The 447,565-nt window shown below is 44.5% G+C and overlaps 4 protein-coding genes and 2 non-coding genes across 24 annotated transcripts; 3 read left to right on the top strand and 3 right to left on the bottom strand.

Moving 5' to 3' along the window:
* Positions 1 to 17,587: 17,587 nt before the first annotated feature.
* Positions 17,588 to 36,994, bottom strand: KIF2C (kinesin family member 2C). 2 transcript variants are annotated; one of them, XM_049879100.1, is made up of 21 exons: positions 36,417 to 36,993; positions 35,234 to 35,328; positions 31,545 to 31,646; positions 31,312 to 31,360; positions 29,338 to 29,460; positions 27,976 to 28,098; positions 27,307 to 27,407; positions 26,606 to 26,701; positions 26,105 to 26,159; positions 25,856 to 26,018; positions 24,694 to 24,784; positions 24,406 to 24,469; positions 24,238 to 24,329; positions 23,320 to 23,462; positions 22,279 to 22,483; positions 22,061 to 22,171; positions 20,810 to 20,877; positions 20,191 to 20,296; positions 19,976 to 20,089; positions 18,442 to 18,565; positions 17,588 to 18,287 (listed from the first exon to the last, which is right to left on the bottom strand). In XM_049879100.1, the coding sequence occupies exons 1-21, from the start codon at positions 36,478 to 36,480 to the stop codon at positions 18,205 to 18,207; spliced, it is 2,172 nt and encodes a 723-aa protein (XP_049735057.1). In that variant the 5' UTR covers positions 36,481 to 36,993; the 3' UTR covers positions 17,588 to 18,204. The 2 variants fall into 2 exon arrangements, with proteins under 2 accessions (XP_049735057.1, XP_049735058.1); XM_049879101.1 differs by lacking the exon at positions 27,976 to 28,098 and having other exon boundaries at positions 36,417 to 36,994.
* Positions 36,995 to 38,831: 1,837 nt separating this feature from the next.
* On the bottom strand, positions 38,832 to 127,972 carry ARMH1 (armadillo like helical domain containing 1). Of its 10 annotated transcripts, XM_049879092.1 has the most exons (13): positions 127,768 to 127,972; positions 113,332 to 113,444; positions 112,044 to 112,270; positions 94,949 to 95,017; positions 93,379 to 93,545; positions 92,004 to 92,200; positions 89,430 to 89,514; positions 51,974 to 52,096; positions 51,817 to 51,889; positions 51,545 to 51,674; positions 51,388 to 51,465; positions 51,029 to 51,110; positions 48,308 to 50,954 (listed from the first exon to the last, which is right to left on the bottom strand). In XM_049879092.1, exons 3-13 carry the CDS (start codon positions 112,247 to 112,249, stop codon positions 50,824 to 50,826), a joined length of 1,341 nt encoding a protein of 446 aa, XP_049735049.1. In that variant the 5' UTR covers positions 112,250 to 112,270; positions 113,332 to 113,444; positions 127,768 to 127,972; the 3' UTR covers positions 48,308 to 50,823. The 10 variants fall into 10 exon arrangements, with proteins under 10 accessions (XP_049735050.1, XP_049735043.1, XP_049735049.1 ...); XM_049879093.1 differs by lacking the exon at positions 48,308 to 50,954 and adding an exon at positions 38,832 to 40,580 and having other exon boundaries at positions 51,817 to 52,096; XM_049879090.1 differs by having other exon boundaries at positions 51,817 to 52,096.
* LOC126074215 (U5 spliceosomal RNA) lies at positions 47,004 to 47,119 on the top strand. The gene has a single exon (XR_007517013.1). It is a non-coding gene; the product is annotated as a U5 spliceosomal RNA (small nuclear RNA).
* LOC126074216 (U5 spliceosomal RNA) lies at positions 53,625 to 53,739 on the top strand. The gene has a single exon (XR_007517014.1). It is a non-coding gene; the product is annotated as a U5 spliceosomal RNA (small nuclear RNA).
* Positions 127,973 to 127,997: 25 nt separating the features above from the next.
* TMEM53 (transmembrane protein 53) lies at positions 127,998 to 148,712 on the top strand. Of its 5 annotated transcripts, none has more exons than XM_049879094.1 (3): positions 127,998 to 128,172; positions 141,325 to 141,446; positions 146,306 to 148,712. In XM_049879094.1, the coding sequence occupies exons 1-3, from the start codon at positions 127,998 to 128,000 to the stop codon at positions 146,957 to 146,959; spliced, it is 951 nt and encodes a 316-aa protein (XP_049735051.1). In that variant the 3' UTR covers positions 146,960 to 148,712. The 5 variants fall into 5 exon arrangements, with proteins under 5 accessions (XP_049735051.1, XP_049735055.1, XP_049735053.1 ...); XM_049879098.1 differs by lacking the exon at positions 127,998 to 128,172 and adding an exon at positions 145,660 to 145,762 and having other exon boundaries at positions 141,359 to 141,446; XM_049879096.1 differs by lacking the exon at positions 127,998 to 128,172 and adding an exon at positions 142,049 to 142,225 and having other exon boundaries at positions 141,359 to 141,446.
* Positions 148,713 to 149,403: 691 nt separating this feature from the next.
* Positions 149,404 to 429,632, bottom strand: RNF220 (ring finger protein 220). Of its 5 annotated transcripts, none has more exons than XM_049879077.1 (15): positions 429,616 to 429,632; positions 424,793 to 425,534; positions 186,021 to 186,153; positions 177,350 to 177,395; positions 173,455 to 173,556; positions 169,043 to 169,085; positions 165,739 to 165,860; positions 165,249 to 165,381; positions 156,800 to 156,896; positions 156,508 to 156,594; positions 156,313 to 156,368; positions 156,103 to 156,184; positions 151,384 to 151,492; positions 151,146 to 151,220; positions 149,404 to 150,416 (listed from the first exon to the last, which is right to left on the bottom strand). In XM_049879077.1, exons 2-15 carry the CDS (start codon positions 425,415 to 425,417, stop codon positions 150,345 to 150,347), a joined length of 1,782 nt encoding a protein of 593 aa, XP_049735034.1. In that variant the 5' UTR covers positions 425,418 to 425,534; positions 429,616 to 429,632; the 3' UTR covers positions 149,404 to 150,344. The 5 variants fall into 5 exon arrangements, with proteins under 5 accessions (XP_049735034.1, XP_049735037.1, XP_049735036.1 ...); XM_049879080.1 differs by having other exon boundaries at positions 165,817 to 165,860; XM_049879079.1 differs by having other exon boundaries at positions 156,103 to 156,181; positions 429,616 to 429,631.
* Positions 429,633 to 447,565: the final 17,933 nt, after the last annotated feature.

The raw sequence follows: 447,565 nt of genomic DNA, 5'->3' as shown, positions 1-447,565 counted from the left end.
TGGTGCTATTTACTGAGATGGGAAGGAGCCCTGGTGGCGCAATGGTTAAGACTTCCTCTGCTAACAAAAAGTTCAGAGGTTCGAACCGATCAGTGCCTCTGCAGGAGAAAAGACCTAGTTATAAGCCTAGAAAATCCTATTGGGCAGTTCTGCTCTGTCCTATAGGGTTGCTATGAGTCATGAGTCAAAATCAACTCAATGGCACACAATGACAACACTGAGATGGGATAGACCAAGGCAGGAGGTGTTCTGGCCATGTTCATTTTGAGATCTTGATGAGTCATCAAAGTGGATAGGCAGCTGGATATTCATGTCTGGTCTTATAGAAGAGATCCGAACTCAAGATACTACTTTGTGAATATATATATGTGTGTATGTATACATATACTACATCTCCATAATCCAACCTATCTCAAAATTTCACCACCTAACTAGTGCTCATTGAATCCATCTTCTCCTTTTTATTCCCAATTCAATTGCGTTCTTCTTCCCCTGTGTCAAGTGGCTGGAGACAGAGAAATATATGACATACATATGTAAGATCTCATGGTTTACTGAGAAAACCAAATGAATACAATTTGGTAAGTAGAACAGTAATTTGTTCAACTCTTTGAGTACGATTCCAATATTTATTGATTGCCTACTAAATGCCAGTCATTTTTCTAGGTGTTAGAGATAGAGTGGTGAACGTGTGTATGTATATGTGCACATATGTGTGTATATATACACGCATATACACACATATATATATATATATACATGTATATAAAAGACATGCGAATGAATAGTACTTAGGGAGATAGCATAAAGCAGGGGTCAGCAAACTTCTGTAAAGGGCCACTAGGTAAATACTTTAGGCTTTGTGGACTATGGATCTCTGTTGCAACTAATCAATTCTGGCATTGTAGTTTGAAAGCAACCACCAAAACCAAAAAACCAAACCGCTGCTGTTAAGTTGATTATAGGACAGAGTAGAATTGCCACCTAGGGTTTCCAAGAAGTGGCTGGTAGATTCGAAATGCCAACCTTTTGGTTAGCAGATGAACTCTTACCTACTATGCCACCAGGGCTCCAATAGACAATAGTAAACAAATGGAACTGACCCAAGGCTCCGATAGACAATAGTAAACAAATGGAACTGACAGTGTTCCAAAAAAACTTTATTTATGGATATGGGATTTGAATTTCATATAATTTTCACATGTCATGAGGTATGCTTTTGATTTTTAACCATTTAAAAATGTAAAAACATACACGGACAAAATATAAAAATGTAAAAACCTTATGGGCTCAGTCCGTGGGCAGTAGTTTGCCAAGCCCTGGCTTAAAGAAATACAGGAGGGCCTGGGTCCAAGACTTGAGGAAGGTCAATATTTCAAGGCCAGGTAGAGAAAAAATAAGCTGGTAAAGGAGACAAAAGGAGCAGTTAGAGTAGCATGAGGAAAATCAGCACTGGGCGGTGTCATGACAGCCAAGAAAGAGAGTAGTTCTGTTGTGTGTCTAGTTAAAATGGGACTAAAGTGTAACTATTGTATTTTATTACTATTTAGTAATACCGAAGTCTTTGGTGACATTGGAAAAAAGCAGTTTCTATGCAGAAGGATGGGCAAAAACTTGATTAGAAGGAGTTAAAAAGAGTGAGAAGTGGAAAAAAAAAAAAGAGAGAGCAAGGGATACATATACGTAGACAATTCTTTTGAGAAGTGTGATTTTAAGGGGAGGAGAGAATTAGGCTGGTGGTGGCTGGAGAGGAATACAGAGCATAAGGGTAGTTTGTAAACTGAACTCCAGGGATGGTAAACCCTCCTACATTTGGCTCCAGATCCTACCCCATCCCTTGGAAGTGATTTTCTCAACACTTTATCCCTTCTTTCTCCAGTATGGAAACCCTGGTGGTGTAGTGGTTAAGAGCCAGGGCTGTTAATGAAAGGTTAGTAGTTCGTATCTACCAGGTGCTCCTTGGAAACTCTGTGGGGCAGTTCTACTCTGTCCTATAGGGTCACTACGAGTGGGAATTGACTTGACAGCAAAAGTTTTGTTTTTTTCTTCTGTGTCTTCAACTTTCCCCCAGATTCCCAGCACACTCATGATAAAGCCCAAATTCCTTACTATGCCTAGAAGACCCAGGATTACCTGGCCTCTGCTAATTTCTTTGGCCTTATCTCCTACCCGTCCCAGTCACTCAACTCCAGGCACACTGACCTTGCTGTTCCTGCCTCAGGCCTTCATAGTCTGACAGGAATGCTCTTCTAGATCTTTGCATAGCTCTCTCCCTCACTTCATTCAGGTCTCTGCTTAAATGTCGTCCCAATACACACTAGTAGACCTTCTCTGAGCCTGCTTTTTTGTTTGTTTGTTTTATTGTGCTTTAAGTGAAAGTTTACAGTTCAAGTCAGTTTCTCATTCAAAAATTTATACGCACATTGTTATGTAACCCTAGTTGCTCTCCCCACAATGCGACAGCATACTCTTTTTCTCCACCCTATATTCCCCATGTCCATTCAACCAGCTCCTGTCCCCATCTGCCTTCAAATCTCTCTCCAGACAGGACCTGCCCGCATAGTCTCATGTATCTACTTGAACTAAGAAGCACACACCTCACCAGTACCATCTAATATCTTATAGTTCAGTCAAACCTTTGTCTGAAGAGTTGGCTTTGGGAATGGTTTTAGTTTTGAGCTAACAGAGAGCCCGGGGATCGTGATCTCTGGGGTCCTTCCAGTCTCAGTCAGACCATTACGTCTGGTATTTTTACTAGAATTTGAGATCTGCATCCCACTTTTCTCCTGCTCCATCAGGAATTCTCTGCTATGTTCCCTGTCAGTTCAATCATTGGTGGTAGCTGGGCAGCATCTAGTTCTTTCAGTCTCAGGCTGATGGAGTCTCTCGCTTATGTGGCCCTTTCTGTCTCTTGGTCTGAGCCTGCTTTTTAAAGTAGCAACACTCCCTCCTCTTTCTCTACTCACTTAATACTACCTTAGTGTTTTTTGCCTGCTCATTTATTATCTGTCCTCCGCACTAAAATATAATAAGTGTAAAGATACAGACTTTGTCTTGTTCACCACTCTATCTCCAACACCTAGAAAAGTGACTGGCATTTAGTAGGCAATCAATAAATATTGGAATCGTACTCAAAGAGTTGAACAAATTACTGTTCTACTTACCAAATTGTATTCATTTGCTTTTCTCAGTAGACCATGAGATCTTACATATGTATGTCATTTATTTCTCTATGTCCAGCCGCTTGACACAGGAGAAGAAGAACGCAATTGAATTGAGAATAAAAAGGAGAAGATGGATTCAATGAGCACTAGTTAGGTGGTGAAATTTTGAGATAGGTTGGATTATGGAGATGAGAGAAGAGTGACCATGAGGTCTTTACCCTGGGAAACTGCTTGAATGTTGAGGTGACACCAATTAATAATTATCACAAGACAGGCAGGTTTCTTGGAAGTTCAGTCTTAGGATGAGTTAGAGACACCTGCGTGACATATAAGTGGCTATTCTTTGTACTGCAAATAGTTGGAAAGATGAGCCTGAAGCTTGGAAGAGGATAGGAGTGATATTTCTTTCACTCTCTGCAGTCTAGAAGTGTCAGAAGTGCTCTAACTTCAGGAGGAGTGTTACAGCTCTCTCTGTCTCCTGGCTCTAGGAGGTTCTCAGTGCAGGAACCCCAGGTCCAAAGGATGCACTCCACTCCAGGTTTCTCTTGATGGTAGTAAGGTCCCCCTCAACCTCTGTGGGATTTGTCCTTTTATAAGCCTGCTTCTCCCGCCAAGACCACAAATTGGCCAATAACTTCAGTAGGCTACTGTAACCTAATTTGAATAGTAATCAACCTATCCGCACAAGGATTTTACACATCATATTTGCATAGTAAACTGTCCAATCCCTTTGCAAGATTGTGGTTTAGCAAATCATCCTGGCAGAGCTACAAACCCAGGGCCAGAAAGGCCATATATAAAGAGAAACCCATTGCACTGCTTTCCCTCTCTCTCACACATATACACACCACAGTCTCAATCTTCTATCCACCTAGACCCAGTGGTTCATGGTTCACCCCTTCAGCCTGTCTGCATGACACAAGTAGCTTCAGCTCCCTCAACCTTAACCTTTCAGCAGCCCCTCACCTGTAAATCCTTAAGCCTGGAATCAATCCAACCTCATACCTGACACCTAGGTTGCAGAGTGCTGCTGGATAAAGTCATATTGCTGTGCAGACTGGTGCCGCTAGAAATGAAGAACAACAATTGGTACTAGGCACGGTGCTAGCCCCTGGAGAATCTTTACAATAAAAGACTTAACTTGGAGCATAAACTCTATTGAGGGAGACAAAATATTTAGAACGTAATAAATGTGAAGGAAATAAATAACGTGCTGTCATGGGAAAGAGGAGTGAACTTTAGATAGGATGTTCTGAGATGGCTTCTCTGGGTTGACATTTAAACTGAGACCTGAAAGAGAAATGAGCCATTTGAAGAGCTGATGTTTTCATAAATTGGAAGACTGAATATTGTTAACAGGCAATATTCCACAACTGATTTACGGATTCTACATTAGCCCTATCAAAATTCTAGCTTTTTTTTGCAGAAATTGACAAGCTGATCCTAAAATTCCTATGGATATGTGAGGGTTCCAGTATAGCCAAAATGATCTTGAAAAATTATATTAATAGAGCTGGAGAATGCACACTTCCTGATTTCAAAACTTACTACAAAGCTATAGTAATTAAGACGATATAGTACTGACATAAGTGTAGACATATAGATCAAAGGAATATAATTGAGAGTTCAAGAATCAACCCACACGTCTATAGTCAGTTGATTCAGCAAGAATGCCAAGACAATTCAATGGAGAAAGAATAGCCTCTTCAGCATATAGTGCTGGGACAAGGGGATATCCACATGCGAAAGAATGATTTTGGACCCCTATGTCACACCATACACAAACATTAACTCAAAACAGATCAGAGACCCAAATGTAAGAGCTAAAGCTGTAAAACCCTTAGAAGAAAACATAGGCATAAATCTTTGTGACCTTGCATTAGGCAATGGTTTCTTATATATGCCACCTTAAGCATAAGCAACCAAATTAAAAAATAGATAAATTGGACTCTATCAAAATTAATTTTTTTTGTGGTTGAAAGGACACAATCAAGGCAATGAAAAAGACAACCCACAGGAGAAAATATGTGCAAGTCATATATCTAGTAAGGGTCTAGTATCCAAAATATAAAAAGAAGTCTTGCAAGTCAACAGTAAAAAGACAACACAATTAAACATTGGGCAAAGGATTTGAATAGACATTTCTCCAGAGAAGATAAAGAAATGGCCAGAAGCACATGAAAAGAGGTTTAACATAACTTGTCATTGTTGTCATTGTTAGGTGTCATCGAGTCTGTTCCAACTAATACTGACTGTATGTACGACAGAATGAAACACTGCCAGGTCCTGGACCATCCTCACAGTCGTTGCTATGTTTGAGCCCATTGTTACAGCCACTGTGTCAGTCTGTCTTGTTGAGGGTCTTCCTCTTTTTCGATGACACTCTACTTTACCAAGCATGATGTCCTTCTCCAGGAACTGGTCCCACCTGATAACATGTCCGAAGTACGTGAGACAGTCTCGCCATCCTTACTTCTAAGAAGCATTCTGGCTGTACTTCTTCCTAGATAGATTTGTTCGTTCTCTCAGTCCATGGTACATTCAATATTCTTTGCCAACACCATAATTCAGAGGCATCAATTCTTCTTTGGTCTTCACTATTCATTGTCCAGCTTTTTGCATGCATATGAAGCAACTGAAAATACTGTGGCTTAGGTCAGGGGCACCTTGGTCCTCAAAGTGATATCTTTGCCTTTTAACACTTTAATGCTTGTCATTAAGGAAATGCAAATCAAAGCCACAATGATATACCACTTCATACCCGCTAGGATGGCTATAATAAAAGTCAGATAATAACAAGTATTGGTGAGGATGTGGAGAAATCAGAACCCTCATACACTGCCAAATGGTGCAGCCACTTTGGAAAACAGCCTGGCAGTTCCTCAAAAAGTTAAACATACTACCATATAACCCAGTAATTCCACTGCTAGGTATATACCCAAAAGACTTGAAAGCAGAGACACAAACAGACTTGTACACCAATGTTCATTGCAGCACTATTCACAATAGCCAAAACATGGAAACAACCTAAGTGCCCATCAACAGATGAATGGATAGACAAAATGTGGTGCATACATACAATGGAATACTGCTCAGCCAGTAGAAGAAACAAAGTCTTGATACATGCTACAATATGGCTGGAGCTTGAAAATATTATACTGAGTGAAATAAGTCAATCACAAAAGGGCAAATATTGTATGACTTCACTGATATAAAAAGACAAGAAAAGCATATAGAGACCAAAGTTTATTAGCCGTTACCAGGAGTGGGAGAGAGGTGGGAAGAGGGGCTAATGGTGATGGGAAAATTGCATTGATTAAGGGTAGAGGTACGACAGCTGATTATTGTAATTGCTGTCAATAAGTTGTACACCTGTAAAAAGTTGAATTGCCAAAAGTTGTGTGATATATTTACAACAACAACAAAAGAGTAGCAGCTGAGGCTGCTTATGTACGACCGAATACCTCATGGGATTTGGTTCCTTGGTTTGGAAGTTTAGGATCATGGTTTCATGGGACATCCCAGTTAATTGGCCTAATAATGTGTTTAGTGCTTCTGTTCTACCTCCTAGTTTATTACATAGTACCTGGGGTCTTAAAAGCTTGCAATCAGCCATCCAAGGCACAACAATTGGCCTCTATTCACCTGAAGCAACAAAGGAAGATGGGCAGTCAGGAATAGGAGAATATGGAATGTGTGGCAAATTGTCTTCATGAACGACTGCCTCCTTGCCATGAAACCAGGAGAAATGGATGGTTCCCAGCTGCCATTACCTGAACATTTTGATCGAAGATTCCATAGAAGAATCCTGATCAAAAGGGGGAAAATGTAGAGCAGAATTAAAATTCTCATGGATTCCAGACTTGCTGAAGCCATGGCATCTGGATGAACCCCTGAAACTGTGGCCCTGAGATAATCTTTATAACTTAACCCAAAAATATCCCCTGGAGTCTTCTTAAAACCAAACAATAATTTAGCTTAATCAGTAAAAAATGTCTGCCTTGAATATTAAGCTTTTTTAAGAACTATCTATATAGGATCAAATGGCAACAGCAACTTGAAGATTAGATAGGAACCTTAAGGGGCAGTGAACTTGTGTTAAGGTGGGAGGAACAACTCAGAAAAGGAGAGTGAGAATGGCTGCAGAACTTGAAAAATGTAATCAATGTCACTCTATTGTACATGTAGAAAAGGTTGAATTGGTGTATGTTTTGCTGAGTATATTCTCAATAACAACAAAAAAAAGTTAAGCATAAAGATACTATATTCTAAGAGAATTGAAAACACATGTCTACCCAAAACTTGTACACTACAGTTCATAGCAGCATTATTAATAATAGCCAAAAAGTGGAAGCAACCCAAAAGTCCATCAACTGATGAATTGATAAAGAAAATGTGGTAGAGCTGATTTTGTTATTCGTGGTAGTTATGTTTTATAAAGTTGCCCCAAACACTGAGTTGGTGAACATGGAGCCAGTGCTCCTAGGGGAAATACGATGTCAGGTTCCTTTGAGTTTCTGGTCATATTTTTTGTCAGTTGATAAATACATACCTTGTTTTATGTGTGTTTCTGTTTACAGACACCTTATTTAATATATATTGTTGATTCATTAACACTGAACACATGACCAATGGCACTATACTCGCGCTTTGATAAAGTTACTCTAACACATGTATTTTCTCAGTAAGGCACATCACAGCCTTCTTGAGCTTAAGAACATCAGACAACAGTTTAACACTATGCTTGGCGGCCATTTTAAACATCAAAATCACAAAAAAAAAAGCACAAAAATGTGGAAAACATGGCACTAAAAAGACGGTGTAAAGGACGTTGTTTACGACATTAGAACTGAAACAAGAAGGCAGAGTGTTTTCATTTGATGTCAGCTGGGAATGTGTGTGTGGGCGACTCAAATTTTTTGCCACATTGTGCATGCCCACAAATGACTGCAAAGTGCCACAAGATTAATTTTAGCAAGTAGGTGAATTTGCAAATACAGAATCCACAAATAATGAGGATTAACTATGAATCAATAAAACCAAAAACCAAACCTACTGCCATCAAGTCAATTACGACCCATAGCAACCCTATAGGACAGAGTAGAACTGCCCCTTAGGGTTCCCAAGGCTGTAAATTTTTTTAAATTGTGCATTAGGTAAAAGTTTACAGAGCAAATTAGATCCCCATTCAATACTTTATAAAGTGTTTCATCCTCTTGGTTTCATCTCCCACAATGTGTCAGCACTCTCCTCATTTCCACCCTGGGTTCCCTGTTATATTTGTTCCGGATTTTCTACCCCTTCCTGCCTTCTCATCTTTGCTTTTGGGCAAATGTTGCCCTTTTGGCAAAACGACTCAAAATGAGAAGAAACAGCTGCAAACATCCATTAATAATCGGAACCTGGAATGTACCAAGTATGAATCTAGGAAAATTAGAAATTGTCAAAAATGAAATGGAACGCATAAACATCGATATCCTAAGCATTAGTGAACTGAAATGGACTGGTATTGGCCATTTTGAATCGGACAATCATATAGGCTACCATGCTGGGAATGACAACTTGAAGAGGAACGGTGTTGCATTCATCGTCAAAAAGAACATTTCAAGATCTAGCCTGAAGTACAGTGCTGTCAGTGATAGGATAATATCCATACGGCTACAAGGAAGACCAGTTAATACGACTATTATTCAAATATATGCACCAACCACTGGGGCCAAAGATGAAGAAATAGATTTTTATTAGCTGCTGCAGTCTGAAATTGATCAAACATGCAATCAAGATGAGTTGATAATTACTGGTGATTTTAATGCGAAAGTTGGAAACAAAGAAGGATCAGTAGTTGGAAAATATGTCTTTGGTGATAGAAACAATCCTGGAGATCGAATGATAGAATTTTGCAAAACCAACAACTTCTTCATTGCAAATACCTTCTTTCACGAACATAAATGGTGACTATACACATGGACCTCGCTAGATGGAACACACAGAAATCAAATTGACTACATCTGTGGAAAGAGACGATGGAAAAGCTCAATATCATCAGTCAGAACAAGGCCAGGGGCCGACTGTGGAACAGACCATCAATTGCTCATATGCAAGTTCAAGCTGAAACTGAAGAAAATCAGAGCAAGTCCACGAGAGCCAAAATATGACCTTGAGTATATCCCGCCTGAATTTAGAGACCATCCGAAGAATAGATTTGACGCATTGAACACTGGTGACCAAAGATTGGATGAGTTGTGGAATGACATCAAGGACATCATCCATGAAGAAAGCAAGAGGTCATTGAAAAGACAGAAAAGAAAGAAAAGACCAAGATGGATGTCAGAGGAGACTCTGAAACTTGCTCTTGAGCATCGAGCAGCTAAAGCAAGAGGAAGAATTGATGAAGTAAAAGAACTGAACAGAAGATTTCAAAGGGCCTCTCGAGAAGACAAAGTAAAGTATTATAATGACATGTGCAAAGAGCTGGAGATGGAAAACCAAAAGGGGAGAACACGCTCGGCGTTTCTCAAGCTGAAAGAGCTGAAGAAACAATTCAAGCCTTGAGTTGCAATAGTGAAGGATTCTATGGGGAAAATATTAAATGACACAGGAAGCATCAGAAGAAGATGGAAGGAATACACAGAGTCATTATACCAAAAAGAATTAGTCGATGTTCAACCATTTCAAGAGGTGGCATATGATCATGAACCAATGGTACTGAAGGAAGAAGTCCAAGCTGCTCTGAAGGCATTGGCAAAAAACAAGGCTCCAGGAATTGATGGAATATCAACTGAGATGTTTCAACAAACCGATGCCGCACTGAAGGTGCTCACTCATCTATGCCAAGAAATATGGAAGACAGCTTCCTGGCCAACTGACTGGAAGAGATTCATACTTATGCCTGTTCCCAAGAAAGGTGATCCAACCGAGTGTGGAAATTATAGAACAATATCATTAATATCACATGCAAGTAAAATTTTGCTGAAGATCATTCAAAAACGGCTGCAGCAGTATATCAGAAATTCAGGCTGGTTTCAGAAGAGGACATGGAACCAGGGATATCACTGCTGACGTCAGATGGATCCTGGCTGAAAGCAGAGAATACCAGAAGGATGTTTACCTGTGTTTTATTGACTATGCAAAGGCATTCCTCTGTGTGGATCATAATAAACTATGGATAGCACTGCGAAGAATGGGAATTCCAGAACACTTAATTGTGCTCATGAAGAACCTGTACATAGATCAAGAGGCAATTGTTCCGACAGAACAAGGGAATACTGATTGGTTTAAAGTCAGAAAAGGTGTGCGCCAGGGTTGTATTCTTTCACCATACCTATTCAGTAAGCTGGACTATATGAAGAAGAACAGGGCATCAGGATTGGAGGAAGACTTATTAACAACGTGCGTTATGCCGATGACACAACCTTGCTTGCTGAAAGTGAAAAGGACTTGAAGCACTTACTAATGAAGATCAAAGACCACAGCCTTCAGTATGGATTGCACCTCAACATAAAGAAAACAAAAATCCTCACAACTGGATCGATGAGCAACATCATGATAAACGGAGAAAAGATTGAAGTTGTCAAGGATTTCATTTTACTTGGATCCACAATCAACAGCCATGGAAGCAGCAGTCAAGAAACCAAAAGACGCATTGCATTGGGTAAATCTGGCACAAAGGACCTCTTCAAAGTGTTGAAGAGCAAAGATGTCACCTTGAAGACTAAGGTGCGCCTGATCCAGCCATGGTATTTCATTTGCATCATGCGCATGTGAAAGCTGGACAATGAATAAGGAAGACTGAAGAAGAACTGATGCGTTTGAATTGTGGTGTTGGTGAAGAATATTGAATATACCACGGACTGCCAGAAGAACGAATAAATCTGTCTTGGAAGAAGTACAACCAGAATGCTCCTTAGAAGCAAGGATGGTGACACTGCATCTTACATACTTTGGACATGTTGTCAGGAGGGATCAGTCTCTGGGGAAGGACATCATGCTTGGCAAAGTACAGGGTCAGCGGAAAAGAGGAAGGCCCTCAACGAGGTGGATTGACACAGTGGCTGCAGCAATGGGGCCAAGCATAACAAGGATTGTAAGGATGGTGCAGGACCAGGCAGTGTTTTGTTCTGTTGTGCATAGGGTTGCTATGAGTCGGAACTGACTCCATGACACCTAACAACAACAACAGGTTACAATTCAGGATCAGGAACAACTCAGGATATAGTTCTTTGGTCAGGAGAGCTTTTTGGCCATGCCGGTAGGCAGGCCTTTCCCCAGCCCTTGGCCTCTCAGCCTCTGGCCCCTCCCAGCCTTCCCCAAAGGGATCCATGGCCTTGTATGGGAGTGACTATTCATTGGGGAAAAGGAAATAATCAGACTTTTTGGGGATTACTGGATGTTGGCCCTGAACTAATTCCAGGAAACCCAAAACGTCACTGTGTCCCACCAGTCAGTGTAGGGGCATATGGAAGTCAGGTTATTAATGGAGTGTTACATCCTGTCCATCTCTCAGTGGTTCCCTGAACCCATCCTGTAGTGATTTCCCGGGTTCCAGAATGCATAACTGGAATAGACACTCTGGATACAGATTGCCTTCCCTGCATGCATTGCTTCTGCCAAAACTGCTGTCCTCAGAGTTCAAGAATGCCTTATCCACCATCAGGTTATATCCTGCACAGCATCACCTTGGATCAAGGGACTCACTTCACAGCAAATGAAGTGTGGCAATGGGCCCATGCTCATGGAATTCACTGGTCTTACCATGTTCCCCCTCATCCTGACGCAGCTGGCTTGATGGAATGACAGAATAGCTAGGTGGCATTACCTTGCAGGGTTGGGGCAATGTTCTCCAGAAAGCTGTATATGCTCTAAACCAGCATCCAATTACAGTCCTCATTTCTGTAACTGGTCATGGGATCGTAGCTGGTGTTTAGAACTACCTTCTTCCACCACCCATTCAGTTTTCCCTTTACCCTCAGCAAGCACCTCAGCTGGTCGTGGTTGTTTGCCTGGTGGGGTGACCCAAACCTTCATTCCTGAAGGATCTAGGCCATTAGTAGCTGTGTCAGAATTGGGTTGCTGTAGTTTTCCATTGACTTTAATCACAGGGCACGGTAGTACTAAGTGACACCCTAAGGGATCTGCTGCCTTCGGCATACTCTTCTTTACCTTCATTATTAATATCAACGCAATTGCCTCTTGGTAATCAGGATCAGTCACACCAGCCATACTGAGATACTTTCAGTTTCCCAAGGCACCATGTTCTAACACCTCATTAGCACACGCTGTTCCCTTCTCCTTCTCCCTATCTCTCTCTACCCCTCTTCCTCCCTACCATTCCTGTCAACTGCAAGATTTCCTTCAGCTCTTAGCTTAGACTTACTGCCTTTGGGAAGCCTTCTCTGCCCTCCCCACAAGATTAGGATAGGTGCTACTTTTGTGAATTTCCACATCACCCATACTCACTCCTCTCATAAAATTATCTTATGTTATTTCACTGTTTACTCATCTGTCTCTGCAACAAAATAGTGTGCTCAGTGAGACCAGGATAATATTTTGTTACTGTTTGTTGTATCCAGTGTATCTGGAACATGGTGGGTGCTCCATAAATACTTGAATATAAGAATGAATGAATGCTGCAAGTCACCCAGCAGCCCAGTCCTGACATTCTCTGAGTCTGAATTTCTCTCAGTAAAATTGAGATATTTCTTTTTAGCTATTGTATTCTCACAGAGCTGTAGTAATGAACAGCTAAGTAGAGCTATGAGAAGCTGCCTAGGTCAAGCACATGGGATTAAATTTTTTATGAAGTTTGGTTTTCTTACAATCTCTCCATCAACCGACAGAGAGGAGGCACTTATTATTACAGCTTTATTAATACGTTACTGAAGAACCCATGATAGACAAAGTAGGATGAGACTGAAGAGAGCTTGCTAGAACAAATACAGGTCCAGATGGGGTCACATCTCTGAGGAAGCCTGCTGTACGAGTCAGGGTTCTAATAGGAAAGAGGAGACCACAAATGGGGTAACCGGGGAAAGTTTAAGGACCCTGGTGGTTAAGTTGCTTCGCTGCTAACCAAAAGGTTAAAGGTCAGTGGTTCAAACCCACCAGTCAATCTGTAGGATATAGATGCGTCAGTCAGCTTCAGTAAAGATTACAACCTTGGAAACACTATGGGACAGCTCTGTTCTGTCCTACAGGGTTGCTGAGTTAGAATCGCCTTGATGGCAACGGGTGTTTTTTTTGGTAGGGGGTTAAGTTTCATAAAAGGACTATTTGCTAAGAGAAAATGAAGCAACCCTGGGCAGCTAACAGCAGGGGAGCTGTTACCACCCCAAGGCCTGAAGGAACAAGGGGAGGGAGCATGTACCCGATCCCAGAAAGAGCTGTAGCTATGACTAGGACTGTGTTAGCAGGTTTCTTTTTTACCTTCAGTAAAGGAATGCATGGGTGGCAGAGAAAGAGCCGGGTTAATCCTTACCCTTACTGCTTCTTTCCAGTATTCAGTGTGGAACCCAAAAGGAATCCCAAAGGCAAGGGAGCTTGGGTGATGCAGCCCAGAGAAGCCAGCTTCTGGGGCACAGAGCAGGATGGAGAAGGGGGCTGTGTATATCTGGAAGGGCAAACAGAAACATCCATCCAGCTCCTCCTGGCCCTGAGAATGAAGGATGGAGATGAGGAGGGCTGGCTATCTCTGTCCAGTCAGGCTTCACCCAAGGCAAACAGCAGGAGTCTCTGAAGAAGCAGAGCCCAGGATTTGAGGAACTGGCAGCCTGGTGGGCATTGAGAAGGGCCTTCGGCTAAAATTTAAAGAACCCTTACCACTGCTGAGGAGTCCCTGGGTTGTGTAAAGGATTGGTGGTACAAGTCCATCCAGAAGTGCCTCAAAAGAAAGGCCTGGCAATCTACTTCTGAAAAATCAGCCATTGAAAGCCCTGTGGAACACAGTTCTACTCTGAGACATGGGATCTCCATGAGTTGGAGTTGACTCCACAACAACTGATGGACCACTGCTTAGGGAGAGTCTATCTCACCTGCCCTTATTCCTTTGCTGTCTTACTCTCCAGCAGAGTACCTGGTCCTGAACTAAGCCAGAGTGGGAATCCTGGCAGGTATTTCAAGATTACACTTCCTGATGTGCTCATACCCAACAAAGCTCTCTGTCGTGAAGAACTGAGAACTCGCCAGTAGCTCTTTCAATGTACATGGAGGGAAGAGCTGCAGTGTAAGTCCCAAGGACAGCAAACAGTTGGGAGCGGGGAGGGGGGTGGTGGGCCCATTGACCTGGTGATCAGAATCAGCTGAGAAGTGATTTTAACAACAGGGAATATACTTTTCCCCCAGAAATCATCTGAGGCAAATCTGTGGGACACAAGACCCAATGACTTGTAACAGAGCAGTTCCTTGCATGCAACCAGATGGGAGCCAGGCCAGGTGCCATCTAGAATTCCACAGCAAGCAGGTAGAAGGCAATGGCCTCCCAGCCCACCTTCCCCACCCACCTCTTCACTGTCTGGTGTCTTCCTCTAATCCTCACTGCTTCTGCTGCTGTAGCTCAGTCCTGTCTTCATTCCTTATCCTAGCTTTCTGCGAAAGGTTCTTAACTAGTATCCATGTAGACAGTTCTGATTCCTTCATTTACACTGTTCCAAGAGTAATAGTTCTAAACTACAAATCCAACCATGTATCTCTCTTCTTTAACTCGGTTCAATGGCTCCTTTTTGTGTATAGGCTCAGTTCCAGACACCTTAGTATACAGCATTCAAAGCCCTTTATGATTAGACCCCAGCCTACCTTCCCAGTCTCAGTCTCTATGGCTCCTCTATTGTTGCTGTTGTTAGGTGCCATTGAGTCAGTTCAAACTCCTAGTGACCCTACGTACAACAGAACAAAACACTGCCCGGTCCTGCACCATTCTCATAATTGTTGCTGTTTGAGCCTATCATTGCAGCCACTGTGTCAACCTATGTTGTCGACGGTCTTCCTCTTTTTTGCTGACCCTCTACTTTATTAAGCATGATGTCCTTTTCCAGGGACTGGTCCGTCCTGATAACATGTCCGAAGTACATAAGACAAAGTCTCACCACCCTTGCTTCTAAGGAGCATTCTGGCTGTACTTTTTTCAAGACAGATTTGTTTTTTATTTTTCTGGCAGTCCATGGTATATTCAATATTCTTTGCCAACACCACAATTCAAAGGCATCAGTTCTTCTTCTGTCTTCCTTATTCACTGTCCATCTTTCGCATGTATATGAGGAGATTGAAAACACCATGGTTTGGGTCAGGCGCACTTTAGTCCTTGGGATGACTGCTTTTTAGTACTTCAAATAGGCCTTTTGGAGCAGATTTGCCCAATGCAATACACCATTTCATTTCTTGACTGCTGCCTCCATGGATGTTGACTGTGGATCAAAGTAAAATGAAATCCTTGACAACTTCAATATTTTATCATGACGTTGCTTACGGGTCCAGTCGTGAGGATTTTTGTTTTATGTTGAGGTGTAATCCATACCGAAGGCTGTAGTCTTTGATCATTAAGTGCCTCAAGTCCTCTTCACTTTCGGCAAGCAAGATTGTGTCATCTGCATATGGCAGGTTGTTAATGAGTCTTCCTCTAATTCTGATGCCACTTTTTTTTCATATAGTCCAGCTTCTCAGATTATTTGTTCCGCATACAGATTGAATAAGTATGGTGAAAGGATACAACCCCGATGCACACCTTTCTTGACTTTAAACCACACAGTATCCACTTGTTCTGTTCAAAAGACTGCCTCTTGGTCTAAGTACAGGTTCCTCAGGAGCACAATTAAGTGTTCTGGAATTCCCATTCTTCACAATGTTATCCATAATTTGTTGTGAGCCACACACTCAAATGCCTTTGCATAGTCAATAAAACACAGGTAAACATCTTTCTGGTGTTCTTTGCTTTCAGCCAGACATCGGGAATTTCTTGTTCCACGTCCTCTTCTGAATCCGGCCTGAATTTCTGGCAGTTCCCTGTCAGTGCACTGATGCAACTGTTTTTGAATGACCTTCAGCAAAATTTTACCTACATGTGATATTGATATTGTTTGATAATTTCTGCGTTCTTTTGGATCACCTTTCTTTGGAATGGGCACAAATATAAATCTCTGGTTGGCTAGGTAGCTGTCTTCCAAATTTCTTGGCATAGACAAGTGAGGACTTCCAGTGTTGCATACATTTGTTGAAACATCAATTGGTATTTGGTCAATTCCTGGAGACTTGTTTTTTTGCCAGTGTCTTCAGTGCAGCTTGGACTTCTTCCTTCAATACCATCGGTTCTTAATCATATGCTACCTCCTGAAATAGCTGGACATCAACCAGTTTTTTTCAGTATGTACCAAGCAGTTAACAAACAAAAACAAACCCAGTGCCGTCGAGTCGGTTATGTAGCATTTATTACATGTGAGACATTGTACTTACAACTGTGTGTATGTTGTTGCCTTTGAATCAACTCTGACTCATGGCGAGCTTACGTGTGACATAATGAAATGTTGCCCAGTCCTGTGCCATCTTCTTATCTTCTAGCACTATATTGGACAATATTCTGTTGTTATCCATGTTTTTACCAGCTAATTTTCAGAAGCAGATTGCCAGGCCTTTCTTCCTAGTGTCTTAGTATGGAAGCTCTGCTGAAACCTGTCCACTATGTTTGACCCTGCTAGTATTTGAAATACTGGTGGCATAGCTTCCAGCACCATAGCAAGACACAAGCCACCACAGTATGACAAACTGACAGATGGGCAGTGGGTATGTATACAACTTGCTTAATTTTCCTAACAACTCTATACTAATATTATCCCCATTTTATAGATGGAAGAGGTTCATCAAGTTGCCTAAGATTCTGCAAGAAGAGCTAGAACCCAATTCTGCAGCATGCCTTCAGATGCTGGGCTCTATACCTCTACACTTCTATCTTAATTCCAGCTGTAGTAATAGAAAGGAGCTGAGCAGACAGGACTTAGCAGGCCATTTATCCTTTGTGCAAGGGAAGTTGTTAAAAAGATTCCAAGCAGGGGATGACTTATAAAGATTCCTCTGGCTGTTTGGGGAGAATGGGTCAGTCGGAGTTACTTCAATCAGGGAGACTAGTTAGGCATTCATTTGGTATTCCAGGTGGGGTGGCCAGGTCCTGGGTAGTAGCATTCTTTCATTTAATTCTCTCAACTTTGTGAGGTGGGTATTGGTGGCCTTATTTTACAGATGAGGGGTAACGTTCAGATAATCTGGAAGCTTTTTTTCAAGGCCACAGAGCTAGTTCCAGTTCTGTCAAACATCTGATTCAGCTAAACTTCTGAATCCAGACTCACAGATATGGTTATTTAATGGCCAAATTGCAATAGTGTCCTTGGCCCCAGGAGGCGCAGAAACATCCCAGGCCCTTCCCACACATCACACAAAAGGCTGATCTTTTTCTTTATTGTTAGACACACATATAATGAACACATAAAACAGAAAACAGCAAGGAAGAAAGAGGTCCCGGAAAGTTTTTTTAAAGTACAAGACTTATCAGTGCCCGGACCAAGGGTGTGGAAGGCAGGTCAGAGGCAGCAGAGAGCTGGACTAAAGGCTCCTTCTCTCTCCCCAGATCCATGGCAACCCCGGGAAGCTCTCCACGAGCAGCCAGTCCACAAAAACAGAATGCTGCCCAAGCGAAAGCTCTACATCAGAGAGCTTCCCCCACTTTGATGGAGAGGAAGGGCAACACACGGGATGAAAAGGTTCCCTCCTTCCACATAGGTTCCAGCTGGAGCAATAGGAAGGAGCTGACCAGGCAGGGCCACAGCAGGACATTAGAACTCCCACGAGGGCTACAGTGGAGGAAAAGGAAAATACTGTTCCATGTCATAGCTCTGACTCCCTCCCCAGCTGCCCTGGGCCCAGATGCCCACATATTTGGCATTTACGAAAGCCTGTCCCAGCTCAGACCCTGACTAGACCCACCAGGTGCCCAGAGTCTGCTGGGGGAGGGGCGGGAACGGGAATAGGCTGGGAGTGAAACCAAACAGATCTTTATTTGCAGTCATCACTGGGGCCGTTTCTTGCTGCTTATTTGTTTGCTGGCCTGCTCTTCCAGCTGCATGGCCAGGCGCAAGGCCTTGATGACATCTGGAAGGAATGGGTCGTGGGGCACACAGGGTTAATGGAGTGTCAGAGCACCACACCTCCATTCACTCAGGGCAGAGCTGCCAACACCTGCAGTTGCCCAGGAGCCAGCAGAGGACACCACCCTCCAACTGTACCCCCATCCGGCCAAACCCACCTTGCAGGACTGAGAAGTGCTTGGCTTGCTTGGCCAGGGCAGATTCTGCTTTGTTCACAAAGGTCTCCAGGTCATAGTCTGGCTGCTCGGTCATCTCGGAGAGCTCAAGCCAGTCTGGCCCTTGCTGCGACACAGAGGGAGAAGGACCAAGTCAGTTCACTGATTACCAAACCAACTGAGCAAATCCTTCCTGGGGCTCTACCTTATATAAGCAATGCAGATGCCTACATAAAATACCCATATCCTGCCTCCTGAACCGCTCCCCAGGACGTCCTCAAGCTTGAATCCATCCTCTTCCTTACCCCAAACTTGTTCCCTAGGGCAAATGAATGGCATTATCTGTTCTGATGCCCAAGCCAGAAATCTGAGTAACAGCTTTATTCTTTCACCTTACATGCCAGTTCCACCCCAGAAATGGTTCCCAAATCTCATGTCCTCACTCCAGTTCCATGGCCAAGGCCACACCTCAATCTAGACACTTAGGTCTCTCTTGAACTATTCCAACAACCTCTTAACTGCTCTCTCTGCTTCCACTGTTGCTCTCCCCAAGCCTCTAAACCAGGCTCCACACTGTGGCCACAGTGATGTATCTAATACTCTGATATGACCATGTTACCACTGTGCTTAACTCCCTTCAAAGGCTTCCCCCTGCCATCATAATGAAGTCCAGACCTTTGGTAAGATCTGGTCCCTGCTGACCTGTGCAGAGCCTTAATTCTACTCACACCTTGTGCTCTGACCATAGTGAACCTCTCAGTCATCCTGAAAGTGCCATGTCCTTTCCAACGTCTGTGCCCCTAAGCACTCCAGGAAGAGGAGAACATGCTTACACACTTATTCTTCACGTGTCTTCCTCAGCTATAAGAGCCACAAGCTTTTCATTTTCACATCTTTCCCCACCACTTGCTCTTTGAAGCAGGCATCACAGCCGCAGCAGGATCTACTGCTTCCTAAACACTGACCATATGCTGGGCCCGGTGCTGAGTGATTTAGAAGCATATCACTTAATCCTCAGCCATCTCGTCTTGCCCATTTTAGAGATGAAGAATTTGAGGCCCAGTGAGGCTGAATGACTTTTCCAGGGAAATCAACTTGTAAACAGAAGCATCAGAATTTTATCTCAAGTCTTACTTTAGGGGTCTACTGCCCATACTTGATGTTTTTGGTCCTTCATCTCTAGACAGGAGCTGACATATAAGAAGTACTCAGTGAACAGTCACTGAATAAACAAGGTCCCTGTATATCCATCACCCTCCAAACTCATTCAGGAACATGGAGAGACTAGTTCTGGCTAGGTGGATGTAGGAAGTCTTGTGTGCCAGACTGGAGAAGAGGGTGTGGTGATTAGCCGCCCCATAAGAACAACTAGGTGGAACTAAGGAAAACTGGGTAGAGACCTGCCTCTTGCCATTCCAACCTGAAGACTGTGGAAGCAAAGCCCAGGACATGTTCAAAGAATGGTGCTGAGCACTGCAGAGCGCCTGTGGTAAGAATGGCTGTCCAGTCCCTCCCTGGCCGTGGGCCATGTCCCTACCTGGGTAATCTCCTTGAGCTCTTCCACAGCCCTCTCCTCCAGCTCCCTGATCTGAGTCATGGCTTCGTTAAAGCTGGACATCTGAGAAGACAGTTCCTCCTCTTCCTTGGAGAACTAAGGGGGCCAAAAGGAAAAACACAACAGTTGTGGCTTTTTGAATTCCCACCTCAGCAGGCCACGTTGCTGCCTTGCCTGGTCCCACTCTGCCCCCTTACATTGCCTTCGATCAGGGCCCCATTAGAGCTGACTTCCGTCTCTTCTGTTTCCATCTGAATTGGCTGTTCCCCACTGGGCCCACTGTGGGGGCTCAGCTCCTTGACCCTGTGAAAACAAGGTTTCAAGTCCCACAACAGCCTCCCTGGCATGCACAAGAGTGCAGCACCACTCAGGCTGTACCTCTCTAGGCTGAAGGCTTGGGGCTCTGAGGGGACATAGCAGCAGCTTTGCCTTCAGCCTGGAGAGGTGGAATAAACTGAACCTGGCCTAGAAAAGAACTTCATGCCCTGCTGACTCCCCCACCAAGTCCTGAGGGGATCTGTGACAGACCTTCTAGCATTATGTCTGAAGCCCCAAGCCTCAGATTTGCTGAGTCGCAGAAGAGAGCCTCCCAGGGGCAGATTAACCAGTAAGCAAGGTTTACACAGGTTTACTTGTGCTTACTTACTAATCTGTAGTGCACAATTTCTTATGGGTTTCACCATTTCTTTGATGTAAGCCTGTGCGTACCTTGATTATCTGGTAATCTGTCCCTGCCTCCCTCCATCTCTTTGTCATCGCCATACCTTCCTCCTGTACAGCCCCCTTGCAATCCTACATGGCTGTAGGTACTAGTACCTGTCTGCGTATCTTAGGGTGTTTAAAGTATATTCACAGGAGCTTATGCCTGGTGAGATCATGGCAATCTGTAAAAGAAGCAATGGGTGGTTAAGGGTTGAGGATCACAGGGTAAGGGCACTGGACAGCCTGCTGCTGGAACGGCCACCAGGAGTAGTCTCTTCAAGCTGCTGATACCCTCATTAAGCTCCCACTCTGTGCTTGGGCAACTCGCCCCACCGGCACTGCGAATTAAGGCACCTTAAAAAATAGTTCCCTCATTCCCAAAGCCAACTCTTCAGGCAGGGATTGGACTGGACTATAAGACAGAAAATGATACTGGTGAGGAGTGAGTTTCTTGGCTCAAGTGGACACATGAGACTATGTGGGCAGCTCCTGTCTGGAGGCAAGATGAGAAGACAGAGGGGGACCGGAACTGGTTGAATGGACATGGGTAATACAGGGTGGAGAGGAGTGTGCTGTCTCATGGGGGACAGCAACTATGAGTACATAGCAAGGTATATACAAATTTTTGTATGAGAGACTGACTTGATTTGTAAACTTTGACTTGAAGCACAATAAGAAAAAAAAGGTTCCCTGCTTTTAAAGGCTTGTCTGATTACCTCCTGCTTTACTATTTTTTTACTGAGACATTCATGTGACCAAGGTCACACCTGAAGGCTCTATGGCTCTTGCTGGAATCCACAGTTCACCCAAGCCACAAGAGAATGGTTTAAAGCTTTGTTCAGAAAACTACCTTCTTCATGCAAAGGCCCTTACTCAGGAGGCGGGGGAGAGGATATTCCCTGGAGCAGAGGGATGGCTCGGTGTTAAGAGCAGACCTTAACTAGAAGGGCTGAGGGATAAAATAGGGAAGGGGATGAAAGTCATGCAAAGCTATAGCAGCCCTATGCCCCAGCCAGTGAGCCCCAGGGAAGCCAGGAGGAGACAGGACTTCCCTTCCTGCTTACTCAAAGGTCCTTCTGAATTCAGAAGCCCCCCACTTTTCACCAGGTAGGGGAGGAATGACCTCCCACAAATGAAGAGCAGCACCTACATGTAGTAAAGGGAGCAGATCCTTTTCTTGAAGCTTGGGTAGGCAATGAGGAGGCTAGTGCTGAAGAGCAGGGTATGAAAGTCTAGTTACATTAGAGCCTTGAAACCCAGGGAGCTCAGGGGCACTGAGCTTCCGGCCCAGGATTAAGAAGAAATGTCTCCTTGGAAAGCAACTGCCTCCTCCTACATCACCACCTCCAAAGTGAGTCCACTCACCATGCAGGTCCTTGAGTTCTCCCCGATAAAAGAGTCCCTCAGCACCTGTGTCAGCTTGCTTTCCCGGAATGGGGTGTGAGCCTTGTTCTGTCCCAGGGCCCTGATGCACTCCTGTGGAGCGGCAAAAGCAACAAGGTCCATTCCTTCCTCTCGCACTGCCAACTTCCTCCATCCACCAGCAGCCCTCCAGGCCAGCCACCTTGAGTTAGCCCCGCTACCTTCAGGGCCAGGAGACTCTTGTTGATTTCTGCACCCTCCATGCGGGTCTGCCGGTCAGCACTGGAAGTGTCCGCACCTCGCTCATTCCCTGCTAAATCCACCAAAGAGAACTTGCCATGCACTCTCCCTTTGGCTCGAAGAAGAATCTGGAAGCAGGCGTGGGAGCGGGAAGAGTTGGAATTGGCAAATGTCTGCCCAGAGGTCCTATGGCAAAGGAGGGCAGAGGAAGGTGATAAGCTTATGCGGTCACCAGGAACCATTTCACCCCAGAGTTTAAACCACTCCAGTCCATAGCAGTGAGTTCTCTGATAAGGGAGGGACACAGGTCAGGACTCCAAGATACCAAGTGTCTTATTGACCCAGACTTCTGTTCTGCCCTCCCTAGGCAGCAGCTATTCCCCAGCTCTGAACCTAATAAATTTTCCTAGTGGCTAAAGAAGTATTGGATCCTGTGCTACAGCCTAGGCCAGACCTCGGGCCCATAAGGATCTGGGAAGGATGAGTTGCCCCTGCTGCAGAGAAGGAGGGGCTTTCATGAACCACTTACCAGAACGTGAGGGCCCTGCAGAGGGCAGCCTCCTCTCTGTGCCTCCAAGAGCTGCCCAGCCTAAGCTGGCTCCTTCCCCAGTGGGCCACCATGCCTAGGTCCCTAGTAGAAGAACACTTCCCTACCACTGTACAGAGGAGTTATAGCCCTATTTCTTCCAGCCTAGAATAGACTCAGAGCTCCAGTTTCCCACCAATAAGAGGGAAGAGAACAGCAAGAAGAAACCCAGAGAAGCCAGGAAGAATGCATTTGGGGTAATAGCCTGGGAATAAACCCTGCCTTGGTTAGACTTAAGATGCTTAGACTTGCTCCTCATGAACCTTTGGCCCTGGGTCATCAGCCCCATACAGATCCCTCAAAGCAGAGGCCTTCACAGGCTGCAACAAACAGGGGGAAGAGGCTCTCTGTGGAAATGGCAGTGGGCTTAGAGCCAGTCTCCACCACCTGAACCGGGCATTAGAAAGTGGCTCCTTCCCCTTGCCACAGCTCTGACCTGCAGGCACTGCCTGTGTGGATCATCTTGATGACATCATCAGCACAGTTAACCAGGTGCTCCTGCAGCCCCACCACCTGCACCTGCTGCTTGCCGTCCTCTAGCACACGTAGCTTGGCCTTCTTGTTGAGCAGGTCGAACAGCTGTACCAGCAAGGGGAGTGAGCTGAGGGTCAGGCACCTGGGCACCCCACCTGACACCTCCCTCCTTCAAGCCTGTCCCACTTAGACAAGGGCTGGCAGTGGGAAAGGCAGAGTATACTACCAGGTAGATGCCAGACTAGTGGAGGGTCATACGCTTGGGATGTGAACCAGGCTGCCTCCCTTTGATGCAACTCTGCTGCTCTACCAGCTGTGGAGTGCCTGGGCAAGTTACCTGACCACTCTAGGTCTGTTTCTCATTTATGAAATAGTGGTGATAATCTCTACCTCATAGGGATGTTGTGATGATTAAATGAGTTGAGACAAGTACCGAAAATAGTGCATAGCCTAAAATATCATACTACTAATAATAAATATTAGCTATTATCACTTTTTTTTTTTTTTTTCACTTAGATTCCTCTCCAGGGAAGACAACTCTGTAAAGCATAGAGAGAGAGAGAGAATATGAATGTGTGCAGCAGAGGAGGAAGAGAAAAAGTGACAAAGTTAGGAGGGAAGTGGGTTGGGAGGACAGGACATACACAAGGCAAACCTTCCACCTGAGAGGGAGCCCTGCCATCCTTGCTGAGCTTGGGTGCCATCCCACCATCAGAGGAACCTCCCACACATGCCAGGGCAAAGTGACCTATCAAAGACTTGAGCCTGTTATAACTCTCGGCCAACAGGTTGTTTGGCTTCTGTAACTTCTAGCCAACCTCAAGGTTTTAGAAAGTTCAGGGGCCCCAACAGCATAAACAGAGGGCTCCCTGCCAGTTACCTTCCCATTGTAGATCTCGAAGAATGTCACATAGACTTCCAGGCCCAGTTTCCGGTAGCGGGGCTGATTCTTCAGGAGGAAGACATCCCGGGCTGTGGGAAAGAGCCTGGATAAGTAAGCCACCTGCCTTCCAAGCCCAACTCAACTGCGGCAGCACATACTACTTACAGGCCATCGCATAGATCCCTTTGGATGCATTCTGGGCTTTCCCTGAGAGGTCTCCGCCCATAGTCTACAAAGGAAGGGGCAGAAGACTGTGTAAATGGTTCTTGGTCGAGGCCAGAGCACTACTGGCTCCATCATCACAGAACGCTTCACCACAGTCTGGAGGCTGGACCTGCGAAGGGCCTTCCCTGCATCTGGCATGGTCAGAGTATTTGGTGATGGTCATTTGTACTGAAGGGACTCGGTGTTGTACCCTGGGCAGGCTTTCTCCCTGGCACCCTGGATACTCACATGTGTCTTGCCACTTCCTGTTTGGCCATATGCAAAACAGGTTGCTTTTCCTCCTTCAAAGATTGTCTGTACCAGTGGCCTTGCTGTGAACCTACAAGAAAGGGTAGGGAAGGGTGTTTCTATCTCTCCCCAAAATGGGCTTCTTGGAACATGTTCTTGCTGCCCTTCCACGGCAGAACTCCCAGGGTCCTCAAGTCCTCCTTCCAAGCACTGGCACTCCTCTCCTGCCTCAGTGGTTTTTGAACAATGTGCAAAGTGGTCCCACCTGACTCCAGCCCCACTTACAAATCTCAAATACTGCTGGCCAACTTGGAGGCCTGGACTGACCTGCCAGAAGCTGCAAGGAAGCTCCTCCTCTGATACTAGAGACACCAGATGAAAGCTTGAGCTTAACAGCCAACTTCCAGCAAAAGGTCCACCACAAAGATCAGGGGAAACCCTCCAAAGTAGAGGCTTAAAATATTTTAGGCTTTGTAGGCCACATAGATCTGTTATACTTTCTTTTTTTCGTTTTACAACCCTTTAAAAATGTAAAAACCATTCTTGGTTTGAGAGCCATACAAAAAGGGGCTGTGAACCAGATTTGTTCCACAGGCCATAGTTTGCTGACCTCTGCTCAACAGAACCTTCTGTGATGACAGAAACGCTCAAATCTGTGCTGTCCAACAATAGCCACTGCCACATGCGGCCACTGAGCACTTGAACTGTGCTAGTGTAACTGAGGAACTGATTTTTAAATTTTATTTAACTTCAGATTGAAATAGCCACATGTGGCTAGTGGGTACCATATTGAACAGACCGGTTCTAGAATTTCCTGAGCCTACTAAGTCACACTGAGGTGGCTGCATAAGACACTAGAAGAACCCCGGGAGTCTGCCCAGCCCAGCCTCGGAAAGTATGTGCCACTAAAGCATACCTCACTGGTGATCCACTCAAGGATGGGCCACCAAAGCTGCAAAATGGGATGTGGCAGGCCCAAACAGGGCCGCTCCTGGTGCCAGAAGCCAAAGCTGGCTCTATGTGATGGATGACCAAAGAAAACATCAGAGGGGACCAGAAAGGCCCTCAGAGTTCAGCATGTCTGTGAGAAGTGTTATCACAATGCCCAATACATCAAAAAAAAAAAAGGGTAGAAGGTGGGGGAGGAAGATAAGGGACTAACCTGTAGACAACTTCATTCGAAGCAGTTTCATCAAATGCAAAGTCAAAGCAGAATGCCTGGTTCTCCAGGTACTTTGTTAAGTCCACTTTCAATCTGGGCTCATGGACCAAGAGGAGACATTTGCTAGGAACGGAAATCACATCAATTTCTTTCTTGGCCACTTCTGCAGAAAGAAAGTATTTCAGGGGGTGCTCCTAGACACAGAGGAACTCTTAGTCAGTCCTAAGCCCCTGACCTAACAGAGCTTACCTTGTTTATTCAGAGGGCGTTTCCTAACACAGACGCATATCCTGTGCTCTTCGATCTTAGAGAGGATGAGAGAAGACAGCCAACCAGCAAAGGGTCAGAGCAGTGTCAAAAGAAAGCTTGCCCAGAGCCCCTGCCCCTCCAATCCCATATCTGGCCCAGTCAAGGGCCAAGATCTAAGACTAGGACCCCTACTTCCCTCATTAGCTACTCCACGGCAAAAGGAGATGGCACTGAGTGTTCTTCCTAGTTTTCTCACTCTGCTGCTTACAGGAGGTTTCAGCACCATTTTCATAATTAATTAGGAAGAATCTAGCCAACCTACGATAGCTGAGGGAGGGGAGAGGTGGGCACATAGCTGGTAAAGATAGGACCCTGCCAGCTGTGGCTCTCTAGCTCCAGCCCACCAAAGGGTACTAAAAAACTTCAAGGGTGAGTGAGTAGAGATTCCTGGAACTCTCTCACTTCCTTAGAGAGAGGTAGAAGTCCTTCGGATTTACTTACAGGATCAGTCATAGTAAGTGGATGACATTCCAAATTAGCCCGAAATTCTTTAATCATCCGGGCAAATTCCCAGTTTGGAAAGCTGCTGTCATACTCCTGTTTGGGACAAGAGCAAAAAAAGGACTGACTGTTAAGATGTAGGTGCCCTCAGGCCTCAGTGCTAAAGAGAGCAACTACAGCTTTGTGTGCTCACGGCCCTTCAGAGCTGACAAAGCTCCCACACAATCTCACTTCCTCCCATCCTGACTCTAGACCAAGAACCCAGGAACAGAGCCCTGGGGAACAGAGAGAGGTAGGCGCGCCTATGCATGCATCAAACTACCCTAGGAACTGGGGCCAGGGCCACTGTCCCACCTCTTAGGAGGCCAGCAGCAGGCTGGGCTTCCTCAGAACAATTACTGCAATCTGGGGGAAATGCTCCAAACTGGAACTCCATTGCAGAAACCCCTCCCCACAGACACACAATGTATTATGTGATGGGCTTGCCTAATGGACAACCAGCATTAAATTTTTCTCATTTGAGGGCCTTCAGAAAAACATCTAAATAATTTGTTCTCTGAATCCTGATGAGAAACCAGTTAAACTTCCTGGATATCAGAACTAGAGCCTCAGAAGTGCTCAGGCGCAACCATATCTGTTGTTTGGTAGAATTCAGTTAAGGATGCCTGTCAAAACTCTTCCCCGATGCCTAAGAAAGCTACCTGAGCTCGCTTTATTCTCATTTCAGAGTTCTGGGCCCTCTTCTCTTCTCGTTTGCTCTTCATTTTTTCCATTTCCTTCACAAGACACGATTTCCTCCGAACTACAAAAAAAAAAAAAAAAGGAGCCCATTCTTTTCACCTGTCAAGGTCAGCCTGCTCTTCTGTTATTACTGAGTCCTGGGCCTTTCCCGGGAATAGGCATTTTCTAGATCATTGCTCTTAAATCACCATATGCAAGGCAACGAAGCAAGAGCCATGACCTTTGGGATGGACAAGTCCACAAGGTAATGACTTGGCTAGTGTAAGTTCAGAGTAGCAATAACCCAAGCCCTATGCCTTGGTGGCTGTTTTCTCAACAACCACAGAGAGGTGAGACAGACCCTGCTTGGTCTCAACGGCCATTCTGGGCTGTTTTTCAAGTTTTGGTGAAAAGCATAGCTATGGTAACACCTCAACAACGGCAGAAGGCTTCTACCATGTTGTGAGGATGTAATCACTCTTGTGAAACCCTCTTGGGGTCATTGATCCCATGACCACAGGGAAACATGCATGCCCCCCTATGACCAAGACGGTTTGAACTCAGCTGCCGAGGCAGGCCAGGTTTGGGGCAGGATGTTAACTACCTATCCTATACTAGGAGTAGGACAGCAGACAGCTCAGCGTGTCTACCTGAGTTCACAGGGTTTGCAGAAGAGCTGCCTCGGATGGAATGGACTTGCTCTTCCACCTCTTCGCTGACCATCGCCAATGGTATTTCAGCCACTGCAGGGCAGGAGGGCCTAGGGGGGCCGGCTGTGGGGGAACGAGAGTCACTGGAGAAGCAGGCAGGCATTCTGCAGCTGTGCTCACCATGACCTAGCAGTTCATGAGCCAGGAGGAGGGCTGCTGGCTGCCACCTCAGCAAGGACTCAGGTTCTTACAGTATGAGCAGAGCTGGGCCTTTCCCTTCAACTCGCACACATGCTGAACTCAACCAGTCTCTCTTGAAGGGTTGGCTCCTGGAGTCATTAAATAGTTTGACTAGCTCAGTATGGGCTTCACAATGAAAGGAAAAGCCTTTGGAGGCCTGAAATTCTTTAGGCTTGACCCAAGCATGGGTTCTCAGGCCAGGTCTTTCTACCTACTTAGGGGAAAAGCCAGACCTTTCTGACGTCTCCAAAGCCTTAGGAACCCAGGTGGTTAACAGGAGCAAAGGCTGAAAAGCCAGTAATGATAGGGAACTTGGGCAAAGACTGACTATACTGACTCAACACAAAGGTACAATCTACAATGACTCATTACTTTCCATCCCTGGCCATGACCCTTTTGTTTATTTTCTTTTTTTAGAGCTGAATTTGATAAATGTAAGAGGTAATGATTGTGTGTCTTACAAAATCTGCATCTGTTTTATACGTCTGTTAAATTACAAGTAATTTACTTAATATATTTTAAAATTCCTTTTATGTAAAGTACAAAAAGAGGAAAAAAAACCAAATTTATGCTGTTAGAAGTCAGGATTGTAGTCACCCTTGGGGTCTAGGATCCAGAAGGGGGCTGAGGGGGACTTTTGGAGTGCTGGTGTTTTGTTTGAGCTGGGTGTTAGTTACATGAATGTATTCAACTTAAGAAAACTCATTGATCTATATACTCAGTGGGAGCCCTGGCGGTGCAATGGTTAAGAGCTTGGCTGCTAACCAAAATGTTAGCATTCACATCCACCAGCTGCTCCTTGGAAACCCTATGGGCAGTTCTACTCTGTCCTATAGGGTTGCTATGAGTCGGAATTGACTCGACAGCAACGGGTTTGGTTTTATACAGTTTTATACACTTAGTGATATGTGTACTTTTCTCTACATAAACATTGTATCAATAACAAGTTAAAAAAAAAAAAAAAAGAAATGATTTCCAGATAAGGGAGCAGTGTTGGTGGGACAGGGTCAGAAAAGAACTGAAGCTGATGTGGTGTGGGAATCCTAGGATATTTCACAACGGGGCAATATGTGAGGAGCCTGCTCCAGGTCCTCAAACAGGGAGAGCAGAGTCATCACTCACTGGGAACAGAAAGCTGCTTGCGGGAGTTGGCAGACGCGGGCAGCTCCACCTCCATATCATTCTCCTGAGCGGCGATGTGAACCTCTGAGACTGTGGACATGCGAGTGGAGCGGCCACGAAGAGCTGAAGAACCAAGGGCAGCAGCCAGTCAGTGTAGCATGATCAGAAGGGCCAATGGAGGGGTCAGGGACAACCCTCCAAGATTCTGCACAGGGTAAGATGAGTTCCGCTACCAGGAAAGGAGCCCACCAACTTCCCATTCTCTCCACTCAAACGAAAAATTAGAAAAGGTCAAGTATCAGCAACCTCAAAACTTACTTGTCCATGTTCTGCAACTCTGGGAGCTCCTAAGGCAAGAATATTCCCCACAAGAGCATCTCTCTTGAGTAAATGGAGAGACCTACAACCCAGCTGAATAATTTCTGTAGCGACAGGCCTAATCCAAGTCCCTGAGAGAAAGCATTATTATTCTTGACAGTAGCAGCAGCAACTACCATTGTACATACAGCCTTCCTATACTCAAAACAAGCTAAGTTGGGTACGAGCATTCCTATCTGATCAAAGGGGACATTAAGGCTCAGAGACATCAAGTAACTTGTCCAATGTCACTCAACTAGTAAGTGGCAGAGCCAGGATGTGAACCCAAGGCCGTCAGATGACGAAGTCTGAGCTTTTCCCACTGCTCTAGCATGCTTTACAGAGCCAGGCATGGCCGTGTCATCAGAAGCCCATGGGGATCAGCTACATTCATTTTCTGGAATCTTAAAGAATGCTTAACCAACAGAAACTGTTGAGTTATTCTTGAATTTTTATCAATTTCTACCTATCTATATTTAGTTCATCTCCATAATAGAGAAACCATCAACTCATCACCTATAAAGTACAGGTCAGAAATGTGGAAACAGAATACATGATGTAAGCAAAGAGTAAGCTGTAGCGAATTTCCAAGTGTCATAGATTTAGGCTGGAGGTCTGGCATATGTATGTCTTTCATAAAAAGCCTGAGTTAGCACATTTTTTTCTATTCCCCTAATTATTTGGAATCTTTTATTTCTACTGTTAGATAGCATGCACATTTATGAAGATTGTGTCCATTAAAAGGAGCTGGAGTAATCTCCTGTGAGGGCATATATGTGGAGTGGTACCGCTACCATCTCCATCTTTCCTGCAGGCCCTAACAGTACAGCCAGCAAAACAGGGCTAGCACCACACCACTCAGGCCCAGCCCAAGCTAGGAATAGTACCACCACCTACCCTGGGCCCCCAGGAATCTGAAGCTCCAAAAAGTATTCACAGGTCCTCTGAGGTAGCTAGATCATGTCAGGGCAGTAGTAACCCCTGGACTGGGATAGACTGTGCAGGCTCACCAGCCTGTGAGGTAAGATTGGCTCTGAGTGATAAGCTGATTTCTTAGGCAGCTTCTGCCTAGAGCCACCCCCTAAGTCACAGTCTATTGTATCCAAAGTAGGTTTACTATAATTAATTATGCAGAGAAAGCCCAACCCTCACACAGATGTGGAGGCATTGCTGTTATTTTTTCCATCCCAACCAGCTCTCCAAAGCACCATCAACTGCACCTCTAAACAGCCCAGGCCTAGATATCTGCTTTTTTCATAGCCTGCTCACAAACCTTAGTCCAAAGCATACTTTTCCCTTGAGAATGCTGAGCCCTGAAGGAAGCCGAGCCCAGCTAGGCTGCTAATGACTGATCCCCCCGCAGCAGCAGGCTCTGGATTCTACAGGAAAGGCTCCTAGGCCACTCAGCAAATTTCCCTAATGCACCAGGGCCCCTTAAAAGTTGGTGTAACAGCTGAAATTGGATTCTTCCTCACTGAGAAAGATGCCTGAAACAGAGGACAGAAGACCTCAGCCCATATAGAAGCCACCTGCTTCACAGCTCCCATAGCTTTGAGCCCCAGGAACATCATTCCTGGCACAAGCCCTGTGACAACAAGCCAGGGAAAATCCATTTACCTTCTTTTGGAGCAGGAATTTTGGAGGTGATTGATCTGCGTTTTTGTTTCTGAAAAACAAAACAAACCACCACAATATATGGCTCTTCTCAATTCTTAAGGGACCATTAGGGACCCAAGTACTTTGCTGATGTAGCAGTCCCAGAAAAGTCTTAGGAAACAAAACAGCAAGGAGTCAACTAGCCAAGCGGGTCTTCTGGGGGCACTGGCTGTAGCCAGATGACAGGCACCTACCTGGACTGTCACATTCTCCTGCAGGGGCAGATTGTCCTCTGGGCGTAAGGGAAGAAGCTGTAAGAGCTCTGGGTTTATTGCTGCCACATCATCAAAATCAATCTACAAGGAGCAAATACAAATTTCAGTGGAACACCATAGCTTGCTCAATCCAAATTCATCTCTGCAAACAAGGTATTATGGTTTGAATTGTGTCCCTCAAAAAGATGTGTTGTAAATCCTAACCCCTATACCTAAGGATGTAATCATATTTGCAAACAGGGTTTTCTTTGTTATGTTGGTGAGGCTATATCAGTGTAGGGTGCATGTATTTAAGACAATCACTTGGAGACATAAAGGAGCTGATTAGGCATGGAGAGAAACAAGGACAAAGGAGGGAAAGATAGGTGCCACATGGAGATATCCAAGGAGCAGACAGAACCTTCCCCTAAAGCCTGAATTAGAACTTCTAACCTCCTAAACTGTGAGAAAATACATTTCTGTTTGTTAAAGCCACACACTTATGGTATTTCTATTCTAGCAGTACTAGGAAACTAAGACAACAAGGCTACCTCTAGATTCAGATTTTGCCAGCTCTAACTTCCTCTAAGTACTAATAGTTATAAAACAAATGGTTCTTTCTTAGTCGTGGTTTACCATCTAGATGGATATAAGTTTCTGATTTCCAAGCCAATGGTAGACGTCAGTGCTGAGAATGAGGTGAAGAGGAAGGCAGACAGACAGGCAAACAGGCAGGCAGTCCACAGTAGATCTAGGCCATCTAGCTCCCTACTGTTCTGCTGAGTCCTCCTGGGGTCCTGCTGGACACAGTCCCTGGAGCACCTCTCGCTGGCTGACGCAGAGGAAGAAACAAGTTCTAACTGTCCTGGTGAGAGTCAAAATGAAGCCCCTACAGGATCTTATGGGTAGGGACAAGTTCCTGACAGCTGATACCTAACCCTAAGTCTACCTACATTTTCTACGCGGCCCAAAAACTTCTTCCCAGCACAGCTTCCTGCTCATGCCTGCAGTGAGGTCACAATTCTAGATTTACATCATCAGAGTCCTGCAGCCCTCTAGGAACAACTCAAACCTCATCAGTGTAACTTCACAGCAGGTTCAAACACATAGAATTAGTACCACCTTGGTCACTTGTATTTCAAAATGTGACAGAGCTAAAATGTACTCCAGGGTTAGCTAGGGCTTTCCCTCCTAGATATGCAATCTGTATTTATTAACTGGTCTATTAGAACATTTACCAGGCGTGAGTAAGACACTAAGCAGTGCAGAGGAAAGGAGTCAAAGATGAATTAAAACATACATCGCCCTTGCCCTGGGGAGTCCACATCTAATAAGGGAGAGAATTCTTAAGCAAAAAGGGCCAGAAACCAAAGCAGCATGGGATAAGATGAAGAGGAAAGAATCACCAAATGCAAAACCTGGCAAATGGCTCAGCAATCATACTCTGTCCACATAACATTGACAGCTAAGGACATCTTCTATACATCATGGCTTCCCAGTTTCCAACCCCCAAACTACAGAGAGCATAAATGGCATTGGAGACCAGAGTCCTAAATCTAGCTCTGACATTAACTGATTCTCACATCGATGATGTGCGATGATGGACGTGCTGAGGGGAAGGAACAAGAGTAAAAGTATGAAAGGAGCAAGGTACTAGGCATGTTCACAGACTTGTGGGTTAACCTGTTTGCCCAGGACACAGGACACTTTGGAAGAAATGTGTGAGATACAAAGAAAAAGGTTGACTGGGGTCAGACCATGAAAAAGCTGTGGATGATTCACTAAGAAATTTGGACCTCATCCTAACAGCAATATTTGAGCTGGAGTGAGACCCAAAAAGAGCTATTCTAGCAAACAACAACAAAACTCACAAGGAGCTGTTAGTAGCTGGTTGAAAAGAATTTTAGGATCCTCTTGATTCTTCGGGGGCAGTTAATGTAAATTACTCAATCCTTTCATTTGTTCCTCACATATACCATCTAAATATAGTCTTTGCATACCTATCACAAGGTACTGTGCTAAACAAGCCCATTACACATGTTATCTCATTAAGTTCCATGAAAGAGGGACCAAGTTTATCTTATTCATCTCTGTATCCCCAAGACCTGAACACATTGTCTGGCATTTTGGCATTGGGCCAGAAGGATTTGTTGAGTATTATCATCCTCACTTTACAGATAAGAAAACTAAATTTCTAAGAGGTGAGAAAGCTTGCATGAGTAGTAGCAGAGCCAGGTAAAATCAAAGTTGTCATACTCCTAGTCTGGTGACCCTCCTACTATACCACAATGCCTCTAACACAGAAATACCTTAGTCACACCTCTCTTCTTCTTAAAACCCTTCCAGTGTTTTCTACTGCCTACAGAATAAAACCTAAACATCTTAGACAAAGAGAAGAAGGCTATGTGACAAAGGAGTGACGCTGCAACTGCAAGCCAAGGAATGTCTAGGGCTAACGGAATCTGGTAGAGACCAGAAAGCCTCTTCCCACAGAGTCTTCGAGAGAACGTGATCCTGCCAACACCCTAATTCAGATTACTAGCTTCCAGAATTGTGAGACAATAAATTTCTCTTCTTATAAACAAACAAACACAAAACAAACCACTAAAAATCTAAACATCTTAGTGCCAGAGATGAAGATGCTCCAATTTCTTTTCAGTCTTTTTGTTGGTGCCAAGCATCCTAACCCCTTACTACTGGGGGCCATCTTACTGCTTTCTTATACCCCAGCCCCCAAGTCTCCACCTCTGAGCCGCTCTAGCACTCCTCATCACAAGTCATTCATCACAAGTCGCTTTCTGTTATTTGGTATTTCAGAAACAGAATTTTGTCTCAACTAGATTATCTATTTTGCTCCTCAAACCAATATGACAGGTAGTGTGCACTCAGAAGCTAATTTGGGTAAGCAAGGTTTTAGAATTCTGTGCAGTTTGCTCTTTACAAACATACCAGAAGTTGTTGGTTGCTTCAATTTAAAACAGAGCCCTAGAAGAACTAGATGATGCCTGGCTACCACTACCAAGTGTTCTAGTCAGGGCCAGAATAGATAGGCCCTGATGGAATGGAAGAAAAATGTGGGACAGAAACTCAAATTCCTTAAGAAAAAAGAAAAATACACCAGACTTACTAGACTAGTTGAGACTGGAGGACTCCCCAAGACTGCTGCCCTGAGATACTCTGTAAACCTTGAACACAAACTAAGTCCTGAGGTCACCTTGTAGCTAAATAACAGATTGGCTCACAAAATAATGAATATCATCCAGAAGTACTGTGCTTCTTCCAAAAATCACCTATAAGACCCAATAGTCAACAATTACTTTCAAACGAAGATTAGAATACGGGGGCAGGAAAACTAGATTAATGGAAACAGAACAGCCAGAACAGAAATAATGAAAATATTCATGCGCTGTGAAGAATAGCCAATGTCACTGAACACTTCATGTAAAAACTGTTGAATGGGAACTTAAACTGCTGTGTGTAAACCTTCACCAAAAACACAATAAAATATTATTAAAAAACAAACAAAAACAAGTCCAACTAAATGAAATCCCAGTGCATCCAAAAAGGACCAAGTTTAAGATTAGGGAGGACAGGAAAACATCAGAAACAAGGCTCCCACAGGTTTCACTTCCAAACAGAATCTTTATGTAGGAAGATGTTAAATGCAGAGGCCATCTCACAGAACCTACCTCTTTGCCCTTTGTGGCACCTCCTTCTGTCCATTCCACTGAAACACAGGATTTCTCCATGTTCACAGTCCTTACATTGGCACTGTGAATTAAACCTACAGTATGAAAAGGCCAGAGTTACCCGTCTGTTCCCTGAGGGCTGGCAGTTCATTTTTAGGATCCCAGAGACTCTCAATATGTGTTTACCTGAATGAATAGGCAGCTGCCTTTCTTTCTTTTTAAACACTGAACCAAAACCAAACTCAGTGCTGTCGAGTCCATTCCGACTTACAGCAACCCTGTAGGACAGAGTAGAACTGCCCCGTAGGATTTCCAAGGTTTTTTTCACCTTTACTGTAGATAACTGCCACATCTTTCTCCTGCGGAGCAGCTAGTGGGTTCGAACCGCCGACCTTTTTTGGTTGGCAGCAGCAGCTCTTTAACCTTTGCACCACTAAGGCTCCTTTTAAACACTAAACGGGCAAATAAACCTCCTGGAGTCTTCACTCATAGAACATCCACAGTGAGATGCGCAGGAAACAGATCTCAAAACCGACCTGCATGGGATGATTCATCTCCCACTCAAGAGAGAGCCTACAGTGGGGTGAAGGTATGTTTGGGTAAGGGAGTCGCTATAATTCTTAGGTAAACTGTTCTTCCACACAGCACTAAGGCTAGCTTCCTTGGGTTTCCCTAACTCACTCCTGGCGGCCATGTCTGATAATTCTCCTAATGACACGAGTATTAGACAAGAAAAAAAAGCTGTGCAGCTCCTTAATCAAAAAAGAGTGGACAGGACTACACGCTCCTTAAGGGCAGAAATCTTGTCCGTCTGCAGAATTCCCAGAGCCTGACATACTGCAAGTGCACAATATTTATTGGAGAGTAGAAGGCTCAGGAAGCATACTTCCCTACACAAGCAGGGCTGTTTCAGGGAGAATTTGGAAGCGAGGTGAATCTAGCACCCCTAACCTCTTTGGGAGGTGCAAAGACCGCGGAGAAGCCGCGCCCACTCCCGGAGGGCGGGGAGGAGACACAAGTCTGCGTAGAGGCTCCTAGCACTAGGTAGGGAAGACCAATAGCCAGCGCAGAGACCCAGATCCTGAAGAGCATGCCTCAGGATCCTGCCTTTTGGGGGCGGGACAGTAATTTCAGCCGTCTCACCGCCCACCGCTCCCCTTGGCCTCAGGACCCCGCCCCTCACCATTACTGCGTTGGATCTTGATGGTGAGACCGGGGAACAGTCGGTTCTGAAGTGACGAGTCCATGGGCAGTCGGCAGGTCAGCCGTGAAGAGAAACGCCAAGTACCAAAAATCACAACTCTTTCTACCCCGCGAAGTCTTAACGCCGCCCAAACCGCCGCAGTTTAAATCCCGCGCGCCAGCGTCTCCAGCAACGTCATCACGCCGTCGCCCGTTTCGTTTTCGCCGGCCAGCGACGCCCTGCGGAGCCTTGTGGGATACGTAGTCTCCGGTCCTTCTTCCGGCGCCCGGGACCGCCCATTCGCCTAACCATACGCCTGCGCGCTGTGCGTGCTGGGGACTTCCTCAGGCCTTGAGGTCCCAGGCTTGCAGTTGGTGGGTTTGTACTCGTTCCTCACTGTACACCTGGGTTCCCCGAAAAGTTACGCATAGTGTTTGAGAGTGAGGGCGCTGGAGTCCTATGGACATGGATTCGAATTCCGGCTTTTTCAGCTACTAGCTCTTTGACCTCGGACAAGTTTGACCTCGGACAAGTTTGACCTCGGACAAGTTAGAAGCTTTACTCGGTTTTCTGCTTTGCGGAAGGGGAGCACGCTTCCTTCTTCCTTGAGTTACTGCGAGATTTAAATGAGGCACTGTGTATAAAAAAAAAACAGAAATTCACCAACTATTGTCTGCGACGCACTAGCCATGGTGTAGGTGCTGGAGATAGAAAAACAAGACACAGTCCATGCTCTCTAACCTAACGTTTGTAATATGAGCAGGGGACAAAAAGAAGTAACAAGTAAATTGCTAATTCTGGTAGCGCTTTGAGGGAGACTGTGTGCTGGAGATAGAATATAAGTAGGAAGACACTTTAGATAAAGGGACCAGATTAATATTTGAAGTGATATTTAACCTGAGTCTGGAGAACAAGAAGGAGCCAGCAGTGGCAAGAGGGAGGGCAGGGAGGTGGAAAGCCTTACAGACTATGTTCTGAGAACAGTATGTGCAAAGGCCCTGAGGCAAGAACTCAGAAAAAAAACTCTTATTTAAAAAACTGAAAGCCAGTGTGGCTGGAAGCCTTGGTGAGGAGGAGAGTAGCATGAAATGACTTGCTTGCTTGAAATTTTCTATTAAGAAACAACAACTAAGAAAAAGAAGTGTAGGGAGGTTGAGAATTTGAGAAACTAAGGTAAAAACAAATCCATGGAGAGACAAGGTGGTTGGGGACCAGCTGTGGGGAGAATGTGACTCCAGAGTGGAAGAGTCCGGCACCTTGAGATGGGAGTGAGGCTAAGGCCGAATGAGACCTTTTGGTTTTGCTCACCTCTGGCCAAGACCCTGGGTGGATTGTTGCCTGTGCCATTGCCACTGTGAGGCAGAAAACCAGTAGCACCATCCCAGTACTCAAGCCTAGCTAGGTTGCACCAAATCAGTGGACACTAAATATTGTCCCCCCACCCTTCATATCTTAGTAGGTCTAGGCTTTAGCCCTTTCCCATCCCCATTACTGGCCAAGTTCACTGACATCTCCAAGGTAATACAAAGCCAAAGGGGAATACATCTGCAATAAGAGAAAAACAACAGAGAAATTTATATTTGATGAAGCAGAATTAATAGACCTGACAAATCTAAAATAAAACATAAATATCCTCAGAAGGTAAGGGAGGATATTGTTAACATAAGGCAGGAACAAGCAGGTAATCATTGGGAAATACTGGGTTTGACAGATTTAATAGTTGAAATTCATACATGGATTGATTAGCAGAATGGTTACAGCCAAAATGAAATGGTGAGCAGTAAGATCAGGGTGAGGATTCATCCAAAAGGCATCAGGAAGGGAATAAAGAAAACAAGGAAGATTGGAAACAAATAAGCCAATTGTTCGTGACACAGTGTTGGTGGCTAATTCAAAAGCCATTCCCAACCCCCTTTTTTCTTAACACATCTCCACATCAGAACTGAAAAAGCTAAATACTTGCTTTCCCGGACTCCCATGCAATTAGAGCCGGCCATGTGATATAGTTCCAGCCAATGACATGTAAGAAGGGTTGTTCTGGGGGTTTCTGGGCAGGATGTGTTGTTTTTTAATAGACTTTGAGGAAGCTTAGTTTGTACCATCTCTTCCCCTTTTTGTTTGCCATAAACATGGATGCATATCTGGAGTTGTGACAGCCACCTTGGGATCATGAACTAGGTGATAGTCGTTGGGTCAGAAGACCAACTCAATTAGGACACTCAAGTAGAAAGGCAGAAGAAACCAAGAGGGCTCTTGATGGTTGAATAGTTGAACCTATGTCATGTGACATGTGAATTCAAAACAAAATGATGCAAAACAAGTTTCTTTAAGCAAACTTTATTCAAATTTTCTCTTACTTGCAGCTGTAAACATTCCTGATACTTCGTTAATTCAGTATATTGGGAAGAGCTACAAAGTTGAGATTCATAGAAATAAAATAAAAAAAAAGGGGCAGAAATAGTGAAAAAGGGATCTAAAAAGAATTCTAAAGAGCTAGCTGTTTGAAAGGAGCCTTGCTAGTGCAATGGTTAAGCACTTGGCTGCTAACAGAAAGGTCTGTGGTTTGCACTCGACTGTTAACCTAAAGGTTGGGGGTTCAAACCCACCAGCGGCTTTGTGGGAGACAAAACCTGGTGATCTGCTCCCATAAAGATTACACTATTGTTAAGTGCCGTGGAGTCGGTTCCCACTCGTAGTGATCCTATGTACAACAGAGAGAAACACTGCCAGGTCCTGCACCATCTGCAGAGTTGTTGTCATGCATGAGCCCATTGTTGCAGCCACTGTGTCAATCCATCTTGTTGGGGGTCTGCCTCTTTTTTGCTGACCCTCTACTTTATCAAGCATGATGTTCTCCAGGGACTGATCCCTTCTTATAACATGAATTTTTGCCATCCTTGTTTCTAAGGAGCATTCTGGCTGTACTTCTTCCAAGACAGATTTGTTTGTTTTTCTGGCAGTCCGTGGTCTGTTCAATATTCTTCACCAATGCTGTAATTCAAAGGCATCAATTCTTCTGCCTTCTTTATTCATTGTCCAGATTGCACGTGCATATGGAGCGACTAAAAACACCATGCCTTGGTTCAGGTGCACCTTAGTCCCCAAGGTGACATCTTTGCTTTATCACACTTCAAAGAGGTCTTTTGCAGCAGATTTGCCCAATGCAGTGCATCATTTGATTTCTTAACTTCTGCTTCCATGGGTGTTGATTGTGGATCCAAGTAAAATGAAATCCTTGACAAATTCAATATTTTCTCCGTTTATCATGATATTGCTTATTGGCCCAGTTGTGAGGATTTTTGTTTTCTTTATGTTGAGGTGTAATCCATACTGAAGGCTGTGGTCTTTGATCAAGTCCTCTACAGTTTCAAGGTTGCATTATTTGCATATGACAGGTTGTTAATGAGCCTTCCATCAAACCTGGTGCCTCGTTGTTCTTCATATAGTCCAGTTTCTCAGATTTGCTCAGCACACAGATTGAATAGGTATGGTGAAAGGATACAACCCTGATGCACATCTTTCCTTATATTAAACCACACAGTATCCCCTTGTTCTGTTTGAAAGACTGCCTCTTGATCTATGTACAGGTTCCTCATGAGCACAATTAAGTATTCTGGAATTGCCATTCTTCCTAATGTTATCCATACTTTGTTATGATCCACACTGTCGAATGCCTTAGCATAGCCGATAAAACAAAGGTAAACATCTTTCTGGTATTCTCTGCTTTCAGCCAAGATCCATCTGACATCAGCAATGATACCCCTCGTTCCACATCCTTTTCTGAATCTGGCTTGAATTTTTGGCAGTTCCCTGTTGATGTACTGCTGCAACCACTTTTGAATCATCTTCAACAAAATTTTACTTTAGTGTGATATTAATGATATTGTTCAATAATTTCCATATTCAGTTGGATCACCTTTCTTTGAGCACAAAGGTGGATCTTTTCCAGTTGGTTGGCCGGCTAGCTTTCTCCCAAATTTCTTGGCATAGATGAGTGAGTGTTTCCAGCGCTGCGTAAATCTGTTGAAGTATCTCAAGTGGTATTCCATCAATTCCTGGAGCCTTGTTTTCCGCCAGTGCCTTCAGTGCAGCTTAGACTTCTTCCTTCAGTGCAGCTTAGACTTCTTCCTTCAGTACCATTGGTTCTTGATCATATGCTGCCTCCTGAAATGGTTGAACATCAATCAGTTCTTTTTGGTACAGCTTCTCTGTGTATTCCTTCCATTACATACAGCTTGGGAAACCCTACGGGGGCAGTTCTACTCTATCGTAGAGGGTCAGTATGAGTCAGAATTGACTGGACGGCACACAACTGTTTGAATTTTAACAGTTGTTAAAATTTTAAATCTAATAAGCTAGATAAATGTGGCAAGAGTGATAAAAAATATGCAAATGAACAAAGTACAGAATGAAAAGAGATAAGTACAAATAGACTATAAATATAAAAAAAGAATGCACAGTTTTACACCAATAAATTTGAAAGCCTAGACAAAATGAATAAACAGAGACTGGATAAATAGTCCTTCACCACCTTTTTCCACTGCTTGAATTATGGCTACTTATTTATGTCCTTCTTGGTACAGGAATGATTACCCCTCAATTGTACACTCTGATGACCATGACTCAGTCTTATTTGCCTTCCTTTTTTTCATTCTTTTCTATTTTTTTAGTAGCAGATCTGCTTATCTGTCTACCTACCTAAGGTATTTCTGGAATATCCCAGGTGTAATCACGATTCTCATTTCATGACATATTATTAGTGGTCTGTGTAAGGCTCCTCTCTTGCATTACTTCTTTGTCCACTTGTCTATCGTTCATTGTTTCAGTCTCTTTTATTCTCATATCCCTCTCTCATTTCCCTTCCTCTCTCCATGAGGCACCCATTCTACTGTTTAATATATATCTTTTTGTTGTTATGTTGCTGCAGAATGGGTATTGACCACATGCCTTGTGTGAGTGTGGATGCATTTTAAAATTTATGCTAATATATATCTCACGTTTTCACTAAACATGTTTCAAAAATTGAATTATGTCCCCCTAAAATTTTTTTTTTTTTTTTAAATTTGTGTCAACTTGGTTAGGCCATGATTCCCAGTGTTGTGTGGTTGTCCTCCATTTTGTGATTGTAATTTTATGCTAAAGAGGATTAGGGTGGGATTGTAACACCACCCTTACTTAGGGCACCTCCCTGATCCAATGTAAAGGGAGCTTCCCTGAGTGTGGCCTGCACCATATTTTATCTCTCAAGAAATGAAAGGGAAGCAAGCAGAGAGTTGGGGACCTCATACCACCAAGAAAGCAGCACCAAGAGCAGAGCACTGTCCTTTGGACATGGTCCCTGTGCCTGAGAAGTTCCTCGACCAGGGGAAGATTGAGGACAAGGGCCTTTCTCCAGAGCCAACAGAGAGAGAGAGCCTTCCCCTGGAGCCGACGCCCTGAATTAGGGCTTGTAACCTACTAGACTGTGAGAAAATAAATTTCTCTTTGTTAAAGCCATCCACTTGTGTTATTTCTGTTACGGTGGCACTAGATGACTAAGACAACATGTTTTCAATGCAATGTGACATCTAACACATTATTTCTAACTGCTGCATAATACTACATCTTACCCACCACTGCTTCCAGTGATGGACATCTAGGTTGCATCCAACTTCCTGCAATCACAAAGGATGCTGCAAATAATGTTCAAAAAAATAAAATTAGGTCCCTACTTCACATCATTTTAAAAAAATTAGGTGATTAGGAACTCGATTGTAAGAACCAGAACTTTAAAACTTTTAGAAGAAAATATGAGTCTGTTGTTAGTTGCCGTCTGACACATGGTGACCCCACGTTACCCAGTAGAACTGCTCTATAGGGTTTTCTTGGCTGTAATCTTAACAGAAGCAGATCCCCAGGCCTCTTCTTCACCAGTACCTCCGGGTGGGTTTGAACCCCCAACCTTTAGGTTAACAGTCAAGTGCAAACCATTCATGCCACCTAGTGACCTTGTTATAACACTAAAAACTAACCAAACAAAAAACCCTTTGCCACTGAGTCGATTCCAACTCATAGAGACCCTACAGGATAGAGTAGAACTGCCTTACAGTGTTTTCAAGGCTGTAGTCTTTTTTCTGAACATTTTATTGTGGTTTAGGTGAAACAGCAAATTAGTTTCTCTGTCAACAGTTTATACACAGCTTGCTTCGTGACATTGGTTACAAATTCTTAAATGTGTCAGCACTCTCCCCACTTCCTCTCTGGGTTCCCCATGTCCATTCGCCCAGCTTTCCTACCCTACCTTCCTTTTGAACTTTGCTTTTGGGCAGATGCTGCCCTTTAGGTCTCTTATAGTTGATTGTTCTGAGATGTACAGACCTCACTGGTGCTATTGTTCGTTTTATAGGCCTGTCTATTGTATGGCTCTAATGTGATCTCTGGGAGTGATTTCAGTTTGAAGGGTGTCTGTGGGCCATAGTCCCAGGGATTCCACCAGTCTCTGTCAGACCAGTAAGTCTGGTCTGGTCTTATTTATGAGTTTGAATTTTGTTCTACACTTCTCTCCCACTCTGCTCATGACCTACTACAGTGGTCCCTGTCTGAGAGGTCAGTAGTGGTAGCCAGGCACCATCTAGTTCTTCTGGCCTCAGGCTAGTGGTGGCCATGGTTAATGTGGTCCAAGTGCTGTAATCTTTATGGAAGCACACTGCCACATCTTTCTCCTGAAGGGCAGCTGGTGGGTTGGAACTGCCAACCTTTCGGTTAGCAGCTGAGCACTTAACCATAGCACCACCAGGATTCCTGTTATAACCTTAGCCAAAAAACCAAACCTGTTGCCATCGAGTCAATTCTGACTTATAGCGACCCTATAGGACAGAGTAAAACTGCCCCATAGGGTTTCTGAGGAGTGGCTGGTGGATTGGAATTGCCGACCTGTTGTTTAGCAGCCGTAGCTCTTAACCACTATGACACCAAGGCTCCTGTTATAACGTTAGGATAGGGAAATTTTTTACATCTAGAAAACAAACTATAAAGTGAAAACTGATGGATTAAGTACATTAAAATTTAAAACTTCCGTATGATAAACGAAAACAACTGACAGTATGAGAAACATATAACTGTCAAAGGTTTAATTTCAAGAGTTAAAGTGTAAGAACTATAAACAAAAGAACAACAATTTTTAAACAGGCAAAAGATCTGAATAGGATGTTTTTAGAACAGCAAACTGGAATTGCTAATAAACATGAAAAGATGCTCATGTGTATAAATCTATCTTTAAAAAGATTTCTTGTGACCATAAGTCTCTGAGTGTTAAGACATACTTTCTGGATTTAATTATTACTGCAATTATTTTTGTACATGGTTGATCAAAATAACAAAAGAATTTTCAACCTAAAACATAAAAACTTATTGGAAATGCATCTATCAATGAGCTAGACAAACTGTTTTATTTTTCAATTGGCTCATGTAGAATGAGACAGAGTTATTCCTATTTTTTGTTTTTATGAATGAAAGATCTGAGAAAACTGTTCATGTAAATATATGGGAACTGTGAAGAGTTTTTTTTTTTTTTATAGCAATGTCACTATATCATCGCTTTGTTTAGCATGTCAGAGGTTTTTACGTCCCAGGCACTGTGGTGTACTCAACCAATGGAATATAATACAGCAGATAAAATGGATGAACTGGAACTAGATCTACAGACATCAGTAGAAATAAATCTTGAAAACATAAATGTTGAATGAAAAAAACAAGTTGTGGAAGTATGGATAAGGTATGATATTTCACCAGTAACCAGTTGCAATCAAGTAGATATCAACTCATAGCAATCCCATGTGCTTCACAGGGTTTCCAATGGCTGTGATCTTTCTGAAGTAGATTGCCAGGCCTTTCTTCCAAGGTGCCTCTGGGTTGATTTGAACCACCAACCTTTTGGTTAGTAGCCAAGTGCTTAACCGTTTATGCCACCTAGGGACTTCATAATATTATTTAACAGAAATTTTAAAAACACAGGACCAATGTTTGTGGATGGAGGACACACTTCAGAACAGTGGTCATCCAGTCATCCCGTCATCCAGAAAACACAAGCACACAAATGAGATGCGGGAGGAGGAGACAAAGGCAGTCTTACAAAGATGGTTTTATTTATTTTTAAAACAGGTAAGGGAAAATAGCTTTTGTTTTCTTAATGAAATATTCTGAAGCCATTAGCTGAGAGTGTGAGAGGTACAGGAGGGTTTCAGTCAGAGAAGGTATAAAACACAGGGAGTGGAGTCAACCAGAGACGTATCAAGTGCACACTACTGAGGCCCTCATCAGAGGTTTGGCTCAGTTGTCTGATTTTCCCGAGTTTAGCTGCCACAGAGCAGACGCTCAAAAGGCAGAGGGTTGGGGGTTTGCCAGGTAAAGAAGAGGGAGTGAAAGAAAGGCAAGAGAGGGAGGGACTGCAGGAAGGGGAATGATACAATGGAGGAAAGACTCCAAAATGATCATCACTGTGGTGGAGTTATTACCTGCGCACACATTCTCCTTCTGTCACCATGGGATCAGGTCCTCCCTCTTACCTAAAATAGGCCACTATCTGTCCCCCTCCCTGCCTCCCACCTCCCCAACCCTGATCTATTATTTATTTCCTTTCTCCCTCCCTTAAGGCTCCTTCTGATCAGTTTAAACACGATTCAACATTCTCTTAATATTAATGAAAGAAAAAAAGAAAAGGTCACCTTTAATCCCAGGTCTTTCTAGCTAGAGTTTTTTTTTTAATCTTTCAGCCAAACTTCTCTTTGTAGGAGTTGCCTACACTGTCTTGCCTCCATTCTCCGTTTCCCCCTCACTCACTCATTGGCTCCCTGCTGTTGGGCTTCCATCACTTCTCACTCCTTGGAAACAGCTCTGGCCAAGGTCACCAGTGACTTCCCTGTTAAAACCAGTGGACTTTGCAGTACCCAATTTACTTGACCTTTCATTGATACGTGACACAACTGAACACTCGCTTCTTGAAACTTCTGTCCTTGGCTTCTGTGCTGTCTGGCTTTCATCCTGCGTCCCTGGCATCTCCTTCCTAATTTTCTTCACATGCTATCCTGCTCCCCTCGTTTATAAACTAGGGACCTATCCTAGACTTTTTTCTCTCTCACTTTACAGGCTTTCCCTGTGCAACCCAGGCCATCCTCTCGTCCAGGCCAACATTTATTTCCATCTGGCTTTACTGCTCCCCTTCCTAAGTTTTTTTTTTTTTTTTTTTCCCTAAGTTATCTCCCAATCATCTCGCTCTCCACAATTTCTATACTTTAGCCAGAGTGGTAGTCCAACAGTGGTTCTCAACATAGCCTGCATCAGAGTCACTTGGAGGACTTGCTAAAACTCAGACTGCTGGATCCCACCACTCATTCAGTAGACCCTGGAGCAGGGCCCAAGAATTCTCATTTCTAACAAGTACGCAGGCAATGAGGGTATTAGTGGTTCAGTGGTAGAATCCTCTCCCTCCATGCAGAAGACCCGGATTCAATTTCCGGCAAGTGTACCCCATGTACAGCCACTACCTGTTTTTCACTGGAGGCTTGCGTGTTGCTATGGTACTGACCAGGTTTCAGCGTAGCTTCCAGGACTAAGGCAGACTAGGAAGAAAGGCCTGGTGATCTACTTCCAAAAATCAGCCAATGAAAACCCTACGGATCACAATGGTCCTATCTGCAGCTGATCATGGGAATAGCACAGGACCAGGCAGTGTTTTGTTCTGTTGTGCATGGTCACTATGAGTCTGGGGCCTACTTGATGGCAGCTAACAACAAACAAGGGGACATTGATGCTGCTTTGAAACACTAATCTGATCATATTATTCTGGCTTATCCCCATGCCCTCAAGGTAAGTCCAAGCTCTTAACTAAGCACTGAAGTCACATCAAGATTTAGTCCCTGCCGCCTTTTAGCCACTTGCCCTCTCTCCACTCCGGCTCACACTGCTATGGCGCCTCTCTGACTAGAATGCCCTCACCATCCTAAGTTCAACGTTCCCACTGAGTTCTATGGATCCTTTAATACTTGGCCCATGTGTCAGCAAACATTGCTATCAGTGCTCATCACACATACCTGTCTCCTAGGGTGCAGCACAAGCTTTGACACAGGGTCATAGGGTTAGATACATTTTTGTTAAATGAACAAATGAAGATAATTATTTTGTATTATTATTATTATTTTTAATTCAAACGAAAATTTTACTTGAAGCACCAATTACAAAACAGACTTTTCCTGGTTGGATCCAGCAAATCCATTATCCCTGTTAAGTCTAGCCTCCGCTCTGCCCCCTGGTGGTAGCCCCAGACCTAGCATGAAAACTAGTGAACTATTTGAGGTATTTCCGGAGGCCGCAGGGTAGTGACTCAGTGACTCATTTGCATACCCACAATACATTGCACACAGAACAATTTCCAACTTTAAAATTACTTGTGTCTCCTTTTTCCTTCGGCCTTTTTTTCTACCCGAAATGAAACTGCTCTTACAGAGTTGTCTGAGATAAAGGCAGAAGTCACAAACTGTTTTGAGTATGTTGTTACCATTGCTGTTCTAGGAGTTACAGTTACTCGGCCACTGTGTGCTGCCAATGTCAGGTATACTCTGGTTTCTCTTCAGATCGTATAAATCTTTCGCCTTTTACTAAAGATTTCCGTGGAGAGGAACAACTCTGAGTCGATAACCAATTTTTTGAGGCCTTGCCTTTGCAAGGCTTTATGATGTGTTCAAAAATAAGTCGCAGTTCTTATGTTTGTCATTTGGGATAGTAGATTCGTTAATTCTTTTTCTTTTAAAACTTAAACTTTTTTTTTTTTGATGTTTGTGGTTTTTACTTTGGGAAGTTGGCTTTTTTTAGTTTTGTGTATTTTCAGTTATGTGATTTTTTGCGCTATACTAACCATAACCAGTGCACTGTAACTGGTTTTAGTATATTTACACTTTTTCTTCATGAGGTAAGCTTTAGTAGTAGGTCGGTAGTTCAAAACAGAATTTGAGAAAGGCCTTTGATGGTGGGAGTAACAAGTTTGCTAAAACTCAAGATGGAATGAATTTTCTGACCTGTTACCTACGGTAAGCTACCTTTACAAAAGCATGACAGAATTAGTGCCAAAAAAAGAAACCCATTGCTGCGGAGTCCATTCTGATTCATAGCAACCCTGTAAGACAGAGAACTGCCCCATAGACTTTCCAAAGAGCACCTGGTGGATTCGAACTGGCGATCTTTTGGTTAGCAACTGTAACACTTAACCACTACACCACCAGGGTTTCCTACTTAGTTCCATAACTTGTTAAAATCACTGGAAGACATAGGTTGATGGAGTATCCTGAGATAGCAAGGCAAGGTACAAGTTTTACCTATTTTCTCTATTTAACCAAAGTAAAATAGTAAGTTCTGGGCTGATTACATAAAGACTGCAAATGCCCGGTGTATCTGCGATTTCAAATTTTTGTGTGGATCAAGACAAGTAATTGTTATAAATTTGAACCTTAAAAATAAACGTATACTAAACCACAACCAAGTGCAATACACACAAACCTTAGCTGGATTTTAAATTTAGAAAAAAGAAACAAAAACAAAAAACGCATAAAGTATGTTTTTGGGATGATTAGGGAAATGTGAACATGTACTCTATTTTAGATATTATTGAATTAATGTGTTTTCTTGTTGCTACTGTAACAAATTACACAAATTTAGTGTCTTAAAACAACACATTTATTTTTACAGTTCTGGAGGTCAGAGGTCTAAAATTAGGGTGTCAGGAGGACTGCATTCCTTATAGAGGCTTTAGGGGAGGATCCACTTCCTTGCCTTTTTCAGCTTTCAGAAGCAGCCTACATTCCTTGGCTTGTGGTCCCTTCTCAAGTCATTCTAACCTCTTGCTTCCATTGTCAAAAGTAATGTGAAGTATTTATCAGTGAAATGTCACAGTATCTGAAACGTTCAAATAGCTCAACAAACACACACACAGAGATTAAAGCAAATGTGTCAAAGGGTATACAGATAAATAGAAATTCACTGTATCATTCTTTCAACTTTTCTACATCTTTGAACTTTTTAAAATAAAAAGTTGGGGAAAAATATATATTAATAAATTCCATGTATATCTGTTTTAGATATTTGTATTCTACTTAAGATTTCATTGCAAAAGTTTCCATTGTTTTTACGAAACTATGATCATCTTAGACCAGTGGTTCCCAAGTTTTTGGATTTTCCAACTAATCAAAATTCAAAAATTGAAAAAAAGTCCTAGTGTATTGCCCATTTTTTACCACCATTATACAAAAGAAAGGACATTTCAGGACTGAAAAAGCAACAATGACTGATCTCAAACTAAAAGACGCTTCTTTAAAATATGAAATCCATTTAACTTTATGAAAAATATAATTATATTTTGTTAACTTTTCTTTTTTCCCCAGGCCCAAACAGAGGAAGGCTGAGGCTTAAAATCTCAGTTTGGTAAAGACCAGTTGCTTTAGCCCAGCAGCAGATCTGGTGACGCCCCCTCGTGGCAGCTTGTGGAACACTACTGACATCTGACATTTCCTTTGAGGTGGAGGGGACAATTCCCTCAGATAAACTCATTCATTCATTCATGCATGCATGCCACTGTTCTAAGTGTTTAGGGTACATCAGTAACAAAACAAATATCCTTGCTCTAGTGGAACTTTAAGGAGCCCTAGTGGCGCAACAGTTAAGCACTTGGTTACCAACCAAAAGGTTGGCGGTTTGAACCCACCCAGCAGTTCTTCGGGGAAAAAGACCCAGCAATTTGCTCCAGTAAAGATAACAGCCTAGAAAACCTTATGGGGCAGTTCTATTCTGTCACGTGGCACTGATATGAGTCAAAACTGACTTGAGGGCACCTAACAACAGTGGAGCTTACATTCAGGTGGAGAAACAGACAATAAATAAACATAATAAATAAGGTAGTAAATGCTATGGAAAAAACTGAGCAAAGCAAAAGAGATTCGGGGTACAGGGAGTGGCAGGATGGGTTGCTATTTTAAAAATGAGCAACCTTCATTGTGAAGGAGGTTCCTGAGTGGTGCAAATGGTTTGTGATTGGCTGCTAACCAAAGGGCTGCGGATTCAAACCCATCCAGAGGTGCCATGGAAGAAAGGCCTGGTGATCTGCTTCTGTAAAGAGCATAGCCAAGAAAATCCTATGGAGATCAGTTCTACTCTGTGACATGGGGATCGCCAGGAGTCAGAGTCAACTCAACAGCAATGGGTTTGGTTTTTTCATTTCATTGAGGTGACTTGTGTGTGGAGAGTTAAAGGGAGGTGAAGGTGTTAGCTATGCAGATAGATATCTGGGGTGAGAGCTCTAGGCAGAGTGAACCTGAGGCAAGAGCTTGTTTGTCTACTTCAAGAAACAGCCCCAGAGGCCAGTGTGGCTGGAGCAGGGTGAAGGAGAGGGAAAGAAGTAGGAGATGAGCTCAGAGGTCCTGGGAGACCAGCTCACCTAAGGCCTTGGAGGACAATAGTAAGGACTTTAGCTTTTACCCTCAGTGAAATGGAGAGCCACTGCAGGGTTTTAGCAGAGGGATATTATCTAAAGTTTAAAAGGACCTCTCTGGTTGCTGAATTGAAAAGAGAATGGGGGTGGAAAACACAGAGACAATGGTGCCTATCAGCAATGAATGTCGTGCAATAATGGTTGGATTCCGGATGTATGTGGAAGGTAGAGCCAATGGAAAGGATGTGAGCATTAGAGACATCAAGGAGATCTGCACTATTTTATTCTGACAGGAAGGACAGTTGCCATCAGTTCAGACAGGGGAGGTTGTGGGTGCACTGGATCAGGAGGTCAGATATGGACACATGAGGCAGGAATGTTAAGCAGGAAACAGAAATGTGGGAGACAGCATATACATGGTATTTGAAGCTCTGAGACTAGATGAGGTCATCAAGGTGTAAAAGGCTCAAGGACAGGAGGCTCGAGGTCAGAATCTTGCAGAAATCCAACTTGAAGGAGGCTGGGTTGAGATGGAATCGGCAAAAGAGAATGAGAGGAAGCAACCAGAGAGGTAGGGAAAAAAACAAAAACAAAAACAGGCATGTGTGGTGTCTTAGACTTTCTTCTGGGACCAGCAGGGAGCTCAGGTGAGGCCCTCTCCTCAGGCTATGCCCTGGAACCTTCCAGGATGTTGGTGACCCTTCCCTCCTGACCTGCTTTTTTCCTTCGTGAGCAGAGGTACCCCTAGTTCTCATTTGATCTCCCATCTCCCTCCACACACAGAGAACTAGACAGATAACAAGACTGTTTATTGAACTCTTCCCAGCCAGCTCTCCCTCTCCCCAACTGTGGTGCCTAACCCCCAGCCTCCCAGCTAGGGCCAAGTGGAGCACCTTGAGCTTGGCGCAGGCGCCTTCCTACTGCCTGGCTTCCCTGCCTTGGTTTTCTCCGGTTGCCTCATGGGCTCTGTTCCCCCTTTGCTTCCATATTCCTTTTCTGGAAATGTGTGATGTAGGCCAGATGATTCTCATTTGCAGAAGGGCCAAAGTAAAAGCTCATGTTGCTGGAGATGCCAGAGTCGTGTAAGGCTGGAGGCGACAAGGAGAGCGTGAGTCTGGGTGCTACCTGCACCTCCACTCCAGGCCCCCTTGCTCCTACTCACCTTTGGTAACATTGACTTTGTTGGCTGCCAAGATGTCCGCCTGAATGCTGTCCATTTTCGTGTACAAGTCCCCGGCATTGCTCTGAAGACAGGAGAAAGAGCTGGGATGCCAGAACAGTCTGGACTTGGAGCTGGGCTTGGGCAGAAGGATGCTGCAGGCGCCCAACTGACATAAGGGCAGGAAAATGAACAGAAAGAGGCCGAGAAGAGGGGCCCAAGCCAAGACAGGCCCTCCAGCAGCCGGTAACCAGGCCCATTCCGTGTGTGGGTGTATACTGGGGTAGGGGCGGTATAGTGGGGGCGCCATTCTGTCTGAGGTAACTGCTGCTTTGTGGCAGCGGAGGGGAGGAGGCACTTACGATGAAGAGATTGTAAAGCTCCTCCCCCATGCTCCTGCGTACGTGCGTCTCCACCACTGGAAACATCTGCACGAAGTACTGCGGCCGGCGGGAGGGGGCATGACTGCCAGTCCCAGCGCCCGGCACCCGCCCCAAGCACCCACCGCCGCCCGCTCACCTCCAGGGTGAGACTAGCCAGCCGCTGGCTGTTGCTGTGGTCGGTGTTGCCCATAGCGGCCATCAGACTGTGCACCACGCGCAAATGCAGCAGCTCTTCGGCGATGCTTAGGTTGCTGCGTGCCAGGACCCTGGGCCAAGGACTCGGGTTGCGGCAGCGCCTTGGGACTCTCCCGCGCCTGCCCTGCGCACTGCGCCCGGAGCTCTCCCGGGCTCCGCAGGCAGCGCTGAGGCCGGCTTGCTGCATCCACCCACTATTGCCTGTCCGCTTACCCGATGGCCTTGGCGGCCGCGGCCTGCTGCAAAAACACCGGCAGGTGGGCGGTGAGCTGGAGCACCGTGGAGTCTGGGGAGGGAGCGGCCGTGAAGCAGGAAGAACCTCCACTCTCCCGGAAGCCCTGATGCCCAGCCGCCCCCTCGCTTCCCCTACCGTTGAGGATCTTGGGCTGCAGTTTGGAGGTCTCCTTGACGGACGGTATCAGCAGCGCCACAAGGCCCTGGAGCAGAGTCTTGCGCACGTCATAGTTGACCAAGTCCTTGATGAGCTCGATGGCTAGGGAAGGATGAAGTGTTGGAGAACCCACGAGGCCCATCCAGCAGAGGCCCAAACAGAACTCCCCGCCCACACACAGGCTCCCCCTTGCCCTCCCCACCTAGGAAGCAAAGAGCCCTTAAACCAAGTGGCTTCCCTTTAAGCCCAGCCTCTTCATCCACCTTTCCTAGCACCTGTTATTCGCCAGTGCTGGGCAAGGTGTTGTGAGAGTCGGGAAGCAATGCCCTCAATGGAGCTTACGGTTAAAGACGAAAAGGAGGAGGCCTAGGCTCCAGGGCTCACAGAAAAAGCCAAAGGGAAGTAGGGGGGGTTGGACCTGTGAGCCCACTGGTCCAGGAGGCCTGGAGGCTGAAAGGCCCCACGGGGGGCGGGGGGGGGGCGTGGTGCCATTTTCCCCTTGAAAGAGTTCAGAAGGTTTCTTGGAGGGAGGGAGGGGCTGAGTCTTCAAAGGGAGACAAGGATGAGGGAAGACAAAGAGTAAGAGCAAGTGCGTAGGGGTGCATGGCAGGAAATGAGAAAGGGGAGGAAGTAAGGCACGCAGCAGTTGAGAAACTTTTCTTTGTAACAGTTACTGGGCCCCTCTTTGCCTAAGCACCACGCTGAGGAGGGCTTTCCAGGCAGTATCCTATTGAAGCCTCACCATAACCAAATGAGGTTAGCTTTGCAGTAATCCCATGACTGTTATCCCATGTTACATTTGAGGAACTGAGGCACAGAGAAATTAAGCACTTTGCCTAAGGTCTCACAGCTAGGAAGTGGTAGAAGTGAAAGGAGGGAAAGGTTTGGTTAGGAACCAGGAAGGAACTATAATTTATTGAGAGGCATTTCTTGCAGGGCTTTTCTGTGGCTACTTTACAATCATTCATTCATTCTGGCTTTCACTCAGCCTTTCAGCAAACCTGCATTGAATGTCTCTTGTGCCAGGCACTGCACTGGGTGTTGGGAATACAAGGATAAATTCATTCATTCAACCAACTTTCCTTGGGCATGTACAAACAGGCAGTGACAATATGGCGACAAGTGCTATAAGAGCAGTAGAGGGGCTGTGGCAGTGCCTGGGAAGATGGGAGGGGGGTCCGATTATTTATGTAAAGAGGAAAAAGGAGCCATAGAGAAGCAGAACTAGAAGGGACCAGATTGGTAATGATGACATTGCCCAATGGGGTAAATACTCTGAACATATGTGCTTGCTACATGGAAGACAAGACTTAGAGCCATGCTGTCTACCCCCAGGAATAAATGTGGTATTTCTCTATCTCCATTTACTTCTAGGGGAAAATCTGGCTCGCCTGACTAGCTCATTTGCATACCAGAATGCAATGTAGACACATGAGCACTATTACCAGTATTATCTGTTTGAATAATCATAATTATCTCTTTACTTCCTTGTCAGGAGATTTTACCCAGTGAGAACATGTTTGGGATAATTCTCTACAATGAAAGACAAGCTCTTGTTGGTACCTGCAAAGGCACCCAATTGATGGGGGACTAGACAATACCTGGGAAGATGGGCACGACAGTGACAAATACACTCTGGTTTTTCTTCAGATTGAGTAAATCTTTTGCCTTTTACTAAAGATTTTCATGGAGAGGAATCTTTATGAGTTGGTTATCAAATTTTTTTCAGGTCTTAAGTAAGGCTAAATACTTGTCTGTCAAAGGTATATATTTAGCTTATGAAGGTATAAGTAGGACCAGAGGAGCCCTGGTTGCACAGTGGTTAAAGCGTTCCGCTGCTAACTGGAAGGTCAGCAGTTCAAGCCCAAAGTAGGACCAAAATTCAATGTGCTTCTCATTTCCCCCCACCCCCCCCAAGACGAGGAGGATCAGCTGGGGCAGGGTCAGCAAACCAGGACACGCACTAGCTTATTTTAACAATGGTTTAGAACTGGGTTCCCTTATTTCCTGCCACCAGCTACTAGTAGGACCATAAATGTATCGAGCTTTTTTAGCACCATTTGCTCCTTGCCCTTGCCCCAAAGCCCTGAGGCACTCAGGTCCACCCTTCTGGGCCTTAATAAATGTTGATGTGGGTCCTGCCCCAATTCAGGCTTACTGGTGGAGTAGGGTACCTTGGGGTACTTATCGATGGAGCTGAAAAGGCTTTGTAACACTTGTCTGAGCAGGGCAGAGGCTGAGGGACCAGAGAGGCATGCCCATGGCTGGGAAGAGGCTGTCCTGATGAAAGAATTGTATCCTGAGTGTTCCGGAACCTGAATTGTAACCTGTTACTTCCCTAGTAAACCCCATAATCCTGAGTATTGTCTGAGTTGTGTGTGACCATTGCAATGAATTATCAAACCCAGCACAGAAGTAGAGAGTGCCATGGGAGGGATAGTTGGTGTCAGAATTGGTAAAGATGGCAGAGAGAGAAGGCATGTAGGACCTCCCCCTCATAGGAATCAGCCTTTGGCTGTAGATCTTGATCCTCCTTCCCCCTTGTAAAGTTAGAGGAGGCCAGACACCTCCTCGTGCCTTTTTTACAGCTCTTTTAAGATCTATCTATATGAGATCAAATTGACAACAGCAACTAGAAAGACTAGATAGAAAACTTAAAGGGCAATGAGTTTACATTAATGGGGGAGGAAGAACTTAGAAAAGGAGGGTGAGAATGGCTGCACACATAGAAAAATCTAATTAATGTCACTGAATTGTACATGTAGAAATTACTGAATTGGTGTATGTCCTGCTGTGTGTATTCCCAACAACAACAAAAATAAAATAAATTATTAGGAAAAAAAGTTCAGTAATGGTAGCTAGGCACATCTAGTTCTTCTGGTCTCATGGCAAAGGAGGTAGTTGTTCATGGAGGCAATCAGATAGTGCGTTCCATTTTCTCCTCCTATTCCTGACTCTCCTTCTTCCTTTGCTGCTCCAGGTGAACAGAGACCAATTGTTGTACCTTGGATGGCCACTTGCAAGCTTTTAAGACCTTAGGCACTATGCAACAAACTAGGAGGTATAATGCAGGCACTAAAAATGATACTAGGCCAATTAACTGGGATGTCCCATGAAACCATGACCCTAAACCTCCAAACCAAGAAAACAAATCCCATGAGGTGTTTGGTTGTACCTAAGCAGCAGCAGCAGTTGCTCTTTTTGTTGTTGTTGTTCTAAAAATATATAGCACACAACAGTTGCCAAATCAGATTTTTTTAGGTGTACAGCTTAGTGACATCAATTGCATTAATTGGTTTTGCAACCATTACCTGTAATCAATGCCAAATTTCTCATCACCATAAACAGAAACTCATTGCTTACTAAACAGTGGCTTCCCTTGTTCCCCTCCCTACCTCCCCTGGTAACCACTAATAAACTTTGGTCTCTATACATTTGCCTATTCTTGTCATTTTATATAAGTGATGCATTACAATATTTGTCCTTTTGTGATTGACTTATTTCACTCAACATAATGTTTTCAAGGTTCATCCATGTTGTAGCATGTATCAGGACTTCATTAATTTTTCTGGCTGAGTAGTACTCCATTGTATGTATGTATGTACCACATTTTGTTCATCCATTCATCAGCTGATGGACATTTAGGTTATTTCCACCTAAATGGCTACTGTGAATAGTGCTGCAATGAACACTGGTGGTTATACACTTTTATTGATATATGATATCCCTCTTTGTCTCTGGTAATTTTCTTTGCTCTGAAGTCTACTTTTTATTAATATAGCCAATCCTGTTTTCTTTTGATTAATGTTTTCACAAGATATCTTTTTATATCTTTATACTCTCAACTTGCCTATATTATTTTATTTGAAGTGAATTTCTTGTAGATAGCATATAGCTGAGTAATGTGTAGATTTATTTTAATTTGAATTTATTGTGGATTTGTATATTTCATCAGTTCTGGAAAATTCTCTTTTCATTGTCTCTTTAATAGTCTCTATTCCATTCTCTGTCTTCTCTTTGACTCTGATTAAACATATATTAGACTTTCTCACTCAATCTCTTACTCTCTTTACTCTGTTTCATTATTTTGACTGTGTTGAATTTTGAATAACTTCTTTTGCCCTTTCTTCCATGTTACTAATTTTCTCTTCATTTATGTCTACTCTACTCTTAAGCCTGTCCATCGAGTATTTACTTTTAGCTATTGTATTTTCAGTTTGAGAAAGTCTATTTGGTTGTTTTTTAAGTTGTATTATGTCACTTTTTATAGCTTTCTGAGTCCTAAAGATATTTACAAGATTATCTTTTTTTAATTTAAATTTAGTTGGCATAGTTTCTTAATAGTATGTATCTAATAATTCCTGTGGCTGAAGTCTTTGTGAGTCTGTTTCCAATCTACTAGTTCCAATTTATAGTTATTTCTTTGTGTGTGTGGTTGTCTTTGATTTTGGGTTGGTCTTGTATTTGAAAATTACTTGTAGGAATAACTTGAGAGCTAGGATGAAGATATTAGCTTCCTTCAGAGAGCTTTTTCATTTGTTTCTACCAGGTACCTGGGGGCACTAACAATTCTGGACCACTTCTGCCCACGTTCAAAGCTTGAGTTCCCTGTACCACCCAGGTCCATGCTGCCAGACTACTTGAGGGTTGCCTTATTTCTGGCTCACCTTTACTTTGAGGGCACTGTCCTCTGATGTCCCAGCTTAATGTGTATCTATTCTGGGTGGATGGGGGGCAGGTATCAGACCTTCTACCTAGGGCAAGCCCAATGTGCCTTCTGTCCTGCTTGCCCTGTGATGCTAAGTTTCTTTAGGATCAGCAAATGGCCTCAGTGCAAAAGGAACTTTCAGTGCTGGCTTCATCTCTCTGGGCTTTCACCATCCCCTAGATTTTGGTCTGATGCAGAGGTTGAGAGCTTGGCTGCAAACAAAAGTTCAGCAATTTAAATCCACCAGCTGCTCCTTGGAAACCCTGTGGGGCAGTTCTACTCTCTTCTGTTGGGTCACTGTGAGTTGGAATCAACTTGATGGCAACGGGTTTTTTTTTTTGGGGGGGGGGCTGATTCCTCACTGTGGTGCTCTCCAATGCTATTAAAAAGATTTAAGAAAAATTTTTTTCCTTCTAAATTTTTCCATAGTTAGTAGGAGGGGATCAGTGGAAATTGTTCTGCCCGCATTATCAGAAACAGAAGGTTTCTTTACCTAGCTGTTACTCTTCCCGCCCCACTCACCCCTCAGGATTAGATGTGTGTCATCTCTGGTTCCAGAGCACTTATTTCTTGCCATGGAGTACTGGTATCACATGTCTTTCCACTAGCGTGTGAATTCCAATGAACACATCGGAGGCATCTGTTTACACAGAGCCTCACACAGTTCCAGGCATACAGTGCATGTTCCATAAATGTTGTTGTTGAAAAGAACTGACAGAATCCTGTATTCCTGTAGGGTAAGGACCACTCAGGTCATGGTGGCCTAGGACTGAGATTGCAGACTGCTATCCCAGGCAAAAGATGACCCCAGAGGAGGCCCTGCACTGGCTCTATCCACACTGAGCTACTGAACCACTCCCGGCTCTGAATCTTCCACGGGCTGGAAAGCCAGGGCCACAGCTTCTTGCCCCCTCTCAAACCACCCCCCACCTTATCCATCTTGGCCATCCCAGAACTGAGCAACACTCCGTGAGAGCCCACTTCATATGAGCCAGGCGCCATGGAAAGGGGAAAGGATTGTGGCCTTTCCTCTACAGTGAAGGGCATGGGCATGCCCACAGGGGCATCTGGTCAAGTGGCCAGTGAAAGGGACAGCATGCATCCACAGAGCAGAGAGAACGGGTCTCTGTAGGGGACGGCTTTCAGTGCATGGAAACGTTACTTGTTTAATTCCAAACATATGCTGCCTAACAATGAACATGTATTAGTGATTTAGAACCCTGTCAGAAAATTTTCATTGGCAGTTACCAATAAACAGTGGTCTCAGGAAAGGCAGGGGCTGGGGTGGCAGTCAGCAGCCCCATTCTGTGTCTCACATGCTTCACACTCAACTGTCCTGCCTGGAAGCTGAACATCCGCTGCGAACACTGCCAGGGGGAGGGGAAGCTGATGTCTCCATTCCAGGCCTTAGGTGCCCTCCCTGCAGGAAGGAGAGAGCTACTTTTGGCTGGTGTGGTGATCTAAGGAAAGGCACTGAAAGGCTACCGACAAGGAGAGAGCCAGCCCACCTCACTGAACTTGCTCTTGTGCCAGATCCTGGGGGGGGCCTCCAATCCAGCCCCAGGACGCAGAGCCACGGAGCATGCCAGAGAGCTCATTCCTGAAGCCCCACATAAAACCAGCCCTGTCTCATCTTATTTTTCCCAATCACAGGATCAGAGATTCACTCCCCTGCAGGAAAGCCCTCAAGGACAGCCTGTGCTACCCTTCCCAGTGCTGGTGGCACTCAGGGATAGGCCTCCCAGGGCAACCACTTTCCTCTGTGGACACTGCTGGCTCAGAAATGATGCTGCATTCAGAAACGCTCCCTCTGCCGGTCCAGCTGCTGCTCATGGGCATCCCCTTCTGTCCAGGCCTTTCAGGGTAGCCCTTGTAATCCCAGCTACTCTCCAGCCCAGCCTCTGGTTCTAACTAGAAATCACAGAACCAACAATGCTGTGGAGGGAAAGGGACCAGCCCTGGAAAGGCACAGAGCACACTGACCTCCCTGGCTTCCCCCAAATGCTCTCCCATCTGGACAGGACTGCAGCCTGGGGTGCCTCAGACGGTGCCATGGCCTGCGCTGGCTGGGGCCTGAAAATCTTTCTTGTTGTTCTGCCATTGTTGACTACAAAATCCTTTCTCCCCTCTTCTTGCAGCTCATTTTCTGGATCCAAGTTGCTGGCTCTTCTTCGTATCTCTCAGTAGTAGTTGGGCTCTTCCCAGGTACAAGCTGGCAGCCCTTAGTGCCAGGACACCCTGGGAAAATGTCTGCTTGTGCCTGGGACAGCTTTTCCTGACAGCAGAAAATGACTCGGTGGACATTCAGAATAGAAATGAATGGATGGAGATGTTTTTATGAAATTTCCCTGATTACCAACAGCATTCTCATAAACCCGTTGCTGTTGAGTTGATTTCAATCTGATAGCAACCCTATAGGACAGAGTAGAACTGCCCCAAAGTATTTCCAAAGAGCAGCTATTGGATCTGCACTGCCTACCTTTTGGTTAGCAGCTAAGCTCTTAACCACTGTGCCACCATACTCCAGGAGACAGATATCTGGTTCTACCTATTCACTTTACACTAAATGCTTGTTGTTGTTAGGTGCCATTGAGTTGGTTCCAACTCATAGAGACCGTATGTACTACAGAATGAAACACTGCCTGGTCCTGTGCCATCTTCACATTCATTATGCTTGAGCCCATTGTTGCAGCCACTGTATCAATCTATCTCATTGAGGGTCTTCCTCTTTTTTGCTGACCCTCTACTTTACCAAGCATGATGTCCTTCTCCAGGGACTGGTCCCTCCTGATAACATGTCCAGAGTGTGTGAGATGAAGTCTTGCCATCCTTGCTTCTAAGGAGCATTCTGGCTGTACTTCTTAAAAGACAGATTTGTTTGTTCTTCTGGCAGTCCATGGTATATTCAATATTTATCACCAACACCATAATTCTCTCCCACGGGTCTGTCAGTTTGTTGTACTGTGGGGGCTTGTGTGTTGCTGTGATGCTGGAAGCTATGCCTACCAGTATTCAGATACCAGCAGGGTCACCCATGGAGGACAGGTTTCAGCTGAGCTTCCAGACTAAGACAGACAAGGAAGAAGGACCCGGCAGTCTACTTCTGAAAAGCATTAGCCAGTGAAAACCTTATGAATAGCAGCGGAACACTGTCTGATATAGTGCTGAAAGATGAGCTTCCCAGGTTGGAAGGCACTCAAAAGATGACTGGGGAAGAGCTGCCTCCTCAAAGTAGAGTCAACCTTAATGACGTGGATGGAGTAAAGCTTTCGGGACCTTCATTTACTGATGTGGCATGACTCAAAATGAGAAGAAACAGTTGCAAATATCCATTAATAATCGGAACCTGGAATGTACGAAGTATGAATCTAGGAAAATTGGAAATCATCAAAAATGAAATGGAACGCATAAATGGTATCCTAGGCATTAGTGAGCTGAAATGGACTAATATTGGCCATTTTGAATTGGACAATCATATAGTCTACTATGCTGGGAATGACAACTCGAAGAGGAATGGTGTCGCATTCATCGTCAAAAAGAACATTTCAAGATCTATCCTGAAGTACAACGCTGTCAGTGATAGGATAATATCCATACGGCTACAAGGAAGACCAGTTAATACAACTATTATTCAAATTTACACACGAACCACTAGGGCCAAAGATGAAGATTTTTATCAGCTGCTGCAGTCTGAAATTGATCCAACATGCAATCAAGATGCATTGATAATTACTGGTGATTGGAATCCGAAAGTTGGAAACAAGGAAGAAGGATCAGTAGTCGGAAAATATGGCCTTGGTGATAGAAACAATGCCGGAGGTCGAATGATAGAATTTTGCAAGACCAACGACTTCTTCTTTGCAAATACCTTCTTTCACCAACATAAATGGTGACTATACACATGAACCTCGCCAGATGGAACACGCAGAAATCAAATTGACTACATCTGTGGAAAGAGACGATGGAAAAGCTCAATATCATCTGTCAGAACAGGGCCAGGGGCTGACTGTGGAACAGACCATCAATTGCTCATATGCAAGTTCAAGCTGAAACTGAAGAAAATCTGAGCAAGTCCATGAGAGCCAAAATATGACCCTGAGTATATCCCACCTGAATTTAGAGACCATCTGAAGAACAGATTTGATGCACTGAACACTAGTGACCGAAGACCAGACGAGTTGTGGAATGACATCAAGGACATCATCCATGAAGAAAGCAAGAGGTCACTGAAAAAACAGGAAAGAAAGAAAAGACCAAGATGGATGTCAGAGGAGACTCTGAAACTTGCTTTTGAGTGCTGAGCAGCTAAAGCAAAAGGAAGAATTGATGAAATAAAAGAGCTGAACAGAAGATTTCAAAGGGCCTCTTGAGAAGACAAAGTAAAATATTATAATGACATGTGCAAAGAGCTGGAGATGGAAAACCAAAAGGGAAGAACATGATCAGTGTTTCTCAAGCTGAAAGAACTGAAGAAAAAATTCAAGCCTTGAGTTGCAATAGTGAAGGATTGAATGGTGAAAATACTAAATGACGCAGGAAGTATCAAAAGAAGATGGAACCAAGGACATTCTTTAATGAGATGGAGAAACAAATCACCAATTTCATATGGAAGGGAAAGAGGCCCCGGATAAATAAGGCATTACTGAAAAAGAAGAACAAAGTGGGAGGCCTTACTTTACCTGATTTTAGAACCTATTATACCGCCACAGTAGTCAAAACAGCCTGGTACTGGTACAACAACAGATACATGGACCAGTGGAACAGAATTGAGAATCCAGACATAAATCCATCCACATATGAGCAGTTGATATTTGACAAAGGCCCCAAAACAGTTAAATGGGGAAAAGACAGTCTTTTAACAAATGGTGCTGGCAAAAAAAGGAAACAAGACCCATACCTCACTCCATGCACAAAAACTAACTCAAAATGGATCAAAGACCTAAATATAAAATCTAAAATGATAAAGATCATGGAAGAAAAAATAGGGACAACGTTAGGAGCCCTAGTACATGGCATAAACAGTATACAAAACATTATAAAGAATGTAGAAGAAAAACTAGATACTGGGAGTTCCTAAAAATCAAACACTTATGCTCATCCAAAGACGTCACCAAAATCGTAAAAAGAGTACCTATAGACTGGGAAAAAATTTTTAGCTATGACATTTCTGATCAATACCTGATCTCTAAAATCTACATGATACTGCAAAAACTCAACAGCAAAAAGACAAATAACCCAATTAAAAAATGGGCAAAAGATATGAATAGACACTTCACTAAAGAAGACATTCAGGTAGCTAACAGATACATGAGGAAATGTTCACAGTCATTAACCATTAGAGAAATGCAGATCAAAACTACAATGAGATTTCATCTCACTCCAACAAGGCTGGCATTAATCCAAAAAACACAAAAGAATAAATGTTGGAGAGGCTGTGGAGAGACTGGAACACTTCTACACTGCTGGTGGGAATGCCAAATGGTACAACCACTTTGGAAATTGATTTGGCGCTTCCTTAAAAAGTTAGAAATAGAACTATGATACGATCCAGCAATCCCACTCCTTGGAATATATCCTAGAGAAATAAGAGCCTTTACACGAACAGATATATGCACACCCAGGTTTATTGCAGCACTGTTTACAATAGCAAAAACATGGAAGCAACCAAGGTGCCCATCAACAGATGAATGGATAAATAAATTATGGTATATTCACACAATGGAATACTATACACTGATAAAGAACAGTGAGGAATCTGTGAAACATTTCATAACATGGAGGAACCTGGAAGGCATTATGCTGAGTGAAATTAATCAGTTCCAAAACGACAAATATTGTGTAAGACCACTATTATAAGCACTTGAGAAATAGTTTCAACTGAGAAGAAAACATTCTTTTGTGGTTACAAGAGCGGGGAGGAAGGGAGGGTGGGGGAGGGGTATTCACTAATTAGATAGTAGATAAGAACTATTTAGGTGAAGGGAAAGACAAGCACACAATACAGGGGAGGTCAGCACCATTGGACTAAACCAAAAGCAAAGAAGTTTCCTAAATAATCTGAATGCTTCGAAGGCCAGCGTAGCAGGGGCAGCGGTCTGGGGACCATGGTTTCAGGGGACATCTAAGTCAATTGGCATAATAAAATCTATTAACAAAACATTCTGCATCCCACTTTGAAGAGTGGTGTTTGGGGTCTTAAATGCTAGCAAGCAGCCATCTAAGATGCATGAATTGGTCTCAACCCACCTGGATCAAAGGAGAATGAAGAACACCAAGGACACAAGGTAATTACAAGCCCAAGAGACAGAAAGGGCCACATGAACCAGCAACTACATCATCCTGAGACCAGAAGAACTAGATGGTGCCTGGCTACAACCAATGACTGCCCTGACAGGGAACACAACAGAGAACCCCTGAGGGAGCAGGAGAGCAGTGGGACGCACATCCCAAATTCTCATAAGACCAGACTTGATGGTCTGACTAAGACTGGAAGGGCCCCGGTGGTCATGGCCCCCAGACCTTCTGTTGGCCCAAGACAGGAACCATTCCTGAAGCCAACTCTTCAGACATGGAATGGACTGGACAATGGGTTGGAGAGGAATGCTGGTGAGGAGTGAGCTTCTCGGATCAGGTGGACACTTGAGACTATGTTGGCATCTCCTGCCTGGAGGGGACATGAAAGGGGGGAGGGGGTTAGAAGCTGGCAAAAAGGACACAAAAAGAGAGAGTGGAGGGAGAGAGCAGGCTGTCTTATTAGGGGGGAGAGTAATTGGGAGTGTGTAGCAAGGTGTATATGGGTTTTTGTGTGAGAGACTGACTTGATTTGTAAACTTTCACTTAAAGCACAATTAAAATTATTAAAAAAAAAAAAAAAAAGATGGAAGGAATCCACAGAGTCATACCAAAAGGAATTATTCAATATTCAACCATTTCAAGAGGTGGCATATGATCAGGAACCGATGGTACTGAAGGAAGAAGTCCCAGCTGCTCTGAAGGCATTGGTGAAAAACAAGGCTCCAGGAATTGATGGAATATCAATTGAGATGTTTCAACAAACAGATGCAGCACTGGAGGTGCTCACTCGTCTATGCCAAGAAATATGGAAGACAGCTTCCTGGCCAACTGACTGGAAAAGATCCATATTTATGCCTATTCCCAAGACAGATGATCCAACTGAATGTGGAAATTATAGAACAATATCATTAATATCACATGCAAGCAAAATTTTGCTGAAGATCATTCAAAAACGGCTGCAGCAGTATTATCAACAGGGAACTGCCGGAAATTCAGACCAGTTTCAGAAGAGGACGTGGAACCAGGGATATCATTGCTGATGTCAGATGGATCCTGGCTGAAAGCAGAGAATACCAGAAGGATGTTTACCTGTGTTTTATTGACTATGCAAAGGCATTCAACTGTGTGGATCATAACAAACTATGGATAACACTACAAAGAATGAGAATTCCAGAACAGTTAATTGTGCTCATGAGGAGCCTTTACATAGATCAAGAGGCAGTTGTTCGGACAGAAGAAGGGGATACTGATGGGTTTAAAGTCAGGAAATGTGTGTGTCAGGGTTGTATTCTTTTACTATACCTATTTAATCTGTATGCTGATCAAATAATCTGAGAAGCTGAACTATATGAAGAAGAATAGGGCATCAGGATTGGAGGAAGACTCGTTAACAACCTGCGTTATGAAGATGACACAACCTTGCTTGCTGAAAGTGAAGAGGACTTGAAGCACTTACTAATGAAGATCAGAGACCACAGCCTTCAGTATGGATTACACCTCAACATAAAGAACACAAAAATCCTCACGACTGGACCAACAAGCAATATCATGATAAATGGAGAAAGACTGAAGTTGTCAAGGATTTCATTTTACTTGGATCCACAACCAACAGCCGTGGAAGCAGCAGTCAAGAAATCAAAAGACGCATTGCATTGGGCAAATCTGCTGCAAAGGACCTCTTTAAAGTGTTGAAGAGCAAAGGTGTCACCCTGAAGACTAAGGTGCGCCTGACTCAAGCCATGGTATTTTCAATCACATCATATGCATGTGAAAGCTGTGAATAAGGAAGACTGAAGAAGAGTTGACACCTTTGAATTGTGGTGTTGGTGAAGAATATTGAATATACCATGGACTACCAAAAGAATGAACAAATCTGTCTTGGAAGAAGTGCGGCCAGAATGCTCCTTAGAGGCAAGGATGGCGAGACTGCGTCTTACATACTTTGGACATGTTGTCAGGAGGGATCAGTCCCTGGAGAAGGACATCATGCTTGGCAGAGTACAGGGTCAATGGAAAAGAGGAAGACCCTCAACGAGGTGGATTGACACAGTGGCTGCAACAAGTTCAAGCATAACAATGATTGTAAGGATGGTTCAGGACCGGGCAGTGTTTCCTTCTGTTGTGCATAGGGTTGCTATGAGTCGGAACCGACTCGACGGCACCTAACAAGAACAACAACAACAACCATAATTTAAAGGCATCAATTCTTCTTCCGTCTTCCTTATTCACTGTCTAGCTCATGCATCCATATGAGGTGACTGAAAACACCATGGCTTGGGTCAGGCGCACCTTAGTCCTCAAGGTGACATCTTTGCTTTGTGTCATCTGTATAACACAGGTTGTTAATGAGTCTTCCTCCAATCCTGATGCCCCATTCTTTTCATATAGTCCAGCCTCTCAGATTATTTGCTCAGCATACAGATTGAGTAAGTATGGTGAAAAGATACAACCCTGACGCACACCTTTCTTGACTTTAAACCATGCAGTATCCCCTTGTTCTATCTGAACGAACTACATGCTTGAGCCATTGTTAATTATGTACCTGCAACACTTGGAGCTCCTTGGAAAAAGGAAGATTCATTCACTGAATCATTTATGTAAGTATTATTATTATATGTATATTTTTATTATTGTGCTTTAGGTGAAAGTTTACAGAGCAAATTAGTTTCTCATTAAACAATACACAAATTGTTTTGTGATGTTGGTTGCCAACCTTGCGCTGTGTCAACACTCTCCCTTTACCCCAGGTTGCTGTTTCCATTCATCCAGTTTTCCTGTCACTTCCTGCCTTCTTGTCTTTTCTTTTGAGCTGGTGTGGCCATTTAGTCTCTTTTAAGTGACTGAACTACAAAGCATGTTCCTCAGGTGTGTTATTGTTTGCCCTATAGACCTGTGTAATCTTTGGCTGAAGGGTGAACTTCAGGAGTAACTTCACTACTGAGTTAAAAGGGTACCTGGGCCATACTCTTGGGGTTTCTTCAGTCTCTAACAGACCAGCAAGTCTCGTCTTTTTTGTGTGTGTGAATTTGAAGTTTGTTCTACATTTTTTTCTCTCACTTTGTCTGAACCCTCTATTCTGATCCTTGTCAGAGCAGTTGCTATTGGTAGCTGGGTAACATCTGTTGTTCTAGGTTCAGTCTGGCAGAGGTTGTGGTAGCTGTGGTCCATTAGTTCACTGAATCATTTTTGATTGTGCTTTAAAATTCATAGCTGTCACTGTTTACACCCAAAGTGGAAGTACTAGTTCCTGCCCAAATGTCTCTGCAAAAACACAGCCCAGTCACAACTCTTTATAAATTGTGCTAGTTACTAAGCATAGCAGATTCATTCAAAAGGCAAAGCACAACAAGAGAAGACAGTCTTTGGCAGCTTTGCTGAAGCCTGTAGTGTTGATAACACCCAACCGTAAGTAGTCACTGATTTACACATTGATTCATTTCATTTATCCAACAAATACATATTGAGCATCTTTTCTGTGCCAGACCCCTGCACTTGGGCTATAAAGAGGACTAAGATACAGTCCCCGCCCTTAAGGACATCACAGTCCAATGGGAGAGACCACTAAGGAAACAGTATTTATGATGTAGCTCTTGCCATGGGAACACAGAGGAAGCCAGGCTAGTGTGAGAGTATGTGAGGGGGTGGAGGGTAGAGAATCAAGGGAGGCTAGAATGAAGAATGTGGCAAGTGCCATGCCTGATAATGCCAGGTCACACTTGTGACCAGACAAGCAGAGAGGTCTGGCTGGGACAGTGGGTACTGAGTCATAAAGTGAGAGCCAAGGCTGCAGAGATAGCCAAGCCCCAGCTTCTGAAGAGCTTTGCATGTGCCGACAACCCTATACAGCAGGTGTTTCTCATCTTTCAGTTCAGAGAAAACTAAGACTCAGCTAGGTTGAGTAGCTTGCCAAAGGTCAAACAGTTAATAAGGAATGGAATGATTCTGATCCCAAAACCCATATTCTTTACTGCTAAGCTCTACTGCCTCCACTCTAGTGATGGACTTAGAAAATAGAATGTGTGTAGACACCGTACTAGAGAGACTACGACTAGTTTAGAGGCCAGTGGAGAATCAAAGTGAGAAACACGAAGACCCAAATTATAGCAATGGTGACCGAATGGAGAAGAGGGAACAGATTTGAATGATACTAAGGAATCAGAATTCACTAGTTTTGTTAGAAGTTGGATGAAGGTAAGGAAGTGGGAAGAGATGATGACTGCCCACATTTCTAACCTGGGTGACTGGGTGCTTTTCACTGAGCTTGGGACCTGGGAGAAGGAAAGTTTTGGGGCTGGAAATCAGGAGTCCAGTTCTGAACATGGTAAGTATGAGGTGTCAGAAGACATCCAAGAGGAAATGTTCAGATGGCAAATGGAAACATGGGTCTGGAGCTCAGGGACAGGTCTGAGCTGTAGACCGGTCACTTAACCACTCTGTCCTTTATCCATAAAACGGGAATAATAGTGCCTACCTCTCTATTATCCACTGTGTGTATCATAACAAATTATGGATAACATTGAGGAGAATGGGAATTCCGGAACACTTAATTGTGCTCATGAGGAATCTGTACATGTGTCAAGAGGCAATTGTTTGAACAGAACAAGGGAATACTGCGTGGTTTAAAGTCAAGGAAGGTGTGCATCAGGGTTGTATCCTTTCAGCATACCTACTCAATCTGTATGCTGAGCAAATAATCTGAGAAGCCGGACTACATGAAGAAGAATGGGGCATCAGGATTGGAGGAAGACTCATTAACAACCTGTGTTATGCAGATGACACAACCTTGCTTGCTGAAAGCGAAGAGGACTTGAAACATTTACTGGTGAAGATTAAAGACCACAGCCTTCAGTACGGATTACATCTCAACATAAAGAAAACAAAAATTCTCACAAGTGGACCAATAAGCAACATCATGATAAATGGAGAAAAGATTTGAGGTTTTCAAGGATTTTATTTTACATGGATCCATAATCAACACCCATCGAAGCAGCAGTCAAGAAATCAAAAGATGCGTTGCATTGGGCAAATTGGCTGCAAGAGATCTCTTTAAAGTGTTAAAAAGCAAAGATTCACCTTGAGGACTAGGTGCGCCTGACCCAAGCCATGGTGTTTTCAACCACCTCATATGCATGCAAAAGCTGGACAATGAATAAGGAAGACTGAAGAAAAATTGATGTCTTTGAATTCTGGTGTTGGCGAAGAATATTGAATACACCATGGACTGCCAAAGAACAAATGAATCTGTGTTGGAAGAAGTACAGCCAGAATGCTCCTTGGAAGCAAGTACGGCGGGACTGCGTCTCATATACATTGGACGTGTTGCCAGGGGGGATCAGTCCCTGGAGAAGGACATCATGCTGGGTCAGCAAAAAAGAGGAAGACCCTCAACAAGATGGACTGACACAGTGGCTGCAACAATGGGCTTAAGCATAGCAACAACAGTGAGGATGGCACAGGACCAGGCAGTGTTTCATCCTGTTGCGCACAGGGTTGCTATGAGTCGAAACTGACTCGACCGCACCTGACAAAAACAACGTCATTGGCTTGTTGTGAGGATTAAACGAGTGAAGAGCTAGAGCAGTACCTAAACCAAAACTCAAACTTGTTGCCGTCGAGTCAATTCTGACTCATGGCAACTGTCTTAGTCATCTGGTGCTGCTATAACAGAAATACCACAAGTGGATGGCTTTAACAAAGAGAAGTTTATTCTTTCACAGTCCAGTAGGCTAGAAGTCCAAATTCAGGGCGCTGGCTCCAGGGGAAGGCTTTCTCTCTCTGTTGGCTCTGGAAGAAGGTCCCTGTCATCAGTCTTCTCTTGGTCTGGGAGCATCTCAGCACAGGAACCTCAGGTCCGGGACGTGCTCTGCTCCCAGCACTGCTTTCTTGGTGGTATGAGGTCCCCATGTCTCTCTGCTCGCTTCTTTTATATCTCAAAAGAGATTGGCTTAAGACACTATCTAATCTTGTAGATCTCATCAGTGTAACTGCCATTAATCCATCTCATTACATCATAGCGATAGGATTTACAACACATAGGGAAATCACATCAGATGACAGAATGGTAGACAATCATACTATACTGGGAATCGTGACCTAACCAAGTTGACAGATATTTTGGGGGGATGCAATTCAATCCATGACAGCGACCCTATAGTACCTACCATATTGTTGGTGGTGTTGGGTGCTGTCGAGTCGGTTCCAACTCATAGCAACCCCATGCACAACAGAATGAAACACTACCCAGTCCTGCACCATCCTTACAATTGTTGTTATGGTTGAGCTCATTGTTGCAGCTACTGTGTCAGTCCACCTTGTTGAGGGTCATCTTCTTTTCCACTGACCCTGTACTTTGCCAAGCATGATGTCCTTCTCCAGGGACTGATCCCTCCTGACAACATGTCCAAAGTATGTAAGACGCAGTCTTGCCATCCTTGCCTCTAAGGAGCGTTCTGGTTGTACTTCTTCTAAGACAGATTTGTTTGTTCTTTTGGTAGTCCATGGTATATTCAATATTCTTCGCCAACACCACAGTTCAAAGGCATCAACTCTTCTTCAGTCTTCCTTATTCATTGTCCAGCTTTCACATGCATATGACGCGATTGAAAACACCCTGGCTTAGGTCAGGTGCACCTTAGTCTTCAGAATGACACCTTTGGTGTTCAACACTTTAAAGAGGTCCTTTGCAGCAGATTTGCCCAATGCAATGCGTCTTTTGATTTCTTGACTGCTGCTTCCACGGCTGTTGGTTGTGGATCCAAGTAAAATGAAATTCTTGACAACTTCAATCTTTCTCCATTTATCATGATATTGCTCATTGGTCCAGTCGTGAGGATTTTTGTTTTCTTTATTAGTAAGTGCTTCAAGTCCTCTTCACTTTCAGCAGGCAAGGTTGTGTCATCTTCATAAAGCAGGTTGTTAACAAGTCTTCCTCTAATCCTGATGCCCCGTTCTTCTTCATATAGTCAGCTTCTAGTATTTGCTCAGCATACAGATTGAATACCAAAAAAACCAAACCAAACCCAGTGCCGTCGAGTCGATTTTGACTCATAGCGACCCTATACGACAGAGTAGAACTGCCCTATAGAGTTTCTGAGGAGCATCTGGTGGATTCGAACTGCTGACCCTTTGGTTAGCAGCCGTAGCACTTAACCACTACACCACCAGGGTTTCCACAGGTAGAATAGGTAGGGTGAAAGAATACAACCCTGATGCACACATTTCCTGACTTTAAACCAATCAGTATCCCCTTGTTCTGTCCAAACAACTGCCTCTTGATCTATGTAAACGTTCCTCATGAACACAATTAAGTGTTCTGGAATTCCCATTCTTTGCAGTGCTATCCATAGTTTGTTATGATCCACACAGTTGAATGCCTTTGCATAGTCAATAAAACACAGGTAAACTTCCTTCTGGTATTCTCTGCTTTCAGCCAGGATCCATCTGACATCAGCAATGATATCCCTGGTTCCACGTCCTCTTCTGAAACTGGTCTGAATTTCTGGAAGTTCCCTGTCGATATACTGCTGCAGCCGTTTTTGAATGATCTTCAGCAAAATTTTGCTTGCGTGTGACATTAACGATACTGTTCTATAATTTCCACATTTGGTTGTATCACCTTTCTTGGGAACAGGCACAAATATGGATCTTTTCCAGTCAGTTGGCCAGGAAACTATCTTTCACATTTCTTGGCATAGATGAGTGAGCACCTCCGGCGCTATATCGGTTTGTTGAAACATCTCAATTGATATTCCATCAATTCCTGGAGCCTTGTTTTTTGCCAATGCCTTCAGAGCAGCTGGGACTTCTTCCTTCAGTACCATTGGTTCCTGATTATATGCTACCTCTTGAAATGGTTGAACATCAACTAATTCTTTTTGGTATAATGACTCTGTGTATTCCTTCCATCTTCTTTTGATGCTTCCTGCATCGTTTAATATATTCACCATGGAATCCTTCACTATTGCAACTCGAGGCTTGAATTTTTTCTTCAGTTCTTTCAGCTTGAGAAATGCCAAGCATGTTCTTCCCTTTTGGTTTTCCACCTCCAGCTCTTTGCGCATGTCATTATAATACTTTGTCTTATCAAGCAGCCCTTTGAAATCTTCTGTTCACCTCTTTTACTTCATCAATTCTTCTTTTTGCTTTAGCTGCTCTACGTTCGAGAGCAAGTTTCAGAGTCTCCTCTGACATCCATCTTGGTCTTTTCTTTCTTTCCTATCTTTTCAATGACCTCTTGCTTTCTTCATGTATGATGTCCTTGATGTCATTCCACAACTTGTCTGGTGTTCGGTCACTAGTGTTCAATGCGTCAAATCTATTCTTCGGATGGTCTCTAAATTCAGGTGGTATGTACTCAAGGTAGGAAACCCTGGTGGCGTAGTGGTTAAGTGCTACAGCTGTTAACCAAGAGGTTGGCAGTTCAGATCTGCGAGGTGCTCCTTGGAAACTGTATGGTGCAGTTCTACTCCGTCCTAAAGGGTCGCTATGAGTTAGAATCGACTCAACAGCAGTGGGTTTGGTTTTGTTTTGGTATACTCAAGGTCATATTTTGGCTCTTGTGGACTTGCTCTGATTTTCTTCAGTTTCAGCTTGAACTTGCATTTGAGCAATTGATGGTCTATTCCACAGTTGGCCCCTGGCCTTGTTCTGACTGATGGTATTGAGCTTTTCCATCATCTCTCTCCACAGATGTAGTCAATTTGATTTCTGTGTTCTATCTGGCAAGGTACATGTGTATAGTCGCCGTTCATGTTGGTAAAAAAGGTATTTGCAATGAAGACGTCGTTGGTCTTGCAAAATTCTATCATTTGATCTCTGGCATTGTTTCTATCACCAAGGCCACATTTTCCAACTACTGATCCTTCTTTATTTCCAATTTTCGCATTCCAATCAGCAGTAATTATCAATGCATCCTGATTGCATGTTGGATCAATTTCAGACTGCAGCAGCTGATAAAAATCTTTAATTTCTTCATCTTTGGCCCTAATGGTTGGTGCGTAAATTTGAATAACAGTCGAGTTAACTGGTCTTCCTTGTAGGCGTATGGATATTATCCTATCACTGACTGCGTTGTACTTCAGGATAGATCTTGAAATGTTCTTTTTGACGATGAATGCAACACCATTCCTCTTCAAGTTATCATTCCCAGCATAGTAGACTATATGATTGTCTGATTCAGAATGGCTAACACCAGTCCATTTCAGCTCACTAATGCCCAGGATATCGATGTTTATGAGTTCCATTTCATTTTTGATGATTTCCTATTTTCCTAGATTCATACTTCATACATTCCAGTTTCCGATTATTAATAGATATTTGCAGCTGTTTCTTCTCATTTTGAGTCGTGCCACATCGGTAAATGAAGGTCCCGAAAGCTGTACTCCATCCATGTCATTAAGGTTGACTCTACTTTGAGGAGGCAGCTCTTCCCCAGTCATCTTTTGAGTTCCTTCCAACCTGGGGGGCTCATCTTCCAACACTATATCAGACAACATTCCACTGCTATTCATAAGGTTTTCACTGGCTAATGCTTTTCAGAGGTAGACTGCCAGGGGCTTGTGTATTGCTGTGATGCTGGAAGCTATGCCACTGGTATTCAGATACCGGTAGGGTCACCCATGGAGGACAGGTTTCAGCGGAGCTTCCAGACTAAGACAGACTAGGAATAAGGACCCGGAAGCCTACTACTACCTACCATATAGTAATTGCTTTATAAATATTGGAGTCTCTGGGTGGTGCAAATTGTTAACATGCTCAGCTGCTAACTGCAAGGTTGGAGGTTTGAGTCCATCCAGAGACTCCTTGGAAGGAAGGTTTGGCAATCTACTTCTGAGAAAATCAGCCATTGAAAACCCTACAGAGCATAGTTCTAATCTGACACATATGGGGTCATCGTGAGTTGGAAATGACTCAATGACAACTGGTTTATAAATGTTAGCTATTACTATTTCTATCATTAAAGGTGGAATTAAAATGTTGGGAGTGGATGAATTAGGACAGAGTGTGAAGAAAGAGAAGAGGCCTTAGGACTGAATCCTGAAAGAGAGAGAGAAAAAAAAAAAAATCGACACAGGGATAGAAATGTGCAAAAGACTGGGAAACAGTTTCCAGAGAAATAGGAGGAAACCAGGAGCATGTGGGGTCTGGGAAGGCTGAGATGATAGCATTTCGAAGAGGAAGGTGTGATCAGGAAGGTTTGAGCCATTGAGAGTTTATGCCCCATGAGGCTGAGAAGCAGCTCTGCGGGGCCCATGCTCATTCATTTGACAAATGAACACTTGCTGTGTGCTAGTGCTGGGGAAACGGTGGTAAACAGATACAAGGAACTTGCCACTTACACTCCACGGAGCCTTTAGCGAAAAGGGAATGGTTTCTCCAATCCACAGAAGAACCCTGGAATCCACAGCCAGTTAGCACTGGAAGAAACCTCAGAGATCACCTGTGTGATCACCCCATTTAAAGATGAAGAAACTGAGAGGACAAATGACTTGCCCAGGGAATCACAATGCATGGGAGACAGAGCTGGCAGAGGAGCCTTAGAAATGGCATTGCACCTGGGGACTGGCTATTCCACACAACGTTTTCCAAGGTGCTCATTGCATTGATAGAGTTTTTTTTTTATATAATTCGTTGCTCCTATAGCTTTGGAAATGCTATCTGGGTGGTGCAAATGGTTAAGAGTTCAACCACTAGCTGAAAGGCTAATGGTTCAAACCCATCCAGTGGTGCTTTGAAGGATGGGCCTGGTGATCTGCTTCTGAAGGGTCACAGACTTGAAAATTCCATGGAGTAGTTCTACTCTGCACACATGGGGTCGCCATGAGTCGGAATTGACTTGACCTCAACTAATAACAGTTTTGAAAACTAGTTGTCCCACTTCTTTCTCTGCACTACCGGACAAGACTGCCACCTACTGGTCATATGTGAGAAGTGCATTTCCATCAGAGGTTTGCTTCCTTTTTCAGCACGGCAACCCAGTGCCCTCCAGTTGATTCTGACTCATAGCAACAAGGTACAATACCAATATACCCTGGCGATTTGCACTTTTGTAAGGAAAAGACCAGTGCTAGGCATGTTCCCAGCCAATTACATTCTATCTTTGATTCCTGTACCTTTCACCACCTCCCTCACCACATCCTGTTTAAAGCCCAGTGTTGAAATATACCCACTCCTCACCTATCAATATTAAGACCAGGTTGTTTTAAGAAAATCAGCATTATATGAAAATGGAGGATGACCACATCAGATCATCAAATGCAGGATGATTACATCATTACACAGCTGCCAAATTATATCATTACATAACTTCCAAACCACTGAGAATCATGGCCCAGTGAAGTTGACGTATAACCTTAACCATCACAGGCATTACTCTAGCCTCGCACCTTGGTGTTTGTTACTGCCAGATGTATGTCTTTAATGCGCAAAACAGTCAGATAGTAGATTTTTTACTATTGTTGTAAATGTGAAATGTCAGATAACGAGATAGTCTATAAGTGAGGCGTAAACCCAACTGCCGTTAAGTAAGTTCTGACTCAGTGGCCCTATAAGACAGGGTAGAACTGCCCCATAGAGCTTCCAAGGAGTGGCTGGTGTATTCAAACTGCCAACCTTTCGGTTAGCAGCCTGAGCTCTTAACCACTACATCACCAGGGCTCCAAATGAGGAGTAGGTATATTAAAAATACACTCTATTTCTTTTTTAAAAAAGTCAGGCAACAAAATAATGTTATGTGCTCCTATGGGCAAGTTTCACTCAGTCCATCCAGTCAACCTGCTGATACTTTTAACTGTTCCCGAGGCCTGAGCCAACATCACTCTACCCAAAGGGGAGACTGTACCAAGAAAGGGCCAGATGCAGATGTTTTGAGGGCCAGGAAAACTGTGAAATTACGAACAAGTTTTTCTTGAGGACTTTCTTTAAAAAACAAAATTCTGTATTACGAAACTTTATTCACTGAATAAAAGTGACTTACTTAAAGTGCTCGTATAATTTTGGGGGAATAAAGTATCTTTTAAAAATATTCAGCAGAAAAATTTTTAGGTGAAACTCTCCTTTAGTGTCAGAGCCTTGTAATTGCTGTTCAATGAAGTTACAGGCCAGGTGGCCTCTTACACAACAGGAAAAGCTGAAACTACTGCCCATGTCAGCTCAGCAGAGGTCAGCGAAGATACAAGGCTCTGTGGGACAAAAGCTCTAGTTTTACAAAGGAGATCTTATAATATTTGCCTGATCCTGTGAAGGGGATGAAGGTGAGAAAATATAATTAAAAAAAAAATATGGTTTGAACAGGTTGTTGAATTGCTCTGTGCCTCAGTTTCCTCATCTGTAAACTAAAAAAAAAAGTGAACTAAGGATAACAGTATTTACTTCATAGAGTTGTTCTGAGGATTACCACGTGAGATTAAATGAGATGATTAAAGAGTTTAGAACAGTGCCTGGCACTAGTAGTGATTACTAGTTATCATTGCTTGTTATTTTTGCCGTTAAAACAAAGCTCCACGAGGGCAGGGACTTTGTTTCATTCACCACTGTTCATTCAGTGCTCAGCTCAGTGCCTGCTCTTATAGGGTAAGTGAATGAGTGAAAATCTTACATCACTTAAAAGAAAATCAATTCTGTGATTAATGTCTAAATAAATCATACTTCTTAGAACTAGGAACCTAAGTAGCTTCACAAAACCAAGAACCTAAGGAAAGTTAACAATTAGGGTCTCGTCTACCACCAGAGCTTCTTCAGGCATTGGGTGGGTTTTAGGAGAGGAGTCACATATTCAAAGACTTGACTCTGTCCTGTTTGGTCACTAATGGCCACTGTTTCCCTGCACTAGCATCTCTAGAGGGTCCTACTATGTTAGTGCAGTACATGAGCTATTAACTCTGCTGTTGTACTTTGGGGCTAATAAGCCACACTTTCACCTTTACTATACAAAACATGATCAAAATAAGCAAGTCAAGTTAATTCTAGGTTCTAGGTCAATTAGACAAAGATTTGATTCTCTAAGTGACCATTTTTCCAAGGTCACCAACATTTCCATTTTGTCATAAACTTGTTTCTTACACATGTGATTTTCAGCAATTTTTATTAGATGGTATGATGGTTTTGAAATATGTCCACAATTTTTTCAGTATGCCTCCCTTCAAGAGGTAGAGCCTAATTCCCCTCCCTTCATTGTGGACTGGATTTAGTGACTGGCTTCAGATTAGTAGAATACAGCAGTGTGAAACTTTTGAGATTAGTTATAAAAGGTATTGGGGATTCTCTTTGTTCTTTTTCTTTTGGATAATTTGCTTTGGGAAGAGTCAGCTACCATGTTGTAAGGGTACTCAAGCAGCCCTGTGGGGCAATCCATGTGGCAAAGAACTGAGGCTTCCTGCCAACAACCAGCACTAAGTTGCCAGGCATGTGAGTGAGCCACATTAGAAGGTGATCCTACAGCCCAGTGGATACTTTGACTGCAACCTCATGAAAGACCCCAAGACCGAACCACTCAGTTAAGCTGCTCCCAGATTCTTGGCCCATAAAAACTGTGTGGGATAATAAATGTTTATTATTTTAAGCCACTAAGCCTTGTGGTAATTTATTATGCAGCAATCAGTAACTAATACAGATGGACTGATTTTTAACAGCTTTTGTATGCAAAGTATGAATATAATGGCTTTCATTTTGTCTTCATAGCAGCATTTTAAATAAGATTCATTTGTCTCTGCCCAAGTGCTCTGTACTGGCCATGGCAGAGAGCTGGGGCAGGGAGAGGGGACCCGGAGAGGGGACCTGCTAGAGGCCACCACACTGCATAGCCTAGGCTACCCATCCCTGAAAAGAGAGGATGAGGAAGGGCCAGAGTAGAGAAAGGGGGGACTAAGGGCCAGAGAAGAGGGCCAACAAAGAGAAGAAAGGGGGTACTGAGGGGCAGAGGATGGTATGAAGTTTCTAGAATTCTGAAGTTCCAGCTTCTCCCAGCTCTCTTAGGTCCTGCCAATGTAACCAATATGAACTTTACAAGTATTTAAAGGAAACATGTTTTCAGTAAATTGGTAATTTGGTAAATTTGCTATTCAGCAAATTGGTCATTTGGCCAATTGATTTTGGCAAGCGTGCATTTGGCAAATTAATTTGCATTGAATTGGTCTGCTTCCACTTAAGTCACACATAGTAATTTTTATGTTTCTAAGGAAATATTTGCAAAAAATACTAGTATATATATATGATGTATATCACATATATAAGGAGCCCTGGGTGGCACAGTGGTTAAAGCACTCGTCTGCTAACCAAAAGGCTGTAAATATTCACAGCCTTGGGAACCCTATGGAGCAGTTCTACTTTGTCCTGTAGGATCGTTATGAGGCAGAATTGACTCAATGGCTGTGGGTTTGGTTTAGGTTTTATTACATATATATCATATATATTTAAAACATTCCCACCAAAATTAATTAATTGCTCCATCCAAAAAACTTTCTATAGCTTTGAAATTTCTCTAAGGAGGGAGACCAGTTAGAGACGGCTTCTGCAGCTTTAAACTGCTAGTCATGATTAAGTCCCTGCCTGCCACTAATTCCTGGAATAGCGATCCTCCTTGGGAGGAAATTGCCATTTTTCACTTCAAAGCAATTATAAATGGAGATAAATTCCAGGCAGGACGGCTTTGGAGAAGTCCTCCTTTAATTCTGATTTTGGGTCTTTTAGGTTAAATGGATGATCATTAAAAGAAATTCTAGCCATCCGTTATGGATTGAATTCTGTCCCCCCCAAAAATGTGTGTCAACTTGGCTAGTCTATGATTCCCAGTATTGTGTGACTGTCCACCATTTTGTCAGCTGATGTGATTTTCCTATGTATTGTAAATCCTACCTCTAAGATGTTAATAAGGTGGAATTATTGGCAGTTATATTAATGAGGCAGGACTCAATCTATAAGATTAGGTTGTGTTTTAAGTCAATCTCTTTTGAAACGTAAAAGGGAGAGGTGAGCAGAGAGACTTGGGGTCATGGATTGGATTATGTCTTCCTCCGGAGCCAGTGCCCTGAATTTGGACTTCTAGCCTACTGAACTGTGAAAGAATAAACTTCTCTTTTTTAAAGCCATCCACTTGTGGTATTTCTGTTACAGCAGCACTAGATGACTAAAACAGAATTTGGTACCACGAGTGGGGTGCTGATCTAACAGATAACTAAAATCTGGACGTGGTCTTGAAACTGTGAATGGATAGAGAATCAGCAGCAACAGAGAATCAGCAGCAGCAGAACCAGGAGACCAGCACCAGACAGCGCTGGAGCTGACTCACAAAGTGAAAGAGCTGGGTGCTTGTGTGCAGGAGGCGTCCTGGTGGAGGGGGGTGCCTCTGGGCACTTACTGGTGGAGCTAGGCTTGCCAACCCACACACAGAGCAAGAAGGCTGAGTGCCTGTGCACGGGAGGCTTTCTCATGGGGTGGGGTGCCTCCAAGGCACTTATCGGTGGAGCTACAGAGCTTTGGAACACTTGCCCCAGCAGGGCAGATGTGGGTGGGCATGAGGCGAAGAGGCTAAGAAACCAGGAAGCAGAAACAAAAGGGACAAAGAACACATGAAGCTGAGCTGCCTCAATCTCAAAAGGTATGGCCATGACCTCAGGGGTTTCAAAGGGTGGTACCATGGCCTCTGGTGTTTCTGAAGGTGGGGTTGCCACTCAGATGGACTAGGAGAATGGTGCGCCTAAATACAACCAGAATGCTCCTTAGAAGCAAGGATGGCGAGACTGCGTCTTACATACTCTGGACATGTTGTCAGGAGGGATCAGTCCCTGGAGAAGGACATCATGCTTGGTAAAGTACAGGGTCAGCAGAAAAGAGGAAGGCCCTCAACGAGATGGATTGACACAGTGGCTGCAACAATGGGCTCAAGCATAATAATGATTGGAAGGATGGCACAGGACCAGGCAGTACACAGGGTCACTATGAGTCGGAACCCACTCGACGGCACCTAAAAAAACAACAAAGGTGAGGGAGCAGAGTTGTTATCCCAGAGGGCCTAGAAGGCAGAGCTGAAGCCCAGAGGCAAGGGGCCTCAGAATCTGGAGAGTGTGGCCAATAACTAGAGTCTGGAGGGCAGGGCTGTTGTGTAAACTGTCTCAGAGAACAGAGAATTATTTTCAAAGCCTTGACAGCTAATGTAATGTGTTCTGCTGACTTGCTTGCCTGTTATGCCTTCTTTCCCTCCAGTTTCTCCCATTTGTAAAGGAAATGTCTAGCTTGTGCCTGTTCTGCCACAGGAAGCAGATAACTTGTATTCTAGATTTCACAGATGAAGAGGAATTTTTGGATTTTGGACTTTTAAGACTTTTGCTGATATGATGGGATGAATATGTTTTGGATGTTGCAAGAATGTGGTTTTTTGGGGGCCAAAGGGTGGAATGTCATGGATTGAATTATGTCCCTCCCCCAAAAATGTGTCTATCAATTTGGGTGGGCCATGATTCCCAGTATTGTGTGATTGTCCTCCATTTTGTGATTGTAATTTTATGTTAAGAAGGATTAGGGTGGGATTGTAACACCCTTACTATGATCCAATATAAAGGGAGGTTCCCTAGGGTGTGGTCTGCACCACCTTTTATCTCTCAAGAGATCAAAGGAAGGGGAAGCAAGCAGAGAGTTGGGGACCTCATACCACCAAGAAAGCAGAGCCAGGAGCAGCACGCTCCTTTGGCCTGAGGTTCCTGCACTGAGATGCTCCCAGTCCAAGTGAAGACTGATGACAAGGATCTTCCTTCAGATCCAACAGAGAGAAAGCCTTCGCCTGGAGCCGGCGCCCTGAATTCAGACTTCTAACCTACTGGACTGTGAGAGAAAAAACTTCTCTTTGTTAAAGCTATCCACTTGTGGTATTTCTGTTATACCAGCAGTAGATGACCAAGACACTTGAGAACCACCTACCACCAAGAAAGCAACACCAGGAGCAGAGTGCATCCTTTGGACCTGAGGTTTCTGCAGAGAAGTTCCTAGACCAAGGGAAGAATTGATGACAAGGACCTTCCTCCAATGCCCACAGAAACAGAAAGGCTTCCCCTGGAGCTGGTACCCTGAATTTGGACTTCTAGCCTCCTAAACCGTGAGAGAATAAATTTTCTCTGTCTTAAACCATCCGTACCTGTGATATTTGTTATAGCAGCACTAGATAACTAAGACACTATCTAAGACACAAATATTGGTCTCTTCTCGTCCGGAACAAAGGAGAATGAAGAAAACCAAATACTCAAGTTACCAGTTAGTCCAAAGGATTAATGGACCTCAGGAACCACAGCCTACATGACCCTGAGGCCAGATGAGCTAGATGGTGCCCGGCTACCACTACCGACCACTCTGACTGGTATCACAACAGAGGTTACCTGGACAGAGGGGGAGAAAAATGTAGAACAAAAAGCAAATTCACAAAAAAGACCAGACTTACTGGTCTGACAGAGACTGGAGGAACCCCTGAGACTATGGCCCTAAGATACCCTTCAAACCTGGAACTGAAGCCATTCCTAGAGACTACCTTCTAGCCAAATGATAGACAGACTCCTAAAATAAACAATAACACCCTAGAGGAATGTGTTCCTTATAATGATTAATTACGTGATATCAAAAGGACAACATTTGCCCAAAAGCAAAGATGAAAAGGTAAGAAGGGGTAGAAAACCAGCACAAAAGGGAATAGGGAACCCAGGGAAGAAATGGGGAGAGTGCTGACACATTGTGGGGAATGCGACCAATGTCATGGAACGCTTTATGTACAAATTATCGAATGGGAAACTAATTAGCTCTGTAAACTTTCACCTAAAGCACAATAAAAAATTGATTAAAAAAAAAATTTTAAAATCTTAATTCCATGAGAGAAACCTAAGAAATTAGTGGGCACAGGAGTCACTATCCTTTCCCTGGTTATTTCTGATTGAAAAGGAAGAATACAATAAGGATGGACAATAATGGGGTCTCCTGCAGAAGTGACTAGAAAGCCATACTTGGTACATAGGTTTCTTTTCCCACTGTTCTTTTAAGAAACCAGGAAGGGCAGGATGCTTCCCCACAGCATTTAACACAACGCACTTTGACCTGCCCCTCCTCTGATGGCACCTGCACAGATGTGAGGGAGAGATATAATTTTATTAAACCATGTTACGGCAGACAAACATATTTCAGGAAACCATATTAAAGTATTGAGGAGAAAGGGAAGAAAACCGAAGAGAGGGAAGCCTGTCCCAACTGAACGACATAGAGATACTACCCCATTCATCCCCCAGGTCCCACACACCCCACTCAGTGATTTGAAAACTTGGCCACAAAATTATTTGACCCTCCTCCTACTGAGATAAGGGGTCTATGGGCTTCCCCTGAATTTGAGCAGGAGGTGATGCTATGTGACTTAGGCTAGGTCAAAAAAGGCTGAGGTGCCTCTGTCTGGAATGTCTTGGAAAGCTCACTGTTGGCTGCTCCCTCTTGGAACCCAGCCATCAAGCTGAGAGAAGCCTGAGCTACATGGAGAGACTGCGTGTAGGTGCTCCAGTCAACAGTTCTAGATGAGCCCTACCTTCAAGCCCCTAAATGATTCCTGCCCCTTTGCATTACTCAAAGCTGGGACTAGGGTGAGGCGAGTGAGGTACTTGCCTCAGGTATAAAATTCAAGGGGGAGGTCAAGGTAATATTTTAATGCTAAATTAAAAGAAAAATAAAAATATAAAAAATTAATGATGAATAATGTATCAAAATTTTTAAATAAAGGCAGGATCAGTAAGAGTGCCATGTGTTGCTATATCAGAGCCTCAGGCAAAAGGAAAGATCAGAAATACTTACCCTCTTTAGCCTTGCTACAGTCCCAGCTGTGGCCCCCAGCTATCTTCCCAGATGAGGCCTCAGACATTGGGAAGCAAAGATAACCCAACTTTACTGTGCCCTGTTCAAATTCCTGACCAACATAATTTGTGAGCATAATAAAATAGTGGTAGTTTTATGGATGTCTGTCAGTGTGTCATACTGTGTTGGCTGTGTGTTACTATGATGCTGAAAGCTATGCCACTGGTATTTCAAATACCAGCAGGGTCACCCATGGTGGACAGGTTTCAATGAATCTCCCAGACAGGCTAGGAAGGAAGACCTGGTAATCTACTTCCAAAAATTAGCCACTGAAAACCCTATGGATCACAATGGAACATTGTATGATACAGTGCTGGAAAATGAGTCCTCTAGGTTGGAAGGCACTCAAAATATATGATGGCTACAACAATAGACTTGAGCATACCAACGATCATGAAGATGGTACAGGGCCAGGCAACATTTAGTTCCACTGTACATGGGGTCATCATGACTTGATGGCAACTAACAACAACAACACTAAACTTGGGGTGGTTTGTTATAAGCAGTACATAACCAGGCACACTCACTCTCTGCTCTAGAGGCCTTACTCCTCCTACCTTCTTCCAAGAACCTTCTCTTTTTCTTCCTTTTCCATACCCTCTTGTCTCTCAGAACTCTCAGGAAATAAAAGGTCACTTAAGACACACAGAGAAACTCTGCTGGTGTAGTAGTTAAGTGCTACGGCTGCTAACCTAAAGGTTGGCAGTTCGAATCTACCAGGCCCTCCTTGGAAACTCTATGGGGCAGTTCTACTCTGTCCTATAGGGTCGCTACGAGCCAGAATCGACTCGACGGCAATAGGTTTGGTTTTTTTGGTTTAAGACACACAGCCTCCACTTAACCATTAAGACTAACGTTGGATATCTGGGCTGAAAAAATTACTCATTTCAAATTCTATTCCCAGTATGATGATTGTCAGGACAACCTAGGGCATTTACAATTTATACATTCTAATTCATTATCCATCCATTCAATAAATATTTAAGGGTCTGTATTTGCCAGTACTGTTTACAATGGTAAACAAAAAAAGATAAGATCTCAGCTCTTTTGGAGCTAACTTTCTAGTAGGGGACAGACAATAAACAAGTAAGCAAATAAATAAGGTCATTTCCAAAGGATGAGTTCTATGATGTTATATGATGGCGAGAGACTAGGGTGGGTAGCAGGAGGGATGGTCAGGGAATTCCTCTCACAGAGGGGACATCTGAGCTGACTTGAAGCCTAGAAGGTGTCCATCTGGGGAAGGAGTCTTCCAGATTTTGCAGGCCCTGGTGGGTGTTTGGATTTCAGTCTAGGTGCAATAGGAAGCTGAGAAGTGACATCTAATTTAGATTTTTATAATGATCATTCTGGCTGCAGTGGAAGAACGGATTAGAGGTGGACCAGAAAGATAAAGTAGAAGATAGAATGGTGGTTCAGACCAGAGAAATCACAGTGGAGACAGAGAAGACAAGTGGAGATATAGCCTAGATACCTGGTAAGGATAGGATGGGGTAGGAAGTGAGAGAAAGAAGGTAATCTGGTACTAGCCTTATATTTTTTATTTGAGTGACTGGGTTGGTGGTGGTACTTTTTACCGAGATAGGGAACACGGAAGGAAGAACAGGTTTTGGGAAGAAAATCAGGAGTTCTGGTTTGGCCATGATAAGTTGAAATGTCCACTAGATATCCACATAGAGATTTCAGGGGAGAGGTCAGGGCAGAGACACAGATTTGGTATCTGTATATATAATACACACACATAATGGCACTTAAACCCCTGGAACTGGACAAAATCACTTAGGAAGAAAGTATAAAGAGATAAGGAGTAGGCTTGGACTGAACCCAACAGTTTGGTAGAGCAATAGGAAAAACCAGCAAAGGAGACTGTGGGAAACTCAGCAGGCAGGAGGAAAACTGGGAGAAAGTGGGAGAAGTCAGGAGAGGAGATGGAGGGAGTGGTCAGCTGGGTCAAAAGCAGCTGAGAGGTCAAGTATGATGAAAATGGAAAAATGAATAGCTGGAAGGGATCTTGGGGTCAAGATGGGGATTTACCTTTTTTTTTTTTTTTTAATATGCCTTTTAAATGTCCTTTAATTTATAGATTTCCAAGGCTCTTTTTTAAGATGGGAGACACAGAGTATACTTTTATGTCAGTGGAGATGATCCACCAGAGAAAGAGGGAGCGGATAACTACAGGAGAGAGCCTCTGAGGGGAGGTGAGTCAGAGCATAAGTAGAAGAGGTGGCCTGTGATAGGAGCAGTTGTAATGGGAAGGAAAACAGAGAACGTGGGTAATGGGTCAGGCAGGTTGGCAGATTTTGGGAAGATGCAATTCTCAGTGAAGGAGGAGGTGAGGCATCAGCGAGCTCCGCCACCACTGACACCCACAGCAAGGTAAACAATGAGCAGGCACTCTAAGCCTCTCCGCCCCCTGTTTTCACCAGACTTCCCTGAGAACTCCACTTTCCCTGTAGCCTTGCGGGGGAGGGGGGAGTCAATATCATCTCCACCCCCACCTGCAGCATAGGAGGCAGAGTGACCATCCTCCTTACACCATCCTTCCAAACCATTTTTGTCCTTCCTAATGCAAACAAACACAAACAAAACCCTAGTACCTGGCATAGGTTCTTGGCACACCACAGATGTCCAATAAATTTTTTTTTTTTTTTAAAGAAACCCTGCCCTTTGGCCTTCTGAAGGTCAGTCCATTTAACTATGTTGCCACTAACTCTGCTCATTACTGTCATCCACTGACTCTTCTTGGTCACAGGCTTCCTCCGTACCCCAACTGTTGCTGTCATCCCGGGGTACTTCACCTTGGTTTTGCAATTTGGTATCCTCAAAAGCAGAGACCTTCATCTCTGGTCCTCTCTAGTCACTCATGCTAGGGCCGCATCTAAGTCCTGTCAGACCTTCCCTCCCCTGCATCTGGATACTTTCAGTGGAAACTGAATACTGTATTCTTGCTCTCTTAACTTCAACTTCATTGAGCATGTGAAATAGTTCCCCCTTGTGGACAATCATAGCATATGCATTCTCTATATATTTGAATTATATGAAGACTATTTTGAAGGAAGGCGCTCTGGTGGTACAGTGGTTAAGTGGCTGCTAATCAAAAGGAGGGAAGTTCAAATCTACCAGCTGCTCCTTGGAAACCTTAGGGGACAGTTCTACTCTGTCCTATAGGGTTGTTATGAGTCAGAATCGACTCGATGGTAACGGGTTTTGATAAAAGAGGAGCCCTGGTGGTGCACTGGTTAAGTGCTCAGCTGCTAACCTAAAGGTTGGCGGCTCATACCCACCAGCTGCTCCACAGGAGAAAGATGTGGCAGTCTGCTTCCATAAAGATTACAGCCTTGGAAACCCTATGGGGCAGTTCTACTCTGTCCTATAGGGTCACTATCAGTTGGAATCGACTCGACAGCAATGGGGTTTTTTGGTTGGTAAAAGAAGAATAAGACATTCATTTAACACACTTCTTGAGCACCTGTTAGGAGCCTGGCATATCTGAAATTATTTTGAGGTGCAGAGTTTCACTGTTATCACAGGTACAGACATCAAACCAAAAAGATGGTGACAAGCTTTGTGCTCCCTCTGCCTGTGCCAATGTTAGTTGTTATTTAATAAATGCAGAGTGACTCTAAATTGGGTCTGATAATGGAAGACGCTGAGGGCCATGGCATTCCAGCTCTGGAGGGGTTCATTACTGTAACTGAAGCTAAACCATTTTTTCATTAATTTATTCAACAAATTTCTACTGACCACCTATTATGGTCCAGGCACTGAGCTGGAAAAAGAGAAATTAGATTCAGTCGCTGCCCTGGCATTGGTCTGAGGTCTGCAGGAGAAAGCCATATAGGCAAGTAATCACTAGTACAGCGTGTATCTGCAGTAGTCATTCACTCACTAATTTGTTCAACAAACATGTAACGAGGACCCAATATATGTTAGGGACTGTGCTTAGGATATAAGGATAAAAACCATGGCAGCTGCACTGAAACCGCACACCGCCCGCATAAAGGGCAGGTACCATTTTACAGATGACTGCTTCACTGGAAGGAGATATTGGGGTGGGGTGGGTGGGGTGACGGGCAGAGTGGCAAAGGAGAGAGGGCAGACTTTGGGGGAGTTGGAGGCAGAGTCAGGAAGGCTTTAGAGAAGATACGCTTAAGCTGAGAATCGATGGGTGAGTAGGAATGCCACATTTGCCAAGCAGGGGTGGGGTGGGGGACAGAGGTCTCTGTGTTCCCAATTTACTCTCCTCTGGGTGGTTAGGTTAAGCTCCCTAACATGCTTCCTCTGCCAGGCTGCCCCCTTGCTCCAATGCCAGCAACAAACTCCCTGCCGCTGGGTCTGACCTTTACCCAGGCCCCTCCACACTCCATCCCTTCACTGGCAACTCCTCCCCAGCTGGGCTACTCTGCTCCAGCTGGTAATCAATAGTAATTTCAACATAGCCTTACGTTCAACAAACAAGGCCTAAGTTCCTGCAAGGGTCAAACAAATACAGAACTGATACTGTTGCTGAAGGAATAATAAGGCACACATTCCATTTTCAACACTGCCTCTTAAATTGGAACCAAGCTCCAGACCTTTGTTGACCTTCCCCAGGATCTCACTTGCATACCTCAACTTTAGACCTGCCTGCTCCTTCTCCCCCTCCCAGGCTTCCTGGAGCTGGGGCTCAGCCTGTCACCCTGGACACAGGAGTCCCTATGCTCACTGATGCCGAGACCGTCCTTGCTTAATGGGCCTCCCTGTCCTGGCCTCTTTGGCCCTGCCCATTCCCTCTTCCATAAGCTGTCTCCTTCTCCTCACCCAGGCAGTTCCCATCCTGTCCATCCTCCTCAGGTCCTCCTGTGGCCAGCTGGCCCAGCACATTCTTATTTTGTTTTCTAACAAATGGAACGGCCTTCCAACTGGCCTCCAGCCTCAAGTCTCCCTGTGGCTCTTGCCCACCTGGGCATACCACCACCCAGGCAATCTTCCTGAGGCATTACTTTCCCTCTGCCACTCACCTTCACAGTTCATGATCCAATGGCTCCATGCTGCCTACTGAGACAGTGCCACCTACTTTATTGGCATTCAAGGCGCTCCTCAATTTGGTCCTAGCTGACTTTTCTAGGGTTTCTTACTCAAACTCCCATCAAATGGTCTACCTGTCATTCCCCAGACACATCCTGTACTTCTCTATGTCTATACCTTTGTTTATACCATTTCCCTTTCCAGAATGGCCTCCTCTGCTCCTTTTTCTGCCTTCCAAAATTCTTTCTGTTCTCCAAGGCTACCTTCTTGGTGAACCCCTCCTTGTTCCCTCCTGTTAAAATAGTATTTCCCTTCTCTCAACTCACATAGGGAAAGGGAAGGAAATAACATCCTTTAATACCTGCCAGGTGCTACATGTTAAAACATCTGCTTAGTCAGATAGATCCAGTTTGAATCCAGTTAGCTGTATAACCTTGGGAAGGGTACTACAGTGGGTTGAATGATGGCCTCCCACAAAGGTATGTACATGTTTTAAAACCTATGAATGTAATCTTATTTGGAAAAAAGTATCTTTGCAGATGTAGCTAAATTAAAGATCTCAAGATAAGATCATCCTGGATTATCCAAGCAGGCCCTAAATCCAATGACAAGTGTCCTTATAAAAGACATACAGAGTAGAGACACAGCGAGCAGAGGACAGGCCATGTGAAGACTGAGGCAGGGACTGCAGTTATGCAGCCACAAGCCAAGTGCAGTGCAATGAATTACTTAACATGACCCTCCTAGCCAAAGTCTTTGTGACTCACATACAATGACTGAGTGGGACTATGCAAATAAGGTGGATGGAAACCTAATGAAGGGATTGGTCAGTTTTGCCATCCTGCTAGACTTAGAATGAGCCATTCTAGAGGTGGGAAGAGAGAATCTCACCACCACTAGCAAAGAGGAGCCAGGAGTAGAGTGCATCCTTTGCACCTGGGATCTCTGAGCTGAGAAACTCCTGGAACTAGGAGACTGAGAGAGAGAGCTGTAACACCAAAGATGGCAGAGAATGGGCAGCAGCAGAGGCAGGAGACGGGCAAAAGACCAGCAGGAGATGGCGTGGTGGGCTTCCTGGCCCATGGAGTGAGAAGGCTAAGTGCCTTCAGGCAGGAGCCTTGCTGGCAGAGTAGGGTGCCTCTGGGCACTTGGTGGAGATAGGTTTGCCAGCTGGAGGTTTACTGGCAGAGTAGGGTGCCTCTGGGCACTAATCAGCAGAGCTCAAAGTGCTCTGTAAGACTCATGGGGCAGAGGCCGGGCTTAGGGGCTGAGGGCCAGAGAGAGACCCGCTTGCAGGCATGGCTGAGAAGAGGATGTCCTGATCAAAGAACTGTATCCAGAGTGTTCCTGAACCTGAACTGTAACCTGTTACTTGTTTAATAAACCCCATAACTTCTGAGTATGGTCTGTGAGTTCTGTGTGGCAACTGCAACGAATTATTGAACTGAGAAGAGAGGTAGTGTGGAGGGTGGGACAGTTGGTGTCACAATTGGTATAGATAGTACAGAGAGGAGGCATGTCTGACCTCAGCCTCACAGGAATCAGTCTTGGGCTGTTGATCCTGATTCTCCTTCCTTCTTGTGAAGTTAGAGGAGGTCGGATGCCCTGCCATACCATTTTTGCACCAAGGAAGGCCTGGAACTACCAGAGGCCAGATGAAACAAGGATAATTCTCCCCTAGAGCCTTTGGAGGAAGTGTGGCCCTACTGACACCTTGATTTCAGACTTCTGGCCTCCCAAACTGTGAGAGAATAGATTTCTGTTGTTTCAAGCCACCAAGTTTATGATAATTTCTTACAACAACCCTAGAAACTAACATAGTACTTACTCTCTTCGTGCGTCAATGTTTTGCCTCAAAAAACATAAAAACACCTACCTCCACCATTCATTCATTGGAACATTGAAATGCCTAATAAGTGCCGGGCTCTGTACTCTTGTGGTTATTCTGAGAATTAAATGAAATGATGCACAGAAAGGGGCTGGCACAAGGAGGCACTCAACAAATGAAAACTTATTAATACTACTGTTATTCAATTCAGTTTCTTAGAAGAATAAATTCCTTGGGGTGTTTCTGTTTAAAGGGGAAACACCACCTAAGACAGAGAACTGTCGCCAGCTCTGGACCCAGGCAGACTAACAACTGTTAAAGCACTATATGGCTGATTTGAAGCACATAACATGACTATAATTTCTCAATAATTCACCAGTCAATACTGAACCGGTATCTTTGATATGACGAGGCTATCAAGGGCACTCAACAACAAGGCTCTTTGTGACCAAGAGAAAACTTCTAAGAGCTAATCTTCTTAGGAATCCCTGGGTGATACAAATCGTTAAAATGCTCAGCTGCTAATCAAAAGGCTGGATGTTCGAGTCTACCCAGAGGCACCTTGGAAGAAAGGCCTGGTGATCTACTTCTGAAAAATCAGCCATTGAAAACCCTATGGAGCACAGTTCTACTCTGATACAAGTAGGGTTGCCATGAGTCAGAACTGACTCAATGGCAACTAGTTCTCACTGCCACCTTCCATGATCTGGAGCAGACCCTTCTGCCTCCCTTACCTTCATACTGGACTTCCAGGTGCATCGTGCGCAGCACCTTCAGCACGCAGTCCACAATGCTGGGGTGTGTGGTTCCAATGATCGACTGACAAGACAGACAACAGGACAAGGTGGTTACTCTTCTGATCTTGTCTACCTGGAAGAACTGAAAAGCAGACTTCCAAACAGCTGGGTGCCTTGGGTGAGTGGAGGAAAGGAAGGGCAGTGATGGGTCACTGGGTCTAGGTCCCCCACAGTAAAGGTACCTTTCTTCGAGAGTGCAGCAGAGATGGGCATCTGAGAATCTGCTGAGGTTGCTACTGAACCCTCTATCTTGGGAAGCATTAAGCTGAGGCTTGCTGGCTGAACTAGGAAACTATTTGCTGCTACAAGTGCAGCAACAAGGACTGCTACCTTGGCTGGGGGAGGGTGGGCACAGGGCAGGGAGAGTAGAACTCATCATGTGACCTTTCTGAACTCTTCTAACTCTGTTGTTGCTGCTGTGTGCCATCAAGTTGATTATGACTCATCAATGACCCTACAGGACAGGGTCAAACTGCTCCACAGGGTTTCCTAGGCTGTAATCTTTATGGGAGCACATCACCAGGTCTTTTCTTCCATGTAGCCGCTGGACTACTGCTTTTGGTTAGCAGCTAACCACTTAACCATTGTGCCATCAGGCTCCTTCCTCTAACACTAAGATCCTAAAAACTTCTGTTCCTCAGGAACCTCACCCAATCAGTCAACCCCTCTTTCCTGTCTCTTCAATCTTTATCCGTGCACTGCTTCCCTTCCTTTAGCATTTAAACATCCTCAAGCTTGCCCATATTTAGTGAAATTGTCCTCCTCCTCCTCTGTCTTCCCTGCTTGCTACTGCTCTTTTTCCTCCCTTTACACCTAAACTTCCCAAGAGAAGTCACTTCTTCATCCCCCATTCATTCTTTGACAGGCTGCTGCAATTTAATTCCTCTTGCCACAGGACATCGTCCTCTAATTCACCAAAACTTTTCCTGCTGGGGCCATCTTTCCATTCTACCTTTACTTAATCTCTTTGTTGTATTTGACCCAGCTGATCACGTCCCTCTTACGGAAACTCTTTTCCCTTTTCACATCCCACTCTCTCCTGTTTCCTTCTATCGCTTTTACTGCTCTTTTTTCAAAGAGGCACAGGGTTATGCTGAAAGAATAAAGGTTTTGGAGTTAGACTTGGATTTTAATGCCCACTTAGTAAATACCCTTTACTCAGTATGTGGGCTTTAGATAAGTCACTAAACATCTCCCTGAAGCTTAGTTCCATTATCTTTAAAATGAAGATAGTACTATTGCCTCCCTCAGCTGTTGTGAAGACTAAAAGGCATAATATAAGTAAGCCCCTAGCTCGGTGCCTGGCATGTAAAAAAAGGAGGCACTTAATAAATGGACACTGTGGAAATGATGATAATAGTATCTGTTTTGCGGGATCTTCTTCCTCAGCCTGTCTCCTAAACATTGGGGTGCTCCTTGGTTCTACCTGTGCCTGCCTTCACTTCTTACTTGGCACATTCTACCTGGGAGATCTTCTGTGGCTTCAGTTATCACCTCTCTGCTCGTGAAATTCAAACTGACATCTTCCTCTTGGGCATCTCTCTGGAACTTCTGGCCTTTATTTTCTACTACCCAATGGGCAGCTCTGGTATATGTCCTGAGTAGTAATTCCTACATCCAGCTAGGAGCAAGAATCATTTGGGGGAGTTTAAAATAGATAAAGAAAAGCATTACTAAGGCTCACCTCAGAGCGGTCAGTTCTCTGGGACAAAGGCTCAAGATTTAGTATTTTTTGAATCAATGACCCAACTTTCTCCTCTATAGGCAGCTTGGTCTGCTCCTCAGAAGGGCATCTGGGAACCACTGAGGCCCCTCAAATTTATTGAGTCAAAACCTAACTCTTCCCAAATAAAATCAGTTCCTTCTCTTTATTCCTGCTCTCTCCTGATGGTGGCACAACCCACCCAGGTTTCTAAGTCACTTTTGACTCCTTTCCTTTTACTACTCTGACTTAGTTATCCAGTGCTGCTATAACAGAAATTGGAGAATTTTGGATGGGTAATCTAAAAACCATCTTTTGAGCCTCTATCTCCTCCTTACTAGGCAGTGTTTTCATGTGGTCACTATGCTCTACATCTGACTTCCCTCATGTTCTAGGGCTTTGCCTGAGACAAGTGTGAGAGGCAACAGGAAATGAGGAGTGTTCCCAAGTACTGGAGACCTGAACTCTTCATGCTGGGCTGTCTACAAATGCACCATGATTCTTTCCCTAACAGATTGACTCCTTTAATCTTTTCTACAGTCCTTTCATCATCCTTGTTGCTTGTCTCAACCAGTTTTAAGTATGCCAACATCTTTCTGATCCTTAAGTAAACAGGACAAATCACTCTGCTTGGAGACATGAACTCTGTGCCCTGCCTTGGCCTCTTGGAAGTAACGCTGATTGAACAGCAGACATGCAGTGGGAGGCTGAGCTCTGCTTCTCATGCTGTGTGGAGCACAACTGCAGAAGATAATTGTAAGATTATTGCATTTGAATCAGAACCACAGGGCTGTGCAGCCTTGGCTCACCTGGGCGGTCCTGAGAGTCTGCAGGGACAGCTGCTGAGCTTTGGGGGACGCGCAGGGCAGCAAAGCTATTAGACCTTTGTACACCTGATTCTGGTACTTAGGATTACCATGGACCAAAGCATCCAACAGAACCTGCACTTCCTCCTGGGTCTCTTCTGACTTAGACTTGGCCAAAAATTCTGCTATGGACCGGACACCTGAGCAAAGAACAGAGGAAATGCTAAATTGGAAGGGATTCACGAAAACAATCCCTACTCAAGATTACATAATATGAAGTAACAGGATTAAGATCTATTCAACAAGGATGTTCAATCAAAGCAAAACTGAAGCTTAGTTCTTACCACTCTCTCGTTCTCCTTACAGCCTTGTTGCTGGAGGACTTTGTTTTAGCCTAGGTGTGCCAAAATCTGTGTTTTAAAAGTTGAAAATGGCTCTGCAACATGTACAAATAAAACAGGCTATTCTGATTGCTATCGGTTAACTATCACTGGTATAACCATCAGCAATTTACAAAGTGTTTTACCTTATTTAATCCTGGAAACTATACCGAGAGGGAGGCATTAGTCTCATTTTACAGATAAAAACACTAAGGTTCAGAGAAGCCAAGGGGAGGCAGAGACGAGAGCCATGGTGAAAGTACCAAAAAAACTAAACCCGCTGCCGTCGAGTCGATTCCAACTCATAGCAACTCTATAGGACAGAGTAGAACTGCCCCGTAGGGTTTCCAAGGAGTGCCTGGTAGATAGAAACTGCAGACCTTTTGGTTAGCAGCCATTTAACCACTATGCCACCAGGGTTTCCATGGTGAAAGTACAGTGTGTGAAATGCCTCGATAAAAGGATGCACGGGAGATGGCGCCTCCTCTACATGCCTCCATCATAGCACTGGATAGATTCTACTGGATTATATACCTTTTTCACCAGACTGTAAGCTCTCTGAGGGAAGGGACTGTATTTTACTTATTTTTGTATCCCCAGCACCTTAGCATATACCTAGAACACAGTCGGTATTCAATAATTTTATTTCAATTTTATTTCTAGAGTTATTCATACTGTACTTAATTCAACAAAGGACTTTAGGCAACTGTGCAACAAATCTTTGTTGAATGGATGCATGAAAGAGAATGTATTAAAAAGGGAGAAGTGTTTCCAAAACCACCATTGATAGATTTCAGCAAACAATCAGGAAAATCATAAATCCGGGTCTTCTGGTGGTAACACAGACAGCAGCTAATTGAGTGCGCTGTATAAAATTTTTCCTGTACAACCAGTTCCAAGATGTGTTTTCCTGTAGCAGTGGTGGGTGCTGCTACCATTTCATCCAGGCCCCTAGGGAGACACAGGGACTCAACACCCTTGTCATGCACAGTACCCACCATAGCTTTCACAAATGAGCTCCTTGTACTTTCTGCCAGAATTTGCAATAAGCTGAAGTAGCTTGATGGATTCCTTCTTGTGCTCCTCCTTGATCTTCTCCAGCCCAAGTATTTCCAAGAGCGTTAGGACACCTCCAACCTCAAGGAATTCTATAAGGTACCGATTACTATTCAGAAAGGATAGAAGAGTAGAAATAAAACACTTGTCAAGTCCTTTGGCACTAGCCTTTCTAAGGGATCTCAATCTCCTTTCTTCACATACTTCGCCATTCTACCCAAGAAAACCCCCCAATATGTGTCAAGTGATACAATAGTTTGGAAATTCTTCCTTTCAGCAGGAAATTAAAAGGCGAATACAGTGACATTTCTTGCCTTGAGATTCCTAGCATCTGTTTCCCCTTTTTCTTGTAATAGCACCTCAATTTTCCCTTGGGGAATCACCCATTCAGCACTCACAGGCCATGTGGTTTTAATGACAGGACCTATCATCTTCCTGACTGAAATAATTGGTTTAGGGTCAGACATGTGACCTAAGTTGTTTCAACGAGGCTCAAAACCCAGGACTTTTTCGTAACCCTTGAGAAAGATCTGTTTTCTTTTTGGTGTGGCTGAGATACAAGGGTGTAAGCCTGGAGCTTCTGAGGATCATAGCACACAGAGGCCTATGAATACTGACAGCAGAGCAGAGCAGAGCTGAGCTGAGGAATGAAGAAAAAGAGAGACAGACCAAGTTCTAATGACACTGAGCCCCGGATCCAGTTGAAGACACCACCGAGGCTTCCCCTGCTCCACTGCAATTTCTCCCTTGTCTCAGCCTGCCAAGGCGCATGTGGAAACCAAGATCTTGGCACATGCACAGGGCCTGAAGAGCCATGGCCCCAGACTTGACCCTGAACCTGAACTTCACTGGAGAGGAAATATTCTTCAGCACACAGCTACAGCCGAGCCCATTTGTAAAGCAAAAGTTCCCTTCCTTTACAAAGGATGCAGCACCTGGATCTCCAAATATGGACATGGGAAGGATTGGGGTGTCAGATTTTGGGTGCCAATCCCACCCCTTTGGGACTGGAGGGGACAAAAGCTCCAAGCTCCCCTGGGGCGGGGAGTGCACATGGTCTTTCGGCTGCTAGGCTCCTTGTTGCTCCTTGTTTGCACAAACAATAAATTTCTACTTTCTGTTTCCCTTGTAACTGGTGGTGTGGCGTGTGCCTTATTTTGATCAACTAACAGGACAGGATAAGAACCCTCATTTGGTTACATACTCAGGCCAGAAATAAAGATTCCCAACTTCTGGGTTTTTCGGTTAAGTGAAATTTCCCTTTTTCCTGAATCTACTATGAGTTGTTTTCCAGTAATTTGGAACCAAGACAGTCCTGACTAGTAATGTGTCAGTGGAGAACATCGGACAGAGGAGCAACTAGAGCAGAACCACGGCTGACTCTACTTCTGGGCCCATCCTGAGGGCTCCTGGGAACCCACTGATAGCTAGAAGTCATGAATACCAAGGACGGCATGAGCCCAATATGCCACTGAAACCCTGGAGTCTCTCTAGAACAAATCTTGCACTCACCTGCTTACAGCTGACAAGAAGATGCCAATGGACTTTAGCAGCTTATCTAAACAACAGCCAGTCATGTAGCTGGATGACAGGTTAAAGAATGAATTTCAGGGTGGTTTTTTCACACAGAAACTAGATGCTGTGCCTGATCCCTGGTAGCACCTACTGCCCAGAATGATCAAGCAGCTGAATTGTGCCCTTTACTTTCAGAGGGGCCACGAGGCTGAAGGGGAAGTGGCCACACACAGGTGTTGGAGAGAAGGGAGTGCTGGAAGGCATGCTTACTGCTCTCCTGGAAGCTGTCTCTGGGGTAGTTCAGCTTCTGTGGCTCTGACAGGCTTCCTAGGGAGCAGAGAGGCTCTGATAAATAAAAGGTGCATTGAGAAAGCTTGGGGTCAATTTCCCAAGTGTCTCTAAGCCATGACCATCACATCCTTGGGTCACAGCACAGTATATCGCTTCATGCTTCATTCTTAAGCCCTCTCCGAAAATAATCAGCTTCATCATTAATTCTCAATTTTGTACTTGCTCAAAAGTTCTACACTGGAGGTCACTATCTTTATGAAGAACTGCATGGCCTCCTAATAAGAATAACAAGGAGATGGTGGAAAAATTAAACTCTGATGTAAAACAACCTCAGTATTTAATGTTATTTTTTAATGTGAGCCTTTGCAAAAAGCTTCATTATAATAAAGCACCCAGAGCATGCATCAGCTCAGATACAAGGTATGAAATCAAGCCACAACAGAAAAGGAACCAGTCAACAATTACTAGGCTCATAACACATCACAGGCTCTTAGAACACTTAAGAAATTAGCTGAAATTACTGCAGCTCATGGAGGATGACTGAGAGCTTCCAAGACTGATAAAGGCTAATGTAATGGGTTGGAGGTAATGGTGCTTTGTTGGGGGGCGGGGGAGAGCAGGCATGAGGCAAATTATCTCTGCTGCACCCTGGTTCCCAGGATGCCAATAGAAGTAGAGACAGATTGGCTCATTAGGAAGGGCTCTTTACTGCAAAAACAGTGTTTGCTCTGGAGCCAGGCACCCCTGCCTGTTGCTGCTACCCACCCACATCGCATTCTTTCTTCCTACATTGCCCCCACTCCAGCCCCCAGCCCCTATTCTGTCTCCATACATTCCCTTCTTTTCTTCAGTTATCAGCTAGGCTGACCAAATTTTGTCACATTCTTTTTCCTCTGTCTCAGGCTAGCCTTATTTTCCATGTTGTTGTCGGATGCCACCTTTCGGCTGGCAGCCAAGCTCTTAACCACTGCACCACCAGGGCTCCTAAACTAAAGCTAGACTGGAAAGTAAGCCACACCGATCAACTGGATAAACAAATTGTGATATATCCGTATGATGGAATATTACTCTTCAATACAAAGGGACGGACTACTGAACTAATACATGTAACAACATGGATGTAACAACATGCTAACCTTTTGGTTAGCAGCCAAGCTTTTAACCATTGCACCACCGAGGATCCTTCTCGTTTTCATAGCCACTCATTATATGTATTTCTAGCCTATTATTTCCAGCAATTAGAAGGTTGCAACAATACCAGCAGTAGCTAATAAGTATTGAGCATTAATTATGTGCCAGGCACTATGCTCACTGCTTCACTTGCATTGACTCATTTAATTCTCAAGACAGCCCCGCAGTGGGTGCTATTAGTATTTCCATTTACCACTTGAAACAATCTCAGCCAAGTTAACTGATAGAACCATCCTGCCTGTAGACAAATGGAGGGAGTAGGGCCATTTATGTAGATTACCTCCTGCTATCATGTAGAAAGGAGCCCTGGTGCAGCAGTGGTTAAGTGCTCAGCTGCTAACTAAAAGGTTGGTGGTTCAAACCCACCAGCTGCTCTGTGGCAGTCTGCTTCCATAAGGATTTACCATCTTGGAAACCCTATGGGACAGTTCTATTCTGTCCTATGGGGTCACTATGAGTCGGAATCGACTCGAGGATAATGGGTTATCACATAGAAGGTGCAGCTGCAGGTCTGTACTATCCACTGCGGAGGGTTGGGGGTAAGATACTGCAGTACAGTGGATGGCAAATAGACTTTGGGTCAGGCAAAACCAGCTGCCACTGAGTCAACTCCAGCTCACGGAGACCCCATTTGTTTCAGAGTAGAAACTACACACCAAAGGGTTTTCAATGGCTATGACCTTGTGGGAGTAGATTGCCAGGCCTTTCTTCTGAGGCATCTCTGGGTGAATCTGAACTGCTAACCTTCGTTAGTAGCTGAGCGCTTACCATTTCTGCCACCCAGGGACTCCTGGGTCAGAAGACCCAGGTTCAAATATTATTTCTGCTGTTTTCTAGTAAATTACTCAACCGTCTCAAGGTTCACCCTTTCTTATCTATAAAATGGGATAAAATCATTCACCTATTAGTGTTAGACTCAAATGAGAATATATGTATAGTACATAGTTCAGTGACTAAAACATAAAAAAGACTCAATAAAGGATAACTAATAATTTTGTCATTATAATATATAAATCCTCAGTTTTACTGATCTATTCTAAAAGCTCAAGGCTAAAGGAGTTTGAGGCTTATATGGTTGCCAATTTTGCAAAAGATAATGATATTAAATTGATTTGTTTTCCTTCAAAACCCACTAGAACTAGATGGCCAGGGAGAAGTGGGATCACAAATTCAAAATACTACATCACTTCAGCCAGTTGATTTTATCTGCTGTATGACAAGGTCACAAAAATTAAGAAATTATGAATAATTTTAGGTGTAAAAACTGAATATACAACTGTATATTAAAAGTGTGGCTCAATAAGCATTTACTAAGAATTCATTAAATGTTAGGCACTGTGATTGTCCTGGTGGTGCAAATGGCTAAGTGCTCGGCTGCTAACTGACAGGCTGGCGATGTGAACCCACCCAGTGGCTCTGTGGGAGAAAGACCTGATGATCTGCTTCCGTAAAGATTACAGGCAAGAAAACCCTCTGGCGAAGTTCTATTCTGTCACATGGGGTCTCTATAAGCTAGAATTGACTCAATGACACCTAACAACATGATTGACACCTAGGATATGGAGAAAGATAAAATGCCTAGTGTATTAAGTGCAATGATTGAGTAAAAAATGAAATAGGCTGAAGATAGGATCCTTGGAAACACAAACATTTAAGGGATGGGTAGAAAAGGCCCTGCAATAGTGACTGAGAAGCAGCAATCAAAGAGGGTACAAGAGGGGAGAGGTTAGGAAGGGGATGGTGGCCAAGCAGGGCCAGCTCTAGGGTAAGGTGAGTGAGGCACCTGCTTTGGATACGAAATTTAAGGGGGTGTCAAAACAAAACAAAACTCAGTAATCAAGATAAATAATATTTCAATGCAACATTTAAAAAAGTAAAAATTAATGCAAAAGAATTCCATGATGAAAAAATATTGAAATTTTAAATAAAGACAGGATCTGGCCCTGTACCTATGGAAGGACCCTGCCTCACTTATCTCACCCTATGGTCAGAGAATGCTGTCAGGTAAGTTAGAGAGTGAAGAAGGTACCCTAGATTTGGCCTATGAGAGGTTGTTGATAACTTTGTGAGGTTAGTGCCATGAGTCGTGGGAGAGAAGTCAGACTACAGGTATTGATATTTCTCAAAGCATGATCTGTGGACCACCAGGTTGCTTGTTAAAAATGAAGAGTCCAGGGGCCGACTCTCAATCTACTAAATCAGAACCTTGAGGTGGGTGGGGAGGTAGGCTGGTAATCTGTAATTTAAATTATGCACATTAATCTCTGAGAACATTATGTACACTAATGTCTAGAACTGTATTCAATGGTATTCCCTTTGGCCTTTGTTCTGGCCCTCTGTCTGATTAATAATTTTTTTTTTTTTTTTTTTTTTGGCCTTAACAAAGAGGAGTTTATTCTCTCACACTCTTGTAGGTGACAAGTCCAAATTCAGGGTGTCAGCTCCAGGGGAAGTCTTTCTCTCTCTGTTGCCTCTGGAGGAAGATTCCTTGTCACCAATCTTCCCCAGGTCGAAGAGCTTCTCAGGCTCAGGGACTCCAGGTCCAAAAGATGCACTCTGCTCCTGGTGCTGCTTTCTTGGTGGTATGAGTCCTCAACTCTCTGCTTGCTTCTCTTTCCTTTTTATCACTCCTAAAGATGTTGGTTATGAGGCTTAGGTGTTACAAAAGACCTTCAGGTTTGCCCTGATGGTTTCCTTCAAGGCAGAAGGTCACTTCAAAAGAAGACAAGCTTCCTGGCCTCCCAGCATCCAGGCCAGCATCACAGGTCCATGGGAATCTTTCTCCTAAAATCTGTGCTCAAATCTCTGCCCCATCTCCTCCTCAGCTAGTACTGTGTGTCTTTTTTCTTGTCTCTCTGAACAGACAAGAATGAGAACAATTTCTCTCTTTTCAGGGAAACTCTCTTGGAAAAAAGAGCTCGACGCATCCTATCTTTAGACTTACGAGGGTTTAGATTTGTGTTGGTTTTATTTTTCTGTTTGTTTTTATATATCTATAAGAAGGATGGTGCAAACAGTTAACACATTCTGCTGCTAACTACAAGTTTGGAGGTTCTAGTCTACCAGAGGCACCTTGGAATGGCCTGGAAATCTACTTCCAAAAAATCAGCCACCGAAAACCCTACGGATCACAGTTCTGACACAGATGTGATTCCTGTGAATTGGAATCAACTGGAGCAACTAGTATAAGAACACTATCTCTCTCGCCTCTCTTATTTTAACTCTTCATTTATACTCTAATCCTTTGCTTTTCCTTTCTCTTCCATTTCCCCATGCCCTTCCCACCTTGCTTTACACATTCTTTTACCCCACATTTCACCCTTTCTTCCTATTCCTATATCTGTAAAATAAGAATAGAACTGTTTCATCATGGCTGCATTCAGGTTTAGAAAAACATATTCAAAGTTCCTAATATTGCCTGGCTATGAGAGGTTTTCAATAAACGGAAGATGTTCTTCTTCCTTTTCCCATTCTGTTGTATAAGTCCTCTTCTTTTCCTGTTCTTGTTTCCTTACTTAGACAGCTCCTTGGTATCCGTCCTCTCCCTTTGCGCCCCCAGCTCTGTACTGACAGGTTTGTACCAGCACCTTCTTCACCCCTGCAGCTCAGTGAGGCAGCTGCCTTCATTCAAACCAGTAACAGCCTTTCCTTGGCACTTTATTGCTCTTTCTCCATTTGAGATATACAATGGCAACTTGTTCTATTGTTGAGATGATTGACTAAATATCACAAGAGTAAAGAGTCACATTTCATGAACTTCAGAAATTTTCTCAATAAGGTATACTTGCTCTATGCACATTTTAATTATCTTTGTCAAAAGATTATTTAGTTGCTAGAGGCAGAATTGCCTGGAAGTCACCAGGTAGACCTTGGCTCGCACCTCAAGTTCTCTTCTGGGAGCTGAAACTTGAACCCCCAGGGTGTCTTCACTTAATTCTCTTCGAGAGGGTGGACAGGAGACATTCACTTACATGTGTGCTTGACAGACACTGCTACAATACCCTCTTACCTCGAATTTTTGAATTATGCTACCTGGAATTCATACCTTACTCCTGGAATGTCAATTCTTGGCTCAGGAATCTTTAATAACTACTTCCTACTGTATTCAGCCCATACAGCTGCCTTTGTGATGCCATGGAGCTCTAGAAAAGAACATGCCTTCAGAAGCCATCCTGAGTCTACCACTAACCAGGTGTGTGGGCTTGGAAATATTACTTAACCTCCGTGCCCCTCTGTAAAATGGGATTAAAAAAGAAAAAAAAAAAAACTAGTTGCTGTCAAGTAAACTCTGACTCATGGTAACCCCATGTGTGTCAGAGTAGAACTGTGCTCCATAAGGTTTTTTTTTCAATAATTTTTATTTAGCTTTAAGTGAACGTTTACAAATCAAGTCAGTCTGTCACATATAAGCTTATATACATCTTACTCCATACTTCCACTTACTCTCCCCCAATGAGTCAGCCCGCTCCCTCCTTCCAGTCTCTCCTTTCGTGACAATTTTGCCAGTTTCTAACCCTCTCTACCCTCCCATCTCCCCTCCAGACAGGAGATGCCAACACAGTCTCAAGCGTCCACCTGATACAAGCAGCTCACTCTTCATCAGCATCTCTCTCCAACCCATTGCCCAGTCCCTTCCATGTCTGATGAGTTGTCTTGGGGATGGTTCCTGTTCTGGGCCAACAGAAGGTTTGGGGACCATGACCACCGGGATTCCTCTAGTCTCAGTCAGACCATTAAGCCTGGTCTTTTTATGAGAATTTGGGGTCTGCATCCCACTGATCTCCTGCTCCCTCAGGGGTTCTCTGTTGTGCTCCCTGTCAGGGCAGTCATCGGTTGTGGCCGGGCACCATCTAGTTCTTCTGGTCTCAGGATGATGTAAGTCTTTGGTTCATGTGGCCCTTTCTGTCTCTTGGGCTCATAGTTATCGTGTGACCTTGGTGTTCTTCATTCTCCTTTGCTCCAGGTGGGTTGAGACCAATTGATGCATCTTAGATGGCCGCTTGTTAGCATTTAAGACCCCAGACGCCACATTTCAAAGTGGGATGCAGAAAAGTCAGTTTATCCCGGAAACTTCTTTGCTTTTGGTCCAGTCCAGTTGAGCTGACCTTCCGTGTATTGAGTATTGTCCTTCCCTTCACCTAAAGTAGTTCTTATCTACTAACTAATCAGTTCTTATCTACTAACTAACCCTCTCCCGCCCTCCCTCCCTCCCCTCCTCGTAACCACGAAAGTATGTGCTCTTCTCAGTTTATACTATTTCTCAAGATCTTATAATAGTGGTCTTATTTGTCCTTTTGCCTCTGACTAATTTCACTCAGCATAATGCCTTCCAGGTTCCTCCATGTTGTGAAATGTTTCACAGATTCATCACTGTTCTTTATCGATGCGTAGTATTCCATTGTGTGAATATACCACAATTTATTTAACCATTCATCCGTTGATGGACACCTTGGTTGCTTCCAGCTTTTTGCTATTGTAAACAGAGCTGCAATCAACATGGGTGTGCATATATCTGTTCGTGCAAAGGCTCTTATTTCTCTAGGGTATATTCCGAGGAGTGGGATTTCTGGGTTGTATGGTAGTTCTATTTCTAACTTTTTAATAAAACGCCAGATAGGTTTCCAAAGTGGTTGTACCATTTTACATTCCCACCAGCAGATAAGAGTTCCAATCTCTCCACAGCCTCTCCAACATTTATTATTTTGTGTTTTTTGTATTAATGTCAGCCTTGTTGGAGATGGAATCTCATCGTAGTTTTGATTTGCGTTTCTCTAATGGCTAATGATCGAGAGCATTTTCTCATGTATCTGTTAGCTGCCTGAATATCTTCTTTAGTGAAGTGCGTGTTCATATCCTTTGCCCACTTCTTGATTGGGTTGTCTGTCTTTTTGTGGTTGAGTTTTAACAAAATCATATAGATTTTAGAGATCAGGAGCTGGTCGGAGATGTCATAGCTGAAAATTCTTTCCCAATCTGTAGGTGGTCTTTTTACTCTTTTGGTGAAGTCTTTAGATGAGCATAGGTGTTTCATTTTTAGGAGCTCCCAGTTATCTCGTTTCTCTTCGTCATTTTTGGTAATGTTTTGTATTCTGTTTATCCCTTGTATTAGGGCTCCTAAGGTTGTCCCTATTTTTTCTTCCATGATCTTTATCGTTTTAGTCTTTATGTTTAGGTCTTTGATCCACTTGGAGTTAGTTTTTGTGCATGGTGTGAGGTATGGGTCCTGTTTCATTTTTTTGCAAAAGGATATCCAGTTATGCCAGCACCATTTGTTAAAAAGACTATCTTTTCCCCAATTAACTGACACTGGGCCTTTGTCAAATATCAGCTGCTCATATGTGGATGGATTTATATCTGGGTTCTCAATTCTGTTCCATTGGTCTATGTGCCTGTTGTACCAGTACCAGGCTGTTTTGACTACTGTGGCTGTATAAAAGGTTCTAAAATCAGGTAGAGTGAGGCCTCCCACTTTCTTCTTCTTTTTCAGTAATGCTTTACTTATCCGGGGCTTCTTTCCCTTCCATATGAAGTTGGTGATTTGTTTCTCCAACACATTAAAAAATGTCATTGGAATTTGGATCGGAAGTGCATTGTATGTATAGATGGCTTTTGGTAGAATAGACATTTTTACTATGTTAAGTCTTCCTATCCATGAGCAAGGTATGTTTTTCCACTTAAGTAGGTCCTTTTTAGTTTCTTGCAGTAGTACTTTGTAGTTTTATTTGTATAGGTCTTTTACATCTTTGGTAAGATTTATCCCTAAGTATTTTATCTTCTTGGGGGCTACTGTGAATGGCATTGATTTGGTGATTTCCTCTTCGATGTTCTTTTTGTTGATGTAGAGGAATCCAACTGATTTTTGTATGTTTATCTGATAACCTGAGACTCTGCCAAACTCTTCTATTAGTTTCAGTAGTTTTCTGGAGGATTCCTTAGGGTTTTCTGTGTATAAGATCATGTCATCTGCGAATAGAGATAATTTTACTTCCTCCTTGCCAATTCGGATGCCCTTTATTTCTTTGTCTAGCCTAATTGCTCTGGCTAGGACCTCTAGCACAATGTTGAATAAGAGAGGTGATAAAGAGCATCCTTATCTGGTTCCCGTTCTCAAGGGAAATGCTTTCAGGCTCTCTCCATTTAGAGTGATGTTGGCTGTTGGCTTTGTATAGATGCCCTTTATTATGTTGAGGAATTTTCCTTCAATTCCTATTTTGCTGAGACTTTATCATGAATGGGTGTTGGACTTTGTCAAATGCCTTTTCTGCATCTATTGATAAGATCATGTGGTTTTTGTCTTTTGTTTTATTTATATGGTGGATTACATTAATGGTTTTTCTAATATTAAACCAGCCTTGCATACCTGGTATAAATCCCACTTGGTCATGGTGGATTATTTTTTTGATATGTTGTTGAATTCTATTGGCTAGAATTTTGTTGAGGATTTTTGCATCTATGTTCATGAGGGATATAGGTCTGTAATTTTCTTTTTTGTGTGATGTCTTTACCTGGTTTTGGTATCAGGGATATGGTGGGCTTCATGGAATGAGTTAGGTAGTAGTCCGTCATTTTCTATGTTTTGAAATAACTTTAGTAGTAGTGGTGTTAACTCTTCTCTGAAAGTTTGGTAGAACTCTGAAGTAAAGCTGTCCAGGCCAGGGCTTTTTTTTTTTTGTTGGGAGTTTTTTGATTACCGTTTCAATCTCTTTTTTTGTTATGGGTCTATTTAGTTGTTCTACTTCTGATTGTTTTAGTTTAGAAGGTAGTGTTTTTCTAGGAATTCATCCATTTCTTCTACATTTGCAAATTTGTTAGAGTACAATTTTTCGTAATAATCTGAAATGATTCTTTTAATTTCAGTTGGGTCTGTTGTGATGTGGCCCATCTCGTTTCTTATTCGGGTTATTTGTTTCTTTCCTGTATTTCTTTAGTTAGTCTGGCCAATGGTTTATCAATTTTGTTAATTTTTTCAAAGAACCAGCTTTTGGCTTTGTTAATTCTTTCAACTGTTTTTCTGTTCTCTAATTCATTTAGTTCAGCTCTAATTTTTATTATTTGTTTTCTTCTGGTGCCTGATGGATTCTTTTGTTGCTCACTTTCTATTTGTTCAAGTTGTAGGGACAGTTCTCTGATTTTGGCTCTTTCTTCTTTTTGTATGTGTGCATTTATTGATATAAATTGACCTCTGAGCACTGCTTTTGCTGTGTCCCAGAGGTTTTGACAGGAAGTGTTTTCATTCTCGTTGCATTCTATGAATTTCTTTATTCCCTCCTTAATGTCTTCTATAACCCAGTCTTTTTTCAGCAGGGTATTGTTCAGTTTCCAAGTATTCGATTTCTTTTCCGTAATTTTTCTGTTATTGATTTCCACTTTTATGGCCTTGTGGTCTGAGAAGATGCTTTGTAATATTTCGATGTTTTGGATTCTGCAAAGATTTGTTTTAGGACCTAATATGTGGTCTATTCTAGAGAATGTTCCATGTGCACTAGAAAAAAAAGTATACTTTGCAGCAGTTGGGTGGAGTGTTCTGTATAAGTCTATGAGGTCAAGTTGGTTGATTGTAGGAATTAGGTCTTCCGTGTCTCTATTGAGCTTCTTACTGGAAGTCCTGTCCTTCTCCGAAAGTGATGTGTTGAAGTCTCCTATAATTGTGGAGGTGTCTATCTCACTCTTCAGTTCTGTTAAAGTTTGTTTTATGTATCTTGCAGCCCTGTCATTGGGTGCATAAATATTTAATATGGTTATATCTTCCTGGTAAATTGTCCCTTTAATCATTATGTAGTGTCCTTCTTTATCCTTTGTGGTGGATTTAAGTCTAAAGTCTATTTTGTCAGAAATTAATATTGCTACTCTTGCTCTTTTTTGCTTGTTGTTTGCTTGATATATTTTTTTCCATCCTTTGAGTTTTAGTTTGTTTGTGTCTCTAAGTCTAAGGTGTGTCTCTTGTAGGCAGCATATAGATGGATCGTGTTTCTTTATCCAGTCTGAGACTCTCTGTCTCTTTATTGGTGCATTTAGTCCATTTACATTCAGCGTGATTATAGATAAGTGTTTAGTACTGTCATTTTGATGCCTTTTTTTGTGTGTGTTGTTGACAATTTCATTTTTCCACTTACTTTTTTGTGCTCTTTTTCTTTGTAAATTGTGTGTTCCTCATTTTCATAGTATTTGACTTTGTTTGCTGAGTTGTTATGTTTTTCTTGGTTTTTATTTTGAGTTATGGAGTTGTTGTACCTCTTTGTGGTTACCTTAATACTTACCCCTATTTTTCTAAGTAAAAACCTAACTTGTATTGTCCTATATCGCCTGGTTTCCCTCTCCATATGGCAGTTCTATGCCACCTGTATTTAGTCCCTCTTTTTGATTATTGTGATCTTTTACATATTGACTTCAATGATTCCCTGTTTTGAGAGTTTTTTTCTTTTTAAAATTAATCTTAATTTGTTTTTGTGATTTCCCTATTTGAGTTGATATCAGGATGTTCTGTTCTGTGACCTTGTGTTGTGCTGGTATCTGATATTATTGGTTTTCTGACCAAACAATTTCCTTTAGTATTTCTTGTAGCTTTGGTTTGGTTTTTGCAAATTCTCTAAGCTTGTGTTTATCTGTAAATGTTTTAATTTCACCTTCATATTTTAGAGAGAGTTTTGCTGGATATATGATTCTTGGCTGGCAGTTTTTCTCCTTCAGTGCTCTATATATGTCATCCATTGCCTTCTTGACTGCATGGTTTCTGCTGAGTAGTCTGAACTTATTCTTATTGATTCTCCTTTGTAGGAGACCTTTCTTTTATCCCTGGCTGCTTTTAAAATTTTCTCTTTATCTTTGGTTTTGGCAAGTTTAATGATAATATGTCTTGGTGATTTTCTTTTTGGATGAATCTTAAATGGGGTTCGATGAGCATCTTGGATAGATATCCTTTCGTCTTTCATGATGTCAGGGAAGTTTTCTACCAACAGATCTTCAATTATTATCTCTGTATTTTCTGTTATTCCTCCCTGTTCTGGGACTCCAATCACACGCAAGTTATCCTTCTTGATAGAGTCCCACATGATTCTTAGGCTTTCTTCATTTTTTTTAATTAGTCTAATTCTGTTATTTTACTGTTAATCTTTTGGATTTCTGAATGCTGTCTCTCTATGGATTCTTGCAGCTTATTAATTTTTCCACTATGTTCTTGAATAATCTTTTTGAGTTCTTCAACTGCTTTATCAGTGTGTTCCCTGGCTTTTTCTGTAGATTGCCTTATTTCATTTCTGAGGTCATCCCTGATGTCTTGAAGCATTCTGTAAATTAGTTTTTTATATTCTGCATCTGGCAATTCCAGGATTGTATCTTCATTTGGGAAAGATTTTGATTCTTTAGTTTGGGGAGTTGTAGAAGCAATCATGGTCTGCTTCTTTATGTGGTTTGATATCGACTGCTGTCTCCAAGCCATCTCTAAGATATTGCAGTGATTTAGTCTATATTTGCTCATTGAGTCTTATCTTGTTTTGTTTTCTTTCAATATACATAGATGGGCTACTAGATTGTGCCATCTTGATTGTTGTAGCCCTTGAATCACTTATGTCCTATTACCAGCTGGTTTGGGCTGTTACCAGATATATAAGCCTAAGAGTTCATTCACTATTTTTGAGTAGAATCTGATTTTGGGTCATCAAGTATGTGGTGCAGACTGTCACCTATCCACCTAGAGAAGTACTGGTGATAGTTGTGTGCACCAGATTCTAGTAGCAGCAGGGTTTCACATTCTGGGGGGGGGGCAGGCAGGATGCTGACAGGCTTCCCCCAAGTGCCAGTGAGGTAGGTATGTCTCTATTCCCAAAGCACTTTGGTGGGTGGGCTCTGCAGCTGTACCTTAGGCCCCCAATGCAAGTACCTCTACAGATTGGTAGGTGTCACCCTCCTTAGACCCCTAAGGCAGGAGGCTAGGTGATCTGGGGGGAGCTTCAGCCCTCAGTTCCCTGTTGTGGGTCAGTGAGGGCTCTGTTGAATATGCAGAGATATCAGATCCGGGAAACTTGTCTTTCCAGTAATCCGCTAAAACAATTACAGTCAGATCCCTATCAGAAATGCCTTTGCATTATAATAGCCACCTTGTTCCCTGTAGGGATGAAAGCCCAAGACTGCGGGTCACATATGTTTGGCTGGAGCTGGTTCTGTGTTTTTAGTCCAATTTGGGAAAGAGTTTTGGTCCCTGGGTTTTTTGTAGCTGCTTCTCTCAGGCCAGGAGAATGGGTTAGGAAAAGACCAAAAAAAAAAAAAGAAAGAAAGAAAAACTGCAGCGCACTTCACTCTCTGGCTCAGGAAATTCCAATGTTAACGAAGCCGCCTGGGAAGGGAAGGGGAGGGTTCAGATAAATAGGAGAGAGTGGCACCCCGGAATATACTCATCTTGCTTGGGATGACTGTTTTGTTTGAGATTCCCGAGGGGGCGTGTTGACTGTGTGCACTGGCTGGGTAGAGATTGCTCCCGAGGGTCAGGCCCACATCGCGTGCTTGTGCTGTCTCAGAAGCCGTGGTCAGTTCCTCCGCTCCCAGTCCAAAGCCCAGCGCCAAGGTTCCCCGGCTGGGACGCCGCACTCCAGGCTCCAAAACCAGTTGCTGCCTCCCGGTGACTTCTCCTCCTGTCAGCCACGTCGCTGCGCTGCCTGCGTGCACTGGCTGGGCTTCCCCCGAGGTCACTTCTGGGGGCTAGGGCTGCATCCCGTGTTTGCGCCATCTCAGGATGCTGTGCTCAGCTCCCCTGCACCCAGTCCAAAGCCCGGCACCAAGGTTTCCTGACTGGGACGCTGGCTCCGGGCTCGGAAAACAGTCGCTGCTTCCCCGTGGTTGTTCGTTCTCAGTCTCTGTCACTCAGGTCAACTCTTTAGATCTGTGTTTGATGGTCAGGGTTCGTAGATTGTCATGTATGTGATCAATTCACTTGTTTTTCCGAGTCTTTGTTGCAAGAGGGATCCGAGGTAGCTTCTACCTAGTCAGCCATTTTGGCCCTGCCCCCTGATTAATAATTTTATCAAAGACCTGAATGCACAAAAAAGAGAGCTGTGCTTACTTAAACCTTCCATTCTGCCTAGCTGCAGACTCATTGGTTCATTCATTCCTTTATCCAACAAACATGTATAAAGCACCCACTATGTGCCAGGCATTGTGCTAGGTGTTAGAAATGCATAAATGAATAGAACAGATGTAATACCTGCCCTCATGGAGCTTAAAGTCCAGTGGGGAGATATGAAACAGGTAATAACAATAAAATATTATGACTATTATGGTAGTGAACGTGCTATGAGTATATATAATACGGGGCCTAAGCTAGTCTGGAAACCCTGGTGGCGTAGTGGTTAAGTGCTATGGCTGCTAACCAAAGGATCGGCAGTTCGAATCCACCAGGCGCTCCTCGGAAACTCTATGGGGCAGTTCTACCCTGTCCTATGGGGTCACTATGAGTCGGAATCGACTCGATGGCACTGAGTTTAAGCTAGCCTAGGGTTGAGAAAAGGCCTTCCTGAGAAAATGGTATTTAAATTGAGACCTGAATAATGGAGAGGGAAAGAGTTAAATAAGGAGGGGGTTTAGAAAAGGGGAAAGGGCTCAGGCAAGATGAAAAACTATAATGAAAGGGTCTGAGATGAATCCATAGAGTGTTATGGGCACACAGAGCAGGAGTATTCTTAAATCTATGTATAACTTGAACCAACACCTTGATGGTTAGCATATCTCTCTTCTGTCCAGATCTGCCTCTGGGGCTCCTGAGCACAGGTACCTCAAAACCTAACATGTCTCTGTCATGGATTGAATTGAGTCCCCCCCAAAATATGTGTCAACTTGGTGGTTAAGCCATGATTCCCAGTATTGTGTGGTTATCCTCCATTTTGTGATTGTAATTTTATGTTAAAAAGGATTAGGGTGGGATTGTAACACCCTTACTAAGGTTACATCCCTGATCTAATGTAAAGGGAGTTTCCTTGGAGTGTGGCCTGCACCACCTTTTATCTTACAAGAGATAAAACAAAAGGGAAGCAAGCAGAGAGGGGGGCCTCATACCACCAAGGAAGCAGTGCCGGGGGCAGAGTGTGTCCTTTGGACCCGGGATTCGTGGACAGAGAAGCTCCTAGTTCAGGGGACGATTGATGACAAGGACCTTCCTCCAGAGCCAACAGAAAAAGAAAGACTTCCCCTGGAGCTGATGCCCTGAGTTTGGACTTCTAGCTTACTGGACTGTGAGAAAATAAAATTTCTTTGTTAAAGCCATCCATTTGTGGTATTTCTTTTATAGCAGCACCAGATGACTAAGACAGTCTCAAACCAAACTGACTTACCCCACAGTTGTTCCTCCTTTTGTATTCTCTTGCCCTATAACAGCACTCTGTTCATCTGGTTTCTCAGTCTAGAAATACGAGCGTCATCCTGTGGGATACCAATGCAGGAGGTAGTTGGATGTATGGTGTTATGGATTGAATTGTGTTCCCAAAAAATGTGTGTCAACTTGGTTAGGCCATGATTCCCAGTATTGTGTGGTTGTCCACCATTCTACAATCTGATGTGATTTGACTATGTGTTATAAATCTTAACCTCTATGATGCTAACGAGGCAGGATTAGAGGCAGCTGTGTTAATAAGGAAGGACTCAATCTACAGGATTAGGTTGTATCTTGAATCAAACTGTTTTGAGATATAAAAAAGAGAATCAAGCAGAGAGGAGAGGGACCTCATGCCACCAAGAATGAAGAGCCAGGAGGGAAACGTGTCCTTTGGACCTGGAGTCCTTGCGCTGAGAAGCTCTTAGACCAGGAGAAGATTGATAACAAGGGCCTTCCCCCACGGCCGACAAAGAGAGAAAGCCTTCCCCTGGAGCTGGTACCCTGAATGTGGACCTCTAGCCTCCTAAACTGTGAGAGAATAAATTTGTTTGTTAAAGCCATCCACTTGTGGTATTTCTGTTATAGCAGCACTAGATAACTAAGACGTATGGGTATAGAGCTCAGGTTCCACAGAGTAATTTGGGTGGGGGTAAAATTTAAGAGTCCTCAACCTGAGTGGTATTGACATCCTGGCAATGGACTAGATCACTCAGGGAGAATCAGTGTGAGCAGAGAAGAGGGATGTGGATGGAGTCCCATGGAATGCCAACATTTAAGGAATGGTTGAAGAAGAAATGGAAAGGACAAAAAAAGAGAAGAAAACCAGGAGAAATGCTATCACAGAAACCAAGGGGAGGATGTCTTGAGAAGTGGGAAAGGTTGACAAAAGCCACTGAGAGGTTACATATAAGGACTGAGGATGTAGTCATTGGTTTTGCAGTTAGAAAATCACTGGTAACCTTGGCAAGACCTGTATCAGTGGAGTGGTGAGGACAGAAGTTATAAGACAAGGAGCAAAGGCCCTGAGATCAGAGGGTGCCTGTTTGAAAAATAGCAAAGAGACTGCTGTGGTTAGAGGAGAAACAAGTAAAGGAGAAATAGACTACACTATCAGGGAAGTAATGGGGGTTGAGTGTGGAACCTAGAGACTTAGTAAGACAAGGAACAGAGGGGCCCCCAAATCTGCAAACAAAATAAGAAATGGGCCAGGGTGCAGAAACAAAGCCATTCCCCAGAACAATGGGGCAGGGTACCTAAAAATAGCCCACAAACTTCTTTAAAGTTGCCTTTCAGAAGCAGCTGGAGAAAACCTGGCCCAGGGACATGTGCAGAACATCCACCTGTGACCGCTGTGTGACCTTCCACCAGGGGCAGTGAGGGGCTACAGCCCCAGCCGGGGAATCAAACCTGGGGAGCGGGAGACTGCACAGGCGTGACACCCCAAAATAAGTCCTGCTACGAATCCCAGAGGCCTCCAGGACAGGAGCCATCTTGGAAAGCTGCTGTGCACACCATAGTCAACATATCCCTGCCTGTGTCTATGAATAAACATGAATCCTTTCCCACCCAAGAACTTTTAAAAACTCGGGCTGTCTTTTGTTCTGTGAGATGAGGGTATGCGTCGCTCTAGGCCCTTCTTGTCTCCGCTTGCAAGCCTCTTCAATAAAGCTTTGTTCCTGTGGAAAAATACATGCCTTACCTGCTCATTCTTGACCAGTGAGAGGCAAGAACCTTATTCCGGTAACAGTTAGACTGCAGTGAGTGGAGGATAAAAGGGGGAAGACATGGAGAGAGGATCGACTTTTTCAGGAAGCATCACCACGAAGGGTAGGAGCTGGGTGAGGATACAGGTTTGAGACAGGGGTTTCATTTTATTTTTTAAGGTAGAAGAGATTTAAGCATCAGGTACATGCTGATGAAAAAGAGCTGGTAATAAGCAAAGAGAAAAGACATAGGAAACAAAGAATAAAGACCTTAAGGAGATGGGAGGGGATTCAAGTGCAAAACAAATAGAGGAATACCTACTTCTTCAACTCTGATGTGAGCGAAAGAGGTAAGGGGTGAGAGCTAAGATAGACTTATAGGTGGGGAAGACAGGAAGTTGAGGAAGTTGTTGACTTTTAGGATGATATTTTTATCACCAGATGTTCTACTCTAAAATACTAGAGAGAATCAAAAGAAAAGCTCCTCTAACAACCCTCTTTTTCTCTTTTGAAGATTGCATCATTTTTTTCCCCCTTGAGCAAAGGATACGTGAGTCTAAGCCAGGTGGTCAGCCGTACCAGGAACAAGCTGGCTCCCTGGGAAAACTCTTTCTCCAATTCAGGGGCAGTCTTGCCTTGGTTGGTTTCAATGAAACTGCTGAGGATGTGACTCCTTGCCACTTTGCCAGATTTGTCCCAATCCTGTAAAAAACTTAAGAGCCTGCTAATTGCTGCCTGCTCCTTTATAGAAGTCATATCAATCAGTCCTGAAGTTGTCTACAGAGGGAGAGAGAACAGACAGGTTACCACAGTATTAAGAGCCATGCAAGCCCTATATGTGACTCTGTGGGTTTTGCTTTTCCAGAAGTTAACTGGAGGAAGGTTGAGCCTCTGTAATCCCCATGGGTGTAGCTACATTTAGAATACATCTCTAGGACTAGGGATCTGATACTTGAATATGGACTCTCTGGCTGTTTTGTAATGGAATTACGAACACCCGGGTAGTAAAAGTCTGCTCTTTAACAGTTAAAATTTTTACCTCTTTGGCATCTCTGCTGATGCCAGCAACTCAAAGGACCACAGCTCCAGGTGAGATGAAGGTGCTTGCTAAAAACCTGGGTCTCTCTAACACCTCACTTCACACAGGGTCACTTCAGAGATTTGGGGCCTTTAGAAACCTGGCCCACTCTTATGCCAATCAGCTAAGGTAAAATGCTCCTTCACCTTGTACCTTGGGCTTTTATACTAACTCTCTTAAAAATAACTTTTAAAAAAAGTTAGTGGGAAGAAAAAGTTCCCATTCCCTAGTTGGATTAATGGACTGTGGTTTGTAGGAGTCTGTGTCCTTGGGAGAGTATTTTCAGTGGGGGAGGGAAGATTTAAAATAAACCCGTTTTCCAAAAATAGTTGTGATTGAAAGTGTTATTATCCATAACAAATGTTAGTGCTGATGGGAGAAAGGCATGTGCGATTCTTTTGTCTAACAGACAAGTGAAAGTCATATTTCACATTATCATGGGGTTTTCTGTGATTTACAGAATATTTGTGAAACATTACTTGCAGGGGCCATGATTGATATGGAGAGAACAGCTTGTGTGTAGGGGAGATGTGTATTTCACGAAGACTGTTCAACATGAAATTTACAGTCCCATAAAGTGCTTCTACATCTTCACCAGAGATCTAGTTAAAAGGACTTTACAGTCTGAAACATCCTAAAATTGATTCTAAATTAACGTTTCCTCACATGTATTTGAGATATTGATGGGGCCGAGCTATCAGAATTTTATTAGGAAGCAATAATCTGAGGCATGCCGAGACAGACATACATACACACCAACCTCCACTCCTCCCCAGAGGACACTGGATATGTGCTCCCAGGAAGGGCGTCCACGTAGCCTCAGGGATGGAGAGAAACACGAAATTCTGCCAGCCTTAAGAACCAGGTGAATTACTGTGGGTCAACATAAACACAGGAATGACCAAAATCCCTCACAGGATCATACATTAATAATGGTGAATTATAGCCATAAGTCTGAGAATAATTTCCAGAGGCCATGGCCCCCTTCAACAGCTAAAGTGCCCTCGAGAAAATGGGGATGAAGTAGCTGTTCTAGATCCCAAGGATGAGTGCTTGAAACACCACCATTAGCTCTATAAGGCAAGATAACACCCCGTGCCCCTTCCCTGCCTCAGATGGACCATTTCTAGGCCCAAGCTCAAAGTGCCAATGAGAGATGCACCCAGCAAACTCCAGGACACCAAGGAAACTTGCAGTAGGACTCTCCACATAATGGCCCCTGAAGGTGTCTTAGGCCACAGTCTTTTCCTGTTTTCTCTTGAAAATAGGAAAAGAAAACCAACAAATGCAGTAATACTGCCCATCCGGTGGCACTGCACAGGTGCTGTGGGAGATGTCAAGATGAACATGGTGCTGTTGGGAGCCCTGAGGAGCTCTGAATCTTGTGGTAGAGTGGAAGGAACACAAGCAGTCACACTGCGTTCAAGGCCCAGCTCAGCCACTTGTTTAGTTAAAACTCAAAAAGCAACAGTATCTGCCTCACCCCCCTCCATCCTCTAGCCTCAACCCAGAGAAGACCCACTTTCAACTTTTTGCTATTTCTTCTGGTTTTTACCTCCGTATTTCCAAATATTGAGCTTATACTAATATTACTTGATTTATAAATTTCAGACAATATTTATTGATTTCTTATTATGGCAGTTGAGGAATTAGCTCTTATACCTCTCTAGCCCCCATTCCTGTCCCCTTACCGCCACCCTCACAAATGAATCCCTGGGTGGTGCAAATGGTGTATGCCCCAGGCCTGGCTGCTAACAGAAAAGTTGAAGGTTTGAATCCACCAGAGGTGCCTCTGAAGAGAGTCCTGGTGATTACTTCCAAAAAACCAGCCACTGAAAGCTCCGTGGAGCACAGTTCTACTCTGACACACACGGGGTCATCATGAGTTGGAATTGACTCGACTGCAACTGGTTTTAGCCTCACAAGATATAGTTAAATCAACAGTGTTTACATTATTGACTAATAAACATTGTTTATTGTTCATAATAGCAGTAACTATTGTTACATTTTCTTTCTCTTACGAGTTGGTTTAACCTGGAGTTAACAAGTGTCTTTTCTTTCTTCAGTTGCTAAGTTTTCTAACTAGATAGACAGGTGCCATTGAGTCCACTCTGACTCACGGCGACCTTTTGGTACGACAGAAGGACACATTGCCCAGTCCTGCGTCATCCTCATGGTCACCAGCAAGTTTGAGTGCATCATTGGCTGTTGTGCCATTTCATCTCACCGAAGGTCTCTCTCGCCCTTCCTTGGCCCTCTACTTCACCAAACACTATGTCCTCCTCAAGTGATTCATCCGTCCTGATGATGTGTCTAAAGCAAATGAGTCAGTGTTCTGCTGTGATCCATAAGGTTTTCATCGGCTACTTTTTGGAAGCTGACTGCCAGGCCTTTCTTCCTAGTTTGTCTTAGTCTGGAAGTTCCACTGAAACCTGTCCATCATGGATATCCTGCTGGTAATTGAAATACCAGTGTCATAGCTTCCAGCATCACAGCAACACGCAAGCTACATGGTAGGACAAGCTGACAGATAAGTGGTAGAATTTTCTAACTAATCTCTTCCAAATGTTTCAAATATGTAGCAATAATGTTTCTAAATGCTCAACCTATAACTGATTAGGCCCATCTTTTCCCTGGAGACCCCTCTCCACAGACCTGTTTTTCTGCTCCCATTTGGACTGGTTCCTCCCTAAGCCTGGTCCATAAATGTTGTCCTGGAATTTCCTTTTACCATTCTCTGTTGGATGCCCTATTTCTTGAATCATGTATCTTCGTCCTTCTTGGCTTACTCCCTCATTTTGTTGAAGCACATTCTCTAGTAGCTTCTTAAGAATTATTTTTGTGTGTTTTTCAAAGGCTGAACAAAACTTTTTTCTACCCTCATGATGAATGGGCTGGGTATATAACTCCGGAATTAAGCCTCTCTCAGGTTGCGTCACTGTCGGGAAGTGCAATGCCATTCTGATTCCTATGCCTTTGTTTGTTTTTTCACTCATGAAGCTTTTAAAGGCTTTTGTGAAATTGTATGATGTACCTTGGTACAGGTCTTTTTTCCATTTATTATATGAGGCCCTTGATGGGCTCTTGTAATCAGGTACTCTGTCCTTCAGTTTTTGGAAATGCCTTTTTATTGGGGAACCCATAAATGTCAGTCAGTAGAGGTGTCTTTTTTTTTTTTTTCTAGGAAAGGTGGGTAGGAGTGACAGATGCCTGGCTGTGGGCATCCTGGGAGTAGGTTTGGGCAAGGGGTTGAGGCTACCACAGCCCAGTGCGTAGACCTGCCCTTAACCACTCAGTTTTCTGCCTGATATCTCATCTCTGCCCTTCAAACTATACCTGGTGTCCCTGAGATGGTGGCCTTCAGAGTTCCTTTCTCCTTATGCGGCAAAAATAGTTGTTTTGCTGCTGAGAGAGGAGGTCTGAGGTGGGGGCAAAGTGCTCTGTACATAGACTTCAGCCAATCCCGGTGTTCAGCCTCGTACCTCATTTATGACCTTCTGTGGGAACTTGTGCTTCCAAGCACTAAGCTTCTGGGAGGTTAAACTGGGTGAACTGACTTGCTTCTTGCTGGTAATCTCCCTCTGTTGGCACTTACCATAGTCTGTAACTTCCTCTGCTTCAAGACAATTACCATTCCCCCACCTGCCTGCTACCTTCCAAATATTTGCTGAACTCTTTCATCAGCTGTTGTCTCCATTCTCATTCTCTGAACTTTTGTGAGTTAATATCTTCCTATATTTCTTTGGTGTTATGCCACTAAGGTTTTCAGAGTTCACGGGGACGTAAAGGGCGGTAACCAAGCTGCCATGTTTAATCAAGAGTCTCCAGCCACTTATTCTTTACTTATTTTTATCTCAACATTTCTTCTAAATAAGATTTGATAAGGATTGCAAAAAAAAGAAACATTTTAAGAAGTAATTAAAAAGAACATCAAGAAAAGGAAAGAAATGTGCCAATTTCAAGAATCAGTTGCTAGGATAAATCCTGTAAACTTCTCAGACACCAAGGTAAAAGGGGAAAGATTGTGTCTTTCAGGGTGATAGAGGAAGGAAGGAATGATGATGGGAGAAGGAAGTAAAGTTTTTTGAGTATTTATTCTGAGGGTAATGGGGATAACCCTAAGAGCTAACTAAAGACAATATACACACACACAAACACACATACATAGACGTGTTGTGTATATATATAATACCATATATATTATATATAATGTGGAGCCCTGGCAGCGCAATAGTTAAGAGCTCAGCTGCTAACTAAAAGGTCAGCAGTTTGAATCCACAAGCTGCTCCTTGGAAACCCTATGGAGCAGTCAGTCTACTTTGCCCTATAGGGTTGCTATGAATCAGAATCAACACGATGGCAATGGATTTTGTTATATATATTAGCTTTACTCCTCTTAAGATCCCACAATTTTCTTTTTTTAATTTATTGTGCTTTAAGTGAAAATTTACAAATCAAGTCAGTCTCTCATACAAAAATTTATATACTCCTGGTTGCTCTCCCCCTAATGAGATAGCACACTCCTCCTCTCTACCCTGTATTGCCATGTCTATTTAGCCAGCTCCTGTCCCCCTCTGCCTTCTCATCTACCCTGCAGACAGGAGCTGCCCACATAGTCTCATGTGTCCACTTGAGCCAAGAAGCTCACTCCTCACCAGTATCATTTTCTGTCTTACAGTCCAGTCCAATTCTTGTCTGAAGAGTTGGCTTTGGGGATGGTTCCCATCTTGGGCTAACAGAAGGTCTGGGGACCGTGACCTCCGGGGTCCTTCTAGTCTCAGTCAGACCATTAAGTCTGGTCTTTTTACAAGAATTTGAGGTCTGCATCCTACTGTTCTCCTGCTCCATCAGGGATTCGCTGTTATGTTCCCTGTCAGGGCAGTCATCGGTTATAGCCGGGCACCATCTAGTTCTTCTGGTCTCAGGCTGCTGTAGTCTCTGATTTATATGACCCTTTCTGTCTCTTGGGCTCATAATTACCTTGTGTCTTTGGTGTTCTTCATTCTCCTTTGCTCCAGGTGGGTTGAGACCAATTGATGCATCTTAGATGGCTGCTTGCTAGTGTTTTATGGACACGACAATTTTCAGATGAGGAAACTAAGGTTTAAAAAAGTTTGCTCATTTATTGAAGGTCTCACATCCAAAAATTGGTGGAACTGGATTTTTAACCCAGATTTGTGTATTACTCCAAAGCCTAGGTTCTTGCCAAAGTGCTAATTCTGCTCTCTCCAAACTGTCACCAACAACCTCTTGTCAAATTCAGTTGCTAGCTTGTAGTCCCATCTTGTTGATGTCTCTGATGCGTTGACATTGCACTGCTGATGACTCTCTTCTCAAAACTCTCCTTTCCTGACCCCACTCTCCTGGTTCTACTCCTGACTCTGTGGATCCTCCTCAGGTTCCTGTGCAGGTCCTTTTCCTGTCTTCAGTTCACGTCCCACGTTTTGCAGTCTCCACTGCCAACACTTCAAATTACATCACAGGCTTATGACTCCCAAATCCACATCCCCAGTCTGGGCCTATGAGCTCCTGATCCCTATGTTTAAATGGACTGTCCTTATTGGTCTAAGTGGACTTCTTTATTGGTATGCCTCACAGGCACTTCAAATCAACAAGTCCCAAAATGAGCTCCTCAACTCTCCCACACCTGCTCCTTCCCCTGTGTCCATCCTATTTCAGTGACTTGGCTACCTCCCTCCTAGTCACCCAAGATCTATCTTTGACTTATTCTTCTCCTTTGACCTCCTTATCTGAACTGTTGCCAGGTTCTGCCAGCTTTACCTCTAGAGGGAGTTCAAATCAGCCTATCTTCATCTCCACTGCCACTATCTTCATTGACACTCTTATTTCTCACATGAATTACTGCAACAGCCTCCTAACTGGCCTTCAGATTTATCCCACCCTGATCTCCAGAGTGATGCGAGACATTTTTCTAGAACGCAAAACTGACAGATTTCCCTTCTTAGAACCCTTCAGTAGTTCCCCGTTACCCTCAGGATAAAGTTTCAAACATCTCAGCCCAAAGAACTTCCAGCTACCTTCTGGCACAACTGAAATTCCGCCCCCGCCCCCCCACCTGCCACATCACCATTTCCAGCAACATCACTGACCATCGCCTCCGACTCAGAATGCTGTCTCCCCTGATGCCTATCCACCATGATATTTCTCATGGTTTGCTGTCCTTGAGTCCCCAGCGCCTGTCACATTGTATGTAAGGCCTCAGTAAGTTGCCTCGGAAGACAGTCAAACATAACTAGGAATCCATCTGCCCCACCTCCATCTTCATTATCAGCAATTCCACTAAGCATGAAATTCAACAAATTGTGAGTGACAAGTATGTTGCATGCCTTGTGCTAGGCCCCTGGGGATAAATGTGAAAAAGACACAGTCCCTGCCCTCGAGGGTAGAGTTTGCATAGAGCCCTGTAAATGAGTAATTTCAACTCCAATAGTGTGGTAGGTGCTGCACCGGGGTAAGCACAGGGTACTTTTGAATATGAGGAAGGGCCACCTAACCCGGCTTTGGTCGGGTGGTGGCTGATGTGAAAGACTTTCCAGAGGAGATGCCGTCCAGGCTGAAAGGCAACATGCAGCTAGTCAGGCGAAGAGGTGAACTGTTCAGAGGGAATAAAGTATGCAAAGGCTCAGAGGTGAGACAGTGTACAGTATAAGGGAAGTGGCAAGATATGGGACTGAAAAAATAGAAGTCAGAGAATGAAGGGCCTCATATTTCCTACTACAGGGTTTGCATTCTATCCTGAGGGCAATGTGAGGGCACTGAAGGGTTTTAAGTCAAGAGTGACAAGAAGAGATTTTGTTTTAGATGTATCATCTCCACCACAGTGTAGAAAAAGGATTGGAAGGGGGCAAGACAGGTGTGGGGCACCAGTTAAGCGGTCATTCCAGTAACTCCACTGAAGATGCTGATGATATTAGGATTGGAGAGAAGTAGACTCTAGAAATGTCACACAGGGAGAAGTAACAGGACCTGGTGAGGATGGAAGAAGGGGAGCAATCAAGCAGGATGCCCAGATTACCTTGCTTCCTATTTCACAGAGAAAACTGGATTCATCAAGTGCAACTCCCCTGCCCTTCCATTCTTACGCATATCATACCAGCACCTAGCCTTCCCTTGTCTCAAACAATGACAAGGGCTCCTTTTCCATGTGTACTAGACTCCATGCCCTCTATGTTCAATCTTTCCATCTCCTCTGACTTGTCTCACACACTTGCTCAACCTCTGTCAACCAAGTAAATACGTAAACAAAGCCTTTCCTTGACTACCTATTCCTCAAGCTTCCATGATTCCTTCCTTTTTCAGCCCCAAATCCCTCCAATTGCTCCCTCTGGCCTAAAGGATAAAGTCTCAACTCAATGTAGCATACAAAGCCCTTTAAAACTTTGGCCCCAACCTAACCTCGTCTCTAGTCACTTTTGTATTACAACAAACCTCAACTTCCCAATTCCCCAGGTCCTATCAGAGCCTTCTGCATCTGAAAGCTGTTCTGCCATCAGGACAGACCAGCTTCCTCTTTGCCCTTTGGAAAATTCCCAGAAACAATTAGGGGCTCTCTGCTCTGTGGTCCCATCTAGAACACCTCTTCCCTTACTATGTTGTAAAACTTACCCCGTCTTTCCCACTAGAGTGTGAGTTCCTCAAAGGCAGGGGCTGGTCTTCCCTATCTGTGTCCCCAGGGTCTGGCATAATGCCTGGCACAAAATAGATGGTTAATAAGTGCTTCTGGGCGAATGAGTGAAGAAATCAGCCAGCCCCTGTTTAGATGGTTCTATTTGAATGTATATGATATGTAGGTCTATAAAACTACCAACTTCCCAAAGCTGCCATGTGCAAGGTGGCAGAATCTCCATCCAGGAAGGCCAGTGCAAAGTCTATGAGGCATTTTACAGCTATGACAGGAAATAGCAATGTCAGCAGTGGTGTCATCTTTGGACACTAAGGACAGGGATTCAGTGCCATGAACGGTCAGTTAAATTGTAATTGGAGTGAACTGTTTTTCTGCAAACCATAATGTTCTTTAGCTGCAGCCAAATGGCATTCAAGAAGGGGAAAAATTTTTTTGAAATGTCAAAGAAATTATTTCCAATTTGGTGCTCACAACCAGAGACTCTAATGATCAGCGGAAATGAGAAGCAAACAAATTAGCACTAATGGAAAATGGCTTTGGAAAAGAGGATTTAATTTATAGTCAACTGATCATGGCATGCGGCAATACGCAGTAAAAGTCAGCTTCACCAGCTTGATCATAAGAACAGGAGCACACATGGAGTGCCAGAGGAAAATATACGGATGCCATCATGCTTATTGGAGTCTCTCTGTAAGTGGCAGACAATTAAAACAGTCATTACGTTACCTTGGAGAGAAAATGGTCTGCAAAAAAATCAAAGCACATGAAATGAAAATCTGGATTAGGAATCTTGGTCCAAATTGGTTTGTTTGTGGCCTTCTCACCTTGGCAAGGTCTTCTGCAAGGGCCGCAAACCTACTTTGTCTTCAGCCAAGAGTGGACTCTTTGATTTTCATTTCCTCTCTATCTTCAGAGGTGATTAATAAATCTGGACTCATCCATAAATCATTTCTATGGCAGCCAAATGGTTCTTCTTCACACAGAGAAACTAAAATCACACATCTCAGAAACCTCAGCTTCCATATAAAGCCAAAGGTCCTTAGCAACAAGTGAGAGGAGGTATTAAAAATCAAGAGGTCAATAGGTCTTGTTTCTAAATAAAATTTCCTGAGGGTTTTTTTTTTTTTTTTTAATGAATCAGAAGATACATTTCTAATAGCAAGAAGCCTCCAAGGCATGGGTTGCCAGCCTGGCTCACTGTCCCCAGATGGCCCTGCAGAGAACAAGCCAGTCACTGTTACACACACACACACAGACACACACAGACACACACAGACACACACACACACACACACACACACAGCCAAAGTGGGTGTCCTCACCTTCACTTCCACCTCAGGCACACATGCACTTCTTTCTCATAGAGCCCTTTCTGTTTCCCACTCATTCCCACTCATGACTTCCCTACAGACTCCATCTGCCCCCATCTTTTCCCACATCCATCCTTTGTCTCCGTCCTCTCCTTATAGACTTCTTTTCCCCCATCTCCTCCCTGCAGAACTCTTTATCCTCTCCCCTGACCTACTTCGGTGTTATATGCTTCATCTTCATTGACCTAATTATCTGTCCTTCCTTCTCTTCCTAACCTTCTCAGTGTGATCTCAAAAACTATTGTTTCTGATTGGCAAAGTCTTTCCCACCCTCAGCTTCTCCACAGTCCCTCTGTTCACCTCCAACTGGCTCTACCTGAGGGATCCACTTCTACATAGCCCTCTCTTATGGAGACTGCTCATACTCTTACACCCAAAGGATCTCAGGGTTGGGGTGGCAGCTAGTGTCTCCTCACTGAAGTCCAATCCAGTTCCTTATTCCACTTCCTTCTTATGAAAATGCTTGCTACTTTGAGGGTCATGCTACTTGACTACACTGACCTCTGCCCTTCCTTATGCTTTTATAGTCCAGCTTCTAGAATAACTAGCTTTATTCATCAAGGACTTTGGTGCCTAGCTCACAAGCATCTCCCTTCCCTTCCCACCTTATTCCAGGAGGATTTTCATGGCTATATCGGTGTTCCCACCATCTCTGTACTCCACTTTGCAACCCATTCTCATGGCCACATTCTAGACCTTGTCATCACTGGAACCACTCAAATATCATTACTCCACTTTCTGATCACAACTCTCTCATTCAATTAGTACCAAGATATGGGTTCTCTGACCTCACTGGGCCCTCTAGTCCATGCATCTTTACTCTATCTAGCTTAGGTTCTAAGGTCCATCATTTCAACCATTTTCTTGCTAGGATCTTCAAGTTCCTTTTCCATTGCATCATCCACCTGGTAAAACCCAAACCAGGATCAACTCAACTAACCTCTCTGCACCCACCACTAGGTGGACGAATGTTCATGGGGGAAAGATACATATACAACCATGCAGACTGGTGCTGCTACAAATTAATGGTCACCAGCCTCAACAGGACCATCAGAACTGCCCAGAAGTCTGTATGCTACCTTACTCATTCATCTCACTCCCATTCTCTACTGCAGCATTTTCAATCTTTCTCTGCTCTTGGAAACCCCGGTGGCATAGTGGTTAAGAGCTACAGCTGCTAACCAAAAGGCCTGCAGTTTGAGTCCACCAGGTACTTCTTGGAAACTCTATGGGGCAGCTCTACTCTGTCCTATAGGGTCACCATGAGTCGGAATCGACTCAATGGCAGTGGTTTTTTTTTTTTCTCAAACCTCCTACACCATCCTTTCATCCCACTCTCACTGCCTGATATCATGTCCCTATTTCACAGAGAAAATAGGAACTATCAAATAAGAATTCCCTGAACTTCCTGTCACCAAACCTACTAACATACTAATCTCAACGCACTCTCACTTTCTGTTCAATTCAAATGTCCCTCCACTTTTCTAAGAGAATTTCTCTACCAGTGCTTTAGATCTCATACTTTATTCCTTCTTCAGGGGCACCACTCTCAGTTATCTTCTTTCCTCTATAATTTCGTCATTTTCTTCTTTGGTGGATCAATCCCAATGGCATTTCTCTCATCTGAATAAAACGCTGTGTCTCCTTCCAGTATTGCCTTCTCTCTTTCTTCTCCTAAATAACTGGGACATTTCTTAGAAATGCACTGTACATTCAGTCTTCACTCCTTCACCTTCCCACCCACTTCTTAAGCCACTGTTAATCTGACCTTTTCTACTGGAACTGTACTTCTAAAGATCACCAACAACTTCCTTGTTTCTAAATCCAGTGGATTCTTTTCAGACCTTATTTTACTTGATTAATCATCAGCCTTCAACACTTTCTTCCCTTGGCTTCTAAAACACCACATTCTACTACTGGTTTTCTTCTCACCATTTGGGACACTTCATCTGAACTACTTTCACGGTTCATTCTTCTTGGCCAGACCCTCAAATTTGGGTGCTTCTCCGGGCTTTATCCCAGGCCCTCTTCCTTTCTTATTCTATACATATTCCCCAGGTAAGCTTACCAAATCCACTAGTTGCTATCTATAAGGCACTACAGTCCCCCACATTTCTATCTCCAGTTTCGATTTCTCCTGTGAGAAGACTATAGGCATATTCAACTGCCTCCTGGACACCTCCACTTGGATGTCCCACTGGCATCTTAAACTCATCATTCTAAGACCAGAACTGACTCCTTCCTAAAAATGCTGTTCCTCTCTGGTCCGTTTGAGTAAGTCAAGAATCTAGAAGGCACCCTTCCTTTCTCCTACGTCCTTACACCCATCAGTCACTTTGTCCAGTTCTTTCCAGCTCATAAGTCTATAAGAAATCCATCCCCTCCTCTTCATTCCTGCTGCCACTCCATCCCTTACCCATTGCTGTCGGTCCATTCTGACTCACAGCAACCCCATAGGACACTGTAGAACTGCCCCATAGGGTTTCCAAGGCTGTAATCTTTATGGAAGAAGACTGCCACATCTTTCTCCCATGGAATGGCTGGTGGGTTTGAACCGCTGACCTTTCAGTTAGCATCAGAGCACTTAACCGCTGTGCCACTAGGGCTCCTTCTCCATGCCTTAGGCCACCATAATCCTTCCCCAATACTGCAACAATTTTTTAACTGGTCTTTCTCCTTCTCTCAATCCATTCTTTGCACTGATCTTCCTAAAACACAAGTCTGATCATTACTCCCCTGATTAAAGCCCTGCAATGGCTTCCCATTGTCCTCAGCACAGTCTAAGATCTTAGGGGTAAAACGTATTGGAAAATTTTTACTATCAGTAAGATCTACTATCTACAAGCGCAAAGCTGAGCTTAGGATCAAAGACCCTCCTGGATCTGGGCCTAACTCTTCTTCCAAGGTCACTCTCACACTAGTCTCTCCTCTGGCTAGAAGATACCTTATGCAGTTTCTGGCACCCATTCTCGGATTTCCCCTCTTTGAGTTCCTGTAAGGAGTTCTTTTCCCTTCAAATCTCTACAAGTCTTTCACGGCCCAGCCTAAAAGCCATTCCTGCTGCCATCCCTCTGAGTGAGTTCCTGAAATCCTTAGGGCCTGTTCTTTCACAGTATTTATCTTTGGCACAGAATTAGAGTTGGTTCATGCATGGTATCTCTCCCTCTCATGTTAAGGCTTATGGAAATCAGGCCAAAAGCTTAATCTTCACCTACAGCCCAAGGAATCTTACTTAGCTCAGTGTCTGGTACATAATAACCCATTGCTCTCATGTCGATTCCGAGTCACAGTGACCCTATAGGACAGAGAAGGACTGCCCCACCAGGTTTCCAAGGAGTGGCTGGTAGATTTGAACTGCCGGCCTTTCAACAGGTGCTCAGTAAATATTTGTTAAATGTATGGATAGAAAAGAATTGAGAATCCGGACATAAATCCATCCACATATGAGCAGCTGATATTTGACAAAGGCCCAAATGGTAGGAAACCCTGGTGGCATAGTGGTTAAGTGCTACGGCTGCTAACCAAAGGGTTGGCAGTTCGAATCTGTCAGGCACTCCTTGGAAACTCTGTGGGGCAGATCTACTTTGTCCTATAGGGTCGCTATGAGTTGGAATCGACTTGATGGCACTGGGTTTGTTTTTTTGTTTTGTTTTGTTTTAACAAATGGCGCTGGCATAATGGTATTCATCTGCAAAAAAAATGAAACAAGACCCATACACCACACCATGCACAAAAACTAACTCAAAATGGATCAAAGGCCTAAATATAAAATCTAAAACGATAAAGATCATGGAAGAAAAAATAGGGACAACGCTAGGAGCCCTAATACATGGCACAAACACTATACAAAACATCACTAACAATGTATAAACACCAGAAGAGAAATTAGATAACTGGGAGCTCCTAAAAGTCAAACACCTATGCTCATCCAAAAAAAAAAAAAAAAATTTTTTTTTTTTTTTAAGACTTCACCAAAATCTTAAAAAGAGTACCTATAGACTGGGAAAAAGTTTTTAGCTATGACATTTCTGATCAGCGTCTGGTCTCTAAAATCTGCATGATACTGCAAAAACTCAACAGCAAAAAGACAAATAACCCAATTAAAAGATGGTCAAAGGATATGAACAGGCACTTTACCAAGAAGACATTCAGGCTGCTAACAGATACATGAGGAAATGCTCACAATCATTAGCCATTAGAGAAATGCAAATCAAAACTACAATGAGATTCCATCTCACTCCAACAAGGCTGGCATTAATCCAAAAGACACAAAATAATAAATGTTGGAGAGGCTGTAGAGAGACTGGAACACTTATACACTGCTGATGGGAATGTAAAATGGTACAACCCCTTTGGAAATGGATCTGGTGCTTCCTTAAAAAGCTAGAAATAGAACTACCATCAAACCAAAAAACAAACCAAACCCAGTGCCGTCGAGTCGATTCCGACTCATAGCGACCTTGAACTACCATACGACCCAGCAATTCCACTTCTTGGAATATATCCTAAAGAAATAAGAGCCTTCACATGAACAGATAATATGCACACCCATGTTCACCGGAGCACTGTTTACAATAGCAAAAAGATGGAAGCAACCAAGGTGCCCACCAGTGGATGAATGAATAAATACATTATGGTGTATTCACACAATGCAATACTACGCAATGGTTAAGAACGATGAATCCGTGAAACATCTCAGAACACGGAAGTACCTGGAAGGCATTATGCTAAGTGAAATTAGTCAACTGCAAAAGGACAAATATTGTGTGAGACGACTATTACAAAAAATTTAGATAAAGTTTAAACCCAGAAGAAAATATTCTTTGATGGTTACGAGGGTGGGGAGGGAGGGAAATGGATATTTACTGACTAGATAGTAGACAAAAATTTTTTTAGATGAAGGGAATGGCAACACACAACACAGGGATAGTCAGTACAACTGGACTAAACCAAAAGCAAAGAAGTTTCCTGAATACAACCAAACACTTCGAAGACCAGACTAGCAGGGGCAGGGGTTTGGGGACCATGGTTTCAGGAGATATCTAGGTCAAATGGCATAACAAAATGTATTAAGAAAAAGTTCTGCATCTCACTTTGGTGAGAGGCATCTGGGGTCTTAAACGCTAGCAAGTGGGGATCTAAGATGCATCAATCGGTCTCGACCTACCTGAAGCAAAGGGGAATGAAGAACGCCAACGACATATGGTAAAGATGAGCCCAAGAGACAGAAAAGGCCATATAAGCCAGAGACTCCATCAGTCTGAGACAGGAAGAACTAGATGGTGCCCAGCTACCACAGATCACTGCCCTGACAGGCAACACGACAGAGAATCCCTAATGGTGCAGGAGAACAGTGGGATGCAGATTTCAAATTCTCATTAAAAAAAAAACCAGGGTTAATGGTCTGACTGAGATGGGAAGGACCTGACGGTCATGGTCCCCGGACCCTTTGTTAGCCCAAGATCGGAACCATTCCCGAAGCCAACTCTACAGAGAAGGATTGGACTGGACTGTAAGACAGAAAATGATACTGGTGAGGAGTGAGCTTCTTGGCTCAAGTAGACACTTGAGACTATGCTGGCAACTTCTGTCTGGTGGCAAGATGAGAAGGAAGACGGGGACAGCAACTGGTTGAATGGACACGGGGAATAAAGGGTGGAGAGGAGGAATGTGCTGTCTCTTTACGAGGAGAGCAGCTAGGAGTACACAGCAAGGCGTGTATAACTTTTTGTATGAGAGACTGACTTGATTTGTAAACTTTCACCTACAGTACAATTAAAAAAAAAAGAGTAAATACGAAAAAAATGTGTGTATAAATGCAAGAAAGCTGTACTCAATAGCTTTTTGATGTGCCCAATCAAGACCATATTTTCTCCCCCACTCCCACGAACTGGTTATTGCCTAAAGTCTCGACACTCCTCCCGACGTCCTGTCTCCCCGCCCCAGCCAAAATATGCCTCGACACCCCTGGGTGGAGGACGGGATGGCACGCGCCTCCAGGCCGTTTTGTACGTTTTTCTACCTCCAGCCCTCGGACCTGCGGCTTTGAGCAGGATGGTGGATGTAGCTAGACCACGTACGCCACAGGGCACTGCTGCCTTCCCGGCAGGATAAGACACGGTTCCGACCAGAGACCTTCCTCATTCCCAGAATACAACTACTCTCTCTCAGACCCTCTTACCTACACAGGAGGGTGGGTACTCTTCCTTGACCGGCGTCCTGGATGACCAATACCTGATCCAGGTCAAGAGAGTCAGCCAATGGTTGCGGTCCAGGGAGTTAGAACGGGGCGGGGCATGGCTGCCAGGGCCGACTTAGCAGCGTGCGGCGAGAGGCTCTTAGAGAGACTCTTAGAGAGACTCGGTGGTTGCTAGGAAGGGAGGTCACAGAACGCGGCTCACGGATTGGGTAATGCCGGAGGAGGTGGGCAGCGATTGGGAGGAGCCCGGTGGCGCCCGGGTGAGGCGCGCTCGCGCGAGCCGGAGTTCCGGCAGGAGGCCCGAGCTGAGGGCCGGCGCGTTCACCATGGCCTCGGCTGAGCTGGACTACACCATCGAGATCCCGGATCAGCCCTGCCGGAGCCAGGGTATGGAACTACGGTTGGGTCCAGTCCTGGGGAGGTGACCTAACCAGCCTGTGGGTCGCAAACGCAGTTGTAGCTCCTCCCCCTTGCGGCACCGCCCTCTCACGGCCCGCCCCCTCCTAGGGGTCCCCTGGTTCTAGGCGTCACTGGACTCGATGAGCCACGCCCCTTTGCAAGCCACGCCCCCAGAATGTCTCCCCTTTTCCGAGTTCCGCAGTTATCCTTGAGTCAGCTGCTCGGTTGCGGCCCTTTTTCTGTCCATTCGGTCCAGTGTTCTCAGGGTCCCTCATGATTCCTTTGTCTAGGGCTGGGCTTCGCACTTAGCTTCTCCTCAGCGGTGTGGTTGGGCGGTCCTACCCGTTGTTTTCCCGAAGGGACGGGGGTCTTCACGGGACCTTGGGTCATCGCAGAACCCTTAGCCCTCCTTCCTCTCCATTCTCCTTGGCAGTGACTAACGGAACAGTCTTAACAGTCAAGATAGAGCTCGGTTCAAATCCTGACTCCTCCCTTTAATAGTTAGATGACCTTTGCTTTTGGCAAGGTACCGCTCTGAATTTCAGTATCATCTGCACGAACCGCCCTCGTAGGGTTTTTGGGTGCACAATTGAGATTATTTTGTGTAAAGTACCTAGCATACTGCCTGTCATGGAGTGAGCTCAGTAATTGGAATTTAGCTTTAGTTTTACCTCACAGTCCTATCATTAAAAAAAGATGTGTGGGAGGCCCCACAAAATTGTTGTTAGTTGCCATAGAGTTGGCCCCTACTCATGGCCACCTTGTGTATAAACAGAGCTAAACATTGCCCTTCACAGTGTTGGTATGTTTGAGCCCATTTTTGCAGCTGTTGCGTCAGTCCATCTCACGTGCGTCTCACCTCATGTTTTCGCTGACTTTCTGCTTTACCAGATGTCCTTTTCTAGTGATTGGTTTTTCCTAATGACATGTCCCAAGTAAGTGAGTCAAAGCCACCATCCTCACTTCTAAGGAGTGTTCTGGCTGTACTTCCTCTAAGATCGATTAGTTTGTTCTTCTGACAGTTCACGGTGTATATTCAATGTTCTTTAGCAACACCCCAATTCAAATGCATCAGTTTTTCTTCAGTCTTCCCCTTTAATTGTCCAGCTTTTGCATGCATATGAGGCAATTGAAAATACCATGGCTTGAGTTGGGCACACCTTAGTCCTCAAAGTGGCGCTTTAAAGAAGTCTTTTGCAGCAGATTTCAGCAGTGCAATATGTCCCTCAAAATTAGTAGCCTTTAAGGCAGGCCTAGGTTCCTGGCAGTGTGAGCTGGTTTTGGGGCCCAGGGAATGGAAAGTTTGGTCCCGACTGGGAATTATGGCGAGGAGTTTTGAAGCACTCATGTGCTTGGGGCACTTGCCTCTTCACCCTAAGCCCAGCATTGCTGCAGCTTCGCCTTCGTACTTCCAGCCTCACTGCCAGCAGCCCAGCCTTTTAGGTGGCTACTGCAAGTATCTTCCTGATGTGAAGATGTGATCTTATCACTGCACCTCCTAAAACTCTTCAGTGGCTCCTTATTTCCCTCAGGATAGTGTCCAGATTCCTTAGCATGGCATTCAGAAACCCTGGTGGTGTAGTGGTTAAGAGCTATGTCTGTTAACCAAAAGGTTGGTGGTTTGAATCTACCAGGTGCTTCTTGGAAATTTTATGGGACAGTTCTACTCTGTCCTATAGGGTCACTAAGAGTCAGAATTGACTCGACAGCAATGGGTAAGGTAATGGGTAAGCATGGCATTCAAAGTCCTTCATAATTTAGCAGCCCCTGCTTGCTTCTTTGATCACTGTGTCCTTCTGTGGCTCAGTTTAAATTTTATGTTCTGGCAACCCCAAATGGCTTGCGATTCTCCACACACTTCTTGCTTCTCTGGTTTTGCTCCTGCTGTTTTGTCTGGAATGCCCTTTCCCCTCTACTGCCACCTTGTTTGTCCAGCTCATTATTTAAGGCAGAACTCAGATGTTGCCTCCTTCAGGACCTCCCAGACCCCTTCCACAGCATCTTGTGTCCCTTGGTTCGGGGCTAGGAGGGGAGGATAGCTCCTGGGCTTCCGCAGAACAGCTGACTCCAGCCCAGCTGTTTTTCCCTAGAGCTGGATCTGTTGACTTAGGGCTCTCGGGTTTATAAAAGTAAAAATGCTTTTGCAAAGTTTTGACAAGTGAGATCAGTTAATATTATTGCCCTTGGAGAACCTTCAGCTGCAGTAAGCTGGAGCTGCCTTCTGCAAGGCCAGGCGGCCAGAAGTTTTCAGCCCAGGTGGGCAGCCTGGTGGTCCTTGGTTCACGTTCTGGCTCTACCTCTTAGTAGCTCTGTGGCTTTGGCAAGTTATTGAACCTCCCTGCGCCTCAGATGCCTCTGCTGTAAATGGGAATAATAATAGTGCCTACCTCACGGAATTGTGAAAGCTAACGAGGTAGTGACTGGATATGTGTGCCTTGCACAGAGCCGGTGCTCTGTCCCTTCATTCCCTGCCCCTTGTGGCTCTCCTCACTCCTCCAGGAGGCTGGGCCTTAGAATCAGAAGAAATCTCAGGGGGCCATTTTGTCCAGCATCCCGCTACCAGCCTGAGGGCGCCTGTTGCTGCCAGACCCTTTCCTGACAGGAAGTTCGGCACCAATCATCTTGGTCTATTGAAGGCACCTGGGATTGTTACAAAGTGCTTCCCTTTCTTGAGCCACAATAGACTTTTCTGTCATTTCCATTCTCAGTTCAGCATTTGCTGTGTCTTGGTCCTGGGTTAGTTGCTGATGCCTAAGAAGTGACTCACATGGGCTTCTCAGGGAGCTGTGGTCTTGGAGAGGGTGAGGGTTTATAAACAGGTGGTTTCAAAATGATGTGGTAACTGCAGGGCTAGGGGGTTGTGGAAGTGCAACACAGAGCAAGGTAATCTCTCTTCCTCTCTCTTTAAGAGGACAGCTTTGTGCCTTCCTCAAATCTCTTCTCCAAGGGAAATACCTCCAGGGCCATCAGCCATTCATCTTCTGATGTGATTCAAATAGTGCTCCTCCTCCTGATTGACCCATAGGACCTGCTTTTTAGTTGGTCATGCCCTTCCTCGCACACCGTAGACTCCAAAGCTGAGTCAGAGTTTGTAGGGCCCCTTTTCAGAAGGAGGTAACAGCACTGTGATCCCCTGAATCCATTTGCTTCCCGTCTGCAGAGAGCTCCCATCCAGGCTAACATGGCTTCACAGAGCTTTAGTCTTTAGGGGCTCTAGAGATTGTCTCCCTTTTGCAATTACTGTTTAATAGTAAGAAGTGTGTAGGACATTCATATTGGGTTTCTGGAATTGCATTTCCCCCATATTTGAAAATCTAGGCCACAGAGTGAAGCACTGGGCCGTAAGTTGACAGAGAAGTGAGCAGCTGCTGCTGGCATATCAGCTGGTTGGAAGACAACTGCATCTCTGTGGTCATGGGGCTTTGTGGCCAGACCAGGCAGCTGAGGATCCTCCTGTTGGGGATTCCACCAGCCAGTATCTGTGGCTGCGTATGCTGAGGGTAGTCCGCCCGGGCCTTTGCCGAAGCCTGTCCCTTGACCCCGAATCCCACCCCCACCGTACACACTCTTCTTCTTTAACCTGAATCCCCTCAAACCTCTATTCCCTAGCTCCCATCTCATTTCCTTGGGGAAGGTTCTCGCCTGGGAGGCGGGGGGCTCCCACAGCACTATATTGCCATGTTGGTCTAGTGCTTTCGATGGTTTTGCTCACTGTTGCTGGGGCTTGGCAGGGATGAAGGGCCTAGTTCATCTGCTGAGCTAAATGGAATTACTTGGCAGCACTGTGGGCCCAAGCTGGCCTGACATCCTGGCTGAGGCTGCCCTGCCCCTCCTCCCAGCCAGAGAATGGTCAGCCAAATCCCGCCCCAGGTCCCTCTGCAGCTTCCTGGCAGGGAAGCAGGCCTTCTTAAAGGTACCATGTTGCTTTCATGTTCAGTAAACATTTCCAAAAATAATTCACAGAATTAATGGGAATGGGGCCCTGGGCCTTGGACACAGCTTGCTCTTAGAGTAAAAGGAAGGCCTTAAGGGGGTAACAGAGCAAAGTGACTGGTTTTAGTTCCCCAGGTTTCAGGGTGAGCCTGCTCTCTTGCTAAGCACAGACTGAGGTCAAAGAAATGTAGACATCCTCTTAACCCTCAGAAAGCTTCCACTACACCTGGAAAACAGTCCTGTGGGCCCCAGTGGTCTGGGAGGCCTGAGCTGGACCTGAAACTTTGGGAGGCTGACAGATAGATGGTGAGCAGCAGAAAGTGCAGAAGTCAGGGCTCTGAGGGAAGAGGCAGAGTGGCCTCAGGGAACACAGCCTGGCAGGAGGCTGTGGTGTGGTTTTGGGAGCCAGGAATGAGATGAAAACCTTAAGAATTGTTATGCCAAAGAGTTCTCAAAAGCCTAGGTGAAGAGCGAAGTGCTTTTTGTTTTTATTTTTTTTATTTAAACAGAAGACTTTTATTTATTTTTAAACCATGGTCTCTTTTCTTTCACCCATGAATAAACGTTTTTGAAGTGTCTAGTCAGTGCCAGGCACTGTGTTGGGTCCTGGATTTGAGATCCAGACCCAGTAGGCACTTTGCAGACCTCCTTTTCTCTGAGGTCTTAGTGGTATTTGCACTGTTGATCATGCCCTATCCACATACCAGGCCCACCAGACTGTCCTTTCATTATGTTGTTGATCCTCAGAACCACCTTTCAAAATAGAGACTACTCTTATTCCAATTTACAGGTGAGGGACAGAAGCTTTTGGGGAAGGTGTTGAATTTGGCCCAAAGTTATCCCAGATTTCAGCTCAGGAGCCTCACCCCAAATCTTGTGCATGCAAAAGTTCCATTTGCTGTTAAGTAGTGCTCCCTGAATACAATTCTGTTTCTAGGAAATAATTAAGGACACACACAAAGAAAGGAGTGTCCATTCAAGTATTTTTATAGCAGCAAAAAATTGAAAACAACATCATGTTCAATAATGGGAGATTGGTCACCATAAATTATGAAACATCCTACAGCTGGTCTGCAGCCACTAAAAATGATGGTGTAGAAATATATAAACGACAGGGAAAGATGTTCACAATATATTGCTAAACGGAAGAAAGCAGATTACAAAACAGTATGATTCCAATTTTATTATGTAGATATTCATTTGCTACTTTTTCTACAGTGAACGTGTATTACTTGTAAGGTGATAATAATAACTTTGATTTATTGAACTCTTATTTTGTGCCAGGTACCATGCTAAGTCCTCTTTTAGTCTCTCTAAATAGTCATTATCTTACTTCATCCTTTGTATTATTATCCCCATTTCACAGATAAGGAAATTGAAGCTTAGAAAACTTGCTCAAGGTCTGTTTCATAGTTATTAAGTGGCTGAGCCAGAGAGTTTTTTTTTCCTTCCAGACTCCCTTGAGCTAGCGATTTCAACCTGAATATGATTTTATACAATATGTACTCTTAGATACGATGCTGTTCTACTATAATTTCAAAAAGTAAAAAAAAAAAACCCATAAATTTAGAAATAATTTGGTTTAAATATAGGAACTGTGACACTTCTGGGGAGAGTGGGAGATTAAGGATCCTTTTATTCTTTGCATTTTTGAAAAGAAAACACAGGTTCTTGGTCTTTTGATTCTGGCTTGCAAATAAAAAAGCACACGTTGTACCACAGACCTTTCCTTTCCTGTCAGCCGTTCCTTTGTCTTCCCCGCGGACCCCTGGGATAGACACAATCTAATTTACGCTTTAGTTTTATGACTTGAACTGTTGTACAATATATATACGTATCTGTAGGTCTTGTTGTATTATCGGCGTCAGTGGTTTTTTTTTTGAGACATTCTAGAGGGCAGGGAAACTGTGAGATTAAATTGTTTTGTGGTGTGTCCAGTAGTGCCCAAGAAGGTCTAGGGTAGAAAAGAATCTTTCCGTGCTGCAGAGGGGTTTCTGGGCATCTGTAGCCTCTGACTTCTTAGCTGCTTTTGACTCTGCCGACTGGCCCCTATTTTTTAAATTGTTGTAAAAATAATATAATACATTTTCCAATTCAGCATTTTTCACATGTACGATTCAGTGACACCAATTTCATCACCCTGTTTTTTTAAAAAAGAACTTTTTAAATCTACGAAAGTGATACATATCCATTATAGAAAATGGTAAAATTAAAAAAAGAAAAATCGGGAAAAAGAAATTGCCCTTCTTCCCAGATATAATTGCTACTAATATTTTGATGTCTTTTTTCTATGCATAAACATATATGTATATATTTTTAAATAAAAAGAGTATTCTGTTGTATGTACTGTTTTGCAACTTGTTTTTTCACAGTGTATTGTTTTAAAGTTTTATTTTAATAATAGTGTCATTGAGATATAATTCATGTATCATAAAATTCACTTTAAAGTGTACAGCTTAGCAGTTTTTCGTATATTCACAGAGTCATGCAACCATTACTGCTATCTAATACCAGAACATTTTCATCACCCCAAAAAGAAACTCTGTACCCCTTAGCAGATGCCCGCCTCCCCTCCGCCTGCCCCCAGTCCTTGGCAATCATTGATCTACTTCCTGTATCTGTGGAGTTGCCTGTTCTGAACATCTCATATAAATGGAATCATACAATATGTGGCCTTTTGTGTCTGGCATTTTTCATTTAGCAGAATGTTTTCCGGGTACATTTATGTTGTAACACGTGTCAGTAGTTCATTCTTTTTTATGGCCAGATAATACTCTGTGGCGTGGGTATACCACATTTTGTTTATCCGTTCACTGGTTGTTGGGCAAATGGATTGTTTCTGGTTTTTGGCCATTACAAATACTGTTGCTGTGAACATTCAGGTGCAAGTTTTTGTATACATGTATATTCTCAGTTCTCTTAGGCTTGGAATTGCTGGGTCATATGGTAATTACGTTAATTTTTTTTGAGGAACTCCTGAATTGTTTTGAAAGTGGCTGCAGCATTTTACATTTTGACCAGCAATGCGTGAGAGTTCCAGTTTCTCCACATTCTCACTAACTCTTGTTATTGCTCTCCTAGCAGTATAAAGTGGTATCTCATTGTGGTTTTGATTTGCATTTTTCTAATGATGAATGATGTCAAGGATCCTTTCATGTGCTTTTTGGCCATTTGTATATCTTCTTTGGAGAAATGTGTTTTCAAATTCTTTGCCCATTTAAAAAAAAATAATTTTGTTGTTGTGGTTGTTGAAAATATACACAGGAAAACATACAGCAATGCGACAGTTTCTGCATGTGTAATTTGGTGACATTGATTCAGTTCTTCAAGCTGTGCAGCCATTCTCACCCTCCTTTCTGAGCTGTTCCTCCTCCATTAACATAAACTCACTGCCCCCTAAGGCTCCTATCTAATCTTGCATGTTGCTGTTGTCAGTTTGATCCCATATAGATAGCTCTTAAAAGAGCATAATGCTCAAGGCAGACATTTTTTACTGGTTAAGCTAAACTATAGTTTTAAAAAGACATCAGGGGATATTTTTGGTTTAAAGTTTAAAGATTATCCCGGTGCAGTAGGTTTGGAGGTTCATCCAGCCTCCATGGCTCCAGAAAGTCTGGAGTCTATGAGAATTTGAAATTCTGCTGTAGATTTTCCCCCTTTTGATCCAGATTCCTTTGCCCATTTTTTAATTGGATTATCTATCTTTTTATTTTTGAGTTGTTTGGTTTTTTAGTATATTCTGAAGACTAGTCCCTTATCAGATATATAATATGCAATTATAGTAGGTAGTCTTTTTGCTTTGATGGTTTCCTTTGAAGCACAAAAATTTTTAATTTTGAGTAAGTCCAATTTATCTAGTTTTTCTTTTGTTGCTTGTGCTTTTGGGGTCATATCTATAAAACCATTGCCTAATCCAGGTCATGAAGATTTACTCCCATGTTGTCTTCTAAGAATTTTACACTTTTAGCTTTTACATTTATGCCTCTGATCCACGTAATGTATTATTGAGTGTTTCCATGTGATTAAGTATTTTTCTTTCTTAGAAGTGGAATTACTAGATCAAAGGGTGTATGCTTTTGAGATTTTTTTTTTTTAATTGTGCTTCAGGAGAAAGTTTACAGAGCAAATTAATTTCTCATTAAACAATTAATACACAAATTGTTTTGTGGCATTTGTTGCCAACCCTGTGATCATGCTTTTGAGATTTAGATGTGTGTTCCAAAATCCCCTTACAACTTGTCCCCCCACTGCTCTGATTCAGGACTTTGCCAGCTCTTGCCTTGAGTGTGCAGTAGCCTCCGAACTATTCCTAATGGATACTTCAATGTAGTGTCATAAGTAGTGGCATAGTGATGGTGGGTGCTGTGACACTACAGAGGAGAGGCATCTAGCCCAGTCTGGTGACTTGGTATGGGGTGTGAGAAAGCGCTGGGGAATGCATCAAGGGCAGCTTCCTGGAAGGGAATAGTGAGCTGACTCTGCAGGTGGAGTGGGCATTCCCAACCAACCGACCCACTGCCGTTGAGTTGATTCCAACTCATAGCGACCCTATAGGACAGAGTACAACTGCCCGATAGGGTTTCCGAGGAGCGCCTGGTGGATTCAAACTGCCAACCCTTTCGTTAGCAGCTGTAGCACTTAACCGCTGCGCCACCAGGAGGTGGGCATTAGCAAACCATAAACACGAGCATCGGCATCCTGGGCCAGGGGGTAAAAAGCATGTGGAGGGAGGCAAGAGGCAATATTGCATCATGGGTCAGAGAGTAGACGCTGGCTCTGTTGCTTCCTGACTGTGTGTTCTTAGGGAAAAGGACTTAACCTCTCTGTGCTTTAGTTTTCTCATCTGTAAAATGGGGATAGTAATAGTTAACTCTTAGGGTGGTTGCAGGACCAAGGCAGCATATGTTGCAGTTCTGACTGGGGTGGACAGTCACCGCGGAGAAGCAGGTGGATGAGGTCAGGGTTGGATCTACTGATGTACAGGAGGAAGCTGCATGTACAGGTTTGAAGCTGAGACGATGTGATTTGGTTAAAACCGTGGGCTTGGGTTTTGTTACCCAGGGAGCCAGTATAGGATGAAAAGAAAAGAGGGCCAAGGGTGGAGCCCAGGAGGCTGGGGAGGGAAAGATGAAGGGAGGGGAATCAGAGGATAATGAGTGGAAGTGGCCTGAGCAACCCAGGGTGTGATGGGAGTGTGAGGTCACTATATCGTATCCAGCCCCAGGGTTTGGAGAAGAGAGTGGCTATAGTGTGAAAGGAGGCTGAGAGGTCAAGTGTGACAAGTACTGCAAAGAATTAATTCTGGTAGGTGATATATATTTGGCATTGGTGACCTTGGTTAGAGCAGTCTGAGGAGGGTGGCTGGGGAGAGGGGCCAGGAGTGAGATTGCAGAGGTTTGGGCTGAAGTTGGAGGGGAGGGAATGCAAGCCGGCTAGAGTGGTGGTTACAGGCTGGCCTCTAGGGTCAGACCTCCTGGGTTTGGATTCACTACTTAATGTGAATAGTTGTGGAATTAGTTGTGTATCCTTGAGTGAGTTGCATACTCTGTGCCTCAGCTTTTCATCTGTAAAATGAGAATAATGACAGTACCTTGCTTGTGGAGTTATTGTGAAGGTTAAATGAGCTGATAAGTGAAGTGCTTAGAATAATTCCATACACATAATGCTGTATGTGTTAGCTCTCTCTACTGTTATCGTTATACTTGGCTGTGGGAAAGAGGGGAGGAGCAGTCGCTGGAAGGAGACGTGGGAGTCAGAGGGGTCTGTAATGCTTTAGTAACAAGGTGGATTTGATTGCCTGCATAGCCAATGCAGCTGGCCAGGGTGATGGTACATCTTGGAGTACGGTGGGCAACTGAGCCAGGTGTCAGTGTCTTCTGTGCTTGAGCAGCAGCAGCCAGAAGGCTGGGGAATGTCAGCAGCAGGTGGGGAGAGCATGGTATGGTCAGTGGAATGAGTGTGAAAAGAACAGGGTTTTTTTTTTACAAGAGGGTAGAGGAATACTGATCCGGATGTAGCAATAAATAACAATAGCCATAACAATTATTTTTATTACCCTGGAAAGGGCAACGGGGAACAAGAAGAATGCCAACTCTTTCTCCTTGGATCCATCCTTCACTTTGCAGCCATGTGTTCATTCATTAAGCACCTGTCTACAGAGCCCCTGAATGTGCCAGGGATGGTGCTGAGCACTTAGGAATGTGGTGATCAACACCTCGGCCCCATTCCTGCCCTCATGGAGCCGACTGGCTAAGAGGGGAGACAGGCATTAAACAAATAACTGGTGCAGGTCATGAATCAATAGGGATTGGATCATGTCACTCCCCCATTTCAAAGTTTTTATTCGCTCTCCACTGCTATGGAATAACATGCCAACTCCTAAGTGTGGCTCTGCAGGATCAGGCCCCAGTCCCACTTCCGGCAGCTTTCTTGACCACTGCTCCTCCTAGGACTGCTTGCCGTTTCCCAGACTGACTGTAACATCGCCGTAGCCCCCTGCCTCTGCTCATGCTGTATGTCCACCTGGCAGGCTCCTGCAGAGCCTTCAAGGTCCAGCATAAAGGTGTCATTCTTTGGGAGCTCTTTCCCGGTCACCGTTACTCTCTCTGCTGTGTTCGCAGAGCACCTTGGATTCTCCTGGATTACAGCACTTCAGTATAGAATCATAAGGGGAGAACGTCATGATATAGTCTCCAAGTTAGGAATGGGCATGATGTATAGGGCACTGGGAGGGGACTGTGTCAGAAGTGGGAGATGCTCTTGGTAGGCAGAGCATCTTGTGGCTTGAGGGGATGCCTTGTGGGCCTGGCCGAGCTTTATGGAAAGAACGTTATTGAAAACTTGGGTTCTGGGAGTAGGCAGTAGGTCCAGGATGCCAGTACTGTGAGAGTTTCTTTTTGGAGACTTATATCTGGTAGGTGGAGAATCATTCCTACCTGAATTGGTGAAGCCAAGGGTGCCAGCAAAACATGTGGGGGAGCAAGTAAGCCATTGCCGCAGCTTCAGTCTCTAGCAAAGTGGAGCTATAAATCCCAGCTATGGGAGGAAGGCAGTCCTGAGGCCCAGCAGAAGCTGTTTGAACCTTCCCTTGCGAGTGTACCGTCACTGCTTGGGAGGGGGACTGGCCTCTATGTCTGCCTTCTCTGTATCTGAGATAAATCCCAAAGCCCTTTGCTGGGGCCTCAGTGGTGGCACATGGAGGGAATCCCTTCAGGTGGTGGTGGTGGGGTGGGCTGTGCTCAGAACGCTGTCCAGTGGTAAGGGTGGCCTCCCCAGGGCAGGGTCTCAGAAATCCAGCTGTTCCACCTCAGAGCCTAAAAGACAGTCAGATGGTAACTGTTGGTTGCCACCCATGAGGCTGCCTCTACCTGAGCTTGACAGGTAGAGTCGCAAGATCCAGCCGGGGCCAGAGCGAGGCCCAGATGTGGCCTGTCCACCAGAAAGGCAAATGCAAGGGAAGAGCTGCCCAGGCAGAGGACAGAGGGAAACCAGACAGAGAAAGATAGGCGAGAATATTTATAGCAGCCACAGTTAGAGCTATGAGAGTGCCGAAGCCATTGTCAGCAGAGGCTGGGAGGGCCAGCAGGCCTTAGCCAGGGATCCAGCCTGCGATCCCAGTGGGTGCGGGCAGTTAATCTCCGAAGGCCAGAGTCACCATGACTAGAGAGCAGGAACATTGAACTTTTCAATCACATTAATTTCCACAGGAAATTGTTGTCTTCCTTTTGTCCAAAGGTTAGTGATTTATATTTACCATCCTCTTAACTAGCCTTGAAATTTACTGTTGCCAGGTCACCTCTGGCACCCATAAATCTCAGGGTGGCAGCTGAGCATAGCCAAGTGGCTTGGTCCTTGGAAGGGTACACGCCAGCCCTTTCATGAGGGCAGATAACTAGCTGTGAACAGTCCCTGCACAGAAGTCCCCCTGAGGGGATGGGCACTCACTTCACGAGGGAAATGAGGTGAGGTCTGTTCAGCAAGGTCGCAGGGAGGCCTTTTCAAAAGTAGTCATGGAGGAGGCAGCTGGGCTTGTGTCTTTTGGCATATCACTGAAGGAGACATGCTTCCAGCGTGGACTGGGTCTCTGGCATGGGAGGTGATCAAGTACCTTAGGGTGGGGAGAAGGGGCCAGATTCCTGGGTTTACATTACCTGTGACTTCAGGCAACTGACATAAGTTCCCTGTGCCTCTGTTGCCTCATCTGTAATAATAGTCCTAAACCTCAGTAAATATAAAAACAAAAAACTCAGTTGCCATCGAGGCGGATCAGAGTCATGGAAACCCTATGCGTGTCAGAGTAGAACTGTGCTCCACAGGGTTTTCAATGGCTGATTTTTCAGTAGTAGATCACCAGGCCTTTCTTCCTGTGCACCTCTGTGTGGACTCAAATCTCTAACTTTTCAGTTAGCATCTGAGTGCGTTAACTGCTCTACCCAGGTACTTCTCAGTAAATGTAGGCTATTATTCTCTGGCAGGATAGGTTTGGTGTGAGCCAGAGTCTGTTTGCCCCCCTGTTCTGTTTCTCCTTTTAAAATCTTTTTCTTCCATATGCTCTTGGAATTAGAACAGGGTTGGCAACTTTTGCTGTAAAGGGCCAGTAAATATTTTAGGCTTTGTGAGCCATACCGTCTCTGTTGACACTACCCAACTCTGCCATTTTGATGTGAAAGCAGCCATAGATAATATGTAAATGGTAAACAAGGCTGTGTTCCAATAAAACTTTATTTATGGACACTCAAATTTGAATTTCATACAGTTTTCATGTGTCACGAAATACTATTCTTCTTTTGACTTTTTCTTTTAAAACCATTTAAAATGTAAAACCATTTTTAGCTTGCAGACCATGCAGAAACAGGCGGTAGGCTAGATTTGGCCCATGGGTGGTAGTTTGCTGATCCCTGAGTTAGGTGGAATCATGTGGACAGTGTTCACTTCACCTGGGCTGTATCTTTGAGCCACTAAAGGTGCCCTCACGTGGGTTTTCCCAGTGACCTCCAAGTGCTTCCTGAGAGGCCTGCAGAGAGCCAGTTGGGGCAAAAGACAGAGGAAGGAGCCCTGTGGGAGCTTAGGGCACAGGGACTGGTGGGATGCCTGGGCCTGGCACCCCTTGGTTCCCTGCCTGCAGCCACAGTGGTGCTGACTCTGGATTGGCCAGCCCACCCCACCTCACCCCAACTCCACTGCTGATACTCCATGTCTGTGTTTCAGAGAGCAGCCCAGAGCAAGGGAGGAAGGAGGCAGGGACTCGACAGCCTGTGGTGATTCTCTTGGGCTGGGGTGGCTGCACGGACAAGAATCTTGCAAAGTACAGCGCCATCTACCATAAAAGGGTGAGTACTACAGGCATGTGGGTACCCAGTGAGCTGGGGCCTTGCCACCTGTGGCCGCTCACAGGGAACGCTGAGCTTCTGGCTCTTGTCACCTCTGGTGTGCAGCAACGGCTGGCCACCCATGGGACAGGCTGGGAAATGGCACCAAGATCAGCCTGTGGGGAGAATAATGGAGCCATGTGGACTTTGGCAAGATTGTCCACCCTTTGCTGCCAGTTCTTTGGCCTGGCCTGGCCCTTTCAGCCCTCTGACCTGCTTCCCTTCCTTCCTCCTGCACCCCATGGTGGGCAGTCCAGCCTGGATTAGCTCCCCAGTTGTGAAGTATGCTCCCTGTGGCAGCAGGAGGCTGGGCTGGGTGTGCTGGGTGGAGCCTGTACTCCCAGGACTTTCTCCTGTGACCAGGTGAGTTTCTGTCTTAGGGTTGACCATGGCACCTGTTACATCCCCAAAGTAGAAGAATCTCTTGGAAAAGTGAGGTATTCATGGTTCTTCTCAGGCCCCACCAAGACTAGGATGGAAAAGTGGTAATTGGAGAGGGGCCTGAGGAGGGCCTGGTTATCTTTTCAAGTCTTTGGCCTCTGGCCTGGCTCTTCCCTCCTTAGCCTAGACCTCTCCAAAGCAGCTTCCTGCAGGGTCACCAGCAAAAGAAAGCCTTGGACTGAGGAGGAGTGGGAGTCACCTGGGAAGAAGGCCAGCAGATGTCTGGCAGCTCCAGCACCCCCCACCCCCAACCTGCCAGCCTTCCTCATGCACTGACCCAAGTCTGCACCCTACCCAAGGTATATAGTGGACCTGGAATGGGAGTGGGGTTGTCTAACCAGCAAATCCTCTGGTGTCACCTTTTGCAGGTTGCCTACTCCGCAGATAGTTTCAGCTGTTCTGAATTCCATCCATTGAACTAGGCTTGTTTGTCTGGGCTCTTCACTAGCTTAAGATCCTTGAGGGCAGGCAGCAGTTGTTGGGTGTGATTAGAACAGAGGATGAAAGAACGGGCAGGGGTCCTCAGGGGATTAAGCAGAGGTGTGGTGTTAGAAAGCCCCTCCATGCAGAGTGGGGAAAGGATTGGAAGGAGGGAATTGACTTAGGAGGGGTTGCTGTGACCCAGGACTGTGTGGCCAGGACCTTGGGGCTGGTGATGCAAGCAGAGGGAAGTTGATGGACTGAGGAGCTCATTAGGAGGTAGGTTGGTAGTTTAATGAGAGATTGGGTATGGGGCTGAGGGATAGGGAGGAGGTCCAGGATAATGCCAGGCTTTTGGCTGGGCAGTTACTGGTAGAGGGGAGTAAGTTGTTTGCAATAGGGAGCACTAGAAGAGAAGCCCTAAGACTGGGGTGGATGAGATTCCCCAGAAAGAGCATAGAGGGAAAGGAGAAGAGTGGACAATGAAGAGGGTCCCACAGATGAAAGGAGGTATGCAGACATGGACAAGAAACCCAGGAGAGCGTGACAGAATCCACAGAAAGACAGTCTTTGGGAAATGGGCCATTGCGGAGAGAGAGTAGAGATATTATTGGGGCAGAAGACACAAGGGAGAAGAAGGTGATGGAATCAGATTCCTGGAAAAGGCAAAGGGGTCGAGGGTTGCAGGGCTGGTGGAGGGTAGACTTGGCAAGGAAGGGGGTACCCTCTGGTAGGGAGGACAGGATGGCTATGGAGAAATTTTTTTTTCCAAGTCAAAACTCCTAATATTTGATTATTTAGAAGAAAGTGAAAACACCATAGTCTACCGTTTAGAGATTGTCCTCTATTTATACATTAGTAGTGGTTAAGAGTTTGGCTGCTAACCAAAAGGTCAGCAGTTCAGATCCACCAACTGCTCCTTGGAAACCCTATGGGGCAGTTCTACTCTGTCCTATAGGGTCTCTGTGAGTCAGTATCGACTCAACTGCGATGGGTTTAGTTTTTTGGGGTTTATGTATCCTTCCAGCTCTCTTTCTCTGTGTATATGAGTGTATTGTTTCTTTGCCTAAATGAGATCTACTGAATATTTTTTTGTATCCTGCTTTCTTCAGATCATGATCTCTACTTTCTCATGTTAATGAACTTTCATCTCATCTAGTTTACCGTCTATATTCAGATTCCCCAACTGTCCCCAAAACATCCTTTACAGCTGATTTGCCCAAACCAAGATCCAGTCCCGGACCACAGTTGAATCAAATTATTTTGTTCCTTAAGTCTCTTTTAAATCTCGGGCAGTCCCTTTCTTCGTGACACTGACTTATTGAAGAGTCTGGGCTGCAAGAGGCTGTTTTAAGGAATATGTGATCCCAAACGCTGCTGGAAGGAAAGTAAGATGGGGGCTGAAAGGCGTTGGTTAGATTTGACCGGTCAGGAGAACGTGGGTGATCTTGGTGAGAACAGTGCTGGAAGGAGTGGATGGAAGTCAGTTTGGAGTGAGTGGAAGGGAACGAAGTGGAAAGTGTGAGTGTTAAAATTGTTTCTGGAAGTTTGTCCAGGAAGGTGAAGAGAGGGACGTGTGTAGTCAGAACACAGTATAAAGGCCGAGCTTTTGGGTGAGATTTGTTTGAGCAGCAATCTGGAGAGAGAAAGAGACTGAAGATACAGGAGAGTGAGGGGAGAACTGGAGGAGCAGGGCCTTGTCCTGGGACCAAATGCAGAGATGGGTGGATGGTTGGCTTGGGAGTGGGGTGGGGAAGAGACTGGGATCTGACGTGCAGCGAGAGCCAGGCCCTTGGCACAGGGACTTCTAGAAGTAGCTGACTGGGGGGGGGGGGTGGCAGCAGAGATGCCCAGATCTAGGATGGAGAGAAGCCTGGTGTGTGTGCCCATTCGCGTGGAGTGCCAGGTGTTCACAGGGTGAGGTGTGTGCCCTCTGGGTGCTGTGTGCTTAGAGGAGGACTGTGTATGGCCTCATAGATGGCGCATGTACAGGAATTGCTGGGTTTCTATGTGTGCCAGCAAATAGGTCTGCACGTGAGTGCTCCTGGTGTGTGTGTGTGTGTGTGTGTGTGTGTGTGTGCATGTATGTGTGCAGGCACAGGGGCTGTGTCTACCCTAGTAGGTAGTGCTGCCGGTGAGGTAGGCAGGGCAGGTAGTGCTCACGGCGTCCACACTCGTAGAGAGGGCGTTATGTGTGCTCCTGTGGTAGGAGGTGCGTGTGTACACTTGTGGAAGGTGCAGCGGATCAGTGCGCATCATCCAGGAAGTACTACTGTGTGTCCATGTACCGACAGGCATTGCTGCAGACACATGATCCTGGTAGAAACGTGTAATACCACGTGGGCGGCCATAATCCCAGAAAGTGCTGTGTGTATGTGTGTGCGAGTATGTGAGCATGTGCACACTCCTGAAGTTTGTGCAACATGTAGGTGTGTACCTGCCAGTGCTGTATGTACTTGTGGGTGTGTGTTCGCAGCTGTCTGGTTTTTGTGCACTTGAAGGTGGTGAAGTGTACATGGTGGGTGGTGGGTACCGTGTGTGTCTGCGTCCACGGGATGTGAGGTGGGTGGGTTCTGTTTAGTCTCAGGAGTGCTGTGAGTGGTGGTAGTGGTGATATGGCAGTGTGTTGCATTTATGGGCAATACTGTGTATACGTTGGAGCGGGGGTATGGGAAGACATTCCACATCCCTCTGGGAAGTTAGAGCAGAGCACTTTGTGAAATTTCCCAGAGCCGAGGGGCAGGAGGCATCAGGGGCATCAGCAACCCTTTTCTCAGAGTCCCCAGAGGGATGCTTAGGTACTCCAGGGGTATTACTGCTATCTTCACTAATTTCTGCTGCTATGGGTTTGGGTTTACTGGGATTGGTTGAGAGTTTATTTTGTGTCATGTGCTGTTTTGGGCACTTGAAATTCAGTTTTTTATTTAATGTTCACCAAAACCGTGAGATGAATGTTACCCCAACTTTCAGATGGGAAAATTGAGATTCAGAAAGGTGAAGTAAGTTACTCTTTGTCCTTACTGTTAATAAATGGTGGCATCAGGAATTGAACCACACCTGCTTAATTCCAGGGCCTGCCCAACTCAGACTTCCCTGACAGAGGGGTTCTTTGTCTCTGGAACAGGAAAATGAGAGAGGATTAGGACCCAGGCAGGGCTGCTTTGGCTCCATTTTTAATAGGTCAAAAGGGGGCCTGAATGGAGATTTGGGGCACACTTGACCCAGGCATTGAGGGGTACAGAAGCCTAGAAGGGTTTGGGCCCAAACTTTAAAATTTGAGAAGCAACACTGTTTACTGTATTTGGAATTTCAGGGCACATGGGAGGAGTGATCCCAGGCTTTGGAGCCAGACAGATTTGCCTGTCAGACCCGAGGCCAGAGCATGGACTTAGTGACCAGAGACGAACGTGATACAGGTCTGGCTCAGAAGTGGCTGCTGGTGGTCAGGACCGGGACTTGCAGTCTGTATCTCAGGAGTTGAGTCTCATGGAGGCATCTACTTGTAGGGAAAGTATAGACAGAGTCGCTGCAGCAGGGGGTAGCCAAGCAGCTAGGGCTTCAATGGGCAAGAGTTGGGCAGATGAGATTGCAAGGTGTAGAGAGGCTCCACAGGCCCTCTGGTAGGGGAGACAGGGAGCGAACCAGGAGATTCTGGTCAGCCCAGGTGTCTTCATAGCATGCTGTGGGTTCCAGACCTCAAATACTTTCCCAGCTGAGGGGGTTTGGCCAGGATGAAATGATCATTCCAAAAACAGGCCTTGGGTCAAGGTAACTTCCGTTCCTGGAAGGCACCTGTGTCTGTGCGTGGTGAGCAAGCAGCCAGGCTGAAGTGGGGCTGGAATACTGCTGGGCTCACTGGGCCCTGCGGGAGTTGGGGTTGCCGTACCTCTCTGACCTTAGCTTGTAACCCACTCAGTCCCTGTCCCTGAGGACCGACTGGGCCTCTTTCTTCTCCCCAGGGCTGCATTGTCATCCGATACACAGCCCCATGGCACATGGTCTTCTTCTCCGAATCCCTGGGCATCCCTTCACTTCGTGTTTTGGCCCAGAAGCTGCTTGAGTTACTCTTTGATTATGAGATTGAGAAGGAGCCCCTGCTCTTCCATGTCTTCAGCAACGCTGGTGTCATGCTGTACCGCTACATGCTGGAGCTCCTACTCACCCATCAGCGCTTCTGCCACCTGCATGTCGTGGGCACCATCTTTGACAGCGGTCCCGGTGATAGCAACTTGGTGGGGGCTCTGCGGGCCCTGTCGGCCATTCTGGCACACAGGCCTGTCGTGCTGCGCCTGCTGCTCCTGGTGGCCTTTGCCCTGGTGGCAGTCCTGTTCCACATCCTGCTTGCTCCACTCACCGCCCTCTTCCACACCCACTTCTATGACAGGCTACAGGACTCAGCCTCTCGCTGGCCCGAGCTCTACCTCTACTCACGGGCCGACGAGGTGGTCCTGGCCAGGGATGTGGAACGCATGGTGGAGGCACGCCAGGCACACCAGGTCCTGGTGCGCTCTGTGGACTTTGTGTCATCCGCACATGTCAGCCACCTCCGCGACTACCCTACTTACTACACGAGTCTCTGTGTCAACTTCATGCGCAGCTGCGTCCACTGCTGAGGCCTGTGCCTCCCCTTACCTCTGTTCCAGAAATAAATGCCTAACACCTCTGCACAACCTACACCTTGGGGCCCTCTTCTAGTCCAACTCTCTGTGGTCATTTGGGACTTTGTAGTCCCCCAAGTAGGAAATTCCCATGAGCCTCTGTCCTGGGGACTACTCATAGTTTGCCTACCCCAGCATCCTAGGGGGTGGGAATACCTGGGCATGTCTCTGTCGGAGCCTTGTAATTGGTTGTTTCGACAAGTACAAGTCAGGTCAGGCCGCTGATCCCTGTGGCATTTAGACTATAAAGGGCTATCAAAGGGGAGAGGGTTGAGGATGAGCCTGAGTTGATTTTTGATTCCTTGAGTGGAAGGTGAGCTTTGTGGGAGGTGCCAGAGGGTAGTCAGTTTGGAAGCAGGGGCTGTGATCTGTGCTCCAAGGGCCCAGAAAGGCAAAGCTGTATAGTTTAAAGCCCCATCCTCACGGGTCCTACTTGGCATTTCACTGAGGCTTCTTTGACCTCATTGCCAGGGAGTCTGAGGTAGAAAAGCCTGGTGACAAGCTGAGGATACACCATGAGGGGCCTGACCTGGTCCATCAACCTTTGCTAGGAAGTCACTGGATCCAGGAAGTTGCAAGCTGTGTGTATACTGGGCAGATGGAGTGGGGCGCAGGAAGGCAGCGTGCTGTAAAGGGAGCTGGGGCAAGCTAGCTCGAGACTTGGAGACCAGCACAGGGTAAGCGGCCACTGGGCTGAAACAACAAACTCCTTCATCTCCTTGAAGGATACCTTCAAGGCAGGAGGGGTAGCATCAGCCTTAGATCTGTCATGTGTCATTCTACAAGTTACTGCTGGACACTGCTGGAACATAGTAGGTACCCAATAAATATTTGTTGATTGAATGAGCTTACTGTGGTGATCCAGGGGCTTGGTGACAGGGCTGGGCTTTGAAAGTTTGGCAGGCAGTGAAGGACATGGCTGGACAAGTTCTGGGTTAGGGGTGGGAGCTGACCCCTGATATGCTCATGGATGAGGGACTGTCAGTCCCCAGAGCCAAGCTCTATCTGCATCAGCTGTCTGGAGTCTCCACTACTGCTACAGCAATTCCTATGCTGGGCAGCTGCATTCCTAGCCACGGCCAACAGGTGGCAGTGCTGCCTGTGCCGCAAGTGCTCAAGGATCCCACAGCAGGGTGGGCCTCAGTGGAATGCCCTCACTTTGGGTTAACGTCCCCTATTAGAAAGCATATGGCCCCCAGGGTGAAGGTAGCAGCCATCAAGGGCCTACTGAACCCATGGTAGGGAAGGGGAGAGTAGAGACATAAAAGGAGCCAGCCTCATGGGAAGCATGCATTCAAGATCCTCCTCTTCATCTCTCTACTGCCCTCATCTACGCACTTTTCTAAGCCTGCATCTTCCCCAAGCCCTCAGCCATCCGTCACTGGGGCTGCACACCTCCACAGAGGCCACACGCATTCCCTAGCATCTCAGGCCCTAGGATCCTTGTGTTCAGGATCCTTGATGCCATCAAGCTGGGCATGGGACCGAAGGGCCTTCTGTGGGCTCCAAATAGGGTGATTGTTTCCTGTACATCTGGGTACAATGGGAGGCAGGAGCTGCCAACTACACCCAATTCTGTAGTCCTTACTGGTGGGCATCCCAGAAGAGATGAATCTACCGCTGGGGATTTGGGATGACGGAGGTTGGGCCTATAAGAATGTGCACAGGAGTCTGTAGTCATGAGATACTCCAGGGCCTCGAATTATAGCCCAATCTTTTTTCTCAAACAGCTTTGAGAAAGCTGAAGAGGAATCATCTGCAGCTCTGAGCACCTGCCCGGGAGGCGTCAGGATGCTGACCTACCTCACTGGCAGTAGGAGCACGGAAGGTTCTGAGTGGTGATGGGTGACACTGCTACCTGGTGCTAGCTACCGAGCTTCAGTTCCCTGACTTCAGGGTCCATCTCTAATAGGAACTGCTGCCATTTCCATTTGAAGATCCAGGCAGTAGCTACATGTTGGCCACTAGGATGGAGAAAAAACACTATGGGGAGCTGGGATGGTGATCCTATTTTAGTCTCTGGCACATTTCAGGGGACTAGAAAGGGAGAGGCCTGGGGCTTGTGTTTTCTCCCAAGCTTGTAGCTGGCTCCTGACCTAGGTTGGGGGATTGAGCCTGCAACCCCTCTGTACCCCCAAGCTCTGACCTCTTCTGTGATTAATGAGCTGACGATTCTGCATCAATATGGAATTAACCTGGAGCCCCAACCCATCAATAGTCAGGACCCTGGACCTCCCACCTCCACCCCACCCTGAATGTTCCAGGGCCCCTGATCAGACAGTCCTGCCAGGCTTTACACATCACAGCAAATGTCTCCTCACCCTGCTGCCAGGATTAAGCCCTTTACTGCCCTGTCCACCCCCATCACCTGCCCCTCCCTACACACACACACAGGCATCAGCTGTTTATACTGGTTTAATCCATGTCAAACGTAGTTTACAAAGGGAAAGAACAAGTACCTTTGTATAGAATATACAGACACAGCATCACACCATGGGGCACGTGGGGGGGAGAGACACTCTTCCCTGGGAACAGCAGCTGTAAGTCCAGGAATAGTTCTTGGCAGAAGGCTGGCAGCCAGGAGCACCCTCATCCAGCCCCAATATCAGCCCCTGCATCAGCTCAGTTCCCATTTCCTGCACCACTCCAACGCCTTATAAAGAGCGCCATGAGCTAAGACTAAGGAGAGGATCATGTCCCTCGGGGCATGTGTCCCATGTCTGGGAGAAAAAATATACACCACCGAACACTGAGCACATGGGAGAGGAAAGGGACACCGCTGGGGGGGGGAAGGGGAGCAGGCACCCCAAGAGGTGGATGGGCCGAGCCCCCAGCCAACCCTAAAGGAGGCACTGCTTCAGGTGTTCTTAAAAAAAGAAGAAAATCATACAACCCAAGGGGTAAGGGAGGGCGGAGGGGGAGGAATTGTCCCATTTATACACAACATTGTAAACATACACGGTCTATATTACATGTGCTTCAGTCTGGTGTTTGCATGTCTGTCCGTCTGTCAGTCTAGGGGCTGGATCTCAGGAAACTTGCCCCTTTACTCTCCCCACCCTCCGTCCCACCCTGGGAAGAGCCTGGAACAGGTATGGTCCTCAATTCTGGTGGGGGCCAGCAGGCAGGGCCTGGGCCTCAGGTTCACCTCTGGCTCCAGAGTCGTGTGTGTGTGTGTGTGTGTGTGTGTGTGTGTGTGTATGTATGTGTGTGTGTGTGAGAGTGCATGTATATACATGGGGAACCTGTGTGCAAGTATGTACAAGGGGAGAGGGTCACTGTCACAGAGGCTGGGGGCAAGTGGGGCTGCCCGAGGCAAGGCCTGCTGGGGTTAGCAAGCTCACAAGTAGATCCTCCGTAGGTCTCCAGGCGCTGTGATCGTGTTGCACTGAGGGCAGAGCTTCTTGGCACCCTGTAGGGAGAGCAGGGAAGGCCTGGGTTACACACAGCATGCCACAGGTTTGCATATGTGAGCACCTGGGCCTGTAGCCATGTCTCCAGCATCAGTGTGGTGTGCTGGGCCCTGGGTCCTCTCAGCCCAGGCTGAGGATGCATGGGGGACCTCTCGAGCAGGCGGGCAGGCAATGCTCGCTCCTGTGTTGGGGAGGGGGTCACCAGGATCAAACCGCCTGGCCAGCCCCGCAGCAGGAGCCCCGGTAATGAGAACAAGGCTGCGTCCAGCTGTGGCTGCCGCGGCCCTAACGAGATTACACGCAGCCTTTGATCAGGACACAGAGCCCACGTCCGGGCCTTTTATTGCTGTCTCCGGGCGACATTTTAATGGCTGCTCCCGAGTGAAGAACAGGGGCAGGAGCAGAAGGAGCTTAGGAATGGGAGGGGCTGAGGCCCAGGTCCTGCTTACCCACAGCCAGCCTCCTCCTGACCTGGGGTCTCACCAATATGTGTGATACAGTGAGCCCTCTGGGGGTGGGGGCCAGGAGAAGGAGAAAGTGAATCCATGGAGGGGGAGAATTTAATAAACCTGGAGCAGGGGAGGAACACTGTAAACCTGAAGGGGGGTAAATATCCTGGCTTCTGGCTGTTTTATGCTCCTCCTTCCCACCCTCCTGAGCAGGCTCAAGCATGAGCATCTGCGCAGACCCCAAAACAGCCACCCCTCCCCAGCCCCATGCCACCTCACCAGGGTCCGCAGCCAGCACTCCTCGCAGTGCACATGCCAACACTGGATGGACGTTAGGGGCATCGAGTACGAGTCCTAGGGAGGATGTGGGCAGAGAAGGGGTCACTCTGAGGTTGGCCCACCATCAAAAAAGCCCAGATCACAGCACAGACACCCTCTCCAACCCAAGGGGGCAGTGAAGCACGGAAGGCTCCCTATTCTTGTCTGACCAAGGGCACCCTAGGTCCCCTCCACTCACCATGCAGATGAGGCATTTGTAGCGGTCCCCACGAGATAGCTGCCGTTCAAGCTCCCGGACCCGAGCCTTCAGGGCTTCAAATGTCGTCACAGCTGAATCTTCGGTGATTCTGTAAAGAGGACAGCACAGTTGGGCAGCAGGCTGGAATCCCCAATCTGAGCTTCCAGCCCATACCTCCCTTGGATTCCAGAACCACATATATAAATGTCTCCTAGACATCCTTCCTGCCCTCCAACCCCTGAATATCCCCTTATCTGCAAACATCCCATCCCAGAACTGAACACCTTACTCTTCCTGTTCCTCCTACAATTTCTAGTGAATTTCTAAACCAGATACCCGGTAATCATTCTTTCTCTGGCACTTCGAACATCCCAAATGTTCCATCTATCTCCTAAATATCTCCTTCCACCCCTACTACCGCTAGTCCAAAAACAAGAAACCAAATCTGTTGCCGTCGAGTTGATTCTGACTCCTCAGAGTTTCCAAGGAGTACCTGGTGGATTTGAACTGCCGACCTATTTGGTTAGCAGCCATAGCTCTTAACCACTACAGCAGCAGAGTTTCCACCACTAGTCTAAGCCCTCATGAGTTCTTCTATGATGACTCCACTAACCTTTCAAATGTCCTCTTTGCCTGCAGACCTATCATCTCCATTCCATTCTCCTAGCAGAGGAATTTGCATTCTAAAATGCAAACTGATCACTTCTACTTCCAACATTTCAAAGGCTCCCCCAGAGTAAAGCTCTACCAAACTCTGTAATAAGGCTTACAAGGCCCTCCTCGGTCCAGCCCCAGCCAGCAGCATCCCTCATATTTTATGCTTCACATACTTTATGCTCCATCTACACTGAACTACTACGAGTCTCCACACAAGACCATTCTACACCCCCTTGGCCTCTATACTTTGTGCTTCTTCTACTTGGACTGCTCTACCTCCTAACTAGCTCTGCCTCATCATTCAGGCATAGATTAGTTACCACCTCCTCCCAGAAGCCTTTTCCAACCCTGCCAGCCAGCACCACCACTGGTGGCTAACCTCTTCTGTGCTCTAACAGCGCCCTCTGCTAACACCACCACAGCAGCGACAGTACTACATTATAACCACAAATGTCTTTGTCTCCCTGCTAGACTGAGTTCCCTGAGAATAGGCCACTCACTGAACCAATATTTACTATGGACATTACCCCATGCTAGGCTTGGAGTATGAGGACACATTTGCTGAATAAAGAGCCAATCCCACCAGCAGGGAAAGGGTGAGAGATGTGGGGACTGGATGAGTCCCACATAACCTAGGTCCCCGGGCCACAGGGTTGGCCTACCTCAAGGGCTCCTTGTGATTTCCTCCCGGGCACATCAATGCCCTGTCATCCTTAGCTGTTGTCCAAGCCCTGCACAAGCAAGGTCTCTACAACTTCCCAAGGACTCTTTGGGCTGCAATGCTGAAAATGAACTAGCTAGGACTATCTGAAGGAGTGACACTCCCCTCCTAAAACAAGAAAACAGGACACAGGAGGTACCAGTGCTTGGAAAACTCAAAAGAGAAAAACACTTTCTGGAGCAGAAAAGATGGCACTAGAGATGGGCCTTAGGGAATAATAGTGATGATAATACAAATAAAATAGCTAAAATTTATCGAGCACATACTAAATGCCAAGGATTGTACTGAGAGACTGATAATTAACTCATTTACTCTTCACAAAAGCTCCACGAGAAGATTCTAACATATATGAAGAAACTAACACAGAAAAATAAAGCAGCTTGCCCAAGGTTCACAGAGAGTAGGAAGAGAGGATTCAAACCCTGGCACACGGGTCAATCGTTAATTGTGTGATTAACTATGATACTGGATGTACCCAGAAGGAGACACATCTCCAGGTAGAGAAAACAGTAGGAGACTGACAGGAAGAGTCCCATCTGGCTGGAAGGCTCACTTATAGCTAAGCACGAGGTGCTAAAACGAGAAAGGAGGTAGTGTCTGGGAGGACCTCAGATGCCACATTTGGGAACTGAAGTTTATCTTACAGGCAATGGGACATCACTGAGGATGCTGGAAGAGAGGGGTGTGGTAGGATAAGAGTTGGGGTTTAAAAAACGTATTCAATAGGGAAGCAAAGACTGGACTGAGTTAGGGGTGGTGGCCACTCCCCCCCGCCTTGTCACAGTGAGGTGTGGCTAAGGCATGGATGATAGTCTCCTGGGGTGGTCTGTTCTGCCAGCTTGACAAAGAAAATTGGCTTAGAAAGTGGGAAGGCTTATAGGTTGTCATTGCTAGATGCACGTGGTAATGGGGGGAGGGAGATGGGGGAAGGCAGATGGGGTGAAATTCCATGGACACCAACAAACTTTGATCTCTGACCTTTCTCTCTTGGGGTGTTAGCAACACAGAACATGGCTCCTAATGGCTGTGTCCTGGTATCAGGGATGCTCTAGAATCCATCACCCCAGGGGTCCATGATTCTCTCTGCCCTACTTCTCTCCAGGGAAGCTGAGAAAGGCCCTAAGGCCAGCTCCTTCCATTCAACCTTTCAGCTCCCTGGAACCTTCACCCTTACCCTCTTCACAATTATCTGCACAGCTGGTTCTCTCCCTGGCATTCTGCCCAAAGCTATACGTGCCATCCCCATCTGAATCACTGGTGACAGAAGACAAGATTGGGGAGTTATGCTCCCACCCTCTCCAAGGACCAGGCTGGGACTCTGCTGGGTTTAGGTGGTTATTTCAAAGATGGGGAAAATAAGGCCTGGAGCTGGCAGCCTATGCCAGAGTGGAGAACTAACTGCCAAACCCCAAACCAAAGAATGAGTTACAGCAGCAAGTCCAAAAGCGGGGCCACGAGAGACCGAAGGCACTTCTCACTCCATCTCCAAGAGTCCTAAGGCCACCAAACCCACTGCCGTTGAGTAGATTCTAACTCACAGTGACCTTGCAGGACAGAGTGGAAGTGCCCCATAGGGATTCCAAGCTGTGAATCTATGGAAGCAGACTGCCGCATCTTTCTCCTGTGGAGTAGCTGGTGGGTTCAAACCGCCAACCTTTCAGTTAGCAGCCAAGCACTTAACCACTGCGCCACCAGGGCTCCTTCTAAGGCCACACTGAGGCCAGTATCCAAACCCTGAGTCCACTCTATCCTGGATTTGCTCAGCACACACCTGGCCTCTAATCTTTGTTCTGGTGAAATGCCCAGGTTGGTCAAGAGCTATTCCTGGGCCCCTCCAGGACACAGGTGGAGGGATTCCTGGAGGAAGCCTGGCATCTTGCCTTTCCCCTCCCCTGGTTGTGAAACAGATCTCCCTCTGTGTATGAGGGAGAAGCCATGGAGAGAGAAGGGCCCCCAACTTTGGCAGATCCAGACCCAATGGAGATCTTTGCATGTGACTGAGCCAGTCCCCACCTTGTCTTAGAGCCCCGCCCACTAGTGCCTGTGCTCACACAGGTGGGACAGAATCCTGACTTCCCCCAGCCTTGGTGGGTAGTAGCTTCATGGATGGCCACTGGCTCTGGCCCCCACCTCCCCCTCGGGCGCCATCCCTGATTAATGATCTTGTCTTCCTGATTTATGAGCAGCCCCTCTAGACGAGGGTGGGCGCCCCTTACGGCCCCGCCTGCCCCGCTCAGCTGGAGTAGGAGAGAATTATTAAATAAACATCCATACGTCATTCCTTCCCCCCCTCAAGCTGGTTGCACCAAACCCGTGCGGCCCGCTCCGGCGCTGACACGGAGCAGCTGCGGTGATTCATGGGCAGCCGGGCCCCGCGCCGCGGCCCATACATCATGCCAGCAGCACTCACGGCCCCGGCCGGGATAAACTGATCAACCACAACGGGCTGGAATGAATTTATGACAACACAAAATGGAGGGAAACAAATGGGAGGTGACCCTGGGCCACCGACCCAGCCCTGCACTGGCCTGCAATCCACTCTGCTGGCAGGAGGCAAGATGGAACACTGGCCCTGGAATGAAGAGGCTGCCTTTTAACCCCAGGCAACCTAGCTTCCACTGGAGGGGGTGAGTGTGCAAGGAGTTAAGCAACGGCCAACGGCAGTAGCTCTAGGCAGCCTAGATTGGGCGATACTACCTCCTGGAGCCAGAACTGGCCTTGCTTGGGCTTCTGGAAAGGGAGTGAGGTACCCACCTGATTTCAAGTCCTTGTGGCTCCTGGGGATCTAGGCCAGAGGCTGCCTAGCCCTAGGTGAAGTGCTAACGGATCCCTTTCCCCTGCCAGAGAACCCAGGCCAAAAATTCCTCCCAGAAGTGATGAGATCCAATGCTCCTGCCTAAAACCCACTGCGAGTGCCACCCGGGACAAGAAAAATGAAACCAATTTAGCTCCCGATTAAGAAACAGAAACTGGAGATGAATCAAGTGTGCCGGCTGGGCTGGGCGGCCATACATCACATTCTCCGGGCGGCGGCCGCCACAGCGGGCGGATGGGCAGGCAGGCAGGCAGGCGGGCGGGCGGGCGGGCAGGCAGGCAGGCCAGCAGACCTACTCTTCCCTCCGCCAAGGCTCCTGGGGCCATGGACCAGTGATCAATTCGCAGAATCATGCTTAGCACCAGCTGGGCCCCATCGCCGGCTGTGTGTCCAGGACCACAGGGCTAAACTGCACTCTGGAGGGGCCAGGAGCCCTTGGCAGCAGGCCTTCCTGCTAGCAAAGGGCCCCTTCTCCTTCCCCCTAAACTGCTGCCCCACGGGCCCCTCCCCGGCTACCCACACTCACTTCTCGATGTCGCTGTTCTTGCAGGTCTTCTGCATGGCCTCCTGCTTGCTGCTCTCACCATTGCTGGTGGATGGCATCTCTGCTGGAATAAAGGGACAACACATGCTGGCCAGACTGGGCAGCACAGGTGAGGGGCTGGGCTTGAGTCGGTAACCACCACCCATGGATGTCCTCTCTCCCCCATTACTCCTAACTGAGGGCAGGACTTACCGTCACTGGCCCATTTAGAGAACTCAGGTGTGATGCGTGTGCTGGGAGGGCCACCACTAGAGGAAAGGAAGGAGAAAGAACAAAGTGAGCCCTGAAAGCAGGTGGGACAGCCCTGAGAGTAGGCACTGAGTAAACCCTGGTCTCAGGGGTTCCCATCCCTCTATCCCACCCACTCAAGCCTATGCCCACACTTGCTTTAGGACTGCGCCCCGGAGTGCCTCTCTCTCCTTGGCTTCACCAGGCTCCTCGCCTGTGCAGGGGATGACGTCAGCCTCCGTGTATCTGGCATGGTGGTCAAGGACAATGGATCCTAGTTTGCAGTAGGCCATGACGGCTGAATCCTGAGAAGGGCTTGGGCTCCCCATGTCAAAGCTATGAGACTCTGGCCCTGGGGTGGGTGGCAAGTACCAGAGGTGCTAGCTACTTTTCTTACTCCCTTTGGCCTGTGCCTCCAGCCCCACCTTGCCCCATAGAGCCCCAAGGATACTGTGGCTTCCCATACTCCAGAGTGTCATCCCCATCCACATCCAAGTCAGCATCACTGTCCGGGTTCTCTTTGCCGCTGCACATGATGAAGCCAGAGCCTGTGGGAAGGAGGATGTAAGGAGGGCTAGGGACCAACACAAGTAGGCCAAGGGTGTCTCTTCTGCTGCCCTTGAAGTAGGGGTCAGGTTTTGGGTCAGATAAGGCCCAGATAGAAATTTGGGCCTGGGATGTGTAGAGCCAGATACTAGACCCGGACATTTCAGTCCCTCTCACGTTGCACACCTCATTCTCATCCTCTGCCACTGCCTGCTGCTCCAAGTGCTCATAAACCAGCCCCTTCATACACTGTCATGTCCTCCGGAGACACCCAGGCCCAGGCCTGCTGTCCACCTGCCTTCCAGGTCTAGGAAGAGGACAGAGAAATTCAGGTCTAAAAGGTCACCCCATTCAGTACCTAGGCCTCCTCTATTTCCCACAGTCCAGGGTGAGAAGTCCACTAGAGGGGAGAACAGGCTGGCTAAGGCCAGTCAGAGCCATAGAGCGAGACCACCACCTCCCCCCTACCAGCCAACGTCCTGATTTTGGCCGCCAGGTCCTTGCCAGCAAAAACACCAGGCAGCTGTTCAAATATTTGGTGTCTGAAACGCCTGACATTAATTATTCATCTCCACCTCACTCAGCCCAGATTCCTGGACAACTGCAGTTATAAAGGGATTAGGAAGGGACAGATGAGGGAGGCTAGGCATGCACACCTGCTTCTCAAAGAAGTCCATGAAGGCAGCCAGGTTTGGCTGAGGCAGGGCCAAGGGCCGTGCAGACGGGTGACCTTACCAAAATGCATTTGGCACAGGCACGGGCAGACTCTTAGCTAACAGAGAAGACTGAGTTATTAAAGGTACACCAGGCCCACTCACCTGCCATGTGGCCTCTCTGACTCCCAGGGTCACCCTTACTGATACCCAGAGTCAGGGGCCACAGAACTTTTTGCCTCCTTCCCTCCGTCCCTCCCAGCGGGTCTTGGACCACCTCTCACAGACAGCACAGCAGCCTTGCCAGGGATAAAAAGAGATGAAGCTGATAGAATCTGTGGTGAGTGGGATCAGCAAGGAAATCCTCAGAGAGGTGAGGAAGCACCTCAGGGTTCTTTCTGCCTGATGATCTTAGAAATTTCTTCTCGTCCATTCTTCCCACTCTCAGGTCCTTGTAATGGATCTTTAAGTCTCTTGTCTGTTCCCTCATCCTGCTTACCATCTAGTTCTAGCCCTTGTTTTCCCTGTCCAAAAACCACATGTGGCTCCCCTGCATGGATAATCGTACCCAGGCTCCTCACCCTGATCTGTTCAGACCTGGATGCCACCTACTTCTCCACCCTGGCTCTTTTCCTCGCTTCACCATGTAACTGAGCATGTAGACTACTCACTGCACCTCAGACATACCCTGCATGCCCTGCTCTTAGACCTCTGTCCAGCTCTTCACTCCATCTGAAACACTCTCCCTCCATCTTTAAAGCCCATTTCCAAGGCTCTTTATTGAAGCGCTTTCTTCCTGATCCTTCCTCCCCCTTCTACCTTTCTGGTCTTCAGTCTCAGAAAGGTTCCACCCAACCCAGGGGTAGGAAGCACCAGGGAAAGAAAGAAGCTAGGTACTGCCTGGCTCCACCTCCTCCTGACAGTCCTCATTTTCCCACTAAGCAGAGGCACCAACAAACTTAAGGCAGCAGGCAGGTCAGCAGCAGGGCCATTAAGCTGAGAAAACACCAAGTTACAGCTCTCTCTCCTGCTCACGGCCAGGTGTCCTGACAAGCAATTCCCGCCTTGTGGGTGAGTGGCACCTCTATAAACCCTCTGACAGTTTGGGAGACAAACTCCACCATCAATCAGAATGTAGCTATCACGTTCACTTACAGCTTGTGCCCCCGAGCCCTGCCAACACCCCTTAAGTACATGCAGCTCGGCAGCCAGCCTCACATCCTCTGCTCAGCCTGGCCCTGCCCAGCCCTGCTTTGTGGGTGGGAAAAAGGAACGCAGAGAACCCTGACACCACTCCTGGGCCCAGCATGGCTTGCATGTCAAAGCAGAGAGAACACGGCACCCAAAAGCTGCCAGGAAACACCTGGCTTCTCTGGTCTGAAGTCCTGCCCACTGCTGTCTTATTGCCTGCTACCCCTCGACTAGGACTCTTGCTCCCGTGGAATATAGCCATCATGGCTTCCCAAATCCTACTTGTGTTCTCATACTCTCATATCCTTCACACCTCTTGTTCTCTTTGCCTAGAACCTTCACCCTCCTGGTCTGCAAAATGAATGTGATACCTGCTCATTTTTCAAGTCTGACTCAGCTCAAACAAGCCTTCTACCATTAACTCAGAAAGCCTACACACAGTAATTGCTCTATAAGTACTAACTACTTGCTGAATGAATGAAACCTCATCTCAACAACGTTCTTCCAAACTTTATTCAGTTCATCCCCTGGTTTGGTGTTGTGAACAGAGTTTCGGTAGCTGGTCCCTGTTGTTAAGGTACGCTAGATGGTGGATAAGAATTCCCTGTGTATTTATACACAGGTGTCCCTTCCTTAAGGGAGTCCTGGTGGTGCAGTGCTTAAAATGCTTGGCTACTAACCAAAAGGTCAGTGGTTCGAACCTACCAGTCTGCTCTGCAGGAGAAGGATGTGACAGTCTGCTTCCGTAAGATTTACAGCCTTGGAAACCCTATGAGGCTGTTCTATTCTGTCCTATAGAGTCGCTGAGTTGGACGTGACAGCAGCGGGTTCTGGGTTTGGTCCCTGCCTCGGCATTCGCCCAGACTCCTGTGTCGTTTCAGGATTGCATTTATTACCATTTATTGTCATTGGCCCTCACCAGACTGAAAGCTTCAAAGTTAGGTCCCAAGCCTGATTCACAGCTGCAATTCCAGAATCAGCTGGCACCGAGCTGGTCAGGTCCACAGCAGGTGCCACACAACAGCCCTCTAGTAGTACTGGCTGAATGCTGGCAACACTCTTCTACAAGGACCTGGGGAGTCCTGTGCCAAAAGGAAAGCTGGGGCCTGGTTAGCTGGTGGCCTGGAGAAACCTCTCAGGACATAACCTTCCCTATCAGACCCCAGCTGGGCAGGCTGGAGTGACATACCTTGTTTACCCAGGAAAGGGCCTCTCCGCTTCTGGTCTGAGCAGTGGACTCTGACCCTGACCCCTTGCCTCAGCTGAGACAGATGTTGGGACCCTCTCCCTACCCCTACAGGTGTTCAGAACAAGCTGCTGCTGCCAATTTCACTCTTGTGCTGCCCTAGCCTGTTCCAACCTCCTTCCCAGCACATTAAACTTTATTTTCTTAATGAAATGTCACTTGCTGACTTCTGGCAGAATCATAATAAAAAGAAACGGCCATAAAGCCGTTTTATGCAGACAGCGCCCTTGCCAGCTTGCCCCCCTCCCACTAGGAGAGGAAGGCTCCACAGTCGTTTTATGTTCTCAGCTGCTGGAATATCCCAAGCCAGTAGTCAGAGGCAAGATGGCACAGACAGCTCCCTTCCAAGGCTCTGGCTCCTGCTCCATGTGGCTTCGGGGATAACAGGCAAGTTGGCACTCCCGCTGCTATCCCGGGAGGGGGCTCAGCACCCAGGGCCTCCGCAACACATTTTAGTCACTGGGGAAGCCCCCTAGCTAGGGCTCTGTCCCACCTTAAAACAGCATCGAGGGTGCTGTCCACAGGCAAACTAAACCTGATGGCCAATGATGCCCGAACTGCCCTGTTCTGGGGAGAGCAAAGCAAAAAACCCCTTCTCTTCAAATGAGTACTGAACCACAGAGAGGGAGAGAGTTAAGTACAGAAATGACCAGCAAGTCTAAATTTTATAAAAACGACCCCTCATCCATAAACTCATTTCTTCCTGGGCCACTGAGAAAAGGGGGGCAGGGGGATCAGTGTTAATTTAATCAATTGATCAGATGATCGATTGAGAAACTAGAGATGCCCGTTTACCGGGGGCAGTAACGTTCTGGAACCTGATACCACAAAAAAGGAACCATCGATGTCCTCACCTGCTGCTCCCAACAAAACTAGAGCCCAGGGAGAGAGGAAAGTCTTGGGCCCTTCGGAGGCCTGTGCTCTCCAACAGCAAGGGCAGGGGCAGCAGCTCCCGGAGAGTTTTACACTGGAATTAGTTACAGATGCAGTTACGGTGTCTTGTGTAAACGCCATCGATTGGGGAGCTGACAGTCTGGGGAGCTGCGATGCGGGACAATCAATCGGCCTGCAGTGTCACCTGCCACCTCGCTGAACAGTTGACAATGCAATTATCCAGTGTGGAGGCAGGGAGTTGGCGTGTGTCAAACGCACTTAGCCACTTTCCGGGCCTCCTCGATAACGCGTTTCACTGCCTCACATCAGGAGAGACGCGTAGAGATAGACGCTGTTTAAAACCATTGATACTTGCTCCTTCTGCCTGCACTCCCTCTGTCCCAGCTTAACAATTGTGTTCCAAAAGGCGATTAAATCCCCGTCAGTCGCCACAGGGGACAGAAGGTGCCCTGCTCCTTGCCACCTCTCCTCACCCCTCCCAACAGGCAACAGTTGTTACTACACAGTGGCGGGGAGGCAGGAGCCATAAGCCTCTCCATTCTAAGACTGCCTCAAGCAGGCTGCTGTTCCAACATTTGCCGCTGACTGGACCAGGCAGCAGAGCTGTGCTGGGGGACATTTTTAGCATCTAGAGCTCCCATCTTTTGGGAGCCAACACACCAAAGAAGGCAGGGCAAGGGCAATGTCCCTATGTCCTTGGATGCACAATACCCTCCATCTCGTTGCCCCGCAATCTGGCACTGAAGTTTTACCACGAAACAGTTAACAGATCTGTGTCACACCTGCCCTGCCTGTCTTTTCCAGGCTACTTGGAACCATTCTAAATCTAAGACAGGAACCTGAGAAAGATGTAGTCCCTGGGCCAGATCTGGGCAGGGCACAGGCCCTACACAGCTGGTTCTCTGTAGTACCCCTCCCTCTCCCTCACCTCTACCTGTTTGATTCAAAGGGGCTTAATACTGGATTCTAGTAATGCATTCACCCCCAGGGCCCAGAGATACAGCTGCAGACACTTTCTGTTTCCTGTGTAGCCTCCTGGGAAATTTCTCCACCTCATCACTCTTGTGCCCACCACATCACTGCCAGCTTATCTGAAACCAACCATTCCCATGTCCTCCCTCCTTTCCAAATATGATGGTGCCATCAGAGCCCTGAGCTTCACAAATCCAGTTGGTGAGCTCTCACTGGCAGCCCATACAGGGGAGGAACCAAGGCTCCCCACAAGCCTCTTCTCCAGGATCTAGGCCCTGGGTGTAGGAATTGACAGGAAAGGTGTGGCTCACTTGTCACATACCTCATTTGACTACATTAGGAGTAGGCTTGTCTCTGGGGCTGTATTATAATTAGGCTTTCCCTTGTGGCTGCTTCACTAGCTTAGAGGCCCCTTGCTCTGCCAGATTTGGCACGGTGCCCTAGGAGAGCATCTTTTTCTCTTAACTGCTGATCCCTTTCGGGGAATGCCGGTGAAGCACTAGGCTCTGAGTCTTCCCTTTATACAGTCACAACTGTGGATGGGGAGAAACAGCAGTAACATACTAAAAAACTTATGGTTCTGAGAGAAAAATCAACAACCTGGACACATGGCTGAGGATTTCTCCTAGAACTGCAAAGGCCTGAGCAAGTATCTTCTAAGTCCCCCAAATTTCTGCCAACCTGCTTTCTTGAAATCTTTACCTGTTTCTCTTAGTCCCTTAAAATCTATTCCAGCTGGACCTCTCCTGGCAGTCACCTATTGTGTGGTCCTTTATCCTGTCCTAAAACATCATTTTCAAGTACTGCCAGGCCTAAGATATCTGGGCCTCCCCCTCAGTGACCATGGGTTCCCATCTCTAAGGCCCGCCCCCCTCAGCCCAGTGCCTCCACCAAGCCTCCCACAATAGATTACATTCAAGGTAACTAATGTGATCCAAGAGACTAGCTCCCAGTAGGCCTGGTGGGAAGCTTTGCTGAGGATGACAAAGGGACCCTGGTCTGGGAGGAGGGAGAGGGGATGATCGGATACAGGAACTTATCTGCAATTCTTCAATTCTTTCATATCTAACAAGGACAGCAATCTCTGTTCTGTCAGCACGCACGGCGCAGCTTAAATGGGCCTCGCTGCTCGCCTGCTCATCCTGCCTCTGCCTCCCTCTCTCTGAAGTCGGCTGGGCAGCTTCTTCAGCCGGCGTTATCACTCCCTCTAACCGGTCTTGGCAGGCAATCTAATTCCTCCTGAAAAGGTCACCGCCATTTTAACTGCCTTTCAATCACATTAAGCACGCGCTGCCCGGCTTGCGGCCCAGCCCGCCCAGCGGGCGATCAATGCGCTGCACTGACACCAGCCCGCCTGGTGGGGCCACACCCAGCCCCCCAAGAGTTGGGGCCTCTTGGTGCTGGTCAGGGAGGGTAGACCGACAGATGGCCAGCTTCTGCAGGATTCTGGGGCAAAGGCGATCGGGATCAGCCAGGGCCTCCCTTTGATAGCCCCCCCAACTGAGGAGCCTCAGCCTCCTCCGCTCCACTGGGCCCTGTTCTCCGTCTCATGGCCCCCGCTGATCTTGCTGTAAAACAGCCTTTCAAGTCTGCCTGTCTTTTGACTGCACTAAGCTGTTTAAGAGGCAGCAGCAGCTTCTATCAGGAAAGCTGGAGCAATTCTCTGCAGATAAAGGCACCTCCGGCCCCTGTTCCCTCTTCAAGTCTCACTCTCATTCTCGCTCTCCAAATCGCTCAAAGAAAAGCCCCCTTTGAACTCCCCTCAGGAATTCTTGAAAGGAACAACCTCACAGTGTAAACACTCAGGGAAAACTGACACCCGCCCAGGGCCTAAGAGCCCCCTCATACCCGCTCTGCAAGTGCAATCCAGAATAGGAGAAATACTTTGTCAAATCACAGGCCCAACGCAGCTTTATCCCTCTTAAGCCCTGTCTGGTGCCCAGAAGCCATCGGGCCCAGTGCTGGGCCAAGAGTCCTGACTAAGAAGTTGCCACAGCAATGGAAGATGAGAATAGCTGCAGCTGCCAACAGAGCTGACCCAAAGCTGTGTCCTGGAATTGACCCTGCATGGGGTGCCACCCGCCACCTCTGTGTATACACCTTGTGGGATCCTGGGCTTTGCTCTTCATCCTTCCAGGGTCTCACACACTAAAGCTCCAAGATAAGCCTGGAGTGAATGGCAATGAACACTCTCCACCTCAGCGCTGAGGCCCAGGGAAATGGTCTGGTCTCGCTAGCCTTCCTGTTTACGTCTGGGCTTGTCCCCAACAGCTTGGGTAATTGAGAAAAGCCCAGTGGTATAACAACCTGTGTGAGCTCTTCATCCCTTCATGTAGCCAGCCTGCACTGGATGTCAATGCAGAGACCACTCCTTAGCACGAGCCCAAGCAGCATGGGCCCAAGGAGGCAGAAACCCTCTTCCCAGCTGTGGTGTGTCCCCAGGGACCAGACACAGCAGCACTCCCCAGGGTGTAGCCCAGAGAACTGGAGGCAGACGGGAAGCAGGTTGGCTCACTTAATGACCACAAGCTGCAGTGCCAGGTGTGCTTGTGCACAGAGAGAAAGAAAAGCTGGAGGCCTGGAGGCAGGCCGCTCCCCTCTCCCCTGCCTGAATGGAATTTGACAAGAGGTTACTACTGACCCTGGGTGCCTGCCCAGTTCTGCTGTCTGACTTGGTCAGAGTGAGGGATTTCCACTGGGCCAAGCCATGGCTCTCTGAGGAGCTGGAGGGCACTGGAGGTAGAGCAGGGCCCTGCAGACCCCTCTGCAGCAACTGGGGAGAGCCCAAGGGAAGCAGGGAGCAGCTGGGCCCAGGCCCCTCTTGCTTCAGGGCAGAGGGCGCCCAGGGAGAAGGGATGGGATCACAGCTAAAATTAGATTCACCAGTAAAGCTCATGGGAGGTCAAATTTTGCCATAACTCACTCTCTCCTCTGTAACTGATTTCCCTGACATGGGGCTGAGGAGGAAGAGGAAAATCCAATGTGTTTGCTGGAAGCCCTCAGGGCCCCCAGTGCTGGAGGTGTACAGCAGGTTGCTGGATTCTCATTTATCAGCCTTAAGAGGGATGGAGTGATAAATGCGTAACCGTCCCTTTAATATTTTATGCAGGTGCCAACGCGGCTTGGCTGTCACCTTCAATGCATCACCCGAGGCTGAAAGCCCCCCTCGTCACTCCTAGCTTGCAGCCTCACAATTCCATTTCTCCACCCAAATACATCCATTTTAATATGCACATCACAGGCAGGCAGCTCGGTCACAAAGGAGCCCCGCCAGCAGCAGTACCCACATGGTGGAATGGATGACCAGCCACCAGCCTTGGCCTCTTGGCCCCCAAGAGATGGATAACCAGCAGAGGCCTGGCCACCAGAGTGCCACTGCCTGTGTCAGCTGCTTGTACCTCGGAAGCCACCTTCCAGGAGAGTGGTGGCCCTTATCCGCTTCTGCCCGCACCACTCATACTCCTCAAAGCGGTTGCTGTTCTCATGCTCGATGTCCACAGCATCCTCCTCCGCCAGGCAGGAGCCTTCCCTCTGTGAAGAGCAGAGCAGGATCACGCAGGGCCCAGGCTGGCCCTACCTGCCCGCCCCCAGGGCCTGCAAGGGAGACACTGCCCTGGCCTCAGAGTTATACTGTGCAAGATGGGCCCCTGGCTCTAGGACTCTTTTGAAGGAAACCAATCTAGAGGCCAAAGACCTGGCCCTCTTCCCAATAATTTTCCACTGGACCCACGGGAAATGGGAGAGTGAAAGCAAAAGAAGAGGGCAAAGGACAGAGGAAAAAGCTGCTGAGACCACACAGAGACCCCAACAGCCCATAGATCTGTGAGCAGTCTGCAGTTAGCGTTAGGGGAAGGGAAGGGAGGAATGGGAGGGTGGTGGCCCCTCTACCTTAGAAAGGCAATGCTCCACATGCCTACTCATCTCCTGCTCCGATCCTGCCAGGGGGCGGTTGCACAGGGGACATACCTGCCCTTCATCTTGCTTCCTCCGTTTCATTTTCCCAATCCGAGCTGCATGGAGAAACCGAAAACAAAGCACAGGACAGGCAGTCGGTCACTCTAGCTCCCGGGTCCCAGTGGGGCTGACACAGCCTGACCTCCTGTCAGCCATCAGCCCCTTTGTTCAGTGCCTGAGATGGCCCTCATTTTTAGCACTTTCTCCTGTCTTGGGGACTGGGTCTTGCCAAGAGTACCTGGGGAAGAGACTGGTGCTAGGCCAGGGAAGTGTCCAAGTGTCTGCTCTTTGGTCAAGCTGGCTCAGACTTAACCTGCATTGCCCTATCTGCATTGTTCAGTGAGTCCAATGGACAAAGATACTCCATGTCACTAGGTATCTCCCTAGAAGTCCAAGACCACAAGCTCTTTGGTGTCAGGAAGTGCAGCTCCGGAGGATGGCTCTGGGCTAGAGCCCAAGGTCTAAGGCTCTGATATGGCCTGTTGCTCACTCATCAGAGATGCTCAAATCTCTGCTGTTCCTGGGCCAAAAGCCCTGAGGTACAGCCTTTAGGTCCTGCCTAGAATCACCCCAGGAAGAATTCCTCTGATGTCCACTAGTCCCATTTTACAGGAGAGGAGACTGAGGCCCAGTCATAAAGATATGGAGGATCTGGATCAGACCTTGGGCAGCCAGGTCACAGGGCCCAGGGCACCTTGAGAAGGCAGCCTTTACTGCACTACCCAGACCTGTTCCATCATTTCTAATCAGTGCAGAGGGGCTGGTAAGCCCCAGAGGCAGAGGGCTGCCTACCATGCTGTTCTGCAGGGGGCTCAGTTCCAAAGTGCACACTGCAAGCCCACAGCACTGCTAATTAATGCTGAGAGATGCAATCATTTCTAATTAGCTCACTAATCCCTCTCTGCAGCCCTCCTGTCACTGAAGCAGGAAGGGGTCAAAACAAGGGACTCTGTTCCCTCTAGCCCCTCCCTGGATGCAACAACAGGATCAGAGATGGCCCCTGACACCAGACTGATGGGGTGGCAGCAGGGGAGAGCCAGCCAAGGAGGGAAAGGTTCCCCACTGCAGGGCCAGGAAGAATTTTCTCATGGACACTGACCCTGATGCAAAGTGACGAGATGATCATGAATGCAGTACAGGCAGTGGGGACACAGGTTAGAGTGGGTATGTTACAATTTATAGAGCTTCTACTGTGTGTCAGGCTTGGAGACAAGTACCTTATGCAAGGTAGCTCATTCAATTCTATATGCTGAAGCTAGGTTGCTTTACCCCATTTTTTTTTAACGGATAAAGAAACCTGGGGCTTATAGAATCACTCGTCCAAGTTCCTTAAAGTGGCAAAGGCAAGATAGGAAATTAATCTGACTGGCCTAACTATAGCCTAGAATGCTCTCCTGTCACAAGAGTCCCTCTGACTGATCAGCATCAACAAAGACTGACCCTACTGATGTGCTAGAAAGCAAGAATATGCACTTGAAGCTTCCCTCTGGGCCTCAGGCACTTGGGGATCCAGCTGCTGCCTGTTCAGGGTCTGAGGCAGGGGGCTACTTCAACTCCAAAACAGATCAGACCTAGAAAAACCCAAACCAACAGGAAAGCCACCATCCCACCAGGATGAACATGGAGTTTGAGAAACTTTGGTCTATAGTCTGGCCCATCTCTTCAATTTCCTGTCCTCTAACTATAGGACATGTGACGATGTCTAGTACCCCAACCAAATTTTGTAGACAAAGATCCCAGTCCCTCAGCCTTGGCTTCATTACCCCTTGGAATCTCAGGCTCAAGCAGCCTTTACATTTCAGAGCCAGGGCTGGGATGGAGAAGGCATGCTGTATATCAGAAGGGCATTCAGCAAGGGATCCTGAGAGTTCTGGAAGCCGAGTATGGAGCAGTGTGCCAATATGAAAGTCCCTCACCTACCCTGCCCTGTCTGAGGGAGTGCCACCCTGATATGAAGGAACCAATGATAAGACACTGCTCAATGACTGAATAAAGAAATGAATTTCACAGAAAAGCTGCGTGACACTGGACACGCTCCTTTCCCGGGATACCTACGTAGCAGAAGATCCCCGGCAGTCCCAGGAAAACACCCTGATAGAATGTGCTTCACCTGGAAACTGTCAGCTAAGCAAGGCAGGATTGGTTTTTTGCTCACCATTCACCTTCTAAAACCTAAGCTAAGCTTACTAAAGCTTGGTAGGGAAAGTTTTGCTCCCTAAGTTACCCAGAGAATAGTTACCTCTACCTACAGTCAAAGTATTTACCAAGGTTTTATGGCATGGTCAGAGAAGCACAGGCTCTGGAAATAAAGAGACTTCGGTTCAGTCATAGCTAAGTTACTTCCCAGCTGTGTGATTTTAAACAAATCACCTTAATCTCTCTGAGCCTCGGTTTCCTTATCTATAAAATGTGTGTTGTGAGAATGGTGCTTAACGTGGTGCCAGCCCATGAGTACTCTTGCTTTCCCAGACTGGAGTACAGCCTGGTAGTAGAAACCAAGTGGCAAGAGCTGGGGATCTTGAATGTCCCGATGGCCCAGAAACTCTTAAGCCCCTTCTAGCCACCCCCAGATACACTACACCCCAGTCAGCACAAAAAGCTAGGATCATTCAATTGTGTTTGGCAAACAGTAATGCTCCAGAGGTCTGAATCCAAAAGGGAGGGCTGCCAGGTAGTGCATACACGGCCTGCTTTCAGAGGAGGCCTCTAAGAGCTGTCGAGCCCACGCTGATCACCTTTGTGAAATGTGGGCCGACTGATAACTCAAAGAGCCCTGGGATGAGTAAGTTCCTGTTGCCGTGGGAACTCCAGATCTCACTGCATTGTCAAGTCTCAGCAGAGAGGCTGCATTCACACTACTAGGCACTGATTAAAAACTGGAAGAAAAACATTCCCAGCGCCCTGCCGGCTTGTACAGTGAGGCCCCAGCAGTTTGCAAATTCAAAGCTGAGTTTTTGAGTGGAATTGTGTGGCTTGTTCCTCATTCTCTGGCACTTATTGCCCCCCAGAGTTCTTCACGGCCTTCAGAGAGGCTTGGGCAGGACATGGAAACCATAATCTCCACTAGACAGACGGGGAAACTGAGGGCAGTCGTTGATTTGCACATACCCAGGCGCCTTGACTGCGAAAAAGCCAATGGGCTCCCATGTCGAAGAGACCCAAGCAACCAGGAACTGCAGGCAGTGAGGGAGGGAAGAGGCCGGGGGAGGGGCGGAGAAAAGGGCCGGGTAGGACTCACCATTCAGTCGGGTCTGCCGGTTGGCTCGCACTCGCAGGAAGGTCTAGGTGAAGATCCCGAACAGATGCAAAAAAAAAAAGAAACAAGAGCGTCAGGCTCAGCCTGGAGTCCTGGCCCCCGCCCCAGCACCGGACCCCCATCCAGGCCTGCCCCGCCCCAAACAGCCCGTAAACAAACCTACTTCCTCCCTCCCGCCGGCCCCCCTGCTCCGCCGGCCGCTCCGAGCCCTCGGCATAGCCGCCGAGGGCTGCTCTAACGGGAGACCGTGGCCGCCGCGCGGTACCGCCCCAGCCCCGGCCTTCGGCGCTCCGGGCCCCGCGGCCGCCCGGCCGGCGAGGGCGGCGATGCGGGCGGATTCCCCCCGGCTGCCAGGCGGTGGCGGCGCTTCAGCTCCCAGCGGCGGCCATGTTGGCCCTGATCACGTGACCCGCCGCCGTCGCGCGCGGGGGTGAAAGTTCACGGGGGGGCCGTTAGACGGGGGCTAGGAAACGGCCGCTGGTACTCCGATAGCAACCGGCTGGGGCCGCCCCGGGGTCCCTCCCACCGCTTGCAAAGCCAACCCATCCCAGGTTTAGCGGCTGCTAGACCCTCCCAAGGAGCTCTGGTGGCGCAGTGGTTAAAGCGCTCGGCCGCCAACCTAAAGGTGAGCGTTGGAATCCACCAGCCGCTGTGCGGGAGAAAAAGGTGGCAGTCTGCTTCTGTAAAGATTACAGCCTTGGCAACTCTGTGGGGCTGTTGTCTGTCCTACATGGTCGCTGAGTCCAGTCGACTGGACGTCAACCGGTTTGGTTTTGGATTCAGACCCCCCTCCACCCCCCCTCCTCCCCTCTGCGCCCCTTCCCCTGCGGGCTCCTGCCCCAGAGCCCAGGCCCGGTTCCGGTTTCCGTGCGGCGCCGAGGCTAGCTAGCGCTTTACTAGGAAGAGACTTCGGAATTCCCGGTCGCCCGCAGGTAATCCCACCGCAAGCTCCCATCAGTTGCCCCCCAGGTTAGCCCATCTACAGTTCCGTTATTAGAGGACCCCCAACATTTCAGCTGGCTGCTGAACATCCCCTGGAGCGCCCACCGGCACTACACACCCACGCTGCCAATATTGAACTCAACAACCCTCAAACGGAAGCCTTCCTCCTGGGTGTCCACTTTATAAGAGGATATCACCATCCGCTCAGGAAACTTGAGAGCCATCCTGACCACATCCTCTCTTCCATCCCTCACACCTAATCCTTCATCAGATCCTGCAGGTTCTACCTTTAAACCTCTCTTAAATCTCGTCTCAACCCCCGTGTATCTCCTACTTATCCTTCCAGGTCTAATAAAAAATAGGTTTCCTTCTCCCAAGAGTACTTTTTTCCTCTAGACCTGTTTCTTTGGCAATAAATTGGGGGCAATGAATCCTAGCTTTCAGGGTTGCTATGAGGGTAAAGTGAGATAATGGTTAAGAGGGTCAGGTACCCAGCAGGAGCTGAGTAAATGAGAATCTAAACCGGAAACCAATAGCCCCTGCTTTCAAGGCCTAGTTCTGACATAACTGAGCAACTACTATATGCTACACATTGCGTAAAGAGCAGGCCATGGGATACCCATCTAGTCCTTGGGTTATTTTCTAGCTTCATCTACCAGTCTCCCTTGTGGTTTGCATTCTAACACAACTGAACTGCTAGCTGATCCCCAAATATATCATTGTGTTTTATATCTCTCTGCCTTTTGCACATAGAGTTGCTCTTGTCTGGAATACCCTTTCTTCTTTGCCACCAAGTAAACTCCTACTCCTCTTCTATGTTCATGTTCAGTCATTACCTCTTCTGTGAAGCTTTATCTGATTTCCCACTTCCTCCAGTATGTTATTCTAGAAACTTATTTATACCTCTGTCATAGCAATTAAAATATTGAGCCACAACTATCTCTTTATTTGCATATTTGTGTCTTCTGAGTATGCAAGGCAAGGACACTGGGGTGAACATGCATGAGTACTAGGTGAATGTTTGAGGAAGGAAGGGTTAGTAAAAGAAGGATAATACAAGGACTCTGAGGCTAGTGAAGAAGTCAGACTCATTGCTATAGATTAAATATGGCCACCATTGCTTTGTAGCTTCTCCTATCAGGAGTTAGAATCTATTTCCTCCTCCTTTGATTCCAGGCTGGCTTTGTGACTTGTTTTGCCCAAGAGAAAGTGGTAGAAGTGATATTGTTTGGCCTTGCAGCTTTGATCTTCACCCTCCTGGTGTGATACTGCCCTAAGACTGCCAAGTAAGGCAGCCGATCTAACCTTCTGGAGGATCAGAGGCAACATGGAAGAAAACCAAGGCATCCCAGCTCCCAAACATGTGGTGAGGCCACCTTGGACTTTCTAGCCCAGCTGATCCTCCAGCTGAATGAGCTGTATGCATGAGGAACTGCCCAGTCAACCCACGGAATCATAAGAAATAATAAACTGTTAAGCCTCTTAAATTTTAGGATAGTTTTTTATAAATCAGGAGATAACTGAATATAGGCCACCTAAACAGGCAATCACAATATAGGGTGATAAGGGCAATGATAGGGACTCATGGGGTTGAGATGAGATGTCTAACCCAGAAAGCTTCCTGGAGGGCATGGCATTTGAGTAGGGTATTGAAAGAGAAATAAAAATTTGGGGGTGGGGTGGGGTAAAATAGTCCCGTTAGAAGAAACAGCATGTGTGAAGACACAGAGGCAAGAAAGGAATGGCATATCCAGGGAGTGATTAGCATTTAGTGAGCAGAGCACATAGGATTCATGGAGGGAGAAATTAGAAGTGGAAGCTGGAAATACGGGTTGAATCTAAATTCCAGAAGGCCTTCATGCCATGCTAAGGAGCTTGAACTTTATCTTGTAAAAAGTAACCTAATCTGATTTGTCCTTTAAAAGGTAAACTTTAGAGTCTAGACGAGGGTCTTGTGTCTTAACCTGGGCTCCAAAGACCTATAAAGGGTGCTTGGATGGAAATTAGAGGTTTCTTAACTTCCTGAAGTTGTATGTAAAGTGCTGTATTCAAGTGTGTGTGCGCGCGTGTGTGTGTGTGGGTTTATGTGTATTTTTCTTTTTAAGCAAGAGGGTCAATAACTTTTCTCATAGTCTCTAGAGAATAAAAGTAAAATCAACGTTCTGGGGATAGGAATGGAAATCAAGGAGTTGAGGCAATTTTTGCCTGTTACCCTTTTCCGAGTTCAGTAGGTGATGAGGCTGATGCTATGAGTGAAGTAGACCAGATGGGCCTCTGCAGGCAGGGCTCTGTCTACCCTTTTGGAGTGGAACTCTTTGGAACTGAGCCTTAACTCCCTCTCAGAGCAGAATTCCCTAGAGTAGGGTCATTTCTCTACCTCAAACCAGGAGGGTCTGGGTCAGGGCAATGTCTCTCAGGGGCTGCACTGGGCTCCCTATCTCAAACCAGCGTTCATACAAGCAGGAACACCTCCACAGGGCCAGCACTTTGGGTTCCACAAGCTGAGTCCCGGACCAAGGCATCCAGCAGAGGGGGATCACTGAGGCTGGTATCCAGCCCACACTCAGCACGCCACTCTTCATGCTCTGTACCCTGACACTAGGTTGTGTCAGCTTGGGAGGAAAGGGGGCCCTTTTCCAAATGGTCTGCCCAGAGGGGATGCCTTTCTCTAATTCCAGTAGAGGCTTTATATGTGTTAGCAGTGACCCTAGTTCTCTAGCTCAGATGATGGGTCCCTGGTACCCTGTCTTTCTACATCAGATCAGGGCTTCTGAGCCAGGGCTGTTTTTCCCTCTTCACACTGGGGCTCCTTGAGAAGCCGTCTCCATTTAAACAAACATTCCTTGGAGCTGGGCCCTGTTTTCCTCCATCTGACCAGGGCTCCTAAGGGCTGGGCTCTGTCTCTTCTTAGACAGAAGCTTCTGGGGGAAATTTTGTCTCCTTCCTACCACAGAGAGGGCCCATCTATAGCTAGGATGTTACCTTTAGACGTCATCCTGCTCTGATCTTTTAGGATTATGTTATTACCTAATGTCTGCCCATCTCTCTGGGTCTGTTACCAACACTGGCAAGTCTGAAGGGTTATTTGCACAAGGGATCCTCGTTTTGAAGTCTGAGCCTGGAGGTGGGGGCCACAGGTGATTCTGGGCTGTCTCTGGGTCCCCCAGGAAACCAAACCCCGTAGGCTACCACCTTATGGATGGGGTGCTTCAGGGGTGCCCAGAGCCCACCAGAGCCCAGGGGACCTGCCACTGCTCCCCCAAATGCATCTATTTAAGGCTCATCCCCTGACACCTGGGCCTTCTGGGTTCAGTTAGGGGCTCTGGGCACAGAGGGAAGCAAACCCAGCTCAGGCCTCTCCTCTTGCTCCTGAGGGTGGGGAGGAGTTAGCACTGCTGAGCACTCACCCAGGTGAGCTTGCTTTTCATGCCCATCCACTACACCCTCCTCACCTGGTATCTGTCTGAGTGGTGCACATCATCAGTGGCGGATGAGTGTGGCGATGCTGTTGGAGACTCTCCTTCCCTCTTGATAGAAGCAGACAACAGGAGGGACTGAAAGAAGAAAAAGGACATGTGGCCCCAGGCCTGAATGAGACCTACAGTCAGTCCCCTTGAGTCCTCAGTCCTATGGAGCTTTTGGGAGCAAGGCAGAGAGAAGTAGGGATCGAGGAACCTTGCTTGAGATTCTAGAGGCACGTGCTCCAGCCCTGGAAGTGTGGTTGTGGGAGAGGGTGGACTGATTCTAGGGATGGGTGGAGATCCCCAGGGTGGGGCCAGGTTGTGGAGGTGATACTTGTCACTCTAGTTCCCTTTCCTGAAGCTGTCCTCTCAGCCTTCACTAGTGACTTTAAGACGTCTAAATACAATGGCCTCTTCTCCATCCTTCCTTCCCCTTTCTGACCCTACACATTTTGAAACCTCCTAGACCTCTGCTTAGGAGTCCCTGAGTGGCACAAATGGTGAAGCGCTCAACCACTAACTGAAAAGTTGGCTGTTTGAACCCACCCAGATACGCCTTGGAAGAAAGGCCCAGTGATCTGCAAAAGATCACAGCCTTGAAGTCCCTATGGAGCAGTTCTGTCTGCATACATGGGATTGTCATGAGTTGGAATAGACGATGTCAACGGGTTTGGTTTGTTTTTCTAGACCCCTGCTTGCTAATCTCTGCCTTAGTGGAGCGGGACTCCCAGCGGGCTGCCACTCTACACGCTTTGCTCTCCTGTAGAGAGCAGAGACTCAGGGAACCCCATGAAGGGTTGGGGGCAAAGCCACATACCTGCCACCCTGCCTGGCCCTAATATAGGCTGCTGGCAGCCCTGCTGTGGAGACAGTAAATTAAATAGTATGTATGAGTTTCTCGTGTGCGGCCAGGGATGTACGCTTGGTCCATTTATCCCCTGTGCTGCAGCGATGACCCCAGCAAAAACCCCAGCAAAATGAATCCCCCCGTGTCAATCCTACACGGCCTCTTCTACATACTCCTGCAGCTTAGATTAATAAACTGTCTGCCTTAAATTGTGTGCGAGCACCACAGTGCTAAATACCACATGGCACGTTCGGCCTGAGAGCCAATTCTTGCCAAGGCATGTGCAGCTAAAAACGGGCCAGGAGGCCTGGGAGCAACACATACTTCCTCCCCCACTTCCCCAGCCTGCACAGCTCCGTGCTAGAAGCACACAGTTCACTGCAAGGCCTCCCCAGCCTGGAAAACCATGCCAAATCGCCAGTGGCAGCCCAAAGAAAGCAATTTGGGAAAGATGGAGCAGCCATTTATCCTCCATCTCCGACTGAGCCTTAGGATGTGACCTGCATGCTGTGGTCCCGTGGCACATCCTCAGGCAAGGACCCTGGGAAGGGAGGGGCAGCTGCTAGTCTGGCAGGGCTCCCTGACTTGCCCTCACCCGGGAGCCATCTAGGGGAGAGCTGGAGGAGGAAAGAGGCTGGAAAGGGCCTGGGGTGGGACTCCCTGCAACTTGGAGCCCCTTCTTCACACACAGGCCCAGTGGGAGACCTAGAGGGTGACTCAGTCCCCAGCTCAGAAAAAAGGTGCTTTCAGGCACTGTCCTCTTCTGATCCCAAGGAAGATGCTGAGCAGGGGAGACAACGTGGGGTTGCCCCTCACCCCTCGCTTTCCCATCACAGGAGGAAGCTTGTGCTTGTGTGTTCTCTCTCTCATTCTCTCTAGGTTAGAAGCCCTGAGAGGCCTCAGCATTATACCTGGGGCAAGCGGAATAAAAAAAGGTCACTGGCGCTTTTTAAACATGGACCAAAAAGCAGTAAAATGTGTTTTGAAAAAAAAAAAATCCCGGCATTAAATCATGACTTTTTGCCTGGCTCTTCGCCTCATTAAAAGTGGCCTTTTGGAAGGTAAAATTATCATTGTAAGCGATAAGATCTTTAAGAAAATAATTCACGGCTTCTTCACCCTTTAATATGATAGCCGCCACCGGCTAATTTTTTTCTTAATGGCAACGAGGCCATCAATCTTGTCTAAGGCCCCCCTCGCCCTCTCCTCCTTCTCCTCCCTCCCTCCTTCTGTCTGTTCTCTCAGTCTCTTGCTGGAACCTTCTACCTCCAACCTCTTCCACCCATGGCCTGCTTCCCTAAAGTCTAGGTCAAGGCAGAGGGTAGACCCTGAAGTGTTCTGTTTTGGGGATGTATGCATCTGAAAGTGAGCAGGCAAGTGTCCCTTGTCTCCAAGTGTGATTATCAATACGCCTGTGTCTGTGGCTGTGGACTCTGCGCACATTGCAGACTTCTGTGTGTATATTCTGACCTGGGTATGTGTATGGATCTATGCATGTGTGGACATGGATGGTGGACGCCAGGATTTGTCTTTAGAGCACAGGCCTCACTGGGGTGCCCCTACCCTGCCAGCCATGTTCAGGTGTCAGGTATCAGGTGTCAGTGGTTGTGGCAGCAGTCCTGGCAGCTAGTCCATGACATTCCTTAAACACAGCTGTTAAATGTGCAGGCGGGGCTGGACTCAGTGAGTATGGCTCCTTATCTCTGTGAGTCTACAGCTGCCTGGCACCCCTACTTTCTTCCTTTAGGCTGGGAGGGGCTTTGCCTTCTTGGAGGGGCCTATGGAGAAGCCTATAGCAATCCAAGGCAAGGCTAGGTTATGTGTTCATCCTCTTCCCAGCTCACTGCACTTGAGTGATTTCCTGAATGAAGGTGCAAAGGCCACTCCTACCCTTTTTCAAGGTCTGCAGGGTAGCTGGGCCAACCCCATTAAGGTGATACTTGTCACCCTGGCTCCTTTCCCAAAACTGCTGAGACCTCACCAGTGGCTTTAAGACTTCTAGATACAATAGCCCCTTCTCCAGCGTTCCCTTATTTGACTGCTGACCACTCCATATGTTTTGAAACTTTGTTTTCCTTAGGATTCTGGACGCCATGCTCTTATGTGCCTCGCCTAGCTCTCTGACCATTCCTTCTCTGTCTCCTGTACCTTAACTTGCCCCTAAATGCAGGGATCTTCAGAGTCTCTTCTTGGCTTTATGCTAATCGCTCTATATACTCTCCCTCACTGATCTCTATTCGTAAAGCTTCACTCCTCGTGCTCCCACAGAATGGGCTAGGGACTCTTGCTTTTACCAGTTATTATGAGAAATACAAGAAAGGAGGCCACCTCAGATGGGAGGTAGGAAGGGGATACCCAGTGAGGGAGGGTTTAGTTGTCCTCCCCAGCTCCCCATTCTCAAAATCATCCCCTTTGGGGAAGCAGTGCCATATATGGAAGTTCTTGTCATTTTGCTAAGGCCTCTCTGGTCCCTTCCCTTGGGCAAACTTCATGCCTTTACTTCTCCTCTCTCCATTTATGCCTCTCAATCCTTTCTCCCATAGTGTTGGATCAGAGGGACAAACCATCTGTCCAAATGAGCCCAGCATCCTCCCTGGCTCCCTGATGCCTCAGGAAAAAGCACACATATACACACATACACACATACACACACACATACACATACCCCACGGTCTGGCCTCTAAGGCTCTGCATTGTCTGTCTTGACCTGCATTTCTATATTTTTCTTCACCTGCTACAATTCATCTTCCTCCTTGAAGTCTTCCCAGCCTCAGTGTCTGGGTTGCCCACAATCCCCGGGTCCTTCTGAGGTCTGACCCCCTTTCTGGATAGGAGAGGAGGAAGTCACACAAGCATACCCTCACTCACACACACAGACCACACACACACTCTTAAATACACAGAGCAGCCCAAGGCCTCTGGTTGAAGTCAACCCTGGAGACGGTTGGGGATGCAGGAAGAGCTCCTGTTTTCCAGGAGAAACAGTTCTGGGTGGGCTACATTAGGATGGGCAGAGGGAAAACACAATTGACCACCTACCTTGGGGGTTCCTGGAACCATGGCATCCTTCAGAAGGGAATTCTTGCTGCCAAGAAAGAAGAGAACAGGGTGACCATTCCACCTGCTGCTCAGGGCATGCAAGGGTAGAGTAGCGAGAGGACCCCAAGAGAAGGCACAGCCAGCCAGCTCAGCCCAGCTCCATGCAGCCTATTTAAACCCAGCTGGCCCTGCCTGGTTCACCCTTCATCACGGTCAAAGGCCAGTGCTGACCCCTGAAAGGGGGCTACCTGCAGTACACATGGAAGTCTCACGAACAGATCTTGGGAAAGGGGCTTTACCTGACTCCTGGTGTCAAGTTTCTGCCTGTCCTAAATGCCCCTTCTCTCCACCCCCTGCCCCCAGCCTGCTTTTAGCTCCGATGGGATTGGGGTGATGGAGCTGACATGGCGCTTGTCAATTGTCCCTCCAACACGCTACAAACTGCGTTAGGCCAGGAATGATCTCCCCCTGATTCAATTTGTCAGCCCCAGGCCCTCTGGCATCGGGCACAGCAGGCGGGCGGGCGGGAGCTGGGCCCTGAAATATGGTGGGTGGCTTGGAGTAGGCAGGGGCGGGGGCGGGAGGTGATGGATGGGCTGTGGGGGAGGCGAGGACTGTGTTTAATAACAAAATTGGTATGCAAGGCCACATCCCGCGCTAAGCATGAGTGATCCAGAGCCACAAAGTATTACAAATCCCCGCTAAACAGATGCTGACAATGGAACAAGACGTATCAAATCAGATCCACTTCAGAAACATTAATATCCCTGTTCCTGTCCCTCCTCCCTACTGCCCCCACTGCACTCACCACATCTGTGCTCACACACACACAAATACATGCACACAGAGGTACTGGCTGATACATGCACACAGGGAGACAGCGCAGCACATTCACATAGGGACCCCACACAGACAGAGTATAGCTATACAGCACACCACAGGTAGATCCAGAGAGCACAAAACATACACACACACATCCAAGGCAGAATATCTGGGGCAGAACAGACACACAGAGTGTATCCACGGGGGACACTCACAGATGTGCACAGGCACCGACAGGACCAGACACAGACATACCCAATATGTGAGCAAAGGCATAAGCAGATTCGGATAAAGTAGTGATTCTTAACAGGGAATGAGCCTGCCCCCCAGAGGACATTTGGCAATGCCTGGAGGCAGTTCCGATTGTCACGACTGGGGGACAAGGGGTTGTTACTGGCATCTAGTGGGCAGGGGCCAGGGATACTGCAGAACATCCTGCAATGCACAGGACAGCCCCTCACAACAAAGAATTATCCAGCCCAAAATGTCAATAGTTCTGAGGTTGAGAAACCCTGGTATAAAGGCAGATACACATATATCCATAGACCCGCTATAATTCTGCCAAGTCACAAAGATACATGCGGTCCTGGCCGGAGGCTCAGACATGCATACAGACGCGTGGGCACAGGGAGTCATATTCCCAGAGACATGTCCATAAAGACACGCTGACAACAGTCACACAGACCTGGATATGCTCAAGCACATATCCACATAAACACATGCATGGAAATATACACCCATGTGTACCGACACACACCCAGACAGACATGCACCCCCAAATACAGACACATATGGGCACACACACAGACACATACATCACAGTCAGAGGCCACCAGGCTCAGCAGCAGGGTGAGGCCAAGTGTGAGTGTAATGACAGAGCTGTCTGCCTGTCTGACTCACAGAGTGGGATCATCACAGACTAAAAAGGACAGCCAGACCAGGTTCTATTTAGTTACATTTTGTTCATAAATGATCCTTGTATTCCTGCTCCATGCCTGGTTCTGATTTAGACACTGGGGATACAGAGAGGAAATCGAGCTGCTATTGAGGAGCTGCTAGTTTGTGAGTTTGTCACTTTTATCATTCCTTCACTCCTTCATTCACTCAGTAAACAAGTACTGATGTCCCCTTTGAGCTGGGCACTGTGCCTGAACCTGCAGGTACAGAAATGGGGCATCTACTGTATAAGACTGTTCTCGCCCCTCCCCTGGAATGGAGGTTGGAAGAGAAAAGGAAGGAAAAATGTGTACCCACTGTATATGACAAACAGGGGCTAGGCACTTTGTATATGCTATATCATTTAATCTGCACGAAACCATTATAAAGTTGACCAAGAGAGGCGAGGTGACACCTCTATGTTCACACAGTCTGTGGAAGGGCTGGGGTTTGAGTTCCTGTCTGAGTTCCAAGTGATACTTCTTCATTGCCCACATTGCCTCCCTAAAGATACTCAGGGATTAGGAGAGAGGGTGGAGCTCTGAGCTGCTTTTTCTCTATCCACTTGTTGTATGACTTTGGGGAGGCCACCTGCTACCTCTGGGCTTCAGTTGACTCTGCGGGTGAATAAAAATGGGGGCATTCAGGGTTGGAATGTCCAGCCACTAGCTCTGCCAATCTTCAAGATCATTCCCTAGCAACCCTCTTCCCTTTTTCTCACGCTGGACTGGTACTCCACCAGACTCCTTCCCTCCCACTGAGCAAGGGCCCCCACCCTACCTTTCTCAACAACCTGATCACCTCCAAGCGTGCTTGCCTCCTACCCTACCCCGAGACTGAGGCATCTGGTGAAGGGTCTGCCTTGGAGAGGAGAGGCTGGAGTCCAGAGCTGCAGGCAGCCTGGCTCCCGCCCAGCCCATCAGCTCTGCCTTCCATCCCTCCCTGTTTCCCCAGCCCACCCCCAGCGATTTCCTCCCTTGCTCAGTCACTCGCTGCCTAGTGATCCATGGGTTTTAAATTATAACTGGGACCCAGGAAACGCGTTCCTAAGTACAATATTCATGGGCTGGGCTGACACTTTTAATTAAGGTGATTTACACTGAATTATCCTTGGAAATAAAGAAATGGTGCGCTGCCCGGGAATAAACCATCATCACCAGCCGCCTTTGTAAGTTACACTTCGTTTTAATCTATTTGGGGAATTGTTTATCTAGTTCATTACCCAACCAAACACCGAGGCTGGCCTTAAATAAGGCTTAAGTGGGGGTGGGGGCACTGCCATCTACACACCCCGCCTCTCCTCTAGTGTCACCCAGCCTCCCTCTGGCTGCTTCCAGCTCTTTTAAAGCACTGACCAGAGGTGGCTTCCCAGCCCAGAGGCCAGATCTTGCAGTGGCTCTGGAAGTCTCCCAGAAAAGGTCTCTGAGCTAAGGTCCCGCCAGGCCAAGCCCCACCCTCAGCTTGGTGGAATCCTTCCTCTCTGAGTGAAAACTCCCGTCTGAGGGCTACAGAGAAGTCTGGAGACATCTCCCCCACTCTCTATCCTTTAGTCTTCAGCTCCTGGCTGTGTCCCTGCCTGTCCACATCCACAAGCGCAATCTCCACCCCATCACCACTCTGGAGACATGTTAGATTTAGCCTACCCAGAGTGCTGTCTGTTGTCTCCTCTTTCCCTCAGATACTTGCTTCTCTGATACCACCACCCTCCTAGTTTCCCAAGTCTTCTTGATTCTTCCTCTACCAAGTCTCTCACCATTCCTTCTTCTCTGTTCACACTGCTACTGCCATTGTCCCAGGCCAGCCTCATCATCTTTCCCCTGGACCCTGCCCAACCTACTCACTTGCCTTTCTGCTTCCACTTTCTATCCCCAATCCATTTCGGACACTGGTTTCCAGGGTGATTCTGCTACAACCCAGCTCTCCCTGAAACAGCTCAAGAACATTCTCATTCCCCCACTACATCTAGGACAACACTCCAAAGAAGGGCCTCCACAATCTGTCCTTGATCTAGTTGGGTCCTCTTGGCTCTAACTAGCCAAATCCTGGGGATGTGTTGGAAATAGTGAGGTGAGGGAGGGTGTGGGGTAAGTATATATTGGTGTGTGTCTATTGGTGTGTGTGGGCATAACCTCTGATCTCGAATGTAAACGTGCTTTGAAAAGTCTAAGTGCTTTGCAGTGGGGAGTTCTGACCATTCTTATTTCTGTGTCCCTGTGCCTGGGGCAATGTCCATCTATGGGAAGGTGGTTGTTTCCGTGTGTGTGTGAGCACATCTATCTGTGTTAGAATCGGTGTGTGTGTGCGCACCTATGTGTCTGTGAAAAGCTAGCCAACCCTAGCTTGAGAGCTGGAAGTTCCCTGCGAGCCCCAGTGTGTGTCAGAAATAGCAGCCTCTTCCAATTCTGTGGTCTGGACAGAGGAAGACAGAAGGCAGATAATCACCAGGTCCACCCTGTGGGAGGGAGGGAGGGAGGGATGGTCCTGAGCGATGGAGGGGCACCCTGGCAGCAGCATCCACACAATCAGGAGATGGCTGGGCTGAGGGAGGTACAAGGTGGGGAAGGAAGCAATGGGGGGGGGGGGGGACGCGCTAGAGAGAGGAGGCAAGCAGAGGGGAGATCGGGAGAGCTGGAGTGGAAGCCTCAGGCCACCTACCATGGATGGATGATGCCTTCATTTGGGCTTTCCTCAGAACTCTGAGTGATGCATACACAGCTCTGCCCTCCCGCAGGACTCAGTTTCCTCATCTGTGAAATGGTTGGTCTAAGGCCCCTCTAAGCTCAGAGGGCTCACGGTGGGGAGGAGGAACCGAGGGGCATAGGGAGCTCCGGTGCCTCATTTTTCCCAACCTCCTTTTCTCTCCTCCTGCCTCCCAGAGAGCGGGCAGGGGAGGGGCAAGGGCAACCAAGGCGGAGGCCCTCCCCACGCTGCCCACCGCCCGCGCCCGGCCCATCAGCCCGGAGGGAGCTGACACGTTCCTTGGGAATTTATCACGCACCCAATTACAATGTTAATTGGCAAGTTCCTGAAATCAATTAATTCGCAAATTTTTTCCAATTAAAAATCCAGATAAATCACAAGGGTGGCGGTGGGCGGTCCAGCCCGCAGTCCGGTGGGCGAGCGGCCCCAGGGAGGGGAGGGCGACGAGGCGAGGGGAGGGGGCGGCGGGCGGGGCTGCCCTTGAACGCCTTTGCCGGCCGGTCGGACTGTCAGCGCGCCGGGCGCGGCGGGCCCGAGACAGATAAAACCATCGACCCGTCGCCGCCAGCGCTTCGGCTTTATCGATCCGACGGGAATTTCACTTGCTGTGCAGATCCCGCTGTCCAGCTGTCAGACACCCGACTGGGGGTGGGGGGAAGGCCGGGGCGCAGGGCGTGCCTGTACGGGGAGGAGGTGCATGGGTGTAGGGGTGCTGTGCTGGGCGTAGACGTGAGGGGCACGAAATGGGGGACGCTAAGGCATTTTTTTAAGGCATAGCCTGAGGGGTGTGGAGCAGATGTAGAGGCTCTGGGTGGGGAAGTGGGCATTGGGGCGGGGAGCAAATATGTGAGAGTAGGGGATGTTCTGAGAGGATGTGGAGGATAAGGGATGGCTTCAGGATGGTGGGTGGGGGTGGAGCAAGGCTACAGGCAGAGTGGGTGCCCTCGGTAGTGTAGGTGTGGGGCCATGGAGACTAGGCTGAGGGGGCAGAAGAAGAGCTCTGGGGTCTCCCTTCTCTAGGTCCTTAGGGGCACACTGCTTTTTCAAGGCGCCACAGGTCCCCCCATCTCTTCCTCTCTTCATTCCTTTTGAGGGGAAGTCTTCCTTTGGGAGAAATTGCACAAAAACGCCCCAGTGCTGGGAGAGCTGAGGTATGGGAACTCAGCTGTAGAAGGGCATTTGTTTCACTCTCTGTCCCTGCCAGGCCAATTGTAGCATGAGCAGTGGAGTCACACTGTTTGGATTTGAATCTTGTCTTTCCCACTTACTAGCTCTGCAACATTAGGGAAGTCACTTACCCCTCTGTACCTTAGTTTCCTCATCTGTAAAATGGGAGTGATGATTCTTACCTACCTCAGAGAGTTATGAAATTTAATAAGTGAATGCAATGTAAAGTACTGAGCACATAGTGAGGGCTCAGCAAGGGTTGTTATTAGTATAGTCTACTGTGGTTAGTTTTAAAGTATGCCCACAAATTCTTTGAGACTCTTAATTCAGGAGATAGAGCATAATTCCCTCTTGAATGTGGGCTAGATTTGATGACTCACTTCTAGTAAATAGAATATAGAAGAGACAGTGTGTGACTTCCAAGAATAGGTCATAAAAGGCATCATGTCTTCCTTCTTATTCTCTCTCTCGGATCACTCATTCTGGGGAAAGTCAGCTGCCATGTTGTGGGGACACTCACGTAGCGTTATGGAGAGGACCACATGCTGAGGAACTGAGGCCTCCTGCCAACAGCCATGCATGTGAACCATCATGGACATGGATCACAGTCAAGTCTTCAGATGACTGCAGGCTAGGCTGACATCTTGACTGCAACCTGATAAGGGATCCTGAGGCAGAACCACCCAGCTAAGCTGCTCTTGAATTGATAGCCCACAGAAACTGTGAGATAATAAATGCTTGTTTGTTTGGGGTAATTTGTAACAGCAATAGATAACTAATACATTTGCCTTCAAAATTCAGTTCAGGCCTCACCTCCCTCAGGAAGTTTTCTGTGCCCGATGCTGGGTTTTGGGCCTCCTTGGCACTCCCACACTTCAGTTCTTCCCTTATAGCAGTCTCTGTCCCTCAGGGTTTGTATTGCCTGACTCTCTTCACCCGCATACTATGATTTTCTGACGGCAGGAATCTCTCGCTCTCTCTCTTTTTTTTTAATTGTGCTTTAGCTGAAAGTTTACAGAGCAAATTAACTTCTCATTAAACAGTTAATATACAAATTGTTTTGTGACACTGGTTGCCAACCTCTGCATGTGTCAATACCCTTCTCCACCCTGGGTTCCCTGTTTCCATTCATCCAGTTTTCCTGCCCCTTCCTGCCTTGTCGTCTTTGTTTTTGGGCTGTCATGCCTATTAGTCTCATATACATGATTGAACTATGAAGCGTGTCCATCATGTGTATTATTGTTGGCCCTATAGACCTGTCTAATCTTTGGCTGAAGGGTGAACCTCAGGAGTGACTTCAGTACTGAGTTAAAAGGGTGTCTGGGGGCCATATTCTTGGGATTTCTCCAGTCTCTGTCAGAGAAGCAAGCCTGGTCTTTTTTTTTTTTTTTTTCGTGAATTTGAATTTTGTTCTACATTTTTCTCCCACTCTGTCTGGAACCCTCTATTGTGTTCCTTGCCAGGTGGTGGCACCATCTAGTTGTTCTGGGCTCAGTCTGGTGGAGATTGTGGTAGTTGTGGTCCATTAGTCCCTTGTGTCTTTGGTTTTCTTCATTCTTCTTTGCTCCATCTGGGATGGGACCAGTAGATACATCTTAGAAGGCCACTCACAGGCTTTTAAGATCCCAGATGCCACTTACCACAGTTGGATGTAGAACATTTTCTTTATAGACCATGTTATGCCAATTAGGCTAGATGTCCCCCGAGACCACAGTCCCCAGCCCTCAGCCCAATAGCTTGGTCCCTCAGGGTGTTTGGATGTATCTGTGAAGCTTCTATGACTTTGCTTTAGTCAAGCTGTAGAGATTTCCCCAGTGTTGTGTACCATCTTACCCTTCACCAAAGTTACCACTTATCTACTATCTGAGGGTAGGAATATTATCTGATTCACCTTTGGGTCCCCTGCACCCTGCATGGGGGATTAGGTGAGAGGGAGAAGGAGAGAGAATCAGTCAACTGAATAAGGGGTGTGGTTAGGAGGTAGTGGACAGACTATTCACCCCTGTAGGAGACGGTGTTTTCCAAAGGTGGCTGTAATAATATCTCCCATCTCACATGCTCTAATATAATGTGACCTTGCCACGTCTTCCATCGAAAAGTGGGGTACATGTCCCCTCCCCCTGAATAAAAAGGGGGCTAAAACTACCTAAGTCAATAAAGTGGGAGTGACAAGTGAGTTCTGAGGCTAGGTTATAAAAGGTGACCCTGCTTCTATCTCTTTGGCAGGAATGTTTGCTTCTAGAGCCCTAAGCTGTCATGTAAGAAGTTCAACTACCCTGAAGCTGCCATGCTATAAGGAGGTGCAGGGTACATGGAGATGTGCTTTGGTTGCAGCCCTAGCTGAGGTCCTAGGCGATAGCCAGCATCAACCACCAGACATGTGAGTGAAGGAGCCTACAGATGATTCTACTCCCAGCCATTCAGTCTTCCCAGCTGAGGCCTCAGACATCATGGAACAGATACAAGCCACCCATTGTGGCCCCGTCTGAATTCCGGATCCTTCAGATTCCGTGAGCATAATAAAATGGTCACTTTAAACCATTAAGATTTGGGGTAATTTGTTACACCCCTCCTCTGTTCCCTTCAATAACCTGACTCCTCCACAAGGCCCTTGAGGAGCTGAGCCAAGACCTTCAGGCAGAAGCAAGGGAGAGACCTTGACATTCATAGAGAAGGTGGTGCTCGCTCCCTTGGATGACAGCACTAGGCTGCACTTCTAATGGGGCTGTCATGCTCAGTACCTGCTTCTTTTAGCCTACCCTGGGCTCGGCATGGTGGTGTAAGGCCTGTAGCCACGGCTCACCCCTTTTCCAGCCTCTCTGGTGCTCTTTGGAGACTGCAACCTAAGGGGTCACCCTCCTCCCACTGCCAGAAATACAGCAAGGAGAGAAAAGCAGCACTATTCAACTAGAGGACCTGAGGTGGGTCCACAGAAGAAATTGTGGGAGAAAGCAGAGTGGAGGAGAGTGGCATCACTGTTGGGTCCTCTAACTAAAGGCTGGGTGTGGGCCAGTCGGCTGTCTCTGGGACATGGTAGGTGGCTTACCTGGAGGGCAGTTGGGCCAATTGTTCCAGTTCCTGCTCCATATGCTCCTGCAACTCGCTGGGCCTCAGCAGGATCTGGCAGATGGGGCAAATGGGGGCCTGGCTGTCAAACAACGCTGCTGCCTTCTTCTTACCTGGAGGGGGAAGAACAATCACATAAGCTGGGTTTCTCCATGGAGGGAAACCCAGTGTCTCAGTCTTCTGACCTAATCCTGCTGTCTCCTAGGGCTTCTTGGCCTAGAGGAGAGATGAGCATAAGGATCTGAGTCCATGAGCATCACTCCTCTTTGTAGCTCCAGAGGCTGTGTCCAGGAAAGGCGCCTCCTTAGCTAGTGGCCTCTTGGACACGATCAGTGCTCTGTGCAATCAAACCCTGATCATGTAATTTTATATGTGTTAGTAAAGAATCACTTGGTTTAATCATACCATCACCCACAATATCCAGTGCCCCCTCTATATCTCTTTTCCCCACTGCTGGAGAAGGAAGAAAAGAGGGAGAAGGGGACTCATTCCTGCGATTATTCAACAAACATCCCCTGATGTCTACTCTGAACCAGGCCCAGTACAGGGAAGTAGGGACACAGAATAGAATCAGATCTAGTCCCTGCCCTTGAGATCCTCACAGTTGAGTGGGAAAGAATGAAAAGGACCCAGATGGCTTCCAGGGTAAAATTCTCTTCCAGTTCATCACTTTCCCCCAGGGTTCTATCCTCAGCCTCTTCTTCCTCACTCTGCATGCAGGATGATCTTGTTCATTCTTAGACCCATAACTCCCACCGGTGCCCTGTTGACTCCAGTGACTCCATCTCAACCCCAGATTCCTCCTCTGTTCTCCAGACCTTTATATCCAAACACCTAATGGACATCATTGCCTATATGTCCCGCAAGAATCTGAAACGCAACAATTCAAAATTGAGTTCTTCAACTGCTTCACCCTCTCCAAACCTGCTCCTCCTTCAGCAGTGCCCAACTCAGTTAATGATACCTTCATTTACCTAGTCCCCCAAGTGAGAAACCTTAGCTTCACCCCAGGCTCCTACCCTTGCCTTACCACCCCTCCCACATTCACCAGCCCCTCCATGTTCATTGAGCCACCAAGTCATGTTCATTCTGCTCTTTAATGTTCCTTGATTCTCAATTCTCCCTGTTCAGGTCTCATTGCCTCTCACTAACCTCATTGGCCTCTCGTAAGTCTCAGTGATCCTGGGTTTTTCTCCTCCAAAGTTGTGTAGCCCTAATACATGCACCCTGGAGCCCTGGTAGTGCAGTGATTAAGAGCTCGGCTGCTAACCAAAAGGTCGGCAGTTCAAGTCCACCAGCCACTCCTTGGAAACCCTATGGGGCAGTTCCACTGTGTCTGATAGGGTTGCTATGAGTTGGAATCGACTTGATGGCAACGGGTTTTTTTTTTTTTTTTTTGGTTCAATAAATGAGCAGACTGAAGAAGAACTGATGCTTTTGATTTATGGTGTTGGCGAAGAATACTGACTATACCACGGACTGCCAGAAGAACAAACAAATCTGTCTTGGAAGAAGTATAGCCAGAGTGCTCCTTGGAAGCAAGGATGGTGAGACTTCATCTCATGTACTTTGGACATGTTATCAGGAGAGACCAGTCTCTGGAGAAGGACATCAGGCTTGGTAAGGCAGAGGGTCAGCTAAAAAGAAGAAGACCCTTGACGAGATGGATTGACACAGGGCTTGCAACACTGAATTCAAACAGCAACAATTGTAAGGATGGTGCAGACTTGGGCAGTGTTTCATTCTGTTGTACATAAGATCGCTATGAATTGGAACTGACTCGACAGCACCTAACAACAACAGTAGTACATGAACACATGTGGGTGTAGTGCTTTCTATGCTGGATTGGGGGCTACCTGAGAGTCTGAGCTCTATTCCCAACTCTGTCATTGATGGCAACCAGAGCATTCCATGCTGGAACGAAGCCTGAAGGTCACCTAGTGCAATACCCTTGGGAGGGCTAAGTCCTCTTCCTTGCCACTCTTCCCATCCAATGCTCCTCTAGCCTCTGCATACAGGTGTGGGGTTGAGGAGCCCTGTTCATCTAAAAAACATCCATGCCTATCCATGGACATTCTGACTGTAGAAAGGAGTTCTTTAGAGGGAGCTCAGATCTTCCCCCCACTTCTTCTTCTCACTGGTGCCTGCAGACGGTCTTAGCTTTTAGAGAGATAAAGGCTATGCAGTGATGACCAAAATGTTTGCTTGAGTAAGGTTGCCACATTAAATACAGAATGGTCAGTTAAATTTGAATTTCAGGTAAACAATGAATTCTTTTTTAGCATAAGTATATTCTAAATATTGCGTGGGACATATTTATACTAAAATTATTCACTGTTTATCTGAAATTCAAATTTAACTGGGTGTCCTACATTTTTATTTGCTAAATCTAACAACCTAGGCCTGAGGGAACTCCCAGTTCAGGCTGAGCACAAGAACCCACCCTCTCTTTGACACAAGACTGAGGATGATCAGAACTCTCCTGGATGCTCAAATAAAGTCATCAGAGAGCCCAAAGGAGGGAGCAGTTCATGCTGAGTGTTTTTTTAAATTAATTTTTATTGTGCTTTAAGTGAAAGTTTACAAATCAGGTCAGTCTCTCATACAAAAATTTACATACACCTTGCCATACACTCCTAACTGTTCTCCCTCTAATGAGATAGCATAGTACTTTCCTCCACTCTCTCTCCTCGTGTCCATTTGGGTAGCTTCTGGCCCTCTCTGTCCTCTCATCTCCCCTCCAGACAGGACATGCCAACATAGTCTCATGTGTCCACTTGATCCAAGAAGCTCATTCTTCACCAGTATCATCTTCCATCCCCTATTCTAGTCCAATCCCTGTCTGAAGAGTTAGCTTTGGGAGTGGTTCCTGTCTTGGGCTAACAGAAGATCTGGGGACCATGGCCTCCGGGGTCCCACCAGTCCCAGTCTGACCATTAAGTCTGGTCTTTTTATAAGAATTTGGGGTCTGCATCCCACTGCTCTCCTGCTCCCTCAGGGTTTCTCTGTTGAGTTCCCTGTCAGGGCAGTCATTGGTTGTGGCCTGGCACCATCTAGTTCTTCTGGTCTCAGGCTGATGTAGTCTATGGTTTATGTCCTTTCTGTCTCTTAAGCTCATAATTACCTTGTATCCTTGGTGTTCTTCATTCTTCCTTGCTCCAGGTGGGCTGAGACCAAATGATGCATCTTAGATGGCTGCTTGCTAGCATTTAAGATCCCAGACGCCTGAGTGTGTGTTTTGAGGAGTGGCAAAAAGAAGGCTTAACCAAAGAAGGGAAATTTAAGTTGCACCTTAGAAGTGCGCCAGGCAGAGAATGGGCAGAAACGAATGAATGAATGTACGAATGTATGAATGTGCTGTGAGTTCCATGTGGGCAGGAACCATTTCATATCCATCTTCGTATCTATAGATAATTGATAACAGAACTGACATAGATTGGATGCTCAATGATGACATAAGAGAGAGGAAAAGAGGAAAGGAGGAGGGGAGGGGAGGGGAGGGGAGGGGAGGGGAGGGAATGAAGAGCAACTTGTTTTAGAATCTTAACAGAGCTGGTTATTAGGTATGGAGCTTTGTGAGTGCCAGAGTGGGGTAGGTATGGCTCCGGTCTGTGTAGCTAGGTCTCTAAGAAGGGGAAGGGGCCCTATCAATCATGTGCTTGGCTCTACCTTGTTGGCTGGGCCTTAGATGCTGAGAGGACAGCGGGAAGGTACCTCTGAGTAAAGAAGCAGACGTGGCCCTGATCTGACCCTAAATTCACTTAGTCAGAGAATCTCAGAGATGAATGAGACCTGAAACATTCTTCAGGCCACTGCCTGTATTTTATAGATGGGGAAGCTGAGGTTCAAAACTGGTCAGGGGTCCCTGGACTTGGTCTTATTTGTTTATTCATTCAACAAACATTTATTAAACATTGATTCTATGACAGGTATTATTCTAGGAGAAACTGGAGCTCAGAGGTAAAACACATTCTTGACTCCTAGGATATAACAAACTAGCAGGAAAGCCAAAAAGGAAGTCAGTGATTCCAGTCACTGTAACCCTGATCAGGGGTATGAGGGAGACATGGACAGGTACTATGGGAGGTCAGGAAGGGGCCAGAGCGTTCGTAGGATCCATGGGGGAGGTGATGCTTGAACAAAGGCATGAGGATGAGTATGGGAGAGTTGACAAGGCTATTAAAACAGGGCACAATAAAATAAAACACACACACACAAACAAAATCAGGTCATTGAGGCAGAGTCTGGGGTATAAGGGTGAACTGGTAAGAGAAGAGAATGAGGAAAGAGGACTCAGGGCATGGGGCCTGAGCTAAGATGGAAATATCAAGTTTTCAGCTCCCTTTAGCGTGGGACACCAAGTCTGGTCCTTGGGTCCTCCTGGAGCTCAGATTCCCCACTTTGAGCCTGGGGACCAGGAATCATTATTTCCATATACTTATTCTCAGTTCATCTGCTTTGCTGCCACAGGAATCTTCTACTTGTCTAAGCTTGACCTCAGTTTCCCTATCAGGACAATGAGCCCTCTTCCTGGCTCCCAGCATTAACAGTGATCAGCAGAGGGACCCCACAGCTTATGCCCTCCACCCTGCCCCATTTTCTCAGGGGTTACAGTGGCAGGTGTCAGCATGGCCATGGTCCCCCTGCCTCCCCTCCCCCGCTGTGTTCCCTATAATTTTATATTGAGACCTGTGGTCATGACGTGGGTTTTACTGCACTAACGACATGGCCTGCCCAGGTTTAATGACAAAATCCATACTCTGGCCCTGGGCCTGCTCCTCGTTTGCATAATTCCCAGAATACAGCTCCCTGAAGCTTTTGACCTAGGCCATTACAGTGGCCATAAAATGGGCCATAAAACTGCTGGGGATGGCCAAGAGGAGGGGGCTGTGGTCTTGCTGGGATGGAAATGAAGCCCTCAACCCCCTACTCTCCCTAGGCCTGGGAGGAGGCATCTCCTGGCTCTTCCTTTCCACAATTCCCAGAATATGGAACTTCATCTCAGGCTGGAGAGGCCTCCAGAAATCCTTAGTCCAACTGCCCATCTGATGCAGGAATCCCTGCTCCAACAAGGCTGCCCCACAACAAGTAGGCAGACAGAGCCCACCAGAGGCAGGCCGTCAGAAAGCATCTTCTTGAACATTCCGCATTCCTGTCTACCCCCACAGCCGGCCCAGCCCTTTTGCCACAGGTGGGTCTGGGTCATGGAAGCCTAGGTTGAATACCCGCCCAGCTCCCCAGGGAGGTTGGGAACCAGGCTGAGCAGCATAGTGGGGAGACGTGGAAGCACAAGGGGATGGGGACAGGGACTGGGACGGGCTGTCAGTGCTAAAGATGATGAATGGGGAGGTGAGGCGGGAGGCCCAGTGTTATCGGCGGTGGATGGCGGGTGCGGGCGCACGCCGCTCCTGCTAATCCCCGGGCGCTGCCTCAGCCCCTGCACTGATAACGAGGAAATGGGACTGACAACAATTTTTAGCTGAGAGATTCTTCACCAAAATGCCAGGCGGCCGGAGGTCTGACAGCGCCTGATTGAGTGTGTGAGTGTGTTGGGGGAATGCCCGCAGCCCCCTCCTCTCCCATGCAAAGATGGATCGCTCATTCCGCCTCCCGTCCACATTCATTACCGCACCTCCCTTGCTGCCGCCATCTGCCACCTCCGCTTCTCTGCCTGCGCAGGTATCCCCAGACCCTATCCTTGGCCTTACATAAGGCGACTCAAGCTCAAGGAGCTGAAAGGTGACTGTAAGGGTCAGGGACTGAGAGTCAAGAGACCTGAAAACAAATTCTAGCCTGGTGCTCCCCAAATGTGTGACATTCAGGGCATACTTTTTCTCTTCTGAGCTGCTAGAATACCTTTTCCATCAGAAAACAGTGAGGGTCCAACAGGAAGTGGCTAACTGTAAGCTGTGAAGAGGGCTAAGCATGCTAAGTAGAGAGGTGAGGTCCAGTCAAGGCCCTCACCCTGACCTGGGTCAGGCTCTAGTCAGTCCAGCCCTCCAGCCTTGGAAAAAGTCCTCAGGTACCTGGGATCCCAGATCAGCCCTCTGCTGCCCCTCTCTGTTGGGAATTGTTGACCACTGGGAATAGGCGGTTAAGAGTTTGGCTTCTAATCAAAAGGTTGGCAGTTCGAATCCACCAGCAGCTCCTTGGAAACCCTATGAGGCAATTCTACTTTCTCTGTCCTATAGGGTTGGTAGGAGTCAGAACTGACTCCTACCAAAATGGGTTTGGTTGTTTTTTCTTTTTTGGGGGTGGGGGGTCGGAACAAGCTGGTCCTGGCAACTCAAGGGCTGGCCAGGCTGCTCATTCTCTGCATCTTACATAGCAAAGCATAGTGGACACATGGAGGATGAGAATCTCATTCAAAGGGAAAGCGCTTCCCTCACTAACTCACCTCCGGCCCTGCAATTCCCACCAAGTAATTGCCTCTCTGGTTTGGCCTGTTTAGTTCTGTCCCAGTTCTGTTGTCTGTGGGTTCCATTCTTGCGTCTCTGCTTGTCCCAGCAGCAAATTCCATCTCCATTATCTTTTCGCTACAGACCACAAAAGGCAGGGCTTGACTGCCTGGTGTCTGACTAAGGTTGGGGAGGGTTAAAATAAGAGTGACTCTAAGGACAGATGGCAATGGAGACGGGGACTTTTAAGAGTATATATGTGTGTATCTGTGTGTACACATGTGTGTTTCCTAACTCTTCACTCCCCCTACAAATAGAAGGGCGTTCATCCCCTAGTGACCAAAACAGAATAGTCTTCAAGCAGAATTCAACAGACATGCGTCTTACTGGCTATGTGACCTTGGGCAAACACTTAACATTTCTGAACTTCAGTTTCCCTTTGTATGAAATTCCAATTAAATCAGGCTGTGAAAGTTCTATGATGATCCAATTAAATCAGGGCTGTGTGTAAGTGAGGGTTCCTTATTATTGTCCCTAGTAAGACACTAGCACAAATACCTACCCTGTATCTACCTCATCCTGATACCGGCTTGGCCTTGCACCGTATCCCGATCTTCTTCCCTGTGATGATCAAGATTGTTTGCCACTCAATAACCATTCTGTCCCCAACAGCTCCCGTGGAGTTCCTTCTTCCTATCCATCCACACCCATATATCTTTTTAGTAGTTTGTAAGTCAATTTATCTATCTGTCCATCCACCCATCTACCTATTATCTGTCCAATAATAATAATAATAACAATAACTATTTATTAGAGTGTCATTATATGTAAGGCTGTAGGTTTAGTGCTGTACATATTTGGTCTCATTTAATCCTTACAGTCATCCTGTGAGCTAGGTATTATTATCTCTATTACCAAACCAACCAAAACCAAACCTGTTGCCGTTGAGTTGATTCTGACTCATAGTGACCCTAGAGCGACCCTATAGGACAGAGTAGAACTACTTCATAGAGTTTCCAAGGGGCACCTGGTGGATTCGAACTGCCAAGACAGACATGATGTCTGCCCTCAAGGAGCTTAGGACCTGTCTTAGTTATCTAGTGCTGCTATAATAGAAATACCACAAGTGGATGTCTTTAACAAATGGAAATTTATTATCTCATAGTTTAGGAGGGTAGAAGTCTGAATTCAGGGCACCAGCTGTAGGGGAAGGCTTTCTCTCTCTGTTGGCTCTGGGGGAAGATCTTTGTCATCAATCTTCCCCCTGGTCTAGGAGTTTCTCAGCACAGGGACCCTGGGTCCAAAGGATGTGCTTTGCTCCTGGCTCTTCTTTTTTGGTGATAATGAGGTCCTACTCCTCTCTGCTTGCTTCTCTCTTTTATATCTCAAAAGAGATTGACTCAAGATACAACCTAATTCTGTAAATCGTGTCCTACCTCATTAACATAATAGACAGCTCACTCACAAATAGGATCATAACCACAAACATAAAGGCTAGGATTTACAACACATAGGATAATTGGATCAGATCACAAAATGGAGGACAACCACACAATACTGGGAATCATAGCCTAGCCAAGTTGACACACATTTTTTAAGGGATACAATTCAATCCATAACAAGACCTATCTGAGGACAGACATACTAAACAAATGTCACTAGAGTAGTCTTAGGAAAAGAAAAGTACATGAAACTATGGGAGTATATCACTTGGTCTGAGGGGCGAAAGAAGTGACATTTAAGCAAAGGTCTGAAGGATAAGTGGGAACCAGTCAAGCAACGATTAGGGGAAGTATTGTTCTAGACAGAAAACAGCATGTTTGAAGGTACAGTGGGAAGAAAGCCTATATGAGGAATTGAAAAAGTCCAGCGTGGCAGGAGTAGAGAGATTGAGCAGCCAGGGGTTGAGAAATGGTGATAGAGAGACCACATCTTGGAGGACTTTTTATCTACGTTAATGATTTTGGATTTTCTTTTTTACACATACAAGAAGCCATTGAAGAGTTTTAAGTGGAGCAATGATGTATTAGATTTAAATTTAAAAAGATCATTCTAACTACAAAGTGGAGAATGGTCTGAAGTAGTAAGAGCGAGTCTAAGAAGGCTGATAGGTGGTATCTCACTAACTCAGGGGAAAGATGATGGTGACTTGCTCTAGGATGATGATGATGATGGAGATGAAGGGAAGCAGATGAACTTGAGGTGGGGTTGAAGGCCAGAAAGGAGTCAGCGATGATTAATGTTTCTGGCTTGAGCAACTGCTAGGTCATGGAACCATTTACTGGCTTATGGAACACAAGAGGAGCAGCAGCAGGTTTGATAAGGAAGAAAATGAGTTCGGTTTTGGATGTACTTAATTTGAGGAATTGTGAAGACATCCACGTAAAAATGCTGAGTAGGCACTATATGTGAGGCAGGAGCTAGAGTTATAGAAGTGGGAGATATTGACATATAGATAAAAATTGAAGATCAACACTGTATCCTTTGTACCTAAAACAATGTCTGGAATATGGTAAATATATTCAATAAGTACTTATTGAATGAATGAATGAAGTTAAGAGTAGATGAGATCAGCTAGGGAGAGAGAACAGAGTGGGGAGAAGGCTGGAACAGAGGCCTGAGTAACTCCAACAGGTAAAAGAAGTTAAATAATCCAGGGCTGAGAAGGAACAGCCAAGAGGTGGGATGAAAACAAGGAAGGTGTGACAACATCAAAGCCAAGAAGGAGAAAGTTTCAAGGAAAGAATGTCATCCACAGGGTCAAATGCTGCTGAGAGGTCAAGAATATAAGGCATAAAAAGTGTCCCACCCACTCTATCCATAATACAACCATCTTCACCCCTCCTGCTCCATCCATTCATCCATCATCCCTCCATCCAAACTACCTAATTACTCATCCACTGTTCCCTCTATCCCCTCATCCCCTTCTCTCTTTTTTCTAGAAAACCATGATTGGCGCCTCTGCTGAGTGTGGGATGGGGAGAGTTAACATGCTGACAGACGGCATTTTTTACCTTCAGTCAATATGAACAAGGCCCCAAGACTATGATTCCAAACATCTGGATTTCATCAATATGTGATCTGTCATCGTATATTGGCATTCCCCAGTCCCCGCGCCAGAGCAATGCGGCTGGTTTTATTAATACGTCAAATACATTATCCGTGTAATACACTTGTCTGGCTGGGGCCTCCCGCTGGGGCGGGGTGGCGGATTTGAATGTATGATGAATCAGTTTGCATTACATGTTCGTAAGTCATCATTTGTCAGGATTAATAGGCATCCCTGGTCGAGGAGGTGGGGGTGGAGCGAGCAGGGGGGAGATGTGTATTTAGCTGTGGCCCATACTTATCTGCTGGTGCCAAGGGATGCCCTGCAAACAGCTGTGCAATCCCCTGCCCAGGCTGCAGGGCAGTGGCTGGTACTCAAGGGGCAGAGGTGACATTTTCAGTGCTTCCAGAATCACTTGGAACCAAATGGGCCTATTTATCTTTGCTTTGGGCTTGCTGAACAACTAAAAGGCAAGAGCCATTTGCACAAGCTGGCTAACTCTTACCCACTCTTTAGGGCTCAACTTAGATTGCCTTCTTCCAGGAAGCCTTCCTTGACTCCTCAGACTACATCAGGTGACCCCTCTGTGTTCCCATAGCCTCTTGTACTACCTCTATTGCCATGCAGTGTTATAGTTGCCTATTTATGTGTCTATCACCCTCTCTAAGGGGCCCCGGTGGTGCAGTGGTTAAAACGCTCAGCTGCTAACCAAAAAGTTGGCAGTTTGAACCTACCAGCCACTCTGTGGGAGAAAGATATGGCAGTCTGCTTATGTCAAGACTACAGTCTTGGAAACCCTGTGGGGCAGTTCTGCTCTGTCGTATAGGGTGACCATGAGTTGGAATTGACTGGATGGTAATGGGTTTTGGTCTCACTCTCTCTAGGCTGTACATTTCTTGAGGGCAAGAATGAATTTGTTCATTGCTATAGCCCTGGCACCTAGCAGAGGGCATACCCCAAAGTAAGAGAATAGTAATTGTAGAAACCAATACATAGTCCTTGAATAAATGAATAATTATTGACTTTGCTAAACCTCCATAAGACTCAGACCTTAGCTGGAGATGCAGTGGGGTTTTTCTCTGATTTCTTGCCCCCACCCTGACCCTGGTAGTCTGGCCACCCAATCTGTTATTTATGCTTTTCTTCACCTGCTCCTCTTCTTTCCAGAGCCCCTCACACAGCACCAGGCTCCTTATATGTGTGTGACATATGCCCAGATATAATACACAGAGGTCATGCATTCATACCCACCTGCCTTTGCTATCTTCCCTTCTCCCTCCATTCTGCCCACAGGAGCTCAGATTGGCACTGCCCACTCTACATGGCCTCCTGCAGCACCAGGTCCTTGTGAAGCAACAGCCTGGCTGGTGCTCCAGACCCTACTGTGATGGGTACTATTTACTGTCTTTAGCAGTAGAAGGGGCAGATTGAGCCAAATGTGGTTCTTAGGTGGCCAGTGGCAAACATTTGCAAGACAGTCTGGGTGGAGGTCAACCTGTGGCCAGGTTTCAGCTCAGACTTGAGCTCTGGGTGGGGCCAAGAGCCCTGAGCTAAGGCACAAACCCCCTGAGTCTTAGGCATAGAACCTAAACCCTCGGCCCCATGTGCCCTTGTTCCAGCCAAGTGGCTGTTGGAGCTGCTGTTCAGAGGCTTGTGGGGCTTCAGGGGTGGCAGTTATTTTACATCTCTGACCTTGGCTGTCCCAAACACAATGCAGTTCCCTTCCCTTCTGGAGCTGCAAGTCAGTCCTCCCTCTCCCTTAGCTAATAACTTGCAGACTGTGCTGGGCTGGGCCAGTGAGGGGTGGGACAGGTGGGGCCTCCCAGAGTGCCCTAGGAGTAGGCTTTACAAACTGCAGAAAAGGGTCCACTGCAGGAAAGTATCCACATACGGACATGCACACATATCTTCTCCGAGGTCTGGCCACACACATGCACATGTTGGCACTGGCATGCGCAGGTGCTCCCACAAATGTGGATACTTTGTCACACCTATATGAACACACCTGAGCACCTATGCGTATCTTCAAGTGTAGACTGAGCATACCTGTATACTCTTCCCAGCGTGCCTGCATACTTCACTCACCCCCAGTGCCTTCCTTGCCATGAGCCAAAATGCTAAGACTATACTGTTTAAAGTAAAACCAAGTGTGCTCTACCCCCTGCTGGCTCTGACTATGGGCTTATAAAAATGAAGTGGGGAACCTCCGCAGCTGTGGGCAATAAATCCTGAACTGCTAAAGAGAGCTGTGTTACCTGCTCTCTAGGCTGATGGGTAGGACTTGGGGCACTGACTACAAGTGCCTGTGGGGCTTGATGGGCAGTCGGCCAGGTGTGGGGCCTCAGGCACTGCCTGCTTGCCAACCCAAGCCAGCTGTCTGCCACAGACCTGCGGGGTCAAGAGCCCCAGAGCCCCAGGGAGTGAGCAAGGACTAAGAAGTAGAGGAAGAGAAGGGCTGGGGTGGAGAAGTGAGCAAGACTGCCACGTGCTGCTAAGGCTGAGGGGAGCCCTCGCATCTGGAGATCAATTAGCATCAATTACTGACTTCATTTAATTGTCGTCCAAGATGAATTTGTCATTTTTAGCTGGGAATTAATGGGAGACCTTCACCTCTCCCTGGCAGCAGCAGCGGAGCCAACAGCGGTCACCTCAGCCTCCTCTGAGCCTTGAATCCTGCTTGGGGCTGGGGCCAGGCTGGGGCAGGCAGCTAGTGGGGCTTCTGCTCCCTGGGCGAGCTCTGGCCTGCCCCAGGACTAGCCAGCGTGGCCCACAGCAGCCCAGGGCCAAGGTGGGGGCCCAGGGTCCTACACAGGAGTTGTTTTGCAGCCTCTGGCTCCAGCCAGAAATTAATTTGCTGGGCTGAGCATGTTTACCTTTTCCCAGCGAAGGCGAGACAGTAAACAGCGGACCAGCGGCTGAAATTGAATTGATAACTGCATCAACGTGCCAGATAACGCCTAAAATAATACGCCGATAAGGAAATTCGATTTGATTTGCTGCTGCGCATCAGATTGGCCCCATCTGTAGCTGCCTGTAATCATTTTCAATTGCGTTGGGAAACCTTATTTGTCCTTAAATATTTCTGTCATTTTTCATTGCTGGCGACAGATCCTTGGGCAGGTGGCAGGGGTGCGCTGCCTCTGTGGGCGCGGGGCGGTGGCCCAAGAAGGAGGGGTTGTGCGGACTCCAAGGAAAGGAGGCAGAGAGCAGGCAGCCGGGCGGTGACAGCTGTTCCTCCAATCAATCACGCTGTCGACAGGGAGGGACGACTGGCTGGCAGAAATTGAGTTTGCCTCACAGGGGACGATTGAGCAAATTAATAGCCCATTAGCCAAGCAGTGACCTGAGAAATGAAGGTGCAGGGGTTCCCGCTCACTCAGGCCGGCTAGGGTGGGGCAGGGCAGGGGGAAGGGGTTGGGGAAAGGAGAACTGGGGCGGTGGGGGTGAGGGGGGAGGAGGGATGGAGGCGTGGATGAGATGGGGAATATGTATGTGTGGGTGGAATGGAGTGGAGAGTACATCAAGCCAGAGGAGGGATGTCAAGTTGGGGGAAATAGGCTGGAGAGTGGATAGTCCTAGGAGAGATGCTGGGGATGGAGGGAGGGGTGCAGAAGTGGCCCGACTGGTGTCCCTCTACCATCTTCCCATCATGCCCTCTGGGACTGAGTACCACACCAATGTAACTCTCTCCATCCTCATTGCTGTTGTTAGCTCTGGTAAAGTTGGCCCCTTACTCACTGAAATTCCATGAACACTGGGTTGAAATGCTGCTGGGTCCTATGCCATCCCCCTGATGGGCTGCAGATGGGAGTTTTGTGATCCATAATGTTTTCATTGGTTGACTTTTGGAAGTAGATTGCCTAGGCCTTTCTTCCTAATCCATCTTAGTCTGGAAGCTCTGCTGAAAGTTGTTCAACATCATGGCAACATGCAATCCACCACTGACAGACTGTGCACGAGGTGCACTGGACAGGAAATTTAACCTGCGTCTCCTTCATGGAAGGCGAGAGTTCTACCACTGAACCACCACTGCCCTCTTTCTCCATCCTTAGTCTCTGGATTTTCCCTTTCCTTCCTCTCTTCACTTTCACCAGCATATTCCCAGGAGGCAGCACTTCCCTGCAGTCTTCTCCAGTGGAGGCTGTTTATTTTCCCCAAGGCCATGTTCCTCAGGCCAGGAGGTGGGGCCAGTGTCCTACTTAATCCCCACTGATGCTTCCAAACTGCGGGCTCACTGAGTCTCAAGTACCACCCTCTATCCCACCTCATCACTGTTATCTCACATTCTCCACATTCACCAGAACTTTGACACTCACCTCCCTACCCCAAGCCCCATCACTGCCCTGACCTCCTCATATCTGAGAATTTTTTTCTGTCCTCCACTTCCTCCTGGAAGACCTTGTCAACATCTGAAATTGCTCTGTGATAGAACTCCCTCTCCCCCCAGCCCTCCCATGGACTTGCACCCATTATACTTGCTCCTCCCTCTATCCTTCTCCCATCTCCCAAGTCACCACTTACTTGTCATGGATTGAATTGTGTCCCCCCAAAATATCTGTCAACTTGGCTAAGTCATGATTCCCAGTATTGTATGATTGTCTACCATTTTGTCATCTGATGTGATTTCCCTATGTGTTGTAAATCCTATCACTATGATGTAATGAGACAGATTAGTGGCAGTTATATTGATGAGATCTACAATATTAGACAGTATCTTAAGCCAATCTCTTTTGAGATATAAAAGAAAGAAGCAAGCAGAAACATGGGGACCTCATACCACCAATAAAGCAGCCCTGGGCACAGAACACATTCTTTCAACCTGGGGTTCCTACACGGAGAAGCTCCTAATCCAGGGCAAGATTGATGACAAGGTCCTTCCTCCAGAGCCAACATAGAGAGAAAGCCTTCTCCTGTAGCTGACACTGTGAATTTGGACTTCCAGCATACTAGACTGCAAGAGAATAAATTTCTGTTTGTTAAAACCATCCACTTGTGGTACTTTTGTTATAGTGCACTAGAAGACTAAGGCACTTGTGGATTCTAGCCTGGACCCTATGCCATATCACTTCAACACCTCTTGCCAGAATATTCAACATCTTTACTTCCTTTGCCTTCTCCACAATCCAACTCTTCTCCTTTTCATCGCAGACACACAGGTGGCTAAGGATAAAAAAAAAAAAAAAATTTTTTTTTAAGGATAGCTGGGGTAAATCACAAAAGCATGCAGATATGTGCCAATACAAATTCACAGTTTCCAATCTCAGCACTACTAAGCAATCCTTTTACATGCTTTTGGGTTGGTCAGGTCTGTCCCTCCTTTCCCACAGAGACAACCCTGTAATATTAACTATCTTGAGGCCCCTTTTCTACCTCCTGACCCCCACCCCCCACTCTTACTAGGTGGCCCTGCTTCCTGTTTCACTCACTTTAAGTTCTTTGGCATGAATTCCTTTAGCTTCCAGACCCACTGTCACCTCCTTTCTCCCTCCAGTTTCAGTGGAAGAGGTATTCATCCTTCTGATAGAGTTTACTTCCTTCTCCTGAGCTTGGAATCTCATTCCCACCTGCTCTTCCTTGGAAAGCTATCATGGCCATTCCCCCCTCTCTTCTGCATTCCCCCCTTGCCCTCCATCAGTATATACATGCTCCAGTCTCCCCCATATTACAACAACATCATTAGCAACCAATCCATCTCTCTCTTGCTCATGGCACCATTTAGCTAATGCCCTTTTCCTCTCCTTCCTGTCCCATCAAAGATACTCCAAAGAGTCTTGCTTGATATCCATATTCCTTTATCTCCTATTTCTTAACTCATTGCAGTCTAATTTTCACTCTCACCACTCTACTGAAACTGCTCTCAATCAGGTCCTTGATGATCTTCATTTCCAAATATAGTGGATGCTCTTCATTCATATTCATTTATTTTGTTAATTCAATAAATATTTATTGAGTATCTTCCATGTACTAGGTACTATACTAGGGTGTAGAAATACAATGAAATCTACATCCTATTGAGCTTACAGTCTAGTGAGGGAACACATAGGATAAAATCATTATGCAAACAATTGTAAAATTGCAATTGTGTCAGAGAGAGGTGAACAGTGCTATGGGAGCCTGTAATATGAGGATTTGCCCTGCTCAGAGAAATCCAGAAAAGCTTCTCTGAGGAAGAGACGACAAGCTGAGATGTGATGAATGAGTAGGAGTTGAACAGACAAGGAGGAAAGGAAGTGATAACATCAGTCAAATGCTTACCTTATGCTAAGCACTATACTACTTTATCCTCATTTTACTAACGAGGAAACCAAGGCATAGAGAAGTTCAGTAGCTTACCCATGGTTACCTGATAAGTGGTGGTATTAGACTTTCAACCTAGGGAATGCAATTCCAGAGCCCATGTTAACCACTCTATATTCTATATGTTAGCTATTATCCTTGCCATCATTCGCTTCGCTCTCTGCACACTCTGCATGATCTCCATTCCTTGGATTTCATTTACCATTTCTATGTTGGGAATTCCTCAACTCGTACCTCCGACCCTAATCCAAATGTAGCACTGGTATGAGACTCTCTACTTGGATATCCCAGAGGCTCTTCAAGTTCAACATACCTGAAACATGGCTTATCTTTCCCTAGACCTGCCTTTCTCGTGCTTTCTTTATTTCAGTCAATGGTACCACCATCCACAGACTTCTCTAAACCAGCTATCTTGACTCTTACTCTTTACCCAGGCCCCTACATCCAGTAAATCAACATCATAATGGTTTTTACCTCCAAGGGGCCTCTCAGAACCATCTTCTCCCCTCCATTGCCCTAGTTTAAGTGTCATTATCTTTAGCCTTTACTATTAAATCTCCTAACACACCGTTCTCCCCTCTAATCCATTTCCATCTCTACAGCTAGAAGGATCTTTCTAAAACACAGATTGGATCCTATCATTCAGCCACTTACGACCCTCCTCTGGCTCCCAAAGCCCACGGCATAAATTCTGAACTTCTATCATACAAGCCCCTCTCCAGCTTCCTGTCTCCTCCAGCAACAACCCTACTTGCTATGGCTTGACAAGACTTAGCTCTTAAAGTGTTATTCCCATGCCAATAATGCCCATGACATCCATTTGCCCTTGGGCAACTTCCGACTCCTATTTATCCTTTAAGACCACATCCAGACAACACTTCTTCTTTGAAGCCTTCCCTGATAGTTAATTATTCTTTTTCATGCTAACTTGCTGCTATCAAGTCAATTTTGACTCATAGCCTCAAAGTGACCCTATAAGACAGAGTAGAATTCCCCATAGGGTTTACGAGGCTGTAAACTTTATGGAAGCAGATTGCTACATCTTTCTCCCATGGAACAGCTGGTGGGTTTGAACGCTGACATTTTGGTTGGCAGCCGAGTGCTTTAACCACTGTGCCACTTGTAAAAACCTGTTGCCGTTGAGTTGATTCCAACTCATAGCGACCCTATAGGGTAGAGTAGGACTGCCCCATAGGGTTTCCAAAGAGCGGCTGGTGGATTCAAACTGCTGACTTTTTGGTGAGTAACCAAATGCTTAACCACTATACCACCAGGGCTCCTTTTTTTCATGCTATGTCCTTTATATGTCTATACCACTATTATTGCACATATCATATAACTTGCAATTATTTATTTATTCATCTCTCTCCCCTGGTAGACTCTGAGCTCTTTGAGGGCAGAGAGAGTATCTGATCCATCCTGGTACACTCCTGACCCAGCACAGGGTCTGGTACAGAGTGGGTGTTAGGAAATGTTGAATGATTCAGTGACCAAGTCAATGGGAGGAGGACTTAGAGGGACGATGGGAAAGAGAGTGGGGGGAGGGGGGTGGGAGGTCTGGAGGTGGGAGAGGTGGGAATAGGGGAATAAGGCAATTAAGGTAATGTTGAAAATTCCTCTTGCTTAAATGAGGCCTTGCTTCATGGTCAGTGAAGAGGCAGAGGCCCCAAGAGTTTCAAAAGATAGAAGCTCTCAAAAGGTAGAAGCTCTATAGCTCCTAAAAACCAAACCCATTGCTGTCGAGTCAATTCTGACTCCTAGCGACCCTATAGGACAGAGCAGAACTGCCCCTACTATTCCAGAAAAGTATCAAGTGTTCATAGACCTGGTGGGAGGAGGGTAAGGCAGTGACCACATGAACATAACCAGGCAGTAAAATCCTGCCAAGAAACCCCAACAAAGAGACATCCACACCAGGACAGATAGATACCCACATGCTCACAGAGAGTCCCCAGCAGCCTCCCCAGGCACTGAGCCCTCTGCATGCCTTGGCCCACCACCCCACCCAGAACCTCTGGGTTGCTCTCTCTCCAGTGTGTGCTCTCTCTCTCAGCAATTTCCCTTCCCAAGAAAGCTCTAAGGGTTTCAATTACCGGCGCGTGGGATTTAGTGCCCTGGGCTTCTCTGACTGGGGGAGATTTATTTGAAGGTTTAGTGTCGTGGAGAATTCACGTCTTCACTCCCAGGAGCCCAGCTTCCGTCCTGAGCCCCTAAATCAGGAGCCAAGATGGGCTATTGTCACTTACCGCATTAGCCTCGTTAGCGGACCAGGAGGGGTGATTAATAGCAATGCACACACAGCCACCCTGCTCGCGTGTGGCTCCTGCTGCTGCTCCTGACCTGGGGAGGGAGCAAGGAGGGGCTGAGCCTGCTCTAGGATAACTAAGAAATCTGGGCGACAGCCCCCTACCCACTGCAAGGTCCTGCGGCCCTTCCAGATCTGGGCACATTTCAAAGATTAGCAAGCCTAGCCAGAGAAAGCCCAGCTGGGAGCCTCTGGGGCCGGATTCCTGGAAGGGTCAAGCAAGCAGGGGTGCACAAAGGGGGCTGGGTCTGGGAAAAGGCCCAAAGTGTACACCAGTGTGGATGAGAGAGATGTGTGTGGGGGCTGGTGGGGTAGAGGGTGGAAGAGAGAGAGTGGTGAGTGTGTGTGTGTGTGTGTGTGAAAGAGGTGTATGTACGTTTATTTCATTTCCCAGACACCCCCTGAGTGCTTACCATGGGCCAAGTGATATTCTAAGAACTGGAGACACAGCACTGAAGCAGACAGCCAAGGGCCCTGAAAGAGCGAAGATGTGTATGTGAGAGAAAGCTGTAAGAGTAGGCATATGAAGAAGAGAAAGAAGTGTGTGAGAGAGAAATAAAAAAGTGTGGTTGAGAGAGAGATGTGCGAATATGTGAGAGGAAGAAAGGGAAGTTTGTACGAGAGAGAGAAGTTTACATGTGTGAGAAAGGAGCCCTGGTAGTGCAACAGTTAAGTGCTTGGCTGCTAACTGAAAGGTGGGTGGTTCGAACCCACCAAGCAGCTCCAAGGGAGAAAGAGCTGGCGACCTGTTTCTGTAAAGATTACAGCCAAGAAACCCTATGGGGCAGTTCTACGTTGTCACATGGGAGCGCTATGAGTTGAAAATGACTTGAAGGCACCTGACAACAACAACATGTGTATGAGAGTGGGAGAAAGGTAGGTTTTTGGGAGCCATTTGAGAGATGTTTTCGTGAAACAGGAATCCCTGGGTGGGGAAAATAGTTAACACATTTGGATGTTAACCAAAATGTTTAAGGTTTGAGTCTACCCATAGGTGCCTTGGAAGAAAGGCCTGGAGATCTACTTCCGAAAAAATCAGTCATTGAAAACCATATGGGGCACAGTTCTACTCTGAACACACATGGAGTCGCTGTGACTCAGAATTGACTCCATAGCAACTGTTCGTACTTTTTGCATGAAACAAGGGTGTGTGTGAGAGAGTATGTGAGATGGGGGTTGAGAGAAAGGGCATATGACAGGAGAGGTATTACACACAAGAGAAGGTGTAAGCGGGTGTGACAGTGTCAGAGGTATATGACGAGGTTCCTTGTATGAGAGGGACAGACAGAAAGGGGTGTGCAGGATGGATTACCCAATAAGCAAGGTACACACAGGATTATTTGTGCTTACTGACTAATTTGTGGTGCGCCATTTCACCTGTTTTTCACCACATCTTGGTGAAAAACAGGTGAAATTGCACACTACAGAGTAGAAGGTAAGCACAAGTAAGCCTGTGCATGCCTTGCTTATTGGGCGTGTGTGTGTGTGTGAGAGAGAGAGAAGGATGTGTTTGTGTGTGTGTGAGAGAAGGGTGTGTTTCTGTGTGTGTGTTTTCTATCTCTTTTTTTGCTTTGTCCCTGAAAATTTTCCCCTCCCTACTCCTTTTTCCCCCATAAATCTTTGGAGTCAGGCTCACCTGGGTTTGAATTTCACTTCTGGCTATTTCATTCGTTTATCCATTCATTCACCACATTGTCATTGAGCATCTTGTAGATTTTACCTTTCTATGCCTACAAAATGGAAATAATTATACTTGCCTAAGAGGGTTTTTTAAGAGGGTGGTTATGATAACCCAGTGATATAATTTATGTAAAATGCCTTGCAAGAGCACAGAATTCGGAGCTAGATGCACCCTAGCCCATCTAGCACCCTAAATGCCCATGGTTCAAGAAATGGTAGCTCTAGAGCTAGGGCGCTTTTGTTTTCCCTTTCTCTTTCTCCCTCCCTTACCCTCCTAGCTCTCTCTCAATCACAGCTGAGCCTTAGTATTAATTATTAGAGCCAATTGACTGTTTAGACTCTGATGTTTTAACTAATCACCGCTAATGGCAGACACTGGTGGGCAATCACATCCATTTAATTCTCAGGCAGGTCCCTTCTTGTAGCTGAAAGCAGAAGAGAGAGGGGATCCAGGAATAACTGGATTTGGGAATGATGGGAAGGGGGATTACTTCCCACAACAGAGGCTCCTCTTTCTTCTCTTGTGGCCCAGGGCCTGCAGCCAAGAGTCCAGGTGGCCCTCAGGAGGAGCCAGGTCCCTTGGGGCTTCCCCACCCACCCTACTTCTCTGTCCGTTGGCCTCATTTCCCCTCTTAGAATTCTGTCACAGAAGTCTCCAGCAACCATCACCCTGGACCAGAAATATCCTACCTGGTCCTGAGTTGCTTTTTAATTTTTGTGGTTCCTAAAAGTCCATTTCCAGGGAGAGTCATTTAGACATAGGTGTAAATCCCACCTCCTCAGGGGGGTCAGCCTGATGCTGTTTGGAACAGGAGGCGGCATCTCCCCATTCTGGCTGAGGGCTTAAGTGAAGATAGCAGCAGAACACGTGCTCAGTGCTGCTGAGTCTGGAGAGACCACCAGGGCGAGGGACTTGACTGAGCTCTGTAAGACGGAGCAAACACCTGCATACTTGCCCTGCCTTCTTCACATTGAGGCCCCAAAGCCCCAGCCTGCATGCAGCCCCGACTTCACACTGAGGCCCTGGCCTCATCCTATACCTGCTGTAGCCTCGCAGGGGAAGCTAGATCCTCAGAACTCAGGAATACCAGCTTTAGGGTGGAGACCAGGCAGGGCTGGACCATAGGGCCCAGGTGTCCTGGAGGGGTTAGCCTAGGTGTGCATGGCCAGTAGGTGTCGCTGTGGCTCCAGCACTGAGAGGGGGTGCCAGGCAGGGGGCCCTGGAGCAGCTGGAGGTGCTGGACACTCCCTGACCCCTGCCTCAGGTCTTCCTGCCAGGAAAGTCACTAGAAGTGCTTCTTCAACTTTAAGTGCGTATGGAACACTTCGGGGATGGTGTCGAAATGCAGATTCTGATTCAGTAGCTGTGGAGTGGGCCCAAGATTCTGCATTTCTACCATGCTCCCAGGTGATCCTGAGGTTGGTGGTCTGTGGACCACCCTTTGAGTAGAAGACCCTACAAATAGACAGCGCCATAGTCGGGGGACACTGACTCTGCTCCTTTCTAAAGCCAAGTCTCACCCTCACTGCTGTTTTCACAAATAAAGCCCCCAAACTGAAGACCGTGGGTGCTATTGGGGATCTCTTCTTTTTGGGGATAATTTCAGGTAGATCAGCAAGAAGCAGGCCATTTCTGGAGAAGCTCTAAACCAAAACCTTACCTAACCCCAGTCCTCTGAGCTAACACAGCCCTACTTCCTAGCCCAAATCCTAAACTTAAATCTAAACCCAAATCCAATCCTAACTTCCCATATGAACCCCAGCTCCCACCCTCAGATCCATGCCCTCTAAGTCCAACACTTGGTCTATCCATTGCTTCAGTCCTATCCCAAGACTGAATGCCCCTGTGCCTTCCTGCTAACCTTTCTGACCCTCTGTCATACTTTCTTCCAGATACCAGCCTGAGTTAGACAGTGGAGGCAGTAGGGTCTGGGAACATCAGTCTGGGTCAAGCTCTTCCAGGCCTCAGCAATTAGCACAGGTGTTTTTTTTTTTTTTAATTTTTATTGTGTGAGCTCAGGTATTTGCCCCAGGCAGAGGAAGGGACAATTAGACAGTCTAGTAGAGAGAGAATAGGCATTTCCTAGACTCTTTCTGGAGGGCCTTTTTCTGTTGGGAAAAGAGGGGAATCTTATTCTTGCCAGGTGTTGCTCTGCTCTGTTCTAAGGGCTCCGCTTCCAGGGTTGTGAGAAAGGCAGGGAGGAATATGTCCATGAGCCCAGCCCTGGTTACAGCTGAAAAGGGAGGATGTGTGGAGGGGTACAGGCAGAGTACCCTCCAGGGCTTTCACTCCAAATCAAGCATTCTCAGAGGGGTTTTCCTTCTTCCTATCCCTGTCCGTTGTCTGGCCCTTCTGGGCACTACAGAAGCAGATTCCTATAGGGCTGACAGGTTATATAAACTGGATTATAAGGGTTTACTCCTTCCAATTCTGACGTTTTGTGTTTTGAAAGTAGGAACGAAATTTTAAATTGGAGCAATTTGGCCTTGTCCCGGAGGGCTACCCACTGTGACCCACCCCCAAGCTTCCTGAGTCTGGAGCACAGGGGCCCGGGTCCAGTCAGGGAGTACCATCTCTCACACTGTGAGCACCTGTGTAATAAAAGCTACTCCTGCATGTATCAAACACTTCTACGTTTAAAAAGCACACCCCCACCCCCCAACTAACAACCATCTCTATATTTAGGAAAACTACCTCTGCATTTGTAAAGCATCTCCACATTTATAGAATATCTCTACAGTTTTACAAATCCCTTTTTTCATCAACCATTTAAACAAATAAATCTGTTTGAATACTTTGGAAAAGTTAATTCCTGGTACCTCAATTTCCTCATCTGTAAAACGGAAATAAAAGTACCTACTACTTCATAGCGTTGGGCGTAAAGTTATTTGAACGGTGTCTGGCACATAACAGGCCCTCTGTTAAGTGTTTGCTATTATTTATTATTATCCTGGAATGCAAGTACTTTAGAAAAGGAAATGAAAATTCCAGAAAGGTAAAAGTACTTGTCCAAAGTCATGTTGCTAGTAAGCTTAAGAATAAATTTTTGGTTCCTAATCTGGTGCTAAGGAGCCTTCATGGTGCAGTGGTCAAAATGCTCGGCAGCTAACCAGAAGGTTAGCGGTTAGAAGCCACCCGCTGCTCAGCAGTGGGAGAAAGATGTGGCAGTCTGCTTCTGTAAAGATTTACAGCCTTGGAAACCCTATGGGGTCGCCATGTGTTGGAATTGACTCACAGCAGTGAGTTTGGTTTGGTAGTCTGGTGCTATGTTTTCCACCAAAAAAAAAAAAAAAAAACACCTGGCCAAAGTAGTCCTTATCAGGAGCAAAGACCTACCTGGGTAGGACAATAGGTCCAATCTCCCTTGCCCTCTGCTTGGTCTAGGGCATGAGAGGGAACAGGGAAGGGGGCTTCTCCTCCCCTTGTTGAGTCCTGCAGGAACTGGTGGGGATTGTGGGGTGGCCTGGGCCTGGGTCTACACAGGGGATGAGGGATCGAGTAGGTTCTGCTCCTGGATCTGTTACTGTAGCTTTCATAACTGAGAGAGATGCTAGAGGAAGTACCTATCATGGCAGCTCTGGACCCAATCCTCTCACCAAAAGCCTTCCTCTCCCCCCTCAAGCTTGTGTCCTTCTTGCTTCTCCCCTACACTGGCATTCCCCTCCACCCCCACTCCCTGCAGTCAGCCCTTTGGCTCAGTCACAGGAAGAATTCTAGGGCTGGGGGCTCGGCTGGAGAGGAGTTAAGATAAGGAGGTGGGGAGGGTGGAAGATGACTTTTGGAGTCAGACTTGGTCTTGAAATCCAATTTAGCATTACTAGTCCTGAGACTTTGGGCAAGTGCCTTAAAGTTTCCTCAAACCTAGAGGCCAAGGATATTACTACTTGCCTATCCGGTTGCTTTAACAAATGAATGAGATGAGGTGTATAGCCAGAAGCACAGGGTCTTGCACCAAGTAGGTACTCAGCATGCTTTCCTGCCCTGCAGGGGGTAAGGGGGAAATGGGGAGCAACTGTGGGCTGCAAGGGGACTAGACTGACAGTCTGAAAGCTATAGGAAGGCTACACCCACAGGCCCTCAAGGTTCTTCTTCCATGGTAGGTAGGCCTGGCCCTCCCCCAGGCAGAGTGGCTAGTGGTCAAGAAGACAACACAGGCCTGTGTAATGAGAAAGACAGCTGCATGGGGGGTTGGGCTGGAGGTTGTGTGCAAAGAGGGCCTGAGACAGAGGGCCAGCTGGGAGGCCTGGCCAGGCAGTGCCTGTTACCAGCTGCAGCAGTGGGCCTCCTAGCCCTGCCCACCCCCTCCAGCTTCCCCTAGCTGAAGGACACTGGCCTCAGGCTCCCTTGCTATCCTGGTTCTCAGCTCTAATGGTGGAGGAGGCTAAAGGAAGAAACAGGGGTGAACTCTACCATGGCTCTGGCTGGGTTTGCTCAAGGGAGAACTTTTCCTTTTTCCTTCTGTCCCTTGGTCTGTTTGTCCCTTCCTTCCTCTCCATTTTTATCATAAACAGTTCCAAACTTTGGTCCTGTGATACTCTCAAAGTTTGGGGGGCAGTGCTCACCCAGTCCTCTAGGGGTGTAGAAAGGAGTGGGGCCTAGGCTCTGCCTTCAGAAGCTCACAGGCTGGGGAGAAGGCTGGGCATACAAGATACCATTATAAGGCTGAAGTGAGAAGTACTAAGGAAGAGGAGGAGCTCAGGGCTCAGAAGAGGAGAAGGACTCTTGGAGAAGGAAGCAACAGAGGTCTGGAGTGTAGGGTGGGAAGAGAGAAGGTGGGTGGAGTGATAACTAAGACAAAGGCTGAGAGAGGACCCAGCAGGGTCAGTGAGCGTGGCTGGAGTATAAGGAGGACAGAGGAAGAAATGGAACCCAGGCTATAAAGGTCAGTGGGCCCCCTAAGCCTTCATTCTGACGGCATTAAGGGACCAAGGATATGTTGTGAGCAAGGGGATAGTGTGGCCTTGGTATTTCCAAGCTGGGGGAAACTTACAGACCCGTTGTCGACCCCCCTCAATATTTAGGCTGAGGATTGAGGCTTGGCTTATGACTAGAATAGTCCTTTGCAGAAGGAAATGTCTTGGCCATGTCTATAAACCAAAAAACCGAGACCAGTTGCCATCAAGTCAATTCCTACATATGGCAACCCACGTGTTATAAAGTAGAATTGCTCCGTAGGGTTTTCTTGGGGTAATCTTAATGGAAGCAGACCACTTGGTCTTTCTTCCATGGTGCCAGTGGATGGGTTCAAACCGCCAACCTTTAGGTTAGCAGTTGAACACTAATCGCTTGAGCCACCCAAGAACCCTGGCGACGTCTATAACCACACCCTAATAAGTCAGGCATTGGCCCAGCACAAAGCAGTTTGATCCTTACACATGAAGGAGGTAGCTGGGATTATTATCCTCATTTTACTGATGAGAGGAAACCCTGGTGGTGTAGTGGTTAAGAGCTACAGCTGCTAACCAAAAGGTCAGCAGTTCAAATTCACCAGGTGTTCCTTGAAAACTCTATGGGGCAGTTCTACTCTGTCCTCTAGGATTGCTGTAAGTCGGAATTGACTAAACGGCAGCAGGTTTTGGTTTTTACTGATGATGGAACCCAGGATCACAGAAGTGAGGTATGCAAAGTCACCTGGGACTTAAAAGGGTCTGAATTCCTTAGCAAGGGCTGCATGGGCGTTTATGTCTAGACCATTGCTGACCTTGCCAGCCTTGTTTCTAACCACTTCTCACCGTGCATGCCATTGTTCCAAACACACCGAATTCTTCCAGTTTCTCAAATCAGTCATTTTCTCTCACCTCACCTCACCTCTGGGCCTTTAAACATGCTGTTGTCTCTGCTTGGAAAATCATCTTTCAGCTTCAATCGTCAGCTCAGCTTCAAGGTTAACTCTTCCAGGAAGCAGCATTATCTGAACCTTTAGGTTAGACTGTGTGCCCATTGTCCCTGGGCCTTGCCTATCACATTGCACTGTGAGATACTTGTATATTTCCTCAACACGGCCTGGTACAGCAAGTAAAGTCAAGTGAATGAATGAGTGAATCCCTGCCAGCCTTAGGATTCTATTTACTGGCTCTGGTATCAGTAGCATCCACTCCCCATGGGCTTCCTGAGTTAGGAGCACTGGGAGAGGGGCTGGGCTCAAGGAACAGGGACAGTGGTGAGTGTAGTCCTGGGTCTGCCAGGAGCAAACACTTTGTGGTGGGTGGGTGGGTAGGTGGAAAACAGGCTCTCACCCAAGTTTAAGTTCGGTACAAGACCTGGCCTGAAGCAGGAAGCATTCAGGACCCAGAGTGGACAACTGGGCTATGAGACTTCTAAGGAAGAGTGGGGTTCCTAAAGGCTGGAAGTTGCCATTGAGAGGAAGGGCCTTGAAGGATGGGGGAATACTGAGCTTCATGGGAGCAGAGGACTATAAGCTTGAGAGCAGGAGGACACAGGAGAAGCAAAGACAGAGTAAGAAATTCAGCCCCCTACCTAGACTCTCCTGCCCAACAGGGCCTGGGCTGCCCACCTCACCAAAGGGCATCATGTGGGTAGTTGGTCAAGAGGCTGGCCTTCTAGCAGAATGTGTGGATGAGCTGGGATGTTATAAACCACCCCTGTGGGTCCTGGGCCCAAGCACCTGCTCTCTAGCTCAGCGCTTATCTCAGAAAACGCATTTGCCGAGGGCCACCTGGGCCAGCACTGCTTCCTAGTGTGGTGCTGTGAAACCAGACACTTCAGCCCCAGCTTGCCCTTTCCAGCCCCGGCAGCATCTCTTGTCTTCTTACCTGGCTTTGCCTTGTGCCCATGACCTTCCCCCACTTCTCCTACAGCACTCTGTATCTTAATTTGCACCAGGGCCCATAGCCTGCACACCTCTCTCGTGCAGCCTTAGCTTAAACCAGCCCATTCTGTGTGCCCTTTTTTCCTGCTCTGTACCCTTTCCACACCAGGAGCTCCCTGATGGTCTCAGAATCATCTTAATCCTGTATAGTCCCCAGCCTGGTTGTTATTTACAAATATATGTTAAATTTAACTATATTGGGAGATACAGAGATGTAGAAGACATAGGGATGAGATATTTGTCTTCTTTTAGCCCCAATTTTGTTGCATGTAAAGTGGAGACAGTAATTCCTATCACCTGGGGACTCTTGAGAGAGTAAGTGAAATAAAGACAGACGCTATTCCACTTTTATGAGGTGGCTATTTTGTTATCCCTATTTCACAGGTAAGGACATTGGGGTTCAGAGAAGCTTGGTGATCTGCCCAAGGTCACACAGCAAGGAAGTAGAGGGACTGGGATTCATATTAACGCTCCCCTCTACTGTACCACCCTATAGCTTCTTAGGGGAAGTAAAGTTTGGTTGGAGGTAGGTAGGTGTAAGTCATATCTAAGAGACAGATAAGGCTTCTTAGCTGACCAACTGGGCTGAGAGTTCAATCTGAAGCCCACAGCTGAGCCGAAGAGTCAGAAAGGAGAAATAGTGGGAAGAAGGATGTCCTGAAGCCAGGACACACCTTGCCCTCAGGAAGCGTGATGAATTCTGGGAGAGGAGACAGGACTCAGGCACATGCAAGTTAGAATGAGGGCTGGTATAGAAGTTCTTGGTGGTAAGGAAGGCCTGAGCATGGAGGGTCTGAAGACAGAAGGGCCACTGGAGACTGAAAGCAGAGGCAAGTGTGTCCCAGCCCCCATAAGTCTCCATACCCTCGTGGGGGTGGAGGATTGGCTGCCTGCCACCCTCCTCACACCTGGGCTGGGGCCCTGCCCATAGGCAGCCCTAGGCTCCAGCCACCTCTGCCCCCTGGCCCAGCAGCAGGCCCAGCTGGCTCACCTTCTCAATCAATACAGCGCTCTTAATGGGCCCAGTCACCAGCACCAACCAGGGGCATTAAATGTTAATTATATCTATTTGGATTTGAAAAATTTTATTACTTGAGTTAATTATGGCTGGAGTCATAAAAAGGTTTCAGAGTGAAAGGGCTGCCTTATTGGGGCCACTTTTCCTAAGACAGATTGGAAAGGAAAAGAAGAAATTAAAGCATCTGGCTCCGAGGGCTGGGGAGCTGCACATCCTCCAGGCTGAGAGCCCTGTGCTCAGGACTGGGATTGTCTGAGTGAAAGGCCTAAAGAACCACTCATTTACCAGCCACCCAGGGCCCAGAATACAGGAGAAGCCTGTCCTGCATCGACTGGGCCACTGCCCAGCAGCCTGAGCATGTGGGGGGCTATCAGGTATAGGAGGCCCTCCCTGCCCATGGGAGGCTCTAGGGACACTGTGATCCTGCTGAGAACACTGGGGCCCCAAAAATCTGGGATGGCAGGATATGCTTAGTGCTCTTCTCCACAGAGGTCCTCATAGTGGGACCTCCGCCCGCCCAGCCCCTACCTTGGCCGGCCCCACCCAGCCCTGCCTGATTGCTTCCTGCCAGGCCCACCTATGATTCATGGGCCTGACCTTGGGCTATAAAGTGCTCACTCTAGCGGGCATTGAAGCAGGATTTACAGCCAGGGGTCAGCTGTAGGCAGTGACACACACAATACCTGACCCAAGGGACATACAAGGGTGCCCCATTCCCAGCCCACACATAACTCTCTCTCACTCTTGCACACACAGGTACACACACACCCTGACAGAGACACAAATGTGCATTCATGCCCAGGAACTTCCAGGCTCAGGCATCCTTAACAGTAGTTCCATTTTGTGGGGCAAGTGCTGGGTGCAAGGTGCTTTATAAGCATTTGTCTAATCCTTAACACTGATCCTATAAGGTTAAAGTCAGTGTTACTTATTTTGTAGATGAGAAGCAAACTAAGGCTCGGCCAGGTTAAGGGATGTGGACACATGTGCCCTACAAGAGAACTAGCTGGAGAGAGAACCCGGAAGCCCCCCTGTCTATTCGCCAGAGAAACAGTAATACCACTAGAAAGTGGACTCTACAGGAACCTGGGGGCTTAGAGGGACCATCCCCTCCCTTCTCCTGCACCAGAGCAACTGGAGGCCAGCACAGAGGGCAATGTTGCCCCCTCCCCCACTGCTAGAAGGTGGTAAAGATGAAGGGGGAATAAAAGACAGGAGGCGAATGCCTTAAACCAGATATGAGACTGGAGTTTCCAACTGCACAACGTTTTAGAAATTAGAAATAACTGGGACTTAGGGGGAATTTGCCCAACATGTTCTTAAACAGATCAGCTACCCATCAAAGGAGGGATATTTAACAAGGTATTGTTGGTAGAGACTGGAGGGAGAAAATATTTGGTATTTGTACCCCTACTCCATAAATTGTTTTCATTATTTTGTTACTGAGAAGACCATGTAAAAGGAGTTAGCCACTCCTCTCTTCAGCTCAAATGCTATTTGTTTCTACTTGGTTCCTTTCATTTTATCTCATTCTCAGAATTTGTCTTTTCTCCAAAACCAGCACCTACCCATGCTTTGGAGTTCCTGGGTGGCACCAGTGGTTAAGCACGTGACTACTAGCCAAAAGGTTGGTAGTTTGAACCCACCTAGAGGCACCTCTGCACATATGGGGTCACCATGAGTCGGAACTGACTCAACAGCAACTAACAACAACCCATGCTTTAGAGCCTGTTCCCTTAATCCTCAGCAGGGGCTCTGCCCTCGTGGTTATCACTCTTGTTCTTGTGTTTTTGCCTCTAGCTTGCTCCTTTCTTTGTCTTCAAATCTGTGTGTAACTTCTCTCTTCAATGGCCCTTCCCTTGACCTTGCTACTTTTATGCCTTCCTTCCTATTTTTTTTCTGGCTTCTAAATAAAAAAATCAGAACCTAGTGTGACCACATAGTGTGACACTGTTGTCTCATCTTCTCCATCTGGGATGGAACTTCAGTCACTGATGATGTCACCACCATGACATCATCCTCCAACAGCTCACTGGGGTCCCATGGAAGCTGTGGTCCTCTTGATCCTCAGCAGGCTCCTTCTCATTTTATCTGTGGCTTTTCCTTAGTGCCTCTGCTGTGCCATTTGACACCACTAACTATCCCCTCCTTGTCCCTTGCATCTCTTTAGCTCACCTGCTGCAGGTACATTGTCTTCCCTTCCCAGTTTCTCTGACTCAAGGCTCATTCCTGTGCTCTTTGCTCTCGGAGAATTTATCTTCCTACCCTCACAGACTTCAACCTTCTCTTCTCCGTATGACTCCCAAGCCTACTTCTAGTTTGATGTTTCCTCTGAACTCGCACCCTGAACTGTCAACTGCCCAAAGGACATATCCATTTGAATACTCTATTTCTCAAATGAAACGCGCTAAAATCGGAAATAATTACTTCTCTTCAAATAGCTCCCTAACTCCCATCTCATTTCTATCCATTAAATAACCATTGTTCTGGTCACCTACGCTCCCCAGACACAGAGTCACTGATTAAATTAATAAATTGAGCAAATATTTTCTGGGTAACTACCATGTGCAACAGAAACCCTGTTGGCATAGTGGTTAAGTGCTATGGCTGCTAACCAAAAGGTTGGTGGTTTGAATCTACCAGGGGCTCCTTGGAAACTCTATGGGGCAGCTCTGCTCTGTCCTATAGGGTTGCTATGAGTCGGAATAGACTCGATGGCAACGGGTTCGGTTTTTTTTGGACCACGTGCAAAACACAAGTGGTCCAGGGCAGTGGGGTCAGAGATGGGAGGCAGGGAGAACATGGAGGTAACATGATGTCACCGTACAAAGTGAAGGCTCTGGAGTCAAGTAGATTTGGGTTCAAAGCCTGGGCCTACCACTTGTCAGCTGTGTGATATTAAGCAAGTTATTTAAAGTGAATATATACAGAGCGCTTGCTATACATCAGGCACTGACCTAAAGGCTGTGCATTTATCAATTCATTTAATCCTCACAGTGATCCCATGTGGTGGTGGTATCGATTGAGTTGTATTCTCCCAAAACGCACGTTGGAATGCTAACTCTTAATCCTGTGGGTATAATCCCAACTGGGAATAGAGTTTTTTTTTTTTTTTTTGGTTACGTTAAGGAGGTCATATTTGTGTAGGATGTGTCTAAAGCCAATCACCTTTGAGATATAAAAAGAGCAGATTAGGGTCAGAAGCAAGGAAGCACAGATGGGGGAAGACAGATGCCAGGCCACATGAAGATTGCCAAGGAACTGAGGAATAGAAGCTGAAAAAAGACAAGGACCCTCCCCTAGAGCCAACAGAGAGAAGAAAGCCTTCTCCTAGTGCCGCTGCCCTAAATTTGTCCTCTAGCCTACCAACTGTGAGAAAATAAATTTCTGTTCTTTCAAACTTGTGACATTTCTGTTACAGCAGCACTAGATAACTAAGACAGGTTGCAACTATGATTATCCTATTTTAGAGATTAGAAAACCAGACACAGAAAGGTTAAGAACTCGTCCAAGATCACATAGCTTAGTAAGTGGTGGAGCCAAGATATGAACCCAGGCCGCCTGCCAGAGTCTGTGCTTCTGACCTTTTTGTTATATTTAACCTTGCAGGGTCTCAGTTTTGTTCTGTTTTGCTTACTATTGTGTCACCAGCATCTAGGAACTCATTAAATATTTGCTGAGTAAAAGAGTACACATAAATGACTAAAATGTGTCTATTGGATTTGAAAAAGTTCGAAGTAGCTGTTTACCTTGGCAAAAGCAGGGTCAGGGTAGAGGTAGGGATGTCCACAAAGCTGCAGTGGTTTGAGGAGCGAATGGGAGGGGAGGAGGCTAGGTGTCAAGTGTGGACAACCCATCCAAGGACTTGAAGGGAGGCAAGAGAGGGATTGTGATTACCTTTGGGAGCACAGGGTCTGAAAAAGATTATTGTATATCTTTCTTTTTAGCATTTGGAGGAGAATGAACAGAAGTTGGAGCTCCGGGAAAGAAGATCATTGCTGGAGCCAGGCCTCAGAGATGCCATGAGGAAGTGGGTACCCAAGCATCAGGAAAGGGAACAATTCCTGCCCATGAGGAATGTTAATCTGTTGGAGAGATACACAGGCTAAACAGACAATGGCAGCCTTACCAGGGAAGAGCTGAGCAAGAGGAAACCCCCAGGGGCTGTGGGAGCCAGGAGCAGGGAGATGCCATCTTAATATTATCTTTACTAGGAGAGTCAGGTAACCTGGAGGGTAGGCATTTGAGCTTCTTTCCTTGACTTTTCCTCAGGAAGGCTGCCTAGTACTTATCTCCAGAGAAAGGGGCCTGGGTGACTGGGTGAGATATGGCTACTCCTGGCTGTGCCAAGAAAGCCAGAGGGAGTGACTCCTGGGCCATATATACCTGAGCCCCCAGCCCCAATCCTGCCTGAACCAGCAACTACAAGGGACAGACAGCCAGCTACAATTTCCTCAGCATCCTGACAACCTTGCTGGGGAGCCAACCCCCATTTCCAGAGCTGGAGTCAGCTAGGCTTGCCTCTAGTGAAGCAATAAAAGCAGAAAATCAACATCCCGATGATCTTGTTTATGGTGCTAAGTAAGCTGTACGGCTTAATCCGTTCGAGGTTAATGAATTTACAACTTGCTTTGGAATTTGACAAGGGCTGTAAAAGAGGAATGAACCACTCTCTCTGCAGCTCCTTCCTTAGCGGCTCCTAAGGTTGAACTAGCCTGGCCTGTCTCGCCCTGGTGAAGGAGGGGAGAAGATTTAAGTGGTCAGTTCATGGCCAAATGAATGGACCAAAGGAGGGGCAGGCCAAGGGCAAAGGACTCTTTCTGTAATCCTCTGGTGAGGTCGATGAGTAGCCCCAAGCTGCCCAAAGTGGAGGCCCCAGGCCTTCAGGTCTTTTGTATTTTGGGCAAGTCACTTAAGCTCTGTGAGCCTCCCTTTTCTCATCTGCAAAATAGGGATGATGATATCTACCTGGGGCAGCGGAGGTTCATGGTAGAATTCTCTTCTGCTATGTGGGAGGCCTAAGTTTGATTCCTGGCCAATGCACTTTGTGCAGCCAACACCTGTCTGCCAGCGGAGGCTTGTGTGTTGCTGTGATGCTGAAGAGCTTTTAGTAGAGCTTCCAGACTAAGGCAGACTAGGAAGAAAGGCCTGGTGATCTACTTATGAAAATCTGCCAATGAAAACCCAACAGATCACGATTCCATCTGCAACCAATTGTAGGGATGGAGCAGGACCAGGCAGTGCTTTGTTTTGTTGCCCTTGACCAACAGCTAGCAACATCTACCTCATAGTGTAGTTGTGAGAATGATGTGAGATAATGTACATAAAGAAGTTAGCATAGCGTTTTTTTCTTTAAATTTTCTTTATTTTGTCATTGTTGAAAATATACATAGCAAAATATACACCAACTCAACAGGTTCTACATGTACAACTTAGTGACATTGATTACATTCTTTGAGTTGTGGAACCATTCTCACCCTCATTTTCTGAGTTATTCCTCCCTCATCAACATAAACTGATTGCCTCTTGAGGCTCCTATCTAATCTTTCGAGTTGCTGTTTTCAGTTTGATCCCATATAGATAGTTCTTAAAAGAGCTTAACGCTCAAGGCAGGCCTTTTTTTTTTTTTTTTTAACCAGTTAACTAAAGTATTGTTTGGTTTTGAGGAGACTTCAGGGAATATTTTTGGTTTAAGGTTTAAAGATTGTATCAAGGCAATAGTTTCAGGGTTCATCCAGCCTCCATGGCTCCAGAAAGTCTAGAGTCAATTAGAATTTGAAATTATGTTCTGCATTTTCCCCCTTTCGATCAGTATCCTTCTATGGAATCTTTGATCAAAATGTTCAGCAGTGGTAGCTGGGCACCACCTAGTTCTTCTGTTCTTATGCCAAAAGAGGCAGTTTTTCATGGGGGCAATTAGCCACACATCCTATATCCTCCTCCTATTCCTGACTCTCCTTTTTCCTTTGTTGCTCCAGGTGAATAGAGACCAATTGTTGCGCCTTGGATGGCTGCTTGCAAGCTTTTTAAGACCCCAGGCACTAAGCAAGGAACTAGGAGGTAGAACAGAAGCACTAAACACATTATGAGGCCAATTAACTGGGATGTCCCATGAAACCAAGACCCTAAACCTCCACAACAAGGAACCAAACTCCATGAGGTATTTGCTCATACATAAGCAGCCTCAGCAGCTACTCTTTTTTTTTTTTTGTCATCGTTGTACATATATCTATAACACAACTTTTGCCAATTCAACTTTTTACAGGTGTACAACTTACTGACAGCAATTACAATAATTGGCTGTGCAACCCTACCCTTAATCAATGTGATTTTCCTACCACTGTTAACCCCGCTTTTCCCCTTCCCTTCCACCCCTGGTAACCACTACTAAACTTTGGTCTCTATACATTTGCCTCTTCTTGTCTTTTTATATAAGTGAGGTCATACAATATTTGTCCTTTTGTGATTGACTTACTTCACTCAGCATAACGTCTTCAAGCTCCATCCATATTGTGTTATGTATCAAGACTTCATCTCTCCTACGGCTGAGTAGTATTCCATTGTATACATGTATCGCATTTTGTTTATCCATTCATCTGTTGATGGGCATTTAGGTTGTTTCCATCTTTTGGCTATTGTGAATAGTGCTGCAATGAACATTGGTGTACAAGTCTCTTTTTGAGTCTGTTTTCAAGTGTTTTGGATATACATAGCTAGGAGTGAAATTGCTGGGTCATATGTAGTTCTATTTTCAGTTTTGTTAGGAACTGCCACGCTATTTTCCACAATGGCTGTGCCATTTTGCATTCCCACCACAATGGATAAGGGTTCCAATTTCCCCACATCTTTGCTAACATTTGTTTTTTTTTTTAATCTTAGCCATCTTAGTGGTGTGAAATGGTATCTCATTGGGATTTGATTTGTATCTTTCTGATGGCTAATGATGCTGAGCATCTTTTTATGTGTTTGGTGGCCATTCCAATGTCTTTTTTGTCGAAATGTCTGTTCAAGTCCTTTGCCCATTTTATGACTGGATTGTCTTTTTGCTGTTAAACTGTCAAAGGTTTATATATATTTTGCTTATTAGATCTTGTCAAATATATGGTTTCCAAAGATATGCTCCCAGTTGGTAGCGTGCCTTTTCACTTTTTTGGTAAAGTCTTTTGATGAACAAAAGTTTTTAATTTTTATGAGACTTCATGGATTTATTTTGTCTTCTGCTGCTTGTGCTTTTGTTATTGTTCTTTAGGAATTTTATAGTATTAGTTTGCACATTTAGGTCTTTAATCCATTTTGAATTTGTTTTTGTGTATGGTTTGAAGCATGGATCCTGTTTCATTTTTCTGCATGTGAAAATTCAATGTTCCCAGCACCATTTATTGAAGAGACTCTTCTTTCCCCATGGAATAGACTTAGCACCCTTGTCAAAAATCAGTTGACCATAGATGTGTGCATTTATTTCTGGACTCTCGATTTTATTCCATTGGTCTGTGTCTATTGTTATACCAGTACTAGCCTGTTTTGATTACTGTAGCTGTATAACCCATTGCTGTCAATTCTGACCCATACCGACACTATAGGACAGAGAAGAACTGCCCCATAGGGTTTCCAAGGAGAGGCTGATGGATTCGAACTGCCAACCCTTTGATTAGCAGCCAAACTCTTAACCACCTGTTCGCAGTGGTCAGCAATTCCCAACAGAGGGGGGCAGCAGAGGGCTGATCTGGGGCCCCAGGTACTAACAGACCTTTTGTTTAGCAGCTGAGCTCTTAACCACTGTGCCACCAGGGTTCATAGCTGTATAAACCTGTTGCCATTGAGTTGATTTTGACTCATAGCGACCCTATCAGACAGAGTAGAACTGTCCCACAGGGTTTCAAAGGAGCAACTGGTGGATTCGAACTGCCGACCTTTTGGTTAGCAGCCATAGCTGTTAACCACTACGCAACCAGGGTTTCCCATAGCTGTATAAAACCAAAACCAAACCTGTTGCCGTTGAGTCAATTCCAACTCATAGCGACCCTATAGGACAGAGTAGAACTGCCCCATAGAGTTTCCAAGGAGCACCTGGTGGATTCAAACTGCTGACCTTTTGGTTAGCAGCTGTAGCACTTAACCACTATATCACCAGGGTTTCCCATAGCATATAAAAAATATAGTATGTTTAAAATCAGGAAGTTGAGTCCTCCTACTTTGTTCTACTCTTTTAAAACTTTTTAGCTATTCAGGGCTTCTTGCTATTCCATATAAAGTTGAGGATTGCTTTTCTATTTCTGTAAAGAAGGCTGTTGGAAATTTTGATTGGTATTGCATTGAATCTATAGATCACTTTGGGTAGTACTGACATCTTAACAATATTGAGTCTTCCAAATCATGAACATGGAACATCTTTCCATTTATTTAAGTCTTCTTTAATCTCTTTCAGCAGTGTTTTATAGTTTTCATTGTATAAGTCCTACACATCCCTGGTTAGATTTATTCCTAGATATTTCTCCTCTTAGATGCTATTGTAAATGGAATTGTTTCCCTAATTTCCCTTGCAGATTTCTCATTGCTCGTGTATAGAAACCCAACTGATTTTTGTTTGTTGACCTTGTACCATGCAACTTTGCTAAATTCCTCTATTAGCTCTAGAAGTTTTCTTGTGGACTCTTTGGGATTTTCTATACACACCTACTCCTCACTTATTGACTATCTCGTTATCTGACATTTCACATTTACGATGATAGTAAAAAATCCACTAACCATTTTGTGCATTAATGAGATGGTGGGCATGGAGGCAATGGCTGTGGAGTGTCCCCTCCCTAGAGGAGAGTCGTCTGGTGGCCTCTAGGAAGCTAGGCTGTGCTACCCCATGCTATCCCATGCCCTCCACTCCCTCCTGCCAGTGGGGTGCCATGTCCAACTGTCACGTGGGGCCAGCCTCCTCTGTGGCCACAGCTACTGAGCAGATCACAGGCTGCACCAAGCCAGCAGGAGCCTGTTCTGGGTTCTGAGCTCCTGTGCTGCCTGAGGCCCTGCAGCTCAAAATTGCTGTGGGGTAGGGAGGAAAGAAAGGAGCATTGGAGAGGATGTTTGGAAGAAATGTGTGTGAGTTTAATGACAACCCAAAGAGAGCTACATTTGGCCTAAAGCCTCTGCCTCAGTGGGGCTAGGTGTGCTCACAGCTACTAGTGCCCTCACAAGAAGCCTCCATGACTTGTCAGGCCCAGGGGGCAGAGCAGGATCCAGGATCATGAATGTAGGACTCGGTGGTGGGTGGGGTGGGAGTAGAGCCCTCAGGCAGCTCCAGGAGAGAAGCTTTGACCCAGCACAGGAGGAAGGTGAAGTGGTTATGTCGTGGGCCCTCCAGTCACACAGCCCAGCTTTATCCAGTGTTGCCTCCTTCAAGCCTCCTTATCCACAGAGGAATAATCCATACCTGGACTCATCACAGTGATGAGCACATCAGTAAATCTTAGCTGTTATTATTTCTACTATCATATTTTCTAAATTAAAAAAAAACAGACAAATGGATGGTCTGAAAATAGAAAGAAAAAAAAAAAAGTCCATTTTCACATAACACTGATTTTCACATAACTACTTTGGAACCTAACTGTCAATAAGTGAGGAGTGGGTGTATAGGATCATATCCACAGATACAATTTTACTTCTTCTTTTCTAATCTGGATAATTTTTACTTATTTTTCTTGTCTTATTCCTCTGGCTAAGGCTTCTAATACAATACTGAATAGAAGTGGTGAGAGCAGGCACCCTTGTCTTGTTTAGCATAAAAAACCAAACCCGCTGCTGTCAAGTCAATTTTGACTCGTAATAACCCTACAGGACAGATTAGAGCTGCCCTACAGGATTTCCAAGGAATGGCTGGTGGATTCAAACTGCCTACCTTTTGGTTAGCCGCCAAGCTCTCAACCACTGTGCAGTTCTCAATAAATGTTAGCTATGATAATTTCATCGTTTCATTCTGTCTCATGTCATAATTTGCTGTTTACTTGTCTATGTCCCCCACAATTTATCCATCCATTCAGAAATTCAGTAAATCTTTACTGAGAAATTATGCTGTGTGTCAGGCCCTTATGTCAGACACAATTTGGTGTGAGAGGCACAGATGTAAAAACACATTCAAAACAAAGGAACAAGCCATGGCACAAATAGACATGCATACCCATGTTGATTGCAGCATTATTCAAATAGCAAAAAGATGGAAACAACCTAAGTACCCATCAACAGATGAATAGATAAAGTGTGGTACATACACACGCATGTGCAATGATAAATAATGACGAATCCACAAACCATCTCACAACCTGGATGAATTTGGAGGACACTGTCGTGTGAAGTAATTCAATCACAAAAGTACAAATATTGTATGAGAACACTATTATAAAAAAGAAAAGGTTTACACACAGAAAAAAAATTCTTTGATGCTTACCAGGGATGGGAGGGGGAGGGAGGGAAAATTACAAACTGGATAGAAGACGTGTTAATATTGGTGAAGAGAGAGGCAATACACAATATGGGGAAAGTTGCACATTACCAGGGCAAAGGAAGACACAGAGAGGAATGCGAGAAGAAAGGATAATTATGGCAATTACTATAACATAGACAATCTTGCAACAATAGTATTAAGAAACAATAATTTACAGTAGACACATAGGTAGGTAGGTACGCTAAAGAGGTGTGGGAGGGTGTAAGGGAGTATACGTACCTGCAGATATAGGTTTGGTTGTGAATATTTCTACATACATAATTGTAGGCACTGCATGTATATTAATATAGACAATAGAGCACACAAGGGGCACAGTCATGAAAGCTTTTCGTACATAACCAAAGACCTTGTGGGACAAAGTTCTTAGGCTCAAAGGCAAAGGACCAGACTCAGGAAACATCTATGTCAGTTGGCACAACATAGTTCATGAAGACAGTGTGCCACATCTTACTTTGGTGAGTAGCGTCTGGGGTCTTAAAAGCTTGTGAGCAGCCACCTAAGATAAAACTATTGGTTTCTTCCCATCTGGAGTAAAGGAGAGTGAAGAAAACCAACGGACTAACAGACCACATGAACCACAGCCTACACGACCCTGAGACCAGAAGAACTAGATGGTGCCTGGCTACCCCTACCAACTGCTCTGACTGGGACCACAACAGAGGGTCCTGGACACTGCGGGAGAAAAATGTAGAGCAAGAATCAAGTTCACAAAAAAACACCAGGCCTACCGGTGTGACAGAGACTGGAGGAACCCCCAAGACTATGAACCTAAGACATGCTTCTGACCTAGAACTGAAGCCATTCCCAGAGACCACCTTTCAGCCAAACAATAGACAGGCCCATAAAACAAACAACACCCAAGAGGAATGTGTTCCTCAGAACAGTTATACAAGATCAAGAGGACAACATTTGCCCAAAAGCAAAGCTGAGAAGGTAAGAAGGGGTAGAAAACCCGCACGAAAGGGAACAGGGAACCTAGGGCAAAAATGGGGAGAGTGCTGACACATTGTGGGAAATGCAACCAATGTCATGGAACACTTTATGTACAAACTATCGAATGGGAACTAATTTGTTCTGTAAACTTTGACCTAAAGCACAATAAAAAAAACAAAAAACAAAACCCCAAAACAAAATAAAGACCAGTGCTGGGAAAGAGGAGAACGTACAAGTGACTCTGAAAGCACAAGGAGGGTGTGGCTAAGCCTGCCTCTGTAGCCTAAGCCAGTATTTAAATAATATACTTGGCCGCTCAGACTACTTTCATGTGCATTAATTCTTTTGATTCTCACAACAGTCTGGTAATGACTAAAAAAAAAAAAAAAAAAATGACTAGGTTTTCTAAATCGAAACTTAGAACCCAGTGTGATCACACAGTATGACATCTGGAACAGAGCAGTATAGAAAATCGGGGAATGTGGGTTCCAGAAACAAAGAAGGCAGGGGTTTCTTGTCTCTCTATCTTATCAGTTAGAAAAACAAAGCTAAAATTGTCAGTGGGAGAACTGCAGCTTCATCTCATTCATTCACCAGTTAGTTTTCGAGATGCCTGAAGGCCAGGGCTGTGCCCACTACTTCTGCTGAAACAGAGTTTAGCACAGAAATCTAGTCCAGTTAAGTGTTTCTCAAATGAATACACGAATGCTGGGAGCAAAACTCCTCAAAACAGATGTCACAACTCATCACTTTCTCTTCTTTCCCTCCCACCCTCTCTTGAAAGTACTCTTGCCAGGATGGCCAACGACTTCCATTTTGCCAGTTCTGACGGTTAATTCTCAGTAGCCCTCATCTTATTCTGCTGGCAGCAACTTTAGCACAGTTGATCACTCCCTTCTTCTTGAACACTTATTATACTTGGACTTCCAGGATGTCATACTCTCCTGTTTCTTTCTTGTCTAACTAGATACTCCTTCTTAGTCTCCTTGCTGGCTCCTCCTCCTCTTCCATCTTCCAAATACTGAAGTGTAAGTATAGATATATAAGAAGATATATAAGAAGTTCACTCCAGTGTGAGTGAACTGGTCTGCTTATATGTTGGGTACTTGTTTCTCAGGCTTTGCTTTCAGGGGCATTGCTTTCCCGTTTCCCTCTTCCTAGGTCAGCGGGCCTCCTGGTCTCCAGCTCTAGTTTTTTCAAGGCCTTCTCCCTTTTACTTTGGCTGTCTTCAGTCTTCCACTCTGAAACTAGAATTCTTGTGTGATCTCCTGGTAACTCCCATCAAACAAACCAAGAGCCCAAGTATCTGGAGGAGCAGCTCTCATTTAGTCGGTACGGAGATAACTTTCCAAGACGCGTGCTGTGTGTCTCACACAGATGCCAACACCAGCATAGGACAAACACAGGAAGTGCAGGAGACATAGATGCTGGTTCTGACTGGCTCATCTCTTGCTCATACCAACACTAGCATTGACAGATAATACCTGTCCGGGGCAGGTTATCTTGCTAATCAGATCACCTGGAGTATACAATTTCACATTTTTCACCACATCAAAGATTCTGCTTCTAGTTGTGGCTGGCAACCATCTAGCTCCCAACCCCACAGCACCTTCCTACAGAATCAAAGCCTCTTCAGGGGCTGAGGACCCAGTAAGCAAGGTAAGCATGGGCTTACTTGTGTTTACTTACTAATCTGTAGTGAAACTGTTCATTACAGATGATCTGGTAAGCAAGGTAAGTGTATGGAGTCAGAAGACTAGGCTTGGGTTTCAGTTTTACTGATGTGGAATAAATAAAATACTGGGAGATCTCAGGTTCTATTCAGGTCCCCAAAAGAAGGCCCAGGACCTGCCCACCATGGCCTCCCAGGCCTCATTCTTTCCCCAGGTCCTGTAACTCACAATATCCACCCTGTCCACTCAGTTCTCCCTCCAGAGCCCCTCAAATCTCCTCTCTACCCAACAGATGATACTCTCAGGAAAAATACCGAAGCTTTGGTTCCGTCTTTCCCCTTCTCTCGCACTCCAGATCTAAAAGCGGTGGTTATTGACTAGAGGCTTCATTTTCTCTGGATACCACCCTCCCCTACTCCTCAAGCATGTGTGGGAAATGGCTTGGCCGAAGCAGTGATTTCCTGGCTAAAACCCTGGGGAGGTACTTTGCTCTCCAAGGAGGGTCCCTGTGGGCTCCACCTGTCCAGCTGGCCCCACTTCAGGGGATAGGCAGCTGGGACCCGTCCTGCAGGCGTAGAGGCTGAAGCAGGCTAATGAATCCTGATGGGAGAAGTGACCTTTTCCAAATGCCACATGTCATTGGATTTTATATCACACAAGGACAATGTGCCATGGGTATTAAAATCGTTTTTCCAATAGTTATATACGTGTGTGAGTGTGGTGCAGAGTCCATATGACGAGAGGAAAATCCTAATGAAGATGTCATCAAATGAGCCTTCCCTCCTCAGCACCAGGCAGGTAGTCCTTCAGGACTCTCCCTGCCTCAGCCAGGGTTTGGCCCCAGATCTTACTTCCTAAGCACAGACAAGCTTTTCTTTTTTTCTCCTGGACCAGATCATGGCTCTGGGCCTGGCCCTGGCTCTGCTTTCTGCTCTAGAAAGTTCTACCCAACACCGAGGGAAAAGCAAAACTTGGAGAAGGCAGCCACCCAGCAAATTAAGGCCCTGATGAACACAGCTCTAGGTTGGTCTCTCTTGGTCTCTTCTCAGTCTCCTGGAGAAGCTGGAGGACACTTCGTGAAGGAAGGACATACAACCAGAGGAAGTATGCCAAGTGTGTTCCAGAATTCTAAAGGCCAGGAGAGGCTGGCCTTCGAGCCAGGAACCCCAGGCTATTCTGTTTAAAGCCTCAAATTTTCATGGTCCAGCCCACCTCCACAATATCCCTGACAGGTGGCCTGCCTAGACACCTCCAGGAAACTTCCGACATCCTTAGATAGCATTTCTGCTCTAGAGAGCTTTGTCTGCTTAGGAAGTTCACACACAGCTTGATGTTAAATCTATTTCCCTGGAAGTTCCACCTACTGGTCTGTGTTTAACCCCTTGGGTTCAGAAAGAAAAGGCTCCATCTCCGTGCCACACAAAGCCATTCAGGAACCTGAAAACAATGGTAATGTCCACTGGAGTCTTCTTTTCTCTAGGTTGAACATTTCTAGTCCGTTCAATGATTCCCAATATGACCCAGTTTCAAATATCCTGACCCGTAGGCACTTTAGTTCTGTTCCAGTGAGACTGTTATGCCTGTTTTCTCTTGTCATGGTGGGAAACAGAATCAGCATCATGAGGGGAAAGAAGCACAGCATCTGGAGTCAGAAGCCCAAGGTTCAAAAGCCCAGCCTGATTATTTAATAGCTAGGTGAACCAAGTTACTTAACCTCTTTGAGACTCAATTTCTTTACCATAACAGTTGATGAAGGGACAACTTCCTCATTGGAACAAACTTCTTCAGGATGTGGTCCAAGGACAGGCCAGGACCTCAGTGAAGACCTACCTAAGCAGAAAAGGTCAGCAGAGGTCATAGCATGAGAAGAGAGGCAGAAAAAGAAATAACAACCACAAATAGCTGCTTGTCTCAGGCGAGTGCCCAGAACTAACTGCTCCAAAGTCCTAGTAAATAGCTTCAAGTGTGCAGTTTGTCCCCATTCTAGCACAGAACCTAGTTCAATAAGTATTTCTCAAATGAACACATGAATCTTTGTATAAATGTGTATATCTCCTCCTGGGAGCAAAACTCCTTAAAAGAAACATCACAACTCATCATTTCTCTTCTTTCCCTCCTGCCTTCTTTTGAAAGTGCTCCATGCTTGGACAAACAAGCCTACATGTAAGAGGCTGCTTGTCTCAATGCAGGAGCCACTTCCTTCTTAGGCCCCAGGCCTCCCAGAGCCCAAGTGTCTAAGCTCAGACTTGGGCTGTCCAAGTCTAGGGGAAAGATTAAGATCCAGCCTAGAACTTTCTGCTGAAGCACCAGGGCTGATTCCCATAAAGCTTCCATATCTTTTGTTTGCTCAGACTCCTCAGTAGCCTGGGTTTGAATCCTTGTCCCTGTTGTTGTTGTCGTTAGTTGCTGTTGAGTCATTTCCGACTTGTGGCAACTCCATGTGTGTAGAGTAGAACTGCTCCACCCAGTCTTCAAGACTGTAACCTTTTGGAAGCTGATCACCAGGCCTGTCTTTTGAGGCTCCTCTGGGTGGATTTGAACTGCCAATACCAGCACAGGCCACACACAGGAAGTAGAGGAGACATGGGTGCTGGTTCTGTCTGGCTCATCTCTTTCAGCTAGTAGTTTAGCACTTAACCATTTTTGCCACCCAGGGACTTCCATCCGACCGTTTGCTAACTGTGTGACCTTGGCCAAATGTGTTAGTCATCTAGTGCTGCCATAACAGAAATACCACAAGTGGATGGCTTTCACAAAGAGAAATTTATTTTCTGACAGTTTAGTAGGTTACAAATCCAAATTCAGGATGTCAGCTCCAGGGAAAGGCTTTCTCTCTCTGTCGGCTGTGGAAGAAGAAGGTCCTTGTCCTCAATCTTCCCCTGGTCAAGGAGCTTCTCAGGTGCAGGGACCCCAAGTCCGAAGGATACGCTCTAATCCTGGTGCTGCTTTCTTGGTGGTATGAGGTCCCCAAGTCTCTGCTTGCTTCCCTTTCCTTTTAGCTCTTGAGGGATAAAAGGTGGTGCAGGCCACACCCCAGGGAAACTCCCTTTACCTTGGATCAGGGAGGGGACCTGAGTAAAGGTGGTGTTACAATCCCACCCTAATCCTCTTAACATAAATTACCATTACAAAATGGAGGACAACTACACATGGCCTGACCAAGTTGATACACAGACTTTTGGGGGAACATAATTCAACCCATGACACCAATTTACTTGTGCCTATTTCTTTTTTTTTTTTTTTTATTTCTTAATTTGAAATATGCAGATAATTTACCTACCTTAGGGTTATTACAAGGATTATGTGATTTTACATATGTACAACATTTAGAACAAAGGATGCTGGGCACATGATAAAAAAAAAAAAACATGATAAGCGCTCGAAAAGTATTGGCTATTATTATTATGGAGCCCTGGTGGCACAACGGTTAAGCGTTTGGCTGCTAACCAAAAGGTCAGCAGTTCACATCCACCAGCTGCTCCTTGGAAACCCTAGGGGGCAGTTCTACTCTGTCCTATAGGAATCGATTCGATGGCAATGGGTTTGGTTTTTTTGGTTTATTACCGTTACCTTACACTTCGGATAGTTGTAAAGGTCATGAGTGCTAAATAATAGGAAAGTGTCATTCTTGGCAAACTACCAAGCTCTGTGACCTGTGGGCATAGTTATAGTTGTTAATTGGCACCTATTCTCTCAAATTGGACATAGTCCTCCAGGTGTGGTACAGTCAGTGCACAGTGGAGTAGAACTATCTGTCCTCTCAACTGTTCTGGGATCTAAAGGGTAACAGATATACATGGGGGTGGCCAGAGCACTTGCTGGCTTCTTCTGAATTTACTATCAAATAATCCTCAGATCTTCTCTTCCGCTTTGTCCACCTTCCCCCTGCATGTACTCAAATTCAAGTATTTATCCCGGTTGTATTTAATCTGGCTGGAAGATTCTACCAATTGTTTGAACCAATCAAGATCATTTGAGATTATGACTCAGCATTCTTCCTCCTAGAATTGTGCCTTCTGCAGGTCTCACCAACATAGTTCTAGGTCTTCCGTGAAAATTTCCTAGTTCAGAGATAGCAGAGAGAAAACATACCCTCTGCCTACCAGCTACCTGTCTCAGATTCTCCTCATTCACCTGGTAAATTTATTCTCATCCTTCAAGACATAAATCCAAACTCAACCTTCCTTGAGAACTCCTGGATTAATATTTGGCTTAAAAACCACTGATCAGAACATGTCACACCCACTAGGATGGCTACAATAAAAAAGACAGACAATAATAAGTGGTGCTGAGGATACGGAGAAATTTGAACCTTCATATATTGCTGGTAGGAATGTAAAATGGTATAGTTGCTATGGAACACAGCTTGGCAGTTTCTCAAAATATTAAATAGTTATCATATGATCCACCAATTCTACTCCTAGGTATATACCCAAGAGAAATGGAAACATATGTCTACACAAAAACTTATACACAAATGTTCATAGCAGCATTATTAACAATAATTAAAAAGTAGAAACTACCCAAATGTCCATCAACTGATGAATGGATGAGTAAAATGTAGTATATCCACATAAGGGAATATTATTCAGTCATAAAAAGGGATGAAGTACTAATACATGCTACAATGCAGATGAACCTTGAAAACACGCTAAATGAAAGAAGCCAGTCACAAAAGACCACATATTGTAGGGTTCCATTTGTATGAAATGTCAAGAACAGGCAAATTTATTGAGACAAAGTAGAGTACTGGTTGCTTAGGGCTGGAATGGGAAAGGGGGAATGGAGATTGACTGCTAATACAGCTTCTTTTAGGAGGGACAAAAATGTTCTAAAATCAGTTTGAGTTGATGGTTGTACAGCCCTGTGAATATACTGAAAATATTGAATTGTACATTTTAGATTGTATGGTGAATTGTACGGCATGTGAATTACACCTCAATAATGGTGGCTTTTTTAAACTTATTTTTAAAAATAATTTATTTGTTGTTGAGTGTTTGTTTTTAAAACCCATTTATCAGGTACCTACTACATGCCAGACATTCGTAGCAGTGGGGCTAGGGGCTGGGGAGAGAAATGGTGAGAAGGTGGTAAGGGAGTGTTCCCTGGAGTGAATGGTTCTTGAGCTCAATCTTCATAGGTAAGTAGAAATTAGGCAAAGAAGTAGAGGTAAAGGATAAGGAAATTCCCCGCAGAGAAACAGCATAGCAAAAGCATGAGTTCTGGAGTCAGACTGCCAAGGTTTGAATCCTAACTCTATCATTTACTAGCTGTGTGACCTTGGCAAGTTAGTTAGCCCCTCTGTGCCTGTCACGGATTGAATCGTGTCCCCCCAAAATATCTGTCAACTTGGCTAGGTCATGATTCCCAGGACTGTATCATTGGCTACCATTTTGTCATCTGATGTGATTTCCCTATGTGTTGTAAATCCTATCACTATGATGTAATGAGATGGATTAGTGGCAGTCATATTGATGAGATCTACATGATTAGATAGTGTCTTAAGCCAATCTCTTTTGAGATATAAAAGAGAGAAGTGAGCAGAGAAGCATGGTGGGGGGGACCTCATACCACCAAGAATGAAGAGTAGGAGCACACGTCCTATGGACACAGGGTCCCTGCTCTGAGAGGCTCCTTGACCAGGGGAAGATTGATGACAAGGACCTTCCTCCAGAGCCGAGAAGAGAAAGCCTTCCACTGGAGCCAATGCCCTGAATTTGGACTTGTAGCCTACTAGACTGTGAGAGAATAAATTTCTCTTTGCTGAAGCCATCCACTTGTGGTATTTCCGTTACAGCAGCACTAGATAACTAAGACAGTGCCTCAGTTTCGTATCTGTACAGTGGGAATAATTAGAGCATAGCATAGTATATGTTGTAGTGATGATAAAATTAGTTAACATATGTAAAGTGCTAAAAAGAGTACTTGGTACCTAATAAGGTCTTAATAAATGTTAGCTATATTGGATATTGGGTTCAGCATGTTTTGGTGTTCATGAAGAATAAGCTATAGAATGAATGGAGAAGAAGATGAAAAGTAGATAGAGGTCAGATCATATGGGGACGTATATGCAGGCAGAGAAACTTGGTCCTGAACAAGAGGAGGCAGACTTCTGGGACAGACAGAAGAGTGGGGAGAAAGAGTTTAGACAGAGTTGAAGGGAAAAGGCTCAAAGTTGAGGGATGATATGTATCTTGGTTTTCCAGATGAGGTAGGAAGTAAGGCAGTCTGTTATGAACAAGAGGGCAGGGATAGAAAAAAGTCAACACCGAGACAGAGGACAGGAAGGATGTGGAGGACAGGCATTTGCAACGGGACTGGCCTGCAGTTGTATAATTTTGTTCGACAGCTCTCAGCTCTGGGTGCCGAGGTAGATGATAGCAATCATATAGACGTAGGGTTTTGCAAGTAGTATTATAGAAGGACAGGTGCAGAGGTGTTGACGATTATTGGCAAAAAAATAGTTTAGGGAGCCAACCATGGGGTTCAGCCTGGGAAAAGAAATAAGTGAGCAGGGTGTACTGATACATGGGGAGAAAATGTTAGAATTGGGGTACTGGAGGTCTTGATGAGGTCAAAGAAGATACGTTGTTCAACTGTTTATTTATTAATTCGTTCTCTTATTCAATGTTTATTGGAAACCAACCATGTGCCACTCTGCTAAGTGCCAAGGATAGAGTGGTAAAACATGACAGATACTGTCCAACCCCTGTTGCAGGGACAGGTGGTGGGTAGGAAATGAAGTGGGAACTTGGGTGTGAGAGGAAAACATAAGATGCTGGAGTGAACATTTGAGAGGTAGGGCTGTTTCATCTAGTGACTTAAAAACTTTTAAGTAGTCTCCCATTGTACTTAAGAGTCCATCTAAACTTCTTGCCATAGACTATGAGCCCCTACATATTCTGGCTCTTTCCTGCCTTTCTAACTTCAGCTTGTACCACTTGCCCTCTTACTACACTTTAGCTACACTGGCCTCCTTATCAGGTCCTTAATCAAGCCAAATTCTTTCTTTCTGAGGATCTTTTGCATGTTTGACCCCATCTCATCTGTCAGTTATCAGCTCAAATGCAACATCAGAGAGTCCTTCCCTGATCATCCTATGTAAAGTAGTTCCCTCCCACCGTCATGACTGTCTTATCATACTATTTATTTCCTTTATAATATTTATCACTGTCTTAAATTACCTTGTATTTTTTAACTGTTTCTCAATTCTAAAACCAAAGCTCCTCTCTTAAATTACCCTTTTTTTTTTTATTGTCTGTTTCTCATTTCTAAAACCAAAGCTCCTCTATGACAGGGTTTTGTTTGCCACTCTATCCCCAGTGCTGAGAACACAGAATAGGTGCTTAATAAATAAATATGTATGAAATGAATGAATGACATGGGACCAGGGATGGACAGATGAAGTGGTGATAAAGGTCACTGAGGTTGAGGTGGTCAGGAACCAGGAACTGAGGGCGCTGGATGAATCATTATCTCATGGATCCTGAGGTTCCCTAAGGTAATGGATAGAGAAGACTGACACAGGGAGCAATACAGAAGCCAGTAGACGACAAAGATAGAAGGTGGTAAGTGGTGGTCTAGCCAAACGGCAAGAGCCTGAAGGGAAGAGGAAATTCTCTTTTTACATGAGGACAAAGTCATAAAGGCTTGGGAGTGGCATAGGAGAGGAGAAGGACGCCAGGGATCTTGGAAGAATGAGTGGCCTTCGCTGAAGAGAGGTGCAGAAGCAACAGACGCCTTTGTGGAAAGCAGATTTTAGTCAAGTTGGGAAGTAGAGGGAGTGGTAAATAAAGAAGATGAGTTTGTAGGGGAATTTATTTGTGGCTTCAAGTAGCAGAAGGGAAAAGTGGGGAGAGGAGGCAGCAGTGGGTAAAAGAAAGGAGTGCCTAGTAGTTTGGTGGTGAAAACATTGGAGAAAGCTGCAGGGGCTTGTACTTGGGCAATGACCAAGGATGACTGGATATGAAACCTTATAGGAATGATGGTCTTAGGGCTCCAAATGGACCTTTGGGGTCGAGATCATTGCAATGTTAGAGTGGCCTAGCTTTGCAAAGCCAGAGTGAGGGTACCTAAGATAAGTTGTTCAAGCTGCCTTGACTGTTTGGATCTGCCATATCATCCCTGCCTTATATTCTCACAGCACCTTGGACATGACTTTTATGTGTGCACAGAAACTTGGCAAATGCCCAATTTCTTACCCTCTCATCAGTTCCTGGAGCTCCTCTCCACTTGTCTGCTATCCTCATACTTGGCTTCTTTCCCAGAAGTGAGCCCAAGTAGAGAAAGCAAACTGAGTTGAGGTGAGATGAGAAGAGAGGAGCTGAGGTAAGGATATTACTGAAGCTTTAGCTCGGCCCAGCTTAACTAAACTAGTCTGGCCCAGCCCAACGCAGCCCCTCAGTCAGCACAGCAATTGTCCGGCTGAAATAACAAGTCTGAGACTAAAAAACTGGCCAGCCCTCTTTGTTTACTCAGCTTTTTTCCCCCCTTTTTCTTTGGACAATGCCCTGCTGGGCTGAGGCTGTCCTGCTGGGTTGTTGCTGAGGCTCTCCCGCCAAGATGGAGCCCAGCTGCTCAGCTGTTTACAAGGCGAATCCGGTTTACACTGGGGCCCATCCTGTCCTGGCCCAGCCAGTGGCCTCTTCTAACCCAGGGTTCCTCAGTCTCAGACTGAAGAGCAATAGGGCTGGGAGGAATCCTCCATGCCCAAAGCCCAGGAAGGCACTGACCTCAGATGAAGGAGTGAAATGGTGCAAGACCTGGCCCCATAGTGAAACTTCTGCCCTTAGAAGCTCCAGAAAAAGGACTGCTGGGATCCCGTGGCCTCCATCTCTGTTCTTTCGAGTGGTGAACTTATGACAACAACGATGGCAACCCTCTCTTCCTCTCACCCTGTTCTTCCTGGTAGCCAAGGTCTAGAAGTAATCTCTGCCTCATCTGCCACCCCCCTGGAAGCTACTGTAAGCATCAAAGGAAATTATGTATATGCAAAGACTTGAAAAGCATTTGTGACTATGAAGAAGCAATCTATAGTAATTCATTAAAATAAAACAGCTAATTTCCACGGATAAGGCTCAAGCCCCTAGATTGGCAGCTGCTCAAGGGCAGGGCCCATGTCCTTGTCAGCTTTGTGGTCCCAGAGGCCATCATGGAGCATGACACACAGTGGGGGCTCAATCACTTCATTTATTAAACAAATAGTTCTCCAGTCGCTTACAGACTAGTGGGACAGATAGTAACAAAAAACCTGTGAAAGCAATGATCAGCAAAGGAGGCTGGGAAAGCCCAGAGGTGATACCTCACCTGGCCTGGAGGTCAGAGAAGCCTCTTCTGAGGCAACATCTAAGACACAATAAGCAAATACACTTGTTAAATGAAGGAAGAATGCACTTACAGAATCCCTAATGGTGATGCAGCGACAGGCAGACCTGAGTGCTTTTATTCCCTTGTCCCCTCCAAATTGCACTGAAGGGCCATGCCTTAGGCTCTTGAGCACTGGGGCCAGTGAGCTCTCTGGATCTGGCTTCTTTAAGTCAATTTATTAAGGAATTATGGTGAAGCTCTGGAAGGCTTTTTCTGTGCCATCCAATCTTAAACAGGAGCAAGAAGCGGTGTGAGAGGGTGTATTATTTTCTTCGGGGTGCTGAGATAAAATATCACAAACTGAGTGGCTTATAAGGACAGAAATGTATTATCTCAAAGTTCTGGGCAGTGGGAGCCTGAGATCAGGGTGCTGGCTGTGATGATCCCTTCTGAGGCTTCGAGGGAGAATCTGTTCCATACCTCTCTCCTGGCTTCTGTCAGCTCCAGATGTTGCTTGGTTTGTAGCTGCAGTATCACATGGTGTCCTTCCTCTGTCTCCTTCTCTCTGTGTATCTTCTTTTCTTTTATAAGGATACCAGTCACATAGCATTAGGACTCCCCTACTCCAGTATAACCTCATGTTAACCTAATAACCTTTTCAAAAGCCCTGCTTCCAAACAGGGTTGCACTCACAGGTACAAGTTTTAGGAAACATCTTTTTGAGAGACACAATTCAATCCATAACAAATGGTGTGTGTATGAGTTGTAGGAAGCACATGCTAAACACATTTTCCTAGACTTCAAGCATCAATTTCTCAATGGTAAGCATTTTAAAGTTTGATTTTTGAATATGATCTGAAGGACAAGTAGAAGTCAGCCAACGAAAGGGGATTGGGAAGGGGTAGTTCCAAACAGAGGGGAGAGCACAGGAAAAGGCCTGTGGGTGGAAAAGCATGGCCCAGCTGGGGAAATCCAAGTATTGCAGCATGACCAGAGCAGGCGGTGCAACTCTGAGGGAGCACTGAGGGAAGACTCTAAAGTAAGCAAGAGTTAGATCATGAAGGACCTAGCAAGTCCAGTCCTTTGTCCTAAAGATTCAACTACCATCTATATTCTGTTGATTCCAAATTTTCTCTCTACCTTCAAGGTTTCTTAGGATTGTTACACTTTAATATTCAACTGCCAGCAGATGTAAACTCCTCCGACTCAAACTATCCAGTATGAACTCTTCCTGATCTGCTTCCAAACCTGCTCCTAATCCTACGCCCTTGTCCAGGTCTGCCTTCCATGAGACTCACCTTTAGCTTCCTTCCATGGACTCTTGTCTCTTCTTTCTAACCTGGTGTCCACATGGGCCGAAAGCTAGGTAATAACCCCATGGTTGGCATGATTCTGACATCTCCCCTTTTCGTATGCAGCATTCTGTGTGCAAGCCCTACACAAATCTGACTATACAACTCTCTTCCTTCAAAGCCTTCAATGGATACCCACTGCCCTCAAGATAAACAAGATGAAGCTCAAACTCCTTAGCACCTAACTCATACGGTTCTAGAAAAGCTTAAATGAGATAACGCATGTCAAGCACTTGGCGTGTCACCTGGGACATTTTAGGTATTCAATTAATAACAGCTATTTCTATTATATAATTATATAATTTGTATCATATCATATTAGTAAACCTCCCCTCCTCCATCTTGAAGGAGCCCTGGTGGCACAGTGGTTAATCACTTGGCTGTTAACCAAAAGGTCAGTCGTTCGAACTCACAAGCCGATCCATGGGAGAAAGATGTGTCAGTCTGCTCTGTAAAGATTACAGCCTTGGAAACCCTATGGGGCAGTTCTACTCTGTCCTATAGGGTCACTATGAGTCAGAATTGACTCAAGGGCAATGGATCCTCCACGCTCTGGTGCCTATCTCTTCAGTTTTCTTTTATGCTGTTTTCCTCCATCAGGCCCCAAGAGAACTCCCCTTTCAAGCCTCCATGTCTTTGTCCATTTTGTCCAGCTTGATTTCTACCAGCAGGACGCTTCCCTTCACTGTCTACTTGGCGAACTCCCCATCATCACGAGCATCTCTCTCCAAGCACAGTAACAGAGCAAAATTCTACGGACAAACTTTTTATTTCTCATAGACAGCAATGGTTACTTGGTATTGTAGAGAAGAGGAATGAAAATGTTTCAAATCCTTAGTGGCAGCTACAGAAATAGCTGAGATCAAAAGCTACCCTTGAGGCAATGAATCACAGATACCAAGGATGCTGAGAAGCAGCTGGGCCAGAAAAGATCAGCTGGGTCAGAAAAGATCAGCAGAGGAGAATGCCTGGTCTTGCTGCTGTGGAGGCCAGCTAATCAGGAAGAGGCAGAAGGACCAGGATGTGGCAATGGTATCGGGGACAGATTCAGCCTGGCATTTAGTTAAAAACATTACTGAGCATCCACTTTGTGCTGCAGATTAAGCCGTGAAAGAGGGGCCCATTGTTTAGTGAGGAGTCAGACAGAGTAAACAGGAATTATGTTGTTGTTGTTGTTAGGTACCATCGAGTTGGTTCCGACTCATAGCAACCCTATGTACAACAGAATGAAACACTGCCTGGTCCTGCATCATGCCCACAATCACTGTTATGCTTGAGCCCATTGTTGTAGCCACTGTGTCAGTCCATCTTGTTGAGAGTCTTCCTCTTTTCCGCTGACCCTCTACTTTACCAAGCATGATGTCCTCCAGGGACTGAGCCCTCCTGACAACATGTCCAAAGTATGTAAGGTGCAGTCTCGCCATCCTAGCTTCTAAGGACCACTCTGGTTGCACTTTTTCCAAGACACATTTGTTCATTCTTTTGGTAGTCCATGGTATATTCAATATTCTTTGCCAACACCACAATTCAAAGTTGTCAATTCTTCATCGGTCTTTCTTATTTATTGTCCAGCTTTCGCACGCATATGATGTGATTGAAAATACCATGGCTTAGGTCAGTCAGGTATACCTTAGTCTTCAAGATGACACCTTTGCTCTTCAACACTTTAAAGGGGTTCTTTGTAGCAGATTTGCCCCATGCAAATGATTTCTTGGCTGCTGCTTCCATGGGTATTCATTGTGGATCCAAGTAAAATGAAACCCTTGACAACTTCAATATTTTCTCCACTTATCACGCACAATGTTGCTTATTGGTCCAGTTGTGAGGATTTCTATTTCCTTTATGTTGAGGTGTAATTCATACTGAAGGCTGTGGTTTTTGATCTTCATCAGTAAATTCTTCAAGTCCCCTTCACTTTCAGCAAGCAAGGGTGTGTCATCTGCATAACACGGTTGTTAATGAGTCTTCCTCCAATCCTGATGCCCCGTTCTTCATATATTCCAGTTTCTCAGATTATTCACTCAGCATACAGATTGAATAGGTATCGTGAAACGGTTACAACCCTGACCCACACCTTTCTTGACTTTAAACAGGAATTATAGTGCAGCATAATAAATATTGGCAGCCCTGGTGGTGCAGTGGTTAAGAGCTTGGCTGCTAATCGAAAAGGTTGGCAGTTCAAATTCATGAGCTGCTTCTTGGAAACCCTATAGGGCAGTCCTACTCTGTCCTATAGGGTCGCTATGAGTCAGAATCAACTCGACGGCAATGGGTTTGGTTTTATTGTTTTATAATAAATATTATCATAGCAGTGGTGGAGTGCCACGGAGACATGGATTTCAAAAAGAGTCCCTTGCCTAATGAATTTCAAGGTGACCCGTTGCCGTTGAGTAGATTCTAACTCATAGTGACCCTACAGGGCAGAACAGAACTGCCCCATAGGATTTCCAAGGAGTGGCTGGTGGATTCAAACTGCTGACCTTTTTGGTTAGCAGTTAAACTCTTAACTATTATGCCACCAGGGTTGCAATAAATATTCATGAGTATCTGCTAGGTACCAGGCACTGTGCTTGGTGCTGAGGCTACAGGATACAAAGACGAATGAGACAATCTCTGCCATCTAGTGGGAGGAGACAGCCAGGTTAAAAAATGTCACAAAGGCAGTCAAATGTCACATGTCCCCAGACTGCTTCCTCTTCCATTTAATGTGATAGGAGTCATTATCGTCTAATTCCTCAAGCAAGAATCCTGGACATTATTTCTGACTCCAAGATTTATGTTTGAGATAAAACATAAAATGTCTTGTGGAGGATGGATTAGAGGGAAAGGAGACTGGAGGCAGGGAGACCAGCTCGAGGCTGATGCAGTAATTCAGTGAGAGATGACAATGGCAGCCTGGATTAGGTTAGGAGCCTTGGTGATGGAGAGAAGATCTGAGAGCTTTTTAAGGGTGGAAGTAATGGAATTTGGAGATTGGCTGTGGGGCGAGAAAGAAGGAGGAATCAAAAATGATCCCACATTTGCGGATTGGGTATCTAAGATTGTGGCACCATTTAATGAAAAGGGAAATAAAGAAGGGGAAAAAAATTATATGTTTAATTTTGTATGTATTGAAGTTTAGGTATCTTTATGGGGATATGTCCAGTAGGTGTGGTTTGAAAATGAGTTTGAAGCTCAGAAGGTTGACTTGGACTGAAGTCAAAATTTGGGAGCCACAGCATGCTTAGAAACCCTGGTGGTGTAGTGGTTAAGAGCTATAGCTGCTAATCAAAAGTTTGGTAGTTCTAATCCACCAGATGCTTCCTGGAAAGCCTACGGGGCAGTTCTACTCTGTTGGAATTGACTCAGTGGCAACGGGTTTGGTTTTTTTTTAGTATTGTTTACATGAGAGTGGATCAGATCCCCCGGGCAGCGTGTGTGTAGAGAAAAGTGGAGCAGAAATTCATTCAATAAATTTCTTGGGCACCTACTACTTCCAGGTGCTGGAAATACAGCAGTGAACATGGAGTTGACATTCTAATGGCAAAGGTAGACAACCAACAAATAAAAACAGAATAAGATGTCAGAAGGGACAAGTGCAATGAAGAAAAATAAGTCAAGGTAAGAAGATGCTGAGAGCAATAGCAGGTGGTCAGGGAAGTCCTCTTTGAAGAGATGATACTTGAGCAAATATCTGGATGAAGTGACGAAGAGAATCATGGGAATCTCTGAGGGAAGAGTGTTTCAGGTAGAGAAAACAAGTTAAAAGGCCCTGAAGGGGAATGTACTTGGTAAATTCAAGAAGCAGCAAGGCCAATATGGCTAGCGTGTCGAAAGCATGTGGAAAATGACAGGAAATGGGGGTGGAGAGGTAGCCAGGGGCCAGATCGGGGGTCCCGTAGGCCAGGATAGGGACAATGGATTTTATTCCATGTGTGATATGACAGGCTGGAAAAATCTGGAGCTGGGGGGGTAACATAATTTGATTTATGTTTTACAAGATTACTATGGTTACCATGCAGAGCACAGACAGACTGCAGGAGGGTAAGAAAGGAAGCCAGGAGGCTACTGCAGTTGTGCAGATGAGGAGTGATGGCGGCCCGAACTGCAATATAAGCAAGGAAGGTGATGAGAAGTAGTCTGAATACCTTCCCATTTGCTGATACATCCAGTAAGTAAGATAAGAAGGAGGTGCCAACAAAAGGGGAGACTTCAGTTCTAAACTAGAGTCTGATATAACTGCATGGTCTTGGGTAAATTATTTTACCATTATACTTCATGTTTATTAATCCAACAAATATGTATGGAGTGTCTACTGTGTGTGGGCCCTGTGTTAGGTGCTAGGCATTCAGCATTGAATAGGACTGACAGAGAGTGTAAATTCCAGTAGTGGAGAAAACTAGCAATTTTAAAAAGTGATAAATACCACAAAAAAATCAATCAGGATACTGTCATAGAAAGTGGCCAGGGAAGGGGTGACACTAGTTGGGATGTGTAAAAAAAGCCCCTGGGGAGGTGACACTTGAGCTGTGTCAGTAACAGGAACCGCAACCCTGGCCAGGCCTGCCTCCCAGCTTTGCGGGGTGTTCACCAGAACAATGGATGGAAAAGCACATTGGCTAAAGCAGTTACAAAAGATTATCTCAACTTTACTCAGCTGTCCTCTCCATTACTCAAAATCTACACCCAGCATTCCCATCAAGACCTGAAACAAACAGACAAACAAACAAACAAACAAACCTTCCTTTGTGCTAGGATGACCCTTGGAGGCAATACCTTCTCCAGCATCTGTCTCTAGGGGTCTTCACTGGATTATCCCAAAGATGACAGATCCTCCAAGAGCTCTTGGTCTCTATAACCACTGCCAAGAGCCATCCCACAACCCATCATGATCGCTACCCCTTTTAGACTATGAGTTCCCTCTGGGACCTGGGCCTGGGGCAACGCAGGCAGAAGGCATACACGTCAATGATTATTGAAAGAATGGTCTAAAGAGGAATGCCCTTTTTGTCTCCCTTTCTCCTCTCCTCTCTCCATGGCCTCCCTTCTCTCTTCCTCTCTGTTTCCCTTCAGCAGCCCCACGCACCTTCCCACCAGTCCTGGGAAGCTGTCGCCAAGATTCTGGGCTCTCCCAGGGTGGAGTCCAGTAGGCTTCACCCTCAGCCCCACCCTGACAGGTGGTGCCTCTGGCAGCAAAGTCATGGCCCTGATTCCTCTGTCTCCACGTTTAAGAACATCTCTAACTGCTCCTTGGATAGCTCAATTAGTAAAGTGAATATATTATATAAAGTCTAAAAGATTAAACTATCATCGTCAGCCCATAATTTCATGAAGAAGTCAGGGGACCGTATCCCTCTTATTAACTCTATAACAAATGTGATGAAAATGTTCAAATAGAATGTTAATGCAATGTTACGTGTAATTTTCCCAGGCGATTTTCTGCTGAAATATTTCTTTATTAATAGTAATTGAGGGTATAAATTATGAATGAGGCGATTTTCTCCTTTCAGTAGCAAAGACGTACTAATGGCAATAATTCTTTATAATAATTTTTGGGGAGAGTGAGGCGAGGAGAGAGGATAGGCTAAAAACAGACAAAAGCCCCTGTCCAAAGTCTCCCCTAGGGAGAGTGCCTTTGCTAGGGCCAACCTCTCTTTAACTCTACCACCCCAGATTACCCTGCCAGTGAAGCCTTTGTTTTTCATGCATTTTCCAAAAAATCTCAAGGTCTGTTTGGAGGGCTGGAAGGAAGTTTTTGCCTCTAGTCTTGATACAGACCAAGTCCTGAAGCCAAACTTTTCAGCCTAGAAACTGCACTGCCAACGAGACTAAAGCCAGGCTCCTCTGCTGAGCTTCCAGGCCCAATCTATCTGGGCACAGATGGCCTTTTGTAGCAGTCTAGAATATCCAACAGGAATGGCCCTCGGAAATCTTCCTGTCTAATTCTCCCACCCCATTACATAAATGAAAGAAAAAAAGGGCAGACAGGGGGAATGAGTTGTCCTAAGCCACATAGTGTCTGTGGGAGAGCCAGGACTCTGCCCAGGTGACCATTCACACGCCTCTGCAATTGGACAGCCTCCAAGCCCCTTGTCTACAGGCCACTGCTCTCCTGCCTCTACAACTCGCCTCCCCTGGTCCCAGCCTGGGCATCTTCCTCATCCGTCAAGACCCAACTCAAAGGCTGGGGTCATTTATGAGTTGTGGGGACATTGCTCATCAGTCAGCCACATGGCCTGGGCTCCTCTCGGTCTAGGATTGTTATAGGTCTGGACAGAGCTTCAGAAGGGCAAGGGCTGGAGAGAAATGCCCCCTAAATTCTGCACTGTGGTTAGACGAGTGCATTTCTCCAGGGTCTTCCTCCATTTAGGGATGCCCTATTTGGTCTTTGTCCATGCATTTTTTTCAGTGTACCTTAAACAAACATGTACCCTTGCCAGGCACTATGCTTACAAAGATAAATTTATTCAACAAGAATTAAGTAAATTCAGAGTTCTCAAGATCACAGGCCAGAGGGTCAAGAACAGATGAACAAATGCCTATGTGAAATAATATGTGTAAATAACACCTGCCTTTTTTTAATTTAATACAGGGAACCCTGGTGGCACAGTGGTTAAGAGCTCGGCTGCTAATCAAAAGGTTGGCAATTCAAATCTACCAGCCATTCCTTGGAAACCCTATGGGGCAGTTCTGCTTTGTTCTATACGGTCGCTACGATTTGGCATCGACTTGACAACAACAGGTTGTTTGGTTGGTATTTAACAGGGAGCACTGGTGGCAACAGGTTTGATTTTTTTGTTTGTTTTTAATTTAACAGTAAGGTGTAAATGGTTAAGCACTTGGCTACTAATCAAAAGCTTAGCAGTTCAAACCCACCCAGAAGCACCTTGGAAGAAAGGCCTGGTGATCTGCTTCTGAAAGATCACAGCCATTGAAAACCTTATGGGGCACAGTTCTACTCTGAAACACATAGGGTCACCATGAGTTGGAATCAATTCTATGGCATGGTTTGGTTTTTGATTTTGGTATTTCATTGTAAGTGTTAGTTGTTGCTTTTGTTATTATTATTGGAATGTTTGAGGAACTGCAAGCTACAAGGTGATCAGTGTGGCTGGAGCAGAATGAGGGAGGGGTACAGTGGTGGGGAGCAGAGCAGAGAGATGGCAGGGAGGCAGAGCCTATAGGACCTTGTGGCCACAGTAAGGGTTTGGGATTTTACCCTGAGAGAGAGGAAAAGTCCCTGGAGGATTCTGAGCAGACAGTGGCATGGTATTACCTACATTGTTAAAAGGGAAGCTCTGATGGTCATTAGTTAGGTTTGGAGGTTGAGGGAGGAGAGGGAATCTGGGATGAGCCAGAATTCCCACTGTGGTGACTCAGAGCCTCACTGAGTCAGGGACATTGAAGGGGGAGCACCCTGGGGGGTGGGGGGATAAGATAATAAGTTCAATTTTGGACAGTTTGAATTTGAGGAGTCTGAGGGTCAAAATGGGAATGTCCAGGAGTCCAGGTGGAGTCTCAAGCTGCAGGGTGAGGCTGGGTTTCCAGGCTGGTTTTAGCCAGGACTTTTGGGCTTGCACAGCACTCCCCACACTGGATCGCATCGCTGTGAGCTCTGTGAGGGCAAGGACTGGGCCTGGTTAATTCCTCCACCTTCAGTAATCAACAAAAAGCAGGTTACACAGTTGTTGAAGTGAGAGTTGAATGAGCATGTGATGAGCAAATGAATGAATGAATGAAGGGAGTGAGGGCTGGTAGGACAGCAACTGCTGCTGCCCTGTGAGGCTACCCCTGGGGTCTTGGTGGCCACCTCAGAATCTCTCTGGATTGCTTTTAGACAAAGGCAATTTCTCCCCTCAGCTCCAGGAAAGGTAGGCTCTCTACAAGTCTCTTAGAAGATGATGGGAGAAGGGCTACTGATGGCCTCAACAACCTCCCTGATATTCAGCATTCTTGATATCATTCACAGGGCTTCTCAGTCGGTCACTGCTGAGTGCTTGGCCCCTTCCCTGGAGAAGAAAAAAATGGTCCCCTTCAGTTATAAGACTCTGGCTGGGTGTTATATGGCTTACTGTCCTCCCTGCCCCAGGATCCCACACAATTGGGACTCTTATCCCATAACCTTTCCTTTGCCTCTAATAACATCCTAATTCCCAACAGCAGGTCAGAGATGGGGGTCACTGTTATATGCAAATCCTGTTTTGTTCAAAGTAACACTCTTCCAAATCTTCTGATTGGACTGTTCCTGTTCCTTATTGCAGGAACATCCCTCCTCTTGCACCCTGTTAAGGAACTCTGACTATTATGGATTGAACTGTGTACCCCCAAAATACGTGTTGTAAATCCTAACCTCTATGCCTGTGGTTATAATTCCATTTGGGGATGGGTTGTCTTTGTTATGTTAATGAGACAGGATTAGTGTAAGGTATATCTTGAGTCAATCTATTTTGAGATATAAAAGAGATTAGAAGCAAGATAGCAAGCAGAGACGGGGGAAGAGTGATACCAAGCCATATGAAGATCATACAGGAGCAGGAGCTCAGAAGAGACAAGGACCTTCTTCTGAGCCCCTGGAGAGAGAAAGCCATTTGCTAGAGCTGGTACCCTTAATTCAGACTCCTAGTCTCCTAAACTGTGAGAAAATAAATTTCTATTTGTTAAAGCCATTCACTTGTGGTATTTCTGTCATAACAAAATAACAAAACAACCCACTGCCATGAAGTTGATTCTGACTCATCAACCCTATAGGACAGAGTAGAACTGCCCCACAGGGTTTCCAAGGCTGTAAATCTTTATGGAAGCAGACTGCCACATCTTTCTCCTGCAGAGTGGCTTTGGTTTGAACTGCCAGCCTTTTGGTTAGCATCTGAGCACAATGAACATCGTGCCACCAGAGCTCCTTTTCTGTTATAGCAGCACTAAGATAGCTGAGACAGAGTTTGGTGCCAAGAGTGGGGTACTGCTCTAACAGACACCTAAAATGTGGAAGTGGTTTTGGAATTGGGTAATGGGTAAAGGATGGAAGAGTTTTAAGGTACCTAATAGTAAAAGCCACGTGATGATTAAGTGCTACGGCTGCTAACCAAAGGGTCGGCAGTTTGAATCCACCAGGCACTCCTTGGAAACTCTATGGGGCAGTTCTACTCTGTCCTATAGGGTTGCTATGAGTTGGAATCGACTCAACGGCACTGGGTTTGGTTTTTGGTTTTAATAGTAAAAAGCCTTGAGCCCTGGTGGCACAGCGGTTAAAGAGCTTGGCTGCTAGCCAAAAAGCCAGCAGTTCGAATCCACCAGCAGCCCCTTGGGAATTCCATGGGGCGGTTCTACTCTGTCCTATAGGGTTGCTATGAGTTGGAATTGACTTGACAGCAATAGGTTTAGTTTTTTGTGTTTTTTTTTTTAATAGTAAAAGCCTAGATTGCCTTGAAGAAACTGTTGGTGGAATTATGGATATCAAAGGCAATTCTGGTGAGGGCCCAGAAGGGAGTGACGAGAGCTATAGAGAAAGTCTCCATTGTCTTAGAGAACACCTATGGTGCCAGCAGCAGGATGTTGCTAGAAATGTGGGTGTTAAACGTGTTTCTGGTGAGGCTTTAAAAGAAAACGATGAGCATGTGATTGGATGACGGAGGAAGGGCAATACTTTTGATGTGGTGGCAAATAATCTGTCTGAAGTATATTCAAATGTTTGGCGCAAGGTAGAACTCGTGTTAAACTTGGATATCTGGCTGATGAGATTTCTAAGCAAGATCTTAAAGGAGCTGCATGGTTTCTCCTTGCCAATTACAGTAAAATGTGAAAGGAAAGAGATGGACTTAAGAATCAACTGTGCAAAATGAAAACAGAACTTAAAGATTTGAAAAATTCTGTTCGACAAACTAAGGACATGGGTCCGAGAATATTCACCAAGGACGTGGCTACACAATCTTTTGTTGAAAAGATTAAGCCCGTGACTGATGGATCTGACCAATTACCATGTCAGAAAACCTATCAGCTTAGACCGAAGGGGAAAAGAAAGAATGAAAGGAAAGAATGCTATCTGCCTCTTGGAATTCTACAGGCAGGAAACAGGCCAAAGGAGCTAAATCTGTTGTCCTCCAAGAAAAGAAAAGGACCATCTCTGGAGCAGCCCGGAGATCAGCAGAACTGTTGGAAAGAGCACAGGAAGCAGGGCCTTCTTGATTTCAAATGGTGGATCCATGGTCTCTTGGATCTCAAAGGGTGGGGCCACAGCCTCCTAGGTTTCAAAGAGTTGGATCTTCACCAACTTGGTTCTGGAATGTGGGGCTCCTGTTAAGGTATGCCAGGGGGTGGGGTTGCCTCCCAAAGATGAGGGGTGGGGCTGCCATGCCCAAGGGGCAGAAGAATGGGGCCTGCCAGGGCTGAGGGGTTGGGGTTGCCACTCAGATGGACTAGGAGAATGCGGCCACCTAAAGCTGAGGGAGCAGAGTTGCCATCCCAGAGGGCCTGGAAGGTGGAGCTGACGCCCAGGGCTGAGGAGCCTCCACCAAGAGTCCAGAGGGTGTGGCGTTGCCCAGAGTCTGGAGGGTGGGACCATTGCCCAGATGGCCTCAGAGAACAGAGGATTATTTTCAAGGCTTGAGACCTAATGTAATTTGTTCTGCTGGGTTTTGGACTTGCTTGGTGCCTGTTATCCCTTTTTTCCTCCAATTTCTCCCATTTGTAATGGAAATGTTTACCATGTGTTTGTTCCACCGCTGTACTTTGGGAACAGATAACTTGTATTCTAGATTTTACAGGTTCACAGATGAAGAGGAATTTTGTCCCAGGATAGAATACGCCTGAAGTATCACCCATTGATTTAAATGATTCAGAAGATGAGATTTGGGACTTGGAGTTGACTTAAGATTTTTGGGATGATGCGATGGGGTGTTTTGCATGTGGCAAGAACATGAATTTTTGGAGGCCAAAGAGTGGAATGTTATGGATTGAATTGTGTCCCCCCAAAACATGTATTATAAATCCTAACCTCTAAGCTTGTGATTACAATTCCTTTTGAGAATGGGTTGTCTTTTTTATGTTAATGAGACAGGATTAGTGTAGGGTTTTCTTGAGTCAATCTATTTTGAGATCTAAAAGAGGTTAAAAGCAAGTTAGCAAGCAGAGATGGGGGAAAAGAGATAACAAGCCAAGTGAAGCTATCCCAGGATCAGAAGCTAAAAGAGACAAGGACCTTCCTCTGAGCCAGCAGAGAGGGAAAGGCTTCCCCTGGAGCCGAGACCTTGAATTTGGACTTCTAGCCTCCTAAACAGTGGGAAAATAAATTTCTGTTTGTTAAAGCCATTCACTTTTGGTATTTCTGTTATAGCAGCACTAGGTAACTAGGACACTCACTGACTGTCTTAGTCTTCTAGTGCTGCCATAACAGAAATACCACTAGTGAATGGCTTTAACAAAGAAAAATTTCTTTTCTCACAGTCTAGCAGGTTACAAGTCCAAATTCAGGGCGTTGGCTCTAGGGGAAGGCTTTCTCCCTGTGTAAGCTCTGGAGGAAGGTCCTTGTCCTCAAACTTCCTCTGATCGAGGAGCTTCTCAGGCACAGGGACCCCGTGTCCAAGGGATACGCTCTGCTCCTGGTGCTGCTTTCTTGGTAGTATGAGATCCCCAACTCTCTGCTTGCTTCCCTTTCCTTTTATCTCTTGAGAGATAAAAGGTGGTGCAGGCCACACCCCAGGGAAACTCCCTTTACCTTGGATCAAGGATGAGACCTGGGTAAGGGTGGTGTCAAAATCCCACCCTAATCCTCTCAACATAACATTACAACCACAAAATGGAGGACAACCACACAATACTGGGAAGCATGGCCTAACCAAGTTGATACACACATTTTTAGGGCGACATAATTCAATCCATGACACCGACCCCTCACCCTTTTCTAACCCCCAAACCCAAATTTCTAGAGAGAAGAAGACTGACAAGTGCCTTATGGGCGCATTCCAGGGATAATTCTCCACCAGCTCTTCCCTGCCTTACATCATCTCTGGCTTTTCCTCTTCTTTAGACACGAGAACCTTAACAGGAATACACGTGGAGCCCCCATCAGAGACAAGCCTGGGCCTACACAGCTAGGCTGGCTCAGCTTTCTGCCTTTGTAGACAATGAGGGTGGGATGGGAAACAGAGCTATGTCAGTGATGCTCTCTGAGTGGCCACAGTGACCCCCTTGACCAGAGGCCACTGGGGTGATCTCCACGGGCATCTATATGTCTCTCTGAGCAGGACTCTGGGGCCAGGAGGCCAGGCAGAGCTGCAGCCTCAGAAGTCTTTTTTCCCTCCCTCAGGGAAATCTATCCATTAGCAGCTACCCTCCAAACTAGGGTAATGTATGTATTCCTGCGGGAGTCCGTGGGTGGTACAAACGGTTAACTGAAAGGCTGAAGGTTCGAGTCCACCCAGAGGCTCCTCAGAAGAAAAGGCTGGCAATCTACTTCTGAAAAATCAGCCATTGACAACCTTGAGGAGCACAGTTCTACTCTTGACACATATGGGTTTGCCATGAGTCAGAGTTGACTAGACAACTGGTTTTTTTGGGTATGTGTTCTGGCACTGGAGTCCCTAGGTGGCACAAACAGTTAAGTGCTCGACTACCAGCTGAAAGGTTGGCTATTCAAACCCACCAACAGGCACCTCAGAAGACAGGCCTGGCAATCTGCTTCCGAAAGGTCACACCCTTGAAAACCTTTTGGAGCAGCTCTGGTCTGCACATAAGGTCGCCGTGAGTCAGAATTGATTCGATGGCAAATAACAACAGCAACAACAGCTCCTGCACCAGACTCCTACTGCAATAGCTGGCCCTGAGCCTTCTCCAGCTTCTGCCCCAGATCCATATCACCTCTCTGGACTGATCCCATCCCAGCCTCAGACTTCCATCCCACGTTCAATACTAGGTAGTTCCTAGTATAGGAAAGCTCAAGGCTGGTGCAAAACAACCTTGATGGGGAAGGAAGGTGGAATCTGACGGCCAGGATGGGGACTCTCAACTCCGGAGTCTGTCTTCTGGTCCTTTCCATGTCCCATAGGCTGGGGCCTCGGAAGCAGGTGGGCTTAGCCGGAGAGAGGCTGAGGACTTCATTCACCCCTCCCTCTACACTTAGTCTTGGTTCCCCTGGGCACTCTCCTCCCACCTCAACCCCCTTCCTTGTTGAGCCAACAGCTCGATCTTGATCTCTTGATCGGGAAGGTCGACTCCAGAGGGGCCTCCTCTGAAAGCCAATGCTAATCAGGTTAGGGGCCAGGCTGGGCGCTGCACTCCCTCTCTAGGACCAAGTGCAAGTGAAAAAATGCCAATTACCAGATGACAAAAAGGGTCCCTGCCCCTGGGGAAGGGCACGCTCGGGGGGGAGGGACAGGAGGGGCGTAGTAACTGAACACCTTGCCGGAAATAGCTCCTATCAGTCCACTTAGGGAGCCATCAGCCCCGGCAGATTTATGGGCAGCGTGTGCCCCTCTGATAGATCGGACTATTTAAAGGCGGCTGAAGCCTCCATTTATATCAATGTGGAACAGAAAGGGAGGGTAAGAGGCTGTGAGGCGGGGAGTGAGAAGCGGCAATGGGGGCCGGCCCCAAGGTGGGATTTAAGGCTAACAAATTGGCTTCAGAGAAGAGGCAGGGCATCTGGCCAGGAGGACGGGGTCACAGGATGGGGATGACAGTCTCCGGGATCAAGTTCCATCAGAGCCCAGGGAGGATCAGGGAATGGGGGTTTCACAGATCTTCTAGCAGCATCTCCTTTTCAGTGCTAGCCCAGCTCCTTTGTAAGCCGCTCCAGCTAAAACGGGTCGCTCAGGCTAATACTGAAGTGGAACTCCTGATTGGATTTCCAGCTATGCCCCCCATGCTCCCCGGCTGCGGGGCATGCTTGCCCTCCCTGCAACCTCCTCCTTGCCTGGGCTGAGGGAGAAGGAAGGGGTAATTGTGTTAGGAGAGGGGCATTAGCCGCTGAGGAATGGGCCTGCTGCCTCAAGTCCCCAGCCTACACTTCCTGGGGGCAGATTAAGCTGCTCCCATTGCTCTCTCTTGGGTCTTGCCTGGGCCTTCCTTCCTAACTCCATTACTCCCTGGCTGAGGTGCTTGCCCGACCCATGGTGGTCCCTCTGATAATTCACCTCTCAAGAAACTCTGCCTTTCTGACCTCTTACTGCCTCCTGCCTCCCTCCCACACTCCTTCCTTCTCTGCTTTCTACCCAGGCCTCCAGACCTGGACCCAACTGGCTTTATTCCCTTGGCTCAGGGGTAAATGGCTGTAATTCACCAACACATTCCTAGGCAAATCTGTCTGTTAGTCAGTTTGTTGGTTCCTGATTCATTAGTTCATTCACTCATTCATTTACTGACTGCCGATGGAGCACACTCCAGGCCAGGCCCTGTGCTAGGGTGCTGGGGATACAGAGCTGATTCAGGTATAGTCCCTGTTCTAAAGGAACTTACAATCTAAGGGGCAGGTAAGGAAGGGAATGACATAATCAGACCTGGGTTCTACAAAGATCACCCTGGCTGCACATGGGGCGGAGAATAGATTAGTGGAAATGAGAACAGAGGCAGGAACACTGAACAGTGGTTCTCAACATTGGTTGTGCATTGCAATTAACTAGGAACTTTAAAAATGATGATGCCCAGGACACACCAAGATGAATTATATTAGAAGCCCTGGGGAAAGACCCAGGCATCAGATTTTTTAAAAAGCTCCACCTCCACCAGAAAATCCAGTGTTCAGCCCAGGTGGAAAAATCACTGAGCCAGAAGGCTATTACTGCTCTAGTCCAGGCAAGAGCTGACAGTGATCTGAATAAGGGTAGTAATAACAGGATAGAAGGGGAGGGGTATTTCAGAACTATTTTTCTCATAGCTGTTTTTAACCTTAACAACTCTCAAGTCCCCTATTCATCCTCTGCTCCCACCACTCGCAGCAGATGGCCTCAATTTTAAAGTCACAGGAGAAATAAGGCCATTGGGTAAAACGCTACAGGATTATAAACTCCTTGAGGGCAGGCACAAGTCCCAGATCCACAGAGGTCAGCAGAGTACTCACAGGATAGGTGTCGAATAAATGTTTGTTGAATCGGACTGAATCTAGCGGGCAGCTGTAAATGTGGGTCTCACACTTGGGAGAGTGATATGAGGGGAAGATAGAGGTTAGGACATTATCAGCCTTGGAGAACACTAAGGCACTCCTGGAAGGAAAGGACCCAGGGGCAAGACTAGAAGGAACAAGCACAGAGGTGGGGAAAGATGGTGATGGAAGAGGAAAACAAACTAGGCAGCTACATGTCACCTCTGTACTGGGTATCTAACTGTTATCTCATCTGAATGTCACAAGGATCTTTTGAAGTAGGTAGTTTTCTCTCTATTGTACAGGTGGAGAAACAGTTTCAGAGAGGGTAACTTGCCTAAGGTATAACCAACCAACCAAACAAACCAGATGCTGCTGAGTAGAATTCCACTCACAATGACCCCGTGTGTTTCAGAGTAGAACTGTACTCCATAGGATTTTCATGGCTGTGTCCTTTCAGAAGCAGATCACCAGGCCTTTCTTCTGAGGTACCTCTAGGTGGGTCAAACTGCCAAGCTTCCCAGTTAGCAGCTAAGTGCTTAACTGTTTGTGCCACCCAGGGACCCCAAGGTATAACTAAAAAACTAGGGGACTCAAATTCAGGAGCTAAGATTTGAAACCATGTCTATCCAACTATAAGGCAACTTTGCATTACAGGAAACAATAGTGTTACAGGATTCAAGGACAGAGAAGTTCAAGAAGGAGAGTAAAGTCAATGGTGTTAAGTGCAGCAGCTTCCCCTCTTCCTGTTCACCTGGCCCCACTTTCCTGGATGACCTTGAAATAGGCACCATCGGTGCCAGAGAAGGAAATCATCCCTCAAGTTTGTAATCCTTTTCTACCAGAATCCTCCTGTAGGTTCTGCTACCTCCTGCACCCACCTGCAGAGAGGGGTCCCACAGCTCAGGTAGACCTGCCTCTGCCTCAGTTCCACTAAGTTAGAGGATGCTCAGTTCACACAAGCTCGGCCTGGCCTTGACCCCGGGGGACCTGAGACCTTGCCTGAAAGAAGATCTTGCTTACCCTTTGCCCCACTCACAAAATCCTTCTCATTCACCAAGGACCAGGCCAACTATCACCTTCTTGGTGAAATATTCCCCAGGTTCTCCCCATTCCCATGGCCTCATGAAGTGCTCCACACTCTGGTTTCCCACCACAGCACTTTATCCATGTCCTATGAGAACTTCTATCACAATAGATTTTGGTTTTTCGGTATCTGTAGTCCCCAGCCCCAACCTGGTCATGAGCTCCCCAAAGGCGGGGACAAATATGATTCTTGACAGGATCCTCAGCATCCATCTGTGGTGACATTTAATAAACACATAGTGATCGATGGAATTAATCAAGAAAATACAACTCTAGGACAAAGGCTGGGAGGGGATGTGGTGGGGTGGGAGGGGAAAGGCCGAGACATGAGGGCCCCTCTGATATCCAAAGGCCTGGGAAGTACAAATGGCCCCAGGCTTTCTAATGACAATTTCCAGTCTTTAGGAAGACCATTTGGGGCCATAAACAGAGCTTGCACCTATCTTTTTCAGCTAAGCATGTTCTAGTCTCCTCCAGGCTAGCCCCACTTACCCCTGCAGTTGTCTGGGACCAGCGGAGGCTGAGGCTGAGACTGAAACAGTGGCAGCAACAACACGGCTAGGAGAGACTGAAGGCGCTCTATATCTTTGCTCAGGAAATGGCCTCATAAAAGTGACAGGGAGACGCACCTATGGATGCTTGTTAAAGTTTTATTACTAATCACCTCCAAAGTCTACGAGGCAGAGGGAGGGAGCTGGGAAATGGAGTCATCAAGGCCTGGGAGCAGGTGTCAGTAGCCTCAGCACCAGAGACAGGGACTGCCAAGTGGGTTTACACTGCCCCAGCTCCGTGCAGGGCCCCCAGACTCCCCACACTGGGTCCACCTGGGTGGTACATTGCCAGTGCCCTTTCCCACACTCATAAAATGGACATCTACATCTAGTAGGTCAAACTCCTCCTGAGCCATCTAATCCATTTCCTCCCTTCCTTCTCCAGAACCACTGCTGAAGTCAGACTGCACCAGCTCTCACTGAGACCATTGAAACAGTCTTCAAACAGGTCTCCCTGCATTTGGCCAGCCCCTCTGTAACTCCTCTTCCCTTGCTGCCAGGGTGATCGTTCCAAGCACAAACCAGATAATTATTGCTAACTTGCTGGAAATCCTTCAATGCCCTTCCATTGCCTTCAGAATGGGTCTAGCTCCTGAATATGGCATGTACATTCCTTCAGGATTTAGGCCCTGCCTAGTTCTTTAATGCCATCTCCTACCATCCTCCCCTTCATGGCTAAACTATTTAAATTTCCATCAAATCCAAGTTCTCTTTGCCTAGGCATTTCTTCTCCCTGAATGCCTGGTTAACAGATATTCTTTTTAAAAGACTCAGCTCAAGCATCCTCAGGAAAGCTTCCCTAACTTCTCAGGCTGGGTTAGCTCAGAGCATTGATCACACTGTTTTGTAACAGTCGGTTTACTTGTACATGTGCCTCATAGACTATAAACTTGTCTAGGGCAGGATTCATGTCTGATTCATTTCTTCATTCCTAGGGGGTCCCGGCTTGGCATCACTGTTTGTTGAATGAAAGAATTAATGAAGAATTGTCATGAAGTTCGCATTCCACAAGGCTATGAGCTACGCCAGGGTAGGGGCAGCGTCTGTGTCATTCACTGCAGTGACCCCAGGGCCACATGAAGCACCTGGCACGTGGTAGATGTTCAACAACTACTTGGTGAATAAATGAATGAAGACTAAATGAGATAATGTGTGTGAAAACACTCTGAAACTCTGAATATACTATTTTTAAAATTTTTTAATTCTTACTATTTTTTTATTGTGGTAAATATATATGTAACAAAACATTTTCCATTTCAATATTTTTTACATGTACAATTCAGTGACATCAATTAAGTTCATCATGTTGTTTAACCATTACCACTATCCATTTCAAAATTTTCCATCACCCTTAACAGAAGCTCAGTGTTCTCTAAGCATGGAGTCCCCTTTTCCCCTCCCTCCTATGGTAACCAATAATAAACTTTGTCTCTACATACTTGCCTATCTTGGATAATTCATATAATTCTTATAAGTGGGATCCTATTTCACTCAAGGAGTCCTTGTGGTGTAGTGTTTAAAGAGCTTGGCTGCTAACTGAAAGGCTGGTGGTTCAAACCCACCAGCCGCTCCACAGGAGAAAGATGTAGCAGTCTACTTCTGTAAAGATTTACAGCTTTGGAAACGCTATGGGGCAGTTCTGCTCTGTCCCACTTGTCGCTATGAGTCAGAATCGACTTGATGGCGATGGGGTTGGTTTTTATTTCACTCAGCATAATGTTTTCAAGGTCAGCTTAATACATGCTACAACATAGATGAATATATATTTTTATTGTGTTCACACACATTTCTTGCCAATGTCCTTTTGCTTTTTAATGTGGTCACCACCACCTTTATCCTCCAGGAACCAAGCTGATGAGGGCAAGAAAGGAACCTGAAAAACCAAACCAAACCCGTTGCTGCCGAGTTGATTCCGACTCGTAGAGACCCTATAACAGAGTAGAACTGCCCCATAGGGTTTCTAAGGAGCGCCTGGTGGATTTGAACTGCTGACCTTTTGGTTAGCAGCCATAGCTCTTAACCACTATGCCACCACGTTTTCCTTATGATACGTATAAAGCCTTTTGGGGGGGGGCTAGGCCCTATGCTAGTGCTGAGGACATAGGATGACTCAGAATTAGTTCTTGCTGGCCAAGAGTTCTTGTCATGTGTCAGGAGGTGATGCAGTCACCAAGTGCCTACAGCCTTCGTAAAGGCCACCCCAGTCCAGAGCTCTGGCTCTGCTGGGGCTACCTGGATGGACACTAAAGAGGATGGAAGCCAGGGAGTCAGGAGGATGCTGAAGGAGCCATGGATTCACCTGGTCTGAGGGGCTCAGGCCCCTTAGTGGGGCCCTTGGCAAACCTCAGCTCCCACTCCATGTGAGGGAAAAGCCCTTCCTAGAGGGTGCTCAGAGCTGATGGAGCTGTAGGCAGGGGAATGGGGGCGAGGTTTGCCAGAGGGGAGGCTCCCTTGGGAAGGCTTCCTGTTATGGATTGAATTGTGTCTCCCTAAATATGTGTGTCAACTTGGCTAGCCATGATTCATTCCCATGTCTTCCATTTTGTGATCTGATGTGTTGTGAATCCTAACCTCTATGATGCTAATGAGGCAAGACACAATCTACACGATTAGGTTGTATCTTGAATCAATCTCTTTTGAGATATAAAAGAGACAAGTGAGCAAAGAGGAGAGGGACCACATTATCACCAAGCAAGAAAAGCCAGGAGTGGAGTGTGTCCTTTGGACTCAGGGTCCCTGTGCTGAGAAGCTCCTAGACCAGGGGAAGATTGATGACAAGGACCTTCTCCCAGAGTGGACAGAAAGAGAAAGCCTTTCCCTGGAGTTCGCATCCTGAGTTTGGACCTCTAGCCTCCTAGGCTGTAAGAGAATAAATTTGTTTGTTAAAGCCATCCACTTGTGGTATTTCTGTTATAGCAGCACTAGATTACTAAGATACTTTCTTATGGGGCAGGAACTGCTTTCATTGTACTTCTCTGTACAAGTCTACTCATCCTGACAAAGCACAGGTCACCCCTCTTATCTTGTTGTTGTTAGGTATCATCAAGTCAATTCTGACTCATAATGACCCCACATGACAGAGTAGAACTGCCTTATAGGGTTTTCTTGGCTGTAAACTTTATGGAAGCAGATCATTGGGTCTTTCTTTCGAGGAGCAGCTGAGTGGGTTGGAACTGCCAACCTTTCAGTTAGTAGCCGAGCACTTAACCATTGCACCACCAGGGCTCCTTCCTCTTGCCTTAGCAGTGTGCAAATGAACTGGGTCAGAGTTCTTCAGAAACTGTGTGCCCAGGGCAAAGAGAGTGGCATCTGAGCATAACAGTAGGAACTCTCTGAAGTGGGCCAAGATGCCCAGAGTCCCTAGGGCCAAGTCCTTTCCCTCCATTCACTGTCCCACAAAGCCAGCAGCTTCATTTGGCTTTGTGGAGCCAGTAGGCCCTCTTCTTCTGCTCTCCTGTCCACAGGCCAGGGCTGTGCCTCTCTTCCTAAAAGGCACTGCCTGCCTGCCTGCTCCAGCCCTCACTCTTCTTCCTCTGGACCTGACTCAAGTCCCCCTGAGTTGTCCCCTGCCTTGCCTGCTTGAGCTCGGTCTGATCCTGTGGTGCCGCCTGCCCTCCCTCCCTCCTTCTCATCTCTATATATCTGTCTAATGAACATTTCAATAAGCCCAGCACAGCTTTTTCCACTTAATAAGCAGAGTGCTGACTTCATTGCGGGTTTGCTCTTCACTTATCTGTTCGAGGCCTTAAATCATTCTGAGGAAAAAGCTTAGCAAAGGGAAACCTGGTATCCTGGCTACTGGCTGCTCCTGTCAGCACCTGCCTGCTGGGGTTGAGGGGCTGCCCTGCTTCCACAGAACAGCACGAAAGTGCAAATAAAACTACTGGGATCGGCAAGAGACTGGAAGGCTGAGGACTGAGGCCAGGGAATGCTGTAGCCATCACTACTGAAGGAAGTTCTGGAGGCAAGGTGGAGGTGGCAAAGGAGGGCTGGCCTGGTGTGGGGTTGGAAAGCAACTACTGTATTCTAGGCACTGTGCTAGGACAAAACTGTGAACAAAATTGAACAGTCTCTGCCCTCGTGGACTCGCTTTCCACTAGGAAAGCATTAAATGAACAATTGCCTAAATAATGTCTGTGAGGGACAAGAACTGGTGTTATGGCAATAAATAAGGTGATGGGGGATTGGAGAAAGCTTCCCATAGAAAATGAAGTTTAAGCGTAGGGCTGAACAGATTGAGACAGTGAGGTGACAGGTAACAGTCCACTAAAAAACTGATTCCATTCACCAGGGCTATTACAGGTTATATGTTGAGACAACATACTGTAATGGTAAAGGACACAGGCCTGGGTTTGAATAGCTCTGGTAAAGCTTTTTAATCCCCCAGTTTTCTCATCTGTAAAATGGGGTTAAAATAACCACCTTGTGTGGCTGTTGCAAGGATTAAATTTGACACTGAGCATACCCACTGCTGTCGAGTTGATTCCCGCTCATAGTGAGCCTACAGGACAGAACAGAACTGCCCCATAGGGTTTCCAAGGCTGTAATCTTTACGGAAGCAGGCTGCCAAATCTTTCTCCGGTGGAGCATCTGGTGGGTTGGAACCACCGATCTTCAGTTAGCAGTGGAGCACATCAACCACTGTGCCACCAGGGCTCTTTTTGATAAGCAGGATAAAGAATGTATATAAGGTATCTGGCACATAGGACATGCTCATACCCAGTAGATCCTACTACTGCCAGTATTACCATGTGTGTCTATTTTATCCTCTAAGTTTTTTATAAGGCCCTTGAAGGTTTAGACAAAGTCATATACATTTTGTGTTTGATTAGACAGACACGGATCGAAGAGACTGATATTTCACATGGTGCCCAGGCTCTTCCAGACAGGAGCCCCAGGCATCCAGCGGAAGGTAGGACCCGTGGTCTTTGCATGTGTATATGGTGGGGGACAGGTCATGGAATGCTCTTTTCCAGCATCCTTCTGGGATCAGCTGGCACGAAGACTTAAGGGCAAAAGGGTACAGCCTCAATTAAATGTAGGCAAGTGCGAGGCAATGCCTTTTGTGATAAACACATCAAAACTCCCTCTCTAGTGCTCAACTCTGCATGGCCAGCCACAGTTCTGGCAAAGGACCTAGAAATCCTTCTTAATTTAGACAGTTCCCTGAGGCTGTCGGCCAAAAGGCAAAAAGAACTGTGAATAAGTTATCAAGGAAGGAGCACACACTCCTCCAGGTGTGCAGCTGGGGCAGCCCCCTCCCCCCCACCCCTGCAGGGCTCAACTGTGTTCTGGCTCTGTCCTGGAGAAAGGGGTGAGAGAGCTTAGTAATAGGAAAGGTGAAATGACTCACACTCCAGTTTGGAAATATGAAGGCTGCTTGGGGGACATGAAGGAAATCACAAATGGTGTGGAGGTGACTAGCGACTTATTTATGAAATCCTGAAACCCTGGGCAAAGTGGCTTTGCTTTGAAACCTGAGCACATTTGGGATGAATAAAAGGGATTGCTACTTTATACAGTAGCCAGTAAACTTAAATTCATTCTCCCAAGAGGTGGGCCTGGCCAGAAAGCATAAATAAATTAAAAAGTATTTTGACAAATTTATGAAAGACAGTCATATATGTCCCTAAAGCAGGGTTTGTTCAGTGAATCAATGAATGAATATGGATGATCATGGTTTTCAAGGTATTTCAATTCAACACAATAAATATTCATGGAGTGCCTGCTACGTACAAAGTGCTGAGAAGGATGTAAACCTGAACAGTTTCTGTCCAGATGCTTACACTTTTATAAGGGGATTAGAAAGAATATTATTAACACAGGGTGGGCAAAGTGAGTGATGTACAAAAAAATACAGGAGGCTCTGGGAGCTTAAAGAAGAGAGAGATTCTATAAGGTTTTGGGCAGGGATTGAAAAAGATTTTATGGAGAAAGTGATGTTTGAAATGAACATTGAAGAACACGTTGGTTTTTAGCAGGTGGAGGAGGAAATAACGGCATCCCAGATTGAGTATGGAAGTCCCCAGATTTGAGTATGGAAGAGTAAAGGACATTTTTAGGTACAGATATACTGCAAGTGAGGTGAGAAAGAGGGAGGAAAAGAGAGAGACAGAGGAAGAGGAGGAGATGAAGGAGACATAGAAGAAGGAAGAGGAGGAGGGGAGAGAAAGAAGAAAAGGAAGAGGAAGAAGGGAAGAGAGTGTCAGAGCAGCAAAGGAAGAGCCGGGCAAACCTACGGAGAGTAAAAGCAGGATTAGAACTCCCAAGGCAAGACCCTCATGATCCTATCACAATCAGGCCCTGAGAGGGAAAGGGGGCAGTCAGGGATTTAGCAGCTCTCAAGTCCAAGATTAAAAATAACTGGTACATTTCAGAGCTAAGCAAAAAGAAGTTCCTTCAGCTCAGCCCCTAGAGAGATGGAATGAAGCCCCAGGTCTCCCCATCGGCACAGAGATTGTTTTTGCCATTTCTTGCCTCCTGGGGTTCTCAGTGGGCAAGGACATTCAGCTCAGTCAGACTGTGAGCTCCCCGGTTCCCTAGCCCTGTTCAGCAGCATTTGTATAAATGGGAACTCTGGTGAAAAAGGAACATTTGGAGCAGCCAGGAAGAAACAAGAGAGGGCAGGAGAAAGCCCACACAGGTCCAGCCAGCCTGAGGGAGCTGCATAAAAAGGGTTCCAGGTTTACCAGAGGACAGCACCCAGGTCTTGAAATAGAGGAGTAATTTGTTCATTCAGGTCATCATTAATCAAATGTTTATTGAGGAAATTTTATGGGCCAGGAACTGTGCGAGATCTAAGGAAATATAGAACCTGTCCTTAAGAAGCTCATCGTCTAGGAGGGGAGAAAAATCTGTGGACAGGTAATTAGAACATGGTGTGGTGACAGAAATAAGTTCTGGGTAGAGGCACAGTGAAGGGAATGATCAGTAATATCAAGGAAGGTTTCAAAGAAGATGTGTCACTTGAATTGGGTCTTGGAAGATAAATAGGAGCTCAACAAGTAGGTGAAGGAACAGGAGGCATTTCAGGCAGAGGGAAGGGTATACGCAAAGGCACAGAGGTAAAAATAAACTGGTACTTTCAAACGAAGTAGTTCCGTGTAGTTGGAATTTAGGGTATGTATGGATGAGCCACGAATAACATTATGGATAACATTGCGAAGAATAGGAATTCCAGAATACTTAATCGTGCTCATGTGGGACCTGCACATAGACCAAGAGGCAGTCGTTCGAACAGAACAAGAAGATATTGCACGGTTTAGAATTAGCCTCCAACCTTCTTGCTATGGAATTCTAGATGGTATCTGGACTGGCTCCCACCTGGTTGCATGCAAGGAACTGCTCTTCTACGGGGCATTCGCCCCACAGATTTGCCTCAGATGATTTCTAGGAAAAAGGTATATCTTCTCATTGCTCCAATGTCTTCTCAGCTGATTCTAATCACCAGATCAACGGGCCCTCGCTCAGCCCAACTGTCTTCTGTCCTTGGTACCAACACTGGAGCTCTTTGCTCTGTAACATTGAAAGAGCTACCGGCAAGTTCTCAGCTCTTCATGACGAGCCCTATGTCAGGAATGAGCAGATCAGGAAGTGTAATCTTGAAATACCTGCCAGGATTCCCACTCTAGGTAAGCTCTGAACCAGGTATTCTGCTGAGAGAGTAAGATAGCAAAGGAGTAAGAGCAAGTGAGATAGACTCTCCCTATGCAGTGGTCCGTCAGTTGCCACGGAATCAGTTCCAGCTCGCGGTCACCCCGTGTGTCTCAGAGAGGAGCTGTGCTCCCCAGGTCACCCTGTGTGTCTCAGAGAGGAGCTGTGCTCCCCAGGTCACCCTGTGTGTCTCGGAGAGGAGCTGTGCTCCCCAGGTCAGCCCGTGTGTCTCGGAGAGGAGCTGTGCTCCCCAGGTCAGCCCGTGTGTCTCGGAGAGGAGCTGTGCTCCCCAGGTCACCCCCTGTGTCTCAGAGAGGAGCTGTGCTCCCCAGGTCACCCCGTGTGTCTCAGAGAGGAGCTGTGCTCCCCAGGTCACCCCGTGTGTCTCAGAGAGGAGCTGTGCTCCCCAGGTCACCCCGTGTGTCTCAGAGAGGAGCTGTGCTCCCCAGGTCACCCCGTGTGTCTCAGAGAGGAGCTGTGCTCCCCAGGTCACCCCGTGTGTCTCAGAGAGGAGCTGTGCTCCCCAGGTCACCCCGTGTGTCTCAGAGAGGAGCTGTGCTCCCCAGCTCACCCCGAGAGGAACTGTGCTCCCCAGGTCAGCCCGTGTGTCTCAGAGAGGAGCTGTGCTCCCCAGGTCAGCCCGTGCGTCTCAGAGAGGAGCTGTGCTCCCCAGGTCAGCCCGTGCGTCTCAGAGAGGAGCTGTGCTCCCCAGGTCAGCCCGTGCGTCTCAGAGAGGAGCTGTGCTCCCCAGGTCAGCCCGTGCGTCTCAGAGAGGAGCTGTGCTCCCCAGGTCAGCCCGTGCGTCTCAGAGAGGAGCTGTGCTCCCCAGGTCTGCCCGTGCGTCTCAGAGAGGAGCTGTGCTCCCCAGGTCAGCCCGTGCGTCTCAGAGAGGAGCTGTGCTCCCCAGGTCACACCGCGCGTCTCAGAGAGGAGCTGTGCTCCCCAGGTCAGCCCGTGCGTCTCAGAGAGGAGCTGTGCTCCCCAGGTCACCCCCTGCGTCTCAGACAGGAGCTGTGCTCCCCAGGTCAGCCCGTGCGTCTCAGAGAGGAGCTGTGCTCCCCGGGTCACCCCGAGAGGAGCTGTGCTCCCCAGGGTTCCCATGGCTGGCTTTGGGGAGTAGATGACCAGGACTTTCTTCTGAGGCACCTCTGGGTGGACTCACGCTACCAATCGTTTGGTGAGCAGCCTGGCATGTTAAGCATTTGCACTACCCAGGGACTCCTCGGCAGTGGTAAGAGTTCCTTACATTTTGGCCGAAGGCCCTTCTCCATGCCCACCTGGCTGCCAGCTCCTCAGACCCTGGGCTCTGTTTCTCGGGAGGCTCCTGTTCTTTGTCTTGGGTGAAGCCTGACTGCACAGAGAGAGCCAGCCTTCCTCATCTCCATCCTTCTTCCATTCCCAGAGGCAGGGGCTGGACGGAGGTTTCTGTTTGCCCCTCCAGATACACATGGCCCCCTTCTCCATCCTGCTCTGTGCCCCTGAAGGTGGCTTCTCTGGGCTGCATCACTCAAGCTCCCTTGCCTTTGGGATTCCTTTTGGGTCCCACACTGAAGATACTGGAGGGCAGGAGGAGAGAAGCAGTAAGGATGAGGATTAACCTGGCTCTTTCTCTGCCAACCATGCATTGGCATTCCTTTACTGGAGGTAAGAACAACAACAACAAAAGAAAACTTCTAAAGCAGTTCCAGTCATAGTCACAGTTCTTTCTGGGATCTGGTATATGCTCCCTCCCCTTGTTCCCTCAGTCCTAGGGGTGGTAACAGCTCCCCTGCTGTTAGCAGCCCAGGGTTGCTTCATTTTCTCTTTGCAAATAGTCTTTTCATTAAATTTCCCCCCTCGAAAAAAAAAAAAAGCAAAAAAACTCCACTGCCGTCAAGTCAATTCCGACTCATAGCAACCCTATAGGACAGGGTGGAACTGTCCCATAGAGTTTCTAAGACTTATGGAAGCAGACTGCCACATCTTTCTCCTACACATTGGCTGGTGGGTTTGAACTACTGACCTTTGACCTTCTGGTTGGCAGTCCAGCACTTAACCACCAGGGGTCCTTAAAATTTCCCCAGTTGCCCCATTTGTGGTCTTCTGCTTCTTGTTGGAACCCTGACTCGTACAGCAGGCTTCCTCAGAGATGTGACACTAGCTATATCTGTATATGTCCTAGCACGTTCTCTTCAGTTTCATCCTACTTTGTCTATCATGGGTCCTTCAGTAATGTACTAATAAAACTGTATCAATAAATGTCCCCTCTCTGCTGGCTAATAGACAAATTGTAGGAAAACTAAACTTCATAAAAATTTAATCCCATGCCCTTGACCTAGGCAGCTTCTCATAGCTCTACTTAGCTGTTCATTACTACAGCTCTTTGAGAATACAATAGCTAAAAAGAAATATCTCAATTTTACTGAGAGAGAAATTCAGACTCAGAGAATGTCAGGACTGGGCTGCTGGGTGGCTTGCAGCATACATTCTCATATTCAGCAAGTATTTATGGAGCACCTACCCTGTTCCAGACACTACGCTAGGCACCCGGATACAATAAACAGTCTCACTGAGGACACAATTTTATAAGAGGAGTGAGTATGGGGTGATGTGGAAATACACAAAATTAGCACCTATCCTAATCTTGTGGGGAGGGCAGAGAAGGCTCCCCAAAGGAAGTGAGTCTAAGCTAACACTTGAAGGAAATCTTGCAGTTGACAGGAATGGTGGGGAGGATGAGGCGGTGAGAAAGATAGGGAGAAGGAGAAGGGAACAGCGCGTGCTGATGAGGCGTTAGAACATGGTGCCTTGGGAAACTGAAAGTATCTCAGTACGGCTGGAGTTTACAGATCAAGGGGAGAGTGGCCAAAGATTGTACTGGGAAGGTAACAGAAACCAGATCATACATGGATTTATAGGCCGTATTAAGGGGCTTAGACTTTGTTCTGAGGGCAATGGGCAGCCATTGGTAGCCTGTGAGCAGGGAAGTGATATGATCAGTTTTGTATTGAAGTAACTGATTGCAGTGTGGCGAATGGGTTGTAAGGGGCAAGATAGGAGCAAGGAGACATTTCAGAGTCTGTTATGGTAACCTGGACTAGGACAAGGAGAGTAAGACTTGATAGACTATTATGGTATAGTGAATTACTTTAATATGGCCCTTCATGGTCTTTGTGACTCCCATGAAGTGATTGGGTGGGACTATGCAAATTAGGCGATTGTGGCCCACCACGGGGGGATTGGACAGCTTGCTAATAATGCAAATAAGGTGCATGGAACCCTTGTGGGTGTGGGATCATGCAAACGAGGTGTATGGAACCCTAACGAGGGAATTGTTCAGTTTTGCCATTCCACTAAGCTTAAAGGGAGCCAATCCCAGAAGCAGGGGAGGGGGCCTCACTACCATCAAGAAGAAGAGCCAGGAGTGGAGCATGTTCTTTGGACCCAGGGTCCCTGCACTGAGAACCTCCTAGACCCAGGAGACAGAAGGAGAGAGCTGTAACATGGGAGATGGTGTGGGATGGCAAGAAGCAGCAGCAAGCACAGCACAGTTCAGCTGCAGAGAAAGGGCAGCAGCAGAACCAGGAGACTGGCAAGAGATGGCACAGTGGGTTTCCCAGCCTAAGGAGCGAGGCGGCTACAGTGGGTGTGCTGAGCCATGGAGCGAGAACTGAACACCTTCAAGCAGGGGGCTTCCTGGCAGAGTGGGATGCCTCTGGGCAATTACTGGAGGAGCTAAGGAGCTTTGTAACACTTGCTCAAGCAGAGCAGAGGCCGAGAGGGTAAGGGCCCAAGAGGCCAGGGGGTCGAGGGCCAGGGAGAGGCCTGCCTGCGGGCACGGCTGAGAAGCTGTCCTGACTGAAGAACTATATCCTGAGCCATTCCTGATCCTGAATTGTAACCTGTTACTTCCCTAATCCTGGTGGCGTAGTGGTTAAGTGCTACGGCTGCTAACCAAGAGGTCAGCAGTTCAAATCTGCCAGGCGTTCCTTGGAAACTCTATGGGGCAGTTCTACTCTGTCCTACAGGGTCGCTATGGGTTGAAATCAACTCGACGGCAGTGGGTTACTTTCCTAATAAGCCCCACAACTGTGAGTATGGTCTGTGAATTCTGTGTGGCCATTGCAATGACTTATCGAACCCAGCAGAGAAGTAGAGTACCATGGAAGGGACGGCTGGCGTGAGAACTGGTAAAAAGGTTGGAGAGAGGAGATATGTCTGACCTCCATAGGAATCATCACCCTTGGGCTGACGTTGATCTTGATTCTCTCCTCTCCCCCTCAGGAAGTTAGATGAGGAGCTCTGGCATCACCATGCCATTTTTTAGAGCCATGGACTAGTGATGATTAGATGTTGGGAGGAGTGAGGGAGACAGAAGTGTCAGGGACTACTCTCGTTTCTGAGTTAGGTGACTAAGGAAATGGGAAGCAAAGGAGAAGGAAAAGGGACAGGTCTGGCAGGAGGTCAAAGATGAGGAGTTTCATTTTGTGAAATGTGGAGATGATGTGTGGAGATGGCCACGCCTGAGGACAGCCTAATGAAGGGACTTGGAATTTCCACGTTCAGAAGCCCTGCGCCTGCTCCTGGAGCAGAGCCAGCCAAGCAGCCACCATACTTCCTGTTTCAACAGTCTGCTGCCTGTCCTTTGATGGCACCTTCCTGGCACTAAAGGGGCAATGGCTTCCATCAGCACACATCAAGTCAGTTCTAGCTCTGGGTCAGACCCTCAGAGGAAGTGGTTCTCATCCATCTCCCATAAGGAGGTAAAATGGAGGAACGATGTCAGTAGGAGACAAGACCTAAGGCTTGGCTGTGAGGATGTCAGCTTGAGAAGTTCTAATGTATGCAGCAGGCGAGTGTGTGTGTGTGTGCATGCACGTGAGTGCGCGCATGGTGGGGGGGACAAGATCGAAGGATTCTGAGCAGGGAAGTCACATGGCGAAACTGTCATCTGAGGATGTATAACCTGGTGGTGATATGCAAGGTGAACTGGAGGTAGGGAGACCAATGGGGAGGTTGCTACAATACCACAGAAAATGGCTACTTTGTTTTGTTTTTGCTAATCCGATTAGTAAAGATTTAAAAATTGATAATGCGGATGATGTTTAATAAAATGGGTACAGTCATTCACTGCTGATGGATTGTAAATTGGCATAACTTTTCTCGAAAGCTGTTTATCAACCTGTGTCAACAGCTAGGAATCTAACCTCAGGAAATTATCAGAAATTCTCAAAAATATGTAAGTTCAAAGCTGTTCATCACTGTGTTATTAATAATATAAAAAAAGAAATGAAAAACTCTATCTAGATATCTATCAAAGGGAGAATGATTTAAATGTACTAAAATCATTGAATGATGAAATACTTCAACATCATTAGGAAAAGGGTTTTGAAGCATAGTTAATGGAATTAGAAAATGCTCATGATATAATGATAAATGCAAAAAACATGATACAAGACTACATGATCTTTATTCCAACTTTATTAAGGTGTAAGGAGCCCTGGTGGTGCCATGGTTAAACGCTAGGCAGCTAACCAAAATGTTGACAGTTCAAACCCACCAGCTGCTCTGAGGCAGAAAAGACCTGGCAATCTGCTTCTGTAAAGATTACAGCCTAGGAAACCCTATGCAGCAGTTCTACTCTGTCCTATAAGGTCGCTATAAGTCGAAATTGACTGAACGGCACACAACAACAAAACAACAATGTTAATTTTTTAGTTTTGATAAATGTACCATGGTAATGTAAGATGTTAACATTAGGGGAAGCTGGGTGAGAAGTATACAAGAATTCTCCATACTATCTTTGCAACTTTTTTGGTAAATCTGTAGCTAATATTTCTTGAGCCTTTTCTTCACGTCAGATGTTATATTAAACACTTCCCTTACAATATCTCATTTAATCCTCACTTATGAGTCAGAATCAACTTGACCCCAGTGGTTTGTTTTTTTTTTTGGTTATGTAGGGCCGCCATGAGTTGGAATTAACTAGGTGGCAACTAACTGTAACGCCGTGCCACGGAGCACAGTTCTACTCTGACATACATGGGGTCATCATGAGTTGAAATCAACCCAGTGTCAACTGTTTTTTGTTTGCCTGCTTTACTGTGCTGTGAAGTAGATACAGTTAGATTCCATTTTACAGATAAGGAAACAGAGGCTCAAAGTCACACAACTTTAGTTGCAGAACCAGGATTCAAATTCAGGTATTCCTGATTCTGTGCTTTTTCAATTCTGCATAGAAGAAAGATGAAAAAGTAATATTGTATCGAACTGTTAACAGTGATTATCTCTGGGAGGTGGGAGCATCTGTGATGTTTTTTCTTGGGAGGTGGTTGAGCGAAGGGCAGGATAGCATAAAGAGCGGCTAGGACTAGCTGTCTCATTAGATATGGGTGATAAATAAAGGCAAAAATTGGAGATGATGGCAAACTTTCATGCTACTTCCACAAGCCCAGAGGATAGAAGAAGAGGCTGATTTTGGCTGGGGTGGGGGTAGAGGTGGGGACAGGGAGAAGGCAATGAGCTTATTTCTGCTATTTTGAGATGGAGGTGCTAGGGGATATCCAACTTTCCGAGAACTGCCTGAGTTATGGGTCTGGGCTTTGGAATAAGACGCCTGCCTCAGAAATTCAGGTCCTGGGAATCATGGCTCAAGTATGCCAAGTAAAACTATACTGTGAGAACGCACACATTTTCAGGGACTCGGGGGAAGGAGATGAACAGAGGGCCAACCTGACCACAGGGAAGCTTTGCAGGGAGTGGTACAGGCCCAAGAACTCCCTGAGCTTCTCTACGGAGTTGCCACTGAAGCCACCCACAGGCTCAGGACTAAAAGGACTGGACGAAACCTTCATTCGTAGGTTCACAATGTTACAACCCGGTACAGGGTCTAGTGGCTTAACATTGGGGATGCAACAAGATGGGTTTGAATCTGGAGGCAAGTCCTGAGCAGTGATGATTTTGCTCTCTGGAAAGGTTCTCCCTCCTAAGTGTAGAAAAGCAACCTTTCTGAATTTCTTTAGAATCTCTTGCTCTCCTGATTTCCCCATTTCTCAACCCTCTTATCAATCCACCATTGACAAGAAACCTTCAGATTCTCCACATGCACCCAGGGCAGGAGCTTTGCCTTTTTGTCCCTGAATTCAGGGAACCAAATGCTGCCCAGAACGCAGCAAAACCAACAGCAGCTGCCTGACGCTCTATAACCTTCTCAGCTATCATGCACCTTGAGATTGATTGGTATGTAGTGGGCTCTGGCTAGGAGGTTTCTCCATAACCGCAAATATCTTCATTCAACCCCTACCTCACCAAGGCTGCAGCAGGAGAAGTCAAGCCTGGACCCTCTCAGCTTCTTTTCTGGAGCAGTCTTCCGACCTCTCCAGAACTCCCTGTACCTCCTGGCCTTGCCAAGGTGACCATGGAGGGGTAGCAGTAAGGAATCAGGTAGGCTCAGGGCTGCATTTAGGCTCTCTTCTTGCTATATTTGCTCTCTTTCTAGCTCTCTGGGCAATTGAGTTAGAGGGTCTAAGGCCCTCCCAGGCTTTCACCCTGCTGGGGACAAACTCCAAACTTCTCAGCTTGGTGTAGGCCCCTGCAGAGCTGCAGGCTGAGGACAGGGCTCCTATGGTGGCTGGAAGTCCTTGCTGCTTCTCTTTTTGGAGGTTGGACAGATGGAGCCCAGGCTTAGGATAAATAAACCAATTAAATCTGAGAAAACAACATCTTGCTACCTCTCTCCAGAGCCACTGCCCAGCCCCCGTCTCAGGGCAAGGGTGGGATTGTCTGCAAGCTAAGAGGCTGGTGTGGGGACTCTCCCTATTCTTGGCTGGAGGTCCCCTCCTTCAAGCTGGCCCCTGCAGCTTGGCATGTTTCCCTAACATGGTGAACACATGCTGTCTCTGGAGGATTACTGTTTTCCCTCTGAGGCCCTCGGTCACACTGGAGGGAAGGAGTCGCAGAGGCCAGGAGTCCCCCAGCTAGGAGGCAGAGAGAGGAAAGTGAAGGGGATTCTAGACTGGGAAACAGAAACTGGGAGGGAAGAGAGATCAGGCTGGTCAAGTCTGAGTGAGAGAGAGAAAGTTCTAAGACTTCAGAACTTGCAGTTGGTTAACACTTCATACCGTTGGCCACACTAGAACTCAATCTAGGGATAATCCAATGCAAAAAAGAGACTAATGCTCTTGGAATCCACCCCTTTTGAGAACCACAGAAAAGATGGAGAAAGAAAAATCCCTCTGGGGGATGAAGTTTCCTTTCCCTCTCTTGCATGCTACGCCTCCTTCATTTAAACTTGACCTTCATTTAGCAATTATTCACAGGGAGCCTCCTAGACACAAAGCATTGTGCTAGGTGCTGGGGCTACTGAAACGAATAAGATACTGTTGAGTTGGCCATGGATGTGTACCACACATTACCATGCCACGTCACACCTTTTCCGACTGTGGTATGAACAAAGTTCTGCAGTTGCTTAGTGGAAAGTAGAGCTCACTTATGCCCGGAGGGATTGGGGAAGACTTCTCTGAGGAGAGGGCCCTTGGGCTGGGTCTTGAATAATGGCAAGTATATCAAATAGAGGAGTCCCTGGGTGATGCAAAAGTTAATGCACTCAGCTGCTAACAGAAAGGTTGGAGGTTCAAGTCTACCCAGAGGCACCTTGGAAGAAAGGACTGGTGATCTACTTCCAAAAAAAAAAAAAAATCAGCCACTGAAAACCCTTGGAGTACTGTTCTAAGCTGACACATATGGGATCGCCATGAGTTGGAATCAACTCGAAGGCAACTGGTATACCAAATAGAGCCTGAATGAATGGATCAGGGTGGGGAGCATGGGTGAAGGAGAGCATTCCAGGTAAAGGGAGCAGCATATACAAATGCTTGGAGGCAGCAGAGAGCTTGGATATTACTCTGGGAACAATGAGGAGCGACCGGAGGGTTTCAGAAGGTATTAGAGTGGTACTTGAGAAATACCATGCTAGAGCAAGGTTGAGGATGGATGACAGGGAGAAAGACTGGATGGTGAACACCAGTTGGGAGAATTTTAAAATAATACTGGTGAGACATCTTGAAGATCTGAACTAAGTCAACAGCAGGGACTGGAGATAAGGGGACATATATAAGGGATGGTCAGAAATCTATAGGATTTAATAACTGGATATGTGTGATGTGAGACAAAGGTAGAGGGTGCCTAGGTTTCTGGCTTAAGGGCCCAGGGGGATAGTGGTGCTGTTCATACTGAGAGAGAAAATAAAGGAGAGAGAATAAGTTGTGGGGTGGAGGGGAATAAAGATTGAGGTATGGCCCAGGTGGAGATATTCAGTATGCAGCTGGTATACGGGTCTAGGGCATCTATACCAAAGATCACTTCAAGATCTCATGACTGGGTAATTGAGAGGATGATAACGTTATCAACAGAAAAAAGGACCACTGAAAGTGAATTAGGATGCGGGTGGGGGCTAGATGATGGATTCAATTTTGAGATGTCTGAGGGACCTAGCATTGAAGATATTCGGCAGGCAGTTGGGAAAATGGGACCAGAGCAGCAAGAGGTCAGGTTTGGAGCTTTATATTCAGAAGTCCTCTAAATAAAGATGATAGCTGCAGCTGCAGGAATGGATGAGATCATCCGATTAAAGTGTGCACAGAGAGAACAGGGTCAAAGACAGAACACTGGGAAACACCTACTTTTATTTAGGGTGGGAGGAGGGCAGAGACCAAAGAAGGAGCTGTCTGAAAGGAGAAGCAGGTGTGTGGTATGAGAGGACCTGCAAGAGAAGAGAGCTTCAAGAAGGTGGCCGGCAGGGTTAGCTGAAGAGATGCTGAGAAAGGTGAGGACTAAGGTGGATTTGGGGATTCGGATTAACAACCTTTAAGTGAGCGGATTTAATAAAAAAGTAGGGATGATGGTGGAAATGAGCCAGTGGTGAGAAGTGGAGGTGGTAAGTATAAACCAGCCTTTGAGCAGTGAGGCAGTGAAGGGAAGAGAAGCTCAAGGAGTGATGAGGGTTTAAAGAATGTGCTTTAAGATAAGAAGAACTTGGTCCAGTTGCATTTCTGTGATACACACAAGAACCCATCTCCACTTCAGCTCTGTCTCACAGGGGCTGTTGGTGATGCCCTTTCCCTTTCCCGGGGCCTCTCATGTTCCCAGATCCCCAGGGCCTACTGTGCCAATGACCTTGGAGCAAGAGTCCCCTCAACCTGTGACACTCATCAACATCCTGACTCTCTTCCCTCCTTTCTGCCCTGCCTTCTTCTCTCCCTTTCCAAAGTAAACAATTATTGAACACCTCTTAGGTGTCATCTGCATAAGGTGGGGAGTCATGGGTAGTGCAAATGGTTAACATGCTCAGCTGCTAACCCAAAGGTCGGTGATTCGGGTCTACCTGGAGGTGCCTTGGAAAGGCCTGGTAATCTACAGTTGAAAACTCAGTCACTGAAAACCCTATGGAGCATAGTTCTACTCTGACACACAGACATGGGGTCACCATGAGTCAGAGTTAACTCAATGGCAACCAGTTTTTTGTCCCTGGGTTGTGTGAGTGGATAACATGCATGGCTGCTAACTGAAAGGTTGGAGGTTTGAGTCCACCCAGAGGTGCCTCAGAAGAAAGGCCTTGTGGTCTACTTTTGGAAAATCAGTCATTGAAAAATACTATGGAGTAAAGTTCTACTCTGACAAAGATGGGGTCGCCATGAGTCAGAGTTGACTTGACAGCTACTGGCTTTTTGCATGAGGTGGTAAGACACACGGGTGTGGGCAGGTGAGAAAGGACTGCAGGGGAGAGACTGGAGAGGCTACGTAGCAATGCAGTAGTTTGAAATAGGGCAGTAGCAGGTGCAATAGAGAGGAGGGTGGATTTGAGAGACATTTTTGAGATAGAGATTCCAGGACTTTGAGATTGACTGGAAGTGGCGGGGGGCGGGGGGCGGGGGGGAATGAAAGGGCAGAGGCTGGCTCAAAGGTTCCAGCTTTGGGATGCCAGTAAGGGGTCGGAAGTGATCCCTGAGGCCTGTCTTGCCTGCTCAGGACTTGAGCTTGGTGCGTCAATGATTCTGGAGCAAGCACTCCATCTCGGGGTAACATGATCCTATAACGCAGGGCTCCTCTGATGTGGGCTGCTTGCCTTTTACAGCATTAGGGGAGCAACATTTCATGGAAAATTCAATAAATCCCCTTGTACAGCCAGACGTCTGTAAACAATGGCTTCCAAATTCAATCAGGCTGAGGACCCGCAGCAGCATTTATGAGCTCTAACGTGGAATATTATATAGGGGAGCGAGTAGCAGGGGGTTGGGGGAAGGGACTTCCTGGAAGATGAAAGCTCTTGGGTGGCTCCTGCTCTCAGATCCTTGCAATGGAAGTGAGACTTCAGGTAGAAGTCCTGGCCATGGGAACTCTTGGGCTGGGCCTGGGGGCCGCTGAGCCAAGGCTCTGGGCTTGGGGAAGAGGACATGGGATTCAGCTTTTCTGCAATGGCTGTGAGGAGGTTGAAAAGTCAGAACGATCATCATGTGATGAGCCTGAATTGTCATGGTGCGCTTACTATCTTTGTCAGAATGTGAAGGTCCCACAGCTTTCAAGCATTTCTACAAATCTTCCATCCTGTTGGTTCTATGTTCTGGTAATGATCTTCAGAGAACTAGCTCCCCTCTGTCTCAGGCTCAGAGTGTTCCTCACCAGCACAGAAAGATTAGCAATGAGGCAGGGGTAAGGGCAGGGGACTGTAACTTTGAAAGGTTTTCTGATGAAAAGGTTGCAGTATGCTGTTTTAGGGAGGTTTAGAGGTCTCATCCACTCCTTAGGCCTCTCTAGATTTCTCTCCTTTGTCCACTTAACACTTCTACACTCTCGCCAGCTCTCCAAATCTCTGCCTCTTGTGTCTCCTCAGTTGCTGTCTTTGTGCCCTCTAGCGGGCTTTCTCCAGAAAACCAGTATGGGGCATCATGGAGCAGATGAATGAACATAAGCTCTGAGTTCGAATCCACCCCCTGTCATTTATCAGCTGCAGATCTTGAATAAGTTACTTCTTTCTCTGAATCTCTAGGTCTTTATCTGTATGCGGCAGGGGGAGGGGGAAGGTGATAATATTAACTGCCTTGCAGAGCGCCTGGGAGGATGAAATTAGATAATTAGAGCTATGTAAAGTACCTGACAGTTCAGGTATGAAATAGGCATGCAATACATGGTAGCTTCCTTCCTCATGTTTACCTCCTTTCAGATTTGTCTTCATCCAGTACAACCAGATGGTGCCCGGCTACCACCACTGACTGCTCTGACAGGGATCACAATAGAGGGTCCCGGACAGAGCTGGAGAAAAATGTAGAACAAAATTCTAACTCAAAAAGAAAGATCAGACTTGCTGGCCTGACAGAGACTGGAGAAACCCTGAGAGTATGGCCCTCTGACACCCTTTCAGCTTGGTAATGAAATCATTCCTGAGGTTCACCCTTTAGCCAAAGATTGGACAGGCCCATAAAACAAAACGAGACTAAAAGGGCACACCAGCCCTGGGGCAGGGACTAGGAGTCAGAAGGAAACAGGAAAGCTGGTAATAGGGAACCCAAGGTTGAGAAGGGAGAGTGTTGACATGTCATGGGGTTGTTAACCAATGTCATAAAACAATATGTGTTCTAACTGTTTAATGAGAAACTAGTTTGTTCGGTAAACACTCATCTAAAGTACAATGAAAAAAATTAAAAATAAAAACAAAAATAAATAAACAATTCAAATTTGCCTTCAATAAAACTTCTGTTAATCATCAGAAACTTCCCTCTCTCTAACCAACTTCTCTCTTGTCCCAGCACCTCCCACCTTCCCTTCCTTGTTGGCTTCTCTGTGCAGGCCTGATTTGCATCCAGCAGGAAGAGTCTCAAAGATCAAAATACATCATAATCACACTGAAAAGCATGTGTAAGGGGTGGAGGCAACTCCTGGGTGTCTCATTTGCCTTTCTTAGAGAATAAGAATATCAGTTCCATGAGGGCAGGGGTTTTTGTTTTGCTTATGACTCTATCTCCCAGTGTGTAGAGTGGTACTTGACATATGGTATTTCTTGAATGAATTATTTCAGCTTCTCACCATTTTTCTGTGTTTTTTTCTCTGGTCCTGGAGGGAAAACAGAGAGTTTGCCTTCCAGAAGAACAAACCACAAACCCTCCTGAAAGTCAGGAATCCTATCTTCCCTCTAAGTGTCCTTGGTCTGACTTCCTCCCATGAAGTAAGTAGGGATCAGAATCATTGTCCTTTAGAAAGGAGTCTCCCTGAAGCCTGCTGCTAGAAACATGAGTTTTAGAAGGACGAGGGGAATGGGGTGGTCCTTGCAGTCAAAGTTCCACACAGGCTCTAGGCTAATATGCTCCCAGCCTTTGAGGATACTGGTGATGTAACTTTGGAGAATGTGCTCCATGGAGCCCCCTGGTCAATCTTAGAAGGCAGGGCAACAGGGAGGAAAAGGTTAGATAGCTGCAGAGCAATACTAAGTAGCACTTATAAAGGGGTTATCATGTGTCAGGCTCCTACATGTACTACCCATTTAAACCTCACATCAGCTTAGGTAGAAGATACAAGTATTATTCACCATTTTACATATAAAGAAACTAAGACTTAGAGAGGTTAAGTAACTTGCCTGAGGTTTCAGGGCCAGGAAGAAGAAACACAGATATGGGATTCCAGGTCTCCCTGACTCAAGAGCATTAACCACTACACTCCGCTGTCTCACAACAAGGTAATGGAGAACAGTCCTTGGGTTACATGGTCCTGGGGCCCTGGAAGAGACCAAGCTTCTCCATTAGCTCCACTATGCTCCCAGCTTACTCCAATTTATAGTGGTCAACTGAGATCATTGCTTGGGAGGGTTACTGCCTCTAATCCTCCAGACCTCCTGCTAGGGACTCCCTGGGGAAGAAAAAGAAGAGGGGCCCAGGGCCAGGGCCAGAAGAGAGCTGCTTTCCTGTTCCCTGACCTCAGCTACACAGAAAGTAGGATGCTCTGGTGCTTAGTTGGGACCAGTTCTAGCCAACTGGGCATAACTACAAGAGCCCTCACTCCTGTCTCAGGCTGTGAGATGGCTGCTCATTCTACCACTTTCCAACTGCCCAGTAATCCCACCCATCTGGAGGGAGGCGATTCTTTAGGATTGGAGCCAGTGTTGACCTTTTGGTTTTCCATTTGGCAGGAGAGTAGGGGTCTAGGAGACAGATCCCAAGGGTATCTGTCTCTCTCCACAGCCAGATACCCAGTCCCCTGGGCTCTAGGATTCAGTCCTGAGGCAGTCATGCAAAACACATGTGTGTGTGTTTAATGTCCAAAACATGATGCCATGTTTCCTGTATACCTCAGTCACGTACTCATGTGCATGCATACATGGCTTCAACGTCGGCTTCTGTGACTAGCATGTTTTGTGACTAGCATGCTCTGGCTTGCTTTCTCTCTCTCAACTCCCCCCTCCCTCTCTCTCTCATTCTCCCTGCTAGCTGCTGTAAGGATCAGTCCCCAAAGAAAAATGCCCAATTTGTCATGTCATGTCCAGCTGTTAACCTCCCGTTGGTAAGCCATGGGGAAGACTTACTTTCTCCTATTTATTTATTTGCCACTTGGACAATAGAAGGCCCCAGGCCTGCTGAGTTCTCTATAATAAAGCCACCAACGATCTCCCCCATCACCCCCTCCCCTACCCCACCCCCATGTCAACAACACTAGCCAACCTGCAGGTGTCACTGGGCATTAACCCCAGGCTTAACTCTGGCTCTGCTGAACCAAAGGGAAGGGGGAGGGGGCAGCTAGCAAAGGTGGGGGGTCTGACGGGGAGGTCTCCGCACAAAGAGGAAGGCCTGGGGATGGGCTGGCTCATAACCATCGCTCCGGAAAGCTCACTGTGCTGAGGCTGGGGGAAGGAGGGAGGGATCAACCAAATAATGCAGCCCCTTCTTCCCAGCCTCCCCAGTGGTCTCTAGGCAGAGCCTTGGCCAGCCGGTGGCAGGCGCCCGGGCTCACCGCGCCTAGCAACACTGCTGAGAGACGGGACCCTCCAGGAATGAGGCCCAGTGCTCTGGCCCTAGAGCAGGCCTGGGAGGGGCTGGGGCAGGGAGCAGAGGCTCAGACCCTCCAGACGCCAGATCCACTCATGGTGCCCAGTTCGTTTCTCTATCACTCCTTCTCTGGGCTTCTTTGGCCCAGCCCAGCTGGGCGAAGGAGATGGTGGTTCAGGGGGAACTGCTAGCAAGGCCCCAAGGCAGGGCTTTCTATTCTCCTGTCCATTAAATGAGAGGTGGGGGGTAGGCAGGATGAGCTGCTCTTTAGTCTGCGGCCCCTCCTTCTGTTCGGATGTCAGAGTGAGTTACAGGTCACACCAAAGTGCAGCACCCCCGGCCTTTCATCTGGGGCCCCCAGCCCCCTGTTGGCAATAACACCATCATCTCTTCCTGGGACTCTAGCTGCCCCTGGAGACTGCAGTGGAGGGGAAATTGTAGACTGGGATTAGCTGGATTTGTGCACCCAAGTCTGAATTTGGAGCCACTGCTGCAGTAGTACCCTACTTGCTTGCTGGTGACCACTCATCCACTCCCGACAGCCTCCCCATCCCACAGGACTGAAAGTACAGAGGCATTAGCAGGACATTTTCCTAGGCCTAGTCTTTTTTTTTTTTTTTAGTCACTTGAGGCTTAATGTGTAACCCACCACCGACTGGCTCTTCAGAGAGGTCACGGCCTTGGACTTGTGGCCCCCAGATATGGATGAACGAATTGGTCAGCTCTGGCCCACTGAAGCTCCTTGTGCATCTTTGTTAGCTGTCTGGTAGACAGTAGGAGCTCACTTTTGGCTGAATCAGAACGTAAATAACTAGAAAAAAGAGAAATGATCCTTACTGTAAGGTTGTCTAGAGGGTCCACTGAGGTCTGCACTGGTCCCCACCCTGTTTTGGGCCTGGTGCTGGCATCATTTCTATGAGAAGCAGCTAGGGAGACTATAGAGCCTACAGGACCAGGGTCCTGAGACAGAGGTCAAAGATCACAGAGGTCAAGCATGGCAGAAACCTGCCCAATCAGGATTTAGAAGGCACTGGGTTTTTTGTTTTTTTTTTTTTTTTTAGTAGATTCAAGCTCAGGATCTCCTGTAGGAAGGATCCTGATTGCCACAGCAGGGGAGGCAAAGATCATGCTCCATCTGTGGTCTTTTAAAACCCACTGCCATTGAGTCGATTCCATCTCATAGAGACCCTATAGGGCAGAGTACAACTGTCGCATAGGGTTTCCAAGGTTGTAATCTTTACGGCAGCAGACTGCCACATCTTTCTCCTGACCCGTGGACTTACAAAGTTAAAATTTTTTTCAAAGGGAGTTTTTCAAGATTTAATTTGATAAAATTAACTATATCCGAAGACACATAGCAAGAGGAACACTAACAGTCACAATGCTTCCAGAGCAGGGTGACCAGAATGGGAAAGCGTCTGACCAAACTGGAGATGCCCAGATTACTGTTCAACATGAGAGGCACTTGGGACCATTTAGAACTGTTTCACAGTGCCCTGGGCTGCCTGAAAAAGCAACATCTTTCCACAGGGGTTTGGTGGTAACCTCTCAGGGACAGAGAAGGGGATGCTTCTCTGTGGGCTGAAGGTGGGACTATGAAATATGTTTCTGAGGGACCTTACCACTAGTGCTCAGAAGTTATGATTTTAGAGACATCATGATCTAATCTAGGAGTCAGCGTGGTACAGTGGGGAAAAATATAGACAATGGCATGAAATGGACCTGTATTTGAATCCTAGCTTGGTTGATTACTAGCTCTGTGACTTTGGATAAGTTACTTGACTTTTCTGAGGTCCAGATTCCTCATCTGTAAAATGAGCATAAGGTTACTTACCTCCCGGTAGTTAGAAAGATTAAGTGAAATAATCTAAGTGAAAGGACCTAGAGTAATGCCTGGCATCTAGCAGACACTGCAGCAAATGTTAATTACTGTCTTCTTTTCCTGTCTGAAACTTACTTGGTTCATCACTGCTTCAATAAGGAAACACGGTCAGTTGTACCTGGTGGCTTCCACACAAGTGAATATTTATTAAGTGCCCCTATCAGACTTGCCCTCTGAAAGAGTTTGGTCTTTCTCCCTCCCTCCATCTGCATCACCCTCAGTTCTGGCCAGAGACACTGGAGTGGCTGGATCATGTCGGAGGCATAGGCACATTTCTTGTCTGGCCTGAATAGCAGGCATTAAAATGCATTTTGGTTCACCCGGGACAATAAAGAAAAAAAAGGAAGCTTTAAGTCACTAATAAAAATCAAATGTAGGCAGTTTGCAGGAGTGATCAGCTCAGAGCTTTGCTGTTCTCTTGTTAAGGGTCTGGAGCCATAAATAACTTCCCCATAAGAAGGCAGAGGCGAGGGGGAGTGAATGAGAGGGAACGCAACAACACAAAATTTTTCATTTTTCTCCATAAATCATTTCAGTGTGCGATAATATTTGTTTTTTCTAATGAGTCTCTTGTGATCCATTCCAGGAGCTAACATCAGGGCCTGTCAGGGGGTGATGTGTGGTACAGTTCAACGCTTTACAAAAACTGCCTGCTACACAGATTTTTTTCCCTTTCTTCCTTATGCTAAGTATTCATGAAGCCCATTATTCTGTGCTCATGCTTTACAGATTCCTCCTTTCTGATCTTTCTCCTTTGGGCAGTGACTATCCCGATCTCTCCTCTGTCTGTCTACACTGTGAGGCTTTGCTGCTGGCCAAGAAAGAGACACGGGCAGAGGAAGAGGAAGGCTGCCTAGTGGCACCCTTGGGAGGCCATCAGGCATAGACTTTGAGCTTGGGGGAAAGGGGGGCATTCTTCAAAGCTCAACAGAAGCCAATGTGGAGGTTACCTTTTCATACACTGGATTTCTCATGGCCAACTGGTGGGAAAAACCACTTGCCAAGCAAAAGGCCTCCAAAGAGAGCTGGCAGGCTAAACAGAGGCCAGATTAGAAAAGACTGTGTATACCATGTATAGGAGTTTATCCTACAGACAAAGGGAATCAATAAAATAGTCTACAAAGATTTGCACATTAAAAGGGATTTTTTGTGTGACCAGTGTGGAGAATAGATTGGGGAAGGGGTGTAGGTTAGAGGGAGCAAGGAGTAAGGTGGGAATCAGATAATTGTGGAGACTGTTGCAGTTTAACACAGATGAAAAATGATAAGGTAGTGGATTCGGAAATGTGAGATTTTTAGGAGAGCTTAGTAAACTTCTCATCCTTTAAGACTGATTTCAGTGTTATATCTTCTGAGAAATCATTTTCACCCTCTCCAGGCTGACTCACTCATTCCTCTTGGCTCCTAGAATCTCTGTTTTATACCTCTCTTCTCTTGAAGAACTCATCACACTGTATTGCAACTACCAGCCTGAACTCTTTGAAGGTGGGGACCCTGCTACATGAATCTTTGTATGTTACTATCCACTATGGTGCACAGCACATAGAGTGGCGCAGTGGTACTTATTCTGAATAAACAAACGAAGGAAAGAATAAAAAGAAGAGGGAAGACAGAACTACAGGCAGAAAGCTGAGGAATTTAAGGGTGAAAGAAGAGGAACCACTGAAGAACACTGAGAAAGAATGGTCAGAGCACTAGGGAAGATCGGGGACAGTCATGTCATGGGACCATGGCAAGTTATGGGAAGAGAACCTTTAAAGAAGGAGACAATGATTTTTAGTGCTGAATGCAAACATGAAGAAAAAGACAGAAAAATGTCCACAGGGTTTGGCAACTCAGAGGTTGTTACTGATCTTCATGAGAGCAGGTTAACTGGAGTGGTGAGGGGAGAAGCCAGACCGAAGTCAGCTCACCCCTGGATGGCAAGTGAGAAAGTGTAGACTAGTCTTTCAAGACAGGCAGTTAAGACGGGAATGAGAAAAATAAGGCTAAATTTAAGGAGAATGGAGCTCTGGTGGTGCAGTGGTTAAGAGCTCGGGCTACTAAGCAAGAAGTCCGTAGTTTCGAATTTACCAGGAACTCCTTGGAAACCCTATGGGGCAGTTCTACTCTGTCCTATAGGGTCTCTTCGAGTTGGAATCCAAATAACTCTATTGCAATGGGTTTAGTTTGGGTTTTAAGGGGAATACAGGATCAAGGGGAGTTGTTTTGAGGAAGGGGGTAAGATTAAAAAAACATTTATAGGGTAAGCCATACAGAAAAGAGAGAGTGAGAGAGAAGATACAGAAGATGGAAGATAAGCTGGACAATCATACCCAAAGATTATTGATCGGTATTTGAAAAAGAGGTCTCTGGTGACATATGACAAAATTTTGTTATTTGCCCTGTTCAGCATTTTTATCAATAAACAACGTGAAGCCATAAACAATACAGCGAACAAATTTACAGTGAAACAGGCTAGGGGCAACCAACAAGTTGGAGCACAGAATCAGTATTCAAAAATCACTTCCACAAGGTGGAACACAAGGTAAAGTTTAACAGAAAAAAGTAACTGTTCTAGACATAGGTTAAAAATGTATGCAAATTCTGAAAGTGTAGGTTGAAGGAGTTATGACTTGAGAATAATTCATGAGAAGAAGACCTGGGAGTTCCAGGTGAATTTACATTTGCCAAAAGACTTCGTAGACTTCTGTCCATGTCAGCAGAGGTGTGGTACGCAGAACAAAGGTGGGCTGGTCATACCACAAACACAGTGGGAACATTCTGCTATGATCTCAGCTTCATCCTGTTGGGAGGTTGGTGATAGACAAACTAGGGCAGATTTGGTTAGAATACAAAGACGTTTTGAAACTATGTCTTGTGATAATTGGTTGGGAAAGTTGAGGAAAGAATAATTTGAGAAATGTGATAGGAATTCTTAAGTATTTGCCATGTTATCATGTAGTAAAGAGAACAGACTTTCTCTGAAGAGATTCAAAGGACAGAACTTTAATCCCAGGGTAAGAATCAAAGAAAGGCAAATTTGGGCTCAATATAAGGTCAGATGTCTACAGATTTGCTCCATACATGGGTTACGCGAAACCCGTAAAACTGAATGTAAAACGTGTGTATGTTGAGTAGGTACGTTTTTTCTGCTGAGCGGGTCCATGACTTTCACTAATTTCTTAAAGAAGCCTGTGACACACACGCAGGTATGCATGTGCACACACAAATTAAGAAGCAAAACGAGGAGAATTTTCTTTCAATTACGGCAACTGAAATGGAATCATGGCTTCCAGGAAGAATTGGTTTCCCATCATTGGATATGTTCAAATAGAGGCAGAAAGACCTAGTTAAACCTCTATCAAGTTTGGAGGTCTGATTCAAGAAGAGGTGGGCTATGGATCATGCAAAGGAAGGTGTGTGTGTATGTGGTGTGTGTGTGTGTGTGCAGAGGGAAAGAGGAAGAGAGAGACAGAGAGAGAAAGGAGAAGGCAAGACAGGTAGTGAGATAAACACTGTCATGGGCCGTTTCCATCATGTACTCACAAGAGCATAATAAAGCCCTTGTAATATACTAGAACTTGTGTGGTCCCAGGGCCTAATTTGCATACTAATTACTGAGTGCAAATGGGACCGAGGGGTAGGGAGGGAAGGTGGGGGAGGCATGCAGGGAGCGAGGGGCCTGGACTGTTTGCTCTGCCATTTCATATCATGCTAACAAGCTAATCCGGCGTGCAGTTAGCTCCTGATATATAACTGCTCATTAGTATTATAATAAAGTACATGAAACAACCATAAAACGTTATATACTGCACAAGTGTTGTTTTCTTGCCAATTATCTGCAGGCGGATTTATCACCACAGTTGTTTCGAATTCCCCTTGGTGAGGTTTGGGCGGAATAAAAAAAGGTGTTGGTGGCGGCAGCAGCAGAGGGGGGCCGTTTGGAGGGGCAGACCATGTGTTTTCTTAAGTAGCACTTACTGATGCGCCATTTCATGAGAGTGAAGCAACGAGATCCCATCCTTTCCCAACTCTACAGCTCAGGAGGAAAGCAAGGAAGGGGGAGCTGAGAAAGGCTGTGGGGGCCACAGGGGTGGATCAACCAGTAAGTAAAGTATGCATGGCCTTACTTGTGTTTATTTACTAATATGTAGTGCAGAATTTCACATGAGTTTCACCACACTTTTGATTATAAGTAAGCGCAAGTAAGCCTGTGCATACCCTGCTTATTGGGTAATCCGTCCCTGCTGCAGGTCTACAGTTCTGGGACCCTGGAAACCCAGGGTCCACAACCTTTTGGGCAGCCCAGAACCTTGGAGTATAAAGGCCTGGTATCAATCCCATGGGCTGAGATCATGTGAATCTGCACCACTTGTTCTCCAAGCTTCCAAAGAAGATGCTCAAGTAACCCAGTATAAAGCAACATTTCACTACCACCACCTTATGCCCAAAGCTCTATTGAGTAGCCTCTAGTGAAGGCAGTCTTGTATTGGGAAGATACTCTGGAGATGAGTCATTCTTGCAAAGGGTTCATTTCTGCCTCTGTATCCTCAAGGTACTCCCACAACCCAGCCACCTGCTCAATGCTCCAAAAGAAACTACCAGCAAGTGAGGGAAGTCCTGAGTTTCCAACCAGTCAACGGGGTCCAAACCACACCTCCTAGGGTTACTGTACTCCATTATCACCAACAAATACAGGAAAGGCCTATCATTTTGCTGGGAGAGTATACAGAGAAAGATTCATATCTCACTTTTTCTATATTAGTTTATATGAACACCCTTACTAAGCAATGAAGCAGGGAAAGGCTTTTGGGGTTCTCTTGTACTTCTCTGCCCCTTCCCATTGCTTCCCAGGCTGAAGGAGAATTTGAAGCATTCTCACTATATCGTCCTAGGAAGGTCTCTGCTGTACCGCCCGCACCTACAGCTTATAGCCAGCTCCCAACAGCCTCACTGTCAGGAATGGGCCACAGGTTCCAACAAGCTAATGGTTCATAGTGAGCCTTTGGACCAGAAGCTCACCTAGGATCCATGATGTCCTCCCAGATCTGCAAGTGGACATCAACTTTAGTAGTGACAAAGGAGCTATGGCAGAAGGACAGTAAGGCAGTTCTGCAGTGCTCTGTGCTGTCTTAGTGTACCAAAGGATGGAACTGGGCATCAGAAAATGGTGTTAATTCAAAGGCTGGGGAGGCACTCTGTACAGATATACTCCCTTTAGTGACCCATAATGGATCTGCTATTTCACAACTCAAATTCAAACTCTTCAGTGGTCTTCAGTTTACTCTCCAGGCTCAGGACACTGGGCTCTTTCCAAACCTGATAGTAAACAAGGCAAGTTCCCACAAATTTCTCAGCAGAAGCTGCCTCCTGAAGGGAGGGTATATCAGAAAACTTCCCCATGGGGAAGGACATGTAATGAGACTGCTCCCTCTATTTTACCCCCATGGAGACAGAAAGCTTTAATTCTCCTAATAAGAAGAGAAGTGGCAACCACCTCTTGATCATGTACAATCTTCAACAGCTCTTGTTTTCCCCTTTGAATAGCATCTCCACTTGAAGAGCTTAAAAATATTTCATAAATTACTGCTCCAGATATGTTCTTCACTGTCTGTTCTCTATACCCTTTAAATGTCTGTCAAAAAAAAAAAAACAAACTACAAATGGCCAGAGAGACCATTTGACCATTTTCTTTCTTTTTCTTTTTATTATGTTTTAGATGAAGGTTTACAGAGCAAATTAGTTTCTCAATAAATAATTAATACACATATTGTTTTGTGACATTGGTTTCCAACCCTGTGACTTGTCAACACTTGATCTTCGGTTCCCCATTTCCGTTCATCCAGCTTTCCTGTCCTCTCCTGTCTTCTCATCCTTGTACCTGGGCTGGTGTGCCCATTTAGTCTCATATACATGGTATACCACTGTTTGTTTTATGGGGCTGTCTAATCTTTGGCTGAAAGGTGAACTTCAGGCATGACTTCAGCACTGAGTTAAAAGGGTATCTGGTGGCCATATTTTCAGGGTTGCATTTGACCATTGTCTAATGCCAGAAGTAGGCTTTGATATATCACATGCTTTAGGGTGACAAAATGGAGCACCACACTTCTTTCCCCATATAGCTCCAAGTTTTATTATTCACTTATTATGGTGACAACCACTATGATGATGATGGCAGTGATGATAAAGGAATGGCCATCTTACTCTGATACTTGTTAATTCCCAAATCCAAGGAGAGAGCAGTGGACTTAAGGGTGGTTCATTGACCGCAATCAGACTAAATGCCAGTGCTCTGGCAGAGTCCAACAGTGAATAAATGGTATTTGGGTTTAGGTGCAGTCATTATCTGAACTGACTAAAGAATCAAGTTCAAGCTCCTTAACAGGGCATACAAAAGCTTCCATGAACTGGCACCCATTTCCCTCTTCTGCCTCATCTCCTGTGCTCTACCCCTCACTCTATGCCCCTGTAGCACTGAGCTGAATCTATTTCCCCTAACAAAGGATGCATTCTATGCCTCTCTGATTTTCCTTCTTCTGGTCCCTCTACCCAGAATGCCCATGCCACTTTTTTCCACTGCCACTCCTCTCAACTTGGATCAGGCATTATCTTCTGCAGGAAGCCTTTTCTTTTCTTCTTTATTATGCTTTAAGTGAAAGTTTACAGCTCAAGTTAATTTCTCATACAAAAATTTATACATATATTGTTTTGTGACATTAGTTGCAATCCCCACAATGTGACAGCACACTCCCCGTTCCCAACCGGGTTCCCTGTGTCCACTGGTCTGATTCCTGTCACTTCCTGCCTCCTCAACCTGCCTCCGGATGGGAGCTGTCCATTTGGTCTCATGTATCTGACTGAACTAAGAAGCACACTTCTCACGTGTATTTTTTTTTTGTTTCATAGTCCTGTCTAGGAAACCCTGGTGGCGTAGTAGTTAAGTGCTACGGCTGCTAACCAAAGGGTCGGCAGTTTGAACTTGGAAACTCTATGGGGCAGTTCTACTCCGTCCTACAGGGTTGCCATGAGTCGGAATCAACTAGATGGCACTGGGTTTGGTTTTGTCCTGTCTAATCTTTTTCTCAGGAGTGGACTTCGGGAATGGTTTTAGTTCTGGGTTAACAGTGTGCTGGGGGCCATAGTTTTGGGGGTTGCAGGAAGGCTTTTCTGACACTCCATATCCCTAGTCTGATGTAGGTGACACTTTACGTGCCTGAAGCACCCTGTACCTACCTGTATCCTAGTATCAATCAGTAACTTTTGAACCTCTTCAGGGCAGTCTTATAGACTTTGTAGTCTCAGCACCTAGCACAGAGCTTGGCCCAATACAAGTACTTAATAAATGTTTTGTTTTGTTTTTTTTTTATCTATTATACAGTTTGGGAGAACCAACTCGGACTGAAGCTTTAAATCACCCCACTGTACCAAACTAGAGCCTTCAGTGGGCTTCAGTTTACTCTCCAGGCAACAACCATTAATTCAATGCCCTTTAGGCACTCAAAGACAGGCAGTCCCATCAAAAGCCAGAAAGAAGGCATGAACCTCCTGTTTCCATGATATTGAAGGCCCTCTATGTTATTGTCAGCTATTTTTTCCTTCCTTTTAGTCTAGTACTTAAAGATGCAAGCTCTACCTGGCTCAGTGCTTTTCCCAACTTGCTCTCCCACAGAGCCAGGCAGCTGCCCCTCACACTCCCTCCAGGAAGCTGAAGCTCCTCTCTTCCTCCCATGCTGGGTGGTCTTTAGAGGTTGTTCAGTAGAAAACCTCAGTAGCCCTTTCCGCTTTGGGTGGCTCCCATTTGCAGATTTAAATGAACTAAAAGTAGGTTACTGATGCCTTTCACAGGACTGTTGTGAGGATTAATGGGGACAATTAATGCAATGCTCCTGGCACTGTGTCAGTCATACAACAAACACTCAAGTCATTCTGCTCTACCTTTTCTTCTCCTTGAACGGCACACTGGTATAACTCAAAAAAAAAAAAAAAAAAAAAAAAAGGCTTTGAAGCCAGAAAACATGTCTCAATTTCCAATTTTGTGTTTTATAAGCTATTCAACCTTGGGTCAATTGCTTCAGTTTTCCTACCTGTAAAATGGAAATAATATCTACGCAATAGTTACAGCAATGAACTCAAATATACCAATGATCATGAAGGTGGCATAGGACTGGGCAATGTTTCATTCTGGTATACATAAGGTTGCCATGAGCTGGACATGACTTGACAGCAACTAACTACAACAACAATCCATCATTTTAATAAGGAGTAAAATATGATAAAATATATCAGTATCCATATACATCTGAAGTATCTACCACAGCCTCTGGTGTATAGTTCCGTTCAGTTCAATTGCCATTGAGTCAACTTCAGTGACCCTACTGTGTCAGCGCAGAACTGCGCACCATAGAGTTTTCAGAAGTAGATCGCTAGGCCTTTCTTCCAAGCATCTTCGGGTAGCCGAAAATCTCCAAACTTTTGATTAGCGGCCATAACTGTTTGTACCACCTGGAGACTCCCTGACATATAGTAAACCCACACAAACCCATTGCCGTTGTGTCAATTTCGACTCATAGCAAGCCTATATAGTAGGGACTCAACAAATAGTAGAACATAATAATAATAACAGTAACTGTAAGGGTTTGAATATGAACCTAAAAACTAAACAGTGTGAGAAACATGAAAGAGACATGACTCGGCAGTGAAGAGATTTAGGGGTTTTAGTTGACAGCAAGCTCAGTCTGAGTCAGCAGCTAAGGTGATATCCAGCAGCATTCATAAAGCAGTGACACTGTCTCTGCTCTGGCCTGGTTCAGCCACCTCGGGCAGGGCAGGTCTGGACACCATCCTTTGAGAGCCCCAAAGAATAATGTGTGTAAAGGCCAATTGTAAACCATAAAGCTTTTAAAGACATAAAGTGCTATTATTAATCATCAGCAGCATAATAATAAGTGGTATAGAGATAATCTGTACTGACTTCAGAGGGAAATAAACAGCACAGCAAGGGAGGGAGGGAGACTTCCCAGGGAAGGAAAGGGGAAATCAGCGGCTTGTAAAAAGAAGGATTATAAGGGGCTGATAAAGGCAGAGGGATCTAATTCCTGTATGTTCTCCCTGAAGAAAACCAAGAAGAGTGGGTGAAAGAGCTAATTTAGGCTCATTATAAGATTTCGCCTTGTTATGAGAAAGTATTTTCTAATAGAGCGGAGTGCTTTGAAACATATGAGGTATTCAAGGAGAGATTGGGTCAGTGTAGAGGCAATTAAAACCCAGAAGATGGGATCAGATAATCTTTAAGTGCGCTTCTAGCCCTGATATGTCATGGCTAGGGGCCCTCTCCCCTTTTTTTTCTATCATCATAGGGGGAGGAAAGAGTCAGAAATCCTCAATTTAATCACTCATCAGATATTCATCAAACATCTACTATGTGCCTGGCACTGTGCTAGGTGCTGAGAACAAGCAAAAATCAGAAGACTTTGGCCTCTGGGCTCTTATAGTCTAATGGGGATAGCTGCTCTGATGGAGGTCTGGCAGAATGCTTTGAGAACACATCAGAGAGAACAACAAAGTGCTTAGAGCAGGGAAGTCTCACTAGGGAGATGATACTTGAGTTTTGAAGAAACAGTCTTATTAGATGGAAAAGGGAAGTAAGAGTACAACAGGCTAGAAATGAAAAGATGTGCAAAGCCATGGAATTGTGAAAAAGCAGGGTATGTCTGGGGAAAGATGAGGCATACGGGCTGTGGGGTTGAAGGAATAGGTTGGGGCTGGATGGTGAAGCACTTAGTGCAATTTGTTGAGGTGCTTGAATTTATCTTTAGGATTACAGGGTGCCTGGAGGAATCCAGGAAGAAGAGTGGCACAGTCACACCTGTATTTTAAAAAGATTGCTGGCTGGGAGTGTAAGAAAGGGTCAAAGTGGAAAGAGACACTGAAGGATGAATGGTGAATATACGATCAGAATGGTTCTTTTAAATAATAACTATTTTTTTTATGTAAAAGTAATATATACCCATTGTAGACAATTTGGAAAATCAAGAGAACTCTAAAGAAGAAAACTTAGTGACCTATAATCCCACTCCCTACTATATTAGGTTGTTTTCTATGTACAGTTTTTACTTTACATTATTTTAGGATATTTGCTTAAATATCCTTCAAAAACATGATTATTAATAGCTACACAGTATTCCATCATATGATCATACCATAATTTATTTAACCATCCCCTTGTTGAACATTTAGGTTGTTTTTAATATTTTCCCTGATATAAATAATATTGAAATGGTTATACTTGTACATAAATCTTTGGCCACATTTTCAATAGTTTTCTTAAAATAGATTCCAAGAAAGAAATTACTAAATAAATGAAATAAATATTTTAAGGCATTTGCTATACATTACAAAATTGCTTCTAGAATAGTTCTACATATTCATGTTTTTACCATAATATATACGAATGCCTATCTAACTCTACCCTCATTAGGACTAAACTTTATTTCTTTTATAAACTACTTATTCACGCTTTAGTTACTTTATATTGAGTTATTAGTGCTTTTTATTGATTTCTAAGTGCTTATTACATATTAAGGATATCAAATGTTTTGCTATATTTACTCAAATCTTTGTTTCTCAGATGCCATTTATATGTTTTAAGTTTTTTTTTAATTATTTATTTAGTTGATGTTGTCCTTGAGAATATGCATGGCAAAACATAAACCAATTCAACAGTTTTTACTTGTACAATTCAGTGACATTGATTACATTCTTTGAGTTGTGCAACCATTCTCATCTTCCGTTTCTGAGTTGTTCCTCCTCCATTAACGTAAACTCACTGTCCCCTAAAGTTCCTACATAATCTTTCAAGTTGCTCTTGTCCATTTGATCCCAAAAAGACAGTTCTTATAAGAGTATAATGCTCAAGGCAGACATTTTTTACTAGCTAAGCTAAACTATAGTTTGGCTTTAAGAAGACTTCAGGGGATATTTTTGGTTTAAGGATTAAAGAATATCTCAGGGAAATAGTTTCAGGGGTTCACCCAGCCTCCATGGCTCCAGAAAGTCAAGAGTCCATGAGAATTTGAAATTCTGTCATCATTTTCCCCCTTTTGATCAGGATTCTTTTACAGAATCTTTGATCAATATGTTCAGTAATGATAACCCACTGTTCATGGAGGCAATCAGCCACACATTCCATTTCCTCCTCCTATTTCTGACTCTCGTTCTTCCTCTCTTTTAGTTTTCCTTATGGTGGAGCTTTAGTTGTCATTGAATGGTAGTTTAAAAATTGTGGTGACTTCTTAAATTGTATTTATCTAATAAAGTCCTTTCCTAACCATATACATATCCATGTCTAATACATAGCCATGTCCTTTGCATATAACTTTTTAATTCACTTGGAATTTATTTTGATATAAGGTACAAGGCAAGGCATTTACTCTCACCCCTCTCCCCAATATATTTTATTTTTAGTTGAAAGAGCATAGATAAAGGGGAGGTAAAGGGAAAAGAATCTCGGCTGAACCAGGTTTCTGCTTGTATACGTGGTCAGATGGTACTTAAGGATCATTTGAGCTGCAGGCTTGAAAAAAATATAATGTCAGTTTTGCATATGTTGAGTCTGAGGTGCCCCTGCAAGGCATCCAAGGGGAGATATTTAGTTGGCAGTTGGGAATATGAGCATGAAGCTCCCGAGAAAGGTTGAGGCTGAAGTTGTGGACATGGGAGTCATCAGTGCTTAGATGGTTAAGTGAAACTGCAGGCATGGATGAGCTTACCCAGGGCAAATGTGTAACAGAAGAAGCGAAGAAGTGAAGCAGGTACTCTGGACAGCAGCAACACACAAGAGGCACATGATGGAGGAGAAGCTAGGGAATGCGACTGAGAAGGAGTAGATAAGAACCAACAAATGAGCTGTTGAAGCTGAAAGAAAAGAGAATTTGAAGAAAGAAGAGGTGATCAAAATGTCAGTAAAGAAGTGAGATAGAACATGGTCCACAATGGGCTGAGTGAATGGGAGGTGCAGAAAAGGAGGCAAAAGTTTGTCAGTGGAGGACAAGAAGATGAAGTAGTAATGTGTTTGGAAGGTAAGATTAAAAGAAGGTTTAAAGTGGGGAGATTCGAGCATGTCTGAACGTTGAAGGAAAGGCATTGAGAGAAAGAGGGAAATTTAAAATACAAGAAAGAGAAGAGCCATTGCTGGTGCCTAGGTCTCAAGTAACGGGCACTAAAGCACAGGTGGAAGGATTAGTACTGAGTTAGGATAAAGGGCAGTAAAGATGACCTTCAGGGTCAAGGGTAAGGTTACCAAACCCATTTCGGTTGAATCAATTCCAACTCAGAGTGACCCTGTAGGACAGTGTAGAACAACTGCCCAGTAGGGTTTCCAAGGCTGTAAATCTTTATGGAAGCAGACTGCCGCATCTTTCTCCCACGCATTGGCTGGTGGGTCGAAGTGCTGACCATTTGGTTAGCAGCCGAGCACTTTAGCCACAGCACTACTAGGGCTCCAGTGGCAGTGTTAAGAGGGGAGAAAACTTGAGCCTTTGGCCTGTATTCTCTCAATAAAGCAGAAAATGAAGTCATCTGTGGAGAACGAGGTAAACAGAGGCAGGGAAGGAAAATTTTTGAGATAGGGGAGCATTTAAAACAACTACTGTGGGAAATGGGAAAGGGAATTGATCACGGGACAAGCACAAGGATTGGCGAGAAGTGTTCAGGGCTAAGGCTGATACCAGTCAGAATGGATGTGTGATTTTCTCAAGCACCACAGGCCAGGAATAGAGGAGAAAGCAAATGCTTATACGGATTTGGGATCCAGGATATGCAGATAGGTGGGACAGAGAGGCAAAGGAGTAAGGAAATTGCACTAAGAAATTCTTTAAAGAGATTGATCAAAGGGTCAAGGTTGGGTAAGAAAGGAAGTGAAGCTAGGAGGGGAATGATGGGCTTGTTAAATTAGGAATGGTCCAGGGATTGAAGGTCTCGATGAGGTCAAAAAACAGATTCAGTGGGAGTGAGGAAGTAGAACAGATGTAAGAATAGATGGCTCTGGTTAGAAAGTGAGACTTCTGAGGTGAAGAAAATCTGGGAGATGGTCAGACCGAGGGTGTGGCCATGCTTTCACGGACTTCTGTTGTAGGAGTGAAGGATACTGGAGTAGAGAATCTCAGGACTTGGCTGGTTCATATGGGTGTTAAAATTCCCAGGAGGAGGGCAGGAACTGGGGTGAGCAGAGGGATAGTGAGCAAGTGCCAGTGGGGTGACTGGGAGCTCAGCAGATGACAGTGACAAGATGGTAGGGAGGGTAACATAGCTTCAAAAGAGCAAGGATGTTTGAAAGAGGGTGACTTCTTAAATAAAAGCGGGGTAAACAGGCACCGGGCACAGCCAGGCTAGCCAAACTGGGGCAGCGGTTTCAATGCTCCATTACTTTTTTTTAATTTGTTTGTTGGTTCAATCACCCATTCGTTCAAAAAGGATTTGCTGAGATGTGTCCGCTGAGCCCTGAGCCCTGTGCTAGGTGTTGTGCTAGATGCTGCCTCTTCCAGAGGAATGTGCTACAGCCTTTCCCCTTTTTGCCAAAGGTGGCCCCACTCTCTCTCAGCAGGCCCCCCACACCAAAGCCCGGGCACCAAAGCCAGGCGGCCCTGCCACGGCTGATGGCCAGTAGGGGATCTTCTTGTTACAGCATTTTCCCTAGAGATAAATAGGCCACAGTAAAAAAGATTGCTGCATCCTTTCAATAAAGATTTTTTTTCTTTTCCAGACAGCTTGAGAAATGTTTTAAAAGCTTCTCACATTTCCAGTGAAACCCACAGAGAAGAATTTTGCTTGTTATCAGCCCTGGAAGCCTCTGATAGACGGGTGACATTTTTTTTTTTCTTTCTCTTTTTCGCTTTTCCTTTTTTTCACCAGCTGAAGAGAGAGTCACAGTGTGTTTTATAACTGGCTCTCTGCATTTCAAAAGCTCAACGAGAGCTCTCTGCTAACCCCGATAAGCCTTGGGCTCTTAGCGTCTTAAATACCTCTGACAAGCTATACATTACAGCGCTAATAATTTGCCAAATTTGCGCCCATAATATGATATCTGTAAAACGTCAAGGGCAGTAATGCGATTAGCGGTCTCAAATGAAATATCGAACATTCAGCGTTTAGGTCCTGAATAGGGGGAGAAAGGAAAGGAAATCAATTTCAAAAGCAGGAGGGAAAAAGGCGATAAGCGTGTAATAAAAATAGAGAGAGACAGAGGAGAGATACAGAGGAAGAGAGACAGGCGGAGCAGGACCCGGGAAGAGATATACCTGCCTTGTATCTATTTTTTCGGCAGGTAAGGGATGTAAAAAACTTTTACAAATTAGTTAAAATACAAAGCTGGGAAATAACGTTTGGTCACCACAGCAACCGGGTTTGGGTGGGAAGGCGGGAGATGGGGGTTGGGAGCCGAGGAAGGGGTTGGCCAAGCCCAGGGACCGGCCTTTCACTCTCTGCCCCCAACAGCCTGCTTCCATAAAACACAGGAAGTTGAATTACAAGGAGTCTGAGGGTGGGCTCTCACCCTGCCCCCACCCACCCGAGGTGGGAGAGTCGTAATGGACTAATTATCTGGCCAGCAGAGGCGGTGGTGGCGGCAGTTCGCAAGAGAGAGGGCCTGGGCTGTCACATACCAGGCTCTAGACTAAATAACAACATCTCACACCTGCAGCTTTACGAGCCCTCGGCGAGAGAAGTGCGAGCCCCTCCTTTCCCCGCTCCCTCCAGCTTCTCCCCAAGCACTTTTGGGCCCCCACTCTCAGCAGAGGAGGGAGGTGTCTCACCCTTGCTGAAGCCATGACCCGTTACTAAATCCTTACAACGTGCAGGCATCTCTACAGGGAATGCTCCTTCCGTGAGTCTCCCAGATAATACTCTAGGGCTGTCAGCAGGGCAAGGGGACAGTGCCATCATTAAATACTCCATCCCAGAGTTCACAGGCGAACAGGTCTGTCTGCACCTGCAGATGCTTGCAAGGTAAGGCAGTCATTTGTCACAGGCTCAGGGGCTGTCTCTAGGATGGGACTGAGCTGGAGCACTAGGGTAGACATTAGAAGTGGGTCGTTTTGGACCTTGGGGGACAGCAGATGCAGGGACCCTCAGATCTCCCTCAGCACCTCTCTCTGCTTTGCCTCTTTCATATCTCTCCCTAACATTGTCCTTCACAGGGAGAAGCAGTTCCTTCAAAGTGTGGTGTGCCCGCCCTCTCCGCACCACTTGGTTTTGGAAGTGACCCCATAACCCTGCACCTTTTTTTGCAAAGAGCTGAGACGGAACTGCATCAAAAGAAGAATGAAAACCGTGATGGACACAGGAGCCAGTGCCTTATCACGAGGATGGCAATGATGGCAATGAGGAAGAGTAGGACCAAGTCGTTCCCTCCCCCCCAACCCCAAATGCCAAAGTCCTCCAAGTCCCACTGTCTTCCACAGGCAGTCTGAGGCTCCCAAACAGGATGCATAGGGACTGGAAGATGGTGGATGGCCTGGGATGGGAGAAAAGCAAACAGGCTGCCTGGGGTCTGCCCCAGAGCCTTCTCCAGGGCAGCCTGGAATGGCCATTACAGGGCCACTTCTTGCGGCACCACGAGCCATTAAAGCAGGAGTGCTCAGGGAGCCATCAGCCCAGCACAGATGACTTCCCCAGATGTGGCTATGGGGCAGGATGTGGAAGCCCCCAATCCCAGCTCTACAGACAAAACATTCCCGCACTAACCATCCTCGGAAACCCCACAGCCCAGAGCCCCTCTTACAGATGCTTTCTAGACCATTTAGCAGGAGGCAGTGTTTATTTTTGAACACATGTTCTTCCCCATCTCTCGCCTCCCTTCTCCCCTTCCATATCCAAAGCTACCCTCTGGCTGGGCTGCTGTTGGCTGTTAGCGCCAAACTCCAAGGCCAGTGTTGGTAGCCTGCTTGCATGCTTTATTTTGGCTTTGTTGAGCACACCCATGCGTGCACACACACACGCATGCACATGTGCATGCACGTACTTCTCATACCTCCATTAAAAAAAAAACACTTTTTGCCGTCGAGTCGATTCTGACTCATAGCAACCCTCTAGGACAGAGTAGAACCACCCTATAGGGTTTCTAAGGAGTGGCTGGTAGATTCGAACTGCCAACCTTTTTAGTTAGCAGCCGTAGCTCTTAACTGCGCCACCAGGGCTCCATACCTCCATTAGTTAGTGCATATACTACACAAGCTCCAAGTATGCAGGCCTTTAGGGGTTGCTGCAGTTTGAAAGCAAATCCTAAACCAGGCTATAGGTTCTCTACTTCCTAAAATGGACACACTAGTCAGAGATGGTTCCTGGGCATTACGTTCCTGTTGGGAAGGCGATATAAGAGATAGAAGGTCTCTGCCCAGGAGGAAAATTCTTGGCCTGGAGCTCAGAATGGACTCTACTTCTCCCAGTCCATGCATAGTGGACACTGCTGTGCTCAGTTACACCCACCCCCTCTCAAGAGTGTGTTTCTCTTTTCTTCAGTAAAAGGGAATCCTCCAGTCCTTAAGTGACCAGCTCAAATTTAATCCCTTCAAGGAGCCTTTCTTAACTCAAATAGCCCAGAGTTCCGCTTCCTCTAATTGATGCGGGCTTACATTTACTCTGTAACTATTGTATGCCAGGCACCATGTTAGGTATTTTACGTGTTATTTTATTTAGCTTTTAGAACTCTGGATATTATTATTTCCATTTTACAGAAAGGAAAACAGGCTCTGAAAAGTTAGGTGATTCGTACAATTCAGTAGCAAGTGGTACAGCTGGAATTGAAACTCAGGTCTGACTCAGAAATTCCATGATCTTTCCATTATGTGATATGGGAGCTTCCTGCATGGAAATGTTTTGCAAACTCTAAAAACCCATGCAAAGTTTATTATTACTACAGTAATTTCCATTCACTGGATCATTTACTAATTCAGTTTGTTTAATAACTTTTAATATCTGTGTCTCATATCTGTATCAAAATCGGTTGTAGCAGCACATCGACAGGTAACTGCCAGAAATCCTGGCCAGATTCAGCTGATGTCAAATGGATCTTGGCTGAAAGCAGAGAATACCAGAAAGATGTTTACCTGTGTTTTATTAACTGTGCAAAGGCATTCAACTGTGTGGATTGTAACGAATTATGGGTAACGTTGTGAAGAATGGGAATTCCAGAACACTTAACTGTGCTCATGAGGAACTTGTACAGAGACCAAGAGGCAGTTGTTCGAACAGAACAAGGGGATACTGCGTGATTTAAATCAGGAAAGGTATGCATCAGGGTTGTATCCTTTCACCATACTTATTCAACCTGTATGCTGAGCAAATAATTTGAGAAGCGGGACTATATGGTGGCGTAGTGGTTAAGAGCTACAGCTGCTAACCAAAAGGTCAGCAGTTAGAATCCACCAGGCACTCCTTGGGAACCTTATTGGACAGTTCTGTTCTGTCCTACAGGGTCGCTATGAGTCAGAATCGACTTGATGGCAGTGGGTTTGGTTTCTTAGTGGGACTATATGAAGAACACTGTGGCATCAGGATTGGAGGAAGACTTATTAACAACCTAAGATATGCAGATGACACAAACTTGCTTGCTGCAAATGAAGAGGACTTGAAGCACTTACTGGTAAGGATCAAGGACTATAGCCTTCAGTATCGGTTACACCTCAACATAAAGAAAACAAAAATTCTTAGAACTGGACCAATAAGCAACACCATGATACACAGGGAAAATATTAAAGTTGTCAATGATTTCATTTTACTTGGATCCACAATCAACGCCCAAACAGTCAAGAAATCAAATGACGCATTGCATTGGGCAGATTTGCTGCAAAAGACCTTTCTAAAGTGTTCAAAAGCAAAGATGTCACTTTGAGGACTAAGGTGTGCCTGACCCAAGCCATTCTATTTTCAATCACCTCATACCCATGTGAAAGCTGGACAATGAATAAGGAAGATGGAAGAAGAATTGATGCCTTTGAATTATGGTGTTGGTGAAGAATACTGAATATACCATGGACTGCCAGAAGAATGACCAAATCTGTCTTGGAAGAAGTACAGCCAGAATGCTCCTTGTAAGCAAGGATGGTGAGACTTTGTCTCATTTACTTTAGACATGTTATCAGGAGGGATCAGTCCGTGGAGAAGGACATCATGCTTGGTAGAGTAGAGGGTCAGTGAAAAAGAGGAAGACCCTCAATGAGATGGATTGACACAGTGGCTGCAACAATGGGCTCAAACAAAACAATGATTATGAGGATTGTGCAGGACTGAGCAGTGTTTCCTTCTGTTGTACATATGGTCACTATGAATTGGAACCAACTTGATGGCACCTAACAACATCATCTTGTATTTTGTAATGGATGCTGTAGGCACCCCAACCAGATTCCTTTTACCTGGCCAGTGCATCCATCCCACAGCTGCTGTGAGTGTTGGCTGCTAACAGCTCACAGATGACCCCTTCTCCAGAGAATTGCCTTCAACTGACTTGAGTCTCTTTGCTTAGGAGGTTAGTCCCCACACCCCAGCACACAGCCCAGTGACCCATATGGGGACACAGGAACAACTCTTCTGTGTGGTTTGTGCTCCATAGTCCCCCATGAATCAGGCCAAGGCTGGACTTCACTTGAGACCCATCCTTGCCTTGCTCAGCTTTTCTCCCTTCCCTACCTCTTCCCCTACAGTTTTTTCCTGAAGCGCACAGCCTCAATAAATCAGGCATACCCAACCTCTGTCTCAGGCCCTGTTTCTAGGGAATCTGTCCTAAGTCAGACTTGTCTCACCCTTGCCATTAGATTGTGAACTCCATGATGACAGGAATTCCTTTTATCATCCCTGCATCCTATGGTATAGTTGCAGGACTCAAGAAAAATTTTTAGAAAGAGTAGCTGGTATTGTGGAAATAACATGGATTTTGGAGTAAGGCCTAGATTCAGATTTGGACTTTGCTGCTTACTATGTGGGCTTGTTAACATGATTTGACCTCTCTGAGCCTCAGTTTCCTCATGTATAAAGAAGATTAATAACACTCACCTTTCTGGGTTATAGTAAGGATCAGAGATGATGCTTGCAAAGCTCTTAGTGGAGTACCTTGTCCAAGGTAGACAATAACTAGAAGCAATTATTTGTCACAGTCCTTTCTAAGGTATGGCACTCAGGAAAGAAAAAACACCCTAGGTTTTGTCCGACCAGAGACAAGATTTTTCTTAATGCAGCCTAAGGGTGCAGCCATCTTACCTGGTTGTTTCATACATAGCTACAGTCAGCCAAACCCTGGGGTTTTCTCAGACACCCTCTCTCCTTCACTGTCCTTCCAGCCACACTGGTCTTTTGGTGCTTGTTCCATCTGCCTGGAATGTTCATTCCCTCCTTCATTGACTCTATTCATCTATTCTTGCATTCATTCAAGAAATACTGATTGAGAGCCCACTATGTGCCAGGTATTTACTGTACTAGGCACTGGGGATATACTGGAGAGCAAAAAGAGACAGGTGTCTCTTCACAGTGCATATGTTCAAGTGGGTGAGATGGGCATTAATCAAGTAATGTGTAATAAATATGAATCTGGAACAGAGACGAGTTCTGCAAAAGTCATTCATGTTGCTATAGAAGAAAATGTGACCTGGTCAGGAAAGTCAGGGAAGTGTTACCTAAGGAAGTAATGGTAAGCTGAGGTCTGCTGAGAACCACGTCCCCTAACCCCAGGCCCCTCCAACTCTCCATTTTGCCTAAAAAAAAACTCCTACCCATCTTTTAGGTCAACTTAAATATCACTTCCTCAGAGAGTCTTCCTTGACTCTTTAGACCAGGTTAGTCTCCACTGTACTCCATATCTCTACAGCAATTTGCTTATATTTAGTTACTTGCTTAAAATCTACCATCCCAGTAGATTGCAAACTCCGTAAGGACAAAAAATGTATCTCCCTAATTCTCTGCTTTGTGTTCAGTGTCAAGCACATACCTGGTATGTACTGACATTCAATCAGTGTTTGCTGAATGAAAACTTTTGCTTTCGTATACTGTACTTGTGCAGCTAAATGTTTTGATCCAAGTGCAGGGCTTTACATTTATTAAACTTTACATTATTAGATTAGTACAGCTTATCAGTATTCAAATAAATTTAAACTTATCTAATATTTATTGGATACCTTTTGTTTCCCATGAATCATATCTGATATTGGGGATACAAAGATACTTGTATAGCCTAAACCCTTAAGGAATATATAGTCTGGTTTGGGAGACAGATTAGAAAAACAATAATTATAATACAGTTGTTATATCCACATTGATATAATAGCCATAGCCAGAGAATAGAACTGTTAAATCTGTCTGGGGGGAGGCCTGAACTGAGACTTAGAGCTTTAGTACAGGCTCCTAAGATGGACAAGAGGCAGGAGGACCTTTCAAGCAGAGGAGGCAGAATGGGTAAGGGTATAAGGCATGCCAACAGAAGACATGTTAGGCAAATGGTAAGTAGCTTGGACATCTCATGAAGGTGAGACTTGGGACTTATATAGATAATTTCTCACAATCATAGACACACACACACACAATCTTTGACTTCAGTATTTTCTTATCACTCTATTTTTTCCAATCTGAAGACTATCTTCTTCACAGAAAATATTATCACCCTTCCCAGTGCAAAATTTTCAACGGCTACCTATTGCCCAAAGGCTAAGAGTCACACTCTTTATTACGGCAAACAAGGCTCTTAACAATTTTGCCCAAGGTTATGTTTTCAATCCCACGTTCTCACGCCTTACTCTTCCTTAACATCTCTGTAAGCCACAGTGACTTACTAACATTCCTGCATAACTTTCTGCTCGACCTATTCTCTTTAAATACAGAGGTAGAGAGGAGGGATGTCAAGGAGGTTCACAACTTGGGTTGCTTACTACTATCCATGTGGCACTCTGCTCCCAGCACTACAGTTCCCACCATACTGAACTATGTATAGTTCTCTGAATGCTTTTCTTACTTTTACAACTGGGCTTTTGCACATGTTACTTTCTCTGCTTGGAACTCCCCTTTTTCCAGCTTTCAGTCTGGGTAGCACCTACTCCTCCATTCTTCACGATGCAATTTTCTCCAGGAAGTCTTTCTGCCTCTACTGCTAAAGCCCCGCAGTACCCTTTGCTTACTTTTATAATAGTACTACCACTCAGCATTTTAATATGTTTTCTTATCTATCTCCCTTACTTGACATTGTCTGATTTATTGTCATATCATTAGCATCTAGCACAGCGTTTGGCATATACTAAGCTTTAATAGGTTTTGTTGATTAAATAAATGAATAAATGGCTAAAGGAATAAACTTCTCATTGTTCCTGAGACACAACATGCTTATTCACAATGGTGTCTTTCTGTGCATGTCATTTGAAAAATAAACTCTATGTTAATTTCCCACCCCACCAGCTCCCTGCCAACAAATCTGCTCCTTCTTTCCCCCACCCACCTCAGTAAATGGTTATTGTTGTTGTTAGGTGCCGACGGGTCGGTTCCTACTCATAGTGACCCCGTGTACAACAGAACAAAACACTGCCCAGTCTATGCTATCCTCACAATTGTTACTAGGTTTGAGCTCATTGTTGCAGCCAACGTGTCAATCCATTTCACTGAGGGTCTTCCACTTTTTCACCGACCCTCTACTTTACCAAACATGATATCCTTCTCCAGAGACTGGTCCTTTCTGATAATATGTTCAAAGTATGTGAGAGGTAGTTTCACCGTTCTTGCCTCTAAGGAACATTCTGGCTGTTCTTCTTCCAAGACAAATTTGGTCGTTCTCTTGGCAGTCCACAGTATATTCAATAGGGTTCACCAACACCATAGTTCAAAGGCATCGATTCTTCTTCCATCTTCCTTATTCATTGTCTAGGTTTTGCATGCATATGAGGTGATTAAAGACACCATGGCTTGCTTGGGTCAGGTGTACCTTAGTCCTCAAAGCAACATCTTTGCTTTTGAACACTTTAGAAAGGTCTTTTGCAGCAGAGTTGCCCAATGCAATACATTGTTTGATTTCTCGACTGCTGCTTTGATGGCCATTGATTGTGGATCCAAGTAAAATGAAATCCTTGACAACTTTAATATTTTCTCTGTTTATCGTGATGTTGCTTATTGGTCCAGTTGTGAGAATTTTTGTTTTCTTTATGTGGAGGTGCAATCCATACTGAAGGCTGCAGTCTTTGATCTTCATTAGTAAGTGTTTCAAGTCCTCTTAGCTTTCAGCAAGCGAGGTTATGTCATCTGCATATCACATGTTGCTAACGAGTCTTCCTCCAATTCTGATGCCACGTTTTTATGCCACGTTTTTGTTCCTATGCTTTGGCTTCTCAAATTATTTGCTTAGCATACAGATTGAATAAGTATGGTGAAAGGATACGGGCCTGATGCACACCTTTCCTGAATTTAAACCATGCAGCATTCCCTTGTTCTGTTGAAACAACTGCCTCTTGGTCTATGTACTGGTTCTTCATGGGCATTCTTCCCAATTCTTCGCAATGCTGTCCACAACTTGTTATGATCCACACATTTGAATGCCTTTGCGTAGTCAATAATACACAGATAAACATCTTTCTGGTATTCTCTACTTTTAGCAAAGATCCTCTTCCGAGTCCGGCTTGAATTTCTGGCAGTTCCCTGTCGATGTACTGCTGCAACTGTTTTTTGAATTCTCTTTAGCAAAATTTTACTTACATGTGATATTAATGATACTGTTCAATAATTCGCACATTCAGATGGATCACTTTTCTTTGCAATGAGTATAAATACAGATCTCTTCCAGTCAGTTGGCATAGATAAGTGAGCACTTCCAGTGTTGTATCTGTTTGTTGAAACATCTAAATTGGTATTCTGTCAATTCCTGGAATTTTCACCAATGCCTTCAGTGCACCTTGGACTTCTTCCTTTAATACCATTGGTTCTTGAGCATATGCTACATCCTGAAATGGTTGAATGTTGGCTAATTTTTTAGTACAGTGATTCTGCATATTCCTTCCATCTTCTTTTGATGCTTCTTACATCATTCAATATTTTGCCCGTAGAATTCTTCAATATTGAAATTTGAGGCTTGAATTTTCTCTCCAGTTCTTTCAGCTTGAGAAATGCTGAGCGTGTTCTTTGTTTTTGGTTTTCTAACTCCAGGTCTTTGTACATTTCATTATAATACTTTATTTTGTCTTCTCAAGCTATCCTTTGAAATCTTCTGTTTAGCTCTTGTACTTCATCATTTCGTCTGTAAATGGCACCTCTGCCCATTTGCTCATATCAGAAACTTGGGAATTTCTCATGATTCATTTGTTCATTCATTCCTTATTTATTGAGCACCTAACTTGGGCCAGGCACTTTGCTGAACAATGAGGACATGGCCCCTCATTAGCTTCAAAGAGCTCACTGTCTAATCAGGATTACATTTTCGTAGGTTCTCCACCCTATCCCTGAAATGAACCCCAGGAAGACAACACACTGCCCAACTGCCCATGTTGGATTGATGACAGCTACCTCTTTACCCCCAAGAAAGCAGTGTGATGAAGAGGAGAGAGCAGGGGCTTTGGCTTCAGAAAGAGCCGAGCTTAAATCCAAGCTCTTCTTTATCCTTGTCGTAGATCGAATTGTGTCCCCTAAAATGTTCATCAACTTGGTTAGGCCATGATTTCCAGTATTGTGTGGTTGTCTTCCATTTTGTGATTTTCCTATGTGTTACAAATCATAATCTCTGCCTGTGGTTAAAGAAGATTAGGGTGGGATGTAACACCCTTGCTCAGGTCACAGCCCTGATCCAATGTAAAGGGAGCTTCCCTAGGGTGTGGCCTGCACCATCTTTTATCTGACAAGAGATAAAAGGAAAGGGAAGTAAGCAGAGAGTGGGGGACTTCATACCACCAAGAAAGCAGTACTGGGAGCAGAGCATGTCCTTTGGACCTGAGATTCCCTCATGGAGAAGCTCCTAGACCAAGCAAAGATTTATGACATGGACCTTCCTCCAGAGCTGACAGAGAAACCTTCCCCTGGAGCTGATGTCCCGAATTTGGATTTCTCTAGATTGTGAGAAAATAAATTTCTATTTGTTAAAGCCATCCACCTGTGGTATTTCTGTTTTAGCATCACGAGATGACTAAGACAATCCTCAACACGTTGCATCTAATAGTCCTTTTTAACAGAAAATATATATTAAGTATATATATATGTATATATATATATATAGTATGCCCACTCTATACTCGGTACTGAGCAAGGAGAACGTGATTCGGTGGTAAGGAAAAGAAGCAGTACTGCCCTTACAGAACTTACACTCAGTGGAGGAGACAGACGTTAAACAATCAAACACACAAATAAATACATGATTGTAATTTTCGAGAAATACTTAAAGGGAAGAAAAATAGAAAAATGGGGGCAAATCTTTTTTTAGACTGGTGATCAGAAAAGGGCTGTCTTAGGAAAGTGTCATTTAAGCTAAGATCTGAAGGCTGAGAAGAAACCAGCCATGTGAAGAGGCAGGAGGGTGGTATATATGAACTGAGCAGGATGCAAAGACCATGAAGTGAGGTAAAGGCCAGGGCAGACAGGAAGCAGATCCTTCTGGGTTAAGAATTATGGGCCTGACTACAGTGGCCATGCATCTTAAAAAGATTGCTGGACTGCCAGGTAGAGAGTTTGGATTGGGAGCTGTCAAGTATGGGCGAGTGACATCAAATAGACTATGCCAGCAGTTCAGGTGAGAGATGATTATGGCCTGACTTAGGGTGAGGCCAGAGAAACTGGATAGAAGTAAAAGAGTTTGAGATGTGTTTCAGAAGAATGGTTGGGAGTAGATGATAGATTGAATGTGGGGCTGAGGAAGGGAGAGGAGTCAAAGAGTGATTCTCAGGTTTCCGGTTTCAGCAAGTGGATGGGGAGGTGCCGTGGGAAGAGTGGAGAAGGCGCAGGTTTGGTGGGGGAATTATTAACAGCATTTTGGTCAGCAGTGTCTGTCAGAGAACCAAGTGGTGATGGTAAAAGGCAGTGGGAACTCTGAAGAGAGGTCTGAAGCAGAGCTAGAGTGGGAATGGAAGACAGAAGAGGATTAAAAACTGAAATGGAAGTAAAGAAAGTCATTCATCTCTCAGAACTGCATTATGTTAATATTATAAAATGGGAATAAGAACTTTAAATGAGATAATGTAAAACCACCTGTTACATAATACACATTCAATAAATGTTGGCATCCTTTCCCTTCTCTTTCTCATTCCCTTCTACTTTGTACCCATCTCCCCTTCCCTTTGTAGCTCCTCAAGCCCTTTTATTTTCTCACTATCCCTATACACTGTACACAGTTGGCACAAAAATGAAGAAAGTGAACTTCTTATAATTGCCAAGCATATTAAGGAACTAAGGGCCAGGACTGCTGTTGTTAGCGGCTACTGAGTCGGTCCTCAACTCATGGTGACTCCATGCACAAAGGAACAAAATGCTGCCCAGCCTTGTGCCATGCCCACGGTCAGTTGTGGACTGGACCATTGTGATCCGTAATGTTTTCACTGGCTGATTTTTGGGAGTAGATTGCCAAGTCTTTCTTCCTAGTCCATTGTAATCTGGAAGCTCTGCCAAAACCTGCTCAGCATCATAGTAAAATACAAGCCTCCACTGACAGACAGGTGGTGGCTGTGGAATTAAACTAAGCCTCCCGCATAAAAGGCAAGAATTCTACCACTGAACCACCAACGCAAAAAAAAAAAACAAAAACAAATCAAACCTGTTGCCTTTGAGTCGAGTCCGACTCATAGCTACCGTATAGGACAGAGCAGAATTGCTCCAAAGAGTCTCCAAGGAACGGCTGGTGGATTCAAACTGCCAGTCTTCTGGGTAGCAGTCAAGCTCTTAACCCCTGCACCACCAGGGCTCCACCCATGCAAGGGCTAGGACAAACTGATTTAAAATTCACGCATTCAACAATTACTCTCAGAACAGTCTTTCTTTTGCTCTTTTACAGCTTAACAAACTTGTATTCCTCTTTAAAAAACTATTTCAAGCTTTTCAACTCTGAGAAGTCTTCCCTGATGTCCTTAATTGATTTAGGTGCTTGCTTCTTCTAGGTTGTTCCTGCATCTTGCTCATACACCTATCACAGCACTTACCATAATATATTGAAATGATCTCCGGCTGGTTGATCTCTTCAATGGACTAGGAATCCCTTTAAAGTAGGAACTGTCCTTAAACCTGTTTTTTTTTTTTTAAGTTGTATGACCTCCAAGGCTCTGAAATTCTATGATTTTAAGCAAAAAGTTTAGATGAGTGAAAAAGCAAACAATACTCACTGCTCCTTTGCTACCCTTTTAGGAGAGTACAGTGCAGCAGCTAAGATCACATCCAAGGGAGTCAGAACTGGAGGTTTTAGCCCCTTAGATTTAGATGAACACAATGCACTGACTGGCAAGCCAAGTGGTATCCAGAGGCAAGTACAGCCAAATTGTTCTCCCGGATCCCAGTGAAAGGACTGTATTCTAGGAAAATGCATGTAATTTATAACTTTAATATTCCTGCACTGAGGTAATATATGAGGACAAGGTTACCATTCTGTGCTAAATGCCAAAAGGAAGAAGATTTTGGAAGCTACAGCTGTTCCTCTAAGTTCTTGGAGAGTCTACAGAGCTTGAAGAACCCTGAACTTACCAAGAGAGCCTTCTCACACTCTGTGATTTTCCTGGCTAGAATCTCAGCCATTTTTTTTTTTTTTTTTTCTTTACTCACAATCTCAATTCAGCAGATAAAGGGAAAATAAAAGGGAAACAACCCAAATTAAACGGTTGATCTGAAGGGCTTTTACCAAGCTTGATGCCTGGAATACAGGAGACATTCTATAAATGTTAGCACAAATAAGTGGTTCTGAAGAGCCAGATGCCTCAGTTTTTCTTTAAGAATCTGTATTTGAACAGAAGTGATCACTTTCTTCCCTCCACTCCTGGAGGAAGTCAATCGTATATAATCATTTACACATTTAACCCACTATTACACTCTCTAACACAGTACCTACCTAGCACATGGCCTAAAAAAACCCAAACCAAACCCACTGCCAAAGAGTTGGCAACCCATGGCAACCCATGTATTACAGAGTAGAACTGCTCCATAGCATTTTCTTGGCTGTAATCTTCACGGAAGTAGATAGCCAGGCCTTTTGTTCATGGCACTGCTGGGTGGGTTCAAACTGGCAACCTTCAGGCTAGTAGTCAAGTGCACACCATTTGCGTGACCCAGGGACCTAGAGCACATGGCCTATACTTTGTGTTATTCAAGAATTGTCTATTGAATTGTATTGACCTCACTGTCCTTGATTTCAGTGACTGCCACAGCTCTAGGCTCACCGTTTCCATTTGATTCTAGAACACTGCTGCCCTTCTTCTCTCCCCAGCAACATCTGCCCAGTGTTCTGGCTACCCGTATTAGTTTCCTAGGGCTACTGTAATGAAGTACCACAGAGTGAGTGGCTTTAAACAACACAGATTTGTTGTCTCACAGTTCTGGAGACTAGTGGTCTGAATTCAGGGTGTTGGCAGGGTCATTTTCTCTCTAAAGGCTCTAGGGGAAGATCCTTTCTCATCTCTCTGGGCTTCTGAGAGCCCTTGGCATTCCTTGGCTTGTAGATGTATTTTCACATGGCCAGTTTTCCTGTCTGTCTGTCTGTCTGCCTGCCTGTCTGTGTCTCCTCTCCTCTTTTATAAGAACACCACTTACATATGATTAGGACCCATCCTACTCTGGTAGGACCTCATGTTGCTGGTAACATCTGCAAGGACCACATTTCCAAACATGATCATATACACAGGTACAGGGGTTAGGACTTCAACAAATCTTTTTAGGGGGCACAATTCAATCCATAACAATTCCCCTGGTGGTCTTGGAACCTCCTGGTTTGCCTGGGCTGAAATTTTCTTCAAACATTGGAGTAAAATGGAAAGGACATAGAATGTCACTTGGTACCTGTTACTGGTACCTATACATCTCCATTCAGCACCAACCTCCAGGACTCTCCTTTCAGAATTCATTTCTACCCCTACAGTTAACTCCCTGGCACACAGTCCTTGATAGGTCTTCCTTTTCTAACTGTTTTTGTTCTCCATGACTGACCCATTCCCGAGGACTGGCTTTTGTCCAGTACAGTTCCTAGCCCCTTCATGTCTTCACTCTAAGTTCTACCTCCCTTGCTGGACACACCTGGGGCAATCTTTGCAATGGCAGCTGGAGAGGTTATTGTGGAGGTTAGGCATGCAGCTAGGAAAGGATGGACTTCAGAGCCTTTAAAGCCACTCCCTAATCTAAGGTTCTAAGATTCTAGTACGTTCTCTTGAGCTCATGTGAATAAAACATTCAGTTCAGTTTCATTCATAGGTATTGCTATTACCTTAGTCAAAGGGTACATATTTTTAAAAAGCCTAGAAAGTAGGCCGATCGCTGGCCAGTTCTCAGCTTAGCCCATACACTATGACTAAACCCCAGGTAAAGCAGTGACTCAAGGAGCTATATAGCACATCTCGCAGGCCCCAAAGGGACTGACCAGTCTACATTGGAAATGGTCACTGGCATTAAAGGGAGGATTGCAGTTTGACTGTAGAGCTTCTGGCAAAGTCCACAATGGAGAAAGTCCTAATCACTCGGAACCAGGAATAAGCATGTAATATTCTAGTTTCACTGTACCCTCTGAAATTTTCCTGCCAGGCCACATTTCCAATAAGCAATGAAGAATCAATTACCTGAGTATTCTAGTGCCCCAGACAAAAGTCTGATTTATCAGCATTTTACACTTAGGAAGTCATGGTCTTCCTACACAGCTGCTGTCCCAACGTAATTCCATTATTTCAGGTCACTCATTCAACAAATACTGAAAGCCTGCTATGTGCTAGGCACTGTGCTAGGAGCTGGGGTTATGGCACTGAACAGGATAAACACAGTCCTGCACTCACAGTCTGAAGTGGGAGTCAGACACTGAACAAATATAATTACCCAATGTATTACTTGGTTGTATTTAGGACTAAGTGCTACTAGGATAAATACAAGACGCTATGCAACTATATGGAGTCCCCGAGTGGTACAAACGGTTAATGTGCTCGGCTTCTACTAGAAAGGTTAGAGGTTCTAGTTCACCCAGAGGCACCTTGGAAGAAAGGCCTGACAATTTATTTCCGAAAAATCAGCCATCGAAAACCCTATGGGGCACAGTTTTATTGTGACATACTTGGGGTAGTCATGAGTCAGAACTGACTCGATAGCAATTAGCTTTTTACATGACAATATACTGAGTCCGAACAACCTCTGCTGTGGAGAAGCTATGAAGGGTGGCTTAATGTGATACTTAAATGGCTCTTTTTCTTCCTCTTCTTTGACTCTTTCTACTTCCTAAAGAGAAACTTTCAAAGCTAACCAAGGCCTCCATTTGAGTAAGGGAGAGAATACAGAAGGTCCTGACAATGGTGGTATAAAATGCACATCTACCTGGGCAGACAGAAGCACGGATGTGTGTGCATACACACACACACACCAGAGGAAGACCCATGAAATATGCCCTGGGGGGAAGAAGAGGAAGAAAAAAATGAAATCCAAACAGTCTCTTTCACCCCGAAAACATATAATTTTGTGTAAATTTTTACTTTAAACATCTCTCTTTTCCTGAGCTGTGATATGGGCCCTGTCAAAGCCAGGGCCAATTACTGCCATTAGGTACCCATCAAGTCACCGCTTCTCCCCCCATCAGGAAGGCCCTTGCTTCACAGGCCTATAATCTGCACTCACTTTCGCTCCATCACTTTCAGAAGGAACAAAATTGTTTTGTGTGTTTTTTTTAAAAGGGCCTTTATTTGGCCCCTGTCAACTCTGAAAAGAAGAGAGAGAAAGAGAGAGAGGGGGAGAGAGAAGAGAGGAGAAAGATTGTTTAAGTGTTTAACTGTGAGATTGCCAACAGGAGGCATGACTGGAGACAGCCCAGCTTGCCCAACGGTACAGGCTTGTGAACCCTTGGGACACCAAACACTGGGCCTTGCCACTTGTTCCCCTTTCTTTGCTGTGTCGCCCTCTGCCAAGTTCTTGCTGCTCACAGAAGAGCTCTTGAAGCATCGGTAGAGTCCATCTGAAGACATCGTCAAAGAACAGCCTGGCCATGAATCACAAACCAGCTACTGAGAATGTCACAGGCCAAAAAGTGGGGCAAGCTTTGTGGATTCCAGGCCCTCTCAGGCACTGGCTGCAGTGGGGGCCGTGGGCCGGAGAAGATCCTCAGGAACGTGAGATGCTGTGAGCCAGTTGCCATGGAGTCGATTCTGACTCATGGTGCCCCATGTGTATACTAGTAGAACTGTGCTCCGTAGGGTTTTCAATTGTTGATATTTCGGAATTAGATTGCCAGGCCTTTCTTCTGAGGCAGCACCTCGGTGTGGCCTCGAACCATTTAGCAGCTAATCACTTAACAGCTTGTGTCACCCAGAAACTCTAGATGCTGTTAGGAAAAGGCAAAATGAAAGCTGGTCTGTTGGGACAGTGCCTGCTAAGACAGTCAGTTGGCTTGCTCCTTCCCTTAGCTCGCTGGGACATACCCAGTTCTCGCACTCTTCTCCTCGGGTTGACTGACTACCCAGTCCTCGCACCCTTCTCCTCGGGTTGACTGACTACCCAGTCCTCGCACCCTTCTCCTCGGGTTGACTGACTACCCAGTCCTCGCACCCTTCTCCTCGGGTTGACTGACTACCCAGTCCTCGCACTCTTCTCCTCGGGTTGACTGACTACCCAGTCCTCGCGCTCTTCTCCTTAGGTTGACTGACTACAGCATGTGCAGCCAAGATCACTATTGGGATGCTGTCCCTTCATTTCCTTCCACTGATGAAGGCTGAGCCCCCTAGCACCACCTGAGACAGATGCTCTTCCTGCATAGTGGTTACACCTTTCTGAAATCTGCAGACAGTTATCACACCCCTCAGCTCAGCCAGGCAGGCCCAGCATGCCTCTCCACTCCCGCCGCCTCAGTCGTCACTTAGCCAAGCTAAACAGATTTAGCTCCTTTAATCTTTCCTCATTAGCTGGCAATCTGGAAAGGAAACAAATGCTCACCCCATACAGGTTCAAGCTGTTGCTTTAACCTTGTAAAAGTGTGCAGGGCGCTGGGACTGTGGAATCAGTTAGGATCATTACCATGAGAAACCCCTCCCTCTCAGCTAGTCCCCTTAGGGGACTTCCCCACTCTTTCTGAAGCCACCCCAGTGTATCACTTCCCTTCCATGTCCAAGAGCTCCACACCCAAAGCCCCTGTGCCTACAGCCCCCTAAAGCAAAGCAGCTTCTGGGCCCTCTCAGGACTCGTTCCCCTCATTCCAAACAGATTCATGTTTCACCCCCCTACACACACACACACACACACTCACTCACACACACACACTCACACACTCAAACACACACACATAATTAGGTGCTGACGACGCTGACTTCTTCAGGTTCTTGTATTATTCCTCAGCCACACCTACCTATCAGCTTCTTCAGTTACATGCAGTTTTCTCCCAGCCCAAAAGGAGACCTTGTTAAATAGGCACAGAATGCTCTGTTCTCCGGAGTGTATCCCTCTCCCTGGATGGATTCCCTGCCATTGATTTTTCCTCTCTGTGCAGTTTCTATTTACATACCTGCACCACTGGTGAAAACCTGAACCTGTTTTAACAACAGCCACTTGTGGCACACCCATTGCAACACATCTGTTTTTCTGTTTCCAATTTGATCACTTTGTACTATTCTGTTTGGTGTGATTTGGCCCTTGGGCACACTTACACACACACACACCACCCACTCTCACACACGTGCATGCACACACACATAGCTCTCAAATCTATTTTCCTCCTGAAGATGACAGATTTCCGCCCCCCTTCCTTGTATCTAGCTCCAGACTGACTAGGTGAACATTTTTAGGATTGTTCTACCATGTTTCAGAAGACAGGAGTCACATCCGTTTCACTTCCCCAGGCTCCTGATGGCCCCTTTTACTTTCCATGATTTTCCAGACATAATTATAAGTGGTTCAATCAGCTCCCCGCCTAGCATGTTCCCAGAACACTAGCCTTAATACCTCATGATGGATGTCATCCTGGCTTGCTGATTTGTGAAACCTTTACATTTTCTGAGTATTCTCCTACCTGCTTTCTATCAGTAACGATTTTTTGCACCGTCTGCATTTACTTCCTAATTATCCAAATTCCTTTTTGTCATTTTTCTTCTTAAAGACTGATCTAAAAAATGAGCTCAGTATCTCTGCTCTGTAGGAGGTAAGATGAATCTCCCACTTCTCTTCATTTATTAGTGGTCTGTATGCTCACTGGTCTTTCCCCCACCTTTCTCTTTACCTCACCCTCAATATAGTGCTAAATATGTTTATTCCCTTTAACGCTTCATGAGTGAAAGTTTCTCTCGATTTCCTCTGGTTCATCCTTTTGCCCACAGGCACCAGGATTTATTCTCTGCTGGTTCCTGGAGCCAATTCCATTTTTTTTGCAGAAACCTGGGGTGGCCCCACCCAAAGCCATTCTACCAGGCAAAGGCATTTCTTTTCTCTTATTTTTCATCAGAATTGGCTGCAGCTCTTTGTGTTCTTACTTGAGTCTTCCCCTACTCAGGGCTCAGAAAATGGTCTAGCCTCCTTGAAATACAGGAGAAAGCTGAGGCAGCTGCCTGTTCTCCCTGCCTTTCTGAAAGGACCTCAACCATCATCCCCACTCTTGCCACCCCAAAAGTGTTCCCTCCACCATCCAGTCCTACTGGTCTCTATTAGAGGCCCTAAAGAAATTTTCTAGATGTCAAAGCTATTGTCAGCCCTCACCCTTACCTCTGTGAATTCTTGATTTACATATTGTTCATGTTCTCTGTGAGTTGCTACCTTTTCTCCTTGTCCTTTCATTCATTCATTTTTACACGTAGTAAATATCTGGGTGCCCACCATAAGCACTGGGGATAGAGTAGTGAATAAAATAGCAGGATACCCGCTCTCACAGTGTTTAATTAAGGTCTGGTGGGGAAGTGACATTCACTAAATTCTCTCCCATCTCAATGTGTAACTACAAATCATGATGTTATATCAAGGAAGGACAGGGTGTTATGAGAAAGTATTACTGGAGGACAAAATTGACATTGGGAGGACAAGGAAGGCTTCTTTGAGTAGTAAAATTCAGCTGAGACAAGAAGGATGAGTGAGAGTCGGGTGAAGTACAGGAGAAGAGAGATTTCAAGCCAGAGGGAACGAATATACACTAAGGTCCTGAAAAGGAAGGCTTGCACATTTGATGAACCAAAAAACAAAAGTGATTTGGCTGCACAAGCGAGGAAAGGGGAGAGTGCCCCAAGCTGAGGCTGGAGTGTAGTGCCCATAATTGAGCATGAAATACAAGACAAGGAACAGGCCTGGAAGGGAAGATCATGCTCCACTGTGCCCTAGAAGACTTGAGGGAGCAACTCATTTCCATGCCTATTTTCTAATATCATCCTCCCCTGCTGCTTTGATGTAAACCAGGGCTGATGAAAAATCAAATGAAACCACTGGGTTTATTTCCTCTTTTCCCTTAGCTAACTCAAGTGGACCTGGATCAGTTACCTGCCTGATTTTCTCACCTATAAATGGGACTCTTAGCTAAAGGAAAATGCAAAAGATACAATTCTATTAAACAATTCTCTGGGGTGAAGGAAGAAGTAGGAGGGGTGAGAGTTTTAAAATCTCTGGGTTGGGATGGGCAATTTTGAAACAGCCCCTAGGTGATTTTGATGTGCCATCCAGGGGATGCCTTGTTTTTCAAAATTAACTCATCTTGAGCCTCAGTTTCCTCATCATAAAAGAAAGGGATTAATCCAGTCCATCTATCCCTGCAGACTGAAATAAGATTCACACAAATCCTTTGATAACTATCAAGCGTTCTTCAGGTATCAATCTGCTCCTGTAACGATTACAGTCTAGGAAACCCTGTGGGGCAGTTCTACTCTGCCACATGGGGTTGCTATGAGTTGAAAACTGACTTAACAGCACCTAACAACAGCAACAACATGGTGAGAGAAGTCTTCCAAACCTGGAGGCCCTGGAAGAGGTGAAGAGCCTGTAGTTGCTATATGGCCTCGAGAGAGGAAGAGAAGCTTGAGGAAGAGCTGCTCCCAAATCCAAAGGAAGATGGAGGAGCATGGGATGCAGCATTGAGCAGGTGAGGAGGGTGCATGTGGGACTCTGATTGAGACTTCTGGCCAATGGAACAGGGTTGGAAAGGCCTTTAGAGCTCATTGAGGCCAAACAGCTCCTAAGGCAGGGAAACCCTTCTACAAGTGCTCTTTCATCTTCTGGAACACTCATCTCAAGAGCTGAAACCAAAAAGCAGGATTTCTTGAGGAAAAAGAGGGAAGATGTATAGAGAAAAAGAGGTGACAGAGGTTCTTCATTCCACCTGCTGATCCCCAGAGAGCTCACTGCATGTCTCCTTGTGGTGGGCCCTGGGGATGCATGCACAAACCCAGTCTCTACCCAGATGGGACCTCAGGCCAATGACACCAGGAGTTTCAGAATATTTACCAGAGGCAAGGGTGCCCCGCCTAGCTGGAGGAAACAATTCCATTCCTCCCCACCCCCACCAAGCCCTGCCTTAGGAAAGAAAGGTCATTCCCTCCTCCTCTTCTTCACAGCAGCTTTTCAAAGGTTAAATTCAACCAGTCTGCTCCACCACCCCCCTCGCTCCCACCCCAAACAAGAGAGGAAAAGTTAATTGAAAATGCTGTTTAATTTTTCAGCTCCAGTGGATCCTACCCCAGCACAGATGGCTCCCCCAGGACTGTCTGTCCCGGAGCCCATCTCCACCACTCCATCGTCCCCCACCCCTCAAGCATGGGGGCAGAGGCACAGCCAGCAGTGTGGCTCAAAGAGAGAAAAAAGAAGGGGGAGTGTGGGGGGGGGGCACCTCCACACAAAAGAGCATTCTGAGCCCTTGGTTCCCTGGACCAGAGAACAATGCTCCCGACTTGATCCTTTCATAAAGAGAGTTTCTGGTGTCAGGAGACAGCCGCCCAGTGCCCAAGCCGCCCACACCGGCCACTTCACTGCCCACCACCAACTGCTGCACTGGCTGGGCTTCATTTGGCACCCCCCTCTGCGTCCAGCTGGAAATGAGTGTGGTACCAACCCCCACCCTACTCCAAGCCTGCCCGCTACTTGTTGCCCCCTTAAAGGCTCTGACAGGGCCCCAGAGAGGCCAGCCAACTGAGATGAAAGGCTAGGGCTCTAACTGGATTACCCCAACCAGCCCCAGGACTAAAGAGGCCAAGAAGCCCTAATTAAAGCCATCCCCCTTTCCCCTTCACCCCACCCCCAATCACCACAGCATTTCTCCTTTCATCCCAGGTTCTCCACTTTGTTCAAATTTCCGCTACTGATGAGTTACTAGGCTCTGGAGACGTGGGGTAAGTGGAGAGACATAGAAGTCCCCTCAGACTTCTAGAGCTTAAAGCCACTGGCTGCCAACTAACTTGCTTGGATTTTGTTGTCCCCTCAGTTACAGCCAAGAGGGAGAAACCCTAGAGGAGGAAAAGAAGGAGTAGGAGGCAAAGGAGCCAGAGAAGAACAGGTTGTGTGGCTAGAGGGTGAGAGGAAAGCCAAGCTGCACATTGAAGGACATCCCTCTAAGTCAGGAGACATAGGCCTCATGACTTGCCCCCACGGTGGCCTAGATGAAGAAGAGCAAGAGTGGTCTCCTTCTCCAAGGAGAGCTATGGAGGGCTGGAGGGACCTCTGTCTCCCTCCTTTCTCCATCTTTTTACAAACCTAACTCTCCTCTCCCCTACTTCCACCTCCTTCTCTTACCCAGAAATAGCTACTCTCCTTTGGCCAGAGGGCACAATGGGATATCTAAAACTCCAAGAGAAACCTACTGCATTTGGTTCTGGAGTTTGTATTCACCCATTACCACCTTTTGAGTTTCATAATAATCCCACAAGCAGGTGTTTTTGCCTTCATTTTACAGATGAAATTGAGACAGAAAGTTTCCAAGGAACTTCTGTTTTCTACACGTTTACTATCACTCAGCAAGTTAATAATAAAACTAAGACAACAGCCCAGGTCTCCTGACTCCCACCTCTTGTCCTCCTCCTTGGACATCAAAGAAGCCCAAAGTAAGCCAGCAGTAAGCTTTGTGGGTGATTCTGGACCTGCCCTGTTAAAGGGAGCAGGGTTTTACTTTCCCTGGCCCACCCCAGCCTATTGGGTATTCTAGAGACTGGTAGATGATCCTCAGTGGCAAGGTGGGTGAAGGCCAGGAGCTCCCACTTCTGGGAAAGCAAAAGACTGATTCCAACTGAGGGGCCCCACAGTACCCTGCCATGGCCTGTGATGACAGCCTCCCTCTGCAGACAAGGGAAACATGGGCAGGACACATGGCAGGCAGTGCCAACTGCCTTCCTGCCTCAATGTGATGGCACAAGGAGAAGAGGAAGAGAGTCATGATGGCCACTACATATCATTTCCGTCGCTCACTATCAGAAAGGAGCTGGCAGACCTAGTCCTCCTGAGCACCCGGCCCTCTGTGGCCACTATAATACTGGGTGGGACATCACCTCCTTGTAAGAAGTAAAAGGACAATAACCTCTGAACTTTGCTGGCAAGCTGGGATGCCTTGGCATGTCTTGGGCACTGGGTCCATTAAAAAAGGAAGCCTCTTTTTTATGTGTTTATTCTTTTGTTTTGCCTTATTTATGGCCTAGAGAAGTGGTAAGGAAGAGTGACACTCTGTGAATCTCATTTTCAAAGTAAGGTAGTAGGAAGGGATACCTTCCTAAGGTGTCCAGGGTGTGGAGAATGATTCTACCAACCCGAGTAGGGCAGGGACTGGGGCAGGGCATGGGGGGAGGGGAGCGGAGAGGACTGGAGGGAGGTCAAGGGAGAAACGAAGAAAGAGAAAAAAAGAAAAACCCAGCAGTGCGCCATGTCGCATTGTTCATGCTCAGCCCTTCAATTTGCTCTCTGCATTCTCCTGCCGTGGGGAGAATGTTACGCTGGCTTAAGGGACAAATCAGACACAAAATAAAGACCAACACTCAGCAGTAAAGCAATTATCGCAACATTTTATGCCAGGACTGTTCCTTTTGAAGGCAGCCTGGTGCTACCCGCATGTACCTTAACCCGTTCCTAATAACCATAAAGTTACCATTATTTACGGTACAAGACATTAAATAAATAATGCAAACTCAGGCAGGCGAGCAGTCCGTGCAGAGCCAAGCAAGAGGGCTTCCCTGCTGTGGGCCAGCCGCAGGGGTAACACCGGACAGGGGGGATGCTGACAGCAACGTGTCTAGTGTCTAGGGGCCTTGTGGCTTCCTTCACTCTGCCCTCTCCCCTGGGAACCAGTGCAGAGCCAAGAGGACAGAAAGGCTAGCTGGCGGGGGGGGGGGGGGGGGGGCGGGAAGGGAAGAGCAGAAATCAGGTAAGACCTGAGAGAACTTAACTGAGAGGGAACCCAACCAGGACCAGCAAAGCCCATGGATGTGGCCAGAGTCCTGCTCCCTTGATGTTGCCTGGGTGGAAGCCAGGACCTAGAGGAACTCTCCTGAGACCCAGTGGAAAAGAGGAACAAGCATGTGTTTCCAAGTCAGTCAGAAAAAAAAAAAAACCTGTTGCCGTCCAGTCAATTCTGACTCATGGTGATCCTACAGGACAGAGCAGAACCACGCCACAGGGTTTCCAAGGAGTGACTGGTGAATTTAAACTGCCGATTTTTTAGTTAGCAGCTGTAGCTCTTAACCACTGCACCACCAGAGCGCCGACTTGGGTTCAAATCCTAACTGCTATTTAAAAGCTATGGGACCTTGTACAAGTAACAAACTCTCCGAACTCCAGTTTACTTATTGAGAAAATGGGGGAAATCACATATAGTTTGTGGGATTGCTGGAGTCCCTGGGTGGTACAAATAGGTAATGTGCTTGGCTGCTAACCAAAAGGGTTGGAGGTTTGAGTCCAACCAGAGATGCCTCAGAAGAAAGGACTGGTGATCTACTTAGAAAAATCAGCCATTGAAAACTCTATAGAGCACAGTTCTACCCTGACACGTGCTGAGTCGGAGTCGACTAGCGGCAATTTTTTTTTTTTTAATGGGGTTGCTATGAGAATAAGAGATGTTTATGTAAAGCAAGGAGCACAGAGCTTGGCACTTGATACAGACTTAATGTTAAGTTTTCTTTCCCTCTGAAAGGAATCCTTAGTCTCACTTTTATAGGTCAATCCAATAATAATTTTATGACATCAATCTGAGATGGTCCTGAGGACACCAAAACTTCAGTTCCTAGCTCAAGGTGAAAGAGAAAAGTGGGAGGAAGTAGAGGGACCAGGGAACGAGTTTGAAAAAAGGAGATATGCCACCTTTTGAAGATGGAAATGGTCATGTAGCTTTGGCAAAGGGGCATTTTCCAAAAAGAAACCCTCAGTCTGTGCCAAGAAAGATACATGATGCCAGCAAGACAGAGGTGCTAGAGGACTCTTGAGCTTTACACCTGAAGTATCAGATAATATCTGAGAAATCAGATATGGAAGAGGGCATGTTGCTTTCTCCCTCTTTTCCCTTCTCAACTCTAACCAACCATTCACAATACTTGCGCATCCAGAAACTCCAGAGAATCAAACTGTGTTGTGTGTTATTACAAACCTGGATTCCTGAGAGGAATCTCAAAGGGACAAGTCATACTGTGCCCTTACCTTCTCACCATGCCAGGCCCTATTCTCTGAATGTGAGCACAGGGGTCAGTGGGGATCAAAAGGGCCTGGGCCCCAGATACCCAGGGTGATGTGGTCCCCAAAGCTTCTGTGAATCAGCTATTCACATCCACATCCTTGAGACTTATGGGCTGGGCTGGATTAAAAAAAAAAAATTTTTTTTTTTTTTCAGAGTAAATTACTTTTGGTGGGAATCAGGATTAGCTAACCAAGAGTAGCAATGTTGATCAGCATGCCTAGAACTTAAGCGAGCATCAGAGTCCCCTGAAACCCTTGTAAAAACACAGATTGCTGGGCCTCACACTGAGTTTCTGGTTCAGTAGGTATGGGGTGGGGCCTAAGGATTTGCATTTTTTTAGTTCTCAGGTGATGCTGATGCTACTGATTCAGTGACCAAGCTTTAAGAACCAAATCAACCAGTTGCCATCAAGTCAACTCTGACTCATGGGGACCCCATGTGTGTCAGAGTAGAACTGTACCCCATAGTGTTCTCAATGGCTGATTTTTTGGAAGGAGATAACCAGGCCTTTCTTCCAAGGTTTTTCTGAGTGAACTTGCACCTTTTGGTTAGCACCACCCAGGGCTCCAGGCTTTGAGAACAATGGCTTAGAAATCTTCTAATTAATGTTCTTCAATGCCCTCTCTTCAGCTGAGATCTGGCCCTGAAAGATGAACAGAGAGACCTGGGATAGCTTTCCCTCTCCTGCTGGATGGTGGTGGAGGTGGTGAGGGCATTCTCTGTGTCTCTGTGGGTCTGGCACAGTGCCTGACACAAGGAATGCTTAACAAGTACATAATGAATATTTGCTCCATGAGGACTAGGCCTAGCATTATGCACATGTTTATTAAATGTAAAAAAAAAAAAAAAAGAATAACCCCATTTCTATGTCCTCTTTCTTCTTCCTCAGACCACTTTCCCCTCAAATACTTCCAGGTGGAGTTCAAGGACTGGTTCCAGGGTTATCACTGGCAGGTTTACAACCCAAGGAGCTAAGAACAAAATGATGCCATTTAGAGAACTGAACAGTGCAGCAGACTTCTCCACAGGGGCTCCCTGAACACAGATCACCCTGCAGCCTTAGCCAGGAGCCTTATGGAGGTGAAGGGGTGGCGGGGAGGCGGTGGTGGTCACAAATTCAGGGAAAGAAAAGACCCAAGGACTTCCTGTATCTGTGATGGTAGTGGTACCAGGCCCCAGCATCCCACCAAGAGGATTCTAGCCTGTTTCATGGCTATAGCTCCTCCATCCTTTCCCTTTTTCTCCCAACTTCAAGAAAGGTGCATGCTGCCTGTTTCAAAGACTGTGATAGCTCCGTGTTCTTACGCTTTATTTTTGGAGGCGTTAGGGTCCAGAGGAGGGCTCAGCAGAGGCCAAGAGCAGGCAAAACAGCTCATTCCTGAACATCAGGAGGTCCCAAGTCACCCAACCTCCCCCGCTCCCCCCCCAAAGCCTAAGCCTGCCCTTGTCACAAAGTCAGTCCTGGCAACTGCTCAGCGGCCGGGATTGGGTAGAAGGAAAGGAGAGAGGGAGGGAACTTCTTTCTTTCCTGGCTTAAAAAGTCAAAGGCTCTAAGACTAGCAAAAAGGAAGAAAGAAATTGCCCTGCTCTGCCCCACATTGCTTCCCTTTCCTGGCCAGGTTCTGCTCATTTCCAATAACCTCTGCCAGTCACTCCTCTCTATGGTCCATGAAGGGAGCTAAGACCCTGCTCATTCTCTCCTCTCATCCCCAGCCTCTCTGCCAGCCTGGGTGTCCCACAGCTGACTGGGCTGCACACAGGACTCTATCTTCAGAATCTACCCCTCCCCCTCAACTTTAGCATTAACCTTTCTCTTTCAACAAAAGCCAAACTCTTTCAAAGCCAACCTGATTGAAATTCAAAAACTTTCCAGGGCCTCTCCACCCATCTCTACTCCTCCCCATATTGATAGCTGCTTACTACCCCCCAACCTTCCAACCCCTCACCCCCCCAGCAATGTATAAAATAGTGGACAAAGGACTCTCCCCACCCCCTTCCCCCAAGCACAAGACTCTCCCTTTGTATCATTGTATCATTTCAGGCTGGGGAAAAGGAGAGCTGGCCCTGGGCTCTCCCATTGTCTTCTGGCTGCCCCCACTCCCACTGCCTTCCCCAGCCTGCAGGCCTTGCCCAGGGCCCTGCTTAGTTGGTCAAACCAGGAGAGGCTGGGGTCTCTATGCGGGGCTCTGACAGGAGCCTATGACATAAGAGAAGAGCCAAGAGCAAGTTTAGGCCCAAAGGATGCCTGGTTCCATGGCTCCCCAGCCCCACACTGTGAACTCAATGGGTGGACCCAGACCAGCCGACCCAAACCTGCTCCCTTATTTTCCTGGACACCAGATGGAGCTCCTCCCTCCCTCCTCTCTCTTTAGAGACTAACTCCCTCCCTCTGCAGCTGGAACAATTAGAATGGTCTGACAGGCTCTGGGGAAGGGAGAGGCCAGGTGGTGGCCAAGAAGCTAGTAGAAAATGGAGAAAAGCAGCCAAGGACGCCTCCCCATACAGAGCGGCAGCCACTGGGGAGGAAAGACCTAAACTTTTCAATTAATTAATTAAACAAGTATTTATTGAGCGTCTACCACATGGTGGTTGGAGAACAGGATGCTTAACATGGATAGTATGAAGTGATACAGCTATTGGTAATATCAATGTTTTGGGGATGAAAATCAGAGTCTGTGACAGAGGTAGGGTGCAGAACGAGATCACCGTAGGAGAGAAGGTCAAGGCACTGAGAGAGCCCAGTATTTATGGGAAGTGGTGCTCCTTGAACCCACAGCATCAGCAACACTTGGGAGCTTATTCAAAATGCAAAATTTGAGCCCTACCTCAGATCTAGGGAATCAGAAATCTGGAGTGGGGCCGAGCAATCTTTGTTTTAACAAAACTTCTTGGATGATTTGACCATGTAAAAGGTTGAAAACCACTGATACAGGATATTTTGATGGATTATTGGAACGGAGGTGTGAGAGATAGAGTCGTATTAGGGCAGTGATTCTCAGCCATAGCTGCATAACATTAGAATCACCATTAAAGCTATAAAAACCCAGTGCAGAGAGGCTGCACTCCAGAATCTATTAAATCATGACCTGGCAGGGAGGGGCACCTTAAGGATATCAGTATTTTCTAAAGTTTGCCTGATGTCTTAGTTTCCTAGGGCTGCCATAACAAAATGCCACAAGGTGGGTGACCTTAAAGAACAGTTCTGGAGTCTAGAAGTCCAAACCAGGGTATCAGCTGTGTTGATTCCTTGCAAAGACTCTGAGAGAAGAACTGTTCCATGCCTCTTTCTAGCTTCTCATGGCCCCTGGCAACCCTTGGCATTCCTTAACTCATAGGTGCATCTTCACTTAGTGTCTTCCCCCTGTGTATGTGTTCTCGTTTATAAAACACCATTTAAATGCAATCAATACCTACCATACTCCAGTATGACCTCATGTTAACCTAACTGGTAACATCTCAAAGACCCTATTTCCAAAAAAGGTCATGTTCACAGGTACTGGGGTTGTTGTTGTTGTTGTTGGGTGCCGTTGAGTCAGTTCTGACTCATAGCGACCCTATGCACCACAGAGCAAAACACTGCCCGGTTCTGCACCATCCTTAAAATCCTTGTTATGCTTGAGCTCATTGTTGCAGCCACTGTGTCAGTCCACCTCGTTGAGGGTCTTCCACTTTTCCACTGACCCTGTACTCTGCCAAGCATGATGTCCTTTTCCAGGGACTGATCCCTCCTGACAACATGTCCAAAGTATGTAAGACGCAGTCTCGCCATCCTTGCCTCTAAGAAGCATTCTGGCCACACTCCTTCCAAGACGGATTTGTTCGTTCTTTTGGCAGTCCATGGCATATTCAATATTCTTTGCCGACACCACAATTCAAAGGCGTCCACTCTTCTTTGGTCTTCCTTATTCATTGTCCAGCTTTCACATGCATATGACACAATTGAAAATGCCATGGCTTGGGTCAGGCTCACCTTAGTCTTCAGGGTGACATCTTTGCTCTTCAACACTTGGAAGAGGTCCTTTGCAGCAGATTTACCCAGTGCAATTCGTCTTTTTGATTTCTTGACTGCTGCTTCCATGGCTGTTGATTGTGGATCCAAGTAAAATGAAATCCTTGACAACTTCAATCCTTTCTCCGTTTATCCTGATGTTGCTTACTGGTCCAGTTGTGAGGATTTTTGTTTTCTTTATGTTGAAGTGCAATCCATACTGAAGGCTGTGGTCTTTGATCTTCATTAGTAAGTGCTTCAAGTCCTCTTCACTTTCAGCAAGCAAGGTTGTGTCATGTGCATAATGCAGGTGGTTAGTGACTCTTCCTCCAATCCTGATGCCCCATTCGTCTTCATATAGTCCAGCTTCTTGTATTATTTGCTCAGCATACAGATTAAATAGGTATGATGAAAGGATACAACCTTGACGCACGCCCTTCCTGACTTTAAAAACCAATCAGTATCCGCCTGTTCTGTCTGAACAACTGCCTCTTGATCTATGTAAAGGTTCCTCATGAGCACAATTAAGTGTTCTGGAATTCCCATTCTTCACAATGTTATCCATAGTTTGTTATGATCCACACAGTCGAATGCCTTTGCATAGTCAATAAAACACAGGTAAACATCTTTCTGGTATTCTCTGCTTTCAGCCAGGATCCATCTGACATCAGCAATGATATCCCTGGTTCCACGGCCTCTTCTGAAACCAACCTGAATTTCTGGAATTTCCCTGTTGATACACTGCTGCAGCCGTTTTTGAATGACCTGCAGCAAAATTTTGCTTATGTGTGATATTAATGATATTGTTCTATAATTTCCACATTCGGTTGGATCACCTTTCTTGGGAACAGGCACAAATATGGATCTGCTCCAGTCAGTTGGCCAGGAAGCGGTCTTCCATATTTCTTGGCATAGATCAGTGAGCACCTCCAGCGATGCATCTGTTTGTTGAAACATCTCAATTGATATTCCATCAATTCCTGGAGCCTTGTTTTTCGCCAGTGCCTTCAGAGCAGCTTGGACTTCTTCCTTCAGTACCACCGGTTCCTGGTCATATGCCACCTCTTGAAATGGTTGAACATCGACTAATTCTTTTTGGTATAATGACTCTGTGTATTCCTTCCATCTTCTTTTGATGCTTCCTGCATCATTTAATATTTCCCCATGGAATCCTTCACTATTGCAACTCGAGGCTTGAATTTTCCCTTCAGTTCTTTCAGCTTGAGAAACGCCGAGCGTGTTCTTCCCTTTTGGTTTTCCATCTCCAGCTCTTTGCACATGTCATTATAATACTTTACTTTGTCTTCTCAAGCTGCCCTTTGAAATCTTCTGTTCAGTTCTTTTACTTCATCAATTCTTCCTTTTGCTTTAGCTGCTCGACGCTCAAGAGCAAGTTTCAGAGTCTCCTCTGACATCCACCTTGGTCTTTTCTTTCTTTCCTGTCTTTTCAGTGACCTCTTGCTTTCTTCATGGATGATGTCCTTGATGTCATTCCACAACTCATCTGGTCTTCGATCACTAGTGTTCAATGCCTCAAATCTATTCTTCAGATGGTCTCTAAATTCAGGTGGGATATATTCAAGGTCGTATTTTGGCTCTCGTGGACTTGCTCTGATTTTCTTCAGTTTCAGCTTGAACTTCCATATGAGCAATTGATGGTCTGTTCCATAGTCGGCCCCTGGCCTTGTTCTGACTGATGATATTGAGCTTTTCCATCGTCTCTCTACACAGATGTAGTCAATTTGATTTCTGAGTGTTCCATCTGGCGAGGTCCATGTGTATAGTCGCCGTTTATGTTGGTGAAAGAAGGTATTTGCAATGAAGAAGTTGTTGGTCTTGCAAAATTCTATCATTCGACCTCCGGCATTGTTTCTATCATCAAGGCATATTTTCCAACTACTGATCCTTCTTCTTTGTTTCCAACTTTTGCATTCCAATCACCAGTAATTATCAATGCATCTTGATTGCATGTTGGATCAACTTCAGACTGTAGCAGCTGATAAAAATCTTCTATTTCTTTATCTTTGGCCCTATCGGTTGGTGCGTAAATTTGAATAATAGTCATATTAACTGGTCTTCCTTGTAGGCGTATGGATATTATCCTATCATGGACAGCATTGTACTTCAGGATAGATCTTGAAACGTTCTTTTTGACGATGAATGGAACACCGTTCCTCTTTGAGTTGTCATTCCCAGCATAGTAGACTATATGATTGTCCGATTCAAAATGGCCAATACCAGTCCATTTCAGCTCACTAATCCCTAGGATATCAATGTTTATGTGTTCCATTTCATTTTTGACAATTTCCAATTTTCCTAGATTCATTTTCAGTGGCTAATGCTTTTCAGAAGTAGACTGCCGGGTCCTTCTTTCTAGTCTGTCTTAGTCTGGGAGCTCAGCTGAAACCTGTCCTCCATCGGTGACCCTGCTGGCATCTGAATACCGGTGGCATAGCTTCCAGCATAACAGCAACATGCAAGCTCCCACAGTATGACAAACTGACAGACACGTGGGGGACTGGGGGTCAGGACATATCTTTTTTTGGGACACAATTCAACCCATAATACCATGTGATTCCAATGTGCAGGCAGGGTTGAGAACCATGAGCTTACGGAATATACAGAGCGCTATGGGAATGACAGTCCACATGATAAAGGCTTCCTGGGAGTCTGGGAGCTTTTGCTGGGGAGTGAGGTAAACAGAACATGATGAGATTGGTGCCGCGACAGAAACTGGTGATGAGGCTGTGTGTGCTAGAGCTGAGGGTGTGACAGTATTATCAGTAACATGTGGGCTTCTGGGGTTGTTTCTTCACATATGTCCATGGGTCTTTCTCACTGGGAACCCAGAAGAGATGTAGTTTGGGTGAATGAATATACAAATTAAAGAATTAGGGATGTTCACCACCCACCAAACATACTCCATAGTGAATGCTGGCCTCCTTCTGGATGCCTGGGTCTTGGTAAGCAGCCACTGTTAGAACCAAGTTAGAGCCAGGCCACTGCTTCATTGCTTCCAGCCAGTGAGCTTCTTGGCCAGGCCAGGCTTTCCCCCAGTTGGTTTCTGTTTTATGTGGAAGTACAAGCAGCTTTTCATGTATCGAGCATCTTGGCCTCCAGGTCCAGTCCAGATCCCTCAGAAGTTCAGAAGAGAAGAAGGAACACGATTAGTTTTGGAGAGAGACTTATTCTAAGAATCTAGGAGGTGAATTCTAGCAGAAAAAAGGGGAACGTAAAGAAAGGTCCTGAGAGCAGTATAGTATGTGCTCAGTAAATGTAGACAGTAAATGAACCCAGGAATGAGGGGAGCTGTCAAACTTGGGGAAATGGGGTGATTATCATGTACTGGGGAAAGGGAGTGGGTGACCATATACTAGTGAGGACTAGCTTTTATTTAAGAAGACTTGACTGGGAGAGATTATCTCACATAACACTAAGGCCAAACAGAAGGAGGTGATGGGGCAATAAGAGATTCCCACACAGAAGTGGATGGGAGAAACTGCCATACACTGGAGTCTGATCACACTCTGATGCGACCTGGCGTTCACTCAAAGTCTAGGAGATTATCCTCCATAGGTAGGTAAGGGTCCAAGAGCATAAATGGGAGGTGATTGTATTCAGGAGGACTTTGGGGGTGGAAGGAGGATTACCATATACATAGGTGCCAAGAACCGATAAGACCCTTTAAGAAAATATCTGGATTGTGGATAAGAGAGGCACAATCGGGAAGCGTGAGGCAGACACATCAAATATGTCAGTCATAATAGCATTTTTCTTTTAGGGAACCTCTAGAGATGCCTCAGGAATTCTGGGCTCTAAAACACAGGATTTATTTCAAAGGTGACATTAGTGTAACCCACATTCTGCAACCAGGGAAAAGCACAGAACTGGCCAGAGGAGAAACTGTCCCAGAGATCCCGCCCCCATCCTCAGGCCAGTGTCACTGAGAAGACATTACTGGCAAGGGTCTTCACCTTTGAGGCAACAGGCAGGTGAGCAGGAGGCTGGCACTACTGTCTTTCTGTCCATCAGGAGTTTACAGACGCAGATTACCAGGTGTTTCTTATGCAGAGCCATTGTGTGGATTCAAACTGCCAACCTTTTGATTTGCAGCTGAGCACGTAACCATTATACCACCAGGGTTCCTAAGCATTGCTGAATTAATTAAACAGATATTTAATTATCACTGACTCTGTGCCAAGCACCGTGGCAACAAAAACATTTACCTTGCCACCCAAACCTACTCTTTCTTTTTTATTTCATATTTCCCAGGCATCTAATCTAGAAATTTCATCGTGAATTGACTTCTCAGTTGTCCATAAATAAAATTTTAGCTAAATCCAATAGATTCTATCCCTGTAATCTCTCTGTAGATTATCCTTTCTTCTCTAGTTCCACTATTACTGCTCTAGTGCAAGTCTTTTTTTCAAACACCTTTATCGAGATACATGTGCAAAGACCTGGGGATGGAAAACCAAAAGGGAAGAACACGCTCGGCGTTTCTCAAGCTGAAAGAACTGAAGGAAAAATTCAAGCCTCGAGTTGCAATAGTGAAGGATTCCATGGGGAAATATTAAATGATGCAGGAAGCATCAAAAGAAGATGGAAGAAATATACAGAGTCATTATATCAAATAGAATTAATTGATGTTCAACCATTTCAAGAGGTGGCATACGATCAGGAACCGATAGTACTGAAGGAAGAAGTCCAAGCTGCTCTGAAGGCACTGGCGAAAAACAAGGCTCCAGGAACTGATGGAATATCAATTGAGATGTTTCAACAAACAGATGCATCGCTGGAGGTGCTCACTGATCTATGCCAAGAAATATGGAAGACCGCTTCCTGGCCAACTGACTGGAACAGATCCATATTTGTGCCTGTTCCCAAGAAAGGTGATCCAACCGAATGTGGAAATTATAGAACAATATCATTAATATCACACATAAGCAAAATTTTGGGCAGGTCATTCAAAAACGGCTGCAGCAGTATATCAACAGGGAAATTCCAGAAATTCAGGTTGGTTTCAGAAGAGGCCGTGGAACCAGGGATATCATTGCTGATGTCAGATGAATCCTGGCTGAAAGCAGAGAATACCAGAAAGATGTTTACCTGTGTTTTATTGACTATGCAAAGGCATTCGACTGTGTGGATCATAACAAACTATGGATAACATTGTGAAGAATGGGAATTCCAGAACACTTAATTGTGCTCATGAGGAACCTTTACATAGATCAAGAGGCGGTTGTTCAGACAGAACAACGGGATACTGATTGGTTCAAAGTCAGGAAAGGCGTGCATCGGGGTTGTATTCTTTCATCATACCTATTTAATCTGTATGCTGAGCAAATAATACAAGAAGCTGGACTATATGAAGACGAATGGGGCATCAAGATTGGAGGAAGAGTCATTAACAACCTGCATTATGCACATGACACACCCTTGCTTGCTGAAAGTGAAGAGGACTTGAAGCACTTCCTAATGAAGACCAAAGACCACAGCTTTCAGTATGGATTGCACTTCAACATAAAGAAAACAAAAATCCTCACAACTAGACCAGTAAGCAACATCAGGATAAACGGAGAAAAGATTGAAGTTGTCAAAGATTTCATTTTACTTGGATCCACAATCAACAGCCATGGAATCAGTGGTCAAGAAATCAAAAGATGCCTTGCATTGGGTAAATCTGCTGCAAAGGACCTCTTCAAAGCGTTGAAAAGCAAAGATGTCACCCTGAAGACTAAGGTGAGCCTGACCCAAGCCATGGTATTTTCAATTGTGTCATATGCATGTGAAAGCTGGACAATGAATAAGGAAGACCGAAGAAGAGTTGACGCCTTTGAATTGTGGTGTTGGCGAAGAATATTGAACATACCATGGACTGCCAAAAGAACGAACAAATCCGTCTTGGAAGGAGTGTGGCCAGAATGCTTCTTAGAGGCAAGGATAGCGAGACTGCGTCTTACATACTTTGGATATGTTGTCAGGAGGGATCAGTCCCTGGAGAAGGACATCATGCTTGGCAGAGTACAGGGTCAGCAGAAAAGAGGAAGACCCTCAATGAGGTGGATTGACACAGTGGCTGCAACAATGGGCTCAAGCATAAGAACGATTGTAAGGATGGCTCAGGATCGGGCAGTGTTTCGTTCTGTTGTGCATGGGGTCGCTATGAGTCGGAACCGACTCGACAGCACCTAACAACAACAACAACAATTCATATACCATAAATTCATGCATTTAAAGTATGAAATTCAATGGATTTAGTATATTCAGAGAGTTGTACAACCATCACATGAGCTAAGTTTAGAACATTTAATCACCCCAAAAAGAAACTCCATACCCATTAGCAATCACTTGCCACTTCCCCTAAGCTCTCCAGCCCTGTTGTTGCTGTTAGCTGCCATCAAGTCAACTCTAACTCATAGTGACTTTATGTATAACACAACAAAACGTTGCCTAATCCTGCACCGTCTTCACGATCACCTCCAGCCCTGGTGGCCATTAATCTTTCTATCTCTGTAGGTATGCCTGGCATTTCGTATGAATGGAATCAGATACTGTATGGTCTTATGTGACTGGCTTCTTTCACTTAGTATGTTTTCTAGGTTGGTGCATGTTGTAGTATGTATCAGTACTTCATTTCTTTTTGTTACGAAATAATATTCCATTGTATCAATATAACACATTTTGTTTATCCATTCATCAGTTGATGGATGTTTGGGTTGTTTATCTACCTTTTGGCTGCTATGAATATTTGTGTACATGTTTTTGTGTGGATATATTTTTTATTTCTCTTGGTGCTCCTTGGAAACTCTACGTGGCAGTTCTACTCTGTCCTATAGGGTTGCTATGAGCTGGAATCAACTCAACAGCAATAGGTTTGGTTTTTTGATTTATATATATATCTGTGAGTGGAATTGCTGGGACATATGGTAACTCTACATTTAACATTTTGAGTAACTGCTAAACTATTTTTCTATAATGGCGGCAAGCTTTTTACATTCCCACCAGCAACGTATGAGGGTTTCAGTTTCTCTACATTCTTGTCAACACTCGTTATTATGTGTATTTTTGATTATAGTTATACTGGTGGACATGAAGTGGTTACTCACTGTGGTTTTGACTTACATTTCCTTGATGACTAATGATATTGAGCATCTTTTTTTTTTTTTTTAATTTTGCTTTAGGTGAAAGTTTACAAATCAAGTTAGTCTCTCATATAAAAAGTTATACACACCTTGCTATGTATTCCTAGCTGCTTTACTCCTGATGAGACAGCACATTCCTCCTCTCCACCCTGTATTCCCCGTGTCTATTCAACCAGCTCCTGTCCCCCTCTCCCTTCTCATCTTGCCTCCGGACAGAAGTTGCCCACATAATCTCATGTGTCTACTTGAGCCAAGAAGCTCACTCCTTAAGAGTATCATTGTCTATCCGTCTATCCTATAAAAAAAAAAAAAAATTTTTTTTTTTTTTTTTTTTAATAGTCCAGTCCAATTCCTGTCTGGAGAGTTGCCTTCGGGAATGGTTTCATCTTGGGCTAACCATGACCGTCAGGGTCCCTCCGGTCTCATTCAGACCATTAAGCCTCGTCTTTTTATGAGAATTTGAGATCTGCATCCCACTGTTCTCCTGCTGTTGAGCATCTTTTTATGCGCCTACTGGGCATATATATACCTTCTTTGGGGAAATGTGTATTCAAATCTCTTACCCATTTTTTTAATTGGGTTATTATTTTATTTGTTTTATTTTTACTTTCACCTTATTGAGATATAATTCACATACCATACAATTTACTCACTTAAAATGTACAGTTCAATGGTTTTTGTATATTCATGAATTGTGCAACCATCACCACAATTTTTGAATGTTTTCATCACCCCAAAAAGAAACTCCATACCTTTTATTTTCACTCCCTATTCTTAAGTCACCATTGGCCCTTGGAAATCACTAACCTATTTTCTGTCTCTATAGACTTCCTTCTTGTTTTGGACATTTTATGTAAATGGAATCATACAATACATGGTCTTTTATGTCTGGCTTCTTTTAGTTAACATAGTATATTTGAGGTTCATCCATGTTGTAGCACGTATCAGTACTTCATTCCCTTTTTTGGCCTAATAATATTCCATTGTATGAATATACCACATTTTGTGTATGCATTCTTCAGTTGATGGACATTTGAGTTGTTTCCACCTTTTGCTGAATAATGCTGCTATGAACATTCAGGTACAAGTTTTGGTGTGGGCATATGTTTTGATTTCTCTCGGATATATACCTAGGAGTGGAATTGCTGGTCCTTTTTTTTTTTTTTATGGTAACTCAGTGTTTAACCTTTTGAGGAACTGCCAGATTGTTTTCCAAACTGACTGTACCATTTTACATTCTCATCAGCAATGTGTAAGAGTTCCAATTTCTGCACATCTTCACCAACATTTGTTATTATCTATATTTTTGGTTATAGCTATCCTAGCTGGGTGTGAAGTAGTATCTTATTGTGGTTTTGATCTACATTCCCCTGATGACTAATGATTTTGAGCATCTCTCCTTGTGCATACTGAGCATTCATATATTTTCTTTAGAGAAATGTCTATTCAGACCCTTTGTCCATTTTTAAATTGGATTATTCTTATCATTGAGTTTACTTCCTCCTTTCCAATCTGAATACCTTTTATTTTCTTCCTAACTTCCCTGGCTACAACCTCCAATACAATGTTGAATAGAAGTGGTGAGAGCAGACATCCTTGTCTTGTTCTTGATCTTAGGCAGACAGCATCTGGTCTCTTACCATTGAGGATATCCTCTTCTATTCCTAATTTACTGAGTGTTTTTACCATGAAAGAGTGTTGAATTTTGTCAATTTTTTTTTTCTGTGTCTACTGAGAAGATCATGTTGCTTTTGCCCTCTATTTTATTATGGTGTATTACATTGGTTGATTTGGTATGTTAGACTAACCTTCCATTCATGGCATAAATCCTACTTGGTCACAGTGTATAATCTTTTTACATATTGCTGGATTTGGTTTGCTAGAATTTTGCTGAGGATTTTTGCATCTATTTTCATAAGGGATGTTTGCAGTTTTCCTGTGACCTTTTGTCTAGTTTTGGTATCAAAGTTAATACTGGTCTCATAGAATGATTTGAAAGTATTTCTTCCTCTTCTACTTTTTTAGAAGAGTTTATAAAATATTGATACTAGTTGGTCTTTAAATATTTGGTAGAATTTGCCAATGAGTTTAGGTTATTGATTTGAGATCTTTTTTTTTTTTTTAACTAGAGGTGCTTATAGCTATAAATTTTCCTCCGAGCACTGCTTTAGCTGCATCTTTTAAGTTTTGGTATGCTGTGCTTTCGTTTTCATTCATCTTAAGGTACTTTCTAATTTCCTTTGTGATGTCTTCTTTGATCCACCATTATTTCTTATCTTTAACTGTTCCTAAGAAATATCTCCTGTATCTCCCTTTGAATTGATATTACAGTTTGCTACTCAACTAGTTTTATGGAAGAACAGTTTAGTTTAATAAACATTTGTTGAGTACGTATTATGTTCCAGCTGAGTGCTGGGAACACAAAGATATTTAAGACACTCTTTGTACTGAAGTAATTCACAGGAAAAGAAGGAGATGACTCAGAAACACACAATTATGATATATGTTGATAAAATTCTATGAAAAACAGTTAAGATACGCAAGGTTTTCAAAAGAAAGTAATTAGTTCTGTATAGTAGAGTATATTTTACAATAGAGATGATTACTGAGCAGGATTTCTTAAGACAGAGTAATTCATCAGTTAGACGAAGTGATGAAAGACCATTTCACAGACAGTGGAAATAGCATGTGTAAAAACTTAGAGGTATGAAACAAAATAGGGTATTTAAGACTACTCTTTCCCTCAGTATCAGTCTATGGGATTCTGATCAAGCAGGTTTCATCCCTGACTCCAGGGAATGTATGTGACCTAGGCATAATACAATTAGAATATATCTTGCTCTGAGCACAGTGGTTGGTTCAGGAATGAGCATCATAAATCAAAGCCAAAGGGATGCACTCAGACTTTTACTGGGATTTCAGGAAAAAGTCTTTTGCTTTCTCCTGCTAGAAAATGCCCAATAGGCAGCTGAAAATCCAAGTCATCCTCACGTAGTTGAAGCCAAGGATATGGATGAAAACCAAGGGAAGGTATTAGGCACAAAGTAGGAACTCAATAAATATTCGCTGAATAAATGAATGAATGAACAATATGTAGAGTAGAATCCTCAGCAATATCAGCTAAAAGCCATCTCACCTCCCTCAGAACTCCTACAACAACTTATCAGAATTATTCTTAAGGTGTTTACCACTTTTTAGTTCATAGTATAATCAGTTGCTGTCAAGTCAATTCTAACTCATGGAGGCCCCATATGTGTCAGAGCAGAACTATGCTCTATAGGATTTTCAATGGCTGATTTTTCGGAAGTATATCTTCAGGCCTTTTTTCCAAAGTGCCTCTGGGTGGGCTTGAACCTCTAAGCCTTCAGTTAATAGCTGAGGATGTTAACTATTTGCACCACCCAGGGGCTCCACTTCATAGTAGCATTACCTATAAATCTGCATTACTTCTTTTCTTAGGATCTAATGTTTGTCTGCTCCTACTTTGTATTATACAGAAGATCTTCTATGATCTGGCCCCTTGAATATCTTTTCAGCATCAACTTTTATCATTACCCCTTCACTCCCTTGCTCAACAGTATTTTAAAACTGTACCCTGGACATGCCATGCTCACTTGTCTGTACTTTTCCATATGCGACCCTTTCCATCCAGAATACCACAACCCAATTCAACCCAATTCAATAAACACTCATTGAGAATGCCAGTCACTTGCAAAGCCAGACCCATTAGTGGAGGGTGAAATCAATTTAGAATGGTGCTCAGCACTTTTTAATGAAATACAACAGAATAGAGTAAAACAGAAAATGAAGGAGTGCATCACATATAGAAAGGATAAGTACTATCTCTGTGAAACATTTGTTTCCTACTATTCTAAGTAAGATAGCTTGATTACCAAGGTAAGCAGGTTCTTGATTTATAACTTAAACAACCAAGCATGCCCATAGACTTCCTCCTCTGTATCTCCAGCCTATGTTTTAAGTCCTTGTTGCAAAAACCCAAACTCTGAAGGAGGGTCACAACTCAGGTTCTAGTCCTTCCTTTTGTTGTGACATCCTCCTATTTTATTTTTAACTCTTTTCAAATCTAACATACAGCCTGGCCATAATAGATTGCATTGTTAACATTTACTGAGCACTTGCTGTTTGCCAGACTCTGTTCTGGATTATCTCATTTATTCCTTATAACAACACTGTTGCTGTTGTTTGCTATTGATTTTGACTCACAGCGACTCTATAGGACAGAGTATAACTGTTCCATATGGTTTCCCAGGCTGTAATCTTTATGGGAGCAGATTTTCGCTCCCATGGAGAGACTGGTGAGTTTGAACTGCCAACCCTTCATTTAGCAGCTGCGTGCTTAACCATTGTACCACCAGGGTTCCTTTTGTAACAACCCTAAAGGTAGGTAATATTATTGGCATTTTCATTTTATAGATTGCGAAGATCGGACACGGAGTCGTTGACTTAACTGTCCCGCGGTCACACAGCTAGGAGGTGGTAGAGCTAAAATGAACCCATGAAGTCCAGCTTCCCAGCCCTGTGCTCTTAACCACTAAAATCTATGGCTTCCCAAGCGAGCTTTACAGCTGAACAGACACATGAATGTCTCATGGAACAGCGCTTCCAGAATGACCCTACATAGCTATTGCCTGAAGAATATTCTCTACGCTGTCTACACTGTGGCTCTTAGCTTTCCTAAGCATCCATTTTGGTAAAGAAGAGCCTAATTTATTTGGGCCCTAGGTCTGTATTTCAATGTTAATCTGCACGTTGATTTAAACTCTCACTAGTTTTTTGGGGGAGAGAGAAAGGAAGGAAAAAAATGAGGCCAAAATTCATTTCACTTTTTAAAGTTATTTTTAAAAAGAAAGATGACAGGGGAAGAGAGCATACGTCTATCTCTTGAAAGGAATGAGCCTCGGTCGCTTGCCAGTGATTTTCTCTGACTTTGAAGCTCTGGTCCCTGCTGGAGCCTTGGAGCTCTCTCTATGCACCAGGCGCTCTCTCAGCCTATGTGCTCTTGTTGAAGGTGATGAGGACAAAATTGGGACAGGTCGTCCAAAAGACCCTCCTTTCATTTGTTCTGAGCGATGTTCTCTCTTTCTGAAAATTCTCAGCTTTAGCTAAGAAACGGAAAGGGCAGACCCCGCTCCAAAGAAGAAAGGAAGAGGGTATGGGAGGCCATTCCTTGCCCAAGTATCCAGTGAATTGCTGAATAACAGGGGGAGAAGAGTCAAAGAAAGGCTAAAAAAAAAAAAAAAAGACACAGCACAGCTCTGAGCCCCTCTTCTATCAGGTTTTACAGAGGGGCAATAGATTTTCTTCATTGCCAGTCCTGACTTATCACAGCCTTGTTTTTAATGAGGTATAATAAGGCGAACATTTTGTAACAACACGGTTCCCCTATTTTATCCCGCAAACAGCTGTGTCATGCTTGTGGCTGGAAGAATGAATCATATCTCTGCCTGCATATGCTAACTCCCATGTAATTACCCCGGCATCTTAAATAAAGCAGGCCCTAAACCTGTCGCTCACATTACAAGCAAACGGTACAGACCTCGTAACTGAGGCCTCTATCATTACAATTAATTTATCACAGAAGCCGCTGAGATTAGAGGCTAGAATTAAAACCCAGAGCATGGAGAGTCACCGTAGTGACACTGAAAAACAGACTCTTGAGAGGTAGCTGGCTCCAGCGGCTGCCTGACTAATGTCTTTCCTGGGAAAAAAGCAGCCTTGGTTGGATTTTGTTTTCTTTACATTTTTCCCACTCACAGATTTTACTAAAGTGATTTCAGTGCGTCTCTTGACTCAAAAATGATGTTGGAAAAATTCTACCTGATACTTAACCAGAACTCTGGGCAGGAGTCACCGTTTTCTCATTCTTAAACCACCACGGTCTCTCCATACAAACAATCCCCTGAGACCTCCCATTTGTTTTTGTTATTAGAAAGGAATTTCTCACGACATCAGTTTGTTTCCTTTGGGGGGCAGGAGATTAGGGGGAGCAAGAAAATAGTCCAGAGCAGTTGCCTGAAATATAAAATGCTGTTTGCATCTCCTCAGGCAGTCTCTCTCTACCAGGGTTCCTCAACTGAACCACAGGGACAGAAAATATTACTCGAGTGACTATTAGTTCTTCCAAGGATGGTATAACTAGTACATCTAGATGGTATGTTCTAGATCCATGGGAGAGAAGTTAATTCATCACATTGAAGAGATGCCTTAGGGCATTCCTGCTTACCCTGGGTGAGAAAGGCTGAAGAGAGAGGATCAGATTGACTGTTACAGCACTATTCACACAGCCCACAGGAGAACCCTCTGTCAGACAACATGAGTCAGCTCCCACCCTATTTAACGCAGGTCTTATTCACCCACTCATGGGTGGGCTCCTTTCACTGATGGGTGGATACTGTCTCTCCCAGCCATCCTACCCCAAGCCCAAAGTAGAGTGTGTTAGGTCTGCAGACTTAGACGTCAGGGGATCCTGTTGTTACTGTGGTCATTGTCATCACCACAGCTCAGCTCTCTACTCTCCTTGCCATTTCTACCCACTATGTGGCTTCTAGCCCTAATTAAGTTATTCATTACTCACTGAAAGAAGGAATTCAAAAATGCTTTGAAAAGTATGTGGTATATGAAGGGAACAGACTGATCTCAGTATCAGTCTGACCTCCCTTCTTCCTTCAAACCTCTTTACTGCAGCACTCATTCTCTCTCTCTGTTCCTCCTGCTCACTTGTGATGGGAGCCCAGAGGGATCTAGATGAGACCAGTTCTGGTCTGGCTTGCAGTGTATTCTTGATTTTGTCTCTTATTTTGATTATTCCTCTATGGAAAAATGGGTGAGTCAGTGTGGAATAGAAGTTAAGAGTGCGGGTTCAGGATCAGGCTGAATGGGTTCAAATTCCAGCTCTGCTCCTTACAAGTTGAGAAATCTTGGGCAAATTACAAAACTTTAGGCTGTTTTCTTACCTGTAAAATGGGCATGAAAGAAAACTAAATTTGCAGGGCCGAAGTACCACATGCAAAATATTTAGCACAATGCCTGACAAATAAAGGGCACACAGAAAATGTTAGCTCTCTTTGTTTTGGCTTCCTATAGCTGAACTAACATCCAACTTCTTGTTCCCTCCTGTTAGAACTGAGAAAATGATCCTCTTTCCATTAAAGTCTAATCCTCCACATGTGCTCTGGATCCCATCTCTTCTTGCTTTCCAAAAACTGCTTCATTAATCATCACCTCTCTTTTCTGCACTCTCAGTCTTTTTCTTTGTCTGGATTATTTCCGTCAGTATACACACATGCACTACTTACTATCTTCTATCCAAAAAACTCTCACTTGACCCCACATCCCTCTCCACCTACCATCTTATTTTTATGATCTTCTTTATAGCCAAACATCTTCAAAGTGTTGTCTACATCTGCTGCATACTTTTTGTCACCTCCCATTAACTGTTCATGTCAATTTGAATTTTGTCCCCATCACTCCACTAAGGTGGCTCTAAGGTTACCAACCACCTTCCCTATTGCCAAATCCTGAAGACACTTCTCTGTCCTTGAAATTCGACACAGATCACCATGTTCTCTTTCTTAAAACATCTCCCTTTCTGCTCTGTCCACTCCCTCTCAGACTCCTTTCTTTTTTTCCTCTTCCAAATCTTTAAATGTTAGCGTTCTCCAAGGTTTGGATCTGTGTCCTTTTATCTTTTCCTTTTGCATAATTTGCCTTGGTGATTTCATCTATTTCAATAATTTTGAATAGTAAGGTGCTGCTATAACAACAACAAAACACCTAAAATATGTGACACTGGCCCTAGGACTAGGTGGTGGGCAGCAAGGAAGTTGATAGAGAAGACTGGAATAATATCAACTTGTATTATGAGGTGGTAAACAGATGCTTAAACTATAATAATCTGGAAGGCGGAAAATGTATCTAATGAACTGACAGAGTTGGAGTTGAAAGTCTTTAGGCAAAATACTGAAAGCATAAACTGATTGCTTTTAGCTGGATTTGAAGAGGTACAACAAAAAAGAGAAAAACTTAGAAAGGAGCTGACTATTTAGCAGTAGAATTTAGTAGGAATATAGACTGCCCAGAACTTTCTGGGTTGAAAAATAAAACTTTCTCATTTCTAGCTTCTCAAATAAAAGGTTTTCAAATTAAGATCCATCCTGGGGCGAAAGACCAAATCCATGGTGCTGCCAGAAAGATACAGTTTCAGGGTGAAGTCAAAATCAAGGGTCTTCATTAAGCTCTAAAGGAAATACGGTAGCATCTAGTAGGTCTCTTTAGCTGGACAAAAAGACTCCTAAAAAGCTTAACAGCATGGTTCTACGGCAGCCTGACATGCCCAAAGTACTGGTAAATAAGTCTAGACAGATCATGTCTTGTAAAAATCGTGGGTGTGGCTTTTGGCATATGGAATTGACTAGCATCAAATACATAGAAAACTCAAAGTTTGTGAGAAAGCCATATTGAGCCAGTTTGAACTAAAAGAGACTGAGATTGTTCAAGACGTAGAAAGATCTCTGGATCCTCTCTGGATACCCAAATTTCTGCAGGCAGGGAGTAGGCTGAAAGAGCTGCTCAGTCATCAAAAAGACATGTTATTTAATGATGTCTTCAGAAGTGTCCAAGAAGAATGATGGAAGATGGACTTCCAGAGAGCAGAATCAAGAGCTATGGAGAACAAGGGATGGGGTTCACACCCATGGAGCAAAAATGAGGCCTAATCAAAAAATATTCCCAACTTCTAGGATGGCAGATCTGTCAATATTTGCCCAGTAGAATTTCAGAACTGCTACGGACCAGTGATTTCTATACACCTCTAGTTCTTCCCCTTTTTTAATGCAGCAATTTATTGCTATCAGTCTTTACCTACAATACCACTCTATGTTGGATATGAGGAAGAAGTGAATTATTATTTTTAGTTCTTAGGTCTTCAGATCATAAGAAACCATATTTAGGTCTGATATAGATTACAAGATTTTAGACTCTGAGCCAGGTGCTATCATTTGGATAAAATTTGGGGAGGTCTGGGGATTGTGGGTGAGCATATTTTATAAGTAGGAGGAATGTGAATACTCCTGAATGAAAGGTGTACTGTGGTAGATTAAATTATTGACAAAAATATTTCCTAACCCCCTACCTCCAATAGAAGAGTTTACTTCCTGTCCCTTGACTTTTGGCTCAATTGTGTGATTGTTTTGGCCAATGGTACATTAGCAGATGTAACCCAAGCACAGGCTTACAATGTGCTTGTGTGGTTGGCCCTCACGCACCTCAGCCACCACCATGAGAAGAGCTTCCAAGGTAGCTACTGACTCTTCAGCCGGAGCTGCAGAATGGATACTCATGCATCAGAATAGAGTTCAACCCACTGGAAGGAACAGAGATGCCTGGCCAAGCTGAGCCTAGATCAGCCAGCCTATAGAGGCATGAGAAGTAAGTGCCACTGTTGTATACAACTGAGATTTTTGTGATTGTTTGCTATGTAACAATAATTGACTAATATAGTGCCACTGGCTTCTTTGTAATTCTTCAAACACACCAAGCTCTTTCCTGCCTCAGGGTTGTTAAAATAACCTATTCCTTCTTTCTGAACATGCCCTTCTTCATTGCATGTCTTAACTTGGATTTTAAATGCATTTCTTCAGAGACCTTTTCAGATCACCATACTATTTTATACAGTTGTATCATTTATTTCGTAGCACTCATTCTCATTTGTAGTAAGTTGAAATTAACTCGATGGCAACGGATTCAATGGATATGTTTACTTGTTTACTGTGTTTGTCCCACTAGGTTATAAGCATTATAAGGGCAAGGATCATATCCATCTATTCACCAATGAATTCCTAAAGCGTAGGAGTAAGTTGTCAAACAGTACTTGTTGAATAAAAGGATTTTTCAGATGAACCAAATCATGTTGGGATACACATGGCACAGCACACTCTTTGAGCTACTCAGAACACAGGTGTAGAAAATGTAATTCAATTTATTTCCATTCTTCTTATTTTTAGTAATAACTTTTTAAAAAATAGCTATGTTGTTCTCTTTCTAACGAGCAGCAGAACTAGGCTGCCCTCTTGGTAACTAAACCAACCAATCTAGCTAAAATACCTAACTGATGGGCTCTTTGCTTGCACCATACCTGATTGCTTCTGGACAAACATTGTAATTCTGGGTCAAAGATGCAATACAGACTTAATTGGGTGTTTCTGTCAAGGCCAGAATAAACTTTTTCACAAAGTTTGATTGGTGTATTCTTACCAATCCAAAAACAAAGGCATACCCACAAAAACATGCATACTCACAGAGCTTGGTTTAAGGCTATGGCAGAAACCTGAAGCCCAAGGCTATCTCCAACCTGTTGGCTTCAAGTCCACAGACTGGTGACTCTGGCAGCTTCCTCCCCGTAGCCCTTGCTGCTTCTCACTGCAAGGTTCCACAGTCAGTCTTTGCAATGTTTCTGAAGCCACAGACCACACACTGTGAGAAAAGGAGAGGTTCCAGAACATGGAGATCCCCTAATAAGGAGAAATCAGTGCCTGGATCTTAGTACAGTTTTCTTTCTTTTTTAAATAATATTTTATTGTGTTTCAGTGAGAGTTTACACAGGAAATAGGTTCCCATTTAACAAATTCTACACAAATTATTCAGTGACATTGATTACATTTTTCACAACGTATCAACATTCTGATTAACTCCGTTCTAGTCAAATGAGTTTTTTTCTTCTAAATTTTATTTTGTTGTTGTTGAGAATATACACAGCAAAACACACACCAATTCAACAGTTTCTACATGTACAATTTAGCGACGTTGATTACATTCTTCGAATTGTGCAACCATTCTCACCATCCTTTTCTGAGTTGTTCCTTCTTCATTAACATAAACTCACTGCCCCCTGAGGCTCCTATCTAATCTTTTGAGTCGCTGTCGTCAATTTGATCCCATTCTTAGAAGATCATAATGCTCAAGGCAGGCGTTTTTTACTAGTTAATCTAAACTACAGTTTGGTTTTAAGAACACTTCAGAGAGTATTATTTTGGTTTAAGGTTTAAAGATTTCAGGGCTACAGTCTCAGGGCAACAGTTTCATCCACCCTCCATGGGTCCAGAAAGTCTAGAGTCAATAAGAATTTTCAATTCTGTTCAGCATTTTCCCCCTTTTGATCAGGATTCTTCTACAGAATCTTTGATCAAAATGTTCAGTAATGGTAGCCGGGCACCATTTGGTTCTGGTCTCATGGCAAAGTTGTTCATGGAGGCAATTTGCCACACATTCCATATCCTCCTCCTGTTCCTGACTCTTCTTTCTCCTTCTAAGGTAAGCTAATTGTTTCTGTAGAGGTGGCTTTCTGGCTTTTCTAATTCCAAGCCTCTTCAAGTCAAGATCTTTGTATTCAATCTCTATACTTTTCTGTTTTTTTTTTTTTTCTTCTCCAAGGCATTAACATTAAACATTACATATGTATATACGGCCAATGTTTGTATATGTATATAATGTAATGATTAAAACAATAAGTAGGACCTGGAAGGCTACCGGGAGTGGAAATTGATATCACTACTTTGGAAAAGCATAGTATTATCTTCTTTATTTAATCAATAACTATTGACCATCTACTCTGTGCCAAGTACTATTTAATGTATGCATACATATATATGTTACATAGAAAATATGTTATGAACCATAATGATAAAATCAGCACTTGTGAACCACCATCCAACTTAAGAAACAGAACATGAGCACTAACAGTTAGAGCTTTCTAGGCTCTCCTTCTGGATCCCACTCCCCTACCTCCCCTATCCCATTCATTTAACTTCCATGCCAGACTTATTTCCCCCTCAGGCCCTTACTTTTCTCTATAGCTTACCAAATATGTGCGACCTTAAGCAATATATTGCTTGGTTTTGTTTGCTTCAGAATTTTATAAAAGTGTATCACACTGTATGTATTCTTTTGCAACTGGCTTTTCTCACTCAACATTACATTTCTAAGAGTTCTCTGTGTTGATTCACGTGGCTATAGTGTTTTCATGTTGTGAATATACCACAATCTGTTTATCCATTCTCTTGTTAATGGACATTGGGTTATTTACAGGCTTTGTTTTCTTTTGCTTTGTTGCTATTACAAGCAATGAATGCTGGGAACATTTTTGTATTCACATCTCTTGGAGTACAGGGGCAAGAATTTGTCTAGGGAATATACCTAGGGATGGAACTGCTAAGCCGTAGGATATATACATATTCAACTCTACAAGAATGTAAGCTACAATAATGCATGAGGTCAGGGATTTTTGTCTATTTTGTTCATTACCATATCCCCAAAATCTAGAAAGGTGCCTGGCCCAGAGTAGGTGTTCAACAGGTATTGATTAAATAAATGAAGATAATGCTGTATTTTCCTAAAGTGATGACACCAATTTATACTCGCAGCAGCCTATCAAGTGCTATTATTTTTTTAATCCCCTGTTGCGTTTGCTCATGTATTCCACATTAGGTTTTTCTTTTTCTTCTTCTTGGTTCTTTAGCTAACACACCTGGAATGGCCACTGTTTCTGTGAACTAGGACTAGTTTAACCACTCTAAGCCTCAGTTTCTTCATTTGTAAAATGGAGACAGCAATGTCTTCCTCTGCAAAGATTTAACACACTCATTAACAGCATCCAATAAATGATAAATCCTGTTACAGAGAAACCCTCTTTTCTAACACATCAGTTGGTTAATCTAAAAAGTCTAATCTAAAGCGGAATATAATTAAAAAGAGATATATACTTACGTTGAACATTTTGTTTTAGCTAAAAATATATAAATATAGATTCATTCACCAATCTTTTGATGTAGGGCCAAGGTATGTGTCTGCTGATTGGCTTTCCATATCTTCCCTGAATAAATCACATCCATAACACATTGTCTACAATTCCTGGCTTTATTTTTTACAGCAGAACAAAAACTTAAAGCAATTTGAGTGCAGACTCCCAGATGGTTGTGATATTTTTTCCTCAATCGGTCTTACACCTTCTTCAACAGCAATTATTTTAGACACCCTAGATTTCAGTTGGCTTTCATAGAAACAACCTCCCTTTCTTTGCAATTTCATATTGTTGAGTTTACAAAATATTTAATGAAATCAGACAATTACGATAACAACTTCCAGTGGCATAAACAGGCTTATAAACAAGTACAGCTGAGTCTTGGTAAGCATACAAGTCAACTGGTAAGAGCATCAGTGTGTGGCCCTACAAAATTGAGTAACCAACAGCTGAGAGCACAGTATGGGTATAGGTTAATATGGTCTACACAGGGCATAAAGAGTGTCGGTTAGCCTGGCAAGTAGATTAAGGAGAAGCTGGTTAAGAGATCTACTATATTATTATTCTCTTTGTTTTTACCATTGACCTAGTTATAGGGTCCAACTATCGCCTTAGCTGATTCTCTGGAAGGAAGTCATCTTCCAATTAGGCTTGGTTTATTGTCTAGGTTTTCTCCCCTCAGTCACAGGGAGACATGGACTTTCCAAGAAACAAAGCCTAATAGGTTGGAAGAAATTTTAAAATATTCAGTTATCAAAGGGTTATTCTTGATCTTAGAGAGTTCCTTGTCTCTGATAAGCTGATACAGAAGTAGAAGGGGAGAGGATAGTTTTACCTTTCTACATTGTCCTCTGATGGGGCAAAGAACTGCGGAGAAGAAGGAGGTCTGACTTTAATTAGTCAGACCATCACCCTACTAAACTCCACTGAAACCAAAACAAACGAGGCAGTCCCATATGTCATAAGAATTAAAGGCATGGTTCCCACTTCCTAACGATGCTTTTACAGAAACCGTTCCACTGTAAAACTTTATGATTTGAATCTTTATAGCCGCCAGCAGAGCACATGTTCACTGCCTTAAATTATAACTTAATCACAATAGAAGCTGGCTTTCCAGCCCTTTGCAATCAAGACAGGAGAGGGGAGGGACCTACAGAACAAACTGCCTGCTATTCCTCTGCCTACCTGCTTCCTCTTGGGTTAGAAACCCTACCTAGTGTAGTCCCAGGAAAGTGGAGAGAAACAAGGAAACACACACCTCACAGCCCAGGGAAACCTAAAAGCCAGAACCTTTCAGTAGGGTCTAGAGTCATGAATATAATTCTATCTTTTTTATTTGGCCCTAGGACTTATGGTAGAGCAATAGGTATATGGTGGCCTAGGTAGGGCAAAGTGAGTGCTGCCAAGAAGCAAGGCAAGAAGGATAAGAGCGAAAAAGGAAAAACCAGCAGATATCTGCAGGTATGCTAATACTAGTACTCATCACTACATTGGTCAGGTGACTCATTTTTTTAACCTTGGTTGAGCATCCTCTTGTTGGAGATGAGGCTGACAAAAGAGAAGACAAAAGTAAAACTCTCCCTGTCTCTCATCAGTTCATTATGGCTGAAATATAAAGTATGAGGAGGAGAACTATAGGAGATGTTAAACAGGAAGGCTAAAGTCAGATCTCAAAGGGTCTTGTATGCCACACTAAGAAATTTTGATTTTATTATTTTAGGCAATAGGCAGTGAGTCATATTTTGAGTACTGAAGTAACATGATCAGAATTTCTTTTTTTAAAAAAAAAGTGAGTCAAAAAAAATGGCTAATAAGCACATGAAAAGATGCTTAATATCATTTGTCATTATTGTTGTTGGTTGCCCCTGAATTGATTCCAATTCACGGTGACCTCATGTGTTACAGAGCAGAACTGTTCCATAGGGCTTTCTTGATTGTAATCTTTTTTTTTTTTTTTTTAATTTATTGTGCTTTAGGTGAAAGTTTACAAATCAAGTCAGTCTCTCATACAAAAACTTATACACACCTTGCTGTGTACTCCTAGCTATTGACTGTAATCTTAATGGAAGCAGGTCACCAGGACTTTTCTTCCATAGTACCATTGGGTGGGTTGGAACCTTCAACCTTTAGGTTAGCAGTCAACTGCAGTTTGCACTACCTAGGAACCCATTAGTTATTGTTGTTGTTAGGTACTGTCATTGTATCTCCAGCACCTAGCACAGTGCCTAGTACATGTTGTTGTTGTTAGGTGCCATCGAGTCAGTTCCAACTCATAGCTACCCTATGTACAACAGAATGAAACACTGCCTGGTACTGTGCCATCCTCACAATCGTTACTATGTTTGAGCCCAATGTTGCAGCCATTGTGTCAATCTGTCTCCATGATGGGAGCTTCCTCTTTTTTGCTGATCCTTTACCTTACTAAGCATGGTGCCCTTCTCCAGGGACGGGTCCCTCCTGATAATATGTCTAAAGCACATGAGATAAAGTCTTGCTGTCCTCGCTTCTAAAGAACATTCTGGCTGTACTTCTTCCAAGACAGATTTGGTCATTCTTCTAGCAGTCCGTGGTATATTCAATATTTATCACCGACACCATAATTCAAAGGCATCAATTCTTCTTTGGTCTGCCTTATTCATTGCCCAGCTTTTGCATGCATATGAGGTAACTGAAAACGCCATGGCTTGGGTCAGGCGTACCTTAGTCCTCAAAGTGATATCTTTGCTTTTCAACAATTTAAAGGGATCTTTTGCAGCAGATTTGCCCAATGTGATAAGTCGTTTGATTTCTTGGCTGCTGCTTCCATGGGCACTGATTAGTCACTAGGGAAATGCAAATCAAAACCATAATGAGATACCACCTCACACCCACTAGGATGGCTATTACCAGAAAAACAGAAAATAACAAGTGTTGCCAAGGATGTGGAGAAATTGGAACACTCATACATTGCTGGTGGGAATGTAAAATGGTGCAGCCACTATGGAAAACAGCTTGGCAGTTCCTTAAAAGGTTAAACACAGAGTTACCATATGACTCAGCAATTCCGCTCCTAGGTATACACCCAAGAGAAATGAAAACGTAGTCCACACAAAAATATCTACATGAATGTTCATAGTAGCATTATTCATAATAGCCAAAAAGTGTAAACAACCTAAATTTCAATCAGTTGATGAATGGATAAACACAATGTGGTACATCCATACAATGAAATATTACTCAGCCATAAAAATGAATGAAGTACTGATACGTGCTACAACATGGATGTACTTTGAAAACATTATACCAAGTGAAAGAAGTCAGTCACAAAAGACCACATATTTTATGATTCTATTCATGTGAAATGTCCAGAATATGCAAATCTATAGAGACAGAAAGTAGATTAGTGATGTCTAGTACATAGGGAGAAGGGAGAATTGGGAGGTACTCTTTTTGGAGTGACAGGAATATTCTGGAATTAGTAGTGATGGTTGCACAACATTGTTCATTTAGTAAAAAATACTACATTGTACAATTTAAAATGGTAAATTTTATCTCAGTTGAAAAAAATCCATGTATCTATAAAAGTATATACTGGAAAGGAGCAAGATGAAAGTCAGAGAGACTAGTTCAGAAAATTATTGGCATGATCTATGATAAGGGCCTGAACTAGGATAGTAGTAGTGGGAATAGAGAGGAGGAGACAGATTTAAATATATTTAGAGGTAAAAATAATCAGATCTTAGTGTTTAATATGAGACTAGCTGAGTGATGCTATATTAACCAGACTAAAACCCATTGCTGTCAAGTCAATTCTGACTCATGGTGACCCTATAGGATAGAATAGAACTGTCCCATAGGGTTTCCAAAGCTGTAATCTTTATGGAAGCAGACTGCCACATGTTCATAAAGAGTGGAGGAGTGGGTAAATAGAAAAGATGATGAGTTCTTCTTTTGACCTGAAAATTGTGAGGTACTTATAGGATTTTAATTCATTCATTCAACAAATATCTAATGAATACCTACTGTATGCCTGGTAGGAATGTTCCATGGAAAGTTGGAGACAAAGTTTGGAGTTTGGTAGAGAGTTCTAAGCTGGACCTAGATATTGGGAATTAACAATATATAGAATGAATGGGATTGTTTAGGGAAAAATTCGTAAAGGAGAAGTAAAGAAGGCCAAAGACGTTTCTTGAGAATTAGGAGCCCTCAAAGGGAACTGAGAAAAAGTAGTCAAAAAGGCAGAAAGTACAGAATTCAAGGAAATATAGAGTTTCAAAAGGAGTAGGCAACAATGTGAGCAATACTGAAGAGGTCAAGTAAAATAAAGGCTGAAAAGAAGCCATTTCATTTGGAAATTAGAAAGCCTTAGTGGCCTTAAGAATCTCTGAGTGGTGCATACTTTAAAATGGCAAACTTTATCTCAAATAATGTGCTTGGCTGCTAAATGAAAGGTTGGAGGTTCAAGTCCACCCAGAGGCACCTTGGAAGAAAGACCTAGCGATTTACTTCCGAAAAATCAGCCATTGAAAACCCTATGGAGCACCATTATACTCTGACACTCATGAGGTTGCCATGAGCTGGAATCGACTCAGCGGTAATTGGACTGGACTAGAGCGGCCTTAAGATGGAGTGGTCGAGGTCAATGCTGAAAAACAATGGGTTGGGGAATGAATAGGAGTAAAAGAAGTGGAGACATCCATTCTCTCAACAAATATTTAGTGTCTTCTGTGAGTCAGGCCATGACAAGGAAAAAATTCTTCTAGGGAGGTTTGGATATAATAGGAAAGAGAGAAACAGGACAGTAAAAGGAGGAGGATGCAGGACATGGAGAGGAAAATGAGAGAGCTGAAAGGATAGAAGAATATAATCAGAAACTGAGAAGTGAGTGAAGTATAAGGTCAATGTGTTCTGAGTGCTGACAAGGTTCACGGTGTGACCATGGACTGGATAATGAAGTAGAGTGGCAGTAAAGCTCTTTAGAAATTAACAAGCCAAGAAACTATAAATGTAATCATTCCATCCAACAAATGAAGAGGGGTGGAGAGAGTCAGAAAACAGAAAAATGACAGAAGTAAGAAGAAATATACAATAGATAGGAGAACAACATGGGTCTCAAAGAAGGAGAATTATATATATATATATACATTTTTTTCCCCCCAAATAAACCTGTATATTCTACTGCCAGCTACATACTAGACACTCCATAAATAAATGTTACCAACAAACTGATGTGTCCTTTCAAAAGCATCTCAAATCTGGCATGTTCTAAACTGAACTCTGCTATTTTCTCCTAAACTTAACTCTCTTCCATTGTTTTCTATTTCAGTGAATGGTACCATCATCCATCTAGTTGAGCATGCCAAAAAATTAGGGAATACTGACATATTCCTTCTTTTCTGTCACTCTTCATATCTAACCCATCATCAAGTGTTGCCAATTTTACTTCTTAAACATCTCCTCAAATCTGCCCAGATCACTCCACCTCCATCACCACCACCCTAGTCTAAGCAACCATCATGTTGTCTGCCTCTGCCTCTTAACTCACCTGTGCACCTTGTTGCTTAGTTAAACTCCTATTCATCCCAATCAAGCTCAAGTTTCCTAAAATCTCTGACTGGGTTATATCATACCCTTAGGCTGTCGTGTTGTTGTTGTTGTTGTCAGGTGCCTTCGTGTTGGTTCCGACTCTTAGCGACCCTATGTACAATAGAACAAAACACTTCCCAGTCCTGTGCCATCCTCACAATCATTATGCTTGAGCCCATTGTTGCAGTCACTGTGTCAACTCATCTCACGGAGGGTCTTCCACTTTTTCACTGACCCTCTACTTTACCAAGCATGATGTCCTTCTCCAGAGACTGATTGCTCCCGACAACATGTCCAAAGTACGTAAGATGCAGTCTCCCTATCCTTGCTTCTAAGGAGCATTCTGGTTGTACGTCTTCCAAGACAGATTTGTTTGTTCTTTTGGCAGTCTGTGGTATATTCAATATTCTTAGCCAACACCATAATTCAAAGGGGTCAATTCCTCTTCGGTCTTCCTTAGTCATTGCCCAGCTTTCGCATGCGTTATGAGGTGATTGAAAACACCATGGCTTGGGTCAGGTGCTTCTTAGTCTTCAAAGCAACATCTTTGCTTTTTAACACTTTAAAGCGGTCTTTTGCAGCAAATTTGCCCAATGCAATGCGTCATTTGATTTCTTAACTGCTGCTTCCATGGATGTTGGTTGTGGATCCAAGTAAAATGAAATCCTTGACAACTTCAATCTTTTCTCCATTTATCATGATGTTGCTTATTGATCAAGTTGTGAGGATTTTTGTTTTATGTTGAGGTGCTGTCATAGCACTGCAAAATTCTCCTTCATAGTATCTGTCACAGTTGCAATTTTACATTTGTTTGAATGAATATTTGATTAAAGTCTGTCTCTATGAGGTCCGGGGCTGTGCTGGACACATAGAAGGAACTGCATAAATATTTATTGAATGAATGAAGAAATGACACATTAATAAACATGTCAATGTTGTTAAGTGGCAGATCTGGGACTATATCCCAAGAGAGGATTACTAGGTGGGAGGTTGGAAGAAATGAGCTCCAAGATCCCTTACATCTCTAAGATTCTGTGCTTCTAAATGAACTTTCGTTATTTTCCTTTCTCTCCTTTCTCTCGGTTTGCTTGCTTGGCTTTACCAACACCCGTACATTAGATACCATAAAGAATTAAAGACCCTAAGGGTTGGAAGGAATTAGTTCCTTCGGATGCTAGAAGCCTTTATCAGATGCTTGAAAGAAGCCCCCCAACAACAATCTTAATAATTGGCCATTTAGTTGCTACTTATCCACATCTAATAATAACGCTCAATTCTCTGAAGGATTCCTTCCCATTCACATTTCCTTTAACAATGTATGAGTTAACCATCTTCATATATTATTGGCTATCTGTATTTCTTTCTAAAACTATTGCTCAAATCTCTTACCTTCTTCTCCCTTTCTCTTATTTTGTGTTTTCACTGATTTGTAAACTCTTTGTTGATCCAGGAAATTTGCCCTTTGTCATATTATATTGCAAATATTTTTTCCATTTTGTTGTTATCTTCTGATTTTGTTTCTGGCATCTAAACAATTCTATAGGGTATAAAATTTAAAAGCTATGGAATAATACACAATGAAAAATTTCCCTCTCATCCTTGTTCTCCAGTTCAATCTCCCTTCTCAAAGGCAAGTGTTATTAATAGTTTTTTATATGTATTTCTCGAGCCTGCCTATGCAACAACAACATAGATTAGGAATAGACAATAGAAGAGCCTATTCCTATTACATCGTTGTCGTTGTTAGCTGCTGTTCAGTCAGCCCAACTCACGGCCACCCCATGCACAGCGGAACAACACATTGTGGATTGGACGACTGTAACCCACATGATCTTCACTGGCTGATTTTTGGAAGTAGACCACCAGGCCTTTCTTCCTAGTCTGTGTTAGTCTGGAAGACTCTGCTGAAACCTGTTCAGCATCAAAGCAATGCACAAGCCTCTACTGACAGATGAGTGGTGGCTGTGCATGAGGTGTATTGGTTGGAAATCGAGCCCAGGTATCCCGCATAGAAGGCAAGAATTCTATCACTGAACCACTGATGCCTTATATAAATAGGTACATACATACATACTACACATATATCTTATATATGTATATTTTTTCTTTCCTCAACACACCCAAAAGGTAACACTGTATTCTGTGTTCTGCATCTTGACTTTTCACTTACACACAGGATACATCAGAGACCTTTCCAGTACATAAAGAGCTGACAGATATTGCCAAATTGCCCTCCATAGAGGCTGAACCAAATTATACTCCCATCAGCAATATACGCCAATGCCTGCCTCCACACCCTTTATCAGTATAATGTTGAAACCTTTTTGGTCTCAGCCAACCTGATAGGTGAGAAATGGTATATACATTTCTCTAAGAGTGAAGTTGAGCATCTTTTCTTACATTTAAAGTGCCTATGGTCATTTAAAAAATTTTATGGCTTCTAGACCTTTCCATTTTAGAAGAATGAGGATTAGGAAGGATTATTGTGATTATGGGAAAAAGAACCTTTAGTTAATCTAGATCTAGTAACCTGCTTTTTTGTTGGTGCAGCAGTGGGAGGGTTTGAGCTTTATCCGTATTTCTATCAGCAACACACCTGTGGCTGAGAGATGCACTGTGGTAGAATAGAAAAAATACGGGCTTTAGGGTCAGACAGTCTTAAACTCAAATTTCATCTGCCTTCTTTTCTTTCCTTCTTTCCATACTCACTTACTGACTACATGTCAGGTCCAGCGGAGGATGATGAAGATTCAAAGATAAATAAAATACAGCTCTTACCACCAAGACGCTCTCAGTGTAATGAAGGAACCAGGCACATAAACCAGTAAGTGTAATGCAAAATAGATAACAATAATGATGATGCCAATGCTGATGAGATACTGATAATAGCCGGCATTTCTGTAGATGATGAATTGGGGAAGGACAAGACCAGAGACAAGGAGACCAGTTAGCAGGCTGTATCAGCTAAGCAAGCAGCTTAGTGAGAATGAAGAGGGGGAATCAGGTTCTTGATATAATGAGGCAAAATCAGTAAGAGTGATTTTGGTAGAAGCAAGGAATGAAGATGGGCTGCAGTGGGTTGAGGACTGAGAGGAAAGAAAACCTGCTCTTTCTTTGATATGACAGCTCCTCTGGCATCACCAAATATTCGCTCCCTCTATCCCTCCGACCTCATCTTCTCTGCCCCACAGATGTTGCCTTGGCCATACGACTTGCTTTCTCCTAAGAGCAGGGTAATGTGACTCTCCTACCTCTTGACTCTGGACTTGGTCATTAAATTGCTTCAATCAATGGAATATCTGCAGGCACCACACAAGCAGAAGCTTGAAATGTGCTTGCAAAGTTGGCCCTGGTCTCTTGGGCTCCCATCTTACCATGAGAAGAAGATGCTTCTGATAAGTGCTGGTTCAAGGAGGATAAAGGGTACATGGAGCAGGCCTGGACCTAACCTACAGCTTGGAGCCAAGCCCAGGTGAGCCCAGCCTAGATCATCTTAGCCTCAGCTGATCTACAGACCTGTGTGCTTCAAGAAATAATCACCACCTTATGCCATTGAGTTTTGAGGAGGCTTGTTACACAACATTACTGTGGCAAAAACTGACTGATACAGGTCTCCAACAGAGTTGAAAGTTATCTCTTATACCCACTTCTTTCAACTGTTCATCATATGCCTTCTCCTTTCTGCCAAATTTCTCAGCAAGATACACCAACTGGGACCAATTAAAAGGCACTCCCCAAAAGAATTATAAAATTAGAATTCTGCATACATGCATCCCTCTTTCCCCTCTTCCTTTCAACTCTGCCTCCATTCTAGAGCCAGCCATATGCCAAAAGAAGAAGGAATCTGCTCCTGGGGACTGGGGCTCAGAGAGACTATAATTAAGTGACTCAGTAAGAGTGAAACTCAAACTCCATGGATGTATCAGAAGGGAATGGTCCTCAGCTCCTGGTTAATTCTGGAAACTCAGCTTATTCTATACACCAAAAAAGGTTAGAAGCCATCTAAAATGTCTACACAAAAACCAGTCATACACCAACTGTCTATACTCGGGACTCTAAAGATGAGAGTGCTTTATATTCATTCAAAACCACCTGAAGCTGGGAAGATAAAGGGAGGATATAAGGGTGGACCCATGCTTTCTGGCATCTGAAGCTTAGCTTATACAACTCTGAGGTCCCTCTTTAAAAATAAAAAAATTACAAATATAAAATTAGGTTCAAAAGCGAATATTTATTTAAAACGATAATGATATCACAACAAATTACAAAATTTTTAAAGTGAGGAAAACCATAAACATCACAAAATTTGAAAAGCCTTAATTTTAAATCATTTGATATACCTTTAAATAGTTATTTCTTATATTTGTGGGGCTGCAGACTCTTTGATTGGCTCTTCATATGAACAATAATTTTGCAGTATCATTTTCTATAAATAAAATAGAAAGATAATTCAGTCTTTCATCTGTTGTGGTTGATCAAAACTTGTTTATTTATTATTGATAGTTTTAAAGAAATTTCTCCAGCTTCAAAACTACTTATTATTAGTAAGTACCGCTATATAAGTATTTTAGGATTATTGTGAAATTGGAGAAAATGCTATCAAGTTTTTTCACACAGAAGTTATAAAATTCAGGTCATTTCAAATTTTCCTGAATATTCTTCTACTTTATTGACACTCTTTTACCCATTTATTATTGATGTCCTAGTTACAGTGGCACATTATGGGTTTCATGTTATTTTTGGTGATGTCAATATCTTGGGGTTGTGAAAAATATATAATTTCACATACAGAGGTACTCATTATTAGTCGTATTGCTACAGGCTTATGCCCTATAAACAGAGAAATTTTGATAAATTCTATTTCATGTAACTCTCATATAAAAGAAAAAAATTCTTTGATACATTTATAATTGCATACGCTGCATTAAGAAGTATATTCCTGAGCCCCGAGACGTGGAGCCAAGATGGCAGAATAGGCAGATGCTTCCGTCGAGCCCTCTTTACAACAAAGACCCGAAAAAACAAGTGAAATGAGTATATTTGTGACAAGCTGGGAGCCCTGAGCATCAAAGGCAAGCTTAGACAACGAACTGAGGGGCAGGGGAAGGAAGAGACTGTTCAGAAGCGGAGAGTTGCCGGACCTGAATGACGGGGAGCCCTCAGGCACCATTCCGGGAGCGGTGGTGGCGGGCTGGTCCTAGCGTTTGGCTGCAGTTTCCTCAGGGAGAAGCAGCCAGCCACACAGCCCACTCACACCTCCAGAACCTGAGGAGAACGGCACTCTCGGCAAAAGCTAAGTACTTGTGTATATTTTACCGCGGCCCCCCCAACCCTAAGCCAGCTTCAGCAGCTGAATCCCTGGCCCTGAGATAGACCATAGTGAGCACCTAGAGCCATCCTCCCCGCCTTGGGAAGGGAAAAAATTTGCTACCGGGGGAAAAGATAATTTGCTAGCTCCATTAACCACGGGAGCTCAGGGCAGAAGCGGCTCCTGTCCAGGCATAAACCATCTGTGGACCTTGAGCACCTTCCCTTCTGCATGGACCTGTGTGGGCCTATTTCGGGAGAATAGGCCCTTGTTGGCAAACTCCAACCATTTTAGCTGTGCAGTGGAGAGGTGACTGTTTGATGTTTGACATTGCTTTGCCTATTAAATAAGGTCCTCACCTACCCACATCAGGGACCTAAGGACTGATAGCTCCACTCAGGTCACCCAGGCACCCGCAACAGGGGTCCAAAGATAACTCGTACCTCCCAGTCCTTACAACCAAAAACTTTGGGTGCCCATGGTCGCTCTGCACAACCCACCCACCAGCACGTTCTAGGGAACAGAGACGCATTTTCCTCAGAAACACGCAGCCCCCTGCCTTGTTCAGAATGTGACCCCCTGCTGCCATCAGATACAGGTATATATGCCAATCACTCCTGCCCCTCTAAGACTGTTAGGACAGAGTCTGTACCACACACTTGATATCAGCTACCTGGAAAACTGAGCTGAATTCATACAAGAAAACTGAATGGACTCCTAGACTGAAATACCTGATAACAGCTCTAGCCTGCTGGGGACAGGACACCAGAGCTCCCAAGGTGAAAATAATCAAGCTAGCTCACTCAAGCAACCCATAGGGGTATACCAAAACAAAACAAAGCAAGCAGCTATGACACAGTAAGCAAGCATAAACTAATACAATAAATTATAGATGGCTTGGAGACAACAGTCAATATCAAGTCACATAAAGAAACAGACCATGATCACCTTAACAGGCTCTCAAAACAAAGAATCCAGGGATCTTCTAGATGCAAGTGCATTCCTGGAATTACCAGATGCAGAATACAAAAGTTTAATATACAGAACACTTCAAGACATCAGGAAGGAAATGAGACAATATGCAGAACAAGCCAAGGAACACACAGATAAAGCAACCGAGGAAATTAGAAAGATTATTCAGGAACATAATGAAAAGTTTAATAAGCTGGAAAAATCCATAGACAGACAGCAATCAGAAATTCAGAAGATTAACAATAAAATTACAGAATTAGATAACTCAATAGAAAGTCAGAGGAGCAGAATTGAGCAAGTAGAAGCTAGAATTTCTGAACACGAATATAAATCACTTGGCACTAATATATTTGAAGAAAAATCAGATAAAAGAATTAAAAAAAATGAAGAAACCTTAAGAATCATGTGGGACTCTATCAAGAGAAATAACCTACAAGTGATTGGAGTACCAGAACAGGGAGGGATAACAGAAAATACAGAGAAAATTTTTGAGGATTTGTTGGCAGAAAACTTCCCTGATATTGTGAAAGATGAGAAGATATCTATCCAAGAAGCTCATCGAACTCCACATAAGGTAGATCTTAAAAGAAACTGACCAAGACATATCATAATCAAGCTTGCCAAAACCAAAGAATAAAGAGAGACTTATAAGAGCAGCGAGGGATAAACGAAAAATCACCTACAAAGGAGAGCCAATAAGAATAAGCTCAGGCTACTCGGAAGAAACCATGCAGGCAGAAAGGCAATGGGATGACATATTAAAAAATTGAAGGAAAAAAAACTGCCTGCCCAGAATCATATATCCATCAAAACTGTCTCTTAAATATGAAGGTGAAATTCAGACATTTCCAGATAAACACAAGTTGAGGGAATTCGTAAAAACCAAACCAAAACTACAAGAAATACTAAAGGGAGTCCTTTGGTTAGAAAATCAATAATGTCAGGCATCAACCCAAGACTAGAACACTGGGCAGAGCAACCAGAATTCAACCCAGACAGGGAAATCCAAAAAAACAAAGCAATATTTAAAAAAAAAAAACAAAAAAAAAGAAGCCCACACAGGGTAACGGCAATGTTATTACATAAAAGAAGACAGCATTAAAATAATAAAGAGGGACTAAGAAATATAATCATACACCTTCCATATGGAGAGGAAGATACAGTGATACAAAGAAATAAAAGTTAGTTTTAAATTTAGAAAAATAGGGGTAAATAATAAGGTAACCACAAAGGAGACAAACTATCCTACTCATCAAAATAAAATACAAGGGAAAAACACAGACTCAGCAGAAACAAAATCAACAACAACAAATATGAGGAAAGGACAATATATAAAGAAAATCTACTCAGCACATAAAATCAAGTGGGAAAAAGTAACTGTCAACACACAAAAAAAAAGACATCAAAATGATAGCACTAAATTCATACCTCTCCATAATTACCCTGAATGTAAATGGACTAAAGGCACCAATAAAGAGATTAAAAAACAGTATCCATCTATATGCTGCCTACAAGAGACACACCTTAGACTTAGAGACACAAACAAACTAAAACTCAAAGGATGGAAAAAAATATATCAAGCAAAAAACAATAAAAAGCAGCAGGAGTGGCAATATTAATTTCTGACAAAATAGACTTTAAATCCACCAGAAAGGATAAGGAAGGACACTATATAATGACTAAAGGGACAATGCACCAAAAAGATATAACCATATTAAATATTTATGCACCCAATGATAGGCCTGCAAGATACATAAACTCTATCAGCATTGAAAAGTGAGATAGACAGCTCCACAATAATAGTAGGAGACTTCAACACACCACTTTCGGTGAAGGACAGGACATCCAGAAAGAAGTTCAATAAAGACATGGAAGATCTAAATGCCACAATCAACCAACTTGACCTCGTAGACATATACAGAACACTCCACCCAACAGCAACCAAGCACACTTTCTTTTCTAGTGCACAAGGAACATTCTCTAGAATACACCACATATTAGGTCATAAAGCAAGCCTTAGCAGAATCCAAAATGTTGAAATATTACAAACATCTTCTCTGACCATAAGGCCATAAAAGTGGAAATCAATAACAGGAAAAGCAGGGAAAAGAAATCAAACACTTGGAAACTGAACAAATACCCCGCTCAAAAAAGACCGGATTATAGAAGACATTAAGGATGGGATAAAGAAATTCAGAGAATTCAATAAGAATGAAAACACTTCCTATCAGAACCTTTGAGACACAGCAAAAGCAGAGCTCAGAGGCCAATTTATATCAATAAATGCACACATCCATAAAGAAGAAAGGGCTAAAATCAAAGAATTATCCCTACGGCTTGAACAAATAGAAAGAGAGCAACAAAAGAAACCCACAGGCACCAGAAGAAAACAAATAATAAAAATTAGAGCTGAACTAAATGAAATAGAAAACAGAAAAACAATGGAAAGAATTAACAAGACCAAAAGCTGGTTCTTTGAAAAAATTAACAAAATTGATAAACCATTGGCCAAACTGACAAAAGAAAAACAGGAGAAGAAGCAAATAACCAAATAAGAAAGGAGAGGGGCGATATTACAACAGACCCAACTGAAATTAAAAGAATCATATCAGATTACTATGAAAAACTATATTCAAACAAATTTGAAAACCTAGAAGAAATGGATGAATTCCTAGAAACACACTACCTACTTAAACTAACACAAACAGAGGTAGCACTAAATAGACCCATAACAAAAGAAGAGGTTGAAAAGGTAATCAAAAAACTCCCCCGCCAAAAAGTCCTGGTATGGACGGCTTCACTGCAGAGTTCTACAAACTTTCAGAGAAGAGTTAACACAACTACTACTAAAGGTATTTCAGAGCACTCATTCTATGAAGCCACCATATCCCTGATACCAAAACCAGGTAAAGACACCATAAGAAAAGAAAATGATAGACCTATATCCCTCATGAATGTAGATGCAAAAATCCTCAACAAAATTCTAGCCAATAGAATTCAACAACATATCAAAAAAATAATTCACCATGACCAAGTGGGATTCATACCAGGTACGCAGGGAGGGTTCAATGTTAGAAAAACAATTAATGTAATCCACCACATAAATAAAACAAAAGACAAGAATCACATGATTTTATCAATTGATGCAGAAAAGGCATTTGACAAAGTTCAACACTCATTCATGATAAAAACTCTCAGCAAAATAGGAATAGAAGGAAAATCCCTCAACATAATAAAGGGCATTTATACAAAGCCAACAGCCAACATCACCCTAAATGGAGAGAGCCTGAAAACATTCCCACTGAGATCAGGAACCAGGCAAGGATACCCTTTAGCATCACTCTTATTCAACATTGTGGTGGAAGTCCTAGTCAGAGCAGTTAGGCTAGATGAAAAAATAAAGGGCATCCAGATTGGCAAGGAAGAAGTAAAAGTATCTCTATTTGCAGATGACATGATCCTATACACAGAAAACCCTAAGGAATCCTCTAGAAAACTACTGAAACTAATAGAAGAGTTCACAGAATATAGGGATATAAGATAAACATACAAAAATAGGTTGGATTCCTCTACACCAACAAAAAGAACACCGAAGAGGAAATCACCAAATCCATGCCATTTACAGTAGCCCCCAAGATGATAAAATACTTAGGAATAAATCTTACCAGAGATGTCAAAGACTTATACAAAGAAAACTACAGTACACTTCTGCAAGAAACCAAAAGAGACTTACATAAGTGGAAGAACATACCTTGCTCGTGGATGGGAAGACTTAACATTATAAAAATGTCTATCCTACCAAAAGTGACCTATACATTTAATGCAATTCCGACCCAAATCCCAAGGACATTCTTTAATGAGATGGAGAAACAAATCACCAATTTCATATGGAAGGGAAAGAGGCCCCGCATAAAGAAGGCATTACTGAAAAAGAAGAACAAAGTGGGAGGCCTTACTCTACCTGATTTTAGAGCCTATTATACTGCCACAGTAGTCAAAACAGCCTGGTACTGGTACAACAACAGATACATGGACCAATGGAAGAGAATTGAGAATCCAGACATAAATCCATCCACATATGAGCAGTTGATATTTGACAAAGGCCTCAAAACTGTTAACTAGAGAAAAGACAGTCTTTTTAACAAATGGTGCTGGCATAACTGGATATCCATCGGCAAAAAAATGAAACAAGACCAATACCTCACTCCATGCACAAAAACTAACTCAAAATGGATCAAAGACCTAAATATAAAATCTAAAACGATAAAGATCATGCAAGAAAAAATAGGGACAATGTTAGGAGCCCTAATGCATGGCATAAACAGTATACAAAACATTACAAAGACTGTAGAAGAAAAACTAGATAACTGGGAGCTCCTAAAAATCAAACACCTATGCTCATCCAAAGACTTCACCAAAAGAGTAAAAGACTACCTACAGGCTGGGAAAAAGTTTTTAGCTATGACATTTCTGATCAGCGCCTGATCTCTAAAATCTACATGATACTGCAAAAACTCAACTGCAAAAAGACAAATAAATAACCCAATTAAAAAATGGGGAAAAGATATGCATAGACACTTCACTAGAGAAGACATCCAAGGAGCTAACAGATACATGAGGAAATGTTCACGATCATTAGCCATTAGAGAAATGCAGATCAAAACTACAATGAGATTTCATCTCACTCCAACAAGGCTGGCATTAATCCAAAAAACACAAAAGAATAAATGTTGGAGAGGCTGTGGAGAGGTTGGAACACTTCCACACTGCAGGTGGGAATGTCAAATGGTACAACCACTTTGGAAATCGATTTGGTGCTTCCTTAAAAAGCTAGAAATAGAACTACCATACAATCCAGCAATCCCATTCCTCGGAATATATCCTAGAGAAATAAGAGTCTTTACACGAACAGATACATGCACACCCATGTTTATTGCAGCACTGTTTACAATAGCAAAAACATGGAAGCAACCAAGGTGCCCATCAACGGATGAATGGATAAATAAATTGTGGTATATTCACACAATGGAATACTACCCATTGATAAAGAACAGAGAGGAATCTGTGAAACATTTCATAACATGGAGGAACCTGGAAGGCATTATGCTGAGTGAAATTAGTCAGTTGCAAAAGGACAAATATTGTATAAGACCGCTATTATAAGACCTTGAGAAACAGTTTAAACTGAGAAGAAAACATTCTTCTTTTTTTTTTTTTTATTTTTTATTGTGCTTTAAGTGGAAGTTTACAAATCAAGTCAGTCTCTCACACAAAAACTTATATACGCCTTGCTACATACTCCCATTTGCTCTCCCCCTAATGAGACAGCCTGCTCCCTCCCTCCACTCTCTCTTTTCGTATCCATTTCGCCAGCTTCTAACCCCCTCTACCCTCTCATCTCCCCTCCAGGCAGGAGATGCCAACATAGTCTCAAGTGTCCACCTGATCCAAGAAGCTCACTCCTCACCAGCATCCCTCTCCAACCCATTGTCCAGTCCAATCCCTGTCTGAAGAGTTGGCTTTGGGAATGTTTCCTGTCCTGGGCCAACAGAAGGTCTGGGGGCCATGACCACTGGGGTCCTTCTAGTCTCAGTCAGACCATTAAGTCTGGTCTTTTTACAAGAATTTGGGGTCTGCATCCCACTGCTCTCCTGCTCCCTCAGGAGTTCTCTGTTGTATTCCCTGTCAGGGCAGTCATCTGTTGTAGCCTGGCACCAGCTAGCTCTTCTGGCCTCAGGCTGATATAGTCTCTGGTTTATGTGGCCCTTTCTGTCTCTTGGGGTCCTAATTACCTTGTGTCCTTGGTGTTCATTCTCCTTTGATCCAGGTGGGTTGAGACCAGTTGATGCATCTTAGATGGCAGCTTGCTAGTGTTTAAGACCCCAGACGCCTCTCTCCAAGGTGGAGAAAACATTCTTTTGTGGTTAGGAGAGTGGGGAGGAAGGGAGGGTGGGAGAGGGGCATTCACTAATTAGATAGTAGATAAGAACTATTTAGGTGAAGGGAAAGACAGCACATAATACAGGGGAGGTCAGCACAATTGGACTAAACCAAAAGCAAAGAAGTTTCCCGAATAAACTAAATGCTTCGAAGGCCAGCGTAGCAGGGCCAGGGGTCTGGGGACCATGGTTTCAGGCAGGGGTCTGGGGACCATGGTTTCAGGGGACATCTAAGTCAATTGGCATAATCTATTAACAAAACATTCTGCATCCCACTTTGAAAAGTGGTGTCTGGGGTCTTAAACGCTAGCAAGGAGCCATCTAATATGCATCAATTGGTCTCAACCCACCTGGATCAAAGGAGAATGAAGAACACCAAGGACACAAGGTAATTACAAGCCCAAGAGACAGAAAGGGCCGCGTGAACCAGCGGCTATATCATCCTGAGACCAGAATAACTAGATGGTGCCCGGCTACAACCAATGACTGCCCTGACAGGGAACACAACAGAGAACCCCCGAGGGAGCAGGAGAGCAGTGGGATGCAGACCCCAAATTCTCATAAGACTAGACTTAATGGTCTGACTGAGAATGGAAGGACCCTGGTGGTCATGGCCCCCCAGACCTTCTGTTGGCCCAGGACAGGAACCATTCCCGAAGCCAACTCTTCAGACAGGGATTGGACTGGACAATGGGTTGGAGAGGGATGCTGGTGAGGAGGGAGCTTCTTGGATCAGGTGGACGCTTGAGACTATGTTGGCATCTCCTGCCTGGAGGGGAGATCAGAGGGTGGAGGGGGTTTGAAGCTGGCGAAAAGGACAGGAAAAGAGAGAGTGGAGGGAGAGAGCAGGCTGTCTCATTAAGGGGAGAGTAATTGGGAGTGTGTAGCAAGGTGTATATGGGTTTTTGTGTGAGAGACTGACTTGATTTGTAAACTTTCACTTAAAGCACAATAAAAATTATTAAAAAAAAAAAAGAGGATGGAAGGAATCCACACAGTCATTACATCAAAAAGAATTAGTCGATATTCAACCATTTCAAGAGGTTGCATATGATCAGGAACCGATGGTACTGAAGGAAGAAGTCCCAGCTGCTCTGAAGGCATTGGCGAAAAACAAGGCTCCAGGAATTGATGGAATATTAATTGAGATGTTTCAACAAACAGATGCAGTACTGGAGGTGCTCACTGGTCTATGCCAAGAAATATGGAAGACAGCTTCCTGGCCAACTGACTGGAAGAGATCCATATTTATGCCTATTCCCAAGGAGGGTAGAAGGGGTTAGAAGCTGGTGGAATGGACATGAAAAGAGAGAGTGGAGGGATAGAGCGGGCTATCTTATTAGGGCAGAGCAATTGGGAGTATGTAGCAAGGTGTATATGTTTTTGTGTGAGAGCCTGAATTGATTTGTAAACTTTCACTTAAAGCACAATAAAAATTAAGAGAGAGAAAAAAAAAGTATATTCCTGACTGGTGAGAAGTTCTGTTTTAACCAGGCATCCATAAGAACCAAATTTTCCAATTTTACATATATGATGACTAGCTTCTGGATCTATGCATTTTAAGCCTTGCTTCTCTTCCATTGCAGGACACATTCACATCCCCTTACAAGCTCTAGCTACGTACCGTATGTGCTGATAACCGAGGAGCTGGCGGTAGCAGTACTCCTTGAAAGCCATTTGTATACGGGGACAGCCAGCAATAAGTTATTTCTGCATAAAAGAGACTGGGAGCAATATGAATTTAAAAAAAAAAATTTTTTTTTTTTTTTTATAGATCCCACTAAATCAAAACTAAATACATTCCCAACTCAACTTCCTCTTAACCAGGTTCCAAAAACACCCACAGTCATTCCAAAGCTACTCTACACAGGGGAAGTGCAAAGTCAGAGTGGAAACAGTGGTTTTTGTTAAAAGTATTTTACTTTTGTAAATTAAATAAATAAATAGAGGAAGACCCTTGATGAGATGGATTGATACACTGGCTGCAATAATGGGCTCAAACATAGCAATGATTGTGAGGATGGTGCAGAACCAGGCAGTGTTTTGTTCTGTTGTACATGGGATCACTACGAGTTGGAACTGACTGGACAGCATCTAACAACAACAACATATATATATTTTAATGTATATATGACCATGTGAAAACTTTGCCTCCCAGAGTCTTGGAAGGAGCCCATATAAGAAAGGGCTCCTTAAGTTTAAATTTCATTGGCTTAGTTTTTTTTTTTTTTTTTTCAGCTTCATAGAAAATCTACTTCTAAGGGAGTAAGAATGCTGGCTTTATCTTTTTCTTGGTCTAGGCTCCATCTACAGACAGAATCACTGCTTTGGTAATTTTTTCTCCCTCCATTAAGCAAATATTTATTGAATACTGACTATGTGCCAGGTACTAGGGATGTAACAGTGCTAAAATGAATACAGTCCCTGCCCCTGTGGGCTTATTCTTTAGCTGAGTGATGGACATCAATCAAATAAACAGCCATATTTTAGGTCAATGTCACAGGAAGGCTTCCTTTTGGGTTATGCCTGTTATGCCTGAAACCAAGCCGATTATTGCTATTTGCCAACATGAGAAGAAAGGCTGGGAATGCAAAGAGCCACTTAGAGGAAGACCCCTTAGGAGCAGCTCTCCTCTGACCTTGTGATTTTCCTTGGGTTCAGAGTTTGGCCACCGTGCTCCACATCTGTCCCAGCATGCTCTGCACCTATAGTCAAACTATTCCTCTGGCTCTTCAGGCTGAGAATCACTGGGTACTGAGCCTGGGAAAGGCTAGCTCAGCAGGGCTTCTTCAGCTAGGGACTCCAGAACCCAAAGTCCAACAAGGGAAACACTGGATGCTGGTCCAAAGAAGTGAAGAAGGACCCTGAACTGAGAAGTAGTTAATACAGCTGACTATTTCTCACCCTAACTAAAAATGGAGAAATGTTGTGAATTCCCTCAATGAAACTTACCAGGTGGTTCTGATCTTCTATCATATCTTGTCCCTTTCCTACTCTCCACTGAGTCAGCCTATTGACATAGCTCTTATCTTCTTTTTTCAGCCAAACATCTTGAAATGGTTATCTGTACTCATTGTCTTCACTTCCTCACTTTCAATTTACTACCAATCCACAGCACTCTAGCTTCTGCCACTGCCAACTATGGTTGTAGCTGCTGTTGCTGCCCTGCACAAATCCCCTGCCCTCACTACTTCCATGCACACCAGACTTACAACTGCCAATACATACATTCCTTTACCTGAAGGCTTTCTCTTGCCACCAGGGCCTGCTTTGCTCCCCAGGCAGCAGGCTGGAAATATCAGGGAATTGATGCCCTCCCAGAGCAGCCTTCAACCAATGACCTGCAGGAACTGGTATATAAATACTCCAGCTCCCTCACTCCTTGGAAGAGATAACTATGAGGGGAGAGTTCCAGAGCTTTCCCAGTGGGATTAAGCTCTAACTGCTCGAAGTAGTTGCTGGCTTGCTAACTCATCCTTTATTGGCTCTCCCCATCCCTGATTCACTCCCCCACTCTCCCACCAGTGTTTCTTTATCTTTCAAATAAACCAATCCTTATCTCAGGGTCTGCTTCTAGGGAAAACCAAACTATGCACCAAAATCACCAATGACATGTTCATTATTTCAGTCCTAAATAATCAGTCAACAAGTATGCATTGACTACCAACTAGATGCCAGGCACTGTCAACTCCTACCTCACTTCTTTGTTGTGTCTGATACTAGTAACCGCCTATTCTTGAAATTCTCCTTCCTTGGATTAAGACTTCCTTGCATTTTGGCTATTCTTTCTTTCATCATTAGCTCCTGTTCCACCTACCTCTTACTCAGAGGTGCTTCCTAGAATTCTCAGTTGAGCCACTGTTCTTCCAATTCTACATGCCCTTCTTTGGTGATGTGAACTACCTGAGTGGGGTTAAATCCTACTAATTTGTTGAAGATTCCCAAATCTCTGTATCTGTTCTTATTCTCTGTCTTGGGTTCCAGACTTTTATGTCTACCTGCCTAGCAGACATTTACATATGGAAACTGCAAAGTCACTTCAAATTCAATATACCCGATGATTGGGGGTTTATTAGAAGGGTTCTGTGTAAGAACTAGCGTATAAGAAAATGGAGTAGAAGATACTGGCAAGACAATAGTTAAACGACGTGGATAATGGGATCTAGGCTTAATAGGAAAGGAAGAGATTCTGGGATGAGACCCAGAGACTGGGAAAAAACAGAAAGGTCAAAGGCATTGCTGGATTACCCAATACATAAACACATCCTCAGGTTACTAGCAAAGCAAAGGGAACCCCAACAACATTTTCTGGGAAAGAATTTGAAATAAAAAAAAAAATAATAAAACAACGCTAAAATAAACCCCACAGGAAAAGTCAGAATTTTAGAGGACTTCCTTACATTTATTTTATGTTAGTATTATTTTTATTTTAAATTTCATAGGGAGGCATCCTTTTTTTTTAGTACTTAGGAAGATTAAAGGCCTGGCCTGGGCCTGGGAAGTTGACGAGATTAAAACAGCTATATTGAGAGCAAGAGAGAAAGCTGGAAGGATAGAAAGTTGTCATCCAAGAGCAGATGATCTCTTAACTGACCTCTTCTTTACTAATCTACTTTGTGGTTGTTAGGTACCATTAAATTGGTTCTGACTCATAGTGACCCTACGTACAAAAGAATGAAACACTGCCTGGTCCTGCAACATCCTCACAATCATTAATATGTTGGAGCCCATTGTTGCGGCCACTGTGTCAATCCATCTCATGGAGGGTCTTCTGCTTTTTCTCAGACCCTCTACTTTACCAAGCATGATGTCCTTCTCCAGCAACTGGTCCCTACTGATAACATGTCCAAAGTACATGAGACGAAGTGACACCATCCTTCCTTCTAAGGAGCATTCTTCCAAGACAGATTTGTCCCTTCTTCTGGCAGTCCACCATATAGTCAATGTTCTTTGCCAACACCATAATTCAAATGCATCAATTCTTTTTCTGTCTTCCTTATTCATTGTCTGGTTTTCAAATGCATATGAGGTGACTGAAAATACCATGGTTTGGGTCAGGTGCACCTTAGTCCTCAAAGGGACATCTTTGCTTTTCAACACTTTAAAGAGGTCTTTTGCAGCAGATTTGCCCAATGAAAGACCTCATTTGGTTTCTTGACTGCTGCTTCCACTGGTGTTGATTGTGGATCCAAGTAAAATGATATCCTTGACAACTTCAATATTTTCTCTGTTTATCATGATGTTACTTAGTTGTGAAGATTTTTGTTTTCTTTATGTTGAGGTGTAATCCATACTGATCCATACAGTCTTCCTCCAATCCTGGTGCCATGTTCTTCTTCATATAGTCCAGCTTCTCAGATTATTTACTCATCATATGACTGAATAACTACAGTGAAAGGATCAACCCTGATGCACATCTTTCCTAATCTACTAGGCTAACTAAAGCTTTCCATTCCCACTATAACACATGCTAATTGATGACCACAGCACCCTGAATGCTCCTGGCTGCTAAGCTACTCTCTTATATGCACATCCTTTTACTTTCACCAGTTGAGTGGATGTCATTGTGATTGCTCCAAAATTTGTTTATGTTCGTGGTACTGGTTATTGTAGTTACATAATTTAATTAAATACTATGTAAACCAATTATGCAAAAAAAAAGAGAGAGAGTTGTTGTTTCTAAGGACACTAAGTCAATGCTTTGGGAAGACTCAATACAGGTAAATCTTTAAAAAATGCTGTTGAATTGGGTATGGGTGACAATAGTAAAACAGTTAACACTTACTTAGTGCTTGTTCTGTGCAGGTACTACATTAAGCCCTTTATATAAACAACCTATTTGACCTTCACACCAACCCTCTGAAGTGGGTACTGAGGAAACCGAGGCACAAAGAAGATAAGCAACTTGCCCAAGTTAGAGAGTGGTGCATTCAGAATTTTGGACCCAGGCAGTTTGGCTTGAGAGACTGTATTCTTAACCATTATGCTATCATGTAAAAAATCTGGAAAAAAACAAACAAACATACAATGGAGTCTGCACTAACATTAGTTCTCAAGAATTATTTCAGTGTCTGGTTCTACTTTAAAGAAACTGAAGCTGAAGTCCACAGACTATCGGATATAGGTACAATTATTCAAGAATCAAGGACTCCACATTTGAGGAAAGGCCTTGGCTTTCTACCAGAAGATTAGCAAGTGGTTGTGCGTTTATATGCTCAAAGTTAGAATAAAAATGTTGAAAGTATATATGTAGTACTTTTTATGACTTCCCACTTTAACAGACTTCGACTAATCAACCTAATAGCAGTGCTGAATGAGTAGGACTTCTCTGTTTTAGAATTTAAAATTTCAGAGATGCAACAGCCATAGATGAACACAGATCTGAATATAACATCCCCTTGCTTAAAAACCTTTGATTTTTGACCTCCCTCCTCAACTGCAATAGGAAAAACAATACAAGGTTATGCAGGATCATATGTACTGTTCCAACCTTATCTTCAGCCAGTCCCTCAAATTTCTAGTCATTTGCCAATTACTTCACACCCATTCATGCTTCTGCATCTTTGCACATATCATCTTCTTTGTCTGGAGTTCTCTTCACTCCCTCCTCCAACTGGAGAAATTTTATTCATAATTCTTCTTCATTTATTCAGCAAATAATTCTGAGTACCCAGTTATATGAAGAAGAACACAGCATCAAGATTGGAGGAAGACTCATTAACAACCTGCGATATGCAGATGACACAACCTTGCTTGCTGAAAGTGAAGAGGACTTGAAGCACTTACTGATGAAGATCAAAGACTACAGCCTTCAGTATGGATTACACCGCAACATAAAGAAAACAAAAATCCTCACAACTGGATCATGATAAATGGAGAAAAAACAGAAGTTGTCAAGGATTTCATTTTACTTGGATCCACAATCAACGCTCATAGAAGCAGCAGTCAAAAAAATTAAACAACATATCTCACTGGGAAAATCAGCTGCAAAAGACCTCTTTCAAGTGTTAAAAAGTGAACATGTCACTTTGAGGACTAAGGTGTGCCTGGCCCAAGCCATGATGTCTTCAATCACCTCATATGTGCGTGAAAGCTGGACAATGAATAAGGACAACCGAAAAAGAACTGATGCATTTGAATTATGGTGTTGGTGAAGAATATTGAATATACCATGGACTGCCAGAGGAATGACCAAATCTGTCTTGGAAGAAGTACAGCCAGAATGCTCCTTAGAAGTGAGGATGCTGAGACTTGGTCTCACGTACTTTTGACATGTTATCAAGAGGGACCAGTCCCTAGAGTAGGACATCATGTTTGGTAAAGTAGAGGGTCAGCAAAAAGAGGAAAACCTTCAATGAGATGGACTGACAGAGTGGCTGGCTGCCACGATGGGCTCAAACATAGTAGAGACTATGGGGATGGTGCAAGACCAGGCAGTGTTTTGTTCTGTTGTACACAGGGTCACTATGAGTTAGAACCAATTCAATGGTGCCTAACAACTACAACATTTATGTGAATAATGAACTAATTTATATAATACATAATTATATATCCTTATTGAAATGTTATGATAAGCTCTTCTTTTCATTAAAAACATTTATTGCAATTTACTGTTTTACATTTATTTTTATATTCATTTAATGTCTGAGGGAAGAAGGGAAGGGAAAAAGGAAGGAGAAAACTGAAGGTAGGCCCAGGTCGTTTGAGAGTATATGTATTAGGGGACCAGATCTGCCTTTAGGAAAAGGGAAATAGTTGGGAAAACTCTGAGGAATTAACAATGGAGCTGAGATCTTAAGGTTAAGTGGACTGGAGGTGGAGTTGGGTATGGGCAAAGAGGTGAGGTGAGAGGATGTGTGTTCTAGATCAAGGGAATAGCAGGTGCCAAGACCCTAAGGTAGAAGGTTGTGGGAGTGACATATTTGAAAAACTGAAAGACGGCCAGTGTGGCAGGATTGCAGAGCCTAAGGGAGACTAGAGGGAGATGAGGCCACAGAGGAATATGGGCCAGATCACACAGGGCTCTATAGGTCGTGCTAACAGAACTTTGGTCTTTATTTAAAAAGCAAAACCATTGGTAAGACTTAAGCAAGAGAATAACGTATTTTCAGATGTGTAATTTTTACAGATCCTTCTGGCTGCTATGTAGAGATCAGATTGGGAGTGTGGCAACTGTCATTCCTCATAAGCTTTCCTTGATCCTGCAGGCTGAGTTAATGCTTTCTCCCATATCCACCCACCGAAATTTAGGAAGCTCTTTGAAGGGAGGGACTTTGTATGTTTTTTTCACTACTGTATCCCCAGTTTCTAAAACAGTTCCCAACACTTAGTAGTTTCCTAATAAATGTTACTTAAATGAATAAATAATGTACCCTTATTATGTTATTCATCACAGTACACTCTAATTATTCTTATACAGTATTTCAATTTCATGGCTTTCCAGTAATCTGAGAGGTAAATGATCTTTCTTGAAAGGGGGAAACGAAAGTCCTACTTATTGCAATGTTAATGCTGTGTCTAAAAATCAGGTAATTCAATGGGAGAGAACATCTGTCCTGCCGCCTCATTTTCCCTTCTCTGCTTTCTTTGGACACGTCATCAGGAAAGACCAACCTATAGAAAAGAACATTATGTTTGGTAAAGTATAGAGTCCTTGAAAACCAGGGAAACCCTCAGTGAAATGGCTTAATACACTAGCCACAACAATGGGCTCAAAGAGGTCATGAAGATGGTGCAGGACCAGGCAACGTTTTATGTTATATGAAAGGTTGCCATGAGTCGGCAATGACTTAAAGGCAACTAACAACATACCTCATTATAGGATCACTGGGGCCCTCGATAACCAAACAAGTCCACAGTATGCAGTAAAAAGGAACTTCATTCTCTTGTACATTGAACACCTCCAGAGATTAATGATAATTGTTTTGGCTTGAATTATCCAATAGCCTTTATTGTTCTTTCCCATTGAAGGTCTCAGGGCCAAGTAACTGTCCAAAGGCCAACCTTTAAACAAGATGTTTTTGTTCTGGGAATATGACAGTCCAGCAATATTTTCACTACAACTACAAAATCCCAAGACTAGAAAGGTACTTCAGGGTCATTTAATCTACCCTTCACTCTCTCTAGAGAACTCAGAAAGTCATCCCTGATCTTGACCAGGCTTCCTGAACACAGGAATATATCTTAAAATCCAAGGCGACCCACTTACCAACCCCCTAGCATTTTGATCCAATACAGGAAATTTTTTAGCCTTTCAGCAGGCTCCTAAACAACCTGGTTCCTTCAAATTTATTTGACAGAAAAAATGGATAGCCCCACTAAGAAGTATCTCAATGGATTCTCTCATCTTAAAAATATTTCTCTTTTTGAATCTCTCCTTAGACAGTCAACTCACAGTATGAAGTATGTACTGGCTCTACAGACCATCCTCTCTTTTACACAACTTTTGTGGAAAATTTGAACCCTTCCTATTTAATGGTACCCTCTGTTTCCAAATTCACCTAAAGCATCCATTTTCTCGGACTCCTTCTCAGTTCTCTAGTATTTGAAGAACCATTTTATGTTGAAATTACAGGTTAAATAAGTATTGAGACTGTGATCTGAATCCAGCTTTTATTCCAAAGCTGATTTATCCCCTTATACCATGTTCATTTTAAAAAGTTTGTATCATATTCATAGCTTCCTTGTTAATTGTATCTCCTTGGCCAACTTTTCCCTTACACCAGACGATTAAATTATTTTTCAGGGTTCTTTTTCCTTCTTAACTTATTCTTCCCTTTCATGTTGCTCTAGTTTTCACTGTCTCCAAAATCTTCATTTGCAATTCTACCAAACTTTCTGTATTTCCTAATTAACATATTAGATATCTTAATTAAGAAACTAAACAAATATTTATTGAATACCAACCACATTTTTCCATACCACAAATATCTCTTCATTTGAGAGCATCACAAACTTCTAAGGGACCTTGCAGCAAGACTCTTACAGCTGCCTCACCTCTGGTCCTATCTCCAGTCTCTCTCCTTTTCCCAAACCCCATTCCCAACTTTGTTTCCCTAAACGCCATTTCCATCATAACAATCACTGGGACCAGATCATCCCCATTTTCCAAAGCCCACATGGCTTACCTCTCTACTCAAGCTGAACCTTGGGACCACAGGCTTTCAGGATATGCATTAATGGTTCATGATCCACCTTCCCTCCCCAGCTGCTCTCAAGGCCCTAGGTTCCCTAAAGGACACCATGACATCACCACATTACATCAAGGCGCTACTGAGTAGTGCTTGCCACTCCCCTTTAGTGCATTCTTTTCTTTTCCTTTCTTTTCTTCCCCTTCTTTCCCTCTCATTTTTTTGTTAATCACATTCTCCCATTTTTCTCCTCTCCCTTCTACAACTTCTAAGGGTGTCTCACTTGAAAAAACTTCTTAATATCTTGCTCACCTGCTTCTCAAGTCCTGTCACTGAGGTGTCCTCCCTGGCATTTTCTGTTTGGAGCATTGTGGTGTGCCCAGTGTCCTTGCTAAGGTGAAGCAGAGTGAGGCACCAAACTCACATTCTAAAGGAGGATATTTAACAGAAGCAAAAGAATGAACGAATCAGAGAGAAATTTAGGAAACAGGGAATGACAGGAGAACAGTTTGGCAGTTTCTTATAAAGTTAAAAATATACTTATATGACCTAGCAATTCCACACCTAGGTATTTACTCAAGCGAGACGAAAACTTACGTTCCCACAAACAACTTGTTTCCAAATGTTTATTGTGGCTTTACCTGGACTCACCAAAAACTCTAGTAGTCCTTCAAACTGTCCATATGAATGGATAAAAACAAACTGTGGTATACCCATACCATGGGATACTACGCTACTACTTGTCAATAAAAAGGAATAAACTAGTTAAACTGGAAACAACATGGATTCCTTTCAAATGTATTAGGTTAAGTGAAAGAAGTCAGAATCATATATATTATATGATTCCATTTATATGACATTCAGGAGTCCCTGGGTGGAGCAAACAATTAAGTGTTCAACTACCAGCTGAAAGGCTGGCAGTTCAAACTCATCCAGAGGCACCTTGGAAGACAGGCCTGGAAATCTGCTTCGAAAAGGTCACAGTCTTGAAAATCCTATGGAGCAGTTCTACTGTGCATACATGGGGATGCCATGAGTCAGAGCTGACTCAATGGCCACTAATAACAACAACAATATATGACATTCTGGAAGAAGTAAAACTATAAGGACAAAAGAGACCAGTGGTTGTCAGAGACTGGGGGTCAGGAGAGAAGTTGATTACTAAGGGGAAAGAGAATTTTGGGAGTGATGAAACTGTTTTATATTATGATTATGGTGGTAGTTACATGACTGTAGGCATTGTCAAAACTTATAGGACTATATGCTATAAAAGGTGAATTTTATAATATGTAAATTAGTCCTCAGTACATCTGACTTAAAAAAACAAATTCACCAGAACAAAACAAAAAACCATTACTATCAAGTCAACCATGATCCTTAGTGACACTACTTAAGACAGAGCAGAACTGCCCCACAGGGTTTCCAAGGCTGTAATCCTTACGGAAACAGATTGCCACATCTTTCTCCTGTGGAGTGGCTGGTGGTTTAAACCACTGACCTTTCGGTTAGGAGCCAAGCTCTTAACCATTGTACCAACAGGGCTCCTTAAAAAAAAAAAAGGATTAATAAAGCTAAATGCAGAAACAAAGAGAAAACAATAGAATTGATTAAACATACAAAAAACTGGTTCTTTACAACACACCAACATACAACAACAAAATAGATAAACCTTTGGCAAATCAGGAGCCCTGGTGGCACAGTGGTTAAAGCACTCTGCTGCTAACCAAAGGGTCAGCGGTTCGAACCCACCAGCCATTCTCCAGAAGGAAGATGTGGCAGTCAGCTTCTGTAAAGATTTACAGCCTTGGAAACCCTATGGGGCAGTTCTACTCTGTACTATAGGGTCACTATGAATGGGAATCAACTCAAGAGCAATGGGTTTTTTAGTTTGGCAAATGTGAGTAAGAATTACACCTCTACTGTTAAGTTGATGCTTCTGACTCATAGTAACCCCATATATGTTGTTGTTGCTGTTGTTAGGTGCTGTCAAGTCATTTCCGACTCATAGGCAACCCTATGCACAACAGAACAAAACACTGCCCGGTTCTGAGCCATCCTTACAATTGTTGTTATGCTTGACCTCGTTGTTGCAGCCATGGTTTCAATCAACCTCGTTGAGGGTCTTCCGTTTTTCCGCTGACCCTGTACTCTGCCAAGCATGATGTCCTTCTCCAGGGACCAATCCCTCCTGACGACATATCCAAAGTATGTAAGACTCAGTCTCACCATCCTTGCCTCTAAGGTGCATTTTGGTGGCACTTCTTCCAAGACAGATTTGTTTGTTCTTTTGGCACTCCATGGTACATTCAATATTCTTTGCCAACACCACAATTCAAAGACGTCAACTCTTCTTCGGTATTCTTTATTCATTGTCCACCTTTCACGTGCATATGATATGATTGAAAATACCATGGCTTGGGTCAGGCGAACCTTAGTTTCAGGGTGACATCTTTGCTCTTCAACACTTTGAAGAGGTCCTCTGCAGCAGATTTACCCAATGCAACGTGTCTTTTGATTTCTTGACTGCTGCTTCCATGGCTGTTGATTGTGGATCCAAGTAAAATGAAATCCTTGACAACTTCAATCTTTTCTCTGTTTATCATGATGTTGCTCATGGGTCCAGTTGTGAGGATTTGTTTTCCTCCGGTTGAGGTGCATCCATACTGACGGCTGTGGTCTTTGATCTTCATTAGGAAGTGCTTCAAGTCCTCTTCACTTTCAGCAAGCAAGGTTGTGTCATCTGCATAACGCAGGTTGTTAATGAGTCTTCCTCCAATCCTGATGCCCCGTGCTTCTTCATGTAGTCCAGTTTCTCGTATTATTTGTTTAGCATACAGATTAAATAGGTATGGTGAAAGAATACCACCCTGACGCACACATTTCCTGACTTTAAGCCAATCAGTATCCCCTTGTTCTGTCCGAGCAACTGCCTCTTGATCTATGTAAAGGTTCCTCATGAGCACAATTAAGTGTTCTGGAATTCCCATTCTTCACAATGTTATCCATAGTTTGTTATGATCCACACAGTCGAATGCCTTTGCATAGTCAATAAAACACAGGTAAACGTCTTTCTGGTATTCTCTGCTTTCAGCCAGGATCCATCTGACATCAGCAATGATATCCCCGGTTCCATGTCCTCTTCTGAAACTGGCCTGAATTTCTGGCAGTTTCCTGTTGATATACTGCCGCATCTGTTTTTGAATGACCTTCAGCAAAATTTTGCTTATGTGTGATATTAATGATATTGTTCTATAATTTCCACATTCGGTTGGATCACCTTTCTTGTGAATAGCATAAATATGGATCTCTTCCAGTCAGTTGGCCAGGAAGCTATCTTCCATATTTCTTGGCATAGACCAGTGAGCACCTCCAGCGATGCATCTGTTTGTTGAAACATCTCAATTGATATTCCATCAATTCCTGGAGCCTTGTTTTTCACCAATGCCTTCAGAGCAGCTTGGGCTTCTTCCTTCAGTACCATGGGTTCCTGATCATATGCCACCTCTTGAAATGGTTGAATATCGACTAATTCTTTTTGGTATGACTCTCTGTATTCCTTCCATCTTCTTCTGATGCTTCCTGCATCGTTTAATATTTTCACCATGGAATCTTTCACTATTGCAACTCGAGGCTTGAATTTTTTCTTCAGTTCTTTCAGCTTGAGAAATGCCGAGCGTGTTCTTACCTTTTGGTTTTCCATCTCCAGCTCTTTGCACATGTCATTATAATACTTTACCTTGTCTTCTCAAGAGGCCCTTTGAAATCTTCTGTTCAGTTCTTTTACTTCATCGATTTTTCCTTTTGCTTTAGCTGCTCAACACTCAGGAGCAAGTTTCAGAGTCTCCTCTGACATCCATCTTGGTCTTTTCTTTCTTTCCTGTCTTTTCAGTGACCTCTTGCTTTCTTCATGTATGATGCCCTTGATGTCATTCCACAATTCGTCTGGTCTTCGGTCACCAGTGTTCAATGCGTCAAATCTATTCTTCAGATGGTCTCTAAATTCAGGTATACTCAAGGTCATATTTTGGCTCTCATGGACTTGCTCTGATTTTCTTCTGTTTCAGCTTGAACTTGCATATGAGCAATTGACGGTCTGTTCCACAGTTGGCCCCTGGCCTTGTTCTGACTGATGATATTGAGCTTTTCCATCGTCTCTTTCCACAGATGTAGTCAAACTGACTTCTGAGTGTTCCATCTGTATAGGTCCATGTGTATAGTCGCCATTTATGTTGGTGAAAGAAGGTATTTGCAATGAAGAAGTCATTGGTCTTGCAAAATTCTATCATTCGATCTCCGGCATTGTTTCTATCACCAAGGCCATATTTTCCAACTACAGATCCTTCTTCTTTGTTTCCAACGTTTGCATTCCAATTGCCAGTAATTATCAATGCATCTTGATTGCATGTTGGATCAATTTCAGACTGCAGCAGCTGATAAAAATCTTCTATTTCTTCATCTTTGGCCCTATTGGTTGGTGTGTAAATTTGAATAACAGTCATATTAACTGATCTTCCTTGTAGCTGTATGGATATTATCCTATCACTGACAGCGTTGTAGTTCAGGATAGATCTTGAAACGCTCTTTTTGACGATGAATGCAACACCATTCCTCTTGAAGTTGTCATTCCCAACATAGTAGACTATATGATTGTCCGATTCAAAATGGCCAATGCCAGTCCATTTCAGCTCACCAATGCCTAGAATATCGATGTTTATGTGTTCCATTTCATTTTTGACGATTTCCAATTTTCCTAGATTCATACTTCCTACATTCCAGGTTCCAATTATTAATGGATGTTTGCAGCTGTTTCTTCTCATTTTGAGTCATGCCACATCAGCAAATGAAGGTCCTGAAACCTTTACTTCATCCACGTCATTAAGGTCGACTCTACGTATATAGGACACAGTAAAACTGTTCCATAGGATTTCTGAGGCTGTAAATCTTTACAGAAGCAGACTGCCACATCTTTCTTCCATGGAACACCTGATTGGTTGGAACCATCAATTCAGTTAGCAGCAGAGCACTTAACCAATATGAATAAAGCAGAAAACTCAAGCATACAATATTAGAAATGAGGAGAATTTAATTTTTTTCTTCTTTTTTTTATTAATTTTTATTGTGCTTTAAGTGCAAGTTTACGGATCAAGTCAGCCTCTCACACAAAAACCCATATACACCTTGCTACACACTCCCAATTACTCTCCGCCTAATGAGACAGCCTGCTCTCTGCCTCTACTCTCTCTTTTCATGTCCATTTCACCACCTTCTAACCCCCTCCACCCTCTCATCTCCCCTCCAGGCAGGAGATGCCAACATAGTCTCAAGCGTCCACCTGATCCAAGAAGCTCATTCTTCACCAGTATCCCTCTCCAACCCATTGTCCAGTCCATTCCATGTCTGATGAGTTGGCTTCAGGAATGGTTCCTGTCCTGGGCCAACAGAAGGTCTGGGGTCCGTGACCACCAGAGTCCTTCTAGTGTCAGTCAGACCATTAAGTCTGGTCTTTTTATGGGAATTTGGGGTCTGCATCCCACTGTTCTCCTGCTTCCTCACGGGTTCTCTGTTGTGTTCCCTGTCAGGGCAGTCATCAGTTGTGGCCAGGAACCATCTAGTTCTTCTGGTCTCAGGATGATGTAGTCTCTGGTTCATGTGGCCCTTTCTGTCTCTTGGGCTCATAATTACCTTGTGTCCTTGGTGTTCTTCATTCTCCTTTGATCCAGGTGGGTTGAGACTCATTGATGCATCTTAGACCGCTTGTTAGTGTTTAAGACCCCAGACGCCACTCTTCAAAGTGGGATGCAGAATGCCTTCTTAATAGATTTTATTATGCCAATTGACTTAGATGTCCCCTGAAACCATGGTCCAGACCCCTGCCCCTGCTACGCTGGCCTTCGAAGTACTCAGTTTATTCAGGAAACTTCTTTGCTTTTGGTTTAGTCCAGTTGTGCTGACCTCCCCTGTGCTGTGTGCTGTCTTTCCCTTCACCAAAAGAAGTTCTTATCTACTATCTAATAAGTGAATGCCCCTCTCCGACCCTCCCCCCCTCCCCCCCTCCTAACCACAAAGGAATATTTTCTTCTCACTTTAAACTATTTCTCAAGTTCTTATAATAGTGGTCTTATACAATATTTGTCCTTTCGCAACTGACTAATTTCACTCAGCATAATGCCTTCCAGGTTCCTCCATGTTACAAAATATTTCACAGATTCCTCACTGTTCTTTATTGATGTGCAGTATTCCATTGTATGAATATACCATAATTTATCCATTCATCCGTTGATTGGCACCTTGGTTGCTTCCATGTTTTTGCTATTGTAAACAGTGCTGCAATAAACATGGATGTGTATGTATCTTTTCGTGTAAAGACTCTTATTTCTCTAGGATATATTCCAAGGAGTGGGATTGCTGGATCGTATGGTAGTTCTATTTCTAGCTTTTTAAGGAAGCACCAAATCGATTTCCAAAGTGGTTGTACCATTTGACATTCCCACCTGCAGTGTGGAAGTGTTCCAACCTCTCCACAGCCTCTCCAACATTTATTCTTTTGTGTTTTTTGGATTAATGCCAGCCTTGTTGGAATGAGATGAAATCTCATTGTAGTTTTGATCTGCATTTCTCTAATGGCTAATGATCGTGAACATTTCCTCATGTATCTGTTAGCTCCCTGGATGTCTTCTCTAGTGAAGTGTCTATGCATATCTTTTCCCCTTTTTTAATTGGGTTATTTATTTGTCTTTTTGCAGTTGAGTTTTTGCAGTATCATGTAGATTTTAGAGATCAGGCGCTGATCAGGAATGTCATAGCTAAAAACTTTTTCCCAGTCTGTAGGTAGTCTTTTTACTCTTTTGGTGAAGTCTTTGGATGAGCATAGGTGTTTGATTTTTAGGAGCTCCCAGTTATCTAGTTTTTCTTCTACAGTCTTTGTAATGTTTTGTATACTGTTCATGCCATGTATTAGGGCTCCTAACATTGTCCCTATTTTTTCTTCCACAATCTTTATCATTTCAGATTTTATATTTAGGTCTTTGATCCATTTTGAGTTAGTTTTTGTGCATGGAGTGAGGTATGGGTCTTGTTTCATTTTTTTGCAGATGGATGTCCAGCTATGCCGGCACCGTTTGTTAAAAAGACTGTCTTTTCTCTAGTTAACTGTTTTGGGGTCTTTGTCAAATATCAACTGCTCATATGTGGATGGATTTATGTCTGGATTCTCAATTCTCTTCCATTGGTCCATGTATCTGTTGTTGTACCAGTACCAGGCTGTTTTGACTACTGTGGCGGTACAATAGGCTCTAAAATCAGGTAGAGTAAGGCCTCCCACTTTGTTCCTCTTTTTCAGTAATGCCTTATTTATCCCGGGCCTCTTTCCCTTCCATATGAAATTGGTGATTTGTTTCTCCATCTTATTGAAGAATGTCCTTGGGATTTGGATCGGAATTGCTTTAAATGTATGGATCGCTTTTGGTAGAATATACATTTTTACAATGTTAAGTCTTCCTATCCATGAGCAAGGTATCTTTTTCCACTGATGTAAGTCTCTTTTGGTTTCTTGCAGAAGTGTACTGTAGTTTTCTTTGTGTAAGTCTTTTACATCTCTGGTAAGATTTATTCCTAAGTATTTTATCTTCTTGGGGGCTACTGTAAATGGCATGGATTTGGTGATTTCCTCTTCAATGTTCTTTTTGTTGGTGTAGAGGAATCCAACTGATTTTTGTATGTTTATCTTATATCCCGATACTCTGCTGAAATCTTCTGTTAGTTTCAGTAGTTTTCTGGAGGATTCCTTAGGGTTTTCTGTGTATAAGATCATGTCATCTGCAAATAGAGATACTTTTACTTCTTCCTTGCCAATCTGGATGTCCTTTATTTCTTTATCTAGCCTAATTGCTCTGGCTAGGACTTCCAGCACAATGTTGAATAAGAGTGGTGATAAAGGGCATCCTTGTCTGGTTCAGGAGAATTTAATTTTTGACACAAAGGAAATCTAAAAATTGTATCATAGGCATATTTAAAAATGAACATCTACATGAAATTGCATGATTTTCTAGATAAATATAAATTAACAAATCGACTCAAGAAGAGATATAAAACTTAAGTAGACCAATCACCACAGGAGAAATCGAAATGGTAGGCAAAGATATTTTGTGTGCTGTCAAGTGGATTCGGACTCATAGCAACACTATAGTACAGAGTAGAATTGCCCCATGGGGTTTTCTAGGCTGAAATCTTTATGGGAGTGGATTGTCAGGTCTTTTCTCCCGCAGAGTGACTGGTGGGTTTGAACCACTGACCTTTCTGTTAGCAGATGAGTGCTTAACCACTGAGCCACCAGGGCTCCCTAGGCAAAGATACATATTGTTCCAAATACCATCAGGTCCAAATAATTTACAGTTGGGCTATACTTTCAAGAAATAAAGTATTTCTATGTTATATATAAACACTGGGTTCTTTTTTTTTATGTTATATGTACAGCCCAGGTGGCACAGTGGTTAAGAGCCTGGCTGCGAACCAAAATGTTGACAGTTCGAATCCACCAGCCTCTCCTTGGAAACTCTATGGGGCAGTTCTACTCTGTCCTGTAGGGTTGCTCTAAGTTAGAACGGAACGGGTTTCATGTTTTGTTTTTTTATGTTATTTATACTAGTACATAGAGAAAATAGAAAATTAACAACTTATTCTACTAGATCAGCAGTTCTCAAAGTATGGTCTAGGGATCTCTACAGGCCCCTAAGACCTTTTCAGGGCATCCCCAAGGTCAAAGCTATTTTGATACTAAGATGTTTTGACTTTTTTTCAATCTCATTCTCTCACATGAGTGTACAGTGGAGTTTTCCAGAGGCTAATGGAATGACATGTGATAATATCATTGTTCTAGCAACCAAAGAAATTTGTCTATCCTTGTGTTTTAAAATTTTCATTTTAGTTCTGAATATTACAAATATTGGTAGACAACTCACATAAACAAAGGTTCTTTGAAGATCCTCAACATTTTTTAAATTGTACTTCAGATGAAGGTTTACAGAACTAGCTTCTCAATAGACAGTTAGTACACATATTGTTTTGTGACATCGGTTAACAACCCCATGACATGTCAACGCTCTTCCTTCTCGATCTTGGTTTCCCCATTACCAGTTTTCCTGTCCCCTCCTGCTTTCTAGTCCTTGCCCCTGGGCTGCTGTGCCCCTTTAGTCTCGTTTTGTTTTATAGGCCTGTCTAATCTTTGGCTGAAGGGTGAACCTCTGGAGTATCTTCAATACTGACCTAAAAGGGTGTCTGGGGGCCATGTTCGTGAGATTTCTCCAGTCTCTGTCAGGCCAATAAGCGCGGTCCATTCTTGTGAGTTAGAATTTTATTCTATTTTTTCCTCCAGGTCTGTCTGGAACCCTCTATTGTGATCCCTGTCAGAGCAGTCAGTGGTGGTAGCTAAGCACCACTTAGTTGTGCTGGACTCGTTCGGTGGAGGCTGTGGTACTTGTGGTCCATAAGTCCTTTGGACTAATCTTCCCCTTGTGTCTTTAGTTTTCTTCATTATCCCTTGCTCCTGATGGGGTAAGACCACTGGAGTATCTTAGATGGCCGCTTACCAAAGTAGAACATAGAACACTTTCTTTATATACTACGTTAAGCCAGTTGAACTAGATGTTCCCCGAGACCATGGTCCCCATAGCCCTCAGCCAAGTAATTTGGTCCCTCAGGGAGTTTGGATGTGTCTATGGAGCTTCCATGACCTTGCCTTGTACGAGTTGTCCTGGCTTTCCCAGTACTATGTACTGTTTTACCCTTCACCAAAGTTACCACTTACCTATTGTTTTAGTGTTTTTCCAGCCCCACCCCTCCCCTCCCTCATAACCATCAAAGATTGTTTCTTTTTGTGTGTAAACCTTTTCATGAGTTTTTGTAGTAGTGGTTTCATCAAATATTTGTCCTTTTGTGATTGACTTATTTCACTCAGCATAATTCCTTCCAGATTCATCCATGTTGTGAGATACTTCGCAGATTCATTATTGTTCTGTATCGTTGCATAGTACTCCATTGTGCATAATATGCTATATTTGTTTATCCATTCATCTGTTGATGGACATTTAGGTTCCTTCCAACTTTTTGCTATTGTGAATAATGCTGCAATGAACACATTCGTGTGATGGCTCTTATTTCTCTAGGATATACTCTTAGCAGTGGGATTGCTGGATTGTATAGTATGTCTATTTCTAGCTTTCTAAGGAAGCATCATATCATTTTCCAAAATGGTTGTATCATTTTGCATTCCCACCAGCAGTGCATAAGAGTTCCAATATCCCCTTTATAATTTTTAAGAGTATGAACGGGAACCTGAGATCAAAAAGTTTGAGAACCACTGTACTAAACTAATATTACTCCAACACATACACAAAAAATAGACAAACATAGCACAAATAAAACTATCAGCTTTGTTAAGAATATAGATGCAAATATCTTAGACTAATATAAAAAGATGAATTTTTATGACTAGATGAGATTTATCCAGGAATGCAAGGGATAGTTCTATATCAGAAAATCTATTAATATAATGTGTTATATTAATAGATTAAAGGAAAAAAACTTAAAGCTAAAAAAGGGATAAGTTTTAACATCCATTCCTGATTTTAAGGAGCAAGCAGCAAAACAATGAAAAAACAAAATAAAAATTTAAAAGCTCAGGAAGCCAGGAGTAGAAGAAAATTTCTTTAATTTGGTAAAATGCATTCACCATTTCCACTAAAGGCAGGAACGAGACAAAGATGTCTGCTTTCACTGCCATCATTTCAACTACTAAACTTGGCACTGGAGGTTCTCACTAATGTAATAAGGTAAGAAAAAGAAATAAGAATATTACAAAAGAAGACATAAAATTGTCACTATTAACAAGTGACTTAATTTTCAACTTAGAAAATCTAAGAATCAAGTGGAAAAATTGAAACGAATACTATATTTTAGTAAAAAATCTTGATAAAAATTCAGTTAAAATCAACACCTTTCCTCTACAACTATAACCTAATGGAAAATATCTTACTTATAATAGCAATCTAATTATAATATACATGTGAATAAGCCCACCAATAAGTGTCCAAAATTTATATGAATAAATTATCAACCATATTAAAAGACATAGAAGAAGAAAAACAAATGAAGAATCATCATGTTACTGGATAAGACTCAAACTACAAATCCAACGAAATCCCAATTAAAATACTTAAAGCATATTTATGGAACTGGGCAAGTTTATTCTAAAATTTACCTGACAGGGGAAATATACAAAAGCAATCAAGAAAATTGTGAGAAACAAAAACAATGGGCTGTTAGTGATGTCCCCCATAATGCTACAATAATTGAAACAGTGTAGTGTTGGCACAAAAAATGGACTAAAGAAACAATCAACAATGATCTGAACAGACATTTCTCCAAGGAACACATACAAACAGCCAGTAGGCACATGAAAAGATGCTCAACACCATTAGTCATCAGAGAAATGCAAATCAAAACCACAATGAGATACCACTTCATACCCACTAAGATGGCTACAATAAAAAAGACAAACAATAACAAGTGTTGGGAAGGATATGGAGAAATTGGGATCCTTACATACTACTGGTGGAAATGTAAAATGGTGCAGCCACTTTGGAAAACAGTCTGGCAGTGCCTCAGAAAGTTAAATGCAGAGTTACCACTGGATTTAGCAGTTCCACTCCTAGGCATACACCCAAGAGAAAAGAAAATATATGTCCACATAAAAACTTGTACACAAATGTTCAAAATAGCATTATTTGTAACAGCCAAAAGGTGAAAACAATTCAAATGTCCACCAGCTGATGAAGGGATAAACAAAATGTGGTATATACATATAAGAGAATATTATTCAGCCATAAAAAGAAATGAAGTACTGATTCACGCTACAACATGAATGAATTTTGAAAACATTATGCTCAGTGAAAGAAGCCAGTCACAAAAGACTACATATTTTATAATTCCATTCATATGAAAGATCCAAAACAGGGCAATCTATACAGACAGAAAGTAAATTAGTGGTTGTCTAAGGCTGAGGGTGACGGGCTGGAGGCTATAGGGCTGATAGCTAAAGGATACCCTTTGTGAGGTGATGAAAATATTCTAAAATTCACTGTGGTGATGGTTACACATATCTATGAATATGCTAAAAATCACTGAAATGTACATTTTAAATGGATGAACTGTATGGTATGTAAATTACCTCAATAAAGCTGTTCAAAAAAAAATCAGTGGTACAGAATAGAGTCCAGAAACAAACCCATGTATAAACTGGCATTTCATATCGAAAGTGAGAAAAGGGCGAACTGTTTAATTAATTGTGTTAGGATAACTGGAAATTCTCTTAAGAAAAAAAAGTTAAAATTCTAATGCACACTATACATAAAAATAAATTTTAATTCTGAAACATACACACACACAGAGACATATATAGTTCTTGTTAGCTGCCATCAAGTTGGTGCCCAACTCATGGCAATCCCATGCAGAACGGGATCAGACAGTTGTGATCCATTGAGTTTTCATTAGTTCATTTTCGCAAGTAGATGGCCAGGCCTTTCTTTCTAGTCTAGTCTAATTTGCTCCACTGAAACCTGTTTAGCATCACAGCAACATGGAAGCCTCCACTGACAGACAAGTAATATGTGTGTGTATGTCTGTATGTGTGTAGTCTCCTGGGGGTAGAAAGAGTTTTTCTAATAACCAAAACAACAAACCTCAGGAAGCCATTATAGTTTAAAAGACTGACAGATTTTAACTACATAAGAATTAAAATCTTCTATATGATGTAAGATAATGTAACAACAACAACAAAAAAAAGAGCAATAGGCTAGGAAAAATTATTTGCAACATATATAATGATGAAAGGATTAATGTCATAATGTAGAGAGCCTTTAAATCAATAATATATGCAATCCAATAGAGAAATGATATAAACAGTCAATTAACAGAAATACAAATGATCAATAAATACACAAAAAAAATGCATAAATTCACTAGTAATTGCAGAAATACAAATCTACGAAAAATAATACAACTTTTTTTACTCATCAGATTTGCAAAACTTAAGATTGGTCATAGCCAATATTGGTGAGTTTTGGGGAAATGAGTATTCTCATTCACTTTCGGATGGGAGTGTAAACTGCTGTGAACTTTTTGTAGGGTAACTTAGTATATACAAAATTAAAAATTTCATACTTTTTAACCTTGCACTTTCACCTCTCATAACTTACCTGGCAGAAATAATTGCACAAGTCCATAAGGACATATGTGCAAGAAGTTCACTGCAGCATTTTTTGTAATAGTGAAAAACTAGAAGCAATCTAAAAGTCCTCTAATAGGGAAATAATGAAATTACGGTAGCTCCAAAATAAGGAATACCATTTAAGAATTTTTTTTTTTTTTAAAAAGGTAATTCTATTATAACATACTGACATGGAAAAACTTAAAAGATGTATTCCTAAATGAAAAAACCAAGAAGCGTATTTCTGGTATGATCCTATTTGTGTAAAAAACTATATTTCTATCTATATAAATACATATGTATATAAATAGGAAAAGGTCTGGAAGGGTACATACTAAACTGTAAACAACGTTTACCTTTGTGGAGGGGGGTAGGATTAAAGAAACGGGGTAGAAAATTTTACCTGTATATTTTTCAAAAGCAATAAAAGAAACAAAAATCTCCTGCAATATCTATAGTAAGAGGTGATGCAGGCCTGAGCCAGGGCATTGGTTGCGACAGGAGGGAGAGATACCTCCTCCAGGCTCCTTTTAACATACTTTGCGTTTTTCCATTATTATCTATCAATTGAAAGCTGTAACTATATACGTAACTACCTGAACAGATACAAAGTTTGGTAACTATTGATCTCTGTATCTTCATTGACTAGCAAATAGAACAGAATGTATGTTAAACGAATCATAATCTGAAAGGTAATAAAAAGGTAAACTGTGCAGTTTTTGGTAACTACTTATAAAAATTATGGATGACTCAAAAAAACTACCGAAACTAATAGAAGAGTTCAGCAGAGTATCAGGTTACAAGGTAAACATACAAAAATCAGTTGCATTCCTCCACACCAACAAAATTCAAATTCCAATGACATTTTTTAATGAGATGGAGAAATAAATCACCAACTTCATATAGAAGGGAAAGAAGCCCCAGATAAGTAAACAGAAAAAAATTAAAAAAAATTTTAAGTAAAGCATTACTGAAAAAGAAGAACAAAGTGGGATGCCTCACTCTACCTGATTTTAGAACCTATTATACTGCCACAGTAGTCAAAACAGCCTGGTACTGGTACAACAACAGACACACAGACCAATGGAGCAGAATCAAGAATCCAGATATAAATCCATCCACACATGAGCAGCTGATATTTGACAAAGGCCCAGTGTCAGTTAATCGGGGAAAAGACAGTCTTTTTAACAAATGGTGCTGGCATAACTGGATATCCATCTGCAAAAGAATGAAACAAGACCAATACCTCACACCATGCACAAAATCTAACTCAAAATGGATCAAAGACCTAAGTATAAAGTCTAAAACGATAAAGATCATGGAAGAAAAAATAGGGACAACGTTAGGAGCCCTAATACATGGCATAAACAGAATACAAAACATTACTAAAAATGCCAAAGAGAAACCGGATAACTGGGAGCTCCTAAAAATCAAACACCTATGCTCATCCAAAGACTTCACCAAAAGAGTAAAAAGACTACCTACAGACTGGGAAAAAGTTTTCAGCTACAACATCTCCGACCAGGGCCTGATCTCTAAAAATCTACATGATTCTGTTAAAACTCAACCACAAAAAGACAAACAGCCCAATTAAAAAATGGGCAAAGGATATGAACAGGCACTTCACTAAAGAAGACATTCAGGCGACTAACAGATACATGAGGCAATGCTCTCGGTCATTAGCCATCAGAGAAATGCAGATCAAAACTACAATGAGATTTCCTCTCACTCCAAGGCTGGCATTAATCCAAAAAACACAAAAGAATAAATGTTGGAGAGGCTGTGGAGAGACTGGAACACTTCTACACTGCAGGTGGGAATGTCAAATGGTACAACCACTTTGGAAATTGATTTGGCGCTTCCTTAAAAAGCTAGAAATAGAACTACCATACGATCCAGCAATCCCATTCCTCAGAATATATCCTAGAGAAATAAGAGTCTTTACACGAACAGATATATGCATACCCATGTTTATTGCAGCACTGTTTACAATAGCAAAAAGATGGAAGCAATCAAGGTGCCCATCAACAGAAGAATGGATAAGTAAATTATGGTATATTCATACAATGGAATACTACACATCAATAAAGAACAGTGAGGAATCCGTGAAACATTTCATAACGTGGAGGAACCTGGAAGGCATTATGCTGAGTGAAATTAGTCAGTTGTGAAAGGACAAATATTGTATAAGACCACTATTATAAGAACTTGAGAAATAGTTTAAAGTGAGAAGAAAACATTCCTTTGTGGTTAGGAGAGGGGGGAGGGAGGGAGGGTGGGAGGGGGCACTTACTAATTAGATAGTAGATAAGAACTACTTTAGGTGGAGGGAAAGACAACACTCAATACAGGGGAGGTCAGCACAAGTGGACTAAACCAAAAGCAAAGAAGTTTCCTGAATAAACTGAATGTTTTGAAGCCCAGCATAGCAGGGTCAGGGGTTTGGGGACCATGGTTTCAGGGGACATCTAAGTCAATTGGCATAATAAAATCTATTAAGAAGGCATTCTGCATCCCACTTTGAAGAGTGGCTTCTGGGGTCTTAAACACTAGCAAACTGCCATCTAAGATGCATCAATGAGTCTCAACCCACCTGGATCAAAGGAGAATGAAGAACACCAAGGACACAAGGTAATTATGAGCCCAAAAGACAGAAAGAGCCACATGAACCAGAGACTACATCATCCTGAGACCAGAAGAACTAGATGGTTCCTGGCCACAACTGATGACTGCCCTGACAGGGAACACAACAGAGAACCCGTGAGGAAGCAGGAGAACAGTGGGATGCAGATCCCAAATTCCCATAAAAAGACCAGACTTAATGGTCTGACTGACACTAGAAGGACTCTGGTGGTCACGGCCCCCAGACTTTCTGTTGGCCCAGGACAGGAACCATTCCTGAAGCCAACTCATCAGACATGGAATGGACTGGACAATGGGTTGGAGAGGGATGCTGGTGAGGAGTAAGCTTCTTGGATCAGGTGGACACTTGAGACTATGTTGGCATCTCCTGCCTGGAGGGGAGATGAGAAGGTAGAGGGGGTTAGAAGCTGGCAAAATGGACACGAAAAGAGAGAGTGGAGGGAGGGAGCAGGCTGTCTCATTAGGGGGAGAGCAATTGGGAGTGTGTAGCAAGGTGTATGTAAGTTTTCATGTGAGAGACTGACTTGATTTGTAAACTTTCACTTAAAGCACAATAAAAATTATTTTAAAAATTATGGATGATAATAGCTGACATTTAATGATTACTGACTGTGTGCAGATAGCGTGTTAAGCGCTTTGTAGGCATTATCTCATCTAAGTCTAAGAACAACCTTATATTCCCTCACACAAAGAAAGAAAAGTTAAACTTTCCCAAAGTCATTCATTAAGTACTGGAGCTGGGATTCAACCCAACATCCTAGACACCATCCTCTTAACTCTGAGGTTGTACTGCCTCTCCAAAGATGAAAAGTTAATAAAACCAATTTTGATGTGTTGAGTTTGAGGTGGAGCTTTTCAATGAGTAGGTTGTTGGATATCATAAATTTGCAGCTACTGAGAGGGGTCAGAGCTAGAAAAACAGATTAGAAGTTGGCTATGAGGGAGTAGTATCTGGGAGACCAACATTCAGTATTCATTCAACAAGTATTTACTGAGCTCCCGCATGAGTGCCAGGCATGTATTATATCAAACATTCACTTCACATCCATTTGACTCATAGAATGCATCCTATGTAAAAATATTATAATCTGCTATTTTGAATTGTTGATCATTTTTTCCATATCTAATGGTCCCAATTACACTGTAAGCATCTTGCAGACAAGGACAAAGTACTAAATTACCTTGTATTCCCACAACATCAAAATGGTACCTACCATGTGATGGGGCTTGGAACATGTTTACTGACTGAATACTTGAGAAAACATTAAGAAATGAGCAGCCATTCACGAAGTTAGCCTAACTCTCAGGAAACCAAGTGCAGACAGAGTCTTCAATTCTCTTATTATCTAAGTCTCTAAAAGCAATCATATTTCAAACCAAACAAAAGGTTTTTCATCAATTTTATCAAGGTGAATTGTAGGCATCAAAAAGCTGTCACTTGGAGCAGGACGCTGGAAGGCTATAAACCAAACACATTGCTGCCGATTGGATTCCAACTCACAGCAACTCTGTAGGGCACAGTAAACTGCCCCACAAGGTTTCCAAGAAGTGGCTGGTGGGTTCAAACTGCCGACCTTTTGGTTAGCAGCCAAGCTCTTAACTACTGTGCTACCAGGGCTTCAGAAGGCTAACATCAGGTGGTATAAACAAATTTATTAAAGCCTAGAATCTAGTGCTCAGCTTTGCTGGTCCAGAAACCCAATCCTGTCAGAACTGAGAGAACTCAGGGAGGCCCATACAGGCTCACTAACTCATACAAAACTAAAGTATAAAATTAGATTATCAGTTTATTAATAGATAAAGAGGCATATGACCGTCAGACAGACCAGATATTTGCATCCACCGTCATCTCCCCATAGCCAAGTAATGTGCAAAGCCAAGTTACTAGAAGGCTGTATGGGCAGCCCAGAACTAGCACACGAGGAGTTAAGAATAAGATAACGTTTTACAGTCCCGGGCTCTGATAACCTGATGCAGAGGCAGCACAAAACAGGAGCAGAGCATTACCTCTGGAACCATATAGACCTGGACACACACAGAGCTCTTCACTTCTGCCCAGAACAGCCGTGGACAAGTCAAACAACCTCTCCAAACTCTAGTTTTTAAAAGGTAAATGATGATACCTACTATATCATGCAATAAATGATGTGGTTGAATTCATCAGTAACCACGAAATATAAATCTATTAAAAGCATATATATAACACTTTTTACTCAACAAATTTTCAGGCTATTGTGAAGATCAGATGAGATAATGCATAAAATGCTAAACTAGCCTGTCACATGATAGGTATTCAATAAACAGCAGCTAGATATCCATCTCCACACCAGGGACACATCTGTTAAGGGTTCAAGTCAGTATTTCAGAATATTCTTTGCTCTGAACAAGACTGGGCAGGCAAGAATGAGAGCAAAAGACCCATTAGAAGGCTGCTGCAGTAATCCAGGTCATAGGTACCAGTGGCTTAAAATAGGGCTGTGGCAGGAAGGATGGAGATATGTATACAGATTTGAAGGATATTTAGGAGGTAGACACTACCCTGGGCGTTTTACATAATTATTCAGAGTCCTTACAGCAACATTATAAAGGCGGCAGCCCATTTTCAGATGAAAATCAGAGCAACTAGCTCCGTTAAGCAACTAGCTCAGGATCACACAGCTGTGACTGAACAGCAAGATGAATCACAACTGGTGCGAATTCCCGGTCTCTATTCTTCCTATAAACAATATATATTTTTTTATTCTTCCTATAAACAATATAGACTGAGGCACATATCTTGGTTCTCAACCAAGATGTCAATTGTGAAGAACATAGTAATTTCTTACTTTCAGAGAGATGATTTGTCTTCTAGTAAAAATTTGGAGGAGATCAAGGTTATCACCATAATAAATAATGTTCACTTTCATTATAATACGCTTTCTGGAGGGGGAGGGAAAGAGGTGGAGTTACAGCTCATGGGTCACAATTCTACGTCACTGTAGGTTTGTCTATGGGAGAGTACCATGCACATGAATTTCACCCATTTTGTCTTGTGGAGAACTGTTTAAGAATGGTTACTCTAAGGAAGTCTTAGTTTGGCCATTTGTAAGTTTTCACTGAAAAGGCAACAAACTCTTCAAACAGTAGACATAGATGTTAACCAAAGGAAAATTTTCTGGAATTGTGTTTCTTAGATTTTCATCTTTCTAAACACACTCACATACAACCTATAATCAACTACAAAAACTTAAATATTTTTGGAAAAAGGACAATGTCACATGACAGATTTCAGCTACTTTTCCATAAGAACTGACAAGTTAGGCTTTTCTCACCTTTACTCTTACATGTGAATTTTTTCAACTCAAGCATACAACTTTTTATTTATTCTTATAAAATTTCGCTTTGAATTAGTTTGAACCTAAAATTTTATCCTAATGAGATAGATGTGAATCAACCTTGTGCCTCTGCAAACTTAATCATATTCCTACTCCAAATATCGCTTTAAAGTGACTGTTGTTTTTAGAAGTTTTCGTAAATCATTCATCCACTCAGATGCATTGCATGCCACCCAAGCATCAGGCCCCTCAAGGAATTCACAATCTAATAAGTAAAAAACAGATAGGCATATACCGGTAATAATAGTAACAACTTTAATAATGATTTCTACTATTTACCACTACATGCTCTGTGCAAGATACTGTGTGAGGGCCGTGAGAATAAAAAGAGAAGTAAGAAATTTTCCCTGCCTTCAAGGGGCTTCCCATACTTCCAAGCGCTTACACACAGTCCAATGGGAGGGGTAGGTGGGTCAAGCAATAAGCACAACAGAGTAAACCAGTGCCTTGCTAGAGAAATAAGAATAGTGTATCTAGTAGGACAAAAACTAGAAGGGTTAATGAGTGATGAGGAGAAGAGATGGAAAAGGTTTTACAAAGGAGGTGAGCTTTGAGCTGAGTTTAAAAAGATAAGTAGGTGTTCTCCAATTAAGGGGAAAGGGAAGAGAAAGTGTAACCCTGCCAAAGGCACGTATGAATCAGTTTTAAGTGTTCAATGAACAGCAAGCAATTTGGTACAGGTGGAGGTTACAGTAAAAAAAATAAATAGAATAAGATAAAAAGGAGTGGGTGGAGAATCCAGCAAGAGTTGAGGAGTGTCAGGTAGATGGCAGATGATAGAGGGTCTTATATCCTGTGTTGTCAATGGAGAGTCATTGAAGGGTTTTAAGCATAGAAATTCTAAGAACAGGATTTGCCTCAGAAATAGCACTCAGGTATCTGTGAGGAGAATGGAATACAAGGGTTAGAGACTGAAGATAAAGAGATCACTTAGCTTACACAGTATATATTTATATATGATATACATAAGGTGCAATGGCTGAATAGAAAAGAAGAATACAGGCACATAGACCAATGGAACAGAATTGAGAACCCAGATGTAAATCCATCCACGTATGAGCAGCTGATATTTGACAAAGGACCAGTGTCAGTTAATTGGGGAAAAGATAGTCTTTTTAACAAATGGTGCTGGCATAACTGGATATCCATTTGCAAAAGAATGAAACAGGACCCATACCTCACACCATGCACAAAAACTAACTCCAAGTGGATCAAAGACCTAAACATAAAGACTAAAACGATAAAGATCATGGAAGAAAAAATAGGGACAACCCTAGGAGCCCTAATACAAGGCATAAACAGAATACAAAACATTACCAAAAATGATGAAGAGAAACCTGATAACTGGGAGCTCCTAAAAATCAAACACCTATGCTCATCTAAAGACTTCACCAAAAGAGTAAAAAGACCACCTACAGACTGGGAAAGAATTTTCAGCTATGACATCTCAGACCAGCGCCTGATCTCTAAAATCTACATGATTCTGTCAAAACTCAACCACAAAAAGACAAACAACCCAATCAAGAAGTGGGCAAAGGATATGAACACACATTTCACTAAAGAAGATATTCAGGCAGCTAACAGATACATGAGAAAATGCTCTCGATCATTAGCCATTAAAAAAAAAAAAAAAGAAATGCAAATTAAAACTACGATGAGATTCTATCTCACACCAACAAGGCTGGCATTAATCCAAAAAACACAAAATAATAAATGTTCGAGAGGATGCGGAGAGATTGGACTCTTATACACTGCTGGTGGGAATGTAAAATGGTACAACCACTTTGGAAATCTATCTGGTGTTATCTTAAACAGTTAGAAATAGAACTACCATACAACCCAGAAATCCCACTCCTCGGAATATACCCTAGAGTAACAAGAGCCTTTACACAAACAGATATAGGCACACCCATGTTTATTGCAGCTCTGTTTACAATAGCAAAAAGCTGGAAGTAACCAAGGTGTCCATCAACGGATGAATGGGTAAATAAATTGTGGTATATTCACACAATGGAATACTACGCATCGATAAAGAACAGTGACAAATCTGTGAAACATTTCATAACACAGAGGAACCTGGAAGGCATTATGCTGAGCGAAATTAGTCAGAGGCAAAAGGACAAATATTGTATAAGACCACTATTATAAGATCTTGAGAAATAGTAAAAACTGAGAAGAACACATACTTTTGTGGTTACGAAGGGGGGAGGGAGGGAGGGAGGGAGAGGGTTTTTTATTGATTAATCAGTAGATAAGAACTGCTTTGGGTGAAGGGAAAGACAACACTCAATACATGGAAGGTCAGCTCAATTGGACTGGACCAAAAGCAAAGAAGTTTCCGGGATAAAATGAATGCTCAAAGGTCAGCGGAGCAGGGGCGGGGTTCTGGGGAAAATGGTTTGAGGGGACTTCTATGTCAATTGGCAAAATAATTCTATTATGAAAACATTCTGCATCCCACTTTGAAATGTGGCGTCTGGGGTCTTAAATGCTAATAAGCAGCCATCTAAGATGCATCAATTGGTCTCAACCCACCTGGAGCAAAGGAAAATGAAGAACACCAAGGTCACACGACAACTAGGAGCCCAAGAGACAGAAAGGGCCACATGAACCAGAGACCTACATCATCCTGAGACCAGAAGAACTAGTTGGTGCCCGGCCACAATCGATGACTGCCCTGACAGGGAGCACAACAGAGAACTCCTGAGGGAGCAGAAGATCAGTGGGATGCAGACCCCAAATTCTCATAAAAAGACCATACTTAATGGTCTGACTGAGACTAGAGGAATCCCGGCGGCCATGCTCCCCAGACCTTCTGTCAGCACAGGACAGGAACCATCCCCGAAGACAACTCATCAGACATGAAAGGGACTGGTCAGCGGGTGGGAGAGAGATGCTGATGAAGAGTGAGCTAATTATATCAGGTGGACACTTGAGAGTGTGTTGGCAGCTCTTGTCTGGAGGGGGGATGGGAGGATAGAGAGAGAGGGAAGCTGGCAAAATTGTCACGAAAGGAGAGACTGAAAGGGCTGACTCAATAGGGGAAGAGCAGGTGGGAGTACAGAGTAAGATGTATGTAAACTTATATGTGACAGACTGATTGGATTTGTAAACGTTCACTTGAAGCTTAATAAAAGTTAATAAAAAAAAAAAAAAGAAGAATACTAAACCTACACTAAGGAATCAGGGACGAGGACCCAATAGAAAAATGAGCAAAATCCTGAAAAGGCACTTCACAAAAGGGAAAATTCAAACGGTCAATAAACATAAAAAAGGTGCTCAGTTTTATTAGCAATCAAGGAAATGCAAACAACCGTACTGAGAAATCATTACAGAAGGCTGACAAAACTTAGAAGGTCTAACAATGCCAAGCATTGCTGAGGATGTGGAACAACAAAAGCTCTTATGCACTTCTGGCCATAGACACACTGGTAGGTCCTCTTTGGGGAACGGTTTCATGCTACCCACTAAAGTTGAAGAAGCACTTACCCCAACCCCCACTGCCGTTGAGTCGATTCTGACTCATAGCGGCACTTACCCCAGGACCCAGCAATTCTACTCCTGGGTCTCTACCCTAAAGACGTTTGTGCCCTGTGCACCAGGATACATACAAAGATGCTTACAGCTCACCGCTCATAAGAACCAAAAATTGGAAATAATCCAAATGCGTATCACCATCGGAGTGGATATATGAATCAGGGTATATACATACAATAGAATATTAAACAGCAATAAAAACGAATGAACTCTAGCTACACATAATAATATGTATGAATCCCACAAGTTTAGTGATGAACAGAAGCAGCAAGACACAGTACAAAAACATGATTTCACGCATATGAATTTCCAAAGAAGCTAAACTAAATAATATTGTTTAGGGATGCATATATGGGTGATAAAATTATAAAGGAAATAATCATCATAAAAGCCAAGGTAGTAGTTACCTAAACAAGGGAGGAAAGGTACCTCTGGGATACCAGAAACATTTTATTTCTTTACCTGGGTAGTGGTTTCATGACAGTTCACCACCTAAGTATTTGTTTAATTGTACATATAGGTCTTGTATACCTTTCTGTGTGTATGTTATACTTCACAATATAAAAGAAAAAGATTAATGTACTTTAGGAAAAAACACAAAGCACATTAACAGCTATGTACTTCTAGAAGTGTTTACAAATGAAAAGCTATTTTTGCTCAAAATAAAAAGGAAAGAAATCAGAAAAAGCTTCACATAGGAGATACATGTGGACTGAAACATAAAGAATTAGTTGAAAATTTACGCAGCCAATACAGGAAAAAAATAATTCCGAGTAGGAAAAATTAAAAAAAAAAAAAGTTGCCAGGGAATATACAAAAAAAAATGTTGCCATTGAGTCAACTTTAACACATGGAGTAGAACCGTGCTCCAAAGGGTTGTCTATGGATGATTTTTCAGAAGTAGATTGTCAAGCCTTTCTCCTGAGGAGCTCCGAGCGGACTCAAACCTCCAACCCTTAGGTTAGTAGCCAAGTGCATTAACTGCCTGCACTACACAAGGATTCTGTGTGGGGAAAACAGCATACGCATATTCACAGAAACATGAGAGAGGACAGCATATTTAGTAACTACAATTAATTCACTATGACTAAGATACTAGTTAAAAGACGAAAAATGGCAAAAAAAAAAAAAAAGAGGCTGAGGATCTTGGATTTTTTGTGACAGGAATGAGCAATCAGGTTGGGGAATGATGTGAATAAATATGTATGTTAGAAAGATCATTGACAGTAGTGTATGGAATGGACGACGTAACGCCAGAGAAACTGGGAGCCTACTGGAGTAATTTGGGTAAGATATAATGAAAGCACGAATTAGGGGGAAAGAAGTATTGACAGATGGAGATATTTAATAAGCAGAATTGTTAGGACATGAAAATAGATTAAATATGAGGGATGAGGTAATAGAAGGATCCTAAGTTTCTAGCTTGAGTAACTGTTAGCACAATAAATCCAAATAGGTAATAACAGCGGGAGAAGTAGGTTTAGCAGGAGAAGATGGTAGGTTTGGTCTTGTTGAATTCAAAGTGCCTTTAGGACATCCAAGAGTAAATGTCTAGAAGGAGCTAGATATACATACATGTATGAATCTCTGCAGCAGAGATTGGTCTGGACACTGAATGACTCAAAACCTAGGCCTCAGAATGAAGTGTTTTGGTGTAATTTGAACGACTACCATTTTCAGATGTCTCCCACTGGGCCCTTACCTCAGTGTGAGGGTAGGAAACAGGGATGATTCCTAAACTTTCTGGCCTGAGCAACTGGATGAAGGGTGATGTCATTAGCTAAAATGAAAAAAACTACTACAGATGTTAAGATTTCTCATTTTTTGTTGTTGTTGTTTTTTAAAGGAGAAGGGGGAACCAAGAGTTCTCTTTGAGACTTTTTTAGACATCAAGTTTGAGATGTCTTTGAGACACCCAAGTGAAGATACCAGTTTGGAGCTCAGAGGGCAAGGACATGGCTGGAATTATAATTCTACATCCCATTAATATAAAGACAGAATTTAAGTGTTCCCTGACCTAATTCCAGATTGTGAACTACTATCCCTTGTAAAATAATTATAATACATCAGTATAATATAATGTATTATATTTACATATGTATGTATCCCTCATAATATAATGTAATATATATTTTTTTTATTTGGTTGTTGATATATCTCTGTTCCCTACAAGAACTGGAAGCTGCTTGAAGGCTGAAGCTGGGTTTTGTTTACATTGGATTATGACCTAATGGTTCCTAGCATACAGTAGGTACTCAGTAAATTTGTTGAATGAATGAATGATGAAGTGCTGCCCACCCCTCCCGTTATCACGTCTTGAGTATTCCCTGTACTACATTCAACAGAGACCTCAAACCTTCTCCACATACTAAGTTCCCAGGTGCTACTTGTCCTTTCTTCCACGGTTCTCTGCACATTATCTTGCTTCCTACCTTCAAGATAGAGACCACTAGCATCTTTTCCCCCCACCCATTAAAAATTTTCTCTTCTTTCACTCATCTCAGAATTATTGCTCATCTCCAAAGCTAGCCCTTCTACCTATCACCTTGACTGCATCTCTTGTACCTCTTCCTCAGATTTGCTTCCTTCATTATTCCTGTCCTGAATGATCAGACATTATATCTTCTCTCTCATTCATTCATTCTTCATTCTCCAGTTCAGAAAATATGAAGGTGCCATGTTCACCCTAGAAAATACCACATATTGGGCTTAGGGAAACAGACCCATCCAGAATTCACATCCTGATGGTAATGTTCTCTTTAATATCTTGCCAAGCATGGCACTCGCTGACTCAGAAAATGCCTGGAACTACGATACCAAATTAAAAGCCTCAGTCCCTATGGCTGTTTAGGGGTTGGGAAGACATGGCCTGACACAGTCTTCTTTCAACTGCTTACAAAGATGGGGCTGCACCAGGGCAAGGACATCCTCCCTTTAACTGAGGATCAGCACTCTTTCTTCCAAATGATAATCTTAGAAGTGGCTGCCACTAGGTCAGGAGATTAATCAAATCGGAAACCTACGAGTCCCTCAGACAGGCTTCAGGTGGGATTCTTAAGCTGGCTGCCCTCCTTCGCAATGCAGTCCTGGTTTTCAGGGTTAGCCCCTGAGCAGAGAAAAACCCTTGAATTTGGCTAATGTCATGGTCTTTAGAGCACCTGAGGGAGTTTGTCTCTGAGCCTCAGGAAACAGGAGCCCTAAGATTTCAAAGGAAGCTCTGCCTCTAAGCTCTCTCTTGTACTTCCAGGGTGGGTTCCAAGCTCACCCATGATTGATACTCCCTCAGCAGAATTTAAGTACCAAGTTGAGAATAAGTCTGTTTCTAAATCAGCATCGCCATCCTGATCTAAGACATCACTAGGTGGAGCTTTCTGCAGTCCTGGAATGGTAGAAGGGAAAGTGCACAGGTTTTTGGCAGCAGACAGATTTGGCTTTTTACCCTAGTTCTGGCTCTTCCTAGTTGTGTGTTAGTAAAATTTCTTAAATTCTCTAAGTTTCGGGTGCTTTATCTGTAAAATGCAGGTAACATCGACCTCTAGAGTTGTTGTATAATAAATACTCAATTTCTCTCCCTGCTTCCCTTCCATTTCTTCTAAACTAACAACAGGCTAGGAACATGAGTCCTAACACGGGGAGCTTTGACTAAGGCCTCCCATTCTTGCATTATGGCTTCCTTATCTTTTACCACTCCCCTCCCTTGAACACTGTGTACTTTCTGGAGTGAACCTTTTTCAGTTCCCTAAATACATCAAGCTCTTTCTCCACCAGTGCTGTCTAACAGAAGTTTCTGCAGTGATGAAAAAGTTCTATGTCTGTCCAATATAAAAGCTGCTAACCACAAGTGCATGGGAGAAAGATGGGGCAGTCTGCTTCTGTATAAGATTTACAGCCTTGGAAACCCTATGGGGCAGTTCTACCCTGTCCTATAGGGTCGCTATAAGCCAGAATCGATTCAACGGCAGTGGGTTAGCCACATGTGAGTATTCTTAAATTGTGGCTAATGGCATAGAGAAAATGATTTTTTATTTAATTTCATTTTAATTTTAATAGTCCACTATGGATAGTGACTACCATCCTGGACAGCACAATTCTAGACTGTAAGTCTTTGCACCTACCATTTCCCTGGATGAAATGTATTTCCCCACTCTTCACCTAGCTAACTCCTGCTGTTGTTAGGTGCTGTCAAGTTGATTCTGACTCAAAGCAACCCCATGTGACAGAGCAGGGCTGCCCCATAGGGTTTCCAGGGCTGTATGTAATCTTCAAGAGAGCAGATCACCAGGTCTTTCTCCCATAGAACTGCTTGGTGGGTTTCAAACTGCTAACCTTTTGGTTAGCGGCCAAGTGCTTAACTGTTGTGCCACTAGTCTTAAAATCTCAACTTTAACATCTCTTCTTCCAGGATGCACACCATAAGCCCCAGGACTCCACTAGATTTCTCCTTTGTTCCCTTCCATAGCATCCCCTACATTTCTCCTAACTTATCACTCATCATATTTTAATTGCTTATCTGCCTGACCTCTGGTTCTTGGGACCTGAGCTAGCAGCTTACCTGTCCATCTTGGGATTTGCTGATCTTCACGGCCTGCAAGCAAGAGTCCTGCTCCCCGACCTCCCTATCTTGGGTTTGCCAGCACCTGCAGCTAAGTGACACAGAAGAAACCTTGTGGTCTTGCCTGCCGACCTTGGGGATTCCTCAACCACCACAATCTGTGAGTGGGATCCCTGCTCTCCAACATGCTCATCTTGGGCTCACCAGCTTCTGAGGCTCCATGAATTGTAAAAGGACTCTATCCTGAACCAAGAACTTAGGACACTCCAACCCCTTCAATTGTGTGAGCTGTTTCCTTAATATAAATCTCTCTATATATATTTATATGCATTACTGGGTTTGCTTCTCTAGAGAACCCAGCCTAAGACAGTGTCAGAATTGGTAAACGTGGCAGAGAGAGGTGGGTTGTCTGGCCCCCATCTCGTGGGCATCAGTCTTGTGCTGTTGATCTCAGTTCTCCTTCCTCCTTGTGGGGTTGGAAGAGGTCAGACACCGCCCCTGCACCATTTTACAACATCCACAGAAGTTTAGAATTTAGATTTTTCCCAAATTGAAGACTGCTTTCTTCCAGTCCCTGGAGGACATCATGCTTGGTAAAGTAGTGGGTCATCGAAAAAGAGGAAGACCCTCAACAAGATGGACTGACACAGTGGCTGCAACAATAGGCTCAAACACAGCAATTGTGAGGATGGCGCAGGACCGGGTAGTGTTTCCTTCTGTTATACATAAGGTTGCTATGATTCAGAACCAACTCAAAGGCACCAAACGACAACAACATCTCTGTGATAAGCACTGTACATTTGAACAGTTTGAAGGGTTAATTAGGAGTAGTCTTTTATCTTTCTAAGGATAAGCCAAAAGTCAGAAACTAAAAAGGAAAAGAACGATAAAATGCCTCTTTAATAATTAAAAGCTTTTTTTTTAATATGGAAACAAAAATAAAACCCTACCACCCTAATATACCAAGACAAATGATAAACAGGGAAGAACTATGTGTTAACATACAGATAAAAAAGGATTAATATTTTTTCCTATAAAAAAAACTCTTAAAATCAATAAGATGGACATGCCATGGATAAAGGACACGAACAAGCAATTCATAAAAGAAGACAAACTAATCCTGATAAACGTAACAAAGTATGTTTAACATCATTAATAATGAAGAAGTGCAGACTAAATAAACAAAATGCCATTTTGCTTATTAAATTAACAAATATTTTAAAGATTTATCATGTGTTAGTAAGAACATAAGAAACAGGTAATCTGGCAACAGGCATAAAAATTTAAATGTGCATATCTTTCTACTCAACAATTCTACTTTTAGGAATTTGTCCTACGGAAATGGTCAGACACTTGATAAAGGTGGATTTATAAAGATGTTCTCTGCAGCGTTATTTATAACACTGAAAACCTGGAAACAACCTAATTGGACAGAGAAATAAAATCTGATACATCCCTGCAATGGAATACTACGTAGCTACTAAAAGTGATGGTGCCAATCTATATTTACTGACGTGGAGGAGTACCTATAATAAATGAGTAAGTGAAAAAGAAAGTCACAAACAAGCAAGTTATACAAAAATATTTACACTGACCTACTTTTCTTCCTACCTACTCATAAAAAAGAGTCAAGAAGGATACATACCAAAATATTGATTCTCTCTCGGAAAACAAATCAGAGCTTACTACAGGATAGGAGTGAAAAAAGGGGAATGATCACTTCATGGGTAAGAGGTGTTTTTATGGGGTGATGAAAAAGTTTTGACAGTAGAGAAAGCTCGTGGTTGTACAACGCTGTGAATACACAAATACTACTGAATTGTACTTTTTAAATTGGCTAACTGTATGTTATGTGAATTTCACCTCAGTTAAGAGGATACTGATTCTCCCTGGGTAGGTAGATGTTCCACTCTCTTTTTTAATACTTTTCCATATAGGTTAAATGTATAATAATGTGTGTTTTTTTACTTTTCTAATCATAAAAGCCAATAAATTTTTCATTTTGGAAAAATTATTTTCCTATAGTAGTGGTTCTCAATCTTGGTTGTATATTAGAATCACTAGGGAGTTTTAAAAAATACTGAGAAATAGGTCCCACCTCCAGAAATTCTGATATAATTGGTCAGGGGTATGCCTGGGCATTGGAATTTTTTTTAAGCTTCACCGACCATGCTACTGTGCAGCCAAGATTGGGAACCCTATTAGAGAGCTAACTGGTAACTCTGATAATTCAGGAGTTGACCTGAAGCCTGCTGAGCTGTTTCAGAAAATCATCAGGTACTTCTCAACCTGCTCAAGATAAACTGCCCATTTAAAATCATATCAGATAGCCCATGGGCTTTAGGACTCTCTGGCTCAGCCTTGGAGTCCCCTCAAATGGGTCACAAGGACCTAAGAAATATCCGGTACTAGGTTTTCTGGCTGATGTAGCTGTGAGCTCACTGAGGGCCTGGACCTTACCTGTCTTATTCACTGCTGTATCCCTGGTACCTAGAATTGCCTGGAACATAGTAGGTATTGAATAAGGATTTGTTGAATTAACGAATCATATGACAGCACCAATTTTACTTAATGAAAAATACATTTAAACATTATTTTTATAACTAAACCTGTAATGCAAAATTCACTAAAATTTAAGATGATACAAGACTCTTTTATACACCATTACAGTGCTGGGGGTGGAAGTTTATTTTCTTCTGTCATTTGAGTCTATTCTCAGAACAATATGAGAAGCAATGGATAATGTCTTTGTGCAAGGCATTTCCCACCCCCTTATGAGGCTAGGTAGAGGTCCCTGGGTGGTGCAAACGGTTTGTGCTCAACTACTAACCTAAAGGTTGGCCGTTTGAACCTACCCAGTGGCACCACAAAAGAGAGGTCTGGTGATTTGCTTCCTTAAAGATTACAGCCATGAAAGCCCTACGAAGCAGTTCTACTCTGTAACACATGGGGTCACCATGAGTCAGAATCAACTTGAGGCCATCGGTTTGTTTTTGTTTTGTTTCTTGGTGTAAGGCTAGGTATTAGAAACTCTAATTTACAGATAAGGAAATGAAGGTGCAGTAGTTGCTCAAGGTCACACAGTTAAAAAGTGGGGGAATCAGGATTCCAATCCAGGCCTGTTTGTCTCCAAAACTCATCTGTGGCTTTGAGAGGTGCGAAGCAGGACAATGAAAAGGACATTGCAGGTCCATGACAGCTAACGTCTGTGCTTCCTAACAAGTCACTTCCACTTAGCCCTGAGCTCCCATGTCTAAGAGGTGCTTTTTCTTAACCCTTGGAGAATCCAGAGGACGATTTGTCACCAGGGTTATTAGCATTTCTCCCTGGATATCGACAGCTTGTCTTTCCTCCCTCCAACCAGTGACTGATTTCTTCAAATGCTTGCCAAATACAGCCCAAGTCACCATGGTAAACGTATTGACAGAATCATATTAACAGCTACTGAGCATTTACAGGGTTGTAAGTTAAGCAGGCAAAAAAAGATAAGGAAAAGCACAGGGAAATAAAACAAGTTCAATCAGCAGTGACAATTATTTATTTTGAAGCTGCCCGGGTGGAACAGTTTTTTAAAATATATTTTAATTGCTAATTATGGTTTCTTACAGGAGCATGGCCTCAGTGAGAGTTGCTCCTCCTTAGAGCTAATCATTAATATTTTAGCCACTCAGCTCAGAAATTGTGCTCCTGCAGTCAACCTGCCTGTAACTGTGTCCGACACAGTTGACTGGAGCTTTAGCTGCTTGCTTGGTAACAGAAATTCTACAGCATTGGTTGGTCTGAGACACCACTCCTAAAGTCTGCTATTGCATTTATTGTAAGGCAGGAGACACTGAAGTCCTTCTTTCTCTAAAGATTGAGGCTGGTTCAATTAGCAAAATTCTCCTTTAAGCCACCAAAACAACCAACAATTTTTCAAAGGAATGACCTATCTTTTCTAAGTTAATTTACACCTTTTATTGGGGGACATAAGTATTGCCTTAGGCAAGATACAGAATACAGGAGAGTTTGTTTTCCGTTTCTAATTCCCTGGGTACTTCTATATGAACCTTGTAACAAATAAGGTCAGCCTCCAGGCCCAGGGAGCTACTGAGGATAAACAGGCACAAGTGCACTCTGGGGTCCCCCATGCGTGTGAGTGTGTTTTGGCCGGGGCCCTTCTCCCGTGTTTCTAACTTCACATGCTTCTTAAAGAGAATTTAATCCTCACGGGAGAATTTAATCTGTTCATTTGCACGCATCTCATCAGCACCCTGCTTTGTTAAGGACTGTTTGATGTCCTAAGGAAAAGACTTCCAAGTCTTTTAAAGCCTTTTTGATGTGAACCAGAAAATCACGTTTTGTCAAGAGCGCACTCAACTTGAACCTCAAAAGGTTCAGGACTCAGAAACCACACGGTTCAAGTGGGATTTAAACTGGGCAAAATCACTTCCCTGTCTTTCTCTCAAGTCCCTCCCCTGGCCTTTGTGCTAACAGATTCTGTACACCATTGGGCCTTTTTCTTTCTTTTTACTCTCTCTCTTTCTCTGACATGCACACATCTTGGCCTCTCTGAGGCAAGAAAACCTAGGAAAAGGAAAAATATATAACCCCCACATAAATGGCTATCACCCCACTAAGGATAAAAGCTGTCTCCAGCTCCACCTTCTCTTCACAAATTCAGAAAGGTCCCTGCTGGGGTGCCCAGAGACCTGGGCTGCTCTAGGTGAGGGTCAAATGATTTACAGAGTCAAACAACTATGATTACATCCTTAATCGAGGCATTTAACTAGGTACAAGACTAGAGCTTCTCCTGCCCCAGGAAGCTTTTGCAGAGAAAACTGGAAACCTATTCCAGGGAGTAGTGTGTGACTCAAGCCCATACATACTTTAGGACTCCACTGAGGAACTCAGAAATGAAGTGACAGGAGATTTGATCCCTCCTAAAATCACAGGGAAGAGCTGAGCTGCGAGAGAATACTATAGCCCTAACTTCCTCTTTCGAAGATCTCTTCTGATTTTTTTTTCCTCTTTGGAGTTCAAAACCCAATTACTCAAAGGTCAACAAAATTTTAGATTCAGGAGACAGAATCTTAATTGTAAAAAGGTACAAAGTGTTCTCATAACCTAAAGAATATTGGATGACTTGTTTCCTATGGCTGCAACCACATGGAAGCTTTACTGACCACTATTTCAATAAAAAATTTTTTCAAAAAATATTAATAAAATGGTGACAATACCACACCATACCAGTTGCTGTCAAATTGACGTCAACTCATGATGGTCCCATGTGTACAGAGTAGAACTGTGCTCCATAGGGTTTCCAGTGGCTGATTTTTCAGAAGCAGACCACCAGGCCTTTCTTCTGAGGTGTATCTGAGTGGACACGAACCTCCAACCTTTTGGTTAGCAGCTAAGCGTGTTAACCATTTGCGCCACCCAGGGACTCCAAAATGACAATAACTGCAGTTGTTTCAATTTTGACTCATGGTGGCCCCATCTATATGAAGTAGAACTGTTCCATAGGGTTTTCAAGGCTGTGACCTTTCAGAAACAGATCACCAGACCTGTCTCCTGAGGTGCCTATGGGTAGGTTCGAACTGCCAACCTTTTGGCTAACAGTCAAATGCTTAACTATTTGTGCCACCCAGGGACTCCAAAGGTGACGATAATAGTCACCATTTATTGAGTGGCTATTGTGAAGCAGGCATCATGCAATATACACATTAAAACCCAAACCAAACCCACTGCCATCGCGTCAATTCCGACTCACAGCAACCCTAGAGGACAGAGCAGAACTTCCCCATAGGGTTTCCAAGGAGCACCTGGTAGACTCGAACTGCTGATCTTTTGGTTAGCAGCCAAGCTCTTAACCACTATGCCACCATGGTTTCCATAAACACATTATCTCATTTAATTTGTTCAATAAAACAAAAAGGCGAGTTCATCTTATTCCCAATGTGCAGGTAAGGAAACTGAGGCAAAAGCAATATAGCTAATAAATATCAGAGCTTCAGTTAAAGCCTAATGTGTCAAATTCCAGAGTCAGTGTCCCTGACCTACCACCATGCTTCTCAGCATCTGTTCTTTCACAGTGTTCTTTAAAGGCACTTGGCATTTTGTAAGTTTAGTTATTTATATATTCACTTAGTATTTATTGAGGTTAGTATGGGAAATGCACTGTGGATATTTCAAATAAAGTATTAGATAGTATTCCTTCCTTATCTTTCACTGTGACAACTGCGATAGCCTCCTGACAGGTTTTCTTCTACCAATACTTGGCCCCACTTCAATCTATTATTCACAGCAGCCAGAGTAATCTTTTTAAATTATAAATCACCACATGGTATCCTCACTGTTTAAAAAGTTCTGTGGCTTCCTGTTTTGCCTAGAGTAAAACCCAAACTCCCCATGGCCTACACAAGTCCCCAGGGTCTGGTTGCCTCCCTCTCATCTATTACTCTATTCCCCAGACCTCTCCCCTCTCTGCTTCTCAGACATGCCACAACTCCCTTCTTCTAGTCCTTACATCATTGTCTCCTGCTCATCATTCCTATGTCACTTCAAACATCACCTCCAGGGGCGAACTGAGCATATTCGACCCAGTAGATCATTTTTTTAATGGCAAAATTATTTTCAGTATTAATCAGTTTCTTGATTCTTTTGTTTTAATACAAGCAATTAATCTAAAAAGAATATGTTTTATTTTTAAAGATATTCAAATTTAGTGAACGATTTAAATATATGACCTAAAATTTGTACTTACCAAACAAAAATATTACACCCTGAAGTTCAAAGTGTGTTTCATCAAAACTGGAAGCTCTCCAAATTCATCCTTATAGAATACAATGTTTATTAAAGGATAAGTAATAAAATGTGCTAATCTGAAACTTACATATATATTATTAAAATTCAAGAGTAACCACAGCAATTTTTTACAATTTAGACCAGCAAAAGATTTGTTTGGGGAGGAGTAATTTACTACGGACTTGGTTTAAAATTGCCAGCACAGAGGATACTAAAAATCAGAACAACTTTTACTTGATTGTGGGTTTTAGATCCCTCTGCAGACTAAAGCAGCATCCCTCTCCTCTCTCCAATGCACACTTTACTCTCTATCAAAAGAAAAAAACTGTAAGTGCTGTGACATGGGAAAACAAGGTATTATGGGAACAAAAACAGGGACACTTAACTCAGCCTGAGAGGGAAGACTTCTTGGGGAGGTGATACTTGAGGTAAATCTTACAGGATTAGTAGGAACTTGCTTAAAAAAAAAAAAAAAGATTCGTAGGAACTTGCTAGGCAGAGGAAAGAACGGGGGATGCCTGAAGCAGAAGAAGAAACGGTATGTGAAAACGTAATTTGAAGAATGGGTTAGGATTCCCATAGTCAGAAATAAAGATGAGAGATCACTCTATAAGAAGAAATGGGCATGGGCCAAGGCACACAGATGGGGAACAGTAAGTAAGCCAAGGCACACAGATGGGGAACAGCAAGTAGACCAATTTGGCCAAAGACACTAGTTGATAAAGCTGCTTAGGTTGGTGGCACTGAGTTATAAAATGTTTCAAAGGCCAGTGGATGATATCTTGGATCTAAATAAAGAGATAAAGGCAGGTCAGAACCATGGGAAATGCCCACATGTCAGGGTTCAAAGGAAGGAGGAGTCAATAAAAGGAGAAAGATGGAGAAAAGCAAAGTTGAAGAAGCAGGAGGAGAACATGGGAGTATAATGTCCCAGAAGCCAAGAGTGGGGGAATTCCTGCAAAGAACTTGGCCAAAGGCCACCACCAGCCCCGCTAGTGCACAGGAGGGAAGAGACCCCATTGAGAAGATGGCTAGTGATGTAGTCTTCTGGTCTGCTTCTGCTTGGGCCTAGTACCAATTTAAGGGAAAAACCTCCTAAAAATGGCCACAAACAGCTGGTTAAATGGAATCCCTCATATCTGCTCTCTGTCCATCCTATCTTGCCCATTTGAAGAAAGCAGCAAACATTTGAGTGTTGAAGCCCTTTTTTCATATTTAAACTCTCTTCAACTATATAGCTCCCAGACCAGTGTGTGCCTCTTGGATGGTGAAATTCATGTAACTATCAGTTAACCTTTATACAAACTAATTCAGGAAAGAAAATTAATTTTGTAAGCAAAACATTTTCCCAGCAATTGTGACTATATTTTACATTCCATCCCAATTGGCCATTTGAAAGAAATGGAACCAATTAGTAATTACTTCTGGAATGAGACATAAGTCATTCAATTTTATCAATCCATCTCTCTAAGGTTCAATTTTTTTTTTTAATTTTTATGTTTTAGGTGAACGTTTACGGCAACAATTAGTTTCTTTTTACAAAGGGGTCAAACTGTGTATACTTCTTTGTACCTTGTTTTACATAAAATTCATATGGCCCTGCCTCAGGTTTTAAAACCACTACATAGTATTCTACTACATGGATGTATCATAATTTATTTTACCAATTCCCTATCAATACATATTAAAGTTTTTTCACATGGTAAACAATACTACAAAGCACATACATCTTTATGGACTTGAGCAAATATATAAAGGATATATCTCTACAGTTGAATTCCATCAAAGGATATTAGTATTACAAGTTTCATAGAAAGATACTGTCGAATTGCCTTCCAAAGAGGCTATAACATTTTATACTTCCACCAACTATGCAACGGGACCCTATTTCCTCATATCCTCATCAACAGTGGATGTCATTAAACAATTATTCTTGATCATTTGATGTGTTTCAAAACCTCCATTTTCTTTCTATCCCCACTTTCTAACTTTCTTTCCTTCTTTTTAGCTCCCTGGAGCCCTGGTGGCATAGTGGTTTAAGCGCTCTGCATTTAACCCAAAGGTTGGCAATTTGAACCTACCAGCTGCTCTGTGGGAGAAAGATGTGGCAGTCTGCTTCCATAAAAGATGACAGCCTTGGAAACCCTACAGGACCGTTCTACTCTGTCCTATAGGATCCCTACGAGTCAGAATCAACTAGACGGAAATGGAGTTTGGGTCACTTTTGGTTTTCTCCCTGCTTCCCTGCTAAGATTGTCCTGTACTTTCCCCCCTACACTTACACTCTTGATTCCCTGCCCTCACTTCTTTTACAGCCCCATTTTTCCTGCTCACAAATTTCCCTTTACAGTTTCTCCACAGTTCAACATGATTCAATAAAAAAACAGACACTCCTTCCGTGCTCTCCCAACCTGTTGGTCCTCCTGCACCAGGAGAGAATGTTAATAGGGAAACTCCAAAACCCTTAATCTGGGTCAAAATATCAGAAGGAGTAAATTCAATTTGGCATAATTCTGAGGGGGGAAAAGAAACTACTGGAAGAATTCTGCTTTGTTTCCTTTGTTAGGATAAAATCTTATTATTTTCTATATTCCACACCTGGATTTCTTCCCTTTGAATCAATAGGTCGTAATTTTTATTCATTACTCTTTTTTTCTTGCAGCTAGAATTAGAGTGGACAAAAAAGTCGGGAAGGAAGGAAAGAAAGAAAAAATCCCAAAGTGACTGACTGAAGAGTAGGAACGAATGGGCAGGAAGGGGCGCGATGAGGAGACAAAGGGCAGCACAGAGAAAAGAGCCAACTTCTTAAGTCCTCTAAGAAAAGTTCTTTACTTTAGCTCCATTACCACTCCCTTCATTCCTGAGCTCTAAAAACAGAAACAGAGGGCAGGAATGGGCTGGAGGGTGGGGCATAGCAGAAGGGGGAAGGCAAGTGTCCTATTCCTCCAACTCCCCACCCCTACCGCTTCTTATCCAGCAAAGCTCTATCCACCACCAAGAATCAGCTTAATAGAATAAACCACTTAGGGCTAAGACTCACAGAAAGTCAAAGATCTCCCAATCTCCTTGCCTATTAAGCCTCTTATAAGTTTAGAATGGTGCTAAAGAAAGTGATATTATGGTCAAGCTACTTAGAAAGAACAGAGGGATGCAAAGTTGGGAAGAAGGAGGCCAGTTTGGGGGTTCACGAGAGCATCTCCAGTTAACTAAAATGGAAGGGAGGGGGGATCCTTGAGTGGGGGCAGAAGTCCCCAACAGAGAGAACTGGTAGTGCTCTTGTAAGTCTTCAAGTTGACATTCAGAAGAGTATTTGTACAATGTACGTTTGAGATGAGAATCTGGATGGGGAAAAGCAAAAAAAAAAAAAAATTTTTTTTTTTTTTAGGGTAAAGGAAAAAATTACAGTCATAAGCTTTATGTAAGTAATTAGAAAATGAGAAAAATAAAGCAGCCTGCAACAGTTCCTTCCTAGCTCAAACTTTTCAATGATTCTAGGTATTCTGCCACTTCCTTATCCTCTCTCCAAAATAGCTGGTAAAGAGTAAATGGTCCACAGGCTTGCTGTGCGAGTGGTTGGCAAGGTAGAGCAAAGAACAAAATTAACCAAGCCTTTCACGCCAGAAAAAGTCCTATGGTTTACTGTCCTTCCCCAGGTAGGAGTTTAATGTAGAATTCTAGCTATTTCCACCCTACGTCTTTCCAAAACCAAAAAAACCCCTGTCATTGAGTTGATTCAGTACAACTGCCCCCATAGGGTTTCCAAGGCCATATATCTTTTACCAAAGCAGACTGCTACATCTTTCTCCCGTGGAGCGGCTGGTGGGTTCGAATCATCGACCTGTCAGTTAGCAGACGAATGCTTAACCACTGGACCACTAGAGCTCCTTCTATGCCTTTCAGGGTAATTCTAAAAAGAGATCATCGGCTGAGCTCTAAAGTCATCCAGGGAGGAAAGGCAATATTATAAAGTAAAACCTGCAAAAGCCAAAACCTGTGTAAGGCAGAAACCTGTCAGAGAATGAAAACTCAAATATTTTCCACTAAAACCGGCAATAAAAAAGTAGTAAGACTGCACTCTGTTAAAGGCAAAAAACTTTAGAGACCCAGAAAAAAAAGGCAATCCTGTTGAGTTCTGGTTCTCACAGGTTTCACTGTATATAACAATTCCTCCAGTAGCTCCTTAATATCATTTGGGACTTTTTTCAGGTATAGAAAGACCTGTCACACAGCACAAACTCATAAGAGGCCAGGACAATGTCTCTGTAAAGTAACAGAGAATAGAGGCAATAGGGAGGAGCCTTGGTTCAAAAGACTTCAAATCTATGTCCAAGCCCTTGTAACGATAACTACAGGTAACAATTATCGAAGGCTTACTCTGTGCCGGGCACTGTTCTTAGGACCTCATTTGTACTTTACACTAACTCATTTGATACTCATATCTATCCTAAGAGATTAGTACTAGTAGTAGTCTCGCTTTACTTTGAGGAAACTGAGGCACAGAAAAAACGGAAGTTTCTGTCCAGGCAGGTACTGCACCACAAGAAGCAGCATTAGAAGTAAGCAAAATAGGTCATCTTCCTCCACCCAACAAGAGATATGTTTAACAGTTTTTTTTTAGATCGTAATTAGTAAGATCCAGCCACTGTGTCAGGCTCAGGGGACAGAGATGAATAAGACAGTCTCTCTCTCAAAACTCACAGAGTAATGAAGGTGACAAAGGCTTTTGAATGGGACAAAACAGACTGTGCCTAAGGCTGTCACACTGCAAATACCGTACAAAAAATTGCCAAGTCAATGCCAACTCATGATTCCGACTCATAGCTACTCTATGTACGAGAGAACAAAACACTGCCCCATCCTGCGTCATTCTCACAATTGTTGCTATGCTTGAGCCTGTTGTTGCTGTCACTGTGTTGATCCATCTCACTGAGGGTCTTCCTCTTTTTCGCTGACCCTCCACCAAGCATGATGTCCTTCTCCAGGGACTGATCCCTCCTGACAACATGTCCAAAGTATGTGAAACGTAGTCTTGCCATCATGATGTCTTGACTCATGATGATTTATGACAACTCTGTGTGTGTCAGAGTAGAACTGTGCTCCATAGGGTTTTCAATGGCTGTTTTTTTGAAAGTCAAATAGCAGAACTTCTTCCAAGATGCCTCTGGGCGAACTCAAACCTCCAACCTTTCAGTTAGAAGCCAAGGTTGTTAACCAGGAGCACCACCCAGGGACTCCCACACTACAAATGACTCGTACAATTGCTCCCAGTGTGCCTACCTCTGAAGTTACCACACAGGCTGACATATATGTGTGAAGGGCTTAGAACAGTGCCTGGCACACAGTGAGCAGATACAAAGATGATTATTATTATCTCAGGCATCTGACCCATAGGCCTCCCACTCCTGGGTTTATTCTTCTTCCCATTGACTCTGGAGCCAAATTGCCTGGGCTTGAATCTCATCTCTAGTTCGTTCTTGTGTGACAATGGGTACATTGCTTAAATGCTCCATGCCTCAGTTTCCACATCTGTAAAATGAAGATAACCCCTATCTCATAGGGATTTCATGAGGATTAGATAAATCGGTGCATGTAAAGCACTCGGAATAGTGCCTGACACATAGAAAACACTCAAAAGGTGTTAGCTATTATTATTACTATGTTCCAGCCTTTGCCCGTAGTCATTTCACTTGCAATAAAAAGACGGAATTTAAATGCATCTGATATGGTTAGTTTAAGGAGGATAGGAAGTCTCTGAGACTAAATAGGAGGAGGAGAACAGTTCCCCTGGGAAGTTGGAAGAATAACCCTGGAACTTGTTAATTAAGATCTTGTTAATGAATCTGCTTGTTAATGGTCTATTAAATAATCACACAATGAAGTTTACCGCACAAGTAAAGCCTTTATCAAACGTTTGCTCTTTCCAATCTTCCTGGCCCAGCTCTGACTTCTCAAGATCTTGCCTAAGGGGAAAGTCCTTCCAAATCCTTCCAAATCTGACACAACCCTCTCTGTCTTGTCATACTCTTGTAGAATATGGCTATTCTTGCGGCCTAGGAAAGGTTTCCAGGGCAGAAAGCCCTCTTGTCTTGATTCTGCGTGTCATTCCTTAGGCCAAGGCATGGTGCCTCTGAGCCAAAACACTTCCCTCCAGAAACAGGAATAGTCACTGGCCCTGGAAACTGAAAAATAAAGATGCTCTGAACTTTGCTGAGAAGACAGAGGATAAGTTCCTTTTAGTGGGGAATTTCAACTGAAATGTCACTGACACATACAGAAAGCCCACCAACCACAGCCACAAATAGTTTACAAAACTTTTGTCCCAAACCATCTAGGAAGATAATCTTGCAGCCAGCGTCAGGAAAAGCAGGCTCTTCAGGGGCCCAACTCTGAGGATGAAACGGCATGTAAGAGGGCTCCCTCTAGGTTGGACACTCAGGCATTCCATAAACTATTTTAGTCTCCTAAGACTATTTCACTCTTTTAGACAGACATGCTTGGAAGAGGATAAATTGTACTGTGTATGTGTGATATACATATTTATATATACATACACACACACATATATATTCTTGGCCAACACCATAATTCAAATGCATCAGTTCTTCCGTGTTCCTTATTCATTGTCCAGTTTTCCCACGCATATGAGGCGATTGAAAATACCAATGCTTGGGTCAGGCACACCTTAGTCCTCAGAGTGATATATATATATGGTATTGGTGAAGAATACTGAATATACCACAGACTGCCAGAAGAATGAACAAATCTGTCTTGGAAGAAATACAACCAAATGCTCCTAAGAAGTAAGGATGGCAAAGCTTTGTCTCACATACTTTGGATATGTTATCAGGAGGGACCAGTCCCCGGAGAAGGACATCATGCTTGGTAAAGTAGAGGGTCAGTGAAAAGAGGAAGACCCTCAGTGAGGTAGACTGACACAGTGGCCGCAAGAATGGGCTCAAACATAGCAACGATTGTGAGGATGGTGCAGGACTGAGCAGTGTTTAGGTCTGTTGTACATAGGGTCAGTATGAGTTAGAACTGATTCGACAGCACCTAACAACAACAATACATATATATGTAAGATACATTTATATGCATATCTATATAATATATATATACATATATATGCATAATTTGTTGTTGTAAATTGTCATCAAGTCAGCTCCTTAGAAGTGAGAATGGGGAGACTTCAGCTTGCTTACTTCGGACACATCATCAGGAAATACCAAACCGTAGAAAAGGACATCATATTTGGTAAAGTAAAGGGTCAGTGAAAATGAGGAAAACCCTCAATGAGATGGACTGACACAGCTGCCACAACAACAACGGACTCAAACATACCAATGATCATGAAGATGGCGCAGGACCGGGCAACTTTTCGTTGTGTTATACTAAGGTCACCATGAGTGAGAGCCGATGGCAACTAACAACAACAAAATATTATACACACACACACGTACATATATATCCAAAACAAAATACATTTATATATACATATATGTAACTTTTAGATTACAAAACACATTTGTGTTATCTTTTCTGATTCAACAACCCTGTAAGATAGGGCAAGGGTAGACAAGAAGATGGGGTCAGAGAAACTAAGCAACTTATCCAAATTTACCCAGCTAGTAAATGAAAAAACCAAAGCTTCTGATGGTGCCCTTCCCCTGTCACTGAGCTGTTCCCAACACCTATATTTCTAGCCATCACTTCCCACTTGTAGATCTGCCAGGGGGTGCCCAGCCCTGTAGTGGATTCTGGGCAGTCCTTCAGACTATGTCAAAGGGGGTAGACCAAGTCGGCAGTTCGTAGTGTAGCTTGGCAGAGGAAACAGAGATCCTGAGTTCATTTATCCTCACAACAAATATTTATTGAACCAGGTGCTACATGAGGAGACACACTGGAGAACAAGACAGACATGGGCCCGTGGGAAAGGGCCAATTAAGCAAATAATTACAATACCATTCAATGAGTGTTTACAGAAGGGAAAGTCTGTTGGGGAAAGACCACCGTTCCCAACTCCATAAGCAAGGTTGAGGAGGACATCACCAGTGTACGCGGGGGCTGGAGGCCACCTGAACCTCAGACCATGCCCCTATTCAAGGTTCTCTTACCCTTCTACCCACTGGCAGTTGCCCAGAAGGGTTAAAGTTTGAAGCAGAAAGCCAATCTGCAGGTGTTTGTGACTAATTCTGCCACTGAGAGGCTCCCCCCAACCCTCCAACCTTTACTTCTTCACAAATGAACATTTCATTGTGAGAAGTAAGCTTATGGGTTGGGGAAGTAGAGGGAGGAGCCTGGCAAAAATCCTCTCAGCAGGATCACAGCAGTGAGAAGACAAGCTGGCTGGAGCCCAACAAGCTCCAAAGTGCACACTGGCCTCCATCACATCTGGCTAAGCACCGCCAACCCCTCCGCTGGGCCACCTCATAATTGCAATATTGTACCAAGAAAGGGGAGGTCTGAGCATATGCAGTCAGCTGCTCAGCAATAATGGAAGAAAAGGAGAGCAATCCAAGGAGGAACAAGGGCAAACAGGGGGAATTAGAGGCAGTTGGACAGATCTTAACCATGACAGGAGACTGGGTAAGAAAAGTATTGGTTGTGAGCAGACCCTGTGTCTTCACTCTTACCGATCTCAGGCTCCTCTGTGGAATTCCATCCTCTTCTTTACTAGTCTACTCCTAGCTCCCCTCCTCCAAGGTCAAACTCATGTATGAAACCGTCCCTCTGCCACTCTCACCTTTGATCAGTGATTCATAAACTTTAAGTGGCACAGGAATCAACTGGGAGGATGCTTGCTAAATACATAGATTTTCAGGTCACATTCCCTGTGATTCTGGGAATCTGCATTATAAATAACATTCTCCACCCCACTGCCAATCCCTGCCCCCATCCTCCACGACCACTCCTCCACGACCACTCCTCCACGACCACCACCGTAAGTGATCATGAAGCACGCGGTTCCCAAATCACATTTTGAGAAATTCTGCCTTGGAGAGGACCCCTTCTCCTGAAATCCGAGAGCTCTTGCTGTCTGTTATTTCATATCATTTCTTTTTCATACACACATTCTAACTACTCACCTCAACCATAAGGCCCTCAAGGATAGGAAGTATTATCTCCTGCTTCTCTGATCCCCTGCAAACAGCACTGAGCACAGCTCTCTACACACAGGAGCTCAGGAAATGTTTGTGGATGTAGAGAGATGATGACGATAAGAGGCCAGGGGAAGGAAAACCACAGCAGGGATGGCGATGGCAGGGGCCCCTGCTGGAAGGAACTATATTTAGTATGCCTACATGTGCCAGGCTGGAACAACGGTTTGCTTTGCCTTCTATTTTTCCTTCCTCAATAGTCTTGGCACTGCATACCTAACCTCCCTCATGAAAGTCAAGCCTGAGCAATACACCTCCCACAGGAAACTTTGCCAAGAAACCTTGCCAAGGATCCCAGGTGTTATGTGGCTTACTTTAACAGCCAAGTGAGTACTCTCGGTCCAGAGACCTATCAGGTCTCCGTACAGGGTAAAGCATAAAGCTGAGCATGAACTTTAGCAAAAACATCAGGAACCTTAATTTGCTTCACTAAACATCAGCAGGTTAATGGTCTTCCTTCATTCACAAATATATTCCAAGTGTCTACTCTGTGCCAAACATGGTTCTGGGTGGTTAAGGCATCATATGTTATCAGAAAGTATCTTATACAGACTTATCTTTAGAAAGTTACTTTAAAAGCAAGACCCGGTATGATGCTGGGCTTCAGAACCACATAAACACCCGAGGGACATTCTGCAGAATGCCTCACTTTAAGATGCAGTGCTAAGAGATCTGAGGTCAGGTCTCAGGCCCTGGCAGGGAGAAATTCCATGCTCACTTTATTTTGAGCAACTCTGGGCAGCTCTAGAGTTCTTTCTGCTATTTTCTCAGATACTATACTTTGTCTAGAAAAGCAAGCCACCACACCTATCCCCTTTGTATAAGTAACTCTTCCTTGATTTTCAGGTATCAGCTTAAAGGTCAATTCTATTCCAGGCTCTTAGATAAGATTAGGTGCTCTTGCTTCTAATTCCGCGGCATTTTATACCTCCCCTATTATAGCCACTTCTCACAACGGCCTGCAATTGTTCCAACAACGCAGGGACTATAATCTCTCTTGCTCCTCATTGTATCCCCAGCACCTAGCACAGTGCCCGGCACAATGTCGTTGTTGTTGTTAGGTACCATTGAGTCGGTTCTGACTCATGGCAACCCTATGTACAACAGAACGAAACACTGCCTGGTCCTGCACCATCCTCACAATCGCTGTTATGCTTGAGTTCATGGTTGCAGCCACTGTGTCAATCCATCTTGTTGAGCGTCTTCCTCTTTTCGCTGATCCTCTAATTTACCAAGCATAATGTCTTTCTCCAGGGACTGAATCCTCCTGAAAACATGTCCAAAGTATGTGATGCAGTCTCCTGGCTTCTAAGGAGCACCCTGGTTGTACTTCTTCTGAGACAGATTTATTCGTTCTTTTGGCAGTCCATGGTATATTCAACATTCTCAGTCAACACCACAAGTCAAAAGTATCAATTCTTCTTCAGTTTTATTTATTCATCATCCAGATTTTGCATGCATATGAGACAAGTGAAAATACCTTGAAGGCTACGCTGCACCTGACCCAAGCCATGGCGTTTTCAATCGCTTCATATGCATGTGAAAGCTGGACGATGAATAAGGAAGACTGAACAAAAACTGATGCCTCTGATCTGTGGTGTTGACGAAGAACATTGAATGTAGCATGGACTCTCAGAAGAATGAACATGGCACAATGTAGGTACTCAGTAAATCCTGGTCGAGTGATTAAATGAATTAATGTGTGCATCAAACTATCTACCAACGATGGCAACTGAATCATGCCTCATGTACTTTGCCATAGTTTTATTCACCAAAAAATGTCACCAACAAACACCTAAGATGAAGTAGCACTATTCCTTCTATAGTACCACTATCTCACAGGGGTAAAACTGATGCTCACAAGAGCACCCCAATACAGACTCCAGGAGACACTTCCCATTACCAAAGACAGATGCAATGCTCCAAAATCAATATAATGTCACCTGAGAGCTATACTGACTATAAGCCACAATGCCAGCTCTGTCACAGGCTTGATGGTAAGGTCTCTTTCAAGTCACTCAGCGTCTCATAGGCTCAGTTTTATCACCTCTGACATGGAGAAGACACTAGGCACTTCAGCAGCAGGTACTTTCTTAAATAAAGAGCAAACTTCAATAAAAAGCTACCCATACCATGATGAGAAGTAGGAGGAAGGAGGATTTGTAATGAAGCATCTCTGCAGTTAGGAAAGGGTTAAGCCTACACTTCTGGGTTCTCTTACTTGTAAATCAGCCTTGACTGCTGCTCAGTCTGAATGAAGCCCCACCAGGTTGGCCTGTCAGGAAGGAAGCCCATGCGTCCAGACTTTTGTTGTTCTAAGGATTTTTTTTTTTAATTTTACTGTTCAGGAAGGAAGCTGAAGCCTAGGTCCTAGCTGCAGTCCTGCTGATTACTTACCCTTGCCTGTGCTCCTGCCTCTACCTCTCTACCTACCTTTCATACCCCACTCTTTCCTTTTCTAGAATCCCTTTTTACCCATGATTTTGGCATTAGGGCTTAAATCCCAGACTTACCCCCCTTCTTTAAAAACTGAAAATTAAGAATGTTCAGTATTTCTGCTCCTACCTCCCATACACTCCTGTGTCTGCAAGTGTGAAGGACTGGGGATGTGGAAAGTGGAGAAGTGGGTCCTCCATGATCTGGGAAGACATTTTGCCCTAAACTGTGGTCTGAAGCCCTTTCCTTTGATGGAGCCATGAAAGAATTGATAGGGATTGAGGTTTCAGATCATTGGTCACCAATTGCTATTTTTGCTGCATACATATGTGGATCCGAGACTTTTCAAATATGAGCTACTATATTTAAATAAAAGACCCAAATCCAAGGCCTTGGGGGGGGGGCGGTCAGTCTTTCCCACTCCCACCCTCCTACTCTCCACCTTCCCCCCTGACATGCAGAGTCATTCTCTGCGGGCCCCATGGGACTTTCTTTCTACAAAGAGAAAAACACTGAGTTTATTTGTGCACTGAGGGGAATGGACAGCCCTCCTTTACTCCTAGGAGAATGCACACAGACACTATGTAAGAGGCCAATCCCCGCCCAACCCTGCCCTCCCCTTCCCCTTGTTAATCCCTCCCCAGCAGTCCCCCCATCTCAGCCCTGCTGCTGTATTTCTCTCCTGACCTACAAGGCCCCTTCAAACCCTGTCCTAAGCCTCCCCCAAGCAGAAACAATCCATCATGCTGGGGGACTGTGACACACACAGATGGGGGAAGGTTCAGAGATTTGTCTCACATAAGCAAGAGGGTAAAAGTGTCCGTATAACTTAAAGTCTAAGGAACATACCAGAAACTCCGGGACTTTGAGTTCAAATGCTAATCAAATACCATTGCAGCAAATCTCATGCTATATACCCCAAATTGCTAACACACAAATTCTAACGGCCTATTTACGTCAAACAATATCTGATAATACAATATTGCAGAATAAGAAACTATCATGCGATGTGGATTCTCCAGCCTGGGCCACTACCTAGATATCTAACCCTAGTCAAGTCCTTTCTTCACTTGGAGACTCAGTTTCTCTAACTGTAATACTACCTTGCTTCTAAAAACTAAGAGAGAAAGAGGTCAGAGGGACACCAGGTCTCATCTTGGTGGATGGCTAATAATGGAGGGATATGAAGCAGCTGGCCATCATAGAAAAGAGCTTTTCAGCCTTTCTCCCTCCTTTCCCAATTGCCATAAGGCAGGAGTGTGTGTGAAAGGATCCTACATACATGTTAGTTGTTAATGACCCTGTGTTTGGCTATATCAGTGCTTCTAACAATGAAGATTATACCACCACATTGTCCTCAAAATGCTAATAGTCATTATGTATTGAACACTTAATATGTGTAAGGAACTGTTCTAAGCACCATCCATGTATTTATCTTACTCAGTCCCTCACAACAACCCTTTAGGCTTGCATAATTCCCATTTTACAGAGAATACATTAAGTGATTTGGTCAGGGTCCAGATTTAACTCCAGAGGCTGAACTTGTAGCTACTATGCTATACTGCCTCCCCACCTTTGATCTTGAAACACCTTCAAGTTGAGACCCAAAGGGGCAAACACCTCTTTCATTCCTTCAATAGGTTGTTTATTACGCCAGGCCACTCTGACTTCGTTTAAACAAAACCCCAAAAAGCAAGGTGAAATGAGAGCAACGCAGGATTTGCTGGTACTTAAATGGGAATCATATATCTGAAAATAAAGCAAAGGTCTCTTCAGGGCTAGTCCTTGTCCCCTTCCTACAGCTTTCTGACAGTCTCTGTTGCTCTAAGATGGATGTAAAGCTTTAAGTCTCAGCCGGCAAATGAATTTCGGTAGAAAAAGACAACTATCGTCTGGTGAGTCACACTCTGGATTACAAACCAAAACCAAACCCACTGTCATTGAGTTAATTCCGACTCACAGAGACCCTATAGGATAGAGTAGAACCGCCCCATTGGGTTTCCAGTGCTGTAATTATTTATGGAAGCAGATTGGCACATCTTTCTCCCCAGAAGTGGCTGGTGGGTTCGAACCATTGACCTTTCTGTTAGCAGTCAAGCACTTTAACCACTAAGCCACCAGGGCTCCCACTCTGGCTTACGGGGCTTATTTGTAATGAGACTGTACCAAACAGTTCCTTCTATACACGTGTACCTCTGCCTGGACTTTGCTAAAGCTCCATATCTGCTGAACAAAATGTACTAGGCGCAGCACCATGTCTCCCCTCAAAAAGACAACTTTCATTTTCTCTAGGTCATCTTCAATGAGAACATATTCCACTGAGAAAACTGACGGACAAATGTCTGAATTGCCAGATGGTTATATGTGGTTGCAAAACCCTCACATCACTTCTCTGTTTCCAGCTTCAGCCAGGACCTAGGTAGGAACTTTCTTCCTAAAACACACACCGAAAGCAGATCCGTATTTGTGGACTCCACGATAGGGAACGTGAAGCCGTGGGAAAACATTTGGGAACAGGACAGACTCCATTCTCAGGCTTCTAGAGGGTTAGGAGAAAAGCAAACTTTAAATTATTTTTTAAGTTATAAAAGATTTTTTAGTACCCCCAAATAATCAACAAAAAAAGACTATATTTGAGGGAGGTAATTTCACATATCTCTTGAAAAACTCCCAACTACCTTTGTCACTATGAAACCTGAAGGCACAAATAAATTCTTCCTTTCTTACCTCCAACCTCTGTCTTTGGTAGAGCAGAGTCTTACAGATACTGTTCAGTGCAATGCTGAAGAGTGGCAAATTGATGAAAACTTAAAGATTATAACCACTACTATCAATTTATTCAATACTTAAGTAACACTTGGTGATTGGCACCAATGCAGGGAAAACAAAACTAACATAAGTAAGGTAATAGAAAAGTCCAGTCCACTGTGGTAAGACCAGAGGGGAATGAGTCTTGTTTACTTAATATCTACCAAGTTTACTGATTCATACCACAGGCTATCATTTCTCCTAAACCCACAGTCCCAGTCCAGGACTTTTTCCTTGAAAAGGCATAAGAGGGAGACTGTTGGCTGTTGTTGGGTGCCATCAAGCTGATTAAACTCACAGCAACTCTATAGGACAGAATACAACTGCCCCATAGAGTTTCCAAGGCCACAGTCTTTGGACGCAGACTGCCACTTCTTTCTCCCACAGAGCTGCTGGTGGGTCTAACCACTGGTGGGTTCAAACCCATTGACCTTTCAGTTAGCAGCCAGGCACTTAACTACTGTGCTACAAGGTCTCCTTAAGAGAGTGACAAAGTAGGTTAAAAATTTTTTTTTTTTTTTTTGCAGAAAACTCTCCTTCTTGCCCCAGAGAAAGAGATATTTACAAATTCCCATCCTGTGACACAGACTTTAAGGTTACACAGGATAGAAACACAGTCTGTTCAACTACAAAAGCCACAACCTAAATGGCATTAAAAAAAATTTTTTTTTAAGGCATTTTAGCTGCTATGCAGCAATAAATTATCTGTAAGTCTGCAGTTCATTTCTCTGTAAAAGGGGAAAAATGGTGCTGGGAAATGCTCTTAACTGTTGTAAGACAATATTTAAGTCCAAAAATTGTTATTTTGGGTGTTAAAATCATGTGGATTTTAAAATAAAGTGTATCATCACCCCAAATCCCAAGTATTTATAAAGAGTTCATTTCAACATGTGCTCTGATACTTATTAGCCAGACGGATGTGGTTACTAAGAATGAAAAAATTAGAAAAACCATTATAAAATATAAGTCTATTAAATGTACTCTCACTCTAAATCCCAAGTATTTACCAAGAACACATTTCAATGTGTGTAGATATTTATTAACCAGATGGATGTAGTTAATAAGGGTTAAAAATAAGAAAAACCAATATAAAAATATAATTCTATTTTCAGTTTCCGCTTCCCTTCCTAATGAGGAAGAGGGGTGGGGAGGGAGGGCAACTTTTGTTATTTGGATACAATGTGTGTGTTTTTTCTTTTCAAACAAAAAAGGGCCACCAAATAATCAACCTGGGGCCGTGGACCGGAAGGCAGCCCCGGAAAACTTCCCGTGGGAAGAGTTCCAGAAATTGCCAGGACTTTAATGAGCCCCGCTGTGCTGCCTGCGCGCCTCGCACCGTCAGAGATGACCACGACTCGCCTCGCCCGAATACCAGCAATCCTGCCGATGCACGAACCCCAGGACTTCGGAAGCATTCCCCCAAACATTCTACAGGTTCAAAAAGCAAGACGGCACTTCGAACCTAAAGGACAAACCTCGAAGTCCTCGAGTACCGAAGAAAAAACTCGAGCCAGATGGGCGTTCACATGTGCCCGCCCCCCCCATCTGCACGCCTTGGCTCCCCTCCCCTCCCCATCTCGCCCCCCCAACCCCCTCCCGCTCAGTGGTCACCTCCAGGCCCGCGTGGCGGCCCCCTCGCTCCCCCACGCGCCCACTGGACCTCCGCCCCGTCCCCCATGTCCCCAACACCCACATGGGCGTGCCCCTAACACCAACTGCCCGGCCCCCTCGCCCCTATCCCCCCACTTTCTCCTCTTCTCAGACGACCAACAGGAAACCGACCAGGACTCGGTTCTTAGGGAGACTTGGGGGTGCGGGACGGTGGCGGGGTGCGGGTGGGAGGGGCGAGGCCGGACGTCGGGCGCTGGCGGAGGCGGGCGCGGGGCTCGCCGGCCCTCGGGGCAGCGCCCGGGGCTCTCCAGCAGCCTCCGGGTCCGGCCGAGCGGCGGCGAGGTCACCAACATTTCTGAAACCACTAAGGAGTCATCTCCGTGGTCGGGGCTGGGGGCTTCTTTTCAAGTGACAGAACGGTACCCCCTCTGCGAGCCGTCCTCCCCCCGGCCACCCTCGCGCCTCTCCGCGCCTCCTCCCCCAAACGATCAATTACCAGCCACCCTTCTGCCGGGAGCGGCGAGGGGCTGGCTGGCGGCCGCGAGGAAGCGGCGGCCCGGATCACTTCTGCATGACAATTGATGGGAGGGAGGGCGCGAGGCGAGGAGGGAGGACGGCTGCAGTGTCCGTTTTCTCACCATGGTGATTAGGCATTCCGGCCGTGCGAGGAGGCAGCCGCCGAACAGAGCGGCGCGGCGTGGAGCGAGGAGAGGGGAAGGGAGCGAGAGCAAGACCCGCCGCCGAGCGGGCGGGCGGGCGAGCCGCGCGCGGAACCAAGCCAGGCCAGATGGCTCTGCAGCCATCAGGGACTGCTCCCGTCCAGCCCGGCCCCACTTTAGCTGTGCAAACATTTCTTTATCCCAACAAGACAATTAAACCCAGAAGCATGAAAAGGAGTCTCCACGACTGTGTTGGGAGTGAACAACCAGAAACAACCACACACATCACAGGAGTTCTTGTCCCCGAGAGAGGAGGAGGAGAAAAAAAGGCGCCAGGAGAACCTCGGGAGCAGCTGAGCGAGATCAGGCTAGGTCTGGGCAATCAGTAGACGGGGCCATCTAACCCATCTTGTCTGGTGATTTGCTGACCCTTCACAGACAGCCGTCATCCACCCCAGCTATAATCCAGAGGTTGATCCATAGGACGTGGGAACTGCCCCAAACATTCTCCCCAGCAAGAGCAATTCTCCTGACAGCCAGACTCTAGGTTCTGCCCATCCCAGTCCCAGAGCCCATGGGAAGTACCTCCCACAACCACCCCCATGATGCCAGCCGCCTGTCAGAATCTCAGTCTGCCCTGGGCCTATGTGGACTCAGCTGATCTGATTCTTAGGACTTAGGGTCTTAAGTGACACAGCCCTTTATACAGATACATCTCAGAGTACAAAATATCATCTCTTGGCCAGGGCATTTGAGACCTTGGAATGACTTTTCGAATATATCAAAGATGAAAGCAAGGCACAACATCCAGGAGCTGCTTCAAGCCTCCAGGTTTCCTGTCTACCTGTGAAGCTTCCTGGCCACCAAGCAAAGCCACTAGGATCAGTGCCTGGTGCCCATCCCTGAGGTGAGCCAGACAGCAGGACCGGTCATCGCTCCACCAGCCAGTTCTGTCCCTCCCAGCCCGCAGGTGAGCATATGTACTAACCACCTGCAACTTGGGTTGAATGGATAAATGGGCAAGGAGGCCAAAGACCATGTCACCATGCGGCACTCTGGGCACAGGGGTGGCCTAAAGAAAACTATCAGGAAATACACACAATAGGCCCAGAGCCCTAAGGGGGTAATAAATGTATAGATTCTAGGACAAGGCAGCAGACAATACTTATCTTCCCTTTTGTTGTAAAGTTTCATTAATGAGGAAATGTTTATTTTTAAAGCCCTGGGAAACATATCCATAGACACTTCATTTTAAGACACACGTGGACTGTTCGTAATTGGCCTATAAATTTTCACATCATTTCCCTGGACAAGAAGCCTTGGAGTGACAATAAACAGGAGTTACCTCAGTCCCCTTCCTGGGGGAATTATGCATCCTCCATGAACAGCTTCTCACAAAACACTCCTCCCATTTTCCTGGGCAAATAAGTCAGTCTTGTAAAGGCATCTTTTTTCCATAGAGCCCAACACCTACCTCAGGAATCACCTGTGATGCCAGGTGGGTGAACAGGCAAGCCAACTGGAATCATCTACTAGGAGAGACAATACTTAACCCAAATATATTGCTTTCTACAAAAGAATGCATTTTTAATCACAGAAGAAATCCATAGTCCTGCCGATCAAAATCCAGACTTAAGGAAAGAACACTCGTGTGCATTACACCATGTCTCCAGGCCCCTCTTTCAGATGCTCTCACATGAAGATGTATCTGTAGATGGATGCAGCGTGTGAGCAGGGTGGCTGCAACAGTAAACACTGTCAGTATTTCCATTGTAAAACTGAGTTGTCAATGACCTAAAACTCAGTCATAAAAGTTCTTCTCTAAGTGGGACACACACACACACACACACACACACCCCAAAAGCTAAACACTTATTTAGAGGTTTTACTGTTGCATTTAACTGAAACTTTTTTTTACATTTTATGAAAAACTATATATATAATGAGAACTGAAAAAACGAGTCAACCATACCAAAAAAAAACTAAATTTATAAAAGAATAAAAAACTAAAATATACATGGTTAATTCTGGCAGTCAGGGCAAAAGCCACTGTGTCCTATGACTTTGCTTTTTTGAACACTTTCTATCCTGTCTCTGCTCATCTCCCCATCCCCCCTCACTGCCCCATCTGCCCCTCAAGCTCTCCCTAAGGAAGCGGTCTTGTATACTGTCACTCGATTATCTGAGAAATATTACTTATTTCAAAACGGTTCTGTAGGGAGGACCTGAAAGGCTTCTAGTGGGAATAATCAGGCCTTCTAACGGCCCTTAAATATGTATTTACATAAAACAGACCATAAATATTCCGACACACGTCGGCATATGACAGGAGCCAAGAAAGCTGCCGCAGACTTTGTCACCGTGCCTCTCCCACCCTTCCCTACAGAAAAATGTTTCTCTTGCTTTCCAAAAACTCCAAATCAAAAGCACAAGTGCTGACCAGTACAACCCTGTGAAGGCTGTAGCAGCACTGTAGCAGCACCTAAGGAAAGCAAAGGAGAAAGGAGCACAAATCCAGGGTTTCCAGAGGGTCACATTCTCCTCTTCACTTTGCACCTTTGTTTCTTGTTAAAGATTAGTCACAAATGCAACTCTAGATAATAATGTGGGTGTGCCAACATCATACGCTCACAGACACTCCTCTAGGTTTCATGTTTGTGTAAGAGAAAAAAAAGAGCACAAAGTACTCTAAAAAGGAAGAATATTTTAAAGGGGGAAAGGGCTCCGATTTATATAACGCTACAATTTGAAATAAAGAAGTTTCCCCACCCTTCTGATCAGGATCTCATTAACTTCAAGGTCAGAATTCCATTTCACTTTGGGAGACAGACTCATTTAATTTTTCTCCACCCAGGCGTATTCCTGTGTGAGGGATCCATCTCCACAGGGGATGGCACCACCACACAATACAAACCAGGCAAACAGAAGAGTTATGGCTTTGACACTCGGAGGGGAATGGATATCCACATCTATTGAGTTCTGACTTGACTAACAAGCCTCCTCCTGCTCTGGGGGTCTGATACAGGTAAAAAAGATAGAAAATGGAGACACGCTGGATTTGTTAGGTGAGAAGAAAGGAATCTTGATCTCCAGATGGTACTTTGTGGCACGTGAATTTGGACAGAATTTTATTTTCAGTTTGTATTTGGAGGAAAAAATTGGGGGGCAGAGTTGGTCACACCCTAACCCAGGGCCACTTTAACCAGAGGTCAGATTACAGCTGGCCTTGATTACTTTGCACGTCACTGGACAAATGAAAGCTAAAATAAAAGAAAACAGACCGACACAAGGCCAATAATATATGTTCAGCAGGGATCTCCAAAAGACAGGATCATAACCCACACAAGCCGGCCTTACAGACAGTGAAAAGGTGAAAGAGGAGCTAAAGGAAAAGTGAGCGAGCAACACCAGCAGTTGTGCTGTCAGATAGCAGCCTTCTCCCTTAAGTGGGGAGGTCTCGGGGCTTACAGAGGCTGACATTAAAGACACACTTGCAACATATTTCAAAACCAAAGAGTGATGGATTTACAAGGCAGGTTGATTTTATGATGACTTTTATTGAAAAGGTACGCTGGGTTTAGGCAGATGCCTTTTAGCGCAGAAAAGTTAACACAGTGCCTAATTCAAGGAGACAGCCTGAGGAAGCAGTGCCGACAGGGGAGAAAGCTGCAATGTCTCTATTACTCTCTCCGGCACCATAAAGAGAAGAGAAAAAAATGGTATTCGTGTGGTTATAGAGAGGACAGGAGCACAAAAAATAAAGAGGGGCAAGCAAACCTCAGATGTAGTTTTCTTAAGAAAATAAAATGAAGCAAGCCTTAGAACAAAAGGTTGGTGGAAAAACACCCTCAGTTCATAAATTCCCACCAGGCTTGAAGAATACTGCTCTGTCTACCCACAGCCCAAAAGCTTCAAAAATATAATTATTTTCTGGTTATATTAGAGGAGAACATTGCAGGGTCCCACACTCCTAGTCTGCAAGTCCCATATGAAGGCTTAGTCGCAACTATTAATGAGTGTACCAGCACCCAACAAGGCACTTGGAGAACATGAGAAAAGCTGTTCCATAAGCAGAAATTAATAATAGTTGTGAACATCAAATATGGAGCAGTCACAGATCAACCATGGCTAGTTCTAAAAGTGAGCCTCAGGGTACGCATCTAGCGAACCTGTTAAATCCCAAGAGAAGTCGGCTTTCTAGCCTTGCGATCCTAAGGAAAACACAGCTGTTTGAAATGCTTTATGGTGATTGACGACACCTTTGTCCTTCTCTGAAAAACAGCCTGATGTGGACAAGGGTTGAGAGTTGTGAAAATAAAATCACATGGAGTCAGCCTGATGTGATACAATGGAAAAGCTAAAAAAATAATACCGAGATCAGAGAAACATAATGAGGATAACAAAGAAAGGAGGGATGAACCAGTTGCTTCAGACCCCCCAAATTCTCTAGGAACCTATACTCTCTAATGAAATGATATCACTCAAGTACACACATGACACCCTTTTTCATTCCAGAGTCCCCAGAGAATAAGCCAACCATGCCCGTGGAGCTCTGAGGCCAGCTTGCCTCTGGCTACCTTCAGAAAAACATTTCCTGCAAGAAATATCAATGCTCATTGACGAGAGACAAATAAATGTTAGCACTCCACAGCTGTTGAAAGAAAGGTAGTAGTTGGCCCTTCCTATTACTGGGCGCATGAAAAATGCCATCGACCTGTTGAACAGTCCTGCAATGCAGGACTTACTAGGGGAAGGGGAGGGCATGCACCAAGTACTTACATCTGTCATTCCGATCTTCTGGGCTAGATGAGGCTTCCCGATCAGAAATGAGGCCAGAGACAGCAAAAATCTTCTTCCCAGTGTCGTCAACCTTAAGTGAACCGGGGGAGCTAGATGGCAGCTGTGTCCCAAAGTCATATTCCTTGCCATCTGCATCTGAGAAGCGCAAGTGGGGAGACTCTGTGTCATGGCAGTTCTTAAGTCGTTTGGCCGGTGTGAAGGCGGACTGATAGCTCTCCCGATCCTCAGTGGAAGCAAAGGGACGGAAAGCCCCCACGCCACTATGATTCAGCATACTTATTGGGGTGCAATCTAGGTTTGGGGGTGCAAACTGAGGGTGGAGGTGTAGTAACGAAGGGGGAAAATCACGGTTGGCAAAAGTGCCTGGCACCCCACCCTGCCGGTGGTACATAGAGGCAAAGGTGTAGGAACCGTTGGTAAATGGAATGTGCACATCCTTGTCTACTGAGACAGGTACACCGAAGGGTCGTGGCTGCTGACAAGGGATGGAAGCATCACGGCTGGCCTCAGCCGTGGACGCCAGGACCATCAGTGCTGGGGATGCCAGAGGGTTGGGAAGGTAGGATGAATTCTCCATCTTGAAGGCTGCCCGGTGTAAGTCCATCGGAGTGTCTTTCTATGGCCGGTGTCAGACAAAAAACAGTCTTCCCTGGGAGGGAGGCCAAGCAGCACCTTGGATTGGGGCAGGGAATATTACTGGGGAATCATCCCCTTCTAAGACCTGTGGAAACAGCAAAGAGAAAAAGAGGAGGGAGGACAGTCAGGGGGAGGAAAATAAGGGAAACTCCAAGTGATAGAAACACTATCCTTCTGGTTTACAGATGCCTGAGCAAGAGACACCACAGGCTTTAGGAGCCAGTGGGCAGCAGCATCAGACCATTTTCATTCAGGAAAATCAATAGACAACTTACTGTGATGTACGCGTAGCTGACTTTGGTCCTTACACGTTCCGGGTGAAATGCGCCTGAGCCCAGCAAAGGAAAAAAAATCATAAAACCTCCAAATACAATATTCCCTGAGCAAATGAGCTTTGGAAGGCCAAGTCACCCAGTAGATTAGGAGTGGTCTATATTTTGAAGGGCTTCCACCCGGATACACCTGTCATGGCAGGCTGAGGTTCAAACAGAGACCAAGTGCTACCTGTGTGATCCCCCACATACACATTCTCTCTCCATCCTCTCTGACAATACCCTGATACTGAAAAATCCCTAGATCAAGCACATGTAGACCACATACATCTGTACATACGCGTTTACAAACTGTCCCTGTGGATAAATCATGCACATTGGCACCTATATGAACACGCCTTCACGTATCATCTATGACTGTTTCCTGAACTGCTAAGTGAAACAACATTATTTTTGATGCACACCCCTCTCTAATCACGCAGGCTTTCTATTTTCCCTTTCTGAGAAGGAACAAAACCTTCATCAATAAAATGCCTGGCGTCTCTGACAATATTTAAAAACATAATGGGTGCCTTTGGCATATGCTCTCAAGAAGCGTCTGTCTTCCAGGGGCAGCAAAGAACAGGATCCGTAATTTTAGTTATGAATGCACTCACTCCTAAGTAGATTTGTAAACTGCCTTTGAATTTGCCATTAACATTTAGAGTAAAATGTTAACAAAATTTCTGACTTATTTTGCTCTGCTTATTGGCCCAGGCAGAGTTGATGTCCAATAAAGGCCCCCAGAACAAATTGGAGTTCAGAGAGACTTCTTTCAATTTCCATTTAAATTAAGTTGTACATTTTCATAGTCACCGATTCTGCTTCAAAATTTATTTTGGGGTGGGCGTTGAGGGAAGGGGATATACATCAAATAAAATGAATACTAGGACTTACTTAAATACACTTAATGGAAACTTGAGGAAACTCAAAGTGCAACCAAAAATCACCATCTGCTACAAACTGTAAACTTCAAATTGAGTGTTATATCTAAAATAAAATGTACCCATTTACCCCTCTTCCCCCAAAAAATATAACCCACCTATATAATGGTGTAGCTTTGGTATTTCCTCAAACAGAGAAACCTCAGTTAAACTGTAGACCAATCCTCCTGGCTTTAATGCACTGCAAAGAGAGTATTTCCTTCTCCCATCCTGTAGCAGACGTGTCAATGACTATTATTAATTGGGAAGATGAGTGGACACCATCAGACTGCTTCCTCATTTGGCATCTTTCCTTATAGACATCATTGCTAAATTACCAGATTATGTATCTCACATTAACGGATTTTTCTCTCTTCCAAATTTTAAATAACGTTCCTGTCAAGTTATAGCAGTGCAGGGAATGATCTGCCAAGGACAGCCAGTGAGCCTGACAAGTCTGGGAATCCTGTTCTTGGCTGTTTTCAAGTCAGATTAATGGTCATACAACATGGAAGCTCTGAGAGTGGGTCTAGTGCTGTTCCAAGGGCTCCAAGCAGCACTTCACGAGAGAAATAACTACTTGTCTATCAACAAGCAATATTATATGAGACAAGCTGGAGAAAAGGGCACACACAATACATGGGTGGGGGGTACTTCCTCCCCAAATAACCATCACGCAGAGAATTCTATTTCTATTTTTACTTCCTAGATCGCCTCATTATGTTAAATGGGTTTCATAAATTAGTAATCTGGCGACAGCACCGGACACTCCAGAACACAGTGAATCACTCAAACCTAGTTATTCATTTGAAAACTTCATTACACTGAAAATAAATCAACAATATTTTTCCAGGCCACATCTCTTTTACTCCACCGTGTGGGTGTTGGTCTTGTGGGGGGGGGGGGTTGTGCTTTTTTTTTTTCTTTTCCCTTTTCTTTCATACCCCCTCCTCACATTAACAACATATACAGATGAGGCTTCAGCAGACCACAGTCATTATGAAAATCTATAGTTAATATACTCCCAATGTCAAAATGTCATGGGTTTAAACACAGAACCCAAAATAAGAAAACTAACTGACCCTCTTAATTAAAAAAATATGGATTGTAAGATAATCAGCTTGATGGAGCATTTGGGTGACTGTAAAGAACCGGGGAAAGGGAAAGTAAGTAACTGTTACTTTTCTGCCTCTATGCTGATTTTTTTTAATTTAGCACTTCGTGCAAATCCAGATTAAAATAACTCCAGCTATTGATCCGAGCAGTGGAATTGACATTAATTTTAGTTCACTTCTCACTTTGCAAAGGGATCAATAGGAAGTAATAACAGCTGACATCCCCGCTGAAAGGAGGAGAAAGAAGGGCTGAAGACAGAAATCGAAAAGCAACCAAATAAATCATCAGCTACTTTTCCACGGCATCAGACAAACTCCAAACAGATTGCAAAAAGTCTTTGTTGAATTAACTAAACAAGGAGGAGGGATCAATCCACGAAGCTAAATAAATTGTCTGGCAGGCAGTGAGGTTGGACGGAGGGACCAACAAATATTGAGTTTTTAAAATTTCAAATCCTTGGCGTGACGGGTTTGGTTGAGTTCTGTATGTGTGGGAGTTTGTTAAATCACACACCCGACCTTGGTCTAAAGTGATTACGAAACGCCAGCTAACTGATAATTAGTGAGATTACTAATTGCGTTGGTTAAACATGCCAGAACCAAAACAAATGAAAGGAAGAGGCCGGCGTTTGGAACGTGAAAATGTCTGAGGCTAGGCTGATGCGCAGCGCTCCGCGGTCTCCGGCGCGAACTAGCCACTTTTCACACAGAAAAACCGAAAGCCGAAGAGAAAGTCTCAAAGAGTGGGCAATTTCCCACCCCGGGCTCTGCCCATCCTTGTCCAGGGTCTGGGCTTCCTGACCCCGCGCCCGGGATCAGCGTAGGAGGAAGCGGTGGTGTAGCAGCTGGGAGCCAAAGCCACTTGCAAATGACTGCCACAAAGAAAGCTGCAAAGCGCTCTTTCCCGGAGCCCGAGCTCAGGGAGCCCACCAAACTACGACTCTTCTGGCAATTAAAACGCACACACAACACTCCTCTGCTTATTACAACAGGTGACATTTTTGTGGTCTGAACCGTTTCCAAAAGCCAGGAATTAAAATAATAGAACAAATTAAACGATATTTTTCCTTTGCATAAATAAACTTAAAAAAAATTAACAGCCAACTTAAAAAGCGAAGAACAATGGGAAATGGGGCCAGGGTAAAGGGCGGGGGGGAGGTTTTGAAGAAAGCAGGAAAGAATTTTTTTTTTAGTTCACAGACTTCACTTGAAGAGAATTCCCGCACACCAAATGCCCAAGGGGTATTTGGAAGCACCGCTCTAACAGAAATCTTAACACCACTTGGGAGAGCTCAGAGAGCTTAGAGCTAATACGTTCCCGGGCTGGGGCCCGACGCCTGCCGTTCAGACATGGCCGAGTATCGGTCCCAGATTTGGACCCGGATCCAGCCCGGCTTGGACAAGGGGTGCGAATAGTAGACAGCCCGGCCCGTCCGAGAGTGCGGGGCCACGGGGCCGCTCGCTCAGCGAGCGGGTGCAAAATTCAGCCGGGAAGGGTCTGAACCCGGAGAAACCAACTCTTTAGGGAAAACGGGGGAAGGAGCAGTGAAGGCGAAACATAATGAACTTGGGGCCAACACAGAGCCAAACCCACCACGCCTTGCTCTGACTTCGTCCTCCAGTTCTACGTTGCCTTGCACAAAGAATACTTTCGCTCCCCAAAAACCTCCGCATGAAACAATTTGCCTGTAACTTTGGAGAACGGAGGCGCCCACCGGGCAAGAGCCGACACGTGCGAGGGGCACTCGGTCAGCAGCCGGGAAGGGCCAGCGGGGCAGGGGTTCGGAGAAGCCTGCCTTCACCCAAAGTCCACGAACCTCAGACGCCGAAAAGCCCCGCCCTGCAGGTCACCGGGGTCCCGCCGCCGCGCGCCAACACTTTCCGCGGGCAGCCACCGGGCTCCTCCACTCCCGCTCTCCTGCAAAAGCTGGCTGGCCCCGGCTGCCCGGCCCTCCCCCTTCCCAGACTGCTGACCTGAGGCGCGTAGGGAGGGCTCTATAGCCCGCGCGGCGGCCACCCGGCCGCCACACCCGGGGCGGCTCGCAGAACAGGTGTGTGTCCCCGCTCGCTCCGCGCTCGGGCCCGGCCCATCGTTCGCCAGCGCCGAGGCGCCGCCCTGTACTCGGCCTTCTCCCGCCTTGCCCCGGAGCGCAGCGAGGGAACTCACACCAATCTTGCCCGGTACCCGCGAGCCAAGAGGGTTCGAAACGGAAGACGCCAGGGTCGCTTTTACTCGACGCTCTGCCTTTCACCTCTGCGCTTTTTCCCTTTGCGGGAGAGCCCCCGAGACGGGTGGAGGAGGAGGCCGGACAAGGCGAGGACCCTGCCCGCTCTGCTCCTTCCAGTCCGACTCGTCGCTTCCTCACTGCCCGCCCTTTTTCTCTTTATTTTTCCTTTCTCTTCCCTTTGCCTCTCCAGCCGAGCCCAGAGCGGAGCCGAGAGACGAGACGTGGCTGGTGGGCATCGTGGGCAGAAAGTGCCCGAGCCTTCCCTCTCCGCAGCTGCGGGGGAAGGGAGGCGGCGCAGGCCAGAGACCCCGGACGGCCCGGCCCGGCAGGTCTGCGCCCGTGTGGCTCGGAGCCCCGGTCCTTGACCTCTGTTGATGCCGCGGTCAGGGCCCAGAAAGCAGCGAGTTCTTTACGGAAAAGAGAGAGAGAGAGCACTTCTTCTGCCTCCTGGGCAGCCGAGCCCTCGCTGTCTCGGGGCTCCTGCGCACCCTAGCCGGTCGGGGTTGACCCCGGCCCCGAGCTGCTGGAGGAGCTCCCAGAGCCGGGGACGGGCCGGGCATCCCTTCGGATGGCCTCACCACCGTGGGCGGCCTGGCCCCAGGGGCCACACGGAAGCTCTCCGCCCAAGTTTGTTCTGCCCTGGAAGAAAAGGCTTTCCCTTACAAAGCACAAAGGCGAAACGCCCAGGCCGAGCCCTGAAAAGCCCGGGGTGGGGGGAGGGGGGGCGGCCGGAGGCTCCGGAGCGCGGTGGCGGGGCCGGGCTACGGGCTGGGAAGGTCGACCGGCCCCGGCAGACGAGCGTGGCAGCGGTGGCCGCAGTGGTGCAGCACCCGGCGTGCTCCCTGAAAAGTTTTGTTCTCAAGTCGGAGGAACAGAAATTGTTACTCAGTTTAAGGCAGGTCTAAAATAAAAACTATAAAAAAAGAGCAATGCACCGCAGTCTACAGGATCGTGCTCCCACCCGGCTTTGCAGAACTGCTGGGAGAAGGAGTCCCGACCCCGAAAATCCCGGGAGACCTCCATGGGTCGGACTGTTCTAAGGCTAGGCCAGTGCAGCCGAGCGGAGCAGGGAGTTTACAGATTGCATTTAGAACGGGCCACGTCCATGCCAGCACCTGCCTCCTTCGTGCCCGCTGAGGCTCCCCTACTCCACCCTTACCCCTCCCTCCACACCCTTCACACCCGCCCCCGCTAGGAAAAAGTAAGCCCAAGCACCCGGGGGCCCAGGGCTCCCCGGCCTTTCTTCGGGTACCCCACTGGGCTGCATATGTGTTGTGTGGGGGTGGTCACGGTCTTTTCTCATTCGGATTAACTCTTCCCCATTTCGCCCGCCGCCGCAGGCTCTCCGCTGAGTACTACCCAGCCTTGGCCCCGCCGGAAATCACCGCGGGATACACTAGGGAGCCCAGCGAGAGAGCATTCTCTTGATCGACCCAAACGAAGTGGGAAGGGGGCTTATTAAAAGATGGAGAAAAGAAGTACTGCTCCTTTCCCTTGCTGTCCCCTCACCCTCCCTATTTGTCCAATTCCCGCGTCTGGTCCCTCCCCCTCGCACCCCCCCCAAATAAAACACATTAAGGAAAACTCAAGACGGAAAGTTTGAGTGAGGCAGCGCACACAGTGCGCAGGGCACCGAAGCCGGGAGGCTCTGTCGCGATGATCTAAGACGCGCCAACCCAGATCCTAGCCCCTGCCCCTGTCGGGGGGAGCCTCCTGAATCTCTAGGAAACGGACCGAAAGTTAGCCAGGTTCCCGAGCAACCCTGCCTCCCACCGCACCCACCCCTCCTGTGTACGCACACACATTCACACCCCTTTCTGATATCCATACTTGCCGTGGAAATTCTTTGGGAGAACGGTTGCACTTTTCAGGACACAGAGGGAAGAAGGCGGGGAGTGTGGTGCATGAACAGTCCCGGGTGCGTAGAGCCGGCGGAGGCAGAGGTGGCGGCGGCGGCGGCAGCAGCAGTAGGCGGCTGGCCCCGGGTTTGTGTTCGCGAGCTGCCTGGGATTGCATGTACAGATCAAGAGACTCGGTTGGTGTGAGAGAAGGAGCAGTGCTGCCTCTCAGCGCTGGCTCTAATCAGTGAATGAGCCTCCACTCTCCCAGGGACTCGGAGACACACACACACACGCACACATTCTCTCACACTCACACACACACAGGCACTCTGAGCACTGAATACATTAGGGCACTACGGGACTCTGGGAAATGGAGTCCAGACCCAGGGCACTCCTGGAGAACAAATCTGCTGGCCCTCACTGCTAGCAAGTCTTGGGGATGCCAGAGACATTGTGGAAACTGAAGAGACCTTTCGCTTTTGTTCACATTCCCCTCACCCTTGAAAGATCTCAGTGAATAGTCTGGTGTTCTTCCTTTTTTGAACCAAAAATGACCAAGAGTAAATGGGTAAATCTTTAAGACTGACTCCCACTGCTGCTAAATGACCCCAAAGTCCTGGTACCCTCATAAACTCTGGCATTTTCCAGAAAAAGTTCACCTGTGATTTGCTCCATAATACTTCTCTGGGTCTTTGCCGATAATAATGAAATAATAAATGAATATAAACACAACTTTAACTTTTAGAAGGACTGGAGGCGGGCTAGTTTAGCACCCAGATTTGAGAATAAAAAATTTTATTGGTGTTTATATTACAGTTTTTTTTTAATTGAACTTTAGTTGAAGGTTTACAGAACAAACTAGTTTCTCATCACACAGTTAGTACACACATTATTGTATGACATTGGTTAACAACCCCACGGCATGTCAACACTCTCCCTTCTCAGCCCTGGGTTCCCTATTACCAGGTTTCCTGTTCCCTCCTACCTTCCAGTCCCCACCCCAGGGCTGGTGTGCCCCTTTAGTCTTGTTTTGTTCCATGGGCCTGTTCAATCTTTGGCTGAAGGGTGAACCTCAGGAGTGGCCTCATTACTGAGCTGAAAGGGTGTCCGGAGGCCATACTCTCAAGGTTTCTCCAGTCTCTGTCAGGCCAGCAAGTCTGGTCTGTCTTTTTGGATTAGAATTTTGTTCTACATCTTTCTCCAGCTCTGTCCGGGACCCTCTATTGTGATCCCTGTCAGAGCAGTCAGTGGTGGTAGCCAGGCACCATCTAGTTGTACTGGACTCAGTCTGGTGGAGGCCATGGTAGATGTGGTCCATTAGTCCTTTGAATTAATCTTTCCCTTGTATCTTTAGTTTTCCTCATTCTTCCTCCTCCCAAAGGGGTGAGACCAGTCGAGTATCCTAGATGGCCACTTACAGGCTTTTAAGGCCCCAGATGCTACTCACCAAAGTAGAGTATAGAACGTTTTCTTTATAAATTCTGTTATGCCACTTGAGCTAGATGTTCCCCAAGACCGTGGTCCTCACAGCCCTCAGCCCAGCAATTTGGTCCGTCAGGGAGTTTGGATGTATCTATGGAACTACCATGACCTTACCTTGTACAGGCTGTGCCGGCTTCCTCAAGAATTGTGCACTGTCTTACCCTTTACCAAAGTTACCGCTTTTGTCTATTAAGTGTTTTTCCATCCCCACCCCTCCCCTCCTTCGTAACCATCAAAGATTGTTTCTTTTTGTATGTAAACCTTTTCATGAGTTTTCACAATAGCGGTCTCATAAAATATTTGCCCTTTTGTGATTGACTTATTTCACTCAGCATAATGTCCTCCAGATGCATCCATGTTATGTGATGCTTCACAGATTCATTGCTGTTCTTTATCGTTGGTTAATACTCCATTGTGTGTATGTACCACAGTTTGTTTATCCATTCATCTGTTAATGGGCATCTAGGTTTCCATCTTTTTGCTATTGTGAACAATGCCGCAATGAACATGGGTGTTCATATACCTGTTTGTGTGATGACTCATTTCTTTAGGATACATTCCTAGGAGTGGGATTGCTGGATCATATGGTATTTCTATTTCTAGCTTTCTAAGGAAGCGCCATATCGTTTTCCAGAATGGTTGTATCATTTTGCATTCCCACCAGCAGTGCGTAAGAGTTCCAATCTCCCTGCAGCCTCTCCAACATTTGTTATTTTCTGTTTTACTGATTCATGCCAGTAATGCCGGGATGAGATGGTATCTCATTGTGGTTTTGATTTGCATTTCTCTGATGGCTAGTGATCACAAGCATTTCCTCATGTATCTGTTAGTCACTTGAATATCTTCTTTGGTGAAGTGTCTGCTCATTTCCTTTGCCCATTTTTTAATTGGATTATTTGTCTTTTTGTTGTAGAGGTATTGGATTTTCTTGTAGATTCTAGAGATTAGACCTTTGTCTGATTTGTAATAGCCAAATTTTTTTTTCCCAGTCTGTAGGTTCTTTTTACTTTTTGATGAAGTCTTTTGATAAGCATAAGTGTTTAATTTTTAGAAGATCCCAGTTATCTAGCTTATCCTCTGGAGCTTGTGTGCTGTTGGTTGTGGTTTGTATTCTGTTAGTGCCGTGTATTAGGGCCTCTAGTGTTGATCCTATTTTTTCTTCTGTGAACTTCATAGTTTTTGGCTTTATATTTAGGTCTTTGATCCATTTTGAGTTAGTTTTTTATATGGTGTGAGGTATGGGTCCTGTTTCATTGTTTTACAGATGGACATCCAGTTTTGCCAGCACTACTTGTTAAAAAGACTGTCTTTTCCCCATTTGATGGGCTTTGGGCCCTTGTCGAAGATCAGGTGACTATAGGTTGATGCATTTACATCTGGGTTCTCAATTCTGTTCCACTGGTCAATGTATCTGTCGTTGTATGAGTACCAGACTGTTTTGACTACTGTAGCTGTATTGTAGGTTCTGAGGTCAGGTAGTGGGAGTCCTCCTACTTTATTCTTCTTCTTCAGTAGTGCTTTACTTATCCAGGGTCTCTTCCCTTTCCATATAAAGTTAATAATAAGCTTTTCCATTTCTTTAAAGAATGTTGTTGATATTTGGATTGGTATTGCATTGTATTTGTAAATCGCCTTGGGTAGAATTGTCATTTTCACAATGTTGAGTCTACCAACCCATAAGCATGGTATGTTTTTCCATTTATGTAGATCTCTTTTGGTTTCCTGCAGTAGTGTTTTGTAGTTTTATTTGTATAGGTCTTTTACATCCCTGGTTAGATTTATTCCCAAGTACTTTATTTTTGGGGGTCTATTTTATTATAAATGGTACTGTTTTTCTGATTTCCTTTTCATTGTTCTCTTTATTGTTGTATGGGAATCCAAATGATTTTTGTATGTTTATCGTGTATCCTGCTACTCTGCTGAATCTTTCCATTAGTTCCAGTAGTTTTCTTGTGAAGTCTTTTGGATTTTCTTAGTATCTATTATCCGCAAATAGGGACAGTTTAACTTCTGCATTACCAATTTGGTACAGTTCTTTCTTTTCAAATCATTTTATATCATCCTTTAATTCAGCAAGTACAGAACGATTAAAAGGGAAAATGGAGAGAGAAATAACATCCCCTGAGTACCTTCTAGGAGCCAGATAATAGGATTAAATGCCTTTACATAATCTCATTTAGTCCTTAGACTAATTCTGCAGATAATTTTATCACTATTTTATAGAAAAGGAAACTGAGGTTGCGGGGGTTTATATAATTTGGTCATGGGAACCTGATTAACAAGTTACAGGTCTAGGATAGCAGGTTATCCTATCTCTGAAAGCAAAAGGCCCAACCAAAATCTAATCATGGTTCAAAAAGTCATTCCTTTGTTTCGTGGCTCAGTTTCTGAAACTCAGATTTCTTGTGTGGGACAAAAAAAAAGGTGGTGGGGGGGTGAGTACTATACTGATAATCCATCCTGCAAAGAGCCAAAGGATTATAGGTTGTTTATTTAAAAGCACAAAATTCTAAAAGTCCCATTCTTGCTATTATTTCATAGCCCCTTTTCTTATAATTAACATTAAGGTAGCATCTGAATAGTATGCTGCTGTCTGTACCTAAAATTTTAAATTAGCAACTCTTTAAATAAGGGGCTAATTTGAACAACCTTGAGTTCTATGTTTATGGCTATTTCTGTCTCTATACTTCATGGGATTAGAGTTTTTTGTTTAGGAACCTCCAAATTTTTAAGCATCCATGCTAAACAATCATTCATACACCAGCATTTATTGTGTTATAGGCATCCTTCTTCCCATTAGATTGTTGTTTCTTGCTGGATTATAAACTTCATGAGGGCAGGAACCATGTTTGTTTTATTCAACATTATACCCTCGCACCTAACAGTGTCAATCTGTTTGTTCAGTGAATAACTGAGAATATTAAAATGAACAAAACTTTTGCCCTCAAAGAGCTTGCCATCTAGTAGAAGAGATAAAGAAAGAGTTAGAAACCAATGTGATGACTGCTATGATTAGAGTAACCATATAATTTATTGACCTAACTGGGATACATTTGATAGTAAAAAGCGGCACTATTAATAATTACACCAGGATGGTAAGTGTAAACAGGGACTGTCCTGGGCCAAGTGGGTAGAAATGGTCACCCTAGCTGTAACAGGTCATCTCATTCTTCCATTTAATAAGCATTTATTGAGAATTCTCTTATGCAGTGTCTTGGAACTACAAGCCACTTGATTTTCCTAGGAATTGAAGTATGAGGCACTGCGTAGCAAGAAATAGGCAGAAATAAGAAATAAGCAGGCCGAATCACAAAAGGCTTTGTATACTAGGCTAAGGAAAGTGAACTTTATCCTATAGATGATGAGAAACCCCTGGAGTGTTTTTTAGGGGTGTAACATGGTACGATCTCTGTTTTAAAAACAGTACTAGTTGCCGAGTGGAAACCCTGGTGGCGTAGTGGTTAAGTGCTGCTAACCAAAAGGTCAGCAGGTCAAGTCCACCAGGCGCTCCTTGGAAACTCTATGGGGCAGTTCTACTCTGTCTTATATGATCGCTATGAGTCAGAATTGACTCGACAGCAACAGGTTTCGTTTGTATTTTTGGTTTAGTTGCCAGGTGGGGCAGGGTGGAGGTTAGACCAGAGGTAAGGAGTCTAATGAAGAGCACTGGTGGTATAGGGGCTAATAGCTACAGCTGCTAACCAAAAGGATGGTAGCTTGAATCTACCAGCTGCTCCTTGGACACTCTATGGGGCAGTTCTACTCTGTCCTCTAGGGTCATTACAAGTTGGAATTGATTCAATGGCAGTGGGTTTGGTTTGGGATTTTTTATTACAGATTTTGTTCTGACGTACATAGGGTTGCTGTGAGTCGGAACCGACTCAACAGCACCTAGTAACAACAACAATTACAGGCAATTCAGTTGAGATATTGTAGGGAATGAATTAAATTACTGGGGCAGTAGGAATGGAGAGGAAAGGCCAGATTACAGTGAAATCTAAAAGGTAGAATCAACAGGATTTAATCATTAACTGTGGTAGATGAAGGCAGAAGGAAGACCCCAAGTTAATCCTAATAAGGATTTTATTATTTATAGGACAAGATGCTGTCAGTACCTTAATGTTCATTAGTAGTAAAAAGCTTCCTCAGATCAGCTTATAGAGTTTCCATAAATCCAGTACACATTCTCACAGGTATGTAATATAGATAAGAAGCTCTATGTCAATCGTCAAACCAAACATTTTTTAAAATAATTTTTATTGTGCTTTAAGTGAAAGTTTACAAATCAAGTCAGTCTGTCACATGTAAGCTTATATACACCTTACTACATACTCCCATTTACTCTCCCCCTAATGAGTCAGCCCGCTCCCTTTTTCTAGTCTCTCCTTTCGTGACCCTTTTGCCAGTTTCTAACCCTCTCTACCCTCCTATCTCCCCTCCAGACAGGAGATGCCAATACAGTCTCAAGTGTCCACCTGATACAAGTAGCTCACTCTTCATCAGCATCTCTCTCCAACCCATTGTCCAGTCCCTTCCATGTCTGATGAGTAGTCTTCGGGAATGGTTCCTGTCCTGGGCCAACAGAAGGTTTGAGGACCATGACCGCCGGGATTCTTCTAGTCTCAGTCAGACCATTAAGTCTGGTCTTTTTATGAGAATTTGGGGTCTGCATCCCACTGATCTCCTGCTCCCTCAGGGGTTCTCTGTTGTGTTCCCTGTCAGGGCAGTCATCAGTTGTGGCCGGGCACCATCTAGTTCTTCTGGTCTCAGGATGATATAACTCTCTAGTTCATGTGGCCCTTTCTGTCTCGGGCTCATAGTTATTGTGTGACCTTGGTGTTCTTCATTCTCCTTTGATCCAGATGGAAAACCAAACATTTTTAACTGCTACCATTTGCAATATATACCATTTGCACTATGGTTACTTAGAAACTGGGAGTCATAAAAACTGTGTAGAAAGACAACTGAAATCAAAAGGTGAATGCAAAAAACCCCACAAAACGATAGCAAAATTACATAATGCAAAATTGATTATATACCTTACTAAATCACAGGTCATGTGTTAAGCAATCTCAGCTATCCAAAATACAATGAACCAGGAGACAAGCAAAAAGGTCCCAGAATAGCCAAAATAAACACTAAAAAGTTCATGCACTAAAGTTAACACATTTTACTCCTCGGAGAATTCTCAAGCCTTCACTCAGAGCCCATTTACTCTTTTTTAGGTACAACTCTGATAAGCTTATTTGGTTTTCCCATTCACAGCTGATTACAACTGTCAAATTAAAAGGGGGCAGTCATTAAAAAGAATGAGAGAGACTTGCATGTACTGACATGAAAGGATGCCTATAACATATTGCCAAGTGGGAAGAAAAGCACATCATATAACAGTACGCATACTCTGATTTGATTTTGTATATACCCGTGTACACACACACATTAACAGAAAAAGGCTGTAGGGATCTCCATTAAACAGACAATAATGGTTGTGCCTAGGGAGTGGGTGTGTGGATGTGGGTAGGTGTTGTAGGGGGCAGAAGTGAAGGGAGGACTTGGACCTTTTACTTCATATACATCTGTTTGTTTTTCAATGAACATGTACTAATTTTATAACTTCAGTATCTATTAAAAAAACTATACACATAAGCACAAAATGAGGTGGTTTTTTTTTTTTTTTTCACTTCAGCTTGTAACTAAACTGTCAATGAGGGAAAAAAAAATTACATGAAAGGAGCAAAGGAAAATGTTAGAGCAAGCATATCCACATCAGCAAGAAGCGGAGGTCATTACAAGAGGCAAGCACAAAAACTCAAAAACCCCAGCAGGATGGGGTTATTATTTGTTGAGGAGGCAAAAAGTCCTGTCTCATCAGTGGCCGCAGAGGATGTCACAAATTCCAACCCAGTATAACCCTGATGATTTCAGGGATAAGTCATCAAGGAAAGCTACATTATGTTTAGTGTATTTTATTTGTGAGAGCAAGCAAATGTGAAAAAAATTTAGGAAAAAAAAAAAAGGAAATCTCACCAGAATGATTTACACTTAAAAAGCAGATTTTGATACTTTAGGATATAAATTTCAGTTGTCTGGAAACATATTTTTGTGGAACACAGTATACCCTGAAGTTGAGAAGGAGACACTACTTCGTATAGGAGACAGATGATGAAGAGTAAAGAATAATTCAACACTCAAGAAAACAAACATTTATTGAGTATCTACCAAGTATCAATCACTAAGAATACAAGGATAAATAAAAAAACAGTCCTTGCCTGAGAGGAGCTTACAATCTTATCAGCAGGGGCAGAAAGAAAACAAATAAGCAGTCAGTTTTGTTTCTATGCACCAGCAATGAACACTTCAAATAGGAAACTGAGAAAACAAATGCATTTATAATCACATCAAAAGAATAAAATACCAAGGAATAAATTTGAACCAGGAGGTAAAAGACTTGTAAACTGAAAACTACAAAACATTGCTGAAAAAAAACTGAAGTTGACCTAAATAAATGGAAAGACATTCTGTGTTCATGGATTGGAAGACTTAATATCAAGATGGCAACACTATCCAAAGGGATCTACCAGTTCAATGCATCCCTTTCAAAATTCCATAGGCCTTTTTTTTTTTTCTTTGCAGAAATGGAAACGCTGGTCCTCAAATTCATATGGAATTTTAAGGGGCCTCTAATAGTCAAAACAATATTGAAAAAGAACAAAGTTGGAGGACTCACACTTATTGATTTTAAAACTTACTACCAAGCTACAGTAATCAAAACAGTGTGATAATGGCATAAGGTTAGACATATAGACCAATGGTACAGAAGTGAGAGTCCAAAAATAAAACCATCCATCTATGGCCAATTGATTTTCAACAAGGATGCCAAGAGCAATCAATGGGGGAAACAACAGTCTCTTCAACAAGTAGAGCTGGGACAACTGGATGTCCACATGGAAAAGAATGAAGTTTGATTCCTACCTCACAACATACGCAGCCATATGTAGCTTAATGTCCTTTATATGTTCTGTGAAATAGGATGCTATGTGATTTGGACGTTGTGCAAACAACATGTTAAAGGCAGTACCTGGGTTTGGAACATCCGACTTATAGATAACTAGTACTTAAGAATGGATTGCCATAAAGCCTACTATATTAAAATTCTGAGCTGAATACAGTGGTTTATAAAAACTAACCCACGCACTACCTAGTATCACTCATAAAAACACTGTGTGGTTTGGAAATGTTTCTTAAGTGTTTTATATGCATAGAAAGGTAAAATATATGCTATACATTAAGACAAACATTTAAATAACTGATGCTAAATAAGAACCATATGTACCTGTTCCGACTAACCTACAAATTCAACTTAAAGGCAGACTTAGGAATAGATTTCATTCCTAACCTGGGTACTGCATGTATACAAGAGATATGAGATACACGTGTTGTACGCAGGAAGCTGTTGCATTCGCTACTTGCGGTTATGACCGCTACATCTCATTCTCCGACTGGGATTTCTGAACTCTATTATAACCTTATGGGATGTATATGCAGTCAGATGTTGCCCAATCAGATGTTACATGGCACATGACTGTATAAAAATGAATTCAAAATAGGTCAAAATAGATCAAAGATCTAAATAAAAGAGCTGAACTGATAAAACTCTTAGAAAAAAACATAGGGGTAAATCTTCTTAGATATGACAAATTCTAAATCTGTCTCATATCTAAATTCTTAGATATGACACCATAAACATGCGCAATGAAAGAAAAAATAGATAAACTAGGCATCATTAAAATCAAAAGCTTTGTGCATCAAAAGACATTAAGAAAGTAAAAAGACAACCTAGAGAATGGGAGAAATAATGGCAAATTATATATCTGAGATAAGGGTCTAGTATTCAGAATATATAAAAAGCTCTTAGAACTCAACAACAAAAAGATAATTCAATTTAAAAATGAGAAAGGACTTGAATAGACACTTCTCATTAGAAGATATATGTATGGCCAACAAGCACATGAAAAGATGCTCATCATTAGTCATTAAGGAAATTCAAATCGAAACCACAATGAGGTACCACTTCACACCTACTAGGATGATTATAATAATAATTTTTTTTAATGGGAAATAATAAGTGTTGGTGAGGATGTAGAGAAAGTGGAACCTTTGTACATTGCTGGTGGAAATGTAAAATGGTACAGCCACCCTGGAAACTAGTTTGATTGCTCTTCAAAAAGGTAAAAATAGAATTACCATATGGGCTAGAAATTCCACTCCTACGTATACATGTCAAAGAATTGAAAATAGCTACTCTAACAACTAAATGTACACACGTGTTCAAAGCAGCACTATTCACAATAATCAAAAGGTGAAAACAGCCCAAATGTTCACCAACAGATGAACGGATAAACAAATTGTGGAATATACATACAACGGAACATTATTCAGCCATAAAAAAAAATGAAATAATGATACATCCTACCTTACAGATCAACCTCAAAAACATTATGCTAAGTGAAAGAAGCCAGACATAAAAGACCATATATTGTATGACTGAATTTATATAAAACATCCAGAATAGGAAAATCCACAGAGAGAATACAGTTTGGTAGGAGCCAGAGGATGAAGGGATGGGAGAGGGGGGAACAACTATGTAATTGGTATGGAGTACGGGGTTTCCTTTTAGGGTGATGAAAATGTTTTAGATCTAGATAGAGGTGGTGGTTATACAACATTTTGAACACACTAAATGCCACTGAAGTGTTTACTTTAAAATAGTTAATTTTATGTTTTGTGAATTTCACCTCAATAAAAATAAAAATCCAAAAACGATGACATAATTATAGTACAATATCAGCAGTGCTATAATAGAAATTCGGAGCAAAGTATTGTGGGAACACAAAAGAGGGAGTATCTAACTTTGCCTGGAACTATTAGGAAAAGAGAGGAGCCCTGGTGGTACAGTGGTTAAAGTGCTCGGCTACTAACTGAAAGGGTAGCGGTTTGAACCCACCAGCTGCTCCATGGGAGAAAGATGTGGCAGTCTGCTTCTGTAAAGATTTACAGCCTTGGAAACCCTATGCGACAGGTCTACTCTGTCTTACAGGGTCACCGTGAGTTGGAATAAACTCAAGAGCAGCTGGGTATCAGGAAAGGAGCCAGGGATATAAGTGAGTGTTCAAAAAAATAACTGTTATATGGGATGACATTTAAGCTGCATTAAAAGAGACTATTGTATGATACTTAAACCAGATTTTGAAGGATCAGTAGAGTTACGAAGGGAGAAAAGCGGGAAGGGCACTCCAGGATGAGGGAACAGCATATGTAAAGGCAGAGAGACATGAAAGCTCTCAGCACAGTCAGACAGTGCTTCTCAAATTTTTCCACAAGAAAGGGGTAGTGGTGGATGGTTATATCTAATGAAGGGCAAGCTTGAAATGGCCTGCCACTAGCTTTAAATTTAAGTAATCTGTTTTACCTTGAAAAATCAATGGAAATTTTGCCTTGAACTTCACAAATATGATTTAACATAAAACGATGTTTTAAATTACTTACTTGGTAAGAAGCCCTGGTAGCACAGTGGTTAAGAGCTTGGCTGCTAACCAAAATGTCAGTAGTTTGAATCCACCAGCCGTTCCTTGGAAACCCTATGGGACAGTTCTACTCTGCCCTACAGGGTCGTTATGAGTTGGAATTGACTCAACATCAATGGGTATTATCTGGTGAAATTTATGCTCCAGAAGGACATACCATCTTATCCAGCACTTACTCATAGCCTGAAAACCCTGGTGGTGTAGTTGTTAAGAGCTGTGGCTGCTAACCAAGAGATCAGCAGTTTGAACTCACCAGGCGCTCCTCGGAAACTGGTTGGGGCAGTTCTACTCTGTGCTACAGGGTCACTATGTGTTGGAATCAAATCAAAGGCAATGGGTTTTTATGTTTTTTTAGACTTATGGCCCATTTATAACACTGAATAGCCCAGGGCACTTGTTCCTAATTTGAAAAACAAATGTATGGGAGATACAAGAGTGAACTGATAGATCAACCGATTGTGAAGGGTCTTACTTATCATGTTAAGGGATTGGGCACTATTGATGCCTAACTCCCATTTATACTTCAAGACTGCTTAACCATGTTCTCTTCTAGGAAGCAGCCCTGCCCATGGACCCTCTCTTCTCTTCAAGTCCTATTATCATAGAATGCTATGCATTCATCTATCCACTTAACATATTTCATGGAAATTACCTGTTTTCAGGCTCCTCCACTAGACTTTGATATGTTTAAAAGATTAATTCTGTCAGTCTTTTTGTGTAATACTTAACGCAACAAATACTGGTATCTGTTGAACTGAATTGATTTAAATCTGAGGACAAGATTCAGGAAGCAATACCTGACTCCCAGAACAAAGTACTCCTCTATATACTCCCATAGAATCCTGTGCTTATCCCTGTCAAAGCTAGTATTAAACTATACTGAAACTATCTGCTTGTCTTTGTCTCCTGGTCTGGACTACAAGCTTTTTTTTTTTTTTTAATTGTACTTTAGATGAAAGTTTACAAAACAAACTAGTTTCTTATCAAACAGTTAGTACACACAATGTTCTATGACATTGGTTAACAACCCCACAACATGTCAACACTCTCCCTTCTCAATACTAGGTTCCCTATTACTAGGTTTCCTATTCCCTCCTGCCTTCCAGTCCGTGCTCCAGGGCCAGTGTGCCCCTTTAGTCTTGTTTTGTTCCATGGGCCTGTTCAATCTTTGGCTGAAAGGTGAACCTCAGGAGTGACCTCATTACAGAGATGAAAGGGTTTCTGGGGGCCATACTCTCTGGGTTTCTCCAGTCTCTGTCAGGCCAGCAAGTCTGGTCTTTCTTTTTGAGTTAGAATTTTGTTCTACATTTTTCTCCAGCTCTGTCCGGGACCCTCTATTGTGCGGTCAGTGGTGGTAGCCAGGTACCACCTAGTTTTACTGGACTCAGTCTGGTGGAGGCCGTGGTAGATGTGGTCCATTAGTCCTTTGCACTAATCTTTCTCTTGTGTCTTTGGTTTTCTTCATTCTCTGTTGCTCCAGATGGGGTGAAACAAGTAGAGTTATCTTAGATGGCTGCTCACAGGCTTTTAAGACCCCAGACCCTACTCACCAAAGTGGAATGTAGAACATAGCCTTTATAAACTATGTTATGCCAATTGAGCTAGATGTTCCCCAAGACCATGGTCCCCACAGCCCTCAGGACTACAAGCCTCTTGAAGAGAATATCCTTGCTCACCATTGCATCCCAAACACTTCAGACACATAAGAAACATCACAGTAGGTGCTTGATAAATATGTAGAATGAGTGAAAAATTCTCAAGGCAGGCGTGACATGATCAAATCAGGCTTTAGAAAAATTGGAGGCAATTTTAAATGTAGACTGGAAAAGGATAAGACTGGAGACAAAGAAATACAAAAATATTACAAAAGAAACAGGACATACTGGTAAAAGACTTGGTCTTTTCTCAATAAATGCTTTTCTAACTGGCTAATTTGGTCAGATATTTTTATTTATTTTACAAGGCTAATCTCTTTACTGTCTTAGTATTCCCTAGTAGAGGATATTCAGTTACCTTATTCAGGAAGCCTTCCCTGACCTCAACCCCCACCAGGCTGGTGCCTTAGTGTACGTCTGGAGGTCATTGAGGGCAGTGACGACGTCTTATTCATCTTAGTATCTCCAATGCCTAGGACACGTCTGCTCAATAAATGTTTGCTGAATGAATGAACACATAAATTGATCTATTAGTATACTGTGCTCAAGCTCCGACCAAGACACAGAGGACCTAATGATCCCTAGTGTGCAGGTTTCTAGATGTGGGAAACAGAACAAATATAGCAAGACTGGAGAGACGGAGGTACACCTATTCCACAGGTAACACAGGGTAAATTTCTCTCTCTGACCCCTCCATCCTCATTCTGAAGAATAACTCTCATTGAGTGGAAATCAATAAAAGTCATTTTAAGGAAAGCAGGTTTAGAGAAAGGCTCTGAAGGAGGAGGAAAGAAGAGGTGAACTCTTAAGTTCTATCAATTTGGACTGTTTTATGAGAACTTGTAAGCTTCAAAAAACCTTTACAAAATAAAAAGCCTACTTTTCCACACTCTCTTTCAGATGGAACTCCCCCCACCACCACACACATATATAAACCAAGTCTTTTTTATAACCCAAAAAGAAAAAATAAATCCACAACAGAAATAATAAACCCTGCACTATTCAGATTGACATCAACAGGAAATTTTCTGAAGTAGTTGCAGACATTCAACCAATACAAATGCTGTGACTGACTATCCAGAATCTAACAACAAATATTTACTGACTGCATAATGGTAAAGCTTAAGGAAGAAGCTGCGGAAGACGGAAACAAAACAAAACAAAACCTTAAACCCATTGCTGTGAGTCAATTCTGACCCGTAATGACCCTAAAGGAAAGGGCAGAACTGCCCCATAGGGTTTCCAAGACTGTAATCTTTACAAAAGCAGACTGCCACATCTTTCTCCCAAGGGGTGGCTGGTGGGCTCAGGCCACCGACCTGTCAGTTAGCAGCCAAGCGCTTAACCACTGCACCACCAGGGCTCTTATCCTCTAAGAAGCTCGTGAATTTGTGGTGTTAAGACATAATCAAAAGAAAAGTTAAATAATACCCAATTATAATGCAGATAAAATTTATCAAATGAGTAACACAGGCAAATTGTTGCAGGATTTCAAAGGCAGAAGAAACCAGAATGGTTTAAGGTGCCCCAAGGTGTTTCAGGTGAAGATTTAAGTAGGGCATTAAAGGAGATAAGATTTGAATATTGAAAAACAGAAGGTATCACAAGAGTAATGCCCATGGCATGTCAGGGGACAATCTTCTCAAAGACTATACCCCAAAGAGTATTTGCAATGGTAACAAACCAAACCCAATGCCGTCGAGTTGATTCCGACTCATAGCGACCCTATAGGACAGGGTAGAACTGCCCCATAGAGTTTCCAAGCAGCACCTGGAAGATTTGAACTGCCGACCCTTTGGTTAGCAGCCATAGCACTTAACCACTATGTCGCCAGGGTTTCCTTGCAATGGTAAGAGTTATTAAATTTGAGATGGAAATACAGCACCAAAGTTAAAAGAGACTCTGAAAACATATCTGGGTTTTATCCTCTCCGAAGCTTAGTTTCCAGAACCTTAAAATGGAGACAGTGTTATTCACACCTACCTCATGATGTCCCCCACGTGTCTGTCAGTTTGTCGTACTGTGGCGGCTTGCATGCTGCTGTGATGCTGGAAGCTATGCCACCAGTATTCAGATACCAGCAGGGTCACCCGTTCAGGACAGGTTTCAGCTGAGCTTCCAGACTAAGACAGACTAGGAAGAAGGACCCGGCAGTCTACTTCTGAAAAGCATTAGTCAGTGAAAACCTTATGAATAGCAGCAGAACATTGTCTGATATAGTGCTGGAAGATGAGCCCCTCAGGTTGGAAAGCACTCAAAAGGTGACTGGGAAAGAGCTGCCTCCTCAAAGTAGAGCTGACCTTAATGATGTGGATGGAGTAAAGCTTTCAGGACCTTCATTTGCTGATGTGGCACGACTCAAAACGAGAAGAAACAGCTGCAAACATTATTAATAATTGGAACCTGGAATGTATGAAGTATGAATCTAGGAAAATTGGAAATCATCAAAAATGAAATGGAATGCATAAACATCAATATCCTAGGCATCAGTAAGCTGAAATGGACTGGTATTGGCCATTTTGAATCAGACAATCCTACGGTCTACTATGCTGGGAATGACAACTTGAAGAGGAATGGTGCTGCATTCATTGTCAAAAAGAACGTTTCAAGATCTATCTTGAAGTACAATGCTGTCAGTGATAGGATAATATCCACACGCCTACAAGGAAGACCAGTTAATACGGCTAGTATTCAAATTTATGTACCAACCACTAGGGCCAAAGATGAAGAAATAGAAGATTTTTATCAGCTGCTGCAGTCCAAAATTGATCCAACATGTAATCAAGATGCATCAATAATTACTGGCGATTGGAATGCGAAAGTTGGAAACAAAGAAGAAGGATCAGTAGTTGGAAAATATGGCCTTGGTGATAAAAACAATGCCGGAGATCGAATGATAGAATTTTGCAAGACCAACAACTTCTTCATTGCAAATACCTTCTTTCACCAACATAAACGGCGACTATACACATGGACC

This window comes from Elephas maximus, chromosome 3 (genome assembly GCF_024166365.1).
Source record: "Elephas maximus indicus isolate mEleMax1 chromosome 3, mEleMax1 primary haplotype, whole genome shotgun sequence".
Taxonomy (NCBI): domain Eukaryota; kingdom Metazoa; phylum Chordata; class Mammalia; order Proboscidea; family Elephantidae; genus Elephas; species Elephas maximus.
The sequence above is the reverse complement of the archived record's forward strand: the minus strand, read 5'-3'. Positions and strand labels throughout refer to the sequence as shown.

Bases quoted from the DNA above. Each gene is read 5' to 3' on its own strand.
- KIF2C (XM_049879100.1), bottom strand. From the start codon at position 36,480: ATGGACTCGTCACTTCAGAACCGACTGTTCCCCGGTCTCACCATCAAG. The intron at 26,019-26,104 runs GTAAGCTCTGTT...TTCTTTCTGCAG, and splicing joins ACGCCCTCTGAATAAACAAG to AAGTGGCCAAGAAAGAAATT. The intron at 20,297-20,809 runs GTACTAGTACCT...TTGTTTTCACAG, and splicing joins ACCCTAAGATACGCAGACAG to GGTCAAGGAGCTGAGCCCCC.
- ARMH1 (XM_049879084.1), bottom strand. From the start codon at position 112,249: ATGACTTCTATAAAGGAGCAGGCAGCAATTAGCAGGCTCTTAAGTTTT. The intron at 89,515-92,003 runs GTGAGCCAAGGC...CTGTCTTGTCAG, and splicing joins AGACTCTCAGGACCGCCCAG to TCGATCATTGGAACCACACA. The intron at 51,675-51,816 runs GTAAGCGGACAG...TCCTTGGCCCAG, and splicing joins GCGGCCGCCAAGGCCATCGG to GGTCCTGGCACGCAGCAACC.
- TMEM53 (XM_049879094.1), top strand. From the start codon at position 127,998: ATGCCGGAGGAGGTGGGCAGCGATTGGGAGGAGCCCGGTGGCGCCCGG. The intron at 128,173-141,324 runs GTATGGAACTAC...TCTGTGTTTCAG, and splicing joins TCAGCCCTGCCGGAGCCAGG to AGAGCAGCCCAGAGCAAGGG. The intron at 141,447-146,305 runs GTGAGTACTACA...TCTTCTCCCCAG, and splicing joins GCGCCATCTACCATAAAAGG to GGCTGCATTGTCATCCGATA.
- RNF220 (XM_049879077.1), bottom strand. From the start codon at position 425,417: ATGGACTTACACCGGGCAGCCTTCAAGATGGAGAATTCATCCTACCTT. The intron at 169,086-173,454 runs GTGAGGAGGGTG...ATCTTCACCTAG, and splicing joins ACCACTCAGACAGATACCAG to ACCTTCCTGCGAGTGCGAGC. The intron at 150,417-151,145 runs GTGAGGTGGCAT...CTCTCCCTACAG, and splicing joins AGTGCTGGCTGCGGACCCTG to GGTGCCAAGAAGCTCTGCCC.